Raw genomic sequence first — 576716 nt, 5'->3', positions numbered from 1 at the left:
CTTAAACATAAAAGGATATAAAGTCTTAAAAATACATTGGATGGGATGCAGCAAAAGCAGTACTTAGAGGGAAGTTTATAGCATTGAATGCACCTATTGGAACACATAAAAGTCCTAAAATCAATAATCAGAGTTTACTCGAGAAACTAGAAATAAAAGAGCAAATTAATTCTAAAATAAGCAAAAGGAAAAAAGAATAAGAATTAGAACAGTAATCAGTGTAACTGAAAATAGGAAATCAATAGAGAAAAACCAAAGCAACCAAGAGCTGGTTATTTGAAAAGAATAAAATCGATAAGCTTCCTTTAGTCAAAGTTAGGGAAAGAGACAGGATACAAATTACTAATACCAAAAATGAGAAAGAGACATCATTAGAGATCCCACAAACATTAAATGGATAATTTTTAAATACTATGAACAATTCTCTGCCCAAAAGTTGATAACCTACATGGAATTAACCAATTCCTTGAAAGCTATAACTGCCAAAATTCACACAAGAAGAAATAGATGTCTGAACAAGTCTACATCTATTAAAGGAATTGAAGCAATAATTAATCACCTTCCAAAACAGAAAGTACCAGGTCCAGACTGGCTCACTGGTACATTCTAACAAACATTTAAGGAAGAAACACCAACTTTATTCTGTCCATTTCAGAGGACAGAAGCAGATGGAATACTGCTTAACTCATTCTATAATGCCAGCTTATCTTAATACCAAAACCAAACGAAGACGTTATAAGGAAATTACAGATCAATATCTTTCATAAACATAGATGCAAAAACCCTTAACAAAATATCAGGAAATCTAATCCAACAATGTAGAAAAACAATTACATACAATGACCTAGTAGAATTTACCCTAGGTGTACAAGACTGGTTTGACATTTGAAAATCAATTAATATAACCCATAATAATATAACCAATTAATATAACCCATCACACCAATAGGCTAAAGAAGAAAATTCATATGATCACATCAATAGATACAGAAAAGCATTTAATAAAATCCAACACCAACTCATGATAAAAACTGTCAGTAAACTAAAAATAGAGGAAACTTCTACAACTTGATAAAGAATATCTACCAAAAAAAATCTACAGCTAACATCATATTAATAATGAGAAGCTCAAATCTTCCCTAATGAGATTAGGAATGGGGCAAAAACATCCCCTCTTGCTACTGCTTTGCAACATTGTACTGAAAATCCTAGCCAGTGCAATAAGACAAGAAAAGGAAATCAAAGTTAGATAGGTTGAGAAAGGAGAAATAAAATTGTCTTTGTTTCTGACACGATTACCTATGTATAAAATCCAAAAGAATCAGCACAAAAACTGGAACTAATAAGTGATTACAGCAAGGTTGCAGGATACAAAGTTAATATATAAAAGTCAATCACTTTCCTAAATACCAGCAGTAAATAAGTAGAATTTGAAATAAAAAACACGTAGCCATTTACATTAGCACCCCCAAAAATAAAATCCTTTGGCAGAAATCTAACAAAACATGTACAAAATCTATATGACGAAAGCTATAGAACTCTAATGAATAAAATCAAAGAACTAAGTAATGGAGAGATATTCTGTGTTGATAGATGACTCAATATTGTCAAGACATCAGATCTTCCCAACTTGATCTATAGATTCAATGAAATTCCTGTATCTTTTTTTAAAGATTTTATTTATTGATTTGAGAGAGACAGAGAGAGAGAGAGAGCATGAGCAGGGCGAGGGGCAGAGAGGTGGACTCCCCACTGAGCAGGAAGCCAGACATGAGGCTGGATCCAGGACCCTGGGATCTTAACCTGAGCCTAAGGCAGATGCTTAACTGCCTGAGCCACCCTGGCACCCAGATTCAATGCAATTCCTATCAAAATTCTAGCAAATTACTCTGTGGATATTGGCAAGCTGATTCTAAAGTTTATATGGAGGCAAAAAAAAAAAAAAAAAAAAAAAAACTAGGTTAGCCAATCCAACACTAAAAAAGAAAAACAAAGTCAAAGGACTGACACTGCTCAACTTCAAGACTTTCTCTGAAGCTATAGTAATCAAGACAGTATGAGATTGTTCAAAGAACAGACAGATTAAGGGAACAGAATAAAAATCCAAGAAATAGACCCACATAAATATAGTCAACTGGGGGCGCCTGGGTGGCTCAGCCAGTTGGGCTTCTGCCTTTGTCTCAGGTCATGGTCCAGAGTCCTGGGATCAAGTCCCACATCGGGCTTCCTGCTTGGTGGGAAGCCTGCTTCTCCCTCTCCCTCTACTCCTCCTCAACTCCACCTCTATGCACTCTTTTTCTCCCTCAAATAAATAATTAAAACCATATATATATATGTATATATATATATATATATATATACACACACACACACATATGTATTATATGTATTATATATATAGTATATATGTGTGTGTGTATATATATATATATAGTATATATATAGTCAACTGATCTTTGACAAAAGAACAAAGGCAATATTAATGGGGCAAAGATAATCTTTTTAACAAATGGTGCTGGAGCAACTGGACAGCCACATGAAAAAAAAAGTGAATCTATATAGTTTACACCATTCACAAGAATTAACTTCCAATTGATTACGAACCCCAACATAAAATGTGAAACCTTAAAGCTGCTACAAGATAACTTAGGAAAAATTCTAAGTGACCTTGGGTATGGTGATGACTTCTTAGATACAACACCAAAAGCATGATCCATGAAAGAAATAATTGATAAGCTAGAAATGAGCTATCAGGGTGTTAAAAGCCATGGGGGAAACCTTAATGCATATTACTAAGTAAAAGAAGCCAATCTGAAAAGCCTATATTCTGTATGATTTCAACTACGTGACATTCTGGAGCAAAATGTCTGTGGCAAATTATGTATGCAGTAAGCAGACCAGTGATGGCCAGGAGTTGGGATGATGGGCAGTGATGATTAGGCAAAGCACAGATAATTTGAGGGGCAGTGAAAATACTCTATATGATGCCACAACAATTTAATGATGATACTACATATACATTTGTCCAAACCCAAAGAATGTACAGTACTAAGAGTAAACCCCAGCATAAACTATGGACGTTGGGTAATTATAATGTGTCAATATTGGGTAATTATAATGTGTCAATGTCAGTTCATCAACTGTAACAAATGTCCCAGCTCGCAGGAGGATACTGATAATGGGGGAGACTATGCATTTGGAGGTAGGAGATCTCTACACCTTCCTCTCCGTTTTGCTGTGAACCTAAAACTGCTCTCCAACAAAAACAAAGTTTTTTTTAAAAAAATGTCTACTGAAAAAAGACAAATATCCCAAAGTAATAATCAACTAATCATACTAACATGACTCACAAAGGAAGAAATATAAATAGAAAAAAAGGTGCCCTCTGGGGTTTGCAAGCCTCTGCCTCGGTCCCTCTGGTGTCACACGCTCTTTGAACGCTGTGGGCTCTGCTTTGCATCGAGCCGCCCTGCACAGCTCTTGTAAATGTGAAACTCTGGGCCATCGATCGACAATGTTTCCAAACCATCATGATGAGGACGGGACTCATCAAGCATACCGAGTATATGGAATTTTTAAAAAGATTTTATTTGCGAGAATGAGAGAGAGCAAGCAAGCGTGAGTACACAGGCACACAGTGAGAGAGAGAGGCAGAGACACAGGCAGAGGGAGAAGCAGGCTCCATGCACTGGGAGCCCGACGTGGGATTCGATCCCGGGTCTCCAGGATCACGCCCTGGGCCAAAGGCAGGCGCTAAACCGCTGCGCCACCCAGGGATCCCAATTTCCTTGTTTTTCAACCAATTTTTACTCCCACCAACGATATGAAAACTCGTTCCAAATCCACACCAACATTTGGTACTTTGAAATCTTGTTAATTCTACTTGGCTAAAACATTTTAATGAAATTAAATATCACATAATAAAAAAAAAATAAATAAAAAATAAATAAATAAATAAATAGAAAAAAATATATAATTTCAATGGTACTTTTTAAAAATCAAAATACGTAAATAAATAAATAAATAAATAAATAAATAAAATAATAATAATACAAAAATAAAAATAAAAATTTATAATATTGGGTAGCCCCGGTGGCTCAGCGGTTTAGCCCCACCATCAGCCCAGGGCGGGATCCTGGAGACCCGAGATCAAGTCCCACATCAGGCTTCCTGCATGGAGCCTGCTTCTCCCTCTGCCTGTGTCTCTGCCTCTCTCTCTCTCTAGGTCTCTCATGAATAAATAAATAAAATCTTTTAAAAATAATAATAAATAAAAATCTATAAGACAATTAGATATAATTTTTCACCTCTTCTACAAAAAAAATAGAAAAATTCCCCCCCCCCCCCAAAAATAAATAAGATATAAAAATACCCAGTTTGGGCATAAGTGTTGGGGAAATGAGCCTCTCAAGCGCTCTTGGCAATAATGTCAATAACTGGCCCAACAATTCTGGTGGACAATCTGACAAAAGATGTGTCAAGTTTTTAAAGATGTATTCCATTTGACCTAGAAATTTAACCTGAGAAAACAATCAGAAAAGTACTTTTTAAATATTGAGAATAAGGATGCTAAGTTCAACATGGTTTATAACAGTCAAAATTCAAAAAATAACCTGAAGTTATAATAATAGATTGGTTAAATGAATAATCATGATAAATCCACTCAATGGAAAACTCTGTAAGCATAACTTTTTTTATGTTGATATATATTTAGTGACATAAAATGTCTGTGGTTTATTCAGTAACATTCATATTACAAAATAGCATTTCCCATATACCTATATCTGTCTCTAAATATTTATAGGTACATTAAAAAGTCCCCAAATCTCAAAAATATTTACCAAAAGGTTAACAGAAGGTATTTGGGGATAATGAGATTATAAGACTTTCTTACTTACCATACTATTTAAATCTTTAAGTAAGCATTATTACTTTAAAAATAAAGCTGAAAAGGGGCAAAGTATACACTCAGTTAACAGTTTTTAAAAGCGTGGAGATAGGTCACACTCGCATCTATATCAAAGCTTTATCTTGCTACCTCAGATATCTACTTTCCTCAAGGCAGAAAATTTCTGTGCTTTGGAGTCTACTTCTCTTTCTAAGAATAGTGTGATAACTCTATCGTGCCATCTAGTGTTAAGAACTTGTGATGTCTTGAGAAAGATTCACTACCCAAAAACTTTAAGTGTTCCGATTCACAATCCTATAAGCAATTTAGGCAAAACAAGTATATCTTTTAAAAGGACACTGAGATTTGTTGTATGTGTATAGTTAGGTCAAAGTCCAACTTGCATGTTTGCAGCCATGTCCTTTTAATTCAGTTGTAATTGAAGAAATGACCAAGGAATATCCGAAATCCGAGGTGTTTAATATTTACAGTGGAAAAGGAGAAGAGTGAACCTCCGCCCTCACTCTCACCCCCACCCCTGCTCCTCCGATACACCTGCCACTATATGTTACACCATCACCTAGAAAAGTTGGGAATCAATCCATTTCTTTAAAAGGTCACAAAAACAGGGGCACCTGGATGGCTCAGTGGTTGGGCATCTACCTTTGGCTCAGGTCGTGATCCTGGGACCCTGGGGTCCTGGGATCCAGTCCCTCATCGGGCTCCCCACAGGTAGCCTGCTTCTCCCTCTGCCTGTGTCTCTGCCTTTCTCTCTCTCTCTCTCTCTCTCTCTCTCGAATAAATAAATAAAATCTTTTTTAAAAAAACAAAGATTTGGTTTGGAGATTATATATATACTCATATATATATATAGTCGACATATATATATATATATATATATATTACTTACTTTTGCTCTACGACTTATGACTTACTTTTGCTCTACGGATAGAAAAACAAAAAAGGGGAATAACAGATTTATTTTCTTCTGTGCTAACCAATACAAATCAGTACTCATAGGAAGTTGACGTTCTGTTGATAGCTTGGCCCCAGGCTCATCTGGAAATAACCAATACAACTCTAAGTAGAACCATATGTCAGTCAGACAAAAATATTTATCGAGTACCTATATGCTGGGAGGTTTTAACTGTTAGAAGACAATAATACTAGGTGTTAGGAAACCATTGTCTAAAAAAATATAACTGAGTCTCTACTATCAAGGAACTTACAGACCAGTATGGTTTTCTTAATTCCACAAGACTTTTCTAATTTGAGATCATGAATCAAGCACCTTAAAAAATTTCCCATCCTATACCTGATCGTTGGACTCCTGAGAGTATATCCTAGAGAAAAGATATGAGAAGCTCATCTCAAAGTCTGTAATAGTGACAAGTTGGAGACCATCTAAATGACCAAAAATAAAGGGTTAGTTAAGAGCCCTTCGTGCAATAGAATATTATTCAGCCACTTAAAACTGTATCCCAAAGGGTTTTTAACAGCTTTCGCAAATATCCATAATATCAAACGGAAAAGGGAAGAAACAATAAAACTTGAAAGATCAGAAGCTCTTCTGCAAGTTGGGGGGGAGGGGTCAGTCCTGGGTGATTTGACCTGTCGGAGTTTCAGCGACCCTTAGGAGTAAGGGGCATGGCAAAGTCCTAGGGCAAGCTTAAATGGTGGAGGAGCCCCTAAGAAAACCTCAAATGCTGAGAGATACGCAGACAACCAGGTTCCTTCACAGTCACTGGGGTGATTGCACTGACTGGCTGTGGCTGTACCTCATCAAACCCGCATTCCTGACTGAGGCAGAACTATTCCAAAGAATCTGAGAGCGCCCCTGGTTAACAGCTTTCTGAAAACCAAGTATTGGGGTCACAGTAGACTTTCCTTCCCACTCCAGTTTTCTGAATTTTTAATGTATTGAGTTGAAGGAAAGCAGAATATACCACGCTGAATTAGGCCTCTTTGGGATAAGGATGACTTGGAGCTGGTTATTTTTAAGAAACAAGCAGACATAGCAGAAGCTCCGAAAACAGAGTAAAAACTACCACTTAGTAACAGACAATCAGATTTGTAAGGGAAACCTCCATTTGCAGGGGTGTCTCCCTCTCTGTGGAAGGAAAAAGTTGAGTAAATCTCTAGAAACTCCTACCAGGGCAGAAGACAGCAACTTCAATCTGCATAACAACTACCCCTGTGCCTTTCCCGAGAACCCCCCACAGCTGGCTTTCCCTTTTCCCCAAACATTTTTGTCTTAAGCTTAACATGGTATTTAAGGTGGGAACTTGGGGCATTTAGAGGAGTTAGTTTTCTTGGGCATCTCCCAAGTATACAGAAGACATACATGTTATTAAACTTCTGTTTGTTTTTCTCCCGTCAATCTGGCTTTTATTACAGGGAGGTCTCAGCCAAGAACCAAGAAGGGTAAAGGGAAAATTATTTTCATCCTCCACAGAGTACGCAAACCAGGTTGGCTGGTGCACCCGGGCTTTGTAATGCCTTTCCCAGCTTCAATAGTCTATTGTATTGGCCCTCCTATGCCTACACTGGTTAGTGGCAAGTGTCCTTGCCAAAGCACTGGAAAGGGATCCCATGGGTGATGGAACCAGCTATCACCAAGTCCAGCCTAGCAGTCGGCAGGGACCTTGAGTTAAAATAAGAAAGAGGCAAAGCTGGTCTCCTAAGCAAAAGTCAGTAGAGAGTTCTCTGTTCTTCCTACATCTTCTTCATAACTACAGCTTGATCCAGACTTCAACCACAGCAAACCTGCCTCAGTGAAAACTATACCTGTCCACACCAGTCAGTTATGCAACCACCCATATTGGGAATGGTCTGTGCACCAAGCACTATGTTAGGAGTAGAATGGAGATGAAAAATGTTCACAGGTCATGCCCTTCCTGAGCTACAGTCCTCACAGTGGAGGGGAAGGTGGTGGAGGAGGATGGGCATGAATTGAATAAACAAATAAGAATGAGTAGCCTGAGAGCCAGAGTGCAGGGAAGGGAGCCTCCGGTTATGAGAAGCAGGGACATGAGGCCATGAGGCCAGATTCAAGGTTATAGTCTTTATTCTGTTACAGAGAAAACAACCGAATCAGAATGGAGTCACTTGTGCTGAGTCATGTCACCAAACGGGGGATTAATATATGACCTAATTGTAGTTTCAACCTTCCCGAAAAAGGTAATCTTAAAGGGTCACTCTGGAATTTCCTGATCAGTCCCAGTGGGGTAATCTGCCTAAGACCCTTTGTATTCTAAAACTTTGCCCCAAATAATTCTTTTTGTTTGTTTGTTTAAGACTTCCTTGTTCTGCCTTTAAAAACCTGTCCCTTTTGGGGTGCTTGGATGGCCCAGTCAGTTAAGTGACCAACTCTTGGTTTTGACTCAGGCTATGATCTCAGGGTTGTGAGACTGAGCCCCTGTTGGGCTCCACTCTCCGTGCAGAATCTGCTTGGGATTCTCTCTCTCCCTCTGCCTCTCCTGCTTGTGTGCTCACTCTTTGTGTGCTTGCTCTCTCTCTCTAAAATAAGATAAAATACAATAAAATAAAATAATAAATAAAAATATAAAATAAAATAAAATAAAATAAAATAATAAATCTTTGAAATCCTGTCCCTTTCCATAGCCCTTTGGAGCTTCTTTCTATTGTGAGATGAAACGCTGCTTGATTCATCAATCACCAAACAAAGCCAAGTCAATCTTCAAATTTATTAGGCTACTTTTTGATATTTAACAATTCCAGGAGTCAGAGGCTATGGGGTCCACATAGAGATTGGCTTCTGCCTTCTGCCTCACTTTACAACAAACATATTGTCTCGGCAGTCATAGTCGCAATTATCTTTTTCTCCTCTACAAATGAAGATTTTATTAAATGGGCACTAGGTTTACTCCAGCCATAAACATGTTCCTTTTACAAGCTCTGCAGTTGACTTCTGTTTAAATCACTAGAATATTATGAACATTCCCAAGGACTTGTTGTGATCATGGAGCCATTAGCCTTTGTATATCCTTTCTTTTCAGGAGCTTGACATACTCCCCCCTTGTGGGAGTTTGTACTGAAAAGTAAGTATTCATGAGCATCCCACAAAGCCATCTCATCAAGGATAGTGAGAATAAATCATTGCATTACTGTTGGTTCCTTTGGTATGAAACACAATACAGTCAACTGCAAGAAAAGTTTCTGCAGCACAACCAATGCACTCTAATGCTTCATACGCTAAAGCAGATTTGGATTGACGCTGTCACTACTACACTCATCCATTCTCATCTAACCTTAATGCTCTACTTAGCAAAATGAGCTCAAATGAACGAAGAACATTCTTCAGAATTCTATGTCCCATGGTGTTATATTTCTGCAGTTTAGATGTTTAGTCTTGCTTTGGATCTAATGCTAGTATAATAGCACTCTTTTTGCATATTTTTGAAGAGGTCTCAGTTTTGTTTCCCCTTCACAGTGTATTTCTAAATTCACATTCTAGTGTTACTTAGCTATGAAAGTCAAGAGCAGGGAGCTCAAAAGGAAGTAATTAAGCATTTTTACAAAAGCCAAGTGAGCATCGATACCCATAATTATTACCTGCCTTGTTTTAAGACATTCTTGCCACCAAATTCAACTGAATCCTCTCAGGATGTTGCAAGTAATGGAAATGTATTATGTATGGACGGTGGATTGAATTCAGTAAGATATACTAAATTTCTTTCTTCCTACACAGTGAGCTTATTTAACTCAAACAACAAGTTGTGACTTGAGACTTGACTTTGAAGCAAAACAATTTCCCTGGATTTTTCAATTTTGTCTGAGTGGTTGGTACAACTCTTACTGCCTTTGTTGGATGGGAGAGAAGGGCAGTCTGGTCTGAGTAAAGAATCTGAAAGTTAAAGTTCAGAAAGCAGTGACTTTTTCAGATGTCAGGAAAAGTAGATATATACTAAATGGAATGAAAATATCATAAAAAGAAGCCGCAAAGTAATATTACAAATATGAGAAACAGATTTTAAACATGAAGAGGAGACAGTAGAGCATTTTGGCTACTTAAGTCTAACTTTTATAGATTACTCCCCCTTTGATTAGTTGCATTTTGGGGGGTTTGATTTTTAGTTTTTTAATTTATAAAGGTACATATTTGTGACCTTTCAGGGGAGGATTGGGGGATGGCAGCAGGTGGCATGGTGATAAACCAATGGGTGGTGAAAACAAGCAGGCTGGAAGGAGGTATGGTGTGGTGTAGGGTGTGAATTCCCAAGTGCATGAGCCAGCTCCACCCTCACCTTGTGTGTGATATTTAGTCCGTGGTAGCCCTCTGTAAGTCCCTCCGTACTTCAGATTCTTCACCTATGAAACAGGTCTAACAGTACCTACGCCATAGGATTTTGTGAGAGGGGAGAGTGAACCATGTAGCAATCGGGGAGCCTTCTTGAAAATATGACAGGATGACCAAACAAAGTGACTGTGGACAAAGAGGAGCCTTTTTGGTCAAATAGAAAGAATATTCAAATAATATTTTGCTAGGCAGATTTTTTTTTTCTGGATGGATACTCAAGAAGCTGTTTATAATTCTTAGCTCTGGAGATGGAAAAAGGAGGCCAGGAAAGGGGGTACAGAAATTTACTTACCATTCTGTACTTTTTATACTTGCTAAATTGTTTTTATCACGTGCATTTTTTAAAGAAATGGGGATTACCTAAGTATTGAGATAATTGGTCATTCTCATTTTCTTATTTACACTTGTCTGTGTTTAAAAAAGAAAAGCACTGGGCAGCCCGGGTGGCTCAGTGGTTTAGCGCCGCCTTCAGTCCAGGGCCTGATCCTGGAGTCCCGGAATCGAGTCCCATGTCAGGCTCCCTGCATGGAGCCTGCTTCTCCCTCTACCTGTGTCTCTGCCTCTCTCTCCTCTCTCTCTCTCTCTCTCTCTCTCTCTATCTCTGTGTCTCTCATGAATAAACAAATAAAATCTTTAAAAAAATAAAATAAAAAAATAAAAAATAAAAGCACAGTTGCTGAAGCTATTATTTTTAGAAAGTAATAAAGAAAAAATACCTAATGACAATTTATTTTTTTAATCTTCTGCAGAGTGAAGGAAATCATCAGCAAAACAGAAAGGCAACCTACCGAATGGGAAAAGATATTTGCAAATGCTATATCCAATAAGGGATTAATATCCAAAATATATAAAGAATTTCCACAACTCGACACCAGAAAAAACTAAATAAATACTCTGATTAAAAATGGGCAAAGAGCCTGAACAGACATTTCTTCAAAGAAGGCATACAGATGGCGAACAGACACATGAAAAGATGCTCCACATCACTCTTGCAATTGACTGTATTGGATTTCATACTAAAGAAATAAACAGTAACGCAGTGATTGAGTCTCGCTATCCTTGATCCCTCAGCTTTGAGAGATGCTCATGCACGTTGTGGTACAAACTTCCATATGGGGAATATGTCAAGCTCCTAAAAAGAAAGGATATTCAAAGGCTAATGGCTCCATGATCAGAAAGAGAAGGCCACAGTTCCGTGTTGTGCGGAGAGTGGAAGCCAACAAGCATCATTAGATTGACTTCCTAGGCCCTGCTAGGCACCCCGCCACCAGCTAAGAAGGAAGTCTAACGTAAACTTGTATAATTCTATGATTACTTGTCTTGTTATAATATGTTCCAGAAGCAAGAAGAGCAAACAATGCTGTCTTTAAGAGTCAAGGAAAGCTACTCAAGTTCAGTGATATTTGAGACGTGTATTGAAAAATGAGGTTTCTCAAGGAAAATGGACATGAAAGGCATTCCACACAGTGACGGAACATAACCAAAGGGATGGGATTAGGGCAAGCGCATGATGTTATTCTGGAAAGACTATGCTGCCAGACAATGCCAATGAAGCCTGGACTCGAGATTTTAAAACCTTATAAATGAGAAATCAAATTAACTGGGGTACTAGATGGGAAACTGGGTAACACTGTGCCCTAAAGTACATGCTCAACAAATGCTGGTTTATGTCACTTCATCTTGTAGACCAGGAGTGGGCAAGCTTTTCCTACAAAGGGACAGATAAAAATAATAGGTTTTGCAGGCCGTAAAGCTTCTGTTGCAACTAGTCGATGCTGCTACTATAGCATTAAAGCAAACATACGCAGTAAACAGATGACTATGTTCTAATAAAATTTTATTTACAGACAGTATGGGGGCTGGATTTGGCCTGCACACCGCTATTTGCTGAGCCTTGCTATTGACCAGTGTTTCCCAATCTTTGTATCAAAACACCAACCAAACAAGAAAACATAGTACATGACATCACGATGATGCCCAGAAAGGAGTCGCTTAATTTTTAGTACTTACCGATAGAGAAAATAATACGTGACTCATAACGTTCACTCTCACTGTTCAATAAACTCCATGCATAGGAAAAAATAGTAGTACTTTACATCTGTGTTTGAGCTGTAGCATTCACTCAGCCTAGAGGTCATTGGAGTATGAATTTTAGGGCTTTTGCAATGATGTGCAGCTTGCCATGGCTGTGATCAAATGGAAGACGACACGGATTGCTTGATTTGTGCATTTAGAAGGGTAGGATAGAGGAGAGATTGAAGGAAGGGCATGATTGATATAAGGTTTTGCTGTCAGACGATTTCCTGATGTAAAAGTGAATGCAGGAAATGAGCAAGAGAGTTAATACGTCAATAGTCCTCATGGCTGTGGGGTCATATAAAAGTAAATGATTTCTGGGTCTATGAGCTGGAAAAGCCCACAGAATTTGAATTTATAACACAAGGAATAAAAAGAGGAAGAGCCTGGGACGCCTGGGTGGCTCAGTGGTGGAGTGTGTGTGCCTTTGGTTCGCGTAGTGACCCCGGGATCCTGGGATCGAGGTCCGCATCGGGCTCCCCTGGAGGGAGCCTGTGTCTCTGCCTCTATCTCTATGTCTCTCATGAATAAAATCTTAAAAAGAAAAAAAAAGAAAAAGGAAGAGCCTGAGGTTGCCTAGGTGGTGGCTCAGTTGGTTAAGCACCTGACTCTTGATTTCAGTTCAGGTCATGACCTCAAGGTCATGAGATCGAGCCCTGCATGGGGCTCCATGCTCAGCCGAGTCTGTTTGAGATGCTCTCTCCCTCCTTCTGCCCTCCTCCTGCTTGCACTCTCTACATACATACATACCTAATCTTTTTTTAAAAAGAGGAGGAGCCTTAAGATAGTAAGCCCGGGTTTCTGTGGCTTTAGGAAATCATACATCTAGGGAAGCAGAAACCAAGAGCCACCTATTTCCATCTTTCACATCCAAAGAAAGTAATAATAATCTTCCCCATTTGATAATCAAGTACCTGAGGCTACTAGCAGTTAGGTTAACTGGTCTGAGGTCAAGAAGGTGGAAAAAGGATAAGGAATCTCTCAACACCACACAGGGTTTACTCTTTCTATTACATCTGAATAGAGAGAGAAACTGAAGCAAAATCAAGTAGTGTGATAGGGGTGGACATGCCATTGCTAACGTGAAAACAAAAAGCCGTAACTATTTAATTTCCTAAAATAAACGCTCTTCCCTTGTTGTTGTTTTTTGACACCATTAGCCTTGAGTTCGTTGAGGACACTGACACACGTGGAGGATAAGCAACTTATTAGATCACGTAGTCAATGTGTGGTGGCGCTAATCTGCCTCCGGAGCAGTCAGTACTCTTACCTAACAATCTCTGGAGGTGTCTGGGCTCCAAATGACTTTTGCAACTTTTTGTGTGTGCGTGTGTGTGTTAGTTTAGTACTCGCAGGTGGCAGATTCTCATCCATGCTGCTCATGTGCTTTAAACATGCATCTGCATCTGCAAATATATTACTGAACCAACATGAGAAGAGAGGCGTCTGAATGTCAGCGGGCACCATAAGCACCACTCTTGCAAATCCAAGGACTGAAGGACCATAGAGCTCTACACAGTTGGAAACAGTCTCAGCTCCCAACTGCCCCACTTCACCCAGGTTCCACTTCACGTCCAGACTCCACCTAAAAATGAAGTCTTTCTTGTTTTGTGGGTTGCGATGTCTGTGACAGTGGAGAGGACACAGTAATGGTGAAAATATACCCAAGATGTCGGTTGAGTCTACATGTTTCCAACACAACTGGCTAAATTATCTCTGAAAATCTAAGAGCTGGTTTAATTCAAACAAGAAAAGACTAAGAGACTAATTGTGATGTTTCTATTTAGACTCAATTTGGGTCTTTCCTGGTCCCAATGCCTTTGTACTTGAACCTGCACTCTCAACATCCCCTCTGTCCTGTGCCCATGTGCCATATGGTACTATGTGGGGTGACTAACCCTCCCAGTGACCCGGGACACAGCACTTTGAATATTAAAACCAGGATAATCCCAGGCAAATCAGGAGAGTTCATTACACTGTCTATTGTTTACAGAAGAAATGGCTGGTAGTAATATGGCCAGGAATGTGCCTTCCCAGGGAGCCCGATCCCCTCAATTTGGTCCCACTGCTGAGAAGTGGGCAGAGTTAGAGTGAAATGATGGAATGAGAAAAGGAAAAAAGTATCTGGATTCCTGATGTTTTCCTGATTTCTGACTGCATTACAGGACCAGCCCCATCTCTACCTTTTAGTTACATAAAACATGCTTGTTGGAGCAGATTGGCTGGATTTTATTTATTTATTTATTATTTTGGTTTAAATTAGTGGAGGTAGGTTTCTCTTTTTTTTTTAACATTTTATTTATTTATTTATTTATTTATTTATTTATGAGAGACACAGAGAGAGAGGCAGAGACACAGGTAGAGGGAGAAGCAGGCTCCCTCCAGGGAGCCTGATGCGGGACTCGATCCTGGAACCCCCGGATCACGCCCTGAGCCAAAGGCAGATGCTCATCCACTGAGCCACCCAGATACCCCTGGAGGTAGATTTCTGTTACTCAGAACTAGAACAACTTTGGTTGTTATAACATCCATCACCAACACTGTCCAAATGATTAAAAACATTTTTTTTTAAATCCCACTGATGGTGGGTCAGTAGTACCGTATTTGTGAACCAAAGGGAGAATTATTAATAGATTCTGGAGCAGGAGCAAGGTCTCTCCATTAATGCTTCAGAAAGAAAAGCACTAATGGAAAAGTGCCACCTCGTTTCCAATTTTCTTTGTTAATGAGCACATTTCATTCTCAGGCCAGCAGTGACTAGTTCAGAGTCCCTGGTGCCAGGAAAGCTCTAATCTAAGGGCTATCTCGCTCTGTCATGAAATCACAGTGCAGATAAACGCTTCGATGTCCAGGCTTGAAAACAGATCTGGAAATTACAACCATACAAAACGTGTTAAACAGTGTTATCTGCTAAAATCTCAAGTCAAGTGCAATGATATTTGATGTCACATCAGACGACAATCCTTTACGAAAACCTCAGGGTGTGTCTGAGCCCCGAGTCATCTCATGCTCACAAGGGCTAAGGCCAGTTCTCCTCCTGGTGCTCGTTGCCTGCCTCAGTCTCCCCCCATCCTTGACGATAGAGGAGCATGAGTCACAAAGAGATAAAGAGGAGGCCCGGCGTGGCTGAGCGAGCTCTCCCCTTCCTAGGATGAGGCGCTAGGGAAGGCTGCCCATTTTGAAATAAGAATCAATCATGAACCTCACCACTCTCCTGATACCAACCCAGTGCACACTGGGATCATCCCTCAGTTTTATAGCAATGACCTCCTGACTCATTCTCCTGCTCCCTGCATTTCCCCTGGCGCCAAATCCTCACACAACAGGCAGACTATGATCTTTTGAAACCCGACATCGACTATCCCTCTTGGCCTCAAACACTCTTGATTCCCCATCACCCTCAGGATAGAATTTGAACTCCTGACAATCGCGTCTATAGCCCTGCCTACTGTGGCGCCTTCTTCTTTCCCCAGCTGTGACCCCCACCACTTTGCCCCTCGCTAATACCACTTTATCACTCGGGCTTTGGATGTACTTGAACGTGCTGAGCTCGTTATTCTTTTAGGGTCTCTGCATGGACTGTGCCTTCTGCATGGAATGCCCTTACCTCAAATCTCTGCAGTGATCTTCAGTGAGGTCTCAACTCAGCGGGCCCTTCCTCAGAGAGAGCTTTGCTCCCACCCTACCTAAAATAACATCTCTGTCCCCAACCCACTCTCCTTCCCCTTATCCTGCTTATATTTTACAGACAACATGCATTGTCTGGCTTTTTATACATATATGTGTGTATATCATCCATGACACACACATACACACCTGACAAAACAAGCCACTGTTCTAGGTGGTGTGGAAAAAGCAGAGCGTGAGAAGGATTTCCATTTGAATCTAAGCTGCTGTTGATATTATCTGTCCCTCTGACTAGAACATAAAATCCTTGAGGGCCAAACCTTGCCTCCTCAAACGCTGCCATATCCCCAGTTGGCGGCACACGGTAGGTCTGTGATGGAGGGAGGGAATGAATGAACAGATGGGTGAACAAAGAAACAAAACACATCTAAGTCCAATTTCCAGCTCTTTGATTTCCAAGCTATATCACCTTTAGCAAGTTACCCAACTTACCTGGGCCCTAATTTTCTTTACCTCTAAAGTGAGCATAATTACCACCTCCGTCAAGAATTGTCATGAGGAGTAATTGAGATAATTCACATAAAACCGCTAGACAGTGGGATAGAACTTAGTAGGTGCTCAACAAATGTTCCAGCCCCCTCACTCACTCCTCCACCTTTCCAGAGGTATCAAATCAGGATAAGGCAATGCCTCACAAGTCGTCAAAGTAGCTACTGGGTGATGTGTCACGAATTACTGAATCCACACAAGTGCTGAAGTCCTACCTTCCATTCAATTAGATTTTCCTGCCCCTGCATATTCCTATAGAAATACAGATATTCCTAGAAGAAAATATTCAAAAAGTTATCCTCATCTTGATAAAAACCATTTTTTCGAATGGTTTTTCTTTTTGACTAAAAGTCCTGCAGAAGAAATAGAAATCAGAAACCAAGATGCCATAGAGCAGCTTCCCAGACGCCTACAGAGTGTACCATCTACCATCACGGCCTGAAGTCAGAGTCACAGCTAAGTCATCAGAGATGAAATAACTGGTTCTTGGACGGGAAGGGCGAAAGAGATTTGTCTTCAGCACAGACATCCCTCGACGTTGGCAGGTTTGTTGCTCCCTCGCCAGTGGGTACTCCCGGTGGAAATTCCTGAGTGGCCAAGCCAGAAACAAACTGAATTGTTTTATTGGCTAACGAAGTGATCATATTAAATTAAACTAGTGATGGTATCATCCCAAAAGACTTTAAGATTTCTTTATAATTTAGCCAAGATAGCCTCAGTCCTGCTGTGATTCAGCTTTACACTGATGTCTCCTGTTCTGCTTTTACTCCTAGAGGTAGAAGGGGGAGGAAGAGGCCACAGTCAGCTACTTTCTCTTTATTTCCACCATCCCTTCCACCAGGACACACTGAAACAAGCTCACCTAAGCCACTCACGACACCACCAGAGCTCTGAAGTAGTCCGAACCTCTGATGTTCTGAACCTCTCCCCTCACCTCCCTTCGGTGGCCCTGAAGTGCCTCACCACCCCTCTCTCTTCTGGCCTTCTAGAGTCAGTAGCCCAAAAATGGATCGCAGAGAATTCAGAATCCAGGAAAGTCCCCAGAAGCCCATCACCTTGTGGGCCGGGTCTATAACACTGTGGGATGTCAAAGAGGTTCCTTTGACTCTTTTAATCTCCTTCAATGATGTGCTTCCCCTCCCCAACGCTACCTGCCAACCCCCATCCAGATAAGCTTTTGAGGTTGAAAGCTCTTTAAAACTAAATGAAAATTTAAATTTATTTAAAATCTATTGTTTGGATTATCAAGATATATTTTCAAGTCTATCACATCCAAGTATGTGCAGTCACGGGTAGATTGTTACTCACCAACCTGGTTTGGTGGAGATGTCATAGCTTTCTTTTGTTTCCCTACATATCCCCTTGCATAGTTTTAAGCCCACCTTCCTAAGATAAATGGCTCTTGATTTAGGAAATAGACATAAATAAGACTGATCTTTGGATACACATGAACTTTATTTTTATGGAGAGTGGTGCTCACTTTTTACACACCCATACCTGAAATCCAGCCAGAACAGTCTCCTCTCTTACAGAAATCTGTGCCGCCGATATTTCTTAGAGAAAGCACTCTAAATCAGGAAGCTCAGAGGAATGACCTAAAATCTCATCAGTGTCCTAAATTCTGTGCTAGTAAATTTGGAACCATAATTTTAGAACATGAGATTGCACGGAGAGCTAATAATATTACAAAAACTTGTTGCTATCTTTTCTAAGCCTAGATCAAAGGTATTATAAGCAAAGAACATTAAAGCTCTAAGAAAATTAATCATTACTATGTCATTTGCAGGACGACCCACATTAATCTTTTGTTTTGAGGGGCCACCTTGTCCTCTCTGTGTACCAAAGGTAGAAGCATGGGTGAACAGCAAAGTCTTGTTTAATATCAGCTTACTTCAATGGTTAAAGATTTTTCAAGTAAAAATTTCCTGACCTGTGGCTTAAATATTTTAGAACCATCTGCCTTGCCACTTAAACTTTGCTGATAAAGAGGAGAAGAAAGCATGAGACAGCTCCTGGGGTCATCATTTATTTAAAGGTCTTCCCAGGAACAGTGACAACTATGCCCCATTGGCTGTTTTCTCTATTTTCAACTAATTTTGTAAGCTATTGAGGTTTGTTTGAGGCCAAGCACTTTGTTGGGATCTGAGGGGAAAGCTGACCCCATTCCTATTCCCCAGACAAGAGCCCAGTCTTAGAGCATGCTTGTTGTGACCAGTGCCCCTATTTAGGATGACTAATCCATCATTATCTGCTTCTAGAGTCCTTCCACCCTCCTCTCAGTGCTCTACTATCTCCAAAGGCTCGGTTCTAAAACATTGCTTGGAAAATAGCTCATATTTGGGGCACCTGGTTGGCTCAGTTAGTTAAGTGTCTGCCTTCGGCTCAGGTCTTGATCTCAGGATCCTGGGGTCAAGCCCTGTGGTGCTCTTGTTGCTCAGTAGGTAGCCTGCTTCTCCCTCTACCTCTCCCCTTAGCTCGTGTTCTCTATCTCTCAAGTAAGTAAATAAAATCTTGAAAGGGAAAACAGTTCATATTTATATGAGTAAATCCCTCACTAACTTCTCCCTTCTCTTTACCTGCAATTCATCTTCCCCAATAGATTAAGCATTTACCATTATGGAAGAAATATAGTAATATATGAGTATTGCATTTCAAGGATGACACTTTTTAAAGAAGATCCCCAGAGAGGATAAAGTTTAGCTCAAGATAGAAGCATCCAGCAAAGAACGTTCAGGCTGTGGGGCACTTAGCTACCTGGTGTCTTTCACCTATTCCAGTTACAAGAAGTAGAAATATACTAATGTCAACACAAAGTACAGTTCATAAGTACAGGTATTCCATGAACCAAGAGCAGAAACTATGGAATAAATGGCCATTTGGTGGCATTCTAACTGAAAACTGGAAGGATCAAAGGCAATTATCATTCTCCATCCCTCTTTTTCTCCCTCAGGGATGACAGGATTTCGAACTCCTATTCCCCTGAGTTTGGTCCATCTTCTGTCCTCAACCAGCCTCTTCTTCCAATGCACCTTGCACGTGGCTCCATGCGGCCGGCAGGCCCAGCTCCATACAGTTTCAGCTCCTCTACCCATCACCAACTATTGTCAGTCTTAATCTAAATATGAAGGAGGAAAACGGGGAGGAAATATATGAGTCAGAATCTGACTGGGCCAAGCAGATCTGACTGGGCCAAGCAGATCTGATGCATCTCGTCAAGCCAAGCTATAGAGTTGCTGACTAATCAACATGCCCGCAGACATCGGGTAAGGTATTCACTTCTAACCCAATTATCTGGACCCAGAAAGTATCAAGATCACGGAGTATGTAGGGCTGTCTACATGGGATCTGGATGGGGCACAATGTTCAAGAAGTCTGGATGGGAGCAGGGAATGAGACATCCTTCAGAGGACCCGGCCTCTGTGCTCCTACCATGAAATATCTGCAGGTTGTTACAAACTAGGCTCAGCCCCTCCTCTCTTTCCCCTTTCCAATTATTACAGACTTTCTGTTGTTATTCAACTCCATCTCATTTGCTTGCCTCCCACATCTCTTTTGTTCTCCTTTACTAGAGGCCCTCAACCTTCAGAACGTACTTAGTATTGAAACGGAACAAAATCCACATGGATCACCCAGCGACTGTGATTGCCCACTTCTATAGCAATCATGATAGAGGGTGCTCAGACCATCCCCATCTGCCCTGGCACACTGCGGCCCTAACACTGAGTACCATCAAGACAAGTGGGCAAAGAGAACTGGATGTCCCTTCACAATGGATCCAGAGAGGAGCCCAGAGGTCTCTGCATTGCCCTCTTTTCAGCTCACAAGATTAGACTGACCCTGCCTCTCAACAGGATAATTTGGTTTCTTTTTTATGCCTACATGACCTCTTTAAGTCCCTCTCTCCCTTTGTCTTTCTCTCCCTCCTCCCACTATGTTAGCCCTAATCTCAGCTATTGAGGGGGGGAGAAAGAATTTGCAGCTGATGGCAAATTCTCCACTTGCACACAATACAGTGGCCAGAAAAACTATACCATGGAAGACAGAAAATAAAATCTTCCCTGACATAAAACTCCATTCTAAAATGCTCCATTATTCTACAGATTCACTATCCTTTGGTGACATCACAAATATCAGGTAATAGTGATGTATTTGATGGCGTGGAAAACTTACAATGTAAACATCATTTTTCTTTCCTTCAGACATGACTTTTTGATAAATGGGAGTCCCTTGGATATTAGAAGAATACAAAACAGCAGATCATAGGGGAAGAAAGGAGAAAATAAAATAAGATGAAATCAGAGAAGAGACAAACCATAAGAGATCCTTAATCAACAAACTGAGGGTCGCTAGAGGGGAGGGGAGTTGGGGTACGGGGTAACTGGATGATGGACATTAAGGAGGGCACTTGATATAATGAACACTGGGTGTTACATAAGACTGATGAATCACTGACCTCTACCTCTGAAACCAATCATACATTATATGTTAATTAATTGAATTTAAATTTAAAAAACAAAGATAAAACCTTTTAATTTCTAGTAAGATTAATTTTGATGATGATTTCTAACAATGATGGTGATCTTTTTCTCCCCTATCGTAAAATACACAAAAATTAGTTTTGTTATTATGGGGTCATTTGATAGAAAATACGTATTTAAATATTAATAGTTGTTTGAATTATATCAAATGTAACTTGATGGGATGTGCACTGGGTGTTATACTATATGTTGGCAAATCGAACTTCAATAAAAACAAATTTAAAAAATTATATCAAAAAAATAAAAATAAATAAAAAATTATATCAATCATATACCATATGGAGAAACCTAACACAGAATTTTTGCATAAAAATAATCTAAAAAAAGAAAAAAGAAGAATGCTAAACAGAGTAGAAGGTACTCAACGAAGTTCCTTGGTTCTATTATTGGTCCTATTTTTGGCTAATCTTATTACTTTGGACAAATTATCCAACTCCTGCTGCAGGTCAGTTTCCTTGAAAATCATGTGCTGAGTTGGATGCTAAGTCAAACATTGCTGGTTGCCAGGAGTCATTCCCCCCCACACCCCATTCTTGCTGGTGGAGCTCATCTCCCACAATAGAGGCTAAAAATGACCATCTCACTTCTCCAGCCGACTCTGTAGCTAGGGCGTGAGCATCTAACCAGTCCTGGCCAAAGGAAACTGATCCTTCTGCCTGAGGGTCTCTGGGAAAGAAGCTCCTTACTACTGAAAATATATTTCCCTTCTATATGCCTGTGAAAGCTCTCCTGCCCAGAGCCATGGAAGCCATCGTGATGCGGTAACAAGGCACATAAAAGGATTAAATAGAAGCTGATCCAGAGCCCTGCCACTTATGAGCTACAGAATTACCAACCCTCGAAGTTATTAAATAATTTCTTCTCATTCTATTCTCAGCCATTTTCACTTGGGCATTCTATTACTTGCAGCTAAAAAAACATCCTTACTGAATGTCTCTAAGAACCCTTCCAACTTTAACAACGTATGATCAGATAAGGGACAAGGAAAGTTGTGCTCCTAATAGATAAACTCCAAGTCTTGATTTTAAGGATCCATAGTGAAGAGACTTCAGAAGGCAATACCAGACTTACAGACGTTGAGAGCAAAGAGTTTCTGATACGCTGTGCCTTGAAAAACACAGACACAAGCTCACCCCCAAACATCTCCCATCACCTTTATACCTTGGTTGGGGGAAGGAGCATCTGTAAGTGAGTATCTGTAATATTTTGACTGCCCATTATTTGAACACCCTTCCTATTTCAGGAATATGCCTCCCACGATGGAAGTCCAAGGGAAATTCACTCTCTTCCTATCCCTGGCTGCCAGAGTAAGAGGAGATGGCCAAGGCTTACCCAGCTGAATGCTCCTACACAAAATTCTGAATCTCAGGAAATGGGGATGACGGGTGCCAAAGGCAGTACTGAAGCTACTGACATCTGCGTCCTTGGCCTTGACAGGGCAGTGAACCTATCACCAGTGGTGACTCCCCAACCGGACTACATCTGTGGTGTGAACTTGCATATGAATTCCCAACGTCCTTGGTTCTGCCTGCATTTTGAGCCCGATCCTTCCAAAAGCTTCTAGGAGCTATCCCCAATATATCTCAAAAATATTGTTTTCTGGTTTTGGCAGCCATAGTCTGCTTTTGTTTATCATAACCAAGACACCCAACTGACACGGAATCAAAATCTTGAATGTGAAGAAATGGGATTTCTAAAGTCTAGACTTCATACAAACTTGTGAAAATAGAATTTGAAAGAACAGCTGAAGCACTTAAAGGACATCTGGAACTTTACAATTCCTCTGGCCCTACCAAGAGAGGAATATCAGCCTTTGAGGACACTGAGGAAAGGAAGTCAGTCCTCCCAGAAGTAACCTGAGACCAGCCCCCCCCCCCAAAGACTTTAGGATACCATTAGCAGTCATTTATGATTTCAGCAAACACTCATTTCTCATTGCCTTCCTCCAGGGAGAATTGTGATTGTCCTCCAACAGTGTTTTTGGACATATGCCTAGTGAGGTGTGTGTGTGTGTGTGTGTGTGTGTGTGTGTGTGTTTGGGAACCAACAGTGAGTAGAATATGACTTATTAAGAGTGACACCTGCAGAATTGGCTGCAAACAAAGAGGCCTACACGTTCTCTATCCATTGATGGTGGAGTGGTTTCCCCAGCCCCCAAAGACCAGACTTCCTGCTGCAGTTATAAAAACAGGTTCCAAAATTAAATAAAACTAAAGGGAAACACAAATGGGAGCTATAGCAAAACAGAGATAGTAAGTTCAGTGTAGGCTAACATTGTTGATCAAAAAAACACAGTGAACAAAATAAGAGGGGAAAATATTATCATTACAGAGAAAACAGGGATCGGTACAGTTATCATCTATGAAAGAAAAATAAAAGATTCAAACTGATAAAAGAAATCAAGACATTGGATTAAAATCAACAGCGGAAAGGAACGTAAGCTCCCAAATAGAGATCAAAGTGGTAACGTGAACCCAACAGGAAGCACCATCTTTAAAAACTCTAATTCGAAATAGGAAAGTATGGGAATGGGTGCGAAGCTCTACAAAGTATGCGTGTGTGTGTGTGTGTGTGTGTGTGCATGTGTGTGTGCGTGTGGGTGTGTTTTAAATAAAAGCAACTCCATTCTCAGTGGAGACAAGGAAACCGCAAAAACCAGAGCAGGGCCTACAGAGGAAGGTGTAGTGTCTTGAGTGGTCTTCATGAACGGAGGCCACGGGGACAAAGAGCAAAGCGAGGTCCATCTTGACCCCACCTTCCCGCCCCCGGGACAATGATCTGTTTCCTTCTTACCCAGTGAAGCTAATGTTCTGTCCCAAACAGCCGGGCAGTCAGGCAAGCCTAATCCTAACGTTTGCTTTTGCGGGCCCCCCGTCAGGTCAGCGAGCCCCTACTGTATACGCGTGAATATAAAGCCAGTCGCTTTCGCTTAAGTTCTCTTTAATTCCCTCAACCACCCCGATGGGGTTCAGAGCCACACACCCTGCGCTCGTTTCCTATCGCTGCTCTAATAAATTCCCACCAATTTAGTGGCATTAAGGAATATGAGTTTTTTCCTTACAGTTCTGGAGGCCAGAAATCCAGAATGAGTCATAATAGGGCCAAAATCCAGGTGTTGAGGTCAGCTGGTTCTCTCCTCTCGCCTTTTCCAGCCTCGAAAGCCTGTCCTGATTCCTCGGTTCACGATCCTGCATCAACACGCCAGTTTTCCCTCTGCTCCCACCAGTGCGATATCTTCCCCAACACTGAATTTTCTTTTGTCCCTTAGGATGCTAAGGGCTGTGTGATTGCATTGGGTCCACCCAGATAATCCAGGACACTCTCCATCCCACAGTCCCTAACTTAGTAGCTTTACTTGGTCCACTTTTCCATATAAGGTGGCGTCCACGGGGTCTGGGGCTCACGCGTGGGCATCTTTGGGGCTGTTACTCCTACACAGATTGGTTGTGCCAGACTTGTTCAAGGAGTGGGTAGTTTAGGTAACAGTAGTGTAGCCACATTGATTTCCCCGTTTGGGTGATTATTTTAAGATTAGGTGAACCATCAGCCTCAGGAGAGGCTGGCTGAGGGGCATACAGGAGGTCCAGTTTGGGTGACATTTCTGTAAGTCCAAAATTAGTGAAAAACCGAACAGCATCATGGAGGCTAGAGACAATAACAGCCACAACAGGGGTTTTCCTGGGAGTTTTATGAACAATAGATGCTCGGGGGCCTCCCGGGGTGATAGCATCCCATCTCTGAAGGCACAGCCTGAGGATCCGTGCTTGAGACGAGCACACGATCCTGCTTCACAAGGAAGCCTGAGAACTGCTCATGTGTGACTTTGCCAGGAGGCCTCCAAGGTGGTTCGCATCAGCAACGCCACGTCGCACCTGTCAGACATGTCCATTCTCAGGCCCGCCCGCCCGCCCGGTCAGAACCACGCCAGGGCATGCGGTCTGGGAATCTCATGTTTTAATACATTGTCCAGGTGATTCTCTCGCACAGCGAACCTCAATTAACACCTGATCACACACCTTTGTTTTATTTTATTTTTTTAAATATTTTATTTATTCATGAGAGACACAGGCAGAAGGAGAAGCAGGCTCCATGCAGGGACCCCGACGTGGGACTCAATCCCGGGACCCCAGGGTCACACCCTGGGCTGAAGGCAGCGCTATACCACTGATCAGGCTGCCCTGATCACACACCTTTAAACAGTGGGACGTAACTACCATTATTAGCAGCCTCCCCTAGCCTGGGATAGCTGAGCATTAGTGAATAAAATACTGAAAGTAAAGCGGCTACTAAATGCCAAAATTGGAACAAAATACCAGGTTCAGCTGAAATCCTCAACCAATTGTCATAAAATCCAATTTAACTCTGAGGGGCCCAGTGGTTGAGCATCTGCTTTCAGCTCAGGGTGTGACCCCGGGGTCCCGGGATCGAGTCCCGCACCAGGCTCCCTGCATGGAGCTTGCTTCTCCCTCTGCCTGTGTCTCTGCCTCTCTCTCTCTGGGTCTCTCAGGAATAAATAAATACAATCTATAAAAAAATAAAATAATAAAATAAAAAGGTGAGCAATTATGTTGACTGACTAAACATGAATGAGGCAACCTGTTACAAGGAGACTTGAATGAGACCCAGAACCCTAAGGCTGACAGCGAGAGGGAAATCAGGTATCACTGACCCAACCACATATTTCAAAACTGTCAGTCCAAAGAGTCCTTCCTGCGGTTACTTATCCTACTGTCTGTACCAGCATACCGAGCCTTCTCAGCTGGAACTTCCCAATAATGAGATCCAGAAGCTGGGGGAATCTTCCTTAGGGAGGGATGGACACGCAGGCCGTTGGTATCCGTGCTGAAGGAAGAGCCTATTCCCACTCCACACCCCCGCCCGCTTCTTGGGCCCAGCACACGGAAAGACCTAGAAACTAAAAGGGCATTTGGGGCACTCGGGTGGCTCAGTGGTTTAGCGTCGTCTTCAGTCCAGGCCGTGACCCCGGGGTCCTGGGATCAAGTCTCGCGTCGGGCTCCCTACATGGAGCCTGCGTCTCCCTCTGCCTGTGTCTCTGCCTCTCTCTCTCTCTCTCTGTCTCTCATGAATAAATAAATAAAAATCTTTAAAAAATAAAAAAATAAAAGGGTATTTGGTAATGCAGCTCAAAGCAAGGAAAGAACAGGCCACAAAAAGTTGCTCTGAGAGATGGAGCCACGTGGCAGTGTGCCAGGTCTGGGTGCCAGACCCACAGGTACCAAGCATCCCTGGAGCACCACCTGCCTCCTCGGTGCTCCCCGGGCAGGGCAGATGGGTCCGCAGACTGGCAGCCACGGCCAGAAGGGACGCAGGGCCCCAGGAGAGCAGACGCAGACACTCAAAGCACCGACGGGAGGAAGGAGTTGCTGCCGGGACGGGCGGAGCCGCCAGCTGGGGCCCGAGAGGCAGGCAGGGAGCCGCCACCCACATCGCCCACAGACCCCTCGCGGGTCGGCTCGTGCAGGGGGGCCTCGGGGTGGCGGGGCCTGGGCGTCCCGCTGCCTGCAGGCCCGAGGCCCGGGGAGCCCACCCTGTCCTGCCTACAGAGCGAGCCGGAACTCCGAGGGGCAGGAGGGGCAGGAGGGCAGGAGGGACAGTGGGGCAGGAGGGGCAGTGGGGCAGGAGGGACAGGAGGGCAGGAGGGGCAGGAGAGACAGGAGGGGCAGTGGGGGGGCAGGAGGGCAGGAGGGGCAGGAGGGCAGGAGGGACAGTGGGGCAGGAGGGACAGGAGGGCAGGAGGGGCAGGAGAGACAGGAGGGGCAGTGGGGGGGCAGGAGGGCAGGAGGGACAGGAGGGGCAGTGGAGGGGGGCAGGAGGGCAGGAGGGGCAGGAGGGGCATGGGGCTGGGCCCGAGCGAGCCTCGGTGGGAGGACAAAGTCCACTTCCCGGAGCCCACGCAGGCCTCGGCACCGGGCCACCCTCTTCCTGCAGGTGCCAGGTGCCCCGCAGGGAAGCCGGCCCCCCTCCGAGCACCTGCCACGGCCAGGGCGCCCTCAAAACCCCGCCGACCTCAGACCCTCGTCTCCCAGCCTGTGGCACCTCGGCCTGTAGAGAGAATCGATCACTTTTTTGTTTTTTTGTTATTTTTTGGTTTTGCAGGAACAAAGGAGAGGGACATGAATTCGAGGAATGAGTCGGGGCCTGTGTCCCCGGTTCGAGGAGCAGCGGCAGCCGGGTGTGGAGTCCCCCCGAGGTGCTTTGTCCCTGCTCCGGGTGCCAGCAGCTGGGGGGTGGGGAGGCTCCCAGGCTCCTGATTAAATCAAGACCCTATATTTGCCGCCGACCCGTCTTCCCATCCCGGGTGCAGGGGTCGCGGGAGCCCAGGGCGTTAGTTTTGCATGAAACTGGGGCTTCACGTCTTCTGTGTCCCGGCCCTGACCATGCAGGGAACCGTGCACACGGCAGCCTGTGCCCCGTTGTCATCAGGAGTGGGCAACGACCGGGTGGCGGGTGGGGGAGCCCAGGAGGCCAAGCACAGGACCCAGGACCCAGGACCCAGGACGCCCCTGGGGAGCAGCTGGCACACCTGCCCAGGTTCCTGCTGAGGACACAAGAGGCAGAGGGGGGCCAGAGCCCCACAAGTGGACCTGATTGCATTGGGCGGTTTTGAAAGCCGGGGCTCCGCGCCGGAGGACGCCTGTGCCCTCGGTGAGGTGGCCGGTGCCTCGAGTGCAGAGGGGCCCGGACGACGGCAAGTGGCACCCCCCGGCCCCTGAGCGTGTGGCCTGCAGAGGAGGCGCAGGGAGCGCTTGCCAGGCCTCGGGCGGGGAGATGGGGCCATGCGATGGGGGCCCGGCCCGGTCGGCTGGGGGACGGAAGGGTCCTCAGAGGAGCCGACAGCAGCACCCCGAGAGCCACCAGGGGCCTTTTGTCAAAATGCCGATTCCCAGGCCCGGGCCCCTCCTGACTCTGCAGCTGGCTGGTGCCGGGGGCTCCGGGGTGGGCCCCGCCTCGCCGTGCGGGTACAGAGCCGGCCCGGCCACCAGCACCTCGGGGGCGCCGCCCGGCCCGCCAGGCCACAGAAGTCATCATTTCCCACTGGGCCTGTTGCTTCCTGCTCTTTAACAGAATGTGAAAGGCGCCCAGGGAGGCGGGGAGGCCTGCAGGCGTGGGGACCCCGTTCCCGGGGCGCACAGAGGCTCGCCTGGCGCTCAGCCCACGGGCCCAGCCCAGGACCCCCGCCCTGCTCCCCCGGGGTGCCCAGTGAGCAAGGCCTCAGTCCCCCGCGCTCCGCAGCTTCATGCCCTCCTCCCCGTCTGCACGAGGTGCCGCGGCCTCCGGGAAGGCCCCCGGGATTCTCACCCCAGCCTCGAGGCCTGTACTTCCCCGAGGCATCGGGCAGAGAAGCTGCGAAGGGCTGATGGGGACAGGAGCCCCCCACCCGAGGGCTCCACCTTGCACGACAGCTGACACACACCCCAACCTTCTATGGAAAAGCCGCTCAGGACACACCGCTGGGCGCCTGGGTTCCTAACCAGCTTGGCTTTATTGCTTCTGTGTCCTGGGCCCTTTTCTGCATCACGTCCCTCCATACGGGGTGCAGGGGTGCACTCCCTGACTCTATGTGTCCACCTGCCCAGTGTCGCACACACCCATCCTCTTGCACTACACTGCTCGGCGCCTCCTTAAATGCCTCCCAGGGACCCCAGGAGCCACGGGCTCCCCGGAATATCCACACCCACGGCCCCCAACACCTCGGGGAGGGAGCTCCTCCCGCCTGGGCCCCACCTTCCCCCTGTGCAACAGCTGGTTCCTCCAAGGCCTTGTTTGGGTCGTTGTGGCAGCTTTTAAACTGTATTTTCAGAAATGTTATCAGTGCACGTGGTAAACATCCGAACAACGGCAAAGGGCAGGAGGCGGAAAGCATGTGTCCCCACGCCGAGGGCTCCCCTCTCCGCGCCCCTGCCGAGAGGCAACAGTGCCACCGGTTTCCAGGCTCGGAGCTATTCACCGCATCTCTATCTCTGTGTAGACACGTCCCCACTTTTCAAATAAGTAACAGCTCACTACGGACACTGCTCTGCACTTGGCTTTTGTCACCTGAGAGTGTCTTAGAGATTGTTCTATGTCGACACATATGATCAGATCGCCCTCATCCTTTGCAGCCGCTGTGTGATGCTGCGCTCCAACGCCGACCGTAGCTCACGCAACCAGTACTCGAGTAAAAAATGTGATGTGTTCAGCCTGTGGGCACTAAAAATTCTGCTAACTCGGACGTCTAGCTCTAATCAGAGGCAGGTTAACAATGAAGCTAATGAAGCCCGAGCTTCAGCGTCCTTCTCTTGCAGGGCCCTGTTAGTATATTTTTTTCCCATAAAGAGGGAACCTCAAAATTATATATATTTATATATATATAAAATTATATATTTTATAATTATATTATTTTATATATAATATATAATTATATTAAATACAAATAATATATAAATAATATAATATAATGTAATATGAATATTATAAAATATAATAAATTATATTATATATAATATTATGTATTTTATAATTTATATTATATTATATTTTATATATAATTTTATAATTATAATGAAATTATATATAATGAAATTATATATAATGCAGTATATATGATTTTATAATTATAATGAAATTATATATAATGAAATTATATATAATGCATTATATATGATTTTATAATTATAATGAAATATATATATATATTTCAAGATCCACAAAATCTGGAGCAGCAACTGGATGTGGTGCAGATTGTGACAGCAGAGCCCAAGTGCGTATTTTACATTCTGAGGCATGTTGCTGAGTTCCAAAATCACATCTGTATTCCCTGCTCTCGCCACCTCACACAATGCCCCTGGGCTGCTCTTGACACATGTGGTAGGATGCAAGCCTCCTACCTTGCTTCCCTTACCTGAGCCCTCGCCCTTTCTTCTTCCTGGGGCTGCCAATAGCTTGAAATCCACGCTCAGGCCCTTCTGTGCTCGCCCCACACCCAGCATAGGGCCTTCGCCCACCAGACACTCAAAAATCTGTTCCATCTGCTCAAAGTCCTTTTCAGATTTGATAGATATACAAACAGGCAGCGCAACACTTATTAGGTGAATATTAATATTCTGCATCACCTTAAACACAATTTAATTTTAGATTCCGCCCATGAGATACCAGCTCTGTCAACGCATTTTTAATGACTGTGCTCTCTTTCTCATCATTAAAGCCATGTAAAAAAAAAAAATTGTATATAGCAATGGCCTGAGGCCAAAGACCTGCAAAATATTACCTAGTATGTTCCTTTCCCCTCTTCATTATTAATATTAAGTCATTGAGAGTGCAGCCTACATAGAACCTTGCAAAGAAATTTAATTTACAAACATGACAAAGAAAAGCTTATTGAAGCCAACATATGCTGGCTACTTCATTCTCATTATCTCCTATTACTTTGCCACGGAGGCAAATTTCATTTATTAGACAGAATTGGTTCTTTATAAACGGCACCAGGTATTAGAAAGCTCTTCAACTTGTTTGCAGCGTTTGCCAATAAGTTTGGAGGCATTCGAGTTAAGGAAACTAGAATATGTAGGCATTCAATTGAGGGGGATATGTAAGTTCTCATTTTAAGCAATATAAAGCTTAGCGAGGTTGGAATCCGTGCTGAAGGCCTCGTTTTTCTCAATCTAATGAAAAACTTATATGAGAGGATTCCCCAAATCCCATTTAAGTAATTCTGTATGTTAATCTTAGTTTCTTTGACTGTCATTAGAGATTTACTTGATTCCAACCCAGCCAGTCCCTCCGTGCTTCCTAATGTCTCTTTCCTCCTTCACTAACCCCACCGTTCTCTAACTTTGATATGGCTCAGAACCACCTGGGAAGTTTATTTAAAACACAGTCACCTAATCCCATCCCTTACAGTGTCTGACTCAATAATTTCTCTAGTGAAAGTCTAGTCCCTACAACATTGGCTGGACATCACCTGGGAGTTGTCAGAAATTCAGACCCTCAGGCACCACCTCAACCCCACTGAGTCGGAACCTGTCCTGTTAACTAGATCCCTACGAGACTCATGGGTGCACCGAATTTGGAGAAGTACTGAGCTATGCCCCTCTTCCTTCCACCCTTTCCAGTTTGTCTCCTTGATTCCATTCCCTCTCGTCCAGTCAAGGACGTTATTCCTTAAGTCACATCTTTATTTTCATCCATCTTCACCATGTGAAGTACTGGAAGCACGGCAGTGAATGAGTCAAACAGAGGTTGAGCCCCAAACCATGGGGTTTATGTTATCTTCAGGGGGACAGGTAATAAGTAAAACCAACAGATGAGGGATGCCTGGGTGGCTCAGTGGTTGAGCATCTGTCTTTAGCTCAGGCCATGATCCCGGGGTCCTGGGATTGAGTCCTGCATCAGGCTCCCCATGGGGAGCCTGCTTCTCCCTCTGCCTGTGTCTCTGCCTCTCTCTGTGTGTCTCTCATGAATAAATAAATAAAACCTTAAAAAAAAGGTAAAACCAGCAAATGCAATAAAATAGGGAATGACTGGGATATGTTAAGAAAGAAACACGTCAAACGAGAATGAGAGAGGAACTATCGTTCCTACTTTACAGATGAGGAAACAAAGGTCAGAGGTGACACAATCAGGAGAGAGTCACACAGCTAGTAAATGGCAGGTGTCTCTAAAACCAGAGTCTACTGTCGTGACAGCTCTTACCTAATATGGCTTCATGGAAAGCCGAGTGGAATTCATCCGCTCCCCCTTTTTGGGCACCAGTGAGATCTTTGACCTTATTTCCCTAGGATTTCTGACCCCCTTCTCCCAATTTGACAGTGTGGAGAAAAAAAAAACCCTAACCTTTCACCCCAACACCAGAAGGTCCAACTGTCCTCCTGAATAAAGAAATTGACCATTTTGTCCATAATTTTAAAATCCCATCATCTTATCTCTAGGAAAAAAAGAAACAAACCTGCTTATCTGTATCTACAAATCACCATGAGCATCTCCTTGAACCTTTTCCCAGAAATAAAGCAGGTAATAAGTTAAGACACACACCTAGCTTACAGAAGAGACCCCAACTCTTCTCTCTCCCAAGTTAGAAAGATGCTCAGCCGATACCAGTTAACTTTCGGCAAATACCTTACAAAGAGGAGTGTTTAGTTTTCACAGGTACTACACTCAAATATCCTCACCCAGTTCCGATTCTCTGAAATGTTGACATCATTTGTGATGACAATAGAAATACCCGGGCTCTAGACTAGTTTAACAAACAAACCGCATACACCATACGTGTTTGTTCCAAGACAGTGTTTTACAACTTTGCCCGTATTTATACGTGATGACTACAAATAGATTTCATTTTGCACAAATAAGAAAATTTGCTCCTTGGGGAATCTGGGTCGCTCAGTTGGTTGAGCATCTGCCTGGAATCCTGGGATCAAGCCCCACATCCAGGCTCCCCGCTCAGCGAAGAGTCTGCTTCTCCCTCTCCCTCTGCTCCTCCCTGCCTCATCTGCAGCTTCAGAACCAGGCCATTCTCTCCCTCCGTCTCTGTCTCTTTCAAATAAATAAATAAAATCTTAAATAGAAAATTCAATGCTTGTCGAATCAGGTAATAGGAAGAGATTTTGGTTTCAATGATAGTATTGAACTTTAAAGGTATGCCTTGCAAAATTAAAAAAAGTGCCTTGGCACTGTTACTTTGACGCAAAGTAAAAGAAAAGCATTGTAGAGTTGCCTTTTGACTATTTTCCATTTTTTCCCCCTTGAGTGTGATCCCATGTGGTTTTCAAATTTGACCCTGATTACTCTTAATCATAGGTATTGCCAATAGTTGGCTTATAAAACCAGACGTAAGTAAGCCATGCAGTGGACGGCTTTTCCCTACAAACAAAGGCTAACTGAAAAGCAGACCCATTAAGATCTCACTCTTCCTCTGGATTTCACTGTGTGGGGATGTGAGGCCCTGAGCCAACCTAATGATAATGAGGCTGACACAGTAAACCAAGAGTGTTGGCTGAAAAATGGAGCCAGAAGCTCTAAAACAAACTAAGAGCCTACACGACCTGAGGACATCCAGCTACCATATTTTGTCAAAACTAATATGCCATCCATTGGCATATTTTGGATACACCATTATTTCATGCACCACTAAGAAAAACCTCTATCCCCATGACATAATGCTGTCTTACATTTAGATTTTTCTCAAAACTCTGTTAGAGCTTTCTCAAAAAGCTCTTTTAGACTTATTTGGGCATAGGTTTTTATTCTATCTCTTTCTCATACGTAATAACAGGACATATGGAAAACAAGTTTAAGGTCATCTCAAAACTTCACACTTAGTCTGGCTCTCCTTAGATCTAGGTTTCTCCATATATCATCTTTTTCTGTGCCATTACAGCCACTGGCAATGGCTTTTTGTAAAGGAATGGTCCACTACTCTCTCCAGGACGTTCCTCCAACCCAGAGACACCCATTCTTCAAACGTTGATATGCATGTAGAGCAATGACAACATCCCATGGACTACCTGGCCAACGGTGATCGTAGGACACATTAAAATATTAAAATACAGAAAACGTGTGTCTTAAAGTCACTGAAACAGAGTATATGTGCCAATTCATGACCTAATTGTTGCAATGGACCCTAGCCATTGGGTGAACATGACCACAAGAGGCCACCCCACTTCCTGCTGTCATGGACTGCCAACTGCAGATTCAGAACCAGGCCTAACAACTAGAGAGGTGGGGCCAAGAAGAGGGTGGGAGTTGTGGGGTTCTGTAAGGCAACAGTGATTTATTGCTTGAATGATGAATCGTTGGTGAAGCTTTACACTGTATCAGAAAGCAATTCTTTAAGGTCATGGAAACTGGCTGGCAGCAGAGATTATACCAACCTCATAACTCATTGTCCAACACACTCAACCTGCCTGAATAGTGTCTGCCATTATTTGCCGTAATACAAAGAGGAATTTGGCATCCCTGGCTTAGAAGACAATATTCTTAAGTCAGTGTAGTGAGTGATGGGCTGTGTTCATAGTCGCCAAAAAAAGATGTGTTTATCAGAGTATGAAGGGTGCCAGTTGAACAGAGCCTGGAAGCGATCTTTATAAATTAGACTGCAGGGACACCTGGGGGGGCTCAGTGGTTGAGCACCTGCCTCTGGCTCAGGTTGTGACCCCCGGGTCCTGGGATCGAGTCCCGCATCGGGCTCCCCACAGGGAGCCTGCTTCTCCCTCGGCCTGTGTCTCTGCCTCTCTCTGTGTGTCTCTCATGAATCAATAAAATTTTTAAAAACTTAGACTCCAATAAGAATAAATATATTATTTATATATTTGTAATATATTAAATATTTAAGAATAAATATATTCAAGTTAATAATATATTTGCAAGAAAAATAGAGACTCATCTTGAAATCGAACATCCTCTAAATTCAGTCACGTGCAGTGGATGAGTGCTCAGTTAGTCTCCCTACATTCCATATCAGGCCTCCATTAAAATAAAATAAAACACTCAAATACACTTTGATCTCCAGAGAAGAAAGGAAATAATAATAATGACAATAAGAACAGAAACTGTTGGGTCCTGAGTTCTGTGTGACAAGCATTGTATTATGCTCTCAATGCACAATGCCCCCACTTAACCCTCACTTATGAGGGGGGTGCTTTGAGAATCATCATTTTATAAAGAACTTTGAGGCTTGGAAGTGTTAGGGAACCTGCCTGAGGTCTCTAGCTGGGAGATGGCAGAGCCGTGATGAGTCAAACCCAGTCTTTCCATCCCCAAGCCTATTTGCTTACCTGTACACCCCACTGCCCATTGTCACCAACTTATAAGGTGATAAAATAAAACCAGGGGTCCCAACTGGGCCTTTAATGAAGATCAGAGGGTTGCTTTATTCAACTCTCCCCAGTATAGTAGAGTCCCCTGCATCGACTGAAATCTTACTCAAATTTTGGAATTCCTCACGCAAACTGGGATATGTGTGAAGTGATTGGAGGGTGCACAATTTACACCTTGAGGAAAGGATTGACAAAATTTAAATATTTTCTTGAGACTTCCACTGACCCTTTGTTTCCATTGACAACAGTAGACAGCACCTGGTTGTATGGAAGTATAAAAGAAAGAGAAAGAAACAAGGAGAGAGTGCATGATGGCAGTGATGACCGACACATGGGCATAACCTATAATTAGACTTTTTGGAGAGTCTTACCATCTTTCTCAGGAGCAGTGGTCGGGCAGCCTGTGTGCGTGAAGTGAGGAATGTTGGGTCCGAGCTCCTGCTTGCTGGCTGTGTGACCTTGGGCGTATCTATAAAAGACGGGATAAGGTCTTCCTTTTGGAAGTTTAGGACTAGCGCGTGTGGTGTGCCATCCTTTCACTCAGTCATTGACGCCTCTTCCCGCTGTATTCACTGAGCACACCCTGTGTTTCAGGAATGTCTCGGGGTACTAAGGACACAGCAGTAAACAACAAGACGAAATAAGACGCATACCCTGCCCTGATGGAGTTCACAGTTCTGTGAGGGAAACGATCTTAAATAAGGAACTAACTGTGACAACTACGCTCCAACAGAGCAACCAACCGAAGAGCTGGGATGATAGGAGCGAGAAAACAGTATCTGATCATGACCCAAAGTATAAAGTGCATATTCATGAGTCCATACAGATAGAAACGAATGAACGAGTGAATAAGGGAGAAGAGACAAATCTTCCATGCAGAAGATTTCCAAATCCGGGCACCTGGGTGGCTTAGCTGGTTAAGCGACCGACTCTTGATTTTGGCTCAGGTCGTGACCTCAGGGTTTTGGGATCGAGACCCACATTGGGCTCAGCACAGAGTCTGCTTGTTCCTCTCCCTCTGCTCTTCTCCCCACCTTCCCCCTTACCGCCCTGTAACTCTCTCTCTCTCTCTCTCTTTCTAAAATAAATAAATAAAATGGTTTTTTGTAAATCCTTTCTTATAAAAAAAGATATCCAAATAAATTAAGTAGATACCCCACCCTGCAAGAGTTAGCCCCAGATCCTGGAGTACGGACTGCGCATAAAGGCTTCCTTCCAAAGAGTGCAGCCTGCATGCAAAGGGGAAAATAAAAAGTGGCTTCACAGTAGACAAACCCGATCAACGCACTTCAGCCGGGGGATCAGATTAACATCCACAGTCCCTCAGCGTGCTGACGGTATGCATCCCTGACGCGACGTGCTTAAAACAGCACTTTACCTCTGTGACCTTCCTAAAAACCCATCACCCCAGTCTAATCATGAGAAACACTTCAGGTGAATTCTCACTGAGGGACATTCTACAAAATTCTGTATCAACTCCTCAAGATTGCCAGGGTCATCAAAAATGAGGAAAATTAGAGAAACCACCTCAGCCAAGAACCTGAGACATGATGAATAAATGCATTTGGTATCCGTGGGGGGAGACCCTGTGACAGAGAGACTATTAGGGAAAATTGAAGGAGGTAGGTCAGAATGAAGTATTGATTTTAATTAGAAATAATGTATCAATATTGGCTCATTAACTGTAACACACGTGCTATAGGAGATGTTAAGAATAATAAAACTGAAAAAAAATAAAAATAAAAAAAATAATAAAACTGGGGGCCAGATGTATGGGAAGGTACCGTCTTCACGTTTCTGTAAATGTAAAACTATTCTAAAAATGACATTCATTTTAAGGAAGTATCCATAAAAATTCTGGAATGCACTTGTTCCAAACTCCAATAATCATTCTTTTAAAAGCTTTTTAAAAAGCACTCCTAAAGAGAGGCACATGGAGCTAGCTAGCAGGGCAGGCAATCGCTAGATTGGACTTCTGACTTCTGTTTTTGCACACTTATAAACGGTTTTCCCGAGGCAATATTGGAAAAGCTGAAGGTGGGCTCATTAAAGAGTAGCTAATGTTTTATTATTATTATTATTATTATTATTATTATTATTATTATTATTTTAATGTTTTAATTCTAAGCTTTGCTTCTGGGTTGTTTTTTGGGTTTTGGGGTTTGGTTTGTTTTTGTTTTTGTTTTTGTTTTTGTTTTAAAGGCTCTCCTTCCTTAGAAATCTATGCCGCTCACTACTGAAGTGGACTCCGGTGAGTCAGGCTTGCCACGAGCCACTACTTGGGGGAGGGGATGGCCTCCCACCCATAGCATGACTGTTGCCCAAAATGCTTCCATCGGCCTATGAAGAAAACTAAAGTGTATCAGATGCCGGTGTGCTCAGAGTGGTGGTAAGGTCCCCAAACAAAAAAATCCTTTCTCTTTTATAGCGCATCTGAAGATAAGCAATGAAGACCCCTGGGATGACTGTTTATTTTACACGACACAGGATAGTCCTAATGAGATGAAATCATTTTTCAAGGCCTGTCCTATTACAGTCATATGAGAATGTACAATGTTCACAGGACGGTAAAAATGTCAATCTACTCTCCTACTAAAAATCAAAAGAAAGAAGAAGAAGAAGAAGAAAAGAAGAAGAAGAAGAAAAAGAAGAAGAAGAAAAGAAGAAGAAGAAGGAGAAGGAGAAGGAGAAGGAGAAGGAGAAGGAGAAGGAGAAGAAGAAGAAGAAAAGAAAACAACTTCTCTGGCATCGTCAGCCAGTCAGATGTTTGAACTCGAAGGAACTCAGCAAAGTAGGTCTTGCTGAATTAAATGGGCCTTTAATTGGTGTTTTGGTTGAATGTCCCTTTTGCAGCAAACGACTCCAAAGTAACTGCCGTGTACATGGAGCTCGTTTTCCAACTGAGTGAACAGAATTGGGGGAGGTTGGAAGGTTTGGTTGTTCTGTGCTCAGTGGTGCTCTGTTGTGTGAAATTAATGGGTTAGAAGTAATTTGTGTGGACAGGCCAAAATATTTCCAGCAACAAAATCCAAAAATATTCTAGTTGGCCAAAGCAAACACAACCTGTTCTGCATTTTACACCATGAGCTGCCTCCTCTCACCCCAGGCCTCGGGCACGATGACTGCCACCCTGAACACCAGGCTCACTCTGTGTGTTCCCACACAAGCTGCACAGGCTGTGAGCCCTGACACTGTCTCGTTCATATTTCTGTCAAATAACAGTATAAAGGAACTCTTCCCTTCCTGCTGCATTAGTAAATCTTTCTGGACAGTGAACTAAATCATTGGATCTCTTGTTTTGCTTCAATAATCTATAGCTAACATGCACTGAATGCTTAAGAGTCTGCCAGACAATGGTTAAGCACTTTATATTGTTATTTGCAAAATACCCTATTTTAGAGAGAAGGAAATTGAGCATCAAGAACATATGGGCGCCCGGGTGGCTCAGTGGTTGAGCATCTGCCTTTGGCTCAGGGTGTGATCTCAGGGTCCTGGGATCAAGTTCCGCATCGGGTTCCTTGCTCAGCAGGGAGTCGGCTTCTCCCTCTACCCCCTGAGTGTGTGCTCGCAATCTCAATTAAAAAAAGGGGGGGGCAGCCTGTGTGGCTCAGCAGTTTAGTGCCACCTCCAGCCCAGGGCGTGATCCTAGACACCCGGGATCGAGTCCCACATTGGGCTCCCTGCATGGAGCCTGCTCCTCCCTCTGCCTGTGTCTCTGCCTCCCTCTCTCTGTGTGTGTGTGTGTGTGTCTCTCTGTGTTTCTCATGAATAAATAAATAAAATTTTAAAAAATACAAAAAAAAAGAAATGAAGATCAAGAATGTTACAGAAATGAGGGAAGACTTGCATCCTCAGATTCAGGACACAGAAGGTTCTTGAGCAGTCCGTGTGCAAATCTGGCAGTGGAGGCCACGCAGCAAGCCAGGTCTGCCCAGGGTGGATGGACCACAGCGCGGAGACCTGGAGAAGAAAAGGACCTTACCAAGTGCCGGGCATGGCACAAACACACGGCTCAGTTAGTCCAGATAAAGTAGGGTAAGCTAGAGATCATCCGTCCCATCCCACAGAGAGAAAACTGATGTTTAAAGGCATGAAGGAAACTTCTTCCAAGGCTGCTCGAGTAAACATTAAAAACCCACTCCTTTTGCTCACCTCTGTGCTATTTCCCGGTGTGAGACCCCTTTGCACAAAACATTAAACCCCTTGTCACCTCATTGTCTCTCCCTCAGAACAAGAGGAAAGTGCCCTTCTCCCTAATTGCTTCCCAGAGTTGCTAGAAGGATTAAAAAAAAAAAAAAAACACAAATACATACAACGTCCTAATCTCTAGAGATCTGGTTCTCAAAGCGCATTCGCATCGCTGACCCTCCAGTGTCAACCCCACTGGTGCCTGGTGTCGTTAACCACCCGAGTCGATGGTCTTGGAGCTCCTCTCGGGAGGCACTAGTTTTCAGAGCATTGCATTTTGAGGTCTCCTAAGAGCTCGGTTTTCTGTTTGCTGGGATAATGGAAGAAGGATTAACCTTCAAGACTCCTTATAAAACTGAGCAATATCAAAATAATATAGATGAAAACTTGCTATGAATCTGGCTCTGGGCAAAGCGCTTTTTACACCTTTTCTCCTGGGAGCCTCACCTGGACCTGGGAGACAGGTGTTCCTATTGTCCCCATTTCCAGACCTGAACACAGAGGCTCAGGGACATTAGAAGACACACGCGAGGTTAGCTACTAGCGACCGGTTAGTTGGTATTTCAACCCAAGCGACTGGACGGCAAAGTCCGTGTCATTAAACATCACACTCCGCCCACTCCCGACACGGCCTGGTTCTTGTGAAGACCTGACAAAGTGCTTTGCAAATGGCAAAAGCACACTTGAAAGGTAAGGCTCCCTTTTGAATAAACCGCAATGAACACAAGTTAGGAATTAGGCCCATTATGGCCCCAACCTCATTTTTGTTTGAAAAGTTAATGCTCCCTTTGCAATGATCTTGCCATTGAGTTCAGCCTTCTCATTTGAAAAGGTATTAATGCATACAATTAGCATTTTATTATTCTACTTCTGTTATTGACCCCCAAGTCCTTCCAGCATTTATCAAGAAAATTTTTAAAGATCGTCCCTTTTTAGTTCGTTGATAAATGATTTCTCACTTGGATGCGAAAAGCCTGGGGTTTCTGAGTTGGCCAGATGTAGTTTTATTGCAAAAAAATTCAAGATGCCCTATAGATGGCCACACAGAACTTCCCAGGCTCTTTGTTAGTCTGAAGAATTCAAAATATCAGATGAGCATGAGGAGTAGTATATTTGCATGACGGGGGGAAGATTACGGTTAGGCCCTGTCTCGCCTAGGGTATGTGTGTGTGTGGTGCACGCATGCACAGATATATATTTTTTAACATAAAATTTAAAAATAAACTCAAGGAAATAGATAATGAGAGGATCATTAAAGAAGAGATGTTGTGGGCGCTTGGGTGGCTCAATCAAGTGTCCAACTCTTGATCTCAGCTCAGCTCAGGTCTTCATCTCAGGGTCATGAGTTTAAGCCCCACACTGGGCTCCATGGAAACTACTTAAAAAGAGAGAAGGCAAGAGAGAGAGAAAGGATGATGATGATGTGTTAACCCCTCTGAAAGCTAGCAGAGATTTTTCTGTGGGAAATTTTCTTTTACAGTAAAGAAAATAGGGCACAGTAAATTATGCAGATTAAAGACCCAAAAATTAGTGTTTTCTAATGTTAATAAAGGAAGACAACAGATCGGTACTGGTACAATCTTTTTCCTAAAATTGCTCTTTGACAAAAATCAGCATTTGCTTTTGTTTTGGGGTTGAACTAATAATATTCCTAAAAAAAAAATGCAACATTTGAAACTCTAATTTCAAGATCATTCATTAAACCCAAGAATGACTATGAGAAGGAACAGGGACCAAGAAGAGGGAGATAGTCCATTCATGTTTAAAGGACAGAGTGTGGAGTGTCCCACTTGCTGCCATGGTTTTTAGAGGGAAGCTGGACTGGATGAATCTTCAAGTCTTTTTATCCTACAATTAGGGCATATTGGAAACAGTATTCAAAGGTGTCAGGAGAACCAAATACTATTTCCTAGAGCACAAAGCAAAGGGGGGGTGTGCATGTATGTGTGTGTGTGCAGACATGCGTGTGTGTATGTGCACACACGCACGCACGCGTGCACATGTGCATGTTTTAATCAATTCAACACTAGATGGCTCTAGTTACAAAACCAATATGTCTCACAGGTCTAAAACCCTAAGATGTGACGACAGAGACCAGATGGATTCTAACCTTGTGAATCAGATTCTGCTCTCTTCCCCAGTCTCGTAGGCATTGAGAACAGCACCAAGCTTCCAAGTCCAAAATGCCGTGCACCCCTGAAAGAGCAGGCCTCGATCCTACAAGTCCGTATTTCACAGATTAAAATGTTGCACCGACATAGCCTTGAGGATGTAGGTCTAATTTGCTCTGCAATTATTCCACTCGGTGCTCTGACAGTACTCTATTATTTTCAAATCACTCTCACATATGCCAATTCATTTGACCCTCTCCGTAATCACCAGGGTGACGTTGTCCTCGTCAAAGGTGAGACACTGAGATGCACACAAGGGTCAGGAGCTTGCTCAAGGTTACATAGCTCGCAAGTGATCATGTTGGCACTGGATTCTCCAAGTACCAGCTCCTGGCTCAGAGCTCTTTCTAGATCGCAGGCGAGGAGAGAGAATTAGACGTTTGCCCTATTGTCGTGTGTCTGGCGTGGCCCTTTCATTTTCTAGAACGCTACATTTCGGTTCATTAAATACCCCCCATCAAATACCCAAAATGTATTTTTGAATTCATAAGACATTGAAAACGGTGAAGAAACCTTTTGTTGAGGTAGGAGAGGAAGGACTTTGGCTGGAAGGAAAACCTCTTGCTCTTGGCAGTCTTTGGCTTTGAATTGAAGTTTCTTAGAGTTTTAGGTTTACCTAAACCATCAATAATCAATTATTTTTTTTAAAAACTGTTTTTCTAAAGATTTATTTATTTATTTATTTATGAGAGAGAGAGAGAGAGAGAGAGAGAGGCAGAGACACAGGAGGAGGAAGAAGCAGGGAGAGAGAGAGAGAGAGAGAGAGAGAGAGAGAGGCAGAGACACAGGAGGAGGAAGAAGCAGGCTCCATGCCAGGAGCCCAACGTGGGACTCGATCTGGGGACTCCAGGATCGCACCCTGGGCCAAAGGCAGGCGCTAAACTGCTGAGCCACCCAGGGATCCCCAATAATCAATTATTTTTACCCAAATATGCCAGCTCTGCTGGGTGGCAAAGTCAGTTTGATATTTAAGGCCAGATTAGTTAAAATCCATAAGCTAAATAATTCACATGCAAATGATTGGTGATAACTGGCATTTGGTGAGCACTTACGATGGACCACTCTGCATGTTTCTTCCCCCATCCGTTCTTCCTTGCTCCAATGCCCCCATCCTAATCTTGACCACCATCACCTGCCACCTCTTCTCTAACTGGTCTGTCAAAGGCTTCGCCCGCCTCAAATCCAAATCACTAACTCTTATTTGAATGTCTATGTGAGTAAATAACTCTTAAGCATATATGATTTAAAAAAAAAAAACAGAGAGAGGCAGGTAATATCATTCCATGACAATTTATTCTTCAACTTGCACTCGAAATATACACACAGACCATGTGGCTCACTTTCTTAAAATCCTTCCAGTGACTTCCCATTGCTTGGCGATAGCACTGGAAATCTGTGGCGCCGTGGCACGGAGCCCTCACCAGCTGGGGCCAGCCTCTTTCCCCCACTCGCCCCCCACACCTGGCCTTCTCCCAGTTGATTGAATGTGCCAAACTCTTCAGATTCAGGACACCCACTGTGCTATTTCCACCTTGACGCCCACCCCCTTCGGGTGTCAGATGTTCCTGGAGACTCTCCTCAACTCCCTCCCAGCTCCACACTAGCTTAGGTCCCTACACTGAGTGCTTTGCTTAGCATCCTGTACTCCTCCTTCGTGATACTTATCCAACCATACTTGAGTATTGTGAGGAGTATTTGCTTCATGTGTCTACTCTGTGTCTCTGTTGTCAACCGCTGAATCCCTGAAGACTAGCATATTATTCTGACGCTTTTCAAATTGTGCTTCACAATAAACTTCAGATCATAACCAGTTTGCCCGCACACGCGCCCACACGCACACACAGAGCTGGAAAGTTTTGGAGAACATGCCCCTTTTCCAAGCAATTCACTTGATAATTTCTACTCTGTTCTAAAATTGTTGGCCACAACCTACTTTACTCATGTTACGCTAAGAGAGGCAACCTGCATTTGAAATAACTACCCGTCTGACACCGCGTCCAGCAGATAGTAGGTCGTTGGTAATTGTTTGTAGAATAGATGAATGAAAAAATATTTACTGGCCACTATTTAAAATGATTTGTTTTTGTTTAAATAACAGTTGGCTGTTTATGGCTTTGTCCTTCCCAGGAGAATGGGGCCCTGGAGGGCAACCCCTGCCATTCTGGGTACGGTTACTTCCCTTGACTGGACTCATGGGATCAGGGCCATGGGGTGATTTTCCCCTTGTCCCAGTGCCACAGTCTGTCCCCTTATGTATTCGCAAGAGAGAGTGTTCATTATTTCCCTGTTTACCGTGAACTGTTATAACCCTATTATTGCAAAAATAAAGGATTTAGAAAATAAAGAAAAAAACTTCCAGCAATATCATTACACCAAATTCATTATTGCCTTTGCTCTTATGATTTATATGTCAATTGTCCCACTTAATGAGTAGACTTTAGGGCTATTTTAACTTATTTTCAAACACTTTGGTTTAAGTTGAGTAGAGCCCTATCCTGTTGAATGCCAGGACCCCTCATATAATAAACCAATTTTTTTAAATAACTAGTCAATAAATGCCTTCTTTTACCTGTTGCATTTTTTCTGTTTCTACCAGACACCTAAAATCCCAGCTTTTCTTTCCTCATCTCTACTTCTCACCATCCAAGCACTTACCACACAAAACAACAAGGAAAACTCTCCCAGGACTGACAATCTTAAAATATCAACCATTCTCAGGGACGCCAGGAGGGCCCAGTGTTTGGGGGCCTGCCTTTGGCTCAGGGCATGACTCCGGGGTCCCGGGATCGAGTCCCACATTGGGCTCCCTGCAGGGAGCCTGCTTCTCCCTCTGCCTGTGTCTCTGTCTCTTCTCTGTCTCTCAGGAATAAATAAATAAAATCTTTTATATATATACATATAGTATTCTTTTATATATACATAATATATATGTTAAAGGAGATGATGAATCCATGCATTTCTATGTAATAATCTTCTTCATTTTTAACCTGTTTTCATTGTAATGATGCTACAGAATTTTGTGGCTCCCTAGTGCAATAATGTACAGAAGATAAAAAAGAATTTATAACTGAAAAATTTGTCTTTCTGTTCACCGGGTATGTTGCAGGTCACGCTCCCATGCTCCCCTTTCTAAACTGATATCAACAAGACTGGAATATTTGTGGTATCAGGGGCAAGAGGTATCATAAAACAACAAAATAGAGTGAACTCTTTTAGAGCATCTATATCTGCAATCTGTAAATGGTAAAATGTCTGTGTATTTTTTTAAATATATTTTTCAATAAAAATACAAAAAGTAAAAAATATATATATTTTTTTACAAAAATATTTTTTATAAAAAGTAATATATATATAAATATATTTTTATACTTTTTTATACTTTATTTTATATACTTTTTTACAAAAAAGTATACCATTCTCTGCAGGACCAGGCAAAGTCAAGGTCAGGATCACATGTGTGGAAACTATTCGAGCCCAGACTGAACTTTCTCCAGGGAAACCTCTCCGTGGGGTTGTCCAGGATGTGGCCTGTGTAGTGAGTGCTCCCCCAGGGCTGTGTAGTGAGTGCTCCCCCAGGGCTCACTCGCAGGGCACGTCTCAGGGCAAAATGAGTGCTCTGTCTCACCTGGCCGTGCATCACTTTGGGAGAAGCAGAGGCAAACAAGGCATCTGAGAACTAAAAACCATAAGCAGAACTAACATCCCAGCAACATGCTTTGTGTCCTGCGCTTTAGATACCCAAGCACTTGGGTGACCCCTCTTCCCCTACGACCATATCATGGAAGGATTGCTCACTCCATGCTCTTCCATGGCCAACGTGCTTCTGCCGAGAGCTGGTTCCTAGAGAATTAGACTCCTCTTACTTGTACTGAAGCCAAGCGAGGTAGCTTCTAATTCGAGTTTGGGGGGCTATGGCTTATAAATCCATAAGCCAAATTTACTCAAAATTGGGAGGGCTTTGGGTTGTTTTCAAGTGGGCTTTAGTACCTTGAAGAATTTCCTTTGTGGACTAGAGCTCGTACCAAGGAACTTAGAATCTGGAGGTTATAGCTTTGAAAATGTCACTTTATTCTTCAAGAAACACAGTTGCCACCGAGATTTCAAGCCTTGAACACTAGCTGCGGATCTCATATTAGCCAGTCCACAGCTGACGGTGATGCCCTCGCAGGAAGGACACACTCTTGAAATCCGAATGAGTAGCTTGCATGAAAAGAAGCCTGATTCCCCACCCTGATCTGACCCTATTTACTCGGTTATATAAATGCTTTGTGTATTTTATTTTTGTAAGCCAGCATCTATCTGAATACCTGACCTGAAACTCCACACTTCACTCCCTGCAATACAATAATATAAAAAGCATTAAAAAAGGGGAGGATAGAGAGACTCTCCCAAATATACCTTAGACTCAATATCCTTTTGACGGCACAGAAAACAAGGGAGCTAACATAAATAAAAGCGTAGTTACCCAGGCTGCAGTAAGTTCTACTTTTTAAATATGGAATTCGCAAAAAGAGCTTCTAAATAATATTCGCATCCACAGGTTTTAATGCAAAACATATTTTAATGTTGTAAACAGACACCCCTGGCAGTTATGTAGATTCTGCGGAGCTGTAGTGACCCAATTATCTGGTCAAAGGGCTGTATGGACGCAAGGGACAGGGTGAGTTAAAGTTTAACTCCCAGGAATTGTAAACCAAACCTAAAGCCACTGAACCTTTGGAGTTTGATATGTTGATTAGAGCATAACCGGAGTGACACGTTGAACTCGCCATAATCAAGGAACCCTTTTCCGGGTGGGGATCTCTGAAATCACTCAGGTACGGTCCATGTGTTTTGCTTTTTCTTGCTTCAACTCTGTGAAACTGTGCAGTGCGGCTCAGTGGGAATGCGGTGAGAACAGCTCTGTACACCATAGAGCCTGACACAGGGCGCTTTCTGGCTGTTTTTATACTAAGGGAGCAATCTGAAAACAAAAGAATATATTGGAATAATCATACACCCTCAGAATGCAACGGCAGCTGTCTTCTGCTACTTGGTTCAATCCGTGTCTGGGGCTGACAAGTAGATTTGCCGTCTTGGGTTCAAGAGCAGGGCCAATGCTGCTGAGAAGTTTATTTAGCCGTGGCCAGCCAGCTGGGGGAGTGGTGGTTGACTGTGTCCTAGTCCTAAGACCTCTGGGAACATAAAAAATTGTACTTACAAGAGGAATAGCGTGAACATCACTGGCATATTCTGATTTCTCCGTATAGGTCATAATTGCTAGCATTACTTGGGATTTCGTAGATCCAACTTTCTCCTTCCAGCTCCTTTGTCCTTCGCAACCACCCAAAACCAAAATCTGAAACACAAAACCCCACAGAAAAGGCCCCCATGCAAAATCACCCTGGCGAATTCTTGCTATTTCTTTTGCCAAGATCCTACTCACCAGAGAAATGCCTTAAGCTGTTCGCTTTACGAGAGAGAGAGAGAGAGAAAGAAAGAAAAAGAAAGAAAGAAAAAGAAAGGAAGGAAGGAAGGAAGGAAGGAAGGAAGGAAAGAAAGCAAGAAAGAAAGAAAGAAAGAAAGAAAGAAAGAAAGAAAGAAAGAAGAAAGAAAGAAAGAAAAGGGAGGTGGGCGGGGGGTGGGGGTGACTGGGTGACAGGCATTGAGGGGGGCACTTGATGGGATGAGCACTGGGTGTTATGCTATATGTTGGCAAATTGAACTCCAATAAAAAACAATTATAAAATAAAGAGAAAGAAAGAAAGAAAGAAGGAAGGAAGGAAGGAAGGAAGGAAGGAAGGAAGGAAGGAAGGAAGGAAGGAAGGAAGGAAGGACAAAAACAGACGTGGAAAATGACTGGCTTTGACTGTGTTAAATCTCAACCTTGGGGCTAGCTAATCATTAGATCTTTTTCTTGGGATGGTTTGGGCAACGGTGCCACAGTGGGTATATTGTCACATGGTCATTTTGTTCACTCCAGAAAGACGATTCATAACCAAAATATGATACGATTGTGTCTTAAGAAAGGTGTCAGAGCGCTTACCAGGAATATCCCTTCCTACCAGAAATCTCATAAACTCTGGTTGAAATACTTTCGTTCTATGAGTATTAAAATGAATTCCAAGGAGACTGGGCTCCGAGATAAGTGTCCTTAAGGTAGGACTTCTCGGAGGTGTATAGCATGACTTCAAGAAGGTGAGGAACACAGCATTATTTGTGCCCTGTGCAGGATGAGGGTTTTGTCATAGTTTAGAAGCTTCAAAGGTGTATTGGTCTGGTCCGAAGCATCCATCGTTATCTGTGCCGAGGGATTACAGTGGGAGCATCGGTCTGGAGCTACCAGGGCTTACTGGAATAAGAGCACTCGCTTGTTGACGTGCCAAGGCCTTCCTCTGCTAAATACAGAATAATAGACAAATGACTTACTGGTTCATATTTCCAGGCCATATTTTCCAGGATTATATTGATACTGTCCACTTGAGATGATTCTCATACTTTTCTGTTCCAATTTATTGTTTATCCAGCATAAGGGAAGGGGAAAGAGAATTGGCAAAAAGAAAGGAAAAAAAAAAAAAAAACTTGTGGGCAAATACGAAGCGACATGATGGAGAGGAAAACCCCGAATATCGAGGTATTATTTTTAACTGGGTTAAGACCAAGTTGTTTTGTGTCGTTTCAAATACAACATTCCCCACACTGTATTCAGTGGACGTTAATACGTGTGGGCCCCCAAAAGTGACCCTATTGGCAGGTTGAGGGAAGGAAGTCAGATGCTGTAGAGCAGGACCTATTACTACGTGGATGTTTGGAGTCATCCTTTAAAATGACAGACGTTTATTGTGCATTAAATGGCCAAGTGCCCTCCGGAGCACCGTCCATGCGTCCATCTGTATTCTTCTTAGACGCGCCGCATAGGGTAGATACTAGTGTAACGTTTTACTAATGAGAAAATGGAGCAGGGATTAGTTGCCTAAGAGGCTCCTCATCACCCAGTTGGGAAACGAAGAGCCAGGTTCCTCAGCCAAGTGGTCCCACCCCAGAGCCCAAGCGTGAAACCATTGTAGTCGTGCTCGCCGGGCCCGGGATGTCCTGTGTGCGTCCGTGTATGTACTTCTTGTGAGCATCTCTGAGTGTGAGACGTGTTGTTCCCTAAGCTTCCTTTACAACCGAACATCCCTCAGGGACATCTATTAACATGTCTCAGAAATGGCATCCCTCAGAGCACAGATTAGGAAAGAACAAATCACTGTTGGGGTTCTCATCCAGGCTCCATAAAACCAGAACCACCTGAAATCAGCCCAGTTGAAGATGTCGGAGGGACCCGATGGCCTAGCCCCCTTCCACCAAACAGGACCACGCCTGTGTTGGCGGCTTCCAAAGCACTTAGAGAAGGAACCCCAGACTCTCTGACCGAGCCCGGCTGCAAGGCCCCCTCCCGGACTCCGCGCTGTGTGGCCCGGGTGCGCTACTTAACTTCCCTGACTCTCAGTTCCTCAAGGGTGGCAGGGTGGCCTGCAGGGTTTCGTGACGATCCAGTGAGATGACCTAGCAAAACGGCTCAAGCACCATCCCTGGCACCTGCTAGGAGTCCAGCAGAGCTCGCTCCCCCTTCCCACTTCTCCACCTGTAACAATCTCCAGAAAAGTTTCCGGAGACCTTTTCCCAAACTTACCCACTAGCTGCTCTTTGCCAAAACCACGCTGAGACGCTTTAAATCAAAAACCACACACAAATTATAAAGTCCTGATTGGTCACCAAGAGTGACCATTTATCCAGAAAAGACAATAAAAAAAAAAAAAACCTCTCACTTTTCTTTTATTCTAACGAGACAGCAGCGGCCCCAACAAAACACAGTATACTTTGATTTTAGAGAACGGTGCTCTAGGAAACTCTTGGTGAAAAACCCAACGCCCCGTCCTTCAAACCCGCGGGGTGGCCTGCAGTGGGGTGCGTTCATTTCGTCACAGAGCCAGGCGACGTTACTAATCTGTTTCAGTAACTGTCTTTTAAAACACTGTCATCCCCGAGCAAGCGGGGTGGCACGCTGGGTACTGTTGCACAACTGTTGTCATTACCTTATGTGTCTCTAAATGACTCAATCAGTTCAAACAAGACGGTATTGATCGATGGAGGATAAACACCATTTGATCTTATTCATGGAAACAGTAACCAGGATCCTCTAAAGTGCAGTTCCAGCGGTCCCAACACCTTCCCCCACCCCCAGGGAAGCATCTGGAAGAGAGGAAACATCACTGCGGTGACATTACCTATGAGAAATTTAAATCCCATCTGCTCCTCGGCCTGATAGTGTAGGATCCAGGCAGCTGCTAGCAAGTGTTTCCTGCCGATTGGATCAGGAGAGCTAATCTATCATTTTAGTCCGTGGAACTTCATCCAGTGAAAATCTCAGTCTTAGGGACTACTTAGAGTTTTTAATTTAATAAATTCGGGTTTTGTGTTGAGTCTTTTTGATTCATCCAGACCAAAATTTTAAATATTTCCTTTTATAAGAATGGCTGCCCTTGCCTAAATGTGCTGGTGCCTTGAGCTCCTTATTTTGATTTTTTTAAAGATATGCAAACTCAGCTTTTTATTTATTTATTTTTTTTGCCTTCAATGGATACATATGTGGAATTTTGCATATGCAGGTATTGATGATCATGTGGAAGATAGTTCCAGGTTTGTTTATTCCACGAGGGCTCCATCCCTGGTAATAATAGTAAGAGGAAGGCTATGATGAGGACTAGGATAACCCACTCCCTCTGCAAGATTATGCACAGTGTCCTGCCCCCCCAGCAACAGTATGGCTACGAGAATTAGCACATGACAGCGTGGCCAGAAGGAAGAACTAAGTGAGAGAACTGGTTTGCAATTCTACAAGGTTCCACCTTCAGCGATGTAGTAATGTCTCCTCTTCTTCTAGCAGCTACAATGATCATCGTTGTGGGACGCCCAACTGATGCAAAGAGCACAACGCTTAACACAGCGGAACTGGCTACTGCTAATACCTTATTGCTACAGAATATTCTCGTTTACAAAGCATATTTACTTTTACAAAAATATTTTTACTTTTTTTCTAAAGATTTTATTTACTTGAGAAAGACAGAGATAGTGAGAGACAGCACGAGTGGGGAGGAGAGGGAAAAGCAGGTTCCACGCTGAGCAGGGAGCCAGCCCTATGTGGGGCTCCATCCCAGGAGCCTGGGATCATGACCTGAGCCGAAGACAGATGCTTCACCAACTGAGCCACCCAGGCGACCCACATTTATACTTTTTTTTAAAAGAGATTTATTTATTTACAAGAGAGAGTGAGAGAGAGAGCATGAGTGGAAGGGGGCAGAGGAAGACCCTGAAGCCGACTCCAAGCTGAGCATGGGGCCCGTGCAGGGCTCGGTCTCACCCCCTTGACATCATGACCTGAGCCAAAATCAAGAGTCAGAAGCTTAACAGACAGGGCCACCCAGGTGCCCCCAGACCTCTTCAATGCCAAAGTTCTTCATAGTCAACTCAGCATGTATATTCTCTTCAAGGTAGTTCAGTCACGACACCTCATTCCAGTTGTGCCAAGCTGGTTAGGGGCAAGATGCTCACCCAGAGTTTAGAAGCCTAGCTGGGCTCCCGTAGCAGAGGGTGGATTATGTAGGGAGGCTTCCCCTACTGTGTGGACATAATGAACCCGGTGATGAGTTATCTAAGAGGTTCGATGAAACTGGGAAGAGAGGCTGAGAATCCCCAGGGAAGGTGGGAGGAACACTAGTCCCCTCTGTGTCCCTGAAGGAAACAACCCTAGAGATTTCAAGCGTTGCATGCAAAGAAGTGAGGGGAAGGACGCTGCCCCGCGTCCAGGAACACCGGCCAGGCACCTGCAGGGTTCTGTGTATCAGGGCCGCTGCTTCTCCCTCTTCTCAGCTCACCTTCAGTGTTCTTCTCTCCAGGATTGCTGAGTGCTTTCCCGCTGGGGCCTCTTGCATGACGTAAATTGGCTTCTCAGATTTGTTTAAACCCTAATAAGGGAAGGGAGAAGAAATGTGTGGGAAATATCAGAAAGGGAGACAGAACGTAAAGACTGCTAACTCTGGGAAACGAACTAGGGGTGGTAGAAGGGGAGGAGGGCGGGGGGTGGGAGTGAATGGGTGACGGGCACTGGGTGTTATTCTGTATGTTAGTAAATTGAACACCAATAAAAAAAAAAATAAATGAAAAAAAAAAAAAAAGTAATGATGGGGTGGGTGGCTGGGTGGCTCAATCAGCTAAGTTTCCAAGTCTTGGTTTCAACTTGGGTCTTGATCTTGGGGTTGTGAAATCAAGCCCGAGTCCAGTTCTGTTCTCAGGGTGCTGAGTCTGTGTTCAGTCTGCTTGTCCCTTTTCCTCTTTTCCTCCTCCTGCTCTCTCTCTCAAATAAATAAATACAATCTTTGAAAAAAAAAAAAAAAAAACCCTAACACCTCTGGTTACTTTGCATGGAAGTCAGAGATCAGACACTGATGCGTGCAGCGGGAGTCTGTGTTGGCCCGTGGACAGGACCGTGTCAGGAATCCTGTCTCCTGAAGATCCCCAGCAGCGCCCCATGATGCAGGCACTTACTGCCAACCGAGCAGAACCGGCACCTAGGATGATGATGATGATGACAGTGGTACGTGTGATAGCTCCTCCGTCCTGACGGAGCTCCTGCCATGTGCTGGGCACGTAGATTCATTCAACCCTGTGGAATTCTCTGGAACAGGTGCTATTGCTATGCCATTTTTCCAATAAAGGGGTCAAGTCTTAGGAACGTGCAGACACCTGCCCAGGATCACACGGCTAAAGAGTGGTGGAGAGGGCCTGAGGTCCAACAGTCTGAGCTCTGAGCCTTAGACCTGGAAACTCAATCTTGAGGTCCTTTATGGAACACACAAAAGCTAAATGAGTTTCCCAAGGACCAAAGACATTTTGTTGTTGTTGTTGTTGTTGTTGTTGTTGTTGTTGTTAGGGTAAGAACCCCAGTGCAGACCCCAGCCCTCGGGTAGGCCCTGTCCCTGGTACCACCCCCAGGGCACAGCACATCTAATTCAGCCTGAGTCCCCGCACAGATCCTGGGTGCCAGGCCAGCAGGGCCCCTGTGGTTAGGGGCCACGGTCCCTTCTGTCCCAGAAGGAGGAGTCCCACCCGCCGCGCTTTGCCCGGATGCATGCCTCCTGGCACAGCCAGAAACACAGTTGAAGGAGACCCGTTTCATGACTTTGAGAGAGTGCCAGGTGCAGATCACAGAAGGAATGTCCAGGCCCGGGGACCACAGCCACAGGGGCGTCTCCAAAATCACAGAGCAATGGTCCTGAGTGACTTGGCTTCCTTGCACCCAAACCCGACTAGTGTCTGCAGACACAGCCCCTCCCACTCGGAGGACACACCCCTCTCCCCCGGGAAAGAGTAATTGGGCTGCCAGGTCTATGAATGCTAAGGGAGCCCCATATTTAAACTGCCCTCGTTTGGAGCTTTAAATTGAGACCCAGCTGCTCCCAAATAGCAGCTCCACCAGCCTCAGTGGGATTATTCATTTAGGATAATAAGAGGATGTTTCCAGAAGTTCCTCGTTAAAATATGAGCTAGTTGGGATACAGGGTGTGAGTGATAGGGACACTCGGAGGTGTTAACATTCAAGAACACACTAGCCTAGAATCCCTTAGCACGTTAACTAGCCTGGCAAAGCCTTCCAAGAATGGCGTGTAGGACAAGGGAATTGCGATGGTAGGGAAGAGAAGATGGAGAAGAGGCACAGCCAACAACGGGGGTGTCATAGGGAAGCAGGGGAAGGGTTAGGTATTTGAATGACAGCTATTTGTTTTTTTGGTTTTTTGTTTTTTTTTTTTAAATTTTATTTATTTATGATAGTCACAGAGAGAGAAAGAGAGAGAGGCAGAGACACAGGCAGAGGGAGAAGCAGGCTCCATGCACCAGAAGCCCGATGTGGGATTCGATCCCGGGTCTCCAGGATCACGCCCTGGGCCAAAGGCAGGCGCCAAACCGCTGTGCCACCCAGGGATCCCTATTTGTTTTTTTTTAATAATAAATTTATTTTTTATTGGTGTTCAATTTGCCAACATACAGAATAACACCCAGTGCTCATCCCGTCAAGTGCCCCCCTCAGTGCCCTTCACCCATTCACCCCCACCCCCCGCCTCCTCCCCTTCCACCACCCCTAGTTCGTTTCCCAGAGTTAGGAGTCTTCATGTTCAAATGACAGCTATTTGTTTGATCTTTGAGGGAGAATTCACTTATTGATTTTGAACAATTATTAAGGACATTAGGGCATCACGCTTCCCAGATCCCTCCAAGTCTCTCCCTCACTACAGAACAGACACCTAACCCAGGTGCCCGGACCAGAACTGGAACCGCCCAAGATGCTATCACATGGCCCCTTAGGGTATTTTAAGACAGGAGAAAAACCCATAATGTCTAGAGACCCTTGTTTTCACTTGCCTTTCAAAGCAAGCCATAAAGTCAAGTGCTTCCTATAATAAGAACTTAGTCTCTCACGAATCCCAAGGATCTCCTAAAGCACGGCGGCCTAAAGGATGGATTCACAGCATGGCGTGTGGCAGGGAGGCCCCAGACCCCGCATGGCTGGGCTTGAATCCCGGCCCCAGCACTTCCTAGCTGTGTGATCCTCAGCAGATTATTTAACTGCTCTGTGCCTGTTTCCTCTTCTGTAAAGTCAAAGTTATTTTGTGGATCAGAAATTACACGCAAAGTGCTTAGAACAGTAGCAAGAGTGCGCGAACCTTAGCTGATACCTTCTCGTCATCTCGTTCCTTTGTTGCTTTCCTGTTAGGATATGGCTGGAGACAGAGAGCCTATGAGGTCAAGGCGTAGAAAATGAGAGGTCAGGTGGCTGAGAACCGTCCCCAAGGCTGGCCTGTGGAGCAAATTAGGAACAGTTTCTCCCTGACACCGTTGCAGTTTTTCCGACACAGAGACAGGCAGGGGCTCCTAATTCAGGCAGTGTAAAATGATTTGAAGGAACGTGGGTCATCAGCAAGGAAGCAGAATGGAAATCCGGGTCTTCACACGGGAGTGCCAGCCTCTCGGGCCCCTGTTATTTTCCCGGGTACAAAGAAGACCCCTCAGGACTCACAGCCACTTGCAAAGGTGCAGATAGAAGATAGCAGGGCTATTGGCAGGACAAAAGTGCAGCCAGGCGGTAATACAACCGGTCCCCAAATCAATCCCCTGCACAGGGCGGGCAACAGACCCCTGAAGAGAAAATTACGGGGGAGGAGCTAAGCGGAGCATCAGGACTGAGGAGGAAGGGGTTCGGGATCACCGTTTCCTTTGGGGGAGGGTGTGCTGGACAGAAGGGCAGGAAGGGGATCTCCTGGGATTACTGTGTTGATCTGTCCAGTGGGACTGCTTGATGGATCCTGTGCTTGAGTTCAACGTTATTCTAGACGTTGTGTTGGATACAAAGATGTATTGCACTTTTGTCCCCAACTTTAAGGGACCCATTTCCCAGGGTTCCCATTGCAGTCTTAGGATATTCGATCTCTCTCCCTCCTCTAAAGTCTCTCACTTTGCTGGAAAATGAGTATTTTACACTGCTCCATTGGGGTTCCTGAAAGGCAAGACAGTTACCCCATTTCCTTTTCAATGCGCAGACCTAACACCTTGCTATGCACAGAACAGATTCCCACTATTGCTTGTTGAATAACAGAGCCTCCTAACTGGGGAGAGCAGGACAGGAGGTGGAAGAGGCCCAGAAGAACATCGTCGGGGGCCGTGTACTCCACCCCGTGCCATGCACTTGTCCTATCTTTTTGCATCACTCTGGCAATACTGTGAGGCAGGCATCACGCTCCCCAACTTCGAGATGAAGACGCTGGGATCTGGCTAAACAGCTTGGCACAAGTTTACAAGGTTCTTAAGGGCAGACCTCTAACACTGGAACCTGTATGCCTGTCCGGCCACCCTCCCAGCTTGGGAATCCAGAATGGACACCAAAGGGCAAAAGTCTGTGTATTTTGTTATTATGTGGTGGAACTACAAAATTAGGATGGAGACAACAGAACTCTGGAGTAGGCAGAGAGGCCGTATGAAATCTCCATTCAGCCCAGCAAATACGCGTGATGAAGTGTCTACTCAGAGGCAGTGGAGGGGCTAGAGCTGAAAACATGAGTGCCTGTCCTTGGGGAGGTGATGGCCCTGCCTCTCTACATGTCCCCACCTGTCCCTAAGCTAGTCCTTCTGCCTCTAATACATTCTTAGCCACACTCCTGGAGTTGCCTTCCTGAAGGGCACAGGGACCTGTTAGAGCTCTTCCGTGCTGACTTCACAATAAAGCAGGAACACCCTATCATGCCAGGATTGACGTCATTCACCTGCCTCACTAGCCTTACCTGTTGTCGCTCTCGCTCCCGACCCCCTCAGCTCCGCTTGCATTCGGCCGTCCAACCATACTCCACCTCCCCATCCACGCTGTTTGCACTTCTACCTCTGTACCCCCAGACTCCCCACCTCCCTTCTTCTCCTGACTCCTAGGCCTCTGGACAGGTCTGGGTAGAGAGAAGCTATCTGCTGGAAATTAATATAAAGCTGGGTGTGTTCGATAGGGGATGACATTGGTTGACCGAGTCGTACAATATGGGGCCACGGAAAGTCTTTTAATAGAAAAGTAGCATAAGGAAACGGTTGAGAAAATTAACGAGCCTCACACAGAGGACGTTAGAGTTTGAAAAAAGGCTAGAGGTCAACGTAAGACAAAAATCCAGGTGTGAAATAATGGTTGCATACGTGATAATTAATGGCCGTGGGAAGTCAGTGGCTGACTAGAAATGAGGAGGAATGACTTACGGAGGACAATTTATGCCAAGGCATGTAAATTAGCATAAAATTAGAACTTCCATCATCTGCTTTATTGAAAGGGAGCACAGTGCTGTCTTTCATTCCGTGTCGAATGCCTCAGGGCTACTACGATATAGAGCTTCAGATAGTTGGATTTTTGTTAAGCTCCACTCAAGGATCAAACATATTTTATTAATCAGTGGTTGGCAGTCTTGGTGAGAACTGAGTGTTCAACCTAATTTTCCCAAATTGGTCTGAGGAAACCAGATGCAGCAATTAGGTTCAAAAGGATAGTCTCCACTAGGAAAAAAAAGAGAGACATCACAACATGAATCCAAGAATGAATGAAATACAGCACTCACAGCTCATCAGGCCCCTGTAACCTGCCACACAGATAATTGGTCCCAGAGCTATTGAATAAACATCTGCTTTTAGGCTGAAAACCATCTACGTCGCATGCTGTGACTAACACGCTCCCAATTTATAGGTCAACTTAGAAATTAAACATACGTGCAAAGGCATTCCGTTCTTCTCAAGCTATGCCATTCTAGAATTTCCAACCTCGGCCAATTCTCTTTCCCGGAGATCTTTAAGAGAGTGGGGCCTGGTGGGAAGAGTTGGGTAGCATTACTAAGTGAAGAGAACACAACAGCCATCTGTAGCCTGACCTTCCAGTTACCGGGAACGTGACAGCACCGAAACCATGTACATATACGTACTCAACAGGGTTGTCCAGAAAAACGGTACTGGGATTCCCATCAGTACATATACAGAAATGCTTTTGCTGTTGTCCCTGTTCTAGTGTCTGTAAGGCGCCAGTGCTAGCCACCAGCACCTCTCAAATATATCTGTCTAAAGGGATGTATTGTAGGGGGTTGCCCCACGTGATTACGGAGGCCGAGAAGCCCCAAACCCTGAGGCTAGTGAGTGGGAGACCCAGACCAGGTGACATATGCTTCCAGTCTGAGGGGCAGCAGGCATGAGATTCAACAGTCAATGTTTCAGTTCAAGTCCAGAAAAGATTGACGTTCCCGGGAAGACAGAGTTCTCCCTCACTTGACCTTTTTGTTCTACTCCAGTCTTCAACTGATTGGATGAGACCCACCAACGTTTGGGGACAACGATCTGCCCTACTCAGTCTATATTTAGAGTTAACCTCATCCAGAAAGACCTTTACAGACACACCCAGATTAATATTAGGCCAAAATTCCAGGCGTCCTGTGGCCCCGTCCAGTTGACACATAAAATTAGCCATCATCACGGAACCTTAATGGAATGTAGAGTCCCTAAAGCTCTGCATTTCTCCCCCACCACCTATCCCCTCACCCAACACATGCAGTTTCCACCTGCTATTAAAGTTTCCCCATATCATTTTTGGATTAAAACTCTTGTTCATCTCTCAATCTTCTGCGTTACCAACAATAGGTCACGTAAAAGGGCTTTCAGGGTTTCTGATAGTCGTATCTGAGCTGACCTGAGGCTGAAGGATTCGTAAAGGAGTTGGTGGGGTCAGAGCCAGTTACAGAGGGAAAGGGGCGTGTGGAGCAGTCTCCCGGGTGATCTCATGCTACCAACACTGGCCACCTGGAGTTGATTCACACCCGTGTGTAGCTACATATTCGTGTCCACGTGCGCTTGCATGGGCGTTCAGAGACCCATAACTCTCCACACACCCGGAAGGAGCAGCTTGAGTTTATCTCACCCAGGGAGCCTGGAAGGAAGTATGGGAACTGGGCACATGACAAATAGGAAAGAAGATCAAAGAGTCTCCAAAGTAACTGGTGTGTCTGGGAGAAACCTGGAATAAATACTCTACACTTGCAGGGACCGTGCCCAGGCGAGTAGAGGCCAGGCCAGCTCACGGCAGGATGGAATATCAGCCTAGGGAAATGGACTGTTCCTTGTAGCGACTGATGAGGCCGATGAAGGTGTTGGGGCAGGAGGATAGTGGAAGGGACACATGAGGGAGACTGAGCCAGCAGCGTGTGCGGAGCCTCTTGCATTCTACGCTGTGAGCTCAGGTTAAGTTGAGTAATGGAACAAGGGGTGGGAGGTGAGGGTAGGATCTCAAGAGGAGCAACAAGTGAGAGTAGACGTGAACACAACACACGATAAAGGTCAAGATCAGACTTCATGAGGAGGCTGTTCCGATACAGAGGCTTTAGGGCTTCTGCAGTCATAATTCCCAGACCCGGGGAGGTGCTTCGCCGGCGACGTGAGCCGACTGCGCCCCACGCCTGGGTCCGTCTCTCCTCCAGGCTGGCCTTCCTCACTGCCCACCGCCCTTCCTTCCTCTCGCGCCTGCTCCCCCTCGGCGGGGCCAGCAAGTCACAGTAGGAATATAAACTGCTTATCGGTCGGTCCTCATGGAAACAGAGTTGAAAACAACTCACTTGAGCCAGACTCTAGTCAGAATGCGATTATTTTTTTATGGTATTTCTAGCCCCTAGCAATTAAGAAAAGATTTGCTCAATAGGAATGCTGAAAATGTAAATAATTATTAGAGAAAAAATGGAATCATCCTCCCTTTTGTCCTATCATCTCGTGTCTACCTTTTACAGGCCTTTTCTTCTCTTTAATACAACGTCCTTTACATGGTGTCTAGCCCGTCTATGTGACAGGTGGGGCAAATTCAGTCACTGTCCACTGTTTCGACACTCAACATGTAGAGACTAGAGCTTCACTTTGGAGGCTGACACCGTAACCATCTCCCGGGGCCCCAGCCCGGACCAGGTCACTCTGAATCCCTCTGGGGGGGGGCGGGTCGAGGATGCTGCCCAGGACAGGTGACTCTAATGTAAAGCCAGGCAGGGAGTCTGCTCTTTCCCCTAGCTCCTGCAGCTCTTAGCTGTCGTCAGCTCATGTCGACCAAAGCTATTCTTTTTTTTTTTTTTAAGATTTTATTTATTTATTCATGAGAGAGAGAGAGAGAGAGAGAGGCAGAGACACAAGCAGAGGGAGAAGCAGGCTCCACGCAGGGAGCCCGATGCGGGACTCAATCCTGGGTCTCCAGGATCAGGCCCTGGGCTGAAGGTGGTGCTAAACCGCTGAGCCACCTGGGCTGCCCTTAAATTATTTTTCCTTTTTTTTTTCTTCTTTTTTTTTTCTAGTTTGGAATATGCCATAGAGTGATACAATGTTTTAAGGATAGGGTCCCGCTTAGGAAGTCATGGTAAGTGACAATTAAGGAATTCGTTCAAACCGGACACATCCTCTGAGCAGAAGATTATAGTGAAGTTGACTTCCAGGGCATACAAGGGGCGCCCGGGGGCTCAGTGGGTGAAACATCTGCCTTTGACTCAGGTCATGACCTTGGGGTCCTGGGATCCAGCGGCTTCAAGTTCTGGCCTCAGGGAGGAGTCTGCTTCTCCCTTGGCCTCTCCCACCCAGCCCCACTTCCCGCTCATGCTCATTCTCTTTCAAATAAATAAATCCTTAAAAAAAAGAAATTGAGGAGGGGGAGATTTAACAGAGGGACTATGACTTGCTAAAATCCAAGAATGCGTGCAGTTAAATCTTAAAGTTCTCTTTTGACAAAGCACGTGTAGGTTAATGCTTTCTTGCCTGCATTTCCTTGTGTAATTTACAGTTTCAAGCTAAATCCCAGGGATTTGATGGCTTCTCGTTGATATTTAAAGGGCATTTTAAGCAAATAAATGTGAAATGTCTTTTGAAGCAGATCAAATGTTCCTACCCTATTCTACCCACTTAAGAATATGCTAAAAAGCAGGAGGCGTTCCCATTGGGCCACAAATTATGCGGTTTTGGATACACTTTTTAAATGAAAATATATGGTTCTACTTGAAATTAACTTTTCCCTCAAACAAAACAAAATGAATGTCTCCGTGTCAGGACCGTCTTGCAAGAATGATGACATGCTTAACTTGCCCAAGAGTTCGGGTTTTTCTTTTCAGATGAGATTGTATCTGATTCCTGACTGTGAATCAGTACTTAAAAGAAAATAAGAAGGACAAAAATATCAGAAGGACACACCTTCTCACTCCTTGCATGTTTACAATGCTGAGATTTAGTCCAGGGGTGTGTGTGCATATCGATACGTATACATATACATGTCTGCACAGATAAGGACGTACCCAAAAATCATAATACAGTCATTTGTCTATTATACATCTGCTTGTTCTTCTCTGATAACTTTAAGTCCATAGTTCCAATGGAATTTTTTTCTGGTATAGCTTTATTTTCTCCATAGATATTTTGATAACAGTGCAATTTCCGTCATGTCTTAGGTTTTGCTATCTTAAGTTATTCTATCTAGGACTCCAAACGGCTCTCAATAAGACGGTGTATAGATTTAAACATCACGCTGTCATCAAACTATCAGCTGGCCCAAAGCATCTTTGCAAAATAACCGTTTCTTGACAAAATTTCATCCGTCAGCATTGCTTCTCTACAGCTGTTAACATCTTGCCTTAAGAGGAGGATATACCTTCTAGGTGGAATAGGCAACTTCGCTAGTCAGGGCTGTCACTGAGGGAGGAGAGAGAGCAAAATAAAGGATTAGAGAGAGCGAGAAATAGAACACAGGAAAGAGGAACTCTGTGGACGTTGGAAGGTAGAGACAGAGGGACAGAGAGGAGATCCCACTCCCAAAATAGTTGCATTTGGTGCCTATGGGGAGGACTTGTGTCCACTAGCCAGCAACGCACCACATCAGGTGTTTGACCCATAGCTGGCTCCCTCCTCTCTGGCTATCTCTAATCCAGAAGAGCTAATGTTCAATGGGAAGAAGGAACCAACACTTTAGATGTAAGAATAGAAATTCACGTGGAATCCAAGCCCCATCCTGTCAAGTGATACATCCCCTGGTCATCTCTGAAGGCTCCACATTCTGCCATAAATGTATAGGGCATGAGGCTTCAGGGGTATAACCGGGTGCAGAGCAGAGAGCTGGCAATGACCGTGTATCCATTCTGGACCGTGTCCAAAGGGGGCCAGATCTTGAATGTGTCCAGGTGAACCCATCAGAGTAGGGCCTGCCCACAGGCCTACTCAGATGATAATAGCTCGTTTTCTTTCCAGCAAAGAGTCTAAGTCATTGTAGTGCTTCCGATGACCCAAGCCACCTGGCACTATGGAAGAGGACACAGGCTCACAGTGTCGGCTTCCTCAGTTTCATCGTGGCATCACGGGGTTCCTCACAAAAACGCTTTAGGGAAAGCTGGATAGATATTGTAACCTCTCTACTCCTTCGGCACCATTCACCTACGTTTTTAAGGTGAATATAGTAATGAGGAACACAGACTCTGGCGCCACGGTACCTGCATTCAAATTATGGGTCTGCCACTTGTTACCTGGGTGACTTTGGACACGTTAACCAACCTCCCTAACTTGATTTATGACCTGCATTATAGGAATGATAATGCCAACCCCACTGAGTTTTTATGGAATTAAATGAATTGGGTTTACAGTTTCCAGCACATAGCATATAATAAGCGCTTAGGAATCATTAGCCCTGTTTGTTTTTTTGAAATATTTTCAAATTTTGCTACATAATAGGCAAAGCCAAAGCATCTTGGGTTTTAATTTACCTTTTCTCATCTGATGACTATATTTAAATAAGTTTACAAACTCTTTTTTATATCCTTTTTCTGTTAATTGACTGCTCATGACCTTTGCTCATTTGTCCACATCAGCAGAAAAATCAATCTTATTATTCAATCAATCTTCATTATTGATCAAAAGTATTCTTTGTGTATTACAGATACTGATTCTTGGTGTAGCCTATAAAAGTAGCAATCATTTTCTTCCTGTTTGTGGCTTCTTTTTAACTTTATTGTACCATTACAGATATGTGTAATTTTTTTTTTTTTTACTTATTTGAGAGAGAGAGAGAGTGCACGCGCACACATGCCCATGTGATGGGCAGAGCAGCAGAGGGCCATGGAGAGAGGGAGAACCCCAAGCAAACTCCCTGCTGAGCACAGAGCTCCACATGGGGCTGGATCCCAGCACCCTGAAATCACAACCTGAGCTGAAACCAAGAGTCAGATGCTTAACTGACTGTGGCACCCTGGCACCCCAAATCTGTTAGCCTTTTTATTTTTGGTGGTTGATATGCCTGGTTAGGAAGCCCTTCTGCTTCGCAAGAGAACAAAAATGTTCCCCCATATTTTCTTCCAGTAGTTATAGTGTTTTTAAAGGTTTTTTTTTCATTAATCCACTTAGAATTTTGGTATATGCCATGAGAGGGTAAGCCAACTTTCTTCTCAAAGTGTCTATGATCTATCTTTTGAAATAACACCTATCAGCAAATTCCAGCATGAACAAAACTATAGTCTAGACTTCTTTTTTTCTTTCCATTAAAATCTGTTTGTCTATTCCTATGGCTGTTTTAATTTGAACTTTTAATCAGGCTGGTCCCCGGGGAATGCTATACGTTCAGTACATGTTGTGGCATTTCCCAACTTTTTCCTACCAGATGAACTTTAGACCTAATTTGTCAAATTTAAAAATAATTTTATTGGGGTTTAAATTGGCATTTCATTAGATTGATAATATGGGAAGAATGGATACTTTTCAATAAGAACATTTCCATGTATCCGGGCCTTCCTTAGATCCTTCAGCGTAATTTTACCATTTTCTTCATAAAGAGTTTGGATACTTCACATTACATTTATTCTTACAAGTTTTGTTAATTTTGTTTAGATCTCATTTCATTTGCCATTTCTTCTTCAAGGATGAACTTGTTTTTACTTTTCTTGTAGTATTCCTTTATTCAAATTGTTGCGCACAGTTGATTTACTTGTCTTGAATGAGAATGGATGATTGCAATGTTTCACTATTAAGTATGTTTGCTGTGTGTTTCTGATGATCTTCATCAATTTAAGGATGCTTTTTTCTATTACTAACAATCTATCTTTTTTCTAAACCAATAGTGGCTGCTCAATTAAGTGCTAATTTTAATTTATGGGGGTGATCATGTTTTTTCTTCTTCATCACTGAAATGAATTAAATGAATAGAATCCCTAAGGTGGCATGGTCTTTGTATTTTGGTGATAAATGCATTGTATGTTAGTATTTTGATAATTTGCTGTATGTAGTTCATATCTAGACTTATATGTGATATTGAGGTCTATAGTTTTCTATTTTGTGGTGTATTTGTCTGGCTTTGTATCAGAGATATGAAATTATTGGTAGATTTAGTATCAGTTTTCCATTATTCTGTATACTTCAAAAGGCTCTCTATAATGAAAGAATTATTTTTTAAATGATTTGTAAGACTTTCCCAGTAAAACCACCTGGACCTTATGGTATTTAGGAGGAAAACAGTGAGTTTTTTCATCACAGTGTGTGGTTATTAGCTTATTCAAATTTTTACTTTACCCTTGAATTTTCTAGATAACTGGTCACTGCATCTGTATTTGTCAACATATTGATAAAAAGATCAAGAGTCTCTCATCTGTGGCTACATCCATTTTTCCCACCTGTTTTTGGAATTGGTTTCTCCTTTTTCACTTTGTCAAAGTGGCCAGAGGTGCTAGTTTGCCAAATTTTCAATTGGCTTCTGCCTTTGTCAAGTCTACAGATTTTTCTGTCTTACTAATTTATGTTTGATTCCTTCTGATTTCATTACGTCTACTTTGTTCTGTTCCTGGCCTGTTTAGCTGGACCCTTGTAGTGATTTTCAGTATTTTTTTCTAATTAATGATCAACAGTTTCCCTGGAATAGGATCTTGACCCCCATCTTAGTCTTTGATGACTTGTTCTCATTGGCATTCATTTGTCAGCATCATTTAACTTTTTAAAGTTTTAGAGTAAGGGCTATGAATTATAGAAAACTAAAAATAACCGAAGGAGAATGACAAACTGATTTGTTTACCTAGTTAGCCTTTTATAACGCCTTACGAAGATGAAAGTTAACACGAAGGAAATCAGACTACCCCTGCTGTTTTTAGTCTGCTTTCTTTTGACTTGATTCTATTCACAAATAGCTGTCTGAATTATATATCCTACTAGAACAGCAGTTTTATTAGCTGCACTGTACTGCAACTTATTCAAATATTCATTAATCACTGATATTTAGGTCGTATCTAATTCTCATCACAACATTAACATGCTCTTTGACACACACACATGTACACACACACACACACACACATACACTGAAGACCTTCTGGATTTTTCCTACTGAGAAGTGACAACAAACACATGAACAATCAGGTCAATTATTAAAGCAACATGAAAGTCAACATAACGCATTCAAAACTGTGTTCCTCTTTCCCTCGAACAATTTCTAGAAAGAATAACCTAGCAGATGATCATAGATGATGTTAAGAAGAGTCAGCCAAGGCAGCAGATAAGGAACAAGAAAGAAATATTTATTGAGCATCTTCTGTATGCCCAGCACTTTATTAGGTGCTTTCCTATCCATTATCTGATTTATTTGGTCCTTTGCTAAAAGACAAAAACAGAAAAACAAACAAAACCTCCTTCAAGTTAGGTGTCAGTGCTCCTGTTTATTTTTTTTAATATTTTATTTTTTATTTACTCATGAGAGACAGAGAGAGAGAGGCAGAGACACAGGCAGAGGGAAAAGCAGGCTCCATGCAGGGAGCCCAATGTGGGACTCGATCCCAGGACCCCGGGGTCATGCCCTGGGCCCAAAGCAGATGCTCAACCACTGAGCCACCCAGGGATCCCATCAGTGCTCCTGTTCTTAGAACCAGGGTCTTAGAAAAATTAAAATCATGGTGGCAGGACGTAAATTTCAATGCAAGCTTGTCTTTCTCAGAGAAGTGCAACCTACTATAGAAGAAGGATTTTTTTTCAATAATTATAAGTTAATGTATCTACTATGAACAACTTTAATTTTTCTTTATTTTAAGCCTTGTCTAGGTTCAAATTGACCAGGCCCAAATTAACATAGGATTCATTTCTAATGCCTTATGAATATAGAAGGGATTCTGACTAACTTAATTATTTTGGCTAATAATATATCGGTTTTTAAAAATAAGACACTGCATATTGGGACTTGGTGGGATGTTTTTATGGCTACATTTTGGAATTTTATTTTTTTTAAGATTTTACTTATTTATTCATGAGAGACACAGAGAGAGGCAGAGGGAGAAGCAGGCTCCCTGCAGGGAGCCTGACATGGGACTCGATCCCGGGACCCCAGGATCACACCCTGGGCCAAAGGCAGACACTTAACCACTGAGCCACCCAGGTGCACCCGTGGAATTTTATGTGTGCATATCCTCTGTTAATTTTGCCATGGTTCATGACACACGGCCAACTATAGAGCTATCACATGGATTCACTTCCAAAATAAACTTAAGACCAATTGTAAACATTTCTAAGGAGACCGCTGGAGCTAGTTTATATTTCTTTATCAAGTAACCCATAGTAATATTGACTTAGCATCATTAGGCAAATGCATAAACTTTGGTCATCAATCCTTCACAGACCATGTCAATTCACCTGGAAGTCCTTCTGTGTAAAATCCCCAGGAGATACTAAATGCTTGGAACTGACAATAAAACCACTTGTACAACTTGCATGTTGTGTTAGAGTTACATCCAGCCTATGTCATGCAACATGGGCTCATGAATGCTGGAGAAGCCTGGGTTGGATCTGGAGGGATCCTGGTGGCACTGGATGCTACCACCAACCTTGCTCACATAGGCCCCAGTGTCCCCTGCTTGGTTACAAAGGAACACCTCCCCTCTGCTTAGCAAGTCAGAACCAATGTTTCCCTCCACTCAGTGTCCTTATTCCTCCTCTTTGGAAAAAGTCCATAAAATACATACAGAAACCCTAACATTAACAAAACTACTCTATCTCCTGGCTAAATCATCTAGCACATTGCTGAGCATGTAGCAGATATTCCTTTAATACCTGTGGATCTTCTGTTAAAGTTGAGAATAATTGTTTTGTGTTTAAACCAAGGAGGCTGGTCACTTGAATCTCTGTCTTAATCCTTCCTCTCCGTCTTGTTCTCCTCAGCCTCACACACACCACTGCGCCTGCTTTAACTTTTCCAAGCTACCTTTCCTGCACACATTTTGTGTGCCTTCCATTGTGCACCTCTTACTTTTGTCTGTCTTGCCTGGTTTACTATTTAAAAAAAAAAAAAAAAAAACTTGTTTTCCCTCTTTCTCTGTTGCCATAGCTGCCAACTTATGCTCCGCTAGGGTGCTAATCTGCCAACACTGCCTAACTTTAGGCAAATCCAAATAAATATCACTGAAAATCCTCTCTTTGTTTTCCTTCCACATCTGGTGAGCTCAATTTACATGTACAATTTTTCCATATGCTTTTCTTCTTTATGGACTTGGGCTATGAAGAAAGGGCAGCATACAGTACCCCCCTCATGGCTGTAGAGGAGGAAAGTCAGCAGGTGCTCCCCCACTTGCTTCTCTCTTGCCTCCTTCCTGTCTTTGTATCCCTGGCATCTTCCCCGAGCCAGGACCCACTAGTACCCGAGGCAATCAGGGTCAAGGGTCAGGAACAGCAGCTCTAACCTTACCCAACAGAGAACTCTGGAAATTTTTACTGAAAGGTCTCAACCAAATGAGGAGGTGAGATGTTCACTCCAATCCACTGTGACTTTCAGAAAGGCAGAAATCTTGAACCCTCAATAACTTCTGGGTCCTTCTTTTTCCAAAGAAATAGGGACGATGTTGCAAATATAAAACCAGAAAGGCATTGAAAAGAAGAGAAGTGAATTCAAATGTCAATCCTATTTTTTGATCGCTTTGCATTCAAAATTTGACTCCTCTTGTCTCTCCCCGAAATACAAGAACATATTTGTAAATTCAGGGAAACCACTGACATCCATTTCTCACAAAATGTAAATTCACTCCAGGATTGAACTTTCTAGAAGTGGTTGGAGCAAAAAGAATAGTAAATAGTAGGAGATTAGATGCAGATTCCGTTTACTTCAGATCGGGCGTAAGTTACCATCATTTATAAAATGCTAGTCCAAGGTCTTTCATTTTTTTCTCCAAGTTATTTATCGAACACTTAGCATAAGGTCAGGCTAAGCCTTCTGGGCAAAGAAAGAAGAGTCCAGCACAGTCCCCACACTCAAGGAGTTCCCGGTGTAGTGAGAAAGACAGCCGTGTAAGCAGATAATTCCAATATTATATGCAATAGTACATGGGCTCTCAGGCTCTCTTGAGAGTGCTAAGGACGTGGCACCTAATGTTACCCAGGGAGGGTATCAAAGGAAGGCTCACAGAGCAGACATTTTGATCCAATTTGGAAAGATAACAGGGCCAAGGTGGTGAAGGTTAGATGTGGGAAGGGAAGGGAACAGCAGTCCAAGTAGAGAGTGGGCAAGTGTAAGAAAACCTGGTGGCCCAAGGGGGCAGGGAAAGGAGTGAGAACACCAGAAGGGAATCCAGTCCTGGAGGGACAATGGATCATGCTAAGTGCTTGAGACTTCATCTTCCCAGAAAGTGATTTTGAAATGTTACCCCTCGGAATTAGAGATTACTTATAATAATAATTAATAATAATTAAAATAATAGGTAACCCTCAATGGGCAGTTATTAAATGCCAGGAACCACTTTAAATATTTTAAATCTCTTCATATTTAATCCTTGAAACAACTCTATGAAGTAGGGACTCTTACTGTCCTAACACTTTCTAGGTAAGGAAATGGAGACTCGGGGTCTCCCTAGAGCGAAGGGAGGCAGAGCAACAGGAGCGGGGAACATCTTCACCTAGCAGGTTTGCTGATGAGCGCCCATTTGAACAAAGCATCCCTTCCCTAAGAAAACGCACACTTTCTTCACTCAGCCATTCTCATCCAGGCAACAGTCCTTTTCCCCGAAACCATGGAATGTCTTCCTGCAGAACCTGAGAAGGTGGGGTGCTCGGTGATTATGCTGTGTCTCCCTTTCTCCTTTTGTTTTAGTCATAGATACCTGGGCCTACCTCCCACCTAGCACTCACTCTGTGCCAGGAATGCTCTCAAAGCTCTCTCAACGTATTTACTCATATAATACAACGGCTCTAGGAGAAATACTCCTGCTTCCAGAGTTGAGGATGTACGGATATCAAGAGGTTCAGGAACTTTCCAGGGACACAGTAAGAACCAGAAGGAGGATTGGAATCCAGGTGTCTAGCTCCAAGGTCTGCATCCCTATTCAGGCTTCATCTTACTTGACATGATAGGACATGCTCATCTCATCACTCATTTGTTCTCAAAATCCCTTCTTCACTTGGCTTTTCATTCACCTCCTTCACCCGGTTCTCCTCCTGCCTTTCTGACTATTCCAGCTCATTCTCCTCTGTCTCCCTGACTTCCGAGAGTTGGAGTGTGCGCCCTCACCCCCCCCCAAGCCCAATCCTTGGACCTACTTTTTACACTCAGCTCATAGATGATCTCACCCAATTTCATAGCTTAAATATCATCTCTCGGCAGATAGCTTCCCAACTAGTACCTCCGGCCTGGAACATTCCCAGGAAATCCCAGCTCGTGGACCTAACTGTATACTCAGGCTCTCCATGTGGCTATTAATAGGCATCTCAAAACCAGCATGCCGACCGTGGAGCTCCGACTCTTCCCCATCTGAGCTAACAGCAGTTCCATTCTTCTAGTTGCCTGGGCCAGAAAACTGATGTCATCCTTAACTCCTCACTTTTTATCCCATGATGCGTCCAATTCATCTGTAGAGTTTATCCACAATACCTGCTTTTCACCACCCCCAGTTCATCACTACTCCTTCTTGTCCAGAAGGTGCCATGGTTTCACTGGTCTCCCTACTTCACCTCATGAGCCGTCTGCTGACTAGAGTGAGGTCAGAGGTGAGTGAGGCCCTACCTCCAATGCAGCATCAAGAAACTCAGGAATCAAGACAAGTGGTGTTTTCATGCAACATTTTAAAAAATCAGAATCTATGCAAAAAAAAAAAAAAACCCATAAAAATGCACAAAACAGCAAAGTCGATAGTGAACACATGACTAGAGCGTTTGCATGACTCACCTCAGTCCCAGCCCTGCCTGACTCCCTTCAGTGTCAGAGTGACCTTGTTAAACATCTTGTTGATCCTCTGGCTTGACATCTCAGAGCAAAAGCCAAAAGCCAAAGTCCTCACCATGACCTGCAAGATTCTTTATGGCCGGGGCCACGACTATCTCTCTGATAACTCCTACTTCTGACCTCACTAACCCAGCTCTGGGCCCTCCCCACAGGCCTGCTCCCTGTTCCATCACCAAGCTCCCACCTCAGGGCCCTCACGGCTGCAGGCCCTCTGCCTAGAATGGTTTCCCCCAGACACATCCCTCGCGTCACCAGGTCTCTTCCCAAATTCACCCCATCAGGATCACACCTGTCTAACATTTCATTCCTCCCGCACACACACTTCACGTTCCTCTTTATTTTTTTTTTCTCCTCGGAAATTATCATTAGCACCTATGTATTTTACATGCTTATTGTCTCTCTCATCCTCTATAAAACTCCATGTTTTTTGCAGGGAGAGGGGTTTGTTTTGTTCTCTGCTATTCCCCCAATGTCTCAAAGAATTCTAGAATGGTAGTAGGTACTCAGTATATGTTCTTAAAGAATAACTGATACTCACTGAGAAGTATGTTCATATGCTTAACCACTCACGCGTGTTCTCCTGGGGCACCAATGTTCCTAATGGCTGCTTTGTATAGGTTTTTTTTTTTTTTTTTTTGTATAGGTTTTAAATCCTGTTGCCGGGATCCCTGGGTGGCGCAGCGGTTTGGCGCCTGCCTTTGGCCCAGGGCGCGATCCTGGAGACCCAGGATCGAATCCCACATCAGGCTCCCGGTGCATGGAGCCTGCTTCTCCCTCTGCCTATGTCTCTGCCTCTCTCTCTCTCTCTGTGACTATCATAAATAAATAAAAAAAAAATTAAAAAAATAAATAAATCCTGTTGCCTACATAAGTTACACTGGGAACCAGTCTTTCAAAACGCAGTGGTCTCAGATCTGAACAATTATGGGATGTTAAATTAGAAAATGTATTGCACAATCTCTCTCCCAAATTGACCAAATTTAACAGAAGTTTAACTTGCTTAAAAAAATATTTATCTGGGATCCAAGTTCATCCTTCAGGTTAGGTCAATGTTGGGAGAGGGGATTGTTCTTGAGAAACGAGCATCGAAGCTCAGGTATCTCTTGTAGCAAATTCTGAATCTTCCTGCTATACCTCCATTTCTAATGACCTGACATTACGTTGAGAGGTTCTAGAGATTTCCGCAACAATGGCAGGGTGAGTTTCTGCGATCAAAAGACCTGTCCTACGTAAAAAGTGTTTTCAATTATCTTTACTAATCATTAACTAAAACCAAGGGTAGGTCTTGCAAATAAAACTTGTCGTTTCACCATGAGCTGTTATTTTTTGCTGGAAAAGGTGAAGCTCAGCAAAGAATAAACCCACAACTCGGCCAAAAGACAATAGACTTTGCCTTCAAACATCTGTAAGACACATGATGACTGACAGAACTAACCACCAGACCCCAGGCCACCCTTGGCCTCCCTGCTTTGGCAGGTTAAATCCAGCCCCAGCCCTGGTGCGGGGAGGGGGTAATGGGCTAGGCCGGGGGGAGAGGGGGTGTTTGAGAGGGTCCTGATGAAAAGACAATTTTAGCAACATTTGGGGAAAGTGCAAGAGTTACAGTTTGTGCAAAAAGGCTACTTTTCTTTGGAAATCTTCCAAATGCCTTTCATAGTTTCACTTTTTAAGAGGACTTCTATTGTTTCATAGAGATTTCTATAACTCAGAAATTAGTTATAATTTCTATAAGCAGCCAGTTAGCATTACAAGCTGAATACAGGTCTCCTTTTACCCCCTACCCTGTAGCATCCTTAGAAAGATTGTTTGACATTATAAAGGTATCAGTAAAGCCACATGTTCCAACCTGGATGCTACAGGTCTATCAAAACAGCACCATCAGGAAAATTTGTCTTAGGCAAGATACAAAGTTAGAAAATAAAAAATCACTGCCTTTTGCAAAGGGCAGCAGCTGAACCTGGTACATTAACTTAATGGACTTAGCTGACTGTCTCCACCACACAATGCTTAGGGCGGGACAAGGAGAAGCTGGCGTGCAGACAGCACTGACTAATACTACTTGAGAGAATGAATGCGTAAAAATGGAATTGTCCAGGCTTAGCAGCAGGCAAGAATTATTAGAACAGTCAAGGGCAGGAGTGGCCATGCTTGTACGTGAAGCATGAAATTGTTCTGTCCCTATAATAGCTGATGAATAGTCTCCCCGAAATCTTCGCTTGTTTCCTGTATTCTGTTGAAAGTATTACTTTCTAGACAATGCTAGATGATGGTTGTTTGTCTATTATTTATTACCTTAATAGAACGCTTTGAATCTTCTATTGACATGATCACCTCAGCTTTACTTTTCACCCAATTTTTTACCTGTTTTCTATATTATTAATGGCCCATTCATTCAGAATCTTTAAATGGCCCCCAAAAGTTGTATAGGAAATCTCAGCGCATGGCACAGAAAGTTTTCAAAGGGCCTATGTTGAAAGGCACTCAATCTGCATGTGATTCAAATCACTGTAAAACACACTTCTGGCTTGGTTGACAGAGCACAGTAGGCAGAGTGAAAGCTCAGCCTCAGCGCGGAACCTTCCTGAGTCCTCACACTCAGGGAGCAGGTCAGCATACGCCCCTCTGCACTAGAAGCAATTATCCTATTTGCAGTAGGGTTCAAACTATGTTCCCAAATAAGAAGTACAGCCGATAAAATGCTGAAACTGCATCTTCTTATCTACACAAGCATGGAGATGTGCAAATCTAGAGTTCCTTAGATTTTTTTTTTTTTTTCTTTTTTGCAAAGGGCTTCCTGTCCTCTCCTGGGTGTTCTAAGTGATAGATGATCCTGGTATTAGTAGGCCCTTCTAGCACCACTTAAAAAAAATCTATTGTTCTTGTTTTATTAAAGCCTATGTGACCTCTTTATTATACAGACTAGTTTGCATGAGGGCCTCTGTATCTCTCATGCCAGCACAGTCGGTTCTAGAAATTTTATCTTTGGAGAGTAAGTAGATAAATGTTTTAGGTGACACATTAAGTAGATAAATAAAGCTCAGTCTCTCGGGATTTTAATACTTTATCCTAGTTGGTTTGATTTAGTAACCATGCTCTCTTCCCACATCTGCAAGGACCGTTCTGCATATTTTTAATTGACATGAGCTAATTTGTTTTTGAGCATTTGGTGACATTCTAAAATAATTGGATTGAGACTTACTGATCTGCATTCTAATTGGAGAAGGAGTATTGCTCATTTTTTACTTCTAAATTTCAACTAAAATTGAATATTTTTTTTAAAAAAACTCTTTTTTTAATGAGGACATTTCACCAGCCGTGTTTGTGTGTGGCTGTTTGTTGCTCTAACCTTAACAACTTATTCATAAAGAATGTTTCCTGAAGGTGTCCTTCATGAGAAGGACAAGTTTGGACGTGGCAACAGTAATTTACTTAATTTATCTTAAATTTGGTTTCAGTGAGCAACCCTAATTAACCTGATTTTTTGCTGATAATCACTCTCAATGGAATCAAATCACAAATCCGGGGATGGATTGAGCGGCACCCAGAAGGAAGCAGCCCTCCGCGCACTGGTCCAGCGCACAGGATATAGCTTGGTCCAGGTAGGAACTTCTTGTGACATCTGCTGAGATCCACCACTGAATTCGCTGAATGGTGGGAATATTCCTGGTCCCAAGATGCAAAATATGAATGGTCCGCTGTGTAACTCTCAATGGATGTTCTTTCCTGGGGGGGGGAGGGGGGGGCGGCGGGGAGGGAGGAAGAAGTCACATCATTTCTGTGTTGTAGGTAACCCTACAGGTGATGTTCTTTCTACTCTGGGTTATCAGCTTAACCTTAACTGGTCATTTGAAAACAGAATCCATGTTCACAGTCATAGAGACTATCGTAGCTTTAAAAGACTGCTTTGGTATATGAGAAGGCAATTGGAATTCACTACCCAAAGTGGTTCTATGGCGTAGAACCACGCTACTGTTTCAAGAATCAGCAGAGGACAAACTATCCTGGAACTAGCCTTAGTTTTCAGAGAGATTCCCTACTGCAGAAGCAGGAAGACTTCCAGATGTGGGATCCCAGGAATGACCATTTGGTCACCCTACCTATTCCCCAATGTTTTCTTGTAATGCCTACCCAGCTAAGTTTAGGATCCATAAGAATTTCTCTCCATGTTCAGTATTTTTAAAAAGGAAAAAGTCCTAAACCTGACTATTCATAGACATTGGTTGTTAAGAATTGTACATATATTTTTGCTGTTTCTATGGAAGTCTCCTTTGGAGAGGTTATAACACATTAAAAATAAAGCTAGTATTAGGCATATTAACGATCTTACTTGAAGAAATATTGTTCCCCTTTTTACAGTTAAGACAAAGTATTTTCATTCTCAGCTATAGTCTTTCACATATACTTTTTGAACTTAACCAAACCCATATGCTATGACAAATACAAATTTCATTTGGATAACTATAAAACATACAGCATCCTTTGTCAGATTGTTACAAAGTATAACATTATGTTAGAAATTTTACCAAAAATAATTGAATTTTTCTTTTTACTTTCTTTTTGTCTGAAATACTCAAGCAGAAACAGTGGTAGTAGAAAGCATTTAAACCCTTTGAAAAGCAATTTATTAATATTTATATACAAAGATGTTTGCCTTCTGGAAATAAATCTGGAATGGTCCGAAATATAATGATAGGGATACATATAAACCTATCTAGTGTGGCATTATTTATAGTAACTCAAGATCACCAACCTAAATGTATAAAAGAACATTATTAAGTAAGCTATGAATATATAATCATTACATTCAACAAGCAGAACTTGATGAGAAGTAACCACAAAGCAATGTAAATTGTCTATTTAATTTTATTCTAAGCACGCTCTTCCTTTTCCCCCAAATGAAATTCAGGGGAAGTCTCATGACTTTTCTAGTAACATTCAGGTAAAAAAATAAAATAAAATAAAAAAATCTTCCACTAAATAATAATATGTCTAGTGCAGGATAATAGAAACTTCAAAGTTATAGCTATTCACTTTTCCAAATATGTAAGAGTAGAGGGGGATTTCTATTTCGTCCTTTATGCTTTCAGAAGCACAATTTCCATGCCAGTCTGCTAACTATATTTTCTGACTCAGAGCTCAAGTAGAAGGAAGGGATCAAAGCGAAGGAGAGGAGGCAGGGTGTGCTTGACCAATAGTCAGTACTGGACTCTCTGGGCCCAGCAGGTAGGCTCATCAGAGACATCCTTAATTCCATTGTTGGGCATCTCCCACCTGGCTCCACGCTCCTCTGCCCGGCCACTTCCCTGGGCCTCCGACTCCTTCTACACAGCTCTTTTTGACACACCAAGCAGCCCTCTTGGGGAAGACAGAAGAAACCCCGTGGCTCCTACATGTGGCCAAACTCTAGTCCCCTAGAAGTACTCACACATTCTATGACCGGTAAAACCGGAAGTACAGTTGCCAAAAAGCAACCGCCTCTCCTTCTCACCAACATCAAAGCAGGAGAATCCATTGCTCTCACCATTGGGAATTTCAAGACTGAAACACCACACCAGCCTAATGTGTTCCCAAACACAGGGAATGCCTATCAAGCTCTCTGAGTGATTTCCTTATTTCTGCTGCCTCAGGTAAACTGAGATGCACCTCACAATTCCTCTCACTTGGTGGAAATTAGGATCCACAATTCACCACCATTCATCATTTAGATGAACTCCAAAAACTCCTCTCAAATTCCTCCATTGCTTTCCTAAACTCAAGGATAGGGAGCGGGGAGGAGGTGTTCAGTCAAGAATGTTAAGCAATTATAGCAGCTTCTTGCTACCTTCTCATCCTGCTTGGTGGTCCAGGGGTTTGGTTTCATATCCAAACCAGAGGCCAAAAAGAGTCCCATCCATCTTAAAGTCCCATTGCAAACAAAATAGTATTTGGCCATTAAGTGATCATTAAAAAAAAAAAAAAAAAAAAAAACAACAACTCTGCAGGACAGAGAACTGTAATATATTATTATAGCTATGTACAAAGTTTACAAATAATATATTTTTTAAAGACTCACATAGCAGTGGAGATAATTTTACAAACCAAACACTAGGAGTTAAGAACATTTGCACTATAGAGGAAGAGAAACCAATAGGACTATTTTACTTTCATAATTAAAAATGTTTCCCAATAAAATAGCCCCAAAAATATATGATCGATCTGCATATTACTTTGAACTTATATATTCAATTACATTCAGAAAATGTTAATAATGAAACCACAAGTTAATAGCAACTAAGTAATAGTAAACATTTAGTGGGCACCTCTATTCTAACTAGTTTGTATAAATTCATTCATTTAATCCTTACAACAACACCAATCATCTCCAGTTTCCAGATAAGAAAAACAAGGCACAAGGAGGTTAGGTACCTTGCCCAGGATTTACAGGCTATAATTACACTGCTACTGGCCAGAACTTCCAGCAAGATTTACAAAACTAAGAGCTATTAAAGTACGATCTTTATGATTGAAATTTTAGAGATTAGCATGACAGGACATGCAAAAAAATATTTTGTGAGCCTAAACTTTTAACAGGATTCACTTTGAGTAGCACTATCTCTTTGCTACCAGAATGACTAATTGGGAAATGACTAATTCAGAAATTCTTCCATAATGTAAAACCTAGAATTCTAAAACCTAGCTATCCAGATCTAATGCCTCTAATCAAGATCTAAATACATAAACGACTCAATCATTTTGAATGAATTGAAAAAATCCTCCTGATTCGGCTGCAGAGTACAGGAAGTCACCCAAGACTTCAAATTGGAGACCTGTGGGTTAGCCTGCTCTTTGCCACAGGCAAGTTGTATGATCTTCAACGTGTACCTTAATCCCTCTCACCCTTAATTTCCAGAATACTGGCAAGGTCCTACCCCCACTCTACTAGTCATGGTGTTGCAATCCTGGTATCTGCTCAATCTAGTCTCTGGTCAGCAGCCTGGATTAACTGGCTCGAAGAGAAGAGCACATGGGAGGTACAGCCCCAGTGTTTGGGGATTTAGGGGAGACTCTTCAGCCTTTTCCATACATACATCAGCCTTCAAAAAAGAGGGCAGCATCAGGTTTCCTTTTTAAAAAATCTCTGCATAGTGCTCGCTTCGGCAGCACATATACTAAAAAATCTCTGCACAAAAAGTTAAAGAAACATCTTAAGACAATTCAGGGAGCATACCCATAAAAAGACCATTTAAAATTTTATGGTATTTGCTAAATTAGGTTTTTTTTTTTTTAAATTAGGTTTTGAAGGATCTATTTTTGTTGGATCTTCACAGCCTCTGAGATTGAACATGAATACTTGCAAAACAAGAATTCGAAAACCAGAGAGTAACTCATTTGTGTTCTCTTATCACTAGCAGGACAAATACAGCCGTCAAAAATAGAATTTTGCAGGTTACTTAATAACGTGAGCCAGTTTTATATGCCAACTGATGCAACACTTGGTGCCTGTGAGGGTTTGAATTATTTAAAATATATATATATACCACCAAGTACATCTTTGGATATTGATAGCTGGAAATTTTCCGAAGTGCCTTGGAGAATAAAAGCAAGTTAATGCCATACCCTGTGTTTAGTCGACACTCAATAAATAATGATAAAAAGTGTGTAATGTTGACAAGTTAAACCTTCAGCTTCATACTTGCATCAGCGCCACATAGCCATATTTTGGAAGGAAGTATGCTGCGATATTACTTTGTCAACAGTCTTTGTCTCCAGACAATGGAATTGTGTGTGGTGCTTTTTTCCCCCAACTTTTTCATTCTTAACTGAACTTGCCAGGTTTCCTAAAACAAATATGGTTTTGAGAGTCAAAGAGAAAAAATCAGATTATGCTAATCCTTTCTCCAAGAATGCGTTAATGATGTGGGTCATAGGCTCTGACCTATGATGATCATTCCATCTGGAATTTTCCCCTTAATGCCAGAAAAACACATTTTCATAGATGAGCATTTTCAAAAAACTTCCCACCCAAAGTGTGATGAGTTTACATCAATTTTAATTCTAGTAAAACTAAAACTAGAAATATATTTAATAAAGATCACCCTCAAGTAGTCCAAATATTTTTAAAAGTAGGATACTTTGTCACGTTATTTTAAAATATTTATCATATGTATCATGTATTTACCATACTTACATATTATTTCTAAATAATTTAAAATATGGTGTGTATTAGCACTGTTGTCCCATTACCCTGATAATTTTCTAAAAATCACTATGACACAAAGTTTTATGAAGTATGACAGTCCCGTTGTCTTTAGTTTGCATAAAGGATTTTTTATTTTTCTGTTTTGTTTCTTTAGTCCCTCTTATTGAAGACAATGTGTTAGTGGAAAGCCTTGGGATTATAGAAGTATAAGATGTAGCATCTGCCTTAAAATGCATACAAAGTAGTTGGGATGAAAGTGAGTTTATCCAAAATTAAAAATGGTGACATAAGACCCATTAAGTGAGCAATACAGCTGTGAGTGCCCCCTTTCTGTATGGAACCATAAAACTGACCATGCCCTGACCTAATGAGTGGAGACAAATATTTAGACATAAGGATGTCTATCAGAATGGAATTTATAATGTCAAACATTAGATATATCCTAAAGGTCCAATAAAATATTATTCGTCACATTAAATATGGTCACCTTCCTATTTCTCAATTATATAGACACGTAGAACTAGAATTTCAAAGAAAGACATAGACATCCAAACAAGAATGTTCACCTAAAAATGGGAATGTAAAACTGTATATAGCTTCTAGATAATATTCTGAGAAATTCTTTACACACAGTAAAACTACTGGAAAATAATAAAACATAATTACTGATTAGAGTGTTTTTTCTTGCTTGATGCTCTTTTTTCCCAAACTTTCTATAATGAGTATGGACTATTTTTATTATAAGGGAAAAAACATCTCATGAAGTGGAAACTGTTCTTAAGTGGCATTCAGTCGGCAGTCAAAAAATTGGGAAACTTTCATGGAGAAAACCTCATTACTGAAGGTACAGGACAGGTCCCTGGTCTTTGAAAGGCTGGTCTTTCAAATCTTTGTAATGATTTGACATTTGCTTAATATTGATATCGTTCAACCTGTTCATTCCGCAGTCAGAAAACAAGCCCCAGGGTTATACAATTCAGTAGAGACACAAGCCGGAGGCCAACCAAGGGAGCCAGGACTCCAATTTGGCCACTGCAGGTTTTTGTTGACTGCAGGCTACAAGTAATTTTTCTCTTTTTCAAAGAGTTGTCTTTTAACAAGCCAAAAATATCAACTACCTGGCCCTTTACAGAAAAAAGTTTGCTGACCTCGACTCTAGGGCTTACGCTAGTACTTTGTTTGAGAAGCTAATCCACAGTTTCTAATGCAAAGTCCCCACAGCATGAATGAGGGTTTAAACTCCCTTCTAGAAGCAGGTACGCCCTCTTGGTTCCAACCGCTCCTGCAGCTCAAGCCTGAGCCCTCATTCACTCAGCCCTCCGCTGACTCCACAAAGAGGGACACGGTTCCTGCCTTCATGAAGATTGTCCTCAAGGGGAGGCAGAAAATAATCTAGTAAAGGAACCCCAAAAATCCCAGCTCATGGTCAGTGCCATGAGTATCATAAATCGGGTGGTGTGACAGAGAAAGCAGGTGACCCTTTTCAAGCAAGAGGACACTGATGCTGGCACTTGGAGGACGAGCACAAAAAATGAACCCTCTAAGGAGTCAGAGACAAAACAGTGTCCGTAGCAGAGGCGGCCACCTGGGCGGTACGCGTAACAGAATTATTTCTAAGGTGCACAACATTTTTGAGTAGTAAAGACATTAGTATATCTTAATTTTGAAGACCCAGTAAGATTCCACCAGATAAATAAGAGAAATGAGTGGGCTCCATCCTCCCCCTTCTTCTATTAATCAGCCTTGAGGCTGGGATCCAGGGAACGGTTCCCTCAGCGAGAAACAAAATACAGCTTAATTCCCACCCCTCAAACTCTGCTTGCTGTGCATGTTCTCTTATGTGGAATTTCAATACGACCACAGATTTTAATTAGAGTTTGCTTATCTCCTCAACAAATATGTGCAAGTCATAAGGCAGAAAGGATAGTGCTAGATCCATATGCATGGAATTAGGATACCACCCTTCTCCTAGGGGTGCCCCAGATTAACTCCCTTCATCTCTCTGGTTTTGTACAAAGGGCTTCAATCATTTTACTTGGGGAGTTCTCAAGCTGCAATTTGTTTCTTATGAATAATGCAATGAAAATATGCCACTTAGCGTCCCAGTGTTTACAACCGGCTTCATCTAGATGAGCACAGTGAGAAGCAGATGAAAGAACACTGTGGCATCGACATTCTTTTCCATCCACTGCACAAAAATCCTAGGAGCAGAAATAGGAGTTTGACTTCATGGTAAAATATAGCTTCCCAGTCCTACTTTTACTTCCATTGCCTGATAGCACCTGCTCACGTCACTGCTAGTGAAGGACTTCAGTCATTCACCAAGTGTGTTGACATTAATTCTTTAAATAGGTAGACTAAGCATGAGAACAGGATGGGGCCTATAGGTCATCACAGACACGTGTTTCCCTCAGCTTATCAGCCCAGCCACCCACAGACCAGCTTTAAAACTCCTAAGAAGCCTTTGCTTCTACTAGCCTGGAATGCCAAAGCATGGCGTGGAAGACTCCAAATGAAGGAACAGCTCTGTGACCCTTTTTGTGGAAAATGTAGGCCTGTGGGCCTGACAGGTGACTGGAAATTCAGGATCCCAAGAAATAGAAATGTATTCCCGAAGCTATTTCTCCTCAAACAGCCTAGTAGAGAATTGGTTATAGATGAGCTCTTCCGTGGAAGGTTCAAAATGTTTGCACACTCTGAGAGCATTTTCCCCTCAACGAGAAGCACGCAGGGTTTTCCATTTAAAAATAGGTGGGAGCTTCATGACTCAGGCATATAGAAGCAAGGACAGCTCTCGGGGGCTGTGGAGTTTGCTTGCAGGCAAAGTCAGCATTTCTGAAATTGCTATTTAATACTGATCAAAATAAGTATTAAGCATTATCCAAATAAGTCTTTTTAGTAATGAACCAAATATAAGTGACTCTTCCTCTTCAGAACCTAAAACCCTCCCATGGGATTCAAAGCTAGCTAGCTAACATAGGCGAGGACAAAAACAGTCGGATCACAATGCTACCCAATCGTGAGATTTGCACAGGATTTCAGCAGTTGTGCTTCTTTTTAACATCGTGTCAGAGGTGCAAGAGAGAGAGAGAGAGTAGAGAGGATGCTGAACGGGACAATGGCATCACATTAAATCACTTTGAATCTCAGAGTAAGAATTATTCTATGGCTGACCCTTGAACAGTGGGGGTTGGGGTGCCGACCCAGCCCCCACAGTTCAAAACTCTGCCTGTTAACTTTTGACCCCCCCAAAACCAGAATCACTATTAGCCCACTGCCGACCAGAAGCCTCACTGATAACAAGCACAGCTGATTAGCACACAGTTAGTATGTTGTATTATATATCCTGCCTTCCTACAATAAAGCCAGAGAGACGCTAAGAAAATCCTAAGAGAAAATATTTTTACAGCTCTGTTAAAAAAACAAAAAACAAAAAAATGCACGTAAATGGGCCTGTAGAGTTCAAATATGTGTTGTTCAAGGATCAACAGCATTTTGGATTCTCTTTCAAAACTTGTGATAAGAAAAGTTAGTTGTGGGAGGAAGGTCTTGAACACCTCCCCAGCCCCTGCCCAGCTTCTTAAACACAGAGAACGGGACACGGGCTTAGAGGTTTTAGGAGGCAACAAGCCTAGCTGGAAGGCGGTCACGATTTCTCGCTTTGCAATAGTTTTTATAGTCACCTTCCAGGCGTGGGAAAGGATCCTGATACTGTGCTTATAAGAATGATTTATATTTTATATAGATATAGATATCTTTAAGAAAGGAAATCAGTGCAAAGAAAGTCAATTAGTAATAGAACAGGTGTCAAGCAGACCTATGCAACCGGAGAACACATTGATTTTTAAAATCCCTACAACATTCCCTTTTTAAGGGTCCTTTTTGACTAACTCATGAAACGGTCTCTGAACATCTTCCCACCATCAACTGTGGGGGGAAGGGCAGCCTCCCTTTCACAAGCGTCTGACCCCCTTACATTGAGACCTTTGCTATTATAACCCGGTCAGCCCCGTCCCTCTATAAACCAAGACTTTAAAGTCAGGAAAGGCTAAGCACCTTGCCAAATCCCTCAGCTTGTCAGAACCTAAAACTCATGGGGGATTTGGTTAGGAGAATAATCACTGCATAAAATCCTCTCATGCTAAAAAAAACAAGTGCATTAGGTAGAATTCTTCTGGGCCTATGTTGAGAACATAGGACAGTAGGACAGGACAGGAGGGCAATCACCCAAACCAACGTTCTTCTTCTGCACGGGGGCAAATGTCTTCATTTGTATGTGGACAACTTTATATAATTTAACCAGATTTCCATCTACTATTACATTACTCAACTCAAAAAGGCAAATTTTATCTATAATAAAAAGTTGGATGGGCCTCTTGAATAAATTACATGTGCTGAAAGGTAAAAGTCCCAAATGGATAAAGGAGTCACCAAAGCTTTCACCCAGTTATTTCTGGGATGGAATGGAGAGGCCCTGAACACTGCAGGAGTGTGTCAACACACACACACACGCAGAGCCAAAAGGGAGCGTGAACACGGCAAATCTGGTCTCATGCAAATAAGTGCTGTGCGGTTCCTCGTAAGGTGGACTTCATTGCAAAATGGGAATGCAGGGTCTTAGAAGTGAGTTGGCATTTCACTCTTCCTCTTTTGTAAAAACAGGCACACTCCAAAAAGTGTTTCTGATTTTGAATTTTGTGTCAGGATACCCTTGAATCTAATATTCCCATTCATTGGTCAAAAACGAGTATTATGAAAAGCTTTACGAAAGATAAGCTACACTTAAGGCTGTTTGCTTTTGAATACTTCAAATAGTGAGATACTGAATTCCGAAAGAGTAGTTTGCAGCACATAATGCTTTAAGGGAAAGGGCACGTATTACAGATTATTAAATGCATCATCTGATATCATAAATTAGTTCTGCCTCTGTAAGACAGTGAACAACCTGAGATGCTATTAGGAATATTTTGCTAGGGAATAGGGTTTCAGTTGTCAGCTTTCCAAAGTGAAATGAGAACATGATTCTTAATTTGCTGAAAGTCATTTTCATGGAAGAACCACATTGAACATTTCTTTCCTTAAGATCAAATGTAAGGGCTCTGTGGAGAGTGAAACAAATAATTGTCAAGAGCCAAATCTACATGCATTTTTCTTTGTGATTTTTGCTATAAACACATGCCACCAATAATACGATTCAGAATCCATTAAATCAGCTATTTCTATTCAAGTTAATTCTAAAGGTAAACTTTTTCTCGCTTACAGAAGTGGAAAAGCCACAGGTTTTATATGGTAGTTACATGTTTTCTAATGTACAATAAAATGCGTACCTATTAAGATAAACCAATGGCCTATAAACCACCTAATATCTCACACACTGTACTTTCAGAAACACTAAACTATATCAGGATAAACCTAAATTTATATTTACCTATTATGTTCATGCTTTAGCTTTTCCTTCCTAGTTTCCAGATGTAGTCTCACATCTCTATAAATTTTAACATCCTATTTACTCAGCCTTTATACCACGATTATTATTGTTCCTCCTATTTTTAGAAAAATAATACCTAACATGCCTATTGGCTATGCTTTGTAAGTGCTGTAAAAAATAGAGCTAGTAAGGGTAAGGTCAAATTCCACAGCATATAAGTTAGAGAAACTCTGTTTTTTAAAATTTCCCAGCCTAAAATAGAGGTGGCCAACCTGAGGTCACTGATCTTATGATGTGAAGGTGAATGAATAATACGCAAGATAGATCATTATCTTCAGAATTAACAAAATGAGTGTTCCCCAGAGCACTGTCTGTTGGCCTCATGGGACAAAACGTTTCTTAGCAGACCAACGGTAAAATCACATCTAAGAGGACCCTTTTGGTTCATCTAAGTACTCTTAGATTTGCCCTGAAGTCTATGACACATGAGATCTATAGGTGGTATATAGGGGGAATAGAAATAATGTCTAATAAAGAACTTTATCCAATCTCACAAATCAATAACTGGGAAAACATGGTATTAAGTCACAAACTTCAAAAGACACAGTCCTGACACACATTCTCAATACACAGACATTGGCTGTTGAAAACAGTCTCCAAGAGTCTGGCCACAGAACCAATGTCCTGGGCATGGCCCTGGTGCTCGCCATGCTTGCAAAGGCGACAGATGCCACCGAGCACAAGTGGATTGTCCAGCACCCGAGCTAAGAGGAACAGAAATAAATAGAAACATAGCTGGTTGGAAAATGGCAACAGAGCATCTGAAAGCAGTTTAAGAAGGGAATGTACACAACTTCTTCCCCTTGGCAAGAAAAAACAAAGGACCAAAGAGAACCACAAAGTGGATTACAGATAATTTCCGAAGAGTCATTCAAGGAATGGAAATTACTGCTCAGGAAACTTAAGAGAACCAGACTGTATAGGGGTTTATTAATTAATCTCCTCCCAGGTTATAGATGGGCTCACTTAGAGGAGACAACAAACCATGTGGTCTCCATGTTTGGAGAAAGTAAAAAGTAGGCACAGCACAACACAAAGAATTATGAGACTCATAAGCCTGAGAAAAATGCCACCATGACTTTGGATGGCACGTGCGCCAGGAAATTCACCGCACTGGGAATCAGAGGACCTTCAGTCTAGTGTCATGCAACAAATTAAACCAGTGTGACTGCAGGCAAGTCACATGATATCTCTGGTCTCAGTTTCCTTATCTGCAAAATGAGCGTACTGGGTTAATATATGAACCAAAGAAAAGTATTAATACAAGCGTAGGCTTGGGATTCAGATTTTGTCTTTGTTACTTACAGTTTAAGTGACTTTGAACTCAGTCTATGCCTTGGATTCCTCATCTATAAAATGAATAGTATCATCCCCACAGCTTTGTTGAGGAGATTGAATGAGTTAATACATCAAAAGGCCCTGAGTCAATTAGAATTAACTGTTGTGGATTTTTGGTTTTTTTGTTTGTTTGTTTTTGCTGCTGTTACTATTACATGTAAGTAACAGAAGTCCACTCTGGCCGATTATGCAGAAAAGGAGTTCATTGAATGTTTGTGGAAACTTTAATTTGGAGAATTAGATTTAAGAGTAAGTGTTCAGGAGGGTTTTGAAGGTTTTTAGGAAACCACATTGCAAATCAGGAATGATAAGAAAATGTATCATGGGGTGCTCAACACTGAAGTTTGCACCGTTATGATTTCTGCACCAGCACTCAATTTTACTTTATTGCAACCATCACTATCCGAGCTGCAAAAGAAGCTGGAATAGCAAGTATTTGGCCTTTTTTAACTCTTGTAGAAAAATGCGATTTGGCTCAGATTCCCTGGATGTATAAAAAGGTCAGATGCCCGGTGGCCAAAATGAACTCAGTCCATTTGGTCTCATGCTAAGATTTATTGCTTACAATCATTTATGGAAGTTTGGGTGGTTTGATTCATCATCAAGAAGATGGTGTACATCATTTCTTAAAGACTCTATGATCCCATAGTGAATGGCTTAAAATATCTGTGCCAGAGGGACTTTCAAATACTCTTGATATATAAACTGAGTTACTAGGTAGGCGTAGGATCCAGTATGTGACTTACACCCACTGGATTTATAGTTAGAATTACGACCGCAATGTTTAATTTACATAGTTGAAAGTTTCTATCTATTTATGTGCTAGGAGAGGGAGTAAATGGTTTCCAAGTCTTTGATTAGAAAAATAAAAGTTCCCAAAGTTTAACGAACATTCTCTCACGAGAAACAAAAACCTATATTCTTCCTCTCTGAGCTATTAATACATGTGTGCTACTAGGGGAATGCATCCCACGAGAAGGACATCAGCCAGGAGGGGAAAGAGCCATTATAACTGGGCTTTATCTATTTTAAACTCCTCAACTATAAAAACAGGGCCAGAAATACTAGCACTCCAGCTCCCAACTGTCCTTTCTGAGTAATGGACAGCTATTCTAATTCCATGACTAACGCCCAGCACTGTCTTAAATTGGCCTGGGCTGCCACCACTGGTGCATTCCAAGCCCAGTGGGCGGTTCGTAGAGCAGATTTCCCCCGTGAGTGGACTTCAGGGCGTCTCTGAACCAGCCAGACTCTGTAATCCCAAAAAAATACCCTTGGGGAATTTTTGTCAAGTGTTTATAGAAACCACAGAAAGACAATTAATAAGCTTTCCTGCCCAATCTTCTTGGCTCATAAGCAGAAGATCCTCCTATTAACGGGATGCGCACAAAAGAGTTCGGTGATATTTTTAGCAATTTTACCAAGAAAGAAAGTTGAAGGGAAAATTCAAAAGGTCAGTCTGTTGGTTGCCTATTTACTTTGAAACTATCAGACAAAGCCTGTCAAATCAGAAATTCTGGAATAGCTGCTTTAGTATTATGGGATGAAAATTTGTTTTTTTCAAACTGAAGAATAAAAATACTACCAAATTTATACACATTTATTCCAGTGATCCATTGAGTAGATTTCTAGACCTCTAGACATTTAGCATACAGAAATGGCCTCAGAGGGGTCGTCATCAACAAAATGGTCAGGGTCAGACAAAGCAGGTGGATTTTTAGTTCGGCAATAGAAATATCCCCCCTGATAAGCAATGGACATCAACTATGTCCTTCCAAAACGTGTGTAATAGAATGATTGGAAATTGGAAAGGACTTTATTTTTTTTTAATTTTTTTTTAAATGTTTATTTATTTATGATAGTCACAGAGAGAGAAAGAGAGAGAGGCAGAGACACAGGCAGAGGGAGAAGCAGGCTCCATGCACCGGGAGCCCGACGTGGGATTCGATCCCGGGTCTCTAGGATCGCGCCCTGGGCCAAAGGCAGGCGCCAAACCCCTGCGCCACCCAGGGATCCCTGGAAAGGACTTTAAATGCAGCAGAGAGTTGCATGCAATTTAATGGCATGATCTTTTTTTTTTTTTTTTTCCTGAATGAGTATGTAAAGGTATGGATCTGTTATAAACAATTAGGCTTCCATATAACAAGGCAGATGTGGGGATTAAACTGATGGTCTCTGAAACCAGACTGCCTGGGTTCAAATCCTGGCTTTGCCTCTTCCCAACTACGTGACCTCAGCAAATTACTTAATCCCTTTGGGCTTCAGGGTTTTCTGTAAAATGAGAACAGCAGTAGTCTTTAATCCGTTGAACAGTGACAGCAGTGTCTGGCGAGTGGTAAATGTCATACAGGTTTTGGTGAGAAAATAAGTAACTAGAACTTTTAATATATCTTTGAAAATATCAACTTCATGTTTTTCAGAAAATTCTTGGTTGAGATAGATCTCATTGAATCCTTAAGACATTTTTCTTCCCCTGGAAGAATAAAACATTTTATTTCTCAGTGGTACAAAAGTTATCGTTGCTGCTAGATGATTCCGCAAGAATATAGGGGGAAGAAAAAATGCAAGAGCTCTTGAGGCAAATATTAAAATATTTAGTGAAATAAGTAAACACCCAGTTGTTTGGAGGCAAAAAAAATAATTGAGGTCGAATACCTTTCTGACACCTTTTTTTTAGTTTAAAGCAATATGATATAAATTAGGAATAAAAAAATGATCACAACTCTCTAGTTGTGACATAATTTACACTGTGAACCAAAAGCCTTTGTGCTAATACTTCTAAAATAATTGAAAAAGTCCCAAGTTGCTGTATATAAAGATTTAACAGTGAAACTGGAAGCTGCTCTATCTTTGATTTTAAACAAACTATCATATAAAACAATGTCTTTAAACAACTAACATATGACTTTTAAGAATACACATAGAAAAGCAAACAAATTTAATTTCAAGTCCCTCACTGGCTACCCCTAACAGGAGCCAGTCCACTTCTTCAGATGTTCATCTTCACAATGTTTCTATTTAGGGGCTCACATGGCCTTGCTTGGCACATGAGACAGCCCAAATCCAGGGGGCCAAGAAGAGAACTAGAAGCTATTGACTGCATATCACATGCCTAGAACAGTGCCATGCATATTTGATGTATCATCTCCTTTAATCAAAAAGCCAATACTATCTCCTCTTTGATTATGATAATACTGAGGGTCTAAGAAATTAAGTCATTTGCCCAAAGCCCCAAAGCTAGTGAGTCATGGAGCCAGGCAGCCCAGCTCCAGAGCCCTTACTGACGCCCCACAGAGACTCCATGTTACAGCAGGGCCCTGGATTCACAGCACAGTCAGAGCCTCTGATAATCAGGCTTTGGTGAGTTTGAATGACAGTAATTAATCTGTCCAGCACTTTATGTGTTTTCACAACACTTCTCACAAGCAAGTTGCTGAAGCACGGAGCATGGTATTAAAATCCCCATAAAAAATAAAATAAAATAAATAAAATAAAATAAAATAAAATCCCCATAAAGGAGAACTTGATTTTATCCTCTGACCAGTTCACTATTACCTGTCAATGATAAATAGGTTCCTTATCATGATCATGAAAATAATTGAGGAACTTGAACTAAAGGTTTTATTGTTTTCTTCTCTGCCTCATACAATCCACCTGGAATTTGCAGGAAAATGGACAAAGAAAATATGGCGGCCCTCCACCGGGCTGGGATGCTGCACCCCCAGAAAGAGGCTGTGAAATTTTTATTGGAAAACTTCCCCGAGACCTTTTTGAGGATGAACTTATACCACTATGTGAAAAAGTGAGTCCAGAATTTAATATCTTTTCTTATCTTTCAAGGGAAAAATATTGCACACTTTGTTTAGCACTCATTCTTCTTGGTCGGTGGTGGCTTCTCTTCCAATTGCCATTCCTCAACATGGATAGGGCCAAACCCTTCCTGTTAGTGGCTGTCCCCTTATTGTCACTATAACAGGAAGACATAGCTCTTCCTGTTATTTGACAGCTTGAACTACTGCTGCTGCTAACTTTCAAATTCTGATCCTTGATCTGTAGAGATGCACTGAGTTTGAGGCAAGATCCCATTCGATAATAATACAACAACCTCTCCAGAATAAGACATTGCTCCAACTTGACCTCTTAATTTGGCTTCCTAAAGCGTACCACGTTCCCATTCAAAGAGCGTGTGTGTGTGTTTGTCATGGCTCAAAGGTGTACCTAGACACTGACTCAGAATGAAATTTCCTTCCACAGGTTTGAATTTGTCTGCCCTAGTGCATCAATAAGATTAATAATGTGCTTTGTCAAAGTCATTATATAATTAAGGAACATGTCCTTAGTTGTAATTCCAAGTCGCATATGGTTACTAAACCCAAAGTTACAGGGAGAACAGAAAATTAAAATTTATTTTCAATATTTTACCAAGCTGTGTTTCAACAACCACATTCCTGGAAAATTTAGAAAAATTCTAGTCTGGCTATTTCTTTCCCTAAATGCCAAAATCAGTTGTGTGTATGTGTATAACTCAGCCTCAGATTCAGAACTGCTCCTAATTTTATATGAATGACATCACTTGGCACATGCACAAATTATAAGGATTTAATCCTTTAAGAATTTTATATACTGAACTTGAAAATGAGCACCAAGAAACACCTGAAACAGATGAAGCATGCTTGAACTCTTTCTGAATGAGCCCGGGATAGATAAACGTCCACCACTGAGTACCCTGGGGTGGGGGAGGCTGGGTCAGGAGGTAACCAATCACTGAGGTAATAGCACACATTTAATAACACCTCTTCTCCCTGCATATGCCTCTCCTATCTATTAGGGCCACTCATCCTACAGCGGCCAGCAAGAATAAATTATTGAGTCTGGATTGCTGGAGAGCATTTGGGGTAACAGGAAGGAACAGTACGTAGGCAAAACAAAAGAGCTGGAGTCAGAGGGATAGAATGAGTGCCCGCCTTCTGTGGAGGTCCGGACCTTGGGCTGGTTATGTAAAACTAGCATCTACCTTCAGCCTACAGATAAAAAAAAAATATAATAAAAAATAAAATAAAATAAAATAAAATAAATAAAATAAAACAAGAATCTCCAGATCATCCTCTGAAACACATCTTCCCTTTGCATCTTGAGGTCATGGTGGGATAAAGCTAAGAAATCAGTTAGCAAGGTTCCAAGTGAGCATCCTGGGTCTTTGTTTTAAACATCAGTGGTAGAGTATGACCAAATCTAGATTAAACTACAGAAACTTGAGAGGCCAAGGGAGAAGGCAAGGACTAATCTATCAAGAAATCGTGCTTCTGGGGCAGCCCGGGTGGCTCAGCGGTTTAGCACCGCCTTTGGCCCAGGGCGTGATCCTGGAGACCTGGGATCCAGTCCCACGTCAGGGTCCCAGCATGGAGCCTGTTTGTGTCTCTGCCTCTTTCTCTCTCTCTCGAATAAATTGTAAAGAAGAAACAGAAAAAAAAGAAAAAAAGAAATTGTGCTTCTGATGATAAACGCATTTTTAGGTCCCAAGGACAGCAGATAAATCCACAGATAATTGTGTGATGAAAGGCCATTTGCACTTGACGGGATGAGCACTGGGTGTTATTCTGTAGGTTGGCAAATTGAACACCAATAAAAAATAAATTTATTATTAAAAAAAAAGGAAAGGCCATTTGCTCTGTCGAAAACATATTCTGTGAAGTCAAGCTGAAATGCATTTGTATGCGCTTTCTTTATTTAACTTGACTTTGCCCATGAGTCAGATAACAGATCTGAACCCAGCATGAAAATATGCAAACCATTCCCCACAGGATGCAAATGCCAAATATGGCAGAGATAAGACTTCAGAAAACAGTGTGTATGTGTGTGTGTGTGTGTGTGTTTTCATTTGGAAGTACAAATGGACAAACATGGATTCTCTCTTTCTTTTACTTGTAGATTGGTAAAATTTATGAAATGAGAATGATGATGGATTTTAATGGCAACAATAGAGGGTATGCATTTGTAACTTTCTCAAATAGACAGGAAGCCAAGGATGCAATCAAGCAACTTAACAACTACGAAATTAGGTAAGATCTACCTCTTGTGGTTAAAAAAGTGAAGCAGACAATGCGCCTGTATCTGTTCTTCCATCAAACTTATCTAATACAGTCTATGCAAAAGACAGCCAGACTGGACATTTAAAAAAAAAAAAAAGGCGTCTTTTCCTTGGTGAAAATCAATTTGATAAAATGTTTATTTAATGTCAACATTACCTAAGGTACCAAGCTAAGTTTTGTGAAATGCTCAAAGAAGCAAAAATCATTAATTCATCTGTTGCACGAATGTGCGTGTGATGGGCACTGTTCAAAATATTGGAAATTTCAAGATGCCTTTTCCTATCTTCGTCGTAAGCAAATGGAGATAGAAGATTTTTTAGGACTATGAAAATCATGAGGACTCTAAAAGAAGCAAATGAGACCAACAAAAAGCAGAACCAGACCTGTAAATACAGGGAACAACCTGATGGTTGCCAGAGGGGGGAGGAGGGGGGCTGGACAAAATGGGTGAAGGGGAGAGGGAGACACAGCCTCCAGTTATGGGGTAAGTCACCGGGACGAATGGCACAGCACAGGGCATGGAATCAAGGGTATTGTAATAGTGCTGTACGGTGCTGAGCAGAGGAAAATAGAGAAGCGGAATCACTGTGAAATGAATGTCACGTTGTTTGTCAGCTACAATTAAAAAAAAAATTAAGAATAAAAAAAGAAAACCACCTGTGAGGAGGTGGCCACTCTAACTTGGTGCATTTAAGAAAAGAGTCTCCAGGGGCACCTGGGTGGCTCCACGGTGGAGAATCTGCCTTCGGCCCAGGCCGTGACCCCGGGGTCCTGGGATCGAGTCCTGCATCCAGCTCCCCGCAGGGAGCCTGCTTCTCCCTCGGCCTGTGTCTCTGCCTCTCTCATGAATAAATAAATAAAATCTTTTTTGAAAAGAAAAAAAAATACTCTCCAGGAAAGTACAATTTTACCTGAGACTTGAAAGCAAAGAGCCAGCCAGGACGGCCAGGTCTGGAGGAGGATTATTCCGGAGAATAAGAACAGCAAGTGCCAAGTCCCCCAAACGAGAACAAGCTCAATGTGTTGGAGAACAAAGCCGAGGAGGTAGAAACAGAGAGGAGACCTGAGGGCAGCGTCGTCTGAGAGCCTTATGCTCCATGATTCAAGATCTGCCTTCTGCTCTGATAAAAAGGGAAAACATTCCATTAGATTCGTGTGTTTTTTGTTTTTGTTTTTTTAGATTCATGCTTTTTAAAACAGAACTCTGGCTGTTGGATGCAGCATGGACTGTAGCAGGGAAGCCAGAGGGAAAGCGGGGAGTAGTCTAGGTCTAGACAAGGGATTGCAGCAGGTGCACAGGGGCTGGTGGTGCAGGTGCCGCAGGGGTCGGGCCTGGGGTCCGGCCCGGAGGTTGAACAGACAAGACCGGCTAAACATTGGATTTAGAGAGTGTGAGCGGTGTTAGAACTCAGGGAGGAAGGCGAGGATGTTGGTCCCAGCATCTGTGGATGAGGCGGTGCCCTTGAGGTGGGAAGACCGGAGGAATAGCCGGGACGTGGGGAGCTCAGTTTGGGGGAAGTCACAGTTGAGATTCGCATGAGACTTCCCCGGGGGAGCTGTTGAAGAGGGGACGGCGTGTACGATGTCGGAGCCAGGAGAGAGGTCGCAGGGCCAGCCAGACTTGGATGATATTGCAAATCATGGGACCAGTGGAAGCTTCCAGGGCATAATTGACCCTGTGCAGTCAATTAACTGGATTTTATCAACTGGAAACGGGGCCAACGTATGAAATTGCCTGAGTCCTACAAGCTTCACCTACGGACGGAATTGTCCTAAATCATCTCTCAAAGGAAGCCCTGAGCCCCCTGGAAGAGAGACCCGTACAGCGGTTGAAAAGCAACAGCTTTGGAGTCGGACAGGCTTCACCCAAGTGCCGGCGAGTGGCTTTACCTCCCCGAGCCTCAGTGTCCTCATCCCGAAAGTGGGGCTACCACTAGGACGCACGTCAGAGCGGTGATGGGGGGATACTATAGACTTTTAGACGTTTATCCCAGCGTCTGGAGCACAGTAATGGGTCGAAGAATGATGGACCTCTTACATATTAGCACATTCAGCAATTCTAAGAAATAATTTTCATATGTTTCTGCGTCTCAAAACTGATGTCATCCTCAGCGTGAATACAGAGGGCTTCCCTGCCATTTATTTCCTCTCACTCCCTCTAGGCCCTAAATAAGTCCTGCATTATTGTCCTTAGAATTCTGTAAACCAGTTACTGGGTCATGTTTCTTCAGTCCCTTAGTCACAAAAAGACAGACTGGACTGGCAACCAGCGTGGCCTGCCCACTCAGGCCGCGGGTCAGATCGTGGAGCAGAGTTTTGGAGGGAAGTCCTGGGAGTTCCCCTCCCACGCAGGCCTCCAGGGAGCCAGGGGAGCTGCGTCTGGTGTGCGGGGGGTTGTCTGGTGTGGGAACCAGGCGACCAGAGCAGATTAAATCCTGGGACCTCTTCCAGCAATGGTTTTAGCGTCAGCACCTAACTACTCACACGCTCTGGGCGTCTGGCGTGGAGACGACCTAGACGCAAGCGTTTGGGGAAAGGGCCACGGAAAGCCCTGGGTCAACGTAGCCTTTTGGTATGACAGGTGCAGGGCGGCGGGGATCGGAAGAGGCCCCGCTCCTTGGTCCCGCGTGGAGCCCCGGCAGCCTAAGCGTGAGGCTCATTCTCAAAACGGGTGCGGACCTGGCCACGCAGGTAGGCCGCGTGTGCTGACGCTCCGTTCCGCGTGGGCCTGCCCCTGCCTCTGCAGGACGGACAGGGTGTGAGACGGGGACACCAGGGACGTGTGGCAGTCAGAGATGTGCGACGGCACCCTGTGAATGAACTCCGGCGGCGGCGTCTATGAGACATGAAGATGGGCCGCCCTCCTGGCCATTCCCAAAATATAGGTGATGCAGGCAAAGCTCACATGCGCCGAGGACGTTCGCTGATGATTACGGTGGAGGGACCGGGGTTGGGGGGACACATCACAAAGCATCTGGAAGGAGCAAGCTGGGGGCCACATTCCAAAGTCCGGCTGGACACCAGAAGCGAGGGGAGGCTGAGAGGCGCCCTATGCATCGAGGTGCGGGGTCCACAGGACCCGCCGGGGGAGCGGAGACCCCACGCGCCAATCCCAGCCACGTCCACTCTGCCCCCACCAGTCCCGCCAGGGAGCACCTTCCTTGCAGAGAGGGGGGCGGACCTGGATCTGCTCTCAGCCGCTACGTCTCGGGGTAGATAAGGCCCGCACCCCGGAGAAGCCCCGGAGCCGTCCTATCATCGTCTTCATCATCATCAACTATGCACGGGCTCTGTCTAAACGCCGGGCTTCGGGAGCCGTCCACGCGTGCCCTCGGCCTGCGAGCGCTGGCTGTTGGTCGCCAAGCTGTGCTGGGAACGCGCCCGACCGACCACACAAACTTAAAACCAGGACACGGAGATTCCAGGTTCCACCTGCCGGTCACTGACACCTGGCAGGCCCTCCATCAAAAATAATAGGATTGCTAAAGAAATAATATTTTGGAATAGAGGGAGTTTTTTTTTTTTAAGTTAAAAAAAAAAAGACCTGAAATATTCCTTCAGCCCCCCCTTCCCTTCCTGCAAGGAAAAGCACATTCCTTGGGCCACGTTCAGCGGGCGGCAAGGGCCGCGTCGCAGCTCTGACACGTGGTCCCCAGGTCCTCGGCGAGGCAGGGAGGGCGAGCGGGGCGGAGGCCCAACCCCACTGAGGCCGCCAGCGCCGGGAAAGCGGAGTGCTTCGACGTGCAAGTCCTTTCTGTGAAAGGAGCTTTCCCCATTTTAATGACTGTACTAACTTCCTGTTATTACAAAAGCCACACAACAGCCCCAAAAAAGGCAATAAAAGTTCACACCTTCCGTCCATAATCCCACTGCCTCCAAGATAATCACTACGTCGGCTTTCTTTTTTTTCTTTTTTTTTTTTTTTTTTTTTTTCGGCTTTCTACTTTGCACGGTCTTCCTAGGTTTTCGGTACAGCGTTCATCAACATGGACTCATATTCGTATCTTGACATCCTTTTTTTTTTTTTTTTTTAAGCCAGTAGCATCTCATGAGCTGATTTTTTTTTTTTTTTTTTTTTGTGAGCTGCTGTTTTAACCAATAAATATTCTCCTACGCTACTGCGCTCTCGAACAGTCTACGGTGTCAACGCTCATCTTTAATTTAGCAGCGAGTCTCAGCCGGAGCAGTAGTGTCCAGCCCAGGGACACGTAGAAAGGTGAAGAGGCATTCTCAGATGACCCAGGGGGTGGCTGTTAGCTCGTGGTGCACGGGGACCCGAGGCTACAGCCAGACTACGGGCACGAGGGGGCAAGGCCCCGCCGCAGGGTCAACGTCATCTCAGCCACCAGGCATCAGACCGGTTCCGGAGGGGGCATATTTTGATTTCCAATCTGGGGACTATTTTAAATCATAGCAGCGAATGTCCTGATGCAAGATTGTTGGTGTTCATCTCTTGGCTAGACACACTTTCCCAGAAGGGGCACTATATGCCCCAAAATCATACACAAAAGGTTTCTGATGCATTTTCCCCGAGCACCCCCGCTTCCCAAGAGCTTCCTCTGCACCTGCCGGTGGAGGAACGCATGCAGGTGCCCTCGGCGGCCCCGCGTGGAAGGGATGGGAGGGACCCGAGAGTCCGCGGGAGAACCCCAGCCCTCCCCGTCTACAAAACCTTAAGCAGGTCGTTGAGTTTCTTGGGGGGGTGGGGGGTGTCTCCAGCCTTCCTCCAGCACCTGCCCTGCCCACCTTCCTCGGCTAGGTCAAATGCGATAATACGGGAAAACCTGCCCAGCATAAGGGATCATTTCTTTTTTTAAAAAAAGATTTTATTTATTTATCTGAAAGAGAGAGACAGCTTACAAGCCAGGAGGGAGGGGGAAAGGGAGGGGGGAGGCAGCCGCCCCGCTGAGCAGGGAGCCCGACGTGGGGCCCCATCCCAGGACCCCGGGGTCACGGCCTGAGTCGAAGGCAGACCTTGGCCCACGGAGCCCCCCAGGTGCCCCATGAGGGACAATTCCTAGGGGCAGTCGTGTCGGAAGCCCCACTCACGCGGGGGTCCCTGCCGAGCAGAAAGAGTGCCTGCCTCCGGTTTTGTTTTATTTTTGCAGAAATGGGCGCCTCCTCGGGGTGTGCGCCAGCGTGGACAACTGTCGGCTGTTTGTGGGGGGCATCCCGAAGACCAAGAAGAGAGAAGAGATCTTAGCAGAGATGAAGAAGGTCACCGAGGGCGTCGTCGACGTCATCGTCTACCCGAGCGCCGCAGATAAGACCCGAAACCGGGGCTTTGCCTTCGTGGAGTATGAGAGTCATCGCACGGCTGCCATGGCCCGAAGGAAGCTGCTGCCAGGTGGGCACCCCGTCCCCAGGGAACCCCACCTGCCGCCTGCGCTGGGTACCGGGTGGGGACACGGGCGCTGGCTGCCGCGTGGGCTCCCGAGGGGCTTCCGTGGGCTTCCGAGCCCTCCTGTCCCCTAGGTCACGGTACACTCGGGCCCCCGCAGCTTTCACCCATGAGGTTTACCCATGAGGTTTTGAAAACCATGCGTGGAGTGTAACACGTGTGCACTGGGGGGACCCCGAGCCACGAGCCTGACCCTGTGGAGAAGCGTCACAGTGGAGGATGGCCTCAAAAGTGAGCATGTGCCTGGATGGTCCGCGCGGCTGCTAACAGGCCTGCTAGAACTGGAGCCCGGTGTCCCTCACCGTGGAGGATGAGCCTGACGGTGACGCTGCCCGGCGACTCCGCCGTGGCTAACAGGCCTGTGGCCCTCCAACGGCAGGCACCTGCTGGGTGCTACCACCACGGGGTGGGCCCATCTGGGCAATGACCGTCAACCCTGTGTGTAAAGGCCCCCACCCCAGGGCCCTGCCTCGGTCAGGCCGGCCTCGGGAAATTGTTGAAAATCCTCTGCTCGTTCTCAAACAGTCACTAAAACTCACACAAAGGTATTCGACTTAAGGTATTAAGTCAAATCAATATTAAAACAAGGGGATTTCGAGAATGACACAATGGGAGACAGTGGAATCAACTCCTCTCCCGAGCACCATGGAAGAGCCGCCAGAATTAGAGACAAAACCAACACCACCTATAGGGTCCCTGTACATGTTCTTGTTTTTCTTTGAGGTTTTATGCATTTACTCATGAGAGAGGCAGAGGCACAGGCAGAGGGAGCAGCAGGCCCGATGCGGGACTCGATCCCGGGACCCGGGGGTCACGCCCTGAGCCAAGGCAGATGCTCAACCGCAACCATCCAGGTGCCCCCCACCTCCGCCCCGTACACATTCTTAAAAACGAGCCAGACTGAGCAAGTCACGGGGATGGAAGGCGCAGCGTAGGGAACACAGTGGGATCGCAGTAGTGCCGTACGGTCACAGGCGATAGCGACTCTCGTGGGGAGCACAGCCTAACGCATACAGTTGTCCAGTCGCCACGTCGTGCCCCTGACACGAAGGTAACGTGAGTGTTGACTCTATTTAAACCATAAAAAAAAAAAAAAAAAAATTTAACTCGATCAGAGGCTAGAAGTTTTCAAAATTGGAAGATGGGAATGACTTTTTTTTTTTTAAGAGATTTATCTATTGATGGGGGGAGGGGCAGAGGGGAAGGAAGAGGGAGAGAGTGTGGAGCAGACTCAGCCCTGAGCGGGGAGCCAGACCCGGGTCTTGGGCTCCCGCCCCTGAGATCACGACCTGAGCAGAAACCGACAGTCAGGGGTCACCTGACCGAGCCACGCAGGTGCCTCGGGAGAGATCTTATTAATATCTTCATGAAGGCAGCTAAAGTGAGAGGGCAGGAGACAGCCCCCCCCCCCCGCCCCGGATTGCCAGACCCATTACCGAGATGGGTATTTTTAAGTACGATGCTTCCGCGGGCAGACCCTGAGCGGCGCGGGTGCAGAGCACCCCTGATGCTCCTCAGCAGGCGTCCTGAGCCCCTCGGCGAGCCCCCCTTTGGTGCCCTCTTTTCTGCCGTGAAGAAGTCCCCTGTGTCCATCCTGATGTCAGACTATGGTTGGAGTCTAAAAACATGTATTGCTGAACGTAGACTCTTGCCAAAAATTCCAGGTTATTCTCCGAGCCCTGCTCTCTTTTGGAGGTACCCCGCTGTTCACCTGCTCCGCCCCGACCGTCACCACCAGATTACTCATGTTCCCCCAAATCTCACGTCGTCCTTTCCAGGATTAGGGCAAGCACTAGGAACCGGGGCTGAATGGTGCTGCTCGCCCGCTGCGCGCTGCGGGGGAGACCGGACTCTGCGGCCGTTCCTCAAGGCTCCAGCCCCTCCCAGCCCTACCTGCCACCGCCACTTCCCGGCAAGCCCCTTCTCTGCAGCGGGACAGACCCCCCTGTGGTTTAGGCCACGCTGATTCTCGTCTCGTTTGTTCCGAAAGCTGCGTCCCCGCTGGAGCGACCCGCGCCCTGCCCCCTGCGCCGCCCCGGCCTTCAGGGCCCAGCCCGGCCCGTGGCAGCCCACGCCCGCTGCCTCTCTCCGTCACCTGCGCCACCAGACACGTGCAAGCTTCTGGGGGGCCTCGCAGTGAGAGAGGCTCGGGAAGGGGACAAAAAGAGTTTCCGGGGCCAGACCCGAGTTCCCAGAGCACCTGTCCTCTGCCAAGGAAAGCGCACGTGGCCGGGCAGAGCCTGTGTCTCTGGGTGCGGCGGGCCTGGGCGGGCAGCGGCCCTCGCCTCCCGGGGAGCCCTCCACGGAGCGCGTGGCCGGGCCCCCAGCAGCCGCACCACGGACAGGCCCGAGCCAACTGCTCCTTCTTGGCGCCCGGGGCCAGGCCTCCACGCGCTTGGACGCGCCACCTGCTGCCTCACCGTAGGCCCCCCCAGGGCAGAGGCTTAGGGCCGCGTCCCCGGAGAGCCTCGCGTGAGAGAAGGCGGTCCTCAGCACGCGTGACAGGCGAGGGCCACAAGCTCTCCCTTCCTAACTGACCCAGACTGCAGTTAGGAGGCAGAGAGAAAATCGCGGCCTCGCGTGACCCTCCACCCAGCCACCTCCCTCCCCGTGGACGGCGGCCGCTCCCTCCCCAGGTGTGCGTGGACACGGGCCGGCGCCCAGCTCCGAGGACGCTCTGGGGAGGCTCTCACGTGGCCCCAGCATCGGCCCGCACGGGGTCACCTGGAGGGCGTGGGAAAGTGGCACCGCGAGGCCCCCCCCAGAGTCCCTGAGTCCGTACACCTGCCGTGGCACCTGCTCCTTTGCGTCTATAGCCGGTTCCCGGGCTGCTCCGCTACCCCAGACCCAAGTTTGAGAACCTGCGGCGTAAGTCAGCCGCCGCCCCTCGGGGGCCCCAGATCCGAATAACCCGAGGAGGTTTCTAAACGCCCCAGACCGAACCGACCCTGATCAGCTGAGTCTGCTGCTCTGGGGCGCAGAGCTGGGCCCCGGTGTTTTAAGCTTCCCAGGTGATTTTGCTGTGCGGCCAATTCTGTGATCCACGGCACCGCCACCGGCTGAGGCTGGAGGCCGGCCCTGCCCCGTGGGAGAGGTCAGCAGGAACACCTGCCCGCCACGCAGTGTGGAAACATTTCCTCAGTACCTACGATGGGCTTTGGTCTCTTCCCAAGGAAATTCTTTTAAAAAAAACAGAACAAAAACAACAAATCTCTCTATTGCACCCAAAGAGTGCTCCGAAGAAACCACACACGCAGGAAAAGAGACCCCCCAAAAAACCCCAAAACACTCAAGGGGAGACTGCGTCAGTGGAACGTGATCATGTCCCTCACGTGTATCATCTTTTGTTTCCACAGCAGCACCAGGTCGCGACTTTTATGATTCCAATTTTATAGATGAGGACATTGAGGTTTAGGGGGGGTCACTTCCCAGCCAGGCCCACGATCTGATGTGTGAACGGGTCCGGTTTCAAAGCCCATGTTCCCGAATCTACCTGCCACCCTGACCGCCACGAGGATGCTTGGGGAGACCACTGCCCACCCTACCTCCTCCAATGCTGTCCCCTTCAGCCTTCCGCAGGTCTTCAGGCCGCCGGCGGCTTCCTGTGGTCCCAGGCCAACGGACGGCACCTGTTCTCCATTTGGGCTGAATTAACTGAAGTGCTATTAAGAAGCCTCGGGAGGCCTGGACCACTCGTATCAAAATTGGGGAGGAGAGTCCTGGGGTCAGTGATGAGCTGGTCAATCTTTCCAAGACAACTCCCAGGGGTAATCCAAGCCCCGTGTAACACGGGCAGGTCCCCATGGTATTGATGCTACCACGGTGGTGGCCGATTTCAAGCTACCAAGATGACACCAACTGGCTCACATAATTCTGAAAATTTAACAGTCTGGTGTTGTGAGTGGAAAGGAATTGCGTGCAGCATACCAGTGAGGGGGGCTCAGGTTGGGTGCCTTTTTTTTTTTTTTGAGATTTTATTTATTTATTTATTTGTTTGTTTGTTTGTTTGTTTGTTTGTTTATTTATGAGAGATAAAGAGCAAGAGAGCATGAGCAGGGGAGGGGCAGAGGCAGAAGCAGACTCCCCACTGAGCAGGGAGCCCGACTTGGGGCTCAATCCCAGGATCCTGGGATCATGCCCTGAGCCAAAAGCAGATGCCCCCTCAGGTTGGGTATTTCTTTAGGCTCTTCCAAAACAACTAATTAAAAACACACAAGATTCCCAATCAAATGTAGGAATTGAGTTGATCCCCCCCACTATCCCTTCAGCTCAGCTCCGCACCGGGTAGGGGTACAGGGCTGCGTAAGCAGAGAAGAAAACGGAGCCACGGAGAAGTGAGGTGGGTCTGGTCAAGTCACTCGTGCCTCTAAAGCTCATTTCCTCTTCCATGAAATCGAGAAAGTCCGTTTCCTCCCCATGGAGTGACTATGAGCAGAAACTGAGGTAGCGAATGGAAAACACGTTATGCCCTCAATAAATTGCCACTATAGAAATACACAAATGTATGTTGTCATGGTCACGGGTGACAACTGCCCCCTCCCCAAAGAGCTCAGTTTCTCATCACAGACCCTTCCATTGCTCTTTGTCTTCTTAATCGGGATACAAATTTTTTTTCTGCAGATTCCCAAGTTGAGAAGAGAAGTAGGAGGGGACGTGGCTGATCGGAGGGGTCAGCTGATCAGGGGACACAGCTGACCAGGTGTAAGGGACGGAGAACAAACGGGGGGTGCCCGAGGCCTGCTCACTCTTGCTCGCATACCAGTTGTCAGCTCGGTGGTGGCACCGGGTGACGCAGATCCCAACAGCAGCTGACCTACCTCCCAATGACCTTTATGAGGCTTCATGAGGTCGCTCTCTGTCTGAGCCCTCAATCCATATGTTCCTTTCTCCTCTTCCGCTGTTTCCCTTGCAATGACTAACCCACCCCTGTGACAGCTGCTCGAAGACCCAAACCTGCCCGTTGCTGCCTCATTTCTGATCCATTTCCAACCACGTCCTCGTTCCCTTTGTGCTCAGTCATTACAACAAGCCGTCTGTCAGGAGAACGCCCTCCTAGCCAGCTCTTCCATTGATCTGGAAGGCTTCGTAAGATCAATAATCGCCTCCTGTAACAGCCGTCTTCTTGCTCGATCAAGACCTCAAAGCGTCGGTTGAATTTAAGAGGCCCTCTCAGCGAACTGAGATGATGTTGCCCTGATTTCTGCGTAACTAATCATACTTGTGTCCCTTTGGACAGGAAGGATTCAGTTATGGGGACATCCCATCGCCGTAGACTGGGCGGAACCGGAAGTAGAGGTTGATGAGGACACGATGTCGTCGGTGAAAATCTTGTACGTGAGAAATCTGATGCTGTCTACCTCGGAAGAGATGATTGAGAAAGAATTCAACAATATTAAACCAGGTAGGACATGCCGTAGTAGATTCCGTTTTCCAGCTGTGCTTTAAAAATCCTTACGCCTGAGATGACTTCCCATGGCTACAAACAGAATAGCTTTCATTCTGCGTTCTTAGAATCGCACGCGGACTACACAACTATATTCCGACCCTGGGATTAGTGAAGAAGGGACACATGGCCCTACAACATTTATCAGCAGTATGACTCCACCATTACCCATGTGGTTACTTCATTAATGCCCATTTTATTCACTAAACTATAAATTGCATGAGGGGGTTTTGGCTTCAGTCATCTCCTTGGCCCCTGTCTCTGTACCTGCTCATGGTAGGCGCTCAATAAATATTTACTGTGTTGATGAATGCACGGCCAGAGCTATAATCTCAGGTAGGGTTTCTCAGACTCAGGGATCTTAATATTTTCGGTCAGATAATTCTTGGTTGTGGCAGGGGGGTCTCTCCTGAGCAATATAGGAATTTTAACAGCATCCCATGCCCCTACCGACTGGATGCCGGTAGCAACTCCTAAGACATAATACCCCAAAATATCCCCAGACATTTGCCCTGGAGGGCAAAATTGCCCTCCGTTGAGAACCACTGATCAAATGGAATATGATTACAATATCAGGTACATGCGTAGGAAGGTGGGAATTAATCCTAGGAAACTCATTTGGGTAAAGTGGAAGGGAAAGGAACAGAGGGAGGTGGGGGGTGATAATTATTATTGCTCATCTTGTCATTACTTTGCAGTATCAGTTTTACACCATGAGATTCAGGCCTCACTGCTCTTTTCTCCTATAGGAACTACAACAGTGAGACAGGTAAAATACGTCAGGGAAGAATGTCCGAACAAACATTTCCCAAAGCCAGTTCTGCAGAACATTAATTCTGTGGATGGTTAGTAGATGCTACTGATAGAAGGGGTCCTTGATCAAGTAAATCTATAAACACCAGATTCAGGAAAATTAAACAGATTTTTTTTATTGCAGGACTTATCAGAGTCCTAACCTTCTAATATGCTTTGAAAGTCTCCAAAAGGAGATGTAGGATGGCTTCCCAAATTTCTGGACCAGGGATCTCATTTTTTGGCCAGCCATCTTGTGGAATTAACAGGTTTGGGAACACACTCTGGCCTAAATTTATCACTGTGGTAACATCTTTCCATAAACCAGGGCTTTTCTGTCTCCAGGGAATATCCCTCTACCTTGCTGATAAGCACGAGCCATGGTGCCATCATGTTAACTCGGCCTGAGAATAGTCCCCTCCATTGGTCACGTGGCCAGCTCCGGGTGCTGGGTCAGGTGTAACAGAATAAGCTGATGATTTGTTGCACAGGTGACTAGTAAGGATGCCACTTCCCCGTTTTTGGAGATGCACCAGCTTTGTCCTTCTCCAGGCTTTAGGAACCCCGCCTTCCTGACATTCTAGTGCAATGTGTGACCCCACAGCACCAGCTGTGAGCCCATCACTAACACAGAGGCTGCAAGTGACTGACTGCTCACCATGGGCCAGGCTTCCCCTCGGGCCCTTTCTCAGCAGGTGTCACCTCCTCAGCACCACAACCATGGGACGCAGGTCACTGTATCACTCTCGTGATTGTAAAGGTGAGAACACCAGGACCTGGAGCAGATAAGTTGCTTGCTCAGGGTCACACAACTAACCAGTGGCAAATCACAGATTCGAATCCAGGTCTGGGCAAAACCACATGCTTAACAGTAATAATTATCCCCTTCCACCTCCAGCTCCCATCCTTATTCCACTCACTCACTCACTCACTCATTCAGCTGTCATTACTTCAGTAGCTCCCATGTGCCAGGCACTGTGGGAGGAGCAAACAGGTGTGACGTGTGTGTGGAAGGAGTTTAAGATGCTCCAGAAGAGGGACACCTGGGTGGCTCAGCTGCTCAAGTGTCTGACTCTTGATTTCAACTCAGGACATGATCTCAGGGGCATGAGATGGAGCCCAGAATCCGGCTTCTTGCTCAGTGGGGAGCCTGCTTGAGATTCTCTCTCTCCCTCTCCCTCCACCCCTCCCCACCAAAAAAAGATGCTCCAGAAGAATCACAGCCATGACAGCCTACCCTTGGGGTGCAGACAAGACTCACGTTTAGGAGAAGTGACGTGTGAGCTGAGATCTGAATGTCGATGCACCTGTGGGCAGAGGAATGACATGTGTGCATGTAGATGTCGCTCCACCACATTCCGCTTTGTGTTGACTTCCTACCTTATTTTTGATACTTCCTTTTTTTCAATCTTTTCGATAAACTGTATTGAGAATGGCACGTCCACATGCAAATAATAAAGTGGGGCTGGATTTATAGAATTGGTAAAGTTAACTGAAAATGGATCAGGGACTAACAAAAAGAAAGCTAATATTATTTTTAAAGATCACTAGAGGAATATATAGGTAAAGCTTCATGACATTGGATTTGGCGATAAACTCTTGGATGGTATTAAAAGTACAGGCGATGAATTAAAAACAAAGTAATTGAACTACATCCAAATTAAAAACTGCTTCAGAGGGCATTTGCGACACTGAAACAGCAACCCACAGAATGACAGAAAATGTCTGCAAACAATACATCAACCAAAGATTAAGTAAAAACAGAAATGTGTATTTGTCCAACGATCGATATTGTCCACGTGCCACACACACATGGTCAACACGCACATTAAGAGATGTTCAGCGTCACTCGCTATTCACCAGGGAAATACAACCCCAAACCATTTCCACTTGCCAAGATACCAATAGTAGTAGTTAGTAGTAGTAGTAGTAGTAGTAGTAATCATCAAAGAAGACGACAGAGATGTTGGGGGAAGCTGTGGAGCAATTAGAACCATGTGCCATATAAACAGAAACACAAAATAATGCAGCCGCTGTGGGAAACTGTACACTGGGTCCCAAAAAACATATAATCACCATGTAATCCAACAATTCCACTTCAGGGCATACACACAAAATAAGGAAAAGCAGGGACCTGCACAGATACTTGCCTACCAGGCTCACAGCACACGGCATGGATGCACCTCGGAGACACGAGCGCGATGACACAAGACAGTCAGCAGGACGTAACAGGTGCCAGGTATCCGAGGTTCCTTAGGTAGGCTCAGTCATCGAGACAGAGCAGAGCGGTGGCTACCCAGGGTGGGGGAAAGGACCCAGAAATACTTACTAGTTACAGGCCTTCAGTTTGAGTTCATGAAGAGGTTCTAGAACCTGGTGGTGCCAGTTGCACGATATAGTTCTTCCTTTTATCTAAGTAAGACCTTACCTTCTTGTTTTGTTTTTGCTCTCTGGAAAGGGCTGGAATGGGAAACACCTAAAAGGCTGCTTCCTTTCCTGGTCACCGGTTATCAGCTTGTCGCATTAAAGAGAGACATGAGCTCGTGTCCTCCTGGTTATAATGAAAATAATAAATGCTGGCTCGCTCTCTCCCTCTCTCCTCTCTCCCTCTGGTGGCACAACTTGGAGCTCTACAGTGATGTGTGGCTGCCTCTTGGCACTCCACAAAAGAGGGTGGAGGACCAGCAGACATTTGCTGTATCAGGAAGAAAAAATCAGAGCTAACGAGTTTATTTTCCAGTGGAAAGGGTGTGTTTATACTTCTCTAGGAAAATTTACAGAGAGAAACAGGAAAATAACTCTTTAAAAATCCTACTGGAAGTTTAGATCCCTCAGAGGAGCCCGAATATTCCCAGCAAATCTTTCACCCTATAGTTTTAACCCTGATTAACCTGAAAATATCCTACTGCCACTCAGAGAAATAAATGACAATCAGAATAGAAATGGGCTGAAAAAAAAAAAAAAGAAATGGGCTGAAAAATGTAGGTTCTTCCCCAGTATAGCGTCAGGCTATCTGCTGAAATTCCAATTACAGTCATGCCACAAAATCTGATCTCCCTAAAACAGTTTCCTGTCCATCCGAATCCCTGGGAAGGCTTAAAACAGCCTGTGGGCCGCACCCCCGGAGATGGTGATTCAGTGCGTGAGCGTGGGTCCGAGCAGTGGCATTTCTCTGAAATTCCTGGGGAAGCTGCTGCCGCCTGAGGACCCCACTTGGAGAACCATGGCCCCCAGATGAGCTTCCCTGCGGCTTGCAGGTGTGTTTCTCTTCGGGTCATGGATGCACTGCTAACAAGTTGATCATGAATAGAGCAATATTTTCCCAATTCCCTGTATTATGACTTCGGAGTCCTTTGCATCAGCGCGATGATCACCATTGACATTGCCTCCGCCCTCTGCCAAACAATGATCAATCAGTGAACAAACTCCTGGAGATTAAAGCAGCGACATAGGACAATAAGCCACGTGGTGAATCCTATTGTACAGAAGACCAAACTCTCATTTTCTAACTTGTTTTATGAGGCTACATCTTCGTTCCTCAAGATTTCCATAACCAGGAGCAGCTGAACAGTGTTGCTTAAAAATGCAAGCTGGTGTACTTATCTGCGAGCGGCATTAGAGGACATTTAGACCCATCACCGTCTGAAATGCCGCCTAATGAATGTGAGTGAGAGAAGCTGGAGTGTGAGTTGACTGGTGGTGTTTGCTCGCCCCGTGTATATTTATAGAGCAGCCTAGATCTGTGCACAACCTACTAGGAGGCCCTGGGTGAAGACAATACCATGATGCCCCTAAAACAGGTCCTATTCATCTAGTCGAGCGGAGCCCAGAAGAAGGACGGGGCTGAAGAACAAATGGAGCCAAGACTGGAACAACGGAGACCCTCAATGGCACCCCTTTCACCTCTAAATCACCCGAACAAGCCGTGGGGCTATGTCACCATAGGTGATACACCTACACTGAAGGCACACGGAGACCATGCTGGAAGTTCAGCTAATTACTCGTTAACTCAATGAATTGGTTCCGTTAATGTCCATGCTTCACAGTCTCAAACACCTCAGCCTCACCAGACGATTTTGCTCTGGACAACCGTTGCCATGAGAAGCCAAGGGTGGGAAGCTGAGAGAAGAGAGAGAAGTATTCCAATGTCTTCAAACGATCCTCACATTACGGCCCTGCTGTTATTCCAAAAGAAGACAACGTACAGAACGTGGAACCACGTGGTAGAGTGAAAAGTCTAATTGCTTTTGTGACCTTGAATCTAAGAGGATCGATAACTGAACCTCGATAGGGAGAGGACAGAGAAGAACCCTCATCTCCCCTTCTGGTCCTCCCTGGGAAAGGGTCCCATCATAGGTTAGGTCGGGCAACTAGGATGGAAGAAACCCAGTCTCTCCAGGACACCCTAGTGAGTGTCACCGAAAGAGGACAGCTGGCAACGCTAACCTGTTAGCAAACTGCTAACAAGTTACACAGGTGTCCGTTTTACCTTCACTCCAGGAAAAGCTTCTCTTTCATGTTGAGTCATCAGCAATATTCTCTAGCAACATTTTAGTAATAAAACATAAAATACAAAGTTCAACTATTTTGCTAAACCTTTTTTTAATTATTTTTCTATATTACCATCAACATACGCAGTTCCTCGATATAAAATTAGGTTAGGTTGATTTTTTATTTTTTAATTACACAATTAATATCAATGAGCATTGCAAATATTTGCAAAACACCAAAGAATGAAAATTAAAATATGAAATCTCCCTTTATTCTCTCCGAATTTTCTCCCCACTCCTAAAGTAACCTCTATTAACAGTTTGGTTGGTATCTTTCCATTTCTCTTTCTCTGTCTATATTCATATTTATGCATGCACAGATGTGGGTGGGATTTTGAAAACCTAAATGTGTAGGGATGCCCGGGTGGCTCAGCGGTTAAGCATCTACCTTCAGCCCAGGGCGTGATCCTAGAGTCCCAGGATCAGGTCCCACATCGAGCTCCCCGCAGGGAGCCTACTTCTCTCTCTTCCTGTGTCTCTGCCTCTCTCTCTCTCTCTCTCTCTGTGTCTCTCATGAATAAATAAATAAATAAAAATCTTTAAAAAAAAAACTAAATGTGATAGTATTATCCTCATGATTTCACAACTTTTTCAATTTGATAATAGGGTCTTAAATCTTTCCATGTAAGTATATGTAGGTCTAATTGTTCTCTTTAAAGACATTTTATTGTGTATAAATGTACTAGGTCTTATCAATCTCATGGGAATGGACTTTTGCAGTGGCGGAGTTTTCAACAGTGGTAGAGTTAATGTCCTCACGCACGGTGTTTTTGCAAATAGGAGGGCTTCTGTAGGAGACATTCCACAAGGTAGACTTAGTGGATACCTACATTGTTTCCAACATTTAGATATTACGAACACCTTGATAAGGAACTATCTTGGCTTTCCCACGTTCTTTCAGAAACTACTTTCTTCTTTTAAATCAAAAGAATCTCAGATAAGCAGTTTAAAGGTTTGCATTCTAGTTCCTAGCTGTGTCAACTCATGAATCTTACTTCCCTTGTCAGAACCCAGATTCCTAATCTTTAAATTAAAAATAAATACATTAAGGTCAAATTAATTTTTTAAAAACTTAAATCATTGCTAAAGTGTCTCCTAATCCTAAAGTTTTATTATATAAATCAAGAGACACAATATTTTTATGGGGGGAAAAAGCCATTAAATTTTTTCGGAAAGCCATAAAAATTTAAAAGCCAATCACCTAAGTATAGATTTATAGGATGGCCAATAGTTAAGTTCAAATCAATTCAACAAATATTTTACTGAATTATAAGTTACTATCCTTTATATTTTATGCTAGACCAAATAAGATACTGCCTCTATCCTTGAAGATCCTATAATCTAGGAAGTGGAAAACACAAATCCATAATTAACAATAAGGCAGACTATAGGGGATATAAAAAATTACAAACAAAAGCTTCTGTTGAATGCGTAGAATTGTAAACCTGGACACACCAAATGTTCTCGATGAGATTTTGACCTAAATAATGAGTCTCCAAAAAGAAAAAAAAATCAAATACTCCTGGAAGCAAAATGCTAATGTGTATCATTCCCTGGGCTCTCTACGGTTTGCTAATGGGGCCAACTTTCTGTTTCCAGGTGCTGTGGAAAGGGTAAAGAAGATCCGAGACTATGCTTTTGTGCACTTCAGTAATCGAGAAGATGCTGTTGAGGCTATGAAAGCTTTAAATGGGAAGGTAATGTAGGACAACCCCCCCACACACACACACATACACACACACCCAAGTGTGGTGCAGAAATTTTATTCAAAAGAACGATCCTGTAAGTGTGTCACTCAGGCTTTCTCCACCTCTGACAAGGCTGCCCAGGTCCATTGAAGATGAACAGAAGTATCGAAAACACAGTGGAGATGTGGCACCTGTGTTTCGCTCTAGCTCTAATTTTGGGGTGATTTGAACAAGTCACAAGCCCTAAATTTCTTTACAAAGTAGGGGGCTGGAGGACATTATTTCAAGGATGTTCTTCTCAGGTCCAGCTTTCTCTCATACTTTATGAGATTATCACCTCGTTAATGCAGTATTTCAGAGGCTGATGACCAGAAAACAGGTCAATTCTGTTGTCATTCTGTCCTTAGAGTTTGCTCTCCCTACTTTGTAAGGCTCTGGATCTTTTCCTCTTGCCAAAGTGGGGTCTGGGAACTTCTAAAATCCTTTCTCCTGATGTGTACATAGAAACTAGTATCATATTTACTTATCAAAGCAACCAACATGAAATCCCTTCTATAGACCACTTGTCTTATGAAATAATGTCTGGGATACAAAAAAAAAAAAAAAAAAAACAAAGACACTTGTCAACAGGCTAGAAGTCTGCAGAGAAATAAGATGAGAACACAAACATCTTTCATAGTTGAGTCAACTAAGTTTCATAAAATATATCAAATACATATTCATATTCATATGTATCAAATATATATTCATGAAATATATCCATACATAAATATATCCATACATAAAAAGTGGTCAGAAAAATAAAATATATCCATACATAAAATATATCCATACATAAATATATCCATACATAAAAAGTGGTCAGAAAGTCCAAAGGAAGGAGGAGCAAGCCATAAGGAATCAGAAAATCTTCATGGAGATCTGAAGATAGTATCCACGAGAAGCCATAAACACTGGGCAAAATTCCCAAAGGAAAAATCACAGAAACGGAGGGAGTCTCAGAGGCATGGAATTTGGAAAGAGCAAGAAGTGACTGAGGAAGAGTGAAAGCACAACAATTAGATGTTAGACCATCATGCACGTAGGACCATGTCGCCTGTTGGGTTTTGCAGTTAGTCCTAACAGCATACAGGTGGAGAGGGGACCAAGTGCAGAAGGGTGAGTGTAGGGAAGGGAATCGAGACAGTGGAGAAGCCAAAGCTCATAGCACTACCGGAGTCAAGGCGACAGGGGACAGAAGCAACAGGAAACCTGGTGGGGAGAGGACTGTGTAGAGCAGGTCTCCTTGTGAGAAGTAGGGATCTTTGGCCGAAGGACGCCCTGGGCTAAGGGAGCATCTCCCAGAGTAAATCCTTCAGTCACGGTGTGGAGGCTGGGCTTAGGGGCCAGTCTGAGGGCCGTACACATGTTTGCGTCCTGGAGGGAAAAAAAATACTGACTCCAGAACACAAAAAGAAAACTGTAAAGCAAAAATGAATGCAAATTTAAGTACGTCTGTGAAACAAAACATCAGTTCATCTTTATTGATGATTATATTTAGTATCATAAAACTTTTATGACCTTGCAAACAATTTGTAGGTTAATTTCTGGATTTGAAAACAATCCTACAGGGTGCCTGGGTGGCTCAGTAGATTAAGCATCTGCCTTCAGCTCCGGTCATGATCTCAGAGCCTTGGGATCAATCCCTGTGTCGGACTCCCTGCTCAACGGGGAGTCTGCTTCTCCCTCTGCCTCTCCCCTGACTCGTGTGCACTCTCTCTCTCAATAAATAAATAAAATCTTAAAAAAGAAAACATTCTTGAGGATGCATGATGATTGCTGAGAAGTAAGAGTTAGTCATAAATTAAATGCTAAAATATAAATAAATAAATAAATAAATAAATAAATAAATAAATACTAAAATAATTACCATAAATTAAATTGCTAAATAGTCACCTTGAAATAATCACAATGGAGAAAATACAAATTGCCCCCAATTTTTATAGCTAGTTTTATAGTGATGTATATATATTACGAGGTTAAATATATATTTTAAAATATATACCATAATTATATTTAACTACAATGTGGTATGTCAAAAGTAAGTTTGCCTAGGAATGAAGCAAGCTTTAAGTCTATATACATATGCATATAAATAGTTAACTTATGAGACAAGGTGAGACTCTGAAGCTTTTTGTGCAATAGAGTAATGATCACACTTAGAATTTAAGGAAATGAATTTAGAATTTAAGGAAATGAATGTCCTAAGAGATGCAATTTTATGGAGTTGGAAAGCAGTGATATTGGAACTATTTGAAAAACTATTACAGTCACCCAAATGGGAGGAAATAGGGTTTGAACAAGGAAATAGGAGAGGGCTCTGGAGGAGCCTCAAAATGCCAGGAATTGATCGGATGTTGGAATGAGCAAGAGTCATCAGTTTTCAATATGGGAGACCAGGATGATAGGGGCAGGGAAGCCAGGATAGGAAACCTATTTAGAGAGAAAAGTGATGAACTAAGCTTTGCATTTGATTGTTCATCTATTCCAGAAATACTTGTGGATGTCTGTGATGTGCAAGGAATTTTGCTGGGCTTGGGAATATCCTGATTAATAAGATATTGTCCTAGCTCTTGAAACATCTAGACCGAATAACAAAAATCAAAACTGAGTTTATAACACTATTACAGGGACACCTGAGTGGTTCAGTGGTTGAGCATCTTCCCTCAGCTCAGGTCGTGATTCCGGGGTCTTGGGATCAAGTCCCGTGTCAGGCATCCCTCAGGGATCCTGCTTCTCCCTCTGCCTGTGTCTCTGCCTCTCTCTCTGTATCTCTCATGAATAAATAAGTAAAATATTTTTAAAAATAAAATAAAACACTATTACAGAGGCAGATGAAGGCAAGACTAAATCTATTATATGGAATCTGACTTTGCAGTAAAGAATCACTCCATTAAAAATGTCTCTTGATATGGGAGTGCCTAGAAGCAGAGACCTGTTTGGGTCTCTGACCTTCTTTAAGACAGGACTGAAGAAAAAAAATATTCTATCTAAGAGCACTCCATTCCTTTGGATACTTAGGTTTGTTTCTTCTGATTACATCAAGGCCAGTGTGACATGGTTGAATATCATCAGGATTCTCTCTCTCAGTGTACTCCACCCACCATCTCTGATATGGCTCCTGCTCCCCAAAAAAAAGGCAGATATGTAAAACTAGGAATATGATGCTCCAAGGCTAATCAAAATGGTCAGGACAACCAGAAAGCACAACTTTGTCCAGCAGACTTCAATGATCACAGAACCACCCAAGCACTCACAAAATGGCGAGCTGTCGTGAAAGGGAATTCTTGAGGGGATGCTTCATATTATTTTTTTTCTTTATATTATTTTTCCTTTATAAAAACAGAGGCTTATGATAGTCTTATTCATAAGATGCTACAAATGCTTCCTCACAATACTGTGTCCCATCGATAAGAATTACCCTAATCCATCAAGCACTTGTTGAGAGCCCTCTTGTCTCCGGTGTATGCAAGCAATACGGAAAAGTGGGTTACACGTGTAGCTCTACACACAGCCATTATCTTCAGTATCTGGATCTATTTTTTCAAAATGTCAAAAACTTTCATCAGAAAAAAACGTCTCTGATAATTCTTTAGGACAAGTTTTAAGACGTGCATGACTTGAGAAATTGCAGTACTGCCCCTACCATCCCTGCCAGTTCCCAGCTGTTCAGATCGAAATGTCGCTTCACGGGTACCTGTGGGGAACAACACGGTAGCCTCCTTGATTCCACTTCTTAAATAGGGCCCCACTTTTAAGCCTCTCTTCTCTTCCAATAAAAACTTACCTATAATATGGCTGCTTTAAGGAGTAAACCCTTTAGCGGGCTGGTGGCCAGAGAGACCTGATGCAGCTAGCCATGCCATGGTGTTCACAATCGGTAAGATTTTCGTAGTGTTCCCTTCTGCCTTCATTGTGCTATACTATGTAGTAGACATTATATTCCACCAATTATTAACCTAAAATTTCTTAGAATTTTATAATATGTAACTTAAAATATGTATCACATAAAAATATCACATAATGTCCTGTCACAGTGACTATCACATAATTTATAACCTTGTACATCAGTGGAAAGTGGCCAATTTGTTACTCTCAAACCTGTTGCATATTACATGCAATTTCCCAACAAAACCACTCAGGAAAACTCAACTGGCACACAAATGTGAACCTATGAAGAGACAGGATACATGTAAGTGACACAGTCAGTGAACAGAACAACAAATTGACTGACTCAAGAGACCAGCCACACTTGGTTGTCTTCATATCTTCTCATGTTGCTTCTTCTTTGTTCTCTATGACAGATGCTGGATGGTTCCCCCATTGAAGTGACCCTAGCCAAGCCAGTAGACAAAGACAGTTATGTTAGGTACACCCGAGGCACGGGCGGAAGAGGCAGCATGCTGCAAGGAGAGTACACCTACTCTTTGGGCCATGTTTATGATCCCACCACGACCTACCTTGGAGCTCCTGTCTTCTATGCTCCTCAGGCCTATACAGCAATTCCCAGCCTTCATTTCCCAGCCACCAAAGGACACCTTGGCAACAGGGCCATCATCCGAGCTCCTTCTGTGAGAGGTAACGCTCATCAGCTCTCACCCTAGAATAACTCTACAATTTCAAATGATTTGTACTGCAATAGCCTTAGACAAATTGGATAGGCCCACTGGGAGAAAGGGACTGGGAAATTGCTTATGAAAAATCAAGTGTTATTTTATCAATAGTTGCTCTTCCATAAAAAATCTTTTTCACATTACAACTGGTTATTGAAAAAACTTGGTCAGAACCTAGCAGAACTGAGTCTAATGCATACATTTGATCTTACACAGACCTGAAAAATTTGTGCAGACCAAGTAGTTAGCTTCTCCCTTGCATTGGAGCACCATACTGCAGTCATATGCGACTCATTAGAAAACTTCCAAGTGAGAGCAGGGTGGTCCAATGGAAACCAATTATCTCAAATCGCAAAAACATGTCAAGGCATGTGTGTATTTGATGTTAACTCAGTGGCATCATATTCATACATAAATCACAGATTATCGGAAACATATTCTAACAGATATTTGAGATACTGTCATCTGACCTCCCCTAGGAAATGCATGCTATGCCTTCTAAAAAGCCACACTATTGAGAAATCAACCTATTTCTCCAGGCTATGAGGAACTAGATAGTAACGTCCAAATGGAAAAAAGACCAACTACCTAGCAATACATCTTTCCTACGTAATCCTACAAAAATTCCTAATGTTCAAGAAGTTCCTCAGCTCAGTTCAATATAGACAATAAGGAGAGCATTTCTTTATTTCCAATAAACTAGTTTGTCTCTGACTAATGGGATTCTTCAGAATGGTTCTGCTAGGACAGAGTTAATGCCAAAAGAATCCCAGTTCTATCTTCAAGTTTGACACCATTCTGGGCAATTTGACAACAAACTGTGTATTTAACTCTATCCTTGGGTTTTACTTAGAAGCAAAGGTGCATGTCCAGGTTACTGGGAAAACAATTATCTTACTGTGTTTTACTATTTTTCAGGAAAACTGAATAGACCAACCTAGGATCTCTATAAGTTCCATAATCATAATAAAATCATTCCACTCAAAATTATAATGCAAAAGAAATCATCAGGTTTTCCTCTAGGATAACCTATCTTTGTCATGGCAAATTATATCATTAACATATTCTGCATTTATATTCTGAAATCATATTATTAAATAATTCATATGTTAAATATAAATTGTCAACCAGTTGTAATGTAGGAAAAAAACAAACTCCACTCCAAGGGAAAAAATACTTTATAACCAGAAAGGAATCAATGAATGATATTCATGGGTAATCAATTTAATTTTTTTTATCACTTTACACCACTAATAGGAAATCAAAGTAGCAACATGGTAAAACAAAAAATCAAAAGGAATCTATTAATGAAACTCAATGGAAATTTAAGCCTCACATTGTCTGAACGTGAAACAGAAAATAGCAAACCTATAAACACATTTTCTAAATGTTCAAATGTTTCCCAACTGATCACTGGGGATGGAATTATTGAGGAAGCTAGAATGCATTTCTGATTTACTGATCAATAATAAACATGCAAGACTTATTTTAATACATGTGGCCAAACCATCCTGGGATGTTTAAATACCTTCCCAACGTTCATGAGTCTGTAGAGAAATGTCAACAAAAGGTCAACCAAAGACAGAAATTGCTAAATTTTGTTCTGTGCCAAAGTTTTAAAGTTGCTCATGTACTTATTGATAGCTTTGAGGGGATGGCTTTCTTCCACAGACAGTTAAAAAAAAATGCAAGACACCTATGGTGAACCCTACATTATGTTGAGTTTCATTTCATTAAAACCCTAGAGTTTTCTATGCATCTTCAGGGCAATGATCAATGTGACTTGGGCTAACTTTTCCATTACAGTAAGATTCAGGGTGATTTTCTGGTGGTTTGATTCAGTTTAATGCCTTCTTACGTTCCTAGAAATTTACATGAATGTACCTGTAGGGGCCGCGGGAGTGAGAGGACTGGCCGGCCGTGGCTATTTGGCCTATACAGGCCTGGGTCGTGGATACCAGGTCAAGGGAGACAAGAGAGAAGACAAACTCTATGACCTTTTACCTGGGATGGAGCTCACCCCAATGAATCCTGTCACTTTAAAACCCCAAGGAATTAAACTTGCTCCCCAGGTAGGTAATACTATTCTAGAGATAGTTTCCTTAAGTTAAGCCAAAGACCAACATCATCCACCTTTCATCAAATGATTTGATTTGATCCAAACTTGGGCTATTGCCTTTGGTTTTGTTAAATAAAGTGGCCAATCAACATAACGTACACTGAGAGAATGCTGGCTGTTAAGTGCCACTGTTCCATCACCCTCTTTCTTAAAAATGAAGTTTGACACCCTAAATAATCTGAACAACTGGAATGTGAAGATCCTGAGAGCAATTAGGAATTATCAACCAATACCTTAAATGAAAAAAAAAAAAATGATGCAAAGACCCTAATTCAAAATAAATGCATACTGTGTATCATTTGGTTAATGAAGGATCTTCATGACAGGGAACATATAGACCCTGAGGATATCTTTTATTTGTGTTTAAAAAGAGAGGACACCTTACTATCCATGGTGTTATTATTGCTTGTATTAACTGTGAAATGCCATCACTCATATCAAATCAGGTCTCCTACAATGATTACAATATAGGCAGGGACATGATGGTGAAGTTCTAATGCTTTCATTCCCCAGCTCCAAGTTTCCATGTTTCTGCATGAAGCTGTGGTTTTTATTATTGGAAAATTAGGAGTTATAAAAGCTATTCCAGGGTGGAAAGTGAATAACAGGGTTAAAAATAAAATAAAACAGGATCTCTGTTAACGCTTAGCCTCTTCCCTATGGGTGTGCAGTACATGCCAGGCTCTCTGTAGAGATGCTGGCTGAAGAAATCTTACCCAGTCATTCTGAGGCACGGTTTAAGGACTCTCAAGGCAATGTCCCTATTCCAGGCCCAAAAACACAAGCCCCAAATGTATGGAGGTAGCCTTATGATCGCAATCAAGTAGGAAACATGGCTTTCTAAAAGCTCATTGTGAGTATTATTTTTGTAGGATCAATGGCTCTCTTATGCATACAAATGAGTTCATCTAAGGTTTCTGCTCACCCTACCCAGGCAATTAAAAGTAAGGAAGCCTAGCAGAGTGGTAAATGGCAATCACTTGTTTGTTCAAAAGCCATTTCTTGGGCATCCATCATGCACCAAGTATTGTGCTGGGTACTGGGCATGGAAAAGGGAATATAATGCAATCTTTGCCAGGAAAAATCATATGGCGATCCAGGGAGAGGACAGAGACACATAAAAAGATCATCATTATAAACTCTAGTAAGTGTCCTGGTGGCGCTTTGCTCAGAAAACACAAAAGCTTGTCATCTAGTCTATCTTGGGTTAAAATGCAAAATAAAGAACCTTGTTAAGGACCTAGAATACTTAGAAATCTTTTAAGAAATTAAAAAATAATTATTATTATATATTCCATAGAATAGTTCAAAGAGCTGCCATAGTGTGAGGAATCATCTCTGCTTCTTATATTAAACCCAGGTTAGAAATTGGTCATGGTTTATAGTGATAGGTAAGTAACCACCTCTCTCAACTGATGAAAAGGTTCTTCAATTAATTTGTCTCTGAATCTCTACAAGCACAGCTTAGAACTTGAAGGCTGTGCCAACAACCCCAACCAATGCATATGGAACCTTAACAATGCCATGGGGGAGTCATGAATGTCCAACTAGAGCAGCAAGACAAGGGTGCCCAGCAGAGTCAGGAGTTAAGAGTCTGTCCTCCTTGAGCCCTGCCCAACAGGCAGGTAGACTGTCTGCCAACTAAAGCAGTCTACTAGAGCCCAGGGACCTTCGGGAATGCTTTGTAGATGGCAAGAGATGCTACAAAACCAAGAGGATTAGCTGATAAAGGTCAGTAGAGGAGATAGGAGCAATCTACAAATTTAATAAGCTGGAAAATGCTCTGCCATTGCAGATTAGTGTCGGAACAGTTGAGATAAGAAGCTCCATCAACTCAGCCCAGGGGAGCACTGTCCTGTCCCAAAGTCTTCTTCCTTTCAGACTTATGCCCTGTTTTGCACAGTTTCCTGAATCTTCTGACTCATGGGAGTATCAGGGCTGGGTGGGCCACCAAAAATGGCTTCAGGATGAAAAAAAAAAATGGGTGCCTTTAGATAAGATTCAGTTTGGAGTAGTAATAAAGGCAGAAAAAAAAAAACACGCAGGAAGATTCTAAAATTCAGATCATTGTAAAATTAGCAAGAAGTGGTATTTTGCCAAAGACATTGCAGCTGTCAACATCCATCTATTAATGCTCGTCAGTAAGTAGTAACCATTAAACTTTTTAACTCGATCTTTTTTATGAAAATGTGAAGCTAAAATTCTATGGCAAATGACATGAAGTAAGAATATGTTCTTAGGTTATTTTCTCTAAACCATTATAAACAGAAGGGTAGAGGGTAGTAATGAGGAAATCCAGCCACACGGTGCTGAAAATGTCCATTTTTTTAATGGGACAAATATATCAAACAAATCATAAATTTAAACTATTGGTAAAAAAAGTTACAGCTAATGGACTAAACTAAAACATATTAGAATAAATGGTGTGAAAATGATTTTTATGAATTAATCTACATCACATTTTAAATGGAGTTCAAGTTGAGTTCATCTTAAATTTTATGAGTCATTAAAACATGTGGCATTTTATATTTTTCTTACATTAGCTTAAATACTGAAGATCAGAGTTTATGACCCTGAAAGCTAGAGAAATAATGCAAATGTGACATTTGAAAGGGAAATCACTTCTTTTTACTCTTGTAGATATTAGAAGAAATTTGTCAGAAAAACAACTGGGGACAGCCAGTGTATCAGCTGCACTCGGCCATTGGACAAGATCAGAGACAACTATTCTTATACAAGATAACCATTCCTGCCCTGGCCAACCAGAATCCTACAATGTGGGTAACATCTCCAAATTGCTAATCCTTCAAGCTTTTTAGAATAAGAGTTTCTTAGAAGTTAAGTGTATCTTATCACTATCCAATAAGAGAGACATTTCCATGTACTACTAGCTCGTTTTTCATTAAACACCAATGTTGAGATGTGTAGTTGGGGTGTCCATGCCAGCTGAGAAACTGGTATCTCGGGGACCCCGGATTTCACACAATGAAGAGTGTGTAGTATTATCAACAAATAAAAAAACTGCCAACATAAAATGGAACAGGGATGAAAACTATAGCCCACTCTTTTATCTGTGTCGGTGTTTAGGTTGAACCTTGTCGAGTTGCCGTTTTGTATAAACAACACCACGCCCGGCCACTTACATTTTTGGATCAAAGATCCTCTCTGTTGGTGGGGATCACCACCCCCAGCCTGCATTCCTACACATTGTAGGAACCATCCTATTTCCCCTGTGCGTTGAGTTGCAGGTGTGTTCCAGGAACGTGCCATCCACTGCTAGTGTCCTGGGGCTGGTCATGAATGCTCCTCTGTGCACAGACATGTGGAAGTCTTAAATGCAAGGAGAATGCAACCCAGCCACATAAAAGTCCAACATCTGCTCATCTTAACACACGAGTAACGCCTTAGGTTTCCTCCCATCTCAGCACCTCAAATGTAATGCCTGCATGTGCCTTCCAGCCACCCCTTCACGCCTCCGAAGCTAAGTGCGTACGTGGATGAAGCAAAGACCTACGCGGCGGAGTACACCCTGCAGACCCTGGGCATTCCCACTGACGGGGCCGACGCCCCCACCGCGGCCGCCGCCACCGCCTTCCCAGGTAGGGGAAGTGGGGCCCCAGATGGCACCCTGCCCACAGTGTTTGGGAAACCCTCCCTCGGTACCATGACCTCCAGGACCTGTTTCTGAGCTCTACCCATGATACAGATTTACACCATCTGTGACCAAAAGCACTTGCCACATGAGTGAAGCATGGAGATGGGAGATGAGAGGAGTGAGCAGGGAACAGAAGGGGGCCTAGTCTCAGCTCTGCTCCAGCAGCTGCGTGACCTTGAAAGGGCCAGTCTCTGCGTCTGGGTGGGTTGAGTTTTTAACTTTTAGTAAGGGAGTTTGGAACTACCTGTTAGCAGTTGTTTACCTAAATGCTTACTAAGGAATGTGGCCAAGGTCAATTGACTTTTAAGGAGTCCTTGGACTCCCTGCACAATTCTCATCTTTGACTCGACTTGACTTTTATTGCTTTGCTTTCTAAAAGAAATGTGTGTGCATCATATTTTTCTTATGTTGTTTTTTTTTTTAAAGATTTTATTTATTTGTTCATGAGAGACACACAGAGAGAGGCAGAGACACAGGCAGCGGGAGAAGCAGGCTCCATGTGGGGAGCCCTGGGGTCACCGGGTCACACCCTGAGCCAAAGGAGGACGCTCAACCACTGGGCCACCCAGGCACCCTCTTAAATTGTTTTAAGTCAAAAACTGTGTGAGAGAGAGCGACACAGAGAGAGACAGAGACAGAGACAGAGAGAGCCTTTCAGTATGTGGATGATCAGCTCTCATCTATCTGTCCCATGATTTTGGCCTAGAGCGCAGGCTATTCGCGCAAAGCCCATCTGTAGGTGGACATGCCTTCAGGGCCACTTTTTTTTTTTTAAGATTTTATTTATTTATTCATGATAGACAGAGAGAGAGAGAGAGAGAGAGAGACAGAGACCCAGGCAGAGGGAGAAGCAGGCTCCATGCCCGGAGCCCGACGTGGGACTCCATCCCCGGACTCCAGGATCCTGGGCCAAAGGCAGGCGCTGAACCGCTGAGTCACCCAGGGATCCCCCAGGGCTGCTTTTAAAAGACTTTTTTCCCCATTTGTTATGTACCTACAATAAATGCTAATAACTTAAAAAAAAAAATGAACCCTCTAGAGATTAAAAGTGACTGGACAAGAGATTTGTTTTGGAAACTTTTCCTTAGCCTTTAGTTTGAATAACCCCATTCTTTTTTAGCAAGAAAAGCTCATTTCTTTGGGAGAAATCAGCCACTCCGGCGTGTCGCTGTGTTGGCCTGCCTCCCTTTAGACCAATTCAGAGATCTGAGTGGACCCCGAAACGGGGCACTTCGATCGATCCACTGGTGCCCGTATTGGGCACACACGGGCATGACAGCCGCGGTGTCCACCCCCCCCCCCCCCCATCCGGAACACCTAGGCCCTTACTCTCGTTTTCTTGGGTTTCTCAAAAACTGCAAACACGTTTTCCATTCTGGCAAGTAACCACACGTCACACGCGGACACGACCTCAACTCCAGTTTCGATCCGTAGAACGTGGAGAAGTTGGGCCCTGCACCCCCGCGAGGTTACCAGGGTGACAGGTGTCACACCCAAGGGCAGGGCCCCTGGGCCTTCCACAGAGCGGGGTGTTGACATGTCCGTCTAGCAGGGACCCCATGGCCAGGCTTCTTGGTTCTTGGAGAAGCCGGAGCCCCTGTCTCACAGGAAGCTACAACCCAAAGACAGCTCACGAATGTGCTATAAAAACACATGAGCCGCTGTCACAATTTTACGGTTCGCTTGCACGTTGGAAAGGATTTGCTTTCACCTACGAATGTTTGGTCTTGTCCTCACTTTTGTTTGCTCCTCCAAGAAGTAAAAAAAAAAAATATCCGGGGCATGAGAGTTGTCTTGGGAAAGCCTAAGGAATTGAGAACCTCTCTCGTAACGTTGCTGTGGAGTCGAGCAAAGAATAATAGGCTCCTGGGGAAGAATCTGTTGAGAATCCAAATACTCTTGCACTTAAGAAAGTAGCCAAACTGAAAGAAGACAGTTCAGAACCCCCCACGATAAAATCACACGCACCCCTCTTACACATGTGTATTTCTTTCTCGCTTACTTAGAAACGCTATTTCCAAAATTATGAAAGTAATTGGTAGCACATTTCTCATATCCTTGGAAAACATACCAAACTTGAGTAGTGCATTAGTCAGCATTACTGGCCAAAGTGCACAAGCCAAGGAGTGGATTTAATTTAAAAAAAAAAAAAATAGTCCAGCCAGCTTCCTGCCACCACTTCCTGAGAAGCCACCAGAAAGAAATCAATGTGTCTGGGGTTGGGATGACGGCCGCAGCACATAAACCAAATGGACTAGGGTTTTTGTTTTTTTTTTTTTGTATTGTTTGTTGTTGTTGTTGTTGTTGTTTTAATCAGGTCCCCCATTTGTTGCTTAAGTAAATTTCCCTCTTTTTCTTGCCATCTTCATATTTTTTGGATCATGTCAGAAATGGCTTAATTTTGACCGTTAACAGGGAAACAACTGCATTTATATAATAGCACTTATTATGCCCTTTCCTGTAGAAGTGAATGGCAATCAGGCAGACGTGATCCTAGTGTGACCGCACCTGATGCCCTCCTTACCACTCAGACCCTTGGCTGTCTGGTGGTGAAGACGAGCATCATCTGAAAACACCTCACACCTCACCAACTTGGTGGTGAAGCAAAATGGTCTTGCCCTTCACAGTAGGGTCTACATGGAAACAGGCCAGGTATCTGCTTTCAGGGTGCTGTGTAGAAGCACGCTGAAACTTGCCATATTTTTCCTACTGGTCTACCCAGGCCCTCTAGGTCCTTCTTGGGAAAGGGCAATGGTTTTCAACATTTCATTTAGGTGGGGGTGCGGGTACAGAAGCTGACCCCCAGAGCCCCACCCCTCAGCCCTGCCAACCCATCGATCGCCTCCCCTCCTTTATAAACCCTGAGAGCCTCTGAAAAAGTTCTAAAATCTCAAGCTTTAATCAACTTGGCATCCTGTTAAGTTTCTGTTTCTTGGACTCCGTTCCTAGTGTTTCCAATTTTCTAAGCATGCGGTGGTGCTGGCACGTGTGGCTGACCTCACTTTGAGGAACGCTGTCTGTCCCCTAGTCAATGAGTCTAGGTTCTATGTCCCGAGTTCACTTTTTAAGATGTACATATTGACTTTTGGCCTGAAGTGGTGTTAAGTTTTCAAATTCCAAAAAAGTAGACAATAAGCCAACAGGGAGCAAATGTGAATGGCTTTCGATGAAGTTTTCTCTGCCTCCTCCTCCAGGATACGCTGTCCCCAACGCAACGGCGCCTGTGTCCGCAGCCCAGCTCAAGCAAGCAGTGACCCTTGGACAAGACTTAGCATATACGACGTATGAGGTCTACCCCACTTTTGCAGTGACTGCCCGAGGGGATGGATATGGAGCCTTCTGAAGATATCTTTCTTTTAATTTAAGACACACAAAACTCTATCTAGAAGAAATAAACCTCTCACTGAGTTTCCTTATGATCACAAGTCATACTTTTTCTAAAGGGATGCCCTTCCTGAGACTGCAGCTTATGCTAATTCTAGAGTCATGACATGAGGACATATTCCCGGTGAAATGAGATGTCAAGAAGCCTTTTGCCTGACAGAAATCTTAAGAGCCAGTGCCCCCCAAAAGTTATTTCTCCCAGGTTCCTGAGTGACGTGGGCATGCGTCGACATGAAGAGAGATCTTTTAACCAGCAAATGTTCAGGGGGCTGAGCAGACCTGGCCCGGCAGGAGCAACAGAGGGAGGCAAGTAAACTGCAGAGTCTTAACCCCAGCTCACAGCTGCTTTTGTGATCCACGAAGTCACAGACAGGAAGGGGGAGGGTGGAGGATGCTGTCAGAAATGCCTACCCCGTTGCCCACTGCATGGGCATCTCCATCTCAGGTCAGAACCTATGAAAGACAGCCCAAGATTTGATGGGGCCAGCATCACTTCAGGTGCAAAATCCTACCTCCTCTATCTGTCCTAGGCCCTGTCACCCACATCCCCTGGGGACCTCCTGGAAATCAATGTGATGCGGTACAGATAAGGATAAAATGAATCCAAGCCTGTTTATTAAGCTCATCAGCCCACACCTCTTCTTCCTTGGAGCACCTACCCTTCCCAAGGATCCTCCAACACAATAATCACCCCAACTTAAAATGGCTTCTCATTTCAAACATTTTGACTCGTCCACATGGATTTGTTTTCATACCAGTTTCATTTTGCTCGTATCTCGTGCCATAAAAAAAAAAAAAAATAGCTCATCAAATATACAGACTATCACCTAGGATGCTTTTTCCTATTCAGCAAATGGGTTGAAAAGTCATTTCAAACAGAGACGTGAAGATCTACTCTCATTTCTTTGGTCTTCTTGCAGCACCCAGACCAGCATCCAGCATTCAGAGACAGTTGGGGCTGGCCTTGGACTGTCTAACCCCTTATATTAAATCTGCCAAGAAATCCTCTGCCTTCCCTTCCTTCTGTTTTCAACAAGTGTCAGACAGCTTTACAATATCTGAGTCCTTTGGTCTTGAAAGCATCACAGAAAACCTTAAACTTGCCACTGCTGATTAGAAGCAGATTCTTAGACTCCCAGCAAGGATGTTAGTGACCAAAGTCCCATGGGCTTAGGGCCTCTCTGCAGAAACATCTCCTGGGGATGTAGGTGCTACAAAAACTGGGATTGGAGGGAGCAGAGGCACTACTTTCTTGCCATTCTTGTAAATGACTGCTTTTTGTTCAAAACAGAAACAATCGAGGTCTGAACTCCAAACACCTATCACTACTGCTTCTGTCTCATTCGTGATTTAAGACATATGGTACCAGAATTTCCGGGGCGGGGGGGGGATCCCTTGGCCCTGGTAAAATTCTACAGGACTCAAAGGGAAACATAAACCCAAAGACAGAAAAATTTGTCTTGAATGGACTCCTGGGATTCAACCTCAGCCCAGATTCTAGTCAAAATCGGCTCAATTCCAATAACCATTGCAAGTCCTTGTAACTGTTCAGTTCCATTAAGTCCATTCAGATATCAAAGACCTCAAGGCCGCAGCTCGCACTCTGAAAGGTTCGGTGCTTTTGGCTTTACATTTTGCTCCTCGTACTCCGGAGGCCAGTGGTTCCCGGGCTTGGCTGCGCATTCGAAACAGCTGGACTACCTTGCAGAGCGCCATGCCAAGATGACGCCTGGCACCCATTAGGTAGGGTACCATGGGGCAGGAGCCCGGCCTCGGTGTTTCAAGATCTTGGGTGATTTCAATGTGCAGCTCACTTTGGGAACGGCTCCGGTCTGTCCATTTCCAGCCAACCCTTAATGTTTTCTTTAATTTATTTCACTTTCATCAAACAGAAAAATGCAAGAAAAAAATCTGTCTAAGTCAAAACGGATAGCCAACTCATAGTTTTGCAAAGATTCATCTCATAAGACGTACAAACTCAAATATAATTCACATTGGCTTCAAAATAACTCTTGGACCAAACGAATATTTTTAAATGAGAAAGTGAAAAATTCTCCCATCAGCAGTTCTGAGGTCCAAATCTACATTCCCACACAAGACCTGCTTTTATACTCAGAAAGAGTAATGACCTTGGGGCAGGCAAGTTCCTACTTAGTCCAAAAAAGCATTCCAGATTCCAAGAGTGAAAGTTTTAATGTTCTTTAAAAATCTTCAAATATAAAAAAAAAAATCTTCAAATATAGAAAACAGTGCTCTGCATGTCCAGCCAGTGCCAAGTCGAAGGTCTGATCCAGAGGAGGTTTAAATTTAATCAGAATGAACAATTAGTTAATACGGGAATCTCTTAGGAGAAAAAAGAAGCATTATTCCAGATTAAATCATCATAATTTTTTTTAAGGCTAAGAACAGAAACCTAAATATACAAAAACAGCAACGTATCAAGAAAATTGCTATGGGAACACCCTCTCGCTCCTTGCTTAAGGAAACACAAGTGTTTGTACACTAACCTCCTAAGGACTGATTTTATTCGAGTGAGTAGAAGTGGTTTTAGCAAGATCTAGAAAATATTCTGAATTCCATTAGAACATATTCATAGGAAGTATCAATGTGTCTACTGTGCCATCCGTGTGTATTTACTTCGTCCAAATTAAGTAACGGAGAGCAACTACAGAGCTCCACAAACTCATTATACGGCTCTAGTGAGTTTGAAACTTCAAAAAATAGGACTGTTAAAAATCATGTGTGGAACCAAAGGCTTATTTTGCGTGATGTTTATGTTTTTGGACTTTGGAAATTCTTGTGCATCGACATCTATTTTTTTGTTGTTATTTCTTACTTTATTGCTTCCTGGGAGGGGGGGGACTCTTTATAGAGGAAATTCAAATGAGTCAGCCGACCAAAAATAAAAATAAAAATAAAATGAGTCAACCAACCAAGTGATAACAGAATACCCAAACCAATAATTTAGAAGCATCTAGTAAGTTAGAATTGAGCTTCTAAATTTTGGTGATGAAAAGCTTAGTGAAAATTAAAAATCAGCTGTGAGATGAGACATTTATTTTCTTACCTGTAAAAATGCTGCCTATTCTCAAATTGCTGTGCTTGCTTCCCACCCCATTCCTATCACTAAAAGACCATCTTTAAGTCCCACCCCTACCCAAACCTGGTATCACGCCAAACCACACCGTGTTTGGGTAAAAGCACCCAAAATGCTGCTAGAAAGCTACCTCGTGTTAAGAAAACATTGACTTCGAGAAATTCCTAAGCAACCACAGTTCTTTGACTTTTTAATGATGGATGGAAATCACACTATAGCTATGTCTTGACAATAGTTACTCAGGAAATTAGTTTTAGTTTTACTTAAAAGTTTAAAAGAAAAAATACAAAAAAAAAAAAAAGAAAAGAAAAAATACATACGTTCTTCCAATCACATAGACTTTTCTTAGTTTTCCATAAATATCACCTCCAATAACGTCCGATGTATATTCATTTTCACGCTATTTTTCAATGACTATTTTATAGTTCAGTCTTGGCTCACAGGGTCACAATGTGAATCCATGGGGGACGGGGCGGTTCTCCGGGGTGCCTTTTTCAGGAATAAGGGTCAGTAAAGAAAGTATTGCAAGTAAATTGTCCTTGTATGCAAAGCTACGAAGTCTGATAAAATGTATCACTGCTGCGCGACTCCAGGCCTACCCACGATGTTCCAAAAGCAACCTACAACTAAACGTGGACAATGACCCCCAAGATAATATGAATTATCCCCTCCTCGCATCCATACAGAAATTCCCAGGAGATGAAAGGTAACCTGCAACTCAACCTGGAGACCTGGTACTTTTTCACATATCTTCCGGATGCATTTATGTACCGGAGATACAATCTGTTCGAGATGAAACTAAGCTTCAACTGTGACACTTTCAGTGAACTTTGTGATCCTGTTGAAAGAAAATATTCATATTAATAGCATAATTTAGGAATTTGAATGTACCATGGAAAGACAGAGAAACAGGGCAACCCACATTCCTACCTGACGTGCGATAGTGATCTACTGTGTTTCGTTGAACCCACCGCCAAATCTGATGCCGAGATTTTACTTCATCCCAGTGATGTCCAGACATGCTTTGAGCTTTGCGAGAACATAGCCTTAGACAACGGGATGCATCCACCAGGATATATGTTTATATTCGCCAACATTAGAGCAAAGCAAAGCAAGTCCTGGTACAGTAAGTCAAAGGAGACTTTCCGACCCCCATGCCCTATCACTTTACTTATGGAGTAAAACACTTTTTTAGAAATTTCCTTCAATAAAAACATGGGTACAGGATATTCTGTTGCTCCCAAAATGTCCGTTTTAAAAGCCAGCTTTTTCTTACAGAGTAGAATGTGTGCGTTTAAGAGGGACAGCAGTGCATACCTCGGACACGCACACTCATTTAGGGGAGGATGCGGGCTTTATGCGTCCCCAGGCGCCCTGAGCTTTGCAGAGAAGATGAGAGAACACCTGAAGCTTCAGCTAATAGTGAAGAGAAACGAGTAAGCCGTCTAGAAGTGAAAAATAATTCACTTATTCTTCGGGAAACCAGCAGCCTCCGTTCATTCAACCGTGCCCAGAATGACACTGAGAACCCTCCCGCTTCTCCCTCTCTCACCGTTCTCTCATTTCGGGAGAGAAGTCGAGAAAAAGACTATGATGCCTCGTCCTCTCTTCACATGTGTTACCTTGTCTAAGGGGAGGGGAGATGCCAAGAAACGGGCCTTTAAAAAAAAGTCAGCTGCCAGCAGGAAGCTCTTGGATACACAGAGAACATCAGCCCCACTCTGGGTTTAGTGCTGTCTGGGTGACGGCACGTCCCCACTGGCTGGGCAGCCCGCTTTGCCCTTGTGAACCACGGGCCTTCGTGTCACAAGTGCACCTGAATGTAGACAATGTACCATGACCCCATCTTTATGACTCCCTTATTTTCTTTTCTTTTCTTTTTTCCTATTCTTTTCCTTCTTCTTTTCTTTTCTTTCTTTTCTTTTCTTTTCTTCTTTTCTTTTCTTTTCTTTTCTTAATCTTGTAAAACTGGCTGTCTCCTCTCCAGTAAGCAAAAGGTCCCGATGACTTCCTTCTGATGGGGGCGAGAGCCTAGTGAACAGACAGGAACGTGTCATCTTCTCCTTGGTGGTCACCCTCTGGCCACTGCCTGTCCAGGGACCCCACACACAACCCCTTCCTGGTCCTATAGTCCTTCCCAGTCCCCGGGCTCTCGGTCCCCAGTTGTGCTTTCAGTGGACAGAGTGAGCGCCCCCCAACCCTGGGGCCACGTGGGACAGAGGCCCAGAGAGCCAGGGCCTGAGGAGGGTCTTCAGAGGATTTGCTTCCTCCGCAAACCAAGCTCCTCATACCGCACACCAGAAAGGACTCGCAACCTAAACCTTCATCTTACAAGGCACATTGTCGTTTCCCCTCCGTGTTTTACAGATTTGCTCCGACACTTATTCTCCCCTCCCATTACGCTTGCCCATGAACTTGACCAAATCCTCAGATGATCTCATATGAAGTTCCAAATATTTCTTAATGGAAAATAATACTGCCAGGTATCTTCCTGTTTCTGTACTTCTTTTCTTACTCTTTCATTATTTTCTTCGCTAATATTAAGAACTAAGCACATCCTAATCTTCTATTGCTATAAACCCACAAGCTCTCCCCGTAGGGTGTATGATCATTCTGTATTCACTACGCACCTTCTCTAACGCCAGGAACTATGAACGTGTGTGCGGTGTGCGCGTATTTCCACAGCGGGGTACACGGTCTGGTGATCCATTCTGCGTTTTTATAAACTGAATATGATTGCACTTAGGTTCACCAGTTGGCAGCTCGTTTCACTTAGTCAGAATCCCCACCATGAAATCAAACTCTGTTCTAAATGTTAAGATTCAACTATTATTGCCAAATACTAGCTGGACACCGTAAGCCCTTTTAGAGATTCATTTTAACTCTTCACCTATTATTACTGCTGTTCAAGTAAAATGAGTCTTCAAGTATGTTCCCCAGGAGAAATACAAAAGACAGTGTAAAAAATTTAAAAAAGAAGGAACGATTTTTGTTAGAGGTCCAGAAGCTTTAAAACACGCGACTGACAAGTTCGCATGCTGATTCGTGATGTCAAAGACCAGGTACTCAAGCTTGGCTGTTCTCTTGAACACATTTTGGTTATTAACTATTTTGGGTTTTTTTTTCTTTTTTTTCTTTTCTTTTTGTTTTCTAAATATACTCGTGTTTATAAAATTCAAAATCTTCTTTAAAAAGCCTCATCTATATGTTTTGCAATAAATGACCTGCAATGAAGTATACATGTTCTATTCAGATGTACATTTTATTTTGAAATTTGGCACTTTCCACTGTAATTCCTAAGAGATCTGGGGGATGGTAGGATAAGAGCCGCAGATAAGTGTATTGAAATCAATCTATTGTTATCAGGGGTTTAAATGTTTGATGTGATTATTGATAATTTTGTTTCTATTCCTTCATGAGTTTTTTTTTTCCTACTTTTCTGCCGGCAGTAGAGCCAGGTATCATTATTCCCTGCCAACAAAAATAATACTGTCGGCAACATGCATTTCTCTTTTCCAGGTGTTTAACCATCTCTTGCTTCTTGTCCTTTTTTGTTATTAGTGACTTTATTTATGTGACGTTAGTTAGCTGAGGTACCAAAAGAGAGACAGAGATTAAAAACAGTATTAAAGAAGGTGCAAAAGGCACTTATTTTTGTACTCTGAGTACAGTATTTTATAGAACTCTGGTCGGTCTAAATATACTAAGTAAAATTACAACATCCGTTCATTGGGAAAATGATCATTGGTTTGGAAGATGTAAACATAATGGTACCACAGGATCATAAATCACATGAAATGAAAGGTAATGCAGTATTGTGATGACTCGTGTAATTTCAAGATGACAAAGTGGTTTCAGTTGAATTTTCAAGTAACATTATAAAGTTTTAAAAGTACAACGTGAGTTGCTGATTTCTTTGTCTTCTTTCCTGAGTGCTACAGTTTTACTCCTTTGGAGTAAATACTTAAATATTAATAACTTATCATTGCAGGTATTTTTTTGGCCATTTCTTTACATTTGCATCTTTTATGAAAGTACCCTCTGTGCCTCTCTTGAGGGTAGAGGTAACGTTTAATAATCAGGCGCATTATTTCCCAGTCAATAAAGAAAACAAGAGAAGTACTCAGAAAGTGCAGATAATGAGAAAGCATGACTCCAGTAAGGTCTGTGGGCTCTGAGGCCAACATTGGCCCATCCCTAATGGACAAGAACCCAGATCAGAAACCAGCCTTCCAGCCCCTGAACCCACTACTGTATGTTCTGTTGGTCCTTGAGCTAGGAATGGTTGTGATCTTTCAAAGGACTGACATCTTTTACATTTTAAAAGGCCATTTAAACATAAAGGAAGACAAACCAGGAGAGACTCTTAACTCTGGGAAACAAAGGGTCCTGGAAGGGGAGGTGGGTGAGCGTAAGGGGTGACTGGGTGACGGGCACTGAGGAGGGCACTTGATGGGATGAGCACTGGGTGTTACACTATATGTTGGCAAATCGAACTTCAATAAGAACAAATTTTTTAAAAAAAAGCTTTAAACATAAAGGAAAAATCTGTGACAAGACCCTAGGTGGCCCGTGAGGTCTAAAATATTTACCCCCTGGCCTTTTGCAACAAGTTCCCCCCAAACCCGCATATTTCTGTTTCTATCGCAGGTAGCCCCCCACTTCTAAGTACTAAATTCCAAGTTAGCTAGGACTGGGTCTGGCTGCCAGGGACAGCAGTGGCGGTGGCTTGCATAAGATAACTATTCACTGGCCCCAAAAAGTCCCAAAAGGTAGTAGGATGTGGGTATAATACTTCAGGGCGTTAGGAACAGAAGATCTTCCTTCCCTGTAGGATCTGACCTCAGGGCTAAGATGATGGCCTGTGCATTCCAAATACAAGGACAGAGGAAGGGTAAGAGGGGAGAGGGAAGGAGCCCTAGCTAGCTCTCCCTTAAGGAGACCGACCGCCAGGTGCCACACTTCCCAGGGGCTTCCATCCCCTCCCCGGGCAGAGCCCAGCACAGGGCCACGCCCAGGGACAAGATGTGGAAGGTGGTCCTCATCTGGGCGACCATAAGGAACTCTTCTGCTGGGGAGGAATGGAATAATGGGTACTGCGGGGCAACAGCAGGGCCTGTCACAACCCCTGCCCCAGGAAAGACGTGAGGGTGAGATGAACCAAAGTACCTGAGGTCAGCAGGCCCTGGGCGTGGCACCCCCTTCCTTCCCCAACTAGAAGGAAGCTGTCAGTTTGTCTCAGAATTTCTCAGAGTCTAGTCACCCGTTGAAGGCACATTTGTGGTAGGGACAGTGCCCCGGGTCCCACTGCCTGGTCTTGACCCCGCTGCACAACCTCCTCCCCCGAAGGCTGGCTGCGTCTGGGGGCTGGCCTCTGACGGATAGAATCGGATAGGACGTCTGATGAGGTTATAACAGAGTATGATCCCAGCTCTCTGGCCTTGCTCCCCCACTGTGATGAAGCCAGCTGCTGGGGCGTGACCTGTGCTGTGCAAAGGCACGTAGGACAAGGACCCCAAGGCAGCTGACAGCCGACGGCCTAGAGGAACCCAGGGCTGCCCCCAGCCAGGTGACCGAGCTCTGGAAGCAGGTGCAGTCTCACTGGAGCCTTGATGGACCACAGCCTGGGTCCACACGGTGGCTGAGAGGAGGAGGGGGCCTGGAGCGCAGGACAGAGCTCTGGGACACTCGGACGTCCACCCTATGAAGCTGTGGCATCATAAGTGTTTTCTTCAATTACTGGGTTTGGGGATAATTTGCTGTGAACAATGGATAACGAACAGATACAAGAGTAAAAAGTTATAAAGTTACAGTGAATGCAAGTGGGTTTAGCAGCAGAGTCACCGGAGCTATTCTGCAGAATCACAGAAACCAACTCAATTTTTTTGTAAGTTTTTTTAAAAGATTCTATTTATTTATTCATAAGAGACAGAGAGAGACAGAGACAGAGACACAGGCAGAGGGAGAAGCAGGCTCCATGCAGGGAGCCCGACGTGGGACTCGATCCTGGGTCTCCAGGATCATGCCCTGGGCCAAAGGTGGTGCTAAACCACTGCGCCACCGGGGCTGCCCTAATTTTTTTTAAGTTTTTATTTTCATTCCACTTAGTTAACATCCTGTGTTACATTAGTGTCAGGTGCACAACGGAGTCATCCAACACTTCTATACGTTACCCTGTGAAGCCAACCCAATTTCCGAATTTCTGAATGACCTGTTATTGTCAGGATCCAGGAGCATAGGCCCAGTACTAAGAAGAATAAAAGCTATAAATATAATATATATTATATTACTATTTTATATTTTATATTTTACAATATAAAAGTTGTATATACCTCGTAGGAGGTGCTCAAAATGCTGACTGAGGAGAAAGAAGAAAGGAAGGGAGGGATGAATGAGAAAGGAAGGGATGCAGGGGAGCAGAGAAGAGGGAGGGGAGGGAAGAGGCTAACTTAGTCCTCCACGCATTCGCCCGGTTCCCAGCGAGCCCATCTATCACTGCTGCAGTGAAGGCATCTGGCCAAACATCAGACAGACTGTGCAGCCTTCCTGGCTCTGGTTTTCCAAACACTTTAGCAATTCAAAGAATTTACGGGGTTTCTGGAGGAGGTCAAAGAGCGGGAGAGAGTGATTGATGGTAGAGACTGAGTATCATGGAAAAGCAAGAGGAAGAATGCCTGCACCTCGTCCCCCAGACAGAACGGCGAGGGGAGAGAGGAGAAAGAGACCCAAAGATCCAAGAACACAGGGGATCTGGATCCCCTCCCACTGCTGCGTAGGGTGCTGAAGACTGCAGCACCGCCTCAAGAATGGGGATTGCCACCAAGCTTGCCACCAAGCTTGGCAAGTTTTTGCCTATCCCTGCCCCACTGGACAGGAGCTCAGTCAAAAATAAATAACAGAAAAAAAATTTTTTTAAATCAATTATGGAAAAATGGCATCTAAGGTCCACCTCGACATGGTTCCAATGGTTCTCTGGAATCCCACGCGACCCCGCGGAGGGGCCAGAGCACAGGCCTGGGAGCCGGCCAGAGGGCACCCGGCGGCCAATTACTAACTGCTGGAAGCCCAGGAGAAACCTGAACTATGTGATTCTGTTTCCTCATCTATTAAAGGGAAATTGTAATATCTCTTCCAGAGGGCTGGGGTAAGAATGCGTGGAGATTGTGCACGTTAGAGCGCTCTGCCCAGCGTCGGATGAGGCGAAAACCAAATAAAGAGATGTCATTAGTGGTATCACAAAGTGCTATAGAGAGGATGTCAGGTTCTGATGGAAACTTCCAGGCTCACTTCTCTAAGGAACAAGGGGAAATCAGGCTCCAGGGCTCCCGGTGCTGTCCATACAAGTAACCCAAATGTCTCTTGCCCCCACGGATTACAGCAAGAAATTCTAGTAAGAGCTCCAGAGCAAAAGGCAAAACTTGAAGACTGATCCATAATGGTAGTGACTTTTCCGTTATTGTTGTTATTTCCTCCTTTATTTCCTTGGGATGTAACCTGAGGGTGACCTGAGTCACAAAATTTTACAAGTAGGAGCACTAAAACCTCCAAGAGAAGCCCCCCTTTGCAACCAGAGGCCCAGGAAAGGAAGAACCAAGCAGTGCAGGCGAGGGGGCAGTGTTGTCTTTGTTTTCTTCTCTTTTTTTTTTCCTCCTCTCCCAGTCCTGCCCACCCCTGAGCTCCTTGCCAGGATGAAGCAGCACAGAGATGCCCCCACCCCACCCCAACCCAGAGAAGCCTCCTCCTTCCTGCAGAGGAGCAAGAGTCCGGAGTCAACCCTCTTTTGAACCATGTTCTCTTGCCCCCGTGCCCGGAGGGCAGAACCTGTAGTGTAGAGCTTCAGGAGGACACACGGGAAGACAACACTCAGAAGCACGTCCTTTTAGCCAAAGGGAAGAGGCAAAGGAATCCCTGGAGACAGAACATAAGAGAAATCCCAGAAAGGGATCCTGGGGAGGGGAAATTCCTCAATCTGTGTATTAATGCACATAATTCCAGGTTCACCCCACCAGGCTACACATACTCAGAAAAAAATTAAAAAGACACATTAAAGATTATGGCCAGGAATAAAGACATCTATTCCAGAATGATAAAAGAGTTCGTTTGAAGAAGACAGAACAATCCTAAATGTTGACAACTTCACTAGTCGAGCTTCACAGCACGGGAAGCAAAGACCGAGGAGATTGAAAGGAGGACTAAAGAAATGCACGATTGTGTTGCAGATTGAAATATCACTCTCAGTGATCTATGGGACAAATAGGAAAATCTGTGAAAACATGAAAGATTTGACAAATACCGCCTGCTAATTTGATGTAACAGTCATAGACTGCTCCACTGGCCAACAGCAGAATATATATTCTTTTCAAATGCACAGAGAGTATTCACCTGGATAGACCGTATGTGAGGCTGTAAAAGAAATCTCAGTGAATTTCAAAGAATTCCAGTCGTACAGATTCTGATCAATAGAATCAAAACTAAAAATCGGTGAAAGAAAGCTATCTGGAAGGGACACCTGGCTCGTTCACTCAGTAGAGCATGTGATCCTTGATCTCAAGGTTGGGAGTTCAAGCCCCACGTTGGGTGTGGAGCCTGGTTTAAAAACAAACAGAACAACAAAAAAAGCACCAAACCACTCCCCCCCGTCAAAAAAAAGAAAGGTATCTAGAAAATACCCAAATATTTGGATACTAAGTAATATACTTTTCAAAAATAAAGGATCCAAAGAAAAAAATTAGAATATATGTTGAAACGAAAACTCAACATACCAACGTATCTGAGATACCACCAAAGTACTTAGGGAGGAAGGTAGAGCCCTACACACATATATCAGAAAGAAGGTCTCCAATTATTTCTTAATGTAGAAAAAGGGCAAACTAAAGCATGCGGAAGGAAAGAAATAATAATGAGAATGGGAATCAATGAAATAAGAAACCAGGAAAACAATAAAGGAAATCAATGAAACCAAAAGGCAGTTCTTTGATAAGATCGATAATATTTATAAGCCTGTAGCCAAACTGATTAGGAAAAAGAGAAGAAAAGACAGCAAATTAACTAAGACACCACAGATTCTGCAGATACGAAAAAGGTAATAGAGGAATGTTATGAACAAATGTGTTAAAAGAAATTCCACAGTTTATAAAATGTGCAAATTCCTTGAAAGACACAGATTACAAAAGCCTAATCAAGAAGAAATAGAGAACATGAGTAGTCCAATGGCTACTTTATTCTTTTAAGATTTTATTTATTTATTCATAAGAGACACAGAGAGAGGCAGAGACACAGGCAGAGGGAGAAGCAGGCTCCGTGCAGGGAGCCAGACGCAGGACTCGATCCCAGGACCCCGGGGTCACACCCTGAGCCAAAGGCAGATGCTCAACCACTGAGCCACCCAGGAACTCCAAGTCCAACGGCTATTAAAGAGATTAAGCTTGAAGATAAAAACATCCCCACAAAGAAAACTTCATGTCTACATGGCTTCGCTGGTGAAGTCTATCAGATATTTAAGTGAGAAATACCAATTCTATGCAAACTCTTCTGGAAAATTGAAAAGGAAGGAATATTTTCCTGCTTATTCTATGAAGCCAGCTTTACCCCAATATCAAACAAAGAAACTTCAGACCCTTATGATTATAATAATGTGTAACCCCATTGGAATTAAAGAAAACTTCCTCAAAATGGTGAAGGGCAGCTACCAAAAAATCTACAGCTAACCATATTTATATATAACCATATATATGTGTGTGTGGTTATATATTTAATAATTCTATCAATATAAAATATAGTAATATTAAAATATATTGATATTAATTAAAATATTAATCATAATTAATTGTATGTTAATGTAATTATAATTTATATTTAATTAAATTGTGTGATTCATAATATTTTTATAGATTTTATATGTAATTATATGCTTATATAATTAATAATTAATTATAATTAATTAAAATATTAATAAATTAATATGAACTATATATATTTAGGATATATTAAAGATTTTATTTATTTATTTGACAGAGAGAGAGCACAAGCATAGGGAGCAGCAGGCAGAGGGAGAGGGAGAAGCAGGGACCCCGACATGGGACTGGATCCCAGGACCGTGAGATCACGACCAAAGGCACAGGTTTAACCAACTGAGCCACCCAGGTAACTCCCAACAGCTAACTCTCATGCTAATGGTGAAACTCTCTCGGCTTTCCTCATGAGGACAGATCCAGTGTCCACGTCCCTTCAGCGCTGTGCTGGGGTTTCCCGCCAGTACAGTAAGACAGAAATACAAGACCCGAACGTAACTGTTCACTGCTGCTCTATTCGAGATAGCCAATAACTGGGAAAACCCCAAACACTTATCAACAGTTGAATAAACAAATAAATTGCAATACCTTTATCCAAGGAATGCTGCTCAGCAGTAGGTAAAATGAACTCTCGATGCGTGCTGGGACGCAGATGAATCTCAAATTAAGGACCCTACGTGAAGGAAGGCAGACAAGGAGAGCGCCCACTGAGTGATTCCCTTTATGTAAAATCCCAGAGTATGCAGAGCCTCCTCCAGGGAGGGAAAGCAGAGCAGGGGTGTGGGGCAGAGGGCAGAGGGAGGGATCCCCCAGCAGCAGCGGCACCCTCTGGGGCGGGGGGCTGCGCTCAGCATCTCGGCTGCAGTGGGGACTTGGTGAGTATAGACGTATCGAAACATCAACACTTGTACGGTTTCATGATGTGTGGTTTAGGGTGTCGGCAAGACTCAATATAAAAATAAACAGAAAAAAAAACAAACAAATGGGTATAAATAGTAAAAGAGTACAAGGGACAGAGTCACTAGAGAGGTCAAGGGATGACGACTCTGGTGATCTGGGTACAAGAAAGTAGATTAGCAGAAAAAGAACAAAAAAAAGGAAAAATATTGGTTCAGCGAATTGCAACCTATCACCTCTGGGCCCCGCATTTCTGGTTCTGCGACGTGAAGGGACGCGATGCTCTTTTTTTTTTTTATTTTATTTTTTTTTTTATTTTTATTTTTATTTATTTTTTTTTTTTTTTCGCGATGCTCTTTAATAACTGTTCGAGAGGCTCTGCTATCTTGACTCCCTGACCTCAGGATTCTCCAAAACGGGCTTTAAAGACGCGGCCTGTGTGCTTTCCCTCAGAACCTCCAAAATTCCCGTGGACTAACAAGCCAGGGGTGGCTCACCCCCTGCATTTCCGATCCCCAGGGGGGACTCTAGCTCCCCACGCTGCCCGTGTGGGCCCAGGGCCCCCCCCGCAGTAAAACCAGTAAAAACGTCCTCAAGGGAAGCCTGATTTGCTCTTATCTCGTAGCTCCTGCAGGCGATTCTGCTGACATAAACCCAGAAATAACCTTCTGCGGCCCTACACAGCCAGGGAAACCCAATTACCCTCCCCGACCTGCTCTCTCCAAAGGCAGCGGGCGGGTGGCGTGTGGGCACCCTTGGCTTATCCTCCATCTGGCAGTTGGGAAAATGTAACCGTGCGAGTGTGGTTACACTATAACTTATTAGTGCCCGCGCTGAGCTCCGTTGCTTGCTTTTTCTGATAAGAGCTGGGATAATTCATGACCCTTGCCTTGTCTTACTGGTTTCCTGTTAGAGGCTGTGGACTTTATTGTTAGCCTAAAGTATCTCTGCTAAGCGCCTTGGGAAACACACTGCAATGGCCAAAACCTGCTGCAATGTCCCATCGCCCCCGTCGCCCCAACCAAATTCCTGAGATGAAGCGTTCAATCCAAAGCCAATGTGACAGCCAAGATATTCCGAAGCTTGTCATGGGACAGAGCCTAGGACGGAGCTTCGGTCAGATAGTGATGCTTCGCGTCTGCTTCTGCACGACGGAAACGTCCTAAGCATGCCTAATCTCGATTTCTCTCTAAAGTGCCTGGCTCAATGCCAGGGGCCAACCTGGGAGTCCAGGGACAGGACTTCTAGTCCCACATTTACTCTGAACTTGGAGCCTGTATCCTTGGTTGACCTGCGACAGTATCAGGTAGTGAGTCTCCACCTCTGTCAAATGAGATCGGGTGCTCCTCACCTGATCGCCTCGGGGAACCCGGTGGGTAACCCACACGAGGGAAGGGCCCACGGAGGACCAGGGGGAATAGGACGGAGCCTCGAGGAATTCAAGGTTCACGGAAACTGAAAAGAATAAAATGCACGTGAGACGAAACGTTGGCTGTGGCCCTGCAGTCGAGCCTGGTTTCAAAGATCCCTACGGCTTACTCCACCTCTACAAGCCTGCGAGGGTCCAAGCCAAGGTGCGGGGGACAGTGGGTGTGTGCTAACTTAGATCAAGTGTGACATCCAGTGGTCTGCTTGGCTAATGACACTCAGAGACTTTGGACCAGCCTAGGGAATTCGGACCTTGCAGGCACTGAATTCAAAGGAAGTGTTCTCTACTCGCTGGCCAGACCCTGTGAGCGAAGCCTCCCCTGTGAGTCCTACCCACACTCCACCGCAACTGTGACACCTATGTCGCTAGCCACCGAAACGGATAAGGAGACAGAAAGATGCAAAGGAGTTAAGTAACTTGCCCAGCTACCTTGCCAGCTCGCGACACGGAGATCATAAACACGGCCTGCTGCCCAAATCCATCGCGCTGCATCCATCACTCTGGGACTTCTGGTTTCCAAATGTCCAGTTTTGAAATGTGGAAATTAGTCTGACAAAGGTGAGGTGATGCCAAGATACCATCTACCTGGGGAGAGGGCTGAGCCTAGAAACCAAATCTTGCAGAAGATCCACCTATTAATTTTCCCATAATCAACTGTTCCTATGGGAAACACCCTTTAGCTCCACCCAGGCTTCGGAAGCACAGACTGACCACAAAGACCCTTTGCTTTACTTCAAAGACGAGCCCCCGCCCTGCCAGGTGGCCTGAGCAGCAAGCTTACCAACCACTTCATATCAAGAGCTGGCGGCAGAGAGGACACGAACGAGAATCAATAACAACCGTTTTAAGAAACTGGAATGGGTAGGTAATCCCCTTAGCGCAGGGGCAAAAGGTCTGACACACGTTAAACTCCAGACGTTTCGCTCTATATAACCCGGCTTGATGATTAATGTCCATAAAGATGACCCCGAGCCATTAAGAACAATTAAATTATTCTTATAGTCCTAGGCTTAATCAAATCGGGAAATGTGTCATCTAGTTTAGAAAGATTTAACATCCAAAACGATGAGAGTGAACATTTTCTGTGTAAATACCTTGCGTTGAGGGCTGGCTTGGGTTCGCCCCATTCTCAACCCTGGAACTGAGTCCGGGAATAGAGCCAGGCACGTCCCCCCCCCCCTCCCCCGCGGCCAGAGATTCTCCTTATATTTCAGTTATTTGTCTTATAAGTGTATCTCCCAGTTAGAACCGGAGTTCCCTGAAACAAGGGGAATGAGCCGAAAGCGACCCCGCAGTAGCCACACATTTTGAGTTTATGAGGGTTTCGGAGGATTCACAGAACACCCCCGAGTGAACTTTGAGATGGCACCACAGGATCAGCAAAGTCCTGTGACCTGCACAGGGGACTCTGCAAAATTATCTGTCAAATACACCAAGGGGAGTAGAGCGGACACCCTACTGAATTTCCAGAGCGCGAGGTAGGTAGACGCAAAGCAAAAACACGGGTTCTCGAGCTACCGACCCTGTTTGTTTGACTGGTTCAGCCACGACCTACGACAGCTACTCTGACGCTACCCTGCGTGTGCCCAGCTGCTTCTGCACCCTTTACACCTGTGCATTCCTGTCAGCCTCACCGCGTGCCTGAGAGACAGGTGCTCTGACCCTCGCGGTCCAGCGGGTGAGGTAGGGCCTACAGAAACCGATCCCGTGGCTCCTAAGTGGCACCGTCGAGTTTCAAGCCCTGCAGCTTCACCCCAGAACGGAGGGTGTTAAGCACAGGGGGGCCACGGAGGGATGCCACTCCGACTCCTGGAAGGGAGCGGCGGCCAGGCCGGATCTACCACGGGGCGCACGGCGGGGCCACACTCTCCCTGGGCTGCTCCCAGATGGTGACGAGGGCCGCGGGCCGAGGAAAGTCATGGGAGTCACCCGTCAAGCAAGCTTCCCTCAGAGTCGCCAGCAGCCCGCGGATCTCGGGTGCAGTCGTTCCTTCCCGCCTCTCCTTCCGCAGGTGCGGTCTGAAGCTTCTCTAACCCCAGCAGACGATCTCTTGCGCGTCTGATCTCCTCGGGCATCTGCTTCTTGGGTGACGCAGGTGATCCCGAAGGGGTTCAAGAAGGATCACTGCTCTGTGGATGTGCTCGCCTGCCATTTGGGGTTTCAGCACTGGTGCGACCGTGACCCAACGGGCGGGGACGACTCCATCCTTGATGGAACGGAGGGCCTGGAGCGCCGCTGGCACAGGTGGCACAGATTTCCCTGGCGTCACCCCTCGGGGGAAATGCCGTGGTGGGAGGCAATGCCTTCAACAGTACAACGACTCGGCATTTGGAGGATATTGGGGAACATGTCTTATGAAGACAGGGGAGTGGGTTGGTCATCACCAGGTCGTATTAACACTGCACAGAAGGTCGGTGTGCATCTGAGGGTGGTGGACAGACAGCCAGGGGCTGAGGGAACCCCAGGGCCTCATCAGTATCGTGTCTCTTGCAGGGGAAAAGCAAACCACGGAGGAGAGTATTCTGAACCCCATCCTTAGAGTTGCACAACTCCGGAGACATCTCAATAATAGAGCAGGATTGGTGGCTCCAGAATAATCTGCCCTCATCTTTTCTCTGAGAGTATCTATTGCTCACGGAATGTTGTAGGGCGTCCCCTCGTCCCCTTCACCTCAGATGCTTAGTGAGTCCACTACGCCCACTACACCATTTTGCTGGCTTGTGCAGTGCCGTCCTTGGAATCCTACAGTTACCCACATTCAAATCCTCACCCCAAATAGGTCAGTTGGGTAAAAGCCATGTCTCTGGATGGGAAAACATGGGACCCCGGAATATGGGATGAAGACATCTGGGTGGATACCCCCAAGGTTGGCTCTACAGATCCCGTCACCGCTGCCCAGCACCAAAAGCTTGCGGAAGTGCCCCCCACCTCCACAGAAGAATGAGCATTTCCCCCTCTGTGGGGAGATACTGGGAAGCTTCTCTTGCACAAGGCAACGGACGTCCCCCTAAGGACACGCTCCCACCTCCTCTTCTGGCGGCCAGGCCAACAGAAAGCCTCAAATCCAGCAGAACTCAGCTTTGGCCACGCTGGGGCTGAAAGGGGAGGAAAGTTATACCCCCAGAAGGAAGGGCAAAAATTACCCTGCACAGGGGCGCCCGGGGGGAATCAGGGGTTGAGCGTCTGCCTTCAGCCCAGGGCGTGACCCGGGGGTCCTGGGATAGAGTCCTGTGTCGGGCTCCCCCAGGGATCCCCCCTGCCTGGGTCTCTGCCTCTGCCAGAGACCCCTCTGCCTGGGTCTCTGCCTCTCTCTGGGGCTCTCATGAATAAATAAAGAAAATATTAAAAAAAAAAAAAAAAAAAAAAACCTACCGGCAAACAGGAGCAGAAGCGGGAGGAGAACCCCTGGGGTCGGACTGTGTGAGCACTGCTTCCAGGGGCCAGTGTGAGGCTGGGGAGGGCGGAGGGCACCGCGGAGACCTTGGCACCCTGGTGCCCCGGCGCCCTGGCACAGGTCCCTAAGGAAGGGGCCAACTCACGGCGGGGGCTGCATGCTCTCCGCTGCTGTAGCACATCATGCAAAGGGTAGCGGCCCAAACACCCCAGCTCTCAGGGGGTACGGACGCGGAGAGCCGAAGCGCAGAGGGGAGCTTGCGGGCAGGAACCAAGGCCTCGGCACCGCCGCCTTCCCTCTGGGGACCAGGGGCACACCGTTGCCTTGGCTTGGCCAGCTTCCAGAGGGCTTGCACCCCCTGCGTGGGTCTCCGAGCCTCGGGAGCCTCGCGGTGCTTTCGTCTAGCAGGGACCCCCGGGCCCACCCTGAGGACCCCCTCTCCCCAGCCTTGGCCTTAAACTCGGGCCCTCAGCCTCGGCTGGGACTCCCCTTTGCCAAGGAAGGTAACTGTGGGCAGGTTCCAGGGACCAGGACACCGACGTCCTTGGGGGTGGGGAGGGCATCCTCCAGATGACCTTTTTTTTTTTTTTTGACCTATAACGTGACATGAGTGCAAGGCGTACAATCTAATGACTTGGCGCATGTGTATATTGTGAAATCATCACCGCAGTAGGTCTCGTTACCATCCATCACCTCGTGTCATTATAATCTTTTCTCGCGATGGGAACTTTTGCGATCCAATGTCTTAGCAACTTTCGAATACACAAAACAATAAATATTACTAACCAGAGTCGCTCTGCTGTACTTGGGACCCCCTAGACCTCGTCCGTCTTATACCTGGAGTGAGGTCTGTCTTTCAAGCACATTCCCTCACGCCCACCACGCCCACCCTCCACCTCTGGCCACCGCCCATCTGTTCTTCTGTTCTCGGTGTCTGTGAGTTCCTTTTTCTTTTTTTTTTTTTTTAGATTCCATATGTGAATGAGATCCGACGGGATTCGTCTTTCACTTAAGGGTAAAGCCTTCAAGGTCCATCTACATTGTTGCAAACAGCAGGGTTTCCTGCTTTTCTTTGTGTTTGGGTTGTGTAATATGCCATCACATGTAATAGGTGACTTTTTAAAATATTTGTTTATTTATTTATTTATTTATTTAAGATCGAGAGAGAGAGAGAGTCAGAGAGCGAGCCCAGTGGAAGGGGCAGAGGGAGGGGAAGAAAGAAATTCAGGACAGAACACAATACGCGCGCATCACTCATGCGATACAAATTCCTTTCCGTGATGTGCCATCATTGTATGTCTGACCCACGTGAAGTCTGGATTTCCTCCTGTCTCCTTGAACTTCTTAAATTCACCTCCTTTTTATTCCACCATTTAGAGAAGTGGCAGAGTCTTTAAAAAAAAGGGGAGGGGGGATCCCTGAGTGGCTCAGTGGTTTGGCGCCTGCCTTCGACCCAAGGCGTGATCCTTGGGTCCCGGGATCGAGTCCCATGTCGGGGTCCCTGCGTGGAGCCTGCTTCTCCCTCTGCCTCTTTCTCTATGTGTGTGTCTCTCATGAATGAATAAATAAAATCTTTTTTAAAAATTAAAAAAAAAATAAAGAAGTGGCAGGGGGATCTAGACTATTTCCTGCAATGTGGGGGAGACACGCAGGTTTACCTGCCTGTAAACCCTGCTTTCCAGGCTAAGAAACCCAAGCCTCCTGCAGGCCCGGTGTGTGTGCACAAATGCCGCATTCCCCGGAGGCACCCCCTCTCTCCAGACACCCTGCAAAAACGAGGCCAGCTCTGGAAGGAGACCGCTGAGTTCACGAAGAGGGCCACAGGGAATCTGTCGCAGGCGGGCCGCACCGTCTAACGTGCAGAAGCAGATCGCTTGCTTCTTCTCCAAGAGGAGCCTTTGAAGCGTCTCTATTCCAGGGACAGGCCAACTGAAAAATGGGAGTTCTTGGGACCACCCCTTGCCTGGCCAAGCAGCAGACCCGGCCCTCAGCCGTGTGGAAAGTGCAGTGGCCTGTCAAGAGGCTGTGGCGCAGTTGGGGGCAGTCGAAGCTGAGTCAGGCAGGCCCGGCCTCCCATTGCAGCACTGCCGCTCATGATGTGCACTGCAAAAGTCCCCTCAGCCCTCCGCAACTTCCTCTGCAAAACAATCACAGGCTGTAATGAGGCTAAACCAGCTCACCTATGCCAGGCCCCTACCCCTGTGTCTGGCGCGCGAGGGCCCCATAGCTGAAATACTTTAAAATAAATAAGTCATTTTTCACTAAGTTTAGGGGACGTTGAATTAGAAATAGATTTCTTGCTGTCAGGGAATCTAAAAACCTCTACTATGCTAGTGTGTTGTGAGTCGGTGAGAAAGGGACTAGTACATAGTAGTTCTCATCCCTGGGAATAGCGGTTTGGAGAAAAATATAGTAGACGCTTGGCAAACATCACTTGCCTTTTGCTTCTCCTTCCCAGGCTTATTTACTACCTCCTAAAACCAATGTCCTTAGGATTACAAGGACATCAGAAGTGTACAAAAGGAGTTTGGTGGTGGGGGCGGGGGTTAAAGATGTTATTTATTTGTTTGAGAGAGAGAGAGAGAGAGCACAAGCAGGGGGAGAGGGAGAAGGAGAAGCTGACTCCGTGCAGAGCGCAGAGCCCGACACGGGGCTTGACCCCAGGACCCTGAGATCATGACCTGAGCCAAAGGCAGATGCTTCACCGACTGAGACACCCAGCGCCGCCCCCCCCAAGGGATTGGAGTTTTTAATCTTCAATTAATCACTTAAAATCATTGTTTTTAAACAGGAATCAACGATCCCACCTGTATTGACAACCTACTGACAATCGACCGTACTGGATTCACAGCGCTCCAGGCTTCTCCGAAGGACTCCCCTAGTAAAATACTGCAACATCCGCGCAGCCCAGTCCTGAGACTAAACCATGTGGTCTCCAGTGAAAAAGCCAAGACTTCCTCTCAGGTGGCCCCTCGGCGCCCTGCAGGCCTGGCGTGGTTTCCCGGCCGCTGCGACAGGTGGCGCTGCAGATTCAGCCTAGGGAAAATCCCCGCATCCAGGTGGATTCATCCCAGCGGTGAAGGACCCGTCTGTTCCGTCCCCATCACCTCTGATGTCCCATCAACCCAGAGCAAATTGTCTATTTTGCTGGAGGGACGAGAGGCTGAAGCACCCAGAATGGTCTCTGTCCCCCCGCCCCCCTCCCAGCCAAACTCTACCTGTGGATCTAATCTCCCTGCAAAGGGGGGATATGGGGCACCTGGTGGCTCAGGGGTTGAGCATCTGCCTTCGGCCCAGGGCGTGACCCCGGGGTCCTGGGATCGAGTCCCATGTCGGGCTCCCTGCATGGAGCCTGCTTCTCCCTCTGCCTGGGTCTCTGCCTCCCTCTGTGTGTCTCATGAATAAATAAGATCAAAAAAGAAAGAAAGGAAGAAAGAGTCAGAAGAGGTGGGCCTGTAGAGCTCCAGAGGGCAGGAAGGGCAGAGGCAGGGCCGTCAGTCAGCCGCCAGCCCCCCGCGTCGGCCAGACCTAGTGAGCCAGAACACAGCTCTCCATCTTCCCACACGCTCCTCCGGCTGCTCCCGTGTGGCTCCTACTCGACGGCGATGCCCCCATGAAGTCTACACGGTTCTGAGCCTTGGAAGGTCAAGCCCTTGACAAGAATCGGAGGTGGTGACAAACGTATCCCAGACTCACCAGACACTTTATGATGGTACCAGGCCAGGGACCCAGCCTCTACTGCTGGGAGTCGGATTATCTAAGCAGAAGGCCTGAGGACAGGCCCAGACGAGGGAGCACTAGGGGTCCGGCTGCGGTCAAGTGCCCCCTTCCTTATTTGGAGAAGGGGCAGGGGCAGGGGCAGGGGAGGCACAAGTTCAGTCCAGAACTGCCCGTGAGGGGCTGTGCTGCTAGCGCACGTTGCCCAGCAGGCCGGCCTTACCTTGGAGAAGCAAGGCCTGCTCTGTGGGCCCAGAATGGCCCAGCCCTCTGGATGCTCCTGCCCCGAGCCCACCACCTCCACCTGCCCAGGCACCTTACCCCTTGGCGTTGAAGGCAGTCGGGTTCCAATCTTGAGCTCAATGGCCGGTCCCTTCATTAATATTGTTTTCTTAGGAATCTTGCATGGTTTTGTATGTTTTTTTTTTCCCTATGGTTTTTCAGCTTTGAATTTGTTGCTCTAAAGTGCTTGCAGAAGGGGTGACCAAGTGGCCCAGTTGGTGAAGCGTCTGCCATGGCCCAGGTCATGATCGCGGGGTCCTGGGATCAAGTCCTGCATCGGGCTCCCTGCTTCTCCCTCTGCCCCTCCACCCACTTGTGCTTACTTTCTCTCTCTCTCTCAAATAAATAAATAAAATATTCGACAATTAAAAAAATAAAGTGCTTTGGGAAGTTGAGTATGAAGCACGTGAACTACATCCTGCTACTTCTCAAAACCACTGACGATGCAGAATGAGCATCTCTAGTGGGCTCGGGGGCACTTGGAGATGAAATCCAGCCAGAGTTTTAAATTATCATGCACCCAAAGTGGTGCTATCAGCCTCCAGCTCATTCCTGACTACTACATGGCAAGTGCAGCTCTTCCAGGCACTGCGATTCTCCCGTCACCCTGAAATCTCAGCCCTTCTCAACCTCCTCCTTCTCTCAGCCCATGCTCACAGTCCTGCTCACCCCCGTCTGTTCTGCATCCACTCCTTTTACAAATGTCAGTGCAGGATGTCAGACATATGGGAGAGACCAAAAATATAATAACATAAGGGACCGCCATGTATCCACCATTGACCTCTAGCAAGTCGTTGTGTTTTCCCATTATTACTGCAGGTGTTTCTATTTTTTATTTTAAAATAAACTTTAATTTTTTAATTTTTATTTTAACTCCTCTGTAGTCAACATATGGTGTCATATTCACCTCAATAATGTTACATTAGTGTACAATCGTGATTCGGCAAGTCTGTGCATTACCCAGTGCTCAGTATGACAAGTGAACTCATAACCCCCTTCACTTACTTCCCCCATCTCTCCACCCACCTCCTCTCTGTACCCATCAGCTTGTTCTCTATAGATAAGAGCCTGGTTTTTGTCTCTTCTTCTCTTCATTTGTTTAAGTTCCACATTCAAGTGAAATAATATTTGTCTTTCTCTGACTGACTTATTTCACTTAACATTATACCCTCTAGATATATCCATGTTGTTGCAAACGACAATCATATTCTTATGATTGAATAATATTCCATCGTATATGTACACCACATCTTCTTCATCCATCCATCTATTAATGGACACTTGGGTTGCTTCCAGATCTTGGCTTTTGTAAATAATCCTGCTTATAAGCCTAAGGGTGTGTGTATCCCCTTGATTTAGTGTTCTTGTCTTCTTTGGATAAATAGTCAGTAGTGCGATTGTTGGATCCTAGTAGCTGATTGTAGCTCTATTTTTAACTTTTTGAGGACCCTCCATACTGTTCTCCAGAGTGGCTGCACCAGTTTGCAGTGCACCAACAGTGCACGAGGGCTCCTTTTCCTCTACATCCTTGCCAGTACCCGTTGTTTCTTGTGTCGTTGAATTTAGCCACTTTGACAGGTGTGAGGTGATTGTGATTTTGATTTGCGTTTCCCTGAAGGTAAGTGATGATGAACCTCTTTTCATGTGCCCACTGGCCATCTGTATGTCTTGTTTGGAGAAATGTCTATTCGTGTCTTCTGCCCATTTATAATTGGATTATTCATTTTTGGAATGTTGAGTTGTATGAGTTCTTTATATATTTTGGATACTAACCCTCTATCTCATATGTCATTTGCAGTATCTCTCTCATCCCATTGGTTGCCTTTCAGTTTTGTTGATTATTTTCTTCGCTGTGCAGAAGCTTTTTATTTTGATGAAGTCCCAATAGTTTATTTTTTTTATTACCCTTGCCCCAAGAGACATATATAGGAAAAATCACTAAGGCCAATGTCAGAGAAGTCACTACCTATGTCTCTTCTAGGATTTTTATGATTCTAGGTCCTTCATGCATTTCGAATTTATTTTTGTGTGATGTAAAAAAAGTGGTTCTGTTTCATTCTTTTGCATGTTGCTGTCTAGTTTTCCTAACACCATTTGTTGAAAAGACTATCCTCTCCCCATTGCATATTTTTTCCTGGTTTGTCAAAGATTAGATGACCATATAATTGTGGGTTAATTTATGGGCTTTCTATTCTGTTCCATCCATTTATGTGTCCATTTTTGTGCCAGTATCATACTGTTTTGATTACTATAGATTTGTACTATACCTTGAAGTTTGGAAGCCTTCAGCCTAGCTTTTCTTTTTCAAGATTGCTTTGATATTCAGGGTCTTCTGTTGTTCATACAAATTTTAGGATTGTTTGTTCTTGTTCTGTGAAAGATGCTGTGGATATTTTGATAGAGATTGCATTAAACGGGCAGGTTGCTTTGAGTAGTAGAGACATTTTAACAATATTTGTTCTTCCAATCCATGAGTATGGAATGTCTTTCCATTTGTTTGTGTTGTCTTCAATGCCTTTCATCAGTGTTTTGTAGTTTTCAGAGTACAGGTCTTTCATCACCACTTTGGTTAGGTTTATTCTTAGGGATCTGATTATATATGGTGCAATTGTAAATGGGACTGTTTTCTTAACTTCTCTTTCTGCTGCTTTCATGATTGATGTACAGTGTAACACATTGACAATAAGCTCTTTGACATTAGTCTTGACAATGATTATTTAGTTCTGACACCAAAACCATAAGGTACAAAAGTAAAAACAAATATATGGGACTAAATCAAACGGCTTCTAGACAGCAAAATAAGCCATCAAGAAAATGAAAAGGCAACCTCCAGAATGGGAGAAAATATTTACAAACCATGTATCCGATAAAGGGTTAATATCCAAAATATATAGACACTCATATAACTCATCATCAACAACAAAAACAATTTAATTTAAAAATGGGTAGAGGAACTGAGTGGACATTTTTCCAAAGAAGACATACAGATGGCCAAGAGATACATGAAAAGATACTCGCCATCACTAATTACCAAGGAAATGCAAATCAAAACCACAACAAAGGGGCACCTGGGCGGCTCAGTCATTTGGGCGTCTGCCTTTGGCTCAGGTCATGATCTAAGGATCCTGGGATTGAGTCCCATGTCAGGCTCCCAGCTCATCAGGAAGTCTGCTTCTTACTCTCCCTCTACCTCTCCTTCCCACATATACTCTCTCTCTCTCTCTCAAGTAAGTAAATAAAATCTACACACACACATACACACACAAGATATCATCTCACACCAGTCAGAACGGCTACCATCAAAAAAAACAATAGATAATGTGGTAACAAAGATGTACAGAAGAGGGAACCTGTGTGCACTGTTGGTAGGAATACAAACTGGTACAGCCACTGTGGATACTAGTATGAGGGGATCCTCAAAAAATTAAAAATAGAACTACCATATGGTCCTGCAATCATACTTCTGAGTATATGTCCAAAAGAAATGAAAACATGGTATCACAAAGATAAGTGCACTCTCATGTTCATCGTGACATTACTCACAATAACTAAGATATGGAAAAAAACCCAAGTGTCCATCAATGGATGAAGGGATAAATAAGATGTGGTATAAATATGCAACGGAATATTATTCAACCACGAAAAAGAAGGAAATCCTGCCATTGGCGACAAGGATGGACTTGGAGAGCATTGCTCCAAGTGAAATAAGTCAGACACAGAAAGACAAATACCACATGGTATCACTTATACATGGAATCTTAAAAAGAAAAAAACCACAGAAACAGACTATAGGATGGTAGTTACAAGTTATAAACAAAGTCTGAGGATCTAATGAATAACATGGTGATGATAGTTGATAGTACTGTGTTGCAGGGTTGAAATCTGTCCAGAGTATAATGTAAGTATCTTCACCAAAAAAGAGAAAAAAATATACAAGTGTGAGGTGATGGGTGTGTAAATGAACTCAATGGTGGGAATTCTTTCAAAATATACAGACATTATAAATGTATTTGTCAATTATACCCCAATAAAGCTGAAAAAATAAAATCACTATTTTTTAATCCCTAAAGAAATAATGAGTCTAATTAACAGTCATTTTGGCTGCGAAAACCAAAGATAAAGGTGGACAGGAACTTTTCTAATGAATGCATCAGGTTGATGACCCCTGAATGTCAGGTCAATCTTAACTGAAATGAGGCAACCAGTCATTATGTATTTCCTGTTTTATGAAATAGAAAACAAAGGACAAAGTATTCTTGCCAAAAGAAAAAAAATATTAACCTGAATCTAATCAAGTGTTTAGAGCTAATGTTTCCAAGAAACGGTAACGGTAGAAGAAAAATAAAAGCCCGTCCTGAAGAAGCAAAGGTCGTAGGTAGGAAAATCTATCAGATACCATGGTTTCTTAAACAGATATCCATCCTGGAAAGGGGTGTGATTTGAGGAGAACTGTTACATATTAAGTGTAACTAAGAGGTTAATAAACCAGGGGCACGAGGGCAGCTCAGTCAGTTAAACGTCTGCCTTCAGCTCAGGTCATGATCCCGGGGTCCTAGGATCCAGCACCACAGCTGCTCAGACCACAGCTGCTCAGCGGGGGGTCTGCTTCTCCGTCTCTCTCTTCCTTTGCCCCTCCCCTCCCACAGCTCTTTCTCTCTCATATGTAAATAAAATCTTTTTTTTTAAGAGGTTAATAAACCAAATGCTATGTACAGAATTTGTCTGGACCCTGATTCAAGATTCAACAAACTCATGGTGAAAAGGTATTTTTTAGACAATCAGGAACATTAATTGAGTATTAGATGAAATTAAGAGGTTACAGTCAATTTTGTTAGATATGAGAGTGAACTTCTGGTTACATAGAAGAAAAAATATTTCCATGTGTCAGAGAAATATGCTAAAAGTTTTATAAGACAAATAGTCCAGCTCGACCCCACCTCCACCCCATAGAATGTAAAGGAAGAGATGACACACAATTGGCAAGCTGTTTATACTTTCTGAAGCTGAATGACAAAATATACAGCAATTATTGTACAATCCTGCACATTTGTAAGTTTCACATTTTTCATAATAATTTTCTTTCTAAGGTCTCAAGAAGTTCAATGACAGTCTAAGCTTGGAATCACAATGGCATTTTCATGACGTCCCTACCATGGTGGAGACACAGGATGGATGATACCTATAGGAGAAGATTATCAGACTCCTCTGGGTGGGCTTCACGGCACCCAACCAGGAGGAAACAGCATATTTCCCACAAGACCCCCATAAATTTTATGCAAAAAATAGAGATATTTGAGATATACTTAGTTAATTCAAAGAAAATAACACCCCTCCCAAAATGAGATTTCTCTTCGATAACCTTTAAAGCCTTCTCCTGCTCGCAAAAGCATTTCTTGAAATAGAAAATATTCATTTACGTAAACATTAATAATTCATAGAGAGAAAAAACTCACTGCTACTACTTCTTGCAATACCTCTCTAATACACGGAAGCAAGCGTCTCTAGTCTTGATTTAAAACTGGCACTGCCAAATTCCTAAAGTATATTATGACTCCTTTCTATCTTTGCCTCCATGTAAGCAGCAAGATAGACTCCATACTGACATGTACTTCATTTGCTGCAGAGCTTATAATACTTGCATAATACACTGGAGAGGGGGAAAAAACCAATTTAGTTCAATAAGAACAGAGAATAAACATGCATAATTACATTTATTGTCCTGATTCTGTCATCTTACAGATATATATAATAGATATTCATAGTCTCACCCACAACCCATAAAAGATCAATTCCCAAAATTATGGAATGTTTATTCTCCATAAAATTTTAGTTAGAGCTACATCATTGCTGATTCATTTGGCTTTTTATGATATGTAAATTAGTTTTAGAATTTACAATAGTCCTTGACAGTGATAGATGACACTCACAGGCAACCAGAGACAGATGAGACCACTTGCCATAAAATGACCGTGTTGTCCAAAAGAGTAAAGAACAGACGCAATTACTGTGTCGTCTAAACTGGACGGCACCCAAGAATCTCTTTTGGTGGGTGTCTATGGGGATGGAAACTAATCCGTTGGCCAGTGTATTATTTCCCAGGACTGCCATAACAAATGCCACACATTGGGTGGTTTAAACAACAGTAATCTGTTGGCTCTCTGTTCTGAAGGCTAGAAGCCCAAGACCAAAGAATAAATAGGTTCGTTTGTTCTGAGGGCGCGAGGGAGAATCTGCTCCGTGCCTCTCAACTTGATTCTGGTGGTTCACTTGCAGTCTTTGGGATTCCTTGGCTCGTAGGTCTCTGCTTTCCTGCTCACGTCGCGTTATCCTTGTGTGCATCTCTTTACACAGCATTTTTTAAATAAAGATACAAGTCATATTGGGTTAGGGACCTACTCTATTCTACTATGACCTCACCTTAGCTAATTACATTTGCAGTGAATGATCTGGTCTCCAAATCAGGTCCCATTTGACATACTAGGGGTTAGGACTTCAACACACTGTTTTAGGGGACATGATTCAACCCATAATAGCCAGAGTCAAAAAATAGAAGGAGGTCACCATACTACTTTCCCCAGGTCAGTTAGTAAAGATCTGCTCTCTGATTTTACGTAAATATGTTGATATTTGTCCTAGACACAGTAGAAGAAAGTGTCTCAACCATAGCTTTTGTCTGTAGAGACTACAATCAGTATAGTAGTTAGAATAAAGGCTTCTGCTGTTCTAACAATGACCGAGAATAGCAAAAGGTGAGATGGGTGTTTTATTTCCCCCTCACTTAGTCATCTGAAATGAAGCAGTCAAGGAATGATTTGACTATCGGGGACTGGCAAGGACCCAGGCACCTTTTATAGGATGGCCATCCTTGACATGGAGCTTCCATCTCTGGGCTCGAGATGGCTGTTCCGGCTCTGGGGGCCATGTCTGTTACCCAGCTACTAGGAAGGGAGCTGGACAGGGGAGTGTATGGCTCCCGTTCTGACGGCACAGGTGGGAAAAATAGAATGTATCATGCCTCTCATCCCCCTGAAGAGAACTTAATTAGTCAGATGGTTATTCCAGCTGCCAGATCCAGTGCTGGGGTACACTCAGGCTGAGAAATGGAGTCCCAGGGGGAAACTCTCACTAGGGAGGGGAGAGTAGATAAGGAATGGCCACCAACTCCCTCTGCCACATCCCACCAACCCCGCAGGGAACCACACTCTCTCTTGCATATGCCTTCTACATTCTTCAGAAATTGCTCACTCTTAAGTATTAAAGGTTTACCTCAATCCTTTAACCATTTTAGTACCTCTACAACCTTTATAAACTGACCTTCTTGGAGTTATCTCTTCTTATTCTCTGAATTCTCCTAATTGTTCTTCTTAGTGATAGTATTTTCTGGTCCTCCTTCTCCTCTCCTTTACTGAAAAATATGTGTTGCCCACAAGACTGCCATCCAGGCTCTTTCCACCTCTTTGTTCTCCTTCTTGCAAGTCATCAACTTCCTTGATTCCTGTTATTGGGTTGAAACAGATGCTTCCCATATCTGTTTTGCCCTACTTTCTCTGCAAAAGTTGAGCTCCCCATATCTCACTGTGCACTGGACTTTGCTGCCTGGACACTTTGTCAAGTCTCATGTCCAAACCTAGCTTTGCCTTCACCCCTCTGCAATCCTCTTTCTTTTACTCCGGTTCTTGTTTTAACTTAACAACAACTTAACATCACCCAAGTGACGTTTTAGGGTTTTAATTTTTTTTAACTCTTTCTCCCCCTCCCCATCCTGTTAATGAGTAAGGCATGACCATTTTAACTGTAGAGTTCTATACATTGAAAGAGTTGTGATCCATTCCTGAAACTGTTTCTGGTTCTGGTTCGGACTTCCACTGTCTCTCAGTCTAGACAACCCTCAGAACCTCACTTGCCATGCATCCCAACTCTTCCTACACTAACATCAGAGATACCAAAAGATCAGGAAAAGTATAGTATCTTCAGGGCAAATGATGGATTCAGTTCACAATGGATAATTTTTTTATTTCCTACTCTTTTCCAGATATTTATATGCATCATCTTACATAATACTCAGTGACAGCTAAGTTAATTAACAGCTAAATAAATAAATTAAGCATATTCCATACATCAGATACTCTGCCAACAACTCTACCTTATTCTAATCTCAGAAACTAAAAATTTAATTATGCTTGCATTGTTCTCATTGATACATTAAGAAATTGAGATGCATTACATGAAGAAACTGGGACTTTAAGAAACTGAGTACATTACTGAGATTTGAACCAACTTGTCTCCAGAATTTGCTTCCAATCAGTTTCCAGTGAGCTTTCTCTCTTAACCATTAAATTCTACAACCCCATATCAACCATAGAAGGGCATTATTGTTACACCATTTTGTAAACCAGGGATGTTCAGTGACTCTCCCAAGGTCACAGATATAATCCAATCCAAGCTGACCAGACTTCAAAACCTAGGTTCTTTATTTCACATTATACAACTTCTCACGTATGTCCCATAGTTAGAAGCTACCCCTTTGTCCCCTGAGATATTTTGTATCTGTGGACTTGAGGCTAAGAGAAACTGTGAAAGAGTGGCAATGGGTCAGCACAACACCATCCATAGTTTCAGAAACACATTCAAAGTACTTACTCTCCTCATTGTGGTGGCACCAACTTTATAAAATCATACATTCTAGTTTATTGAAATTCCACTTAGGAATGTGTGGACCCATGTTGGACTTTTTTCCAAAGTTATAATGGCTGGGATGTTAAGTTCTTATGTTCATTTAGCTTACCCTGCTCTTGTATTGAATAAGGATGCTCCAATAGAACAGGGAATGTGTCCATGTCAATCTTTCCTGGGAGTGGAGATCCAGAGAGTGGGGCGGTGGGTTTGTTTTCTTCTGCTAGTGTTAAGCCAATATCCCAGGTTTCTGGGTTGCTCATTATCCTAAAACACAGCCAGAAAAAAATCAATACGGGCTTGGTCTCTGATAACTTGAAATTATGTACACCAAAGTATTTGAAGTTTATGTGGCTGGGTCAGTTTTTTAGTATTAATAAGCACTTATAAGATGTAAGCTGGAACACTGAACTCCATCTAAAGGGAGAGACTGGTCTTTATTGGCTATACTCACCCACTTAGTAGGCATAAAAAAGGTGAAAGAAAATCAAGATTTGGAAACATTAGATGGACAGAAGCAAAAGAAGTATCAGTAAATCCAATTCCAAGAAACGGTTACAGCCTATGAAGACAGACTGGTGATATCCAATGTCCCTGGAGACTGGGAACCAAAATCCATTTCCTTAGTTATAAAATATGTGTCTTATTAGTTTAGCAAAGGGAAAGTACATTCAAGCCCATTCATGCCATAAGTGAAGGTTCTTAAGGGGGAAAATGCTACCATGACTATAACACCAAATTGCTATTTATGAAGATGAAGCTCAGTGCTACATCTCTGACCATTCCTCCCTGTACTATAACTACAGCCTTGGGAAACTATTTGATATTCCCCTTACCTGAAAAAGGTAGTCATCCTGCACCAATGCATGTAAACACACACACACACACACACACACACACACACACCATTACCTTTCTTTTTTTTAAAAAAATTTTTTTTATTTATTTATTCATGAGAGTCATGAGAGAGAGGCAGAGACACAGGCACAGGGAGAAGCAGGCTCCATGCAGGGATCCCGACATGGGACTCGAACCCCGGTCTCCAGGGTCACGCCCTGGGCTGAAGGCGGCCCTAAACAACTGGGCCACCAGGGCTGCCCCACCATTACCTTTCTTCTAGTTAATATCCTTTGGGTCTCAGCTTAGATGTTATTTTCTCCAGGAAACCTCCTGTAATATCCCCAAGACCATATAAGATGCCATATCTAACTGCCTGGCAGCAGTATGGGTCACTCTGTCCAGAATTGCCTGTGTACCTGTCTGCTTCTCCTATTAAAACTCTAAGTTCGGGATCCCTGGGTGGCGCAGCGGTTTGGCGCCTGCCTTTGGCCCAGGGTGCGATCCTGGAGATCCGGGATCAAATCCCACGTCAGGCTCCCGGTGCATGGAGCCTGCTTCTCCCACTGCCTGTGTCTCTGCCTCTCTCTCTCTCTCACTGTGTGCCTATCATGAATAAATTAAAAAAGAATTAAAAAAAAAAAACTCTAAGTTCCTTGATGGCAAGAACTTGCTCTGTCTTGATCATGACTGTGCCCTTAGGGGGTAGCACAATGCCCAGAGATAATATAGGTGCTGCATATAAATTTGCTGAATGAATGCATAGGTTTTGCAGTGTAGAGAGCAAGCCCTGTCACCATCAAGGTTCCAAGATGTGTTCTTTCCTAAAACAGATTTGCTAAGATGGAAAAAGTGCTACTTATTTCAAAAAGCTATTAAGTAGGTGTTGCTTGCGTATCATGGTAACTGGGAGGGCTGCTCACAAAGAGTCTGTTGAAATGCTCACAGAGCAGCTACCTGCACCATCTCTTTTTCCTTGCTGATCAGAACTTTCCTCCCCCTCTAGGGACAGAAAATGCCAAATATTCTCTTTCTCAGATTCCCTTGAAGCTATGTGACCCAACTGTAGACACGATGCAAGGGAAATTCTACTTGGGATCGTACTACATATCTTTTACCTTCCAAAAAAGGGATTCTGGGAACTCTCCTCTTCCTTCTTGCTGCTGGAAGACATGAGGTGGCTCTCTCTAGACTGAGGCGACAAGCTTGAGAATTAAAGTTAGTATATTAAGAAAAAAAGCCAGTGACATCATGGAATGGTTGTAGGAAGCCAGACTTGGTCACCTTAAGACTAATGGCTATGTGCGACTGTCAATGTCTCTAGTGTTTGGACCCCTGCTTATCAGGAATATTTTGTTACTTGCAGCTGAACACATTCCAACTAGTCATGTAAGGAACGCGCAAACTTTCCTCTGTGGCATCATATAAGACATGATATTCCACAAGCCAGTGTAAACCAGCATGTGGGATAGGGATACCCAGGAGACAAAAACCATTATTTGAAGAATTAAAGACACGAGAGAGTCATCTAAGGATGAAATCTTTTGGCTAAAGATGAAATCCATGTGCTCACATTAGAAGAGGACAGTGTGTTTGCCTACACTGGAGGAGAAGCATGAGAGGGTAAATCAGAGAAGGATATTCACAAGCACATTCATTCTTGGCGTCTTTATTCAGACCTGGCTCATGAAATAATTTTATGAATTATTACCTGCCTCGGAAACTCTCAGTTTCCCTATTAATAAAAAATGTTCAAACATATGTATTTTTGCAGGAATAAATCTTCAGAGGGCAGGAAGGACCTGATGAAGTGGATCCCTTGTGTTCGGGTGGCCACGTACAGATGCCATTCATATCACTTTCCAGCCTGACCTACATGGAATCCAGTACCATTCATTCCATCTCTTCAAAAGCAAAACAAGCATTCATTCATCCATATCACTTCTCAATAGAACATACATTCCCGATTATACTCACTAGTTTATTAAATATTATATTTCGTATTAGCAATTTTACATAATACTCATTGAAAAAATACAGAGGGATCGTTCAGTACTTTCTGACAAAGTCACAGCATCCTTAAAACCAGAGTGGACAGAGGACAACAAACAGGACACCAGACACTTTGACATGAAACACAAGACCTTCTGCAGAAGTGTCCTCCCACCAACCAAACTCCTTGCCCCCATATCCTCCTGCAATTTCAGTAGCTTTCTCCACATGGTTCGGCTCCAATGAGCCACTCCCAGCAGCAGCCCCAAACACAGCTTGGATCTAGGTTTGTGTATTAACAGGTCAGATCTGCCTCCCTCTGTGTTCCTTAAAGCATGAGTGGCTAGCTATGGTTTCTATCATGCAGGATCTGGCCTTATTGTCATACAAACTGCAGAAATGGGACTGCATGGGTTGGAAGAGATAGCAGCGAGGGGGCACACATGCTTCTGTGGGTGATTTGGGGCCAGGAGTACCGGTGGGTAGAGGGCTGGTGCAGAAGGATAGCACCAAGGCAATGCTTTGTCTGGCTGGGCACAGTTGCAAGTAAACAACAGGGAATCACAGGCCCACTGAAGAACATCAGTGGGGGGCATGGAGGTAGTGAAAAATAATTCAAAAACTCTTTTGAATCATGCAAAACACTTTTTAAAGTCTTATCATCAGTTCTAATAGAATTTAAGGCCAACTACTTTCAGAATTCTCTCCTCTTCTGAAGCCTCTGAACTGTGAGACTAAACACTGTGTCCTTAGGAAAAATGACCACTACTCTTTGGAATCCTGCTTAGCTAATTCTCCAGCAGTTCACTCCCCAGAACCAGAACCCTGATCCATCAAAAAGTGTTCCAGGTCCGTTCCAATGTGATAAAGCAAGTTCAGTCACACTTAAATGAGTGCTGGTATTGTTGTGCTCAGTATCATTACCGTTTTCAAGACTTCAAGTTTGTTTTTGAAATAAAGGTTGATTTTTTTTCCCTAAAATGCTAATGCTTTTATATACATAGAAGAAAAGCATGACTTGGTTTTTGGAAATTTACTTGGTAGCCTAGGAGCTAGCTCCTCATTAACTTGGATCATTTTAAATGGAATCGGTACTTCTGGGCAATCAATGTTCGACTGCCGTATCTCATTCTTCCAGACATTGGGCAGGGTAGTTCATAAGGCCCCCAAATAACTATGAAAACAACTTTTTCCAAAGTATCTGGAGCCTCTTTCCCCCAAAATGGGAGCACCCGACACAGATTATATATGTGAGCTAGAACTTGAAGATTACTGCCTTTTAAATGCCTTCTAGAGTTTATATACTGAACTGAGTATACTGAATTTATATAATGAATTTTCTCCTTCAAAATAGTCCCCTTTTGATTTTTACACGTTCATCCCAAATACGATCACGGTAATTATCAAGGCCAGGCGCTAGCATGATGCTGGGTACACAGGTCTGGATAAATATTCTGTGATTGAACGAGTCCACGAGCAAGTGAGCGATAAAAGAACAGATAAGTGAATTCAGAGTTTGCTCTTTGAGGATCCCCTTCCAATCCAGTAACATTTTCATTTTAATATCTACACTAATGGCAAAGCTTGTGTTTTGGGAGTGAATGCAATCATTGAACATAGTCAAAATCACTCAGAACCAGTCTTGGGAATAGGAAACACAATTCAGAGGGTTAAGGGCACTTAGGGAAACACAAGACTTGATCAAAATATTAAAAGTCTGACTTTCTTGTAATTGGCCTCCTAAGGCAATGTCAGCAGTAATTTACCAGCGTGAACGGCTCTGGATCACGCATGTAGCCTCCACGGTGGTTGCTTTGAGAGGCTGTGCTCAATACAGAGAAGCGGGCATATTAATTTCCACAGTCATTTTCTCTAATTGGGCTGATACGTTAATGGTCAATGTGTATATATTTTTAAGTGACGCAGCAGGGGAAGGTCCCGTAGCCTTCATTAATCTTAAATCCATGAAACTTCATTGCTCCCATCGGCAAAATAAAGAAGCAAAGTACACAATCTCTAAACTTTCCCAGCACTAACATTCAATAACTCTATAAATAAATAGTTTTACCATTGTTCACACATCTTCAACCACTCTCACTCACTTTTCAGAGGCTTCATATTGAGGGGAACTGTTCCTTCAAACAACAGCAGGGCCTGGAGGGAACTCATGCATTAGGTTCTAGAAGCACCAGGTGTAAAGCTACTAGTGCCAGATGAATGGGACACACACACACACACACACACACACACCTTTCTGTCCCATTTGCAGTCAACTATCTGTCCCCAACAGGGACAATCATAGAGGTCACCGTCATCATTTACATTCATATGAAATCATTTTTATAAATTATAGAGTATAGCTGCTCTTTAAATGAATTATCAATTTGTCATTAAGTAGTTACTACTTCAAAGGCAGAGGAAGTGCTTTCAAATGGAAGTATGACCGCTGGCTTGAGAAAGTCTTGCTTCCGATTGTGTCCGAAGTATCTTATTCTGTAGATTCCAGGCTGGGCAGTATCTGGAATATGCCATTGTATCGTTGCATTGCTGTGACCCAGCAATCCCTTGTACCAATAGAAACTGTTGGGAGGAAACAGACAAACCAATCAGATTTTACTCTTAAATACGTGTGATTAGAAGAATGTATGATTATTCACTATATGAATATTCAGGGAGCCCCCACCATAAGCAAGGTGCTATCCTTGATAGCGAGAATACAGCAATGAACAAAACAGGGACAGGAACTTACTTTCTAGAAGAGACCCTTTAAGAAATAGCCATTTGAAAAAAAGAAAAAAAGAAGAAGAAGAAGAAATAACCATTTGTAGAAATAGTTTCACTCATTCTATCTTTCTAACTACCCAGACACTATCCATCCCGGGAAGCCTCCTTCACCTGATACTCAGAATACAGGATGTCCCCTGCTCTGCTAGAGCATTCCTTCCACCCTTATCATCCTCTGTGTCAACTGACAGCTCTATTCTCATCAAGATTCATTTGTTAAAAATATATACTTGATGAGTGCATGTGCCAGACTCTATTCTAGAGGTGTGAGGATACAGTGCTGAGCAAGACAGACATGGCCCAAAGCTTATGCTCTCCCCCACCCCAAGGACAAGGGGGGAAGAAAGGCAATAAACAGGTAAATCAGCAAGTGATCTTAAAAGTGCAAAGTGAGGGATCCCTGGGTGGCGCAGCAGTTTGGCGCCTGCCTTTGGCCCAGGGCGCGATCCTGGAGACCCGGGATCGAATCCCACGTCAGGCTCCCGGTGCATGGAGCCTGCTTCTCCCTCTGCCTGTGTCTCTGCCTCTCTCTCTCTCTCTCTCTGTGTGACTATCATAAATAAATAAAATTTAAAAAAAAAAAGTGCAAAGTGAAATGAACAAAGTAAGGCAGAGGTATCTATCTCTAAGGAGGTGCTGTTACCCCTGAACCCACACATGCGCAGAGGAAAGACATTCCAGGAAAGAGGAACAGAGATGCAAAGTGGCTCCAGCAGGAAACCCCATGGTGTAGCGGAGGAACAGAATGCAGGCTGGTAGGATCAGGGCCTAGTGCCCAGTGGCACAGTGGTTGAGCTTACAGAAACAGATGGAGTCAGGTCACGTGGGTCCTTGCAGACCTGACCAAGGAGGTCAGATACTCTGCTGGGGAAGTGAGATAGAACTGGCTAACTGACTGATGTCCCCACTTGTGTAGAGAGTGACTGCTCTGGGCTCTGGGTATTCTCAACTTGCTGTGTTTTTCAATGATGGGCCCAGTGATGTCATGAGAGAGGTAACAATGCTGCTGCTGGTGAACCAGACCGAGGTCTATCCATGTCCTCGGTGTTTACTGCTATTCTGATTTGGGGCTTTAAAAAAAAAAAATCATCCCTCTTTTTAAATTATCTGTAGAATCTTATTTTAATAATAAATATATATTTATTATTTGTTTAAAAATGACCTATGCCTATTTTAATAATAAATATATGTTTATTATTTGTTTAAAAATGGCCTATGCCCTGAAGATTAGAGGAAAATGTACACCCTTATTTATGTGTGACTATCAAAGGGGCCATAGCATGGTCAAACTTTGATTTTCAGTTAACCACGGGAAGCAAACCAACACACAACCCATCACGTAGTTGAAGGCAATCTGAATTAGACACAAATTGCCAAAAATTTTGCCCATTTGTCATGGAGTGTGAAATATATAAACTTGGGAGCAGAAAGTTTTTCTTATTTCGGACACATTTTCAAAACTTCAAAATCTGTATTCAGCTCAGGTACTTGGTAACAAAAGGCACAGAGATATGCCTCTCTGAGGGATCTCCGTCGGCAAATTTCTGCCTTCCTTCCTTGAGTCAGGAAGAGATAGCACTCCAGCCATCTTTCAGTGACTCCAGTGAAGAATCATTGACCCCCTACACACATTCAGTGCACTTTGCGTATAGACTCGTGTTTTTCCCAGAAAGAAAAGGCTCTATAGAGTCATAGCAACACCTCCACCCCAGTGTGCCTTTCAGCCAGTTTGCAGAAGACTGACTAGCCAGCCTTTAGGGGTAATGTCTGTGGCTGTGGAAAACAAACAAACAAACAACTAACAGATGTTTACAAAAATGGAAGCTGTAACCTCATTAGCACCTAATCTTCCAGAAGCACACACCACACTGTTCTGCAGAAAAACAGAATCAAAATGAAGTCTAATAAATCCACTAAATATGGCCAGAAGGTTCCTTGGGAATTTGATATCATTAATATCATGCATTGAGCCAGGCTTCCCATTTGTCTTCCCTGCATTACTAACCAACTGTTGTCAAGGCTTGAAAGACAAAACATCCAACAGACATGCTCACCGAGTCTCCCAGGAGGCGTCATTATGCACTATCTGCCATGTTGCTGATGTGGCCTCGTATTTCTCGACAGTGAGGAAGGTCCGATGGGTCTGAAATGCAATTAATATAACTGATGGGACCCCTTGCCCAGTTCTAGAAGGAACTTGTCTGTAAATACATCCCTTGTGGGCTTCAGGCTAACCTGCCAATGTCTTGTGTGAAAATGTATTAGAATTTCATCCAAATTCCTAGGCGCTTCTCTTTACATTCTGGCAATGTCTTCAGAATGTTAATTTATCTAGGCTATTACACACCATGACCTTTTTTTATTTTTATTTTTTTTTTAGAAAACTCAATGATCATAATTTTAGAGCTGATAGCAAATTTTGCAAATGAGGGCAGAGAAGAGATAGAATAAAATTTGAGATTTTTAAAAAGGCGTAAGTCAAACCTTTTCATGACATGTTTATTGATCTATATTCCAAGACTTTCTCTAGTCACCTCAAGACTTAGGAGAGAAAAACGGGAGAGTTTCTTCATCTTTCCTTCCCTGGGTAAATGAATTATTAGTAAATATACCTCCCAAGTGAAAGAATTGACAAGGATGCATAAATCTTCCCTGTCCTAGGGTGCTAAAAGCAATCCCTATATATTTTCATAATGGATTCTTAGAAAGCACATCAAAAACAGGTTTTATTTTTCCCATTGGAAAATTGCTATAATAATTCAGTTGAGACCAAGAATTACATGTCAAATAAACCACAGATTTGAATAATATAACAAATTAAAAGACACAGAGGTCATAAATCTCAATTTCCCTCAGAAATCTTTGGACTGTGGGCCCTTAAAGGCAAGATTTGTGTCTAATTCACTTTTATCCATTACAGCCCTTTATACCTGTCACTTAGAGGTGTTCAAATAAAACTTTGCTGCAGATCACTTACTTCCAGTGGGCCATGGGATTATTTAAAACTCTAACTACTCAACCGATAGGTTATATTCAATAAAGCTTTCATTATAATGGTGACTTGTAAAGAGAACAGTTTCTGGCCACTCAGGGCAGAATGACACTGGGGAGGTTATATATGGAGGAGGAGACTGAGTGAGCCCTTGCACACAGGTCTAAAGTGTAGACCAGATAACAAGTCTAGGCCAGTGCATATGTGAATTATGTGACTATCCTTTCCCGCCTCTCAATTCTAATCTCTACGTGATACACAATTAATTAATACAAGTTACTTAGTCTTTCTAAGCTTCAGTTTCCTCATCTGTAAAATGAAGACAATAATATATAAGCCAACGGATAGCAGTGAGGATTAAATGAGATTGATGTAATAATGTATGTAAAGCACTTCACCTGCTGCCTGCAAAGGGTAAACCTTCAATAAATAGTGCTGAAGATTACTAATAATAAGAGGTAGTGGAAATTTTTGTATGCCAAGTCCCAGGGCACTCTTAGAAATCAATTCTATTCTTGTTACAGTGCTTTAAGCATTTTGTTCTCCTGCTTTTCCAAGGCAGCAATGATGACGATATTTCTCCACCCAAAGGATATCAAAGGACATCTAATCCTGCAGTTTTGCTATAACACGTTGATACCTTCAGAAAACAATGCTACAAACATGCAAATATTATGGTATAGTTTGACTGCCTAGAAAAATTAAACAGGTGCATGTGGACTTTCCAAGGCAGTGGAACATTTTTCCCCAGTGTCATGTCTGACAATGTCATATCGCCACCATCGTTATCACAGCAAGAATGATATTTCAACGAACAGAAATAGAAGGTTCATTTGGGAGAAAGGTGTCTGGAGCTGTAAGTAACTATGGTCTCTGGGAAGAATGGCTGAGGGAGATAGAGTGAATACATCCTCGGCCATACTAAAAAATCTGACTTTGAAATCACTTTTGTATACTTACTCTCTTTTGCTTCTACTCATTTCTTTATTATTTTAATTTTTACAACTGGAATATGTCTACCTATTGCTTGTGTAGTTATAAGGACATTCTCTGTCTCTCTTTTTTTTTTATTTATTTATGATAGTCAAACAGAAAGAGAGAGAGAGAGGCAGAGACATAGGCAGAGGGAGAAGCAGGCTCCATGCACCAGGAGCCCGACGTGGGATTCGATCCCGGGTCTCCAGGATCGCGCCCTGGGCCAAAGGCAGGCACCAAACTGCTGCGCCACCCAGGGATCCCCTCTCTTTTTTTAGAGAGAGAGAGAGAGTGAGGGATTACAGAGGGGTGTGAGAGACAGAGAATCTTAAGCAGGCTCCACATCAAGTGCGGACCCCAATGTGGGGCTCAATCTCATGACCCTGAGATCATGACCTAAGAGAAATCAAGAGTCGAATGCTTAACTGACTGAGCCACCCAGATGCCCCAGTTATAAGAACATTCTAAAGGAGTTACAGAGGAGTAAAATTAATTCGTTTCATTAATAGCTCCATTACATATGTATACTTTATATATGATCAATACAATAACGTATGAAATGATATATAACTGTGAACAATTATTACCTCTAGGAAGGTTTATGGAAAGAGAGGTATTATCTGTTTACACATGAACACATATTTCTTGTGTTATTTCTCAAGATTAATAAATAAATACCCAATTAGTGGCAGCAATAAAGAGTTAGGAAATGGCAAGTGCAAGATAAAGCAAAGTACATAGGCCAGGGCTCTGAGCCAATGGAGCATCCCCTAGGGGTCCTTGATCAGTCTGCAACACTGGGGGCAGGACCAGATGCTATGGTGCTGGAGGAAGAGAGAAACCAAAATGGGAGTAGGAAGGAACCAAAGATATACTTCATTTGTGGCCCTTTAATTATTTTACCAAATTTAGTCAAATTTCTAAATTGGGATACATAAGTGGGATTATATTCAAATTTGTGTCTTCTCAAGAGACAGTGCAGCTCTCTATGCTTTGTGCAATATGTGATCCTAAGCAGACCCGGTTAAAGGTTTCCTATGCCTTATTTCCCCCCAGACTGAATTCCACATTACTCTTCCTACTGAAAGTTTCCCCACACCTAAAAAATAAGATGAAAAGCAAGTTGGGACATTTTATCATCATGTTGTTAACCTCTATGAGGATATTCAAATAAAGACTAAAAGGTGGATTTAAAATCTATAAAAAGAATCATTGATTCTTACCTGGCTTTCTGCTGAATTCTTCGGGTTAGCGCCTACGAACGTCACTTCAGCAACTTCTCCCTTAAAATAGAAACTCATTTGATGAGTTTTAAGTAAAAGTAATCTTTGCTATGCTCATATTTGGGCCATGATTTATGAAATGTTCTAGGATTCTGGGCACCTATATGGATTCTATCCCATCTAATCAAGTGAGTTATCTTTTGAGAATACTAGAGAACATAACCTTGCCAAAATGGACAAAGGAATTTTTGGCTGAGAAGTTACTCAAGGATTTTTTTGCCAATGAGTTTGCTTTCAGTACATTCAGATATTGATGAAGACAGTGCATTAAAATGGCTTTTTTAGTCTTTGATACTGTCTCATACTTCCCTCCAACGCACAATCAGGAAATGGATGGATTCAAATAAAAACAGTCAAAGTTTTCCACGAATGACTTATACTGGCACTGACATTTGCACAAAGTGGAATGACAGGGTGTGTATCTACCTTCCCACCTGAAACAAATAAAAGAGCTGAACAAATATGCATTAAACCATGGTTTTATAGACAGCAGAGCAGTGAGAACAATCAATCAATGAAAACAATGATCCTACACTGATAGAAAACAGCCAAAATGAGCCCTGCAATTGCCCCAGCCCAACGCCCGGAGAGGGTGTGGTTCACAGCACAAGGAGGCAGAGCTCAAGCAAAGCCAGGCAGTCAAGCTAAGTTAAGGAAGAGATGTGGAAGTCCATGACGGCCAAATAGTCTTATGTTCACAAGGTAGAGTAACAGAGAAGAACATACCAGAGAGAGGAGAGCTACACACACAGAAAGAGAACTCTGGAGATTGTAGAAGTTTCCTCTCAACTCTGCATGTGGGTAAGAGAACCACTTGAAGCCAGGAAAAGAACCTATTGGCAGAGAGTGAAACCCTTACTCCCTGAAGCATTTAAGCACATACTGGGATCAATATGGCTGAACATTCAGTTATGTAATCACAGGGCAACCCCTTGAGAGCCAGATTTAAAAGTAAAATCAAGAATAAAAACACTGAAAAAAAAAAAAAGAATAAAAACACTGAGCAGACCCAGTAGCCACACACTGCAAGGGAGACAGACTTTACAATTTTGTCTAGTCTAGTTTTCAACAAGCAAACAAACAAACAGAAAAACAACTCCAGGGTGGGGAGATGAGGCTAGAATCAAGAATTGGTACAATGTCAAAACACATCCAGTATTCAACAACAACAAAAAATTATGGAATGTGCATACCTGAAAATATCACTCATATTAAGGGAAAAAAGCCCAATCAAACCTGCCTTTCTGGGTCCCCAGATGTTGTATTTAACAGACACAGACTTCAAAGCAGCTGGTATAAAGATATTCTAAGAACTAGTACAAGTCATTTTTAGAGAATTAAAGAAAAGTCTGATGATAATGACTTAAAATCACTGAGAGAACCTCAGTGAAGAGAAGTAATTTTAAAAAACAGGTTGGGTATTCTAGAGCCAAACATCACAACTTATATGAGAAATTCACTAGAAGGGTTTAATAGCAAATATGAGAAGACAGAAGAAAGGGTAAGTGAACTAGAATTTTATCAATATGAATTATTATATCTGAAGAATGGACAGAAAATAAGTGAAGAAAATCGCTAGAACCTCAGAAACAAACAGGGCGTCAAATATACCAACATTCACAAACCAGAAGTCCCAGAAGTCCCAGAATTCAAGGAAAGAGAGAAATATACGAAAAGTCTATTTGAAGAAAGAATGGATGAAAATTTTCCAAACTTGATCAACGTTACCTTGCCAATGGAAGGAACTCAATAAATCCCAAGTAGGATAATCACAGAACACTTTGCATTTAGATACATTGTAGCAAACTGGGGGCAGGCAGAGACAAATAGAAAATCTTGGAAGCCATAAGAGAAAAATGGTTCATTGCTTACAGGGAAACTCTAATTAAAGATTAGCAACTGGCTTCTCTTTAGAGAGTCAGAGAAGAACAGTGGCAACAGGATAACACACTCAAAGTGATAAAAGAAAAACATTTCTCAACCAAGAATGCAGAAAAACTATTCTTTAGAGAGAAAGGGAAAATAAAGCCATCCCAGCTAAATAAAACCTGAGAGAATTTGTTAGCAGAGCTGTCCTACAAAAATACTAAAGGAAGTTCTTCATGCTGAAAGGGAATGATGCTAGATGGTAAAAATAGTTCTAATTCCTAAGAAACAATAAAGAGCACCAGAATGGTAAATATGTGGACTGTATTTAAAATATTCTATAAACATACTTTTCCGTATCTTCTCTTAATCTATTCTAAAGGTGTAAGCTAAAAAATAAATTTAAAGAAAATTTTTAAAAGGTGTAAGCTTGTATAAGACAATAGTTATAAGACTGTATTACTGCATTTATATATATTTATATCACAAAGTGTAGGAAAGAAAAAAATAGATATATTGGAGCAATCTTTTTATATTTTTTGGAATTGTTAGTATTATATTGAAGTAGGGTGCAATTAGTTGTGATGCATATTATAGCCCTATGACATAATAAGATATTTATATGTAGTCTCTGTCCCCATATCCTGGCACAGAGCTCAGAAAACCCCTAGAATCCCTTAAGTGGTGTGTCTTTTTGTATGTTAATGAGATGACCAGTGGCTGAGGGTTTCTGAGTAACAGCAGGGTGAGGGCTATTTGGGGAACTGACCTTGTGATTAGAGAGTTAGAATGATCAAGTCCCACTCCCTAATCTCCAGGGAGGAGAAAGGGACTGGGGGTTGAGTTAATCATCAACAGCCAATGATTTAATCAACCATGCCTATGTCATGAGGCCTCCATAAAAGTCCCTAAAATCTGGGGTTCAGAGAGCTTCTAGATTGGTGAATACATGGCGATGCTGGGGGGGGGTGGCCTTCCCAGAGAGGTCATGGAGCCTTGGCTCCTTCCCCCATACCCTGCCCTCTCCTTCTCCTCATTGGGCTGTTCCTGAGCTATATTCATGTATAATAAACTGATAACCTAGTAAGTGAACTGTTTTCCTGAGTTCTGTGAGCCTGTTCCAGCAAGTTATTTAATCTGGGGAGGGGCTCATGGGAATCTCCAATTTGTAGCCAATCAGTCAGAAGCAGAGGTGACAACTTAGATTCACCATTGGTATCTGAAGTGTGTGACGAAGTGGAGGTGGAGGGGTACAGTCTTGTGGGAGCGAGCCCTTAACCTGTGAAGTAGATGCCAACCCCAAGTAAATAGTGTCAGAATTGAATTGAATGATAGAACACCAAGTTCTGCAGATGAATTCACCAAGATGTCTACAGAGAATTGCTTGGTGTGGGGAACATATCCACACACCTGCGGTCAGAAGTCCTGAGGGTGGATAGTGTGGAAAGGAAAATCAGAATTCTTTTTCCTTTTCAAGTCCACAAAGCAGCTACTAGGAAAATAATCAAATATATATATATAGTAAAAAAAAAATCAACAGAGAAATAAAAACGGTACACTAAAACATAAAAAAAGAAAAACCTGAGCTTCCATCTTAAGAAATGAAAAGAGCAAAATAAAATCTAAACAGTCGGAAGAATATAACACACCAGGGCAAAAATCTATGAAATTGAAACAGAAAAACAATAGATAAAATCAGTGAAGCTAAAACCTAGCTCTCTGAAGACAAAGATGGTCAAGATCAGGAAGAAAGAAGGGCCATCATTATTGACTCTACAGAAATTAAAGGGATTGTAAGAACATATCATAAACTTTACCCAAATTAGACACCTTACATGGAAGAGGCAAATTCCCAGGAAGATGTAAATTTTTAGAAAGATGCAGATTCCTCAAGACAAACTAAGTGCTGAGAGACACATAATTGACTCAAAAAAAATTTTTTTAACAGGCTTATAATAAGTAAAGAAACTGGAGTAGTAAGTAAAGATTCTGTTATAAAGAGAAGCCAAGGTCCATGTGGCTTTTCTGATAAAACTGATTGAATATTTAAAGAAAAAAATAATATCAGTATTTTCCATGCACTTACAGAAAATACAGGAGGAAACACTTGCTAACCCATTCTCCCTGACATCAAAGGCAATGGAGACAACACGTGAAAAGAAGACTATAAATTTGCCTCATGGATATGAGTATAAAATTTCGGGAAAATATTAACAAACCAAATACAACGACAGATTAAAAAAAGATTCTATTCTATCACAAAAGGGTATTTATTTAACATCTGAAAATAAACTGATGCGATACACTATATTAACAGAATCAGAGACAAAATCCTACATAATCACCTCAGTAGACATGAAAGCATTTGAAGCAAATCCAACCCCATTCTTCATCAAAAAAAAAAAAAAAAAAAAAGTAGTGGCATACAAGAGAACTCTCTCAACTTGATAAAAGGCATCTACAAAAATCCTAGAGAAAATATCATATTTAAGATTGATATTTAAGAAAGATATCAAGAAAATGATATTTAAGAAAATATCATATTTAAGATTGATTATTACTCTTCCTCCTAAGATTAGAAATGAGATAAGGACGCCCGGTCTTACAATGGGTCTTCAACAGGGTATTGGAGATTCCAGCCAGCGCAATAAGGAAAAAAAATCAAAGGCCTCCAGAAAAGAAATTCAAAAAGGAATAAGTGAGCTTGCTTTTATTCACAGATGACATGATACTTATATGTAGAAATCTCTAAGGAATCCACATCCCCCACCTAAAATCTACTGGGACTAATAAATGATTTAGCAATGTTGCGGGACACGAGACCAATATAAAATAGCGATAGTATAAGTCCTACTTCATTTCTACATGCTTTTCCTGTCCTTGGTTTAAGAGACTTTTTTGAGCTCTAGCAAAGGGTTCCATGACCATCCATTTAAGAAGAAAAGAAGCATTTGGATTTTAGAGATTTGATTTTACATCACAACCACCTGAAAAATAAATATTTCCCCATTCTGATGTTTGCAGAGGCTCTGCAGAGCTATGAAGAGTTGTCAAAATTATCGTTGCTAACAGCTGGTCTACAGCATTATTAGAAGCAGGTGTTGACATTAGACAGTATCTTTCCCTCAACCCCAGACACAGGCTTCTGGAGGATTCCAAGATCTCTTTGTGCACCTTACCACTCTGTATGTAGGTTTCGCAGGCTGCAGAACATCCCCAAAAGTTTTGCCTATTGGCGCTCTATCCACAATATTTGGAATTAGTGAGGCTATCAGTTGTTTGAAAAATGGAGGCTCTGGACCTCTGCTCAGGTTGGCTACTGTGTCCTAGAACAGAGAGCATTGGCTTAGGAAGCACAGAATGTAGAGTCAAAGCCCCTTTCCCCAGGCTCCCGCCTTCCAGAAATGCCTTCATTAAAGGACACATCCACACACACACACACACACACACACACACACATCCTCTTTCCAAGAGCTAACAGCTTTAACAAAATGTGGGGGAATTTGCTAAAATGTGAGTCTAGATGTACAATTTAAATTTTTGTCACTAGAGGAAAATTTGGGTCATAGACAACACTTTCACTCCCCCAGACCACGTAGTCCAGCAATCAGAGTGTAAACACTATACAAGTTTAGATTCTGGGACAGCCGTTTTTCAACTGTCTGACTTTGGATAGAAGCCTAATACATGGTAAGCCTCTGTATCATGACGCTATGATTACTCTTTTAATTTTTAAAAAATGTTGGGCCTCTCTTCTCCCTAAGTCCTTCTCTACGTTAATTAAAAAATATAATAATATAATAAATACACTTTTAACTTAAGATCAGCATGCCTTGACTGGTTTAATCTATGTTTTCCACATTTGTCACTTCTAGTAGCATCATCACAATGGCTAATCTCAAATTTTAAATAGTCCTTCATAATGTACACTAACCCTCACTTTAATAATTTAATCTTTTTCAGCAGCCATAACATCTATTTGCTGGCATTCCTCCTTCACAAATGGGAACACACACTGGGAGATACTCAGTAGTTTTTTTCGAGATCACATCACTAATCTTAGATACAGACATAAAACTGACTGTGACACAAATTTCCACAAAATGAATCACACTTTCTCCCTAAGTATCACTATAAAATTTGAAGGCTCTATTTCCATAGGAGGAACGGTAGATGTAGAGGCATAATGCAAGTAAAAACTGTTGCTATCTCTCGGGATGGGTTATAGGTTTACACTTTTCCATATAATCTGAATATTCTATAGCTGGTTACAGTTTTTAGGATGAAAATTAAAGCAGCTCTATTTTGAGAAAAAAAGGACCAGACCTAAAATTGAGAAGAATGCTATAAAACAATAATCAGGCAATTAAAATTTGTCCTAAGTAGACATCTTGTAGTGAAACTTCATACGGTCAGCAATTAGGCAGAGACGTATGGAATTGCCAATATTCAACTGTGTTGACCCACCGAAGCAGCTGTATTATGTTTCAACCCGATATAATCAAGCTTTTTCTCTGAAAGGGCTCTGTTGTCCTTGCCATAATTGTGTCCCAGCCTTTACTGGGGCCTATAGAGGTGTTATATAAAGATTTGCTTATGATTTTAAGCCCTTTATCTTACCTATTGGCTCATCATCTGACGCCAGAGTCAGCTTCATTAATAACTGCATGCCAAAAGGAAGAGGTCCACAAGTGCTGTTCTTTTAAGACAACTTACCAAGCTGTATGTATCCTAAGTCGATGCAATGTGTACGCATTCCAAGGTTGCACTTCATCACCTCTAAGCCTCTAGTGATTCTAACAACTGCTATTATTTTTGAGCCACCAAGAAAGTAAAAACCTGCTACTAATCATAATCATAAAATTATTCTGATTGAAAGATGCAATCATTTCAGAGATGCTACAATATGGGCAATGGGCACCTCAGAAGGAATGACCGGCTCAACTCATGAAGTGATTGCAGAGACTCTGGCCAGGACTGAAGAACACTGGTTCAGCCCTCAGCTATAGTTATACTAAGTGTGATGACTTACATCTCCAAACCAATTTTCTCATCTGAAAAATGCGGGAAAATGATACTTTCACATTTCACACGGGGATCATGAGGATAATATGAAATCATGTATGTGAACAAAGCTGTCCCTACCAAATGATGTTAACTGTATCTGAATTTACTATCAGTTTCGTTTCTTAGAAATACTGCATGACTACAAACTTTTTAAATATAAAGATTTTGAAAGAAACTGGACATTTGAAGCTACGGTTTTCTTTTGCATCCCCCTGCATCTCCCCACCCCTGAGACACACATGCATATGAGTTTTGATTACCGTAGCAATGGCCTTAGCAAGGGCTCTGAAGAGCTGGATGTAAGCAGACAGAGTGTGTGGTCCATAAATTGTAGACGCTGCCTCGTACCGCTGAACCTGCAGGAGAAACAGGGCTGAGTGTTACACTGTTCTGCATATCTCCATCCATTTGGCGCATCTTAGGGGAGGGGTGATGTTGGACATCTCACATAATTCAAACTGGCATAATTCAAGATTAACTATGACAAGAGGTGGTGGGCGTTTCCATTTACCAGTGAACGTCAATGGCTACCATCAATTACTTGATAAAGGCAGTGGGTTTTCTCGGTTCATGCCATTTGGACTATCAGTCCATCTAATCTGAAAGAGGTAAATAGCTCTTAAGCATAAGTCTATTTTAAGCACTTGCAATTTAAATGTTTGCCTTCAAGGAGCATAGCAGGAAGGAAAAAATGAGGGAAAATGAGTCTCAGTAACTCCTGGAGAAATTGGGTGGTGATGATACTGCCTGGAGAAGGACATTTAACCACCATACACCTATAAAATAGAACCAGATACATCTCCTGTAGCTGAACTACAAGCCTCTGGTTGTTCTACAGGAACCTCAGACTCATCAAAACTAAAGTGGAACTCATCACTCCAAATACACCCGCTCGCCCTGCAACATTCTTCATTCCAGTGGATACCACCCTTCTGCCATCTTGGACTCCTCCCTCTCCCCCATCCTATATCCTGGAAGTCTCTTGAGCTACCATTACTTGGCATCTCTTGAATTCTTTCATTTTCCTCTGTCTCTCCTGATCTTACTGTGGCCAAACTCTTGGTTCTCACCCAGGTCATAACTACAACTTCCTAATCAGTGCTCTGTCCCCACACTTGTCCTTCCAATGTGTTTTTCTACAATGTCATCCTAGTGACCTTTCTAAATCAAAACTTGATCATAACACTCCTTCTTTAGAATTCTACTGCAGTTTTCCAAAACCTTCCTTGTTGAGTTAAAGCTCTGTAGTATAGCATAAAAAGATGCTCCATCAACTAAAACCTCCCCATCAACTAGTCCCCTGTCTCACTACCCTCAACTAATTATGGCCCTTCAAAGGTACTAACTCAGCACCCCCAGACCTTTGCATGTGTAGTTTCCTCAATATGGGACACGGCCTTCACTTTTTATTTCCCTAACTAGCTCTATTCGTTCTCAAGAACTCAGACAGATGTTGCATCTTCCAGAAAATCTGCCAGCCTCTAACCTCAAACACCCAATATAGACTAGTACACTTTCTATTTGTTTTCATATCACCTTGTGCATCCCTTTTACAGAAATGTGATTACATGCTCTTCTCTGCCTTTCACTAGACCATAAATCCCAATAGTCTTGAGGGTAGGGGCAGATTTTTACTTATTGTTATGTGCAGATCATGGCTAGTACAGTATCTGTCTCAACACATTTCTGTTGAATGAATTAGTGAATAAATTAATTAATATTAACCCTTGCAGGAGTATCTCCCTGAGAGAGGTTGTAGGGGTTCCTAAACTTATTTGTGCCCTGGACTCTTTTTTTAAAGATTTTATTTATTTACTTGTGAGAGAGAGCGAGCAAGAGAGAGAGAATGAGAGAGAGCATGGTGAGGGGTGGAGGGGGCAGCGGGAGAGGGAGAAGCAGACTCCCCGCTGAGCAGGGAGCCCCATGTGGGATTTGATCCCAGGACCCCGAGATCATGACCTGAGCCAAAGGCAGGCACTTAACCGACCAAACCACCCAGGTGCCCCTAGACTGAAATATATTTAATCAAACAATAATAAACCATTTTGTGATAGGATAATATTTGTTTTTCTTTATTAAACAAGAAATGTTTGTGCTTCTTTGTTGAGTAACAAGATCTGATAGCCGATCTAATAACTACTGTGATTTTAAAATAGCTGTGAGAGTAAAGTTACTTCCAAATCTGCAATCCCTCTCTGTAATATAAAAAGTATCTGGGGTTCCTATTGTGACAAAGTCAGAGGTACTGCTAATATTATTGTCATTTGTTATCTGTACTCCTAATTGAAGGAAATTCTAAATCAACAGTTAAAGAGAAATGAAAAAATAGATTAACGAAAATTAGTCCCATCCAAGTTTACCCCAATTAAGAACCTTTATTCAATAGGATTTCCTGGAAAGCAGAGACTTTCAGGAAAGTCAACAGAGGGCAGCAGGGCAGCCTCCACTCCTGGCATCACTGGCCATTTGTCAAGAGGCAGGCTGAATGCCTCCGTGTGGACCGCCAAGATACCCCAGCAGATAGGTTAGCAAATAGCAATCTAGGTGGGAACCTAGATTGTTTCCATGGTTTTAACTACTACCATTAAAAAGTACTTGAGCTACTTTCTGTGCTATTTGCAAACAAAGAAACATTACCTCCCCTCAATTCTCTGAGACTGTGTTTCTTAATCTCTGTCATGCATATAAAAAAAAAACCTCCTCCAGAGCTGTTGTGAAGATGACTTAAGATGACATTGTCAAGGTGCTGAGCCAGTGCATTCAATTAATAGTAGCTATCAATGAGACAATATTCCCAGGTTCTACAAAACCTTCAGGCTCCAGAAGCACTATGGGCAGAGGTAGCATGCCACCACTCAGGCTTATTACCAGTATCCCTGACAAAATAATTTAGTTCAAAAAAAGTAGAAGTCACGGAGACCAGAATTTCGACTCAAATTTGAAAGGGTAAACCTAGAACTCCCAAATGCGACCTCTGTCTTATTCTTTCCTCTGTCCCAAAACAAAGGCATCTCTCAAAAACACCGTTAAGGACATCTAGAAGGAAAACCTGCATTTAATGCAACAGTCTTGAAAATGGTATAGTTCATTTAAATGACGAGAATTTTTATTTTACCTGGTATTCTTCAAAGGTGGTAATGTAATGTGTATACACGTTGCACAGACCCGAAATAACGACGGTCATATTCTTCATCCCATACGTTGCAAATTCCTAGTAGGGGAAAGATAGAGCTCAATAAAATTACTCATCGTAATGGGTGTTATCGGCCCAGTTATACTTAACACACGATCATAGATGTGAATCAGTGGCATAGGATGTCTCTCTTAACATCATTCCCAGTGATCAATGCTCCTGGGAACGCAGAAGTACGGACAAGTCCTTGAGGAAAAGTTAGAGCCATAACTGCACTACAGTTGGGCAGGTCAATAGATCGATGAACATCTTAGTGCTTACATTTGCAGATGTAGAATCTTATTACTAAAATACAGATATTTTATCCACTTCCTAAAAAGCATAATGGGAGGATATTAACTAACCATAATGGTTATTTCCAGCTCCAAATAATAAGACCTCTGTTGATTATGTCATTCTAGAACCATTTGCAATGCTTCCTGAATATAAAGAAAATTGTAAATGTAGATAAAATCCAGAATTCCTAACATGTGTTAGGTCTTATTTAGACAGGACTCCATGATATTAAAGTACTTAGGGTTATTGGTTATTTAATCCATAAAAACATTATTAATTTTTAAATTATTAGTATATAAATAGCAATAAATCATTTAAACCTGTTTATAGTTTCCTTATAATTTTTAAGCTTCTTCTTATACCACTAATATTTCATATTCACCTCTAGATATTACTTTCAAGAAGTGTAAAACTCTAGTCATCTCCACAAAGATTAACTTAAAAGATATCAGATCATAGGAATAGGGTATTCTTTTCTCTTCATGAAACATAAATAGGCATTTTCTTTCATTTTTAACTTACTGCTTGAACTGCCTCTCGAAGTCTTCGTCCAGACATGGTCCTGAGTCAAGAAAACAGAATTATCAAAGTGTTTCCCTACTCAGCATGTATGCAAAGAATACAGAAAAACTCATAGTGAAAGACAAATGTGATCCCGGCTCATAACACAATATGGACAAGTATGTAGGAGCTCTATGGCAACGCAAAGCAAAAGTTGAGCTTTTTTGTCCCTAAGCATCCTATCTTGAAAATAAATCCTAAACTCAAAACAACTTGATGTAAGGAAAGAGAATCAATGAATATCACCGGCAAAGACTACAATCATTTTCCATTCGTTGATTCAACAAGAATATACTGTCTGTGTTCGATGTTAGTAAGAACTGAGCCAAGTAGAGAGTGCACTGCTCCTGCCTATGAAGAATTTATCATTTCGTTCCTTCATTAAATCCTTCAATAAAGCACAATATCGACTACAAATGAGGCCCACTTCTCAGTGCTAAGGGTTCAATAGTAGGAAGCTTACATTCCAGGGAGTGACAATGGTCAAGAAACAAATAAAAGAAGTAAGATGACAGTAGGCGTTGTGGGGAGTGTGGGGAGCAGCGTACAGATGAAAGGTGATGGTGGTTGTCCTTGTGATGATGCAGGAATATGGCGGTGGTGGCGGCAGTGACACAGAGTCATATAGCATCAGCAGGAGGGGCATCTCTGTTAGACATCTGAGCGGAGAATTGAAGGAATAAGAGTCGGTCGGGGGATAAAAGGAGGGTAACCGTTTCAGGCAGAAGGAACCATAAGTTGATAAGCCCTGAGACAGGCACGTGCTTGCTGATCTGGGAAATGCAAAGAAGCCAAGGTGTCTGAAGCAGGGGCGAATAAGGGGGAGAGAGGTAGGAAATCAGATCGGAGAAGTTGCCAAGGAAAATTCTCTCCCAGGGCCCTGTAAGATGTTGTAACGGTTTAAGAATTTACCTGGAGTGAGATGGAAAGCCATTGGAGGGTTCTGAGCCCTGACGTGATTTAACTTAGGTTTTAAAGGGATTCCTCTGGCTGTTTGTGTTGAGAAAAGACTACAGAAGAGTAGGGAAAAAGCAAACAGGTGAGACAGGAGGTTACTGAGGTAATCTAGGGGACAAATTATGGAGGCTTAGACAGGGGAGGGAGTGATAGAAAGTGTTGGGTGGAATGTGTAGAATTTGTGAGAAAACTGAAAGTGGGGGAAATTGAAAAAAAAGAAAGAATTCAGAGATGGCTCCAAGGTTTTCCAGCCTGAGCAACTGGAACAATACTACTTACTCAGATAGGGAAGACTGCATAAGGAGATTCCAGACCATCATTCCTGCTTCTAACACTTCAACTGCTTCAAGTACCTGTATTTTGATACCATTTCAAGACTCTCTACTGACATAACAATGCCCAACATCATTTACATTTGGAATAAGTTTTTCAAATGTTTATATTTGCTATAATTTCCTCACTGGCAATACACCTGGCAAGATGGACTCTTTGGAGGCCCACCCAAAGAAGGTTGGAATATTTGTCACTGTTGCCAGAATGGCGCAGTGAGATACCAAGGGTTATTATCAGTTCAGAATTGTTGCCCATGATAAGAAGTGACTCCAGCAGAAACACATACACAATGAATACATATTTAACTACGAAATAACAGAGAAGAGCTTACGTAAACTCCCCAGGGATGGCAGTGATGGCCAAGGACCCAATCGTGATCATCTGAACATCAACAATATCGGGGTGCCAGGGGTGAGGTTTTGTCAACTAAGAACCCAAAATATGAAAACTGTGTTAGGGGTATTGTTCTTTCTACAGTCAAGAGACAGATGATGCTCACAGAAGTTCCTTTATTAAAGAATTTATAATGTTTCCAGCTGGTTTGGGTGCTTGATCCTACTAGCCCAGATTTTCTTTCTAGAGAATGAGGTAGTAAATATTCTATCTGGTCATAACATAAGGATCTCAGGTGCCAGTGCCCCCTTAACCCAGACTTATTTTCTCATCAGTGAAGTTTTTGGTGGCTCTGGCATCATGGAATGATAACATGTAACAGGTAACCAAGGGTTCTCTTGGTGCACTGTGGTGACTATCCTTAGCAAGATGGACAAGTGAGTCTACATTTGGAACAGCTTAAGTGAATGATTTCTCTTTTCACTTTCATAGCACTTTAAATTTGCAGTTACCAAGTCGTGTCTTACTTTCCAAGTTTTCTCCAAGACAATCTATCCTTTGCATAGTCAGATTAGTAGAGAGGCTTTCCCTTTACTCCTTCCTCTCCTCTCTTTCTTCTTCCTAAAGAATTTTAATTGAATATTAGGGGGAAAAAAACTCTACTGAAAAATTTTTTCTTCATCAATAATTCTGGTATGACCTTTTGACTTTAAGAACGTGAAAATCCATGGTCCAAAGGAGTATTAAAGGAATATTGCTTTAGTTAATCATGCTGTCTGAGTTGTGAGAAAATTAAGACATGAACATGTCCCTTTTTATATGACCCGAGGATGTTTTTCTCTGCAGAGAATTGTATGTGAACTCCTGTCCTGGAGTCAGCATAAGTGAATCCTGAATAAGACAGATGTTGATTGAATCCTTCCTTTTCTATTGTTTATTTATTTTTTTTAAAGATTTATTTATTTATGATAGACATAGAGAGAGAGGCAGAAGCAGGCTCCATGCCAGGAGCCCGACGTGGGACTCGATCCCAGGTCTCCAGGATCAGGCCCTGGGCTGAAGGCAGGCACCAAACCACTGAGCCACCCAGGGATCCCCTTTTCTATTATTTACATTGTTCCAGTTATTTATCATAAATTCTAAGTCACAACATTTAATAATCATACCCTTTATTCCTTAGAGTTAGATCCTTAACATACATATTTTTATTTTTTTATAAATTTATTTTTTATTGGTGTTCAATTTGCCAACATATAGAATAACATCCAGTGCTCATCCCATCAAGTGCCCCGCTCAGTGCCCATCACCCAGTCACCCCATACATATTTTTAATATTAAAACTTTGATGTGAGAATATTTGAATAAGAACTCCCATGTCAACAAAGATCTATCATTTGTCTCTGACAATTCGTAAGTTTTAAAATAATATACTAATTTTACCATGATAGTCAAAATGCATTACCTCTCCAGTGTGAAGAAGGATTGGTTTTGGTTTCTGACACTGTTTGATTTCTTCAGATGGCTTGCCCAGGAGTTGATCCCGAAGAGTGTCCCAAAATGGATCCCCTACTGTTGTCCCTATTAGGAACATTAACACTAATTTGATTCCAACCCTCTGAAAAATGCCATCACTTTGACAAATGTACAATGATGCCTTTACTGCAAAGATTTTTTATTATGGCTGTTGCCAAATAATTCCAAACAGTTTGAATAATGGAAGAGGGAAAATTTCCTGTGCATTCTAAAATAAGAGTCATTATTTAACTAGATCCCCACAGTGGCTGATAGAATAAAATAATATATTTTGTTCAACATCCTTAAAGTTTTGTTTCCTTTGCAATTCCTCACCCATGTTGCAAATAAAAACAATATGACATAATTAATTATACAGATCTATGAACGGAATCACTTTTTTCCCATTTTAAAAACTAAAAATGACACCTCCAACTTGAAGAAATGATTGTTTGGCTTGTGGTCCACAGAAAGAGCCTCTCTTAATTCATCACTTAATCATCTACACACATGCATGCAGGCGTGCTCACAGCCACATGTGCGTGCATGCACACAGAATAGAATGCAAAAATCATGGGTCCATGCCACAATCTGGGGGAATGTTCCATTAATTCTGAAACCTATGAATTTAGGATCTATAATCCATTAGGTAGGAAAAGATAACAATTATAAACACATATGGACCTAATAATAGAGCACCAAAATACACAAACCAAAACTGGCAGAAATGGAAGGAGAGACACTCAAAGATAACAGTTGTAACATTAATAACCCACTTACAGTAATAGCCGGGATGACCAGTTGGAAGATCAACAATAGAAAATGTGAGCAACACTAGAAGCCAAGTGGACCTAACAGGTACCTGCAGATACCACCCTCCATGCAGGTACAGACACTCTTCTCAACTGCATACAGAACACTGTCTGGGGCACCCAGGTGGCTCAGTGGTTGAGCGTCTGCCTTCAGCTCAGGTCATGATCCCGGGGTCCTGGGATTGAGTCCCACATCGGGCTCCCCACAGGGAGCCTGCTTCTCCCTCTGCCTGTGTCTCTGCCTCTCTCTCTCTCTCTCTGCATCTCTTATGAATAAATAAATAAAATTTTTAAAAATTAAAAAAAACTGCAGGGGCACCTCGAGGTGCAAAAAAGAAAAAGAAATAGAACACTGTCTGGGATGGACTATATGCAGAAAATGAAATAAACACCAATAAACTTGAAAGGGTATAAATAATACAAAGTATGTTTTCCAACCACGATTTAATGAAATTAGGAATAAATAGTAGAAGAAAATTTGGGAAGCTCACAAATATGTGGAAATGAAGCAATATGATCATAAATAGATAATGGTCAAGGAAGAAATTAAAAGAAAATATGAAAATGCTTTCAGATAAATCCAAATGCAGACATCATATACCAAAACTTATGGGATGCAGTAAAGGAAGTGCTTAGAGGGAAATGTATTGTTTTAATGCCCATATTAGGAAAAAAAAACAAAACAAAAGGTTAGTGGCATGGTAAAGAAGGGAAAGTAGAAAATATCTGCCTTTGTCACCCCCCAGACAACAACAGTTAGCTGCTTGCAAATAAAAAGAGTCCTGGGAGGGCTCAATTAAGTCCAATTAAGAATCGATGGAGGGAAAAATGTAATACTCACACAGAAAGGATCACTGGCAGAAACAGCAAGGAACATAGAAGTACAGGTCTTGGTATCAGCCCATGGCAGATGCCATCACAGTGCCCAATGGCCTGCTCCATGGAGGACTCCAGCAGCCCCGGCCACTCAAGACCCCCCATGACAGACTTACTGTGGTTTTCACAGCAGAGGACCCTATGGTTCTTCACTGGCATAGACCCCAGCAGCCTGTTCCACGGAGGACACCAGCAACTTTCGTGACTAAGGTAACCAGTGGCCGTCACCACTGGTGATGATGGCCCACCCCCCAGGGGATGAGATGCTGCTAGTCCTCACTTATAAGGAGTTGCTAGTGATTCATCCTGGGACCAGGTTTTTCAGCCCCCACCCTGAGTGTGCCCCTAACCCCAGAGCTCCATCTGCTCCATCCACACCCATGTTTCAGAACCTAATGTTGTGGAAGCACTGTGTGTGCCACTGCTCCAGACCCTGGATCTTCAGCTGCTCTGCATGTATCTGAGTCTCAGGCACTAGAGCCACCACCACTGCAGGCTATCCTGGACCCCGGAGCCAATGTCCTCTGCCAGCACATGTGCTCCAATCCCCAGCTCCATGGCTGCTCCACATCTACCAAGAACTCAGGCACAGAATCACTACTGGGAAGCCGATGCCCTGAACCTTGGTGCTGCCCTTACTCTAAAAGCACCTCTGCTCCAGATCTCAGATCTGTCACTGTTCCACGGGTATTCATGCATCAGCCACCAGTGCCACCACTATGGTGAGGGCACTCAAAAGCCAAACCTAGCACCAAGAAAGCCTCTGGCATGACATCCCCCCCCCACACACACACACGGAGAAAGAGATGAGGATTTCAGCAGCAGCCTAGAGATCCCAAGAGCATTGACAGCAGCTACAGACACCCACAGCCTTGGTGTTTGTGGACCCAGCAGTCTTCATCAGTGCTGACCTAAACTGACAGAGCTACATGGAGACTGTGCCATTTGACCTGCTCTGGATCTGGAACTGCCACAGCTCACACATCCAATGTCCCTGCACACACCTTTGGGTAAAGGTCTCCCTCCACCTCACAACCAGTCTGCAAAGCCTGAAAGAGGTGACTGCTGTATCAAATACACAGACAAAATTCAAGGCTCTATGAAACAACAAAAATCAAGGCAACATGACACCACCAATGGAACACATAATTTCCAATAAATGATCCCAAAGAAATGGAGATCTATGAACAAATAATTCAAAATAATTTTTTAAAAGATTTTATTTATGTATTTGAGAGAGAGAGTGCATAAGTGGCAGGAAGGGGCAGAAAGAGAGGGAGAAGCAGACGCCCTGCTGAGCAGAGAGCCTGATGTGGGGCTTGATCCTGGGACCCCAAGATCATGACCTGAGCCAAAGGCAGACACTTAACCAACTGAGCCACCCAGGTGCCCCTTGAAATACTTTTTTTTTTTTTTAAAGAAAGCTCAACAACTACAAGAGAACACAGACAACAAAATCAGGAAAATAACATATGAACAAAATGAGAAGTTCAACAGAGAGATAAAAATCATTAAAAAAATAGAAATTCTGGAGCTGAAGAACACACTGAATGAAATGACAACACAGTAGAGCACACCAATAGTGGATTTGATCAAGCAGAAGAAATAATCTGTCAATTCAAAGATAAGTCATTTGAAATTATCCCATCAGAGGATGAAAAAATAAAAGAGTGAAGAAAACCTACATATATTATGGAACACAAAATGCTAAAGGGGGTTCTTCAGTAAAATACAAGGATACTAACATAAAAGATATGAAAGTATAAAACTCCCTGGGGAAGGTAAGTAGATAACCAAATTAAGAATATTCTAATACTAAATGATACTATATAAAGCACTTCATACTCTAGTATGAAGGTTAAAATACAAAAGTATTAAAAATAACTAAGGCTACAATAATCTGTTAACAGATACACAATATAAAAAGATGCAAATTGTGACATCAAAAACATAAGGTATGGGAAGAGGAGATAAAAGGGTAGCTTTTGTATGCAATCAAAGTTACACCTTCAGCTTAAAATAGACTTATAACTATGGGATGTTTTATGTAAACCTCATAGTAAGTAAAAAGCAAATACCTATAGTAGATATGCAAAACATAAAGGAATCAAAACATACTACCACTGAAAACTATCAAATCACAAAGGAAGGGAGGAAGAAAGGAATAAGGGAACTACAAAATGGCCAGATAACAATTAATAAGATGGCATTAATATGTAATAACCTTTAAATAATTACTTTAAATGGAAATGGATTAAATCCTCTATACGAAAGGTATAGAGTGATCAAATGGGGGAATAAAGGCCCAATGGATATATATTCCATGCAAATGGAAACCAAAAGCAAGCAGGAGCATACATATATCCAAAAGCGCAACAAGAGAAAAAGCAGGTCATTATATATTTGTAAAGGGGTAAATTCATCAAGATGACATGGCAGTTGTAAATATTTATGCACTCACTATGAGAGCACCTAAATACATACAAAGATGAACAGATATGAAGGGAGAAATGAACAATACAATAATAGTAGGAAACATTTTACCCCACTTTCAACAATAGATGGATCATCCTGACAGAAAAATCAATAATGAAGCATTGGACTTGAACCGCACCTTAGACCAAATGAACCCAACAGATATATGCAGAACATTTAATCCAACAGCATCAGAATATATATTCTACTCAAGTGCACACAACACTCCCCAGGAGAGATCACATGTTAGGTAACAAGTCTTAGCAAATGTAGAAGACTGAAATTACACAGGCTATCTTTTCTGATGAAACTAGAAGTCAATAACAGGAGGACCACTGGAAAATTCACCAATATGTGGAGACTAAACAACACACTACTGAGCAACTAGTGCATCAAAGAAGAAATCAAAAGGGAAATCACAAATATCTCAAAACAAATAAAATTGGAAATACAACATACCTAAACTTATTGGGTGCAGCAAAAGAAGTCCTGAGAGGAAACTTTGTAAGGATAAAGCCTTACATTAAGAAAAACAGAGGGGCACCTGGGTGGCTCATTGGGGTAAGAGTGTGATTCTCGGTTTTGGCTCAGGTTGTGATCTCAGGGTCATGAGATTGAGCCCTGTGTTGGGCTCCATGCTCAGCATGGAGTCTGTTTGAGATTCTTTCGCTCCCTCTTCCTCTCCTCTTCCCCCCATGCTTGTGTTCTCTCTCTCTCGCTCTCTCTCTCTCAAATAAATAAAGACATCTTTTTCAAAAAAGAAAAGAAAGGGGATCCCTGGGTGGCGCAGCGGTTTAGCTCCTGCCTTTTGCCCCGGGGTGCGATCCTGGAGACCCGGGATCGAATCCCACGTCAGGCTCCCTGCATGGAGCCTACTTCTCCCTCTGCCTGTGTCTCTGCCAATCTCTCTCTCTCTCTCTCTCTCTCTCTTTCTCTGTGACTATCATGAATAAATAAATAAACTCTTTTAAAAAAAAAAGAAAAGAAAGAAGAAAAATAGCAAATAAACAACCTAACTTTATACCCCAAGGAACTAGAAAAAGAAAAACAAACCCAAAGTTAACAGAAGGAAGGAAAGAACAAAAGTCAGGCAGAAATAAATAAAACAGAGACCAGAAAAACAATAGAAAAGATTAATAAAATGAAATGCTGTTTTTTTAAAAAAGGATAAATAAAATTGACAAACCTTTAGTTAGACTAAAGAAAGAAGAGAGAAGACTCAAAGAAAATGAGAAATGAAAGGCAAGACATTACAACTGCTAGCACAGAAATGCAAAGAATCGTAAGAGACTACCATGAGCAATTTTACAGCACAAAATTGGAAAACCTAGAAGAAACATACAAACTAAATCACAAAGGAAAGGAAAATTTGATGAGACTGATGAGTAAGGAGATTGAACCAATAATCAAAGTCTCCTCACAAAGAAAGGCCCACGATCTGATGGTTTTACTGGCGAATTCAACCAAACATTAAAGGAAGAGTTAATGTCAATCCTTCTCAAACTTCCCCCAAAAATTGAATAAGAGGGATGATTCCACAACTCATTTTGCAAGGCCAGGGTTACCCTGATACCAAAGCCAGATAAGGGCCCTACAAACAAAGAAATTTTTTCTTAAACAAAGAAAATTTTAGGATGATATAACCTGATGAATATGGAAGCAAAAATCTCAAGCAAAAATACCAGCAAACTGAATTGAACAGCAGATTAAAAGGATCATACACCACAATCAGGTGAGAGTTATTCCTGGGTGGTTCAAACTATGCAAATAAATAAATATGACTCACCCCATTAATAGAGTGAAAGATAAAAATCGTATGATCAACTCTGTAGATGCAGAAAAAGCATTGACAAAATTGAAAATCCTTTCATGATAACTCGGCATACTGGGTATAGGAGGAATGTACATCAGATAAGGTCATAGATAGTATATGACTAACCTTCCACTTAGAACCTATAAACCAACATTCTCCTTTCAGCTGTTAATGCTGAGATCCACATTTAGTTTTACCAGCTTGTGCTTGCTTTGGCAGCACATATACTAAAGTTTTATCAGCTTTTCCCTGTTTTTAGTTTTGCTTTGGATTTTTGGCTCATGAATATTATTTCTGTTCATCAATAAGAAATATAAGAGTAGGTGTTAATAAATTCCAGTTTTATAAGGTCAAGAATCTAAAATTTTAAAACGGACTGGTTAAAAATGCTTCGTATTTGAAAAAGTTACACTCAGACATCTCAAATTCTTCATTGGTGCTTCCTCCCCTTCTCCTTTTAGTATAAGGTTTTTGTAGGGTAAAGAGGGGCCTTGTTTCAGACCCTTTCCACCTTATTGGTAAGATTCTATTCCCTACTGAGGAACACAGCAGGCTGGGCCTGTGTGGGCATGTTCACAGAGATTGGGGGGCCTTCCCAGAGAGTAACATCTCCCCAGCCGTGTTCTAGGGAGAGGCCTCTGCCCATTTCTCTGGCAGAAAACATAACAGTTTCTATAAAAAGAGAAGAGATTCCCCATTCAGTAGGAACGCTGGTGGGTGGTGGAGTCTTCCTGTCTAACTAGTCGTTCTTCAACCCCCAATTTAAGAAAAGTCACAGCGAGAGCAATTAGGCAAGAAAAAAAAAAGCATTGAAATTGGAAAGGAGCAGTAAAATTATCAGATGGAGGAAGACAAACTGCAGGTTCTCACTTAATATGTGGAACCTATAAAAGCCAAAATCATAGAAATGAGAGTAAAATGATGGTTGTCGGGGTGACGGTTTAGGGAAGACGGGATTTGCACCCTGCTCAAAGGGTTTAGCCATAGAAAGTAATGAAGTACTGATAAATAGTACGACGCAGACGAACCCTGAGAACATGATGTGAAGTGAAAGAAGCCAACATAAAATACCACATATTTTATGATTCCATCTATAGAAAACATCCAGGATAGGAAAATAGAGACAGAAAGATCAGGGGTTGCTTAGGTCTGGAGGAGATGAGGCCTAGGGATTGTAATAAAATAGAGAGCAGGGCTTCTTTTCGAGGTGATGGAAATGCTCTAGAACGGACTGTGGCGATGGTTGCATTCATCTGTGAATGCACTAAAAACCACTGAATTATACATTTTAAATGGGTACATCATATGGTATGTGAATTATTTCTCAATAAAGCTGTTAAAAATTACTGTTCTGGGAAATCAGACCGCACTGAAAGAAGTATTACCAAGAAGGATGAGCCAAATGTCTCAAATTGCAACTGCGTTCATTAATTTGTCAATCAGTGTTTCCAAATACACATATATTTTTTTTAAAAAAAAGCAAGAGTGAAAGAAGCCAAAACGTTTCCTACAAGTGAGTCTTGTCCATTTTTCTACTTTCTCTATTTTGCAGCCGCGTTGTTATTACAGTGATGATAGGGATAAAAGGATGCACAACCTACAGTAAACAGTTATAAATTTGTGGAAACACACACAGAAACAGGACCTGGGAGCTCATGTTGGGGTTCCTGAAGCCTTCCGCCCTGAGGCCTCTGGGCTTCAGTAAAGGCACCAGAGAAAGAGGCATTCATTAGCAGAGAGCACAGCAAACTCACACTGTTAAAGGTACAATGACAATCCCGCTCTGTCCTCCTCTCACCTCTACCCTAACCCCAGGCCCGTTAAAGAGAATCCATCCATAGACCTAAATGCAAAGAGAAGCTGTGTCCAAAAAAAAAAAAAAAAGAGAAGTTGTGTTCTACTCTATTTGAATAAGTGGAAGCTAAGTTCCAGAAGACATGTACCCCTGGGAAATCTGGCTATCATGTTCACACCTCAAAAGCCTGTGCACCCCTGGTATCTAAAGATAATAGTAAAAAATAATAAACGTGCAGCTACAGTTAAACCTTCCAGAACCTGCAACCACAAATGTCATCAGACTGCACCTCACCCTGCGTAAAATTGAAGCTCCCAAATCCGTCAATCGTGCCGGCCGCAAAACTGTAGCCCAGGGCTGGTTTACACGTTTTTACCTAAAGGGAAAATTTTTAAAACAGCACAAAAATAAGAAGTAAACCAAAACAAGAAACAGAAGCTAAACCTCAAGTAAGTAATGAGATCAGCCCGGAGCTTTAGCCCTGGTGGCATGATCCACGCGGCTCGGTGACACTTACCGAGTGCGTGGAGTTGAGCCAGACGGTGACATCCGTCATATTCACCCACTGGTGAGCCGCAGCAAGCGGTCCGGTTAACTCCTGGGAGGCAGAGGCATACAGTTCCTGGAAAACCCACACGGGCTCACATTAGAAGCGCAGGGGCTGAAGTGACAGCACTGAGCGTGCCCAATACCTGCCCCTTTGGAAAAGCACCCATTGGCCGAGTTTTGTTTTGCGGACTGTGCACAAATGGTCACTACCCAAGTAGTGGGTACAACTGCCAACCCCAGTCGCATCCCAGACACCTGGAAGCCCTGAGCCACTGACCTGTGTCCATTGCCCCCCAAACAGCAAATTCTATGATACAGACTACGACACAACAGGCCCCACTTAAGAGACAGTCGAGGAAACTTAAGATTGGGACGAGGTAGGCCAAACAACTGTCATGCCAGAACAAGAGGGTGACCTCATGGACTCTCGTTTGGAAGCTGTGAGTCCTCCGGCAGGGCTGGCACCAAAGGGCGGCTGGAAGACGTGCCACTCTCCCACCCACCATCCACCCTTGGAGATTCTTTTTTGTTGTTGTTCCTGTAGGGTGAAGTGATGTTTTTCTCATCTCCTGGAAAATATGAGTCAGTGTGATGGGAAACGTGGGCTTATATTGATCTGTGCCACACGTGGTAGGCCCGCCCTGCCTGACACCGATTGTCACCTCCATCCCCGATTGCACAGCCACGTGGGGGCTCTTGCAATGAGCTGTCAGTAACACCAGCTACCTCCTGGGTAAAGAGCAAAGTTGGGCCTTCCTGAGAAGAGAATCCAGAGTAGGGGACAAATCCCTACAATTCCCGGGCCCAGGACAGTAACAAAACTTCTGACAGCAAATGGCGTCACGGGTGCACCTCCTCACTAGAATCTGTTAATCCAGAACCATCCACTGATAATACCACACTCATTAAAAGGAATTGCAGCAATTGGGCTGACTGGTGGCTAATGTTTTTAAAGGTCTTTTCATTCTTCCCTGGTTGCTCCTGATGCACTTCAGAACCCTTGGAGCAAAATACGGACAGTCACGCGTGCACACATGCGACAGGCAGGAGCAAGCCAGGCAGACGAAGAGACTGAACTAAGGGAGAGAGGGCAGCCTGACATCATCCTGTGTCTTTTCCATCAGAAATCTGTCCCCAGAGGAATGGACACAAAACACGGGGGCAAATGGAAGATAATATTTCAGCAGAGGGACGCATGTAGAGAACTCGGAGCAACCTCATGGAAGAGCAGATCTGCTCCACATCCAAACGTGACTTAAGAAGAAAGAAGAAAATATGAGATGGACGGTTGGGGCACATACTGAATTAGACTAGGAACTAGGTTGCATCCACACTGCAGGCCTGGGGGACTGTATCGCTCGGGTTCACCTCGTCACCGGGGCCAGGCCACTGGTCGGCCCAGGCCTAAAGAGCTTGGGTCCCTCTGGTGTGACGCAGTGGTAGATCCTTACACCCCGCCTATTGCCCCACGGTCTGAAGCAAGCACTCAGGCTGAAACAACGTTTTCTTGCTCCTCGGTTTACACAAATACCTCCTAGGAGGAGGCAGGTGGGCAGCGGGAGGGGTGCCTGTGTGCTCACGGAAGCAGCCCTCCTAGCGGAGCCGCCAGGCAACCATCTTCCAGGCACCTCATGCTGCGCGGCCTTTGGCTGCCTCCCACCACTGCTGGCTGTGCAACGAGCGCTGTCAGTGGATTTTAAAGAATAACGTTAAAGGAGGTTGAAAGAAGCTGGGCCCGCGGCTGACCTTCGCTCTCTCATAGATGATCCGTCCTATAATCTGCGTGCTGTTGAACATATCCAGTCCAGGTCCCGTAGCCATGCACATGCTGGACTGCAACACAGGGAGACATGACCCACTGTTGGTGAATTAAGCAATTGTTTCCAGGAAGGAAAAATTACAAGGGGGTCAAAGCCAACACATCTTTTTAAGCCACATTCTAGAGTGTTTTGTCAGATAATCCCTCTTTTCTAGATAAGGATACTGAGGCTCGGGTGGGTTGAACGATGTGTTGGACACTGTACAGGCAGCTAATAATCTGTGCTGAGAACTAAAGCCAAGTCTCCCCATCGGCTGTACATCTTCCCACCTGTCTGTTCTTGCCCATGGCTCATGATTGCCTTAAATTGAAACTCAGTTAAAATTACATTATAACAACTGGATGACCCTCTGGGAAAAATCAGTAAATAAATCTGGCTCTATACTGTCACTTATTATACCAGAAAAGTTTCAAATTGACCAGATACTTAAATATCATTGAAAATTTAAAAGTATTACAAGAAAATACGGATGGCTGCATTCTTAATACCCTTTTGTCCACCCATATTGAGCTGGGTTTTCTCTTATTTGCAGTAAAAAAGCATCCTGTGTATCAAAATGATCACCGTTGTACACTTTAAAGTTATACAATGTTATACATCAATTAATCTCAGTAGAGCTGGGAGGAATAAAGCAACAAAAGAAAACCAAAACCAAAAACCTAATGGATACACAATGGAATACAGATGAGATAGGTAGTTTGCAAAAAAGAAGTGTAAATGCCCATTCAACATTAAAATATATTCAATCTCATGAATAATTAAATATAAATTTAAACTACAAAGAGCAGACTCTTTGCATGTTATGTTGGCAAAGACTGAAAGGTTAATGAACCAGATGTCAGTGAGGGTTTGAGGAAATTGTCACTCATGCTCTATGGGTGGGGATGGGACTGGTGTGCCCCCCATGGTAGCTGTGCTTCCTCTTTGACAACAAATTCACTTTTAAGAATTTGTCCTAGGGGCACCTGGGTGGCTCAGTCGACTAAATGTCTGGCTCTTGGTTCCAGCTCAGGTCATGACCTCAGGGGTGTGAGATCGAGCCCCATGTCAGGCTCCATGTTTAGCAGAGGGTCTGCTTGAGATTCCCCCCACGCCCCTTCCCAAAAAAATCTAAAAAAAAAAAAAAAAAAAGAATTTGTCCTAAGGTAATACTCATACACACGTGAAAATACGTGACCAGAGCATGTTTATATGACAAAAGGAAGAGAGGAGGGATGGAAAGAAAGCACTCATTAGCAGGGGATTGGTGAACTAATTTATGGTACTTAAAATTGAAAATGAAGGCATTTGTTTAAATGAGGTTTTCAGGTATATTTACTGGAAACAAGAAAGCAGGTTCTGGAACAGCATTCTAGTATGACCTCATTTATGTACAACTGTACATGCATATAGGTGTCTGGACACAGAAAAAGTTGTCTGGGAGGATGTTCATTCAATTTTTAACAGGTTAATTGTGGAGTTAGGGGCTGCTTATTTACCTGTTTTGTTTTCTGAACTTTTCAATAGTGTTTGAGGTTTTAACAAGCACATATCTCTTTTTTTTTAATCCAAGCTAGTTTCTAAAGTTAAAAAAAAATATGTTTAAAGAAGCCACCTTAAAGCAAATGACATGGCACCATTTGCCTGTTTCCCTCTTTCGTCTTAAGTGTATCACGCTTTTGTTCAGGAAGCCTTCTCTTCTGTAACAGTCAATGATTCCATTCCATTCCCAGTTCCAGGTGAGTCTGAGGTGATTGTGGCCATTGCCTAGGCCTTGGTCAGAAATCCCAGTTTAAGTCAACCAACACCTACCATTTCCCCAGCAACTGTTTTGGCTCAGGAATGGGGATGTACCTCAATTGACCCAATTGAACCAAAAAAAATCTTTTATTCTGTGGTTAGAAGAGAGGTTTTCTCTCTCCTACCGTACAAGGGAGGGCAAAAGGATATAGCTTCTTCAGTACTGACTGCCATCTTGCAAACATGAGGGAAGCCAATCTAACAGATGGAGCAAAGTAGAGTGAAACAGAATTCTGTTGTGGGAGAGGGTGTGATTTTGTTATATTTTTTTATGATTACAAGTATGCTCATTGTGGAAAAAATACAAAAGTGTATAAGTAGAAAAAAAACAATAAATAAAATAAACAGAATATAACCCCCTATAGTAATGCCAAACAGAGAACAGGGTTAATAATTCAGTGTGTTTCTCTTTGTCTTTTTACTGTGACACATTTATTTTTAAAACTGTAGTCATAATGAATATGCAATATTAAATCCCAATTTTCTTAATCAACGTTGTGTACTACAAGCGTTTTCCCACATTAAGTATTCCAATACAGCACACTGAGTCGATGCATAATATTCTATTGCAAATAGGTATCATAACTTATTTAAGCATTTCATTGCTAAATTTTGGAATTTAACAAGTAATCTTTAAATCTAATGTACATTAATTAATAATGTATGAAAATTTTGCCAATGAAGGGTAATGAAGAAAGGCTTTCTATGTGAAAATGGTAATAAAAAAATAGAAAAGTATAAATGTTAAAGTCATACTACTCATTGGGTGGAGTTGACTGGCATAGAAGAAATACCCTAGAAATGATGTTTAAATGAAAGCAGTATGTTCTATAAACACAAAGAATAAGAGTCCAGAAACTAGCATCTGCTGCTCGTGTCAAAGCTGGGAAAGACCTAAATGCATATGGCAGGGAAGCAGTTAAATAAATGATGGCACAGCCATTCTTGTTGTCTTTAAAACCTACCACACAGACCTATATACATTCATACAAAGATTTTTAAGAACTAAAAATGGAAACTGGAAAACTTTAATCCCAGACCAAAAAAAAAAAAAAAAGAAAACGATAAATAAGTTAAAAAATTTTGTTCATGAATGATTAGACAGGTAGGTAAGAAGAGGTGTGACAGTAGTAATTCCTGGGAAGGGACTCACTTTTTCCATATCCTGTGAGTTCTTATAGCAAGATTTTTTGTTTGTTTGTGATTTTAAAGAAAAGAAGAAAAAAAATGTTGACCTTGTATTTTTAAAAAATCCCATAGGCAAAAAAAAAAAAAAAAAAAAAAATCCCATAGGCTTTACAATCACTGAAAAACATCTCAGGCAGGTAGTTTCTGGTACTAACTTGTGACATCAGAAATGCCAAGGCAAAATTTTTCAGACTGTCCAAGTTTGGGGAAGGGTATTTCATCTCTGACATTAACTAATTTTCTCACCCTTTGAAAAACTCTGTGGTCAATCCAATGGGAAACTAGAATTTTACCCAACTGAAATTTAGGGGATGCTTCTGAGAAGAGCAAAAGCTAGCAGTCAGTAGGCCTGTGTACACATGAGAAAAACATAATTATAAGTTAATGGTGAATATTTAAACATAAAATATACCTGAGATGCAAGAACAAAGATTTCATTTACCTACCCCACCAATGGGACAAGAGCTATTGGCATTATCACAAGACTCTCCTGTGTTGACGCAATGTGGGCCAAGAATATTGGGGGACACATCTCCCAGGTTTGATGAAGCAAAGGCTGCCACATATGGTCCCTGCCAAAAGAAACATCCAAGTGTCTTTTATTCTTTCCTATTTCCCATAATGACTTCCATTAAAAGTGCAAACATTCACTCCACTCTGGTGAACTATTCAAAATCATTTGCAGATAATAAAAGGAAGAGATCTAACATTCTGAGAAAATTTCTGGAAAAAAATTCACATTGCAGTCCACATACACATTATTACTGGTGATATTCCAATGATCAATAAAACCATTCTGAGTAGGAGAGTTTCAAGCCTGTGCCACAAATAGAAACATTTTGACAAGAAACACAGCCTACAGCAACAACAACAACAAACTATAAAATGCTGACTCATCGAGCTGTTCTGTGGGATTGTATCTGGAGCTCAGAGATTTTCTTTGAAAAATAAATATCCTACTGGCTTAAAAAGAATATAGTGAATCCAGATTTTCCTGTGGCAGAAGTGAACCTAAATATAACATCCACTATCCAGGTCTGCCTCCATGTAGCTTTTCTCTTATCCCTTCCACCTGACCTAACAACACGTAACCTTTCTGGGTCGTGCAAGACTTCAACCTCAACCCAGTTGATCTACTATTCTACCTTCAATGTCTTCAGTTTTCTTAGGGAGAAGGAGAGCAGGTATTGGAGATCATGTGTCTCTTTTCATACTAAAAGGATAACTTCTCTCCAAGTGCTTAGCACCCAGTGATCATTAAATGGGAACGTCCTATCTTTTCCCTAAAATGCTGGCTAAAATGAAAAAAAAAATAGTGTTTTTCAACAAGAGCTAAGAGATCAGACCAAATGTTCATGGGGCTATTGACTTTTGCATCATTATTTACCTTTAGACATTTTTCTAGTCCAGGGCCTGGGGCTCTTATCCTCTTACATTCTTCTGCATTAAGGCCTTGGACACTAGGATCAAACAGAGCAGGGTCCTCCCTCATCACTTAACTATCTGTAGTCGCTAATTTATACAAAACCGAGGAGCTTTCTCAAGTACGGGAACTGAGTTCCAACCCTCTGGCTCTAATTCCATCTCTCACCGTGTTTCAAAGTCAAAAAAAAAAAAAAAAAAAAAAAACAGATCTAGTGGATTAAGATTGTCTCTGACTTTGGCCTTAGTGAAGGGGAGTAAAACAAATGCCTTGAAAGAAAATTCGCCGTTAACAGGGAAATCTGGACCATTAAACAAGACTCATCATCTTGTCCTCATTCAGTTTCTTAACACAATTTGCAAGGTGCTTCATACTTTCATAGCTCTGACAACGAAAGTAAACATCAACAGAGTTTATCATATTTCCAAGCCGATCAAAAGCTATTACATTGCTGGGTCATAGGGATTTACCCCAAAGATTCAGATGCAATGAAACGCCAAGACACCTGTACCCCGATGTTTCTAGCAGCAATGTCCACATAGCCAAACTGTGGAAGGAGCCTCGGTGTCCATCGAAAGATGATGGATAAAGAAGATGTGGTCTATGTATACAATGGAATATTCCTCAGCCATTAGAAACGACAAATACCCAACATTTGCTTCGACGTGGATGGACCTGGAGGGTATTATGCTGAGTGAAATAAGTCAATCAGAGAAGGACAAACATTATATGGTCTCATTCATTTGGGGAATATAAATAATAGTGAAAGGGAATAGAGGGGAAGGGAGAAGAAATGTGTGGGAAATATCAGAAAGGGAGACAGAATATGAGAGACTCCTAACTCTGGGAAACGAACTAGGGGTGGTGGAAGGGGAGGAGGGCGGGGGTGGGGGTGACTGGGTGACGGGCACTGAGGGGGGCACTTGACGGGATGAGCACTGGGTGTTATTCTGTATGTTGGTAAATTGAACACCAATAAAAAATAAATTTATTATTAAAAAAAGCTATTACATATTGCAGAACTCTCGAACTTGTCCCTCCTTATCCAACTAACTGTAAATTTACGAAGCTATCAATAGAAGTAGTACTTGACACAGTTAGTCATTCTCAATTTTTCTTTCCTTATCAGGGAGGATGGAGAATTCTTTTTATCCAAGCCTATTAATATGTGACATACATGATGACAGTTTACGCTGAAGATTCAAATCAGCTATTCTGAACATTGCATGAATGATGATACTCAGTGAATTAAGAAGATACTCCTAAGGGTCCCGGGGTGGTTCAGTTGGTTAGGCATCTACCTTTGGCTCAGGTCATGATCCCAGCATCCTGGGAGCGAGCCCCACATCTGCTTCTCCCTCTGTACCTCTCCTCACTCATGCTCATGCACTCTCTCTCTCTCTCAAATAAATAAATAAATTCTAAAAGATGATGCTTTCGATGACACAAATTCTCACCTCTCCAGGTAGATATCCTTTGTTTTTCTCTTGCTCAAAAAGGTAAGCTGCATAGCCCATGTTGTCACTGTTGACGAGGTGATTGCTGTTGTTCATGCTGACCGGGTGAACGGCAAACCAGCTGCAAAAGGACAAGAAGCCCTCGGTTAATGAAGAGAACCAGATGATGGGGCCAAAAACAGTGACAGGGAGCTTACTTTTTCTCCAGCAGGAAAAAAATTTCTTTTTTAGTGATAGGCTTTCCACATTTAGTTTCTTTCATTGTTGATGAGCTTAAATGACTAATTAACATACTCAAAAAGTCTAATCACTGACTAAAATTAAAAATACAAAACTCTATTTTTATAAATGTTTCATCGTCATCATCAATCATCATAAGCTTTTAATAAGAGTCAACACTGGTCGGTGACCAGACGAGACAATCTAGCTAAAGCATCCACACAAGCACAGGCTTGGTTTTTCTAAAGACAGACACACATAATAACATTAAAATCGATTCTAATTCAGTAGATACTTCTCGAGAATCTGCTGTGTGCTGAGCACTGAATAAACTGCAGTTGATGCTCAGAACCTTGCAGAAGACAAAGACGCAAACAAACAGCTTTAATATAATGTGGCAAATGTTACAAGGAAATAGGCATAAAGTGTTTGGGGCCCACAGATGACTAGCAATTAATTCTTATGGGCGTCCCAGGGAAAAGACACAACAGAGTGAGTGCACAGAGGTGTGAACGAGGCTGTTATGCATAATTTGATGTAGCCTCGTGCATAGTAATACCCTGTTTAGTGTAGAGCTACACAGTTTACAAAGGAACGTCTCATCTGTTACCTTACTTTAACTACACAACACCCCTGAGAGCCAGACAGTTATTCCCTCCAATCTGCAGAGTGTCTCAGAGAAGCAAAACGGAAGCCCGTTTGTCATCAAGGATGAAGACTCAAGTTCGGGGTCTCGCGACACCTTGTCCTGTGACCTTTGTAGGATCAAACCTCCATACAGGCGAGAAAGATGCTCACACAACAGTGGGCTATCAAGCAAATTCACTAGAATAAATGCTCAAGGAAAGAGAGATGCTAATTCATAAAGTTTCAGGCCAATTCAGGATTTGTAAAAAATAAATAAATAGGGCAGCCCGGGCGGTTCAGCGGTTTAGTGCCGCCTTCAGCCCAGGGCCTGATCCTGGAGACCTGGGATCGAGTCCCACGTCGGGCTCCCTGCATGGAGCCTGCTTCTCCCTCCGCCTGTGTCTCTGCTTCTCTTTCTCTCTTTCTGTGTCTCTCATGAATAAATAAATAAAATAATAAATAAATAAAATAATAAATAAATAAATAAATAAATAAATAAATAAATAAATAAAAAAAATCTTTTGTGGATTGATTCCTGGCTGAAAACCTTTTAAACCTTTCTGCTTACATTCCTAAGTCACTGAGCACATGAAGCTGAACATTTACTTAATGACTAGGGATGCATCTAAATTTCAAGGTTATCATTTAGGATTTAGTTCTCATTGCCCAACAGGTGTATATGTAGGTCAGAGATCGCCAGCACAACGCCCGTCGGGGCTGGGTAGGCCGCATAGGTGAGTTAGGCTGGTTGGTGGAATGGGGACTGGCATGGATTCTGGACACTCGGAGGCACGCGCACAGCCTCTACTACACTGGTTATGAGAGTATAAGCCGGTGCGGCCAGATATTCCATAAATCTATGTTTTCTGTGAAATATTTATCAATTTAAAAACTCCCAAAGAAGTAAATGACATGGGGGGGGGTGAACAAAATGGGCAAAGGGGAGGGAAAGATACAGGATTCCAGATATGAAATGAATCTGTCATGGGAAGCGAGCCAATGATATTGTGATAGTGTTGTGTGGTGACAGCCAGCAGCCACGCTTCTGGTGAGCACAGCACAACACACAGAAATGTTGCATCACCTCATTGTACACCTGTGACACCGTGTGCCAACTATGTGTGCTGTTGTATGTCAACTCAAATAAAAAAAATCTAAATTAAAAAAAGGGGGGAGAAGTAAATAGCATGGAACAAAAGGACGGGAATTGTTTCCAATTAAAAGCCTTAAAAGCACATAGCCAACAAATGTGGTTTGTGGACTGTTCGGATTCTAATTCAAATAAATAACTGTAAAAAGACCTTATGGGTACAAACAGGGAAAACTGAATATCGCCTGGGTTTTTAGATCATAGTAAGAAATTATTTTTAATTTTGTTGCTTATGATCACGGATTGCAGTTATACTCTTCTTATGTTTTTACCTGCTAGAGATACACAGTGAAATATTTATGAGCAAAATGATTTGACATCTGGTATTTGCTTTTAAAAGTCTAGCAAAACAAACCAAAGAAGAGGAGGGATGAAACAGTAGCAGAGCACTCTAATCACTGAAGCTGGATCAGAGTTGCATGGAGATTCATTGGACTAATCACTCTAAAGTGGCATATATTTGAATATTTCCATAGGAGGTTTTTTTTTTTCATGTTGACATCCATTTTGAATTTTTTTTAGACTTTGTTAGGCCAAATCACCAGTCTATAAGCAAAATTCAGTCCCCAAGATATGTATTTGCCACCATGTAAAAGGATAGAAGTTCAGGCTAAAGGTAGTTCTAAGGTCCTCCCCTAGAAGTTACTTGCAGTTTCTATATTTAAAAAAAATCAAAATATCCTTACGCTAGTTTATTTTTTGCATGTATAGTTTGTCTGTTTCTCCTAAAGTTCAAGTGCCAGGGAAAATTCTAGTCAACTAGTGTTTTCCAGGTAGTTGAGAGTCTATGTTTTGCAGTTTTACTCCATCTAGTTTGGAAGTAAAAGGGGGTGGCGGCCAAGACAGTTGCATGGCTCCCCCGACCCAAATACTTCTGTCTGATGTGATTGCACTGAGGTCAGCCAGTCCCGCCAGACTGCGATGTCTCCAGGGCAATCGAAGGAAACCCATAGAACAATTTTATCAACACTGACAATCACTTAGCACTGATTAGGTGACGGATTTTATGCACAGGATCTCATTTCCTTCTAACAAGAACGCTTTGAGTCAGATGTTATCATTGTCCTTATTTTACAGCTAAGGAAATGACCTCTCAGAGTGATGCAGTAACCTGACCAAGGTCACACTGTTGAAAGTCAAGAAGCAGGTCTATGACCACAAAGCTCAAGTTCTTCTCTGCTGTAGGAGACTGGCTCTGTCCCTTCCTTTCTTTCACTGGCTCATTTGCTACACATTTGAGTAACTTTGATGCCGTGCCAACCACTGGAGACGTAGACATGAACATGGCATCATCTTGCCCTTGAGAAATGCGTCATGGCGGATGTGACATCCGAGCTGGGTCTTTAAAGATGGGGAGGAACTTGGCAAGAGGGTTCCTGGAGAAAACTCATTTGTAGCAAAAACACGAAGATGGGAAGGGGTGTGGCCGCAGGAGAATGGGTAAGGGCAAGGAGTCATGGCAGTTGTTCTATTCACTCAATCAACATGAATTTATTAGTAGCCAAGCCTGTGGTGGGTGTTGTGTTAGAGCCCAAGGAACATAGAGAGGAATCAGGTGTGTCCCCTACCATCAAGGAACAATATCTGTGTAGAAAGCAAATGCAAAGAGCTCTGGCCTGCTAATCAGACTACAGACTTGAATTCTTACTGATTTCATGTATTTATTGTCATTTATTTCAGGCCTTAGAAAATGAACAGTTTTTTTTCTCTACAGAACTGAAAAAATAATTATTCGAAAAAGTTACTTTGAATTTCAGAATAAGAAGATGCTGTTTATCTCCTCCTCTGGCCTTGGATATGTGTGCTATTAAAATATCAGGTTTGTCACAGCAACCAAAGTACGATGACAATAGATGAATATTTATAAAAAATATATATATATAGAAGAGTGGTCATTTTAGTTTAAGAAAGATGCACTCCCAATTTATCTGGTCAAAGGAGCATTCTTCAAAGCAGAGTTCAAAAGAGAGAAAGAGAGGTTGAGGTGGGTTTGAAAGATGTTAGAATACAGATGTAAAAAAATTAATATGCCCCTGTTAATAAACACTTCTAAATAATGATTACATCACAGCTAACGCAGGGCTCTCCTTGGGTCAGCACGATGCTATCGAGGTACCAAGGAAGGTCCAGAGATTTGAGATTTTTATCCTAGTCTGTAGCAAAGGTAGTGAAAATTTCTGGGTCTCTGTTTCCTAAGGCTACATTTCATCTAGGCTTTGCGAATCAATGCACAGCAAATTAATATAGAACATCCTAATTATTCTTTCCTCCTATAGGACAGGAGCATTTTCTAGGGCCTCTTTTAATTCAGACACTCTGCACTTCCTACTCTGCAGCAGACAAATGCGAAATCGACCTTCTTCCACCTCCTGAAACAGGAGCAAACCTGCCTGGAGTTCCATTCTCTCAAACCTGGGCCACCACGTCTAGTGTGCAGGTTGTGCCCTGTACAAAGAGGAGTTACCCACATTAATGACAGACAATGAGCTGTAGCAAGGGTAACCCCTCTGAAGTCACAGGGAAGCTTGGTGGCCAGCATCCTGGAAAACTCGTTCTAGCATCTCTCTTTCAGAGAAGAGATGTACGTTCCCAACTATTTTTATTATCTTCAAAAGTCTCGGATGATGAAGGCCCTCTCGTTAGATAATGTTGTTGGAGAGACATCTGGTTTAGATGGATTCCATTAAGTCACTGCAATCAAAATTCTATGGACTTTGGGTGGTAATGATATATCAATGTACATTCATTGATTTTAGCGTACATACCCCTCCAGGCCCAGATATTGTTTTGGGGGAGGGCAGGTACAGGGCCCATGGAAAATCTCTGCACTTTCTGCTTAATTTTGCTGGGGAACCTAAGCCTGCTCTAAAAAATAAAGTCCATTAAAAAACAAAAAACTATGCTAACCCTTCTACAGTGCTATTATTGATCACTGTGGTCGCAGGGCCAGCCAAGATTCAAGGGCTGGAGGAATCCTCTCCGTGTCTTAACAGGTCCCATAAAGTCACTCTGTACAGAGTACACATGATAAGAGTTCTTGTTGCTGCCATATTTGGATACTATAATTTTCCATTTAAAGTTTTTTAAAAAATATCTCTTAATTCTAAAAGGATAAGAGAAGGAGAAAAGGCCTTGAAAAAGAGAGACAAATAGCACAAAGTGAAAAGATACCCAAAAAGTGCAGATACATAATCATCGCAATTTCTGAAAATAGACGAAACTCACTTATGAGAAGATGAAGATTGTCAGAGCAAAATACATAAATAAATAAATACATAAATACAGCTATATGATAAGGGACACGTCAAAAACGTAAGAGCAAATAAAAGTTGAAAGAAAATGATAGAAAAATATACTTGCAAATTCTAACCTGCAGAAAGCTGAGTTAGTTATGCTAGCATGAGAATACAGAGATTTTAAGACAAAAAAATCATTATTAGATGTAAAGAGAATCACTACAAAACATGCACACACACACACATACACACACACACACACTAGCATGTGGAGAAACACTGTTAGTATTTCTCAGAGTATTTTTTTTTCTGAGTATTTTAAAGCTTCTAGTGCCCAGAGTGAGTGGAACCAAGAATCTACTTTTGCAGAATGACCTTTTGGACACACTTATTTTTTATTATCATATGTCCTACAGTGGGAATTGGGCAGCAGACAATGTACCTGAGTATTGACTTTGAGAAAAGTAAAGCTTGGAGTTAATTTTTCTATCTTTCTACTTGCTTATATTTTTTTTTCATTTTTCCATGGTGAGTTTGTATCATTTTTATACTAAAAAAAAAAAAAAAAAAAAGTATACTTGGAGAGAAAAAACTAATAGCCTCTCAAATCTCTTCAGGTTAAGAACATTCCAGAAACCCAAGTCCAATGCCTTCTGCCAGTTAGGACAACTGGTTTTACGTCTTTGGTTTTTAAACCTTGTAAACTTTGTTTTTTAAGAGATCGACTTATTTATGAGAGAGAGAGAGAGAGAGAGAGGAGAAGGCGGAGCAGAGAGCCGCACCGGTGCTGGGCCTGACGCAGGACTCGATCCCACGGCCCCACATCAGGCACTGGGCCCAGATCCGAGGAGCAGCGGGACTTAGTGCAGGAGGAGGCAGCTCCCCGGGAAGGAGCAACTCGGGAGGAGAATTAGGGAGCCTGGGAGGCGGAGGGGACGACGGAGGAGAAGGCCGGGAGGGGCACCTGGGGACACTGAGGTAAGCACCCGAGGCCCGAGACAATGGGGGGCACAGCTGGCAGGGAGGCCCACATGCCGCGCAGCCCAGGCCGAGCCCCAGGTCAGCGCCACCTGCACCCATCTATCTGGGAAGCACCCAGAGGACCCCTCGCACACCCCCCTCGGAGCAGGAGGCTTGGCGCTGAACAAAGCAGAAGGCAGGCCCTCCCTCGGCCTCAGGCCGGGGTCTCCGGGGCAGACGGGGTGGGGGGGGGGAAGAGCCTCGCCGTCCAGGGGGGCCGGTGGTGGAGCTGGGGACACGGGCCTGTGCAGCCCACAGGCTCGCCACCAACCAGAGGGCCCCCCAGGGCACCTGCGCCTGCCCTGAGGCCTGGCCCTCGGCCCGGACCTCTGGAGCCCCTGCTGGCTCCCCCTCAGCGCTTCCTCTGGTCACCCCAGGATGGCTCTCTCAAGCCCCGGTGTCATGGTCCCCGTTGGCGGACAGACTCCTGCTCTGAGGTGCTTTCCGGAGCCCCCCAGAGTGACTCGTGTGAATGCCACACAGCTTCCATGTGGGCTCAGAACCCGGGACCCCCCACACATGTTCTCCACCACCAGTCTCCACAGTCCTTTACTGTTTCTGCGTGAGACAGGGTCGGGCAACAAGGCCTAGAGTCCTTCCTGGCATAGACAGGTCAACGCCAGCAGCCATAGAGGACTTAGGGACCCGTGGACTAGTTTCACGCACATGAGTCTATTCCAGTCTTCAAGTCCTCACCCTTCTTGACCCGTCAAGAGCCTCTAACCCCCAACCCGGTTTAAAACATGTGAATGATTTTCCACTCCCCATGGTCTAAAGACCAAAATCTTTATCAGAGACCTAATCTCCACTGCTCACTGCCACCCACACAGCCTCCTCTGCACCCCAGCCACACAGACCTTCCATCAGCCCCTCAGATGGGCCACCGGACCTTTGAACATGCTTCTCCATCCAAGTTAAAGGTCCCTCAGCTGTATTAGATGTTCCAGCACCCACCCCTTTTCTGCCAGTTAATTCTCACCCTTCCTTTGGTTTTTAACTCCATTGTCACTCCCTTAGGGAAACTGTTCCCAATCTCCCCGAGCAGGTCAAGTCCCTTTAAGGTAGCTACACATACCTTCCTTTCATAGCACTTAACTCCACTATAATCATACGATTATACAATTATAACCCAATTATAATTATTTGTAGACTATTTGGATACCTTCTGTCTCTACCAGGAAATAATAAATCCTATAAAGGCAACAACTCCATCTATTTTTGCTCATCGGTGTATCTACAGTACTAGCTCAGCCCGGGACATATATACTCTACAATATTTAATAAATGAATAAATGAATAATAATCTGTGGAGAGATGATAGTAAATCTACATTTGAGAAATATGGAGATTGAGTCTCCGAGAGCTCAAGGGATTTGCATGGGTGTTTGGTTCCAAGGTATTGGATTCCTGATTTCACGACCAGGAACTGTACCATTCCAAGGACTGGGGAGCTCTGCATGGCACATAGTAGGTATCCAGTGCAGATTTGCTGAAGGAAGACATGAGGACAAAAATGAAAGTAGGCAAGGATCAATTGTGGACTTCAATATGATTTTTGGGGGAAAGAGAACAGTCTTGGCCGTGACATTGGACAGGTCATATCACCTTCCTAGGCTGTAGCTGAGCTTTGAACTAGGTGATATCCATGCTCCGCAAGTCTGAGATTTTGTGCTTTCAGACTCCTCCTACCTTGAGATTCTGTGTAACAGCAGACGCCTACATACGGGGGCTGAGTTACTTAGCAGCCCAGGTTTGACTTTATGCTTTGGATCATTTTTAATGCATTCAAGGAGCAATTACCGCTATGCAACCAGAGGCGAGTGCAGGTGCAATTACATCAAGGCTAACATATGGCGGCTACAAAAACAATGGAAAGTTATTTCAGGGTGTTAAGCACAGCAGATGGAGGAGAGCTGTTACAACCTTGACAGTTGACCCTGGGACTTCTAGACCCATTATATAGTCATATGCCAGGAAGCAAAGAACATCTGGCAAAAGGACGGCATTTTTTCATTTGCCATTGGCATTGCTAAATGGTTCGGAAACTAATAAAAGGGAATCGTGAATGGTCTCAGTCATCCTGCCAAGAGTTAAGTAGAAACTCTAAGGGGAAAGGCTCCTTCTTTGCCCAACCAAAGTGGAATTCTCTAACTAGTCGAAGATACATGCTTGTATCCCGACCGTCTCCAACCAAATTTCCCACCAAAGTAACCAGCAATCTGGAACTAGCTCACCTTTCAGATTCCTCCCTCACCTCCTCCCTGACAGTAGCCCATACTCTGGCCTCACTGCTTCACTGTATTTTCCTGGCTCCATGAGAAATCCCCCAGGCTCCTTCAGATCCAGTTAAACATCATTTTCTCTATGAATCCTTCCGCGACGCTCAGAAGCATCGGTGCCACCACCTCCAAATTCCCACAGCATTTATTCATGCCCCGGTGGTAGCCCTGTTGGCCATCAGATTTATGCTGTGATCACTTGTCTGTCTGTCTCCTTCCCCTGCCCCAGTCACCCCACGAGTCTGTAAGACCCTTCATGATGGGGATCATGCCTTATTCATCACAACATATCCCCAGCACACGGCTGCGTGTCTGACATTGAGAAAGTCGCTTGAGTGAAACACCAGGTGGCAACTAATCAGTAGATGAATTAATCACTGATGAAAGAATGACTCTTATTTTGTCAACCCATATAATAAAGTTTATTTTATCAGGGAGTTTTTAGTGACCTTGCTCGGAACCCAAAGACGTAACTCCAATGTTAAGGATGTCAAGCACTCTGGGAAGCCAATAATGGTGGTTTTTCATCTTGAACTAATCCTATGAGGTATCATTATCCCCATTTTCAAATGGAATAGTTGAGGTATAAATAGGTAAGTTACTTTCCCCAGGCCGCAGGGTTACTGCGTGGCAGGGCCAGGATTTGAACTCAAGTCCTAAAACCTACGCCTAAAACCAGAACACTTCACCACCACGCTGTCCTCCATCTAGTTATAGGGCCAGCCCTAGTCAGAGTCCTTAATGTTTTCATTCACCTTTTATTACTTTTGATTAAAGATAAATTTGACTTCCATAGAAACTTTCATGTGAGGACTTCATCATTCTATCTCATAGGCCTTCCGCCTTTACTAATACTTATTATCGACTCGCTGCATTTAAAGTAAGAAAATCGAGACATAGAGCAGTTAAGTAACTTGGCCAAAGTCGTGCAGCTCATCATGATGAGAACCTAGAGTGAACCCAAGCCACCCAGGCAGTGCCCACACGCCATCTTATGCTTGCTTCGGGCATCCTGCATCACCTGGAAGTCCACACATCAAGGCGTCTGGCCCTGTTCCCCATCCAGGCAACTCCTGAGTCAGTCTAATTGCAGGACAAATTTCACAGATGAATGCAAATGCCTTCTTTTCGAAGAAAACAAAATCCACACTTTCTTACATATAAAACTGAACTAAAATCCGTGCCAAGCTGTAATTTTACCTCATCTGCCTCCTTGAGGTGGCCTTGATTCTGCTTCCATCACTCATTAGCATTGTCCTACATTCGATTTAACTTATTTCTTTTAGGAAACACAGGCAAGTCGTCTCGAACCCATAATCACTTGCCTGGTTGGTCAGAGCATTTTCTAATTTTACCAAGAGATAGTGGTCCACCATCATGGAAGTTCCATATAGGACATCTTGATAGAATGATAAGCACTGGTATCAACTGAATCCTTACGTCATATGCCAGTTGCTATGTTACCCTTCTCCACCCAGATCCCTCATTTACATTATCCTTTAACTCGCCCTGTTTTCCAGGTGAGGGACTGAGGCCTGGGAAGCTGAAAACATTGTCCCAGGGTCCATGGCCAGATCCCAGAAAGGCCTGATTCCCTGGACTTCCAACCACTCAATGTATCCTCAGCCTCTGCTACTACTATTCCAGTCTCTTCCTTCCATCACCCCTCCTCTGTGATTAAGGAAAATGACCCAGACAGAATAAAAAATAATAATAATAAGGAAACAGAGTACCTTATAAGGCCCAGCTCAGCTCCATCCAAATCTTCCATTTTTAGGACGACCATTTCTTTGTCAGTATTTGAAGAATACCTGGTCAGCAAAACAAAGAAACTCAGTCACTTCTATGTCAGGGCTTAGCCCTGTTGTACGGCCAACAGCAGAAGTTGACACAAAAACCAAAACCAAAACACCTTTCAGTATGTGAGGAGCCCTGGTCTGCTACGTAGTGTCTGACAAACCACATCCGAGAATTCGTTCCTCAGCTAAAGAAGTGGTTTGCCAACGCTGTCAGAGTCAGGGGCATCCGGCCAGCCAACTGGGGACGGAATCTACATCTCTCCGTAATATACACGATCTAGTTTTTCTTACAAAAAGGATTTGTCTTTGAAATTTCTACTCATATCAAATTTTAATGGAATCTCTTAAAAATAACAGGGAATAGACAAAATCAGAAAACACTTATGACCTGCAGCTTTAAGTGGCTCTTTCATGTCCTTTCAGGGGAAATCGGACGATGTTATCTAAAAATCAACTCCTTTGAAATCTATTGGAAAATATGCAGATGAATGTAAAATGTCAAGTGGTCAAGTTGAAACAGAAATATTCTTTTACTTTGCCATAGCGGCCCCGTGCTTCTCTTCTGTTGCAAACCTGGTTCAGCACTTAAAAAAAAAAAAAAAAAAGGAAAGAAAAACACAAAAGAACTATCTCCCTTAGTTGTTCCATTCAATTATGCTAGTTTTGCTTTTTGCTCTCCATTCCCGTTTCTTTATCCTTTTACGTCCTCTCTCTCTTGCCACATCCTCCTGGACAGAGACGATGTCCTCTGAATAACACAGTAAAAAGAGCTACTCGTTAATTTAACAACTACACCTTGTGCACGCTTGTATCTCCGCTGTACAGAAGAGGCTGAGAACCAATGAGTCACTATAAGCCAGTCACCAAAGGTCACACGACTAGGAAGTGACAAAGCTGAGCTGAGACCAGAGTCGTCCCCGATTCCACAGCTGGGAGGCCTTCCACCACGCGCAGCCGGCAGCGGGCAGCCTTGTGTGCAGGGTGTGCGTGCCTGCGTGTGCACATCTCACTTCTTCTGCTCTTGGATAATGAGCGTGTTTGACAGTTAGGTTGGCTTTTCCGCTCCGTCAGGATCCCGCCGTTTGCCTCCACCCAACGTGTTCTTGGCTTTTGTGACCAATCGCGGACGGAAACACAGGCGCTTACTCTGACAGTCGCCCTCACCTGGCTCGCTCTGACTCCGGATTCTGAAGGTAAGAATAGGGGCTTCGGTTGATCTGAGCACCTTCCACAGTTCCTTTCTTGATGAAGATCTTGCCTGGTTTCATGTTTCTGTGCGCCATCTCAATGCTCTGTGGGTCAGAGAGAGAGCGAGAGCGAGTTGTGAACCTAGCAACCTGCTGGGGCGAGGCCTTGTTCCACGCGAACAGAAGAGCCTGTGGACGATGTCCTTTGTCGCCCAGCTGCCCCTGCTACGGGACCAGAGCCCGAGTCCCTGGATGAGCCAACGTCACCCTGGGGGTGTGCAGATGGCCTCGGGGCTGAGACACGGCATTGTCATGACCCGGGAAGCTCGCGCCCACGGGCTCCTGGATGTCTCCAGGCCACTGTGTCTGGCACCATCCGCCCCATCGGGTGACCTGGAAGCAACTCCCCAACACAGGACCAGAACTTGTTTACATGTAGGTGGTCCCCCCACCATACCCGCTCCATCCCCCCACCCTCTGAGGCAAAGGTTTTTGAACTTTTCTAACAAAACCACAGCAGGCAATACACCTTCCATCACCACTTAATACCCATTGACGTGGGTGTGCTGAAACAAGAGGGCACAAGACAAACTACATACACCCTCGCTACGTGTGTTGTATCACGATAGTCCCTGTTTGACTTTGGTTCTGTTTTTTTCAATGATCATTGCAACCCATGAAAATATTTCATGCAGCCAGTCATGAACTGCCAGCCAGATTCTGGAAAACATTGTTGGGAAGACATGTCTGCCTTGCAACTAGATCACTGGGCTTGGGGTCTGGCTTCATGAGAAAAAGTGGAGAGAGACTACATCTAGAAGCAAAGACATGAAGGAACATTAGAAAGGACCCCACGTAGGGATGCCTGGGGGGCTCAGCGGTTGAGCGTCTGCCTTTGGTAGGTCAGGGCGTGACCCCAGGGTCCTGGGATCGAGTCCTGCATCGGGCTCCTTGCAGGGAGCCTGCTTCTCCCTCTGCCTGTGTCTCTGCCTCTCTCTGTGTGTCTCTCATGAGTAAGTAAATAAAATCTTTGCTGAAAAAAAAAAAAAAAGACAGGATCCCATGTAAGGAAACAGTAAGCTGGGAGATGGGGAGAGAGGAGTTAAGAGGCACCAAAACCGGGAATGAGAGGGGGACGTGCCTGTCCCGGGAGGGGGTACCGTGCTGTCTACCACTACCATTGAGGACATGAGCAACGAGGGTGGATTTATCAACAGGATCCCCTATCACGCCGTTTGGAAAATAGGAGGCAATTATTTGTCATTTCTTTTGGTTCCCCGATGAGTTCCTTTTACTGGACTTTGCCCAGAGAATGACCAGATGGGGCCCTCTGAGTTATGAAGGTCGTAGGTGCCCCTTTAGACAACTGCATGAGGCTTCCTGCGGCGAGCTGTCCTCTCCTGCTGAGTCACTGCCTTGGGGCCCAAGGCAAGGATGCTCACCCCGCGATCCCATGAGGACTCCCTCCGTATCACAGCCAGCCACTGCTAAGCACTTGCAGGCGGGGAAGGAGCAGCTCCACCAGGGGCTCTGGGCCTACCTTCACGATGCCAGTGACCATGTATTCAAAAGTTCGATTGCTGAATCCTTCACTGGCGATGACAAACACGGTATACTGGAAATAGCCCGCTGGCCCCGAGTGAGTGTGGGTGCCACTCAGGATGACGTTGTCTTTTCCGTACAATGAGCCATACTTAGTCTGTAGTCTGTTCAGGACCTTCAGGAGAAAAGAAAAGAAAAAAAAATTAGAACGAAGAGGGATGACACAGCAAGTCACCCTGGAAAAGGCTCCCATGAGGCTAATCACCGATCCACATCAGCGACATCCCTGTCGAGTGGCCCTTCACTCTCTGCTTGAGTGTGTTGTCCTGGTCACTGCATCAACACCGACGGTCCCCGCCGCGGCTAACGTCTCACAGACTCTCGCTGGGGGCCAGCGCGGTGTTAGGGACTACACACGTCATGTTATTTTAAAATCTTTATAACAACCCCCAGAGGTAGGTGTTTTCAATCTCATCTTCCAGCTGAGGACATCGAAGCACACAGAAGGCAAATAACTTGCCCGCGGATCTAACAAACAGAGCCACAACCCCGATCCACGTCTCTCTAACGCTGTAGGACCAGTAGGCTTTCCTGTTCATCATCCCACACAGAGGGGCCGCGCCCAGGCGCTGGTCTAAGCACCAGAAGTGTGTGAAGTCCTCACCCTGATGAAGCTTTCACTCTAACGGGGGAGAAAAAGCAAACAGATACGTGTGAAGTACGATGTCGTATCACGCAGGGGCGGATGCTGTGAAGAAAGACGTTTCTGGGTAATGAAGGAAGAAGAGATTGGGGGGTCGGGAGGAGAAGAATCTTTGCAGAGATGTTACCTTTCATCGGAGGCTTAACATGAAGAGCCCAGGCTGGTGGTGCAACACCCGGGGGAAAGCATCCCAGGGGCAGTGGACAGAGCAGCGTCAAGGCCGCTGTGCTGCCTCCCTGCCCCGAACGGAGAAGTCAGCATTCCCTGACACGCATTGCGCTGGGGGACGTCAGCCACCGTGACCTCAAGACACCCCAGCAACTCTGCGGGGAGGCCCGTGTGGAAAGAAGCTATCTCGTTGGCACCAACCTGCCAGCCACGTGGGTGAGCCCCTCGGGAAGAAAAGACCCCTGCCTTCGGGCAAGCCACCCCCAACACCTGCAGCCCCCCACTACGTGAGTCCAACCTCTCGACACAGAAGGGGGGTGCGTGGCTGCCGTTCTAACCAGAGTCAGAATCAGCCAGCCCGGCCTCCCCGGGTGATTTTTCCTGACCCAGAGAAATCCTGAGCAGTAGGATGGGCTGATTGTTGCTTTAAGCCCGTGGGTTTTCCAGGTGACTTGTGGAGCAAGAGACGACGAACCCAGAGAGGCTCGGTGAGTGTTCATGGAACTCATCAACCAGTAAATATCTCGATGCATGGAAAGTGTGGTTGTGTGGCACAGACACGTCGAGAAAATGACAGAGAAACTCCTGATGTTGCCGACTACCTGCTTCTGATTATACTTTTATCATCAGCTTCGATCTAAAATTCAGTATTATTGTGGTTTCCTTGTGAAAGATGTTTTGACTTCTTTAATGTCAGAAATCATTAAAATGATCTAGTGGGGGCCCTCGGTGGCTCAGTCAAGCATCCAACTCTTGGTTTCAGCTCAGGTCATGATCTCAGGGTTATGAGATCGAGCCCCACGTTGGGCTCCACACTTGGCGGCACGTCTGCTTAGAGATTTTCTCCCTCTTCCCTGCTCTCTCTCTCTCTCAAATAAATAAATCTCTTTTAAAAAACTGCCAAACCCAAAGCAACCTTCCTTGATGTAGGATGCTATCACCTAATACCAGGCACTATAATGAAAGCTCCTTTGTGGACGGGATGGTGATTCCTGCTCAGCTCGCGTACCCAGTCCTATTTGTTGGTAGCTGCTCTCAGATGCAGTGTGTTGGGGATTCTGAATCCAAACCTGGGCTTAGCAAAAAAAAAAAAAAAAAGAGGGTGTTTTTGGATTAGCAACACCGTCTACCTCGAGCATGGCACAGGCAGCAGAGTGCTATAAACTGTCAGGAAATGGAAACAAAAGCCCTCGTTTGTTTGCCCGTGTCTGTGGTGTAAATATTCCCACCACAGTGGATTTCAAGCTACCAAAATTTACCAAAGCAGCTCACAAAGTTCCTGAACATTTAACAATCAGCCTTTATGAACACCCGGGTGTCTCTGTGGCTGAGCATCTGCCTTGGGCTCAGATTGTGACCCCGGGGTCCTGGGATCGAGTCCCACATCAGGCTCCCCACAGGGAGCCTGCTTCTCCCTCTGCCTGTGTCTCTGCCTCTCTCTCTGTGTCTCTCATGAATAAATAAATAAGATCTTTTTTAAAAACAGCAATAAACCCTTATGAGCTGGTCCCAGCCAGTCCCCACACCCCCCTGGTACATACGGGAGTAGCAGCAACTTAGATGCTATATACTCAACACACATTAATACATCCATCCGACCTCTTCTATTTCAGGTGAGGAGCGACACCACCCTCATCTACTCATGTGGTCATTGAATGAGGAAGATCTTCCCAACCATCTTGCCTCATTAACCAATCCATGTCCCAAACACCGATCACTAGGTTACCACATCCACATACGCAATCCTGCGATACCAGGCAAATGTGGAGAGGAAATATGACATGACCAGACTAACACCCTCTGACCAAGTAACCCACATTCTCCATCCCAAGGAGTTTCCACGTTGCTTCTGTGTGACCCAGCTCCAGCCCACAAGCTTCATCCCGGTTACATCTTCTTCCACACAGTGATGACTACACTCGGGAAGAAGAAGCATCTGTATGGAGCAGGTGTAACGATCCCGGAAGGGGTACCACCACAAGACTCGACTAAAAGCTGCTGTCCAAAGCTAATTTTCTCACCATTCTGTCACCAAGGCAAGAGGGAAGTGAAATAAAGAACATCTGGTCAACTGTAAAGCTCCCCTGGCCCTACCCCATTTTTATTCCCAGAGAACGATAATGTTAGAATTTTAGAATTCAGTGCACTTCTTCGGGTTTACTCAAGAACCCAGTTCTTAAATAGATAGAAATGACGGCTCTCAAATTTTAAAAGGGAAAGACTACAAGCAGCTCGTAGACATTGCATCCTAAACGACACTTTCCATATAAAGTCCGACACGTGGGACTTGAAGGAAAAGGAAAGAAAAACTCAACCATCTGTGAATAGCCATTATAATTAGCATGTTCCCTCCATCATGAGAGGAGGATGTTTGAACAGAGTGAAGAAGTTACTTGAATGTCGACAGCTCACCCTTCTGTGTTCACTTTCCTATCACTGACACACCTGGGAACCTGCCATAGAAAGAGCTGGAAAGCCACTCTGTTCTCCTGTCCTGCCCCACTGCTCAGTGATCTTCCCGGACCTTCATGCCCTGCTGGAAATTTCATCAATCCGTAAAGCTGAGACTGAGAAGCTCATGCGTTCTAAAGAAGCAGAAGAGCCCCCGTTTAGCTACATTTATTTTCCACACCTTCCCTTGGGTTAACCTGGGATACCTGGGATAAGGAAGTTGGGTTAACCCTTGGGTTAACCCTTGGGTTAACCTGGGATAAGGAAGTTGGTGCATTTAAAGGCCTTCCCACGGCCTCTGGATTGCACGGGGAAGTAACACTAGGAAGAGATGGAGAAATGGTGGCCTGTTGACTTCACAGCCTTCCCTCCAGAGTCCCCAAAGTCCTCCTTTGACCCTCCCATTTCTTCTTATGATCCTACCATTTCCCCACCAGAAGCACAGCTGATGCTCTGAGGACGGAGTAAGTATCATGCTAGTGAGTGTGGGTGCTGGCCGTGGGGTGCCTGTGTGTGCGCCCCAGCCCTGGCGCTTCCTAGCTGGCTAGCTGTGCACAAGCTACTTGATCCCCTGCAACTCCCTTTCCCAATCAGTCAAATGACATACTAATACCACCTCCCTCATTCAGTTGTTTGGAGGATTAGATTCATTAATATATATGAAGCAATTAGTGCATACCTCATCATGGGAACAATGCAAGCACTAGCTTTTATTTCTATTCATTCCCAAATCTTATAAGCAATTTTTGTGACCTCTTACTACCATATAGTATCGCTGCCACCCCATTGACGTAAGACCTTTGTGCCAGCCTCACATGGCATAAGAGAAATTTCCAGGTAAAGTTCAAATCCTTCCAGCAACTCTAGCTTCCCTTTCTAGTTCACTCAGCCTTCCAATGCATTGCAAAACCCCGCCGTGTTAAATCTCCCCCGTTTGAAATACCTAATATGGTTACTGTTTTCCCCACTGTCCCCTCACCAGTAGAGCCTTGACATGAGTTTAACAAAGCTGCCAATTTGTGTCCTCACCCCCAACCTCAGTCTTTCATCTAAACATCACTGGTTAATTATCCTAAACCAAAGCTGGGTTTGCAGTACTCCACCACTCAAATGTTTTCGAAGAATCCCCATCACCTACAGAAGTAAAAATAAACTAGCATCCCAGGCCCTCTTCAATTAGGACCAATGTACCTATTGGTCGTTGGCCTATTTCCAGTTACATGCTTACGTGTGGCCTAAGAGCACAAATCCCTGTCTCTTCAAAGGGATGTGCCTTGTGCCTCCCTGTGGTCAAGCTGTCCCCTCCATTTGATAGCCCACCCTCCCCACATTAACCATTTAAAATTCTTCCCATTCAGGACAGCCCCCGTGGCCAAGCGGTTTAGCGCCGCCTTCGGCCAGGATGTGATCCTGGAGACCCAGATTGAGTCCCACGTCAGGCTCCCTGCGTGGAGTCTGCTTCTCCCTCTGTCTGTGTCTCTGCCTCTCTCTTTCTCTCTCTGTGTCTCTATGAATAATTAAATAAAAAAATAAAATTAAAATAAAATAGAAAAAATAAAATAAAATAAAATAAATAAAATAAAATAAAATAAAATAAAATAAAATTCTTCCCATTCAGATAAAGCAGATGTGGTATATGTATATATATAATGGAATATTATTTGGCCATAAGAAAGAATGAAATCTTGCCGTCGGTAACAACATGGAAAGACCTTTGGAGTGTAATGCTCAGTGAAATAAGCCAGTCAGAGAAAGATGAATACCAGATGATTTTACTCATATGCTGAACTTGAGAAACAGAACAAATGAACAAAGAGAAGAAAAGCGACAAACCAAAAAAACCCAGATTTCTGACTATAGAGAACAAACACAGATAGTTACGGGTGAAGGGGATGAAGAGTCCATTTGCCATGATGAACACCGAGTATTGCATAGAGTTGTTGAATCAGTACATTTTACTCCTGGAGCTACTATAACTCTTCTGCTAACTATGCTGGAGTTAAAATAAAAATCTGCCCATTCACATGTCAGATCCACTATGAAATTATCCCCTACTTTCCAGGCCCCTTGTGGTGGTTCTAAAATACCGTGTGTCTACAAGTTCTTCGATACTCCTCCCTTTCAGAGGGCACGCTGTGCTTTCCCATCCCTGAGTGTGACCTGGACTTGGAGACTTGCTTCCAATGGACACAATAGGCTGGACGTGCAACTTCTGAGCTGGGTTAGGAGAGGTTAACCCGGGGTTTCTTCCCTGCTCGTTCTCTGGCATCACCCACTCCGAGGGAAGGGGCTGTTCTAGGCCACGAGGATATGGAAAGTAGGGAAAGGAGGCCTTCTGCCAGCAGCCACACAAGTGAATCATCTTGGAAGTGGATTAATTAAGCCTTCCAATGACTATGGCCTTTGCCAACACCTTGATTTCAAGATACCCTAAGCCAGAACCACCCAGCTAAGCCAGTCCTGATTTCCTGACCAATAGAATGAAAGATGTTTTCTGTTTTAAGCAGCTGATTTCTGGGGCTATTTGTTACTCAGTAACAGATAACTAACACATCACTGTACTGTACTCCAGTGAATTATAGTTACTATGTTTTTCGATTCCACTCCTTCCTCTTCTCCCCAACTGGCTAGTGAGCTCATAGGGAATGTGGGTTCTGACTCACTCGGCTGTGTGCCCCTTGAAGTGACCAGAGTACTGTGCCAAAAAAAAAAAAAAAAACCACACAAAAACAACAACAACAAAAAATGGGTAGTCAGTGCATTTGCCCCTCCAAGATAATAGAATAATGTCACTTGTAAGAATGTGGGCTCTGGTATCAGGCACATGTGCGTTCAGAACCCAGCTCTACCATTTGATAACTGTGTGAATTTGGGAAAGTTCCTTGCCTTCTCTAAGACTCTGTTGCCTTATCCATAAAGTGGGGATAACAACAAACCCACCTCATAGTTGTGTTGTAAGTGTAGGAGTGGACATCCAGAGATGGGGGTGGTTTCCGCTCCCCCCTTGGGGAGCTATGTTGGAGAAATGCCTCGAGGCGCCCTCATCATCGCTCTCGTGGGCCATTTCACACAGCGGGAGGAACAGGGTTTAATAGACGAGGCTGATAGAATGTGACATTGAAGAGTAGACATTTAACAGTCACTCTCCTGGTGCTCCAGCCTCTCTTCTTCCTCACCTTTGTCAATATGTGAGCAGACATAGGGAGAGCACACTCTCTTTCTGTGACCTGATCCCATGCAGAAACTACAACTGCCTCAGGGCCAAGACACTGGCTTAGAAAGACAGACCTGGAAGTCCATGCCCATCTCCCTACTTCTCCTTCTCCCTCTGCACATCTTACTGCTGCCTGCCCAGGACCCGTGGGCACCCTTCCACTAAGCTCAATCTTCCCCACAGAGGGGGCAACACGGGTCTCAGTTTGAGGAGAAATCACAGAAAAGTCTGCCATATTCTACAATAGAGCTTAAGGAGGGAGAGAGCCAAAACTACTCTTTCTAAATTTTATTATGGAAACATTCAAACACATGCAAAAATAACGAGAATAGCATAATGAGGCCTCCATGTACCTCTCACCCAACTTGAGCCATTTATGGCCGACCTCATTTCAGTGCCGTGTTTCACTTCTCATCTGGCTCCTTGCACCTCTTCTCAATTGTCTATACACTGGAGGGAAGGGTTAGTGAATAATTGGAGCCCTCAGGCTTCTATCAAGGAGGATTAAATAAGGGGACGTGTGTGAAGGTCGCCTAGAACGTAATAAGCTTTCAAAACACTAACATTAATAATGACAAAGAGCTGTCAGCAGAACTGAAAGCAAGTTTGACCAAGAGGACTTAGACTGCCATCGTCTGCTGGTTTGTCAAGAGCTTCTAAGGGTGGAGGGCAGTGGAACTCACTGGATGAGAAGCCAGGAGGGCTTAGTTACTGCCACACTCACTCACAGAGCTTTTCTTTTAAATCATGTCATTGCGTTGTCACCTCAGCCACTCACCTCCAGCCTGAGTCGCTGGGATACCATGCCTATGTCGATGCTGACAAACACCACTCGATTGGAGCCATCGGGCTCCGCCATGACGAAAGCACGACTGTACAGCCTGGTGAGGATGCCCCGGGCATTCTGGCCAGTTTTACTGTAGCCCATCTAGAAAGGAAGAGAGAGTCAGTGCCAGTCTGCCTCACTCCCCTGCCACCAGAACCAGGCACACCCACACAAGAAGAGACCACATAGGAAAGGCAAAGTAAAACACAATCCACGGGACATCATGGCTCTGCGTGAGATAATACGATGTGTTTTCAATAATAAAGCCATCATCGTTTTCTGTGCAGAAAAATGTAAACACACAGTAGCCATCAGTTTGGCAGAAGCCATTCACAGGCCCACGTGTTAAGGAAGGGGCTGGCGTGGCTTGGGCATTCCATTACCATATCAGAGACCTTCCAGAGTTTTCTGTTCTTTCCTCCTGCCTAAGGTACTATGGAATGAAGTAGTTCCCCTACCACCGTCCCACATTCCCAGGAACATCCTAAAGACTGAAGTCTCCCTCTCTTTGTTTTATTGGTGTGGGATCTTCTTCTTTCTCTGAAGAAAATGGTTTCTTTACGATTAAATAATATCTACTGAAGATGTCTCACTCTGGCTTTCTTTTCTTTTCTTTTTTTTTTGTTTTTTTTTTTGTTTTTTTTTTCACTCTGGCTTTCACCCTGTTGACCGTCCCTCAACTGAGTCAGATCAAATCTACCTATTGCAAACCCCCCTCCTCACCGTGTCATAAGGCCCACCCATAAAGTCTTCAGAATGCTCCCTCTATTGCTTGCTTTGCTCCTCATAGGCATGTTCACTTAGGGTTTGTAGAGCTATTTCTTAGAAAAGACAGTAGGGAATAATTCCTAGACTCTAAAGATGATTTATTAGGAGGAAGAAAATCTCATCAAAAAACCTCATATCCTAGCTTCCTAGAGAAGGGTTGAGGTGAATGAATATATCCACCATCTCAACCAAGATATTGCATGCCAGCAGGCAGTGGGCCACACTCGACCCACAGACGCGCTATCCTTGGCTTACAGTGTCGGCCTCCACTAGGCTTCCAGTTTTAACTAGACTTGCCTATATTTTCCAAGTGAGTGATTTAGATCCTCAGGTCTCTGATCCAGAGATTTTCCAGCTTCTCTTGAAAAGACTTTAAGATAGGGCAGCCCTACATGGCAATAATTGCCAAAGCCATGCACTTTCCAGTTGTACCCCACAACTTCCCTGCTGCCCTCCAAACTGAGGATTCTTTAGACACTTAAAGACTTACACGAGCCAGCTTCAGTCCTTTATGGTACCAGCTCATCCCCCATGGTATGTGAGTTTGCCAGCCCTGCCACTTCCATTAATGAAAAATGGCCAATTGGCTTTATGAAGGAGTTGCAGTTGAACACACGGTCCCTCTTTAGAGTACAATATTCATAGTGTTAGCAGTAAAGTCAATGGAAAAGTGAGAAGATGATGTGATCATCAGGAGTAAGTGTAGGATGCAAGCTATAACATTACTTGTCTCTTTCTCCTTGAGGAGCCCATGATTTACCTACCAAGTTGATATCTGCTACTTGTCCTGTGCAGTCAGCTCGCCCAACACCAATATGGTAGCCACTAAAGTTCTGAAAGAGAGGAGGCTCTGGGGTGGTGACCACTGGCGGTGTCGGGGTGGCTGTTGTGCCATGGGTGAGTGTTGAGCCTTGAGTGGCTGTGGAGCCCAGGGTGGTTGTAGAGCTCTGGGTTGTGGGAACACCTGAATCTAAAAGCAAAATAAAATACTCAAGGAACAACATTCCAGTCCACGTATTTGTTGGCATCGATTAGAACACGTAGGTTCAGGTTCCTAAGGAGAAATCGTTATATATTCTCTTATATTTAAAATATATGGTAAGAAACATCTCAGGAACTTGCTGTATATAATAATCCTAAAGAAGATCTTTCTCTTGAACTGGAGATACTTCACCCTAACAGTCAAGGCCTATGCCAAATGTCCTTCAACTCCCCATTCCTTGTCAAACTCATGGCCCTGCACCTACTCCCCTTGCACTTCTCTAGACAAACAAACCAGGTGCCAAATTCCTGGCACAGCCTACTAGATCTAAACTCCAGGGATCTGTCTCCACCCTTCTCTGCATTCAGAGACCTTACTTCCCTCTTGTCCACCAACCAAGCTCCATGACTCCCTTCCGAGTTGGTTCATTTCCATCACACTCAGAGGCAGCTCCACTAGGTTGAGCTGGGAATGCCACGCCCCTCCTCATCTCTATGCTGCCCCCTCTTCCCCAACTCTCTTAAGCCTTCAGAATGCAGACTAGATCATATATGCTCAACATAGCTCCACCTGGGCAGCCTGGTGGCTCAGCGGTTTAGCGCCACCATCAGCCCAGGGCCTGATCCTGGAGACCCAGGATCGAGTCCCACGTCAGGCTCCCTGCACGGAGCCTATTTCTCCCTCTGCTTATGTCTCTGCCTCTCTCTCTTTCTTTGTCTTTCATGAATAAATAAATAAAATCTTTAAAAATTTTTAAAAGCATAGCTCCACCTTATTTTACTCATATCACCATCTACATATATGCGTGTACATGTCCTATGTGACTATCACACACACACACACACACACACACACACACACACACACACAGCATCAAGGGAGGCAGAATGGCACAGCCTACAAGAGCAGATTCCAGAAACAAACACCCTGTGTTTGAAAATGGACTCTACCACTTACTAGCTGAACAAATCACTTACCCTGTTCTCCTCTGATTATTCTCATCTATAAAATAGGGGTAACAATACTCTACTTGCTAGGACTGTTTTGAACAATCAATACGTTAGTACATATTAAACGTTTAGAATAATTGCCAGCATATAGCTTTGGTCCTATTTACATATTGAGATATCTTATATATGCTTGTTATTTGTTTGTTTCCACCCCAGACAATAGCCAAGGTGGCCAAGGCAACAGATGTCACTGTCACAAGCATCAGTGCTCAGAAAGTACTTAGGAGATTGACTGCTGACTCCCTGGGATCCTGAGGACTCAAGAAAAGCTAGAGGTCACCTAGTCTGATCTCCTCAATTTTATGTATATATGTATGGAGCCCAGAGAAGGAATGTAACGACGATTTCACGGACAGCACGAGATGAATCAGGTCCTCTGACTCAGAATCTAATGCTATTTCATCTATATTCACTGTGCAGTTAGAATCCATATTTTCTCAACCACAAGCCTTCGAGAGATCAATTATTGCAAGGAAGGAGGCAGGCACCTTTGCCTTATTGATACCAAGTAGGAATGGAGTGCCAACCAAAGCAAACCAAGTCCAATGGCCAAGGGTGAGTTCTTTGTGACCTCAGAATCTCAGGTTCTACATCTGGAAAATGGTACTAAGACTAGCACCTACCTTTATAGAAGTTTTATGAGAATTAAGTGAGAAAAGTATGTAGACTCGTGACCATAGTGCTCAACACACAGCAACTACTCAACAAACAGCAACTCCTACTATAAGAATAGTTGATCACCTCCCTGAATCTCAGCCTCTGGATTCTCTAACTTTAAAAGCCCAAACTGAGGAAGTCTTATGGGTCCTTTCTTTCCTAGCAGTTCATGCCCCTGCTCTCCACACCACTGGCACAGAGAATCTCTGTCCCTCTGTGTTTGCAGGGAATTGAAAGCTCAGGGTCATGGTAGAGAATGTGCTGGAAAGAAGAGGCCACAAGAGGGAAAACTGAGATGAAAGCCTTTTCTGTTTGGCCTAAAGCCAGCCCTCCCTTTACTTGGGTCAAAGCGTTCAACCCCCACCTGTCTTCTCTACTTATTTATCAGTATAGGGCCCGCCATTAAAGTAGGGCTCCATCAAAGATCCAAGGGCCCAATATTGCCTGTAAATGTAGCCTACATCATCTTCAAAAACTAAATGAATTCCCAATATTAATATATATATATATATATATATATATATATATATATATATATATATATATCAAGAATTGCCTAATCATCCATTCTAGCTTCTCTTGAAAACTCTGGGGATCTGAGTCCATGTGACCCCATGACAACTAACAGTTGGCACTCAGGAGGGGCTGCAGATCGTTGCCCCACCCTGTTCCACCTCCTCACTCCACTTCATTTATAAAACTTGATCGGCCTTCCTAAGAATTTGAGTTCAATGCTTTCCACAGACTAGTTGATATTCAATGGGTCTTTCATTCTCCTTTTGTCCCCAAGAGAAGATGATGCCCAAGAAAAGTCAAAGAGAAAGACAGGAGCATGGGGCAAATGCTCACTTTACTGGGCCTTGAAGAATTCTGAATAGGGCTTCAGTCAGTGGAAAAGTGACAGATGAGTCAGTGCCATGTCAGAATGCCTGTCAACTGACTATTTGGGGGCAAAGGTAAACTTGATAAAAATTGCTATCAATGCAGAAAGGGCAATTAATGTAAAGGTGAGCTGGCCATCCTAGGCTGCTTAAGTACACACTGAACAGCCCTGTTATCGGCATTATCAGCAGACACTGTTCTTTGCCTTGGCGTCCCCAGTAATCAAGAAACTTCCCACAGGCTAGGAATAGCACCCAAGAGAGCCCATTACAACTTGCCTTTGTGATTTTCAATGGTCCCACTGGTGATAAACAGGAGGCTGAGAAGGGCTACCGTGACAGCGGTCATCATCACGAGCAGGAAAATCAGGAACGTCTCTAATGTGGAGAAGGTGCGTTTGGCCATCTCTCCTGAGGAAAAGCAGAAATGGATGAGGCAGGAAAAGACAGGATCACAAATTAAAATGAATGTGCTTTGAGCTGCCCCAGCCCGTGATGTCTTAGTGCCACCGCACAAATAGATGATAGTGGCCATGGCAGGTACAGAGCATACCTGCCACTAGTTGCATATGCCAAGCCATGGCAGACAAGACCAGTCAATTACAGCACTCGTTGGTGAGCTCAGATGTGGTTTCCAGACTCTTCTCAGCACAGTGCTCATTCTAGAAGCCACCACTCACCATTTGGCATTAGCAACTAAGCTAAAATGTATGTGTATCCCTTGGCTGCATCATACTGTTTTCGTTGGTGGTGATGATGCTATCTGCACACGGGTCGATGTGGGAACACTTCCGTCGACAGGGGTGATCACCCTTGGTTAGGGCTGTCCCCTATGGTCATGGCCTAAGGAAAAGGACCTTGTCTATAAGGAGGTGTCTACACACAATTTTGGCCTTTAGGGATCCCTGGGTGGCGCAGCGGTTTGGCACCTGCCTTTGGCCCAGGGCCTGATCCTGGAGACCCGGGATCGAATCCCACATCGGGCTCCCGGTGCATGGAGCCTGTTTCTCCCTCTGCCTGTGTCTCTGCCTCTCTCTCTCTCTCTCTCTCTCTCTCTGTGTGACTATCATAAATAAAAATTACAAAAAAATAGTTCATAAACCGTGGCAACACTGAGTCAGCATTCCTGGGTGCCAAGAGCTTGTAGAACATAGTAGCTGCTGTTCCTTCAGAGGGGACATGCGTCCTCCAACCCACCATAGACTCTTCCCAGTGGCCCTTTTCTATCTAAGTTACTACCTTATTTTGTACTTATTTTATTTTGCAATCCCTGGACTGGAGTTTATTTATTTCTTTAAAGATTTTATTTATTTATTTGAGATAGAGAGAGAGCACAAGAGGGGAGGAGGGCAGAGGGAGAGGGAGAAGCAGACTCTCCGCTGAGCAGGGAGCCCAACGTGGGGCTCGATCACAGGACCCTGAGATCATGACCTGAGCCAAAGGCAGACGCTTCACTGACTGAGCCCCCAGGTGCCCTTGGACTAGAGTTTAAAAATCAGTCTAACAGCAAACATTTCACAGGTAAGGCTGAACTGGAAGTGAACAAAGAGACTGGCACATCTTCCTAAATTTCTTGGTCATTAGTACCCTTTCCTTGTCCACTTGTCACCACCATGGTCACTTTCACTGCTACCATCAGGGACAACTTCAAATTTAAGGCAAAACAAATTAGTTCTGATCTCGGTCCCAACATTCACTGTCAGCCCTCAGGAGTCAGGAAACACTTCTAACCTGTGCCTCTGAAACTTGGACGATCCAAGTACATTTACTAGTCCGTAGCCGCTAGCTCAGTGGCAAACCTCAAACCCAGTGTACCTAGTTCTTTCTAAAAACTTTGGTTTCACTCATCTTCCTCCTGGCTGGGAGAGTTGCTGCTCCACCAGGACAATTCAACAAGGCCGAGCGGCAGCAGACCTCCCGACCCCAGAGCATCTACACGCACATGGCACATACGTGTGAATGTGGCCACATGGTAGGAGCCTATACAACACACAGACATGGCTCCAAATCACTTTTTTGTGTGTGTGTGTGTGTGTGCTAGTTTTATTCTTCTGAACTGATTACCACCAGCAGCATTTTACACAAGTCAACAGTGGCACTTGATCTAACATTAGAGTTTCCAGCTCTAACTCCGATTTCCATCATGTACTTCACGGGTTTCACTGCCCTGTTGCCAGAATTACCGCCAACATTATTACCTTTCTTTTTTAACCGGTTCCACTATTTATTTTTCATTGATGACTACAATCTGGATTCAAATCTAAAGCAAATGCCTTGTCTGCCTTCGGAATACACCATGGAGAGCTGAGCTAATGGTTGGAACTCAAAAGATTTGACATTTCCCACTGGTTCTCGCTTGATCTGGCACAGTTTGCAAGCCCAGTGATGAGGCTGGGACACAACAGCAAGCCACTTGCCACATCTCTACCATGCTGAGGTCTCTGTTTTTCAAGATCGTGAGAGTAAAAAGGTAATAATTTGGCAAAACGGGTTTCCAAAGCTAAGAAAACCGAGTGAAGCTTTTTGCATTTCAGCAAGATCTCTAAGACAAAGGGATGATTCAAGACCCCTCCCTCCCTCTCCAAGAAAATACAAATACTCTTACCTGATTCAACCAATCAAAAGAAATCCTGCATCCAGTAAGGCAAATGACCATCCAGAATGTCGTTCCTTTCCCCCCTGCACGGTGCTCAGCCAAGATTTCTCAGCACGTTCTGAAACCTAGTGAGGAAAGATGTTCACAGTCATGCCCAGGAGAGTAGAGTTCTCATTAGCATACTGGTGTGGGCTTGGTGCAGGACGAGATTAAAGTGTATTGATAACAAGAGCCGTCTGCAAACTCTCCCCTGGGACAGACTGATACTGAGGTAAAAGTTGCAGAAGATCTGCTGGGCTGAAGGTCATTGACTTCAGCATTTACACACCTCCCCAGCACTGCAAGCTCTGTGCGAGGTCTGTAACCTAGAGCACCAAAAAAAGAGCACCTGCTTTATTTGCCTCTGGTCACTCCACCAGTGCTCAAGAGGCATTGATGATGCATGCTGGACATTAGTGTGGGCTACAGCTCACGTTGAGCTATGTGTACACCAATTTCAGGTGAGGAAAGTGATTTTAACTCTTAGGTTCTTGTGCATAAAAAGAATGTGAAGGTTTAGGTGAACTGAGAATGTGAATAATGAATATACAACGGGGCAAGAATGCTGTGCAACCATTAAATAATTTAATGACCTGAAACTCCTTGAAGGTATTTTAAGTTTAGAAGACATTATAATCCTGTTTTTAAAAAGTGTACATTATTTATATATGTGTGGTCATGAAGACTATAAGAAATCACAGCAAGATTTTAAGCTGTAATCTGGTATTAGGATTTTGAGTGAATTTTGTTTTCATTTTTTCATGAAAAATATTTTCTGTAAGAGCCGTGCACTGTTTTGTAATGGAGAAGATAAAATGTGTTACCTCCTCCTGAAGGATGTATACTGTATAACAGCATGGAGTTAAACAGAGGCCCAGAAGAGGCAAAGAGAGGAAGAAATAGGCCAACCTCCCGCCTTTGGTTCCTACAAAATCTAAGCTGTGCAGGAAGCAGTTGGAAGAACACATAGGCCTCTTCATGTCTTGCAGAGTTAAAAGAGACCAGCCCCCAAAGTCCAGTGGAAAAACTAGAGATAGAAGTGTCTTCCAATAGTGCATTTAGTAATGTGGCTTAGCTACTTCTCTGCTACACAAGGGGGGCTGGAGGGGCAGTTTGGTTTTTTTTTTAATTTTTATTTATTTATGATAGTTACAGAGAGAGAGAGAGGGAGGCAGAGCCACAGGCAGAGGGAGAAGCAGGCTCCATGCACCGGGAGCCCGACGTGGGATTTGATCCCTGGTCTCCGGGATCACGCCCTGGGCCAAAGGCAGGCGCCAAACCCTGCGCCACCCAGGGATCCCAGTTTGGTTTTTTTTTTTACATGCATTTATGCTAGAATTCTTGGTGTCAAGGAGCAGAGGTCAAATCCAGGTAACTTAAGCAGGGCAGGGAAGAGAGAGAAGTAAATTCACTGGAAGGCAGCAAAAGAAGTTGAAGACACAGGCTCTGGAAGGCCAGACATCAGGGCAGATCCAAGTGGCAGGAGCTACCGCCATTGAGATGGATCCACTCCAGCTGCGGTAGGTCTCTATGTTGCACCACTTGGGATTCAGTTCCTAAGAGACAGCATCTGACTGGCCTAGCTCAGAGCATAGACACATCCTTTCATTTGAGGAGAGATGGAAATAATCCTCTCAATAAGACCATCATCCCCACAGAGAATGGGTAATTCTCTAGAATGAAATCAAGGCAGGTAAAAACAACAGACATCCACTAGTGACTTGCCATGAGATTGTCTCCCAAAGTTCACCCTAACAGTGGGCCTCCAAACTGTACTTTCCGTTCCCCCCACCCCAGACCTCGCCACTACTTTCCTCCCCAAGGAAAGGAGCCCTGCCATGCTCATTCACACCAAGACTTAGAAGGTGGTCACCCACAGTCTAGTCCGGTAGAATCATTGTAACCAGGGTTGTAGTAGATCACATATCATTTCTTCCAGACAATATGTGAAGAACCATCCCTAAATACCAAGGGTGAGAACTGGGTGAGGAAATGCCGAGGGTGAGGAAATGCCGAGCGCTGCAGCAGAGCCAGTGGAGAAGTGATGTTGGGTCAAGGGGATTTGCAGTGCCCATCAAAACAGCGGGCTCCTGAAGCCAGGAGTAAAACTACCTGGGGGTGGGGGGAAGATAACATCACTGCAAATATTTTAACTTGTACATATATTTTATTTCTGTCTGAATGGCCCTCAGATAAAGCTTGTTTGCTAGGATACAGATAATTGTCCTACTCTACTCATTACACCAAGACATGCACGCATACACTACCACCCCTTACAGATGAGGAAACACACACAGAAAGGTTACATGGCTTCTAGAACAGGAAAGGATGGTTAAAAGGGAGCACGGTTGAGCAATACTTATTGCAGGATGTGAGCCCAAGTCTCCAGATTCCTAGGCAAGATCTCTTGCTTCTCACCAAATTCTTACTGTGTCACTTTGATCGGGGCCCTGGCATCGCAGCCTCTGGAGATAAGCAATTCCAAGTGGCCACTCCTCGTTAGCAGGTGATGAAGCAAACCATGTCCTCTGTCTCCTCACACTATCACAGAGGGAGAACTACCCAGCAGAGGGCAGAGGCAGCTAGAGAGAAACACATGAACTGTATTCAACCCCCAAAATGCTTCTCCCAAAACCCCAACTCATAAACCATCAAACAACACCATCAGTTTTTTTACTTATACCTACAGAGTAGGGGCCTTCAAAGGCTTGATGTTGACTTTCTATGCTCCATGCTAATCGTCACATTCTTTTTCATTCTTTGCTCCTTGCAATAATTGAAGAATAAATTATTTTTAAAAAGTATCTATTATTTCATGAAGCATCCATATTGTGGTCTTTAAATACTTTTTCTTACTAAAGGGAACAAGAGATCCTTGAAGAAATGGCTGGTTCTGGGTCTGGGGCAAGAAATACACAAAAGAAACCTGCAACATGTTTTCATACAAGGAATTAATGAAGCCAAGATGATGATAAGATGATTAGAATTATGTAAAAATATAGAAATTCCCTCTCAAATGGGTCAATTTGGGCATCAGTTAAAAAAATAACTGCAATAGATTGACACAAACCAAATTTGCTTAAATCCATGATGTCATAGTGATACTTAAAAACAACCTCATTGATTACCTGTAAAAGATGCTACCTTTAAAATAATGAATTCCAATTTGTTTTTCTGAAAACTGGTAAGAAATAAAGGCGGCAGGGGTGGGGGTGCAGATCAAGAATGTCCTCTGCTTTTCCTATATAAAGGCATCTTGAGATGCTTTGGGAAAGCCAATCATTGATGAGGGATAATATCTCACACTTGAAATATTCCAGCCAATCAATGAAGAAAGAATGACACATCAAGAATCTAGATGTTTAGCAAACCCTTAGTGAAAAGGTGGACTCAGGCAGTGATCATCAACTGGATGCTTATGTCACTAAAAGAGAGACAAATGAATATTATAAGCCTCTGAGTGATGTGCTCTTCTCAAGTACTCTTACCAAAAAATAAAAAAAAAAGGAACCCTAAATTAGATCAGCCTCTATATCCAAGTGCTTATTTATGGAAAATACAAAAGACAACCAACTATAGTAGAAGACACTGTGAAGATGCATAGAGCAAGCACAATCCAGACTGAGAAAGGCTCTGTAGGACAAATGACCCAGTTTCTTTAACAAAGAGATTGTTAAAGTGGAGTGGGAAGGAGAGGTGAAGAAGTAAGAGGATAAGGAGCAGGAGGGGAAGGAAACAGGAGGAGGGGCAGAGTGGAGAGGGGAGAGAAAGGCAGGGGAGGAGAGGAGAATAAAGGAGAAGAAACTGCCGATTAAAAGAGGCTGAAGAGACGTGTCAATCAATTTATGCTGTATCACCCAAACCCTCATTATTTAGAACCTTATTCAAACTGGTTTTGAAATTTATGAGACAATTGGGAAAATTGGAACATTGCCTAGATATTTGATGATATTAAGGAATTATTATTAAGAATGTGTGTATGATAATGAAGTTGTAGTCAGATCTTTGAAATAGTCTTGTCTTTTAGACATATTCTGAAACAGATTTTTTTTAAATAAATAATATCCAAAGTGCAAAGATTGATGAATGGATGGATCGGCAGATAGATGGATGGATGGATGGATGAGTGGGGGGATGAATGAGTGGGGGGATGGATGGATAGGTGGATACAGAGATGGGTAAATGGAAGAGTGGTCGGGGGCTAGAATGATGGGAAATAAGCTTTGCTCTTTAGTATGCCTGTGGAGGGAAGAGATGTGGTTTAAAGCGCTGTTGGTTCTATAGAGGGCTTCCCTCAACACTCTTTCTAAACCTGGGTGGATGCCAACACCAGACGCTCATTTGCCTAGAGTCCCAGATGCAGTTTCAGTTCTGTCTTTGAGATGCACTAGTGTGAGATTTTGATTCAGAACTGAGCCACATAGGAAGAGACACTCAATTGTACATCTGTTTTGTTGGTTTGGATCGTGGCAGCATGACTGAGACAGTAGTGTGGTGACTTCTTCTAGATATTACAGCCCCTTCTCTATTTCAGGACCATGACCAAAGCAGCCCATCCCTCAGCAGCTCAGGTCTGTATTTAAGTCGACAGGTTTTTCCTGGAAGTTCAACCCCAATTCTCTGTTTTGAGTCTTCACGATGATTCGGCAAGTTATCTCCATCCCCTAATAAATCCTGTTTCTCTTGAGCTAGATGGAGTAGATTCTGTTATCTCCAACTAAGAACCTGCCCAAGCTAAATCTCATAAAAGTGAGCATTGGACCTCCCTTTGGAGAATATATGCATTCCAATCACTGGACACTGTGTAGGCCAAGCTGCCTCTGGGAACATTTTTAAAGTTAAAAGTAATGAGCAGTCTAACACAATGGATTCTTCATTAGGTCAGAAAAGAAATTAGAAATTAGTTTTAAGTACACAGGGCTGCCATACTGTGTACTTATGGTAGGATACCTACTACCTCATACATTTTTCAAAGGACTGAAAAATCCCTTTGAAACTCAAAGCAGTCCCATTATCAGCTATTTATAGATTCACCATCATACTTGTCTCCATTGAATCTTGACCTCAAACCTCAAGCAATAGAAAAGAGGTCCCTTCTGTTCCAAGCTGGAGAGATTGTTCCTTATTAAACCCCTTCTGCACCTGTCATATGTTGAGCTTGAGAATGAGGCTAATGGATGTACTTCACTGCAGTGGGGAGCCCAGTTTCCTTCTATAACGGATGTCCCAGCTCTGACCACAGTGGCAGAGCAGAGGAGGAAGATAGTGTGCAACAGAACAGTGCACTGTGGCTCTCCTTCCCTGGGAGGTTCACAATGCCCTTGTTCCCAGCAATTTTTACAATCCTGCTTTTCTTACAGAAGAAGGTAGATAAACTTCTCTAGGGAAGCAGAGTTTCTCTCCCCAAATTTGCCTCAGTCCTGATTTTGATTCAAAGAGCAAAAAATAAAGGCAAAGATTGAATATACAAGAAGGACTGGAATTTGGAATCTGAAGATTGAGGCTTTTTTTCTCAGTGACTCTAAGCTCTCTGTTTCATTCTCCTTATTAGAAAAATGGAGACTAACAAAAACCTACCTTGCTGAAAGGTTCACACAGACAACATATATTTTTAAAGTTCTTTGCTAACTCTACAGCTTGCTGTGAATGAGTTTTTAAATTAGGCTGACTGTAGATGCCCAAGAGTGGTAGTTCTGTGCATTTAGCCTTATAACACAGTTCTTTTCTGGGTGGTTCTAATGATCTTCCCAGTAGAGTCTTACAAACTCAGTGTCCGGAAGAAGGGGTGTCCTTTGCCATTTTGGAAACATCCAGAGAGTTTGAAATGTAGGTAAGACTGGAAATGAAATTTTTCCCTATTTTCTTACTTTTAGAAAACCAACGTGGGGCTATGTAACCTTTACAGAGTGTTTGGAAATTATTCTCTTGACGATTTATCTTTTTCCAAAACCACGGATAGGAATTTATTACATTTGGCAGTGACAAATTTGACCTGTTTGCCATACAAGACTAAGAAGGCAGATTGGGGGAAAACAGGCTGCAGTTGCATTTATCTTCATTTTAGGGACAAGGTTACAACATCTTTTGATGTAACTCATTTCCTCTATGTAAATCTCAGATGTTTAGCATCTTCCATCAGCACAGTGCGTTTGTGGAAAAAATACCACATTGTTCACATTATAGGGATTCCAGAAGAAGAAGATAGAGAAAGAGGGGCAGAAAATGAATTTGAAAAAAATAATTGCTGAAAACTATTCTAATCTGCGGAAGGAAATCAATATCTAGATCCAGGAAGCAGAGGGACCTTCCCCTCCAAAATCAACCCAAGGAGGGCCACATTGAGACATGGAGTAGTTAAAATGGCAAAAGTGATAAAGAAAAGATCTTAAAAGCAGCAAGACAAAAAAAGACAGTTATATATTAGGGAAATCCTATAAGGTTATCAGCAGATGTTTCAGTACTTTGGAGGCCAAAGGGGAGGGGCATGATATATTCAGAGCACTGAAAAGAAAAAAATCTGCAAACAAGAATACTCTACTCAGCAGCACTGTCACTTAAATAGAAGGAGGGATAGAGTCTCAAAAAAAAAGTTTTGCAGACAAATAAAAACTAAAAGGAATTCATGACCACCAAACCAGCCCTATAAGAAATATTACAGGAGACTCTATGAGAGGAAAGGGAAGAATGTGAGAGTGTGAAAAGACAAGGGATTTGTAAAATTAAAGATGTAAAATAAGACACCATAAGCCTAAAACATGGGGAGGACAGGAATAAAGAATGGGTTAAAACTTAAATGACCATCAACTTAATATAGACTGCTACATGCACATGTTTTATACAAATGTAGTGGTAACCACACGTCAAATTCAAAATAATAAGTATGCAATATGAATAAAGAGAAAGTAACCAAAATATATCACTAAAGAAAGTCAACAAACCATGAAAGAAAGCAGGAGGGGAAAAGATCAGCAAAAAACTCTATAAACAAACACAAAACAAGTAGCAAAATGGTAATAAATACATACCTATCAATAATTACTTTGAATATAAATGGGCTAAACTCTTCAATCGAAAGACATAGGGTGACAGAATGGATTAAAAAACAAAACAAAACAAAAACTACAAGACCCATCTATATGCTGCCTACAAGAGGTCATTTCAGACCTAAAGACACCAGCAGATTGAAAGTGAAGGGCTAGAGAAATATTTATCGTGCAAATGGAAATCAAAAGAAAGCCAGAGTAGCATCACTTATAGAGGACAAAATAGACTTTAAAACAAAGACTGTAACAAGAGGTGAAGAAGGGCACTATATAATCGTAAATGGGACGTTCCAATAAGAAGATATAAGAATTATAAATATTTGTGCACCCAACTGGGAGCATCCAAATACATAAAACGGTTAATAACAAATATAAAGGAAACAATTGATAGTAATACAATAGTACTAGGGGAACTTAACACCCTACTTACATTGATGAACAGATCATCCAAAAAGCAAATCAACCAGGAAACAATGGCTTTGAATGACACATTGGACCAGATAGATTTAACAGATATATTCAGAACATTCCTTCCTAAAACAGAAGAATATACATTCTTTTCAAGTGCACATCGAACATTCTCTAAAAGATCACATATTAGGCCACAAAACAAGTCTCAACAAATTGAAAAAGATCAGAGTCATACCATGCATCTTTTCTGACCACAATACTATGAAACTAGAAATCAATGACAAGGAAAAAATCAGGAAGAAACACAATTATGTGGAGGTTAAATAACATGCTACTAGACAATGAATGAGTCAACCAAAAAAATCACAGAAGAAATAAAAAACTATATGGAAACCAGTGCAAATGAAAACACAGCAATCCAAAACCTGTGGAATGCAGCAAAAGCTATTCTCAGAGGGAAGTATATGGCAATACAGGCCTATGTCAAGAAGCAAGAAAAATCTCAAATAAACAACCTAAAGTTACACTTAAAGGAGCTAGAAGAAGAACAAACAAAACCCCAAACTAGCAGAAGAAAGGCAATAATAAAGACCAGAGGAGCAATAAATGACATAGAAACTAAAAAAATCAATAGAACAGATCAATGAAACCAGGAACTAGTTCTTTGAAAAGATCAACAAAATTGGTAAACCTCTAGCCAGACACATAAGAAGAGAGAGGGAGAGAGAGGACCCAAATAAACAAAATCACAAATGAAAGAGGAGAATAAACAACTGACATCACAGAAGTACAAAGGATTATTAAGAGATTATGATAAATTATATGCTAACAAATTGGACAACCTAGAAGAAATGGATAAACTCCAAGAAACATATAACCAACCAAAACTAAAACAGGAAGAAATAGAAAATTTGAACAGACTAATTACCAGCAATGAAATTGAACCAGTAATCAGAAAACTCCCAACAAACAGAAGTGCAAGACCATATGGCTTCACATGCAAGTTTTGCCAAACATTTAAAGAAGGATTAATACCCATTCTTCTCAAACTACTCCAAAAAATAGAAAAGGAAGTAAAACTTCCAAATTCATTCTATGAGACCAGCATTACCCTGGTAACAAAACCAAATAAGGACATCACCAAAAAAAGAGAACTACAGGCCAATATCTCTGATAAACACAAATGCAAAAATCCTCAACAAAATACTAGCAATAACTGAATCCAACAATACATTTAAAAAAAAATCATACAGCACAATCAAGTGGGATTTATTTCCAAGACACAAGTGTGGTTCAATGCTCACAAAACAACCAATGTGATATGTCGTATCAATAAGAAAAAGGATAAAAACCATATTATTATTTCAGTAGATGTAGGAAAAAGCATCCATGCATGATGAAATTCTCAACAAAGTAGGTCTAGAGAAATATATTTCAATAAAATAAAGGCCATCTTTGAAAAATCCACAGGAAACATCACACTCAATGGGGAAAAACTGAATGCTTTCCCTCTAAGGTCAGGAACACAACAAGGATGCACACTCTCCCTATTATTCAACATAGCACTGAAGTCCTAGCCACAGCAATCAGACAGCAAAAAGAAATAAAGGCCTCCAAATTGGTAAGGAGGAAGTAAAAATTTCACTATTCGTAGATGACATGATACTATATATAGAAAACCCTAACAACTCCACTAAAAATCTACTAGAACTCTTGTTTATTGAGAGATTTTTGATACTGCTTTAATTTCCTTGCCGGTCATGGGTCTGCTGAGGTTCTCTATTTCTTCCTGTTTCAGTTTTGGTAGTTTATTAGTTTCTAGGAATGCATCCATTTCTTCCAGATTGCCTAATTTGCTGGCATATAGTTGGTCATAATATGTTCTTACAAGAGTCCAGAGCCAGATGGCTTTCCAGGGGAATTCTACGAAACATTTAAAGAAGAATTAATATCTATTTTTCTGAAGCTGTTTAAAAAATTGAAATGGAAGGAAAACTTCCAAACTCATTCTATGAGGCCAGTATTACCTTGATCCCCAAACCAAAGATTCCACCAAAAAGGAGAATTACAGATCAATATCTCCGATGAACGTGAATGCAAAAATTCTCACCAAGATATTAGCCAATAGGATCCAACAGTACATTAGAAGGATTATTCACTACGATCAAGTGGGATTTATTCTTGAGCTGCAAGTATGGTTCAATATCCACCAATGAACCAACGTGATAGTCCACATTAATACAAGAAAGGACAAGAACCATATGATCTTCTCAATAGATGCAGAGAAAGCATTTGACAAAGTACAGCTTATTTTCTTGATTAAAACTCTTCACAGGGTAGGGATAGAGGGAACGTACCTCAATATCATAAAGCCATCTATGAAAAGCCCACAGAGAATACCATTCTCAATGGGGAAAAACTGAGAGCTTTCCCCCCAGGGTCAGGAACACAGCAGGGATGTCCACGCTCACCACTGTTGGTCAACATAGTACTGGATGTCCTAGCTTCAGCAATCAGACAAAAAAGAAATAAAAGGCATCTGAGTTGGCAAAGAAGAAGTCAAACTCCCACTCCTCACAAATGACATGATGCTCCATGTGGAAAATCCAGAAGACTCCACCTCAAAATTGCTAGAACTCATATAGGAATTCGGCAAAGTGGCAGGATATAAAATCAATGCACAGGAATCAGTTGCATTTCTATACACTAACAATGAGACAGAAGAAAGAAATTAAGGAGTCAGTCCCATTTACAATTGCACCCAAAAGCCATAGGATCCCTGGGAATAAAGCTATCCAAAGAAGTTAAGGATCTGTACTCTAAAAAGTATAGAACACTCATGAGAGAAATTAAGGAAGACACAAAGAAATGGAAAAACCTTCCATACTCATGGATTAGAAAAACAAATACTGTTAAAATGTCTATGCTACCCAGAGTAATCTATACATTCAATACAATCCCTATCAAAATACCATTGACTTTTTTTCACTGAGCTGGAAAAAATAATCCTAAAATTTGTATGGAACCAGAAAAGACCCTGAGTAGTCAGAGGAATATTGAAAAAGAAAACCAAAGCTGGTGGCCTCACAATGCCTAACTTCAAGCTGTACTACAAAGCTATGGTCATCAAGACAGTGTGGCACTGGCACAAAAACAGACACATAGATCAATGGAACAGAATAGAGAACCCAGAAATGGACCCTGAACTCTACGGTCAACTAATCTTCTACAAAGCAGGAAAGACTACCCACTGGAAAAAAAGACAAGTGTCTTCAACAAATGGCGCTGGGAAAATTGGACAGCCACATGCTGAAGAATGAAATTGGACTATCTTCTTACACCATACACAAAATAGACTCAAAATGGATGAAAGATCTAAATGTGAGACAGGAATCCACAAAAATTCTAGAGAAGAACACAGGCAGCAACCTCTGTGACCTTGGCCATCGTAACTTCTTGCTAGACCTGTCTCCAAAGGCAAGGGAAACAAAGGCAAAGATGAACTATTGGGACTTCATCAAAATTGAAAGCTTTTGCACAGCAAAGGAAACAGTCAACAAAACTAAAAGACAACCAGCAGAATGGGAGAAGAGATTTGCAAATGACATATCAGATAAAGGGCTAGTATCCAGAATCTATAAAGAACTTATCGGGCAGCCCGGGTGGCTCAGCGGTTTAGCGCCGCCTTCAGCCCAGGGCGTGATCCTGGGGTCCCGGGAACGAGTCCCACGCCGGGCTCCCTGCATGGAGCCTGCTTCTCTCTCTGCCTGTGCCTCTGACTCTCTCATTCTGTGTCTCTCATGAACAAATAAATAAAATCTTAAAAAAAAAGAACTTATAAAATTCAACACCCCAAAAACAAATAATCCAATCAAGAAATGGGCAGAAGACATGAACAGACATTTCTCCAAAGACAAGCAAATGGCCAAACAGACAGATGAGAAAATGCTCCGCGTCACTTGCCATCAGGGAAATACAAATCAAAACCACAATGAGGTACCACCTCATACCTGTCAGAATGGCTAAAATGAACAATTCAGGAAACAACAGATGTTGGAGAGGATGTGGAGAAAGGGGAACCCTCTTGTACTGTTGGCGTGAATGCAAACTGGTGCAGCCATTCTGGAAAACAGTGTGGAGGTTCCTCAAAGAGTTAAAAATAGGTCTATCCTCTGACCCAGCAATTGCACTACAGGACATTTATTCCAAAGATAAAAAATGCACCTGCACACCAAAGTTTATAGCAGCAAGTCCACAATAGCCAAACTATGGCAAGAGCCCAGATGTCCATTGGATGAATGGATAAAGAAGATGTGGTGTGTATATATATATATTTTTAAAGGAATGCCTCAGATTTCTGAACATTGTTTTTGCATCCTGTGACTTTACTGAATTTATCAGTACTAGTAGCTTTTTAAAAAGATTTTATTTATTTATTCATGAGAGACCCAGAGAGAGAGGCAGAGACACAGGCAGAGGGAGAAGCAGGCTCCATGCAGGGAGCCTGATGTGGGACTCGATCCCAGGACCCCAGGATCACGCCCTGAGCCGAAGGCAGATGCTCCACCACTGAGCCACCCAGGGATCCCCTGCTGCATTCCTATACACTAATAATGAAGCAGCAGAAAGAGAAATTAAGAAAACAATCCCATTTATAATGGCACCAAAAACAATAAAATATTTAGGAATAAACTTATCCAAAGAGCTAAAGGACCTGAACTCTGAAGACTCTAAGACACTGATAAAAGAAATTGAAGATGATACAGAAGAATGGAAAGATGTTCCATCTCATGGATCAGAAGAACAAATATTGTTAAAATGTCTATACTACCCAAAGCAATCTACAGATTTAATGCATTCCCTATCAAAATATCAACAGCATTTCTCATAGAACTAGAAAAAAACATCCTAAAATTTGTACGGAACCACAAAAGACCTCCAATAGCCAAAGCAATTAAAAAAAAAAAAAACCTGGAATTACCACAATTCCAGATTTCAAGTTATATTACAAAGCTGTGGTGATCAAAACAGTGTGGTACTGGCACAAAAACAGGCACACAGATCAATAGAACAGAATAGAAAACCCAGAAATAAGCACACAATTATATGGTCAATTAATCTTCAACATAGGAGGAATAAATATCCAATGGGTAAAAGATGCTCCTTCAGTAAATGGTATTAGGAAAACTGGATAGAAACAGGTAAAACAATGAAACTGGAACACATTCTTTTTACCACACACACACAAAATAAACTCAAAATGGATCAAAGATCTCAATGTGAGACCCGAAACCACAAAAATCCTAGAAGAGAGCACAGGCAGCAATTTCTCTGACATTGGCTGTAGCAACGTTTTTCTAGGTATGTCTCCTGAGGCAAGGGAAATAAAAGTAAAAATAAATTATCAGGACTACATCACAACAGAAAGCTTCTGCACACTGAAGGAAACAACCAACAAAGCTAAAGGGCAACCTAAGCAGTGGGCGAAGATATTCACCAATGACATGTCTGATGAAGGATTAGTATCCAAAATATATAAAGAACGTATACAACTCAACACCAAAAAAAAAAAAAAACCCAAAATATTTCAATTAAATGTGGGTAGAAGACATGAACAGACAATTCTTCAAAGCAGACACCCAGATGGCCAACACACACGTACAAAGATGCTCAACATCACTCGGCATCAGGGAAATACAAATCAAAACCACAATGAGCTATCACCTCACACCTGTCAGAATGGCTGAAATCCAACACAAGAAACCACAAATGTTGGTGAGGATGAGGAGAAAGGGGAAACCTCTTGCACCACAGGTGGGAATGCAAACTCGTGCAGCAAGCAGTAGGGAGGGTCCTCAGAAAGTTAAAAATAGAACTACCCTTCAATTCAGGAATCACACTACCGGGTGTTTACTCCCAAAATGCAAAAAGACTAATTCAAAGGATACATGTGCCTCCATGTTTATTGCTGCGTTATTTACAACAGCCAGATTACGGAAGCAGCCTGAGTGTCCATTGATGAATGACCGGATAAAGATGTGGTGTGTACACAGTGGAATCCCGTTCGGCCATTCAACAGAATCTTGCCATTTGCAACCACAGGGTGGGCCTAGGGAGCACTATGCTAAGCAAAATCAGTCAGAGAAAGACAAATACCACACGATTCCACTCATATGTGAAATTTAAGAAACAAAACAAAGGGGCAAAGAGAGAGAGAAACCCAGGAATGAACTTGTAAGTATAGGGATCAAACTGATGGTTACCCGAGGAGGGGAAGAGGAGATAGATAGGGGGAAAAAGGGGGAAACCTACCACCGTGTCCTTTGATAGAACTTGTGGGGGAAAGGACCAAGAGAAGCAGAAAGTTTGCTCATATCAAAGTCTAGCCTGACTCAATGCTCCCTCCCGCCCATGGGGGTTAAGAACAACCTGAGTAGAGCTTGACATGAAAGCATATCGTCTATCTTGTTTGGGGCCGAACCAAGCCTGAGGAGGAATGCTGCCTGGCCGAAAATTGCTTTTTTCCCTTCCCAGAGCACACACACTGGCCACCGCCCTGTACCCCCACCCTCATTAGAGTAGCCAAAAAGCAAAGAGGAGGGGGAACTGGACCATCCCCATGCTGGAGAGTGAACACACCCCATTTCTCACATTCTCTCTTGGCCGTGATTTGTCTAACTCCTTCCCAAGGGCAATCTACTTAAGATCCAGGGGGAAATGGGGAACAATTCTTGCTCCTATGTATCCACCTGGAGGGATAATGCCTGCAGGAGGACTTAACATCCTGGGCTTGTCATTGATCTGGGATGGTGATGAGGGTTAGGTGGCTCCAGGAATACCCCTGCTTAGAGGGAGTGGCTCCTGAGATGAGAGGAGGTGTCTAATGTGCCCTGTGCTGTGTGGGGGGCCAGGGCCAAGCCTGTGCCTGAACCGGAAGCTGAGGGACAGCTTGGGCTCTGAGGAGCTGGGGTGGGCAGTAGGGTGGGCAGCTCCCCCCTGAGGGAAGTCAGGACTCCAGAAATGCAAGAGGCCAGCCCAGACTTTGCTCATAACTCTAGGAGAGAAGCCAGAGCTCAATGACGGGGTAAGGCCAGACAGGAATCTCAAGCTTGTGGGAGCCAAAGGTAGGATCCAGCTGAGATATGGAGCCAGCACAGGGTCCGGCGGCACTGAGATCTAAGCTAACCAGATGTGGCCCAACTGCAAGGGGGCGGTGGTCTTGGGGAAAGACCCAGATGGCCTACGGAGCTTGTGACTCCACATTATGGGTCAGGAGATTAAGGAGACTGGCACGGGTTGGGCTGACTAATCACACCAGGACGCGAAGGACAACACTGACACTTATCAAGCCAGGCAAGGGGGACAGATATTTTTTAAGAAGTAAAAATAAAAATAAAATAACACGAATGTACTGAACTCATAGTATGTTCCAGACACTGCTCTAAAACATTACATGAGTTACCTCATTGAGTACCCACAGCAATTTTTTGAGGATGGCATTATTCCTATCCTCATTCTACATTTGATTTAAAAAGAAAGAACAAGGGATCCCTGGGTGGCGCAGCGGTTTGGCGCCTGCCTTTGGCCCAGGGCGCGATCTTGGAGACCCAGGATCGAGTCCCACGTCGGGCTCCCGGTGCATGGAGCCTGCTTCTCCCTCTGCCTGTGTCTCTGCCTCTGTGTGTGTGTGTGTGTGACTATCATAAATAAGTAAAAATTTAAAAAATAATAAAATAAAATAAAAAGAAAGAAAAAAAAAGAGTCCTGGAGACATGAAACCAACAGCCAAAGCTCATACTCTCAGTAAAAGACCAACCATCCGTCCTTTACGCGTAGTTGTCTGATATTCTTAGAGTAACGGGGACACAGTACCTACAGAGCAGTCGAAATCACAAAGCAAAGAAGAAACCAGATATGGAGACTCCGGAGAGCGGGAGGAGACAAGGATTCCACGGCCGTCCCCACGGGGTGGAGAAGATACAGTACTTGCCTGAGGTCATGGTGATGGAGCCTTGAAGCACTCGTCCATGTCGGTCGTGTGCTCCTTTGTGGGCATCCGGGGAGGTTATGCTGTCTGGGCCCCTGGCAGTCACTGGTCAATGGGCTGTGAGTGGCAATGACATGTGTCACTTGCAGACTGAAGTATTTAGCGCAGAGGCATTAAGAGGGGGTGTGGGTTCTCCATGATCTCTCTTCCTCTGCTCTGGTGACCCTGATAACTGCCTATTCCAGATGACAGGTTACACGATCCCTGAGTCACCACTTGGAAGACATCTACTCCAGAGACTCACCAGACCAGGAGTGCGCTTTGCATAAGCAAGAAATAAATGCTTATGTGTTAAGCAATGATCTTTTCCCCACAGCGAGCCCCCCACCCATTTTGATGAACATAGTCCCCTGGTTAACACCAGTGAACGAAGAAGACTCCTCACTTGGCAAAATCTTGGATCTTCTTTAACATTCCTTTCAGTCCAGCAAGTGTCACAAGGGGAATGGTTTTATTCCGGGGTGACCGCGTAAAGAGAAACGAAATTTGACCCATATCTTGTACCACCCCCAGAAATTAACTCAGAATGGATCGAAGAGCTTAAACGTAAGTGTAAAACTCCTACGAGAGTGGACAGGGGAGATCCTTAACGTTAGCCCTGGCCGTGATTTCTTGGACATGACACAGAAAGCGTAAGTAAGCAACGTGAGCAGAAATCAACACGTGGGATTCCATCAGACTGAATCTTCTACACGGCCCAGGAAACCACCACTAAAATGAAAAGGTAATCTACGGAATGGGAGAAAATATCTGCAAACCATATATCAGATAAGAAATTAACCCAAAGTACTTAAGGAACTCCTATAACCCAATAACAAGAAACAATCCAATTAAAAAACCAGCAGAAGAACTAGATTTTTTTTCCCCAAAGAAGACCTCCAAATGATAAACAGAACATGAAAAGGACTCAACGTTCCCTTTCAAAAATATACTAAGATCCCGCCAGTTCAGAGGTCACATTTCAGGGAGTCTCAACTCTAAGCCGTAATTACACATATAACACGTCTCCAGGTCACAGAAACTTCAGAAATAAAGTCTGCATTTTGTCTGCGCAGAACTTACTGACTTTTAATTTACAAGCAGTCCTAACCAACCATTCTTTTTCTTCCAATCACAGAAAATCAGAACGGTCCAGGTCTCTAGAAGGCGGTAAGCGTGGCTGGTCCAGGAGCTTCACGGGACAACGACTCAGCCATGACACTGGTCAGTGGCCAGAGCGACAACCTGAGTCATTTTTGCTTGACAATCGCTAAGACAGCAGGAGAATGTGTGCCAGATTTGAAAACATCCCCTCTGAGATTTTTTTTAAAAATGTATTTAACTTTGGGGTCTTCAAGAAAGCAGCCCCACGCTGTAAAGCTGTCGGAAATATAAGGCGAGAGACAGAGACAAAGCGATAACTGGACTAATGCATTTTGAAACGCTATTGTGAGTTGGGAGGACTTTTTATTTTCTGCATTTTGCTGAACCACATTAAAATGTTTTGCCATGATCGTGTATTACATCTGTGATACAATGGTAGATTTTTTCCCCCCAATGGAAGAACACAGGATGGGGAAAAGGCACGTAGAATAACTTAATTTTCCAATGAGGCTGATAAAAGAAGGTGCCGTAGTCCACTCTTACGTGTTCTTAAATGAAGACTAACCACTACAGAACATAGGGTTCCTGGTCCTTCTCTTGGCTTTATAAGGCAGACCGTGTCCCCTGCAGAGTCCATCGTAGTGGAGCTCGTAAGTCGGGTGTCCCATCCCAAGGCACTTGCAGAAATAACGAAGCGCCAGCTAATTCGGTCAGGACTAAGGGAAGAGAGCAAGTTCTACTGCTTATTCATTTCACTAATCAGAAAACAGGCTGAGCTGCCTTTTCGTGCCCTGATAAGCTGAACTTTGGATGCACCATGAGAGATAAAGGTTCTTCTGAACTGGATCGTTAAGGGGGTGCTTACATAAGAGGACCGATACCACCAAGTGGCACGGCGCTGTGGCCAGCTTAGTGAGCCTGTTGCCTCACAGCCGAGTCCAAAGGTAAAGGCGTAATGGAAGGCTAGCATGTTTTCCATTCCAATGTGTTAAGTCCAGGGTTGATACGTTCAGAAGATCTGACTACTGGTTGGGCCTGGGCGCTGACCAACTAGCGCAGGTGCCCGGGTAAACAGCCGGCGGAGCTGGAACCGGTGCGCTCCTGCTGAACGTCAACGAGTCCAAGCCCCGTAAATACGGTCAGTCGTCATCAGAGGGAAGAAGAAAAGGCGCTGCAACCCGTTAGGAAGGAGGCCGGCCACGAGTCCGTGGGTAGTGGGTCTTACACGGCCCCTCGTGAGCTCCACTGTAGGAGAGAAGCATCAGGAAACTGGCGTGTTCCGGACACGCTTGCCCGCATTGCTGAGTGAGGAGGCTGCCTCCAGCCCAACCACAATTCCTGCCGCAGTGAAGCAGAATTATGAGATGGAAGACACCTTGCTCCAGTTTGGACAGGTGACAAGCCGAAGAGTCCTTGAAAACCCTTCGGAGGGAGAAAAAACAAACTCAACTTGTAGAGGAGGAAAATGAGATTCGGAGGAATGCTGAAAATCTTGCCCGGGGAAGAGAGAAGCTGACTCCATCCCACCCACACTGAGGCAGAGCGAGGCGAGCGGACACATTTATCAGCAGCTTCCCTAGGTGTTGAGTGCTTTCCAGCAGGTAGGCAGCTGAGTGAAACCTGCAGACGCAGCACGACTGCCCAGATACGACGACAAATGACACAGCAGGTAGGTAGGGATCAGTGAGGACGGCCACAGCCAGACGCGTGTGCTCACCTGAAGGGCACAGCCACCACTCGCCGGTGCCTCAAGGAAGTAAAGGCCTCATAGTGAAGGATCTTTCCTTTTTTTTTTTTTTAATAAGGTTGGAATCAATATCTTTCATGTCTACAATTTAATTTTTTTTAAGATTTTATTTATTTATTCGTGAGAGACATAGAGAGAGGCAGAGACACAGGCAGAGGGAGAAGCAGGCTCCATGCAGGGAGCCCGACGTGGAACTCGATCCCGGGTCTCCAGGATCACGCCCTGGGCCAAAGGCGGTGCTAAACCACTGAGCCACCCAGGGATCCCCCTCCTTTTTTTTTTTTTTTTTGTGAAAAGTTAGTAACATGGAGCTTATCTGAAATTTCTTGATTTTCAAATGTAGGCAAACGATTTTTTAAAAAATACATAATCATTCACACATTTTATCATGATCATAATATTTTAGTAAACATTGCTTCTTCCATTTAAATATATTCCAGTGGAAAAATAAATAAATAAATATATTCCAGTGCCCACCAAGTACCAGACACCGTGCAGGACCTAAAGAATAGAATTCACAAGACAAAATTCCTGCTTCTCAAAATCTTACAGTCTCAGGTAAGCTAGAGATGATTACCAAGTAATTATAATCCTGGGCTGTGTGTGCCTCGGGGGTACCTAACAGGGAACCCCAACTCAGACTCGGAGGGAGTCAGAAATGGCCTTGCCAGGGAAGTGATACCTAAGCGGAGTCTAGAAATGTGGCTGTTATCCTAATGCATCAGGTAGCTACGGCTGCGTAACAAACCACGCCGAGCCGGATAGCTTAAAATAACAGTCTGTGCAGCTCATGATTCTGTGGGCTAGCAACGCGGCCGGGCCCTCAGGGTGGTCCTGCTGATTCGGGGCTTGTGAAGGCATCAGCAGAGAGCTGCTGGGTTGGCTGGGGCTTGGCTGGGGCTGCTGGTTGGGGACGGCCTCCCCGGGACAGCCCATGTCTGGTCTACGTGGAGTCTCACCCTCCCACGGGCTAGCCCAGGGTTGTTCACATGACAGCGAGTGGAAACAGGTGAGCCTCCTCCAGGGCCAGGCTGGGAGCTGGCGTGTCGTAACTTCTGCAGCATCGTACTGACCAAAGCAAGTTCTGGGGCCAGCCCAGATTCATGGGGAGGGGACCCGGTCTCCACCTCTTGACGGGAAGTCACATCACGCAGAAGGTGTGGATTCAGGGAGGGGCGGAGAACTGTGGCCGTTCTGGCAATCTAGAAGGCATGGCAGGTGCAAAGTGGTCTGCTAACACGAGAGCAGAGAAGGCAAAGGGGGTACCGAGGAAGGACACGATGAGCGTGGTCAGAAGAGGCAAGTTCATGAAGGTCCTACCGTGGATGCGGCCCAGTGAAACAGCAAGATTTTTTTTTCAATCCAAAAAATAAAAATAAAAATTGGGTTAAATAAAAATCTTTCTCTCTGCTGATTAGATGGGGAATGCGGGACAGGTGCAGTATAAATAAAATGCAAGGTTTGAACATAAGCATCTTAAATGAAACGTTCTGGGGGCTGGCAAAAAGGGTGTATCTTATCTAGTTTGAAAAATCAAGGAAGGCTTCAGGAAGGAGACGGAATTGAAGCCAAACTTTGGGGATAAAAAACAAACAACAGATTTTGCCGCGTAGAGACGAGGATGCTAACCTATCAGGGTTGGCTCCAGTGCAGGGGAAGGAAAGCCCCAACTATATATGGGGCAGGCAGCGGGGTTTGACTACACGGAGCGCAGCGGTTCTCAATCTTTCTCTACCCTAAAATTTCGAAAGACGATGTTCCTACGTGACACTCCCACATTCGTGTCCCGAGTGCGCCAGGCTTCGGACGGGATCCGGTGTTGGGAAGACGGCCGGCCCTGAGAGCCCAGCCTCTCCTGCCCCTGGTCCACTCTGACACTGAGCCTCAGCTCCACGCACGTAGGCTTTGGCGGGGGAGCAAAGAAAGAGGCCGCTGAAGGGAGAGGCTATCGGATGTTCTAAGATGCCAGGTTGGGGGCCCCTGGCGGGCTCAGAGGGTGAAGCGTCTGCCTTTGGCTCAGATCATGATCTCAGGGTCCTGGGATCGAGTGTCTCATTGGGCTCCCTGCTCAGCGGAGAGAGTCTGCTTCTCTCTCTTCCCCCTGCTCATGCTCTCTGCCGCTCTCTCTTAAATAAAAAATAAAAAATAAAAATGAATGTATGAATGAATGAATGAATGAATGAATGAATAAATAAATAAATAAATTAATTAATTAATAAAATCTTTAAAAAAATAAAATAAATGTCAGGTTGGGGAATCTTCACTTTGTGAATGCAGGAAAGGATCCCCGAATGTTTCTGAGACAAAGAACACAGATAGAGCCGCATTTTGCCAACATTCGCTGACAGAATGGAGTGAAATGGGTAGCGTGAGGCTCGCAGAGGATGCTCGCTCCTCACCCCCCGGCCCCATCGTAGCCACCATGACCAGCAGACCAAAGGGCTTCTTCCTGAGACCCTCCAAATCTGTCTCCACTTAGTGCCCTAATGCTGTAGAGGAGGATGGAGCGACAAACGAATCGGAACCTGCCGGGCACGGTGGGGCTGGCGACGGGAGGCGCTGTAAGAGGTGAGGCCCCGCTGGGCAGGGGGAGCAGAGCCGCGGTGGTGTCTGGGGCTGGCAGTGGAGGTAGAGAAAGGAGTGTGGTCATCTCTCTGAGATCTGCCACTAGGATGGGTCAAGGTTGGAAAAGAAGAAGAGGGGAAACCAAATATCACTCCAAGTTTCTAAGGTTGGGAGGGACTCGTGGTGTCATGGACCAAAAGAAGAAAGTCGGGAAAGCCAACTGCACAGGGAGAAAATGGATTCGGTTTGAGTCATGGGTAGAAACACCAGGTGCAAAAGCATCAGGGCAAGGGCCGAAGCCAACGCGCGTAACTGCAACAGAAAGTCATGAACGTAGCATTTCTTCCAAGATTCCAGCAACATTGGAAGAGGACACATGGGAGTGAAACACACTTCTCGTTTTTTTCTAAGAATATTGCAACATCGTCCAAGATCCTAGTGGAACCCAGAGGAGGAGGAGCGGTGAAGAACTGGTTTGCAAAGGAAGCCTTCCCCTCGCAAAAGGAACGGTTGGAAAGAACTCCATTGCTGGCCCTGTTGGAACCTGAGCTTCCTGGCTCCATATTCCATCCTCCAGCCTCCAACTTCCATCCTCTATCCTCCAAACTCTAGCCTCCAGCCTCCAACCTCCATCTTCCAGCCTCCAACCTCCAATCTCCATCTTCCAACCTCCATCCTCCAACCTCCATCTTCCAGCCTCCAGCCTCCATCTTCCAACCTCCAGCCTCCAACCTCCAATCTCCATCTTCCAACCTCCAGCCTCCAACCTCCAATCTCCATCTTCCAGCCTCCAGCCTCCAACCTCCAGCCTCCATCTTCCAATCTCCAGCCTCCAACCTCCAGCCTCCAACCTCCAGCCTCCAGCCTCCAACCTCCAGCCTCCAACCTCCAATCTCCATCCTCCAACCTCCATTGTCCAGCCTCCAGCCTCCAACCTCCCTTTTCTGTCTGAACAAAGTCCTGACTTAATGAAACACGGAAAACTTGATTAAATTATGAGGTCCATCGTTCTGCTGCCTCTAAATTGAAATCTTTGTTCATGTGACAAAAGTCAGGGCCCCTGTTCAGAGGAGAGGAGATGGATGTCTAGTCACCTGCCTTGCAGGGAGATAGTAAGGAACGGTGGTTTAAGAAGATGGGTTCTGGATTAAGATTTTTTGGGTTCAAATCCCAGCAGTGCCCTCACAGGACGCATCAGTGCATTGATTTCTTTGTCTTTAAATTGGAGCTTATGCTTTTAACCATCTCTTCCTGGGCCTGTGAGGATTCCCTGAGAAACCCGTGTCGGGGGTCCATAATGATTAAGTCTGATGGCCTCACAATGCCCCCCCCCTTTTTAGTACAGACACTAAGTGCTAATGAATAATCCCTTTTATACATTAGTATCATCCATGGGAGGTTCTCATTGTCTAAAAGGAAACTTCCTTTTGTTTAGCATGACCGGGTGAGGAACTTCAAGGACCTAAGAACGGATGCACGCCCCTATTAAGGAAGTTCGTGGCAGCTTCCTCCTGTCTGAGAAGATGGGAGGCCATCCTGTCACAGGGTTGATCAAGTGGGGCGCCAGCCACCCCCAGGCTCCGTGGAGATGAAGTTAGGGAGACGCACCTCCACAAATGATCTTCCGCGTTAGGGTTTGGGCAGTTTTCTGGTCTCTACTTGTATCGACCCCAAGAGATAGATGAGCCGGACGTGGATTCGAGCACTCTTATGCTCCAGCTGCAGAGACTCACTTCTAAATTCTTCCTCTTTTTAACCTAGTGACATAACGATGGTGCTTGGAGATTCGGGTACCACAGTTCGGGGGGCTGAGCGTTTCGGGAAGAAGCAGTAGCATTCCCTGAACAGGCGGCCTGGCTAGAAAATCCCTCGTTCTCAACGTGTAGGGCCTTCCTGCGAAGCCAGCCTGACCGTGGCTCTATCACCCGCTCGACAACGTCACAAAATAATTTCTTCCAAAGGCAGTTTTTCTCTCCGAACGTCTTAAACCAGTAAATCGTTTCTTTATCAAAGAATTTTCTGCGACAAGTATCGGCGGCGACGTGTCTCGAAATGCTGAACAACTGGCTCTCCAGGAATAAAAAGCCCCGGTGGTTGTGCCACCTGCCACCTTCTGTGACGTAAATGCTCTTAGCTGTGGCCCCTTTCAAGCTGCCAGGAAGGCACCGGAAGCTGAGCCGGGGCAGTCGGAGCACAGCTGGCTCCGGTGAACAGGAACTTTCCTTGTCACGTCACCGTCACGCCACCCAACACCTCTCAGGCCACCGACGAGACATTTCTTAAGTATCGTCCGAGATAACAGTGTTGTCCTTGGAGCCAGGGAGGCAGTGGGAGCGGGGCCGAGCCTGGCTATTCCGGGGGCTGGGAAAACCGCAGCCAGGTTTGGTGTCCTAACTACGTTGGTCTCTAAGTCACCCTCTTCCCGCACCAGGCGCGTCCCAGGAGCCCCAGGAGCCGTCAGGGAATGTGGCAACAACAAGCAGGAGACTGTCTGAGGCCCTGAGGGTCCTCGTTTCTGGGCAGGGTCCTAAGAAGCTCATTAGGGTTAAGATTCCCCCGCATGGTCACCGGTGCCATTCTCCGCACCGCCCTCTCGGGGCTTCAGTGGCCATGGCCTGGGGGTGGCTGAGTCACCCTGGGCCACCTTTGTCCCTTCTTTCCAGTCGCGTCAATGGCACCGAAGCTATCCTCAGTAAGGTGGGAGGACAAGCCCCATGACCGTGGTTATGAGGGTTACTGGGTGGCTTTTCTGGAGAAGTCTAAGACCCAGGCCCGCACGCTGAATGGGAAAACAGGTGAGGGGGACACGGCGGAGTCCCAGCCAGCGACCCCTTGCTGCAGGAAGTCTGGGTGTCGGAGTTCTGTCCCTGGAGGGTGGTCCTTGACCTTCAAGTCTAGTGATTCTAGGTGGTTCTCCACCTGCTGTTTAAGAGTCTTGATCCTAAGGCTGGATAACTCAGCATCTCAAAGGTTTCATCACCATTTTTTCAAAAACACCCACGTACCCCGTACCCCGGTGCTAACAGGGCTTCTGGTGCCTGCCCTGAGGCAAGGTCCCGAATAACTCGGTCCCCCCCGCCCCCCCGACACTGCACTTGCACCCGAGGTGGGTGAGCTCTCCGTTTTTCTCACCTACTCTTGACCTTGCAGAGGCCTCGGCAGGGAAGTGGGAGGAGCTCCTTTCTCCGGGAGCGGGAGCGGAGGAAGAGCCTGGCAGAGTCTGCCTGCGGCAGAGCTTGGAGAGCTGCCAGCCCCAAGAACCCCGAGAGGCGGCTGCCCGCACCCCTGCTGCGACCGGCCAGGCGAGGCCTCCAGGGGTCACCTCACAGCACAGAGGATCCCCCCGCCCCGGGGCGAAGGCCGTGGGGCCCGTGCTCCTCGTCCTCCCAAGCGAGCATCCAGGGGACAGGACTGTGAGGTCAGCTTGTCACGCTGCTGGGCCAACTGGAGCACCAGAGGGACGCTGACTCTCAGGACAGGGTCCCCCAGAGTTTCACCCCACTTTGTCCTCTTGAACCGCGCAGTGTCCTGGGCGGGGGCTCCTACTCTGTGATGAGCGAGTATCTCTCCCCTGCATTCGGGGTCAGAGCCTCCTCTCGACCCTCTGCACTAGCAGCGCCCCTCCGGACGCTGACACAAGGACCCCGACTTTACAGGTGAAGTGGGTGGGGCCCGAGGAAGTGCCAAGAGCTCACACGCTGTACACAGGGGACTGGAACTCGTACCTGTGGGCTCCGAGGGCAGGGGACAGTCGCCGTGATCATCCCCACCTGATGTCAGTTATTGGTGGATGCCGCTGCCGGAAGGTGGGGAATGAGGATTTAGTGCATCCGCCTCTGTCATGCAGGCTCCGTAAAACCCAAGGGCTGGGGGGGATCCCGGTGGCTCAGCGGTTTGGTGCCTGCCTTTGGCCCAGGGTGAGACCCTGGAGTCCTGGGATCGAGTCCTGCGTCGGGCTCCCTGCAGGGAGCCTGCTTCTCCCTCTGCCTGTGTCCCTGCCTCTCTCTCTCTCTCTCTCTCTCTCTATGTCTATCTTGAATAAATAAATAATAGAACAATCTTTTTTTAAAAACCCCAAGGGCTGGGGTTTGCAGAGCTTCTGGGATGGGAAATACTCCGAGGTATGGGGGAGTGGAGCACCTGGATGGGCAGGAGGGCCCCCGCCTGGGTGTGGGTGTCACCGACTGCATCCTTTAATAATAAACTGGTGATGGAGTTAAAATAAACAAGAAGGGGGGCCGGGGGGGGGGGGCAGGTGGCTGAGCCGGTTAAGCATCTAGCTCTTGACTGCTCCCAGGTCCTGGGGCTGAGCCCCGCGGCCCTCGCGCCGCCCAGGCCCTCCCTCTGCGCCGCCCCCTCCTCTTAAAAAAGAGAAAGGAGAGGGAATGAGATGCAAAGTTTGCGGACGTCCCTACATCCTTGGGAATTCCACCCAAACCGAGCGCGGAGGCGGCGGCGGTGGCGTCTGCTCCGGGTCCGCAGCCCCGGGCGCGGGGGCGGGGGGGGGGGGGGGGGGTGACCCGGGGCGCGGGGTCCTCAACGCACTTGGGGCCGCGCCGTCTACACCGAGGGCGCTGGAGGCCGGGAGGGACCCCCCCCCAGGCTCAGCAGGGCCCCGCGCCCCCCGCCCCGGGTCTCCCCCACCGCGTAGCTCTGATCCCCTTCGCGGTGGAGACGCGTCCGCGGACGCCAAGGACCGCGGGGCTGACGCTGGGGAGCACCTGCCGCGGCCTCCGGGGCGCCCGGGGTCTGCGCCCCGCCCCCACCCCGACCCCCCACGCGGACCCCGGCGCCCGCTGCTCCTCCCCGCGCCCCCGCCCCTGGCCGCCGCCTACCTGCCGCCGCCCGCGCCCCGCGCCCCGCGCCGCCGCCACCGCCGCCCCGGACGGACGGGCTCCCCCCCACCCCCCCCGCAGCCCCGGCGGCCTGCTCCCCCCCTCCCCCGCCTGCTGCTGCTGCTGCTCCCCCTGCAGCCCCCCCCCGCCTGCTGCTCCCCCGCCCCCCGCCTGCTGCTGCACCCTCTGCACAGACCACCCCCCCCGCCTGCTGCTGCTGCTCCCCCTGCAGCCCCCCCCGCCTGCTGCTGCTGCTGCTCCCCCCACACCCCCCTCCGCCTGCTGCTCCCCCGCACCCCCGCCTGCTGCTCCCCCGCCCCCCGCCTGCTGCTGCACCCTCTGCACAGACCACCCCCAACGCCTGCTGCTGCTCCCCCTGCACACCCACCCCCGCCTGCTGCTGCTGCTCCCCCTGCAGCCCCCCCGCCTGCTGCTGCTGCTGCTCCCCCCACACCCCCCTCCGCCTGCTGCTCCCCCGCACCCCCCGCCTGCTGCTGCTGCTCCCTCTGCACAAACCACCCCCGCCCCCCCGCCTGCTGCTGCTCCCCCCGCAGCCCCGCCCGGCCTGCGGTGCCCCCCACACACCCCACCGCCTGCTGCCCCGCCCCCCGCCCTACTCCCCCCTGCTCTCCCCGCCTCGTTCCCCCTGCTGCTCCCGCCCCACTCCCCGCAGAGCTCCCGGTGCAGAGGCCTCCACCTTGGCTCCTCCGAGCAGAGGAGCTGCCGCCCGCGGGCCCCATCCTCGGGAGGTCACACCGGGATGAAGGGTCAAGCCCTCTGGCGGGGACGCCCCCCCACCCCCTCTTACCCCCCCCCTACCTAGAAAGGCCGCCCCTACGCAGAGAACCGGCCCGAAGGGGGTCGGTCCCCTCCCGGACGCCCTGCGCTGCACCTGCTGCCTGGAGCCCCGGGCAGGTTCCTCCCCACCCTGCGGGCCCAGGGGCAGGACGGGGCGTCCCGGGCGCCCTGGGGGGGGCAGACAGAGCGGGTGCTGCCCGCGGGGGTGCCCCCTGCCCCGGCTCACCCTGCGTCTCTGTGGGCGCCCCCTCCCCCGGGGCCACGGAGCAGGGGAGGCGGGCGGGGCGGGGCCCGGGGCGGGGTGCGAGGCCCAGAGTCCGGGCCCCGCCCCCTGCGGGGGGGGCGGCGCCTCGGAGCGCAGCTGGGGAGCCCCCCCCCGCGGAACCAGCCCGCACCCCAGGGCGCACCCCCTCCGCGGAGCCAGCCCGCACCCCGGGGCTCACCCCGCCACGGAGCCAGCCCGCACCCTGGGGCGCACCCCCCCCCCGCGGAACCAGCCCTCACCCCAGGGCGAACCTCCCCCACGGAACCAGCCCGCACCCGGGGGCGCACCCCACCCCCGGTGGAACCAACCCGCACCCTGGGGCGCACCCCCCTGCGGAACCAGCCCGCACCCTGGGGCGCACCCCCCACGGAGCCAGCCCGCACCCCGGGGCGCACCCCCCCCCCGCGGAACCAGCCCTCACCCCAGGGCGAACCTCCCCCACGGAGCCAGCCCGCACCCCGGGGCGCAGCCCCCCCGCGGAGCCAGTCCGCACCCTGGGGCGCACATCCCCCCCACGGAGCCAGCCAACACCTTGGGGCGCACCCCCCCCCCCGCAGAGCCAGCCCGCACCCCCCCCTGGCGGAGCCAGCTCGCTACCTGGAGCACTACCTGGAGCTACCTGGAGCTCGCTCCCTGGAGCGCCGGGCCCCCCACGATGCGGCTGTGCATGCGCTGTGCTGCGGGTCCCTGGGTCCTGCGGGGACCTGCACCTGCACCTGCACCTGCACCTGCACCTGCGCACCGGCTCCCGCACGACCGCGGAGGGCCCGGAGGGCTCGGCCGGGAAAGGCGGCAGCTCCGCAGCCTCAGGGCCTCAGAGAGCTGCTGCGCTTTGCGACTCCTTTTTTGTGTTTTTTTCTTTTTTTTTCTTTAATATTTTTTAAAATTTAAATTCAGTCTGCGGACATGGAGTGTGACACCCCATGTGCATCCCAAGTGCCCCTCAGTGCCCGTCACCCAGTCACCCCGACCCCCCACCTCCCTTCCTCAGCCCCGTGTTCGTTTCCCAGAGTTGGAGTCTCCTGTTTGTCTCCCTGTGATATTTCCCGTCGGTTCCCTTCCTTGGCCCTATAACCCGTCACCGTTACAGTCCCCGTGTGAATCAAACCATGTGGTGACTGTCCCTCTCCGACTGACCGATGTCGCTCAGCATCATCCCCTCCAGTTCCGCCCACATCCATGTAAATGCTGGGTGCCGATCCTCCTGACGGCTGAGGAATGCTCCAGGTGCACACGGACCAGGTCTTCTCTATCCATCATCTGTCCACGGACACCGAGGCTCCTCCACAGTGTGGCTGCTGTGGACACTGCTGCTGTGAACATCGGGGTGCAGGGGTCCCGGCGTCTCACTGCATCTATGTCTTTGGGGTCAGTCCCCAGCAGTGCAGTTGCTGGGTCGCAGGGCAGATCGACTTTTAACTCTCTGAGGACCCTCCACCCAGTTTTCCGGAGCGGCTGCCCCAGTTCCCGTTCCCACCAGCCATGCAGAGGGTCCCCCTTTCTCCGCATCGTCCCCAACATTTATGGTTTCCTGTCTCGTTCACCTTAGCCATATTCTCACTGGTTGCAATCACTTCTAAATTATGGGGGGGAAATGGATGTGAACCTAAAAATGTGTCTTTCAAACTCCCCTTAGGGACACGCAAGCGTAGGGCCCGCTTGTCTACAGGTTAAAGACCAGCCCCCGTAACCAGGTGTTCAAATTCGCCTCGCCTAAGCCTTTGGCGCTGACATTTCACCATGTCGGTCTCCCACGGGGACCACGGGTCTCAGGTTCCTAGACGCACCTGCCCCATCCCAGCGCTGCCGCAGCTTTTATCTCAAGACGCTCGCTCGCCCAACCACTCCCCTCTGAGTCACCCCCACCTGAGCTCAAAAACCTAGCTGCCAATTCTGTGACACTCCGTTGGTGGATAAGTGGGGAGCTATGTCATCGCCCCTCAAGGCTGGGTGGGCCTGCGACTGCCCGGAATGACAGGAGGACACGGAAACCAGGCCGGGTGACTCCTGAGTCCTGGTCACAAGGGCCATGTGTCGCTTCTGTGTTTCCTGGAGTTCTTACTCTTAGAACTGCGGGAAAAAAAATTCAACTGAGTATGTTTAAAAAAATTTTTTTTAAGATTTTATTTATTTACTCCTGAGATCCAGAGAGAGGCAGAGACCCGGGCAGGGGGGCAGCAGGCCCCCTGCGGGCTCGATCCTGGGACCCCCGCACCGTGACTTACAGGTCCTCGGGCTCTGTTCCGTGCCGGGCAGCAGCCCCCGCGCAGACATGGACGAGCTGCAGGCGCTGCCGGAGTGACCTTCACAGGCACGAGTGGGGGGGGGGGACCATCACCCGGACAGCGCGGCAGGCCGGCCCGCGAGGTCGCGTCCCTTTAGGGGACGACAGGGGCTCCCAGGCGAGGAGACTGCAACCTGGTGACCCCTGCTCGGGGTGGGGGCCCTTCTGCAAGCACCGCCAGGGCCCGTGGGCCGTGGGCTGCTGGCATGGGGCTTGGGCCCGGAGCACCAGATGCTGGGGCTGCGACACCAGAGAGGCCACATGTGGAGGCTGCAAACAGGGGCGGGGGCCTGCGTGGACCCGGCGCCGCGTGGGGTCGGGGGCCACCCAGCCACGTCTTGCCCAAATTCCGGACCCAGCAGACCATCGGCCGTAATAAGACAGTTCGGTGGGAGGCACGTCTCCCTGGGACATGGTCCTCGGGGCCAGCGTGGGCTCTAGGTCTTCGAGGGCCTTTCCCTGCCCGCCCACGCAGTTGCATCTCTGAGCCCTTTGAGCCTTGATAATTCTGGCCTCGAGGGGGATTTTTGTTTTTTTCACTTGTTTGGTTTTGCCCCTGAGAGCCCCGAGTCCCGGGGTACGAGCACCCGCTACTTGCCCAGGTGTCCTGTGACCTCTTGCCTCCTGCACGACAGTAAATCCGGTAAGGAGGGCGCGGAGCTGCGGGAGGCGGTGCTCCCCGTCGTGCTCTTTCTGGGCCCCGGGGCCCCACGGTCGGTATTCAGGCCAGCCCGGTATTTAGTCGTGCACGATTCAGTGCCTACTGTTTGCCAGGCTCGCTCGTAGGCCAAGACACAGTCCAGCTCCTTAGGACGCTTCCATCCTAAATGGAAGGAGACGAACGAAAACGAACAATCACGGGTCGCCCGCTGGGCGCCACATGCTGCGAAGGACAGGAGGGCAAAGCGACAGGTGAGAGGACGCCGTTCACCACGACACCATCGGAGAAGTCCCCTCTGGCAGACCCGAGGAAGGGGGCGCGTCCAAGCCGCTGACGCCCGAGGGAAGCAGTCTGGAGAAAGGAGGGGCGCCCGTGGAGGTCCCCCGACAGGAAAGCACGTGGAGGAGAGGGCGGCCAGGCTGTGGCCCAGGCAGGGGCCGAGGGAGGAGCAGCTGGCCGGGCGCCCGGCGAGTGGGGAGGCCGAGCAGGGCTGGTGCTCCGGGGGCCGCGGGGCGTGGTGCTCCCGGGGGCTGCAAGGCTCCCGATGTTGCTCTGATTTTGATGGGGACTCGCTGTCCCATGGGTGCTGGCACCAGCCGGCGTCTGGGGCTTCCTGGTGCACGCGTGAGCCGGGCTCCACGGGGAGCACCAGCGGCAGGGACGAGGCGTGAGGAGCCCCGGCCTGACGTCGAGGCTTCCAGGCAGCCAGGCGAGAGCGAGGGGCTGCGGGGGTGCCGGTGGGGAGGGTGTCGGGGGTCTCAGCGGGAGGCGACAGACCCAGGAGGCTCCCGGCTGAAGCCCTGGACGGGCGCCCTCGGCGCCAGCGGGGATGGAGCCGACGGAGGGGCGTGGGCGCTGGGCGTCCGTGCCAACCCTCTCGGGACACGCTCTGGGCTCGCGACCCTCTGGCCACGGCTGGGCCCACAGGGGCCGAGGCGACCCTCCGCCCGCAGAGTCAGCAACGGCAGCGACGGGTTCCGAGGCGATGGGCTTTAGGGGCGCGAGCGGCCACTTCTCCTTTGGCGCTTACGCGGGGCTGCGAGGGAGTCCGGGGTGGAGGCCGAGGGTCAGGCCGATCGCTCGGTTTTGTAAGGAGGCCGCGGGAGGGAAAATGCTAATTAAAAATAGGGTAAGTGGGGATCCCTGGGTGGCGCAGCGGTTTGGCGCCTGCCTTTGGCCCAGGGCGTGATCCTGGAGACCCGGGATCAAATCCCACGTCTGGCTCCCTGCATGGAGCCTGCTTTTCCCTCTGCCTGTGTCTCTGCCTCTCTCTCTGTGTGTGTGTGTGACTATCATAAAAAAAAAAAATTAAAAAAAAAATAGGGTAAGTGATGGATGGCTCTGGGGAGAGGCTGGGTGCGCTGTGCACGAGTGGGTGCGCCCCGGGGGACCCACTGCTTGGGTGCGGCCAACGGCCCCTCCACCCCAGGGTCTCTAAGGTCAGTCTCTGCGAAGAGAAGCCTGGGCGGCCCAGTCCTCCGATTTGCCCGGAGTCTCCCCCGCAGGCGGCTGTCCTCCGGCTTCACTGCCACCTGTGGTCCCCGCGGCAGGGCGCGTCCTGCACCGAGACCCAGACGTGCGTCGGAGCCTCCCCGGCTCGGGGTCCACGCGGGGGTTCAGCGCGTTCTGACTGCAGCCCTTACAGCGGGAGGGATGTGGGGAGGGATGTGGGGACGGGACACCCCGACCTCCTACCCCCGAGGCCCTTCGCCGCTTCGTGGCCCGGGGCAGGGACTGGAAGGAGGCCGGGGCGCAGAGCCCAGGATGGCCCCGGGGGGGGCACTGCTCGGCCCCCGGTTCACAACCTCTGAGGCCCGTGGAGCTGCAGGTCCGAGGTCACACGGCGGGTCCCCTGGGCTCTGACATTCCAGCCTGTCGGGCGGGGCCCTGGGGGCCACGGGGGGCCGCAGTGTCCTGCACCTGCTCACCGCCCCAGGCCGGCTAACCTCGGCGGCATGTGGCGAGGGCGCGGGAAGCGCGGCCCGTGGGGACAGCGCGGCGGCAGGGGGAGCTGTGGGTCGGGCCTCGCTGCTCCCGCCCCTGGGGGCCACGTCCCTGCGTGTTGGTTTGTGCGGTTACTCCAGAGGCGCTTTGCTGCGTGGATGAGATACTCCAGGAGCGTCTCTAAAAATATTTTTACTGGATGCATTTTTAACTTGAATTTCGTGCGCTGACGTGGACTGCAATAGTGGTTTCTGGAGTAGAATCCGGTGATCCTCACTTCCACACACACCCGGTGCTCATCCCCAAAATAGCGAACGCCCTGGGAGTTTGCGTGTCCTCCCCGCTCAGGGGCCGGGCTCATCTTCTCAGCGTCGTGTCAATTTTTAGGATTTGTGCTGCCGAGCGGAGCACAACTCTATCGATTTATTTTAAAAGAATCTCTGACTCCAACTGTCTTAAGGAATAAGGGGTGTCACTGGCTCGCATGCGTCCAAGGAAGGCAGCCCCAGAGCTGGTCCCTCCAGGGCTCCTGTGTCACTGAGAACCCCGTTCCTTTCCAGGTGTCAGCTCTGAGCTCAGGGCTGCGACGTCCTGGGCGTCACATATACGCACAGCCTTGCCCCAGGGGAGGGTTTGGCTTGGTTTGTTCTGATCTGGGGGGTCCCTCTCTTTGAGAGCAAGAAAAATTTCCTACAAGGACATCTGCTCATTTCTTGTAAAATCAAACATCCGTCAACCCTATAAGCCAACAACCCCACACCTGGGTAGTATTTACCCGGGAGAGACAACAACCTATAGACCTAAATACATGCACAAGCGTGTACACACACGCACATGTGCACACACATGTACACGCATGCAGACACAATTCACACAGATGCACACATATGTATGTGCACACATCCATGCACACACAATTCACACACATGCACATGTGTATACACATCCATGCATATCCATGCACATGCATCCATGTACACACATGTACATGCACACACAACCCAGGCACCCATAAGTACATGCACACATCCATGCACATGTATCTACATGTACACACCCCATATGTACATGCATGCATCCATGCACACACCCAGGCACCCATATGTACGTGCACACATATGTACACACATACACACCATGTGCCCACGTGTACATGCATGCATCCATGCACACACGTACATGCACACACCCAGGCACCCATATGCACGTGCACACGCATGTACACACGCCCCACACACATCCATATGTACATGCACGCATCCATGCACGTGCATGTACACACCAGGCACATATATGTACACGCACACATATGTACACGCACACCATGTGCCCATATGTACACACATGCATCCATGCACACACCCAGGCACCCATATGTACGTGCACACATATGTACACACATACACACCATGTGCCCACGTGTACATGCATGCATCCATGCACACACGTACATGCACACACCCAGGCACCCATATGTACGTGCACACGCATGTACACACATACACACCATGCACCCATATGTACATGCACGCATCCATGCACATGCATGTACACAACCCAGGCACACACATGTGCATGCACACACCCAGGCACACATATGTACATGCACACACATATGTGCACACGAATAGAAAACTCACAGCATATTGTAAGCTGCTGCTTTATTGATACTATCCCCAACGTGGAAGCTGCCCAGGTTTCCATCTGTGGAAGAGTGGGTAAACACACCGTGGCACACGTAGTCGATGGAATACCGGTCACTAGCAGAAAGCAATGCTTCGACACACACAGCAGCACGCAGGACTCTACACCTATTACGCAGGATGAAAGCAGCCGTCCCAATGAGAACATACGCAGTCCACGGTGGGGGAGCCGATCAATAGTAGCCAACAAGGTTTGCCTCTGGGACGGGGGGTAGGGGCCGGGGTGGCGGAGATCGATGGGCGAGGGGCGGGGAGCAGGCGGTAAACTGCTCTGTGTCAGGACAGGGGCCTTAATTACATGCATTTGTCAAAACAGCAAATACACACTTCACGTTTCTGTGTTTCTTTGCCTATAGATTTTACTCAAAAAGCAAAAAACCACCTGGGAACAAATTTTGGGTTTTAGTGATACGAATGCTGATGTATTTTAAAAGAAGGGTCTGCAATTTACTTTGAAATGCATCACGACGATACGAATAATTGATTGATAGACGCATAAAAACACAGACAAGTGGATGGATCCGTGATAAAGCAAGTGAATAAAGTAACAGTAGAAACTAGGCGGTGCCTACGGGGTTCTCATGTGCAGTCCTTGCCGAGTGAGCGTGGACTCAAAAGTTGTCTTGCAGGGGCGCCCGGGCCCAGTGGGTGAGGCGTCTGCCTTCAGCTCAGCTCGTGATCTCGGGGTCCTGGGGTGGAGCCCCGCGTCGGGCTCCCTGCTCGGGGGCGTCTGCTTCTCCCTCTGCCTCTGCCCCTGCTTGTGCTCACTCGCTTGCTCGCTCTGCCAAGTAAATAAATAAAACCTTAAAAAATTATTTTTCATGATGAAATATCAGAGGGGAAGAAAGGTTTGCGTGGACAGGGCCTCAAGGCCACAGGCCAGTTTAAGGAAATGTATGTTTCTCTAAGGGCAGATTGGTTTACGGCTCTAAAGACGCTGATACAAACGCTCAAGGTATGTGTGTGCGCGTGTGCGTGCGTGTGGATAAGCCCAAGGCGGCCCCGCCGCCCCGCAGCACGGCGCACACCGCGGGGCAACGCGGGCGGCAGAAGCTTGTGCTCTGCACACCTGCAGGCTCCCCTGCCCGGGCCGCGTGTGCTTCCCGCGGTCCCGCCCAGGAGGCGACGCTGCCCTAAACTGGAGCAGAAACCGCAGGGTCTTTCCCGCTCTGGCCCCTTTTGGGGGGATCGGGGGGTGGGAGCACCACCGGCAGCACCTCCTCACTTGGGTGGGGGCCCTGCTCGCTCCCAGGAGGAAGATGCATTTCCCAGCGCCCGTGCACATTCGCTGTCTTGGCCGATTTTAATTGGTGATTAACCCCGAACACCTTGAGGGACGAGGTGGCTTTGCACACCCGGATCTGCGGGCGGCCCACGTGTCAGCGCTCAAGCTCCGCTGTGCTAAGGTGACATCTCGGATGCCTCGCCGTCCAGCCCCGGGGACTCTGATGCCGCACTTGGTGGGTGTTGACAGTATGGGGGTGCGAGTGCTGCACACGTCGACATTTCGGCTCCTGAAGGAAGTGCCCCCCTGCCCCCCGCGTCTGCTGAGTGTTGGGTGCAGCTGGGACCACGTGTGACAAAACAGAACGGGCCCTTCTGCCGTTGGCCCCGCCTCAACCCGGCTGCCCTCCTGCACCTGCCCCCCAGGAGGGGGAGCCTGGGAACACTCACCAGGCAGCGGCCCGCGAGCCACCCAGGGTGGGGCTCCCCCGCACCCCCCCGCAACGCGCTCTGGGTGATGGGCCCAGTGGTGCCACCTGCACACGCCCCCCCCCCCACGCCGCACGAGCTGGGCCCCGGACACAGGCAGCGTCGGGCACGGCGTCGGCCTCCCTGCTCACCCAGGCCACGGTGGGGACCACGGCGGCGGCCACCACGGGCTTCCCGCAGGCCTGGCCACCACGCGTTGAGGCGTCCCGGAGCTGAGAGCCCAGGGTTCAGAGGCGCCTCCCAGGCACGCTCGTGCCAGCAGATCACACCTTCCCGCCCGCCCCCCGGGACACCCTGAGCTGTGTGCACCTGCCCAGGCCCACCTGGCCCACCTGCTCGGCCGAGGCCCTCGGGGCTCCTGTGGCACCGGCGCCGACCGTGGTCAGGAGGTGGTCACGGTAGCGCCGCGGAGCCCACGGCCCAGAGCTGCGCGGCTTGTGGCTCGGCGGCCGCTGGCTGTTTCCCCGTGAATACGGGAGGCGGCTGTCGCTTGGGCCCAGGGACGCTGCGTCCGGGGCAGATGCGGGCGACACTGGCGTGGAGCTCGCGGCCCAGCTCCCCGCTCCGCAGCGGGCGCCCTGCATGCGCTGGGACCTCTCCCGGGGCGCCCGGGGCCTCGTCTTCATGCCTCCCCCCATGTCCCTCACGATCGCGGGGTTTACTGAGCCCAGAGCTTGTTTGTGTGACACCCCCCCGCCCGGTCCCATCGCCGTCGCCCTACGTCACACCTGTACTGATGGCCTCGCGGTTCCCGCTCCGCCGCGACCCGCCCCGGGCACTTGGGCGTGACCAGTTACGCCTCCCCGAGCACCACTGCGTCGTAGAGCAACTCCCGAGGGAGGAGTCGGACAAAAAACCGCTGGTGTCGAAAATGAGTGGGAAAAATCACAGAAGGACACAAACCATGAGCGGCCGTAACTCTGGGAAACGACCAAGGGCGGTGGAAGGGGAGGTGGCGGGGGACGGGGGGACCGGACGGATGAGCCCTGGGTGTTGTGCTCTGTGTCGGCAAATCGAACTCCAATAAAAAAAAATATACAAAAAAACGGGTTACGATGGGCTGGAATATAGATAAATGTAATTTAAGGAAAAAAAAATAAAACAAGCCTGGATATTAAAAAAAAAAAAATGTCCTTGGTGTGAAATGAAGTAGGTACGACATCGGGCGGGGGTTCCTGGCAGGACCCGGCCCGGGACAGCGTCACACACTTGCCGCATTTCCTGCTCACACTGAATGACTCTTGGAGTCCCTACGTGCGCCTCTTGGCAATGACCTCGAGCGAGGGGGCCCCGGGAGAGGGAGATCGCCGCACCCCACAGAACACACTGGAAGCCCTCGGTGGAGAGAGACCCGGCCTCCGCGGCCGAAGTCACCGCCCAGGCCCTGCTGGCGGCCACTCCCCTCCCACAGGCCTGGGCTATGCAGCCGCCGCCGAGAGCTCGGGTGGCCCAGGTCCCCGGGCGCGGGGCTGCACCCCAGGGGCTCGCGGGAGAGCGCACGGCAGGCGCCGGCCAGTGGCCCGCGGCTCGGCACCCGGATGTCCCCCCGCTCCCGGCCCAGCCTGTCCTCGCGTCCTCCGGGACGCCCTGTGAGCGGAGGCCCGAGGTGGCCGCGGCAGACGCCGACAGCCGCTCCCAGTCTCGGTTCTGCGCTGTCGTGAGGACACAGCCTGGTCCGTCCAGCCGCCGGGGTTCCCTCGGAGCGCAGCCCGTCCTGTTGGTCGCCGCAGACGCTCGGCCGCCCCGGGCTTCCGGCTGCATCTCCAGCCTCAGAGAGCTTTGGGGTCGTCGCCGCTGCCACCCTTACAGCTACAGAAGGCGGGGCGAACTTGTCGAGAAAGGACTGTTTTGGGGGGGTCCCTGGGGCTCAGCGGTTTGGCGCCTGCCTTAGGCCCTGGGTGTGACCCCGGGTCCCGGGATCGAGTCCCGCGTCGGGCTCCCTGCATGGGGCCTGCTCCTCCCTCTGCCTATGTCTCTGCCTCTCTCCGTGTCTCTCATAAATAAATAAAATCTTAAGCAAACAAAAAAAGCGGAGCCCCCGCAAATGTATCTACTAATAGCCTACTGTTGGCCCGAAGCCTTCCCGATACCCGCAGTCTGTGTGCGTGTTCCATGCTGTGTTCCTAGAATAAAGCTAGAGGAAAAAACTAGGAAAATCGTAAAAGTGCCTCTCTAGTACTTGGTGCTGTATTTACTGAAAAAAATCCACACATAGGTGGACCCTCTGGGCCCGAACGCGTATTGTTCAAGGTCAGCTGTGCCATCGATTACACTTCACGCGTGAAAAGTCTCAGCACAGCGGTGAAAAGACGGAGACGGTCAGGAGGGCGCACACACGAGGTGCCGTCTGTGCGTGCGTGTGGTCTGTCCGGGGGGACACGCCTCAAGGACGGAGACCAGAGAGGGTCAAGGACAGGGGAGGACAGGGATGGCACCAGGCCCTGGCACCAGGAGGAAGCCGGCTCATCCCCTAACCTCCCCAGAGCGGCCCCCCCACTCCCGGGGAAGTGCCAGCACGGGGGGCTCAGGGCCGTGGGCGGGGCGCTGGGCTGGCCCCTGTCGGCCGCAGGCCTCCCTACCCCACCGTCTGCCCCCCGAAGCCACCCCGGACACGTCACACGGCACCCGGGCGCCAGGGCCCCAGGACCGCCAACCCGGCTTCTGCGGCTCCTTGCTGTTGGGCTCCACACCCTGGAACCCCCGGCCCGGGAATTCCCGGGGGACTCACCCGTGGGACGACGCCAGCTGCCCTCAGGCCTGTTCCGGCGGTCGGATGTCCACGCTCGTGGCGACGGGGGACCCTGGACATGCAGGGCACTCCAGGCCGGCGGCGCGCCTTTCCCAGCGGCCACACGCCGAGTCACAGCAGGGCCGCGCCCTGGCACATGTGACACCCCCTCCTGCGTCCACCCAGGCAGCCCGGGCCGGCTTTGGGTCACCCTCCCCACCCTCCCCCCGTCCTGCGGGGCCCCCAGGGACTGGCCCCCGCTGACCCTGGAGCACCTCTGACTTTGGAGCACCCCTGGCCCCGGAGCACCTCTGCCCCCAGAGCACCCCTGGCCCCGGAGCACCTAGCGGGGGGCGGGCGCCGCACCGGCAGACAGGTAAGGACGTCAGGGGCCCACAGCAGCGTATGCGGCCTGGATTTCCTGACGGAAGGGAGCGGAGGGCACAGAGGCCCAGCATCTGCCCCGGGCGCAGCCAGGCCCCGGCTCTGGTTTGGCTCAGGCTGTGATCTCAGGGCCGGAGGGCAAGCCCCGCGTGGGCTCCCGGCCAGTGGGAACCCGCCCAGATTCGCTCTCCCTCTGCGCCCCCCGCCCCCAACTCTCTCTAAAATAAATACATCTGGGGGAAACCTGAGTAGGGACGTCAAGGGATCCGGGAGCACATCCTGTATCTAGTCTCCTCGGGACCTGGCTCCGCCGGGTGGCCGCGCCGGCCTCAGCTCCGTGGCAGGCTCCGTGGCGGGCTCCGTGCTCAGCTCCGCGCCCGGTGCGAACGGCTGGCGATCAGGCACCGGGCCGCAGTGAGGCCTCGGACCTGGCGAGGCGCGCTCCCCCGCTCGCTTCACGGGGAGGGGCCTCGTCCTGGGCCTCCCGGGAGCATGCAGGGCCCGGGGCAGCGGGAGGCCGGAACGGACCTCAAGGCGGCGCTCCTGTGCCCGCCCGCAGCCCGGGAGCAGCCGGGGCCCGGGTACACATCGGTGCCGTCGGGCACGAGTTTCTTAGGAAACCAAGAGGCAGCCTGCAGAGCCACAGTAACCCCCCCCCCCTTTTTTTTAAGAAAACTAATTCGACTTGGAAAAAAAAGGTTCAGTGTTCAGCGGATGCATTTGCATTACTCACGTTACTTTCCCTCAGGCCACGCAGCACCTGCTCCAGGGTCAAGGTCAGGGCGGGCCGCGGCGAAGGGCGAAGGGGGAGCCATCCTAGAACCGGGTCCGGCCTCCAGGGTCCGCCACCTCCAGGGGCCACCGCCCGCGCCCGCAGCGACGCCCTCCGAAGCCCCACGCGGGTCTCACCGCTTTGACCTCTCCTCCTCTCCGGCAAAGGCCGACCGCAGTTTGGATGGAACCCGGCCGTGATTCTTTTTATGTATTTAAAAAAAACAAAAAAACACTTGTACCTTTCCAGAAACCTCAAAGGGAAAACAATCAGGATCGCCACAGGCCGTGTCTCAAACCAACCCATGTTGGGGAAGCTCCAACACGCACGGAGATTTTTTTTTTTTTTTTATTACCTTGCTTTCATGACTTCGTCTCTGACTTCCGTGAAGGATGCGAACACATTCGAAATAACAGTCATTTATTTTAAGTATCAGGTTTTATTAAAAAGTGCATTTGATTAATTTATGATCTAGGTAAGCTGTTAAGATATCAGTATACTCTCTGGAATAATAACTTTACAAATATTTAAAACAAACAAAATTTTAAAAGCCTTTTTATTTCCTTCACCATTATTGTTTTACAATACAAATATCACCTTGTGAATACACAAAAAAACCCTACGGAAGATAATTCTGCTGCGTAAAATACAGAATGGATATATATACTTCTTCATTCTTAAAAAACTATTTTGTTCTCCACATTGGCAAGTACAGAATAGAATACTTCCCCAAACATACTCATGTTAGGAGTAAAACTCAGAGTTCCATGCAGTTTCTGCACAAATATATTTGAAAGAAATAGATCTCTGTTTTGTTGTTCACCAACAAAATTGTCATGAGAGTATGGATGACTAATTTAGAGCTTTCAAGTTTTAGTTAAGTGATCATTTTCAAAACTCTCTTTTTTTAAAAACAAAGTATTCATGGCTGTTTTCATTGTATAGTTAAAATCGAACTACCAAACAGATGATAAAATAATTTAAGTGGTACACGTCATTGCCACCTGCTCACAATATGGGAACAGGCCCGGGCTTTCTAATTAGCTTCCCCCCTTCTTTAACGCGTAGCGATTTAAAAACCGTAAGCAGTCTTCTGATTTAATTTAGCTATAAATGCAAAATTTAGTAGTGTATACATACATTTATATCTTCATGGAATATTTTATTTTAAATAAAAACATTTAAGATTGCCTACTGACCATACAATCAAGACAAGAAAGGCACTAGAAACATAGACAAATTTCTCTCCCAAGAAGCATTTTTATATTTTAACTCTCTTCTCTCCAACATGTAAAAATCTTTAAATTTGGTTTTCATAACATTATTTTGAAAAATAAAGTTAGGAAATACTTAGAAAATCACTTTGTAACAGAATCTTTTTTTTTTTTTTTGCACTTTTTGACACACTCTCTCTGCTGATTTTTTACAAAACCCAAAGTTACCGAACCTTTCTGTGTCTGTCATTTTTATTTGAATATCGGTGCAACAGGTAGAAAGATTTCAGAATTGAACCCCATTCAGGTACTTAGAAACCTTCATAGAGACATTTGCTAGAAAATGGCTTACAGCCCAATCTTTGGGGCAAGAGATATGAAAAGTATGTTTTCCCAAGAAAATAATACGCTTTATTTCCAGATGTGACTGGAAAGACCAGAACTGATGATATAAAAGCTCACATTTATGCTGTTGCATCATATACAAAGGAACATGGTGGTCGCAGGTCATGTAAATCCCAAACTTATGAACAGGAAATGTGTACAGTGCATGATAGGTTAAATTTTCTTTATTGTTGTCCAACGCAGGTCCTTTGGAGAGAAAAAAAGATCACAGTGCTGACCAGGTAACTCAATAGGTTAAGTCAAGGTAACTGTTGAAAGAGAACAGGATTAGGGAGGTGTTTGTTTATGGCATCTTCTCTCATGGAGTTCTTAGCACTTGGGACAGTTCCTCGCTCCCCCGCTGGGTCCCGCCGTTACGTATCATTCACCAAGCGGCTGTACTTGACTTGGCGACCGAGGTGGACGACTGGCCAGGGGAAGGGCCAGTGGTAAGACCGAGGTACGATTCCTTGCACATTCTTTTCAAAGTACTGAAATGGCCGGTACCACCACACCCTGGCCAGGAGGTTCATCTGGGAGGCTTCTTTTAGCACCTAGGACGACAAGGACAGGAAACCGCGTCAGGGAGCACAAGCTACGTCCCAGCCGCAGAAGGACGCTCTGCTGGTCATCCTCCACTTGCAGTTCAGGTATTTCCCTTATTGCAGTTTGCAGAGGACCCCAGACCCGCCCCGCGTGTCCCCATTTCACACACACACACACACACACACACACACACACACACGTCTCCACTCTGCGCTCATCTGCTAACTGTGCCACACCCAACCCAGCAGGAAAAAATACTCTGATTCTGGGAGTGCATGGACAGCACAAGGCTTACTCAGTGTCTTGCCCATATACACAGGCCTCAGTCAGTGTGGCCGTCACGTCTCTGTGACGCCAGTTAAGCACTCAGCTGGTAAGGGCCCAGGGTGGGAGAAGGGCGGGGGGAGCCAATCAGGGTGCAGGTGGGCACAGCCTGGACGACGTTTGTCAGGGGCGGGGGGGAGGGACACTTGTTCTGCAAGGATGCAGCGTTGGTGTCACTGTGTTCACGCGTTTCTTGTTCATGTTCTACTCAGAGGTGGGTCAGCATCACCAGAGACAACACAGTCCTACCCACCGACCCCTCTGAGAGAAACCTGAGCCATCGGTGGGTTCTCTGCACGTCCCCTTCCCCCTGCTGTGCTGTGCCGCCCCCGCCCCCGCCCCCGGCCAGGGCAAAGGGAGCTGCAATCAGATGGGGGGGAAGGACTCACTTGCTGATTGGCCATAGTGTGGTACCACCAGAAGAGTCTCGTGGTGATGTAGTACGCCACCACCACATCCACAGTGTAGTGGTCATGCGCTAAGAGAATGCAGAAGATCCCAACCACGCTGAGAAGCCAGCAAATCCAGTGGTACCACCAGAGTCGTCGAGGGGAATCTGAAATGAGGAGAGAGGCACAACAGCCCGTCACTCAGGTAGCACCGAGGGCACCAACCACGCTCGCCTCTGCGGCCACTTGAGTCCAGTGACTCCGAGATTTCCTTCCCGAAACAGGTCACGCGGGCAGCAAGTCTGAGGGCTTTAGCTCACGTGGAAACAAGGTTAGAACGGCGGCAGCTTGGTTTTTGATTTACAACTGTATTTTGTATTTAGTTATTGCTAGATTCAGATAATCATAAATACAATTTAAAAGGTCAACTGATGGGGGTAATGCATCACGCTCGGCTAAAAAAAAAGTCCACTGACATTTTAAGTCCATTTACTTGTAAAAAAATTGGGCTTAATGCTCTAAGAAAAACCAATACCTTTTGGTCTGGAGAGAGCTTATATGGGGAGTGGGCGGTTGGGACCGCTACCACCGTCTTAGTTGCTTTCCAAGCTCTGTGACCATACACTGATCTGAAAGTCTCTGGGATTTCTGTTTCTCAAATGGAAATAAAGGATCCAGATGCCTGGGAATTCTGGTCCAAGCCCGTTCAGAGGCCGGGCAGAGTCAGATAAACACTTGTCCACACCTCCACCTGGAAGCTCCCCGAGGGAAGCATCAGGCCTTCCCGCCTTGTGTTCTCAAATAATTGGCTGAAGAGGGTCTGAAACTTTACGGAGGAATGTGGTCTGAATGTGATCCATCCTCCCCACCCTCTCCATGGGGAGGAAGTTCAGACTTTTACTGGATTCTCAAAGGGCCCAAGGACTAATCAGCCATTTGACTGAGATTTATCCAGCATCTACGATGTGTCCGGCACAGGAAATGTGCTAGCTATTGAGATCAATGAACAAACAGGCAAAGAACCTGCCTTTGTGGTTCTTCCTAAATACCTTCCTAGTACGGGGGAGAGACAATACAAAATAATTATAATAAGTAAATTTATAATAATAATACATTTATAATAATATAATAAATAAGTAAATTATACACTAAGTTAGAAGGTGTCAAATGCCAGGAAAAACTGCAACGCTGAACAAGATAAGCAGGACGAGAAAGAGAGAAGGTGAAGGGGGCTGGGTCTTCATAGGCAGTGGTCGGGCGGGGGGCTCTCTTGCTCTCGGATCCAGCAAGATCCGATTGGACACCCAGCCAGACAACAGTAGTGGCTGCCGCTGCTGAACAGTAGGCCCGGCCCGTGTGCCGCCCGTTTCCATCGCTATCACCTCTCCCCCGGCCAGGGGCAGCTTTCTGCGTCTCATCCAGGGCCGAGGGAGTGAAGCGTAGCGAGGTCAGAGGCTCGGGGCAGCACGGGGACCCTCCATCTGACTTGGCCCCCCGCCCCCCGTCTCCCCACAGGGCACGCTGGGTTTCCTTCAAGGGGGAGGCTCACCTGCTGAAGTACAGTCAGCAGGGCCGCGAGCGCCCCGGTTACCCCAGGCCTGCGTGGCCCGGCGCGGGGTGGGAGGGCGCCTGGAGGTGGTACAGTTCCCTGGGCTCAGCCACAGGCCGGGGGCGCCCATGCTCCCTTCTCCCGGCGCCTGGGCACATTGGCCCTTTCCTGTCTTCCCTGAGACCACAAGCGGCCTCGGGCCAGGGGGCAGGGGGGCTCAGGGGGTGAAGCCTCTGCCGTGGGTTCCGGTCCTGATCTCAGGGTCCTGAATGGAGTCCCACGTTGGCCCCTGCTCAGCGGGGAGCCTGCTTCTCCCCGTCCCCCTGTGCTCACACATTCTCTCCGTCAAACAAAATAAATTTTAAAAAGACCCAAGCTGGGCTTTCAAGCCTTCAGTCCCCAGCCGGCCGTGCTCCTGCCGTGCCTCGCCAGCGCCAGCCCATCAGGGTGGGTCAGGCCCCCGTCTTCCCAGGGTCCAGCGGCAGCCAGCCCCCTACCCCCGCACCCACCTGCACCTGCTGCAGGACGGGGTTCTCCTGTTGATGGGGGACAGGACAGCACAGCCCCATCTCAGAGGACGGACTCAGACCCCTTCCTGTTGGTCACTTCTCGTTACCGTCACTGCTCTGCCTGCCAACTCGACGGCGCCGCACTCACTCCCGACACACGTCGACACGGCAATGTGTGCGTCCCTCCTTGGAGGTACCGGCAACCCGCCGCCACTCACTGTTCTGCACAGAACCTGCCTGGACCGGGCTCACGGAGACTGTTTTTAACAGCAGGATACTGAGGACTGAGGACAACTGAGTTTTCCACAAGGAGAAAAAGAAGTAACCTGTGGCTCATTACAGCGAGCCAGAGCCTCACGTCTCACAAACATCATTTGAGAGAAATCAAGTGGCCGAAGACCAGAGACAGCATAATACCACGTACGCAGATTTGACAAACCATCCCACCATGATGTGCACATATAAAAACACGCATGGAAAGGAGAGAGGACAGTGGTGGGGGAAGGAATGAAAGGCCTGTCACCTCCTAACACCTCATCTGGTTTTTAAAGGGTTATCAGAAACAGACACGGCGAAAGCTAATACCTATTAAGTCTGAGTGGCGGACAGGGTATATTTAGTATTATTTTTTGTGTGTCTCAGAATAAAATATTTTAAGCACTTTCTTTTAAAAGGAAATTTCCCATTTAGTGCCCTCCTCATTCAGTGTCCCCGAGCCCACGGCTTCTGTGAGGGACATCACTGAGCACCTCTGTCCCCATGGCTCAGAGCAGAGGGCCAGGAACTTAGAAACACAGTCTACCATCACACCCACAGGCCTGACACTGCATTCCTGGTGTCTTGGGAGGTTTCCTTCTGGCCTCCTCCAGCAGCTGTCGTGCACCCCAAATGCTGTGCTGACCCTTGAGGGTGAACAAGTGACCCCATGAGGAAGAGCAGTCACCCCCCCCCACCCGCATGTGTCTCTCTGGGCGCGGTGGGGAGATGAGGTGCCGCCCTCCCGAGGCTTCCAGCCACACTTCACAGGGACCATGGGAAATGGCAGGCGTCGCGGAAGGCTGCTGGAGACTTACACTCTTTGATAAATAGGTAGGTGAGTGTGAGCATGACCGTGTGGCCACTGTACAGGTAATCCCCACACATGTTGTGAGAACCAGTGATGGACAGGCCACCGCCAGCGATGAGCTTCATTATTCTCCGCAGCTGGGCTTCCCAGTCTCCAAAAAGCTGGTGGGAAAAGAGAAAACAAGACTCATTAAAGGCCACATGAAAGTGTGCCATGATTACTAATATTCAGAATTGAGCTTTTTGACACTTTTTTAAAGGTTTTATTTATTTACTCATGAGACACGGAGAGAGAGGCAGAGGGAGAAGCAGGCTCCCTGTGGGGAGCCCGATGTGGGACTTGATCCCAGGACCCCGGGATCACGACGGGGACACTGACCACCCAGGCGTCCCTTGACACTGATTGCTAATAAGAGATATAAACCTGGCCTCTGACTGTTCTCCTGGCACAACCTTGGGGATTTCCTGAGATAAAGGTTCTCTGGTTATTCCTAAGAAGCCTCTTCCGGTGACACCTGAGTGCATGTTCATGAGGTGACTCTTGGAAAGCCCCGAAGGATGGGGCTGGATGCCAGGAGAGCCAACCAGCGAGCACAGGGCTGAATCTCCAAGGAGGAGAGAGGCTGGAGGCTGAGCTAATCAGCCGCGGCCAAAGACCTAATCAATCCCACTTACATAATGAAGCCCCACAAAAAGCCAAAAGGATGAGGGTTCAGAGAGCTTCCAGGGTGGTGAAAGAGTAGAGACAGGAAGGTCCTGGGGGGCAGTGGTGCACCCGGACAGGGCACGGAAACTGTACCTCTCCCCACATACCTCGGCTGATGCTTCTCATCCATCTGGCTGCCCTGTTATATCCTCTTATAATAAACCGGAAATCTATTTCCTGCGTTCCGTGTTCCATGGGCAACAGCTAGCAAAGTAGCCAAGCCTGAGCAGCACTTATGGGCCCCTCCAACTTACAGCTGGGGGCCAGAAGCGCAGGTGCCGACAGTCGGCGGGACTGTGAGCCCTCAGCCTCCGGGATCTGATACGCTCTCCAGGAGGCGGCGTCAGAATGCGTCTCCCCATTCTCTGACTTATCTGGTCAGAGAAGTGCTTGGTGCGGGTACTCACAGTAGAGATGCACGGGAGTGCTTTGCCTTCATGAGCTTATATTAAGATACATAAACTCCCACCATGAAGTCTGCCACTCAACGTTCACTGTTCTTTGGACAACCCTGGGAAGGGGTACGGTCCTAGAGTGGAGCTCATGGCTTCAGAACATTCCTGAGATAGTAGCACTTTCTATAGCACATTTCAGCAGACGCTTACCCAACTTCTAAAATTATACTGATAGGCAAAGAGTAATTGACTGATTTGCTACCAAAACCATTTTGGAAAAAATATGTAGGAAAAATTCATTCCTGCTTGGCTTAGAGGACAAAGGTTTTACTAACTTAGGTGAAACGTTGGACACTGGTGCAGTCAAATACAAGTATACATCGGTATGTGAGATGCAGTGACCAAACTGAAACAAGGGACTGAGGTGGGTATACTTTCAATCTTCTGAAATTATGTTGGTAGAATTGCATGTTTTTCCTTTCAATAAGAGTGAAAAAGGTTCGTAAATAAATCTACCCCTCTCTGATACAAGTCTGGGCTGCATATAGGAGTCGTAAGTGGCTTAAACAACTTGCTCATTTCAAGTTTTACTTGCTCTGTTGAACGAAATGTGTGCTTGTCTGTATTTTACGCTTGTCAGCACACTTTTAAATTCTGGTTAGGTAACCAATTTAATCACCGTGATCCATTTCAATATTTCACTGATAATAATCTGGGCTTTGGGAAATACGTGTTCTTATTACAATTTCCCTTAAAACATATGTATCTGGATTTCTAGTTAAGGATGGCAGGTTGAACAAACCACACAGAGGACATGGATTTCCAAGTTCAAAAGGTCAGTGGACATGCAGTTCAACAGAAGAAAATAGACCTACATAGCAAGACTCAGCACTGTAAAATTTCAAGAATGAGGGTCAAGCAAGAGATCCTAACACCTCCAGAAATTAAAAACAAGCTTCATACAAAGCATTAAGAGTCAGGCTTTTTAAAAAATGCTGGAAAACATAAGACTTTGGAAAAATGCCTCCAAAGTCTGTGGGAAAATGATTTCCAACCTAGAGTCCTATACCCAGCCATATGATAAATCGGCCCTACTGTACGAAAGCCATTTTCACAAGATTTCACGGCATTTACCATCTATGTCCTCTTCTGTTCAGGGAATTATAAGGGTATGCTCTGTAAAGCAAAGGAGTAAATGCAGAAAAAAGAAAAGAGGGGACCCACTAGGACATCTATGAAGGGAGAGCCAAGGGGCTGTGAGCCTGGACAGTGAACAGTGCAGGGGGACAGTTAGGCCACAGGAGGGTAGTCCTTGGGGAGGTGATCCCAACAGCAGATCCCACTGCCTCTGACAGCACTGAATGAAGAGTCACCACATGGGGATGAATGTGCACACAGGAAACTAAGAAAGCAAAAAGCAAGGCAACCACTAACTCTACAGAAAAAAAAAATATTGTGAAGAAAAGTAATTACAGGAAATGATGTGAGTTGGCTACAAAGAGCATTTACAAACTAATAACGTAAGTACGGAGTATGGAGTTCAATCAGAACAGAAAACTAGGACTGGGAAGACGGGACAGACAGGAAGCATGACAGTCCATGGTGGGACAGGGTGGGGCAGAAAGGGCACAGGACTGGGGCCTGGGGCACGGAGGACCCTCAGTCCTGGCCTTCCCTGTAGGAGGTCAATAAGATTTTCATCAGAACAGTAAGAAACAGAACTGCCACATCATTTAAAGACCAGAGGATAAACACATGCGTGTGCATACACTCCCGTAAAAAGTGAAAAGATACAAAGGTAAATACCACCAGATTCAGTTAAAGAGTTGAAAGTGAGTTAGGAACGTGGGCTGGAGTTGGGTCAGGGTTGGGGAGCTAATGTTTCTTGTAACAAGCTGTGTAGAACCATTTTATATTTTAAATTGCATGCATATATAAACATGATAACATTTTTAAGTCTCAGTTTTTAAAATATTTTTTTTTTTACTTTTTAAAATATTTTTAAAAAGATTTTATTTATTCATGAGAGACAGAGAGGGGCAGAGACACAGGCAGAGGGAGAAGCAGCAAGCTCCCTGCAAGGAGCCCAATGCGGGACTCGATCCCAGGACCTCGGGGACACGCCCTGGGCTGAAGGGAGACACTCAACCACTGAGCCACCCAAGCGTCCCCTTTTTAAAAGTTTTAAATTGGAAGTTTGTTCTAATTCTGCCATAACAATGGATAAAAAAGAAAATTGTGGCAAAAAAAGCTTAGGTAAGCTTTTCATGTTATATTATTTCAGATTGTCCTTCGAAATTTTTTTTTTTTTTTTTTTTTTTTACAGAAAACCCTATTCTCAGGCACCAGCACCCAATAATTTGCCCTCCCATTTTAGCACAAAAATACTTGTGGGGAACCTGCATGTGTAGGGAGGAGAGAGAAATTCCAAGGTAAACAGCGGGAGAGAAAACACCTATGCTTTCTGTTAAAAATATCTTTCCAAGTCCGTCAGATCTCTGCGAGGGGGCAGCCTCTTTAAGCTTAGGGGCAAACAGGAAAGGAGGAAAGGAGGATAGCCCGTTACAGCCAGGGAAAAATTGTAATTATGTTTAAAAAAGCAAACAAAGGAAAAGACAAATTATAGAACAACTGAAGTAGAAACAAGGTAATGTCTTTTTCCTACACACACACACACACACACACACACACACCCCGAGATAAATCCAGTAAGAAAGACCAATGTAGGAAACAGAATCGACCAGAGACCAGAGGACAAAGGATACGGCCAGCTGCAGGCAGAGACTCTCAAACAAACAGAAACACAAACTGACAATGCCACCAGCTCATTGTCCCCGCATCACGTCAGCCAAGCAGCAGGAGCGGGTGCTGGGGGGGGCCGGCATGGGGTCTCCCATTTTCTCAACTGGCTCCGGCAGGAGGATGGGGTGTCCTGAATGCAGCTGCCAGGGGTGCCAGGGGTGGGGGGGAGCAGGCAGGCTGGGCTCCTCCATGCAGCTGTGCGACCCCGACGGCCGGCCGGGCTAACCTCACCCTCCTCACCTGCACCCCGGAAGGCGCAGCTTTATTACCATCAGCAGAATCCGCTGCAGAACTCATCATCAGCGCGGACCAGCAACCTAAATAGCACAGCCCGGGACCCCTCCATGGGACCCTGCCACGTGGCTTCCTGGGGTTGACCTGAAGAAAGACCCCCGTATGAAAGAAAGCTTTATGTACAAACACCGCAATGTCCTGTGTAAAACCAACAAACTGGAAACAACCCTCCAGAAGCAGTTATTAACTAACTGTGCTCCCTTGCTGTTCAAAGGGCAGGCCCGGCCGTTCAGGGCAGGCCCTCCTCGTTCAGGGCAGGCCGCGTCCGTTCAGGCAACACCAGGAGTCCCTGTAAATAACTCCGGGCACACTGAACTGGAATCTGAGGTCAACTCATTTGACTCACTACAGTGATTCAAACACACTGAACTACACTGTAACTGCCTTTTATTTTCTTCTTTTTCCTTCCTTCCTTCCTCCCTCCCTTCCTTCCTTTCTCTCTCTTTTTTGATTTATTCATTTGAGACCGAGCAACCACAAGCCAGGGGAGAAGCAAACTTCCCACTGAGCAGGGAGCCTGACAGGTGGCTCCATCCCAGGACCCCGGGATCATGACCTGAGCCCAAGGCAGACACTACACCGACAGAGCCACCCTAGTGCCCCTATCACTGCTTAAGAAATTATGAAAAAATAAGTTTACAACGCCTGTGTGCTAAGTTTTTGTCGTAAATATTTTCTCCTATTGTGTGAAAAACAAAACATTTAGTGTACTTAACCATGTTTTAAAAATATGCACAGAAAAAGTCCAGAATGTACATTCTACGCGTTACTAGGGTTTGCATGAAGCTGGCAGGGTGTCTCCCCGTCTCTGTCCCAGGGGGACTTCGTTCCTGCTCCTGGCTGGAAATGGAGGGATTCTCTTGAAGTCTGTAGCTCTGGGATGCAGGCTGCCTCTGTGTGCAGCAGGACATATGTAAAGGAAAAAAGGAGACTCTTGGCTTATCCCTCGTACTTCTCACTCGGGCTTCCCTCCCCAATCTGCCTGCTGCCATCTTTGGGCGCCCCCACAACGCTGCTCCGCAGATTCCGCCTGGCGTATTTTACTTGCATTCAGGGGCACAGCACGGAGTGTGCCTACTACTCCACTAGAACTGGTATAAACCAACCCCGGGTGGGCTCTTGAATGTTAATTTTTGAAAGCAGAGGTATTTTGGGAGGACAGTCACATGGCCACTTTCTCGGGGACAGTACGAAGCTGTGACGAGAGCGCTCCGATCTGCACCACTGTGTGAATTACGGAAGTCAGCTGTCAGTAAAAATAAAGCAACTTTCTTCAATACCTAATGAATGGCTCACAAAGTAAGTGATGTCGCCAAGTCTTAAGCAAGAACAAGGCATAGAGAGCAAGCCCAGGCAGGAGAGGCGTACGGAGCGGACCGCCTGCTGTCACGCCCCACTCCCACAGCCATGAACCACGAACGTGCCTCTCAAAGTACTCATTCATTCACTCATTCATTCAATCAATCTACCTACTACCAACCAGAGCAAGTCACTTTTTGTCTTATTCCTGAGGGATCATCTCACTGCCAAACAGAAAATCCGCTGTCATCTCTCTGGGCCACGCCCACTAGGCCTCTCTGCAACATCAGACCTCAGTCCACAGCTGCGAGGGCGCCCAGCACGGAGGAGCAGAAGATCCGTGGGATTGCTGCCAACCACGTCCCAGGCGGCCTGAAGCAAGCCGAGAAACACGCTCTGTGCACGTGGTTCCCCTCAGCTCAGCTCCCTCAGGACGGGGGCCCACCGCACAACGCTGCGCTCCCTGACCACACACGGCCCACCTGACCACCAACAAGCACGGAGGAACCGTGTCCTTCTGGGAGATGGAGTGTGTTTACAGGCTCAGCAGGTGCTCCGGGCATCGCCCGTCACCTCACTCCTCTCTCAGATTTCTTACTCCCCCTGATGGGAAGGGCAGGGTGGTTTTTAACCTAAGAAGACGTTAGCTTTGGTTTGGACAGAGGCTCCCAACTTTTCAGCAGAGCTTTCCCAGGAGTCATCTCGTCGTGTCCTCCCAAGGCAGTCAGGTGGTTAGTGCAGAAGTCACGCCGCCCGTGTTACAGATAAGCACAGAAACAGAGAGGCTTTGTCCTGTCCCGCGGGGAGTCAGTGGGGCCAGGCCAAGTCCTTCCTCTCCCCCAAGCAGGCCTGCCTCTGCATCCCCAGGATGAAACAAAGAGCTCGCTGTTGTTGCCAACGCCTCCCCAGGTGACGCCGGACACCGCCTCCAGGCCGTGGTCGTTCCAACGAAATCCCACCCACCGTACACACGTCACTTAGTCGCAGGTGCACACCGCTCTTCACTAAAGGTCCTGCTCTTCCTAAGCATTCTTCTTCTTGGAGACTAAGCTGCCCTACTCCCAAAGAAATTTTCGTGCAAGTCTTTTGCACGCCGACTGCATGCTTTCCGGCTTCTCAAACCAGCTGTGCTCGACTGGACTCTAAGTTTCCTTGCTTTGTACTGTGCTGTGCTGCAGCGATGCTCCAAATGCCCCAAACGTCCCCGAGTCTGCCTTCTCAGGGGCGCACATCCAACCCAAGCCCCAGGTCAGGGTCAAGGGTCTGGGGGGGTGGGGCTTTGGACAAACGCCATGCCCGTTCCAGCTCCAGATTCCACTCACCTGCAGGGCAGCAAGGGCGACCAGCCCTCAGCCCTCCGCCCAAAATGAGATGATCTCTGGCAGGAGTGACCCCTGAAACTATGAAGTGTCGTCCCGACGTGAGGCCACACCACGATCCCAAAGCCCTCAGGGAGCACCTAGCACCCAGCATCCAGCACCCAGCACGTGGAATCCAGTCTGCTCCTCAAACACGACGTCTTTATGGATTCTCGGCTGTGGGCTCAAAAGACCTTTCTGACCTCTTCCTCCTGCGGTCGCTGCCTCAGTCCTGGGAAGACTCTGCTCCATCTCCAACATCGGATCCATCTCAACTGATCGGAGTAGAGAGATTTCAGTACGCGCACCGATGGTCTAGCACTCACGGACAACTTCTAAAGACTTTTCCCTCCACTGAACTCGGAAGGGTCTGGCTCTCGGCACCTCCCCGTTATCACTTGTATCCATCCACTCCTCTACTGGGCTGGCTTTTTCATTTTAAGGGGAGGGATGGTCTCTATAATTATCAGCAGCACAACACGCATCCCTAACCAGCCTCCTTCCCCCCAGTAAAAACTGTAACATTCTTTTCACAGCCTCTCGTAAGGAGGCTTCTCAAAGCTTCGTGAAATCTCAAAGTTGGCCACGGATTTCCACTCACCCATATTCTCACTTGTCACATGAAAGAAATCCAGCATTTCGGAAAGCCACGACTGCCTTCCAACAAAATTATCTTTAAGTGTTGAGAGATTCTTCAGCCTTATCTGTTTATGAGGTAAACATTTAAAAAATTCCCTCCAATTTTTGTTAGGAAAATTTCTCGATCTACGGAGTACAGATCCTCCTGGACTTACAACGGTGTCACAGCCCAATAAACCTTCAGCGAGCTGAAAATATCCTGAGTCAAAGATGCGTTTGCTATAACCAACCCAAGCCTCATGGCTTAGCCTCGCTGACGTGACACATGCTCCAAACACTCCCGTGAGCCCGCGGGTGGGACGAGGCCCACCGTATGACCAAGCGTGGGCTGTCTCGTGTATTGTCCCAATGTGAGGAGCAGAGGGCTGCCTGGGGCTGCGGCTCCGGCCCCACCAGAGACCATCACGAGCCCAGGAAAAGATCCAAATCCACCAACTCTGAAGCACAGCTTCTACTGCATGCGTATCGCTCTCCCATCGCTGTGGAGCCACCGTGGGTGGGGAGTGTCCGTGTGACCAACACCCAGACCTCGCTGGGACCCGTCGAGGAGCAGTGTTTCACCACACTTGCCACTTCCTCTCCTCTCTTCTCCTGGACTGTGTGATGACACGTGGAAGCATCCCAGTGATGCTTCGCCCCAGGTGTGACAACAAGGACGTTACCTTCCATCGTCACGGTCCTACACGTGTAACGACGAGGCAGTGTGGTCACGGACCTCAGCACGCCCTCACAGCTCCCGAGCCCTGGTCCAGGGTCCAGCCAGGGCACACATCTCGCAGCTACCTGACACAGTCTTAATTTTTCTATTTCTTGGTCTCTGTTTTTAGGGCACTGATGTTTTTTGAAGAGTCCAGTTTCTTTACAGAATGTCCCTCAATTTGGTTTTATCGGATCATGTGTGTTCAAAGTCATGCTGAAGGTTCCTGGCAGGAGGCTGTCACAGAAACGGTGTGTCCTCAGCATATCACGTCGGAAAGCCCCTGATACCGTTTGTCCCGTGACCGGTTTGGTCACCCGGCAGTGGGAGCGTCTACCTGATTTCTCCACGGAGCACACACCCCTGCCTCTGGATAATTCATGAGCAATTTGTGTTTTTCTTAACTTATGTAAATACCGTGCCCCCCACGTTTCACCCAACGGCCTTGCCACCCATTCCTGGTTCCTGCTGGAAGGACCACTGCAGTCGTCGCAAATGGGGATTTTCTCTAATATTTTTCCATCTATGAGCTGACCTTTTTTTCCCTCAACGCTCAGTTTCTTTACTAACGTATTCTCATCAGTCACGGCCGCTGTTTCATTGGGGTACTCTCAACAGGGCGCCACCCAGCAGGAAATATGCCTGCGGAGTCGGGCAGCTCTGGCCCCTCCCTCAGCGTGCAAGTCCCATCAGCCACCTGCGTGCGCTGTGACACAGTGGATGACGCCTCACGGGGACGCCCACACTGCCACCTCTGACGCTCCTCCGAGGGCCGGCGGGAGGCTCTTTGACTCCAGTGACCTCCGCACGTGATGGCTGCTGCCTTGTTGAAAACCTCTGGCCCGTCCCCATGTCCCCCAACACGGCTCGTGCTGCCCGGCCCACACCAGCACACCCACGGGGCCTCACCGGCCTCCCGCATGAACAGGACAGACACAGCCTGTGTTCTCGCGTCATCCTAAGTGGTGGGACCTGCAAGACAACAGGCAGGCCAAGCGTCCCTGAACCAATGGCACTCTCCCCCACTCCCCCGGGAGGACCGAGTGACAACAGTGTGCTGGGCACCACACCTGGCGTCACTGGAGGTGCTCCCCTCCGTCCCTTCCTTCCAGGGGCCATGTGGCCACTTCATACCCCTCCTCTTCCTCCAACCATTCCTGGCTTCTGTGGCTGAACTCCTTCAAAGGTGCAAGGACCCGCCTGGTGTGTCCACATGGTCTCTCTGGCCACTTGCCACAGGGTCCCACACCAGGGTCCCCCCTCCCCTCCCAGGATGCCCCCTCCACACCCCGTGCCTTCCCCACCCTTCTGCTCCCCCACTCCACCTGGCAAACTCCTACTCGTCCCTTTGAGACCCGGCTCAGACGGTATGTCCTCCGCGCAGCCGACACTCAGCAGTGTTTGCCACTTTCTGTGGGCGCCACACGGGGTCACAGGGAGGCCTCAGCCATCAGAGCCAGGGGTCGCGGCATCTGGGTGCCTGGCAGGCAGACACCTGTGGTATGGATTCGTGGATCCTCAAGCTCATCCCACACAGGGCAGGCTCTGTAGAAATGCTTTGCTCAGTTGACATCATCGACCTGCTTGCGTATGAAAAGGAGGCTCATCTGCGCTCTCCCTGCCTCATGCTGCAGGAGAACGAGGCCCCCGGTGATGCCTCTTAACTAAAATCACTTAGGGGGCAGGTGCCTGAGTGGCTCCGGCAGTGGAGCGTCTGACTCTTGATTTCAGCCCAGGCCACGAGTGTAAACTGTTAAGGAAGCACAATTAACCGCACAGAAAGCATGATCAGAAACACGTAAGACAATCTGCGAAAAGGACTAATAAATACACGGAAATGGCAGTAAGCAAGGCCATGAGCGACTAAACATTATCCTCTTTCTGTATTTCTCACTGTGTGTATAACAGATGCGTAGTTTCTCTGAAACAGAAAAAAGTAATCTTTTTAAGAGAGGAAAAAAACTAATGATTTAGTGCATTTCTGTTTTTTTTGTTGTTGTTGATGTGTGCAAGCCCACGGTCGCCGTGGAGACCACAGAGCACTGCACTCCAAGAGGAGCCAGGCTGTCCTTGCAGGACTCCTAAGATGAGAGCTGCAAAGGGCCCAACTTGCCGCATCCGCAGGCCTCGGGCTGTGTCTCAGGGCGCAGGGCGGGTGTTCACACCAGGCCACAAACTCCCGGTCTAGGAGCTGAGCAGCCCAGGCGGCCAGGGCCCCTTCCCCGTCTCCCCACACCTTCCCCATCTCCCCGCGGCCCCTCCTCCAAGCCCCTGCACCCTGCCCAGGAAGGGCCGGCTGCCACCAAGCCAGTGAACGGTGGGAACAGCCCGCGTGATGTCGTGGAAGCCACGCGCTGGGAGGACCGGCGCTCAGGGAGGAATGCAGCAGCTCCTGGGCGTGTTCGCAGGATGGCAGAGCCAAGTTCACGGGCCATGGGAGGCAGAGAGCGTGTGCTCTGGCCCGCCCCTTCCCACAGGTTTGTGAAGTGAACGTCACCAGGCACGAGGGGCGCAGGGGTGAAGCCTGGTGACAACATCCACCTCTCTCCTCACCCCTGCGTGGCACTGCCCACCCACGGAGCCCCGATGTGTCACCGCCACCCATCTAGAGCCCCTCAGGACAGACCCAGAGCATGTCCTTGGTGCCGTGCTGCCAGTCAAGGCTCCATGGCCCTGGGAAGTAACCCCGGGTCCACAGGGCGGGGCTGCAGGGTGCAAGGCCATGTGCTGTGACCCCGGTCCTTCCCACGACTCAGTCCGTATTCTTAGGGCCCGAGAGGCCACCTCCCCGCGTGATGGTTCAGGAGGGTTGCTCTGGGGAGACCCCGATGGAACCGCTGGCCCGTATGACTTCGGGCCTGACCCAGGAACCCGGGCTGGGCTGTGACGTGGCCACGTGGGCCTCCGGGCTGCCCTCCCTCCAACTCGGCTCCCAGGACAGCGATTGAGCCCAAGTGGCTGCTGGATCCCAGGGGGTCTGACCCACCAGGCCGGGGGCAGCACCGGCCTCCACGGGCCCCTGACTCTTCTGTCCGGCTTCAGAAATCATGCCGTCTCACCTGCGGAGTGTTCCCACCCACAGAGCTGAAACCAAACCAAACTGGGTGTCCAGAGCCCGTTTTCTATTTACAAAAGAAATGGAGCAGAGAAAAAGGCACGACCAAGAATCAAACAGGAAAATCCAGAAGGTGGGCTCCTCCACAGAACCACGCATCTCCTAAGAGTCACGAACGGGGTGACAAGCGGGGAACGAAAGGGCTGCCCTACAATCAGAGGCTCGGGAGACACAGCAACTAAATGTAGACACATTGGCTCCTGATTACACAAACCAGTTTTTTTAAAACGCATTTTAAAGAAAATCAAGATATTCCATGAAAAATCGCCAATACCAAAAACCATTGATCATGTTCACTGTACCAAGAGCAGTACAGTTATCAATAAAATGCCCCCAAATCTTCAGACGCATACTCAAGCACACAGCCACCAGACGACACTGCCTGACGTTTGTTTTAAAATACTTCAAAAAGGAGGATAATTACTGAATCTGGGTGTTGGGTGTATGGAGATTCCATATACAAGCTCCTCTCCCCTGGGAGATACGACAAAAGTTTCAAAACAAAAATTGTTGTCTGAATCCCTTCTTCCAAGAGCCTATGCTACCAAAGAAGTAGTTAATGAATTCTTAATTATTTTTGCTAAGCTGTGCTTACATTTTGTCCTCTTCTGTGTTCTTTTTACTTAAAAAAAATCCCAATTTTTAAATGACCATCATGGAAGGATGGCCGCAGTCAGGATTTCTGGCAACACCGTAAGTGAGTAGCACGTTTGGGCCGGGGACTTTTTTGCACAGTTCCTGCTGTGACCTCTGTCTTTACCAAGAAAAACCACAACTATTTATAGCCACAGGACCTTGGCTGGATTTGCCGATGACTCAGGCTGGGCTGTCTCTGAGCGCCAAGGCTAACCCAGCTTGGGCTTGCTGGCCACGGGACCCAGTAGCAGGGAGAGAGGTCCTGGGGTGGAGCCGGAGCACGGGGAATAACCAGAGGGCACATCGGACCTATGACCGCGGGCTTGGCCAGGGATGCTACGCTCCTTGGCAGAGAAATTTCCCGATGCACACTCCTTCCAGAAGCTCAACTAGACGTAGGCACAAATCTAGAAGGTCAGCCTCCTACTGAGCACACCCGGCTTATCAGGCCAGCCTCCCATCAGGACTCCACTGGACCCTCACTGATAAGGAGGCATCTATCTCCTACAATCCAGGGCCCACGGGCAAGTGCTCGGGAGCTTTCACGGAGGCCAGAGAACATGTGAGGCCGGCTGCTTCAGAGGAAGAGGGAACAAGATGAAGAGTGTGGGGAGGGGCCCTGCTGACGGAGACGAGACCACTCATTCTGTATGGCGGCTTCTCCAGAGTTAAGGAGTCTGAAAGCAAAGACAGAATGAAGCAGGGAGCCAGCTACCTTCCAGAGCACACGCCGCAGTCTAAAAAGGAAGGGGACGCAGGAAGCACGTAACCTGGAAGGACCCAAAACGTCAAGTGATAAAGATGTCTGGTGACTCTTTCTTTCCCAGTTCTGGCAGAGACACGGTCTCTTCTGGAAAGAACTCCAGGGAAAGGAGATGGAACTGAAAGGACATGGGTGTTTTACCAACGCAGGTGCGACGCAAAGACAGGATTCTAAACGCACCCTGGCACTCCCTATACCCTCCAACCCAAGCGAGGCGGCCGGCCTCTTCTACTTCTCACTGCATTGGAGCTTTGTTGCAGGCAAATGTCTTTAAAACTAAATCTGCTAATTATCGCAAAAGTTCCAGGGATCGGCCCTGTTGGAAGCATTGCAAGGCAAAGGTCAGGGGTAAGGGGTATTTTGTGAACCTGATGGAAAAACTGAGCCAGTGAGAGAGGAAGAGAGTTTATTTTAAAGAAAGGTCACCAGAGAAGATCAACAGGGCAGGGTGTACCTCCAGGAAAGGGTGACCCCGTTTGGGTGGGCGGAGGGGGCAACGGCACAGGCACAGTGTTTCTCGCTCTGCCGTTACACGTTACCACCGCAGGAATTCGTGGAAAGAAGGGAAAAATACCACCGGAGGCCAAACTTTCCATCCAAGAGAGGGGGAAAAAGCATATAGAAGCTCTTGGATCTGTGTCAAGGGAGCGAACGATATTTTAGAAGTCTGGCAGGAAACCAAGGAGCTACACCCACACACGGAGCCCAGCTGCCCGTGGCACACTAACTGGACCACATACTCTCCCAGCTGGGGAGTGCCGGCGGGGGCCTCACCTTACTGCTTAGTGACACTGCCTGTAAGGGTGCGGGGCTTTGACCACAGTCCCAGGAGACGGTCACCTCTGGCCTGACTCAGAGGAGCCCTGGGCAGGACGACAGACAGACAGACAGAAGGGGCAATCACAGCGAGCAAAGGTTTACCTTCGGAGAGCAGTTGAAATGCATGCCGGGCACTGGGAGTGTGGTCACATACATTGTGATACAGCGATACAGGTACAGCGTGCCAACTATGCAGAAGAATCTTCTGCTAATAATAGACCTGGAAAAAGGGAAAAACAGGGCACTCAGTCATGAAATTCTGCAGGTTCATCCAAGTTTTCAGTGACCCGACAAAACACACCAACCCCAAAATTACTCGAGAACCTGGAATAAAAACGTTATAACCAAAGCAGACGTAGATTAAGGGGAGGCTCCGGAGAATGCTGTGGTTTTGATTCCTTTCATGTGAACTGCCCAGAAGAGTCTAAATCGCCCTGTAGCTGCTCACGAGGCTTCCTGAGGCCTTATGCCCAGGGGACGTCCACCTGAGGCGCAAGTGGGACCCACGTCCGTTCCTCCCAGCCCACTCAGTACTTGTGCTCAAATGGTCAGAGAGCAGTGTGCTTTCTGTCATGAAGAGGGGAGATGCTCAGAAAACTAAAATGGCATGAAATGAGAATTCCAGATTTTTCTGGCATTGTGTGATCAAGGCCATGCAGTGACCCGGCCTGCATGGGCGCTCTTAGTGGACTCCATCTGGCCAAGTACAATGTCAAGAAAAGAGCCTGCCCGCACAGCAGCACCGGACGCCACCTCCCTGCGTGCCAACCACACGTCCGTGACTGGCCGCTGACACGCAACTGCCCGCTTCTGACTCCGGAAACCGGGGACGACAATGTCACAAACACTGGACAGCAGCCCCAGCCTCACAGGCACGACAGGGGCCGCTGGATGTCTTGGTTACGTGGGTAACAAAATACGCAAGGATGAGAAATCGTCTCTGTTTCAAGGTGACGCGTCATTCTCATGAAAGTATCTGACGTCCACGCGTGAACAAGTACATTGACGTCGATACCTTCACCGGGCACCAAGTTCCACCCCAGCGGACTTGAGTGAGGTTGAGCCGTGCTCCCCTGCGTGCGTCCGCGGACACCAATGTTCCCTCCGCTCTACTCCTGCTCCTACCCCATTCCTCCTCAGGCAGCGCCCCGGTCCTGTGGGCTCCTCCTCCTTCTCCCGTTCCTTGGTCTGGGCAACTGGCGTTCAACATACTGAAGAATCTCAGAAACAGTGGGCAGGCTTTCCCCTCAGATCCCGAACATTTAATCACTGCGTACAGCGGGGCCCTGGTCCTGCTGCAGGAGGGACAGTCCTACGCAGTGCGTCTTCGGAAGACAACTGGCATCACCTGCATTTTTGTTTGTTTGTTTTAACAAGAGGAACAAAGTAACGTTCCAGTTATGTAAACAAACAGTTTTCAACAATGACCCATGTGACCCTGCTCGTCATGCCTAAGTGCACCAGTGCACGTAGGCTACTTAGATGTATGGATGGACGCCGGGTGTTGCCCCCTTACCCAGATTTCAGGAACTCTCCGCAGAGGCAGTAGCACCTTGTCTCACTGCAGCTGTGCACCCCACCTCCACGGACAAGAATTCACTCAGCATAAAGCTGTCTCGTAGAGGGATGTGCCTTCATGTATTATAAAAAGCACCATGTAGTTCAACACTATAACGGGGACAATGCTGGAGAATAACCCCAACCCTGTAAGTGTCTGACCAAGAATCCTTGAAATACCAGTGCATTTTCCATCACGAGACAGAAGGGTCATCTTTTTTCAGAAGGAAATGCCCTCTCTAGCCATCCTGCCCAAAAGGACAAATTATTTGCAATTTCACTTGAACTACCCAGGAAAGATCTAAGGCAGAAAGCTGTTCTGTTTATCTAGATCTGTTCATCTCTTTAAGGAAAAAAATAACAAAGTGACCGCTATCGCTCCACTTGGGCAAAGTTTATGGCTGAGATGACGGAGACTTGCAAAGTTACAAACACTGGAGATTCAGCCACAATTACTGTCTGACTTAAAGAAAAAGTCAAATGACTTTATCATGTGATTTCATCAGTATTAACCAGGTGGTAAGTTGAACGGGCTTGTTTGTAAGAATCTTATCTGCAGCATTTACTTAATCTTCTAAAAACTCATCTTAGACGATCTTCAATCGATAATATTAACTGGGGTCTCCTCCCACAAACTTAAACCAGCAGGTTATAAAAGTGTTTCAAAGAATTCTATGTGCTTGAGGCATTTATTTCCTTCATCAAAGAATTTCACACACTACAATTTTTACTTACTTAGAGGTTGAAACGTTCAAGATGGGTGTGCTCACCCGGGGAGCACAGACACTAAAACTGGGACGATACACGTTCAGGACGTGTTTGAAAAGAAAAGGTTTAAGGTGGTTAAAAACCTAACAAGGCGACAAAAAAGCCCCGGAAGAGGTATTAATGAGATATTAGGAGAGATCAAGCGACTACAAAAAAAAAAAAAAAAAAAAAAAAAAAAAGAAGGAAAAAAAAAAGATCAAGCGACTGCCAAGAACCAAAGGCCGTGACTGTCCAAGCCACAGTGCTGCTCTTCTCACACGGGGCAATCTCCCCCGTCCCGCTGCACAGAAGCCTGCAGCCCCTCACTCGGGGGCTGCTTATGACCTCATCTGACCCTCGCAGCCCAGCCATCTACTCATCTCTCAACTATCTGGGGAACAGGCTTTCACTACTTTTCCTGAGAGGAGGGGAAAAATCCTTATTCATTAAGCGGGATTATAAGGAAACACGACTAAAAATCTATTTTACAGATTAAATATCTTGTATTTAGAGGCTTGCTACAAGAGTGTGTTTTATTAAACTTTTCAACATCCCTATTTAAAAAGGGGAGGGTGCTGAGAGGCTGACTAAACACTACCAAAATTAGGCCTGCAGGAGCAGGGCTGTGTTGTTTTTGGCATTTGGCACAACAGTTCAAATTTCTGAAGAAAAAAATGGTGAAAGATGTGAACGTACTACAATGGAAAATTAAAATACTGGAAAGTTCTCTCGTTTCCCACAGCTTGCCTCCTTCCACTAAAGCACAGCCAGAAAACATACAGCAACTCTGAGGGCTCAGCTCTAGTCTGCAGGCTCTTGATGGAAGCTCCCAGCTTCCGGCAACAACAGGCCGTGACTCTGAGCAACGGAGCTATCCCAACCCAGCGGCAAGACGGGAACAGGGCCAGGGAGACCCCGGGTCTAGTGGGGTCACGGGAGCCGGGGCAGAGTCAGGTCTTGCACCAGCTCGGGGAGTTCTGCACGCAGGTACCAGCTCTACCGTCACCAGCCTCACCTGGTGACCGGGGCCACCTCGAATGACTTCCTTGGAAATGAGTCTCCTCACCAGCAAAAGGATGCCTCGCCTCTGTCGTGAGTCTAAGGAATCCTACTGCCGCGTTTCTCCTCCATGCCAAGCGCTGTTTAGTTCTTAAAGCAACTGCAATGCCTTGCGGTCCTCACATCACAGACCGGAAAAATGAGGCTCGGAGTGCGAGCTCAGGTATAAATACAGCCCACGACAGACTCAGGAAGTGACGTCGAACTGGGTAAGAAACCCGAATTTTACCTGAGACGAGCTGACATCCCAACACATTTAAGTTATGTTTAAAAATCCATTTAATTTAGGGGCACCTGGGTGGCTCTGTCAGGTAAGTGTCTAGCTCTTGGTCACAGCTCAGCTCGTGAGATCCAGCCCGTCGGGCTCCACGCTCAGCTCGGAGTCTGCTTCAGATTCTATCTCCCTCTGTCCCCCCCATCACACACGTGTGCTCTGTCTCATGTACATAAATTAAAAAAAAATCTACTTAACTCAGATTTTTTCAGAGTGTTTTATGTCATATTTCATATGGGCCAGAATTCCCCCCAGTAAGAATCTGATAATGCCTTAGTGACCGTGTTAATTCTGAGAGTGCTGAAACGAATCCTTCTGGGTCTCTGACACAAAACGTGCCCACTTTCCATCACTGTTTACAGACCGCGCCCAGTGCTGCCTGCTTGCAGCCCCGATGTTCTCAGTTTGTCTGGAACGGCAGCCCCGTGTCTGCTTCTATCTCCCCTGGACTTCTACACTGACCTTCTCCGATCTCTTGTCCCTAATTCCACTCGTGCTTCCCAAGACCCTTTGCACACGGACCCACCAGAATCAGTCTGTGGAAACAGATAAAGAGAAGGTGTCCTTTGAAACCTTTCAATAGCTGCCAAATACATTTTATTTTTTATTTTCTTTTTAAAGATTTTTTATTTATTTATTTATGAGAGACACAGAGAGAGAGAGAGAGGCAGAGGGAGAAGCAGGCTCCTTGCAGGGAGCCCGACGTGGGACTCGATCCCAGGTCTCCAGGATCAGGCCCTGGGCTGAAGGCAGTGCTAAACCGCTGAGCCCCCCGGGCTGCTCATCAACAGCTGCCAAATACATTTTAAATGACATCCAAATCCTTGAGGAAGCCCAGGAAGCCCCGACGCGCTGGCCCACTGCGCTCCAGCCTCCTCTCCCAGCACGCTGCCCAAACGTCCTCCAGATGCAGCTCAGTCCAGCAGTTGGTGCTCCTGGAGTCCACGCTGCGCAGTCCCTCCCGCCTCGGGTAGGATGTGGATTCCCAGGACGCTGCCTGTCACTCAGGTCTCGGGGGTCAGACTCCGAAGAGGTTCCCCGGTGCGCTCAATCTCATCCAGCCCTGCCCCATTCCCACATTCCGCTGAAGCCCACTCCAGAGAGCTTTTAAATCTGCTCTCCTCCCTTTCCGCTCCCAGCCCTCGGATTCCCCGGATTATGACAACCACTCACCATTACTCGCTGAGTTCAAACTGCCCTCAACCTGGCCCCACACCTACCTTGCCCGTCTTCTCTGGCAGACATAAAGCCCCCTGCGCTGGGCAAGAGAGAACCCTAGTGTCCTGCTGTGGCCCTAAATCTCTCCGTGGCCCCTCCCTTTGTCCTGTCTGCTACAATCCTACCATCCACCCCGATGACCACTTCTGCAGGAAACCCTCCCGACGTCCCCAGGCGGACGGGACCACTTCACCCTCCAAATCACTTCACAACTTTGTACTTTATGGTATTTTTAACAGTGCCACTGGCACCAGAGGGTCTCATCCCTTCTACCAGAGGAAGCTCTTACACACAGCCGGGCCTCACTCGGCCTCACGATGGCACCTGTGATGCTGACCGTACCATGCGGTTCTGGGCTTCAGAGCGTCGCCTGTACTCCGACAGGCCCTTCCTGCTGCTTTCCATGGACGTTTCTCCTCTAAGCTCTTTCATCTACTGGCCAGAGTTGATCTGCACTCACGCTCACTCTGCAGCCTTTCCACACGCAGAGCAAAATTTACAAGGCTTGCTAAGATCGCTGCATTCATCCCAGCGGGGCTGCAACCCCCGGGAGCCTGGGAACCAAGTCCTGCCCTCCCCCCTCCTTCCCCATCTCCTCACCGCCCTCACACGGGTCTCAAGGGCTCTGGGGGGAGGACCATGGACACCCAGTGCTTAGTCCAGTCCTTCAAGAAAGGAAATACCAAGGAAAGGTTTGTGAAATAAAAGGGAAGGAATAAGTGCCATAGAACAAAGAGTAAACATACGTGCTCCCCTGGGAGATCGAGAACACATGTGATAGTTCCCAGGTGCCTACACGGGGTGTTGGCACAGTCTGTGCATCAGGAACACGAGACAGGCGCCTGGACCCAGCCCAGACGTGTGTCTGTACATGCCGACTGCCCTGCTGCCTTTTAAAAAGCCAACTCAAAGAGATTTTACATCTTTGGTACTAATTATTTTAATCACATACCTGCTTAGCATCTGTTACTGCCCCATTTTACAGATGGAAAAATGAGGGTGTAAAGAGTTGAAGGACTAGCCTGGGGCCAGAGTAAGTCAATGAGAATCACCACAGGCCCTTGGTGTCTAGACTTTGAATCTGCTGCTCTTTTCACTAATGCAACTGTCATTGTAAAAGGGTTTTTTTCCCTTTTAAGGTAATGGCTTAGATTTTTTTGCCCTAAGCTCCATGTAAAAGTTCTGCAATATAATATAATCATCCCTTAAGTGCAGGAAATGACCCACAGTGGTTTAGGGAATCTGCAAAGAACAGATCACATTATAAAACTGGCCCCACTTGACCCACTTTAAAAAAAATCATTTCCTGTATTAAATAGAGATGGTAACATAAACAAAAACTTTTACTCTAAGATATAACATCGACATGATCTACATGAAGCAGTTATGAAGAACTAAATCCAGTGGCTTCCAAAAACTACTACAAATGTTCGAAACAGATGGAGTCACATGTCTTGTTGCTATTTTGGGCTGTTAACAAAAAACGTGAGTGTGTACGTGTGCACGTAAACACGCGTGTGCTACGACCACACACACACACACACACACACACACCCCTGCGTCTACTTGATGCTGGTACAGCCACGGTATCCCCCAGTCCATGTATGCAGGTAGCTGCGTGTACGTCTGTGACGCAGGTGTGCCCGGGGACTCCGGGTCCTTCCCTCGTCAGGACTCACCACCCTGAAGCCCCTCAGGGCCTGCTGGGTCACGGTTGGGGATTAACCTTAACGTAACCCAGGCTCGCTTCCGCAGAGATCAGCGTGGCCAGCACTTACTGAGTTTCAGGCACGGAAATCACATAGTGTGACACTCAGTAAACGACAGCTGCTGTGACTGCTTGTTTATTCATTAAACAAGGGAAGGCGTGCCAGGCCCTACCTACCCTGGGCACGGGGCACACCGTAGCAGACCCCAGGGATGTGGCGCCTGCATTCTAGGGGACGAGGCAGGCAAGAAGCAAGATAAATACATGAAATACAGAGCATGTCACATAAGCACTAAGTGGTAAAACCGAGTGGGGGTCCCCGGGGGAGGGGAGATTACAATCTGAGGGGCTTGGCCCTGACGTCTGTGGGAGCAGAGTCCAGAGCAAGGCCGGTGCGGGTCTGCTGACCGGCCCCAGCAGCACCGTGGCCTCCAGCCTGTGGGTGCTGGGAGACAAGGCCACCCGCTGCCACGCTGGCTCCCAGGGACACTCGCCGGCCGCCGGGCTGCCAGGTGGCAGGGAGCCGTGGGACGGGCCCACCACAGCCTGGCTGGGAGGGCTGAAGCGTGACCTTGGGCGGTGACAAAGGTGGCGAGTGGGGCTGGAACGGGGCTGGCAGTGAAAGCAGGAGGTCCGGCTGAGCACGAGGGGTAGGGGGTGGGGGGTGTGTACAGGGGTGCCCCGCAGTAGGGGGCCACGGGGCCTCCACGCTACCCCCACCCGCGCCACGGCGTGCAGACACCACTTCCTGTGCTGCTCGGGCCTGCCGGGAGGAGCCCACCGGGCCAGCAGCTCGGCAGCTGACTCGGGAGGGAGGCGCGGTGGGGGTGGCCGAGCGGACGCTACAGGGAGGCGCCGCCCCACGGAGCCTGGCCGCGACCTCACGACCTCACGAGGCTGACTGAGGCTGACGGGCCAGCGGGGGGCAGACGAGGGGCTTCGCTGGCGGGGCTCCCCTTTAAGGAAGGGGGGAAGAGACCACCCTGGCATGCTATAAAATACAAGGCAAACACAACACCATTTAAAAACGCACACGTGGGGGGCCCCTGGGGGCTCAGTGCTTTAGCACCGCCTTCAGCCCGGGGCCTGATCCTGGAGACCTGGGATCGAGTCCCACGTTGGGATCCTGCATGGAGCCTGCTTCTCCCTCTGCCTGTGTCTCTGCCTCTATTTGTCATGAATAAATAAATAAAAATCTTAAAAAAAAAAAAAGTGCACATGTGGGGGTCCCCAGGGGCTCAGTGGTTTTTGCTCCTCCTGCAGGCAGCCTAGGGGCAAGCTGCAGTGCCTCCTTTTCTCTGGCGTGCTCAGTAAACACGCACACGTATGGCAGTGTCCGTATGTAACTCGGTCCCTTCATCTGAAGTCTTGGTTAAATAGCCTCTTACCATGTTTACCGTAACTTGGATTGCTGGGATTCCTGAACTGAGGCAGCTCTTCAGGGTGAACCCAGCTGTCCCACAATTCCTAGGACCTAGACGAGCGTTAAGGTCTTGAGATCTAACCTGGACATGAGAGGAGCCCACCTGTCGGCTACCGTGGGAATGAGGAGTGAGGTCAAGCCGGGGCCGAGTCCATCGCCAGCTCCTAGCGTGACAGGCGGGTCCTCCCTCTCCAGGTGATGCCCCCGTAAGAGGAGGCAGAGCGGGGCCCGCAGGAGCCTCGGGAGGTTGGGGTCACAGGGGAAGGTAACGGGACAGGGAAGGGCCCCAGCGAAGGAAAGGAAGCAGTATCTCTGCTCAGATAGCTGGCAGGTCAGAATCAGAGGGGGACAGATCTTGCTAGAAACAGAGGGAAATAAGGTCGGGCGCCTTGGTCAGTAGCCTTCAGTGGAAAAGCAAGGCTGGGGTTGGCAGCCGAAGGGATTTCCTCAAGCAGTGGCGAGAGGGCCCATGCTGTCCCCCGGGGGTCACGGGACCGCACACAGCCAGGGCAGAGCCAAGGCCAGTCTCCAAGCCATGGTGGACCAGCGTGTCTCCTACGTGCAGGGAGAGGACACCAGTCCTCATCAGGATCACGGAGCGGATCCGTTCTCACAGTGTCTGTCCTATGAAAGCCAACTCTCACCACCACAGGGCCAAGGCGGTACGTCCCCAGAGGGCAGGGGCCGGGTATGCCGGGTGTGATACCGAGGAGCCTCCCATCCCCGGATGGGGCCTGTGGGGCCTGAGGCACACGGACGGCATCTCCACGTCTGCGTCACCTGCACTGGGACAGGGGAGCTACCACTTATTTTAGGAACTGACCAGGTTAAAAACCCAGTTCTCATTACTCAGCTGGTCTGGCATCGGCCACTCCAACAGGGTGATGGTGACCGCTGACAACATGGATGGAGAAGGACAGCGTGGGCACAGGTGGGCACAGGTGGATGCAGCACGTGTGCAGAGAAGAGGAGGAAGGGAGCGGGGTTCTGCTGCGAGCGACACGACAGTGGACCGGCCCCTTAACCAGGGAGAACCAGGGAGCCAGGTGCCCCAGAGGCTGCACAACATGGGGAGTCTGTGTCCTCAGGAGCGTGAGTGTGGACAACACACTTTCAAAAACAGACACCCACCAAAGGTAACCTCCCCACGGCTTTGCCGGACTGGCAGCCACGTCGCTCGTGTCCCCAACGGTGCATGATAAACTCTAAAAGTCAAGGTGCCCTGATATCCCACGACAGACGCATCTCGCGGTCCACAGCAGCACGGAGTCGGTTTATAAGAGAGGCTCTTCCTGAAGTGGGTAAAAGACTGGATGGTGCAGGGTCGCGGGGAGAGCAGCGTCCCAGGGGTGGGAGTGTCCAGAGCTCTGGAGGACCTGACGGCAAGCGTGGAGACCTGAAATCACGGCAGGACGCGGACAGGAACTGTGCCCTAAACCGCCTCGGGCATCAGAAGACAGAGAGCCGAGGACTCCGCCCCACGCAGCTGGGCGCAGAGCGGCAGTGATGGAATTAGAGAGGGCAAAGGGAGAGAGCGGCTAGAGCGCGGCGTGGCCTGCCGAGCAGACACAGGCTAACGCACATCACGTGAGCAGCCGACAGCGCCGCTGCCCGCAGCACAAGGACTGTTCTGGGAAATCGGAGCCGGCTTCCAGAAGACAGGCGAACGCTGCAGCTGCCGTCTGCTCTGGGCACGAGGCGCTCGAAGCCAGAGCGTCTAGCAACGATACAACACAGCAGTCGTTTCCAAAGTGGTCTCGGAACGTGAATCACCGCGGCCCCAACCATCTAGACCCAGGCGGTGCCCTCAGACCATCGTCCTAGGAGAGCCACACGGGGAAGCCGCACCTGCTTCCCTGGGACACGCGCACGGGCCCAGGCTCCTCTCCACGGGGACGTCCTGGCAGGTCTTACGTGGACTCTGCTAGCCCCGGTTCCCTTCTCCTGCTTCCCTACTGGCATGTCATTGACTTTCACAGAACCTACCCAGTAGCCGCGGTCTCTCTCTAACTCCTTGCCACCATTTATTCCGGAATGTTCTAGCCCATGCCCCAAGGGCTTCAACCCCTCACACTTTCAACTCCATTCTGCATCCCAGCTATCCAGGGGCTCCTTTCATTCTCCCCATCTTTTCTCCACCAAAGGGCCAATATATGCTGCGACAGATAATTCACTTACACAGTCCCCACCCCTAACCCCAACCGACCCGCACTCCTCCTCTTCAGCAAATGTGTGATCCCCAAGAAGCCGTGAGAGAAAACACCTACTGGGATATACGCATGACTGGACTTTGCTCCAAAATAAAACATATCCAAGCAAGGTTGTGAGAGCTCCCAACTTAGTGAATTCCTTCTCCTCATTAAATTCTAAATAAAATCAGGGATTCACAGAAAAGACCCCAAAACCTTGTATGAGAAATCCTGCAATGGAAGTCGCCCTGTGGCTACAAAACACAAGGAAACCCCAAATGCAGTAGAAGCCAGGGCTTCTACAAAGAGCTCTTCCCTCCCCACCAGCCACCACAAGATTTACTCTGCCATCCATCCAGGCCACCGCCACGGCCACCACTCCTGCTCTCCTGTGCTCTGTCTGGCAGCCAGAGCGGTTCTTTTGTAACACAAACCTATTCCTATCACTGTCCTCTGACGACCTACCACCAGCTTGGAACACTATCCCAGGTCCTTATCTGCTGCCCTCGCCTGCATCTGCCAGCCACACCTTGCTGACCTCCCATGTCACCGCTTCCTTTCAGCTCTGGGGCCACACATGCCCGTGGCTGTTCCTCGGGGGGCCTCGGAGCCCCTGTGCTTGCCATGTCTCCTGTCTAGACTGTGCTCACCCCACACACCTGCGTGGAGGCCTCTCCTTGGACTCAGGTGTCTGCTCAATGTCCCCTCCCAGAGGACTTTTGTCATCACCCACGTTGTCCCCACGATCCCCCACACCGGCTGATCACTGCTTTAATTGTCTCCATTCCCCTGACCACTATGGGGTATTATGCACGCATCCATGCATCCACCCACCCACCCATCCATCCATCCATCCATCCATCCATCCATTCATCCATCCACTGCCTGCTTTGCCTGCCCAGAACAGAAGCTCCGTGAGAACATTGGGGGTCTCTGCTCCCTGCAGCACCCCTGGGGGTCAGTCACAGTGCCAGGCACCCGGAAGGTGGTTCAGTAGAGACAAGTTCAAGGAACAGATGACTTTTACACGAGCACCTTGTACGTGGCCGTGTCTGTGCCAGGCGGTGGGGCATATGGATGAATGACAAGCGGGATGGATCCTCTCCCCCTAGGGACTTAGAACCTAGCAGTGAGGGAGACCATCCAGAACGAGTAGAAAGCTCCGTGACGTGAGTGGAGGAGTTAGAGACGAGGTGGGGCAGTCCAGGGGCCAGATCACGAAGGAGCCTGAACGGTACACAGAGGGACAGGGCCTCCATCAGGGCACCCACACTCAGCACAAAGTGTGAGTGGAAAGAACTAAAGAATGAGTCAGGACAGACAGAACACAGTGGCTGCCTGTGCGAAAGGAAAAGGAGCCAGTGCAGGTTTCCAGGAAATGCCACTGCCCACCCAGAGGGGAGAAGCTGGAAGACCAACACAGTAACTTGGTACAGGACAAGTTGGGCTCGTGGCACCTGTGACTGCGGAGTGTCGCAGCACCTTCTCCGGCAGCTCCCGGGGGAGCCCACAGTCCTGTGCCTCTGTCGCCTTCTCTGTCAGGGGCTCGCCACGCCCTGCCCGAGGTCAGGCTCCTGAGTCACGCACCAGTGCCGCCGTGTCGGCTAGATTCACCGTGCATGGAGGGCCCCTGCTGAACCCGTGAGGTCAATGTATTCTCTATCACAATTTCTGTAAACAAGGGATACCTGTTTCGCGGTGAAGTCTGACCCAAATGCAGAGACTCCCCGGGGATTTTTCCTAGGCAGCGGCTTGAAAGTCCAACTGTAATGGGGAGACATTATTTACAGTTTTAACAATCAGAAAGTTCCCGAGGACAGGTGTTCTTGTTCTTTCCGCTCTGCAGTGTCGTGGAAACCCCACAGTGAATGTACGTATATGTATAAACACACATATGTACTAACATGAGGGGGTGCGTTAAGAAGGAAAGGAGGCAACAAATAAATTTCTAAGTAAATGACCAAAACTTAACATTTAACAGTCAAGGACAACGGAGCACGTGCACGGCAGGAGAATACAATGTATCTCAGTGGATACAATGCATCTCAAATTCAGGGTCAAGCTTTCCTACCACCTCCTCCATCTGGATGAAGGGCCTGCTGTTGGGGCATGTTGCCCACACTTTGGTGATCTCATTTCTCAATTAATAAATCATCCTCTACAGTTTGATTCTGGGGGGCTCCATCAGTGAAGCATCTGTCTTGGGCTCAGGCGTGACCCCGGGGGCCCGGGATCGAGTCCCGCATGGGGCTCCCTGCTCCATGGGGCATCTGCTTCTCCCTCGCCCTCTGCCCTCTGCTCTGCCTACTTGTATGCTTTCTCTCCCTCTCCATCTGTCTCTGTCCAATAAATAGATAAAATCTTAAAAAAAAAAAAGTGGAAGACACAGAAGCAAGAACGGATGGGCTGATTCCTTTAAGAGCTCTGAGACTCTTAAGGTCCGAGTAGAATGGCCCTTGGGAATTAGGGGCCAGCAGGCTTCACTCTGAGGAGCTGTGTGAATGGGGCTCCTGAGCAGTAAAGCTCCCGGTGGAGGCTGGGGACCGGGGCCCAGGATTGGGAGGGATGGGCACGGGCAGAGCCAGCCGTCAGCGCTGTTCACCCAGAACAGCTCGAACCCAGAACGTTTCGTAGCTAGAAGGATCCACTTCCCTAACAGAACTGCCATATCTCGAGAGCAAACACCTGGGAGCCAGGGGGGAGGGGGTCCTCTCTGACTATGCAGGGGCCTCCAGAGGCCGGGGCAGGAGGCCAGGGACACACCCAGGAGAAGGCCAGGGGTCAGATTCTCATGCAACAGCTGGCCGCCCCTTCCCACGCCCCCACCCTGCCAGCAGGGGACCTCAGAGAAGACTTCCAAGAATCCTCAGGAGGGCATATCCTGCACAGAATGCTCTGCGGCATTGTATACAGTAGAGAAATCCTCCAGACTAGGAGGTCCTTATTTTACGTGTTGAGAAAAATGAGCTCCGGAGACTCGGAGGCTCGGCCTTAGCACCCAGCACAGTGGAGCACGGTGGGGGCGGGGGCGGGGACCCAGGCGGCCCTGCACCCCGGCACTGGCTTAGGTCTGCCCCAGGTGTGATCAGCAGATTCGCCGCTCACTGCAGGAGCTTAATTCCAAAACACAAATGACCACAGTACCAGTAAAACCTGACATCACAAAGCCTGAAGAGAAACGGTTTGAGAAGGCCCAGCTAAGAGAAACATAAATAGTAATATCCCTAAAGAAGAAATAAAGTGAGGACACTTCTTAGAACAATTTAAAATTATTTAAATGTCACAGTTCTAAAAAAAAATAAAATGAATAAAAGTCACAGTTCTGTGAAACATCTGAACGTGTACATCGTGTGATTGATACATGAGGTCGTCCTCTGGGGCAGTAAACTGCTTATGTGCGAATTTTTATGAAAAATCAGAAGACAAATTCGTAGCACACAAAACAACAGAAATCAGGAAAAACTCAGGAAACATCACTTGAATTGACCTGGCCTTTGTAAAGCAAACTGTGCTGGCATTTTTCTCTAATGGGATTTTGGGGGGGAAATGGCTTGAAAGTCAAAGGCAGATATGAAATCTGGCAGCTGAAAGTAATTAGTAAATTCTGAGCATCTCCCATTTCAAGAGTCTACCCAGTAAGTCTGTTAAAACTCAGCAAGCAAACCACCACGAAGTCTCCCGCCAGATCACACGCAGCCCAGGCCGCGGTTTCTGCTTCAGACTCAGCCTGCTGTGGGACAGACCAACCCCACGGTGAACACGCCCACCTAAACGGCTCCTTCATAAAAGGGTGGGACAGCGCGTGCCGGCACCCGGGCGCTGCACTCCGTCCCACGGGGGAGACCTCACTGCAAGGTGAAAACACAGCAGGAAGAAGACCCATCGGTCCGCGGATACAGTTCAGCAGACTCTCCGTCTGTGTTTTGTTTTCCTGATTCAAGATGATTTCCTTGACATTCAACCGTACTGTGGGTCGTGAACCACGGTCCACTGGACACAGTGCGCTTCCCTGAGACCACTGCCAGCTCGCACACGTGGAAGCCCTAACCATGTCCACGAACAGGAAATGCAGACCCCGACGAGGAGGGCCCACCCGAGGGGTCTGTATTGGGTGCAGAGCCGGGGCGGGAAAGCCACCTTGGCTCCCTGTTACCCTAACAGGAGGCGTCCACGTAGAATCCCGAGAAACCCATGTGGAACGGTCCCATGGTACTTCAAGCACCACACGTTCCAGAGGGTGGACAGCCCAGCAGGCTCACCCACGTCCCGAGCACCCACAGCACTCTGGGACCGCTGCTCTGCGCTGTGTGTGCGTGGAACGTCTTCACATACCGACTGCTGAGGGGCCCGCTGTCTGACCGCCTGTGGGACGGCGCGCAGGCCCACCCTCAGCAGTTTATCTGGTGGGCCAAAGACCCCGAGTTTGGGGAGTTTATCTGAGACTCCACAGCCCGTGCTCTCTGGCGGTTTCCTTCCTCGTGAAAACAGAACAACACCGTCTCAATAAGCCCATTCATCACTCTATGAACCTTGTGCAAACAGCTAATGAACACCAGTATTTCCTTACAGCTGCCAGGGCTTTGGTGGGCATCCCGGGGCAAGCAGTTTAAGAAAATAACAATGAAAATTTAAAAAGGAGCTAGTGGGCTTCGATCCCTGATGCTTGATCACGCTCACCTCCAAACAGTGTGTCTCAGGTGTCCGCATCCGCCAGGAAGACCTCCCTCCCACCGCCCCCAGTCCCAGTCCCAGCGCTCCCACTTTACTTACTTGTATTTTAAGAGCAGCCACTGAATTAACCAGAGTCCTACGAGGATCATGCCATTAATTTCACAGATAGAAAAGGCCCACTGCACCCGGTTAAAATGGTCAAAAAACGTGTCCGGCAGCGGGGGCTGCACCTCCTTGGGAGGCACTCGCTCGTGGACCACCGAGATCATCACCGTGGTGAGGACGAAGCAGGACAGCGCATACAGGAAGGCCAGGCACGTCTTGCCCCACTCCATGGGGTACTGGGAGCGCTCGGGCTCGGGCATGGGGATCTTGATCATCTCCTTCCTGTAGCCGTTGGGCACCCCATTGGGCTTGGTCTGCAGGCCGAAGCCGCCTGTGGGGCCGGGGCCGGCCGCCCCTGCGCCCAGGTGCCCGTTGGCATGGCCGTTCTTGTGCGCCTCCATGTGCTGCTCCACCTTCAGCGTCTCGATCAGGTCCAGGAGCCGCTGCCCGCTGTCGGCCGACACGCGGCACAGGGGCGGCCGCGCGAAGTCCTCCCGGGTCAGGCCGATCAGGTCCCGGCCTGTGAAGTGCTCCAGGGGCTCACAGTACTCGGGCATGGCGTGCTCCAGCAGCCAGTCTGCCACCTTCTTGGGGGACCAGTACTCCACCTCCTTCATGGTCCCGGCGGGCAGGGGTCAGCGGTCCCGCGGCGGCGCACCCATGCTGGCCGGCCTCATGCCGGCGGGGGGGGGGGGGGGACGTGCGTGGCAGGGGCACGGGGTGGCTCTGGGCGCTCACCTCATGGCGCCCCCGCCGTCTTCCTTCTGCAGAGGCAAGACACACAGTCAGGAGTGGGCTCTGTGGCAGTCCCTGCAGGGCGTGGCGCCCTGGCCCGTCCCCCACCCCCCAGCCGGCTCATGACCTGAGCGGGCAGGAGGCGACACACCTGGAACAGGTCAGCGGGTCATCGCAAAGGGGCCTGCCGCACAGCCGGACCAAGGCGCTTCCCGGTGAAGGGCACCAGGGTGCTGCGGGGCCGCAATTCCCTCTGTGCTTACCTGCGGCCCGAGACAGCCTGAGACCGTGGCAAGTGTGCCCTGCCTGCCCTGGTCCTGGTGGAGAAAGGCTTTCAGGTGGACGGACCACATGGCATTCAGATACACGGGATAGTCACAGAAAGGCTGAGTTTGAGACCGTCTGGTCCGACGACTTACAGTCACACGTGCAAAAATACCGACTCCCTTTTTCTCTACTTCTCTGCCACCTGTTTTTCTCTACTAAGCACGTATTACTTTTCTAACAATCCCTTATAATTTAAAACAACAAGAAGAGTCAGGAACAAAGACCTGGGTCTGTATCATTGTGCTGAGTCGAGTAGGCCGTCAGCAGAAGACCCTAATATGACTCAGCATCTCCCGTGGGTAACCCGCTGGGCGAGCCTCCGCCTTCTCATCTGGAAAGGCAGCAACAGTCAGTATCCCCCTCGTGGGGCTGCTGTCGGTACTTTAAAAACCGTATATAAATCTAGCACCAAAAGGAGTCTGCTGATCCATATCCTTTGTTTTTTCTCAAACTTTCTACACTATCCAATAGTTACTGTCTATTTTATCTCACGATGAAAACACCCTAAGAGTGGGCTTTTTTTTTTTTTTCCTTGAAAGATGAATGCTGTGCTAACTATAAAAAAACCTGCACAGATTTGTAGGCTTAGTGGCTAGAAACCAGTGATGGCCATGTTTCCAAGTGTGCCTTGTAGAAAAATAATCTGATAAAATGCTCAGTGCTTAATAAAAGAAAAATCCAAATTGTCTAGGAACCGTAAACTATAACCTCTCCTAGAGACAGCAGCACGCATTAGCATGTTAGAAGCCCCAGAAAATCCTCCAGTGACAAAACTGGTTAGCAGAATTTCTCAAATGGACTTCACAGGAGTCTGTCCTCCTGGCCACCACTTCTCCTCCCCAGTGACTCCTGTCAACTCCCGATGGAGCTCAACTGGGAGCTAACGACACAAACAAGACCCAGGTCTTCAATTTCAAAGCCCAAACTCAGCTCCACAGAACCCCGAATCAGACACCAGAATGAGGGTGGATGGAGGTCCACTCCCCATTTCCCCATCCAAATAACAATCAATGAAATGGCCGCGAAGCTCAAGATATTTTAAGCCTTGCCCAAAGGTTGGGTGTTCTCTTCTGTTCCACTGCCTTGTGTTACGTGTCCGTCTGCACCCGCCCAGGAGACCCTGAGCAACTGCGGATGAGCTACTGTCTTGAGCATCCACAACGCAAGGGCTCAGAGGTGCTCCCTCTACATGTGCTCACATCTCAGGAAATGTCCCTGACATCTGTCAACATGAGACACTTCAAAAGAAAAATCCTACCGGAAATGCTACTGACATTGAAAACTGCTTCAAAATAATTTGGAGTTGAGGAGGATAATAAGGTAGATGGTCTTCAGAGAGAATATGAAACCCAAGTGGACCGCTGGCCAACTGAAAAGCCCTACAGAGGAGCCTGGGTCGTCACTAGTACCGCCCAGGGACAAGAAGACACAAGCTGAGTGGAAGTCCCGCCCAATGGTCCTGCAAGAAAGGTGATCTCCTGGTGTCACAGCCCAGGCCTCGCCCCAAATAGTCCTCAGCAGAGTGACAGGACCGGCAAGGGAACCTGCCCATCTTGCAGTGGCTAGGAGAACTCCAGAGAAAACTCCTGGTGGAATGTCCGGGCCCAAGGGCATGAAAGGGCTCCTCCCGTGGGCTCTCACTTCCCCCTGCCCGATGTGGAAGTCTGCCAGGAGGGGCTACCCCTCAAAACCACAGAGACCAGACCGATGCCAACGGGTCATTTCACTCCTCTCTGATGAGCAAACTGACAGATACTCCCCTCTGAAGACTTAATCACTTTTACAACAGAAAAACAGCTAATGGTCGGAGATGAGATGGGGCCAGACTCCCACGTGGAGGAAGGAACACAGCCCTACAGAACGAGCCCATCGGGCAGCCTCTGACAGCTGGAGGGACTCCAAAGAGACAGGGAGGTCAGTCACTGGCCTCCTCTGATAACCAGGCCAATGAAATGATTCGCTCCTTAAACCATCCCAGTGCTTCTCCCCAGGTTGGCCTTCTCCATCCAGCGCTCTCCAACAAGTTCCCAATTTGCCCTCAGTCCTTGGGTCCTTCCCAGTCCTGTCCCCTCCCTGAATCCTGACACCACCGGGGTCGGCGACCGTGTACTATAACTGATGTGAGTGCCCGGGGCCGCAGAGCACGCCAGCCGTGGGGTCGAGGAGCCTGCAACGGACACCCAACCCGGCCACCCCCCTTCCTGGCAGAGGGCTTTAATCCCGTGCCCCCTTCCCATGGGCTGCTCCTGCCACGAGGATCTGATCAGGGAAAAGGAATGAAAGCTATTAACGACTCCAAGAAGTAAGTCTTGTTCTTGTTATTCCTGTTTCCTCTTGACCCCCACCCGGGCCCAAGGTGACATCTCCTGAATATGGACTGAGGCTGCCCCTTCCAAATGGCACTTTTAAAAGCCCAATCATTCCGACACACGAGTTCAAACAGCCTTCCAAATTTCATGAGAAAATAAACCTTTGTTTTTCAAGCAAGCTTTGAAGCTTGACTATAAAGGCCTGGATGCTATTTTCGTGCAGACGATTCCAAAATCATGTAAAAGGGGAAAAGGCCATTTCTCTGGAAGTAATTGCCTGGCAGCTGCTCAGCACCTCAAAGGCCACTGCTCAAAGGCAGGAGGACCCCAGGGCCCAGCTGTGGGAGGGGAGGTGGGAGGGTGACTTCCTCCTGGCCTCACACTCTCCCTCTACAATAGAAAGGAATGGAATATACTGTAGCATTTCTACTACCACCCCCACCCTCGTCCAGAAAAGCCACCCTCAATCCCTTACTGGGAGAATGTTAATAAATACTGCATAGCTCAAGTACTCAGACTTGGTCCTCAGAATTCAGAATCCGTAAGAGAATAAAATCTTTACACTCCCCAATACCCAATTATGAGCGATGGAAGAGGGGCTGGAGGGCTCGCTTGTTCATCCCCAAGTTTCGGATGTAAGTAGAGTGAAGTCCAGTGAGGTTGTGAAGCACCTACACTCTCCTATGTAGCAGAGCTGTCCTGGAGGGAGACAAACACAGCATGCTTTCCAGGGCCGCCCGCTGCAAACACCCAACAACCTCACAGATGTGAACATAGGTGAGGGGGAGTCTAAGAGTCTTAAAAAAAAAAAAATTTAGAGTCCTGTAGGATTAAGGGCAGAAATGACATCACATACTCATTATAGATTCCAAACCCAGCAGGGTTTTCTATCAGACCCCAACTAAGTGAAAAATAAATCTGCTAAAACAATTTGGGTCCAATTATTAGTATAGATATTTTAAGCTTTAAGATTATAAAAGCCATCAGATAATATGCCACAACACACTATAAACTATTTATGGTTGATTATCAAAGCCAGCTCTCTAGAACCAGAAATGTAAGTTAAAGCAATTATCCTGGTAATGAAAACAAAACATTAACCAAACAAAATAACTAAATCATTTATGAATATGCATTTATCCCTACTTGAAAAGCACATACTATATTATCTTATCGTATGGCATTGTCTAGAAATAAGCATTGTTGTGTTAACAAAAAAATACCATACAATTTAACAATGAACACAAGTTTTCAAGAAGTAAAACACCACAGAATGCATAGCACAACTATGGAGCAATTGCTCAGAAAATCTGAGTTCTACTAATTGCTTTGGACCTTATTCTAATCCTACTGCCTCAGTCTCCCATAATGGAACAATTTATTCCATTTGCTTACTGCATTAATTTAGGGAATTTATGCACAACCGACAGTGCTTTGGATAACACAGAGTGATACATAAAAATATAAGAAATCAGTATACTGAATGTAATTTATTCTTTGAAGATTTGTGGAACTTTTATTTTATTCTTGCCATGTGAACCTACTTTTGTTTATTTATTTTTATTACTTTTTAATTTATTTTTTATTGGAGTTCAATTTGCCAATATATAGCATATCACCCAGTGCTCATCCCGCCAAGTGCCCCCCTCAGTGCCCGTCACCCAGTCATCCCCACTCCCCTGTCCACCTTCCTTCCACTACCCCTTGTTCATTTCTCAGAGTTAGGTGTCTCTCATGTTCTGTCACCCTCACTGATATTTTCACTCATTTTCTCTCCTTTCCCCTTTTTTTCCTTTCACTATTTTTTATATCCCCCAAATGAATGAGACCATATAATGTTTGTCCTTCTCCGATTGACTTATTTCACTCAGCATAATACCCTCCAGTTCCATCCTTCGTCAACCTTTTAAAATATATGCCATGAAATTAAGAATCGAGTCTTGACTATTTTTTTAAGGCACATGATGAACCCAAGACTGAATGCACTTACCTGCCGTGTCAGTGAAGAAACTACAGCAAAGTTCCAGATGTTTCTACATGCTGACAGTGGCAAATGAGAGGAGAAAATAGTGTGGGCAAAATTAGTCTTAGAAGCATTCTGTGAGCTGAACTTTCTGCTTCTTGCACCAAATTAGAAACAAAAGCAGAAGTAACACGGAGATTCTGGTCTTCTAGCTCAAATCATCAACTTAGCGCAAGATCAGAATTTAATGAATGTGTAGGAGTTCAGACCTTTAACCCGAAACTACCTGTGGTGCCTTGTTAAAGAGTGACACGAATAAGAAATCGACATTGTTGTTTTGAAACACACGAACTGCCTCTTTGTAAACACTGCAAGTCTAAATGAAGGTCTTTACATCCCAGAACTTTCCATAAAAAGCCGCAGTAACCTAATGGACCTTCTAGGGAAGGCAGCCCGCTGCAACACTCAGGAGACAGGTACTCGATTCTTCTCCAGCCCAATGTGGAGAATACGCTTGAATGCTTCCCTCCAATCTAATTAGTTATAGTTTGTTGTTGTTGTTGTCTTGTTTTTTTTGCAACTTAACACACAAAGAGTTAACCTAAATAGGCAGAGTTCACAAAACTGTATTTATCTGAAGAGAAAAGAACGGCTGGAACAACAACTGCACAGTTTCAGCTGAAGGACCTGCATATTAACGTCGATCTACAGTGGAAGAAACTACGTAGCTTTGATGCCTGAACCTTTCCATGGTCCTTTTATTTCACATTGCTCTGACACGCAGTGTTCACAATTCCAGAGTCAGACTGACTGGCAAACAAAATCGTCCCTTAGAACGAGGTCTATGCTGGCTGATTTTGCTGAGACGGGAGGAGGGCAGGGCTAGGGATCCATGCAGGCCTCTAGGAGAGCCTCAGGCGGTGGCACCTTCTCGCCCCCCACCCGTCTGTGTCTCGATGGCCGAGACCTAGGTTGCACAGTGTCTGGAGTGTATTGTCTCTCAGCAGTTGCCCTAGAACTTAACAAACCGACAGCCTCCCTTTATGCGGCCCCTCCAAAATGTCCCATTCCAATTTGGTAGACCCCAATGTTCCAAAAGGAAAGAGAGGAGTCTTGGCTGACAAAAGTAGCACACAGGACGTAACGACAAGAAACCAGCCATGCCGACTGAAACAGGTATCATGGTTCTGGTCCTGCTCGGGTGGTATCGAACACAAAACTGTGCCAATCCATTTCAAGCAGAGTCCTACACCACCAGCGAGACCTGCTAATTCCATTTCCCATACCCTGAGCTTCCAATAGGAGTCATCCTGGGACGGAATATAAACATTTAGGAACTAGAAAATTCAAAGAATCATTTATTACAGCAAAAATTAAAAAGACCACCTGAAAGACAAACAATAGGGAAAATTAAATACGGCATCATACCACAGAACACAAGCCTCCCCCTCTAGGACCGGACTAGATTTGTAGAGCTGTAGTGAGACATAGCTACACTTTTGCCAAACAGGTTACAAAAGACAACAATACCATTTCTGTAAACACACTTGTGTCACAACTATTCACTAGAAAGAAGGCTGGAAGGCACGTATCAACTTCTGTCCTTTGGGCAATGAAATTGTAAACTAACTTTCTGCTCACTTTTTTTCAGCGTTCTAATTTCTCTAGTAAACACATATTGCTTGTGTTTAGAGAAGGGTTGTTTTCCCTTCGAGCATATTCTATGCTTTTAGACACAGAAGCCGCACCGTAGAGCACAGAAACGTCCTATGTTAGCTTTCTTTCCAAGTAACAAGTGGGCTTGCGGATTCCCCACGTATTTGGAACCTTTGCCTCCTGTGTGTAACTAGCCCCCGAGTCCTTCCTATTTCCCACACGTCTCGAAGAACGGGCCAGGAGAGGAGCCAAATCATCCACAAGGATAAAGCTGAAATCTCAACCCCAGCGCACCAAGAGATTCCAGTCCAGATACTTCCCGTCTTGCCAGAGAAAAGACAACAACAAACCACCACAACTACACTATTCTACCCTCTCCTGGGTTTCCGATGCCCGCCCACCCAGGTATCTACGGCCAAATGTAAAAGACCGTTTGGAAACTCTGCCCTGCTGCCGTTACAGTAAGGAAGACCGCGCAGACTGCCTGTGACAGCTGTCACCAGGGCTTTCCCCGGGGGTTTCATTCTTAGAACCCAATTACCGAAACTCTGAAGATGATCTATTTCCACTCAACTGATTAATAGCTGCCAACGTCTGAAACCAGCAGGACTATTTTAATATTCATCTGGTTACTCCGTGGTCTTTGAACACAGACTCACTGCAGCAGCACTTGGCAATGTTGGGATATGATCAGTGTGTGCAAGTTCCACGGGCTCTCGCGTCCAGCCTGGGTGTACAGCGGTGATCTCACCTGCCCCCAGGAGCTGGGAAAGGTACCCCATCGGCTTCTGGTTTAGTTTCTGCCTCCAGTATTCCCTTACTTTATGGCATTTCCCTGCAAACAGTGGACCTGAGCTATACTCATACCCAAGTGGGTAGGACTTCCCTTCACATTCACTGTGTACCTCCCATGTTGTGTCTTCTGCCCAGAGGGCCCTTCACATCCCTCCCCCCCCCCATTTTCGTCCTTGTAGGATTACCACCTTCAGGAAGCCTAGTTTCATCTGCCTTTGAATCTTTTGAGCCTAACACACAGTACATACGTAATAGATGTTTCCCTCTGCCTGTGTCTCTGCCTCTCTCTCTCCTCTGTGTCTTTCATGAATAAATAAATAAAATCTTTAAAAAAAAAAATGAAGCCAATTTCAAAAAAGATGTCTAACTGACTATCTGCATTTTCCTCTCCTGAAATACCCGTGCAGGGACTTTTTTAAAAAGAGAAAACAGAAAAGGCAAGGCGAGGAGGAGGCCGGGAAGCAGGCGGCGTGTGGGTCACTGACAGAAGCAGATCCAAGGAAGGAGCACTGGGCCCGTGAAGAGGAAAGGTGAGCAGCAGTGTGGTTTACGGAACAGAAGCTTTACAAAGACGAGGAGCTGGTGGCACAGGCACCTTCCACCATGGGGGTAAACGGAGGGCTAGCTAGAAGGCCAGTTAAGAAGTTCCCTCCAGGGCAGCCTGGGTGGCTCAGTGGTTTAGCACTGCCTTCAGCCCAGGGCGTCATCCTGGAGTCGCAGGATCAAGTCCCACATCAGGCTCCCTGCATGGAGCCTGCTTCTCCCTCTGCCTGTGTCTCTGCCTCTCTTTCTATTTGTTTCTCGAATAAATAAAATCTTACAAAAAAAAAAAAAAAAAAAAGAAGTTCCCTCCAGCTTCTCCCCACACAGCATAGCCGCCACCTCTCTGCCTGCTGAGAACCTGCACCTGTCTTCCTTGGATGGGGGAGATGAACAGCCGCCGGGGCAGGGGACACCGACACAGGTAGAAGCAGGGGTGTCAGGGGCCCTGGACCCGGGGCGTGCTGTCAGGTGAGCGGCCAGCCGGCTCTTGATTTCAGCGCAGGTCACGGTCTCGGGGTCCTGGAATCGAGCCCCGCATCCGGCTCCACGATGAGAGTGGAGTCTGCTTGGAGGTTCTCTTTCTCTGTCCCCCCGACTGTTCTCTAAAATAAGCAAATCTTAAAAAAAAAATAATAAGGGGGAAGGAGAGAGAGAGAGATAGCAAGTAGGAGCATTGCACTAAAACAGAGACTAAATAAAACAGATGCCAACAGATGCTAAGTCAGACCTGCCCCAACCCTTTACCTCCCTGGACCCCACAATACTGGCTGCCAGGATGAAAACTTCCAGGCAGGTGAACAGGTACATGTTTCCTCAACACCAGACATTTTATGAGAGAAGAAACATGGATTGTCTTGTATCGAAATCCACAGAAACAAGATTCATGAAAAGTACTTCCGGACAGCATTTTTAGTGCTTCCTCTAAAATACGAATGCTCACAACGAGCACTGGGTGTTATACTATATGCTGGCAAGTCGAATTTAACTTAAAATATATAAAAAAATAAAAATAAAATATGAATGCATAAATAAAAATGAACAGACATTTGAAGAAATGCTCTAATAAAACTGAAAGCTGGAGATCAAAACAGAATAGAACGTGGAAGACACAGACCAAGTACGGAAGCACAATGGTAAGAAAAACTAATATTCACATCCCCAAACAGATGCTATGAACAAAATGGCACATGCACAAAAAGGCATTCAGAGAATTTTAAAGAGAAAGCTCTTTGTGAATTCATGGTAAATATGAAAACCTCACTATATATGAAATTGGAAAAAAAAATCATTAAAAAAAAAAGATGGAAAACGGAAAGAAAAGGTGGAAACATTAAACACGCAATCAAGGGAGTTCCACGTGTGAGTAGTAGGAGCTCGTGAGGGCGCAGGAAAAAGCAGATCTCTCAGAGCTTGGGCTACGAATGCCAGATGGAAGCGTTAGTCAAGTGTCCAAGAAACATGGCTGAAAATACAAGTTCCTGCTATTATTATTTGTATATTAATTATCTCAGCGGCGGTGCCTGGGGGGCTCAGTCAGTTGAGCATCTGACTCGATCTGATCCGAGCTCAGGTCTCGATCTCAGGGTCATGAGTTCAAGCCCCACGCTGGGCTCTGCACTGGATGCAGAGCCTACTTAAATAAAAAAAAAAAAAAATTAAAAAAAAATTTTAAAGGAAAAAAAGAAGCAAGATCTGGAAGGATGTTGTGCCCTCGGCTTGTCGCCCCCTGGCCGTGTTTCCCTCCATCTCTCCCCACACGCAGCTGCTTCCAGTCCACATCCCCAGCCTCCCCCTCCCTTACTGGCATTTCGGTCCCCAGCCATAGGAGCCACTGCAGACTTCAAGCTCGAGGACCAAAGACCACGTCCTTGGAATGAAGGACCACAGGACACGCAACCCCAAGACAGGCTGCCTTGGCAGAAGGTTTATTTTCAGGTGAAGACGATCGACGGAGAGGAAGCAGAGACAGAGAACTGCTCTCTGCCCCCCCCCCCAGCTGCCCTAAAGCTGGACCCAAATCTGTAAGGGTTGCCCCCACCCCTCCACCAGGAACCGCAGAAGGGAGTCCAGGGAGAGGAGTGGGACTCAGCCCACACTCCCTTTCCCGTGTAGTGATTCGCTGGCTCGCGTTGCTGCCCTAGATAAGCAAAACGTCTCTCAGCCTTTGTCTTGCCTCCACTGCGAAAATGTACTGTTTCTGTTAAGACGCAGTATTCACCCAAGCTCTTCCCCTTCCTTCTTCCTTGGGGTTCCTCCTCCCTAAGAGCTCCCTGCCTACACGCCAGGCTCCTTAATGAAGTCCTTTGCATTTCTCTCCTGAATCTGCCTTTTGCCAGTCTAATTCACAGGGCCACAGCCAGAGAACCTGAGATGGCTGCAAGGAAAGGGATGCTCTCCCTCCCGGACAGTGGGGTCACACCGCTGCACTGGGCAGTACTATAGAAACACCCAGAATAAAAGTACCATGAGATTTACATGCATTTTGGAGTCCCCAGCCCCCAGTCTCTATCTTCCCAAGATTTCCTAAGTTCAGATTTCCAGTCTATTTCCCCCTTGTCTCACACACCATCAAAACGTGCTGGAGGTTTAAGATTTCAGTTTCTAAAATGCTTCTCTCCCAGAATGCTTCTGTCACCTAGAAGTAGTTAGAAACTCTCATTTAGATGTGTGCTGATGTATGGCCATTTTTAACCATCTATCGGCTTGGGAAGATGGGGGGGGGGCGGGGATCACCACGCACAACAATAGGACACAGTAGCAGTAGGACAACACAGGCAGCTACTTTATAGTACGGTGTTGAAGTGGTAGCAGAGTTGGTAGCAGACTGACAGCAGGCTGAAAGGACAGAACACAGTTTTCTGATTAATCTAAAATAAAAAAATCTTATCTACGAGGAAGTGGGGTTTTTTTTTTACAGTCCCCTGAGGATCAGAAATACCACAATACCACGTAACTCAAAACTCTTCCATTTCAGTGAGAAAAAGTCTACGCCATCTCTTCTAAACTTATACTTACAGAAATAAATGTAACTCACTGAGGTAAAAGGAAAGCTAATTTAGGGAACATGACCCTGGGGAGTAACACCATGTTCCAAAATTAGCAACAACTCACAGGCTCAGATAGGAGAAATCAAGTTCAAGTCTCTCTCCCAAAATAAATTTCTAATACTTATGTGGACAGCCAGATGAGTGCAAACTATTTTCAGACCAGAGAACATCCAAAGAGGTAAATTCGAAATTGATGGCGCTTACATGTGCATCCCCTGGACAGCCCTTGCTGCGAGGGCGCTGCCTGCGCTCCCCTGCCTGCCTCCTGCCCTGGACCCCTTCTCCTGGTCTCCTGGAGGGAAACAGAATCATGGATCCTGAGAAAGCAAGTGTGGGTCTCCTGTATCTCCACACTCAAAAATGCTGCTTGAAGTAACCCCCCCCCAACCCCCCAAACAGCAGTTACACCAACTCTTAGGAAATGAGTATCCGTCTATCCATCAATTCATCAACGTCTCTCTATATACCACTGGCCATGACTTCTTGGTTCTAACTATCTGATAATTTCTCAAACTTCCAGAGCCCACCTTCACTGAGCTTTTTATATTTTTTAAATTAAAAATGTTTTCATTTGAGTAGAGTTGACATACAATGTTACTGTAGTTTGAGGCTTACAACACAGTGATTTAACTTCTCTATACATTTCGCTACCCACCGAGCTGTGCTGCTTCCTTCACTGACCGGAGGTCCACGGGATCAAGTGCGGCTGCACAGAAAGGGTGATCCTTACCCATTAATAGCAGGCACCGGAACAGACTCTGCTGGCAAGGGGCTGCAGCTCTGGCTTCGGGCCAAGGGAGAGTGCCACCAGGGGCAGCACGGAGCCCACCAATGCACTGCCCTGCGCCTGGAGCGAGCCAGAAAGGCTGTGGGAGACATCCTCCAACAGAGATCCTGCGCCCAAGCAATACAAGGAGGCCTCGTAATTGCAAGAACCAGGACCTCTCTGCGTTCTCAACCCCGGGATGATACTCCTTCCACCTTATCTGTTGGATTCTCAGGTGCATCTAGTGACCCCACAATCAGTGACCTGGCCAGGGCTGGTTCTGATGAATCACACTCCACAAATCAGAGCTACCCTGCAATCTCACCTAAACAAGGCAACCACTTCAACATGGGTTCTTGCTTCATACAACAATTTAATAAGCTTTATTCTCTGGCTACTTTAACTCAATGCAACAAAATCAGAGCCTTGCAAATGATGAACCCAAATCAGTGATGACAGTTGAACTGTAAAAACATTGTGTAACATCAACCTATGTTGTAAAATTAGTAAGCAAAAGGCATGATGAAAAAAAAAATAGAAGCTCTGAACAAGCACCGTTAAGGCTGTTGTTCATATGTGGTAAAATACATTCTTTACAAAAAAACACTTCTGGGTACAGCTGACACACAAGGTGACACCAGTTTCAGGGGTGGGACACAGCAGTTCGACATCTCTATGCGTCACGCTGCGCTCACAAGTGTGGCTCCCACGTGTCACCACGTGGCGCAATTACAGTACTAGAGACCCCACACCCTACGCTGAGCCTTCCCTGCCCATGGCGGGTTCGCTCCGTCCCCTCACCCATTTCATCCATCCCTCCCCCACCCACAACCACCAGTTTGCTCTCTGATGAAAGACATTCTTGACTCGCAAAAAGCTTCAAACATACATCACTGTGCTGTGTTACAGAGAAGTAAATTCACATGGGTCATATGTAAAGTGTTCCCTCAAGTTCACGTGCATTTATGAAGTCTCTAACACGAACCCAAACAGGACGTGGGTGTATGAACCACAGCAGTAGGCAAACAACCATAAAAACGCCAGCTCAAATACTTCATAAGTCAGGACACTGGGCAAAACGTTTTTCATCTGTCACAGAGGGCAAGTACAAACAACTCTTAAATCAGTTAAAGAAAAGACTTTAAACACAGACCACAAGTACGCCCATCACACACACACACACACACACACACACACAGCCAACCAACAAATTCGGAGGAAGAAAGAAGTCAACCTCACCAATTAAAAACAACTGAGCTACTCAGTCACCAAAAATAAAGAACCATAATTTTTAAAACCCCGGCAACTCCACATTCTGTCAATCGCACGTCTGAAGTGTATCCCTTCACTTCCAGTGAGTTTCTGCCTTGACCTCCTGCGCTTACCACCCACTCAAACTCCAGCTGCATTCTCCACAAAGCAGACGAGAACTTCTTAAGGTATGCAACGCCTGTCTCTAAGGTCCTGCAGTGCTTCCCACCACTCTAAGAATAAAACCCACGCTTCGTCGTCATGTGGCTTACGAGACCCTTCTTGCCTGTGTGCGGCCACGTGTCACCCCTGCACACTTCCGTGAGGTGAGTCTGCTTCTCGCTCCTGACTGCCTCAGGGCCTTTGAACATGCCTCACTGCTACCCGGGACACTTCTTCACTCAACTTCCAGGCCTCCACTCCTATGTCATCTCTTCAGGCAAGCCTCCTGTGACCATCCGCACACCTACACCGTCCCACTTAGTGAGTGCCTTTCTGTCCTAGCCAGAATGGAGGCTCCAGGAAGAAAGGCCCTTTGTTGTGTCTTTCCACTCCTGTGTCCCCAGGAGCCAGCACAGTGCTCAGTACGCAGTAGACACTCAGTATAAATCTCTGTTCCACGAATGAAAAAACAAATCCTGGATGAGGAAGGCAGTTGGAAGTATCCAAACTCTAAGAGTGTAGGTCTCAAATGCAAATTCCTCACAGTGTGACAATAAACAGATTATGCTCTTTAAAACTCATTTTTCCCACCTATAAAAAGAGAATGAATCCATAAAATACATCATAGAAACTCATTAAAAATACGTAATTTCTTAAAAAGAAATATAGCTGGGATTTTCAAATGGGAAAACACCCTTTAACCACACCACTCCTTCCTTACAGACTCAGTTCCAGTAGGAGAAGAAAACGACGTTGAGCCCTGCTGGCTTCAGAACTGCCATTCTTTTTTTTTTTTTTTAGATTTTATCAATCCACAAGAGATACACACACAGAAAGAGAGGGGGGAGGGCAGAGGGAGAAGCAGGCTCCCTGCAGGGAGCCCGACGTGGGACTTGATCCCGGGACTCCAGGATCACACCCTGGGCTGAAGGTAGATGCTTAACCACTGACCCACCTGGGCTGCCCCAAAACTGCCGTTCTTAAACATGCAAAAGGAACTGCCCATCCCCAGTGATGTGTGAAAAGGAGGTTTGGAGAGGTTTCTTCTTTGCCATAGAGAAAGTAGAGGGAAAATCCAGAGTCAAGGCCACAATACAGAAACCAAAAGTATTCAAAGAAAATTTACAATTTCTTATTCATACAGTGAATTTAAAAAAAACGAACTTTTTTCCTCCAAGTTATAAACACAGTCATTTTCCACCTAAAATTAAGCTGTTATATTTTTCAAAGTTACCAGAATCCTCCTCGGCAGCACATGATCAGGTCTGTAAGAGTATCGCAGTAGGAGATACGATATCGTTGTGAGAAAACAGGAGACCTTACAGATGTTTCCCAACAACTTCAGAAAGTACGAGAACTTCTAGATCCTTTACAGATGGATCTGCAGCCCGGCGGAGACCCTGGCTGGAGTATCACCAGAGAACACAGGCACCCCTGAGCAACACGGGGTCAGGCCGGCATGTCCCTAAGTATTCCGCGCCTGAGAGAGCTTGGCCACTAGAACAGACGTGCGGGTGTTGGCCCTGGAGTTGGGATTTTTTTTTAATGCCCAGATTACGGAATGCTCTTTTTTCTCTTCCCAAGACTCTGTATGCTTAACACATAATCCGTTTGAGGAAATGTCAGCTTCACATACAATGAGAACATCATGTTATCATAACCTGAAAAGGTGGCCGGGCTCATTAAAAGCATTTCACCATCTCGTCAAATGGTCTAAAGATGTAAACTGTGAGACCAAACAATTTAACTTCCAAATGTCACAGGTTATTTCAGTACAGAAGAGAAACAAGGAGCAAGGCAAAATACGGATTTAATTTGTAAAAGAACAAAACACCAGTCATGAAGATCAAACCTGGAAACTGACCAAGAACGGCAATTATATACTTCATTTGGGGGAAAAGACTCTCTCAATTAGGAGGGTATTCAGCAACTGAGAATGCCAAAAATGGCTTTCCAAATGATTTCTGAGAACCAGAAGCATACCGTAAAATGACAGCGGCAGTCCCATATCTGGATCGTGCTCTACGCCTACGTTAGAGGAGTCAAGCTACACACATAACGAAAAGATCCTCGTTCTAAAATAAGTGCGGCTTGCATAGATCTCGGGTACATTCTAGAGACACCCTGTTCATTACAGGAACTTGTTGATCAGCATTCAGAGAGCAGATTACCAACGCGCTCTGGCAAGGCGACAGGCACATCACAGTCTTCGCTGAAGACACAAGCTCAAATTCATCTTCTATTTATAATCCTAATGAGCTTTTCTTTTTGGTATAAACAGAGCCAGCGCTAAAGAGCTAAGGACTGGAAATCATACATCTCTATAAAAGCCAAATCGCTTCATCAAAATAAAACCAAATCTTTATTAAAGCACATACCAAGCATTAAACATCATCCTGGGCATTTGTTAAGCCACAAGGACATTCACCATGGCTCCTGCCTAACTGGGTTATTTAGTATGTCCAAAATCCAAATTCCCATTCTTCTCCAAACCTGCTTCTCTTGCGTGCCTTCTTCCATTTTGTGCATTGCAATTCCACCTTGCCATTTGCCCAGGCAGTTTCTCCCCTCCCATGCAAACCATTAGAGCCAATCAATCCCATCAGGCATAAGACCCATAATACTCAAAGACATACCTGTGTACTAATCAGAAACTTTTATTTGGAAGCCCCCCATACATACTTGCATGAAAATATGCAGTTTGACTGAAAATGTTCGGTGGACTAGCAGAACATCTAGCATAACAGTGTCCTAGTAAATGCTTGTTGAAGGAGTATGTGGAGCTAGCCATCACCAGCATCTAGCACGTCAGCACTTACTCATAGTCCTGAGGTTCCCGCCTGATGGCTACTATTCACCACTAAGGAACATCAATCAAACCAGGACCCACAAGAATAGCGGGATCATGCAGTGAACTTGGAGTTACCTTATTATTCCCAAAGTGGTAAAGATTTTTGTTTCTAAAGCTCATCACTGTACTGAGCAGCCATTCTCGGGGCACGGTGTATCCCCGACAGTGAAAACTGATGATGTGGGTAGGGTAGCCCGGGGAACGTGACAGGGTAAAAGGAACCAAACGTACCAAAGGCATGGAACAGGAGATAAATAAGAGGAATGTATGTAAGATTCAACACAAGCAAAAATAATTGGATAGAAACTTGTTAAGACCATCATAATCTTTATGTAAGGCAATGGGACATGATTTACCAAAATCTACAACTTACTTTATGGACCAGAAATTCCATTTCTAAGAATCTGGCTTACAGGCATATTAATGAGTCGAGATGTTGATTCAAGAACATTCACTGCAGCCCTGTTTACAGAGCAGAACTGCCTAAATATCCTTCATTGGGTCTGGATAAATAAATGTGGTATTTCCTCACAACCCAATACCACGCAGTCGTCTGAAGGAATGGGGCGGATCTGTAGATACCAACATGTCTGTGATGCAGAAATATGTATTATTTTCATTGTAAGATGCCTGTATTTGGGGGGCCCTGGGGGACTCAGTTGGATGAACGTCCAACTCTTTTTTTTTTTTTTTAACGTCCAACTCTTGATCTCAGCTCAGGTCTTGATCTCAGGGCCGTGAGTTCAAGGCCCACTCTGGGCTCCACGCTGGGCATGGAGCCTACTTGAAATTAAATAAAGTAAGTAAGTAAGTAAGTAAGTAAATAAATAAATAAATAAATTGAAATGCATGCATTTTGCTGCATGTATGTACTTCTGTGTGTATAGGCATAAAAAGTCTACTGGTAGGGCAGTCCGGGTGGCTCAGCGGTTTAGTGCTGCCTTCAGCCCAGGATGTGATCCTGGAGTCCTGGGATTGAGTCCCACGTCGGGCTCCCTGTGTGGAGCCTGCTTCTCCCTCTGCCTGTCTGTGTCTCTCTCTCTCTCTCTCTGTCTGTCTCTATCTCTCTGTGTCTCTCATGAATGAATGAATGACTAAAAAAAAAAAATTCTATAGGTATGCACCATACAGAGGCTAGGGGACAAAAGGAATGGAAATTGGAGTGGGGAAGGGAACATCACTTGCTCATACATGATTTATGCAATAATCAGGTATCACTCTGTGCTTTAAAAAAAAAAAAAAGATGATTATGGAGAGTACAAGAGATAAAGGAAAAAGAGAAGAGGGAAGGGAAGAAAGGTTACTGACGAATTCTCAAGGCCAGCATTAACACTGTTTTTTAAAGTATCAATGCCCAGGGCACCTGGGTGGCTCAGGGGTTGAGTGGCTGCCTCTGGCTCAGGGCGTGACCCTGGGGTCCTGGGATCCAGTCCTGTATCTGGCCCCCCACAGGGAGCCTGCTTCTCCCTCTGCCTGTGTCTCTGCCTCTCTAAGAATAAATAAATAAATAATCTTAAAAAAAATATATTATCAATGCCATCTGGAAACACTGGCCCAAGTCAGGTAGGCCTGGGCTTCGCCTTCCCTGACAGCCACCTCTCCCTGGGGCTTTGGGCCGCCTACATCTTTGGAAATCCATCCAGCCGGGCTGGCAGCGGCAGCTCTGGTCAGAATGAAAGATAAACAGAGCAGCCCTCAGCCCCAGCCACCTGCAGGCTCTGCTAACCCATCCCAGAGCTGAGCCGCACAACAGCAGAAGACAGACTTTCTTCTCTTTTTAAATTCTCACATACCCCCGAGGTTAAAACTACTAGATTATTAGATTATATTAGACGTAGATGTATATAGCTTTTATATTACGTAACATCTACATGGTAGTAAGCTTGGGGATTAAAAGCTGAGATTATATGTAATTGATGTTTGACCTGTGGGCCTCAGGTGACACCTGTCCATCTCTGGGAAGAGTCACCATGTACAACAAGAAACCGACCAGCTGAACCAGCACCGTTAACGAGCGATGCTACACCGCGATAAATCATCTTGGAAAGCGTTCAAGCATATGGAAAAATACAAGTGATATTCTATATCGCCAATTTTAAGCAAGCTTCTATGCAGTCTATACGTGGCTTAATCGCGGTTTTGTGATATTTGTATCACAGATAGATATACATGGCCAGAAAATGAGAGTTTAGGTCTACACACCAAATGGATGTCGCTTACCCCTGGTGACTTAACGCTTCTACTTTCCTTCTTACAGCTCAACATTTACTATCATGGGTACTTAATACTTTTCTAATAAACAAAAGGCTATAAACAGAAGTAGCTGTTTTAAAGGTGGGTGCCCTCCTCCAGTACACACACACACACACACACACTCCATCTCCCACCTGACCCTCACCAAAAGTCCCCCAACACACCCCCCTTGTCTCCTGTTATCAAGAGCACCTGAGAGAAGACCCAGCGAGCATACAGATCTAACTTACAGCTCCTCTCAAAACCAGCCCCCGAATTCGTTCTGGTCTCACCAAACTCCCTAGAGTTGTCACTCTGGGCTTCATCCTTAGGAGCTGCCGTTTTATCACATGGCCATGGGCATCACATGCCAGTGAGAAGCGCACCACTGTATACTAGCTGATGCGGTATCAGCACGTAGCAACCAATTTCTGTACTTCTGTGGAACCCCTAACACATGTAAGTCCAAATAACAAAGGTCAAGGTCTTTAGAAGCAGGTTATGGACTTCAGCAGGAGTTACACACAACGTACAATGGATTCCTACCAAGGAAGGAAGGACCTGCTTTTATTTAAACAAACAAACAAACAAAACACTTAAATCTTTTATTTGCAGGTACTTTGTAGGCCATAAAATTAGCTGATCCTTTCGGCAAAAATTCTGGGTAAGTCTGTTGTACCCCTATTTTACTTATAAGGACATGGAGGCTCAGAAAATGATTTTCAGGTTAGATCTTTGTACTACAGTTTTAATTCTATTATATCAAGGGAATTATTCAGAATTTCTCATTGAATTATCTGAGATAAAAAGGTAAATGATCCACTTCTTCCTTTTGTTAAAAAGACTTCTGTTGCAATTCTATTTTATCAAGATTTTAAAAATTTATACAGGATTTTCTTTCAAACTTGTATTCTCCACTTTGGCCTCAAGTTTTAAAACAATCCTGTTATTTCAAAACATGTTTTTTACAAACCATCAATCTTTTCATAAAATAAGACTAAAGAATGGTTTTCTTCTTGTATCATTTGAATTAAATGGTACAAGCACCATGTGCGGAACTGTGCCAACTATATGGAGAAAAGTCTGAGAGCACTGAGAGAGAGAGAGAGAAACACAGTATTTGTCACTTGGAGACAAAGGATATAGAAATTACTTGGAAAAAAAAAAAACACGATGTCTTTATAATGAAGTTTCCACTTTCCTTTTTTTTTTTTTTTTAAAGATTTCATTTATTTATTCATGAGAGAGAGAGAGAGAGAGGCAGAGACACAGGCAGAGGGAGAAGCAGGCTTCACGCAGGGAGCCTGATGTGGGACTCGATCCAGGGTCTCCAGGATTAGGCCCTGGGTTGAAGGCAGGTGCTAAACCGCTGAGCCACCGGGCCTGCCCTGTTTTCCACTTTCCTACATAAAAATGTACATAAGTTTGACTTGGACATGAAGGATAATGTTATTTTAAAATTGCCTTAAATATAAAATTCTCCTATTACTGCTTCATATGCACACACAAAACAAAAATATATATAATTTTATATTATTAACATGCATTGCTTTTTTTCTCAACAGGCACAGACACTCTTCTGTTACTACAGAGACTGTGCAACATTTGGTCAGGGCTGCTCTCCCGCACACACACTTGAACACGAGGCAGCCCCTGGCCTGGTGCTTCCAGTGGGCTCTGGAACATCCAGGAATGGGTTCAAATTCTCCCTCCTTCCGTTACTAATGATGCCTTCCATCTGTGTGAACATTCAAGCTTGTTTTTTCATCTCTAAAATGTGAATAAAATCTCAGGTGGCTACAAAGAAACTGTTTTTGCCTTTTTGCTTTGAAACAATTTCAAATTTAGGGAAAAGCTGCAGTAAGGCTGAGGCATACCCTTTGCCTAGCTTCCTCTCCGTTAATAATTTAGATGGCCACAGGTCGGTCCTAACACCCGGGGACTAACACTGCTGTTATCATTAACCAAGAAACAGACTCATTTGCATTTCCCCCGTGTCCCGCCAGTGTCCGCTCTCTGTCCCCACCACCACCTGGCTGGCCCATCTCCTCGATCTCCCCTCGTGCTTCCAGGCCTTGACACCACGGTCAGCAGGAGTTACTCTACAGAGCATCTCTCAGTCTGGGTTTCTCAGGTGTTCTCTCAAGATCAGCTGGAGGCTCTGCATTTTTGCAAGAGCCCCTCAGAAGTGATGTTGGATCCTACTCGGGGCATCGTATGACAGGGCATGTGATGCCCCCGTCTTTTTACTGGTGATGCTAAGGGCTGGTGACCTCGGAGAAGTCCTCCACAGATGGCACCTACTACTATGGCAAAGTTTGGGCCAAGAACACGAGTTCTGGAACCAGGCAGATGTGCGTTCTCATGCCCATTCCACCCACTCCTGCCATGTGACCGTGGGCAGGTGTGTTCACTCCCCTACCTTCCTTGCGTGTGCAACAAAGACAAAACCTCCTGGGACATTGTCAGGAGGCCACCACAACATTGTGAAGATGACAAAAGGACAAGATTTAGGGAAAGCACTCAGTGCCTGGAGGTCTTGAATGTTCCATCAATCAAACACTATTATTACTTTGTAAGGAAGTTACTATTTTTCTGCAAAAGCAGCGCTGTGACCTAAGGAAGTCTGAGATCCGAGGGAAAAGATGCATTTGGGGCACCGTGGAGGAAGGCTGGAGGGCTGTGAGGAGGCGGGTGCAGAGCCAGCCATTCCCCTGCCCTCGGAGAACCCGCGTCGCTGGTGGTCCCTGCTGTGGAGGGCACGGGGGGTGGGGGGGGGCTGGCCCACATTGTGCCCCTGGTAAGATCACCACGCCCCTGCTGGGATCCCCTGCAGGAGTTGCTGGCTGAGGCCCAGGACGGCTAGGTTGTTTTCTTGTCCAGCTACCTCTGCTGACTCACACCTGTCCCTCAGTGAAGGGGGACACTCAGGACGTCTACAGGTGGGAGTTAAAACATATGAGAAAACGATCGCTCCTCTCAAAAGACAAATCTAACCCCAAAGGAATCAGAAAATCAAGGAAACTTAGAACTAACCCTGAGTGGTCTGGATACACGAGCCAGAGCTTTATAAACACTTTTGCATCAGAGTGTACGAAGGATCGTAAAACCAGTCACTGCACCACGGCCTCTGGATTTGACCTCAGCTCTGGAAAGCCTCATACAACCTACAGACACGACAGGACCAAGAGATACACTCGTGCTGCGGGGCAGACTCGACTCTGTCCTGCGGCTTGGCTGCTAATTCCCAAAGTACCAGAGCAGTACCTGTGTTCTCTGAGCAAGCCCGTCTCACCGACACTAGTGCTCTGGCGCCCAGGCCAGGACACGGACCAGAGGCCCTGGTGACCCTTACGTGACTTTGAAGAGCACCGCATGTTCAGAGGGCAGCTTAAGTCACAAAGGCGCAGGAGCAGGAATCCAAGGCCACAGGCGCCTGGGTGGCTCAGCCGGTTGAGCGCCTGACTCTTGCTGTCAGCTCAGGCCACGATCTCCAGCCCCCGTCGGGCTCCACACCAGGCAAGGAGCCTGCTCTGCCCACCACCCCCACTGCCTGCACACGCTCTCAAAAACAAATGAAAATTTAAAAAATTCCAAGGCCCCTTCTTAGCACGTTTCTGCTCCGCGTGTGAGAGGGAAGGTCTGTGACTTGCCTTCTCATGTCCTGTTCCCGCCTCCCGGCAAGGAGGGAGGTGAGGACGGCCAACACTACTCAGCGTGTACTAGGACCTCGGCTTTTCAGACAGGATCACTGAAAGCAAAGCAATCCCATGAAAAGGAGTAAGAATCCCTACGGAGAGGTGAGGACCAAGGCCCCAGGAGTGGGCTGGGCACACGAGGCCACACGCCGGGGTGGGCTTCCAACAGCTCCAAGCCTGTGCGCCCCACACTACACGCAGTGGTGTGCACCTCCCAGCGAGGATGCCTCCCCTTCACATCATGGAGTGAGGCCGACAGAAGATTCCAAGATGCGTTTTCCACTCCTTGAAGTGTGGGGCACTGTTGCCATGAGCCTTGTTATCACCGACAGATTCTTCTCCCCTCTTTCCCCATCACCTCGGGGGCATACTCACGGGTCAGCAGCACTGGGGTCAGCAGCCCCAACCTGGGGTGCCCTTGCCTCGTCTGCTCCTCGCCCAGGCTGGTGCGGCCACCACCCTCCCACCCTCGCTGTGTGGCTGGGAGTCAAGAGAAGACTTCCCGTCCGGAGCCCAAGCCGTGCACAGTCTTACCTCTGGCCCCAAGCACTCGAGCTCCACCTGCCACGCAGACCACTCCTAGGCCCACGTCCCATGTGTCACAGTGGGCAGCGTCACATCAGGGCACAAACCACGCAGGGTGTCCCACACACCCGCGTTCCTCAGCCCCAGGGGCAAAGGCACACGAAGGTGACGGCTTCTTCCAGAGAGCCCCCCCATCCCCCCGCTCCCCCAGGCCCGGGTTCCCAGCTCCAAGGAGCTGCTGCAGGAAGCAGAGACACGAGGTATGTGTGTCTGTGTGAACGTCTCCACCTCACATCACGTCCTCCTTCACCAGGGCTTTCCCTGCTCGTCCCAGAAGAATGTGTCCTCCTTGGGAGCGACTCAGACACAGAACGCATCACGGCGGGCGGGCGGGTGGACAAGCCTCTCCAGCCCCGTCCTTCATGTAGGCTGTGCCAACCGTTTGAGGAGCATCTTTCAGGACTTAGGGGAAAAAAAAAGCAAATCTAACTGTCACAGGGAAAAAGCGAGGGGGGAGACCCATATGTATCGCATCACGCCATGTGTATAAAGGACACAGAAGGAGACACACATAAAATATCGCTGGACGCTTCAAGACAGGCAAGGCACTAAGCCCGGGGAGCAGATCAGGGGTGACAGGGACCCACACCTGTCCCTCGGCATCCCCTCTTCCACTTCAAGGTGGACCCACGTCAGTGTGTCATCTACTCGACACATTGGGTATTTAAGTTAAATAGTAAAACAGAGACAATGTGCTTCTCACAAGCCCAGACCCCAGCACAGCACAGGGACTCACGCCGCGACAGAACCAATGAAACTCTAACTAGTGTAACGCAACAGGAGTTGGTGCCTCAGTGGCACCGGCTGCGTGAAATCACCCACGGACACGACAGCAGCAGCACCGAGAAAGGGGACCGCGATCCCCTCTTACGGAGGATGCTATCAACCCAGAGGGAAGAGTTTAGACTCATCTGGCAACTGGCAGAGACGGCCACTACCATCCCCAACAGCCGCTCCCAAGACGCCCGTGGGTGGAAGGTAGACACAGCCCCCCACGGGCTGGCGCGCGGGCCCGACGGACTCCACGCCAAGGCGGGCAATGCTCTAGTTCACGATTTCCTTACAACTTCATGTCAACTGCGTTTTGCCCCAGACTACAGTCATGGCAACCTTCACGCAAGACCATCCCCTTGCCCGAATCTTCAAGAAATGATGCGTTGACGGCGTCACTTCACGCCCCTTGACCCGCCCACTGCTGTCTGGGGGGATTCAAGCACCTTAACTTGAGAATCTGAGTCTCTAAAAGTCTACAAACGGGTCACGGGGCAATGGAGGCCAGGCTGTGGGCGCCGAGACCTCACTGACGGGCCCTGTGGGTGCCTCCCGCTCCCTTACCTACCCTCCACCCATGGCCACTACCAGGCCCCCCAAATAAAAGCCCTCCGGAGCCCCCACTGGCTCATTTACAGAGCGGCTTGGGTGCAGCCCTTCCCCGCGCACGCCTGCTGAACTCAGTCCAGGGGAGCCCAAAACACAAAATCTCCAACAAGCCCTGTATCTCATCAGACTTTGAATGAACCTTTTTGTTTCACGAACAAAACTGCTTCTAAGCACTTTCTCAATTATTAGGCCGTGCCAAGTGCATACTGGCCAATGTACTAATTGCAGATCTGTTTTATTTATGTGTTAAAACCAGAACCTCGGTTTGCTGACATTTGGCTAACCAACCATTTTGACTAATTTAACGTTTGAACTAGCGCGGCCTATCAAGTAACATGTGCCATAGTCCACGTTTCCCCGGATTTTAGCTGGCTCTCTCTCAATTTTTTTCAAAGCAACTTCATATTGAAAAATTAGGTTAACCTATTTTCTGTAACAAATTCCTTGACTCATAAACCACTGTTAAAATTCCTGCACTGAAATTATGTTCGATTCTTCCTGAAATAGTTAGTACTTAGTATGTGTAATGCCCCTAAAGCAAATGCATACACCATGTTTTATGAAACACGTGTCGCAGGAAAGACACTCCATCCGGAAACCAGTTTTAACTGATGAGATAAAAGAAAAAGTGTCTTTGCGAGAAACAAAATACACAAATTATGAGATTACTACGATAAAAGTTTCTTGAATAAAGCACAGACTCTGAGGAATCATTTTACCCCCTTAGGGAATTTCGGCCAATAGAACATTCATGTCTAGACATTTTAAAAGGAACTGGGAAATCTGAGGTTTGCACCAAGTTCCTATGGGGGTAGTAGGATGCCCAATTTCCTTACCAGATCGAAGATCTCCAGCTCCCAGGAAACATTTCAGACATTTTAGGCTCAAAAGAATTCCACTGTCACGAACCAAAGTGTGTGAAGGTAAGAGTAGCAGTGGTCACAGTCAGGGTTTGGTCTAGCGGTGGAGACAGCTCCTGGAGGTGGCGCCTAGGTCACTCAGTCCGTGAAGTGTCCTCCGCCTTTGGCTCAGGTCGGGATCTCAGGGTCCTGGGATGCTGGGATTGAGCCCTATGTCAGGCTCCCTGCTCAGCTCCCGTTCCCTCTGCCCCTCCCCACTGCTCATACTCTCTCAAATAAATAAAATCTTTAACACCCCCCCCCAAAAAAAAAAAACAAAAAGGGAGAGGTCAGAAGGGAAACCAATGTCATGGGGGCGAGATATTGATGTCAGGAATCAGCTCCAGAAAGGGTGTGCGGGCTGCCCTGCCCCTGCTGTGGAACAGAAGGACGTCAGTGAGGACACAGTCTTCCCCAAACATCTCCAGGGTCTTGCCCACAGTGCTGTGAATTTCCCAAACATCTGTCACAGCAGCATTCAAGTATAAAGAAGGTACGCTCCAGCTTCACAACAGATTCCAAAGCAACTCAAAACCCGTCGAAACAGGAAGGCTTCCAGGCTAGGAGACGCAAGAACTGAAGTCAAGTCACTGAGGACCCCTCCCCATCCTTCGGTTTCTCTTTGAACTGACCCAGGCAGAGTTCAACACTTCTCCTCACTCTGTGCTGCCCTGGGGCCTGATAAGACAAACCATACGGGAACGTTTCAAAACCAGGAAATGCTGCACAAAAGAGATTGTCAGAGTGCTCAAGCATGGCAAATCTAGAAACGACTCCGTCATGTCAACAGCTTTCCGTCCGGGGAACTACAGAAATAAAACAAGATCTAGCCACAGGCCCCGGGAGCGGCTTGTTACTCTAGGCCATGGCTTCTCTAGGAGTTTGATAAATTACGCAAATCACTGTGACTTCGATTTGGATCTACTTCTCATAAACACAACATCATAAGGAAAGGCCTAGCCTTCCACCTAACCCCACAAGCCAGGGAGGCCGCAGGCATACCTCCAGTTTCTCCTAGTAACGGGACTGTGACCTTCACACCACCAAGACCATCCGCCTCAGGGTCCCAGACGACCAGCCCATCAAGCACTGCGCAAAGGGCAAGGCTGCCAGAAGGTGCACCTTTAAAACACCAGCAGGGCACAGTCCAAGAGTTATTTTGGGAACAAGAGAAAGAAAAGTCAACAGACAAAAAGTAAATAATTGAGTAACAAACAGGAGAACAAAGTGTTGGAGCAACATGATACGCTGCCTGGAATTCCTTTAAAATACCGCCCACCCCGCCCCGGAACCACAATCACAGAGAGTTGACAGTCATTAAGGCTGGATGATAAGGATAGGGAGTTCATTTTACTTGTCAGTCCATGTTCTTAAAAACGGTTTTAACAACTGCTTCAATAAAATGTTTTTAAGCTCTGACTTAGTAGGAACCCGATCTGTTCTGAAAATAATACACAGACATATACAAAAACAGAAAGCAGCCAGAAAAAAGAAGAAAAACAAATGCACCCACAAATTTATGTGGGCTGGTGGGATGAAACCAAAGGGTAAGTAAGCGGATGCCACGCGCCACCAGCACAGCGCCACCGCGCATAGCTCATAGATCTGTCCGGCAAGCCTCACACATTCCTCACGGTTACTAGAGCCGCCATTCCTTGATTTCACTTACCCTTCTAGGGTGGGGAATATGATGATTTAACACACTGAGACATAGCGAAACCAGCAGCTCTTTAATAACCTGTCCCTACGCACATTCCCTGAACAAAGTGCAACCTGCCCCTGGCTGTGCACCCAAGTGTCACCCACCTGTCACTCCACCACTGGGTGGGGGCCTCTGTCCACTAGCTCTTTGCTCAGAAAATGAGGACATAAACTCGGTTTCTTTGCCCAAAGAGGTCAGGTCTAGTCCACAATGGAAGAGCAAGGCAAAGGGTCAGACACTAACAGGCAAGACTGCCTCACACCAGGGTGATTACAGGAACCAGAGGAAGCCCAAACTACCGCTTGCCATTGACCGGGAAGACACACACACACACGCTAAAGCTTCACTCCATGTGCTCTACTTCTTCCCTTGCCCCATCTTTCCTTTCCAGCACCGCAGGAAGAGGACAGTGAGGAACATCCGAGAAACTCCACAGCGGTGCGAAGGGAGGCAGGTTAAGCAAGGAGACTCTGTTCTTGAAACTCCATTTGACAGAGGTACTGAGTTCTGAGGCCAACTACTTGTGTGGGCCAACTACATACCGGCAACCTTTCCCGACAGCCGTCCCTCAACAATAAAACAACATGCTCTTGGCAAAATGTTGTGTCAGTATGCACAGCCAAGACACAGCTAACAGGAATGTTGGCCGGGAAGTACAGCTTCAGAAGATCTTACAGGTGAGGGCAGCCCGGTGGCTAAGTGGTTTAGTGCTGCCTTTGGCTCAGGGCGTGATCCTGGAGACCTGGGATCGAGTCCCACGTCAGGCTCCCTGCATGGAGCCTGCTTCTCCCTCTGCCTCTACTTCTCTGTCTCTCATGAATAAATAAATTCTTTAAAAAAAAAAAAAAGGGTCTCACAGATGAGTTGATAAAGGTCCAACCCCCAAACTAGGGGGATTCTTTTGATCTAACGTCCTCAGAACACTGTTTACTTCATCCGCCAGGAGCAAGAAACCGAGGATCTGAGAGTTCAGACTCGACCTTTGTCACCTGAGTCATACATCCTCTCTCTCTATATGGACACTGCGAAAGCAGGGAAAAACGGCCACATCAGCCAATCCTCAGGCTGAAGAGGAAAATCAGCTACATTCCCTTCTCATTATCTTTCCTCTCTGAGCTTTTAAGAGCTTTTCCTTTAAAAAAAATTACATTCAATTAGCCAACATATAGAATATCATTAGTTTCAGATGTGGAGTGCAGTAATTCATCAGCCTCATATAACCCCCAGTGCTCACAACAGGTGCCCTCCTTCATGGCCATCACCTCGTTATCCCAGACCCCCACCCACCTCCCCTCCAGCGACCCTGTTTGTTTCCTAGGATGAAGAGTGTCTCATGGTTTCTCTCCAACTCTGATGTCTTCCTATTCAGTTTTCCCTCCTTCCCCGATAAGCCTCTGTGCTGTTTCTTATGTTCTACATATAAGTGATAATTGTCTTTCTGACTTATTTCACTTGACATGATACCCTCTACTTCCATCCATGTCGATGGAAACAGAAAAATTCCATCCTTTTTGATGGCTGAGTAATATTTCATTGTATATACATAGCACAGAAGAGAAATTTTTCTTAAAAACTGGCCAGTCCCTACCTTATGGATGATGCGAATCTTACGATGTTTCCCGTTTGGCTTTGGCCACCTGTAGCGCCTGAGCTAAACGTGCAAGCCACATCTGCAACCGGACTGAGCCTAGACATCCAGTGCTGGTACCTAAAGAGTCTGAGTGCTCGTCTCGTGAATCTTACGATAAAACGTCCGTCACAGGCCACCTGAATTCCTACTTCCAGGAAGATGAGTCAGGAGCAGCAAACAGGTGACAGCACAGTGCCAGTTCTCCCGACACTTCAGATGATGGACTGTGCCACAGTTTATGACTCATGACAGGGCAGAAATTGTCCAGACCTGATCAAGAATCACATCTGCCAGCAAACTCCTGTTGCCGTTGGGTTATCCATTAACTTTCAAATTGTGGGTTTTCTCAGAAGGTGTGGTCTTTAAAAAGGTCTGAGCAAATTCTGGTGCCAGGAATTATGAAACAGACATCAAAGTAAATCCGAGGTTATATGAAATAAATACACAATAGGAAAAAACCTCAATTCTCTAGCGCTGCCTGTGTATCTTGCCTTACGTCGAGTCTAACATATCTCAAGGGCAGGAAAGCCAATCAAGCTTGACCCCAACGTTGAGGCTCTCAGAGCCAGCGCTGTCTTGTTCTAGGCTTTTGCTTCTCCTTCAACACCGAAGAGGTTAAAGTAATAACCGGTATGAAGCTTTCCTAACTAAAAAGAACAGTTAACTGAACTTAACAACCAGCTCCTAAAGTCACGTGAGGAGCCAAATGAACAAATCCCTGTACTAGCTAATGACCCTTTATGAACTAATGATCATATGCACAGCAGTGTTGTCATCTGTGTGGGCTCCCTTCAGGTTTTACAAACAGGGAGTGCTCTGCCGAAGCACCTGCGCCTGCCACAAGGGCTGGTTCATGCCTGGCCATGGAGCTTCTTCCTCTGGTAGAGAGACACGGGAGGCATCAGGCCCCGCGGGGGCTGCTGCATCCGCACCCTGCTCCCCCCAGCCACCTTTTTGTGATCACATCCTAAATAACACCTTTGTGAGGGACAGCTAGGTCCAGTACGCGGAGTGTTGGCAATTTCAGGATGGGATTCACAGTAAAAACTATGTTGAACAAGTTGCTGGGGTTGGCCCCCAGAGACTCGCCATTGCTGGTTCCCTTCCGGGGAGCAGGTGTAGTGTGCCGCCTCCCCACCCCCCACCCCCGGGCTCCAGGCAGTGTGTGGTGGCTGAGCGCCACTCCCTGCCAGCGGCAGCGGCTACCACAGGGCCAGATGACGCTGCTCCTGCTGGTCAACCCGTAATGCTTACCAAGACTCAGTGATACCTGCCTCCAAACCTGTTCACGAAGGTCGTGCTGGTTTCTGTTATCACCTAATCCAACTCAATACTGATAACGGAATTTGAGTCTGGAAACAAAGTGTGCTGTTGTTTCTATAAAAAATAAACATAGCTAGAACAGACTGCTGCCCAATGAGGTGTGATCCAGACCACACTTAATATTCTGAGGGAAATGGGTGGCTTAAAATGTCGATGGGTTCAGTACTGGGCAGCCTGGGACAGTCTGCTGTGCTGGCACTATGAGTGTGCTTCTCCGGGGGGACCCAACACAGAGCACCAGTCAGAGGACCTGCGTCCAGAGAAATGGTCCCGATGCCACGTGAAAGACTGGCCACTTCTGAACACTGATGTTTCCAAGTCTAACAAAATGTTTATGGTGGGCATCTGTCATTTTTTACCACTTCTGCTCTCCACTGATTAATCATGCAACTCCAGGTGCCACCTGTACTCGACAAGACTCTCTAAGAAACCACACCGGGGTCCAGACCCTTGTATTTTCCTCTTTCCTTGATGAAGATCTGGAACAAAAATGAGAGGCAGACAGTTTGCCCTGATGAAATCTCAGCCCCCTTTCAGTGGCCGGCGACCTCTGGAGTCTGTCTCCCTTCTGAAGCTGTGCAGAGCAGGGACCCAGTGCCCCCCGTCTGGTGGCCAAGGTTAAACACCGCCTCTTCTCTTTTCTCTGCATTTACAACCCAAACTGACTCATACAAGTATGCCAAGCTCGGAGTGGAGCAAAGCGAGGCAGAGGTCAATTCGCACTACAAGGTGTGTTTCCCTTCCCCAGGACACTGTGCGTCAGAAGATCCATCTCCACTCACCCACCTGTAAGCAGTGGCAGCTCCAGAGTAGACAGGGAGTAAAAAAACTTCAGTACCATGGAAGGGGTAATATGGGAACCAGACACTAAAGGGAAAGGTTAGTCTTATGGCAAGCCGGTTACAAAGAACTGGATTCATTTTTGAAAGATTTTATTTATTTATTCACAAGAAACACACAGAGAGAGGCAGAGACACAGGCAGAGGGAGAAGCAGGCTCCATGCAGGAAGCCCAATGTGGGACTCGATCCTGGGACCCCAGGATCAGGACCTGAGCCAAAGGCAGACATTCAACCACTGAGCCACCCAGGTGTCCTGAAAGAGCTGGATTTAAACTCTATGATTTTGGGAAAGTTGACCTTTCTAAGCCAGTCTCTTTATATATAAAACCTAAGGATACCACTTCTTAGGATTGAACGAGATAAAGGGTTGCAAAGCACTTACTACGGCGCAGGCACATAGCAGGTGCTCAATAAATCATGGCTGCCCCCACACCCAAGATGACAGGGAACCCAAAATGGCATCTTTTTTTACACTTTCCCTCTCGATTTGAGAACTCCTCAAATCACGGAGCCTCAAAACATGAACATCAGCTGCCTGATTCATGTTATCACATTTACTCAAGATTACTGTGCAGGAAGATCAAGAGCAACGAACAGCCCATGGATTTATTCCGCGTGTGGCCATGCTCCAGCGTATCCTGCAGTGCATGTCGCCACCTGAGATCTCGGGGTGGCTGCAGGGCTGAGAGCTGAGTGGTCCCGTGCAAACAGCAGGCACTGGCCCTGCTGCGCGGGTGGCGCACGAGCCTCAGCCCCCGGGAGCCCCGCGCGGCGTCTGCTTCCATGGCCCTGCCCGCTGTGCGAGAAGGCTCTTGAACCCTGGATCGTGCATGTGCCCAGGAAAGCAAGGTGGACGTGCCGGAGGGAGCTGGAGGCGGGTCAGGCTGGCCAGTCTGGCTGCACACCGCGGACCCCGGCTCCGTCCCCTCCCAAGAGACAGAAAACCCTGGTTTGCAAGCGGGGAGAGGCACCGTGAGGCTGGCCGTGCGGGTGGGCCTCTCTGCCCGGGCGCCGGAGTTACGTTTTCTGGATAAACACCAATGCCGGCTCGCGGCCCTGAGGACACCGCCATCCCCGCTTGCCACGCGTGAGACGCCACGCAGCCGTCCCTGTAGCATCCTTCAGGTTCCAGAGGCATTCTCTCTCACAAGGAGACGCTTTCTCCTCCTCGGGTGTTAAGTCCTGATTCACAGAGACGCCGTCCCCAACAGAGGGGGTGTAGGGCCTGCGGAGGGACAGAGGGGCAGTGGTGGCAGGCGGTGACCTGGCTCCCTCTGCTCGCTGCCAGCCCTGACTAGGGAGTGCTGTCTGGGACACACATTTCCAGGCCCTACGCACCAAAGCGTCCCGCCCGGGACTGGGGCTCTGATGTGCTGGCACGCACCTGACCAGGAAACAGCACACGGCGTGCGGCTTTCTCGTTAATAAAAGCCACAGTTACTCTCCCTCAGCTTCTTAACAGGTCTTTTGGAAACAGTAAGTTATTTACCTGCAATGACAATCACACATAAACACACATGTACTTCAAATGGAAACCCCAAACACAGATCCTGTACAATCGGGTCCCTAACAGCTCCACAGGCGCCAGGAGCACGCATCTCAAATACTAGAAGGAACTGGCAGGCATGAGATATTGAATTAGATAGAGACATGGAATTATCCTAGATTTTTAAGTTATCAGCTTTTAGGTCAAAAGAGTTTATAAAAGCTAAAAAAAATTGTAATTTTAAGTTTTAGAATTTTTAAATCACTTCAACACTACAGAGTTGCTCAGCCCAGGTGCACGCCTTCCCTTCGTGATATGAAGCTGCCGCTCACCGCCCAGAACAGGTTTGGGGTGTCCTGACTCAGAAGAGTCTGGTATCACTTCTTAAAGCTGAGGTTCTGGTAAGCTCTTGCTACACTTTGGCAGTGTCTCCTGTGCAACCGGCACGTATTCAGTTCTCGACTGAACTGAGCCAAGAATCTCCATTACCATCAACTCACCACATGAAGAAATTAATGAAGCTGAAGATCATCCAACAGATCTCTTTTGATATGTTGAGTATTACTGAGGAGCTCGGCCTCATGACCGAATACACATGCATGTGTGTGTGCGCATGTGCACGCACGTGTGTTCCTGTGTATGTATAAGTAAACATGTGCACATATATCCACACTAAACACGTGCACACATGTAGACGTGTACGGGCACACACGGCTGCACATATGTACTGTGCATATATATACATGCAGGTGTGTACACGCACCCATTTTCCCTCCTCTGCCGCAGAGACTAACCACTTCTGGGGTAATACACGTTATCATCATTCAAGACAGTAATGAGCCTTAACGAACAATTCCAGCCAGGAGTTTTACATGGGCCAAACAGTTCAAAAGAGTAAAAAGAGATATATAACCCGAGGACATGAAATTCGTCAACGTGACGGGCCAGACAAAATGTCCAGACAAGGCAAACCTGTAGAGAGAAAGTATCCGTGGCAGCCCAGGGCTGCACACAGGAATGGGAAGTAGCTGTGAAGGGCACGGGAGAGCTTGGACTGACGCCAATGTTCTAAAACTGGGTGATGGTGCTGGCCGCACAACCCCATAAATTTTTTAACAATCTCTGAAGGGCACGCTTAGAAGAGGTGAATTTGTGGTATGTAGGGCACATCCAAGTAAAATATTTAAGTAACGGGCTGACCACTTGGACTTAGCATTTTGACTGGGACTGGAAAGCAACTAATAAGGAGGTCTTCCAATCCTGAGTTTGGAGAAGGTTCATCCCGGGATCTTCTAATGGCCCAAATTTCAAAAGAGGTCACTAAATCACAGCACTTTCCTCTAGTACAACATACACGGTGATGCTAAGTGATGGAGGGAGAACGGGGCCACAACAGAAACGTCTGTCACCGCAGGCCATACAATGACAGAATCATGGCACTGTCATCCCCTGACGGTCCTGTAGTTCACGCTCAACAGTCCATTGAAAATATGTCAGATTATGTATGACACATGCAGAAATTTGCATAGGACGCACGGAGCGTAAAGTGCCAAGTGGAAGAGCGCACGTAGTGGGCCATGTAAGAACACGTGTGAATTACCCGTGTATGTGGGACGGGCCTGCGTGCGTACTTGGAAAGATAAATACCAGACTGCTCACCGTGTTTTCCCTCTGGAAGGGGACCTGGCAGGGGAGAGGGGGGTTTTCCCAACAACGTTAAATTAGGGATTTGGAAGAATGGGCACCAAAGTGCTCAGAACGGTTGCCATGCTAGATGGAATTTTTACGGTCATGTTTTTCCTGTTTTTTTCTTATTGGAGAGGAAGGTCAGAATGGGCCTAGATTCAAATCCAGGCTCTGCTGCTTACCTGCCGTGAGGACTTGGGCAAATTTCTCAGCGTCTGAGAACAGGAGACCAACAGCACCTACACAAACCACAGCTGGTGAAGATGAGAGAAGTGTCACAGCAGGCAGCGGGGATGGAGTCCCGCACCCAGCAAGTGCTCCCTGCCGGTGCTCAGCGGCAGGCACACCAATGCCTCATCCCCAGGAAGCAGCTTTATTTTTGTGCGCAAAAAAGAAAGTTATGAAACCAGAGTCAGGGACGTTCTGTTCCATTACCTCCAGTAGGTTCAGTATCAGGAAGCGAGGTATCGGCACCCACTGGAGTCTGGACAGCGGTCAGAGCCCGTCTCACGACCGATGCTGACGTAACCAAGCTCCCCGTGGGACCTGAGGGTACCTGGCCGGGAGGCTCCCCAGTGCCTTGGCTCAAGATGTTGTGACCGCCACCTACAGCAGCCGCCACCACGGCAACTGTGTGCGATGGCAGTAATTAGCTTGTGTGACCAGGCCGCAGCAAGGGAGGCCTGAATCGCAGCTGCTTCGTATAAACACTTAGGCCGAATAATTGACCTCAGTGGGACTCGGGGCCTCGTTGTGAGGCAGACAACAGAAACCAGGGTCAATTACACGCCTCTGGAGCCGGCAGCGGGGAAGACCGTGAACGGTCATGCTCTAGAAACATAGCAAACCTCCACCTGCCTGCAAATCACAGGGCCCTACGTGAGCCCCGTTTCCCGTACCTCTTGCGTAGGAGGTGCTTTCGAGGTCGGCACCTTCACGCCCTTTCCGAGGCACCCTGTCGACCTGCACCGGGCCGGCAGCACTGCTGTTAAGGGAAGGTCCCCTCCACTTGCTGAGTGAGCACAATGGACCCCAATTCTTGCCTTTCTCTCACCCCTGAGGTAGGTATTTCAATCTCCGCCTTTACAAAGGAAGAACAGGGGGCCTGGAGAGACCACCTTCCTTTCTCGGGGACACCTGGGAGTGGCAGCACGGAAAATCAAAGACAGAGACGTCTGTCTGTCTGCAAAGCCGCGGCCTCCCCACCCAGCTGCTGTGGCAAGGGCTTCACACTGACTCCAGCTGCAGAGCATCCCTCAAAAAAGCCTGTACACCCCTCCAATTTTATACCACCCAACCAAACGCACCACACAAGCTCCCGAGACCTCCCTGAAGTATATGCTTTCTGCAACGGCCGCGGCTGATTTTAGCAGCAGCTTTTTCACTGGCTTTGTTTCTCCAAGGCTGACCAGTTCCCAACTGGGCACCACGGTCTCACCTACAGACGCATCCGCGTCCCCACTGGACAAAGTGCAGACACACCTGCTTTCAGAAACTCAGTTTTCCACATAGATTCCATTTGTCTCAGTCATCTGTCCTCCAGTATGAAATGTCAGAGGTGGATGCACAAATGATTTGTCAACCTTTATTTGGTCAACCTGATTTGAAAGCTACAGTCAAGGATGGAAGGTGGATGGGGACACAACAGAACTAACACACCCAAGAAATCGTTCATGAGCTCCCACTGACAAAGCTAGACAGACCTTTTCATTTTTTCTTAAATTTTATTTATTTCTTTGAGAGTGAGAAAGCACAGCGGCAGGGGAGAGGAAGGGCAGAGGGAGAGGGAGAGGGAGAGAAGCAGGCTGCCCCCACTGGGCAGGGAGCCCAACGCAGGACTCGATCCCAGGACCCCAGGATCAAGCCCCAGCAGAAGGCAAACGTATCACCCACTGAGCCCCCGGGGCACCCCATACAGACCTTTTTAAACATCTGTTTAATCGTTCATGTTCATTTCCATACATTGTTTAGAGAAGAAAACTGACATCAGGAGATGAACCACCAGGGATCTGTCTGAGCAAAGCTAATGACCTCATTCATCAATACCTTCATGATCCTGTACTGAAATGGGTGCTTCATAAGCACTGGGATCGTTCAAACCAATAGTTGGTTTGCTCACGTTCTGACGGCCAACTATTTTTGTGTTGAATGGCACTGAACAGGGCTCCCAGACGTCAGAGTTTAGCATTAGCTTTCTCAAAAATTAACCTGTTTTACCAGTGCAGGCTTTTGTTTCAGCAAATTCAAATGAATAGAATCAACTGCATTCATAAAACTATGGAGAATAAACGCAGCCATAAGACATCTCAGCTCAAGTTAAATGGCTTGAGTAAGAGGCCATGAGCCTACTAGAAATGAAGATGCCACTGGTATTTTCAAGGAGCCATACCATGTGTCAACCAAGAAAGTATCGTACCATCATACTGACCCTCACTGGACTCCGTGAGAAAGCTTTTCATGTGTCTGAATAAGGTAAATATATAAATACAGATTACCTGAATTGTCAGGAAATCCTTAAACTCTTCCCTGGAGATATTTAATTAAATGAAGAACTAGCAAAATAGCTAGCTTGGACTTAGGCTGAGTCACAGTTTACAGAGTATGTGACAAGCTTTCATACAGTCCATTTCTCTTAACCGGAATCTTACATTTTAAATGTAAGCTATTTTTAAATGTTCAAAGGAGAAGCTTGTTACCTCTAGAAATCTGGAGAGAAATCCGTCTTTCACACATTATTCTGAAATTAGATTTTTTACAATACTGTCTTCCCAACAGTCTCATCACAAGGGAACAGATCCGGTGGTAACACAAAGAGAGTCACCCAAACACCACAGGCCCCAGTGCATGGTCTTCTCCCTCAGTATCCTACACAGTGTTATCACGAGATGAACAGGGTGGTTAAGGACAGGACACGGAAGTCTCCGGACTCCAGGGCTGTAGCATGAGGCAGGTGCACGTCATGCTGACGAAAGCACTCTAACGTGAACCTTTCTGTGAGTTCTCTATTCCTGCTCATCCTCCCTGCACTGCATCCTGCCCTTGTCTCCATCTGTTCACTCCACATCGTATCTCACTTAGGTATCGCTATAGGTGCTGTGGACTCAGACGTGAAGAGGGCCTGCCACTTCCGGCTACCAGGAATGATGTCCGCAAGTGACAACATTTGGATGTTTGTAGACATGGCTGTTCACAAGCTCGCCTATGCTTCAGAGGCCCCCCATAAGTTGCTGAGGGTCAAGGCAAGTACAGAGTGGGAGGGACACCAGCTCCATCACTCCTTCAGGGTCGTCTTGTTGTTAAGTAAGATGCTACAGGGTCTCAGGGCTGTGGGACATACTGATGGGACATACATTCCCATCTATGGGAATAATCATTTGTCCCAAACTACAACTACTCAGCCTTAAAAACAGTAGAAAGCTTAGCAAAGTTTTCTCAACCCACATGCTTTTTTAAATTTCTTTTTAAAAAGAACATGTTTAAAAATCTTTACACCAAAACAAAAATAACGTTGGGCACCTGGGTGACTCAGTGTTTGAGTGCCTTTGGATCAGGTCATGATCCTGAGGTCCTGGGATCCAGTCCTGCATCAGGCTCCTCGCTTAACGGGGAATCTGCTTCTTCCTCTGCCTCTCCACCCTGCTCGTGTTTTCTCCCTCAGATAAATAAATAAAATTTTTACAAAATAAAATAAAACACTAAAAACAATATTTTTAATGAATGCTTTCAGAAGAGAGTGGGAAAATACATTTGCAACACGTGAAATACAACTAAGTTTTCTAATTTAAAATGAGCTCATATAAGTAGATATGAGAAAGACAAGAATCCTACAGGAAAGAAAAGGAGGTAAACGAAGCCAAAGGGGGAAGAGAACACAAAGCCACATGCAGGAGCATGCAACTGATCGAAAGAAACTCAACAGGCTAAGGAACCTATGAGAAGATCCTAAACCTGTAGTCAAAGATAAACAAGTAAAAACAAAGAGATAACATTTCTAACTTACCAGATTGGCAAAAATGCCAAAGCCTGGTGATGGGACGGTGCTGGCAGGGGCGTGGGAAAGAGACAACCGTGGTAAAAGAAAATCAATGCGTGTGACCTCTGTGGAGTGCAATTTGGTAATGTCTGTTAAAGTTTATAATGCATTTATCAGCTGAACCAGCAATCTCACCGTTAGGGATTTAACCTACAGATACACTGGCGAGATGATTATTTGCGAAAAGGCCGACTGTAGCAACTCCCAACAGTAACCACAACTCCTCCCTGCAAACACCTGGCAATTACTAAAACAGCCCGAGATAAGGCACAGGTGAAATTAATTACCATCCGTTACCGCACATCCGTATCACGGAACTGTGTATGTATCATATTAAAGAATAAGGAAGATCTGTGTGTAGGGACAAGGTCTCTAAAAACAGGAAAAGTACAAAAAAAAAGCCAGAAAAATATGTATATTTAATTCCTTTATTAAAGAATGTAAAAAGCAGAGAGCCACAAATGTAGGTATGTGCCAAAATCATTTTTTGTTTCCTGGAAGAAATCACAAGAAATGTTAATAATAGTTATATTTGAAGGGAGGCTTTTTTCCTGTCCCTTTCCATACTATGTGTATATTACCACATACATGTACTACTTTTATTTATTTTCAACATTATCAGGTGTCACCTAAATGTAAGAGCATGGGCAGTTATCCTCTCAGTACTGTTTTTCAACAAAATCTAACTGAAAACAAAACAAAACAAAACAAAATTTAAGTTTATAGGCCTTAACACCTGAACCTCCCAAAAAGTATTTAGGGAGTGAAAGCCTTTTAGGAGAGTTCTGAGGGAGAAAAATAGAACAAAATACAAAACAAAACGGACAAGGCATCATGGCTCAACAGCAACAAGGACAAGGCTGAGTATTTCTCCCTTTCTAATGTTTTCAACAAAATGAGAAATTACACATTGCATGGAGTTAGGGGGCAAGGAGTCACAAACCAATCCAGCAGTTCAAAGCCATTACGAAGGAAACAGTCGTGATGGGAAAGGTTTAAAGAGCTCTTCTGGAAGAATGATTCTTCTAGATTCGCAAGGAGGCAGGAATGAAATGCAGTAGCAACTAAATGAAAACCCATCATGGACAAATAAAACTCTAGCCCTATGGTGTATCAGAAAAACCTCCGGCAAATATTTATAAAGCCTAAGAGATAAAAATCTCAAATTGTATTACTTCACATGCCATTACCATCCTGGGTTGTACCAAACACCTTCATGGGCTCCCTCGACAAGCCCGGGATGTCATCTGCTGGATGGCACTTCACACATGTGGCACTGATTCCCGATTACCCATGTACTTACCCAAGGTTTAAGAGGCAAACAATAGAAAAGAAAATTAAAGCAGCTTAATCCTCAATAGGCCCCTTGTGGGAAGTCACGGAGATAACAAGGTAATGAAACCACACATGGTGCAGGGGAAGACGGGAAACCACCCACACGTGTGTACGTGTGTCCCACTGCCTGGCTGAATGAAAGAAACATAAAGACTCTGAGAAAAAAGGTGGGATCCCCCCACCCTGTGCCGTTCTCAGCCACAAACTCACACTTTATAGCCTGATCGGCAAAAACTGGATCTGGGTCTCTCAAGCACGTGTTCTATCTGCTGGCTAGTTTTGCCAGTAGAAGGAAGTTTCTGGAAAGACTGCCATGCAGAAGGAAGGAGCAGAGATTCCTGGGTCTAGGGTGCCCCCTCAGCAGCCTCCTCCTGCAGCGCCTGCCTCTGATAGCTTTGTGGTCGGTGGGCTGTCTCCAGTTGGACGTTGCTCCGAGGACAACTCTCCCAGGCACCCAGCAACTTCTGTGCCAGATGGCCGGTCACAGGCCATCCCCTCCCACACGGTCTGGGTCTGGGTCTGGTCCAGCTCTCGAAGGTGCGTGAGGTGTGGCCTCTTCCTTGCTCCCTAGGGTCCATTATTCCTATACCCTATAGAGTTCCATTTACTTTCTATTAGCTAATCCATTATCATTCCAACCCCTTGCCATAACTAAATATTCTTTAATTTTTTAAAATAATGTGTGTGAGTGTTTATGTCATTGGCCTGCTTTTTCCATTTGGTGGTTACTTCGAGGTTTTTAATTTTTCAGTTTAATTGCTATGGCAATTATTATGGTTAACCTCCCATAGTTCTTATTGTGTCAATATTTTTATTTTCTCCTATGTTTCCTTTTCTCAATTTTACTTTTTTACTGAAGTATAATTAACCTACGATGTTTTATTAGTTGTAGGTGTATAATACAGTGAGTCAAAGATTCTATACATTACTCAGTGCTCATCACAGTAAGTGTACTCTTAATCCCCTTCATCTAATCCATCTATTTTATTATTATAGCTATTAATTCTTAAAGCATTCCCTGCTCAAACCTCGTTCCTGTTCGAATGACTATCTGGCTTTTGCTCCCAGATGGCCCTGACTTTGGGGGCACTGACCCACCCCCTCAACCTACCAGCACTCCTGCTGGAGGTCCTGTGGCAAACTACACACGTGAAAGAAAGAGCAAGAATTGTTCCCGTTCTCTGCCTACCTCCATGGCCTTGTATCACCTCACCTCTCTTACCCTGAGTCCGCTTGCATCTCAGAAATGATGATGATGATGGGTCTCAGTACTACCGACAGTGTAAAGTTGTGAGGATTTAGTGAGGCTAGCACAGACACGGCATGAACCCAGTACCCAGCACATCTTATCTGACTTTAAACATGCCGCGGCTTCCCCTACCTAGAGCCCTGATGCATGGAGCGCCAGCGCCCAGACCTGCTGACTCCTCCATGCTCCAGGGATCAAGAAAGATTAAGAGATCAGAAAACACAGCGAAAAAGAAAGAGAGAAACAAAACCCCATGAACCTCTCCCTTACTTTTCATGAAAAGTAATTTTCACAATAAAATTCTAAAGAACAGTCCTATCCAAAAAAAGGTAAGAAGGGCCATGATTTTTCAGCTGTAGTCAAATTGTTCTCATACCAAAGTCATGTCGGCATTCTGGGGAACCCAGAATGTCAGCTGTCTAGCCACTAAATGGAATCAACAGCAAATTTATTCATGACTGAGAATAGTAGTACCTCCCTCCAAAGAGCAGAGATGAGGCCTGCCCACACTGAGCACAGCTCTCAAATGGATTACAGGACAGGAGAGAGAGAACAAAACACAAGGTTTAAATTAGAGATCTCTGCAAGGATTTCATGCTATGAAAAACAGCTAAACGCCTTAAATTGTGACTGCTCACCGTTTGCTCATTTACTTGGTGAACATGTTTGTTCACTGAATGCATACTCCCTGCTAGGCACAAGTTTACTATTACCATAGCCATCATATGAGTCAGGACAGTGGTGGGCTTAGGGTAGAAAACATAAAAATGAAACTGAACTTTAAAATCTCTAGGAGATTTCAGTAAACTTAAATACTAAGAGCAAAACGTCCATGATCCAAAGCTGATGGCATACCAGAACTCGATTTATTTTCAATTTCTGTACAGTCAAGACAGTATTTTCAGTTGGATGTTCTTTTCAGAGCCTTCTCCTTCTCCCTCATTTTGGCCAAAACGACAAACTGCAGGGTTCCCGAGAAGACAGAGCTCATGATAACTGGACTAGTGCAGACAGTTATGTACTGAATCCTAGCAAACTCCCCCAGAAGATCCCTTCGCTGATCCCCCAGCTGCCTCCCACTCATCCTTCTTGCTCTGGTACAGGGACTTCCAAGATTCTTCACCCTCCCTGCCCACTTGGAGAGGACTGGCTTCTATCTTTGTAATTTGGTGGCCACAAACATTCTTTTAAAAAACACCAAAAGTCTGACACTGAGGTCCGGGAAGATGGTGGCAGAGTGGGAGGTCCCTAGGCTCCACTTGTCCTATGAACACAACTAGGTTAACTATCAAATCATCCTACAAACCCCAGAAATTGACCTAAAGATGGGCAGAAGAAAACTCCATGACTAAACCTGGAGAAGAGACCGTATCAAAGAAGGTTTAAGAGAGACACGGATTCCAGGTGCTGTGGAGGGGAGGGAGCCATGGTCGGGGAGGACAGTGAGACAGCACACAGGGGAATGTTTCCCCATAGCCACTGGCTTGGAAAGTGAGAGGGCCTGTATTTCATGATTTTTAGCAACAAGCAGGGCTTAAAACCTGGTGTTGTAAAGATCAGCAGGCTTGGCTGGGATAGAACCTGGAGGGCACTGCACTGCTCTTGGAGACAAAGCAGCCAAACAACCTGGGGGCAGATGACATGGAAACGCCTGGGGCAGACAGGGGCAGATGCTTCGATCTTCTCAGAGCATCTGCCCAGAGCATCTGCCCCAGAGGCAGCCTTCAGGGAGACGCTTCTCCGGGAACATGGCAGTTCACTTGTGCCATGTCCTCCCCATCCCACAGCATAAACACAGAGAACCTGCAGGAAGCAGTGCAGCACCTACACTGGCTGCCTCATCTGCTTACACCGAGTCCCCCTGTGCCTTTGTGGGATTGTACTTCTCAGTCAAGCCCGCCTCACTTCCAGCGCAGTGGGCCCGTCCCCCAAGAAGACCAGCACAAACTGCTGCCCACACCAAGCCTCCCCACCAGAGAGTTCTGCAGGGCCTCAGATCTGCTGGAGGTGGTGTCAGGGCTCATTTCACAAGCACCTACAGCACATCTAGTTAAAGCTCGCCACATACAAGCCAGTGACCAAACACTGCTCACAAACGCAAGGAGAGCCTCTGCAGATGACTGGCCTGAAGGATAGAGCAGCCACAACACAACACCAGAGCTCATCCAGTACACACCTGGGACACTCCCTGAAGCACCAGGCCCTGGGCACTACATGACCTCTTCTTTTTAAGACCATTACTTTGAGGAGCAGGAGATACAACAGGCTTTTCTAACATACAGAAGGCAGGGACTTTGACAACCATGACAGAGGAATTTATCCCAAATGAAAGGACATGAGACCATAGCCAGATATCTAAGTGAAACAGATGTAGTAATATGCCTGATGGAGAATTTAAAGCAATGATCATAAGCATACTCACTGGGCTTGAGAAAAGAAGGCATCACTGAGACTACTACCACAGAGATAAAAAGAGTTGAAAAAGAATCAATTAGAGATGAAGGATAAATACAATAAACGAGATGGGAAATAGGCTTGAGGGAATGAACAGCAGGCTGAAAAAAGGAAAGGAACAAACTAATGACTTAGAAAACAAAATAATGGAAAAAACCAAAACTGAATAAAAGAGAGAATTATAGAACAATGAGAATAGACTTGAGGAACTCAGTGACTCCATCAAACATACTAACATTTGTATTATAGGAGTCCTGGAAGAAAAGCGAGAAAGGGGGTTGAAAATTTATTTGAGAAAATCATAACTGAAAACCTCCCTAATCTGGAGAAACAGACATCCAGATCCAGGAGGAACAGAAACGCTCGTCAAATTCAACAATAGCAAGCCAACACCAAGACATACTGTAATTACATTTGCAAAACAGAGTGATAAAAAAATCGTAAAAGCATCAAGACAAACCTCCTTAACTAACAAGAGAACACACATAAGGTTAGCAGGAGATCTCTCTACAGAAACTTGGCAGGCCAGGAGAGAGTGGCAGGATATATTCAAAGTGCTGAATGGGAAAAATCTGCAGCCAAAAATACAATATCCAGCAAGGCTACTGTTCAGGAGAGAGAGAGAGAGAGAGAGAGATGGAGTTTCCCAAACACACAAAAATTAAAGGAGTTCATGACCACAAACCAGCCCTTCAAGAAATACTACAGGAGACTCTGGGTGGAAAGGAAAGAACGTAAGTTAGATTATGAAGGTAGGAAACAGAAAATCAGTAAAAATTAATATTTCTATTAAGAAATCAGCCAAGGAACTCACAAAATAAAAGAGGATGTAAAATATGAGAATACCTAAAACGCGGGGGAGGAGAGGAGTAAAGAATAGGTTCAAAAGTAAATGACCAACAATTTTACATAGACTGGTCCATGCAGAAGCTACCATATACAAAGTTAATGATAACCACAAATCAAAAACTAATAAATATGGAAAGAATAAAGAGAAAGAAATAAAAATATATCACTAAACAAAACCAGCAACTATGAGACAGAAAAAAATAAGAAAGGATCAGAGGAAATCTCCAGAAACAACCACAAAACAAGTAATAAAATGGCAATAAATACATAGCTATCAATAATCACTCTGAATGGATTAAACACTCTAATCAAATGATATAGGGTTGTCAGAATAGATAAGAAACCCAAGATTCATCTATATGCTATTGGCAAGAGACTTATTTTACCTAAAGACACCTGCAGATTAAAAGTGAGGGGAAGGAGAAACATTTATCATAAAAATCGATGTCGTAACAAAGCCAGAATAACACTTATACTGAGCAGACTAGACTTTAATGCAAAGACTATAACAGAAAACAAAGAAGGGCATTATATAATAATAAAGGGGACAATCCAACAAGAAGGTCTAATAGTTGTAAATATTTATGCACTAAACTTGGGAGCACCCAAATATATAAAACAATTAATAACAAACATAAAGGGAATAATCAATAGTATAATAATAGTAGGGGAACTTAACCCCCTACTCACAGCAATGGAAAGATCATCTAAACAGAAAATCAATACGGAAACAATGGCTTTGAATGACACTGGACCAGATGGACTTCACAGATATATTCAGAACATTCCATCCTAAAACACCACAATGCACATTCTTTCTAAGTGTACATGGAACGTTCTCCAGAACAGATCACATATTAGGCCACAAAACAGGTCTCAACAAATTCAAGACTATCAAAGTCATATCCTGATTCTTTTCTGACCACAGTGTTATGAAACTTGAAGTCAACCATAAGAAAAAATTTGGAAGCAGCACCAATACATGGAGGATGAATATCATGCTACTAAACAATGAATGGGTCAAGCAGAAAATTAAAGAAGAAATTTTTAAAAATACATGGAAACAAATTAAAATACATGGTCCAAAACTTTTGGGATGTAGCAAAAGCGGTCCTAAGAGAGAAGTATACAGCAACATAGGCCCATCCCAAGAAGAAAGAAAAATCTCAAATAAACAAGCTGACCTTATAATGAAAAGAGATAGAAAAATAACAAAGCCTAAAGCTAGCAGAAGGAAGGAAATAATAATGATTAGAGCATAAATAAATGATATAGAAACTAAAAAAGCAAGAGAACAGATGAAACCAAAACTAGTTCTTTGAAAAAATTAATAAAGCTGATAAGCCTCCAGCAAGACTTATCAAAAAGAAAAAGACCCAGATAAATGAAATCACAAATGAGAAAGGAGAAAGACCAACACCACAGAAATCAAACATTTATAAGAGATTATTATGAAACACTATATGCCAGCAAATTGAACAACCTGGAAGACATGGATAAATTCCTGGAAACATATAAATCCCCAAAACTAGAAAAGGAGAAAATAGAAAATGTCAAAAGACTAATTACCAGCAATGAAATTCAATCACTAATCAAAAGACTCCCAACAATGAAAGTCCAGGCCCAGGTGGCTTCACACGCAAATTTAAAGAGTTAATATTTATTCTTCTCAAACTACTCCAAAAATAGAAAAGAAGGAAAACTTCCAAATTCATTCTACAAGGCCAGCATTACCCTGATTTCAAAACCAGATAAAGACATCACCAAAAACCAGAACTACAGGCCAACATCCTTGCTGAACACAGATGCAAAAATCCTCAAAATACTAGCAAACAAAAGCCAACAATGCATTAAAAAATCATTTACCACAATCACATGGGATTTATTCCTGGGATGCAAGGGTGGTTCAATATTCACAAATCAATGTAATTAATGTACCATATTAAAAAGAGAAAGGGTAAGAACCACTGTGATCTTTTCAATAGACACAGAAAAAGCATCTGATGAAGTACAACATCCATTCATGATAAAAACTCTCAACAAAGTAGGTTTAGAAGGAACATACCTCAACATAATAAAGGCCATATATGAAAAACCCACAGCTGATATCAACCAAAATGGGATAAAATCTGAAAGCCTTTCCTTTATAGTCAAGAAGACAGGCATGTCCACTCACCACTTTTATTCAACATTGCACTGGAAGTCCTAGCCACAGCAAGCAGACAACAAAAAGAGATAAAAGGCGTCCAAATCATCAAAGAAAAAGTATAACTTTCACTACTTGCAGAGGAAATGATACCATATTTAGAAAACCCAAAAGAACTCCACCAATAAACGAATTCAGTTGAGTCACAGGATACACAATCAACATTCAGAAATCGGTTGCATTCCTACACACCAATAATGAGGTAGCAGAAAGAGAAATTAAGAAAACAATCTCATCTACAATTACACCAGAAATTATAACATACCTAGGAATCAACCTAACCAAAGAGGTGAAAGACCTGTACTCTGAAACTATAAGACACTGATGGAAGAAATTGAAGATGACACAACAAAATGAAAAAACATTCCATGTTCATGAATTGGGAATACACTGTTAAAATGTCTCTACTTAAAAAAAAAATAAATAATAAATAAAAAAATAATAAAATAAAATGTCTCTACTACCCAAAGCAATCTGCACATTTAATGCAATCTCTATCAAAATACCTACCGCACCTTTCACAGAACGAGAACAAACAATCCTAAAATCTGTATGGAACCACAAAAAACTGAGTAGTCAAAACAATCTTGGAAAAAAAAAAAAAAAAAAAGTCAAGCGGGAGACATCACAATTCCAGACTTCAAGGTGTATTACAGAGCTGTCGTCATCAAAAACAGTATGGTACTGGCACAAAGACAGACACATAGTTGAATGGAACAGAAAACCCAGAAATGAACCCACAATTATATGGTCAACTCATCTTTGACAAAGCAGCAAAGAATATCCGATGGGAAAAGGACAGTCTCTGCAACAAATGGTGTTGGAAAAACTGGACGGACACGTGCAGAAGAATGAAAGTGGACCATTCTCTTTCACCACACACAAAAATGGTTTCACCATAAACTCAAAATGGATTAAAGACCTAAATGTGAGACAGGAAACTATAAAAGTCCTTGGAAGAGAGCACAGGCAGTAATTTCTCTGACATCGGCCACAGCAACTGTTTTCTAAATATGTCTCTTAAGGCAAGGGATACAAAGGCAAGAATAAACTATTGGGACTTCATCAAAATAAAGTTTCTACACTGTGAAGTAAGCAATCAATACAACTAAAAAGGCTACATACCGAGTGGGAGAAGATGTTTACAAATGACATCCAGTAAAGGATCAGTATCCAAAATACATAAAGAACTTATAAAACTCAACACTCAAAAAATGAATAATCCAATTTAAAATGGGCACAAGACATGAACAGACATTCTCCAAAGATGACACCCAGATGGCCAACAGACATGTGCAAAGATGCTCAACATCACTCACCATCAGGGAAATACAAATCAAAACCACAATGAGGTATCACCTCACACTTGTCAGAATGGCTGAAATCAAAAATGCAATAAACAACAGGTGTCGGTGAGAATGAGGCGCAAGGGGAAACCTCTTACACTGTTGGTGGGAATGCAAACAGGTGCAACCACTGTGGAAAACAGTATGGAGGGTCCTCAAAAAGTTCAAAATAGAACTAGCCTGTGATCCATCAATTGCACTAGTAGGTATCTACCCAAAGAATTAAAAAGAAAAAAAGAAAGAAAAAACTAATTCAAAGGGATACATGTGCCCCGATGTTATGTTTACAGCAGCACTAGCTACAATAGCCAAATTATGAAAATAGCCAGGTGTCCACAGACTGATGAATGGATAAAGAAGATGTGTTGTATACACATGGTGAAATATTACTCAGCCATAAAAAAGAATGAAACCTTGCCATTTGCAATGACATAGATGGATCTAAAGAGTATAATGCCAAATCAGTCAGAGAAAGACAAATACCATATGATTTCACTCACACGTGGTTTTTAACAAAATAAATGGGCAAAGGTTAAAAAAAGAATAGAGGCAAACCAGGAAACAGACTCTTACTGTAGACAACACACTGATGGTCGGGGCGGGGGTGTAAACAGGTGATGGGGATGAAGGAGGGCACCTGTTGTGATGAGCACGGGGTGATGTATGGAAGTGCTGCCTCACTATATTGTATACCTGAAACTAACATCACACCATATGTTAACTAAGTGAAATTTAAATAAGAACTTAAAAAAATGAATATCTGTTAAGAAACCTTCCAAACAACACACTTCAGTGAGTTTTCAACCAATTTGTTAGATTCCTAAAAATGCACTCACTATGTGCCCGGGGCTTGGAATACCAAGTCGCATGCGACACAGTCCCTGCCCCCAAAGAGTTCATAATTCATCTCTGGAGAAACACAGTTAATGCCATTTGCTCACGGACATATGAAGAAGTGCTTCACTCACTGTGCATGCCTGAAGGAGGGCGGCACAGGAGCTGACCCTACACGTAAGAGGAGCTCAGCTCACAGACGGGGTGGTGTCCATCCTGAGCCTGTTGGCCCCAAGACTCAGCCCTTCCTGTCCCCGACAGCTGGCTTTACGCCCCGGGAAGGGCCAGTGGGAGGCACAGAGGAAGACCTACAAAGAAAGCAGAAGCTGCCAGAAGCACATCTCACTTCCCTCTGCTGACCTCTCAGAATGTCCTCTGTGGCTTCATCCCCTGCCTGCCCATCACAGGCTCCCCCGTCGGTTCGTCCAGCCCAAGGCCACAAGGACCTGTGGTTTCGGGCTTTCTCCATGCCCTTGCTCACCTCACCCGTGGAAGCCACATCACTCCATGAGGGTAGGGTACCGAACACCTGAATGCAGTGAGTGCAACTAAGAGACAGAACTCTTCATTTTCATGTATTTAATGTAAATGTCTGGACGTGGCCAGCGGCTTAGGGTTCTAGACAGCAAAGCATGGCCCACGGTCATCCCCACTGCAGGGAAGGGGTGCTGCTGGCATTTTATGTGCTTGGTGGGCAACGGGCAGGTGTAGACAGTCGCAGAGTAGAAGCATCAGCCTCTCTGACTCTATTCACAGTGTAAGAATACAGCGACTCCCAGCCCCCTCCCGACCCTCCACCCACACAGACACACAATTTGTTCAGATAATTTAGCTACCATATTTTCAAATACTAAAGCTCCCTGGAACACAGTGGCGGCTGATGAAGGAAGTTGGAGGGCATGGTGGCAGCTGAGGAGAGGCCTGAGTGTGGAATCCAGGGCCGGGAAGGGGAGGAGCTCTCGGTGGAGGGTGGAGCTCGAGGACAGGATTCCATAGTCTTCCACCCGGTGGGCATAATGCCCACCTTTCCCTGCCTGCCCGCCCCCCCCCCCCCCCCCCCCCCGGGAGGATTTCCTTGTAGTCTTCCTGGGACTCCCTGGTTTCCCTAAGACATACTTCTGGCCACCCTGGCACTGCGGACACTGTGAGAGGCAGTCCCTCTGTCTGGGCTGGACACTTTGAACTTCTGTATCTCTACCCTTGACCAGGACATGATCAGTAAATGATATCGGGCTCCTGACTCTCCGGAGAATTCTGCTCCTGGAAGCAAAGGCTAAGGATTTAAACGGACGCACCCGGGCCACTAGACTGGTATTTCCCCAGCAACTGCTCAGCACTACAAACATCAGGGTCACAACTGCAGAAGTCTCAGTACACCAGAGTGAATAGAGGAATGTTAAAAGGACAGTCTTATGTGAGTACATTTTTCAAGTACCATGGCTTCCGGAACCCCAATGCCCAAAAGACTGGGGCATATTATCTCAACAGCCAAATAAAAGTAGCCTTCTTTTATTTAAAACTCTACTTTTGTCTATTTAAAATCTGTAAGAATCTTAGTGACACAAAACCATGAAAAACTTCAGTGAAATTCTGGCCAGGAGCTGCTCTGACTGGGGACTTCTACAGAGGGTTGGTAATCCTTGCAATTTAAATGAGAATCACAGGATATGCTAACCAGCAGGGTAGGAGTTGGTGAGTTTACACCGTAACTATAACAATGGACTCGGGTTTGCTTTACTCATGCTCACATGAGTCACTCACACAGCAGAACACATTTCCAGCATGAATAAGCACTCAGTTACACTCATTTTTCTTCTCAACATTGTCTAGAAGGCCAAGGAAAGTACCAGCTGTCTGACGGTCATCACTCTTGCGTTAGCCATCAGAGAAAAGGGCACTCGGGCTGGTGTTTCCGGCGCTCTGGCCCCTTAACCTTGTGATCCATCGACAGGGTGATCAGGAGATGGTATGTGCTCACGGGGATGTTCAGAGAAGCACAATTCACATGGAGCCCAGAGAGCAATCAGGGAACGCATAGGGGGCAGGGGACAGAATCACGCTGTCCCCGCGCGGCCCAACGCCCCACTGCAAGGTCGGGGCGGGCTCTGCCGTGCTGATTTGATAAGTTGAAAAGTGCAGGGACAGCCCCAGCCCAGGGCCAGGCTCCCCCTGCAGACCTCGGGCTGCAAGAGAGGCAGGGCAGCTCCCCCCGCCCCCACCCGGCCACAGGCTCCATGTCTACACACTCCCCTCCAAAGGCCATTTCAGAAGACCACCTGGAACCAAGTGCTAACTCTGCTGGAGGAGCCGAGCGGCTCTGCACTTCACTCTACCTTCGCTGAGCTCCAGGCCCTGCAGGTGTTTTACTTGTCCAGTCGTCTTTTCCAAGTCAGAAAGGGCAAGGGGTCTACGCTCTCATGGGGTACCCACAGCCCAGCCACACTCAATGTGAAAACCAGCGATTCCCAGGAAGTGAGGGCTTTCCACACGCACTTGTCTGGGAGGGGAGCAACCTCTCTTCAGAGGGCAAACTACACCCACTGAATAGACTTAGCAGATCAAAGAATTCCTGAAGCGCCAAGTTTAGAGGAGGTAAGCACACAGGCTGGGCAAAGGGCAACACCCTCGCACTCTACTGTGACATCTTCAATCTCCTCTTCCTTCTATGTCTAAAACGCACCTGGGCCTTTTGGAGGGACTCTAGTTTCAAAACGCAAAGAAATCTATCTTAACGTGTGCTGACCCAGCACCAGTCTACAACCAGGGATCTTGGCAGCAAACAGTGCAGAGCTCCACCGGGTGGATGACGCCTTCAAGGATGTTCGACACTCGGACAGCAGCTCGTGGACTTGCTAGTCTCACCCACATCCGTGAAGGCAAAGCCACAGGGATGAACCCGCAGCAGAGAAATCATCTCATCTGCTTTCAAGAACCATGCTCACTGGGACCACCTAAAATTGTCATTGGTCTGTCCTCTCTTTCGTCTACTAGTAACAGGACATTTGGCCTGGCTTGACGGTCAAACTCTTGCCTTCTGACCCCACCGAGGCGTACAACTCTGTGTCCCTGGTTCAGGACTCGGGCACAACCACTGAGGTATTTCGTCAAGTTGCTTTAAACCCAGCAGCACTGGGACAGCCGGAGATCATGAGTCTAGAGCCTCGCCTTGCGTCTGTGCGGCCTGGAGCTTAGCTCAGCAAAGGCCTCCAAGGGCTGCAGGCTTAGTCTGGGTTACACATTTCTCAGAAGTGGCTTCTGATCCCCCCATTCCTATTCCACGAGCCACTCAGGCTGTGACCGCCGCACTGCCCCCTGGGGCTGCCACTGCTGGAGTGGCGTGTCGTCGGTCCTTGGCTCCAAGGGCAAAGCCTTCCGGACACCCAGCCAGAGGCAGGCTGCTGGTGGAGGCACGCAGACATGTGCCCCACATGAGGCTCACCTCCCGCGTTCGTAAGATGGCAACGACTCCATCCACTGCAGCAGGGACTCTGAGTAAGAAAATAACATTTCTTCAAACTTCACTAACTTCAATCCTCCGACCTGCATAAGAGCCTCTCTCTCTAAGCCAGGGAACTTTTTTTTCACTGCTGCGGGTCTCACTGCTCGCCTCCTGGACACCAACAGAGCTGCAACATTTCCTCCCTCTACAGAGGAGACAGCAGGTGGGCGTACACACAGTGGACCAGTGGACAGCGTGGACAGCTTTCCACCCCAGGCTCATCTCAAAGAAAAAACAAAACAAAACAAAATCACCCTGAAGTCAAACGCGTCAACTTTCAGCTGACCTCAGGGATGTGCTACACGCTGCCACAGGCAGCCAGGACAGCTGGAGAGCAGAGGGGCTCGTGGATGGCTCCAGACTCTACCTCCCTGGCTGGGGCACCAGTGGGGGTGACAGGAAGAGTCATCACAGGAAAGCTTTGCTTCGTCTTTTGTGGGGAGGCTGAGTGGGTCCAGGAAGCCGCTAAGTCTGCAAAGTTGACACTTGTGAACAGACGGCTGGGTGTGTGTCTTATGTCTCAAGGCACTAGAAAATACATGAAGAAACCCTAACATTGAGGAGGAGCATGAAGAAACAGAGTTAATCAGCCTGCTTGAGAACAACAAAGGTGGCAAGTTTTTCCAGTGAAGCAATGCACAAACACAAAGATGCTACTCTTGGCTGCTTCCAGCCCCGTGAGGAGCGGGACTGTGTTGTGCTTCTGCCCTCAGGGCATGTCCCATCCTTCCCTGCAGGGCCACTGTTTAACATGTCCAAAGACAGAACCTCTCCTGAGTTCTGACGACCAGAACTTTTCAGGTTTTCTTAAAGATTTTAGTTATGAGATAGAGAGAGAGAGAGAGAGAGAGAGAGAGGGGTGCAGAGACACAGGCAGAGGGAGAAGCAGGGAGCCCGACGTGGGACTCAAGCCCGGGTCTCCAGGATCACGCCCTGGGCCGAAGGCAGACACTCAACCGCTGAGCCCCCCAGGCATCCCTCCTTTTCAGCTTTATCTTGAAACTATCACAAGTGCACTTTCTTTATGCATCCGCTCTCCAAGGCTTACATTTTCACAACCATCAGTTAATCTCATGACCAAAAAGGAAAAGTTAATTTGAAAAACAATGGCTAACGATGGTGCCTGAGTGGCACTGCAAGATTTACACAGGAGTCCCGTCACTCTTATGAAACAGAGACTGGCTTTTCACAGATGAAGAAACCTGTCTCGATCACAGAGCAGGTTAAATCAGTACAGCTGGGATGCAAGCACGGGCTTATCTGACTCTCCCAGCACGGTAATGTCTTCCTCTAGGGAACAGAGCAAACGCTGCAGTTGATAACGATATATGCTGCCTGCATCTGCAGATTCCAGCACGCATTAGCTCACAAAGGCCCTTCATAAACATCCCCTTAAAGCTACTCTGTGATGCTGCTAAAGCAAAGACTCGCAGTCAAATTTCACAGAGACACATACACTGGAGTGAAGCGGAGGTTTCTTCCCATCGGCACTACTGACGTTGGGACGGGACAGTTCCTCGCTGGGGAGCCTGTCCTGTGCACTGTGGCCTCCGCCCACCCGATGCCCGATGCCAGCAGCACGCCTCCCCGTCACCCCAGAACACCTTGGAGCTTAGCTGAGCGCCTGAGCCCACATCACGGGTTCGCCATCGTACTGGTACCAAGAAAGAGCTCTTCCAGAGCCTAGTTCGATGGAGACTGAAGGGTACCAAGCTACGGCTCCTTAAGAGAAAGCACCTGTGAGACAGGCTGCAAGGTGCAGGACTGAGAACAAGACCAGCTGTGCCTCACTGGCAGGATGCAAGCGCCATCCCTCAGCTTCTACACGGGAGTACGCGCAGCCCCCGTGTCTTCAACCTCTGTTCAAGCTTCCTAGACCCTCGCCCAAACGTGATTGCCCCATTCTGGGCCCACATTTGCACACAGACCAAGAAACGGACACGACGCTGCCCAAAGCAGCAAAAGGAGGAACCACCACAGAAGACTAGCACCAACACTTCAGGTTTGTAAAGCCCTTGACCTGGATTACCTATGTCATCCTTCAACATCTCCGACAACCATAAGGAGGCAGTGTTATCTGCCACTTTATGAACGGGCTGAGGAAGGGAGCACTCAAATAACCTACCGGAGGTCAAGCCAGAGTCCTTGTTTTTTTTTAGTTTTGTTTTGTTTTTAAGATTTTATTTATTGATTGGAGAGGAACAGGAGGAGAGGGAGGGACCGGGTGAGGGGCTGAGCGTCCAGACCATGACCTGAGCCACACAGAAGCCCCCCAGTCCCTGTTCTTAACCACTGCCTACAGTGCCTCAGAGAACCCTGGGCTGTCCCCCACCTGGTTCTAAATTCTCTACGTCTACTCCTGGAGGAGTTTCCACCTCCAGTCACGTCAACTGCCCCACGGTGCTGGTACCTAGCAAGCCTGACCATCCCTCTGTGGAACGGCAAACCCAAACCTACTTATCTATACTGCTGTCCAACCTACACTCGTCCACCTTGAGTAAAGAACATGCAGCACTCTGTTAAACGTCTGGCTGAAGCAGACCTGTCATCATGTGTGGCAACGCTGATGTACCTGTCCAGTAACCACCAAAAAAGAAATAAGGTCAGATGGAGACGAGTGATGCTGCACACCAGTCATCACCCCTCTTTCTAAATCGATCCCCATCCGCCTTTCCAAAAATGTCATTTACAATTCTGCTAGTTACTAACATAAGTCCTGAATATCGAGTTTCCAGGATTTACCATGTCCCCAGTTTTGAAAATCAAGCTGCCTGGCACACTTCCTCCTCTCCATGGTTTTCATAAGATTACCCCCAAGTGGTTTGATCATCACACTGGCATGTGCTTTCAACATCCTCAAGAACTCAAGTCACGTAACGCAGCTAGGACGTAGAGAGGTTTAGGGAGGAGGCCACAGCATTCTTATTTTGCTTTAGGAAGTAGGTGGGTGTTCTGTGTCAAATAGATGGTGCCAGTCATGAGGTGGGGTGTGGGCAACACCCGGTTTTTGGCAGAGATGTTGGAGCTCATGGCAGTCCCTACGACGGTGACACTGTTCTCTTTCATTATAACCTCCCAAAAGCTGGCCCAGCAGATGGACCCTTGCGGTATCGGCTGCCCCTGGCGAGACACATGGAGACTTTCTCACCTTCATCCAGCAAGAAAAGTTCCAGCACTCACAGAGTGTGCCGTCTATGACCTCACAGTTCTTAACAAAGAGGTTCAACACTAACTTAAGTGCCAATAAACAATTTAAAAGCATTTCGATATACGTAGCACAGAAGATCCCGCCGGTGTGCACTCACAGCGCAACGCTGGACATCCGTGGCCCCAGCTGCTTGGTTCAATGATCAGGGAATGCCTGGGTTGTACTTTGTGAGTGAGGAGCAGGAATGAGATGCAAGTCCAGAACTAAAAGGGCTTCAGGGGAAAAAAAAGAAGGAGGTCACCCCCAAGTTGACAACCGTTAGGCCGCCAAGTGTGTTAATAGGCTCATCAAGAACAGGGCTCGCTTAGTTAATATTTAAAAACCATGAGCTCCCAGAGTAAATGCACTATTCCTTGAACTTTGATATCCTGGCATGAGGGCAACAAGGAGCTTTTAAAATTACCAAAATAATAATAATAAAATAATAATAATAATAAATAATAATAAAGAATCTGCTTTAAATGAAGAAACTTCTCTGGATCACTTCATGCAGAAAAATTAACGCTATGTTAGGAGTAATTGAAGCCACATGGGAAAAATAAAATCTCAAACGCTGTCTTCCAGTTTAATTATAAAACCTTGCCAAAGCTGCTGCTTCTACTATAAAATGAAGATAATAATACCCCCCTCTCTCAGTATTATTGTAGGAATTAAATGAGGTAGTGGGTGCAAAGCATCTGACTGCCTGATAAAAGTGCATCCTTAAATGTTCGGCTCTGTCACAGGATTAGGTAAAACTTGAATCAAAATCTAATCATCAGTTTAGATCTTAGACATCCTAGAGATTTAACAGAGTATTTTCCCATTCTCACAGCCCGATGGGATTTTCCCACTACCCCAGTGGATTTCAACACCATAGGCTGTTTCTCAAAAGAACGAGTGTCCCCAGTCCCTCCCATGCACGCGAGGCACTTGATGAGTTAAACTCAAAGCAGCAGAGCTGAACAAGCCTTCCAGCCTGGAAACAGCGCTCCTAGGAGTTCAAAGAGTAACTCATTAAAAATTCTATCCGGTTATTTACTTAGTGCCTTTAGAAGGGATTTCTTTCTAGGCACGTTTCCTTCATAGACCTGAAAAGTCAGCTGCAAAGAAGTTCACGGTCTCTGTTTGAATCTTGCCTACTGCATTAGGCTCTCTCTCCGTAAAGGAGGGGTAAGACCGTTCACAGCGTGGTTCGCTTCGTGACTCCATAAGGCGGCTGCAATATTCCTCTTCCAACCCGATGCTGCTGGCGGCACAGCGTGGCTGGCAGTGGTGACGCCCGTTGCCCTGTGCGGGTCCTTTTACCCAAACAGAACAATCCCAAGATTCCGCTTCTCCTGCCCCTACATCTCCCCCCTCCTCCTGCAGAACCTTCCAAAACAGACCCCACCATACAAATCCCTACGCCTCTACAGACTAGTTTCCTACATGGAAAGGTTCTCGAGGAAGAGGCACGACTTCACATCTACGGAAATGGGTAGGAAATATCAGAAAGGGAGACAGAACATGGAAGACTCCTAACTCTGGGAAATGAACTAGGGGTGGTGGAAGGGGAGGGCGGGGGGTGGGGGTGACGGGGTGGCGGGCACTGAGGGGGGCACTTGACGGGATGAGCACTGGGTGTAATTCTGTATGTTGGCAAATTGAACACCATTAAAAAATAAATTTATTATTTTTTAAAAAAGACTCATACCTGATCTACTTAAAAAAAAAAAAAGAAAGAAAGAAAAGGAAAGGAAAGGTTACGGTGGTAAGAATGGACGCACCTGGGGCTCAGGTGTCCCGGATTCTTACTCCGCTCCCTCCGGTGTAACTTCCGAGCCCGCGCATTCCCGTCGGGCGGTCACTTCCACGAAGCCCAGGAGAGCCGCCAGAGGCCGGCACACGCAGGAGGCAGGGCCGTGGAGCGAGCACGCGGAGCACGTGCGCCCTTGTGGCCCAGCACCGGCTCCCGGCGGCAGCTCCCGGCGGGGGGCGGCCTGCGAGGAGCGGGCCTGCGGGGGCCCCGGCTGGACAGGCCTGCGGGGAGCGGGCGCCGCCCCCGCTGGACACCCCGCGGTACGTGCGATGCCACCCCTCCCTCCCTCCCTCCCTCCCTGCCCGGGTCTCGGGCGCCCTCCGCGTGGAGAGCCTGTGCGGGCGCGGCCCCCGCCCCGACAAGACCCGCCGTCCCAGGAGGGCCCCGGGCGGCGGGCGCACCCCCGGCCCGAGCGCGCACCCCGAGCGGCCGACGCACCCCGGCCCCGAGCGCGCACCCCGGGCGGCGGGCGCACACTTACGTCTCCGCTCCCCGCGGGCAGGTCGGCGCGGCTCCCGCGGCTCGGGCGGGCGGGGAGGAGGAGGGCGGAGGGCGGCGGGGACACCCGCTCCCGCTCCCGCTCCCGGCCCCGCGCTCCCGGCCCCGCGCTCTCCGCTCCGGGCTCCGGGCTCCGCGCTCCCGCACCCGCTCCCGCGCTCGGGGCCGCGGGCGGCAGGCGGCAGGCGGCAGGCGCGCCGGCTCGTACCCGGAGGCTCCGCGGGTGTGGCCGGGCAGCCGAGGTTTTTGGAATGCGGGGTGTGGCCCTCTAACACAGCAAAAAAGAAATGAGTCAGCCCGTGCGATCCTAACCAATAAGCGTGTTCACTGTCGGCTAAGGCGGAACTTGCCTGTCTTGATTTATATCAGGCTTAGGAGCCCGGTACAGCCTTTAAAAGAGGTTTTTTCCCCCCCAAACTTCAGCCTTGAACAACTTCCAAGAACGCAGCAGAGGCTCTTTAAAAACTCTTTCAAAGCCAGAGTCAGTGTCAGGACATGCTTGACCGGCGGGTGCAGGTGAGTGCTACTGCTGTAAGAAAGTCCGTGAGCGAGGCTGCGATTCTGGGTGCAGGAGCGGGGGCCTGGCACCGCCACACACGCGGGTCAGAGCTCGGACACCGCGGCCGACACCGGGCAAGGCAACTCCGCAGCGAGGGCGTCGGATGAGACGCCCACCTGACACTTCCACTTCGTGGAACAGCTTCTACGGAGTAAGACACGCAAGGCATTTGGCACAGTGCTTGACATTCAGTGGGGCGCTCACACCATGCTGGGTTTGGCCCCTGTAAGTTCTGAACCCATCTCCAAAACTATGGACAAACCAGCTATCACTTTTTAAAAATTATTTTCAACGTTAAAATATGCAAATAATTTTACAGCTGAAATAGTACTTTAGTGTTCTGTAGACTTTAAGCAGTTAAAGGAACTTTTGGTTTAGGATTCTTAGATTTAATGTTATTATACAACAGGAACTTTACTATGAAAAAAAAAGGTTTAAAATTGAAGCAATTTCATTTATGCCACAGTAAACCAACTATTATTTTTTAATTTTTAAAAAGATTTTTATTTATTTATTTATTCATGAAAGAAAGGCAGAGACACAGGCAGAGGGAAACTAGGCTCCCTGATACAGGACTTGATTCTAGGACCTCCGGATCACGACCTGAGCCAAAGGCAGATGCTCAACCACTGAGCCACCCTGGCATCCCTAAACCAACTTTTAAAAAAGTAAGATTCTGCAAATCACTCTATCTGGGTTACTATAGAATAAAAACTATTTAAATTGTAGTATGTAAAGGAAACCATATGAGCGGGTGCAGGAGCGCGGAGCCCGGAGCAGAGAGCGCAGGGCTAGGGAGCCGGGAAACTTTATATGATAGAATAAATATTTTTATTGTAGAAAAAATATTTAAGGGAGTTTTAGGTAGCTGGGAATTGGCAAATCACAGAAGACTCCAGAACTACTATGTCCTATGGACCAGTTAAGAAACGAATTGATGGGGCAGGGCAGCCTCGAAGTCTCAGCAGTTTAGCACCACCTTCAGCCCAGGGCACGATCCTGGAGTCCCGGGATCGAGTCCCATGTCGGGCTCCCTGCATGGAGCCTGCTTCTCCCTCTGCCTCTGCCTCTGTCTCTGCCTCTCTCTCTCTGTGTGTGTGTCTCTCATGAATAAATAAATAAAAAATCTTAAAAAAAAAAAAAGAAACAAGTTGATGGCTAATAGGAGTAGAGTGTTTTAACAGAGGAAGAATTTTTTTTTTTTTAAGTAACAAATTAAACCTTCTAACTTTGGAGAAAATCTCCTGAGTTTAACTTCCTCTTATTTTTTTTAGAACCGATCATTCATTCCATAAGCCAAATTTTCTCCAAAATACTCACTGGCCAAAGATAAAATCTAAAGTGAGAGCAAAGGCCCTTCCTAAAATGGGGTTTTCTTCAAAGCAGCATGGAAAGAACAGAGCACCAGGACTCAGGAGCTCCAGCCCTCATCCCAGCTGTGCCCATAAGAGACCAGGAGCATGGTGCGAGGTAAACCGGTTCATCTCTCTCAAGAGTTCCAAAAGTTCTTCCACCTGAAGGACCAACTTGTGGTCCAAACAGGCAGGCACAAGATAAGCCTATTACCTCAAAATTTTCCTAGCAACAGGCATCAGTGGGCCCATAGTCTAGATGATAAGGTTGAAAATCTCTCCTCTCACATAAAGGTAATCTCATTGTCCTAGATGCTTTGAGTTAAATTCTGGAGTCATCTGAGAACACACGTTCTCTCTTTCATTCACTATCAACAGGTATGATGACAGCCTCCTAGTCATCTCCCATTATCTGTACCATTCTTGCCATTCCGGGTTCAGGTATTCATCCCCCTGTGCCAGGTCACCGAGGCTGAGTGTCCCCAACTGCTGTTCCAGCTGCCAAGTCTCCCTCTCTACTCCCAAAGCAGCATCACCCTCACATGATACATGCGAAAGTCCAGCATGCCACCATGTCAGAAACCTTCCCTCTATCAGTTGAACAGCTACGGTTTTATAGTAGAGATCCAAAGGAAAACATCCGCTTTTTGGGCAACTTTCCTCAAACATTCATGCAAATTAATATGTATTTTTAAGAACGGCGATTTTCTGTTTACAAAAATACTATAAGCAGTTAACACTGGCCAAACTGATGATATGTTGGCTGTTACACCAAGAATAGCAGCTCTTTTATATGGGAAGGTTGTATATATATAAAACTGTTGTGTATTTGAGCAACTGAGTAAACTTCTTATCACCTGCAATCTGAAAAATGCAATTGTATGTGTGTAGATATATACAGATACACTGAGATACACGAAAGAGGAAGGGAAAGGCAGCTGTCCAGAAAAGAGAGAGAGAATTTAGTTTGTTTCTAATGCCTAGGATCCAGGCAGGCTTAAAATTCACAGAGTGGGTGCTCTGTCCAGGAAGAAGAGCTTCATAAATATGTCTACCTGCAATCCTAACACTCAAAGCACTTGAAAGATGTTTACAATAATCCTTATGCTCCCAAAGCAAGGACCGAGTTGCCAGTGTTGCCAAAACGTCCTTACAGATGTCTTTTTTGCCTAAAGTACAAAACTATCAGTAGTACAGGCTATCGTTGTACGGTTCAAAAAAGTGACGATCAGCCCACCGGCCCAATGCCATGTTGCTCAGTCATTCAAAAGCTGGCCTTCACCTTTCCAACCCCCATCTTCCATCTTAGGAACCCTCCATCAAATAACCCAACTGATCTACCTGCTGTCCCCCTAAGGCAGTGGACAGCACTACCTTCCTGTGGAGGCCCACACCACACCCCCTGGCAGTAGGTAGACCTCTTCTCACTCTTCATACTAGCCATGACCTTCCAGACCCTTCCTTTTCCTAGAACCCTCCCCACTGGCTCAAGCCTTGGAGAACTTTCCTTTCCTCAAATGCCTACAGACCTTATTTTTTATACCTCCGTCTCAAAACTGATTTACAGAACCTCAGCGTTGCTCTTTGATTCAAGATCTCTCCCTGACCTTTCTCTCTGGCCAGATGATATAAGTCTATCTGAGGATGAGGTTGTGTCTCAAAGGCTTTGTATCCCCAGCACATGGCAGATTCTGAATACACAGTCATGTTGATGTGACTGATGCTCCAGTTCTACAACAGCCATGAAGGAGAAGGGAAAACGTTCCTCCTAACTGCTGACACATCAGGAATAAGCAGATATTATAGCTGTCCAAGCCAGTTGGCAGGCAGAACTCAAGCGGCAGATGCATTTCTTTGCTCTCTCTGACATGTTCCAACAATACCGAATGCTACAACTGAGAGCACAAATTGGTACTTCCTAAAAGGAAGTAGGGTTTACGAAAGAGTGTCATCACATAAAATCTCAGTTTCTCCAACACGAACCCACTGAAGAAAACAAAAGCATTCAGTCATATTATCTTCCCTTTCTAGTAAGGAACACACACACACACACACATTGGGTCATCTTGCCAAAGTGCCAATCTGTCCGTAAAGATAAACGTCTCTCTCAACATACATGGTATAGTCACGAGCAGCTACCTGCTTACCTACTAATGCTCCTAATTATAAACAGTAGCAAAAGGCAGTCTTCAACGCAACTTATAACTACTAGAACCATCATATGTATATGTTTGTTTATATGGTTTAAAATCAAACATTATAGATGCCTGTATTAGCACAAAGTCCTATCAGAATCATTATCTCTCTTACTTTTTTAAAAAAGGTTTCATTTTAATCACCCGGTGCTCATCACAACAGGTGCCCATCACCTGTTTCATGTCCCTCCTCCCCCTCCAGTGACCATTAGTGTGTTTTAAGTCATTATTTCTCTCTCTCTCTCTCTCTCTCTTACACACACACACACACACACACACATACATAGTCACTGGTATCCTTTGATTAGTGCTAATTAATATATTTCTGCTTTTATGAGATAGGCATAAACACTACCATTGTTCTCAAAAAGCTATGTTATAAATCAGCTGTCCTACTATGTAATTATATTTATGATAATTGTCATGACAAAGACACAACTTCTTAAACATTCCAAGTCTAAACAAATGAATTAGTCACCTTTTTCTAACTTGCCGGTAACAGAAATGGCACTTGAAGCATCGCCAGTAAAAGCAAGGAGGGCACATGATGTAATGAGCACTGGGTGTTATATAAGGCTGATGAATCACTGACCTCTACCTCTGAAGCTAATAATACACTATATGTTAATTGAATTTAAATTAGAAAATAAATAAATTATAAATAAATAATTAAAAATTAAAAAAATAAAAGGTGGAATGTGTTGACTTAAGTAACCCAGCAACAGGAGAGTCATAAGGGTAGCTGGGCTTTAGGATCAACTCAAAATAAACTCCACCAGGACTAGATGGTTTCATTCTTCCTTTCTGAAATCTGTCTTCTTCCGCTTAAATCCCGGCTCTGCCAGTAAAAGGGACTATACTATAGTTATAATTTTAAAGATTTTCGGAAAAAACTCACACAGGTCCCACTTGGGGCCATGCGCCCACCCGGTGGGTCAAGGTCCTCTGTTTGGCAGGTCTACAATGAAACTACCTGGTTAGATTTGCAAGAAGAGCAGTAATTTCTCCAGAAGGTGAGCGGACTTCCTAGAAGTAGAAAAAAGGACTCATGTGCCCCCAGGAAACCTACCGCCTATCAAGCAATTCCATTTTATGTCCAAGCAAAAGGTTATCTAAATAGTCAGCCCTCAACCTGGTAATAAATTACATTCTAAAAGTTCACTCCTAAGTATGAAGTCAATGAACTTATGTGGCATTTGAAATGCATTTCACTACAGACAAAACGTAGACAGTGGCTTCTCTGGCCAGTCTTTAGAAGCCTATTTAACTTATGATTGATCTCAAGTATAATGTTAATAATATTTCTAATATTGTACTCAAACCTCATTCTTAACACTGTCCCTATAGGAAAATATATTTGAAATTGCACCAAAACAAGAAAAAAAATTGCTCAATGTAATTCATTTACTGAGGATCTAGTCACGATAGTGCCTTCTGCTGTACACACATTATTTCCCGTTTAATATGTATACAACACAGCCAGGCAGGTGTTCGCAGCAGTACTGAGCCCACTGTTAACTAGGAGTCATGAAGGTTCTGAGCCCAAGGTCAACTGTCAAGGCGAGTCAGAGCCAGCTTCAAAACTATGGATGTTTAACCCCAAACCTGGGGTTTTAATGTCTGATCCCCACAGCTGCCAAACAGGCCTGGGCTTACAGCTCAGAGTACGGATGGCTAATGTTTCAGACTCTGTGTAAACACTGAGGTTTTCCTGCAAAAAAGAGAAGGGACAAGTGGCCAGTCACTGTCAATAACCAGACATTAACTTTCTATATTCTCCCCAACAGAGGATACTTCTCTGTGGTAGAACAAAAGAAAATATTTCTCTGGGTGAGCCCTAAACTATATTGATGCCTATGTTGATAGGAAGACCCTCTGAAAATCAAAGGTCAATAAATAGTGTCTTCAAAATAAAATTATTTTGCTCCGTTGAAGAAAGAGGGCACTATTTATTAAAACACCCATCTAAGGTGTTTTACAAGAAAATTAAAGTCGTAAAACTAACTGACATGACTCAGTTTTTTTTTTTTTTTTTTTAGGATCTTGTTTATTTGTTTATTCATGAGAGACACACAGAGAGGCAGAGGGGGAAGCAGACTCCCTGCAGGGACCCCGATGTAGGACTCAATCCCAGGACCCTGGGATCTTGACCTGAGCCCAAGGGCCTATGCTCAACCACTGAGCCACCCAGGTGCCCCTGACAGGACTCAATGCTGCCAATATAAACACAATGGATGCATTTAACAGCATGTACTGTTTTACACTTAAAAAAAAAAATAAAAAAAACTTTTTGGTTATATAGTATTTCATACGTAAAGAGAATTTATTTAACGTATCTGTCAGGAAAAATAATATTAAAATCAACAATCATGAACCCACCACCCAACCTTAAGACCAGACCACTATGGACACACAGTGGCAGTTCTCTGAGTATTCCTTCCTCTGTCTGGGGCTGTAACCCTTTTTTTCTGTGCATATTGGACAAAAAAGTTTGAAGGCTCTTGGTTCAAGATGGGACTTGAATAATAAATTAGTCATGTGCCTTTTGAAATGCAAGTGGAGAAGGGATCAGAAGCCGCGAGAAAGGAAATAGCTGAATGACTGGGAAACTACATCGTGCATTGTCTTAGCCCAGAAACTACTAGTCAGACTACTTCTTGGAGCTTTTGGTGTCGCGCCATGGTCCAAAGCCAGGGTGAGTCACTGGGAGCATGAAATCAAGTTAGATCCCCTGAACACCTGTCTGATTATTAGACACAGGATCTGAAATATGACAGGACAACTCCAAGTTATTCCAAATTGAGGTAAGGTATTACTAAGCCCATGCAGAGCCTTCTCTCATCAGACACCACAAAGAGAAAATGCAAAGGAGTGCTCTAACAACAGCAACCTCCACTTCATACAGCACAGAGAAAAGAACCAATAACTTCGGCGGCGCAGTGGGGAGAGAATCAACAAAAATGGTCAATAATTTACTGAATGTTTAATTTTGTTGTAATAACATGTTAAGCAACTTATACTCCAAGGAAAAAATTTAAGATATGTCATCTGTGAAGTTAAATGGTTTATGATACATATCAAGAGAAAAGACATACACCAATGTAGTGGATGAGTTGCTACAAAACGTTTCACTAAAAATGCAAGTTGGGAATAAGGAAGTCTAGTGTTGAGCACAAACTAGTTTGTGCTCCGGCTGCGGGGGAGGGAAGGGGGGGAGATGAGCTTGAATGATGGGAGAGGAATGCCACTGCAAGGGCATCATAAGGATGGCACCCATCAGGGGGCTCACCTCCCTGAGCACAGCCCACCAGTGACCGTGTGACACTGGGCTCTGGACCCAACCACGTGCCCTGTTCACAGCCACTGAATACATGGCACCCAGTCACGCCACGCTCCCAGGGTCCTGAGGCTGGGCGGGGGCTTGGATTATTTAAAACCTCTAGACATCCAGACCTTGACCTGGAACATGTTTTGCAAGTGTTTGAGGAAACAAAATAAAGGGGGGTGTCTGAGTGGCTCAGCCAGTGAAGCATCTGCCTTCAGCTCAGGTCATGATGTCAGGGTCCTGGGATCGAGTCCCGTATTGGGCTCCCTGCTCAGCAGGGTGTCTGCATCTCCCTCTGCCCCTGCCCTTCCCCACTGTTTGTGTGCTCTCTCACTCTGTCTCGTTCTTTCAAATAAATAAATAAATAAATAAACAAACAAACGAAGGGGCAACTCAGTCAACCCTACACACCTAGTTAAATGCCTTATTTGAAGTGATAACGTGTGAAGAAGGTTCACCTCTCCAATGCAGGAGAAGGACAGCAGGACAGCGGGCCTCTATGGGTTTAGGCTAAGTCACACTGCAGTATCAAAGAGTGCCAACATTCTGGAGGCCAACATGAGAGAAAGGTCTTACTATTCCTGGCTCCTGTTTGGTTCTGTGGAGGTGAGCTGTGTCCTCTTCACAGGGACCAAAGGAGAAGGAACACCCCAAGTGGGACACACTGGTCCCATGGCAGGGACAAGGGAGACATGGTGGACCCAGGCCATGCCTCGTTAAAGCTTCTACCGGGAAATGGCAGGTGTCATTGCTATTCACATTGTTTTGGCCAAAATAGGTCCTATGGCCAAGAAAGCCATGGGGGCCAACCCTCAGTGGGGTGGGAAAGTATAATCTATGGGACACCTGGGTGGCTGGCTTAGTGGTTAAGCACATCTGCCTTCAGCTCAGGGCATGATCCTGGAGTCCCGGGATCGAGTCCCACATCGGGCTCCCTGCATGGAGCCTGCTTCTCCCTTTGCCTTGGTCTCTGCCTCTCTCATGATAAATAAATAAAATCTAAAAAAAAAAAAAAAAAAAAAAAAAAAGGAAAGTGTAATCCTCCCACAGGGTGGGCAGGGACAAGTGATTTGACAACAATGTCACCTACCACAAAGGGAACAGAAAATGGCTGAGGAAGTGTTTTCTTCTCTTCAGTGATGATGAAAGAGACCATTGTGGGCTAGAAAGCAGTCCCTCCCTGTCACCTTCCAAGTCTAACTGTGGCCTCACAACCCTCCCAGGGAAGTCCCCAGATCTACCCAAGGCCCTACCAGCCCCTCCCTCCAACTGCAAGCCCGGTGTCACTTCCTCAAAGCCAGCCTTGGAGGCCTCTGTTTCACCTACAGAGTGGAGACAATCCTGCACTCTCCTGAGAAAGTTTAGGGGAAATTAGGGAAGGCGATGCATTTCAAACACACAAGCACATGAAAGCAAGTAAGCATAAGGTAGTATTATTTTAAATTATGATACTTGTCTCCTAATCCATATTTTTCCGAAATTGTCTTTAAATTTTATTCAGTTTGTTAAGAAGTGTATAAAATACATGAATTAATGTCGTTTCCTTTACTTTTCAAAACCACAGGCCCCTCTAATCTTACAATTTTTTCTATACATACATACTCTTCCCGACTTCCATTAATTGTTCACTCCCTAATTTGTTGGTTTCTTAAGCCTCTCAGGAAGTTTTAGAAGGTAGAACCATTAATTATCTATTACCCATAATGAATAATTACTACCTATAACAATTAATTAATCACTTCTCCTCAGATAAGGTAAGTTAAGGAAAACCGAAGATTCTCACAATCTTTGTATGAGGCAGGCTATGGACTCCCACATGGCTCCCAACTGAGAATGAATAAGGGCTGGGCCCGGCAGGCCCCATCTCCCACGACAGCCCCAGCTAGCGGGCCTTCCCTCTTGGCCTGCTGCTCAACCGCACCTCCCGCCTTTCCCCAGAGTGAGAGCTTCCCTTCCTGCCTCTACCTCTTTGCTCACTCACAGTCTGTCTTCCTGCTGGAATGTTCCCGAAGGCACTGCCCCGACTCTGTTCAGAGATCTGCCCACGGAGCTGGGCAGGTGCGCCACAATGCATGCCCAGAGATGTTCACCACAGTGAGCTTTACGAAGAGGAGGAGGAGCGGAGAACCACCAAAATGCCCGCTCCCGGGGATCCGGTTAAACAATACGGGCCGCGTAACACAGGAACCGCTGCCAAACAGGATGTATTTATCAACATGGTATGGTTTCAGTACACGGTCAACCAAATTAGGTGTCAAATGATATTTACCACAAAAGATCCATTTTAGAAGAAAAAAGAAATGCATGTCAAACCCAGGCTTAGGAAGAGGATGGTAGAAAACCAGAAAGAAACCAGAAAAAATGAAAAACTAAAAAAAATAGTCAATAATGGTATCTGTAGGTAGATGATATTGATGAATTTTCAATTCTTAATAACTTTCACATTTTTAAAGTTCTTTCCAATTGTTAACCTTTATGATTTTTAAAATAGGTATTTGAATTAAAAAGCACAGTCACTAAATACCCACGGCACCTGTCATGTGCTGCTGCAAGTCTCCTTGACCGCGTCACTCCCGCCACACAAGGCACTTCTCTCTCCAACTGATTTCCAAAACACTCACTGTATCTCCTATGACATCGACCACATCACGACCTGCGACTCCCAAGTACAGAGCACACTTCGGAGCGCGCTGATCGACCACCGTGCCAGGCTGCAACCTCCCCACCCCCAAGGCCTACACACCTGCCAGCTCTCCAGTCAAACTCGCATCCATACTGGGGATGCCCAGAAATAGCATCAGGTCCCTCCTGGGAGAGAAATCATAAATCAGAATATTTTATGTGTGGTGAGGCTCCTCGGCTGGTTATTTCTCCCAAGTCTGCTTTCACAGCGACCCAAGACACTCTTATTCATCTTGATTGAAACACAAGTCAATATTTCTTAATCCAGGGGCAAGCGTCTCAGGTTTCCATCCATCAGTTTCAGCATGAAAGGGGCAAGAATTGCTTTTGCAATAATCCAAGTCCGTTCTTGACTCAGAAGGAGCTATAAATATCTATTGTTTCAGGAGGAAATAAGGGAAATAAATGTTTTAAGATTATGTAAGTCCGTTTCAGGGAACTGACACAAACGAATGTTTTGAAATACCCAAGACATTTTTTTTAAGGTTCAGTAAAGAATGTGTTCTGAGAGCAAGGTGGGTGAGATTTAGAATAAAAACCACCACCACAATCTTAGCTGTTACTGAGCGATTTCAGGCTCCCATTGTCCCCTGGAAAGGGCAAGCTAGCGGGCTGGGGGAGCACGGGCTACCTGCTCCAGGGTCCCTGGTGCCCTCCATCCCCCTCCCGAAGACCTGCATCAAGCCAGTGTGAACCTGACACTGCCCACATACCATCCTGTTTTGTTTCTCTCTCTCTGGAGACAATGTACTTTCATGAAAACTTCATTTCTGAACAAAAGCAAAGCAACGAGCCATCGCTGGTGAGGAGGAAGCCTGGCTGCTGGTCCCTGCAGTGTCACTACCTGACAAGGTGTAGGTTCCAGGGAGCACAGCAAAGGCACAGAACAAACTGGAAAGGGAGTGGACAGCCTGCCTGTGTGCAACCACTGTCACTGCACAGCCCGGAGAGGCGAGGGTGCCAGGGCAGTGACATCACGAGGTCAACAAGCCTCGGGCAACGGGTTTCCATTCTAAATTGGTCTCAGGACTTATCTTCAGCTCCAGAAGCCATGTGAGCTTGGCAACTTGAGGGTTCGAGCACAGATTCAAGAGCAAACCTTGCTTTCACCAGTCAAGCCAAACTCTTACCACCAGGGCTAGGACAGGTAATTGAAGAATTGTGGCCTCCAGCTGTCTTCCCATCGGGAAACCTACGGCTTGGCCGTCCTACCAGTCCACTGGGGCAGACTGTGAGCAGTGGTTCAGCACAGCCATCGTTCAAAGTTAAACTATATAAACACACAATTAAAATAAATTAGACTAACACAAAGATAAGAAATACTCAAAACTCACCACTTCCAATTTTATTACACTTTATGCCCTTGGTGTAGCTTTCACTGCGGTGTGTGGCTGGTATTAAACTATGCAGAGGTGAGCGCCTGCCCATCCCTCCCCAACTCTGCTTACAGTGACTGTGTCGTGGTGGGAAACCAGCCACGCTGGAGTATTGACATCACAGAACTCAGCAAACACTGTAACCCTGTCCTCCCTTACCCCCCTCCTCATCCTCCCTCCATCTTCCCTCTGTCCTTCTCCTCCTCCCATCCTCCCTCCATCCTCCTTCCCATCCTTCCATTCTCCCTCTGGTCCTCCTTCTCATCTTCCCTCCATCCTCCCTCCCATCCTCCTTCTCTTCCTCCCATCCTCCCTCCAGTCCTTCTTCTCATCCTCCCATCTTCCTCTCATCCTCCCTCCAGTCCTCCCCTCCCATCCTCCTTCTCTTCCTCCCTCCAGTCCTTCTTCTCATCCTCCCCTCCTCCCTCCCATCCTCCTCTCATCCTCCCTCCAGTCCTCCCTTCCATCTTCCTACTCTTCCTCCCTCCTGTCTTTCCTCTCATCCTCCCATCCTCCTCCCATCCTCCCTCCAGTCCCCCCTCCTGTCCTTCCTCTCATCCTCCTTCTCCTCCCTCCCATCCTCCTTCTCCTCTTCCCTCCCCTCTGTCCTCTCTCCACGCCTCCCTCCTTACCCCCTCCTGGCTGGTCAGGTCTCAGCATTCCTCTGTACATCAATGCTTGCGATGCTGACCCACCACGGCCTGACAGTAGTTAAGGAAGTCCAGCTGGCCAGGCTGTGTCAAATATGGGCTTGTACATTGTCCATCACGATACAAACATGAGGAAGGGGAGTAGCCACAGGTGACCCATGAACAACACTGGGTTGGGGGCACCAACTTCCCACATAGTCAAAAATCTGTGTGTAACTTTTGACTGTCCAGAAACTGAACTTCTGACTGCCTACTGTTGACTGAAGCCTTACTGACATCGACGGTTGACACCACGCACCTCGTATGCTGTACGTGTTGCATATTATATTTTTACAACAAGGTGAGCTGGAGAAAATATCACAGAGAAAATCCCAAGGAAGGGAAAATACACTTAAAGAACCGTACTATAAAACCTCTGTGCACAAGTGGACCTGCATGGTTCAGACCCGTGCTGCTCGAGGGTCAGCTGTACTTTTACAGCAGCCCTATAACGTACCAGTCAGAGCACAAAGCACTACCCACCGTCTTTCCTCCCATGAGAGGACTATCAAGCCCAGGATTCAGAGGCTGAGAGGCTGAGTAACTGCCCAAAAGCACAAAGATAAGAGTCAGGCCTGTGACCGTCTGACCCAGACGTATGTACCTTTTGACTAGGCAAGCCCTCATACTGACACCATCATCGTCATAACGAAACCAGAAGTAACCGCATCTAACTGTCAGATCACTGGCAACCAGTAATAGCCTCTGATGCGTAGAAAATGAGATACTCAAAGGGGGACGTGGGGAGGGGAGCAGGCAAAGAGCTCAACTCTATTCACATTCCCCAGGTTTATTCACACTGATTTCCAAAATGTCCATACCAACCGTTGCTGAGAAATGGAGCTCACTGAACCAGTTAAAGCTGTATTTGAGCAGGGCTTCTCCAAAGTTAATATGAAAGAAATCCTCCTTTAATCCTTTAAATATTTAGTCTCTATCTGCCCAACTGCTACACCCAACATGAAAGAACACACAGATCAGGATAGAATAATTATACAAAAGGTGGCAACAACTTTTTGAAGGGTTTGAATGTTTATTTTTTAAGCATTTTCTCTTTCATACTTTTATGCTATTTGATTGTGCTATGCTTTTCTGTGGTTTCTCAGGGAATGTTCACCCAGTAATTGAAAGACTTCCAAAGGGCCAACAAAATTTTACTTACTGATTATGTAAAAGAATTCTTGTCATCTTGGCTTCCTATAAGTTACCAGCTTCTCCCATCGTTCCAGCACATTTCCATCACCTGTCATGAGGAGAAAGGGTCTGATTGGTAACACGTCTCAGGAAGACCAGTTCTGGATTTCTACATTCATCTTTTCCTCCCCTTATAACCAAAACAGACAAATAGTCATCTGTTCCTTTCTTTTCAAAATCAAAAAAGGACACAGCTATCTATGCTCTGTTCAAAAGAATAACAACACAGAGCACCCCAAGAAAAACAAAGATATAAAGAGCAGTATTTCTACTGCTGGGGCTTGGGGTGGAGAGCCCCTACAATGCCCTACCTTATGTTTTTGGGAAGAGATGTGTGCCTGTTTCCTGGGAGGAGGCCAGCTACCTCTCCCTCGCCCCTGCCCCTCCTTGCACTCTTCTGGAAGGTGAGTGACAAATGTGCCTGGGAGTTTGCGAGGAAGCTCTGGCTTAGTGCTCAGCCCCTGAGCTGAGTGGGGCAGTGAGGGGCTCCCTCCAGCTCCCCGCAAGCCCGGGTCAAATGCACATTGTAGTTTCAGAGATGCTTGTGAAGTCTCCAATCTTGCTTTACCAGTAATTAAACGACCAGCTCTGCTGATTCCCATAAGATCCTTGCTCTATTTCCCACACTGTTTACGACTCACAAGCTAGGAAAGATCATTAGGAAACCCAAACCACCAACATCAGGGCACCACACAAACAAAACCGTGGTTCAAAGTCCTACCACTTACTAGCCACGCGACCTTCGCAAAGTCCATTATCTCTTCCCAGCCTCAACTTCTACTTTTCTGAAAGAGGATCAAATGCTCCCCACTCTACTGTGTGGTTCAGAGGATTAAATAAGATGAGTGAGAAAATCTGCAAGTCAGGCATGCTTAGATCCAAAAGGGCATTATCCCGGAACCAGGGGCACCCATGCTCCATGCTCAGACTCGCTAACCTATCTGTGTCCAGCTCAAATACTGGAGAGTCAGTCATATAATTCAGGGAGTCATGTTAGATGCCCAGCAAAGTGCCTGCCTTCTTCCAAGAGCCAAGCATTCAGAATACGCTTTACTTTTGTTCTTTAATTTCATAATATTTTAGGGTCCATGGCCTAGGGACAAGACGTTCTGCTTGCTTTCCCCTCACAGAAGAGTCCCAAGTGAAAACACCCCGCCTGCACTGGTAAAATGCAACTACTACTCATTTTCTATGAAGAACATATGGCTCCAAGTAGACAAGACTCTTACAAGATAGGAAACTGTTGCTCTTCCTCATCTGAAGCGTCAGTGTTGTCATTCAGAGAGAAGAGACTCATGTTAATTATAAAAAAAGACACTGTCATCTCAGAAAATAGGGAGAAGCTTTAAGTTTTCCAAACTGGTAGGGATTGTGTGCGAGTGAGGGAAGCAATACAACAAATGCCACGTAAGTCCAGAGAGCCTCCTAGTAACGAGGAAAGAACTTGCCGACATCCAAGACAGTAGCAGGGACTCAAAAGTTAGGGACTTAAGAGATCATACCCAACACTGAGAGGAAAGAGCCCTGTGCTCCCTGGCTGGCGAGAGCTTTCTGTGCTGGTCACTCAGCGCCGAAGACTTTCAAAACCGTAGACAGTGGAGAAGGGCTTGACTCTGGGCAGACAGGCTTGGCGGACACCTCTGCCGTGTACCCGCAGTGTGGTGGTTGCTTGTCGGGTTTCTGAATCCTTCCAAAACTCAGTTTCCAGGCCTGTAAGAGAAGGACAAGGACACGTACTGTGGAGAGAAGTTATGTGTGTTAGAGAGGATGCACCGACTGTGCCCATCGTGGAACATGTTCCCAAGACATATTGGCAATGACCGTGTTTGCTAATGCGAGCATCAAAGACTAGTAAATTCATGGCCACAGTTGCAATTACAGTTTATAGCCCAGTAAATTCAGACTCTTGCCCTATGTGAACATTTTGGAGACAGGTCAATTAGACTTCTGAGAAGAATATCAAACTTTCCTAAGCTGTTCTGAACAGAATGTCCGATAAAAATGCCCATCTTAGCAGACAGCCTTGACTAACATGCACGCAGAAAGCTCTAGCTGTGCATGTGTGAGCATTCTTCAGAGCAGCACTGCGTTTCCTTTTTGACGATAAATTCTTGAAAGAGGGAATGAATCATTTCCATCAGTGCTAATTCTTCTGGTGTGCAATGCCAAGTACTCAGCAGGCACCTGTGGGAATGAACAGCCACACTGAGAATAGCAGGCGGCCTATCGCCATGGCCAGCTTCACATTACAGCCTCATCATCAACAGCATGGGTTTGTCAGCTATGCTTTCAAGGGGGGGGCGGGGGGGAGAAGACCCACAAGAAAGGCAAAAGCAGCTTTTAAACAGAACTTTTTAAAAAAGATTTTATTTATTTGAGAGAGAGCTAGAGAGCACAAGCAGAGGAAGGGAGAGAGGCAGAGGGAAAAGCAGGCTCCCTGCTGAGCAGGAAGCCCATGCAGGGACCTTGAGACCCTGACCTGAGCTGAAGGCAAATGCTTTCCCGACTGAGCCACCCAGGTAGGTGCCTCCAAACAGAACTTTCTCTCCGAAAAAAAGTGCTCCTTGATCCCTTCTACATCATTGTCTTTGGAACTCACTCCAATGATGCTGACTGTTCAGAACAGGTTGGCCACTCTTCTCTTACCTTCAAAACCAGCCTATAATGCCCAGAAGAAAATCTGTCTCATTACAATGTAGTCCTGATTTTTTAAACAAGTCCTACTTTCTTTGCTTTCACAGAAAATATTTTAATAGGTTCACGGAATCCAATTCCTCCTCCAAGTTGGTAATTTGCCACCACTATGACTATTCAAAAGAATAAGCGACTTCAACAAGTGATGTTAATGAACCATCCTTTTGGCAGCAGACGCTGTGCTAAGTACTGGGGGTGGGGAAGGGGTTAGAAGGTGGTGGAGGCAAAGTGCATGTAAAAGAATGCAGTGCAAGGGTAGTATCACCAGAACATAAGCAATTAACTTATCTGATGCACCTAAAGAGAATAATCTGGATATGTAACTCCTGGCTGAGACTGTTAACAACCCAGTGACTTCTCAATCATGCTGCTTATGCACTGTTAAGATTCCCCATCAGTCATGTCAAAAATCTGGCTGAAAGGAACACACTCCTGTTTTGTTTTGTTTTGAAAATTCATTTATTTTAGAGAGAGAGGGAGAGTAGGGGGAGGGGTGGAGGGGAGGGGAGGGAGTCCCAAGCGGACCCTGCACTGAGCACAGAATCTGGCCTGGGGCTCAATTGCATGACCCAAGCCCAAACCAAGAGTCAGTCACTTAATTGACTGAGCCACCAGGCCCCCCCACACTCCCGCTTTGAATGTACACCCTGTCCTCTACAGCAAGGCCGCACCGGCTCCCCGAGGAGGGAGGCACACGTAGGTGTCAAGATGTTCACGGACAGCAAGTGGAGTGAAGGCAGCAGAAGAAGCTAAAAGTTCTCATGCTCATAAGATGTGCTGTTTCCAACTCTTGGCCTCTCGTTTCCCTCCCAAGGAGCTGGTTCACTAAGGCGGGTCGGGGCTTCCTCTACAGGAGACGGTGTCCCACAGTCGTTAAGAGCAGGTGCTCTACAGTCACACAGAACAAGGCTCCCCAATGGACCCTGAAGACCTGGAGCATGGTGTTTAATTCTTCATCCGGAGAAGGGCAGCAACAGCACTACCACAGCTCAGTGTGGTGACACGGGCCAAAAGACACCCTGCCTGCAAACAGTCCCATCAAGCTCACGGCAAAAAAAAAAAAAAAAAAAGATGCTATCCTCATCCCAAGGAGGCAAAGCAGGTAGCAGGGCAATGTCACCAAAACAGAGGTGTTCTCGCAAGCTCACGCATGTTGTGGCCACTTGACCAGGCCAGAAAAAGGCTTGAAGGGACATTTGATTAGTAATAAGGCACAAACCGCTCCTATTAGCAGCATGTATATAACTTGGGAGCAAAGTGAGAGTGGCCGCCGCAGTCAGAGGTCAGCTGGCCAGTGGAAAAATCAGAAGTGGTAAAACCTGCCACAAAGAAACAAAATGGAACCACACGCTTGAGAATGCTCAGCTAAGAGAGAGCAGAGCCAGGACTCGAACCCAGGCAGCCTGACTTTGCCCTCAGTTCTTAACCACACCACACTGGCTCCTTGGCGAGGAAGACAGACCAAGACAGACCACCCCAAAGAGGACTAAAGAGATAATGATACCAAGGATCAGGTAATAAGGCCAGAAAGTGAAAGGACCCAAACCACTAATGATTCTAAATTAAAATCTAAGGCACAGTCACAGCGAGAGCCCCTAAGTGGTCGACACTAGGAATCTGAACTCATTTTGGAAATCAGCACTTGCTTTAAGACAGCAGTGACCACAAAACACAAAAGCTGAAAAGACTCCACTTGGGTCGTTTCTATAGAGCACGTTATGACCTAGAAATGCCGGCTAGTGATGTGTCACACACCCAAAATACCAGCCATTCAGGCAGGGCCCTGACAGCCTGGGCGCCACTCAGCTTCCTGCCACCTTTCCCTTGAATTTCTATAGCAGGAGAGAGGAGGAAAAGCCACTCTCAGGTGTTGAGCTCTCTGCAGGTCAGAGGAAGAAAAGAAGGCAGGAGGGACCAGAAGCATGCTCCGGGTGAAGAGGGAAAATGCAGACGGAGGAGTAGGGACACACAGAATCCACACTCCCGGTCAGCCTCATTATGGCCGACTCTACATTGGCCCCAAGGTCCCTGTCCCTGTGTCACTTCCCCCGACCCTCAGCAGGCTGGGGCCTGAGATTCTCTTATACACAGAATAAGCAAAAATGATGGGCTACATTTGGTTACCACACAAGACTATAACATCCATTCTGCTACAAGATTCCCTCCTGCTGGCTCTGAAGAAGCAGCAGTGAGGGCAGCCTCCAGCTCCCAGTGAACACGAAGCCAAAACCGAGGCACTCAGTCTGAGACCCCACAAGAAACTGCCAACGATCACATGAGCTTAGGAGGAAACCCTTCCCCGGTCAAGCTTCAGGTAACACAGAAGCCCAGGCTGATGTCTTGACCACAGCCTTAAACTTGTGCCCAGCTGAATCACAACCAGACCCCTGGCCCACAGAAACCTGGAGACGGTGTTTACACTGCTGAAGCCACTCTGTTTGGGGCACCAGTGTTCTGTGACTACAGCTAACTCGTGCAGAAGGGAAGTGCAGACGGAGTCCCTGACACAACCAGGCTGGGGGCCAGGACTCGGGACAGGGAGCTGCCTGTCCACTGGCATGCATCCTGCCATTCAGCTGTCTCTGGCTCAGACCCTGCATCTCCTCTCTTACCACACATGTCCGCACACCCCATTCTTGCCATTTACAGGACATACTGGAACACGTTTACCCAGGAAATAATAAACAAATGGTCATCGGCTACCCTACAAAGGGGATTCAGCATGCCAAACAGTGACATATTAAAACAGCAAGAGGATCTCGATCATCATAGGAACTATGTCAGGATCCTACCCCTCATAAAACAATTTTAACAGTATTTTTTTAAAGATTTTATTTATTTATTCATGAGAGACACAGAGAGAGAGAGAGAGAGAGAGAGAGACAGAGAGAGAGAGAGAGGCAGAGACACAGGCAGAGGGAGAAGCTGGCTCTATGCAGGGAACCTGACGTGGGACTCGATTCCAGGACCCAGGGATCACGCCCTAGACTGAAGGCAGGGGCTAAACCGCTGACCCACCCAGGTGTTCCAACAAAACAGTATTTTTAAGGTGATGTAACAGACTTAAAACACTTCATAAAACTCATGTTTAGAGAAACAAGCTAGAGACTTTTTGTATTAGTGGTTTTGAGAACAGAACAGAAATGAAAACATCCGAAGTTCCATCTAAACTATGCTAATACGAGCTCTTTAAAATCCAAATACAAATATTCTTTGTGTTGTTGGGTGGAGTTTTTTAATTTGCTTTTGTTTTTTTAAAAGATTTATTTATCTGAGACAGGATGAGACAGCAGCGGGACAGGCAGAGGGAGAAGCAGACCCCTCACTGAGCAGGGAGCCCAATGGAGGCTCAATCCCTGGACCCCAAGATCATGACCTGAGCCAAAGGCAGATAGATGCTTAACCTATTGCTACCCAGGCACCCGCCCCCCCAATATAAATATACTTATGTCTTCTGAACAAGAACCAATAGCTTTTACAAATAAACTCAAGTAACAGTTCTCAAGCAGAGCACGCAGCTAAGACTATCGCGGTGAGCCAGAGACCTCTAGTCTCAATAGGCCATCTTCCCTCCAGCAGACATGGGTGGGGAGATCTATAATCGCATCGTTTGAAAATTGGGAAATCCTCATTAATCTTCTAGTCCCAGGCTCTCAGCGACGGATGCTGACACGACCCACAGATGTTAAGTGACCTACCCGTTCAGGATCACTCAGAAGCACAACCTAGACCTTCTGTTTCTCAGGCTTCTTTCCTACCCACGTCGACCAAACTTTAGCTTCAAGCCAGAAATAAGTGGTATCAGATCTTCTGTAAGGAACAAAATTGGAATGAACTTTCCACGACACTATAAAGCTCTTACTTATAAAGAACAGGCTCTGTGACAAGCGAAATTAAAAGTTCAATTCATTTTCAAAAACGATGTATATTATTTTCTGAGTAAATGGAGATGCCCCTAAAATAGGCTGCCTTTTCTTAAGAATGATCCACTTTTTTTTTTTTTAAATAGGCGTTAACCAGGGAAGCAAATCAAGAGGCTCAGAACAAACACTTGTGCAAGCATGTCCACGCCACTGCTTCACACAGCTGTGTTCCTAAGCCCACTGAGCCATTCCAGACACTGTGGGGCTACCTCCTCTGCCAAGGCACTGCAGTAGGACCTGTACACGTGCGGCCTGGCTGGACACACACAGTCATGCTTCCCAGTACCTCTGGCAGAAGTAACCCCATGTGAAGAAACAAAGAACCACAGACAGCAGATCCCGAATGCAGGATGTGTGTGCGCAGGCTGTTAACGCAGATGGCAGTTCTCTTTCTCCTGGAAACTTCTGTGTTTAAGATAAATAGCACCTTGCTTTTGTGAGTGATGATCCCACCCCTACAACAGCAGCGGGAGTTGCCAAAACAAAGGGGTTAGCCCTCCATCCCCAGGTTATGCTCCTTCAGAACTCATCATGGGACCCTTTCCACAGCCTGAGACCAATTAAAAAAAAGAAGCAGTCATCGACTCAATATTCTCCTTCCTAATCTTTTCCTCAGTATCAAGAATAAACATATATTTAAGACGAAGCAAGAAGGGGACGCCCAGGGGGCTCAGTGGTGGAGCGTCTGCCTTCGGCCAAGGTCGTGACCCCCGGGCCCTGGGATGGAGTCCTGCATTGGGCTCCCCGCAGGGAGCCTGCTTCTCCCTCTGCCTGTATCTCTGTGTCATTCATGAATAAATAAATTAATTAATAAAAAAAGACAAGGTAAGAAGAAGTAAAGGCTTATGTTCTCCCTCGTAGCAGCAGGCTTCTCTCCTCCACGTGAACTTGCGCCTCGACAGGAACGACCAGGACAGGACCTCACTTAACCAGTTCGTGTTCTGCATGGGTGTGAGCGCTCCGACACAGTCCTACTAACCTGCAGAAGGTACATGAGGCACAGTCCCCCCACACGCAGGGCTCTCCTAAATTTGACACGCACAAACTCACCGAAGCGGACAACAGCACAATGAGGGCTGGGGATCCTGTTCCCTAGTGTGACACAAGAGCAACGTGAGGTGGAGTTACTGAGAACGCACAGCATTCGCACGCCCACCTGTCCTACAGAGCACTGGCGGGAGGCCCCCAGTCCCCGTGGCCTCAGGTGGCCGTCTGGAATCTTCCTTGGGTGAGGGGAGTTAGGAGAACGGTGGGTTTGGGAGCAGGGCCTGGGCAACACGGCCCAGACTCTCCTGACTCCCCCTCTTCTCAGGGCCATGGGGACTCCTCACAGGACGGGGGGCAGTGCAGGCTGCTCCCTGCCCCACGATGGGGGGAGACCTGTCTCACTCACACACGGAAATCCAGAAAAGCTGTGGGGCCCCACTCCCCTCATCAACCTCTGCAGGGCTAACTGCCACTGGTCCATCCACTGGCCCAAGGTCCGTGAGAAACAAAGGCGTCAGTCCACTATGCATCCTCTCAAGACCTGACACAAGTTTTAGAGCCCAAACAGGTGGCAAGACCTTTGTGGAAAAGGTAAATATTTTGAAAGGAAGGAAGGAAGGAAGGAAGGAAGGGAGGGAGGGAGGGAGGGAGGGAGGGGAAAAGAAAGGAAAAGACGAAAGAAATGAAACCCAAACCCAAAGGGACACAAGAACAGAAATGACAGTCTACCAGAGTCTGCAGGGTGAGTCCAGGAGAGAACGCTCTTCTCACTCACTGTCCAGCGGCATCTAAAAGACAAGGCCAACCCTCTACTTTCTTCTCTGTGTTGGCTCTAAGAACACCATCTCCTCTCCAAATATGTAAAATGGGCACAGGAAGCCTCTGCCACTGCAGCAACCTAATGTAGGGAGTGGGATCTCCCTTGGCATCAGTAGCTGCGTCACTTTTGCACAAGGCGCGTCAGAGGTGTGTGAGCCTGGCTGGCAGGGCCTGTACGGTGACCCACTGCGTGACATTCCTACCACAGAGGGTACAGGGACAAAAATCACAGCCCCAACTTGGGCATCCAAAAATAAAAAGGCCTCTAACTTCCTGACTTCTCACTTGAACTTCCATGGACTCTCAAAACGCAGTGTTTCTGGTTTTAAAAATGCACTGAAAAGGTTTTCATTCAGTAATATTGATTTTTGGTTTTGCTATGGGGATATTTTTATGCAGATCATTTGAGCTTCATCCTATTCAAACTGTATTTAATGAGGATAGTTTCCTTGGTGTTATCTGAGCAACATTTTTTAAAAAAGATTTTTAAAATTTATTTATGAGAGACACAAAGAGAAAAGAGGGAGAGGGAGAAGCAGGCTCCATGCAGGAAGCCCAATGTGGGACTTGATCCAGGGACCCCGGGGTCACGCGCTGGGTCGAAGGCAGATGCTCCTCCACTGAGCCACCCAGGCATCCTCTAAGCAAAAATTTCAAATAAAAACACACCACCTTCGTTCCACAATACATTTAAAAACACAATTAACTTCACAAATACAGTTATGGGAGTGAAGGAAGTCAGTCATCTAGCATTGCCACCTTCACAAAAAAAGAACACATCTCAGATTTGACAGCACTCACATGCCCCCATCATGCCACACCCCTGATGTGGTAGGTAAGGCAGCTAGGGTATGACCCCCATCTTCAGAAGAAGAGCCTGAGGTTCAGAGGAGTACAGGACACGCCTACGGCAATTACTTTGTAGTGGCAGGGCTCAACTTTAAGGAGTTTTCTTGGGGAAGAGGCGCCTGGCTGGTTCTGTTGGTAGAGCATCTGACTCTTGATCTCGGGGTTGTAAGTTCAAGCCCCACACTGGGGGTAGAGCCTACTTAAAGTAAACAAATAAATAAACCATTTTCTTAGAGCCAAAATTTGTGCTTTTTCCCCTGTAGGCCTCTATGAAGCAATGGAAAGGATGAGAAAAGCTTCTGAGAATGAGCAGTGAGCAAAACTGAAGTGGAGAGGACTCCTGGGTGGCTCAGTTGGTTGAGCATCCAATTCTTCATTCTGGCTCAGGTCACGGTCTCAGGGTCATGGGATCAAGCCCCCTGTTGGGCTCCAAGCTCAGCAGAGTGTGCCCTTCCCTCTCCATCTGCTCCTATCTCCACTCACTCTCTCTTGCTCTCAAACAAATAAATATTTAAAAATTTAAGTGGAGAAGAGCCAAAAACAAAGGCTGACAGTGGTGGTGATGTAGTGCACTATGAGGCCATGTGACGTCAGCCCCATTTGTTCACCAGCTCACCAGGGAGTAACTGGTCAGAAGAGAGAGAAGAAAGAAAAAAATCGCATGAAAAGGACCCAACAGATGGGCTGTGGAGAATAGGGGAAGAAATACATACCAACCAAAAAAAGAAATTATGTGGGGCATTTGGTTGTGGATCATGCCTAGACAGTCAGTAGATGTTTTCTGGAAAGGCCCAAAGAGTCGGTATTCGGGTTTTGCAGGGCACATGGCATCTCCTGCAACCACTCAGCTGTGCAGTCACAGTGCAAAAGCACCGTGGGTGATACACAAACAACAGGGCATGGCTATGAGCCCACAGAACTGTATTGTAAAAACAGGCCTGGCGCCAGCCTTGGCCCTCCTGCTGTCGTCGGCTACCCCTGGCCTGGATGGTCACCAGACCTTCATAAGAAACCCATGAGGTACTAATAAAAGCAAGGAGAAAGATGCTACAGCCCACCTAAAATACCTGGGGCAACAGCCCCATCCAGCAGGCAGCAAGAACTCTGGGGGCCACTCCCACAGCACCTAGACCGTGGGGCCCAGCCTCACCCCTGGAGGAAGAGATGGAAGGGATACGTCTGTCCACTGCCAGTTCATCCCAAGTAACTACCATTCAAAGAACTGGTCTGTAAGACACCACGCACGCCTATGACCCTAAACTCCTTCATTACCGTTGGCACACTGGTAACTCCTTCTGAGCTCAAGGTCTGCTGCCCTTCTTGACTACAAGCTCCAGAAAGATGCCTTGCTCAACGCCTACGTACAAGACTGGCAATGAGACCCCGACTACATAGAAGGCTCTGGCATTTCAAGGTGACCCTGCACTGAGATATAGCTGGTCACCACCAAATCACCAAGCGTGATTTTGCAGAGCAGCTCTGGAGCTTTTCCAGCCTGTACCGCGTGCAGTGTGAATAAAGGCAGAGAGAAGATTGTACTGTGTCCACGTGCCAGGAAGCAGTGGGCACCTGCATTTCAACAGAGTAAGGGCGGGAAACCCATTCTCACTTGGCCAAAGTAGAAGCTATGAAGACATTTTCTCTCATGCTTCTCAGTTACAAGAACAAATGTGGTTTCAGTTCATGATAAAATGCTCCCTAACCTAGGCCCTAGCAAATTCAAAGCTATTTAGCTGGATGGATTTTAAACAACTATCTGAACAATTTCTTGTTTAAATATACACAGACAGCTTATATAAAAGCACAAACACTGACATACATACAAAACTGCTGGAACTAAGAAGGAAAAAAGGCAGATCATAAAATATGTATACTATGATCCATTTTTGTAAATTAAAATTGTAAATTTAAATTAAATTGTAAATTTTGTAAATTAAAACAAAACTAGCTAATGATGCATGCCCCCTCCTCCCCAGTGTAGTTATAGCTGGCAGAGGGATCTGGAAAATTTTATTTTCTCCTTTTTTATCTATTGGTACAGTTGGCCCTTGAACAACAGCTGACCCTGTGAACTGTGCAGGTCTACTTATACATCGTTTTTTCAGTAAATACAACAATCCAGTACAGTAAGTGCATTTTCTCTTATGATTTTTCTCAAGAACATTTTCCATTCTGGACCACTTTATCGTAATATGGTATGTAATATATACAACATACAAAATACGTGTTAATTGACTGTTTCTGTTATAGGGTGGCTTCCAGTCAACAGTAGTTATGTTTTGGAAAGACAAAAGTTATACACGGATTTCTTTTAACCATGGTTAAAAGGGGGTGGTGGGATCAGTGTCCCTAAACCCCACATTGTTCAAGGGTCAACAGGGCTTTCTTTTCTTTTTTTATACAATGACCACATATTTTTGTAAAGAATCTTTTATAAAGTTATTTCAAACAAAAAAATCTGCTGATTGGACAGTTCTTCAGAGCCTTTTCAAAGAACCAGAGAGAGAAAACGTGAAACAGGGCAATGCTGTTGTTATTTAACATAGTGTTGCTGACATAGTTAAAAAAAAAAAAGTTTCTGACCTGCTTAAATGTTCACCCACTCCCACCAGTATCGCAGTGAGGATGCATCTCACCTGGGTGAGCACTGGCACACAAGCAAAACAGCACCAATGCTGATGGTATTAATTTCAGCTTCCAACTGCACTGTTATTTTTCCTGGAGCATGATATATTTCAAGTTGGCCTAATTTCTCTCTGGTCTTGGACTCTGCTAACTGCATAAAACACACCTAGCCAATTTCAGTGACCAAAAGGAATTCCTGGTGGTAAGAAACTTCAAAAGCTAAGTCTCCTCTCTTAAAGCTTATTGGTATAGGTCAGAAATTGCCAGGCAGACATAAGGGATATCCCCGTACTTACCTGAAGCTTAATTCCATGTTTACACTGGAATCTCCAAGAACATGCACCAAGTTAGTTTCATTGCAACTAACGTGGTTCTCTAACATCACCCTCTGTGTAAATCAGAGAGATTACCAAATTCCCCTTCTTAGAGTATGTTTTAATATCTTCTATTTCTATCCATAACTATCCATAAATACTACTATCTCATAAACACCATCTTGTGTTGCAACAACGTTGTTCTACTGACCAGTAACAAGTTTCATCCATTATACATGACTTGAGGACATTTTCAAGCTCCAAAGGAAAGAGGTTGTGGTTTATTTAAATGACTGAAATAAACCACACAGAACAAATTCCTTCAGAGATTGGTTATCCAGTGGCAGAGTTGACCTCCATCCAGTAACAATTATAAATGGTGGATGAAAATAAAAATCAGCTTTGAAGGCAGGGGGAAACAACCAGGCAGAAATGAAACTCTAGAACCCCTGAGAGGAAGGGAATCACACTCGATGATAATTTATGTTATGGCAGGAGAGTGAAAGAAACCTGTGCCACAGCACATGGAACTCAGCGCAAACCACACAGCCTTTAGTCAGAATACAGGCCTGCCACGGTGGCTGAAAATTGAGGAAGAAAGTCTCCAAAATGAGGAAGCCATCCAGGGTGAAGTCCTAAATTTGCAAATAAATACATTTGCTGGCTAAACTGAGAACTACAAGTCTAAGGATCCTGAGGAAAACAACCGGAACCTGACCAGTTCCAACAGCTAAAGAGAGTCAGAAGAGTCAGAATGAGTCTGGTGCTCCAGGGGCCTGATAAAGGCCTCAGACGTTCCTTTGAAACCACAGAAGCACTGTGACTAAAGGCACAAGCCCACTTCCCCAGACAAGTGGACATTTCCTGGGAAATACAGGCAAAACTGAAACAGCAAAGCCTAGGAATGAGTCTCTGTACTATTCAAGCTGATTTGCCACTAATTCACCTGCCTGTTTGAGCAAAACTCAACCTTTCTCAGGGGAACAGAACAGAATGTTTGCATTGCAGTATCTGCAATGCCTGGCATAAGATCAAAAATTAATATGTAAGTGAGACAAATGGGAGCAGTAACTCTACAGTCAAAGCAGTCCACAGAAATGGACCTACATAGAACCCAAGAACATGGAACTAGAAGACAAGATTTTTCAAGTGACAATGCTAAATATAGTGAAGGATTTAAAGAATGACAGAAGGGGTAAAGAAAGAGGTAAGAAGAAACTGAAGGGAAAAAAAACAAATGGAAATTCGACAACTAAAAACTACAATATCTGAAATGATCAAGATTCAATCGGATGAAGACAGTATCAAGCAGACACAATAATGAAAAAGAACTAGTGAACTTCAAGTCGTGTCAATATAAAGAATATAGGCAGAAGCACAGAGAAAAAGAAACAATGGTTTAAAACAAGCCTCCAAGACCAGAGAGCAGTATCAAGTAGTCTGATTTATGTCTTAGAGGATAGTAGAGAGAATGGGGCAGAAACTTTCAAAACTGAGCAAAAAACAGCAATATGCCAGAGCAGGGTATCCAGTTAGCCACATGAAAACCAAAGATACAGCAACAAAAATGTACAGACGTAACCAGAAAAGAAACGACAGAGAATAATAATAAGAATACAGCAAGCAGCTCATGAGAAATAGGGGGCCAAAAGAGAGCAAACATCTTTAAAGAACTGAAAGGGGGATGAGAGTGATAAAGGAAAAAACTGTCAACCTAGAATTCTATGCACAACAAAAACCCTTCAAAAATAAAGGAAAAATAAAGAATCTTCATATAAATGAAAACTGAGATAATCTGTTGCCAGCAGCCCTACACTGCAAGAAGTGCCAAAGGAAGCTCTCCAGGAAGAACAGAAGTGATACCAGATGTAAAACTCAATCTACAAAAAGGAATGAAGAGCCTTGGAAGAGGTAAACACATATGTAAACATGAAAGACCATTTCTCTTCATTCCCTTAGGACATATTTGTTACAGATACTGTATTAACTGTGTGGATATACACATACTATTTATATACACTTAATAGGAACTGTATTAACCTATGGAAGTGTATTAGTTTGTAACATATACAGATTAAAATATATGAGGACAGTAAAATAAACCAGAAGGGACAAATGAAACCATATTGTAGATTTATTACATTTTTTATGCAAAGTAGTAAAATATTAATTCAAAAAAAGACTTATTATAGATGAATATTGTAATCTGTACAGAAACTATATGAAGAAGGCCAAGAGGTATAGCTGAACACCTAAGAGAGAAATTTAACATATCTAATTAAACAAAGAAACATTAGAAAAGGGGATATAGGATTTTTAAGAATGTCTACAGGATGAGACAAAGAATAACAAAATGGTAGATTTAAAACTAACCACATCAATAATAACAGTAAATAGACCAAACATTCCAATTAAAAGGCAGAGATTGTCAGAAAACACACAAAAAGACCAATCCCCAAATATATACTACCTATGGCTGATGCATTTTAAATGCAAAGACACAGATAAACAAGTGGAAAAGTATATTCCAACACGATCTCAATACAAAAACAAGATGAAGACAATAAAAGAAAATGACAGAATGGTATCACTCAAAAAACATGTGCAAAAATCCTCAACAAAATATAGTATAGGTGTAAGGACAGATGAATAAATCGTGAAGCAGAACATGGGCCAAAAACAGATGTACACACTTATGGTCAACTGATTTTTTTTGACCAAGGTACCCAAAAAATTCATGGGTATAAGGAAAGTCTCTTCAACAAATTGAGCAGGAACAAACTGATGTCTACATGGGAAGAAGAATGAATCCTTACCTCTACACTTCACATAGAACTAAGCATAAAAGCTAAAATTATAAACCAGGAAAACATGGGAGACCATAAACTAGGCAAAGCACTATGGATAAAAGAAAAAAAGCTTGATAAATTGGACTTCACCAAAATTAAAACTTCTGCTTTTTGAAAGACACAGTTAAGAAAATAAAAGGACAACCACCAACTGGAAAATATTCACAATACACATACCTGACAATGGACATATCCAAAATACATAAAGAACAGCTATAATTCAAGAACTAAAAAGCATAGAAAGTTAAAAATTAAAGTCACACAACCCAGTTTTTTAAAAAAGCAAAAGACCTGACTAGATCACTTCATAAAAGAAGACACAGGGGGGATCCCTGGGTGGCGCAGCGGTTTGGCGCCTGCCTTTGGCCCAGGGCGCGATCCTGGAGACCCGGGATCGAATCCCACGATGGGCTCCCTGCATGGTGCCTGCTTCTCCCTCTGCCTATGTCTCTGCCTCTCTCTCTCTCTCTCTCTGACTATCATAAATAAATAAAAATTAAAAAAAAAAAAAGAAGACACAGGTATGGTCAATAAGTACGTGACAAAATTTCAACATCATTATGCTCCAAGAAATCATAGGAAACCACACAGTACTACGTTATACCCACTAGAATGCTGATATTGAAAAGACTAACAGCAGTAAGTGTTGGCAAAGGCTCAGAACATATTGGAGCATCAAATACATTGCTGAAATATCATTCTCAATGGGGAAGCACTGGGAGCCTTTCCCCTAAGATCAGGAACAAGACAGGGATGTCCACTCTCACCACTGCTGTTCAACATAGTACTGGAAGTCCTAGCCTCAGCAATCAGACAACAAAAAGACATTAAAGGCACTCAAATTGGCAAAGAAGAAGTCAAACTCTCCCTCTTCGCCGATGACATGATACTCTACATAGAAAACCCAAAAGTCTCCACCCCAAGATTGCTAGAACTCATACAGCAATTCGGTAGCGTGGCAGGATACAAAATCAATGCCCAGAAGTCAGTGGCATTTCTATACACTAACAATGAGACTGAAGAAAGAGAAATTAAGGAGTCAATCCCATTTACAATTGAACCCAAAAGCATAAGATACCTAGGAATAAACCTAACCAAAGATGTAAAGGATCTATACCCTCAAAACTATAGAACACTTCTGAAAGAAATTGAGGAAGACACAAAGAGATGGAAAAATATTCCATGCTCATGGATTGGCAGAATTAATATTGTGAAAATGTCAATGTTACCCAGGGCAATATACACGTTTAATGCAATCCCTATCAAAATACCATGGACTTTCTTCAGAGAGTTAGAACAAATTATTTTAAGATTTGTGTGGAATCAGAAAAGACCCCGAATAGCCAGGGGAATTTTAAAAAAGAAAACCATATCTGGGGGCATCACAATGCCAGATTTCAGGTTGTACTACAAAGCTGTGGTCATCAAGACAGTGTGGTACTGGCACAAAAACAGACACATAGATCAGTGGAACAGAATAGAGAATCCAGAAGTGGACCCTGAACTTTATGGGCAACTAATATTCGATAAAGGAGGAAAGACTATCCATTCGAAGAAAGACAGTCTCTTCAATAAATGGTGCTGGGAAAATTGGACATCCACATGCAGAAGAATGAAACTAGACCACTCTCTTGCACCATACACAAAGATAAACTCAAAATGGATGAAAGATCTAAATGTGAGACAAGATTCCATCAAAATCCTAGAGAAGAACACAGGCAACACCCTTTTTGAACTCGGCCATAGTAACTTCTTGCAAGATACATCCACGAAGGCAAAAGAAACAAAAGCAAAAATGAACTATTGGGACTTCATCAAGATAAGAAGCTTTTGCACAGCAAAGGATACAGTCAACAAAACTAAAAGACAACCTACAGAATGGGAGAAGATATTTGCAAATGACATATCAGATAAAGGGCTAGTTTCCAAGATCTATAAAGAACTTCTTAAACTCAACACCAACGAAACAAACAATCCAATCATGAAATGGGCAAAAGACATGAACAGAAATCTCACAGAGGAAGACACAGACACGGCCAACATGCACATGAGAAAATGCTCTGCATCACTTGCCATCAGGGAAATACAAATCAAAACCACAATGAGATACCACCTCACACCAGTGAGAATGGGGAAAATTAACAAGGCAGGAAACAACAAATGTTGGAGAGGATGCGGAGAAAAGGGAACCCTCTTACACTGTTGGTGGGAATGTGAACTGGTGCAGCCACTCTGGAAAACTGTGTGGAGGTTCCTCAAACAGTTAAAAATATACCTGCCCTACGACCCAGCAATTGCACTGTTGGGGATTTACCCCAAAGATACAAATGCAATGAAACGCCGAGACACCTGCACCACGATGTTTCTAGCAGCAATGGCCACTACAGCCAAACTGTGGAAGGAGCCTCGGTGTCCAACGAAAGATGAATGGATAAAGAAGATGTGGTTTATGTATACAATGGAATATTACTCAGCTATTAGAAATGACAAATACCCACCATTTGCTTCAACGTGGATGGAACTGGAGGGTATTATGCTGAGTGAAGTAAGTCAGTCGGAGAAGGACAAACATTATATGTTCTCATTCATTTGGGGAATATAAATAATAGTGAAAGGGAATATAAGGGAAGGGAGAAGAAATGTGTGGGGAATATCAGAAAGGGAGACAGAACGTAAAGACTGCTAACTCTGGGAAACGAACTAGGGGTGGTAGAAGGGGAGGAGGACGGGGGGTGGGAGTGAATGGGTGACGGGCACTGGGGGTTATTCTGTATGTTAGTAAATTGAACACCAATAAAAAATAAATTAAAAAAAATACATTGCTGAGGGCATGTTTAACTATAGAAGCCTTTTAGGAAAATGTTTGACAATTTTTTTTTAAAAAAATTAAATATATACTTATCCAGTGATGTACTTTTAAGTATATGCAAAAGAAATGAAAACATAAGTCCACCAAGAGACTTGTACATTAATGTTCACAGCAGTTATATGCATAAAAGTAAAAAATTGTAACCCACCCAAAAAGAATAGGTAAATTTGCACAACAGAATACAACTTATCAACATTAAGAAACAATCTACTGATATGTAAACAACAAATATGAATCTCGAAAAACACCTGTAATTGAAGAGCAAAAGCTACATACATGCGTATTGTATGTGTAACTCCATGTGTATGAAGTTCTGGAAGAGACAAAACTAAGCTCTGTTGATAGACATCACATTACCATTGACTTCTGTGGTGGGACAAATGACCGGAAGTGGCACAAGAGAATTTTCCAGGTGATGGAAATGTCCTACATCTTGAGAGAGATGTTGGTACACTGAACCGTTCATTTGAAACTTAATACATTGTATGGCATATAAATTATATCCAAATTTTAAAATAGTCTACAAGAAATTTTCTTTGAATTAGTTCTAAAGAAGATACAGTCTCTCACAGGTCAAACTTACTTCTCTTCTTACTTTGAGGACGTGTAAGGCCTCAAAAACAGTGTGTGGAGTCTGTCCAGTTATTCCATTTTTGAAATATACACCCAACCAAAGCAAAGGAAAAAGTATTGTTATCTGCTTCCTGTCAAAACAGCCTCTGAACGTTTGTTTCAACCTAGAATTAAAAGCAATCTGTCCTTTAGGTTTTACCTGATTTTACTAACCCCACTTAAAGGTCACTTTTAACATCATGGAGAAATTACTCAAAAAATAAACTATAAAACATAATACCTGAATGTTCTAGTATCTTACTCCCTCTAAAATATTTATTAAATTCCTATTGTAGTCCATGTAGAATGATAGTCTATAAGGAAATAAAATGGGAAAACTCCTACTCTACTGATGAAAAGTTCTCAGTCTGATGGACGTGATAAATATAAATAATTACCTTAAAGTGCAAATAAATATTCTTGAGCATAAATTGGTTAAGACCTCACTTGAGGAAACTGTATCTCCTCTTTTCCCTCTAAAACTGTAACATTTAATATTGACCAATAATATACAAGGAGTAAATATAAAAAATTTTCCTTTTGAACTAACTTTAAAAAAGAAAAACTTATTTATTAACTAATCCCATATAATCATGTTTCTTAGCTCCAGGAAAAAGAACCCATGTACCTTTTTAAAAAAGTTTTTATGTAAACTCCACGAATACGGAGAAAGAGGACCCTCTTACGCTGCTGGTGGGAATGCAAACTGGCGCGGCCCATATATACCTTCTTAAAGAGAATTATCCCACGCACAGCAAAAGGGATGAGGCACCGCTGTCTGGTACTACGTGCTCACATCCTGTGTTCCAGCCTCAGAGCTGGTCGGCCTGGGGTGGCTCCCCATGCAAATCTGAAGGCCAGTGTCAAAGTGAAGTGATGAGCTAGGTCAGTTCCCACTCTCAGGAATCTAATTGTGATACACATCACTTCCCTTCTCCTGGGCCTACTCTCGTCCCCTCCACTGAAATTATCATTTGAAAATCAATGAGCTCCAACACTGCTAAGGCCAATGGGCAGTTCTCAGTTCTCATTTAATCTGACCTATTAGCAGCCCACGACACAAGTGACCTCTTGCTTCTGTTCGAAACGCTGGCTCTACTTAGTCCCCAGAACTCCACATGCTCTCTCATGGGCCTTCCCTCTGGCAGATCCTTCTCACTGTCCTTTGTGGGCTCTTCCTCAGCTCTGCAAGGGCCCAAAGGGTCAAGCAATTCTCCAATGTCTTCTCTGTTGTCATTCCCTCTCTAGGTCAGCAGTCCTCAAGTGTTTTGCTCTCACGACCCCTTGACACTTTTAAAAAATGGCTAAGGAGCTCAAAAGTCTCTTGTTTATGAGGGTTACATCCATACACAGTTATTATGACTGAAAACAGGAAATTCTTAAGTATTTATCTGTTCATCTATAAGCACCGATAAGCCCATTACACGTCAACAAAAGTACCAAGGTACGCACTTGAACTCATAAAGACCTGACTCCCCACAGCCCCAACATTTTCTTCCTGCATGTTTCCATGCCTCAGGAAATAACAACTCATCAGTAGCTCAGGACAAAATCTTTGGAGAAACCCTGCATGCCTCTCCCTCCCAAATCCACACCTGACCACACTCAAGTTCGCTTAGCCCTCTTTGGGAATATATCCAGAACCCGACCACTTCCTCCTCAGCCCTCACTACTCCCCCCGACCTATCCAAGCTTACCCGGCTGGCCTAGACTGCCAAGAACCTCCTAACCGGTCTCCGTGCATCCTCCTATTTCCCCTACAGCCCACCCTTCACACAGCAACAGGAAGATTTAAGGCATACGTCAGATGGCTCCACTTCTCTGCTTACGGCCCCAGGTACCTTCCCACCTTCCTGACTGCAAGAGCTAGAGTCCTCATCACACCCCACAGAGGCACTGATGACCTCCCTGAAGCCGCATCCTGCACCACCCCCTCAACCACTCCTCTCCAGCCATGCCGGCCCCGTGGCTGGTGCTCGTACAGTGTGTTCTGTATGAGGGTCTCTGCAACTGTGGATTCTTTGGCCTGAGACAGCCTTCCCTCAGAGAGCCTGGGTCTGAGGCTTACCCCCCGTCAGCACTCACACACCAGCAGATCAAAGATGGTATTTTCACCATCACTCCACACCCTTGCTCTGCTTTATTTTTCTTCCCAAACTCCCCATTACCTGGCATATATATCTCTCCTCCCTCTCCCAATACAATGAGAGCTGGGACCTTCTCTGGCTTCATGCTATACCCCAGTAGCTAGAATAGTGCCTATGGAGTTGGCACTCAAGGCTGGTAGTTGAGTGGATGAACAGAGACATGGGTCCAGGTGGCATCAGAGACTGAGGGCCAGGGATTAGCTGGCTTAGCTGGTGAAGTGCCTGCCTTCGGCTCACTCAGGTCATGATCCTGGGGTCAAGTCCCATGTCAGGCTCCCTGCTCAGTGGGAAGCCTGCTTCTCCCTCTCCCTCTGCCTACTACTCCTCAGGCTTGTGCTCTCTCTCTCAGTCAAATAAATAAATAAAATCTTAAAGAAAACAAAAGAAAAGAAAAGAGAAAAGAAATGAAACAAAACTGAGGCCCAAAGTGACAACGAAGTAGAGAGAGGCCAGGAGAGCCACACACAAACCAGCCTTGTGTAGGAGCAGAAGCTATAAATGTGGGAGAAGCAGCCTCTCCAAGACAAAGAAGACAAGAGCTGGGGTGGCTTGTACCTCTGTGAAGGCCAGGGAAGTAAATGATCATTTAAGCTTCACTCAAAATACGCAAACATCTTAAACAAAAAAGAATGACTGGCCAGTGCAAAGGAAAATGACCAGTCTGCTAGTCTACTTTGCAAACCCTCAGCCTACACACATGGACTTTTCAGCCATTCTCATGAAGGTTCCCAGAGTGGGGGCAACACTATAATGTTAATGGTTACACGACATGAAATCCTTGTTGCCACTGAAATTCAGTGGGTCTGCCTAGAAAAGCCCACAGCAAATTACTTTGGTCAGGCGTCTAAGAGCAAGCGTCAGAGTTACTTAAGAGTATTTAAAATCAGAGTCACAAAACCATTAACAGCACATTGGTCGACAAAGATTTTATTCGAAAAGAATAAAGACGTTTCTTTATCCTGAGCAAGAAGGAAAAATAGCACATACAGATTCAGATGATGACGAGGACCCCCAGATCCCGCTGGGCAATGCGGGGCACCAGCAGTGGGGTCACCCACCGTCCTTCCTGGTGGGCCGTGGGGAAGAGGAGCTCAGGACCAGGCATCTCCTCCTCAGGCCCATGGCGGGGCCTTGTTTTAATCCGCCCCCAATTCAGTGTTTCATTATTCAGACTTCAACAAGACACCGCACCCAATGATCCAAGCCAACTGCCTTTTCCCAGCTCCAAAATACACAACAGTAAAGGAGACATCCTGGAGGGGATGGAGGAGACGCGGCCTGACTCTGGTCTCTGGCTATGCTGGACTCTCTCCCTGGAAGCTACAACTTCTATGGGCTTCTACACAATTACAAGCGTGCTCTTTTGAAACATCCCGAATAATATGAGAACAGAAATATTTTTAAAGTAAAGTCACTTTTAAACATCTTTAAATAGAGGAAAGGAAAAGCAGAAAGGGCGGTTCCCTTAAAAGTTCTTTCTTAACCTTCTTAAGAGACCCGAGGAAGGAAGACATAAATCTGGGGCTCTGCAAGCTGAGCAGATAAAACTAATCCACCTCCCTCCCTGTCTAGGATGTTCGCTTGTTTGCGAACAGACATGGCCTGATCCTCGGGCTCATGATGTAGAACACCTTTTGCTGGGAGCTGGGAAGTTTCAGACAATGAACAGGAAGTCCCCTTTGAAGGCACCCAGGAGGTGGAGAGAGTGGGTGTGGCTGTGACAACCTGGCTATGAACCAGCGATCTGTGCCTGTGCAAGGTGGGGCCTGGCTCCCGGATCTGAAATAAAGAGAACATCTGGGCCTCGGTCTCCCTGCCCCAGAGAGAGCAGGCTCATCCCCTCCTCCTTCATGTCCTACTGGGAGGTCACCCTCACACGAAGGCCTCCCCTGCCTTCCCGACATCGTGCTGCATCTCACACACATGCACACAAGTGCCCACTCACACTGACACTCCCATCCAATTCTCAGCTAGTTTGGCATTTTACTTGTTCATCTCGTTTATTCAAAGTCCTTCCCCCAGTAGGCTGCAAGCTCCAAGGTGTAGGCTTGGGCTTTTTGGTTTTCTGTTTGAAGTGGTTCACTACCTAAGTACATAAAGAGGGCCTAGAATGTAAAGTGATACCAAAAATTTGGTGAATGAAGGAAGCTTTGAAAGTCCCTGCAAGGTCCCAGGGTTTTCGTTAGTGGCAGAGTCCTGAGGATCTAGAAGGCACTCACAGGTATTACTACCTTCAGAGAAGAGGCGATCTGAAACTGTTAATATTTTTTAAATAAAGCAAACAGCAATGTTAGAGATGACACAGAACTGCTCACGGAGTAGCAAAGGAGTGCAGAAGAAGCAACTATTATAAACCCACAGGGTGGGGTGGCAGGTGTGAGACGGCTCCGGGCTATCCTACCTGATGAAACCAGGAACTTTACAGAGTCTTCATGGTAAACAAGGATTCCAAGAGGACTGGGTTTCAAAGAGACTCTGGATTGCAAGTGGACGGGTGCCCACTGCGTGTTCTTCACCACGGAGCTACTCACCCCCCAACAGCTGGGCCCCTTCACTGAGAAAGACCACTCGGTGGGTTTTATTTTATTTTGATTCACTCATTTTGACAGAAGGGAAAACCAATAGGATGTGAGAATGTCAGGACAATAATCATGCCTCCAAATATTTTTCTTAGTAGTGGCTTTTCTGACCATGTGGTGGTTTGTAAGTGATTCTGTTAATAATTAACATTTTTCCACCCACTATGCTGGAAGAAAAAGATTCTGTAAGTGAGCTATTACTTATATAATCTTTGCTTCTATTTCGGTTTCTTTCTCAAATTAATATAGGTGGAAATAAATACATACAGTCAAAACAAAAATACCCAACACATCTTTGAGTGTGCTATAAATAAATCATCAAAGGAATGACCCAAGATTAAAACTCCCTGCACAAAAAGCAAAAGTCTGATCTACATCAAAAAGGCTTTTCTTCATTATACTGAAGGATTTCTTAAGAAGTCCTCTTTAAATCAGTGAACTTTCCTTGGCACCTAAATTAATTCAATTTATTAAAAATATCATTAATATAATTTTCAGAAATGCATTCACTACATGAAAAAATACAACTGAGGACAGGAAAACCCTGGGAAAAGTCCATGCTATCAAATTTTTAGCAAAAAACAATAAATAGTGAATGCTTTGGATTAAATTATTTAAAAGCCTAAAGATACTCATAATGTGGGCTGCAAACCATTTTCATTAGAAACCATTTGCACCAATGCCAACTCAAAGTAAACATTACAATATCTTAAAAACAGCCACTTCTTCAAGACTAAATGTGAAGATCCATTATGCTAACATTTTATAAAATTAAAATTCTAAATCAGAAAAAAAACTCAGGATATTAATTCCTCTAAGCCCTTGGAATACTAATTTTGATACTACTCATCATAATGTGGTCTTATGTAAAAGTCTATGGCTGACAAATCATGCTCGTAATCCAGCTGGCATGTTTACCATGGAATGCTCCCACTTCTTTTCCCGGCAAATATGTAAAGTACACTACTTATTTTCATGATTGATTGGTTTGTTTGTTTATTTATTTATTTATTTATTTCAGAGAGAGAGAGAAAGCAGGACAGAGGGAGAAGCAGACTCCCTGCAGAGCAGGGAGCTCCACATGGGACTCCATCCTGGGACCCTGAGATCACGACCTGAGCTGAAGGCAGACGCTTCACCAACTGAGCCACCCAGGTGACCTCATTTTCAAGAGTTCAGAATATTTATCTGTACCAGGCAATTTTTATCCCTACTCTGGTCAGTATAACTTGTGCTTTCTACCAATTTAAATCAACTTTAAACCAAATGAGACCCTATTTCATTTAACATTTGCTTGATACCATAATATATGTTTGAACAATTAACTGTTAGCTCAAGTCATGCTGTTTCCAGGACACTGTGGTCTAATGTGGCGGTGCTGACGCGTGACTCAGATGGCAGGTCCTTTTCTGCAAAATTAATCCAGGATGGGATTCTCAAAGAGCAAAGGCTGAGGCTCACAACAGAGTGTGTGATTCATTCAGGCTCATGAGTGGCACACAGACACGTTACACAATCCTATCAGATGGCAGAGCTTCTCACTATCTAGAGCTCTGCTTGGGTTTTACTCAAAGAGTACAGAGCCAACTGAAGTTTCAAATCATAAAACTGATTCCGCAGGTCTGCGTACTGTGCAGGTAAACCACGACATCAAGGATTTCTTCTTAAGAGTGATTCCTTGTTTACATCACTGCACAGTCTACCACTTGCAGCTATTTTCACTTACAGAAAATATTCTACTCATTCAGAATCAAACAAAGTAACACAGAATAAAAGGACTGACCTCCATCAGAGCCTCTCAGGACATCACCATGAGGACCCATGGCAGATATCATATTGAGGGAATCAAAAATTTACTTAGAAGGGTAAAATTATATGATAGAATAAAACATGAGACAGCTAATTAAATGGAACAAAACTAAATCTCATTTCAATAAGTATTGTCTTCTTACTTCATCTATTAGAAGTGCCTACTAAAAACAAAGCAACAAAACAGGTCTTTCCTTCTGACAGAATGACACAGCTACCCTCGCTCAAAAAAAAAAAAAAAAAAAAAAAAAAAACAACTAAGGAAAATACATCTTTTTTAAATACACCAGTTTGGGTGACAATCAAGAGACATTAGAAGAAGGACCCCAGTACCCCTGACCTTCCATTACAATTAGAAACCAGAACCCCAGTACCCCTGACCTTCCATTACAATTCTTACATGGACACAAGAGGAGATAAACCAGGCCTGCTCAGCTCTGAGTTGAACAGATCCTGGCATGACACGGGACCCCACAGAACTATGCCCTCGGGATACGGGCAATTTCTTCTTAAAGTGAGCACATTCGGAGTGCGAGGGTAGTTGTGTCACTGCAGGAAGGGAAGACCTGTTTTTGTTGCTTAAATTTTATTTTAAAAATATTACCATGCTGACTTTAGAAGGGACCAAAAATAATGGTTTAAAATTTTAAAAGTAAAAAAACATATTTATTGAGTACCTATGTACTCAGTATTGTACCTTTGTGTAGGCTCTGCAGATAAAGCAGTATAATAAAAATTAATTAATTAATTAATTAAATCTGAGAGTATAAAATCCCTATTTCATCAAGGACAGTCTAAACAGCAGATTAAAAACAAACTGAACAAACTGAAAAGAAATTGGTGAATCAAAGGACAAATGCAAAGAAACAGTCCAGAATTGTACACCTAAGGACAAAGACAACAAAAATAAAAAAGGGACACCCAGTGGAAGGTGAGAAAATATAACATATGTCTTGTGGAGTTTCCTTTTGAAGAAAATAATAAAGAAATGAGGAACAGGCATTATTCTAATAAATAACGGAAAAATTTTCCTAACATCAATCTTCAGATTCAGAAAACCCCAAAATCATAATCAGGAGAAAGGAAAGGAAGGACACATACGCAAATCATGACTACCAAAGACAAAGTAGAATCTTTAAAGCAGCCAGAAAGAGAGCCGAGCTATGTGAGCTGGATTTGGAGCATCACACAAGAGCTAAGCAGGCACAGGACAGGGGTGGAAGGTCAGGGCGGAACCGGAGGTCTGCGTTGGAGGCCAGCAGGAACGAGGTGGGAGACAGAGAGGGCCTCAAATGCCAAGCTAGAGAGTCCAGCTTATATCACAAAATGAGGGGCCAGTCATCCCTCAAGGCTCTGATGAAGAAACAGAACCCGGAGTAACATGGGAAAAACTAACCGCTCAGCTGGACCAGAGCCAGCCAGGGGGAAGGCCACTAGAGACCAGCCTACGGTAACACGGACCTTCCCAGGGCAGTGATCAACTAGTGGAAAGAGACAAAATAAGGCAGGCAAAGGGGACATGGTAAAGGAAACCCAGCAGTGAGAGTCCGTGACAGTTTGTGACACTTAAATAGAATCAGTCCAATTTCTCCATCTTCTACCCTTACAAACAGATCACACTTTTTTCTGGGATGGATCTGAAATTTCCCTTTATGTGTTATGGGTCAGCAACGAATTATTTTAAATTCTACTTCCACAAACTACTTTAACAAGCAAGTTACCTCAGTTTCCCCCAATGAATGCTAGTACCTTGAGAAACATTTCATTCCTTAGTTCCTACAGAACACACAAAGGAGTCTCATCTCTTCTCAGGATTACTGAAGACAGTAAATGTAAAAGTACAGGTAGTACTAGAGGTAAACAGCCAACCATACACAGCTGTACATTTTGGATTCAATCCAAAGTAGTCTTTCCTACGCCAAAACTCTGTCACCCTCTTTTAGTTTCCTCACAACACTTATCCACAGTCTTGTTTATCTACCTTTGTATCACTTGTCTCCCTAAACCACCCTGACCCACTCCCACCGGACTAAACAATCAATGAGGAAAGAGATCTTGTTTGCATTGCTCGCCACTTGACTCATAACTAGATCGTGTGCAGCATAAAGCAGAGATAATCAATAGCTACTGGATGGGTGGATGGATGGATGGGCAGGTGGGTGGGTTGATGGATGCATAGGTGGGCACATGGATGGGTGAGTGGATGTATGGAAGGATACACTCAGGACTGCAGTATGGCACAATTCCAGGAGTACCATTAATTCACATGGAGTGGCTTGTACAGTACACAGAAAGTAGAGCCCTATACTATGGCAGGAAGTAGGCCAAGAGCTGGTGTTAGCCAAAAGGTAGACAGCTCAGACCTTATTTGACCTCAATATGTCCTGTTACATTTGCAAATTGGGCAAATTTACTCCTTTCCTGTTAGAGATAAACAAGAATTTTCTCTCATTTTCACAAGACTAATCTCGTTCTTTGAATAATCGAATATACATTCATGCTAAGCTCTTCCCATGTGGACACTCCTGCATCAACTAACCTGTCAATAAGCAGTTAATATTTTTAACTATTGACTGAGGATTCTGAGCTCCAGCTGTGAATTAGACATTGTAAATTCTGTAGTCAGTTCCTTATTCTCCCCTGGTCACAAATGTCTTTAGGGAAATTGTTTACATAGTCGACTGAGCTGTGGTACAAATACACCTAATGTTCCTGATTCAGAAGTGGTCAGTTCTGCAACTCATCAATATCAACCTTCAATTTAAGACTGCCTACCAAAAATGTTTTAAAAGAATGTAGAAATAGGTAATGAAGATTTCACAAACTGTCAGGCTCAATTTCCTGCACCACATCACTCTGACATCAAGAACATCTTCCCAGTATCCACATCAACCCCAACACAGAAACCAGTCTCCTGGGGCCCCTCCCTGACAAGTTATAACTACCACCCTTTGCTGACCCCATTCACTAAAGTTATGTTCCACCGCCCATGCTTGTAAGGTTATCCCACCATCTCTCTTAACCTTACAACTTTTGAGGCACATCTATGGAAACTACGATCTTAAAAGCATGTTAGTCTATGGGAATCCCAACTGGAGGGATTATGTTAAGTACCAAGCCCAAGAAGCACAGTGTCATGTCCCTGCAGGAGAAATATGGGCATGAGGGAAACGTAAAGCAACCCTGTGTGACCATGTGTCTTCCTTCTCTTGTCAACCTCCCGTAAGGTCTCCATGCCACAGAGACTCTGTCTTTACCTCCCTAAACAGCAGAGTCCTTTCTCAAAACAAAACTTTGTGGACATTCAATACATAAAACATAGAAAAGCAGAGCTGCTGGCTGATGGGACAATAAGCAGGTCACAGACATTGTCCTCCTCCCTTGGCCCTGACCTAGCCCCAGGCACACTGGAATCCCAAAGGCAACAAGGAACCAGGTCTAGAGAGCAGTGACCTGGTGGGGATGGCGATGGCAATGATGGTGGTGACAGTGATAATTTAACTTAGTAACAATGCCTCTAAGAGAAGAAGGAACAATACAGTCCCCACCCCATGCCAGCCTGTTGGAGCACTTCTACTAAATGTTTACCCACGGCACTTGTAAGCCCCTCAGTCGGGGAACTCCAATGGCTAGGTGCACAGAGCTCTTGGATTCATAGCCATGCTGGGGCTGCACCAAGAATGTTCCCCACCCCCCACCAGCAACCTGCAAAAGCAGCATCCTTTAGGGGACCTACGGCCTCCTGTCTGACCTAGGGCTTAACCCACATGAAAGAGCCAAAGAAAGCAGGAGGAGGGGAAATGCTCAATGAGATAGCACATGAATTATCATATACCTTAAGCAACTACCAGGGTGAAAACCTGCAGATCAGAGTTTGAGAAGTTTCACTATAGTTTGGAGAAATTGGTTGTCAAAGGTTATGTCACCTCCACAGCGCTGGGGTGGTTCAGTCGGTTAAGCACCTGACTCTCGATCTCAGCTCAGGTCATGATCTCAGGATCGTGAGATGGAGCCCCACACCGGGCTCCGCACCGAGTATGGAGCCTGCTTGAGATTCTCTCCCCATACCCCTCCCCCTACTCATGCACTTGTGCTTGTTCACTCTCCCTTTCTCTCAGAAAAACCAAAAAAGCCCAAAGGTGAGTCACCTCAATAAAAGGAAAAGCAGGTTTCAAAGTGTCCTGGTCAAGAGAGAATTTCCCGTGCTCCCTTCATGCATGGCGTTGGTCCCAGGGAATTTACAAGTCACTGTCACTGCATAATGTGACAGAAATTACCTGGGTTTTCTCATTACTGAGTCTTGACCATCATTAGTCATTTTACAGGACGTATGAACACCATTGGCAATTATGTTTATTTTAATACTTCTGTCCTAGCGCCATGGCCTACTTTGGAGTACTAGCTGAACGGGTAAGGATCAGGTCTTTCAGATAACCAGATGGAACCATTTACGCAGTTGCCCACAGAGAACATCTTATAGTCACTTTTCAGCATGTCATAAAAGAAAAATTTAAAAGATGGGGGAAACATGGAAGTTATAGCAAGTAAAAGTGGATCCAGAACACTATCATTCCAACTCTGTACTTTTTCAGAGATATACTCACTCATAAGAATAAAAACTGGAAGCATCCACACCAAAATGTTATCAGGGGCTACCTGAGTGGTAGTGGGCATTTTGTTGTTTGAAATCATCAGTGCTTACCACGTCTTTGGTGTAATGTCAGGGAAAAGATACATTTAAAAACAAAAAGAAATTTTACAGTGACACTGATTCAATATATCTGAAATTTTGAGGTTTGTATATCTTGTAAATTTTGGGATTCCTGTAGAAAGGCCAGGGCTGCCCCAACCTGTGTGCATGTGTGGCCAAACTCTAGACAGCATTCCTTCGAAAGGAGCAGAAAGCAGCTCATGCCACAGCTCAGGTGAGCCAAACCTTGCTGCCCCAGCAGCACAGCAGGCACACAGGGAAGGACATGTGGTCGGAGCAGACGCTCCTCCTAGCCCCTCAAAGGTGGCTCAGTCCACCATCAGCCACGCAGCACAGCCTCACCAGTGACAGCACCAGGCCCGTCTAGAAGCCTTCACTTCTGTGAAGACAAGGCTCATTTAACTGTTGGTGGTAAGGCTGCCTTTGTATTAATGCAAAGCACAAAAAAAACTCTTGGACGTGTCTGCCGTCGAAGTGTCATGGCTGTGAGCAATCAGTGAGGCAGCGTTAATTGTCCAAAGCACAGTGAATGAAATCAAGCCAAGCTGGGTTCAAGCACTGGCTCTACCAGTCTCTGACTGCTTGAGGCGGGCAGGCTTCATAATGTCACTGCCTCAGCTGACTCATGCTTCAGAGAAGGTAGACACACCTACCTCCCAGGCTTTAGTGAAGATTTAAAATATTTACAGGTACATACAGCATCTACCAACTAAATAAAAATATTTTAGAAGCCTAAATACACAGACTCTCAAATCATGTAGCCCACTACTGAAAAAAAAAAGTGGATTTCACTTATTCTCAAACTGCCTCAAACTTAAAACTCACATCCTGCAGGGCAACTTCCCAGCTGCACACACTGACGTGACCACCCAGCCAACACTATGAACTTGAACAGATGGTCTACGTTTCAAAGGCTATGGGCTCTGAAACAACTCTGTGAACTCCATGAGAAGATCGCTTGGCAAAACAGCAGGTCTGTGCTACATCATCCTTATGGACCCTGTTCGGGAAGGATCTGGGTAATGCTGCTGCGTCAGAAACATGCAAGCCCACTCCTACTGCCTCTTCTGGCCTCATCAGCTCAGAACGTATCAATGGAGATATGAGAGCCTACACCAGACAAGGCGCACTCTTCATCATGTCTCAGATGCCAGTAAAATTATGAAACAATAACTGCTAGAAATATTAAACTTTAAGATGCTTATTAAAGGGAATCCCTGGGTGGCTCAGCGGTTTAGCACCTGCATTTGGCCCAGGGCGCAATCCTGGAGTCCCGGGATCGAGTCCCACGTTGGGCTCCTGGCATGGAGCCTGCTTCTCCCTCCTCCTGTGTCTCTGCCTCTCTCTCTCTGTGTGTGTCTATCATGAATAAATAAATAGATAAATCTTTAAAAAAAAAGATGCTTATTAAATGTTGTAAGTGTAGTCATAAACCAAACAAGAATCCATGAAATTGGAACAAGTAGGAAAAATGGTGGAGAAAGCAGAGTGGAAGATTTAAATTCCACAAGCATTAGGGTATTTTTCAAATTTCGCTTCAAAAAGGGGAGACAGCACGGGACACGATCTCCATGGCAGAGACTGAGAGACAGACCTGCTGTACACCCACTGTGTCAGCCAGGTGCACTGTGGGAAACAGCAGGCCAGCCATGTAACCACTTGGAACCTTAGTACCTCGTCTAGGAAAGGGGGCTTGACGTTCCCATGATAATGTGATGACCACAGACATAAAATACTTGGCCCCAGACCCATCCACAGTGTTCTAAGTCTGTAGATTAAAAGGAAAACAAAAAAACCTAAAGGATCAAGGTGACACATACATGATGTGGCCTGTTCCATAGGGAGCCAGCATATCAAAAGACATCCACTGGAGGTCACAGGATATGAAATGACCAAAGACCCTGACCTTGACAACAAACATTATTGAGGAGATAAGAACTGCAGGCTATCGGGGAGGAAATAAAGTAACCACTACCCACTGTACCTGTAGGGGGAGGAGCCGTCGGGGCAGGTCACAGTTCAGGGCCAACAGGGCATCCGTCAGGGTAAGAGTGAAACCAAGAAGGGACAGCTGATTCAGAGGCCACGTGCTCACTGAGCTTTGCTACTGGCTTCCCTGTTCCAGAATCAGAGGCAGGGAGGTATCTGGCTGCAAATGTGTTATCCCTTTCACCTGCCCAGAGCTTCAAGGTGCCCGTTATGGTCTTTCTTGTCCTTGGGGCATCAGGAAGGGGTCCGCGGGGCTGCATCAGGGCTGCTCTAGGAGGAGTTAAGAGCAGCATCCCTCTGCTTGGTCAAGTTGCTTCTGGGGCCAGAAGCTGAGTGACTGTGCTGCCCTAAGAACCACCTCCATCCCAGAGATGGGCCCGAGGACAGCAGAAGGAGCCATGCCAGGTCCAGCCGCAGCTCTGGCTGCTACCTACCTCCTCAGCTGCTCTTCTGTATTTATCCACAGGCTCCTTTTCTGTTATTCTCGTATGTGCCTCCTCAGGCAGGGTCTTGTCTCTTCCTTCATAACGACGTTCCCGACCAGATGCTTTTGTGCAATCCTCCAAAATCTCAATGATGATCCTGCAATGGATGAACAACTGAAGCTTGGCCACTGTGAAAATGGAACCATAAAGCCCTAAAGCTGAGACACTCCTTCTAAATCCAGTCCATGTCACTGTGAGCAAAAACATTAAAGTATTGGATGGGAAACAAAAAATTCACAACTGACCTTCCCCAACCTCCCATTCTCCTCCTTCCTTTCTCCATTTTGAAAGCTTTCTCTTTCTCTCTCTCTCTCACTCTTTTGTGCCATAAATATACATAATGCTAAACCCCATCTTTTAACAGAAAACTAAAGTCTGTAAATTTTCTGTCACAGAGGCATTTCTCCTTTTATAAATTATCTCCATTCTTTCTCAACAAATAACTGATTCTGACAAATGAACTGCATCAACTTCAGCATGAAAACAAAGGTAAGTACTGTTACCCTCTTTACAAGTTAATGAAAAGGTGCTCATTCCTCGGAGGCCAAACCATTACCCTCATGAACGATATCTCATCTGGTGACATATGTGGAAATGGGCTTCTGTATAACCAGGAAGCTAGAGATGTTTTGCATCTGACAAAGAACAAAGAGGGTTCTTCATGCAGTCCCTCATTTGTACAGCCGTTTGTATTTCCACACCAAAGAATGTGCAATCTAATGGCAGCTGGCGACAGGGCATCTTATTGTAATCATGTTTAATCAATAGCATTCTATTTTCCTCTCTCTAGAACCATCTATGAGAACTAGGTTCTCAACTCTTTGCGCTCACATAAGCCCTACATCACTGACTGGCTGATGAAAGCAAAGGCTATTCTAATACCACTCAAATTTCAGAAAGACCATCAAGTCTTTGAAGCCCATCCTTGGACCCCAGGATAAAAATCCTCAGGCCATGTACCAAACAGGGTGGCTGACATCTTGAGCCTACCAACAGAATTAACTATGTGAGGAAACAAATCTCGGAACAAAAGACATCACTCCTTTAACAGCTCTCAGGACCTAGTCATACAGCCTGAGGCAGTCTCCCAATTACTGTCGCTCTATCCTGTCTCTGAGAAAGAGCCACACCTGTAAATAATCAAACGCAGGTGTTCTCTGGGTTACAACGGTTTAAGTTACGATTCCTTGACTTTTGGTGTTGCAAAAGCAATACACATTCAGTGGAGACCCTATGTGAATTCTGATCTATGCCCGGGTTACCAATATGCGGTAGAAAACTCTCCCAGGATGCTCTCAGCTCCCAGGCAGCCAGCCACGAGACATGAGGCTGACTTAGAGCCACTCTGTACCCACACAACCATTCTGTTTCTCATTTTCAGTACAGTACTGAGTAAATCACATGACTGATTCAACACTTCATTATAAAATAGACGTGTTAGTTGATTTTGCCCAACTATGAGCTGATGTAAGTGTTCTGAGCAGGATGAAAGGAGGCTGGGTTGATCTATGATGTTCAGTATGTTAGGCATATTAAATGCATTTTCAACTTACAATACTTTCAACTTAGATGGGTTTATCATGATAGAAACCCACAGTAAGTTGAAGAAGATGTGTACAGTCGCAAAGAAAGCTACTGTCACTGACAAAAAATACTAACAAAAATTAGCTATTACATTGGCTTAAGAGTGAGTGCTCGATTAAAACTTCAGAGTAAAATGTATTTACACAAATGAACATCATCTCTTGATGATACGAACACAGTGTATACACCTAAAGATAAATCAGGACTTTTCCCCCTACGAGAAAATATACCTCAGGAAACAGCTATCATCTCATATTCAAGATCTCATATTATGAACAAAATCTGTTTATTTTGAATTATAAAATAATGTTTGGGAAAGGAACTTCAATCAGTGCTAGCCTTGGATGTTTTAACAAAACAAAAAAAAAAAAAAAAGGAAGCAAAAGAATAGAGGTACAACCTAACAATGGCGTTTATGAGCTAATGTTTTTTAAAAGCCCAAAATCCGGATTGCTTTTTTCAATCATATTTAATATCATGATAAAAACTAAATGATATTTCACATCATTTTAAAAAGCAATCCGGATTTTGGGGTAACGAGGTGGTTTATCTCTGTTTCCCTCGAAATCCTCATTAAGACTATACTAGAAGGGAGGAAAAGACAAAAATCCCTGAGGACAAAGAGAACAGAAAAGTAGATGAGAGCAGACAACAGACATCGGTGGCATTTTGGAAGCCAAGAGCAGAGAGGATTGCCGAGCCCAGCAGAGCCAGCTGGAACCTTACTACCCGGGAAGCAAACAAGAGCCAGCTGACTGCTCCTGAAAGGCTCAACAAACAGGGCTGTGGTTTCTCCAAAGGACAGGGAAAGGGGCTGGGAGGAGGTAGACTGGTTAAAAGTCTACATAAAAGCAGTTAGACCCTTCCCTGACACCATGCACAAAAATTAACTCAAAACAGATTCAAGACCTACACGTCAGACCTGACAATGTATAACTGCTGGAAGAAAACACGGAAGGAAAGCTTCATGACACTGGATTTGGCAACGATTTCTCATATAGGACACCAAAAGTTCAGGCAACAAAAGCAAAAATAGATAAATGGGACTATGTGAAACAGAAAAACTTCTGCACAGCAAATGAAACGTAACAAGGCACCCTATGAAGTGGGAGAAAATATTTGCAAACTACATACACAATAATGGGATTAATAAACAATATATAAGGAATTCTTACAACTCAACCCAAAAGACAAAGAACCCAATTTAAAAAACTGGCAAAGGACTTGAAGAGATATTTCTCCAAAGAAGATATAGAGCTGGTCAATGAGGATACAAAACGGTCCTCAGCATCACTGATCATCAGGGAAATGAAAATCAATACCACATGACATATCATCTCACACGTGTCAGAGTGGGAAGGAAGGAGGTAAGGAGGGAAGGATGGGGAGGAAACAGGTGTGGGCAAGGATGCGGAGAAAGGGGAACCCTCTTACACTACTGGTGGGAATACAAACTGGTGCAGCCACTTTGGAAAAAGGATGGAATATCTTCAAAAAGTGAAAAGTAGAACTACCCTACAATCCAGTAATTGCATCACTGGGTATTTACCCAAGGAATATGAAAACACTAACTCAAAAAGATTCATGCACCCCTGTGTTTATAGCAGCATTTTTCATGATAGCCAAATCATGGAAGCAGCCCAAGTGTCCATGGACTGATGAATGGATAAAGACGATGTGGTGTACATATACACAACAGAGTATCACTCAACCATCAAAAAGCATGCAATCTTGCCATTTGCAATGACAGGGATGGAGCTAGAGAAGATTATGCTGATGAGATAAGTCAGCCAGAGAAAGAAAAATACTGTATGATTTCACTCATATGCAGAATTTAAGAAATAAGTGAACAAACAAACGAAATGTTAACTACAGAGAACACACTACATGGTCACCAGAGGAGAGGTGAGTTGGGGATGGGGGACATAGGTGATGCGGATGAAGGAGTGCACCTGTCATGATGAGCACCAAGTGATGTATAGAATGCTGAGTCAGTAGACGGTACACAGTAAACTAATATTAACGCTGTATGTTAATTATAGTTGAACAAAATATGGAAAAACTTTAAAATAAAAAATAAACTTTTAAAAGAGGTATTTGCACATTGATGTTCACTGCAGCACTATTCACAATAGCCAAGAGGTGGAAAGAACCTAAATGTCCAACAGCGAGCGAATGGATAAAGAAAAACTGGTTCAGACATAAAATGGATTATTTAGTCTTTAAGAAATGAGGAAATCCTGTTATATGCTACTACAAGGATGAACTTTGAGGACATTATGCTGAGTAAGAGAAGCCTGGCACCCAAAGACAAATACTGTAAGAATCCTCATACATAAGGTACCGGAAGCAGTCAGACTCTTAGAAATCGGGAGTAGAAGAGTGGTTCCAAAGGCTAGGGCAGGGAGGAAGGGAGAGCTGGATCAATGGGTACAGAGATTCAATTCTCCAAGATGCAAAAGTTCTAGAGGTCTTTGCATAACAATGTTGATATAGTCAACACTACTGTAATACACACTTAAAAATGGTTCATATGGTAAATTGCATATTTTAAGATTTTATTTATTCATGAGAGACACAGAGAGGCAGAGACACACAAAGGCAGAGGGAGAAGCAGGCTCCCTGTGGGGGGCCCGATGTAGGACTCGATCCCAGGACCCCGGGGTCATGACCTGAACCAAAGGAAGATGCTCAACTGCTGGGCCACTCAGGTGCCCCTAAATCTTATATTTTTTATGTTTTTTTTTTTTTTACCACAATAAAAAAAAAGTGGGAGATTATCCTGGATTATCTAGGTAGGTCCAATGTAGTCACAAGGGTCCAAAAAAAGTGAAAGAAGAAGAGAGAAGAGGACAGAGGAATGTAACAGGAGATGTACTTGACCTGCTCACTTAAAGAGGCCCCTACCTGGAAGGAGGCCAACAGCCAACAAATGCAGCCTCAAGAAGCTAGAAAAAGATAGGGAACAGATTTTCCTCTAGAGCCACCAGAAAGGCACGCAACTGTGTAGACACCACACCTTGACTATGGCCCAGTGAGAACCATCAGACTTTTTTTTTTTTTTTAAAGATTTTATTCGCTTACTCCTGAGAGACACAGAGAGAGGCAGAGACACAGGCAGAGGGAGAAGCAGGATCCCTGCAGGGAGCCTGATGTGGGACTCAATCCCAGGACCTCGGGGTCGCACCCTGAGTGGAAAACAGACGGTCACATGCTGAGTCACCCAGGCATCTCGAGAACCATCAGACTTCTAACCTACAGAACTGTAAGGTCAAAAAATGCTATTTGTTTTAAGCCAAAAAAAGAGGGGGCAATTAGAACCCCAGATCTTTCCCCCAGCTAATGGGGCCAGACAAACCATCCTTATTTCCATGAAACAAGAACAGGATCTTATTTAAAAAAATAAAATATTCAAATATTCAGTGACCAGTAAAAACTAAAACATGCTAGCAGAAAATAAAATGTCAACAATACTAAGAAAATCCCCCAGAAAGTAGAACAAAAACACAGAGACAAAAAAATTGTTCAGAAAAAAAAAAGAAAATGAGATAATCAAACCAGTGAGTTCAAATATCCAACTAACATTCTTGCAGGAAAGAGAGAAAAGAGTGGAAAGGAAATTATCTGAGAGTAGTACAAGAAAATTTCCCAAATTGAAAGGACCACTGACATCAAGAGATCCTAAGACCTATGTCCCAACTGGAAATTTCAGCATTCTGGGGATAAAGAGTCAAACATTTTCCAGAGAAAGAAAGCAGTTCACATACAACCAACCAACTGGAAAGCAGAATGGCCGGAGACATTTCAAAGTAAGTATCACAAAGCTCAGCCACAATCAAAACACAGTCTTTATAATAAAGCAAACATTAAATATTAATGTATCCACACACTGTAACAGGACTACAGATACAAAATAGAGACAGGGTGAGGAGGCGCTTACCTAGGGTAAAGGTTATGTGTGAGGGCCCAATCTTCAGCAGGAAATCAATATAGAAGTCTAAAATTTTAAAAGAGATCAATAAATGGCATTTACAGCATATGGTGTGCTGTTTAGAAATAGGCAAATATAAGTGAATGTAAGGAAAAGAGTTGAAAGGGCTACCTCTGGGCAAAGGAGTAAGGGCAGCATAAGAACAGGGGATGGCCGTTATACTATGATTTTTTTTTTCTTAAAGATTTATATATTTATTTTAGAGAGAGAAAGAGAAAGCATGAGCGGGAGAGAAGCAGAGGGAGAGGAAGAATATCAAGCAGACCCTTGCTGAGCATGGAGTCCGATGCAGGGCTTGATCCCAGGACCCTGAGGTCATAACCTGAGCTGAAATCAAGATTGGACACCTAACTGGCTGAGCCACCCAAGCACCCCTGATATAGTATTATTTTAATTATAAACAATGTGCTTGTAATCACCTCAAAATAAACAGAATACACGGATGAATAGATGGAATGAAGGAGGAAAGAACATTTAACAAAGCAAACCTACAAACCATCCCCTGGTGGAGATCTCTGAAATAACAGCTTTCCTAAGCTGGGGCACATAGTTATTTAAGAGCTCAGAGTAAAACTTCTGATCATAGCATCACATGCGGATTCTGAATGCACTGCACTGGAAACAACTAACACAGTGACATGCTCTGGAAAACACTACTGGATGCTTCAGAAATGTGATCAATAATAGAGATGCTGACATCAGATATGTATGTAAAAACAGGAGAAAGGACATCTGGGTGGCTCAGTGGTAGAGCCTCTGCCTTCAGCTCAGGGCATGATCTCAGGGTCCTGGAATCGAGTCCCTCATCGGGCTCCCTGCAGGGGGCCTGCTTCTCCCTCTGACTGGGTCTCTGCCTCTCTCTCTGTGTCTCTCATGAATGAATAAATAAAATCATTTTTTTTATTATTTTTTTTTTATTCATTTATGATAGTCACAGAGAGAGAGCGAGAGAGAGAGAGAGAGAGAGGCAGAGAGAGAAGCAGGCTCCATGCACTGGGAGCCTGATGTGGGATTCGATCCCGGATCTCCAGGATCGCGCCCTGGGCCAAAGGCAGGCGCCAAACCGCTGTGCCACCCAGGGATCCCTGAATAAATAAAATCTTAAGAAAAAAAAGACTGGGAAGAAAATACTCTTGAGGTAGGAAACGGCATTAGCTACAATACCCAGTTTGATAAAAATACATGATTATTAAATACACTATATTTGACTAAATTAATTAAATGTTACAAATAGGCATTCGACTCTTACCTCGAAGTGCCCAAAATATTCTTCATATTCAAAAATTCTTTACAAAATCAAAAATTGTGGAGGTTTTTTTTTTTAGTTCTTCTCAGGGGAAAACATGGGAAATATAAACCGAGCATAAGAGGTACAGGAAGAAATTAAAAACCCATTTACCTGAATTGTGTTGTTATTTCTCTACATCAGCCTTCCTTCCAACCTAGGAGGAAACAATAAGTAAAATAAAATATAATGAGCTACATGTAAAAAAAAAAAAACTAAACTAAAATCCAGGGTAACCACTGTTTACTTCTTATTCTCGTCCCATAGCAATACCTGTGCTTTCCCACTTCCCGGCTGGTTTCTCGCTACCACGGTATACAGAGAAGATGTTATTAGGCAAAGCCATGTGAAAGCAAGCTTTTAAATCTCCTGTGAATAAAAAACTGTACGCAAGCACATTTAATGGTATAGCATGAGTTTCAGAATCATCTGCTTTTATAAATTATCTCTCCTCTACTAAGGCAGATAATTTGCTAATTGATGATACAGAGAAAGATTTAAAAAAAAAAAAAGCAAGAGGAAATCATTTCTCAAACTCTAAGAATTACAACGACAAGGGCAGCACCATGTTTAAATCTTCACTTTTGTACCAAACGCGATCCCTAGCAAGGCAAGTGGAACATCTACAGACTACATATATATAAATGTAGATGATCGAAAAGCTTGGAAATCATCTTTGATCCGCATCCCCTTAAAGGCTTGGACTTGCTTCCTCATTTAATTTCATTAAAGACTTTCCCAACTAAGAATGACATAGCACCCTTCCAATACAGGTGTGAATTATGGTACCTCCAGGAAGAGGACAAAGTTCACTTTCTAAAAAAATCCATCGGCATCCATGTTAATATATGGCATGCATACAGCAAAGCACAGCAGTCTTGAGTGGCTCACTTAGTTGAGCTAAAGCAAATACACATGTGGAGCCACCACTCTCCCCAAAGGTCACCACTGCCCTGACTTCAAATACAACGCATTCGTGTTTCCTGTTGGGCAAGGTGCCGTTACCCTGGCACATGCCTGGGAGTCCACGAATCCCCGTATCTGGACCAAAATAAAATGCTCTGGGAAGAGAAATGCAGGTAGTCACTGACTACAAGGACTTATCTCAGAAAGATGTTGACACGTCTGGGGAAGGTGTTTTGGCTGATTGGATGGTTGTTTGAGGTCAACCTGCAGGATCTCTAGAGACTGTGGGACAGATGTTTTATGATATAAATAGATGAATGTTCCACTGGCAGTTAGATTCTCCTTTCTGTAGGTACAGAAACACCTATGAAAATACAGGTAATAATCAAATGACTTTGTGCTAAAAACTAGGCTAAGGTACTGATAGTCATTTGATCTTCTAATTGCTGTAAAGCCTGCAGACAGATAAGGACGCTGTGTCTCAGAACAGGTAAGGGTGGGGATCCCTGGGTGGCGCAGCGGTTTGACGCCTGCCTTTGGCCCAGGGCGCGATCCTGGAGACCCGGGATTGAATCCCACATCAGGCTCCCGGTGCATGGAGCCTGCTTCTCCCTCTGCCTGTGTCTCTGCGCCCCTCTCTCTCTCTCTCTGTGACTATCATAAATAAATAAAAAATTAAAAAAAAAAAAAAAAGAACAGGTAAGGGTGCTACTCCAAGCTAAACAGTAGGTGAGGCAAAACTGTTCCTCTTTTTTTCTTAAAGAGTTTATTTATTTGAGAGTAAGCATGAGAAAGAGAGAGAGCGCGCCCAAGAGTTGGGGGAGGAGCAGAGGGAGAGAGAGAGAGAGAGAACCAGACCCCCACTGGGCAGGGTCCCTGATGTGGGGCTCCAATCCCAGGACCTGAGATCATCACCTGAGCAAAGGCAGATGCTTAACCCACTGAGCCACCCAAGCGCCCCCAATTTCGCTCGTCTTTACAGCTTCTATGCAGGTGTAGACACACCAAAAAAACAAAAGGAAAATGTTCACAGAAAAGAGGCCAGGCTAATTAGATACAGAATATGCTATATGGTTCCAACTAATGAATCATTTAAAGAAAAAGAACCAAGTAATTCAGTGTCCACAGAAGTCTTCTGAGTTACGGGAAAGCTGACTAGTTCTGTCACTTGTAAGGTAGGCCCACTTATCTGCCTGGGCCTCAAAGGAGCAGTTTCAAAAGAAATCCGTACCCTTCACAAGACGTAATTTTCTACCGTGTTAATTTGTTTTTTGCTCTAGATGCTTCTCCCACTGCAGCAGGGAAATCTAGAGAACTTGATGTCCATCAGAAAAAAGTCACAGACGCAGAGACAACGTGCCACCAAAAAGTTACCGAGGAACCTACTGACAATTCCACCTTCAAACGACATGCCATACCTGCATGAATATTTAATTGTAAGTACTTTCAAGAAGCGGGAAACAATTCAAAACAGAGAACTTTCTATTCTCCTTGAGGAAGGAGAGGAAAGAAAATACCCAAAAAGAGTGGATATAAGACTGTGATGCACTCGCCGAAGGGCAAGTAGCTCATAGGGCCTTCCTGCACCCTCACTGCCAGGTACAAGACGATGGTGAGGACATGAGCTAGGACCACCGGACACCATCGGTAAATTAAGTAAATGCTGTCGCATTTAATCCTAGGAGAACCCTAGCAGGGAGGGGTTGGGATCCCCAGCTAATGGGAGCAGACACGAGGCCACAGTGCCAAGTAGGAAGGAGATCCCATCAAGTCTGCAGGGGACCAAAGACACAGGACAGTTCCGGCTCCCAGGTGAAAGCCACCAAACCTGCTGTTCAATTCCAATTCACTTAAGGATTCTTTCACTATTTCCTGGTTTCAAATTGGTTTTGATTTGTCCTGAGTAAAGGCTACCGGGCATGCCTTCCTCCTACAAGAGGGTTAAGGTCTTGACAGTGAGTGGCTTGAGGACAGAAACAAAAATAGGCCTGGATGGACTCTTTTTATCGAGGAGCTAACGGTTAAAGCGGCTGAGAGCCCCCGGGGACTGTGTGCACACGGAACCTGGCACAGGGACAGCACAGCAAAGCTGCAGGTTTTTCTACCCCCGACACGCCGCAGAGAAATAACGGGGGTTCTTTCTGGGGCTTGGGAGTAAGCCAGGTGAACTGTGCTCACCTTGGCACAGCTAAAGCACCTGGGGGCCAGGCGGGGTACTTATCTACGTTAACCCACGCACAGGCGCAATGCTGGGGGGCAGAGCACCCGGCAAGGTAGCCTGCCCTTGTTCACTAATTGTGGACAGTGGCACTCACCCTGCTGTGCTACTGCTGCTGACTCCCCTCAAGAAAACCACACCCGGAGCACAGAGCTCAGAGAGAGAGAGGAGTGAGCTCAAGCAGCAAGGCTGAGGAGAGAAAAGATTCAAGGTCACGACACTCTGCAAGGCGGGCAAGCCCTCACTTCTCTTCCTCCTGGATCAGGGAGGGCAGTGGCCTCCTCTGGGGGGGCCGGGTCAGTCTGACAGTTTGGGAGGGAGAGGCTGTCCACAGGACGACAGGGCGACAGTGCTGAAACCAACTGCCATTGTCCACCCCGGACACGTGACACGGAAAGGGCAGCGGGCACGCTTCGCTGTTGGCAGCCCTGGCCCAAACTGTGCAATTCAGTTGTTTCTTCTCGGGGGGCGGGTAACGGTGTGAAATTAGACAGGAACGGTACGGAGCCCAGTCACAGCACAAGATCAATTTAATTACACTTTTGTATTTTTATTACTTTTTTCACTAAAACTTCGCTTTATTAGAATAGTAAAAAACCAGTACAAGTTTCCTCATTCTCACTCATAAACAGCAAATGCAAATTAACCCTTAATTTGAAACTTCAAAATCCAAAGTACAAAGTTAGTGCTTTCCTCCTAATCGATAAGATTCAACAAACACAGTTTAACGGATCCAGTTTTTTTCCTTTGCTCTGCTTGGAGAAGCAGCTCCGTGGTCTCTTGGCAGCGGGGGGCTTCAGGGCCAGCTGGCGGGCCCCAGGCACACGGCTGACCGGAAGGGGCACGTGCACTTGCACACCTGCAGACACCTGCCTTCTGCTGGCGGCAGCCTCGGCCTCTGGGCCAGGGAAGCCTTGAGCTGCCCCTCACTGCACGGCCTTCCTCCTTTCCACCAGAAGCCTAGCACGGAGAGGGAACAGGGTCTCCTGCCCCCCTCCCCAGCCCCTGCTTCTTCCAGGAAGCCCCAGCTCCTTCTCCAAGCTGCTCACCAGGGCACAAAAGAAAACGCAAACTACAAGGAAATCATCCGTGAACTCCCCTGGCGACTTCTCAACTTGCCTCTCAAAAGGCTTTCTTTTTTCTTCTCTTCTGTAAAGTGCATCTGAATAGAGGAGTTTGGAGGAACGGGTTCATCTGAAAGAAAAGGACACGTTTGCAAACTGCAGCCCACTAACATGTGGGAGCTGAGGGAGAGCATCTGGGGGAGAGGGTGACATTTTCAGAGAGATACAAAGCACTTAGTCATTCCCAAAGATGATAAAGAGAAAGCAACTGTACTCCAGGAAGCGACAGAGAAATCGATGGGAACAGAGTGAACTGGTAACTGCCCAGAGGCAAATCCTTGGAGGCCTGAGGGTGACCTCTGGCGAAAATCACCCCTTGCGCCCCTTCCCCAGAGAGAAGGCAAGGGCCTTCCCGAGGGAAAAAGGAAAGAACCCTCATCCTTCCGCTGGGCAGACCTTGGCTGGGTGGGGGCGCGGGGATGCGGGAGCAGCTCCTCTGAATGAGCCCGCAGTTCAGCAGAGGAACAGGCAAAGCAGTATTCCCACTTCTGGGTGCCACGTGGTACAGGGAGGGAAGAGCAGGCATCCGGGCGCTTCCCTGCCAGGAGCCCTGCACCGTTCCTGGACATCGTTCCTGGACATCGCAAGGATCTCATTTTGACCCCTGAAAGCAGCCTGAGAGACCCACCAATGTCATCTCCTTCTTCCTGGTGGAACTGAGGACGTCTGGGACACAGAAAGGGCTTTCAGACAAACGCAGTAGTTTTACTCTAGTTAAATCTTCAGATATCTCTGCCTCCACCCCAAATATAAGACGTATCCCTGTTGTCCCTGCCAAAGGCTGCCCAGAGGAGTGTCAGGTGCCCAGAAGCTCACGGACTTTCTGACATCTCAAGGCCCCCCCTGCCTCCTTGGAGGAGGGTCCGGCTGTCACAAAACCACTACCGTGGATGTGCCCATACAACCTTCCTCAACGTCAATCACAGCTCCTCAGGGGCCAGGGCCGTGCTCTGTCCCTGCTCATCACGCTCCCGGCACCTGCGGCAGCTAGAGATCATCAGCCACAAAATCCTGTATTTTTCTCTACCAATTCTATGAATACAAACTTCTCAGGTCAGTTCACCCACCTTACTTTGCACATTTAGTCATCATTTTCTTTTCTTTCTTTTTTAAAAGATTTTAATTATTTATTCCTGGGGATCCCTGGGTGGCGCAGTGGTTTAGCGCCTGCCTTTGGCCCAGGGCGCGATCCTGGAGACCCGGGATCGAATCCCACATCGGGCTCCCTGTGCATGGAGCCTGCTTCTCCCTCTGCCTGTGTCTCTGCCTCTCTCTCTCACTGTGTGCCTATCATAAATAAATAAAAATTAAAAAAAAAAATTTGTAATTATTTATTCCCGAGAGACACAGAAAGTCAGACAGAGACCCAGGCAGAGGGAGAAGCAGGCTCCATGCAGGGAGCCTGATGTGGGACTCGATCCTGGGACTCCGGGGTCACGCCCTGGGGCAAAGGCAGACGCTCACCCCCGGAGCCCCCAGCTGCCCCACTTTGTCATCATTTTCAAAGCTAAGGGCCTCTCCACCTTCAAACGATCTGTTCATTGTTACATGTGTGACTCTGCACTTCTCCCTACCGGCCTTCCCCTGTCAATCATGCCTGGCCTCAGGCTTACAAAAAACGGAAGTCAACATATTTATAATAATACAAGAATTTTCTACGTGATCTTTTACTTAAAAAGAACATTGTTCTCAAAATGTCACAAGTGCACCAGTAAGGCCTGGATGGGTAAGGACTCCCACCCACCCTCAGCGTAATTTACTTTCCATTAGACCATCCTTGGGCCATTGGGCACCATTCAGAAAAGTCTTAATTACAGATGATCAAAAGCTATAATCCTTACAAAAAAACCACCTCAACGAGGTCTCCCCCAGCGAGGTCCCAGCAGCCTCCCTCTTACACACCGTCTCCCCAACTGGTCAGGAAGTCTCACAGGCAGAGATCCCGTCACGCTGCACAGGAGCTGAAGCACCGGCTCCCTGCCCTGCTCCCTTCCTGCTGGGCCTGCACCCTCACCCCCCCCCCCCCAGGGCTCCCTGCTCCGAGCCTGGGTCCTGCTGCAGAGGAACCTGAGGAACCTGAGGTCCGAAACCTCTGCGGAGGGACCCAGGGGTGAAGGGATCCTGGGCGCCCCAGACCCCCACAGCTGGGCGTCTCCAGGCCAAGAACCCCTGGGCCAGGACCAACTCGCGCCCTCGGCTTTGCTCTGACTCCTCCTGGAGGCCTCGGGGTCGCGCCCCCCGCCCCTCCCCCACGGGCTCCGGGGCCTCAGGGTCGCGCCCCCGCCGCAGCGAGTCCCTCCCGCTCTCCGCGCCGCCTCGTCCCGAGCCCTGACCCCCGGGCTCCTCCGCGGCCTCCGCGGCCCGGCTGGAGCAGGTGCAGGCCCGCGGCCCAGGGAGCGACCCCAGAGGCGCATCCGCGGCGTCGCCGTCAGTGCTGCCGCCCTTTACATACTGAGGAGATGTTCAACGCCGCGGGCGCCGACGGGAGCCTCCCAGTCTCCTCCTCCGACACCTGGAAGCGGCCGCAGACCCTGCGAGGAAACGGGCCTCGCCCGCCGCGTCCCACTCAGGGGCCGTCGTCGCCTCAGCTCCGAGGACCACGCGGACCACGTGACTCCAACGGCGGGAGCGCTCCGGCCCCAGGGCGCCTGCGCGGCCCCGCCCACTTCGGGGACCCTGCGCGCGGCAGCCGCAGCCGCACAGCCACCGCGGATTGGACCTGCGGGAGCACCTGACCCCGGCGCAGCCGCTCATAGGCTGGCCGGGAACGCAGGGCGCCGGCGCCGGCCAATCACACGTCGGCCTGAAACCCTGGCCTCCGGGCCCCTGGGGGAGGGGGTCCGCCGACGCCACACCCCCCGGTGCGTGGCCCCCGGCGCAGCGGGTCCGGCCGCGGGGTCGCCTGCACAGTCCCCCTGCCAGGGCACCAAGGACCCCGTTCCACGGAGACGCCCCTGCCCCCTGCGCCCCCCGGGCTGCCCGAGCCGGCTACGGGCACGAGGAAGCCTGCGGTCTCCTGCTCCTCTCAGCGGCTGTGGGTCATTTAAAATACCCGAGGGGCGCCCGGGGCCCAGCGGAGGAGCGGCTGCCCGCGGCCCAGGCCGTGACCCCGGGCCCCGGGATCGAGTCCCCGCCGGGCTCCCCGCACGGAGCCGGCTTCGCCCCCTGCCCGGGGCCCTGCCCCTCTCTGTGTGTCTCTCATGAATCAACAAGGTAAGGTCTTTTTTCATTCATTCATTCATTCATTTATTTATTTTATGATAGTCACACAGAGAGAGAGAGAGAGAGAGGCAGAGACACAGGCAGAGGGAGAAGCAGGCTCCATGCAGGGAGCCCAACGTGGGATTCGATCCCCGGTCTCCAGGATCGCGCCCCGGGCCAAAGGCAGGCACCAAACCGCTGCACCACCCAGGGATCCCAAGGTAAGGTCTTTAAAAAAAATTAAATATCCGATGATGCATGGCCCCCGCCTGCCTCTTAAACGCCGCAGAGCGCTGGCCGCTCGGTGGTCACGGGACAGCTGCATCAGGGACCGCGCCAGGGCTGCGCTGGGTGGGGGATGGGGGCGAGGGAGCTGGGGGGGGCAGCGGGGCGGGGGGATGGGGCGAGGGAGCCGGGGGGGGGTGCAGCGGGGCGTGGGGGATGGGGTGAGGGAGCTGGGGGGGCAGCGGGGCGGGGGCCGGGGCCGGGGCGGGGCCCCAAAGCCAGACTGCGGACACCCGGGCGCGTGCCTGGTGCGCAGGGCCCGACTGCCGGAGGAGCGCCCCGCGAGGGCTGAAGCTCCGCGCTCAGCCAACCAGGCTGGAGAAGAATTTCTAGAAGGAGTCCGGGAAGGACGCCCAGGACCTCGCGGTGCGGCGGGCAGGGCAGCGGCGGGCGGGGCGCCCGGGTCAGGGGCCTGCAGGGCTCCCGCCGCAGAAGGCAGGCAGGACTCGTTCTCCGCCTGAAACACAAGCTACCCCACCACAGCACTTTGTCCTGCTCTGTTCTATATTAATCAAGTCATCCGCTTTTTTCCCAATTCCTCCAATCTTCGAGTCTCTCATGGAGTCAAATAAAACCTATGATAACACGTTCATTTTACATCTACAGGAAACTAACTTTTTGAAGATCGTGCCTTAGCAGTGCTGATCCGTTTTAAACACTGCTCCATCACAAACATGTAGAAAAGCATCCACAGTCCTAGGAACGGGATGACCGCCAGGTTATCAGCAATGAAGTAACTGGCCCGTGCTATCTGGGAGCAGATCCCTAGGATTTGGACCAAGCGACCCAGGGGTAACACACACATGTCCATGCCGCCGCAGTCCCTTATTTCCCCAGTAAAGCCAGTTACGTTGCTGGTCCTTCCTGTACACCAGTATGTGACAACTGATAGAAAGCCTTGAATTCCAGCTGCATAGACGTACGTGAGGGATCCACTTCCTAATGGATATCATATAAACAAAATCCAAGTTGATGCATGGAGCAGATGGTGTGTGTGCACACACGCCTGTGTATAAAAGCAGCTAAAAATACAGCCAGATCCATGCAGTGAAGACAGGTGGAACACACAACCTAGAAAGTGAAGCAACTCCATTTATTCAGAAAAAAAAATAATAATCTTGGTTCTAATCTGTTGCCCTTATGCTTAAGTTTTCCAAGCTAAAGAGCTAGCCACCAAAATTCACAAAGCGAGGCACACGCACATAGGCACAATTATTTAATTCTCAGAGCCTTTAAACTCCCCCCAAAACAGGGGCCTTGGGTTCTCTACCCATCACTTGACAGGACTTCTTTAAACAAAGAACTACAGACATCAAGCAGATAACAGGGTCAAATGATTCCACTTTATAGAAACAGTGAGTAGGAGGTTAATTGTGTCATTCATTTTTCTAAACGTTACAAGAAAACCCGTGAACTAAAAGCCAATGATTTCTCGATATAAATAACCGCGATGCATGAAAATATATTGCACTAAGGATTTACACAGTAGAAATCACAAAGATTCCTGCAAGTAACAAGTCTTCTACTAAGACTTAAAATAGGAATTTATGTAATTTACAAAATGTATTTAAGCACAGTTTTCAAGGCTATCACAACGCATTCAGGAAAGCATTTAAAGCTTCGTGCACATGTAAGACTACCGTTGAAACCACATCCTTAGGTTTGGAGAACTCAAAAGTTTCAGGTCACTCCCAGATCTGTACAGGCACCCCCTTGACCAGAAAGATCTCCTCCTCCTCCTCGTCTCCGGTGCCTACTCCTCCCTTCAGGGCCCATCCCCCTGGCTCTCCACTCCCTGGACGGCTGTGGAATTCCACTAAGACCTCTTCTCTGGCCGCTATCAGCTGTTGCTTTGCTCCAGTTTTGCTCAGAGCCTTGAAAATGCTGATGCACACGGAGACTCTCCAAAATATACTGCGGTGAATCACCACCATCTCTTGCTTCTCAGAATGCCAAAGGCTACATCTTAGAAATCCGTATCCTGGTGAAAATGATTCACTTAGCTTGGCTCTTGAGTTTCTTCCACCAAGTGATTCCTCAGCCAGGAGCTAAGTGTCCATGGGTGGGGTGGGGGTGGGGGTTGACTCTCACCCCCCAAGGTGACCTGAGCACTTGAACAACCACTCACTGCCCTGGTATCTCAGGTTTACATCACTAGGTAGTAAGGACCACAGGCTACAAAGCATCACCTCCCTTAGGAGGCCCAAGTTAAAACAACATCCTCAAATGGCTCAGTTATCAAACAATCTAAATGAGACTCAGCTGCCCAGATAAAAGAAAAGGGACTTTTTGGGGTGAATTTCTCCTCTCTTGGTAAGTGAAAATCTCTGTGTAATGTATTAGTTTTCCCACTTTTCCCCTGGTTGAAAAAATACTAGATAATTTTTTTTTAATAAAAACATTATTTATTATTTGAGAGGGAGGGAGGGAGGGAGGAAGAGCATGAGAACAAGCTTGGGGGAAGGGCAGAGGGAGAGGGAAACCCAAGAGGAGCCCCACTCGGGGCTCAATCTCATGGTGCTGAGATCAGACCTGAGCTGGAAACGAGTCAGATGCCTAACCTCCTGCGCCCCCCAGGTGCCTCAGGTGTTCTTTGAATGGTATTAGAAAATAAAAATACACACAGAAAAAAAAAAAAAATTACACACAGACAAGAGAAACAACCAATAAACGTTTACCAGGCCCTGATCAGCAGCACTCACCACTGTGAAATACTTCTTTCCAGTCCTTTTTTAGGAGGACAGGAATCTTTGATCCACCAATGTATATACACGTTAAAAATTATTTTTTACCTTTCTGTATAATTTTTCTGTATTTCTTGTATATTTTTATACACTGTATACTTCTTATATATATAGTTTTTATGTCCTTATTTTATGAATTCATTTGTTGTTTACGTTCAGGATTATATATGCAGTTTCATAATCATTTTTTCTTATCACATACTGACGTTTTCAGGCTACTAAACTATTAAGATATTCTTCAACATCTTTGCCCTGTCCCCTCTTACGAGAGATGGTTAATTCACTGCTTATGGAGAATTAGGTTTTCCTTCAATTTCTTTTTTTTCCCCCTCAATTTCTAATAACATTTATTTCCTTATAAGAGTTACTGAGATTTGCCATAAAGTTTGGAAACTCGATTGGTTTTACCACATGAAGGACATACATGTGTACTATTTTATAACTTGTTTTCATCCACGCTGTATCCTAAACACCTTCTTTAAATATACTTCTTGGTTATTTCCTAATTTTTTTAAACAACAACCCTGGGAACCAAATTTCACGTGATCTTCATGAGTCAAGGTCATCATTGAGAACATCGGTAACCTTACTACGCCATTGCTATGGGTGCAAATAATAGGTACGCAAATCAGGATAAACAACTCCAGGAGTTGCCCTAAGTCTGTCGTTTTGTCGGTTTTTTAAAGAATTCTCCACTGTCGAGCTTTCTAATCAGTGGCCTTTCCCTTGTGAAAGTAAAAAAGGCATAAAATAGCTCTCAATCCAAGTGTCTGCAAAGGGAGTTACTGATTCGAACGGGCTTTTCCCAAGTAACACTCCCAGTCGCCATATAAGGAGGAGCGGGAGAATTATTTTCCTGTTACGACTTGGATGATTTCAAAACAACCTCTCTGCTTTATGAATTAGTAATGAAAGATCTCTATCAACAGTTTCAATGAACTTCTTTCCCACAGTCCGTAACAAATGCATATCCCTCAGCACCTCCAAATTTGTGTAAGGGCATCTGGAGAAGGTTTACTCCAACACCTGCAAATTCTTTCCCATCATTCATCAGAAGACATTTCTGCATTTATCAGTTTCCCCAAGTTCTATGGCTTAACTGATTAACCGCAATCCAACTTTTGCTGTTTTTTTTTTTTTAATTGTCGTATAAGTGACATGCGATATCCTATTATTAGTTTCAGGTGTACATCATAGTGATTTGATATTTTTATACATTATGAAATAATCTCCATGGTAAATCTAGTTTCCATCTGTCACCGAAGTTATTACAATATTATTAACTATATTCTCTATGCTGTACACTATATCCCATGACTTATTTGTAACTGGCAGTTGACCTCTCAATCCCCTTCACCGATTTCTCCCATCCCCCAGCCCCTGCCCTGCTGGTCATCATTTGTTTCTTTTATTTAAGAATCTGTTTCTGTTTTGTTTGTTCAGTTGTTTTATATTTTAGATTCCACATCTGAGTGAAATCCTATAGTGTATGTCTTTGTCTGATTTACTCCACTTAGCATAATACTCCCTACGTCTATCCACATTGTAAGCAATGGCAAGATTCCATTTTTTATATCATGGCTGAGTAATAGATTCCTGTGTGCTTGTGCGTGCGCACATACACATAAACACCCCAACTTCTTTAACCATTCGTTTACTGTTGGGCACTTAGGCTGCTTCCATATCTCAGCTACTGCAGATAAAGATGCAGTGATTAGGGCAGCCCGGGTGGCTCAGCGGTTTAGCGCCGCCTTCAGCCCAGGGCGTGACCCCAGGGTCCCGAGATCGAGTCCCATGTCGGGCTCCCTGCATGGAGCCTGCTTCTCCCCCTGCCTGGGTCTCTGCCTCTCTCTCTCTCAGTCTCTAATAAATAAATAAAATCTTAAAAAAAAAAAAAGATCCAGTAATCATAAGGGTAAAGGTATCTCTCTTCAAATTGGTGTTTTAATTTTCTTCAGATAAATACTCAGAAGTGGAATCGGGGATCCTATGATAGTTCTATTATTAATTTTTTAAAGAACTTCCAGTGGCTGCACCAAATTACATCCCCACCAACAGCACAACCAGGGTTCCCTTCTCTCCACATCCTCAGTAACACTTGTTATTCTGGTCTTTTTGATGCTATTCTGACAGGTGATATATCTCATTGTGGTTTTGATTTGCATTTCCCTGATGATGAGTGACTTTAAGCATCTTTTCATGTGCCTGTTGGCCATCTGTATGTCTTCCGAGAAAAAAATATCTATTCAAGGTCCTCTGCTCATTTTTAAAATCAAGTTGTTTGTTTTTGATATCAAGTCATTGTAAATTCTTTACATATTTTGGATACTAACCCCTTGTCAGATATATGATTTGCAAATACCTTCTCCCATTCAGTAGGTTTTTAGTTTTGTTGATGGTTTCAACACCATCTAAATTTGAGGCCAAATCAACTCCATGAGATTAAATATTTTTTTAAAAAAAGATATAATTATCTGATGACCGTCCTTGCATAATTAATCAACTTCTTCATTAAATGTGTTCTCAAAAAACACGTTTCATATTCAATAGGCATACTATGGAATGAATGAGAGCAATACCGTCAGATGAAGAGAGGGTATGTTTACCAGAACTGATTTCTAGCCCTGTTCCTATACAATGAGCACAGCAGTTGTCGAGTGACTTCAGGGGAGGTAAGCAAGTGATCCTTTAAAATTATATTTTACTGAGGGTACAGAAAGGGCATGAAAATTACCAGTACCATAAACAACGGCCAAAATCTATACCCAATTCATCCACAGAGCTTAAAACTCCTATCTGCCACACAAGGATACAATAAATTTTCTAAACAAGTGCAGGTCTTCAAACAATACATTTTTCATTCCCCCAAAACCCTGAAGGGAATCATCAGGATTAGTATATATGAGACTATTTACTCTGCCTTTAATTCTACTTCAATTCTGGGGCAGCCTACACAACACCTTCTGTGGTGAAAGTGATGAGTCTCCTCACAAGTCCCCAGTGCTGTCAGTATTATTAATTTGTTTAAAGGAAAGACCACGTTCAAAGTAACTTTTCCAAAATAGCCACAAACCTGTCCCGCAGTTCCATAATGTGCTGTTTCAACTAAATCACATCAACTCTCCAAATGTCTCCCTTGGAAAGGTCAAAAATCACTCATTAGAAAATAAACACAGCTCACTCAAATACATCTGCCCAAAGCAAACTGCTAATGAGAAGAAAAGGTCCTCACCTCCACAGGGTGAGTCCAGTCAGTGGCCAATTTATTCTTTGCCATCTCCATGCTTCTGGGTGTGTGTGTGTGTGTGTGTGTGTGTGTGTGAGATGTGTGAAACAGGAAGCCAGGTGAGATGCAATGTCTCATCTCCGATTCTGTGTTGAAATGATTTGCATTTACAATTATTCCAATTATTCTAACTATTCCAAATTATGAGCAAGAGTCGAGTTTGATTACTGTTGATTAAAAAATTGCCGTGGGAGGCAATGTAGTATCATGGTACAAATTTAAAATTAAGAAATGTAAATATGACACCTAGTAGAAGGCATTAGAAACCCGTGGGGACATTCTTGGGTGGCATGATCATCGGGATGCCCACTGGCAGCCAGTGAGTGGGGTCCAGAGAAGCCCAATGGCCTAGCACATGGGACAGGCCCACACAGGCAGTCCCGCCTTAAATAACAACTGTGAGCAACCCTGAGGAATCCTGGTTTCAGACCGCACGGTTTCTCAGGAGCTGCCCTTTAATGACCTATGGTTACATCATTTCATTCTGAGCCTCAAGCTGGTGGCAGGTGAACTGGGAAAATTACCATCCACCTCCCACAAAGGGTTCTTTGTGGGATACCGTGATGGGGGCTTGGAGTAACTGCCCACGCTCAGGTTCTGGACCTACACATACAAACTATGAGACGCTATGTGTTCAGCTTAACCTCTTTGGTCTCCTCAGCCATAAAAACTCAGGCCAAAGACTGGCAGGGTTCCGCAGAGTAGTGGCTCAGTGCACGTCAGCTGTGCTACTGCCAGTGCAGGGCTAGTGACTAACGGGTGCTGGTGGCACTCCCACTCCGGGGCCGCTCAGGACCATGCTGGAACCCAAATACACACATTCAAAAGCTCAGCAACTGCACCAATCTCCCATCACTGGGGACAAGAACAATTAGAAAAAATATATAAAAATAAAAAACAAAAGTAGAGCCTATTCATTAGTGCATTAGTAACATTTTAGGAAATGGCCTTTCAAAACAAACCTGCAAACTAGTGTTTTGTCTTGTCTTTAAAAAAAAAAGACATACTGATGGCATTGACTAGTGAGGTTTCCAGGGGCATCCCACAATATAATTAATAGTCTAGAGGATCAAATGCAAAGCCCAGCTTCCAAACTCCAGGCTAAATGCTGGGACATGTAACCAAGCAACTAAACCCAATACCAGTTTCTTTGAACATCCTCACACCCTCATAAGACCACACTTTGGAAAGATGGTGAAAAGGAGCCAACGACATTGCAGAAATGCCTAGGTATCAATAAGTTTAAGCTCTCCACACCCACAATGGGTTAACATGCAGGAAGCTGGCAGAAAAATGTCCCCACTGACTGGTAACACCTACCTGCAGATGAAAAGAGCAACAAGATAGTTCCGTGGCTACAGTGAGTTGCAAACCCCTCAGGAGCTGCACACTCTCCACTGAGACACACTCAGCGCATCCCCATGTCCCCATACCCGAAGTCCTGCATCCAAGGAACGAGCGAATGCCATCCCGTGCCCATCACAGCAGCCTGAGGTTCTGGGATTTTAATGGGGTGCTGGGTGCTGAGAGTCAGGACGGGCCTGTATCTGGTCAAGGGAGACACTTGATGATGAGGCTGTACCTGCATGAATTGATAGTTGGCTGAAATACCTTCAAGGAGACAAGGTTTAAAGAGACCTGTTGTACTTAATCAGCACCTTTTCACAGCTGCTGGCAGGATGGACACCATGTTATTCAGGCTTTATTCTAAAGGACAGGTGGTCGTTCACCTAACAGATGTTCAAAATTCTAGCTCCCCCAAACCTAAGCATAAGCCCTCCCAAGATTTTAAATGGACGTGTACTTAGACGGAGAAGTTTATTTTACAGATGTACTCAGCCGTGTGTGAAAAAATGAAGGATATACCTCTTGATATTGTTGATAAGAGCATTACAGTCTGGGGGTGGGGGGTGTAAATAAACACCAGTCACTGCAAACACTGGACCTGTGTGGCCGTCACAGCACATGGCATAGACTTGTATGTGCCGATACGTGACCATCTCAGGAAGTACTACAGGATGCAAAGCACGAAGCGCAGACTAGCGTGCACACTGCAGGCGGTGCGTGTTTGCACTTGCACAGAACACCACACAAGACAACCAAAACTACCTCGGAGGAAGCAACGGGAGGCTCTCCACTTTCTATATCCTTCTGTGCTGCTTAGGAAGTGTTTGTAAACCACATGCATGTGTTTCCATTTTCCAATAGAAAAAAAAAAAAGAAACCATTTTACTTCTTTTTTTTTTTTAAGATTTTTATTTATTTATTCATAGAGACACAGAGAGAGAGGCAGAGACACAGGCAGAGGGAGAAGCAGGCTCCATGCAGGGAGCCTGACGTGGGACTCGACCCAGGGTCTCCAGGATCACGCCCTGGGCTGCAGGCGGCGCTAAACCGCTGCGCCACGGGGGCTGCCCCTTTTTTTAAAGTAAGAGTAGAGAAATGCTATCAGTCTGCCTTCAACCCTGAATCCAACATATTAAATGACAAGTGTGACCAAGGCAGCAGATTTTTTAAAAACGTGGAAATTATAGTTCCATGCTTCTGTACAAATCCACTACCTACCTTTCCTCAACTTTACTACGTGAGGCACACATTTCCCATGGATGCCTGCAGAAAACGGACCCATAAAACATTTGAGAAGTTTGCTTTTGTATTCCAGTATAAATAATTCTTTAGTGGCCCTAAGTTTCTTGCGCCCTTACTGTAGTGCCAAGCACACAGTCTTGCATAAAGTAAACATCACAAAGAGCACCCTGTTTGTTGGCTGTTCCTCATCCCCCAGCCCAATGCCCGGGGGCTGGCACGACCCGCTCACGTCAGGGCCTATCAACAGAGGGCTTTCGTCCCCCCAGGATCACGCTGGGCGTTCCAGAACCACCCCACCCAGAAGAGCAGCCGGGCACCTGGGAGCGCACAGCCCTAACAAACGCCCCCATAGGCCCATTGCTCAACTACCTCGGGCCAGCCCAGCGGATACGGGACAACAGGTGTCACCTGTCCCAAGAAGGAAGAGATGTGGCCAGAGAGACCGCGGGGCTCCTGGACCCTAGATGAAAGGCCATCGACCGCCCCTGGACCTTCTCACGCCACATTCCTGCCAACACAGGGCTTTGGGACAATAAAAACAGCTCCCTCCTACCAGCACCTGGGCCTGCCTGCCCTTCTGGACCCGGGCGGTGTACGTGTGTGATCACAAGCGAACGGCTTAGCCCCTCTGCTCCGGGATTTCGGCATCTGCAAAGCCGTAGAGGCGATGCCATCTACCCACGGCTCACGGAGCTGCAGTGGCGATGAGGCATGTAAGGCTGACACACAGGCACTCCCCCACGCGTGTCAGCTGGGATCATTAATTACCATCCTCGTCACAGACGACCCTGCAGCAGCCCCCCGCTGCGCTCTCTAACTCCACACTAGCTTCCTCTCAGCAGCCCAAGTGACCTTAACAGTGGGGAGGGGAGGTCATCCCGGTTACCGTCCCCCATGGCGCCCCAGCAGCCTCCATGCCAACCTCTCCAGGCTGGCCGACCATCATTGACGGGGGGGGACTCTGGCTCCATCCCCGCCTCCCTGCCCAACCCCAAAATAAGGTGGAAGCCCCTGCCACATGCTCCCGAAACTCCTGAAACTCCTGCGTTGACCTTTTCACACTTACAGATAGGAAGGGGCCTACTTGGGACCACTCTGCCCCCGAGACTGTGCTCACGCGGCACGCACAGCACGCTGCTAGTAGCTGCAGGGTGACAACTACACGGCTGGCAACCAACTGGAGACTCTGGGCCCTCCTCTCCCAGCATCACAGCCCATGCAGCCTCTACTTGGGGGCACGATGCTGTGAGACAGGACTTCCAGGGCCCCATACGCAGTTCCCTGGCATCAAGACCACTCACGCTGCTGTACCACCACCACCGCCATCCGTCATCCCAGACTGACGCTCTGTACTGACTGGACAAGTGCCACCCACGCCCCTCCCCACGGCCCCCGGGAGCCACCGTCTCGCCCTGTCTGTGACTCGCCTGCTCCGGGGACTTCACGTATGTGGAGGTGTAGCATATCTGTCCTTCGGTGGCTGCCGTATGTCACCGAGCATTATGTCTTCAAGTGCATCCACGCTGTGGCAAGTGTCAGCACTTCCTTCCTCTTTAGGGCTGTGTCTGTCTAGGTCACATTTTATTGACCCGCTCATCCACCAGGGGACAGCTGGGTTGCGTCTTCTGCTTGGCGGTATGAAAAATGCTACTGAAACTTAGGGATGCAAACACCCTATTCAATTCAATTCTGGGGGGTGGGGGGGCACATGCCTAGAACTGAGATTTCTAGATAATATGGCAATTCTGTTTTTAATTTTTGGAGGAACCACTGTATCTTTCTATAGTGACTGTGGCCACCTCACATTTCCAGCAGGGCTTCAGCATTGACACGTTCTGCGTTTGTCTGTGTGTTTCTAGTGGCCATCCTGACGGCAACCCTTCATTTTTTAAGCTTTAAAACTGGTTGACTGAACTAAGTTTTTGTCTCACCTGTGCAGCTAAGAATGTTATTAGCAAATCTGTTTCTCATGAGTATGCTGAGAAATAATTCTGAGAGGTTAATTTTCACAGAGCAGCTAAGATTTAAAAAACAAAAAAAGCCCAAACCAGAAAACTTTGGACACAAAATCACCCTGTATTCAAATCTGAAAGTGCCACTTCTGAGACTAATAAAGTGCCTTTTCTGAACTTCAGTTTACTCATTAATGGAACCAAGCTCCTAAGTTACTCATCTACGAAACACTCATTTCTACAAGGTGTTGGGAGAATTACATTAACAGAACTGGATCATGCACTTGGCCTGTGCCTGGAGCCTGGAACCTCACGGACAGGACAGGTGTCCTGTCACGGACGGGACAGGTGTCCTGTCATGGACGGGACAGGTGATGAGGACAAGGGAATGGGTCGTGACTACCAGAATGCCACCAACACGTGGATCAAAAAAGATCTCATATTTAGCATTTTATACATGTAGATCCTTTCCCCGTTGACGCAGGTAAGCTTGTTCTATACAATTTACACATTTTTCTCCTCAAACCTCAAAGCTGTCGCTGAAGTGGCAACGGGCACTTGTCACATATTTTAAATTATCTCAAATCTAGTTAGAGCAGAAAGGTGGAGCACATTGTGAGAGGAGATTGTTTTTCTCTGCTCTCGGAGGTAATGAAGAGTCCATGTCAGACGCCCTTTCAAACATGTGGCTTTGGCTAAATCAAGTCCTGTATGAAAGAGACAGGCCTACCTGGGATCTCTTGCACCTTCACCCGGCATCTCCTGTGAACTCCCAGGGCTTGAGAGGAAGACAGAAATCATTTAACCCAAACTCCCACCAAATACCTGCTGTTAGTTCTGTTTCTTTGGAGTTACTAATAACTCACTGTGAAACAGAAAATATTTGGGAACCCTTAAGCCAACCAATAAATAGAAATGAATTTTAAAATAAAAGTTCAACTGAAAGGGTGCTAATTCACCATGGAAAACACCTCCAGGCCCCTTATATGTACATGTGCTCCGGGCGTTTTTCTAAACACTTGACAGTTACTAACAATTTTAATCTCATGGGGACTCTGATTCAGATCCTATTAATATTACAATGCATTTTAGTTATTCTTAAAATTTTGATAGAGAAACGTTCGTGTAAAATAACACTCCAATACTTTAGTTATGTTACTGGCTTCGGGTTTCTAGACTGTCTGCATTTTCCATCTTGGTAAGCTCACGCAAACCTCTTTCTTTCTCCCAAAGAAGTGGCTGGAAACATAGACATGCCCTAGCAATGGAATCTGTTTAGGCTGATTACTCTGGGTTTAACCAGAAACTGGGGACGCCTGGGTTGCTCAGCGGTTGGGCACCTGTCTTTGGCCCAGGTCACGATCCCAGAAACCGGGATCGAGTAACCGCATCAGGCTCCCTGCAAGGAGCCTGCTTCTCCCTCTGCCTGTGTCTCTGCCTCTCTCAGACTGTGTCTCTCATAAATAAATAAATCTTAACCAGAAACTGTTTCAACCGTTGTTGCATTAAGATGCTTTAAACTGTTTTCTGATTTCAATAAATATGATATATGGGTGTGTGACTTTTAATCTTCCACTGGTAGTTCAAGATTTAGCAAGGGAAGTCAGTCTGTTTTTGGAAGAACTCCTTAACCAAGCCTAAGACAGCTCGTGGTGAAACTGACCCACTGTGACACAGGCCCACAGTGACGCTGACCAGTCCAGGACAGTCTTTGGTGACACTGACCCACAGTGATGCTGACCCATGGTGACCCTGACCCATAGTGATGCGGACCCACAGTGACACTGACTGGTCCAGGACAGCCCACGGTGATGCTGACCCACGGTGACGCTGACACATGGTGACACAGGCCCATGGTGACGCTGACCAGTCTAAGACAGCCCACGGTGACACTGACCCATGGTAACGCAGACCTGTGGTGATGCTGACCAGTCCAGGACAGCCCACGGTGACGCTGATCCACACTGACACTGACCCACGGTGACGCTGACCCACCGTGACGCTGACCCACCGTGATGCTGACCCATGGTGACAATGACCCACGGTGACAATGACCCACAGTGACGCTGACCCATGGTGACGCTGACTGGTCCAGGACAGACCGCAGTGACGCTGACCAGCCATTTCAGGGAATGTCTTGATCTGGGGTGTGTGTGGGGTTTCCTCAGGGTCACATTACGATGCCACATTCTAGGCTGGGGGACGACACAGTGCATCGTCCCAGGCCAGTGGCACCCGCCGTCCCTTGCTGGTGATGCTAACCTGGACCAACTGCGAGGTCCTGTCCCGTGTCCACACTGAACTGACGCTTCCCCCCAACCAATTATTCAGCTAGCGGGGAGAACGAGGGCCTGCCTGATTCCAGAAACTGACTCCTGCGTCTGCCTGCGGAGCGACTGTTTGCTGAGCACCTGCTAGACCTCCCTGCCCCCGAGGCTGGCCCAGGAGGGCCGAGGGAGGAGCGGGGCTGCAGCCCCTGTGGGGCCCCCACCCCGCACCCCGACACCCCGCAGCCTGTCTCCCTGTCTTGTGACCTCTGCCCTGGCTTCCGCAGCCGTGCCTGCCACGGCCCCCACGCGGGGGTCCTCCCCCCGCCCACCACGGCACCTCTGAGGTGGCCCTTCCCTGCTGAGGACGGGACGGAGGCAAGGAACCGGCCTACAGATTCTACCATCCTGTTGTTTGGTTGGCTTCTCACAGATCTTTTATTTATTTATTTGGGGGGAGGGTCAGAGGGGGAAGCAGACCCCCCGCTGAGCAGGGAGCCCGACCCGGGGCTCCATCCCGGGGCCCTGAGATCGTGACCTGAGCGAGGCAGGGGCTTCACCGGCTGAGCCCCCAGGCGCCGCTACAAATTCCACCATCGGAACACAAATGCAAACAGGGTCCTACTTACCTGGAAATTAAGTGGCACCATTTACCAGTCATGGTTTATACAACATTTTTATACAAAACTGTGCGTGTTACATACAAATGTACTTTGTTACACTTTTAATTATCCTAAGCAGAGCACTTAATGAAACATGTCTGAGTTTTCCTTCTTCTGTGTGTTAATTAAGGAAATTAATTTGCAGAGATAATTCTATGATTCACACACAGACTGAGAAAAATTAGCCGGCATTTCTAGAGCTAAAACAGCTTGTAAATACACATCATGAATACGCGGACGCCCGCCGCAAGTGGTGCCTAATTCCACCCACACGGACAAACTGACTCACGCTTCAGGCAGTTCAACAAATCCTTTCTAACACCTACAGGGCGCCCCAGCCTATGTTTGGGGCTGCAGGAGTTTCCAAAAGAGGCTGACGTAGGAACCCCACTTTCAAAGAGGTCAGACAACGTGGTGGGATGTTGAAATGCACGGCATCATTTAAACCTTAACCAAAAAAAAAAAAAAAAGTCCTAGGACTAAGACCTTAGGTCGTCAGACATAACTGCATGCAGGACCACAGTTTTAAGTATGGGCATTTAATGAAACTAAAATTGCACATCTTGCTTCATTGTCACTTTTGTTGTATGCGTGTTTGCTCGGGGAAGGGAGGAACTAGGTTTGGGGTTTTTCTCCAATTCGTTTCTTCGGGCAGAGGGCTTGCCTGCGGACAGAGACCGAGACCGGGTGTTTATTTTGAAGACCTGGAGGCGGGACTGAGAAATGCCTGGTGTGGGCCTTGCCTCCTCCCTGTCCTTGCACACCCACCTCCTTGTGCAGCTGGGGCTGAGCAGAACCACTCACCTGTCATCACACCCACTGCCTGTAACACGTGACAGTTTCCACCTCCGGCTTCTCCCCACAGCAAGGCGATGTACAGATCAGGAAAGCAGGAGAGAGCCAGACCAGCAAGGGAGGCCGGGAAGGCAGGCTGCAGCCCAGGCTCACCCGTGATCCCCGGGGGGGGGGGGGGGGGGTCCAGCAGCGAGGCCCCCCTGAGGACCTGCTTCCTGCTCTTTGCCCACGACAGACACGCACGCAAACACCACGCACAGACCACCTCCGGGCCTTTCCACCGGGAAGCCTTGGTCTTTCACACTTGTCCACAGAGCAACAAATGTCTGCCCACGTTTCACGTTTTCTTGATTTGTTGTTTTTAAATTCACTAGTTTTAGGGTTCTGCTACTTACCACCGTGCAGATACAAGATGTTGTCACCTGAGAACACAGGGCAGGAGGAAGACGACGACACCCTCGTCTTTCAATCTCCAGATCCTTAACTCTCAATGTGTTTAGGCAGATGCCCTCAAGAACTCACAAGCTCTAAGGAAGTAAAACTGCAAATCTATAAATATGCATCAACTTTTCGATCTTAACAACAGCTCCAAAAAAGTGGGTTGATTTGTCACAGGTGTGAAAGCGAACTTATCATCCAAATAAGATACTCAGGGCAAATCCATTTCTCCCACGATGATGCAAATAAATGGATACAGCGGAGGCCAGCCTGAGCGCTAAGGGACTGAAAGACGGGCCGGAAGCCGTGGCCCACGCCAGCTGCGCTGCCGGGGAGATTCTCCAGGTCTCCTGGAGCCTGTGAGAGCCCCCAGCCGCCCCGCCCCTTGCCGGAGGCTGGGAGGCCTGCAGTCGTCTCAGAGGCCTAACCTCCCTCCGGAGGGCTGCAGAGAGCCAGGCCTCCGTGGACGTCCCACGCTCGGGCCTGCGTCGGTGAGGGGAAGCCACCGGCTACGCCCGGGCACAGACGGGGACAAACTTGCGGGCTTGTGTGGCTTGTGTGAAGACAACAAACGCTGTTTTCCCAGAACAGCTGAGTAAGAACACGCTGTCCTGAGTGCAGTCGAGTGAAACGTTCCTTCCTGGTTCGCAGCCCTCACAGGAGGAAAGAACAAAGCTGCTGGCCTGGCCGCCAACGATCACAGCCCGGGGGTCACCTCCGTGTGCATTTACTGCTCCCGTCGCCGTCACTCTGACAGCCCGGAGACCCGCGGGGACCGAGAGCTGTCAGGATAACTGTCAGGATAACCGAGTTTGCTCTACGTGTTTAACACGGCAGGTTATTAAGATCGTACGGGTTTTACCAAGAGAAAGAACGCAGGCAGGCAGGAGAGCCGAGCTCGTCACACCAGCGCCACGCTGTGGGCAACTGTGCACCGCCTCGCGGTCCTGGGGACCCGGGACCCAGAAGCTTGCTCCGTCCGCCAGGGTCACGGACACCCTGAATGAGGCGGCCTCCATCAACAGCGACCGGGCTTCCTGCCTCGAAGCTGGGACACAGTCCGACAGGCACACGCACTTATCTGGAATCCACCAGGCAGGATTTTGCAACTCAGGACGGGCTCACAAAATCCCGGTGTGTCACCACCCTGCCCCCTAACCAGATTCCCAGGCCCCTCCCGTGGAGATCTGACCCCGCCGCCTGGGTGTGCCTGGGAAGCCCTCCTTGTTAACAAGCACCTGAGGAGATTCTTCAGCTCGGGCAAGTCTGGGGAGCACGGGACGGGCCCAGCGACACACCGTAACGCTCAGCTCTCTCGAAGGCCATTCCACCTTTAAATCCCACTCAGCAAGAGCGCCGATTGTGTCAGCGTATAAACGGTAACAATGATGCGTATCTGTCTTCCCCAAGCCCCTCAAATCATAATACAACTTTGGTGATGCCCGTTTCAGAGAAAGGGTTTACGTGGCCTGTGCAGGGCGATGCACCCAGTGGGCAATGGGGACGGGCGCATGTTCAGGCTCCAACAGCAACACCGACCCATTCCTACCCTGCCTCCTCTTCCACGGCACGGATCCTGCTCCTGTTTCACAAGGGACAGCACTGGACTGAGTCCCAAAAAGTCGTAACGGTCTAGGAAAACATTTCCAGACTATCGGTCCTTTCAGACTTCTGGCTCTGTGAAGACGCAGAGATCCACCGAGATCTCTAACAGGAGGTCTTCATCCCATGCTGCTCTCAGGGTCTTCCAGGGAGTTTGGATCTTGGCCTCCACACCTCTCCCCAGAAAGAATAAAACAGGCATCAGAGGCCAACGGACCGTCTAAGAAAAACTAGCAATTAGCTCAGAGGGAGTGCAAGGGGCTGTGGATTAGCCCCCAAATCTGAACCACACATCAGATGGAGAGCTAGGGGTCTACACTCGGTAGTGAAGAACCACCACCAAAAACAATGTGGTATTGAGACATTTCCACGGTTGCTTTCCTCTATCACGTCTAACCTAACACTGAATTTAAAAAGAAAAATCTAATGTTTCTACTTATCCTGCCTAAAAATAAGTCTAGCCAAGTCAGACGAACAGTGCAGCACCGAAACCTCCCCGGCGCCCACTTCTCTCCAGCCTCAGGTTAATTACGAGTCCGTCAAGTTTGAAAAGGATACGAACGAAGACCAGAACCCGAATCAAAGTCACGACTCCGTCAACGGGCACCTGTGGACGTCCTTCCAGATGCCAGGCACGGTTCTCGGTACTGCGGATACAACCGGACTCACGCGGGTTAAAACCCCTGCCCGAAGGAGCACCCGTCCTCCCGGAGGATCGGCACCTGAGCAAGGAGCACAAGCAGATGGTCGGCCCGCACGGCCTGCGCTGGCGCGGGGCAGGGCAGGGGCAGGGCGGCTGCGGGGGTCCCGGGTCTCCTGGTAAGGGGCACCCCCTGCGCGGCACAGCCCCCCTATATCCAGGGGAGCGTGTACCCAGCGGGGAGGACGGTGTCCAGCAGACACCCCGCCAACCAAACCGCAGATGCCCGTTTCCTCTCTGCCCAGACTGGGCCACCCCTCTCCCGGCCGCTCCACGCCTCCCTCTGCGTCCTGTAGACGGGACCTTCCGTAGTCACCTCTGTCCCCACCTGAGCAACAAAAGGCCTTGTCATCACAAGCTCGGATGGCCACAGAAGCTCCACACCCGTCTCCCCACGTCCTTTATGTTCCCAGCCCCACTGGGGAGCTGAGGTCTTCTTTGAAAAACACACGTGGATCTTATGGTGGCCTCCCACTGCTCTCTGGAATGAAATCCGGGCGGTCCATGTCCAGGTCCCGTGGGCCCAGCCCAGGCCACCTCTGAGCGTTCCCCGCCCCGTCCCAGAGCTCACCAGCCCCGTCAGCTTCTCTAACCAGCCCAGGTGCTTTCTGCCTCAGGGCCTCTGCCAGCGGCCCCCCAGCCTGCGGACACCTTCCCCTCCTGCGTCACACCTGCGGCTCAGTCACCACCCGGGGCCTTGCCTGACCGGCCCTGCAGCCCGTGCAGGCGCACCTGCTCTCCCCCGCCCTCCCCTGGGTTAAAGCCCCACTCCCGCCATCCAGGGAGCTCCGACCATGTCCGCGGTGTCCCCGACCACAGGGCCTCAAGGCGCTTGGGCACTTCACTGCCTTCGGAACAGCGGGGTTCGCAGCCGACTTGGGACCAGCCAGCCCTGCCCTCGGCTCCCCTGCGCTCCCCGCCCAAGACAGTCCCAAAGGGCCCTGGCACCGCAGGTTCTCAGTGTCGCCGTAGGGACACGGTCACCTGTAACCCGCGGCCCCCAGACTCTCATCGGGAGCGGGGCAGTGAGCCGGAGGCACAGCAAGCCCTGGGGCAGGACGGCCCGGGAGCGGGATCCCTTAGGAGAATCCAGGATCCTGGAGCCACTGGTCTGGCGGGAAATACACGCCCCCCACGGCCCCCCCCCCCGGGAGCTGCTCCCCACTGCGGCTCTTACCTGCCCGCCCCCGACCCAGCTGCACCCCAACCCCCCAGACTCCCGCCAGCGGCCTGAAAGGGCCTGGAAGGGCCTGGAAGGGCCTGCTCAGCCCGCGGAGCCCGCCGCCGCTGCAACGCAAGAACCACGGTGCCGCTGGGTCCCCAGGGCCCGGGGCCCAAGGCGGATCGCGGAGCCGGGCGCCCACAGGCCCAGAGCAACGAGCCCAGCACGAGGCGACGCGGCCGCCGGCCTTCCCAAGGGCGCTGGGCCACGACGAAAACCCTAAGCAGCTTCCGGAGAGGAGCCAAAGCCCAACCAAAGGGCCTGCGGCGTCCCCTCCCGCAGCCGCCCCGAGCCCGAGCCCCGAGCCCGCAGGGACCAGCCAGCTACGCCACCGGGCCACGCGGCGGCCGCCTGCTCCGTTCCCCACCGGGACTGGGCCCAGGCCACAGACCCCGGGACCCGAGCGGCTCTGCTGTGGACCCGACCCTCGGGCTCCCCAGCGGCCGGGCGGGCGCAGCGCTCGTTGAGAAACAGCCCTAAGGGGCCCCACGCCGCCCGCGGGGCTTCAACCCCGGAACGTGGGTCGCCCAGAGCCACCTGGGGGGGAGGGGGAGGGGGAGCTAGGGGGCCGCGGTTCCTGCCAGGCGTTCAGACCCCGGCTCGGCCGCAGGCTGGATGGGGCAGCGCGGGGCCAGCAGGGCCCACGGCGGGTGACCCGCCACCCCGCGCGAGCCCCCAGCCCGGCCACTCAGCCAAGTGCCCCTGGCCACCTCGGGCGGCAGCCACGCACATCCCCGAGGGTGTCGTGAGGCCACGCTGCTCCACTAAAGCCATCATCGGGTGCACCCGGGGGGGCTCAGCAGTTGAGCAGCTGCCTTCAGCTCAGGGCGTGACCCCGGGGTCCCGGGATCGAGTCCCACGTCGGGCTCCCCGCATGGAGCCTGCTTCTCCCTCTGCCTGGGTCTCTGCCTCTCTCCCTGTGTCTCTCGTGAATAAGTAAATAAAATCTTAAAAAAAAAAAAAAAAAAAAAACACATAATCTGGGGACGCCTGGGTGGCTCAGTCAGTGGGGCATGCAGCTCTCTTGATCTCGGGGTTCTGAGTCCCAGCTCCATGCTGGGTGTAAAGAGTCCTTAAATAAATAAACTTAAAAAAAAAAGTCATTCATTCTGAGAAATTTTTTAAGTAAAAAAATCACATAAGAATGTACATAAGAGCAGCTCAAATGTTTAAGGAGCTCAACAATCTAAGAGAATCAGCCATTCTGCTGCCCACACTTGAGGACAGAGATGTAGGGGACCCAAGGGGTCCCCAGCACCCCTGACAGGGATGGTGTCCCAGTGTCGGCACGGGGGACGCAGCCCGGGGGCTGGATCCCAGGGCTATGACCGAGCCTGCACGCCACACCGACCTCCCCGACGGGCTGGGGTCAGCAACCCCTCGCCCGAATTGCAGCAAAACAGCAAATGAGACACAGGAAGTCACCCCTCTAGCACGGGAATGGCAGCAAGTAGACCCTAAGTTAACGCTTGCTCCCTTCCGTCGCGCTCTTGAAGAACCTCCTCTCTCTACCAACATCCCTCTTCCCTGTGATCAACCCTTCAAATTCTCCCTCCCCCGTTAACCACCCACCCTCTACTCTTAGTCCAGCAATTTGGTAGATCTCGCCTGTGGACACCTGCGGAAAAATACGTCCGAGGATGGCCACTGTGGCACCGCCTGTCACCTTCACAAGAAAGTACGGCCAACCAACTAGGACGCTCGGGCCGAGCTTTAAAAGCAGGTGCTAAAAAAGGAAAGAAGGTATAAAACTTTACATACGACCACCAAATGGATAAAATTCTCTAGGAATCACGTCTACTAGCTTCAGTGTCCAAATAGTTTACCAGCCGGGAAGGGCGGGGGAGGAAGGGGGGTGGGCGGGGTAATGGCCCAGGTCCACACCCTCCCCCCCCCTCCCCCCCCCCCCCCCCCCCGGGGTGGGCAGTGTATTAGCTCACGGGGCAAAAGAAGCTTCACAAAAAAAAAAAAAAAAAAAAAAAGAAGCTTCACAGACGGGATCCAGGGTCAGCCGGGGGCCTACCTCATCTGAGGGGCTCTGGTGTCGGGGACCCCTCCCTGGGCTTGCTGGCCGAGGAATGACGGCTCCCAGGCACGACGGAGGAGGAGGCCACGAACCCAGGAAAGCGGCAGAAGGTGGGCAGAGCCCAGAGCCTCGTGTGTCGATCTTAACGCTACGAGGACCAGCCGGCTTCGGGTCCACGGGAGGGTAGGTGCTGAGCGTGCAGCCGCAGCAGGAACACACAGGAGGGAAAAACGGGGTAAATGACTTAGCATTTTGTATCTTTTCAGATACCCTGAACATTTACTGTAAATGCGAGGCTTTCATTTTAACTCTTGTGTCGGCACGGAGGGAGAAAAGACAGTCTCTGCCCGGAGTCTGGGGCATGATTCCCTGTCCACAGAAGCTGTCGTGTTTCTCAATAAAATTGGAGAAAAGGGCAGCCCGGGTGGCTCAGCGGTTTAGCCCCTGCCTTCAGCTCAGGGCGTGATCCCAGGGTCCTGGGATGGAGTCCCGCATCGGGGTCCCCACGGGGAGCCTGTTTCTCCCTCTGCCTGTGTCTCTGCCTCTGTGTCTCTCATGAATAAATAAAATCTTAAAAAAAAAATTGGAGAAAAAAGTTAATTAAAGATAAAAAATAGCTTCCCACAGCACTCCGCTCCTCCTGCCTCAAAGCCTCAGCTTTCTCGTTTCTGTACCAGACTCCATTCTACCCGTAAATCAAGGCTCCCGTCCAGTGTCATCCGGTGTCGCCCGGGGGCCCGGGCCTGGTCCCGAGGGCTCTCCAGGGTGGGGCTGGCGGGGCCGCACAGGGCCCGGTGCAGCCTGGGGGATGGGGCGCCGCCTGCTAACGGGCAGGACACCTGGGTGATGACCAGGAAGGGCGTGATGTCTGGAGGGCACTAATCCCAAAGCAAGCTGGGAAGCTCCGGGGCGGGAAAGCCCGCCGTCATCTGACAGGCATCGCCGCTCCGTCTGCGTGGCCAGCAGGCCTTGTAGCTGCCGACCCCCCAAATCACAGCCAAGAGTTCAGTGCCTAGGTCTCCCTCCAAAATCAGCTTTTGACCTTGATCTACAAAGGCTGCTGATCAAGAGACGTTGCTTCGGAGCCGCAGTTTCCCATTTCCCACTGCAATCTTCCAGCTCTGGCTGCCGACGTTCGCAAGCCGTGTTGAGGTTGGACGACAGGCCGCTGCGCAGACATGAGCCCCCTCCTCTCACACTGAACGTGATGGGGCCTCCCTCCTGCAGCCCACAGGAGGCGGGCGGGGTTCACGGGGCAGCTGTCTCAGTGAGACCGAGCACGATGCAAAACCTCGTCTGCTCTGCTCAGGACATTTGTCATGGCGAAGGAGCCAAGGGAGGACACAGGGTGACACCTGATTCAGGGAGTGAGGAGAGCCTCCGACTGCCCCCAACTGCCCAGCAGAAGCTCTTGTTTTAACCTCCATGGTCAACAAATTTTTAGGCATTTTTAACAGGGATGGGTGGTATTAACTGTTTTTAACTTTTGATTCTGAAATAATCTTAGACTCAAGTAGAGGCTGCCGAGAGAGTGGGGCTCCCGAGGCTCCCGGGGCTCCTCAAGGCACCCCGACCTTCCGTAACCTCAGCAGGGTCATCGACAGCAGCAACCTGATGCCAGTACAGGCCCGCTACCCGAGTTGCAGCCCTCCTCCAGATTTCATTAACTTTTACGTGTTCCTGGTCATTGTCATCTGTTTCTTTTTGCAGCAGCTCTAGGACATCTTATCACGTGTACAGATTCAGAGCCACTACCACTGTCTGTTCCCTCCAAGCACATATTTTGAAAAGACTTTTCCGAGTTTTTACAACCATTATCTGCTGGGAGGCCTCGGAAAATGAGGACGCCTCTCTGTGCCCTTTCTCTTGACCAAATTAGAAGTCAATTCTCTATTCTCAGGCTGCCACGTGCAAACCATTGTTGGCAGAGAAGTGCAGGTTTCAGGATGGGGGTGTCCCGTCACTTCGGGGTCACATACCGAGTCCGGGGACAGCAGTACTCCCTGCCTTTCAAACAACACGTGCACACGACGACAAACTGACCGGCACCATCTGTGAAGGACAAGTAAACTGTACGCGGAAAGTTCAGACACAAGCTGGTCTGGGCTGGCAGGTCCCTGGACCTCGGCCCATCCAGACTCAGTATCTGAGGCCTCGCTGCAGGAGCAAGGAATCTAAGTATCTGAGCTTCTGAGCACTTGGTCTGCGACCAACAAATTCTTTTTAAATGTTTACTTATTCTAGAGAAAGTGAGACCGCAAGTGGGGGAGGGCAGAGGAGAGGAGGAGAGAGAGAGAACCCCAAGCCGACTCCGTGCTGAGTGCGGAGCCCGACGCGGGGCTGGATCCAGGACCCTGAGATCACGACCTGCGCCAAATCAAGAGTCGGCCGCTACACCAACTGTGCACCCAGGCGGCCCCTAACCAACAAATTCTCACGGCGGAACACAAACACGCCTCCGGGCTCGGGGCCGGCCGGCCTTCCTGCGTGGAGGTCGGGGCCTGGCCCAGAACTGACATCTGGCCGCGGGCTTGGCCTGAGGCGCACGCACAGCCTCGGGAACTCCCTCCCCACCACCTCCAGCGGGTCTAACTCCACCACCCGAGGCCCTGCAGCGCGGAGGGTGCGGCTGTCGCCGAGGCTCTGTGCCACCCAGGGGGAGCGGGGCCGTGGGCACCCACCTCGGCTGCCGGTGGCTGGCAGGACGCTCTCCTCGAGCGCGAGGGCTCACAGCCACCCAGCCCGCCGTGTCCTCACCGAGCAGCCACGTCCCCAGTGCGTGTTCCCGTGTCTCCCCAGCCCCACGGTCACCCGAGCAGCCCCGGATCCGCAGCCAGCTCCCGGCCCCGAGCAGGCGGTCAGGAGCCATCAGGCGGACGCGAGGGCACGGCCGTCGGGCCACAGCGCGCACGGGGAGGGGGGGCTTGGGCAGGGCCCGCAGGAAGGGTGCTCGGACCCCGCGCCGGCCAGCTCCCCGCAGCAGGGCGCCCCGCCGGCACACACACGAGGGGGGGCCGGGCAGCTCCAGGCCCGAGGACCTTCGACAACGACAAGGACACCGGGAAGAAGGGGCGCGAAGGGCCCGCTCGCTGCCCGCACCTCTGCTCCCTCCGGGGCCCTCCCGTCTCCCAGCCCCAGAGCCCTGTGTGCAGGCGGCCTCGGGGGCCAGCGACAGGGGCAGCCCCGGGGCCGCGAACAGCTGGGGACACCCGTGAGCCCCTGCTCTTGGCCTGGACAGCCGGGCCTCTTCCACAGGAATGGGTGGGTTTTTAGTGATTAATGGACGAACCCCCCAATCAAAACGCTAATTCTCTGCGATCTTCATTGTACTGCAATGACCTGAAAGTATCAGAAAATTACCCCAGCCCCTACTTTCAAAACCACCGGCTGTTGCAGTGAATCAGTACACGGCTCGTGACCCCAGCCAGCACCTGCACGCCTGCTGCCCGCTGGCAGGCCGGGGGCACAGCGGTCACGGCCATGAAGCCCCTGAAGAGGGGAGGGCCCGGCAGCCAGACCCACATCTCCCCTTCTGGAAGGCCCGGTGAACCCCCGGAGCAGCTGGCGTGGGGTGGACAAGCACCAGGTAATAATGGTCCGAAAAATATTCAAAACCTAACAGGAACACCCTTCCACCAGCCACCCTCTGGCCCCCAAAGCACCCGCCCAGGTGTGGCTCCCAGACAAGTGCACCAGGCTCCAGAATTATCGCCCTTGCTTTTCCTCTATCCCCCCACCCCCCATCCCAAACCCACACTCCCCGTCCCGGGCAGTTCACTTGGCCAACGGACAATCTGGGGCGTCAGAGCCACAACACTGCACCCGCCCCGGAGGCCTGGGGAACAGTTCAAGATCACACAGTCAGATGTAAACGTATCTCCCAAGTTCTCACTCACCCAAAAGGTTATTACGACAATTGACTTAAAGACGAGGACCGTGTGACGGATGCATTAGATGCGGTCGTCAGTTAGTGAGATCGATACTGAGCCTTGCATGAAGCTCAACATTAAGCCACATAAACCCCAACTGTTTTACTCTATTTATTCACATCTTTTACAAATATCAGCTCTTAAGCACAAATGTTCCTAATTGCCCTTTTTCATCAGAAACTGGAACCGGGTTATTCTCGGGCCACGGAACTCCGCCAGTTGGCAGGATGACCCAGAGGAAACGTCACGCCCCCTGTATTGTCAAACCCATAAAGAAGAACTATGAATCAAAGCTGGTCTGGATCTCATTTCAATTCCAAATTTCCTCCTACCCAAGGAAAGGAAGCATATTGTTAAGTTCAAAAGACCCAAACAAGATATCAAAAAGCTGCCTATGAGCAGCAAACAAAAGATAGCTTATATAATTTATCTACAAATGCCAAAAATGCAAGTCGCTGCAGCTATGCCTCTGCCTACACACCGCTGTGCGCTGTCGTAGGTATTTCTAACGGATTCCGTCTAAGCGAAATGCCCACCTCCCTGGCAAGGAGCAGGGAACCAACGCTTTGGTGATGACCTACTATGTGCATCGAACTTTGCTAAAATAAGAACCTGAGCACGCTAAACACCCCTTGGTATCCATTCTCCCTTTCTTTCTTAGTAACGGGACCCCTAGCATAAGACCCATAGTTCCCAGTGTCTTCTGGGGCTAGGAGTGGCCGTGGGGCGACGGTGCCAGCCCTGAAGGTCCCCAAGTGGGGAGACACCCGCAGCCCTCTTAGGTCATCCATGAGGCCAAAACTATTTTAATTATAGCTCCAAGATATGATTTGCCTCTTCCCCGCTCCCTGCGCCCTGAGCACACGGGCGCGTCTTCAGAGGCTACGTGACATCTGATGCCACAACAGCCTGTAGACAGAGGCTCACATGAGGATCCAGCTGTCTCCTATTAAGGCAGAATTTGAGAGATTCACAGAATGTAAAGCAGTGCCAGTCTTCTCACTGCTAGTTAAAAATTTTATTCCCCCCCGCAAAAGTAATTCATGCTAACCTATAATGGTTCATTATTTGTAACTGAATTGTTTTTTTTTTTTAATTTAAATATAAATCTAACTTAAGTGGGGCTTAAAATAACACAAATCATTTTATAGTTCTGGAGGTCAGAAGCCTAAAAACGAGTCTTATGGGGCCGGAATGAAGGCGTCGGCAGGGCTGAGTTCCTCCTGAAGCTCCAGGAGAAAAGCAGGCCCCCTTTTCGAGAGACGGCCCCGCTCCTTGGCTCAAGCTCCCTCCCTTCCAGCGGTGGCATGACTTCCGTCTCTGCTTCCGTCCTCCTAACTCCGTCTCTGGCTCTGACCCTCCTGCCTCTCCGGAGAAGGGCCCCTGTGATGACCTGGTGACCCCAGATGGTTCAGGATCCTCTCCCCATCTCAAGAGCTTCAGCTCACGCACAGGAGTTGTCTCTTTCGCCTCATAACGTGATCTGTCCACGGGTTCTGGGTTCTGGGCATTAGCGTGGGGACATCTCTGGGGGCCGTTTTCCCGTCTACCATAAAATGCAAGATACAAGCCACAGAAGCAAAGCACTTTGGGGTACTCAACAATTTTTAACAGTAGAAAGGGTTTCTTAAGAGTAAAACATCTGAGAACGACTGCTCCAGCACATGAACCAATGAAGGCAGTTATTAGGTGGGCAAATAAAACCCAGAAGAGCCAAGTAATTACCCAAGGTCACACAGACCACGAACAGAACTTCAGCGTGACCACAGGCTATCTGGCGACCAATGAACCCAGTGTGACTCCCTCTACACCACGCTGCCAACCCTGACTGGGCATCTCCACAGGCAGCAAGTAAAAGGTATGACGACGAGCGTTCCGTGTGAACCTGCCGAGCAGGATGGAGGTCAAGTTGGACAAGAAGGTGCTAAAAATAAGCCTGCTTCTCAAAACCTTCTTTAGAAATAGACAAGTTCCTTACCTCGTGCAGGAAAGGAGGAACGTGAATGGCCAAGCATCCCCATGCTGAGTCAGCGGAGAAGCCCATCGTTCCTGGTCTACACAAGCCCGATTACAACCCAGGTTGCGAGACGCGGAGCACGTGCCGCCATGCACTGCTCTGGGTCACACGACGGGGCCTGGTGAGCACTCAGATTTACGGTCACTCACCTTGACAGCGACTGTGAAGCCCCAGCTCACACGCTCACTGGGGAGGACATGTGAGAGACCCGTACTTGGGCTGTCTCTCTGCATCACTCTGATGGGTCCAGAGTCAGGACATCCCTGCAAGAAACTGCATTCTGGTGAACTGGGTTAAAATCATGCTAGTGATCCGAATCTCAGGCTTCAACGGGACACACATTCACAGTGAATGAAGAGAATGGGGATGTCCAAAGGGCCTGTGGCCACTCTCCCCAATCACTGTCCTGACCCAAGAGCAACGGAATGGGGGATTGGACTCCTCTGCCCACGCTCAGGCAGTGGGCGTTCGTGCACAGTGGCCCTTGGCCCCAGAGGCTGAGCAGGGCTTCCTTGGGATGCACTGGCCACCTCCGGCAAGCTTCTCCAGCTCTTCATCTCCCGCCCAGCTCCCCCAGAGAAGCTTCCGGAGAGCCCAGCGAACCAAACCACTTGGAAAGCGAAAGCCTTCCATAGTGCCTGAACTGACAGCCAACGATAATCCAAAACATGAGGACAAAGACTAAGCAACTGCTGTCCAAGGGATGAAAAGCCGCAGAACCATGACGCCGCTAGTTTCCAAGGCAAGGTACTGAGCCAGTAGTAACAGGCGATCCTCCAGACAAGGGCTCGGCGTTTCCCGGGGATGTTTTCAGGGCCTGCCGTTTTTATGATTACCCTGCAATTACAAAAATCCTCCCTGTAACCCACAAAGCACAAAGACCGTGCAGTGTGGACATACTTCCCACTGCGCTTCCGCCGCCGAGCCGTAACCCACACACACTGGTCAGTGCGCTTGCCCACAGGTGGCTACTCTGCTGCAGAATGAATAAAAAACTATTAAATCAGCAACCTTGGCTGGCATCCACTTCGAAACAAAATGTGTTTTCATGTGCCAATGCCCAAGGCAACTTGACATTTTACAGATCAAAGACTTCACGCTGTTTTCTATGCCTGTGAAGGGGACACGCAGGGTGGACAGCGGGTTTGTGCAGGCTACACCCCTAGTTCACAAAGTAAACACCCATCCTCTGCACCCCACGTGAGGAGGGCACCCGCAGGCGAGATCCACCACTGAATCTTTATACCTGGGATTCTGGATAAAAAGAAAAATGACACTCGAACAGCAAATAGATTGGGAAGCAGAAGAAAGGAGGAGTGAATAAGAGCTGTGTGCCTACGGGTTATTCCAAAAGTAGAGATTTGAATTTCCAAGGAAAGAAGTACTAGTTGATTAACTAGAACTAGTACATTAGATTAACTAGGAAAAAAAGAAAAAACCTGGCAAAAGCATAAGACCACAGTACGTGACACAAGTACTCGGTATGGCTTAGCGAGCTCTCAGGGAGATCACTGCGGTTATTCCCCAACCGTGAGTAAAACACAGTCGTGTTCCAGGTAAAGTTTTAAGAGCCAAAGAGGGGATCCCTGGGTGGCGCAGCGGTTTAGTGCCTGCCTTTGGCCCAGGACGCGATCCTGGAGACCCGGGATCGAATCCCACGTCGGGCTCCCGGTGCCTGGAGCCTGCTTCTCCCTCTGCCTGTGTCTCTGCCTCTCTCTCTCACTGTGTGCCTATCATAAATAAATTTTAAAAAAAAATTTACAAAAAAAAAGAGCCAAAGAAAACTGATAAAGGGCACGTGCAGAAAACTGGCTTTGAAGTATTGCTTGGGTATTACTAATTTAGAAATTACGGTGGACTAGGTATTTGTAGGGCCCGTCTGCTGTGCTGCAGTTAGTTAGATTCTGGATAAATTACTTTTAGGAATACATTTTCATACATTGGCTTGCCTCAGGTAGAGAAACAAACACCAGGAAGGTACAGCAGGACAGCACACCGGAACCTGAGCAAAGACAAGAGCGGGAGACGCCCTGGAGGCCACGTCAATACCAGGATGGGATGAGGCACCCAGGCTCTCCGCTTCCTACAAGGAGGGAAAACCCAACCTGAAACCAGGACCCCCGAAGGAAACAAACACGGTCCTGGCTCTGAGGACAAACACACACAAATCTCAACAAGAGCTCAGCATTCTGACATATAATTATCACACACATATGAGCACATAATCAAAACTCACCATGGACACTAGGAAACAAGCCACACACACAGATTTACACCACAAAAGATTCCGGATACCAGCATCATCCAGTGCAGAGCGTGAAAGAACTCCATTTGACGTTCCTTACAAGTATGAAAGATGGAGTAAAAAACAAAACCAAAATGAGCCAGCAAAAAAGAGACCATTAAATACTCAGGCAGACTTGAAGCAGAAACTGAGCTTTTAAAAATGAAGAAATAGAGCAGCCCGGGTGGCCCAGTGGTTTAGCGCCACCTTCAGCCCAGGGCAGGACCCTGGAGTCCCGGGGTCGATTCCCGCCTTGGGCTCCCTGTGTGGAGCCTGCTTCTCCCTCTGTCTGTCTGTCTGTCTCTCTCTCTGTGTCTCTTATGAATAAATAGATAAAATCTTTAAAAAAAATAAAAATAAAAATGTAAAAATAGGGATGCCTGGGTGGCACAGTCGGTTAAGCCTCTGCCTTCTGCTCAGATCACAACTCAGGGTCCCGGGATCAAGTCCCATGCTGGGGCTCCCTGCCCACGGGAGAGTCTGCTTCTCCCTCTCCTTCTGCCGCTGTGCACTCTCTCTCTCAAATAAATAAATCAAATATTTTTTTAAAAAAGTAAGAAATATAATCATTGAAATTAAAAACTCTAAGGATGGGTTAAATAAAAAATTCAACACAGCTGAAAAGAAAATTATTGAACCGAAAGCTAAATCTTAAGAAATTACCAAAATCAAACGGAAAAAAGGACAGGAAGGAAAGTATCAATTACAAATTAAAAGACGCAGAGAAGACAAAGAGGAGCTCGAAGACCTGCTTATCAAAACCAACAGGAGCAAAGAGAATGAGCAGGACAGAGACAGTGGTCAGAGCATTAATAGCGGGGGAATTTTCAGAGCCAACGAATGACATGAATCCACAGACACAGAGCACACAACAAACAGAAAAAGGATAAAAACCAGAAAGCCACACACAGATGCAGGGCAGGAAAAGTGCAGGGCCCCAGTGACAAATAAGTGATTCAAAACAGGCCAAGTCATTTACCGAAGAATGAAGGACGGGAGACCTAACAGCGGGTTCCCAAAGAGCAGCAGTGAAGCCGCGGGGTGACGAGCCGTATGATCGCAGTGCTGCTGCCAGACAGCCACTGTCAGCGAAGACCCAGGAGAGCAAAATGAACACGCTCTCACGTAAACCAAGGTCGGGAGACGCTACCACCCAGTGCTTCCAAGGGAGGACAATTCCGAAGGAGCCACATCCCAGCACTGCAAAGGTACATACGAAGGTAAACGTACCATCTGGACGCTACCCCTGGTCCGACGGGTACAGCGAAACAGAACCGACGTACAGAGCGGAACGCACAACAGAGGGGACGCTCCTCCGCGGTGCCCGTGAGCTCTGCGCTGCTCTGGGAGGGGATGAACATCCTGACTGCCGACTGCCGTCCAAACTGTGAAGCACGCGCAGTGTACTTTCAGAGTAACCACAGCAGAACAGAAAGAGAGTGTGTTCCAACGCGTGGAGGGAAAAGTACTGAACGGGAACACAACTCGACAAAAACTTCAATGTAAAAAAAAAAAAAAAAACAGCAATGAAAATGAATCAAACACACACAGTTAAGAGAATATTAGACTATACTTCAAAAAAAAAAACCCAAAAATCTCAAAATGAAGAAAAGTACATTAGCTATACAATAAAAGACTGAAAATTCCATCCACATTAAAATCACAAACTGTTCTCCAAAGGATATTAAAAAGAAAGATGCTCAACCTCACCATCAATCAGGAAAAGGCAAATTACATCCAGAGTGATATACTATCTTACACCCACTAGACTCGCAACAGAATGCCCAACTTGGGAAGGAAGTAGAGCAACAGATAAAATGTGATAGATTTTTACAATAAGAATTTTATTTAATCATAAAAAATAATTCACTACAATCACATGCAAACACTGAATCTGAACAACACAACTGAGTCCATGCATCCTGCAGAACGCTACATACAACATAATGTTTCTTTAAATATATATATGTATATATTTATATTTATATTTTATTTATTTATCCATGAAAGACACAGAGAGAGGGGCAGAGACACAGGGAGAGGGAGAAGCAGCTCCCTGCGGGGACCCCGCTGCGGGACTCGATCCCAGGACCCTGGGGTCACGCTCTGAGCCGAAGGTAGGCGCTCCACCCCTGCGCCCCCCAGGCGCCCCACAACACACCATTCTTAACCAGCCTTCAAACAAGCAACACTGAGCAATACACAGAGCCTCTCTACACAGAGGCAGTAATTATGCGCCAGAATGGAAACAAGCAGCACCACGCAGTCTCACGCGGGGGTTTTCACTCTCAGTAAAGACTCCCTCAACACAAGACATGGTTTGCGGGTCCAGGTCTGCACACGCCCTCCCTGTCCCGCCAGGCTGGCACCCCGAGTGGCGCGGCCCGAGGCCGTCCAACTGCACAGCAACCACGATCTTCCCAGATAAGAGCCTCGATCAGAACCAATTCCAGGATAACAGGAAAGGCCTGGGCCCAAAGGACGCCCTAGGAACCCCACGCCTGGAGCCTCCCCTGATAACTTCTTCTACGATCACATACATCACTATTTATAGTTTTGGTTCAAGGTGAAAAGTGACTTGGGCTCAAGCAGAGATTTTCCTTAATGCAGGTGGCCCTTTATCCTTTCAACGTCCTTGTTTATCATGTGACGTGAGATCTCGTAGATGCCCTCGCTGTCGTCACCTCCGGCGACTCTGGCAGATGCTCTCTCATGCGCCCTCAGCTTCCCACGTTTCGACCACACTGGCCCGAGCAGCCTTCCCAGACCTGGCCTTCCCCGGGCTGGCTCTGAGCTGGGCTCACCCGAAGGCCTGGACGGTGGCTCCATGCATCAGAGCCTCGCACACGACCTCAGAACAGCAGGGGCAACCCCGGGGAACGTGAGATCCACGACCCGCCCGCAAACGGCTAGAAGGCCGAGCGTGACTTACGTGTCGTGGTGCGCACACACCCTCTGCTCCACTCGTGCTCCGCTGCTCTCGGAAGTCAGAAGATCCACGGCTCCTGGGTCGCTGGAGCTTGGCCTGGAATAGTAAGTGCAGGAAATGAGAAAGGAGGCAACCGGGAGGAGCCCAAGGGGCTGCCGGGGAAAGAAACTCGCCTGAACCATCAACCTCCGCACTTAAAAGGAGCTGGGGCCCCGGAGGTAAGGAGACTCGCCACCAGCCTCCTGCCTAAGCCACTTGTCACCTCTTGCCAAAACTATTAATAGTGATTTGAGGTTTTTAGAAGAAATTGTTCTCTATGAAGACCTCTTGCAGGCATTTTCTCATTTGAGCCATAAGATCTTGAAAGTGGGCAAGTGTTATTTTAAAGGCAGCAGCTGGCGTTCCCAAAGCTTAAGGGCCTTCCCCTGACTGTCACCAGCGCCTGGGAGACGAAGGAACCACCTCTGTGGCCCCTCATCCCAACCCTCCGCCGTCACAGCATCCCGTAACGGGATGCTTTCAGCCCAAGAGTCTCCGTGCGCCACATCCGCTTCCCCGGCCCACAGACACAGCAATGGCTCTGTCTGGCGAGGGACCCAGCGACGGCCGTGGGACTACATGTCTATACCGCACACACCTCCAAAGGTAGACGATCCACCCCGGGGGGTTAAGAAACGCGCGGATCCTGCTCACACGCCTTCCTTTACACTTGAAATCACAGTGACCGCTGCTGGGCCGCCTCCCATGTTCACGCAACGTTTCCGAGCCCCGTGGAGATATATTCCAGACGTCACGTTCCAGACGTCACGACGCCTCGCCTCTAAGTACTTCAGAACTGACTTCTTGAGAATGCGGGTGTCCGTATGTGAGGGTAACGCTGTCATCACTCAGGAAACGCCGCACGGACACAGTACTTTACCACCATATCCAGTCGACCCCACAGTGCGCTTCACGGCGCTTCTTTCCTCCAAGCTCAGGGTCCTCCAGGGGCAGGTGCACCGCTTCCGGCTGCCAGGACGCTGAAACACACAGCGCCCACAGTTCAGAAGAACAGTCCTCCACCCCTGCGGAATTAACAGAGCATTTCCACTTCGGCCGCTCTGACTTCTCCTCATGATTCAACTCAGGCCGTGCGTTAGGGGCCAGGAACCTCGGAGGTGACGCCTTCTTCTCCGAGGGTCCATCTGAAGGCACAGACGTCCATCGGCCCCTCTTGGCAATATCTACTCTAATCACCCAGGCAAAGTCCTGTCCAATTTCTCCGGTAAAAAATTATTTTTCTGGGCAGCCCCAGTGGCGCAGCGGTTTAGCGCCGCCTTCAGCCCAGGGCCTGATCCTGGAGATCCGGGATCGAGTCCCGCGTCGGGTTCCCTGCGTGGAGCCTGCTTCTCCCTCTGCCTGTGTCTCTGCCTCTCTCTAGCTGTGTCTCAATGAATAAATAAATAAAATCTTTAAAAAAAATTATTTTTCTCTTAAAACTAGTAAGTCATTGGTGAGGAGACATTCTGAGGCTACGAAAATGTCCTGTCCCTCGGCAAAAGGATCCACGGGTTTCGCTTCCATCGCTGACCTGTACCTGGCACGGACTTCACTGCAACGGCAGCAACGTGCCCAACGTTCCAACTCCGGCCCCGTCCACGTCCCCCTTCGTGACGCGGCACCACGTCGGTCGCTCATCTATTTATCCACTTGTCGTCACACCTGAAGGTCTAGTTGATAATCTTTACCACGTGGTGAATAATTTATCGCTGGACTAAACTGTCCTGGTGCTCGGCTCGACTCACACCTCCTTTATCTCTGCAACACGCCCCCCATCGTTGTTTCATTTTCTTGACTTTTATTTCCTTACTTTTTGACATTAAAAACAGAAAGTGCTGGGCTCCTCTTGCGCCTGGTTCCTCCAGTGTCCTGGCTCCTCTGGCGGCAGAGGGTGCAGGGCCTCTCTGCTTCCACCAACTGCTCTGTGTGTTGGCATGAGCCACATTTCCCGCTTCTCTGCATTCTCCTCTCTCCTAAGGCGGACAGTGGGGGGGCTCCGTGTGCTCCAGAGGGCAGCTGGGTCACCGGCAGGCCCCCTCGCCCCGGGAGGCCTGGCTGGGGCGAGTCTCTGAGCCGTGTCCCCAGTCCTTGCACGGGGCCCCTGCTCCCGGTGGTCCTCCTGCTGTCCCCCAGCTGGCGAGGCCAGAGCCCTCTGCGTCCCCAGAAGCGCAGGACTCGGCCGGGCCCAGGTACTCAGTACTCCGTGTGGCCCCCGGTCCCCGCCTGGCATCCGGGGCTCCTGCTAGGTGCGTCCCTGCGCACACACACCGCAGTCTGAGTCCCCTCCCACGGCAGCCCTCCAGGGCCGGGCCCTACCAACTGAGCAGCTCCGACGCCGCGCGCCCAGCACGCCGCCCCACCGCTCGGGCAGGGACCAGGCCCAACGGGCGTCTTCCCTGGCCCCGGGGACCACAGGGCTGGCTGCCGCTCCCAGTCACCACGGGAGGGCAGGCCCAGCACCGTCGCTGTCTTTCCCTCGTCGGTGATGCTTCAGGAGCAGGGGCTGCGTCCTGGGGGGCCGCGCATCCGGACGCGGGGCGGAAGTGCACGCCCTTCACTGACACAGAAACTCTCCTTCCAACAAGGCCTCTCGGAGGCGCACGCGTCTGCTGTCACCGCAACCCCGGGGCCGACCGGCACCTTCCACAGGAAGCGCGAGGGGCCGCCTGCGGTCCTCCTGGAAGGCTGACGGTCCCTCCGGACGCCAGCTGCCTGCCCTCCGACACGCACTTCCACAATTCTTCCTGCAGCGGACGACAAAACTCCACAGACTCCAAAGAAAGAAGACGCAGTTGCTGCTCTTATTTTTTCTTGTCTGCGGGCCCGTACGTGGGCTGGGGAGGAGTCCGCGCGATAGAAACCGTCTTCCGGTGTGTCTACGTCCCTACTTCTAACCACTGATGAGAAAATGAGGAAAAATGGTCCAAAAAACAAAAGGGGGCACCCGGGGGGCTCCGTCGGTGGAGCATCTGCCTCAGGCTCAGGTCATGATCCCGGGTCCTGGGATCGAGCCCCGCGTCGGGCCCTCGCCCAGCGGGGCTGCTTCTCCCTCTGCCCCTCCCCTGCTCGTGCGCTCTCTCCTTCTGTCTCTCTCTGTCCCTCTCTGTCAAATAAATAATACTTTTAAAAAATAGGCAAAAAAGAAACAAAACTCTGAAACCCCAGACACAAAGTTAATCGGAAGAAAATTGTCAAATAAGAGTAGTATTTTCATCACCACATTCTGGAGAAGCAGGACTGTGCCATCACAGGAAGACGGCGCACAGGCCTTCCCCACCCAAGCCAGGGGCTCTGTGCCCGCGGCACATGCGCACACGCACACACAAGCACCTGCACGCACACCCGCACGCCCACACACGCTGTGCCAGGCAGGCACGAGGGCCGCCCGCGTTCCCGCTGCCGAGCACACCTCTCCGCTGGCACAGACGCACAGGCCGGTGCACGGGGACCCGGGGCCCCAGGCCGCACCCCGCCTGCCCTCGCTCGCAGGCCCCACCACAGGTCCACCTGCAGCGCTGCCCCTGCACGGACACCTGCCCCCCTTCTCTGGATCCCACGTGTCGCCCATCAGGGCCCACCCAGTGCCCACCTGCCCGCTCACACACACGCTCACTTGTAAATAAGCGAGCAACGCGTCCAGAGCTCCCGACGAGCCAGGCTGCGCGCAGGTGACCTGCGCAAGCACCCCGGGGATCCACACTAGGTCCGCAAGCGAGGTGGGGAAGGGGGGCTCCCAACGGACAAAAGTGTGCTGCCGCTTCTCAGAGTAAAGGGGCGTCCGGAGGGAAGAATCTGGAACTGTGTGTAAGCAAAGCAAGTCCCTTCTCGGGAAGCTCCTGCAGCGTGTGACGCGTCAGCCCCACACCACGGGCAGAAACCCCGTGGTCTGCATGGCGGGGGGGCCGGTGCCGACCCCGGGTCCGTGTGGCCGCGGGCTGCGGGGCTCCAGGCCGACTGGGGCTCCACCGCCGGGGGAGATTCCAGCGTAAAGGCAGAGGGCCCAAAGGGAGAGGCGTGAGGCTCCCCGAAACCTGAGTGTGAAACCCGCGGGGGAAGGAGGGTCCCGGGAGAGGAGGCAAGGCAGGCAGACTGCTTTAACCTGAAGTACGACCCTTTTGGCGTCAACATGAAGATTTTCCCCAAAATGAGAATTTTTGCAAAGATTTTGCTTATTTGAGAGAGCACAAGCTGGGGTGGTGAGCAGAGCAGGGGGCCCGATGCGGGACTCGATCCCAGGTCCCCGGGCTTTAGCCCCCTGGTGCCCCCCTCAAAGCAAGGCCCTCACTGAGGAACGTGGAGTCCGCGTGCTCACCACGTGCCCACCCACCACCTCCGCGCTGAGCCCGCCTGCTGCTGCCCGAGCGGCCCCAGCCTCAGCCCCAGCCTCGTGGAAGCTGCACTAGTGCACACAAGTGCTCGCGGTGCCCCGTGAGCCCTGCCCGGGGGCCCGGCTCTGCTTGGGCTCGCGGCAGCACCTCGCCGCTGCCCGGAGTCTGGCATCTGCACCGCCAGCCTTCAAGGCCCGAGAACCTCCTGTGTGTAAGCGGGGGGGCCTGCCTCGCCAGCCTCCGGGGAGGCCTCGGCCCCCGCGTGTCCAGCCCCGCTATCAGCGGGCGCCCTCCGACACGGTCACAGCCCAGACGGCGAGTCAACGGGGCAGATTCAACTGCAGGGTGAAGAGGTCACGTGTCCAGGCGCCCGGCCCAGGACCCGGTGCCCACCCACACCCGTCCAGTCCCTCCAGACCGTGACACAGTGCCCGCCACGTGTGCAGCGCCGGGCAGGCCCGTGCACCACAGCCCACAGCTGTGCTCGGAGAACACCCTGTCGTCGCCGCCAGACACTCACCGAATACTCATGACGTGCCGGGCATCGTCTAGGCACCAGGGGCGCGTGTCTGTGTGCTCCCAAGCCGCACAATGAGCCTCTGAAGTACTACGTACTGTCCCCAACTTGCAGGTGAGAGACTGAGGCACCCAGAGGACAAGTCACTTGCTCTAGGTCACGCAGCTCACAACGGGCAGAGCTGGGGGTCATCTCCCGGCAGTGTGACGTCAGAGTCCCGTGCTCTTACCATTCGGCACTGCCTCCCCCGAGACCCGACCACTAGGAGCCAGGCAGGGACAGGCCAGGAGAGGGTCCAGCAGGAACACCGAGCACAGCGTCCTTACACCCGACAGACAGCACGTGCCCTTGAACCAGAGATACCGTGTTTAAGTACTCGGTACCAGCCCAGACTGAACGTGTCCGCAAATCCCTTGTGCGAGCACGATGGGGGAAAGGAGGCCCAGGCGCCTGGGCGTCCATCACAGGTCCTCAGCGTGGCCGTCAACAAGCAGCCTGAGCGCTCAGTGCTGCGGTGTCCTCCTTGTAGGGATTCGTTCAACAAGATGACTTATGGAAAGAGCTTAGTTCCTGGACCTGCCACTGAATACTGTACAAGCCAATCAAGCAATCAATCAATCAATCAAACTGCACCTGCTGTTTTGCATCAAGACCCAGGACTCAGACAGAGGGGAAAGGCCCAGCCAGCAGACCCATCAGTCCACAGACCGAGAAGCATGGGATGCGTAGGATCTGAGATACTCTGCGGATTCATGAAAACACCAGTAAGCATGAACTGGTACAAGGAATTACAGAAATCTGTGTTTCAAACCCCTGGGGCAGGCAAGTCTCCCGTCCTAAAAGGCAGGGGTAGCTTCCGTGCGCTGCCGGCCCATCTGCTCCAGGGGCCGTGACAGGCACCTCACAGAGGTTATTCGATCTTAAAACCACTCCGAGGTTCCTCAAGTGACCCCAACGGTACAGATGAGGATTCTGAGCCACGAAGAAGTCAAGTAATGGGCTCCATGTCACACCACACACAGAAAGCAGAAACTGTTGCTCAAAACTGAAAGACTCTCCAGTGAGGCGAGCGGGGAATCGTCTCGGGCAGACACCAGCACTCCGCAAGGTGCTGCCTGACACCGACCGGAATTCTGCACAGCAACGCTCAGCGCAATCCAGGTCTCATCCCCATGGTGTGTTCTGTGCCTCCAAGAAACCCAGATCACTGAAAGGTCATGACATGTCACCCACTGAAGCAACATATTCTGGCCTCCTATGACCACCCAGTAGGAACGCAGCTGGAGAGGGTTATTTGCAACGGGCTGTGGCGACCCCAAAGTGACGGGCATCCGCACCGTGGGTCCCAGGGCTGGGACACAGGTGACGTCAGTGGCACACCACAAAGGACATGTCTGGGGTGAGACTGGGTACAGGAGGAGAAGGTACATCAGAAGACCTTTGTCTGGTTTTGTTTACAGGAGAGCACCCTTATCACAAACAGCGCAACCCATGCCTGTCACGCTATCCGCTTACAGGGTCCTCTGTGTCACCCGCCCTCAAGGAAAACAGAAGGCAACCACAAAGTTCACTGTATAAATTCTAAGACCTGAGTCTGCCTCTAAAGCTCCCAAAGTAGGAACCCTGTCGCTTGGAGAGAATCTGCACTGGTCACCACTGCGTCCTCAGCACAACACATGGCGGGTGTACTACAGGCCCTCAAAACCCATGGTGGCTGTCCAGCCTGATGCCACACAGACCTGCACAGGGGACAAGGCCAGCAGGGCTGCCTGACAAAGACTTACCCACCCCATTCCAGCCGGGGCCAGCACCAAACTGCTCTTAGAAACTGCATAGTTCGAGAAATGTGGGGCTGCAGGAGTTTGGGGCTGGGGGCGGGGGAACACACACCTATGATACTTTGGGTACAAAAAAATGCCTCCCCACCCTTTTAGACTATCCAAAATATTTGTCCATATACTGCAAGACGTACTGGCCTAAAATGTGCCTTGTGATCTGCTATTTCAGGAACACGAATCACGTATGTCAAGAACACGCTGCTGGCCTTGTGCTGGGTGCAGCCAACAAAAGGCGACGCAGGCCGGACCACCCGCAGCTCTAATCGAGACACGGGCCGCAAACAAACAACCAGGGTACCGCACAATGAGCGCTTTCAGCAGAGCAGAACCAAGGCCGGGGACGACCAACGCGGCCGCACACTTCAGCCCCGCGTGCTGAGCAATTTCCTCCTCCAGTCTTTATTTGCTTCAGCGTGAACAGCAGCCCCGGCCGTCCATGCACGGCATACTTTAAGCCCTCAGCATGCTCCTCAGTCCTCACCCCACCCCCGTGACAAACCACACAGCGTCTGAGCTGTCACAGGGCTTTCGGCCCTGCTGTTTCCATCGAGATCCCTGGCCTGTGCACAGCCAATTAAAACTGCATGTCATTTTCTGTCCAAAAGTCTTAAAGATAATAAGCCAAATGAATGGATGACCCTGTCGTTACAAGTTCATTTTATTAAATTATTTCAATATTACCCACATCCAAGAAAGTCTCACGTGCACTTGGAAGGAACAGGCACAAATATGAAGTCACTGGTGTCCTTGAATATTAAAATAACTTTTAGATTTCTGATAGCCGGAGTGAAGGGGGAAATGGGGCAGACCACATAATTCTGATCAATGGAAGAATATAAAGAAGCTTTTATCTCTAAAGACCAAAAACTCGAATCATTGTTTCTTTAAAGATTTTATTTAAGATTTTATTTATTTGAGAGAGAGATTGTGCACACACGAATAGGGGGAGGGGCAGAGGGAGAAGCAGACCCCCGCTGAGCAGGGAGCCCAACGTGGGACTCGACCCCAGGACCCTGAGATCATGACCTGAGCCGAAGGCAGACGTTTTGCCGACTGAGCCACCCCGGTGCTCCGCTGAATCATCTTTTACCAACAGCTTGCACAATACACGTAAAAGTACTGTCACAGGGTTTCTTACATTTCTACTAAATAAAAGCAGTGAACTGAACAGTAATCAGAGCAGGTACTCACAGAGTTACTGATAATACAGGGGAAAAAACACCTTTTCCCTGTGTCAGGTTTAAAAAACTCTAAATAAGATGACTGACGACACACTGCTATCACAGAGAGGTTAGTCCTCAAATCAAGGCCTTCCAGGAAAAAAACCATTTGAATGTGATCCCTTATACAAAATCCCAGAAATAACTGAAATAAAAAAGGTTTTCAGAAATTTCAACAACTATTTCACAACCCAGAAAGTGATGGCCTCATTTGGCGGGAGGAGGCATCCTGTATACATCACCCCCACCCCCTGTGGATTCATCTGTCACTTACCAATGGCGACCCCCGTATCGGCCACCTAACCAGAAGGGGGGCAGCATTCCTGACGTGTGTGCTGACGTGTGTGCGTGACTTTATTTTCTACCTTAAAAGGAATATACACAGGCTACCTGTTTGTATCTTTTCTTAGTTTTTTTTTTCCCTCAGTTTTCACTTTTCTTAATAGTAACAAACTATTGTAACTGTTTGGGGACAGTGCCACCCTTTGACTAGCTGTTTGCCTTATAAACTCCCTGTATCCTTGTATTCCAAGCGAATCCCAGTTGCTGCAAACTCAGAAGCCTGCTGCAAGAAACACCACCTGGCTGTCCTGAGGCGCCCGGCGTGGGACGCTCAGTAAAGATGGCACAAGCGTTTGGTGGACAAGCGCCCCCACGCCGCTCCTTCCGTGGGTCTATCAGCATGATTACTACTGAAGCAGGGACAAGAGCCACTACCCCACACGTGGAAAAAAGTCTTCCCAAATCCCCCCGGCAGCATTCAAACTACGGTCTGCAAACTGCAAAGCTCCCGGTCTGCCCGTTCCACCAAGCGCCCCACCAAGGGGGCCGGTGGAACCCACTCATCCTACCCGGTGATCTGCCTTCTTCCTCTTGTCTGCTGCCGTCAGGCCCCTCCCTACTGCAGGAGACCAGAATATGTCACCCAAATGTGCCTCTTTGGCACAAGGGTCATTGTGAGCTAATTATTAGACACAGAAGCGGCTCAGAAAACAGAGTACGGAAATGTACTCGCACAAAGGAAGTCTCCTGCACGAGGGTGCTCCTCCGTGTGTCCCAGGAAGAGAAGGAAGAACAGGGGACTCACAAAAGGACCCACGGAGAAGCAACCTTCCCTGTGTGCCGTACTCTCCTGACCACCTCGCCGCCACCTGCTCTCCACACCTGGCTTTCTTCGTTTTAGCCGAAGAGGGTAGGCAAGCCCAAATGCTGGCCACCCCGAGCTCCTCGTGTATACAGGAGACACACACGCTAACAAATACACTGCTTCTCTCCTGCTGCTCTGTCTTTTGCTACAGGAGCCGCAGCTGAGAACCTAGAATGGGAACCTAGAATGGACAAGGAAAGCACTTTTGGCTCCCCTGACTGGTCACCCACAGCTTGAGTGAGACTTCTGGGGGTGTCCCCGCGTAACAATCCCACCATCTCCACCGAGCGAGCGCTTGGGATGCGCCCGCCCTCAGCCTCGTCCGAGCAACGGCGAGAGAAGGCAGGCACCGCTCCCCCTCTTACAGGTACGACAACGAAGGTCGGAGAGAAAGGGTAAGAAATCGGCTTGCAGGTGGCAGAGCCAGGATTCCAACCCAGATTCTGTGGCCAAATGCAGGCGTGGATTACTCACGTTCACAGGTGTAGTCAAACTTTGCATCAACTCAGATTATTTCATGAAGCCCTAAATATGCTCGAGCTTTGGCTTACACATACCTCTGCAATCCTCCCCAAAACTGCTCACCTGGAAGATGGCCTGTGTGTAACCTTAGATGGGCCCAGCCACCTTTTCCTAGTGCTACGTGGTTCAGGTTGGGATTTCCTCGCTTGCTAGGACCATGGGAAACACCGATAGCTGATCTCTTTCGGTGGGCGGGCCACCGAGTGTGCCAGTGCAGGCGGGACCTACTGAGTGCAACCACCAGGCCCGGGGCTGGGTTAGTCGCCAGGGATGGTCCGCTCCAGGTCACTGGGGACACACAATGTGTCCACCGATACATGAGACAGGTGCCACAGACACCCAGAGGAGGGGGTACGCATCCTCACGAGGAGACATACGGAGGCTGAGTGCAGCGACAATAGGGTATTTTTACAGAAACTAACATCTCCGTGTCACGTTCTAAGAACAGAAACCGTAGGCAAGTATTAAGATCTCCCCGGAATCTGTGACAAAGATGGTGAAAAATAAGTGGAGAGAATTCCCTCCAAGGAATTCTTTTATTTTACTTTAGGCTTAACGTTCTTTTAAAAATTTGACAGAACCGGCACAAGTCAGGATCTTAGGGAGAATTTTTTATTTTCATTCAGGATTTTGTAAAGGTGAATTCCTTTTTTTTTTTTTTTTTAGACTTTATATACTAGTGCTTCCTTCCTTTGCTGTGGTTTCCAGTGTAATTCGTGAATACCAGCAAGTGTAGACGGCACGAGGCCCTTGGCTCCTAAATCCATCGGCTTTAACTTTTGAATGAAAAATGAGTGACGGGAAGATTCACTGTCAGCTCATCTGAATCATCATTTGTCAACAGACAGTATTTACCTCCTCAGAACCTTTGAAAAGTTCATTATTTGTAAATGTGTTTACCCACATACAGAAGCACATTCACGCAATTTCTGACTTATTTTCATTGTACAGAATAATAAATAGCGGTTCGTTATATTATGAATATATTTTGTTCAATATTATTAATAATATTAATAATAATTCATTTGTTATTATCTTATTATGTTAAGAGAACACACATAAACCCGTAAGAAAAACACTTAGTCTTAAATAAAAAACTTAATATGCACATTTACATGAATTTAATAGGAAAAAGGGGAAAACAGAAAAGCTTTAATAAATACATGGCTACGTGAACCACAGTACATTTAACATAGAATCCTATATACCTGTTAAAAAACGTTCTCTGTATCTTAGGACTTCCCTGAAGAATTAAAAACTTTTACAACCACAACCGCACCCCTACATATTAAAAATATTAGTTTTTAAGGCTCTCCCATAGTATGTGCCCAGCTACCTGCACACGCTCACACACAGGCACACACATACAGTAAAAGGTCTCCAAAGACACCACAGTAAGTGGTTACCGCCAGAGCCAGAAAGGAGCTGGGGGAGAAGATGGTCAATGGAGACTTTGTGGGTAATATTTAAATCTCTGATGTGATGTACTCGGGTCACCTGCACAATTAAAAATAACGTTAAAGCATCTGGCACCCTAACGATGGCCTGTCACATGGCCCTGGGCTCACCGTCACCTGCTCAGCAGGTCTCTCCCCTCTCGCGGCCCCTCGGTCGGGTTCGTGCCAGCAGTGGGATTCCGGGAGGCTGTGTTCTCAGTGTTCCCGTCATCACAGCACCTCCTACCCTACCTCATGCACCCCCTCTATGACAGGCCCAGGTCAGTGCAGGATTGCAGAAGGAATGAAGACGTGTCTCCATGCGTCCCTCACTTGGAACTGTCTGGTGGGTGACGTGGGTCCCTCTGGTTTACTGGGAAGGGGGACGTTTTAATTAAGACTTTATTTTTTTTTTTTTAAGAAGACTTTATTTTTCAAGAAGAGTCTTCTTTTCGTAGCTTTCCCAGATGGGTCTCACTGGGAAAACAGGATGAAAACAGGACAATGTCTTTGTTCCTGCTGAATCCAGAAAAGTGTGACTTTTATTCCCTGGATAATCACACGTATGCTGGTGTCCGTCCTCCCACCAGGGCCAAAGGAGGGCTTGGCTGAGTCCAGGCCTCAGGGGCAGGAGGAAGGGGGCCTGCGCTGTGTGATGCCCCCAGAGGAGGCTGGCCCGCCAGCTGGCGCCCCGGAGCCCGGCTGTGGCTGAGGTGCATCGCCAAGGCCCCTGCTCACGGCAACGAAACTCACACCATCCGAGTCATCCTGACGTCGTACCTCTGTGGTTTTCCACATTCGTCACGGGCACGTCTGACTAGGTGAGCGTTCTCCTGCTGCAGGCTCGAGTCTCCTTCACCAGCAGCCTCAACTGCTTTTACTGGAAACGTCTCCTCTGTATTATCTTCCTACATTCCTGGTCTCCTGAGAGTGGGGTCTGAGAGTAGCCGAGGAAGACGCGAGTCTTGAACTCCCCAGACTTGGACAGAGTGATGCGGGTCTCAGCCCCGACAGGATGACAGCAGCCACAGGGTGGGCCCGGCCCCGCCGGCGTCAGCTCCAGGCCTGAGCGCAGGCCCTCTGACTTTGCAACAGACCCGGACACACGGATGCACTGGCACCTCAGGCCCCAGGGGCCTCGGGAACCACCGTCGGCCCCCAAACCCCCTGCCCTCCAAACTGGCTGAAAAACAAGACCTAAATCCTGGACAGGCCGATTCACTGCGACGGCTCTGCGGCCGCACCTCTGCAAACCAGAAATGCCCCCCCCGGGCCGAGGCGGGTGGCCGGAACGCTGGCTCATCTAGAGCACTGTCCCCTGAGCCTCGCTCGCCTCTGACCCGGCTGCTCTGGGCCAGGTGGGTGTCCCCCAGCCACGGAGAGACAGGAGGGTGCAGTGTTGCCGTGGGGAATTCCCTGAGGGTTTCGAGCGAGGCAGGCCAAGGGCACCTCGTGGTACTAACCTGTTAGACCCGACTGCACTGATGCCAACCGAGCCTCCCCACCCACATTCGCTCCTGCCATCAGAGCCCTCAGTTCCTTGGGCCCAAATCAACAAATTCCAAGTAGAACAGCTCCTTAGAATCCCAATACCGGGAATATCTGGATTGAGAAATGATTAGGTATTGAAACGTTCAGATGCAAGTTTGTACCCAAGATCAGGTTTTTATTCAGCGTATGAAACGGTTTGTTTAAATCACAAAAATAATCAGACGTGTTCAAGTTAACCACTCCCCGCAGCACAGCCCTGAGACAATTCCAGGTACGCGAGTCGATGCAGGTGAACGTTCCCACTGACACCTTTCCTGCACCTCCCCAGGTCTGCACGGTTCCTTTACTAAAACGCGGCTGTGTTCCTACATGCTCCAGGACAGGCTCACGCGCTTCATTCCACGTCAACATCGCTGTTGTGGCAACACCTCGTCCCCGTGGGCGGTAGACGGCCTTGCCCTCGGGCCGTCTGGCTCCAACCCAGGTGCTCACTCGCTAAGCCTTCTGAGCGGAATCTCTGGACACAACCGGCTTCCCCAGGAGCCACTCTGTGGGGCAGGCTGTGAGCCACAGGCAGGCCGCGCCGCTGACCGGGCCGTGGGGACGCAGCCGGGCCCTGTCGCCGCCGCTCAGTGCCGTGGCTCCCCCCCAGGTCTCTGCCGCCCTTCCCGCCGATCCACTGCTCACCCAGTTTTCAAGGTGCCCCAATCCCCGAGTCCACTGGACATCCTCGGCGCAACACCCCGTCTGGCTCAGCAGAACCTGAGTCCTTCCCCAAATCAAGACCTGATGTCACCCCGTGGGCTCATCCCTTTACATCCCTAAACCTTATCCACCTGTCCTTGCCCTGACCTCTCGCTCCAAGACCGACGGGATCACCAAGTATTCCAGAACGTCTCGACCCCGTTCGGTCCTCGGTGCAAGCCTCACTTCCTCCCTGTGGGAGCTTTGTGGCCCCCGAAGAACTCCACGAGGCTCGGGAGCCCTGAAGCCGAAGCCAATCACAGCCGTGCCGCTGCTGCTAAATCCCGGGGTCTCTGTCCCCAGCCCCAAGTACTCAGCATCGCCGCTTATCTGCTGGGACCACGTGTCGGCGGGACAACGTGCAGCAGTACTTGTCAGCGTCCCTGTGGGGGGATGGAGCAGCCCCCCGGGGTCCCCGAGGTCAGAACCCCGTCTACACCACGGGAGAACAGGAGCTGCCCCACCCGAGCACAACCATCACCCAGGAAGGTGGCCTCAGCCATCTCCCTTCTCCCGGCAGGTGCTTAGCCTCGTGCTGCGCGGGAATCCCACGGCTCGCTGCGGGGTCACGTTCACAAGCGCCCCAGGGCTTGCCCACGGGGATGCCCTTCGGGGAGGGGGGGGCGTCCCCAGGATGGAGGGCATTTAGCCTCCCGTGGGCTCCAGCATCACCCCACCCTGTGGTCGCCGTGACCAGCACCAATGTCCTCGCTGGTCTCTAGACACCGTCCCCCACTGGAACCCCTTTACCTGCTGGGCGACGTGGAACTGAGTCCCAGGAGGCAACAGGAAACGGAGGACAGAGATGCAGGGGGATGGGAGGGACCCGGAGGGGTGGGGTGCAGGGCACCCGGGGAGGGGAGGGGAGGTGCAGGGGTGGGAGATGTGGGGTTCGGGGCGGGGGACCCGGGGAGGGGAGGTTCTCCGGGCGGGACCCAGGACACCGGCACCCTGGCCCCTCCCCCCGGAGCTGTGATCTAAGGGCCGCTGTTCTGGCCCCGGAACAATGCCCGCCACTGACCTCCAGCCCAGCAAGGCCACTGGCTGCTTTCGTCTCGGCCACAGTGTCCCCGCCTCTCACTGCACCGCGGTGGCAGGGGCATGCTTCCTGACGTCACCTGTACGTGCAGGTGAGACCGCAGAGCTCAGCAGATGAGCCACCTTTTTTAGAGCCTGTCAAAAACTCACGACACCTCCAATGGGCTGCGGTTCTCAAACTTCTAGAACTTATTTAAGATGCAAAGAGCTCAGTGGAATGCAGATTTCCAGGCCCTGGTGCTGCTAGATGTGGGGGAGGAGCCGCAAACGTGAACCGCGGGAGGCTCCCTGAGGCCCACCCGCCACCCAGCCACAGCTCAGGAAGTAAAACTCGGCAACTTCCCCACGTCTTCCGTTCTCTCCCCCTGAGGTGTTTTACTCTCCACCTGCAAAAGGAAAACTAAACATCTAGTAAACAGAAGAGAAATAAGAGATCAACTTAATTCAGAAAGAAAATCAGTCAAGTCCCTACTGGAAGGCTCTCCTGTAGACACAGCAGCCAGTTCGCACTGGTTTCCATCGAAGGGCAGCTGACCAGAAGGCGATTTTTTTTTTAAGATTTTATTTATTTCTGAGACACAGAGAGAGGCAGGGACACAGGCAGAGGGAGAAGCAGGCTCCTGCGGGGAGCCCGACACGGGGCTCGATCCCGGGACCTGAGATCACGCCCTGAGCTGAAGGCAGACACTCGACCGCGAGCCCCCCAGGCGCCTCTATCAGACGGTGGTCACGTGTGACAGCAGAGCCCGCTGACCCGCGCCGTACAGCCTGACACTTGCACAGACACCACTAACTCCACAGTACTTGTTACTTCATCCTCGTGAAAGATTAGCCTACCTCACCGTCGGATTTATCTGCATCGGTGTGGGATCGGAAGGGGCCCCCAGGTGCCGCGTCACACGCCCACACACCAGCAGACGGGCCGCAGCCGCCCGGGGCGCAAGGCCGGCAGAGCCAGCCCAGGGAGGGGAGTGGTGGCAGATGAGCCAAGCCGGGTGGAGCTCCGGTGAGAAAAGTGGTGGCACCTGCGCCCACGGACAGCGGACAGGCCACCTGCCAGAGCCTTGGAAGCCCTGAACACACGTAAATACCACCGCGCTCACTCCTGCCCTCACCGGACCCGGTTAGGCGCCTGCCATATGCCAGATGGTAGGACGATGGGGTACAGCAACGGCACGGCGGGACGCAGCGGGGGCCTCTACCTGACAGAAGGGTATTTCGAGGGAGAACTGGAGAAAGAATACAAGTCCACAAAATCTTGAAAAGGACGGAGGAAAGGGGAAGCGAATGGCACTCTGAGGAACCGAAACCAAGTCTGCACGGTGGGCCCACGGAGAGGGAGAGGACAGGTCGCGCTGGGGGTGGCGGGCTCCAGCCAGGCCAGGGCTCGGGGGTGCGCAGACTGATTCCAGCTTACGACGGGAGATTGGGGGATGAAGCGTGTTCTCTCCTTGGGGAGGGGGGTGAACTGCCAGGGTGCACCTCACAGAGGATGGACGAGAGCCACAGGAGCATGGAGGGGACCACAGTGACCCCCGTGACCACACCAGGAGGACAGCAACGGGAAGGCACAGCGGGTGGGCCCGGGATACCTTCTGGAGGCACCAGCAGCGGTGGCTTGGCCTGGGAAAGCACACGGCGCACGGGACGTGGTGGACGACCGAGCACCGCTGTGGCTGCGGGCCTGGGGACACACTCGCACGGCACAGACCTCAGAGAGGGTGTGAGCTCTGGAAACGTGGGGGTGCGGCCCGGGGCGGCCAAGAGCATTACGCCTCCCGCTCCGCAGCCTGGGTGACTTTTGTGCGAGTCATGCTGTTACACCTGTGAAGACCTCACCCAACAGAGACACGATCACGTAAACCTAATTTTCTAAATCGCAGCACTTACTGCAGCTTTTACTCTCGTAACAATTTGATTCAAGCCTCCAGGAAGCTCCTGCTACTGAAAACGTAAGGATTTCACCTTTTCCTGCCTTGCTAAGAATGGCTCGCCGACAGGCCTCCGTCCTTCCCTGCCCAGCCCTGACCGTGTGGCACGGCACCCCATCACACCGCCACCCTCCACGGAGACGAGACCAGGACAGCGGCCAAGATCCTGGAGGTGCAAGATGAAGGCCCTGCCCCTGGCTGAGCCGCCCACCCTGGGCTGTCTGGGGAGCAGAGGCCCGTGTCAGTGCATCAAGAGACCAGGCCGGGCTCCGAAAGCCGTGAGTGAACCCAACTATAGACTCACCTGCGGAGGAAACAGACTTTGGGGGCCTGGGGCCCATCAGTGGAGCATCTGCCATGGGCTCAGGTTGTGATCCTGGGGTCCTGGGGTCAAGCCCCTAGTCCGGCTCCCTGCTCAGTGGGGAGTCTGCTCCTCCCTCTGCCTCTATTCCTCCCCCTGCTCATGCTCTCTCTCACTCTCTCTCTCTCTCTGTCCCCCCCCGCTCACTTTGTGACAAATAAATACAAGCTTTATTTTTTTAATTTATTCATGAGAGACAGAGAGAGAGAGGCAGAGACACAGGCAGAGGGAGAAGCAGGCTCCTCACAGGGAACCCGATGCGGGACTCGATCCCAGGACTCCAGGATGATGCCCTGGGCCAAAGGCAGGCACTCAATCGCTGAGCCACCCAGGGATCCCCTAAATAAAATTTTTAAATAAACAAAAAAAAAAAAGAAAAAAAAGCACTTTTACTCCTAGAGCTGACATTCCTTTGCAAGTGGACATGTCCCAGGAGAAGGCACTCCCGGGGCAGCTGCTCCCCGCAGGCGGTGGGGGTCTTCCTGCTGACAGGGTGCAAGGGGACCACCTCGAGCGCTGCATCCACAGGTGGATGAGGGCCCACGGGCCACTGCAGGAATGCTGCAGGCAGCCGGACCCCGCTTCCACGCATCCCTCCCCAGCCACACGGTGGGAGGGGGGAGGGGAGGCACATGACACAGGTGTGTGTAAACAAGCTTTGCCAGGGTTGGCCAGAAACATGTTCATTATGCTTTAAAATTACTTACGATTACTTAAAAAATTTCAGAAAGACCCGATGCACATACGTGTGTACCCAGCCCTGTTTTGAGGTGCTGCCCCTGGCTTATTCTTAGATACCTGTTGGTGGGATGGAGTACGGGAGGCCTACAGGATTGAGATAAAGAAGAAAAACTAAAATTTCTGACACCACCGATCTGGGTGGAGAGCAGGAAATGTACCCATTTGCCCACAAAAAAATTAAATGTCAAGAATGAGAATTTATGAATAACACGAGTCAAAGTGCCATGAAGAAAAGTCTGAGAGAAGAGCCGTACAGAGAATATGTATGTCGCATAAGACTGCATACAGCTGACCGTGAGCCTGGGTCCACTTACATGGGGACTATTTTCCATCAACGCGGGACAGTAACGCAAATTACCTTCTATCCCTTAGGATTTTCCTGACAGTTTCTCCAGCTCACTTTATTGCACGAATACAGTACACGTATGTAACAAAAAACATGTGTCAATCACCCGTGTTGGCTTCTGGTCAACAGTAAGCTGTTAGCAGGTAAGCTTTACGAAGTCAAAGTCATATGCAGATTCTAACCGTGTTGGGGATCGGTGCCCATAATCCTCGTGCCGTTCAAAGGTGCACGTATTTTATAGTTAAATAAAATAAGAATGATATGGGCAGCCCGGGTGGCTCAGCGGTTTAGCGCCCCCTTCCGCCCAGGGTGTGACCCTGCAGTCCCGGGATCGAGTCCCACGTCGGGCTCCGGCATGGAGCCTGCTCCTCCCTCTGCCTGTGTCTCTGCCTCTCTCTCTCTCTGTGTGTGTATCTCATGAATAAATAAATACAATCTTAAAAAAATAAGAATGATATACACAGAGGTGATGTGTTACATGTCTGTCATACACGTGTAACATGGTGACATATACAATATGTAACACATAATTATATATATTACTTATTACATAAAGCATAGAAAGCTGTGTATTACCTACAACTCACGAGCTAAATACATCGCAATGACGTATATTATTCAGAAAGTCCCAATTTCTGTTTGCTCGTTGGTTGTGATTTTTCAGCAGCCATTCACGCAGACGTTTTGGAGATTATAACGTAATGCCGAGTGCAAACCAAGGGAAGGGCAGTGTTCTCTGATCTCCCAGCCTGCATTGCTTTTAGCCTGCAACTTGCCTGCTGGTCAGAGCAAAGGCAGGTCGTCACGCTTCAGACTTCGGCCCTCCTCCCTCCTCCAGCCGTGGCTACTCACTCCACTCTCAAGCCGATTTTAACAAGTGGTGTGAGGCACCCACGTGACGCGCAGCCGCCCAGGGCCACACCGTGAGCGCCCACTCCACCCTGACACCAACTGCCGGCTGCGCAGAGCCGTGAACATTTTAAGACAGACTTAGCTCCTCCCATCCCAGGGCGCTCGTCGGGAAAGGCTAGCAACACGGTTCACGAATGACCCTCAAGTCCGGGGCTGGTTCTCACGTCCCTGGGGAGTCGGGGGAGGGGAAGAGGACAGAGGGACGGGACGCGGTGAGCCTCTGCACGTCCGCACAGCAGGCCCAAAGCTGGCCTGCGATCAAGTTATTGTAAGAAGCCAAGGCGAGTCGACATACATGTTTTCTGTTTGGTTGTAGAAGATTATTCACTGTTAGAAAAAAGGGTTTGGGGTAAAAAACCTGCAAGTAAAGCAGAACAGAGTCCCAGGGATTGTCAGGAAGAGTCTCCTTAGGGACTGTGACCTGCATGGGAGCAAACCTCTCTGTGTATCTCTCATGAATGAATAAATAAAATCTTTAAAAAACAACAACAACAACTCAGCTTCTTGGACCCAATGACCGTACCATGCTTGTGAGTAAACTCTTCAAGTAAATCGTTAAACCAGAACATTTTTTTATTTTATTTATTTTGAGAGAGAGATGCAGAGACCAGGCAGAGGGAGAGAAGCAGGCTCCCTGCGGGGAGCCCGATGCGAGACTTGATCCCAGGACCCTGGGGTCACCCCCTGGGCTGAAGGCAGACGCTAACCACTGGGCCACCCGGGCTGCCCAAAACCATAACATTTTTTTTCACTTGATTGGATTCCAAATGCCTTTTAAGCTCAAAAAAGGAAAAAATTAAACTCAACATTCACTCAAGTGACAGAAAAGTGGCCACTGCGGGCAACAGGCAAGCACACCGGTCCACAGCTTCCAGAGCGGCCCGGGCAGGCCCCCCCACGCCCTGCACACGCCACCCGCCGCGTCGAGCCCATCCTGCACAGAGACGGCGCCGGGGAAGGAAACGCCGCCTCGGGCGCGCGCAGGACACTCGGACGTGACCACACACAACAGCAGGTGAACCCGAAGCCTGTGAAGGGACCTGCCGGTTCTCGCAGGAACTCGGGAGAACCTTCCTCGCCCGCATTTCACGGGAGGCGGCTGCAGCCCAGAGCAGGTGCAGGGGGAGCAGCCTCCCGGGCACCTGCTCCCGCAGACGGCGTCACAGAACCAGCCACCGCCCGCTCCGGCTCCAGGGGGGCCGGCCTGTGAGCCTGCGTGCGCTGACACGGCCTCCCACCTCTAAGTCACGGTGCCCGCGGCCACCAGGAGCCCCCTTCTGCTCACGTGCAGTTTTTGTCCTGCATAGCGAATTTAGATCAAAAGCGTCGCTGCACAGCTCAGACAGTAGATGGGGGTGAGTCACTGCGAAGGCCAGGGAGCAAGGGTGGACCGGCTCCTTGGAGCAACGACAAACCACGATGCCACCTGGCGGTGCTGGAGCAGGGGGTGCTTAGGAACGTGAAGGAAGCCGGGGCGAATGGGGGGCGGGGGTGCACAGCAGCACTCCGGGAGGCCGGGCCAGGCACGCGAGCCCCACGGCCCGGGCCAGGGCACCTGCCCTCTTGCCCCAGACGAACAGCGACGTGCACGCCACTCACTTCCCTGAGCCCCCTCCACTCAAACCCCTTCACCTCCCGCTGGTGCCCGCTAAATACTTCGGCTGAAGGATTCAGCTTCTGTCGGGAAGAAGGAAAAGAGAAGCGAAACGCTCCCAGCCCGGGGGCCTCTGTCCCTCGAGGGCGAGAACGGTGCACGTGTGCGGTACCAACAAGACCAAAAACGGGGACGTGACCAGCTCTGCGAGGGCGCAGCAGCATCACCAAGCTCCCGCCAGGCAGCCCGGCACAGCCCGGGGGTCAGGGCCCGGCCGCGGGACAGCCCCGGCGCTACAGCCGCACAGAGAAAGCGCCCGTCCCCACGTGCTGCAACGGCGTCCTCTCGGGGCGCCCGGGGGCTCGGCGGTGGAGCGGCTGCCCTCGGTGCAGGCTGTGACCCGGGGTCCCGCGTCGGGCTCCCCGCAGGGAGCCTGCTTCTCCCTCTGCCTGGGTCTCTGCCTCTCTCTGTGTCTCATGAATAAATAAAATCTTGAAAAAAGAATAAGACAAACTAAGACAAACTCCCACCTCGAGGCACCAGTGCGCACCCCACGGAGGCCGCCGTGGCTGTGACTCAGGGAACTCACGCCCGCTGCCGGGGACGCATGTGGACATGAGGCTCCGCAGAGTCCCTCGCTGTTTCCAGGGAAGCACACGCACCACCCGACACCGGGGGCCGAAGTAAACGCCTCCGGGCTCCACCTCCGAGGCCCAACAGGTGCAGGGTGAACGGCGTGACGTGAAGAGGTCGGGTGCGAGCACCAGCTGGGTGACCCCGCCGCCCGCCCTCCCGCCTCGTTCCCAGGACAGGGACGCCGATCGGGAGGGCGGCGGCCGGTGGGAAAGCAGCCGGGGCGCCACCGCAGCTCACAGCAAGCCACCCGCCGGGCCCTGCAGCCAGCGCGGCGTCCTCGGACGCGGACGGACGCTGCCTGTGGCGAGCAAAGAATCACAAGCACACGTGTCCGTGATCACACAGGCCCGCTGCCCCGTCTGTCAGCCAGGGAAGAGCGCCCTGGGTCACAGCAAACCTCACTAGAGACCGCCGATCCAGGAGAGCGGCCTTCAACTAGCGAAGAATTTAACGGTGGGGGCTTTTAGGAAGCACGTTCCTTATTCTTAAATTTTAAAATAGCCGCGGCACACCCGACGCCAGGGACGCCAGGCACGGAGGGGAGACGGCTGCAGCTGGTGGGCACGCACGGCGGAGGCTGCACCCCGACCCAGCCCCTGGGCCGACCCCGGCTGACCGCAGGGCCGCCCGGCACAGCCCAGTTACAGTCACAAACCGCTCCGCGCCCGCCTGCCCTTCTTTGGGATGAGAAGTCACAGGACTCCATAAAATGCACTTCTGAGGAGCATAACGGAAGTGAAGCGCTTCCCTTCTACTCCCCTATTCGTACCAGATCAGATCACCGTGCATCCTTTTTTCTAGAAACACAAAATGTTCTAGGAGCTGCTTTTCTCACTCAGCAACATGTCAGAAGCATCGCGTCAGTACATTCAGATCTGCTGCTGCTTTGGGGTTTGGGTTGTTTGGTAGTTGTTTCCTGTTTTTTTGGTGTGGTTTTTGTTTTGTTTTCATTTTTGCCAGAGGCAGAGTCAGACTACAGAATTTTTTTTTAAATTTTTTTTTTATTCATTTATGATAGTCACAGAGAGAGAGCGAGAGAGAGAGAGAGAGAGAGGCAGAGAGAGAAGCAGGCTCCATGCACTGGGAGCCCGATGTGGGACTCGATCCCGGATCTCCAGGATCGCGCCCTGGGCCAAAGGCAGGCGCCGAACCGCTGCGCCACCCAGGGATCCCCAGACTACAGAATTAATGCTGGGAGATGATGGGAGAGCCTCCTAGCCAATCCGTTCACTTGACAGATGGGGTCCCCAGGGGTCCTGGACACCTGGAGCCCCCCAGGAGCCACGCCAGCAGGTGTCACCAGCAACCTGCCATCATCTTCGCTTTCCAAGAGAGCCGAGCAAAAGGCCCAGCATCCCCCGTGGCCGGTGACAAGGGAGACAGCATCAGCTCAGGGCGAACTGATGGGCTGTCCTCAGTGAAGAACTTCACATCCAGCAACTTTGTGTTTTTTCTTAATCAGCAAATATCTAGGATCGCTCTGGATCCCTCCAGGTTACTGAATCAGAATTCATTGCCAGTCATACTCTACGTATTTCCAAAACACGTCTGAAGGGGCGTTAACTCAAGTGTTTGTGAGGTTCACCGTCATCCTGACTCAAGGCCTAAAAGAAACGGGGCCAGCCTGGCTCACAAAGGAGCCTCACCCCAGCCGGCCAGACGCCGCCAGCCTCGGGGCCGCTCGGGCCAGTCCAGGGCCGTGCCAGGGAACGAGCCGTGTGGCCGGAGCCTCCGCCGCAGAGCCCACCCCAGGAAAGGGCACGTTTATTAAAAGGAAGAACTGCAAACTTCGTATTTAAAATATGAACTCTGTTAGTGAGTCAAGGCACTGGAAAGCTAATTAAGCTCTCAGACCTTCAGAAACTCCAGTTAGCTCCCAGAGAAAGATCTCTCTGTCTAAAGATACAAGCTCCCCGGAGGCCAAAGCCTCCCTGCGGCTGGCTTTCGAGACATTTTAGGAAACTTGACCTCAAATTAAAAACGGCATTTCAGCAAAGGTTACTTAGAGGCTTTGAGAAGCTGTATTTCAGATAAACACACATTGCAGAGGGAAGTTATTCTTTTATCCTATTAATATAATTGCCTTATAAAAGAGACGTTTTGGTGTCAGGTTTTTTCCGGTATTCTTTATCTCAGCTACACAGGAAGACCATCTAGGTCTTGCCAAGCCAGAAACGGAATGTTCCAGATCGCATCCCTTTCCCCTTTCCTTCCATCGTGAAAGAGGTTCCATTGGGAGTCTGCCCCCGCCTCCCTGCCTCTTGACCCCCTTGTGCTCCCCAGCCCTTGGGGTGGTTCTCAGCAAACCTCAGGAGACCAAGGCGCTCACCTCTTACTCATTCCCCGTCACCAATCTTCCCTCCCCCACCTGCTCCCGGCAAAACCGCCCAAGTAATCTCACCTACTCCTTCAACAAATATTTGCAGAGCCCTTGCTGGGCAGACAACAGGCACTGAGTCCCCGCCCCTAGGGCCACCCCAGCGTGGTGGCAGGTAAGTGGTGGGCGCCACAGGGGAACGGGGAGCACTTGGGGCTTAAGTGGTCAGCTGAGGTCTCATTCCCAAGGGGACATGGGAGTGTGTTCCCAGGGAGGCGAGGAGTATTGCAGGTGGGGCGGACAACAGGTGCCTCCCAGGGGAACGTGCCTGTGTGCCTGACAGCGAGGGGCCACGGCGGCCCCGCACGGTGGGCAGAGGACAGGTGAGCAGTACAACCAGACGGCAGACACACAGGGCTGTGCGGGCGGCACCCAGGGGCCTCGGGAGAGCGGCGGGACAGAAATGGGGACGGGCTGTCCGGGCATTAACTCCTTCCCAGAATTTCTTGGGAAACTCACAGATGTTCAGGACCCCAAGAAAAATCAGTCAAGAAACAGGGGGAAAGGATTCCAATTCTGCTACTTGCTCAGCCATCCAGAGAATCCACTCAACATCAAGAGCAAAGTAGGAGCAGGAAATGCTGGCGAGCAGAGCTCGGGAAAGGTCAGGCCGCCCATCTGGTGAGCTGGACGGGAGCGCGAGAGGAGAGGCCGCCCGACCCGACCCCTCAGCCTTGCCCGCGCCGATGCCGTGTGCCGAGTGTGTGTCCAGAGTCCCGTCTGCTGCCAACGCGGAGTCCCTCTTGCAGACACAGGTCCTATTAACAAACTATGCACAGCACGCTTAACACGCCCCGGCTCTGCATACTGCGTGCATCTTGCCAGAAGATCCAAGTGCTGACATCGCTCAAACACGACCAGGTGATGTTCACAAGCATTTTCCAGTGTTTGAATAGTCCACATAAACAGTTCTCTGTAAATAGTACTAAGGTTACTATTTCTCATCAAACATGTCTTTAGATACCCGCGATAATGAGGTCAGGATAATTTTAATACCTTATGTTAAGTATAAAGACAGAGTAAATCAATTAGCTTTTATACTAAGTAGGTTTTAAGTGTTGTAAAAATGTCTAATAAGAGGGAAAATTGAAGCAGGAAACATGCCTTAACAGGAGAAATGTGAAGAAAAGATATAAATGTCGTAGAAATCACACCCTGAACCAAATGATGGCAACCAGAAAAATGATTTTGCTGTTAAAAAAGGAAATGAGAGCTTTATCCTCCGAGGCCGTGCTCTGTTCACACAACAGAAACCAGTGCCTCCTCCGCTCACCCCAAACAGGCCTCGGGGAACTGCCTCCCGCCGCGGCCGGCCGACACGGGCCTGCGGGAGGGACGGCGGGGGACGTGGTGGCTCTCAAGCTTCCGGGGCCTCAACGCAGCCTTACTCAGCCAGTCGGCTCACACCGCCTTATACGATCCTCACAGCCATGCTGAGACACGTCCTATCACTACTCCTCCCATCCTACAAACGAAGAAACTGAGGCACAGAGAAACCAAGCTACTCATCACACGACTACTAAGTGGCGGAGGCAGATCCAAACCCGGACTCTGGCTCTAGATCCATGCGAGTCGCCACCAGACTCTCCTGCCTCGGTGCTTCTTCAACTGGACCCTATGGCTTCAGAGTACAACTGGCGATTTCCATGTGGTAATGGCCCAGCCAACTCCCAACATCATCGTCATCATCATCATTACTGTTCATCGGCTTATTTTTTTTTTAATTACAAGGAAGGACGTTGTATTCAAGGCACCACATAAGCTTTCACCCGTGTGCTAAATCTAATTCCCGGGCTGGAACCTTCCGCATCAATTCCACAAACATAACCACGTTATCCCAGGCTGCTTACATTTCGTACCTGAAATATCCCAGAGAAGCAACGTGGGATGAGCCAAACACTGTGATGAAAAATAGCAGCTGGCACCTTTCCATGGTAACTGGAGGACTGGACTCCGTCAGTGTTCTGGGGCATGAAATTTTAAGGCCTTGGACCTAAGGATATTGACCATCAAAGACCATCCCAACACCGACCCGTTCAGACAACACCTGGAAATGGGAATTCTGACCAGAAAGAGACCAGGATGTAAGGGGATGTGAAATACGTGCCACAGGGCAAACATCACTCATCAGAGACCTGTTCCTGAAGCTCTACAGGTTGGACAAGAAAGACCCTAGACCTTATTTTACTTGCCAGACATAATCTTTTTTAAGATTTTCTTTATCTACTTGGCAGAGAGAGCAAGTAAGTGCGTCCGCACAAGCACAGAGAGCAGGAAAGGGAGAGGGCTCAGACGCCCCACTGAGCAGGGAGCCCGATGCGGGACTCGATCCCAGGAGCTGAAAACAGATGCTGAACCGACTGAGGCCCCAGGCGCCCCTTGCCTTTGCTTCCTGAAGCAACACCAGACCCAAGCCACCAACCGTACACCCACGGGGCGCACGCCCACCGCGCTGCCAGAGGCACCCCAGCCCTGCCAGTCCCACTCACTCGCAGTCCCTCACTGTCTGTGCGCACAGCCTCATCTGCAATCCTATCCACCAGGGCAGGGGACCCCACACTGCACACCCAGGCTGCTCTGGGGGCGAGGGAGAAAGAGAGCCCGACTCTGATACGGGAGACCCATGAGACCTGAACTAGAAACAATCCCACCTTACTGGTGAGGACGCTGAACCCAAAGCTAAGTAACCCATCCACGGCAATACAGGGACCGCTGAGGGTAAGCGGCCGCCCTGCGCTCACGGTCTACGGGCGCCAGGTTTTAGCAGGACTTCTCTGAGCCTGCCCAGGGTGCGGAGGTTCTCGCCAGCGGGCAGCATCGGGCTTCCGGCCTAGTGAGCTCCGGGTGGAGACCGTAGCCCGGAGCAGGTGCTCACGGGCGCGCAGGAACTACAATGCACGCTGTGACGGTCCCATCACTCAGATGTGATGAAAACCAAAATCCACCCTCTCCTACGTAAAGCTGTAGGAAATCCCAAGTCACCCATGTAAACAGGGAGAAGCACCTGACACCCCTCCTTAATAAGGAAAGTCGTGGAAGCAGAAAAGAGGAGCTGAAGCCGGGGAAGAGCCCAGCAAGAATGCGGCTTCCTGGTGGACCTTCAGGCCGTCCCGCAAGCTGATGTGGGCACGTACACACACGTGTGCATTGTTTTCTCTTACGGGCTCTGGCAACACAAGCAGCAGGTCCTCGTGCCAGACACTGAGGTCCTCGCGCCAGACACTGAGGAAAGCAGGTCCGTCAGGGCAGCGGGGAGAGGGCAGCCCTGTGCAGGCTCCTGGCAGCCCGGCCCTTCCAGCAGGGGCGCCGACAGCAACGACCCTCAGAGCATCGCACCCGGTGACCGAGCCGTCCCTCTCCCCTAACACGGCGCCATCGTCCCGGGGCATTTCCCTCCTTCAAGAACACTCTCGGCACTGAGGCTAAGCAGAGGCTGGGAACCCTAGTGCTTACGCCGGGTGGACGTAAAGTTTCAGCTCCACAGTCTAAGAGCAAGTTAACTGGTACGGTCGACAGGGATAAAATAAAATGAGGAGTTAAGGACGCTTTCTGAACCTTGAACTAGTTACATGACCTCAGGCAAATCAAAATTTCCCTGGGTCTGCTCCCCCGTGCTACGGCCCGCGAGCGTTTACTGTGCAGTGGGACCAGCCGAGCATTCTGCAGATGCCAGCCCGCGATGCCCCCCAGCACGAGCCGGTGGGATCACCACCCCCGCCTCGCAGCTGCGAGGCCGGTGCGAAGTTCTACATCTGGCCCCGACGGCCGAGCGAGGACACACTGCAGGATCGGAGGGCTTCTGGGACTCCTCCCAGCCTGACCCTCGGCCATCCCCGGATTCTAGGAATGAGCGCGGCTCCGCGGGCAGTGTTCGTGCCAGGTGTCCTCTGTACCCTTCATAAGTAACAAAGCCTGAATCTTCAAGCATGGCAAGATTTAAAGCAGCCCCCCAAAACACTGACTGATAAAAGGTCAACGTAAAGTGAGCTAAAAATACATTCAGGTCCCGAACGCTCCTTGACCATTCCGCTCTCAGCTGATGGAAGACGAACTTGGCTATTAGCTAAATTGAAGGTGGACGGATGCAAGACAGAGGCAGGTTTGCTTGTGGAATAACGGGACCCCTGCCCACCCAGGGCCCCGGGAAGCTGACCTTCCACTCCACTCCCACACGGAACAGGGAGGAGCACCTGCACAGAGCACAGGAGGCACGTCTCCCTCGGGGCTCAGAACGCCCCACAGAAAGGCCGAGCTAAAGTCTGAGGCTCTTGCACGGACTATGAACCCCCGACTCCCCGTTCACATGCATTTCCTCTCCAGATCGTGTCTGAAGCCCACTCTCTCTCCTTCCCAAGTTTCTCCTCGCTCCGACTCAACTCTCACCCAAATGCATGGCTCAAACAACCACTTTCTAGATCAGAGATTCTAGGACGCTGCTCTGCACAAAGTGGAGCCGTCTTGTTAAAATGCAGATTCCTGGCCCTGACACCCATAGGACACGGTTCAGGGCCCGGTGTGCGGCTCAGGAAGCTCCAGGTCTGATGAGCCCTCCCGCCCGTTCACACAGGGGCTGGCCGACCGAGCTGGACCCTGCCGCAGAGGCCGCCTCCACCCTGTGTCTTCTCTGCCCCTTCCTCGTGCATCTGCCCACGACCCCCAGCGCTGCACCCTCAAAGCACACCCCCGTGCTCTGATCCGGTCTCTGCCCTGGCCCTCATCAGGGGACCTCCAGCTCCTCCCGAGCCCAGGAAACCTCAGCAGCTGCGTCCCAGCGGCTCCAGCAAGCCCTCCCGGCATCAGGGTGACAACTCACAGGGGAGGCGGGGACCCTGACAAGCGCGGGCCTGAACCCCTCGCTCCCCATCACTCTCCGGCCACGCCCCCACACAGCACCTGCAGGACGGCCTTCCATCCCAGGCCAGGCAGTCCCAGGCCACCGAAGGGACTAATTCAGTGAGCACAAAGGACTACAAAACAGACTCCTATAAACCCAACTCAAATCATCTTGCATAAGAGGCTTTTCTCATGGAGCTGGTCTCCTATGCAATTGTCCCATAGTGACTGGGGTTTCAGTTACCAGGATCCACAGGTGCAGGGTTTCTGATTACGCTCACGTAGCTTCGGAGCCACGGTAGTGACAGCCCACCTCCACGTGACGGCTGACAGCTCCAGGGCTTGTCAGGGCCCTGACACCCGACCTGCCGGGGAGAGGGCCGAGGGGCCGAGGGGCCGGCCTGAAAGACAAGCAGGTACCACCCAGGGCCTGGCCAGACTCCAGGCCTCAGGCCAAGTGCACTAACCTGTGGTCCAACCAGACATCGAGATGCAGAACACGGGACCCTCACGTCCACACACATTCCTGCTCTTGTCACTTGAGCGTGAACTTGAACGTTCACAACAGCCTGGGACAGTGAGGTCAGAGCACAGGCTTTCCCGGATCAGGGGACAGGACGCAGGCAGGGAGCCAGGCAGGGAGCCGTGCAGGCAGCACCGGGTGGAACGGGACATGCCTGCTTCCCAGGGAGTGAGAGGTCAGGGCTGGGAAAGCTCTGCCTCTTAACCTGGGTGGTGGGAACATGTGCTTACGGGGTGAAGCTGAATTTCTGTCCTGTGCTTTTTTTTTTTTTTTTTTAGGCTTTTTAAAAAAAGATTTTATTTACTTACTTGACAGAGAGAACACGAGCAGGGGAGGGGCAGGGGGAGAGGGAGAAGCAGACGCCCCACCGTGCACGGAGCCCAATGCAGGGCTCGATCCCAGGACCTGAGCTCATGACCTGAGCCGAAGGCAGACGCTTCACCACGGAGCCCCCCAGGCGCCCTGTTCTATGTATTTTAATGGAAGTGTACTATTTTCTCAAAGCCTGGAGCCCGGCGCTCTGCTTGCGCTGTCGGGGCCACACATCCCTGACAGTGCTGGGCCGAGCAAACTCAGCCACAGTCAGAACTGAGCAACGCGCCCACTGGCGGCCACGCACCAGGAGCGCCGGTGGTCCGCAGAGCTCTCCGAGGTCCAGCCCTCAGACGCAGCACGAGCCAGCGTGACACTAAGTGATCAAGAGAGAACATCTGAGAACGAGAACCACACAGAGTTAATGGATTCCAGTAAAAGTAGTTTCACCCAGGATAAAAATGCCATAAGGCCGCAGTGAGCGAGGGCAGGTGACAGCGGATCAGAACAGGCCCCCCCTCCCCCCGCGCGCACCCCGCCCCTAGTGCCCACCCCACTGGCTGCCCCCTGCCCGTTCCCTGGCACCCCGCTCTGTCCCCACATGGTGTCTACCCTTAATTCACAGTTTTCTCTTTTGCCAGCTTTCCAGTAAACAAGCAAAGTGCTTGCACCCTGTTGCCCTTGCCTTCCCTGCTCTCTGAAACAAGGCCAAGGGCAGAAGCTGTCCCAGCAGTAACCCCGGGCTTCGTACCGTGTTGGCACCCAGCAGACCCACAGAGGTGCCTGTAGAATTCACAAAAACAAAGATCACTTTCTCAAATCTTTGCCATTAGAAGATGCTTGTGTCCAAATGCATGTCCCACGCCATCTACGGGGATCTGGGGAATCCTGCCACGATGGATGGCAGTGCCCTCGCCGCAGGGCGACATGGCCTTCCACCAGGTAGCTTGCGCTGCACACCCAGGCCCGCGTCAGGCCCGATGTTGAGAAAGGCCTCCTGACGCTGCCAGGTGTGTTACATCAAAGATGCACCTGGACGAGAAGCAGTTTGGGAGTCGGACACAAGAGGATTAATACCTCGACTCCACCGTCAGCCAAGCACACAACCTCATGTCTGCCCCAAGGCGCCACACGCTGGCAATGGCGTGGCACCTGACTCCCGAGCCCCGGGCTGGAGGCTTCACCTGCCGCGGTGTCCAGGACCTCGTCTCCAGGAGGCGAGCGCTGGTGGCCGGCAGCCCCGATCGCAGCTGCTGAGAGAGAAGGCGTCCCGGTCCCAGCACCTGGTGTGGCACACGCCGGGGGGGCGGGGGGGGGGGCACAATCAGATGCTCCCACCCAGGACTCTGCACCTGAAGCAGGTGGTACAAAGGGACGGGGACGGAGAAGAATGCCGCTGAGTGAACGGCGGTGCCTGCCCACGTGAGGCCTGGCTGGCGCCAGCAGGTGCACCCCCCGGGCACCCGCAGCACGGCGGTGCCTCCCTCTCCTGTGGGGCGGTTCTTGCAACAGCTCTGACCCCCCAGCTCTGACTCCTTGGGTGACTGCTGGACATTCTTCCAATAACTGCTTTCTCCGCTCAAGCTCTTCTTTGCAACCACACGGGCCGAGGTAGAACGAATCTGACAACCCCTGGCTTTCAGAAGCGTTAAGAGGACAGAAATAAAACATCAAAGCAGCTAAACCACAGAGGTGATCGCTCAGAAAAGGAGACTTACAGAGACTCCCACTGCAAAGTGCTCGTGCACGCGTCTGCCCCTCCTCTCACCCTGACCTTCAGGGCGGAGCCGCGGTCCTGGGCACACAGCTTTGTCTACTTGCTGGACACACAGGAGGACACTACCCCAGAACACTATCGATTTTCCCTGTGTTGTTCTGTTGACAGCTTCATCTGCTCTTGAATTTCTCTCAGCTTCTTGGAAACCCGAAGAGCGTGGATTCTCACGAGTCCTCAGCCTCCAGTACAGGCTAACAAACCTTTATCACGGGTCCACCATGCGCAAGGCGCCCTGCTCTGCATTTGTAGCGTGAAGACACAGCAGACAGAGTAGGATTCAAATCCAACGGACACGTTTCTAATTTGAGCTTGAAAATTGTATTTTTTTAATGTAAAACACCCCAGTGATTATTTTGTGAGTGTTCTGGGCTCTATACGACCTATTCTAGTAGCACAAAACCAGCAGGCTCAGGGAGGCAGGCCGCAGCCAGAAGCAGACCCCAGACAGGCTCTGTGTGGCCCTCAGGGCACGGCGTGAAGGCTTTCAACTGGTTCCTCAAAACTGGATTTCTATCAGGATTGGAGGATCTGCCCCCCACCCCGTCCCCCCGCGTGGCCACCACACAGTGACGAGACACGGGTTCCCGCAGCACCTGCTCCTGCGGTCAGGCCCCGGCTCGGCGAGGATGTAGCTTCTGACCTACTTCGCTCATCTGCCACCTGCCCGGCCCCCGGGGCACTCGACTTCAGGATTCCTGTTTCAGATGCAACACAGAGGGGGCTTCGAGGAAACGGACGCACGCACTTCAGATGCTTCCCAGCTTCCTTCCTCCATGGGGGAAGACATCCTCTCCCACTTCAAACATTCCCTGAATTGTAGACTTTGCAGAAACACCACATTTCTAAACTGCAGTATCGCTCAGGTCATCCTCACATCAAGTATTTAAATCTTTGCCTGGTGGAGATGGCGCGATGCCTCCCCATCCCCCTCCACCCGTCAGGCACGGGGAGGGTGTGGAGACATGTGTCTAGGTCACTCGGGAACAAGCAGCAAGGTCCTTCAAATGCTCCTGCCTGGTCCCCTGGGGGCTCCGAGGGTGAGCGTCTGCCTTCAGCTCAGCGTGAAGGCGTGGCCCCGGGGTCCCAGGATCAAGTCTGCATGGGGTTCCCCGCCAGGAGCCTGCTTCTCCCTCTGCCTGTGTCTCTGCCTCTCTCTGTGTGGGTCTCTCAGGAATAAATAAATAAAATCTTAAAAAAAAAAAAAAAAACAGAAACCAAGAAAACACTGTTGCTTAGTAGAGCTCCTAGTGAAGGCTCGAAAGAAGGCATGAGCGAGGCACCAGCACAGTGGAGGACGACGGAGGGGCGGCGAGGCCCACACCCGTCTACACCACGTCCAGCCCCGGGGCAGGCTCTTCTCCTGCACAGCTTGGCCAGCCCAGCCCAGCCCAGCACACCCCCGTCCTCTCCACGTCCTCCCTGCGCCCGACAGGAGGCTGGACGGACTGTGTCCCGGGCACTGCAGGGCCGCAAGGGGGAAGCTTACATGTCCGGGGGCCAGGCCATGGGAGGGCCGCGGGAGGGATGGAGGAGGGATGTGGGATGGCCACAGGAGGGATGCGAGGGCCGCAGGAGGGATGCAGGACAGCCGCAGGAGGGCCGCGGGAGGGATGGGGGAGGGCTGCGGGAGGGATAAGGGAGGGATGCGGGGATGCAGGAGGGCTGTGGGAGGGATGAGGGAGGGCCGCAGGAGGGATAAGGGAGGGATAAGGGAGGGTCGCGGGAGGGATGCGGGAGGGATGCGGCCGCAGAGGCAGCAGGGGCTCGAGTGGACCCTGCGCGGGCCGGAGGCAGCAATATGTGGGTAACGGGCAGGCCCGGCTGCCTCTGCCACCGCCACGCGGCCTGGACAGCTGGGCCTCCCGGGTCTCCTGGCCCCTCGGAGCGCGCAGCAGAGACGAAAGCGGCTGCACGGCGCCGGGCCAGAGGGACAGCGGCCAGGAAGGCTGCGGGGACCTCGGCAGCCAGCCCGGCTCTCCTCCAGCAGGAGGCCCGAGCACAGGGCAGTGGCTTCGAGACCCCACCGTCTCACCCCGTCCCCGCTGGACGCGGAGCAGCAGCATAGGGTCCCCACCGTCCCACCCCGTCCCCCCGGCAGGAACAGCCCCTTGGGAGGCCGCTCATGGTCTCCGTCCCTCCAAAGCAAGGCGGGTAAGAGCCACAGGTCAGTGACGGGAAGCCGGGCAGCCGGTGCGGAGCGGAGCGCAGGGGAAGGGCCATCGTGGGCCCAGCTCCCCTGAACTTCCTCTGTGAATAAACCCAGAAACAGTCCAACGTGAACCCTCGTGAGCACAGCTCAGGGATGCCTGAGCATCCTCAGGCATGCCACCCCCTCACATGTCAACTTCCCTTTAAAAGTGAAAACGGGGCACCGGGTGGCCTCGTGGGCGGAGCACCCGACTCTCGATTTGGGCTCGGGCTGTGATCCGGGTCCTGGGAGCGAGTCCCACCTCGGCCCGCCCCGCCCCCACTGCGTTCGCGCTCGCTCTTGCTCTCCGTCTCTCGCTCTCCCCCAAATAAATAAATAAATAAATCTTTCTTTAAAAAGTGCCATTAGGGACCCAGTGGGAGTGCTACGGCCCTCCGCCCGCGCCCACGGAGGGGCGTACTGAGCGCGCCGGGCCTGCGGGGGTCTCTGCCACTGCTCCAGGCCCAGCAGGCGCTGCCGCCCACGATCCCTCTGGACAAGCGCACGCCCTAAGCAGCCTGCCCCTGGCAGGAAGGCCTCGGGTCCGACTGCACACATCAGTCATCTCTTGCCGACCCAGCCTTGGATCAAATTACTGACAAAAAGTAGGAAAACAAATGGCTGCCGCATGGATGCGGTTTGGTTCATGACAAATCCTTTCTCCCTCAGTGTCCACGGACATACGGGAAACCCCAAAATGTAAAAAGATAAACACGTGTTGATGAGGCCGTCTTCCCAGAGCCCAGGTTCTCTGCCCCCGAGAAACATCACGTCTGCCTCACCTGTCGAGACGTTAAGGGAATGCACCAAACATGAAGAAAAGACAGAGGCTACGAGTCAGAAGAACACAAACCAACAGAAGCAAACAAAAACCTGGACGTAATTCAAAACAAAGCCCAGCAGCGTCTCCGTTTCTCTACAGCCAGTGCTGTTGTGTGTGGGAAGGTTGCACACAGCGAGCACTGAACAAGCCCAGCGCCCCCGAGTGCTGGCGAGTAACTGTAGCAAACGACAGGTAACAGGGTCACATCCCTGTGCACTGGGCCCCTACTGTGTGCCAGGTGCCGGGCTGAGCACCAGACGTACCCGGTACACAGGGACGCGCACACACACAGCAGAGACGTGAGAACCCACCTGTTAGCACAGACGTGAACTCATGTATACACGTAGGTATTAATTGTGTGTAAAACCTCATTTAACCCCTAAAATAACTCTGAGCCAAACCACAGCCGCAATTTACAGATGAGAAAACCAAGGCCTAGAAGGCGTAGAAGGTGAAGTAAACTCCCCAAGGTCCCCACCAGGGCTCTCACACGCCACTCGCCAAAGGAGGAGCAATGACAACCCAACAGCCACACAGGAAAACCAGAGGGGGACGACCCCTGCCGTGCGTTCCACAGAAGTTCTGACCACGGGTCGTCTCTTTCCCTAGAGACAGGAGCGTGTGCGAGGCCCGCCACCCCCACCCCCCCCAGCGGGAAGGCCACCGCCTCCAAGGCTCACGTCCCTCCTTCTAGTCAGAAGGAAGCAACTCCTGAAACTGCTGCCCCAGGGTTGGACTCATACCCAGGGACGCGGGTACTGCGTAGACGGGGCGGCCCAAGCACCCAGCAGCCCCCTCTGCTGAGGCCCGTCGGCCGCCTGGACCCCAACATCCTCACTTCCCACAACACGAAGGTCAAAATGCACAACTCCCTGCACATAAATGACAGACTTCACCGGACTCCAGCGTCGTGGGCAGTACGCTAAAGGTGTCAGCGGGCGGGGGGCGCAGCAGGTGACCGGCGGGCCTCAACCAGACCACCACAGGCATTTGCTCCGCACATACGTGTGCACGTGTGCACGTACACATACGTTACTTTTTCTTTCCAAAACCCACACACGTGCACACACACGCACAGAGCAGGTTCCACTGCTGAAACCACGACGGCGAGCTCACCAAAACACGGTGAGGAAACAGTAGGAAACACGGTACCGCAGGGAACGGCACCTGTTAATCTTTTAAGTGAAGCTGTGGTTGTGGAGGTCTGCGGGTTGGAAAGAGATCCTTTTGTTCTGCTCTCCTCCGTGTTCTGTAGGGGCTACTGTCCTCTGCCCTCTTCATCCCCCTTGTCCGCAGCATGCAGTAGGGAGTAAGCCGCAGGACTGCCTCCACCACGAAGAGCTTGGAAGGCTAACAGAGAAGCTTCCAGAAAGCTTTCTGAGGGCCCCTCCCCCACAAGCACGGGCTCCAGGGCCCACACCGACCTGCAGAGCCGCAGCCCAAGCATGGGCAGAAAAGCATCGCCGGTGCCCTCCGAGGCTTTTCTTAGTTCTGCGGGAAATCTAGAGGAAACTGAAGCAACGCGGTGTGACCGCTCACGCAGACCTCTTCCCGCACTGTGCGGCTCCCAGCACCCCAGCTCCGCTCCCCCCAAGCCTGAGCACCACCCAGGGGCATCCCACCCCCCGTCAGACTCAGGGTCCCCCAGAGCCACGGAGCAGCTGGTGAGCCCACCCTCAGGCCGGCACCCACCAGCCCCCGGCTGCTGATCCAAGGGCGCCCACAGTAAGGGGGTGCACATGCCAACGCGGCCCCCGCGGCAGGGGAGACCCCACCTCCCTCGACAGGAGCGAGGCCGGGCCAGCCCTTACGGACTCCAGAGAGACCGGCTCAGCATCACGGCCGTGGCCTCCACCGGGGGCGCAGACCCCGGGGCCCTGCATGAGGAGCCAGCAGCTGTGAATCCCTGGGGCACACGGCTCCCGGAGCCTGCACTCAGCCTGCCCCCCGCACTGCCAGCGGCGCCCACAGCTGCAGCGGGAGGGACGCACGCCTCCCTGCGGGCAGGCCCAACGCACAAATGCTGCCCTCTCCTCTCCCCGTCGGGCAAGGGCCGGCCCACAGTGGGCAAGGCAGTTCGGTCGCGTCCACCCGAAGGGCAGTTCCTTCCCGGAGGAGAAATGCGGTAGTTCCCAATCTCTACCCGATGAGGGCGCCTGTTCATGACACTCTGGGGTCACAAAGGGCAAGGCTGTGGTCTGTCTCCTGCAGGTTGTGAATCACAGAATCATCCAGCCTGTAAGCATAAGGCTTGACGTCACTGCTGGGGGCATCCCCGCGACGCCGCCCCCCCCACCGCAGAGGACAGGCTGCAGCTGTCCCCGCCCAGTGCAACCTCGGGGCGGCCCTGGGGCCACTGAGCTCAATCCCTTGGAACCGAGGAACGGCTGGGCTCCCCCCCCAGCCCCGAGTCCAGCAAGCTAGGGCTCCAGCTAGGGCTCCGCGCCCCGGGAGCACGCGCGCTCCGGCCAAGACCCGACCCTGTAGTCTCTGCAAGGAACAGCTGCAGTTCTGCTCTTAATGACAAGAAGAAAGGATAAATACGTATACACACGCACATCTCTTCCTCTACTGACCCTCAGAATTTAGAAAGCCTTCGGGAAGCCTTGGGGTGGTTCAGTGGCGCGGAGGGTAACTAAGGAAACCTCTCGCTCCGACTGGGGCCAGAGCCTCGAAAGCAGACGTGTCACCGCAGCACCAGCTTGATAATCGCCGGGGAGGACAGAACCCAGGAGACCTCGCCCGGACGCCGGTCGGCGCACTTGTCATCGTCTGGTCCCTGCTTGCGAGTCACAGACACAGCTCGGAGAGCCCGCTCACTGCCAGACACGTCAAGAGACCAGGAGATGCCTGGGAAGGCACACGGAAGAGAAAGAAGAACACAGAGGAAGGCAGGGGCTGCTGATTAAATGGCGAGGGTCCCTCCCTAACCTGCAAGAATCTCCAGTGTAGGGACGCGTGGGGACTCAGTGGTGGAGTGTCTGCTGTCGGCCCTGGGATCGAGTCCCACATCGGGCTCCCTGTATGGAGCCTGCTTCTCCCTCTGCCTGTGTCTCTGCCTCTCTGTGTGTCTCATGAATAAATACATAAAGTCTCTTAAAAAAAAAAAAAAAGAATCCCCAACATATCTGTATTTGCTGTTTTGCTGTTTTTAAAAACGCAACAAACAAACAGGCATCTCCGCGGGGCTGGGCTTCCTATTCTCCATCTCAAGACAAAATGAGAAGTAGCCCTCGGTGGTCTGGGGCTCGAGCAGGAAGAGTGAGTTAAGTGACTTTCTAGGCTTTGGAGACCCAGGGCTCTCACTTCCTCAACAGCTCACAGAGCAACAGAAAGCCCAGGCTCTCAAGCAGAAAGCGAGCTCTGGGTTTTGCCCGGCCGTTCCTGCAGGGGAGAGGCGCGGGGCCGGCCTGCAGGGCAGCAGGCCGCACGGAGGCAGAGGCTTCCTGCCCCTGCGGTGCCGCCCAGAGCCGCAGGTCCTCGAACGCTGCTACCTCGTCGTCACCAGGCCAGGAGCCACCCCGCGGGCCCTCTGGGGGCCGCACCCCCTCTCGGGGGCTACGCTCCACGGAGCGGGAGGGCAGCACGTGGGCTGGACAGAGGACGTGTCACCACAAGGGCCACAGCAGGAAATCGTCACCCAAGGTCGTCAGCCTCTATCAAAAGAACCACACTCACCCCGAAAAACTGCCCGATTTCGGCACAGACCTGCTCTCACAATTAAGGTTACTTTTTTTTACCAGAGTTTCTGACCCACTCTGGAGCATTTACCAGGGATCAAATCACAAATAGGCCCGGTGTCCAGGCCCGGCCCTCGGGAATGCCCTCTGTGGGTGGCCAAGGACAGCGGCATTAAAGCCTATTATTACGCTTTCCATGTAAGAAGGCTTAATGTGTCAGCTGCATTTTAATCTAAGGATTATGCGCTCACTCTCGGAAAAATTCCTTTTAGAAAGATCAATAAAGACTGTTTTTAAGGCTCCTTATTTTTTTGTCTCAAAGCCCAATTATTTATAAATTTTTTGGCATTTTATATCCAAAATGAGATGAGAGCCTTTAACTAAATAAGAAGAGGCAGCTGCTACGCAGTTAACAAGAAAGCCGAGGTCTCTGCTGAGACCACCTACGTATACGTCACGTCTTAAGAAGGAGGGGATGCCAGGGCCGGCCCGGGGGCAGCAGCAATGCCAGCAGCCCTGCCCTGCAGGGTACGACTTCCACGTCCACTTCCTGTTAAAGACGGGGAAATGACACACAGGCCGTCTCTCTCCTAAAGCCCCAAACAAGAACAAGGAATGCTTTTCAAAGCATAAAGCCACAGGGACAGACAACAGGAGAGGTTAAGAGTTGAGCCTGTTTGGAGCTGCAGGTCGGAGAGAGTCTTGCAACCCACCTGGCAGGCCCAAGAGCCCAGGTGTGCGCATCCGTGACGCCTCACGGCCAAGCATGCACAGTCAGAGCAAGCGTCCGACGCCAAAGGAGGAAACAGGAGGGAGAGAAAGCAACGTAGCAGAAATTACATAATGCAGGGAGGGGAGGGGCTTCAAAGAGAAGGAAGAAACGGGGATCCCTGGGTGGTGCAGTGGTTTGGCGCCTGCCTTTGGCCCAGGGTGCGATCCTGGAGACCCGGGATCGAATCCCACGTCGGGCTCCCGGTGCATGGAGCTTGCTTCTCCCTCTGCCTGTGTCTCTGCCTCTCTCTCTCTCTCTGTGTGTGTGGCTATCATAAATAAATAAAAATTAAAAAAAAAAAAAAAAAAGAGAAGGAAGAAACGTGATTAACCCCCGCGGAGAACTCCGAGAAAATACCCCGTCCTGAAATCACAAGATTCTGCAACCCGGAGATCCGGAGATCGCCACCCGGAAACACAGAGCTGTCAGAAAATGCAACCAGAAAATGTGACGACGGCAACAGAAGACGAGAAAGTGAGGCGGGAAGACGGTCGGCGCGGCGTCCAGGACAGGACGGCCACAGGGCAGGTAAGCCGCGTTAACGGGAACATCAGAGAAGATGGAGAGGAGGTCCGTAACGACTTCGAGAAAATTTCTGAAAACGAAGGACATGAGTTTCCAGCCTCGGGGTGCCCAGTGGATCGCAGCTCAGTAAATGAAAGGAGCCCCCACCCCGACCGCCAAGGAATATTACCACGACATTTCAGAACACTAAGAACTGAGAGTCGGGGAGAGGAGGGAAAGCGAGGCCCACGCGGGCCGGGCAGCCGAAGGCCGGGCTCCACCGCGCTGGAAGCCAGGGGACAAGGCCCAGGCCTTCCCCGCCCTGAGGCTCGGAGGCCTCCACGCGCGACGTCACGGCCAGCCAGGCTGGAAACCAGTGTGACCCTCTCAGACGCTTAAGGACTCCTACGTCAACCTCCCCGACTTGTTGGGAAGGTTCCAGAAGATGTGGTCCACCAGACAAGGGAGAGAGGAGAGAAGAGGTCATGAGGGAAGCAGGGAGCCGGTCCTGGAGCGGGACAAGGCAGCCCAGAGCGGCGTGGAGACGCGGGCCAGGCAGGAGCCCGCAGCAGAGGCTCCGTCCACACGTGAAACTCATGAAATACCTCATGTCTTCAGATACCGGGAGAAGAGTCTCAGGGAAGGTAAATTAGCGATTTGCACACACTTTTAAAACCAGACAATGACTGGGGCAGCGGGTGGCTCAGCCCGTTAAGCCTCCGCCTCTTGGTTCTAGCTCAGGTCGTGACCTCAGGGTTCTGGATCGAGCCCCACATCGGGCCCCACGCTCAGCGAGGAGTCTGCTTGAGACCCTCTCCCTCTGCACACCTCACCGCTGCTCTCTCTCCCTGTCTCTAAAATAAGTTAAAAAAAAAGACTTAATTATTAAATCCAAGAAAAGCAAAATCCGTGTGCCTGAAATCTGTGGTCACACTCGCTGTCTCTCAAAATACCTGGCTGTGCTGCACCCACCCTTCTCGTGATAAGACGCTCGCGGGAAGAGATCAAGCAGGGGATGGCGCAGGTGCTGGCATGAGTACGGTCGTGGAATGAGCAGAGCAGGCCTGTGGCCCCTCGGCCGCATCGCCTCTGCCTCCGCACCGTCACCCACAGGACGAGCTCACAGCGCCGTGGAGAACGCGGAGTAGGATCAAGAGAAGAACTCTCCGTTGCTGACACGCAGGAAACAGGGTCGCCCGGGGTCTCCCACCTTTAAAATGCAGTCAAGTGAAGACGATGGAGGAACCACTAATATTTAATCCCAGACGGCTCAGCAAGGCAGGGAGCTCCCGCGGAACTGAGAACACAGCAAGCAGGCTTCAACCTCCAGACCTCCCATGATCCCCACGAGGACGGGGCAAGCCGGGGGTCGTTTCTAGAGAATCCGCAGCTGAGCCCTCCATTCTCGGGACAAGGCTGTTCTGTGGAGAGGTGGTGCTGGAATCGGTACTCAGAACAGCACCGCCTCCATCCAGGGACCACCGAACACGGCGTGTTCACACACAGGAGGTGACGGAGGACTCCAAGCTTTGATTCCCGAAGACATCCACACGGCACACAGTTTCTCAGCAGAAGGAACCCGAACTGAAGACAGAGGCGCCGCTGACACAGACGTGTTCATTCAAGAAACCTCAGCGCCTCCCACACGCCAGGCAGCAGCGGCGGGGGACCAGGGCCAAGGCCGCCGCAGGGCAAACGCGTGGGTCTGGCCACAAAGCCAGCTTTGGGAGTTTCGAGAACACCAGGCCTCTCCCAAAGCCCTGCAGGCAGGCCCAGCCCCGCGGAACCCCCCACGCTGCCCCCTGCGTGCGCAGCCACAGATCCGACATGTGCCATCGCCCACGGGGAGACCTGAGGTTTCCAGGGTGTGGAGCCCACAGCGAGGACAAAGACATCACTGTCCCTGTCCTCGGGGAGCAGGGGGCCTCCTCCGACGTCTGGGTCGCTCTGAGGTCTGTGCGCCGGGGCAAGCCTCCCTCGGGAAGCCAGTGTGAGCAGTTTCTCCATAAAACACTCTCACACCGTGGGGGGATACTCTTAAGGACGAAGCTGGTGTCTGGTCCCAACAGGGCAGCCGAGGCCTTGGCGGCACCAACCCACACCAACCCACGCCAACCCAAGCCTGTCTCCGACAGAAGGTGCGTCCTCACCCAGCACACCTGCAGCCTCAGCCCCTCCGGCCCACGCAAGGCTCTGCTTCCTCTGAGGTCCAAACCCTGGATCTGATGGAAAATCAGCCAACGTTCCCGGGCGAGTGCCAACCCCACACCAGGCTGACCTTCCCGAGCGGGCGCTCACCACCGCAGCACAGTTTTCCTCGCAGAAATGTGCCTCTGGAGCCCAAGACACGCCTGCAGACACTGGGTTTAGGGGAAGCCAAGACCCTCCCGCAAGCAGACACAGAAGCGATGCGCCCCCCCCCCGCCCCGTGCCCTCCCAGGGGCCCCCAGCAGACTACTCTGCTCCCTGGACCTCCTGTGACTCCACACGCCCCATCATTACAAAGACCAGCGGGGGAACAAGGAGCAAGTCGGGAGACCCGGCCGCGGCACGTGTCACCCGAGGAGGACACCCTGCGGGCAGGGCTGCTGTGAGAGTTACCGACCTAATGAGGGACATGGACCAGCCGCCAGGCCCCGCTCTCAGCGTCCTGCAACCACCAAGCAACGCAGCCCCTCCCAGAGCCCGGCAGGGTGGACGCTTTTCTCTCCAAGGCTAAGCTGAGGGGAGCCGGGGGGGGGGGGGGGGGGGGCCAGAGGGGAGGGGAGTCATCAAAACCGCACGTTGCCAGCGACGCGCAAGCTGGCCGCTCCCTGACCCCTCCCCCTGATGCCGCCCTCAGGCCACGCAGGAGAGCACAGCTAAGAAGGCTCTGCAAACCGTAATAAGGTGCAAGTATTATTATTATTATCGTGCCAGCACCCCGTGACCCGCGGGACCCCAGCCCCATTTCTGGAGGGAAGCACTGCCATGAACCAGCGCTTCATCCCCAGCTGAACACGCGTGGACCGTGGGTTCCCGGCACGAAGGACGCGACCCAGGCAGGACAGGCCCCTGGCCCGGTCCCAGGGGCAGACCCGCACTAGACACAGGGTCAGGAACGCGGCCTGCGTCCCGGGGGACCCCTCATCAGTGTGGACTCGAAGCTTCCCGGAGCCCCTGTTCGGAGCCCCTCCTGAGGTCAGGTCCACGCCTGGACGGCCAGCTGAGTCAACACGCCCCCCCCGCAGACACCTGGGCTGCGGTTCCACGCGGAGGGGGTCCCGGTTGTAAGGACGGAAGGTCCAGTTCTCCCGACGCCACAGACCAGGCGACGTGGCCCACCCTCGCGGCGTCTCCGGCAGCTTCCCCGTAACCACAGCAGTGAGGCCTGCGGTTCCCGCCACAGACAACGTGCGGACTACGTGGGTCTTCTCGGTTCTCCTTTCACTGACCCCTAAACCCGCAGCACCATAAAAAATTACTCGTGAAGCCTGGGATCGAATCTGCGCACACATTTTAAACACAGAAGCAGAAAGCGCGAGTGGCCACGTACCCTTCCCTCCTCAGAGAGACGAGCGACACCTTCACTTTAACTACGGCAAGTGGACAAGCCGGTGCGGAGCGACGGGCCCGGGAGCCGCCGGGCAGGGACAGCACCGCCACCCACGTGGCTGCCCGAGAGGCGGGGGGCGTCCCAGCGCGCCGGGGGCTCCTGGGGCAAGGAGTGAACACGGTACACCAGGACGTCACGCACTCCCTCATCTTTAAATCGTCACTGATTATCATCGATCGTTACACGCAGCTAGGCAACCGTAACCACGACGTCCGAGCGCGCGTTCAGGCGCAGGCTGGGGCAGGCCACGCAGCCAGGACGGCTTACGAGGGTCCGTGCAGACGGGTCACGGGCACCGCCGGTCTGTGGATGGCAGCGGGGGTGACGACGGGGCACAGACTCACCCCTAACACACCTACGCACACGCGTGGAAATGCTAACGGGGGCAAAGCAACAGAGAAACCGTTCCACCCGCGTGCCCGTGCCCGTGTCCTCTATGGCCTCCGTTAACTTTTACAGCCTCACGAAGGCAAACAGGTCAGCCTGTGACAGACGGACGCACCTGTCACACACTCCAAGCTCTATCACCTCGTAGGCTGTTCTGCTGAGTTTAGTGTTTTCTACTCAGGTAGCCTGCGACGGGAGGTCCGCCTGGCTTGCCGGGACAGGCATGTTGAAGCCCGTGGCCCTCGCCGGACACGCTGCCTTCGAGAGTCTGTGGTCACCGCAGGGAGACAGACACACGGCCATTTCCCCGTCGCCCGTACGACACTCACCTTACAGCGGAGGCAGCCCTTACGTTACGGGCAGCGCTCACCAAATTTATAAAATAAGTGTAACCAACACACTCACTTAAAATCGAGGACTTGGGCGATTCCATCTCCATTTTATGGTTTTGTTCTGATGCATAAAAAGCACAACCCTCGAGCGGAGCGTCCAGTTCACAGGAGCCTCCTGTAAGTCCCACAAGGGCAAGAGCCACATCTGACTGCCGCCGTGCAGTGGCTTCCCCGTAAATAAAGGGATTAGAATTAAACAGGCTCAGACGATTGAAGACTACAGAGGTGACCACCACCACGGCCCTGCTCTATGACGTAGAGGAGGAGCTGTCAAACGCCTGGGAAAGGGCCCAATGGTGAACCTGTGAGGCCTTGTGGGCCCTGCGACCACCGCTGGAGCTCCTCGACCCTGCAGCCTCACACCCCTCCACTCTGCAGCTGCGGCACAAAAGCAGTCCTGGGCGAGCCATAAACAAGTGAGCACGACCGCGCTTGAATAAAACTTTATTTACAAAAACCAGATATGGCCATAAACACATCCAAATCCCATGGGAACCACTTCCTTACAAGGAACATTCTAGTCCCTAAAGGTTCAAAGCCGGGGCCTTGCAGAATTCAGGCGGACGTGGGCCAGGCCTCTGTGCTGGGACTCTCAGGTGCCCGGCCCCCTTCCTGTCCTGGGGCAGGCCCCACCCACACAGCCTCTGAGCCTACCTGCCGACCCCCCAGCACAGCCGGCTTCCAGGGAGGTGCCCCCTGGCCCACCCAGCACAGGTGCTCAAGAGCACTCTCCTCCGCCAACACCTAACAGCAGCGCCTACCGACTAAACATCCCCTGACTGCCCACGGGCTGACACGGCACACGCCCGCCTGCGGGGCTGCAGAAAACCCGAGCCAGCAGGGAGCAAAGTGCAAAGGGACATGCGGAGTCCCGGGAGGAGCGCAGCACTCACTACGGGACTTGAAAAACCACAGGCTTCTCCTGCCCGAGCCTGCGCCTTGCGTCTGTCACCTGGATTCCCCACTCATGACCTCAGAAGCTGAGCACGGGCTGCACGACCAGCACTGCCCTGCTGTCGGCACAAGGACGAAACCCTGCGTGGCCCTCATTCTGCTGGGGAGGCTCCGGGGAGGGGAACCCCCCACAAAATTACCCGTATGTAATGGACTCAAGAAACCGTTTCATGCTCACACAACAGGATGCTCCATGGCAATGAGCAGCAACAGTCTGTAACTATACGAGACGATACGGGCAACGTAATACACGGTGGGCGGGAAAAGCCAGACACAAAACACCACCAACTGCACTGAAGGCCACACACGCACACATGCGCACTTGGGAGTCAGGAGCGTGGTTCCCGCGGGGCGAGGTGGTGTCCAGGGTCCGGAGGGGGGCACATCCTGCCCCCTGACCAGGGCTGGCCACACGGAGCGCTCGGGCTGTGAGAGTACCCTCAGCCGGAGGCTTAGCAAGGTGTGTCCTTTCTGTTCACATCCCCTGTTTCAACGGAGAAAAACCACTAGCCCAGGAGCAGAGGGCTAACTGAACCCCACACGGGGCCCCGGCACCTTCCTCTTCTCCGTCCACCCCACACGGAGCCCATGTCCTCATCATCATCTTCTCAAGGTCCAACCAGAGGCCAAAAAGCAAAAACCACACCGGATCATGCTGACAACGACAACTCCTGTCACGGCTCCTTCACGATGTCAGAGTCTTGCAAAGAAACCTCACCCGTCACTAACTCTGTGTTCCACATAAGACACGAGGATGTAAGAGGCCTCCACGGCCCTATCCGGCTCACTTCAATACACTTCTTTTAAAATAATGCTCCAGGGATGCCCGGGCGGCTCAGCGGTTGAGCGTCTGCCTTAGGCTCAGGCCATGACCCCGGGGGGTCCTGGGATCGAGTCCCGCATCGGGCTCCCCGCAGGGAGCCTGCTTCTCCCTCAGCCTGGGTCTCTGCCTCTCTCTTCGTGTCTCTCATGGATAAATACAATCTTAAATTAAATAAATAAATAAAATGAAATACCGCTCTAAATGGGCAAGTGTAGTTCGTACACACCCAACAAAGTGCCCAGGTTCCCAGGGCCCACGTGAGGGAGACACCACAAACACACAGCTGAGAACATGGAACAGCAGGCAGCCGCCCGCCGTGCAGAACCACCGAGCGGTGGCAAGTGATGGCGTGGCTGGCCATGATGTGTAACAACCTACAGCTCTAATCATAGTGAACACATCGTTAGGGTTTTATGGAAAGTTTCAGTTCAAGTAGTCCAGTCACAGCGTTGGAAGCCCCTGCGAATGTCTCAAACGCTGGTTTCAACACAGTAACCTCGACGAGACGTTACCAGCTGGCCGTCTCACGCTCTCCTGGGAGTTCAGGTGAAAAACCCTGGGAAGACCTTCGATCACATGCAAGCCCAGAGACCGGTCTACTCGTGAATGCTGACAGGGAAGAGCAGTGGTCAGACCCATGGACCTAACGCCGGATGCCACCGCGCGGGTGCAGGCGGGCAGAGACCACGGGAGGGTAACGTGGCCGTCCTCTTAGGCGGGGCACATGTGCAAGTGCACATCCCAGTCCTAATATGCAAACGTCCCTCATATCAAGCAAATTCATACTTCCTATCCGCCTTTAAATAAATCCCTGTTTGGGATTTCAAACATTTTTGAAACACGACTTTATTTACATCAGCTGTGAAAGGATCATAAATTCAAAATCACACCTTTTAATAGGAAATTATAACCATTTAATTAAATGACTCCACACCACATAGTTTATGAATGTTCTAAAATGCCTCTCAGGGGCAAATGTCCCCCCTTTTAGGAGCTACAGCCCTAAGAACGTAGGATGAAACGTCATGATGCCTGCAGCTTAGTTTCACCTTCCACGCTTCAGCAGAAAAACGTACGAGCCCGCACACACGCACACGCGCGTCTGTGGCAAGATGCTGCCTGCTAGCTGTAGGTGGTGGATGCCCCCAATCTCCTGCACAGCCTTTTAGCGCTTACGTAGGTCTCATGTCTCTATGATAAAAAGGTGCACAAAAACGTGTACTCACCCTTCAAGCGGATGGCCGACGTCTTCTCCTCATCAAGAGCGAAAGGCTAACTACTCCCAAAGGCACATTCGAGGCCGCTCATGCTGCCCTCATCCTGCAAGCGTAAGTGAAACAACACGTTACCACCAAGGATTTTTATTAAATTAGAGCTAGGGATCCCTGGGTGGCGCAGCGGTTTGGCGTCTGCCTTTGGCCCAGGGCGCGATCCTGGAGACCCGGGATCGAATCCCACATCAGGCTCCCGGTGCATGGAGCCTGCTTCTCCCTCTGCCTGTGTCTCTGCCTCTCTCTCTCTCCGTGTGACTATCAGGAATAAATAAATAAAATCTTTAAAAAAAAATAAAATAAAATAAAATAAATTAGAGCTATTTCGGTTGACATATGTGACGAGCCTCTGGATTAAAACGGGTCTGTAAATATTTGTCTTTAAGCAAAGAGAAAAGTGAAGAGAAAAAAACTGATCCATCACATCCTGAACGTGGGAAACAACCGTCAGCCTCACCCCCTCTCGGCACTTTTAACGAAGAAACTCCTGATTAAGTTTAACTCACACCCATTTGAAGCCAGACGCATGTGACGCAGCCCAAACCTGCCCTGGGAAGAGAAGCGGAGCCTCCGGGGCCAGAGCCGGACCGTGGATCCCGCAGACGCCACGGGGGCCCTGCCCCGTGCACACTCAGGACCGACCCCCACGAGCTCCAGCCACACCGCGGCCTGTGCGTGCCTCCGTACGCACCCACCACGGCGCACGTCCTCCCGCGGCCTGTGACGCAGGCAGAGCTTATGGGTTCCGCTTTCTGAGGACGCAGCCAAGTGTCGCAGACGACGCAGGACAAGGATGCTGGACGAGAAAACACCGGAGGGGGAACCTCTGCTTAGATCTTCTGACCCCAGGCTCAAGGCTGCCTCAGCCTACAGGCGCCCCCACCCCACCCGACGCTCTCTGAAAGCCAACCTCAAGGCCAAGAGGGCAAACACATCCACACGCCCCTTTGGGGGGGGGGGTGCACTGCATTTTGTTCTCTGAGGAATAATCCTTGTTGGGGCGCCTGGGTGGTTCAGGTGGTGGTGCAGTGTCTGCCTTCAGCTCAGGTCATGACCTCAGGGTCCCGAGATCGAGTCCCACATCAGGCTCCCTGCAGGGAGCCTGCTTCTCCCTCGGCCTGTGTGTCTCTGCCTTTCTCATGAATAAATAAAATCTTAAAAAAAAAAAAAAAATCCACAAACGGTTTTCCCTCTGAGTGGACGCACGTCTAGGGTCCCATCTTCCTGCGCTCACATCTAACGGGATTAACTCCCCTGCACTCCAGCCAAATTCAAGGCTAAAGCAGGAGAGTCCAATCACCTCAACACAATAGTGCTGGGTTGTGTCAGCAGAGCGCTGATCACGTGTCTAATGTTTTCACCTATGAGACCGTCACTTGCAGTAACCAACTTTAGGTGCAGTAACCCTACAAAAAATACTCAGGTTTCCTTTATACGAGAAGATGTCCCTTTTATAGTTTAGCTAATTCAATTTCTTAGGTGGCAACAGCCATTTTCACAATAATGATTTATGAGTCTAGTAAAAACATGCAATCAAACTTTTCCATTGGCAGGAAATACAAAAACTGAGAAATTCTTTCCATGTGGGCAGGAAGGAGAGGAAATGTCACTGGATCTCAAGGAGGCTCACGTCAGGTCACCGAAAACAGTGGGGCCGGTGACCAGAATCGGGTCGTTCCAGCTCAGATTCTTGACAGTTCTGGTTTCCTTACACCCGTTGACCCCCGTGGGGTGGGAACCATCATCACACCCATGTTACAGGTGAAGGAGAGTGAGGTGCAGAAGCGGTTACGCTGTGCACAGTGGCGCTGCTGGTGAGTGGAGGCCGTCTCCCCCAGAGTGCAGCCTCCTACGCCCCTCAGGCAGCGCCTTCAGTCCAAGGCCACCAGAAGGCCCGCCACGGTCACGACCGCAGCGGCGGCTACACCGAGCCGAGCACTAGCCGTGGGCCACACCTTCTTTGGCTCCAGAGTCTCAGCAATTCTGCCAAAACCGCACAGGCCACCAAGTAAGATGGGGGAGATGCCACGTGAACCCCGTGTTGGACCTCCGAGTTCCGCTCTGTCGGTGGGCCTCCTGGACCTACTCAAGGTGCCTGGCCCGGGCCTGTGGTGGCACGTGCTGGGAGGAGGCGTGCCGGCCTCCTTGGTGACTGGTGGGCAGACGCCGCCAGGCCCCCGGCTGGGGATACTGAGGCAGGCCACAGTCAGAGCCCCGGGGCTCAGACCGCCTCCACACGGGTCACGCAGGGCGCAGCAGCCGGCCTCCCACACAACGTCCCCACCTGTGAAGTGGGGCCCCTGCTGTGTGGCTGTGGGTTCCAGACGCCTGCAGGAGGAACGGGCCCACGCAGGGTGGGCATCACACCCACGCCTGAGTAGGGGAGCATGACGCCAGTGACGGGCCAGGCAAGGCCGGGAGCCCACGGCAGCCCGGCCTCGCTCTCACATCCACAGCCTCGCGAGGCGCACGGCGGGTGGGCTGACGACCCGCACAAGGTCACTGCTGCATCACACAGCTCTGGCTCAGTTTCCTCTCCCGTCCTGCCCTCAACAGAAGAACCCTGCCAGCTGATCACCCGGCGATACTCCTAACGGTCAGACACTCGTCACGTAGCACTGGAGCCGCAACGGACTCTAAGGAATAAACATTTGGCTCATTCGGCTCTTCTATTACCGGCTTTAGAAAATCTTGGGCACTCATCTCAAAAAGCAACATCTCTTCAAAGTACTTCCGGTTTCCTGGAAATCATCCCAAATGAGCTCGCCAACAAAGAGAACATCTGACTAAATGGCTAGCAAATGACAGATTAAAAAATTTCCAGCAACAGTGGCTCAGGGGCTGAGCATCTGCCTGTGGCTCAGGGCGTGATCCCGGGGCTCTGGGATCGAGTCCCGCGTCAGGCTCCCTGCTCAGCGGGGAGCCTGCTTCTCCCTCTGCCTCTGCCCCCCTCCTCTCTCCAGCTCATGCTTGCTCACATGCTCTCAAATATTTTTTTTAAAAAGTTAAAGAATTAATTGGCTGATTTAGTTATGCTACCGGATAAATATAAAGATTGCAAAACTGGGGGGGCGGGGGGGTAACGACGTGTGGCTTCTGGAACAGAGCGTCCAGTCAGCCAGCAGCAAGCTCCACGCCCCGGCCCTGCTGCATCTACCGGGAAGGGAGCGGCCCTGACCAGCCCTGGTGTGCGGGCTCGGGGGGGGGGGGGGGGGGGGGGCGGTCTCCAGGTCTGCAGCCTCCCTCCCCAAGAGCAGAGCCCGCAGATGCGAGGACGCGCGGAGGCCCCGGCCCGCTCCCACACGCACATCCCCCCACCCCAGCCCGGCCTCGCCGATCACGCTGCGGCGGCTCCACGCAGAGCAGGTTTCGGGAAGGTCAGACTGCTCCCCGCCCCCGTACGGCCTCCTCGCTGTGCTGAGCGCCTCCCACGTGGCACACAGCACGCCAGGCCGCAAGAAGAAGGCGGTTTTTGCCGTGATCAGAGCGTGTCCCTCGGGAAGCGCGGAGGAGCCGGGGAGCCGCGGGGGACGAGCGCGGCAGGTGCAGCACCTGCGGGGTGGCGCTGGCCGGGCTGCGGGAGGGGGGCAGCAGGGGGCTCTCCCATGGCCGGGAGCTGGGAAGGACGGACCGCCGGGGAAGGGACAGACCGCAGAGACTCACAGCTGCTGCGCTCGGGCTCTCTCCCAGGGGCACGTCCCGGCAGGACCTGCACATGAGCACCGCTGCAGCCTGGAAGGGACGTGACGGCAGCCGAGAGGATGGAAGGAAGGAGGTCAGCGCAGAGAGCGGGCAGGAGGGTGCAGGCTGCGGGCCGGATAAATGCGAGAGAGAATCCAGACAGCAAACGACCTTCCCTGGTGCCTGGAAGGGCGCGGCGGCACCCGAGAAGCCACCGCAGACGGCCCCCGGGCTGCCCCGACGACCCGCAGGGACGGGCGCTTTCACGAGGTCCCGGAGGGGGGCCAGAGCCGCTGGCAAGGCGACCTCGCGGGCGGAGCTCAGTCCGCACACCCGTGACCGGCCGGTGCCTCGGGTGCCCCAGCACGCGGCTGCTCCCTTCAAGCCCACGGCAGCGGGACTGCAGAGAGCGGAAGGTGGAGGCCAAAGCTCAGTGCCGCGCTCCTACCTCCTGGGCAGTGAGAATGGAGCTCACCTCAGAGGGCGAGGCTGCCCCCAGGCCCGCAGCCCCCCCCCCCGCCAGAGGGGAACCTCGGGGCCCTGCTCCCCGGCCTGCGCCTTCCCCCAGTGCTCCCTTCTGGCCACAGGCTGCAGGCGCCCTGCACCCCCAGGAACACGGCTCCCAGCGCGGAGCTCTGCTCCCAGCCGGCGGCCTCCAGTCCGTTCCACCTCCCACCTCCGAGGCTGCAGGGACAGGGAGACCGTCCCGGTTTCCACAGGAGCATTTCCGAATCACGGCCCCACAGCCCGCACCTCCCAGGGGCCCTCGAGGTTCCCGGAGGACGGGCCTCACTGGCCTCACAACTGTATCCCCGGCGGAGAGACCAGCAAGATATTCTCCCCTCCTGGAAGATGCTCTCCTGTGATGACGTCACGTCGGGGAGGACGGAGGGACAGAGAAGGACACACGGTGTCCGCGTGGGGCCCGCCCCGCCCCGAGCGCTACCGGGAACCAGAGAGCAGACAGGCGGACCACACGGATCTTCAACCTACGGCCCACGGACACGAGATATTAAAAAAAAAAAAACTGTATACACACACTCCCCAAAACACATCAAATATGCAAAATATCTGATAAGACTATGGGCGTGGGTATATATATATGTTCATTGTACTATTCTCTGTATTTTTCTAAATGTTTAAAATAGTTCATAATAAAAAATATTTAAAACTATGAAAAACAAAACATAAAGCCACTACTCCCTGCACAAAGAGCTGGCCAGTCGGACTGATTCATTTGCAAACCTTCTAGAAACAGAGAAAATCTTATCGTGATCTATTTTGTTTTTAACACCATGCTCCACAGCTGAAAAAGCCACCAGAACAAGATGGAAATGAACAAATTTAAAAGATAGGAATCCAAGCGAAAAAAATCGAGGTTTTCATTCAGTCGAGGCTTCCCTCATGCTCCACCAAACCCTCTGCAATGGAAAATAATAAAAGAATAACAGGAAGACATAACCACTTCCTTTTTTTTTTAAAGAAGGAAAGAGGTTTTGTTGGGGTTTTTTGTTTGTTTGCTTGTTTTTAAGAAAACTCTAACCCCGACGTGGGGCTCAAACTCACAACCACAAGCTCCACCGACCGAGCCAGCCAGGTGCCTCGTAACCACCATCTACTAGGCTCTGGCCTCAAGAGGGAAGCCCTGCGCCCTGCGCCCCCGCGGCTGGGCCCCTATGGACCCAATCCCCTAACACCTCACGACGGGCACGCTGTCCCCCCGTCGCTGCTGCAGGCCGGCAGGCACCCAAACCTGCGTCAGGCAAGAATCCATCCATCACACTGTATGCCGCCCTACGTCTGGCGTTCTCGCACTCGTTCTCCACAAACTTCTGCGCCACACGAACGAGCCCATCTGACATCATCTCCACCAGGCAGTTCAGTAAATTAAAAAAATAAAGAAATCCAAGAAATCAGTCTTTTAAGATACGCAGTGTCAGAATCAGTACCTCCGAATGTTACAGTGATAAAGAAAATTCAGGGTAAGGAAAATTGTGCAATCCTCTCTAGTCATAAAATAAGTACTGCATATTTTAAATTGCGCAGCCATAGAATTTGAAGGGACCTTAACAATGCGCTGGCAACAAACCCCTGAGACACAAAGACTGAGTTCTTGAACTCAATTCCTAATACTCTTTATCTCTAAACATTTGTTACTGCGAAGTGTGCAAAATTTGTGCTGTACGCCGCGTCGGAGGAAGGGGGCAGGCTAGAGCACGTGGGAGCAGGTTGAGATTTTAGAATTTACTGAATTTTTAAACATTAAGTAGAGAATGAAGCTTGAAATCCGTGCCATCTGTCCCAGCCGGGGGCTCAGCCATCCTGGAAGTGGTGTACAGGTCAGAGGCCAACGACTGGCCCTAACCTACACCCATCAACGCCCTGCACTTCCCGTCCCTGCCCACGCAGCCGGCATTCTGGGCTCACGCCCTGACCGTGCCTCCCAGGCAGCGAGGAGCCCTCAGTCAAGCCCAGCAATGGGAGCCCTCTCCCGGCCAGGCCCCCAGCCCCACAAGACCCGAGCTCGAAGGGAGGGCACGGGTCCCCAGGCGCGGGCCTGCACACCGCAAGGCTGAGGGGTGGGCCTCGGGGAACCATCACAGGTCCAAGTCGGGTGGACGTGCCGGGGAAGGACTCACAGGACGGGCCCTCAGGACCCGTGAGGACGAAGGAAATGACAGCAGTGAGGTCCAGGACCGGCGACGAGGGGAAGGATGGGGATCAGCAATCTCGGCGGCGTGGTCAGGAGTCTCAGACGGAGGGGGCTCCGCGGAGGGTGGAAGACACAGACACGGGGGCACACGCTGGGGGCACGTGCCACTTCCCTCTTCATATCTCAACCTCCTCGGAAGGGGGGGCCCACTCTCCCCAGCAGGGGTGAAGGCACCAATCACTTGTCCCCACCCCCGTCCACCAGGGGACACGCAGGCAGGAGCCCCGTGTCTCTGCCACGTTCTCGCCACCAAACGGCACCACGACCATGACTTACGGGGCAGGGGCAATGCAGCAGGTGCCCCGCTGCCTCCAGCTGTCAGGTGCACAACATAAGCCGAGTGCACCTGCCACCCGGCGACTGCGCGTCCGGAATCAGAGGCTGTGCGCTCACCTGCGGCCTCGAAGGGCTCAGGGCACTGAGGCCCGTCATCGCTCCGCCCAGACCTGGCGCTGCGGATACCCAGCAAGCTGAGCCGAGACGTTAAGTCAGCCGAGCCCGCGCTTCCCCTCCGAAGGGCACTAGCTGCCTGCCTGCCAAAGCGTCTATGTGAACCCCAAGACGGAGGCTCGCTCGTGCTGTGGCTCGGTGCACGCCCCGCACTGGAGGCAAGGCCTGGAGCACAGAGCCAGCCCCGACCCTGCAGCCGCCACACGCACCGGAGCGAGGAGGCCGGGCCCCAGGCCACCGCGATGACACGCAAGGGCCCACGGCTGTAAACACGCGTCCAGTGCGGCTGCCCTCCTGGACGGCCCGAGCCCCGGGCAAACGCGGGCAGCGGCAACACAGTGGCCCGACGCTGCCCCAACCACGGCGAATGTCGCTAGGCTCTCATCGGCCCCTAAGAGCACAAAACGTTTCAGGTCTCCTCCACAAACAGGAAGCCAGCCTCCCACATCTGCAACACGCCGCCCCAGCCGGCAGGACGACCTGCACCCCCGCACCCCTGCCCGCCTCCGGCCCCACAGGTGCAGGAAACGCGTGCATGCAAACCCAGAGGGTCCCCGCGGGAGGGGGGGGAGCAGCCCCTCCCAGCCACACCGCTGTCCCTATCGAGAGTGCCCGAGACCAGCGACGAGCGCCCTGCGCAGCACTGCGGCAGCCCCTCACCCCGGGGCCCCAGCAGGTGCCTGTGACGTGCTCAGCGGCCCAGGCTGAGCCAAGGGGCCGACAGCTGGGCCCCAAAGAGCAAATGCCTGGCGGTTTTCCCAGAACACAGACAGGCCTCGGTGAAGGCCGCCGCCGAGCTCACGGGCCAGCCCGCGCTCACGCACACTCTTCCTCAGCGTCCCGTAAGCCTACCTCGCCGGGGAGACCCAAGGGTGAGGATGCCCGAGTGCGCCCCGGCCAGCGAGCCTCACCGCTCAGCCCCGCCAGCCCCGCTGTGAGCCCGCAGGGGGGCGAGCGTGTCTAACAGTCACGCGGTCACGGTGTCGCCTCTCACTCCACAATCGACGGGAGCGAGAGGGACGTAGAGCCGGTGCGTAACGGGCGCAGGATGTCCGCTCGGCGACGAAGTCCTGGAGGGGGACGGGTTAGGGCTGCACAACACAGGAGTCCACTTAATGCCACGAACTGTACACTTAAAACTGGTTAAATGGTCAATTTTATGTCACGTCTACTTTACTATAATTAAAATAAGATAAAAGATGTTTGTAGTCTTTGGCAGCAAATCACAGATTTGGAACATTCCCAGTCACATCCTAGAAATAGTGTGTTTCAAGCCCATAGAAATAAAACGTACATTGCTACATATCTAAGGACCCACCAGAGCTGTCCGGCTCCCGTGCTTCCACACCCAGACCTGGTCCTGGGCTTCGATCTGGAAGGCTAAAGACCTGAACGCCTCTTCGAACGTTTCTGGCGCCCCTGACCTGGCATCTGACGGAGGCGTCGCTGCTCGGCACGGCGACAGCAGCATGCCAACGAGGCCCATCATCTGAATATTTCCTATTAGCGTCAGAAGAGTCGATCCCAAATGTCTGTGAGCGTTCCAGGTGAACCTTACAAGAGCTCTTCACCAAAAGGACCCCTGGGTGGCTCAGCAGTTCAGCAGCTCAGGTCATGACCCCGGGGTCCTGGGATCGAGTCCCACATGGGGCTCCCTGCGTGGAGCCTGCTTCTCCCTCCCTCTGCCTGGGTCTCTGACCCCCCCCCCCCCCGGGTCTCATAAATAAAAGATTTTTTTTTTTTTAAAGATCTCTTCTGCCAAACATGAGCCACATGACGCCCCAGGGAGTGCCGCGTACTTGTGACTTACACAAGCACGTATGTACCTACGACACGACAGACGTGCTGGGTGTTCAAACAGGATGGACCGGCCGGTTATCACCCATTTTAAAACGCTGCTTGAATAAAATTCGAACAGTACCTTGCAGGGCGCCGAGGGCACACAGCCTGCTTACGAACAGCATCGCAGAGCACGCTGACCTGACAGCACCCGCTGCTAGAGGTGGGGCGCCTGGGGGGCGAGCTACCTCTCCAGACCCGTCGGTCACCTCCTCCAGGGAGGACACTGAAGCCGGTGCGTGGCCAAGTCCAGATGCAGAGGGAGCCTGGGAAAACAGCGGTTACCTCGAAAGGCAGTGACACGGCCCCGCGGTCCCAGGGCCAGGGCTCGGGGGTGTGCTCTCCTCTCAGGGGCTGCGCGAGGCAGGAGCCGCCCACAAACACGCTGGGAAGAAAGCCCTACAAAGGCAACAACCTCGCCTGTGCCTCTGAGGTCCCCCACATACCCTCTTTCGCAAGCACCGCGCCAAGGAGGTGAGGGGCCACCTCCACAAACCGCACCCTCCTCGCCCAGGACGAGGGGAGGACCCGCGGACAGGCGAGTCTGCGACTTGACAGGGTCAGCAAGTGGGAGGCGGGCGCCCCTCTGGTGCGTTACGCTGACCGCTGGCCCACACGTCTCCACATGCGCTTCCTCTTGCCACCCTGTCCCCCCCGCGGAGCCAGCCCCGACCCGGCCCCCGCTGGGACTCGGGCATCCTGTGCCACGGCCCCGTTATCATCTCCTAATGATTCCCATGAAATCTCAGACTCCCACTTGCATCCCAGAAGCTCATTCTAGAGCCGTGAGATTTCCTTCTGGCAAAACAGGTCCTTTGAACATTCCCTCTTTTGGCATTTGGCCTGTTCACCGAGCGCACACCCAGTGATCGGATAAAACCGACGGGCGGGACGCAGGCCAAGACGCCAACCGCGGTTATCAAGCGGAGCTGGGACTCTGAATGACGTTCTGTTTGCTTACGTGTTTTCTAAATGGGGGAGAAAGACAAAAAGGAGGGGAGGGTGGGGAGAAGGCGGGAGGGGGTCTTCTAAAGGGAAACCAAACCCAGGCTAGAAGGCAAAGGTGGAGCAGCCTTCGACAGCCTCCCTGCCCGGGCGCGCACCCACCCCAGCACCCACCCGCCCTCGCACAGCCCGCGCCCCTGAGCGCTCGGCAGGCCACCACCCGCGGCGTCCTGAGGTCCGTCCTGAGGTCCCCCGCGGGCTGCCTTCCCCAGGGGGCCACCCCCAGGAGCAGGCCCCGCGCCTTCCCAGCCTCCGTGGTCTACACGGCCAGCGATGGGAAGTGCACGCTGGTTTTTAGCCCCCCTCTGCGTGGAAGAGCCATCCTACAGCGACCGGAGGGTCGCGCTGTCACCCCTTGAAAAAGGTGCCACCTGGACCGGGATCCAGACCCCGCCAGGCTTCGAGAAGGGATCCAGACCAATGACTTCCAAGGGGGTATCGTGCTCCCTGTGGCTGCAAACACCACAGACGAGAGGACGTCAGGGGCAGGGGCTCGACGGACGCGGGCCCGAGAGAGGTGCCGGGGACAGGAGGCAGGGCGGGGGCGCCCCACCCCAGAACCACGCACCGCCAGCCCTCCCCCCTGCGGAGCCTCGCACCGTGCGGGGAGATGAGAAGGCTGCGGGGAAGACACCTCCGGGACGCCCTCCCGACCTCTAGGAAACCGGCGTCAGGTCAGGGACTCACGGGTAAAGGGAGACGGGGACAGGGCTTCCCAGGGCCAAGCTGCCTGCCGGGAGCCCCTCTCTGCACAGTCCCCCCCCCGAGAACGTGGACACTCTGAGAAGGTGAGTGGGACTTAGCTTCGTCCCCAGCACACCACGGGCCTGCTGAGGGACACACGGTGCCGGGGGCACCGGCCAGAGGAGCCGCCAGCCTGGACTCTCCACAGAAGCACCACGTACCTTCCTGCACGTGACAACTTTATAGAACAACTTTCTATAGGATCATCCTTCCAGGTAGCATTTTCACGGGCTGCCTGGCATTCCCGGCGTGGACGTTCGTCGGCTGTGGCACCGCTCTGGGGCAAACCCGAACCGCTCCACCTACTCACGGGCGCGTACCCGTGCCAGCCCTCCCAAAGGTCACCCTCCCCGGGGCCTTCAGTCCAGGGCCGGACGCCGGGCTCCCAGGCTCGAGTCCTGCATAGGGCTCCCTGCTCAGCGGGGCGTCTGCGTCTCCCCCTGCCCCTCCCCGCTTGCGCCCACACGGTCTCTCCCCCAGATAAATCTTTGAAAAAAAAAAAAAAAGCTGCCCTCCACACACTCACCTTGAAGGACAGCCGTCGTGAACCCTATCACTGGCGTAAACTACGGGCCCTCCTAGCTAGCGCAGGGGAATCTCAAGCGGAGCTCTGACACCAACAGCCCGAGGCCTAAGCGTGCCCTGCACACCTACCTTCTGCACCGTCCGGCCCAGGGTTCACCGTCCCCGTGGCCCCGTGCGACGAGCCACACTGGGCATCCCACCCGCCCCTTCTCCCTGGCGGCAGCGGGCCCGAGTCCTCGGGGGAGCAACGGGCCCTGTCGAGTCCCCTGTACCCCCCAGACCCCGGCGTGCACCGCCTCCCCCGAGGGGCCCTCCATCAGTCCCTCCAACAGAGGGACAGGCAGGAACAAACACCCTCCAGCAGACACTTTAACTTTCTTTAAAAAGGACCTTTCAGAGATCTTTGCGGTGAATTTAGCAGCCGCGTCAGACACCCCACGAGAACGCACACACCCCAAGGTGCGGCTGCTCCCAGCGGCTTCGTGAAACCCGCGCCGAGGCAACGGGGCTCGAGCCGTGGGCTCCCCTGGCCTGCCGGGGGCTCTAACTCAGAGGCAAAGCGGCTGTCGCCGAGGGCGCCGTGGAAGCCCCTAACCCCGCGGCCTCTCCAGTCACTCGGCTGTCGCGACACAGGCAGCAGCCACAGGCCAACGTCACACGCCCCCTGCGAAGGGCAGCGCAGCCACGAGGCGGCCCGGGCGCGGCGGCGTTACCGGGTGCCACCCCCTCCCTGGAGGGCCCGAGTGGGCGGACGCCGGGCCACCACCTGCCCTCAGCCTCGCCCAACGTCAGGCGGCCGCAAGGATTCTCAAGGCTCCAGCCCGAGACGGAGCCACCCGACAACGACACGGACCTTAGGGCGGAGAAAGCGAACGAGCGGGGCCAGGACAGGCTCTGGGACAGGCTCTGGGACGAGCGCCGTAGACACGAGCAGGACAACAGGCCCCGTGGTCAGAGCAGTGGCCACCAGGCTGGGCGCAGATGCCAGTCCCGGCGCAGCGGCTCCGAGCGCCGCTCGGCCCCCACCGTCCAGGGAACGGTCCACACCACCCGCTCCTCACAGGGGCTCCCTCCGTCACAGGGGACTCTCTGGGTCGCCCCCTGCCACCGCGTCCCAGGACAGCCGCCTGCATTGCTGCAGCCACACACGGGGGACCCACCTGACCACCCCGCAATGCAGGTGCCTCGATTCCCATCGCATGCGGGACAGCCAGTGCCCCCCAGATCCGCTGCCCCGTCGGGCACCCCCACCCACGGGCAAACTCCAGGCTGGCTCGGGGTCCTCGCCCTCCCGCTTCTGGTTACGAGAGGACCCCCGTCTGGCACCAGCTCACGGTGGCTCAGGGGGTTTGCACACTCACGGTGCATGCGCAGCCAGGGACACCTGCCCCCACAGGTGCCATCCCCGGTGACCTCACCAAGGAAGGGCCTCGAGCTCAGCCCAACGAAGGCTGCGGGTTCTCACACAGGCCAGGTTCTCTCCACGGCCTTCGGTCCCAGGGCCTGGGCTCCAGCACAGCAGGCCGCCGGCTCCTCCCCACCTCCACCCCCCAGCTCCCCCTCCCCCTCCCTCCCCAGGGTACCGGCTCCCCCGCTCCACCACCACCCCCCCCCCATCCCCCACCACCTCCACCCCCCAGGCCACCGACTGCCCTCACCACTTCACCACCCCCCTGCTCCCCCCCACCCGTCCACCCCCAGGCCATTGACTCCCCCACCACCTCCACCAGCCCGAGCTCCACAGAAGGAACCCACTCGGCTTCCTCTGCTGCCGCGCACACCCGCCCCCGTGCCCCACACACACACACACACAACAGAACACACCTTCCCCCCACCCCCCGCACCCTCTCCCCCGCCGAGGGTCATGAGAGTGGAAAGCTCTCTGCCCAGCGCCCCTTCCCGTTGCACCCCTGCACTCCCCTCAGCCACTTCCCTGGCCTCCGCTGCCGCCCCCACTGCTGGGAGGGTGGACCCCGGCCAGCTCTCCCCCCTCCTCCAAGAGCAGTCTAGGGGAACCCCATCCGCCACCTTGCCCGCAGGGTACTTGTGCTCCTGCCTCACCATCCCCAACCTCGTGACCCCAGAGAGCTCGGTCCCCAGCACCCCTGGGGGAGTGGGGCCTGGGGGGAGTCCCCACCCCACCCACCGTCTGAGACAGGTCACGGACTCTGAACGACCAGACAGCCCCCACCCTGTACCTTTAACAACCTAGAAACTACAAGCACAAGCACTCGTGGCCGTGGCCGCTCAGGAGCGTGGTCCAGACACACAGCTCTTATTTCGGGGGGAAAACACCCTGAAACAAGATTCTTTTCTACAAATAAGATAATAACAATGGGTGACCCGGGGCTCGTGCAATCCAGGACCAGCTGACTGGCTCCGAAACCGCGCACAGAGGAGCGAGCTGCCCAAGCTCAAGGCCCAGGCTCTGGCACAGGTGCCGGGCGTGCAGGGGTCTGTAGGGCCATGCAGCAGGGCCTGGGCTGCTCCCTGCCCTGGGGGACGGGGAGGGGGAGAGGCGAGGGGAGGACAGCCTAAGTGAGAAATGCAAACCACTGCAAACAAACTGAATTTGGAATTTAGAACTTTGCCAAAGATTGTGGGCAAATAAAATAAAATAAAATCTTGTTTCTGATAAAGAATCTTTCTTTAAAACACTGATTTACCTTAAAGATAGAAAGCCATTCATCTCCTCTGGGTTTTACGTTCCAGGAGGTACTAAACCTTAGCCACCTTTTTTAAAGACAAACCGTGGAGTGCCCGCTCGGACTTCCCACGCGGTTTCCGGGCGCAGTGCGACTCCGGTTCCCCTTCGCTGGCTGACCACGCACGGCAGGCGCCCCCGACAGTCCCCTCTGCTGTCCACCTGGAAGCCCCGGGAGCAAGGGAGGAAAGACCAGACCAAACGGCACCATTCCGGTACCATCTCAGTGACCTTCCCCCATGTGCTGGCACCCCCGGCGCAGCCTCCCACCCCTGGCCCCAGGGGGCTGCACATGCAGGCACCAGGCTGCAGGCACCACCTGGCCGGGCACTCACCTGTGCCCGTCTGTCCCCCTGCCAGCCTCCCTTCCGAGAGCCCAGATCCCATCTGTCTCACCTCCGTGCCTCTCGAGGCTGAACGAGGTTCCTGCCCACTGCGGCCCCTCGACACCCATTTACTGCCACCGTGAACCCCAGGCTGCGAGAAGACCAGACCCGGGCATCCGGCCACCTCTCGTAGGGGCTCCCGGCGCTCCCCTGGCCATCCCCTCCCTGCCAGTCATGTCCCCTCCCCAAGCAACACCCCAGCTGCGGGGTCAGGGGTGGGTGGCCCCACAACTAGCACAGGGAAGAGTCCCCTTCCTAAATACCATTAACTGGTGTGTTTTCCTCTGAGTTAGAATCTAAGTTCTAATGTCCTAAAAAGTCTTTCAAATCTAAAAATTTCTCACTTCATAGTCTTATGCATAACGCTGTTCCCAAAGAGGAAAATGCAGACTCGGTTGCAAACCGGAAAACTTTTGCCATAAAAACGCCGTTGCTCCTCCCCGAGGGCTTTCCCGCGTGTGGACCCTACACCAGGACGGGATGGGACACAGACCCTTCTTTCTCCTCCTTTTCTTGACGGGCCTTCGTACCACGGCTTCCTACTACAGTGAGGCCAGAGGAGAGGCTGCTCGGGCTCGCCACCGCCACGATGTGTCCTCAGCCACGACATGTCCTCACGCACGGCTCTCTTCCCTGCGCCCCAACCTTTCCTCGGGGAGAAAGGACGGGACAAAGCCTCCCCGTGCCGACGGCAGAGCGAGGCGGACCCTACCCAACATGCGGGGCACCTCCCCGGATGGGACGGGCACTTCATGCTGCTACAGGGTCTTGAACTGCCCTCCCCAGTTCTCCCTCCGCCCTGGAAATCCCCGAGTTCGGAACCTGGGCCCGGACACAACCGCAGGCTCCGCGCTGGTCTGCCCCCCTCTCGCCGGCCTAGAGAGCAGGACGGCGCGCTCAGCGCGCAGTGTGGCCAGTACCTGCGGTGTCTGAACCTGGTCCCACCTGGTCCCACCTGGTTGGCAGGGGCCCCAAACAGGACGATCCCTCAGGGCTTCTTCCTACGCTGTTGGGCAAATGACCTGTGCCCCACTGTCCCCAGGTCCGAAAAGGGAATACTAATACTCTCCACCTCGCATGACTGTCCCAAGGGTCAGGGGCTCAGGCGGTCTCGGCCACGTGAATCCCTACGATGAATACGCCTTGGCCAGAAGGTCTGCTGAGCTTCCTGCCTGAGCCCTGACGTCCACGCGCTCGTTCCACAGCCCTGATGGAGGACGCGTGGGCCCCAGCAGGGTGGCACCGGGCCCCACGACCCCTCGAGGGCTATTCATGCAGTCTACAACCCGCGCGCCCTGCGCAAGCCTGGCAACGAGCACAGGAAGTCCACCCTACAGAACTGTGGCTCCCACAGGTCTTTCTGGACAAAAGCCACCCAGCTCTGGGCATAAGGCCTGGTGCGCGTCAAGGAGAGACAGGAGGAACACGATAAATAGTAACAGAAGGAGTCACAAGAGTGACATTTATATTGTGATTAACTTGTGCCGGGCACTGAGCACCTGACGGACGTTACCTATGTGGTCCTCACGAGGACACCGTGAGGTTAGCTGCGGTTACCACACCTGACGGTGAGGGTCAGGGAAACTGAGGCACAGCAGGTTTCCATAACATGCCTAAGGTCCCATGGGTCCTGAACAGTAAGGCCAAGCCCTGAACCCACACACTCGGGCTCTGCCCAGGGCTCTGAGCCACGGCGCCACACAACACACGGCTGCTGGCCAGCCGAGCATCTGTCCGCCACTTGTTACCACGTTTCCCAAAGCAATGACTGCGACACTTACATTTAGGCACAAAACTCACTGCCGTGGGGTTGAACCCACTAGGCCCTCCCAGCCCGGGCAGAAATGCTAACGCACGTGGGGTCTCGTGCTCTCGTGCTCCTGTCTCTGCTCTGGTTCTACCCAAGCCAGGCCGCGACTCACAGAGCAGCACACCTCCCTTCTCCCAACTCCCGGGACACACCACTTGACCCGCTATATACCGTCTATACCACAGAGTTCTCTAACGGCTCTCCCCCACGGGACTGCCGGAGTCTTGGAAGGTACCACACTCTCCGTGAAACCCCACAAAACTGGGTGGAAGCCCGGCCTTGCCCGCATAGACGTAGATGAACCGGGGGTCCCACGGTTCACCAGTCGGCTGATTCACTTCGCTCTCCTGACACTCCTTTGTTACCAATCGCTAGGAAGCAGGACTGAAGTGTGCAGCTATTTAAAGCCAGCATCAGGGGAGCTCTAACCCAACAGCCGCTGAACTGCAGCTGTTTCACAATCTGCAGGTCCTTCGCCTCAACCTGATCCCCCAGGGCCCCGGGAGGCTGCTGGGCTCCAGACAGTAACCACGGGGCAGTCACTCAAGGCTGGTGAATGGAGGAGGATCCGCCCCCAAAGCCTGGACTCTGCCCACCTGAAAGGTTAAGACGAAGGAACTACCCTCAGAGCAACACCTTCTACCTTTGCAAACAACAAAAACCACCATCACCATGACAGAAAACCCTGAATTCTGTTAAAAAGTCATTTGTAAGAGATGAGATAACCATGTTCATGGATAGAATGACCCAGATGCCCCTACTTTCTCACAATTTAAACAAAGATTCAGGGGCGCCAGGAATCCCTGGGTGGCTCAGGGGTTGAGCGTCTGCCTTCAGCCCAGAGTGTGATCCTGGGGTCCCGGGATCAAGTCCCGCTTCGGGCTCCCCGCACAGAGCCTGCTTCTCCCTCTGCCTGTGTCTCTGCCTCTCTCTGTGTCTCTCTCATGAATAAATACATAAAATCTTAAAAAAAAAAAAAAAAAAAAAAGCCAAGATTTAAAAAGTCAGTATCCTGAGTGAAAGGAGCCAGAGACAAAACAGTACCATACCCTGTGGTTTCACTTACATAAAGCTCTAAAAATGCAACCACGACTGCACAGTGGCAGAGAGCACACTGGGGGCGCTGCCCAGGTCTGGGGACACAGCGGGGACGGAAGGTCGGGGCGCTGGAAAGGCTCAGTATCTTCATGGTGCTGGCTCCCAAGTGCGTACATCTGTCGGAGTCCATCAACTTGTACACTCAGAACGGATGTAGTTATCAAACACAAATTACGATTCTATCGAGTTTTAAAAAGAGGCTCGTGTGTGCACGTGGGAACCCCGAGTATGAGAGACGTGGCTCATAGTCGCCTCCAAAACATTACGGAAAAAGTACACAACTTAGTGATGTAGGAAAAACTGGCTCACAAAACGGAAAGGAAGAAACGGCACCAGATCCCCACTTGACACCACGTGTGAAGATAAACCCCACATGGGTAAAGCCCTCGCTGTGAAAAACAGGAGTATGGAGCTGATGGAGGAAAACGGGTGCATCCCCGTGAGCCCCGGGTAATAAGGAAGATCATCGCCAGATCCCTGAAGCGCAACATAAGGCAAAACGTAATGGGCTCTGTCGAAACACACACTTCGGAAAGTGACCACGGACAAAAGGTGACTGACAGACGGCAGGACGGATTAACACGTAGAACATGCAAGAAGCATGTGCAAGTCAGCCCCGCAAGAAACGTCCCACAGCAGGGTCAGAGGCTCTGGGGGCTAGGAGATGCTCACACGCACCGAGAAGTCACACACCCTCGCGGGATGCGGGGCATCAGCCCTCCACGCACCCCCGCGGAGGCCGGGCTGGCGGCCTCTAGTGAAAACAGGCGTGCTGCTTCCTTCCGCCCAGGTGTTCCACTTCCGGGCACACGCCCTCACGGGAGGGTGTCCAAGTGTCCCCACTGTCACAATCCCCAGACGATCGGGGTCTGCCCCCAGGGTTTCTGAGCCAGATCGAGGTCGGGGCCCGAGAATCCGCCTTTCCTAGCAGGTGCCAGGCGATGCGGCTGCCGCTGGGCTGCACACCGCTGCGCCAGAGACGGTCCCGCATCCACCTGGAGAAGAAGGCACACAGGACGCTCATCCCAGCTCTGCGCGGCCGAGGCGAGCCAAGTGTCCCTCGCCAGGGAAAGGGGTGATCGAGCTCGTGCACGCACAGCAGCCCAGCACAGGAACCAGAGCAACGCACGAGATCGCACCTACGCGGACACAGAGCTCCCCAAGTCCTGAACAAAGTTCTCCCCGCTTTTATGCATGGCTGCAGACTCCCGGGATGAACACTGGGATGCTGGATGAAATGGAAACCCGGTGCGACCTGCAGCACAGCACCACTTGCGTAAGCTGAAGACGCACACGCACGAACACCATCTTTAACGGGGACGCAGACACACCCAAGGACACCTCCAACCCGGCGGGGAGAGGAAACGGAGTAGAAACGAAGCGGAAAAAATCAAACCAGAAAGGGGCTTTGCACAGGGGGCATCCTGCGCCAACAACGGAGGCCGACTCTCAGCACCTCACGTCTAAGAGGTAAAAGGCGCCCAAGCGGCTCGAGGGTCCACTGGCCTGCATTTGCACGCAGGGGCTGCTTCAGGGGAAGCCCCCAGGACTTTCCAAGTCTCTTCAGCACTCGGAGACGGAGGGGGACCCTTCTGACACACAAGCCCCAGAACCCAACCTGCTACTGAGCACTGCATTTTCCCACCTTGACGTATTAGCATTTAAACAGAGCTGAGCCTCCGGCTCCTTCTCCGTGCACCTGTCTGTGCCTGTGTCTACAGGTGCGTGTGGGTCTCTCTGTATCTGTGCCTGTCGGGGGGTGGGGGGGAGCAGGGGGGAAAGCCTCGGGAAGGGAAGGGAGCAGAGCTCTCCCGCAGGGACTCAGCCAGACTCGCTGGCCAGCATTCTATTCTGCTTCACTGAAACCAGAGGTCCCTTACGAAACCAAGCCCTTCCTGGCCCTTAACCTTCCCTTCCCCTTTCCTCACCCTCCCCGCCCCTGCATCCCACTCTGCTGCCCACCTCCCACATGCAGATGGCCGCATCACCTGGGGTCAGACTAGCTTACCAAGTGACAAACTTTACAGCCACAATGCCCAGAATGTGGGCAGAGACAACAAAGGACCATTTGTACTCCTGACCAAGGCCCTCTAACACAAAGGCCAAAGCCTTTAGCACCAGGCATGCCCTAACAGTTCTTCCAAAAGACTGGTTATTGCCACCATAAAAAAAAAAAAAAAAAAAAAAAAAAAAAAAGGCAAAGAAAAAGCCATCCATGACCTGTCACACCCCCTCAGGGGCACACAGCTTTTTCCAAGGACCATGGAACAGTTCACCACACAGAGTGGTTTCCACAGCGTAGGGGACGGTCAAAAATAAAAAATCACCGCTGATTGAATTTATGTGAGAAAATGCAAAAGATCCTTCTGGCAGCAGCTCTAAGCAAGCAAGCCCATGCCAGGAAAGTATGTCTTTAGGGAAAGAAGAAACAGATGAACAACTGGAGGAAGGAGCAGAAGAACAAAGTTAAAACGATGCATAGGCATGAGCTGGCCCGACACTCACGCCTCCCCCAGACAGGGGAGCCTATCCCCCCGTGCAAACAATCCAGGGTTTTTGTTCCCCAAACATGGTTTTGTCTTTTCCACTGCAGCACTTTTCACGGGATGGCAAAGGTCTAGGAGTGCTAGAGTCTTCCTGAAATGCTCTGTATAGAGACCGAGCACATTTGATGTGCAACAGGAGTATGTTTCAGCTTTTTAAAGAAACGTAGGATCGCTGTATGTAGGAGTCCTTTTAGATTTTCATGACATGCGTGAGCAAAGCATGTGGTTTTCTTTTCCAGCTGAATACAGGACCTGCCACCACATGAAAATTAAGGGACTTAACCAGGAAAACAAAAAGGTAAAAAGATTCAGTTTTCGAGCTAAAACTGAATGCCTTTGGTCAACACAGGCAATTCCAAGTTAGGAAAACAAAGTTCCTAATGTGCCAAAACTTAACGACGAGATTCTGTTAGGATTTTTTTTTTTTTTTTAAAGGACAGCTGAATAAGCACTCACGGAGCATCACGAGGCGGGCGCTGTGCAAGATGCTTGGGATTCTCCAAGGAACAAGATACTGTCTTAATAACTGTGTCCCTTCATTTTAGTTTAATCCATCCCTTGAATTAATTTCTTTAAAAAAAAAAATGCCGTCAGATGTCTTAAATAGCTTACCACCAGCCCTGCAGAGTTACAGAAATACATCCTACTATTGTATTAAAAATGTTAATTTCTAGTCTCTGAAGCAGAACAGAAGAAAAAGCCTCTTTCTCCACTTTGCACACTGCCATCGCTTCCTACAGAGTAACCCGCCCTGCTTTCCACCGTGCAGGGTAGCAGCTGGCCACCTCCTGCCATCCAGCAGGTCACAGGGCTGGAGAGACTCAAGCACACGCCACCTAGTTGAGGAGACACAGCCAGGAAGACCAAAAGCGCTGAGCCTCCAGACTCAGAGCAGCAGCAAGATAAGGCCACGGGCCGCTCTAGGCGGGAGGCAGCGCCCGGAGGTTCCCCTGAAGCTGGAGCCTCCAACAGGCGGGCAGGCTCGGCCGGGCTTCAGAGCTGGAAGGCTGCCACCTGCTGAATCACCAAGCTGCCCCGGCTTCCCTGGGAGCCCTGACCCAACGACAGGGACCTGAGGGCCCCGCTCCTCTGTGCATCCTACAGCCCCACCGCGGGACGCCTGGTGTGGCCCCTTCTGCACGGGCCCAGGCACCTGCCAACCCCTGGCCCAGGCACCTGCCGAGACCCAGCCCGGGGCAGCCCCTTCTGCATGGGCCCTGGAAGCTGCTGAGCCGGCTTGGGGCGGCCCCTTCTGCAGGGCCCAGGCACCTGCCCACCCCCGGCCCGTCCAGCCCCTCCTGCATGGGCCCAGGCACCTGCCGACCCCTGGCCTGGGCAGCCCCTTCTGCATGGGCCCAGGCACCTGCCCACCCCCGGCCCGTCCAGCCCCTCCTGCATGGGCCCAGGCACCTGCCGACCCCTGGCCTGGGCGGCCCCTTCTGCATGGGCCCAGGCACCTGCCCACCCCCGGCCCATCCAGCCCCTCCTGCATGGGCCCAGGCACCTGCTGACCCCTGGCCTGGGCAGCCCCTTCTGCATGGGCCCAGGCGCCTGCCCACCCCTGGCCTGTCCAGCCCCTCCTGCATGGGCCCAGGCACCTGCTGACCCCTGGCCTGGGTGGCCCCTTCTGCATGAGCCCAGGCACCTGCCCACCCCCAGTCCACCTGGCCCCTTCTGCACGGGCCCAGGCACCTGCCAACCCCTGGCCTGGGCGGCCCCTTCTGCATGAGCCCAGGTACCTGCTGACCCCCAGTCCGTCCGGCCCCTTCTGCATGGGCCCAGGCACCTGCCCACCCCCAGTCCGTCTGGCCCCTCCTGCACGGACCCAGGCACCTGTTGACCCCCCACCTGTCCAGCTCCTGCTGCACGGGCCCAGGCACCTGCCGACCCTGGCTCAGGGCGGCCCTGGCACCTCGCCGAGCCCTCGGGCAGCAGCCCTCCCCGACACCCCGCCGGCGCCTTCCCCGAGCCCGAGCGCCGCAGACGGGGCAGGACGGCGGGCCTCCCTCCCGTCCCTGTCCCCGTCCCCGTCCCCGGGGACAAACTTCCCTTCCGGAGCCGCCTCCCGCCGCTGCCCGCCCCCCCCCCGCGCACCTGCCCACCCCGCGCCGACCCCCTGCCCCGCGGGCGGGCGCCGCGGCCCCGACGCTGCCCCGGACGCCCCGCTCGGCCCGGCCCGGGGCCCGCACCCCAACCCCCACCCCGAGGCCGCGGGACGCCGAGCCCCCGCGCAGGCCGCCCCCGCCCCCGCCCCCGCCGCCCGGGCGCCCGCAGGCCTCGCCCACCCCGCCGCCCCCTGGGCCGCCCCGACCCACAGGCGCTCCGCGGGGCCGCCCCTGTCAAGCGGGCGCCGGGCGCTCGGCGCTGGGGGCGCGGGGAGCCGGGAGCCCGGGAGCCGGGGCGGCCGGCAGCGACCCCGCCGCGACCCCGCCGCGACCCCGCCCCGGGCCAACTGTCACGCCGCCGCCGGGCCGTGGGGTGGGGGTGGGGGTGGGGGTGGGGGCGGGGGCGGGGGTGGGGGCGGGACCCCGCCGGCCGCCCTCCGCCCTCCGCCCTCCGCCCCGCCCCGCCCCCGCCGCCCCCTGCGGCCTCGCAGCCCCCGCCCCCGCCCCCGCCCCCGAGTGCCCGCCAGGTGAGCGCGCGGCCCGGCTCCGGCTGCGCCCCCGCCCGCCCCCGCCCCCGCCCCCGCCCCCGGCTCACTTGCCCGGGAGCCGCCGCCGCCGCCGGGATTGCGCTGGCCGAGCCGCCGCCGCGCACCGAGGCCCGGGGCCGGGCGGCGTCGGGGCCCCGCCGCGGGATGCGCTCCCCGGGGACGCTGCCTGTCCCGGCCCGGCCCGCTCCGTCCCGCCGCCGCCGCCGCGCTGCTGCGAACGCTTCCGACTCGCCAGCGCGAGCCTCCGGCCGCCGAGCATGCCCAGTCCGCGGCCCGCGTCGGCCCGGCTCCGGGCGTCCGCTCGTCCGGGTGTTGGCGGCGCCCGGGGAGGGGCGGGGCCGCAGGGGCGGGGCCGGGGGGGTGGGGCCGCAAGCTCGGCCTCCAGGGGGCGGCCGCCGGGGCCCCAGCCCGGGGCGGGAAGGGAAGGACGGGGGGGAGGGGGAGGGGGAGGGGGAGGGGCGGGGACAGGGCCGTCCGGGCCCCGCCTCCCGCCGCCGCTCCGAGTGCCGAGGAAAACCCGGAGCCCGGCGGCGCCCGGACGGGAGCCCTGCGCATGCCCAGTAGCGCGGCCCGCCGCGGGTCGCCCCCACGGAGGTGCCCCGGCTCCGGGAGCCCGACCCCGCGGCCGGCTTGGGGTCCGGGCGGGCGGCGGGCAGACCGGCCTCGGGCCCGGGAGCCTCCGCGCGGGGCCGGGCGGCCGGGGGGCGCGGGGCCGGGGGCTGGGCGAGCGCGGGAGGGGGCGCGGCGGGGCGGGCACGTGACTGTCCGCGGCCTGGGGGCAGCCATCTTCCGCGGCCGCGACCCGGGCGCGACCCCGGCCCCGCCGCGCACCTGCCGCCGCCCGGGACGGCCTCGCCGAAGGCCCGCAGGCGCGGTCCGTGCGGAGCGTCCTCGGAGCGCCGGCCTCCAGCGACGTGATCGGTCACGGAAGCACGCGGTGTAGACGCTGCCGAGGCGCCCACACCGCCGCCCGACCCCCCCCCCCCCGAAAAAAGCATAAACTTGAATTTTGCAAAGCACTCAGTGCTCCACTGCAAGCCGTCTTTCCAGAGTTGCTCATTTGTGACTTTTTCCCTTAATATTCTGCAGCTTTAAGTTGTTCCGAGACGGGCGGCCCAGGGTCCAGGGTGGGCGGATCCGGATCGGGCAGGGGTCACCGCAGGGCGCCCGCTCCCCCTCTGCCTGCGCCTCTGCGTCTCCCATGAATAAAGAACGAACACCTTTTTTTAAAAAAAGAAGAAATGCTCCATGATAAAGACCTTCCTAAGCCGTTTTCCATGAGGGATGTTAAGACTGTACGTAAGACGTGGGGGAAAAGCAAAGCAAAATATAAAGCTGTTTCCACTTGATTCCACTTTCATACGATAATTCAGAGAGAGAGTTATAATTTAGAAATCCAAAAAGAAGTTGCAAAGGCAATACAAGCAAATCCTGGGTAAAACACGTAAAAAAAAAAAAAAGACGAGTCTGGCTCAGCCTGAAATTAAATTTAGCCGATGGTCCTGAAGTCACTACCGTTAGTGACCAAAAAAGAAAAAGCTTTACGGAAAGCAATTCTTTCCTTTAGTCCGCCAACCCTAAAGAATTTTTGCCAGTGCGTTTTTTTTTTTATGAGAATTTTAATAAGCAACACATTGATTGTAAGATTCTAGGATTCTCAAGCCCCTGAAATGTCATAAATTACATTGTTGTCAAGACAACTATGAAATGGAAATGAATCACTTCCAAATCACAATCTGTCATTAAAATAAGTTTTAAAAAAAATCCTCAAAGCAAATACTGGGGGGGAAACGGTTCACTTGCCAGAACAACACTTCCACCCGCCGAGCTGGTGCTTTAGCTGCACACGGAGGCCTCTTCCACCAGCTGCTGAAGAAGGCGGCGGTTCTGTCCGGTGGAGCCGCCACGAGCAGCCACGACCCACCCGCCTGCAGCCAAAGCCAGCGCTCAAGAAGCAAGGCGGCTTCTGCGTCTGGGGCAATTTGTCTCCATGGGGAGAGTCTGGAGCCACAGGGCCTGAGGAGCAGCCCCGAGACCTCGGGAGCCACCCAGCCTTTGAAGCTCATCTGGCCAACCCACAACTTGGCGTCGGAACCAAGGCTGCCCAGAAGAGCCAGCTGCAGACAGCAGAACTGGTTCCAGGGTTCCGCCCTGGGCTTCGGTCCGGGCCGCCTCAACCCTCCGTGCTCCTTCCTTTGTGCACAGCGTGGACTCCCGGACTCCGAAAGCCTTAGGTTCTGCTACAGGTCCACAAAACACTGGAATTCACTGGAAGACACGGGGGTTCGTCGGAGCTGCATCTGCGGCTGGGGCAGAACTGGAACCGGGAGTTGGGGTCTTCACGGGAGCTCGGGAACGCTTCCTCTGTCTTCTGAGCCCTTGTTTCCTCTGTCCCCTCATCCTGTGGCTTTTTTTTTGTTGTTGTTGTTTTTTGTTTTTTGTTTTTTGTTTTTTTTTGCCTTCCACTCATTCACGGATCAGGAAATGACCCCTTGGGAGCCCCGAAGTATGTGTCTCTTCCAGAGAGTAGCAAGAACAACCCCACCTCTATTCACTAACCCCTTTGTCTCATGGAATCCTATTTCTGCAGATGCCCGCTGACCACTTGAACCAGTCCTAATACCTCAAGTCTCCTCTTCGATTCCTCCCTTTACATAAAAGCTTCTCGGCCTCCCAGGACACCACGGCCTCCCATACACACATCTCGGCGCACGTGTGTTATAGGACTTTACAGCTCTCTGTAGGCTTCTCTCTGCGAAGTCTTGAGTCTCTGGCTTACAAATGAGATGACGTGTCAAGGACGTCTATTTATATCTCATCTTCCGTGGTATCTAGCACAGGATTTGGCACCACGGAGCCCACAGCAAATATTTATTGAACTCCAATTCCTACTCCTTCCCCTTTATACTTTTGCTGCATTTTTGTTTAAAAAGGGCAAAAGTACTAGAAATGGAGATGTCCTTGCTGTGTTGTCCTCTGATTAACAACCACCCTTCACAATCTGCTGTGTACATTTCAAAAGGATTTTGAGGGCCTCCTGGGTGGCTCAGTCCATTAAGCATCTGACTCTTGATTTCGGCTCAAGGTCATGAGATCGAGCCCCGTGTCAGGCTCTGCGCCTGGGGAGGAGTCTGCGGGAGACTCTCTCCCTCTGCATATCCCCGCTCCCCACCCCACCCCTGTCTCTCTCCCTCTCTCAAATTTTTTTTTTTTAAGGATTTTGAAATTAGACATTTATGACTGGACGCTCAGCAGGGTCTGATGAGTCAACGCCATCAGCAGAATGATGCTCTACTGGCTGACAGCCTCAGCCCCAGTGTCAAGAGTCGCAATGTACTCCTAGCTCTTCACATAGTGTGTGACTCCAGGCTTAATTATCACCTCTTAAAGTGGGAAGAATATGACCCACCTCCTCTTGCTTCCCACGAGCACCATTAGGTCTTTAATAAGAATGTCTATGAAATGCTTTACAGTTCATCAGAGGTAAGCATGATGCAAACACGAGGTATTGTTAAGGTATCATGAATGTTCATTGTTGCTGGATTTAGCAATCAGCTTCCTTCTGAATGCGAGCGTTATAGCAACAGCTGTCGTACACAACATGACGAATACGTGTGTGGTCAGCGCCTCCCCCAAATACTTACACCAAAGGAGTCCTGATCGGCCAGAGCTATGTGGAAGGTCGAGACCAAATGGTGTCCCCTACTCTGAGAAAGGGGACAGCTATGGGGTTCTATCACCTAGATTTCACAGGTCCTGCCTGAACTCTTCAAAGGTACCAAATCTAGGCCATGCCAGGGAAGACGGCCACAAGTGAGGACTGGCACTTTTTATGGAACCTCTACAGCACTTCCCTTGTTTTGTAAGATCTGAAAGGAGCCTATCAAAATCCTTCTACCTGTTCCTTTACCATACAGGTAGGAGGCATCTCTCTGCCAAACTGACACCCAGGAACAGTATACACTGTGACACTCAGGACAGGGCTGGAGTGGTCTGACACAGTCACTACCCTGCACGGTCGGATCTAGCCCGGGGTTTCTCAGCCTCAGCTCTGTGAGGGCCAATTCTTGATTGCAGGAGGCTGTCCGCTGCAGCAGGATGTGTAGCTGCATCCTTGGCTCCAAACAACTAGCCGCCAGTGGCACCAGCCTCCCCAGGCGTGACAGCCAAACGTGTCTCTGGACACTGCCAAATGCCCACGGCACACAGCGGACAATCATCCTCTGTCCAAACCACCGATGTAGACAACTGGAGTAACTGAACTGAAAGAGACGGGGATCGGAGTTATCAGCAGCCCCCCGGGAAGGCACTCAGCAATCCCATAGACTGCCTTTCTACCCTAGGTGTCCGTGATGCATCAGTTCAGCCGATGTCGTGAAGCTCTCCGTGGACAAGGCTCAAGATCAAGTATTTCTGTGTATCCATGAGCAGAAATGGATGGGCACGTTCTGTTCCTCCCCAGCAGGCGCATAGGTCATTCCCATCCTCATACTTGTCCCATCATCAGGATTGTCAAGTATCACAGGGGACATTTTTCTGCTTAAAATGTTTTCATTATAGGGACGCCTGGGTGGCTCAGGGGTTGATCATCTGCCTTTGGCTCAGGTCATGATCCTGGGGTCCTGGGATCGAGTTCCGCATCCGGGTCCCTGCAGGGAGCCTGCTTCTACCTCTGCCTGTGTCTCTGTCTCTCTCTGTGTCTCTCATGAGTAAATAAATATAAAATAAAATAAAACTTTTTCATTACCTCAAATTCAAATTTAACTGAGTGTCCTGGGGTTTTGTTTGTTTTTGTTTTTTTGCTAAATCTGGCAACGCTACCCTGATACATCTGGAAATGTATCCCTGTCTCTTGAGTTCTGGCTCCATAAACTTTATAACTTGACTTCAGTAAAACTTAACAAAGGGGGGTGCCTGAGGGGCTCAGTCGGTTAAGTGCCTGCCTCTGGCTCAGGTCATGATTCAGGGTCCTGGGATCGAGTCTGCTCAGCGAGAAGCCTGCTTCTCTCTCCCTCTGCTGCCACTCCCCCTGCTTGTGCCCTCTCTCTCTCTATCAAACGAGTAAAATCTTAAAAAATAAAACTAATAAAGAGGAGTTATTGCAAAGATTTCGAAAAGACAAGAAAAAGAATGTTAATAGGAGTGGCACAACTAAATTTCAATATGGTAAATTTCCTTTGAAAGATGCTTATTTTCCTACTGAAAATTGTGATAAGCTCCTTAACATCCATTCAAAGCCTGATGGAATTCATTGCCTGATTTATTTCAAAATATTTCTGATGCTCATAGGCTATTTAGCATTCACACAGCAAACGGTGTTCTAGTACTTGAGCAAGTCAGCATGCAGGAAGTCGCGGAACAGGAGACACAAACCCCTTGTGACCTGACAGGCGTAAAGAAGAGACCAGGAGCTCACACCAGCTTCACTTCTGCTCAATCACCAATCCCCTGGGAACTTAGAAATGCATAATCTTGGCCCTCACCCAGACCTGCTGAATCAGAAATTCTACAAGTGGGTCCCAGCAGTCAGGGTTTTAACAAGCCTTCCAGGTGATTCTGATGCTTGCACAGGTTTGGGAACAGCTGCTTAGAGCCCTGGTTCTCGACTGTGACCGCAGAGGAGAAACTCCTAGAGGATTTTTTAAATACTGGTATCTGGGTCCTACCCCCTGCCCCCCTGAGATTCTGATTTAAGTGGCCTGGGACGCAGTCAGACATGAAGATTCTTTTAAGCTCTCCAGTGAGCATCACTGCTCTACAGAATTTATTCTCAAATGCCAAAGGGAAGATAACTCCTGATGGCACATCCAGTGCTGCCACCCTGGCCCCGGGTCACCCTCACACAGAGGCAGAATGGCCAGGCCTTCCATGCTTTAATCTGAAGAACATCAAAAGGCCAAGCAATCCAGATATGTGGTCTCATCCTCAAACTCTGGATCCACTCTCTAAAGGCCTGCCAGAGTCGATATGATACAATAGAAAGAGAGAAAAGTGATTCCCTGACCCGTGGGCCCTGTCCTTAAATATTCACTAACCTCCTGGGGTCATGGTTTCTCATGTCTACCCCAGGAATAATATGAACTGTCCATAGGGTTTGGAGAATGATATAAGGAAACCATATAGGTAAAGAAGGCAGGAAATAAATAATCGATAATCATGTCTGGACCCGAGGAGGCTTTGTGGGAGGGGGGGATTCAAAGACAAATCTCAATAAATGCACAAATTTCAATGTGTCTTTGTATAATTACTATTTAAATTATTTTATCTTTTCATATTCCCTCACCTCTTGATGTATCTTGAGTTGTGGCCCATCATTTCTCCTGTTTCCAAGGCAGGTAGTCTGGTGGCCCACTTCTGTCAGCCACCTCAATGACATTTTCACCCCCAACTAGAAAGACATTTTGTTTGGATGGAGCGAGGAGACAAGAGAAGGAAAAGGGTGCTGGGTCATCTTTCAAGCACACAGCTGCCAGGGAACCAGCAACACCAGGAAGGGGAGGGCCACTGAGACATCTGGGCAGATATGAAGATAAGCAGCCTAGTGAAGATCCCCAAGCCAAAGCAGGAGTCTGAACAGTGTCACCGTCACACATAAAGGGCCTTGCTTCCTTCTGCCTGCATGGGAAGAGGATTCAAGGGCCAATAAACTCCCAATCCTCACAAACCTTTACCACCCTAAAGCTTGGCACTTTCAGGGAGCACTTGAAAAACACTCCACCCACCAAAAATAAGGATAAAAAGGTAAGTTTCCCACCAACTAGGTAGAACAGGTAGTAGTGGTTGTGGTGGTCATGATGGTGGTCATGGTAATTGGTAGTGGTGGTGGTGGGCATGGTGGACATGGTGGTCATGGTGCACATGGTGGTGGTGGTGGTGGTCATGGTGGTCATGGTTGTGGTGGTGGTGGTGCTCATGGTGGTAGTGGTGGTGGTGGACATGGTGGTCATGGTGGTGGTCGTGGTGGTGGTGGTGGTCATGGTGGTGATGGTGGTGATGGTGGTCGTGGTTGTGGTCATGATGGTCATGGTCGTGATAGTGGTGGTGGTGGTGGTAGTAATGGTGGTATAGACATGGAAATTGAATGGAGTTACTGAAAATAAAGTCACATTTCCCCCACACTGATGTTTGTGAATTTGTGGACTGAAATTTGTATAAAATTCCGGAACTTGCAATTGTCTCAAGGTAATTGTTTAAAACATTGATTATCATGCTCACATTGTAAATGTTCATATACATACCGAGGGACAATAGGACAAAATCAGTATAAGTCCTTGCCAGACTCTTTCACTTTCATTACATTTGCTGGTTGCATGGAGAGGAGGCACTGTCATCATTTCCAGATCTTATACTTCGGAGACGGATCTGTCTTGGAGCAAATCTTTGATCCCTACTGCGATTCTGAAATGATGCTGGGGAGAGATGGAGAGGACACCAGGGAAGGCACCTTGTCTCCTCCTCTTCTTTCATGGTTCGGGGAGGCAGCAAAACAGGGGGAGGAGGATCCTTCTGTCTCCCCTGTATCCATTCATTCATTCCTTCACTTCGCACACATTCACAGAGCACCTCCCAGGGGACAGGCACTGATTTAGGAGCTGGGAAGCAAAAACAGGCTTCATGGAGCCTATGGTCTGGCCGTGACCAGTAATCAAAGAAAACGCTAATTACTATCTAGTTACCCCCAGAGATTAGATCCTGATCTAACTGAGCTGGAGTGATGCTTGGGCATCAGTGTTTTTTATAAGCTCCATACGTAATTCTCAGAGGCTGCAGGGCTGGGAAACACGGGGGCCAGACTAGACGAGTTCTCATCAAGCACAAGGAAGCATTTTGAGTTTATCTCACAACAATGGTGAGGAGGGTGAGTTGGTAAGATTTGGGTTTTTTATTTTTTTTTTTTATTTTTTTTGGGGGGGTTTTTAAATTATTAATATTAAACTCTTTAATTTGGAAATAAGTGTAGATTCACATGAATGTGTAAGAAATCGTACAGAGAGATCCCACATACCTTGGCCCAGTTTCCCCAGGACAACAACTGGCAAGACTAGAATGGAGCATCACAAGCAGGATATTGACTTCAATACAGTCAGAACAGGGGATATGGCTTAACATCATCAGGATCCCCCCGGCTGCCCTCTTATCCCCATGACCATGTCCTCCATATCCCCCTGCTGACCCCTGTTCTCAATGGTCCATTTCTAGAATCTTGCCACTTCAATACTGTTATTTAAATGGAAGGATATAGTATCTAACCCTTTGGGATTACATATTTTTCCCTCTCAGCATAATCGTCTGGAGATTTATACAGGTGGTTGTATGTATCAATAATCTCCCTTTTGTGCGGAGTGGTGGTATTCCATGGTGTGAACGAGCCACGGTTTGTGTCACCATCCATACACTGAACGATGTCTGGGTTGTTTCCAGGGTTTGAACATTATGCACAGAGCCGCTGTAAACATTTGTGTGCGGGCTCCGGTGGGATAAATGCCTGGTGGTGTAATTGCTGGGGCGTGTGGTAGTAACCTGTAGAAATTATCATATGTAAAGGAGCTAAAGAAGGTGTGCAGTAAATATCTTGTTGTGGTTTTCACTTGTATTTCCCTAATGGCCAAATATCTTTTTGTCTGCCTATTTCCCATTTGTATATCCCCTTTGGTGAAGTGCTCATTCATGTCTTTTGCCTACTTTCTAATTAGATCATTAGATTTTAATGAGTTTTGAGGGTTCTTTTGTATATCCTGGATATCAGTCCTCTTTGTTGGGTATGTGGTTTGCAAACATGTTTTCCCTACTTGCTAACTTGTTTTCTCATCCTTTTAGCAGGGTGTTTTGCAGAGCAAAATTCTTTAATAATGATGAAGTCCACATTATCAATTTTTCCTTTTATAAAACATGCTTTTGGGGTCAAGTCTAAGAACTGTTTGCCCAGTCGTAGATCATTGAGATTTCCTCCTATGTGTTTTACTAAAGGTTTTATAGTTGTGTGTTTTACATTGAAATCCATGAATCATTCTGAGTTAATTTTTGTAGAGAGTATGAGTTTCAGGTCAGGTTTCACTTTTTTAGCTATGGATTGCTCAACACCATATGTTGAAAAGCTATCTTTTCTCCATTGAATTTCTTTTGCACCTGTGTTAAAACACCAGTTGTGTGTTTCTGTGTGAGCCGAACTCTGGATTTTCTGTCCTGTTCCATTTTTCTACATTCCTATTCCTCTGCCAATATTATACAGTCTACTACAGTAGCTATATAATAAGACTTAAAACTGGGTAGACTGGTTCCTTTTACTTTATTCTTCCTTTTCAAATTGTTTTAGCTATTCTATTTTCTTTGCTCTTCCATCTAAATGTTAGAATAATGTTGTTCATACATATCTATAAAAAATCTTACTGGGATTTTGATAGGAATTGCATTAAAACTGTATATTAGGGCAGCCTGGGTGGCTCAGCAGTTTAGCGCCGCCCTCAGCCCATGATCCTGGAGACCCAGGATCGAGTCCCACATCGGTCTCCCTGCATGGAGCCTGCTTCTCCCTCTGCTTGTGTCTCTGCCTCTCTCTCTCTCTCTCTCTCTCTCTCATGAATAAGTAAATAAGATCTTAAAAAAAACTATATATTAATTTGGGAGAATTGACATCTTTACTATATTGGATTTTCCAATCTGTGAACTCACTCCATTTATTTAGATCTTCTTTCATTAGCATATTTTCAGCTTACAAGTCCAGTAAATGTTTTATATAGAGATTTTTACATCTAAGTATTCTCCTTTTTTTGAATGATTACAAAGAATATTACATGTTTAATTTCAGTGGCCATATGCTCATCGCTAATACATAGAAATACAACTGATATTTGTATGTCCATCTGGTATGCTGCTTTTTTTTTTGAAGTCTCTTATTAGCAATAGGAGTTTTTTAGTAGATTTGTTGGGATTTTCTATGTAGACAATCATGTAATCTATAAATAGGGATCATTTTATTTCTTCCTTTCTCATCTATATGCTTTTCTTTTTCTTGTCTTATTGCATTGGCTAGAACTTCAAGTAAATATGGTGAGAGTGGACACCCTTACCCAGATCCTGATCTCACCATCAAGCATAATGTGAACTGTAGGATTTTGGTAGTTGCACTTTATCAAATTGTGGAAATTCCCTTCTATTCCTATCTTTCTGGTAGTTTTTTTCTTAAATCATAACATGGTTATTGAATTTTGTCAAAATTTTCCTGTATCCATTGATTAATGTGATTGCTTTGTTTTTCTCTTTATCCTATTAATATGGTAAATTACATAGTCTAATTTTCAAATTTTTAAACCAGCCTTGTATCACTGGAATAAACCCCACTTGGTCATGGTATGTAATTATCATATATGTTGCTGAATTCTATTTGTCCCTTTTCTGTTTGTTTGTTTGTTTGGCTAAAGATAGTAAGGGCTTTATTTCATGGGGTCTTTGTCTTGGCTCACTGGCATTTCTAGGATGTTAGCTCCTTCATCTTCCAGGTCTGGAATATATGGGGCAAACAGATAAGCCAGGTAACCCAGTACCTTGTCATGTCTTGGGTCCTGATGTCCCTAGGGTCTACCTTCTTCTTCCATCCTTCAGAAGCTAATGTTTATTTTATATGTGATTTCCAGGATTTTTATGACAGGAATAGGAAAAAGTAAGTCTATTCCATCTTTCCCCAAACAGAAGTTCAGTTTTTAAGAGGTCTCTCTGAGCCTTGATATCCCCCAACCTGGAGGTGGTCATTTTTCACCATTTCATGTCCTTGCTTTGCTGTTTATCATCTCTCATTCATAAACATCCATTGATCCTCTACATGCTGGACATAATCCAAGACATGATCCTCGTTGCCAAGTTAGACCGCATCTTGGGGCGCCTGGGTGGTTCAGTCAGTTAGGCATTTGCCTTCGGCTCAGGTCATGATCCTGGAGTTCTGGGATTGAGCCACACATTGGGCCCCTTGCTCAGCAGGGAGAGTGCTTCTCCCTTGGCCCCTCACCCCTCTCTCGCCCTCTCTCTCAAATAAATAAGTAAAATCTTAAAAAAGTTAGACTACATTTTACCCACCTCTGACCCCCAAGATCTAGATCTGTTACACATTGTCCAAGCTCTTACAAAATGTCTAATGAAAGAAAGAAAGACTACTGAACAACTAGGTAATATAATGTAGAATCATGTGTGTAGAAGTTTTATCATCTTGGAAAAAAAAAATTATTGGCCTTAAATATTTGCTTTCCTGCATTAAAACAGTACATTTAATGCACAATGTTCATTGCTCCAAACTTGCCAAAACCAAAAACGATCCTTATCCTTAGCCATGAGTGACCCTATGAGCAATCAGTGTTTTTGCAAAGCATGGTCTGCCAATCATCTGTATGAGAAGCATCTGGAAACTGATTTAGGAATAAGGATATTTGGTCTGAAATCGTTAGATAATGAATAACTGTTTTAACCAAGGGCAGGCTGTGAGTGAAATTGAGCCACAGGTCAAAAGGGTGCTGAGAGAGAGGCCCTGATGCGGATGGGGGCAGCGAAGACTACTGGGGGCCCCTGCCTCACCTCAGAAAGAATGCTCAGGACCGGCGGCACAGAAGGGTGGGCAAGGTACAGCCTCACTGGAGAAAACAGCTGAAATTTCCAGTCGGGGAGACCCTAGGGAGGAACACCTCCAACAAGGGTGGGTTGTTCTTTTTCAATATTTTATTTATTTATTCATGATAGAGAGAGAGAGAGAGGGAGAGAGAGGCAGAGGGAGGAGCAGGCTCCATGCAGGGAGCCCGACGTGGGACTCGATCCCGGGCCTCCAGGATCGCACCCTGGGCCGAAGGTGGTGCTAAGCCCCTGAGCCACCCGGGGATCCCAGGGCGGGTGTTAACAACGGAGAGAACAGCTTCCTCCACGCGAGCGGCCTGAAGGAACCTGCGATGATGTGCCCACGGCCCCCACGCGGCAAGAATCCCGTGTTGGCGTCTGCGTGACAGACCTTGGACGTTCAGGCCAAGAAAACTGTTCACCGCAAACCCATCCCCGACGGCCCGTGTCCTGTGGGGAGGCGCAGCCGGCCGCTCCCGGGCTGCCCCCCCCCCCCCCCGCCCCGGCCGCGGACCCCCGACGCGCAGCAAGAGGACGAGCCCGTGGTGTTGAGCGAGGCTCCTCCCGGCGTAACCCCGGCGGCCTCCGCAGCGCCCGCGGGACACTGGCACCGGCCTGGTCGGAGGCGGAGAGCACCGCGGCGGGCTGCGGCTGCACGGGGGCCCCGAGGGCGCGGACCGAGGAGGCCCCGGCACCAGGGCTCCAGGGGCGTCGCCAGCCCCGCCGCCGTCGCCGGAAATGAAGCTTCGCGCCTTTACGTTCACCAGCTCAGCGGCGCCCGTCACCCTGAGGGGGCAAAGCATCCGAGGCCCGGCCTAGTCCCGGGGCGGGCGGGCGGGGGGGCCCGGGCATCGGCTTCAGGCCCCCGCGGCCCAGGCCCGGGCAGCCTTGACCCGGGGGCCGCTGGGGTCCCCACGGCCCGGAGCAGCGCGGGGCCTTGTCCGTGGACTCTCGACCGTCGGGACCCTGAGGGAGCCTCGGGGGAGCCTCTCGGCTGCCGGCGTCCTGGTCGGGGTCACCGGGGTTGTGAGGAGACACTGCGGCCCGGCCTCCGAGGCGCCGTCCCGGGTGAGGAGCCTGTCCCCTGAGGCGCCATCCCCATCCCCGGGTGACGAGCCTGTCCTCCGAGGGGCCGTACCTGTGTGAGGAGGCTGCTCCCTGAGGCGCCGTCCCCATCCCGTGTGAGGAGCCTGTCCCCTGAGGCGCCCTCCTGAGGTGAGGAGCCCGGCCTCCGAGTCGTCGTCGTCCCTGTGTGAGGAGCCCGGCCTCTGAGGCGCCGTCCCTGTGTGCCGAGCCTGTCCTCCGAGGCGCCGTCCTGAGGTGAGGAGCCAGTCCCCTGAGGCGCCGTCCGCGGTGAGGGCCTGTCCCGGGGAGGAGGTGAAGCGCGGTGGTCGTTGCCGAGGAGCCCTGGGGGGGGGGGGCCCTTCAGGACTCTGCCCCCCGGCGCGGGTGCAGCTGCAGACGCCGTTTATCTTCTGGCGACGCGGGAGGCTCGGAGGAAGCGCCTTGGCCCGCGCGGAGCCGGCCGAAGCCTGCAGCTGCGGCGTGTGGGGAGCCGCGAGGCGCGCCCGGCTCCGGGGTCGAGGCCCCACCGCGGAGTCCAACAGCCCTTGTGAAGGAGCCGGGGCTGGCGCGGGCGGTTTCGCTCTCCACGGCCCGGGCTGCTGGAACACGCTTTGTCCCGCGGGGCTTTTGTTCTTTGCCGAGCCGCGAACACTCTTTCTACAACCCCTGAAAATCATTTTATTTTATTTATTTTATTTTTATTTTCTTTTTTCTTTTTTAATTCATGAGAGACCCAGAGAGAGAGAGAGAGGCGGAGACCCAGGCAGAGGGAGGAGCAGGCTCCACGCAGGGAGCCCGACGCGGGGCTCGATCCCGGGACTCCAGGGTCATGACCCGAGCCGAAGGCAGCGCTAAACCGCCGAGCCCCCCCCCCCCCCCCCCCCCCCCCGGCTGCCCTGAAAACCATCTTAAACCCCGTTCCCTCCAGTTCCCTCCCCCAGGGGAGCGCTCCCGGACCGGACCGCGGAGGCCGAAGCCCAGAGCCCCCAGGCGGCCGGCGCCGCTTCCCCGTGGAGCCCTCACACGCGAGCAGGAGCGGAGCGAAGCTGCGCCGTGACCCCTCCCCCCAGCCCGTCTCACCCCCCTGCGCTCCGCCCCCACATCTCCCGCCCCTGTCCCCCCGCCCCTCCGCCCGCGCGCTGGTGGCCCCTCCGCAGCCGCACCTTGGGCGGGGACGCGTCGGCCTGGTCGTCGCTCTCCAAGGCCGCGCTCCTCCGGGGAGGAGCCCCCGCCCAGGACACCTCCCAAGGCTTAGCTTGATTACTCCTGAAGCCTGGGAGGCGGCGGTGCTGGTGGTCAAGCAGGAGGAGCCAGACCCCAAGGGAAGTGAGGCTGCACCCACGGCCGGGCGGGGGCCCCCGTTGTTCCTGGGGGACAGAAAGCACCCGCCACAAGTACGCAGGTCTTGAAGAGAAATAAGGAAGTTACGAGAAATTATAATACACCTTATTATACAAATGCCCTGTTGTGCCAAAGGGAAGAGCAACGAACTTGGAAAATTAAAAGAACCCGGAAACAAGAACGGACCGGTGTAGACGTTAAAGGAAAAGGGAAGACACTACTCTGGCTCCCGCCCGCTTGCAGGCCCAGGAGCCCGGCTCTGGGAGCTCAGAGGGCGGCGGCCCTACGGGGTTGACCCGGACAGGATTCCACGGGGCTGAGGCCCAGAGGACAGCTCACGGGAGGCAGGTCCACCTGACGTTCGGCTCCTGCACACCTTTGATGTCACGCAGACCCAGGACGAAGTGGGCTGCAGGGTTGTATTGTTTTCACTTGCAGAGAATGCCATCTTGGGGGCGCCTGGGGGCCCAGCGGGTGAGCGTCTGCCTTGGGGGCAGGCCGTGACCCCGGGGTCCCAGGATGGAGTCCTGCACCAGGCTCTCAGCAGGCAGCCTGCTTCTCCCTCGGACTGGGTCTCTGCTTCTCTCTGTGTGTCTCTCAGGAATAAATGAAATCTTAAAAAAAAAAAGAAAGAAAGAAAGAAAGAGAAAGAAAGAAAGAAAGAAAGAAAGAAAGAAAAGAAAAAGAAAAAGAAAGAAAGCCAGCCATCCAGAAGGAACTGGAGCTGTGCCCCCGAGGCAGGGGTGTCGGCCCACCGCTCAGGGCCTGGATTCTGAGCGGCCTGGGGCTGTCTGGGGAAGCCTGCAACCCGAGGGTCTAACACCTCCCGACGCCTGGACGCCTGCCGCCCGTCCCTAATTCCATGCCGTCCTCCTAGCGGCCCCGGGATGGGATGCAGCCCGGGCTCTCCCCTCCCTTCCCCCCAGCAAGAGCCACGAGCTGCTTCCGAGGCCCCAGCTGGCTGCCCTCCCTCCTTCGGACCGCCGGCGCCCCTCCCGGGTCTGCTTGCTGCCCACGGGGTGGGGGTGGGAGTGGCAGGAGCCGTCCCGAAGCCCAGGAAGGGCGGGCCCCCTCCTGGTCTCGCACCCCGATGCCCGCGCAGACCTGTGCACACTCGGGCCACCCCCAGTTGGGTCCCCAGCCTGCGGCCTCCGCGGCCCTGGCACCTGGGGCGGTACCGGGGCCCAGCCTCTGGCCGCCCGCCTGCCCGGGCCCCCGGGGTGCTCTCAACGCCCCCCCTCCCTCTCCCCTAGATCTCCCGCCTTTCCTGTGGCTGCTGCTTTAGGTAAAGTGATCCCGCGGGGCATCAGCGGCTGCTCACAACCAGGCTCATTACCAGCTCCCCGGAGAGCCGGGAGGCAGGTGCAGTCCCGGGGGCGACTCCCGCGGGCATCCCACGGGCGCAGTTTGGGTACTCGCCAGCCCCACTGCAGGCTGCAAACGGCACCCGACAGCTCCCTCACCCGGGACCCTCGGCAGTTGGCAACGCGGTGGGTGCCGCTGGCCCGAGGTCCGGCTGTACGGGGCCTGGCGGCGGCCTCAGCCTCAGGAGGGACCAGAGGCGGGGAGGCCCCAGGGAGGCGGGGGTGGGGGGGCGGGCTGGGTGGTTAGGGCAGGATCGCAGCCCTCATGCTACCGGTTCGAAGCTCGAAGGCTTTGGGCAAAGTACTTCTCCAAGCCTCAGTTTTCTCATCAGTGAAGTGGGGGTAACGAGCGGGCTTTGGGGAGAATGAAATGAAGTCGGCACAGTACTAGGTGCTTGGCGCTGAAATGCCTGGAGGCATCCTCATTCCCACGGAGACCCCGTCCACCTGCAACACCCCGGTCTGGCAGTGGCCGCGCCGGGAGCTCGGCCGGAAGATGGGAGAGGACGGGCAGCCGCTCGCAGGGGGCTCTGGGCCTCCACGGCTGCCAGACGTGTCCCACGAGCGCCACAGCGACGGTGTTTTGAAACTATCCTTCTCTCTTCTAGTGACAAATGGAGTTCCCTGCAGCGCCTGAGCAGGAGAGCCCAGGAAACCCTTCCCCGGGGCCGACGGGATCCGACGCACACCTTCCCGCTTGGCAGCACAGGGAACAGTGATGAGTCTAACTGGAAGCCACTTCTGGCCCAGCGGGCTGCACGCTAACTCACGGAGGGCCAAGGTCAAGCCCGGGGCCTGTGCTCTCCCGGCCACACGCTGGCAGAGGGGAGAAGGACAGAGACAAAGGGGACATGTGCCCAGGCCTTCCCAGGACTCTGACAGCGGCTGCTGTGCAGGAGGCCGACAGCACCCCGGGACCCCCGCCCCGGCAGGATGGGGGGCAGGGCGACGCAGAGGGAGGCCACGGCAGGGCTCAGGAGGCTCCCGTGGGAGACCAGGCAGGTTACGGGACCCCCGGCCCCGGGCCTGGCCCAGCAGGGCCTCTGTGGGTGGGATGAGGACCCCAACGTCGAGGCGGAAGGGCAGGTCCCTATTCCAAGGGCCACAGGGAGGGCCTGGCTCCTCGGTGGGCCTGCAGCCCCAGCAGGTGTAAGTGGAGGGATTCGTGGGGGAGCGAAGGAGCCACAGGGTGCTTGGGGAAGTGCATTGCAGGGCATAGGGCACTTGGCTGCAGCAGCTGCCCTGAGGCAGGGGGCAGGACCTCCAGAGGTCAAGGCCCCACTCTCTGGTCACTGTGGGGTCCACCTGCCCAGATGCCACGCTGGCAGAGGAGGGCAGACATGGGCCTGGAGGGAGCGGGAAGGATGGTTCATGGACCCTGATGGGAGATCATTGGTTGCCCCGAAGAGAAGTCTGGGCCTTTGCCTGAGAAGTACCATGTGGAAAGTCCTGGAAGGTCCTCCTGGTAAGCGTGTCTCTGTGCATCTGGGAGCCCTAGCATTGTCTCCTCTCACAATGGGCCTCGGCCTCTGGAGTCGCTGGAAGCCAAGCGCAGGCCCGGGTCAGGCCCATCTCCGGGGCAGAGGGAGCTAAACCCACCTGCGGGCTGTCCTGCGGGGTTGCTGGCAGGAGGGAGCACGGTCAGATCCTCAACCCAGAGAAGGTGCTGGAATCCCGGGGCTCGGGTCGCGGGGGCACTCTGCCCCGGTGTTGCTTGCTGCCCCTGGGCCACCTTGATCTGCAGCCTTTTGCTGTAACAAATAGTCATTGTGAGTAAAGGAGCGTTCAGCGAGTTCCGTGCCTCTTGCGGTGAACGATGGAAACTGGCGCAGGTCTTGGGGACCCCCAACCTCTGCAAACCCCACGAGACAGAGTACCTGGCAGGGCCAACGTGGGAGACTTTATCCGTCAGAGAAGACGAAGAAGCCTCACGGCCTTCTCACCTTTGAGGCACAGTCTGTGAAGACGTGTACCTACTGCCCAGCCGGTAAGGGCTCCTCAGGACTCCAAGTGAGGCGTGGGTGCCGAGCCTTCCCTTGGGGTCGGGAGGAGGGCAGGGCACTGCCTTCAAACACTGTGCAGCTGTCATGGGAGGAAGGAGCTAGAATCGGGTTGTGTGGCTGGAGCGCCCTTCAGGGTCCGCTCCCTCCCGCCGGGAGGACGGCGAGTGGTGAGCCCCTATACGGGAGCGTGACTCTCTCACCTCGTCTGCACATGTGAACTTTTTTGAAATTTAGAAAACAAAAACAGAGGAAAAAAAACCTGGAAACTACTTGGTGACAAAAATCTTCCATCATTGTAGAAAGAAACACAAGGGTTTTGGGTTTTGTTTTCTTAACACGTTGAGATTAGACTAAAGGGCCACGGACACTCCACCCGGTGAATACCTGTGGCCGGGCTCGCATTTCGCCATTCCCGAAGCATCCGGGTACTTAGCCCTTTTGTCTTTAGTAATTGCTGTGGATTGGACTGTGTCTCCCCCAAACTGGCATGTGGAAGCCCTAATGCCCAAGGGGACTATATTTGAAGATAGGGCATTTAGGGGGTAGTAAGGTTAAATGAGGTTGTAATTGGAGAGGATTGGTAGCTCGTAAGGGGAGGATGAGAGAGAAATTTCTTTTCTTTTTTTTTAAGAGAGCAAGAACTGAGAGGGAGGGGCAGAGGAGGAGAGAGAGAGAGAACCCCAAGCGGCCTCCACACGGAGGCCCACATAGGGCTCCATCTCACGACCCTGTGATTGTGACCGGAGCGGAATCAAGAATTGGATGCTTAACCCAACTGCGCCACCCAGGCCCTGAGAGGGGAGGATTCTGCGTGCCTCCCCCGGTGAGGACGCGGTGAGAGAGCAGCGGGTCAGAAGCCAGGAAGGGGCTCCTGCCTGCAGCCAAACCCCGGCTCCGCTCAGCCGGAATCCTACCTAAAGCCCCCCAGGCTATGGTAGTTGGCTGCGGGCTCGTGGCCTAAGACACCGACCTTTTAGTGATTATTTCCTGACTTATTCCTGCCTGTGTAGTGTTATCCCTTTTATTATATATGGCACACATAGGTATACATATAAAATAAGGCATAGAAAATATCGACACTTTATCAGATAATGCATAACACACGTATGTAATAGAGGTAGACAAACAGATACTGTTTGGTGCGCCACCTTGTCAGCACACAGGCCAGAGCAGGTGACAGTGACAGCGAGTACTACGGGGCTGACTCCAAAGCCTCTTCTAGGAGGAAACAGCGAGAGAAAATCAAGTTCCTTGTAGATAACAAGGCACCTGCGAAGTAAGAATGACCCAGGCGGGCTTCCCCCATTGATGAAACCAAGACAGGGGTCTGCTGCGCACACCAGGTTCTTTCTGTGTATTAACATCTGAGGACGCAGCGTTGGGATTTTACTATGACAGAAACTCCATCAGCTCAGAACTGTAAACAGCAGAGACTGCATCCCAGGAATGAATGACTTCTCCGCTCTCTACCGGAGCAGCACCATCTGCTGGACTGGCTCAAAATACAAATTTTCCAGCCTTGAAGGTACTGAGGAAAGCCAAGGACTCCTCCCCTCTAGCTGCCCCTTCTTTGGACCCTAACCTCCCTTTTCTTGTTTCCTGACGTTGGCTGACACTTCCTTCCTGTGCTCATAAATATAGGCGTCCTATTTATATTTTGTGATTGCGTGGGGTTTCCTGGAGATCCGTTGCCCCCTATGCAATGGACGTCATGGAGAATGAATGTGGGGAAGGTTTCCTGCTAGCGGGGAAGGTTTAATGAGAGAGTTCGTCTGCAATTTTGCAAAGTGATGCCTAGGAAAGGGGAATGAATTCATATGTATGGTGCTCCCTAAGCTCAGTCGTTTCCCCAAAAGTATCGGGTGGTGTGTGTGTGTGTGTGTGTGTGTGTGTCAATGCCATCTAACTTGACTGAATTCCTGTCTCTACATCTAACCACTGACCAGACCTGGAGACTCCAGGTCTTTCTCCTCCTCCTAGCTCAGCCTATCCCCTCTGTCTCTCCAGACTGGGAGATGGACCCGACCCCAGCTGGAGGACTTGAGCGAGCCCCACACTCCATACTAAATCCACTCTACTTCCACCGCACCTTGGCTGGGGTCTAGCCCATGGCCTTCTGCCTGTGGCTGGGAGCACCCCCCAGAACCCTCTCCAGTCCCCATACTGATTTGAGCCTGGTCCCCCTCGGCCTGCACGTCTCTCTGGATTATCCACCCAGATCCTCTGTTTCTCTGTCCTCGTGGGGACAAGGATCTGAAGGAAGCCACGTGGGGCTCGTGGACAGATGGCTGAGAATCGGTCAGGGAGGACGGAGACCAGCACACGCAGTGCTGAGGTCCCCGGGGAGCCAGCTCTGAGACCCAGGTCAGGGGGTGGGAGGGCAGAGAGATCCGAGGGCGCCTGGAGGCTCCGTGGGTGAAGCGTCTGCCTTCAGCTCGGGTCATGATCTCAGGGTCCTGGGATCGAGCCCCATGTGGGACTCCCTGCTCAGGGGGGAGCCTGCTTCTCCATCTGCCCCCTCCCCCTGCACGGGCGCGCTCTCTCTCAAATAAATAAATCTTGAGAGAGTCTGAGTGCCATTCAGTCCCAAATAAAGCCTCAGCTGGTCTTGCGGGGTGCGGTGGGGGTTGAGGATGGGATGAGCCCTCAGTAGTGACCTGACAGTGGGACGGGGCGGGGACCGGGCAGGAGGGCCGCCCCTTCACGCCCCTGGTCCCTTCGGCCACCGAATGCGGGCCCAGCGGGCGTGGCCTCGGGCGGGGGCGGGGCCCGGGGGTAGGCGGGGGCGGGGCCCAGGACGGGGGCGGGGCCCGGGGTAGTCGGGGGCGGGGCCCAGGACGGGGCGGGGCCCGGGGTAGGCGGGGCCCGGGGTAGTCGGGGCGGGGCCTCGGGCGGGGGCGGGGCCCGGGGTAGTCGGGGCGGGGCCTCGGGCGGGGGCGGGGCCCGGGGTAGTCGGGGCGGGGCCTCGGGCGGGGGCGGGGCCTCGGCCTCCGGCTCCGGTGGGCTCCCACAGCGCTCCCTGCTGCGGGGACTGGAGTCCTGCACACGCCGTGTGTTCTGCAGGGGAGGTGTGCGCAGGGCACGCCCGCGTCCCCCACTCCTGCCTCCTCCTCCCCCATTGTCTGTCCAGCAGACGACACTTCGTCTCACCGCCCGCGGAAGTCGCTCTGAGCCCCTGGTCCAAACCCCTAATGTGCGGAGAAGCTGGAGAGTGCAGGGCCGCAGAGGGGGTCGTGGCGGGGAGGAAGTGCAGGCCCGGCAGGGGTGAGGGGGACTCAGAGCACCCTCCCCGCAGGAGAAGCCGGGTGCCCAGCGGGAGCTGGAGCTGGGACCCCACGGGGACGGAGCAGGGACGGGGCGGGGACGGGCCGGGACAGTCCAGGGACAGAGCTGGACTGGGGCAGAGACGGGGCAGACGGAGAGCCCCCCCCCCCCAGGAGCCACTGTCCCAGGAGCCCAGGGCCGCAGAGGACAGCAGCGGCATTGTGGGCCAACAGCAGACCATGAAATAATGAACAGAGCCCCGTGGTCCTGGCCGCCGGGCTGCGGGTTTCCCCAGTTGACTCACAGAGAGGGGGGAATTCATCAGTGTCCTCGCTCCACAAGTGGTTTCCTGTGGCCGGGGCACCTGCGGGGCTCAGCTGGTGCGGATCTGCCTTCAGCGCCAGTCGTGATCCTGGGGCCGGGGTGCCCGAGCCCCATGTGGGGCCCCTGCCCCGCTGGGAGCCTGCTTTTCCCCCTCTCACTGCCCCCCCTTCTGCTCACACACTCTAATAAATAAATAAAATCTCAAAAAAAAAAAAAAACCCCAAGGCTTCCTGTGTCAGATCCTAGTGAGCAGAAAGAGAAAGCTTACACCAGAATCTCCTGCTTGCTTTAGGTCGTTCCCACCAGCTGCACCCTCGCCCTGTAGCATGGACAAAGGGGAGCACGGGTAAATCCTTTAGTCCCATGGGGACCAAGCGTATCCTCCCCCTTGAGGTTGGGGGGGGCCTTTGGGAGACGGCCAGGTCCTGACGGAGGGGCTCCCAGGAAGGGGATCCCAACTTTATAAACAAAAGGGACTCGAGAGAGCTCTCTTACCAGCTTCGCCATGGAGGGCGCAGAGGAGAGACAGGCGCCTGGGACACGGTCCCCACCAGGACCAGGAGTGTCTGCTGTTGAGCCCACCTGGTGGCCCGTGGTCCCGTTAGCGCAGCCCCGGGAGCCTGGGACCGCCGTCTTGTAAGGCCTGCAGTCGGAGCCCGGCCCGGAGAGCCTGCCCTACCCAGCCAGCCGCTGGCTGCAGACAACCTCAGATGCACTCATTCCTCCCGGAGGGTGCCACACCGTTCGCTAACGGAGACAGAGGCTCCAGGCGCAAAGGTGCCGGAAAGGATCATTTAAAAATTTATAAGGGATCCCAAGGCCCGGTGCTGGCCATCATGCGACCAGAAGCAAGCTCCGGCCACATACACCAGGGAGACAACCACCCAAATGTTTGGCCTCTGGGGGCCTGGCCTGCAGGAGAGCAGAAGCCACGAGCTGAGAAGTAATTCAGTTCTTGAAGAAATCTGTGTTCTGTGTCAGAGAGGATGTGCGAGGCACTGGGAGGGCCGGGACGAGGCCTCCCCTCCTGGAATCACACACTGTGTGTGTCGCCTCCGTGTCTGGCTTGTTGCGCTCCACCAAGGAAATAGAGTCTGAAAGAGACCTTCCCTCGACTTACAGGGGAGGCCACAAAGGTCCAGGGAGAGAAAGCACTTAACAGAAGAGCGGCCCCAAGTGCGAGGCCAGCCTGGGCCCCCGACAACAGCCACCAACACGTCCTAGCAGGGTGGCTTCAAAGCCCTGGCACCGCAGCTCTAGAGAACGCGCCCGGGATGTGTTGCCGCCTGCAAGGAGGCTGAAGTTCCACAAAACAACCGAGGTTACTCGGTGTGACACAATCTGACCTTTTTAAGATTCTATGTATTTATTTGAGAGAGAGAGAGAGAGAGAGAGAACGCAGGGGGAGATGCAGAGGGAGCAGCAGACGCCCCGCTGAGCAGGGAGCCCGACGTGGGACTTGATCCCCGGACCCCAGGTCACGCCCTGAGCCGAAGGCAGGCGCTCAACCTCCGAGCCCCCCAGGCGCCCGTACCTTAACCTCACATCAACCCTATGAGGCAGCTGCAGTCAGTATTCCCATTTCACAGTGAAGAAGTGAGTACACAGTATCGCGTACAGGCGACGGAAAATGTCACGGATGTTCCCAGTTCGTTCCAGTAGCACCAAGGGAAAGCGCCTGGCATTCCTGCAGACCTCTCATTAAGCTGGGGCAGAGGCACCTGGCAAGTGTCCCTGGCACCCCTGGTCCCCGAGCCCTCCCCACCCCCAACTCTGGAAAAAGCTGCCTCCAGAGCAAACACAGCATGGCTGCCCCCAGGAGGGGGGGGATTGCTGTTTCCTTCACGGGACTGGCCCCCGGGAGATGACAATCGGGGCAGTTGGACACCCCATCTTTGCCCTACATCCCGTCAGCTCCCCATTCCTCTGGCCCCACACCCTCCACTGCAGGTTTTAACCCTTTGTTTCCCTACTAATCTCTTTTTCCACACGTGACTGTGTGTCCCTCCAGGGACATACGCATTGCTCGGTGGACCTTCTGTGCCCAGGACAGAGTCCGAGGCTGATCCGCTCTGAAGGGCCTGGGCGTCCGTGTGTAGCCCGCCCGCTATCCGTAGGCCCTGGGGGATCGTCCTTCCCATTGGCAGCAGGTGACTCTGCTATTTATTTATAAGATCTCTTCTCCAAGTCCGGCGTCGGGGGAGAATGGGGCGGGGCGTGCAATTTTCCCGTAAGGAATCTGTCCCCATCGTAAGGTTGCATCAGGACCAAATGATAAGACAAAATCCAAGTATGTGCCCTCAGTCTCCAGGGAGAGAGGGGATGCGGGAGAAAAGATCTTTTATGTCCCCTCCTGCTGCACGGCTGAACCTAATAGGCCAGCGCACAGTGCTCTTGGTTGGTTGTTTTTACATCAGTTCTCGCCTGCCAGAAGGCAAAATAAATAACTTTCTGAAAGTTCAGTGTTCAGTCCCGGGAGTTTTTACGAATAAAATGAAACAAATTACATGCTTAAAAATCTGTCACTAACATCAGTTTTTCATAAAAAAGTACTCGGCGACTGTTCCAGTGGCATTTCTTTGTTGGGGCTGGAAATACTGTGTGAATATAGCTATGCTAATTTAGGGGCAATTTTCAAGTTTCATGAGTCCTTGAAAAGCTAAGAGTTGTTCAATAGGAAATGTTTTGGGGCGGAGATATTGGTAGACTGCTTTGTAGATTTATTATATCTTGACAGACTGATATGATGGAAATGAATGAAACATTAGACGCGCTTAATATTTTACATACGATATGTCATCATAATGGCAAAGTACCTAGGTCGCATTATTAACTGCCTTTGGATTTTAAAAATCTAGATTGTTATCCAGATGAATAGCTTTTCACCATTGCCTGCCTTGCTCTGTCAGTTTAAAGAAAAGATGATAATGGGCCTTCTTCCCGTTTTACAGCACGGCCGTCATCAAAACGTGGAAGCTGTTTCTGAAGGCAGTTCTAGAGTGCAGCAAGGACAAAGGCAAAGTCAAGGCTTTCACGGACATCTCCGAGCCCCAGTGACACTCTTGGCACCAAGTCCTGAACACGTCCCAACTCCCCATTTGTTGCCAGATGCTCCACAGCCCAAACTCCCGCAGGTTTCAAGAATTTGAGAAGGGAGGGGCTACTACACGTATCTCTTTGGGGGCTCCTGGTGGCTCAGTCAGTTAAGCACCTTCCTTTGGCTCAGGTCATAACCTCAGGGTTCTGGGATCGAGTCCCACGTTGGGCTCCCTGCTCAGCAGAGAGTCTGCTCCTCGCTCTCCCTCTGCCCTGATCCCCACCGGCCCCCTCCCCGCCAATCATGCTCGCTCTCTCACTCTCTCAAATAAATAAATAAAATCTTTTTTTTTTTAAATATCTCTTTGTCTTCAACAGGGTATTTCACCTTGGAAGCAGCCAACATCTACTTAAACAAGAAAAAAAATCATCACAAAGATATAGGATGGCTCGAAAGAAATGAGCCACCAAGCCCTGAGAAGACAAGGAGGGACCTTAACTGCTACCACTGAGTGAAAGGAACCAATCTGAAGAGGACACGGAGCACAGGATTCCAACCGTGTGACCTCTGGAGAAGGCAAAACCGGAGACAGTGAGAAGACCGGTGGTTGGCGGGAGAGATGAATGAGTGGAGCAAGATCTGGGGGGACGTGAGGCTCTTCTGCACGATATCCTAATGGTCGCACCTGTCAGTGTACACTTGCCCGAGTCTATTGGGTGTTCGTTGCCAAGGGTGAGCTCTGGGCGGTGAGGATGCGTCCGAGTCAGTTCTGCGTTTCTAACAAAAGGCTTCCAGCTCGCCAGCGGAGTCCCCTGGTGACCACCTGGTGGGGGATGCTCCTAACGGGGGAGGCCGGACCTGTGGGGGGGGGGGAACTACGGGAAATCTCTGTATCTAGGCCGCGGCCTCGCTCCTCTGATTCAAGACAGCTTTGAACTTCCCTTCCTTTTCCTCTTCTTTCCTTCCTCTTCCCCTCTCTCCCCCAGCCCGGGCACCCATCCTAGCAAACCCCTCAATGCCAGTCTCCAGCTTAGATTCTGAAGAAAGCACCGATATCTCCCGGTCACAGCTGTTGCCGATATCCTGAAATAGTGCACCTGCTCGCCCCTATCTCGATGTTACAGTCGTTATTAGCCTGCCGGGTCTTGTTACCCTGCACATGACTATAAATACATATTACTATGTTAAAACCCGTTTTTAATATTCTCCTACCTGTATTTCAGTATCACTGGGGCTTTTTGGCATCTCATAGATTTTATTTCATGGGTGCAGAGGATGGCAAAATGGGTCACCCCAGAATATGCCGCTTCGATATAAGGATGATTTTGAGCTAAAGGCTCTTGAGAAACGGCAGGTGCAAGAAGGCTCTGGCTTCCCCTCCTTCCCTTCCCACAACGCAAGGGATAAAACTCCCAAATGGAAGATGTCCTCCCTGTACCAGGAGAAAAGGAAGGCTTTTGTCACCAGGGATGGCAAGTCGGGGTCTAGAGAAATCCACACCAACAAGCCCTGCGAGCGAACCCCGACCTCCTGCCACTTCCCCACTACGAACTCCCCCAGCCCAGCTCCGTCCTGGTCCCAGTGTCACAACTTCCTCCCTTCGCCAGCTTCAGCATGGAAGGGTTCGGCTGGAACTGCTGCCCGGGGGCTTCACTTCCTTAGGAGGGCCCCACAACGTCCCCATTGCCTAAATGGGTGCGCTTCGGTCCCGTGGGGCTGCCTGTGTCAGTGTCATTGTCAGGCCCCGTGGAAAAGCCCACAAGAGCAGGCTGCCTCCCTTCCCCGGGGACCTGGAGCCAGGACACAGGCCAGGTGGGGGCGGGGGGTCCCGAGACGCCCTCCCGCCAGGCGCTGGTCTGCCCAGGCTCCAAGCGGCCGAGCTGCGACCCTGGCCCTGGCCCCGCCCAGCTCTTGGCTGCCCTCCCAGGCGACCGTCCCAGTCTCCCGCCAGACGTCCACACACGCGGGGCGAGTGTTTGGAAGGCAACAGAATGTGGCCGAGTGAGACCTACGGAAACGAAGCTTTTGGCAGGTGCCGCCTGGGAACCAGGCCCGGCCACCACTGCACTCAGCCTGCGTGTCACCAGTGTGGGGACAGCAAGGCTCCCGGGGAAGGAGCACCCGGGGTCCCACAGCCCCCAGGGCGGGGCGGATGCGGAGCTGGGCGTCAGAGCCAACGCGCCTGCTTTTTCTCTTTTGGAAAGGACGCTTTGAATCAGAAAAATTCTCAAACCCGCCCCCAGTACAGAGAAGTGTGTGATACACTCCCCCGCCCCGGGCCCACCACCCAGACGCAACAATTTGCACTTTCGTAACAATTTTATTTTGTCTTTCTCCCCCATACCCTCATCTTTTTTTCTTTCTTTTTTATATCTGGAGTATTTTTTAAATATGTATGTATGTATGTGATTGAGAGACAGAGAGCAAGCAGGGTGGGGGCGGAGGGGGAGGGAGGGAGAGACTCCAAGCTGACTCCACACTGAGTGCAGAGCCCGAGTCGGCTCAATCTCCTGTCCCTGAGATCATGACCTGAGCCAAAATCAAGAGTTAGAAACTCGGGGCACCCGGGGGGCTCAGCGGTGGAGCGCCTGCCTCTGGCTCGGGCCATGACCCCTGGGTCCCGGGATCGAGTTCCGCATCAGTCTCCCCGCAGGGAGCCTGCTTCTCCCTCTGCCTGTGTCTCTAACTCTCTCTGTGTCTCTCATGGATAAATAAGTAACATCTTTTAAAAAAAAAAAGTTGGAAGCTAAACCGACTGCCCCCCAGGCGCCCCTGTATCTGGAGTATCTTTAAAGCAAACCCCAGAATTTTACGCAGTAGAGCCGTGGAACCCGATAGAATCCAGTAGAACACTTTGCTGGAATGACGTTTTAACTATGCCAGTGAAGTCATACCATTCGGTCGGCTTCCAGCTCGCCAGCCGAGTCCCCTTCTACTTTGGATACGACCTTAGCATGGCCGGTACCCTCCTGGGTCGCGGCCAGCCTCACCTGCCGACACCGCTGAGGACGGTCGGCCTTGCTAGAGAACAGTCTAGGCCGCCTCGCCCCCTCAGCACCTCTAGCCCCTCGCCACTGGGGCAGGGCCCCCCTGCATCTCCCTCCCCACGGCAAGGCCCCTTCCTCAGAGAGGCCCCCAGCTGGCGCAGGGTCCCCGCTCCCCGGCCTGCGTCTTCCTCACAGCGCCCCGTCCTTCGCTTTTGTCTCGCTTCTCACAAGGGAGGATTTCGCCTGTACTTGCAGGTGCGTCGTCTCTGGCAGCAGAGCTGTGGGACGCCCGCCGGCCGTTCGCTGGGCCATACCTCGTCCTCGTCCTCGTCCTCGTCCTCGTCCGGGCACGCTCCGGAGGGTGCGCATGGGATGTATGCGCACAGCTAACACGCTATAAAAGGAGAAGTTGTGATGTATTTTGAAAGGATGGCCTCTTGTACCTAAACCTTTTATCTCCCAGTGTTCGGTTACATGAACGGATGTGCGTGGTTAGCGGCGCCAACCGATGAGGACGGGTAAGTGACCAGCTAGTCTCCTCCAAACAACACCCTCTCCACCGTATACAACTTGTCCTTGTTGTCCTCAAGAGCTGGAACTTTATGACACACCTTCCTTTTGGTTCTAAATACAGACTTGAAAAAAAAAAAAAAGACTTTATTCATTTATCTGAGAGAGAGAGCACGAGCTGGGGCAGACAGAGACGCAGACGCCCCGCTGAGCAGGGAGCCTGGCGCGGGACTCGATCCCAGGACCCTGAGATCATGACCTGCGCTGAAGGCAGACGCTTCATGGACTGAGCCCCCCAGTGCCCCTATATATATATATATTTTTTTTTTTTTTTTTTTTAATGCTTGGTTGGGAGGTCTCTAGGTCATAAGCAAGAAATTCAAGTGTCTTTCTTGGAGATGCCAGGAGTCAGGGCCTAGGAGCCTGCCTCCCAGGCAGCGAGCATAAAACAGTCGTTTCCCATGAGGCTCAGAGAGTCGGCATGTGTTTTACCCGCATCAGATCCCTGCTTCCTCCTGCAACTCTGAATTATGGTGTTGGGCCCAGTCTCTATCCCAGTCCACACCCCGTGAATAAGACAGAATTAATAAGACACAAGGGGTTCCAGGTGGGGAACCAGAGTGCAACTGGCATTACGAGTCAGCCAATTGGCCAAAAGGGAAACATTTGTTCTCTTTTCTTTCTACAACCATGTTTTTATTGGAAAAGTCATCTGTGTATACTGTGAAAATGGAAAAGTGCTGAGAATCCTAAGGAACGGCATGAACATTGCTGACGATCCCACCACCAGGAAATCGTCACTGGTAATATTTTGGCTTATTTGCTGCCAGATGTTTTTTCCTTTGTGAAACTGCTATTTCATCCTTTCCACCTACAAACGTGTTCATTTCCTATGGTCTATGCTAATTTACCTAGATCACATCCCATACATATTCTTTCACACAGGTAAGAGCGTACTAAACAGGCTGTTTTCCAGTTTGCTTTGCTCATTTAACATTATATTTGTTCATAAAATAGAGACGTTTTGAGACCTGTCATGAAGGACTATTATATCCAGCGTGTGGTTGTGCCACAATCTACCCAACGATTTCCCGACTATGGGCTACACCAGCTGTTTCCATTTGTCCCCATTATGAACCACGCTCTGATAAACAGCTCTCCGTATAAGTATTTGTACCTATTTTAGATTATTTTCACATTTAGAAATGAGATTCTTGGTTACAGTTCACACATACAGGTTTGCTTTATGCCACTTCACTTAAAAAAAAAAAAATCACTGACAGGAGCGCCCAGGTGGCTCAGTCAGTGAAGTGTCCGACTCCTGATTGCAGCTCAGAGTCGTGGGATCGAGCCCCGCGTTGGGCTCTGCGCTGGGTGTGGAGTCTGCTTAGGATTCTCTCTCTCCCTCTCCCAGTGTTCCTCCCACGCCTCTTCCTCTCCCTCTCCAAAAAATAAAATTAATTAAAAATAAAATAAAACAAAATAAGAAAACATCAACACTAGGTACATGTTTTTTTGCTACCATGAAGAGGATTTACCACAAAAGCTTTAATAGGAATGCTCTTCTTTTGGATAGAAGAGGAAACGTATTAAGGTCTCTCTCTCTCTCTCTCTCTCTCTTTTTTTTTTTTTTTTTAGATTTTATTTATCTATTCAGGAGAGACCCAGAGAGAGGCAGGGACCCAGGCAGAGGAAGAAGCAGGCTCCCTTCAGGGAGCCCTGTGGGGGACTTGATCCCGGACCCTGGGGTCACGCCCTAGGCTGAAGGCAGATGCTCCACCCCAGAGCCACCCGGGTGCCCCTTAAGGTCTCTTGGTACATGTTGCCAGGAACTTGATTTTAAGAAACACATGTCTTGTGAATGCAGGGGTTATGTGTGCTCACCCCTGTTTCCCCGGTGACTAGACCATTACCCACACTGAAGGTACTTAGTAAAATATTTGTTTAATGGGTTAACATAGGGCACCAGCCACTGAAAATAAAGGTTTCCAAAGGCAGCACCTACCTGTCAGCCCCTCTCCTGCATCCGAGACATCTTATCGTTGCTGATAACTAGACAGTGACGCTTACTGTGTCACCGTGGTAATGATGGAACTTCTCTGTGCCTGGTCCATCCCTCTGCAAAACCAGAGCAAGAGTATCTGCCTCACTGAGTGTTGTGAGCATTCCCTCCAGGGGTCACTGTGATGCCCTGGGGGGCACCGGGCTGCCACTGGCCCTCCCTGTGCCCATGCTCAGCCTCTCTCTCAGAGACATAAGCAACATCTTAAAAAACAAAACAAAACAAAAAAACCTACATACACCAAAAGTCAATTTTACTGCATGCTACTTATTAAAAATAGGCCGAAATGCCTATAACTCAAAATAATTTTTAATAAACATCCCAGCCAGGGGCTGGGTTATTATCCACCTCTTTCCTTGCTGCAGGCCTCTCGGATTGTTCCTGTTTCCGCACAAATAAAACTACCGAGCACTTCAGGGGCACACATCTTCATCCAGATTTAGGATTTTTTTCAATAGAACAGAGTTTCAGAAGTGGAATTACTGCTACGATGGGCATGAGTATCTTTAGGACTCTTGCAATCTGCTGCCAGGTTGCTTTCGTTCAGGGTTGTGCCAGTTGACCCTCCCACTGGTTGTGTCTGAGATTCACTGGGTTGGACACTGTTAAGCATGTGAACCTAGACTCCCTGTACGGGGTTGTTTGGAGAACCCTCGTAGGGAAGAAGGAGTAAGAGCAGAGGCAGGTGAACGCCTAGCCCAGAAGACCAACCAGACCTTCAGACCTGAAGATCTTTGTGCTCTTCTGATAAGGCCAACCTTTCTCCTCGTCCCAGTAGCTTTCCGGATTGGCTTCTGTGTCCTTATTCCTTCTCCCCCCTCTCTTTTAGCCCTAATGCCAGAGCAAAGTTAGGTTCCCGAAGGGGAAAGGCTATTTTATATAATTGACTAAGCAACCCTTTTATAAAAATTTTATTTTATTTACGATGTGGGGCTCGATCCCAGGACTCTGAGATCGTGACCTGAGCCCAAGGCAGAGCCTTGACCGACGGAGCCAACCAGGTGCCCCAAAGCAGTCCTTCCGAAACACGAGTCGTGTGCAAGGCACCGTCCTAGGCGCTGTGAGACGTCGCAGGGCGAGAACGGCGTGTGCCGGCCGGAGCGCACGCTACGAGGGGAGACACGAAGGCAGCCACTGCCCCGGCCAGAAGCGCCTTTCTCTCTCCCGCGCTGCTAACCGTGGCATCAAAAAGCGGTAACACCGACAGATCCCCTCAGCCCTTTGGAGACAGAGGGCCCCATCGCTCCCAGTGGCGGTATCAGCCTCATAGGCTTCGGGAATTAAGCTGTGCCTGGCAAGACGGGTGCGTCCACGTCTACGCACTCCAGGTAGGGAAAGCGGAGGCAGGAGTGTGGAAGTGTGACTCCTTCCCTCTGATGGGCTTGTATGAAAACAGCAATCGAAAACCTCCTCTCCCGGGGTAAAGAGAAGCCGACTCAACAGCCCACTTGCGCGCATCGGCCTGCCGGGCCGAGGGAAGGCCCACCCCCCAAAGCAGCGCTCCGCTCCCACAGGCAGAGATAGCATGTATAATAAATGGGGAAAACGTGTGAAATGAGACATCTGCTCTGCATGCTTAAGCACCAAGGCTCCCGCAAGTTATAAACTTCCACTCTGTACTCTGGGGGCTTGCGATGATGAGCTGGGAAGGAGTCTGGAAGGTTCATCTCTCTCCAATAAAAAAGGTTCATCAACTCTCTCCAACTTTTATAATAATTATTTTGGAACACTGTAGATAGGAAATTGAAAGAGATCCAAGGAAAGAAATGATGACAGAACTGAGGAGGAACCGATGAAAGAGTCAATAAAGCTAAAGGATGTTGGGAAATGAATTTTAACGATGAGCTGAACAAGGCCTTCGGCTAATTTAACCAACTTGACAAAGCCATTATATTATAAGCATGGTGCTTATTTTGCCACAAATCTATGTAGACTGAAGGGTACGTTATGAAATGCGAAAACCTCATGTATTCAGGATCTGAACAAATGCCTAGATGTTTGAGAAAATAAAATGTAGATATTCTGTTACCGGTATGTTTTTAGGACAGGATGCCTTTTCCCCTGTATTGAACATTTTATTCTCTCTGGATGCCATTCATTTCTCCTATAAGGCAGCAGCTGTGTACTGTTTTCTAACGTGGTGTTTGTTTTCAGGTTCTCTCCTGACCTTGTAATACACGATAATTACTCCTAAATCCTACCAGATGGCCAAGTGTGACACTTGCTGAGGCCAATTTTGGGCACAGATCACCTTTTCTCTTGCCATGATGCTGGATATTATTTATATAGTGCTACATCTTACATGTTTCAAAGCTCTTTCCAAATACTAACTCATTGAACTTAATCAGAACTTGGAGATTCAAATCTACAAATATTTTTACCCTCATTTTATGAAAGGTGAAATTGAAAAAGTCTGAGAGTAACTTTCCCAAGATCATACAGGGAACTAGGACAAGACACTAGGTTTTCTGACTTCTATTACTCTGCTTTTCTATTCTACTATACACTCTAAGCTTGCATGTAACCAGGATGGGCCATTTCCTGTGAAACTCTCAGGGGAGGGATCTCTGCTCCCACACCCTTCTGCCTTTGTCCAATGTCTGCTTAAGTCCTCTCCCTAGCTGCCCTTCTAGGCAGACATGTGGTGTCTGTAATGTGGATACGACAGGTGATGCCAGCCTGGAGGACAGAAATGTCCAAAGGTTCTTCTAGTAGTGGCCAGAGCTTTGCACTGGACTACCTAAGGACACCAGCAATTAGGTGGGCGGAGGCACTTGACTTAAGAACCACAATGTAGGGGGCACCTGGTTGGCTCAGAAATGCTTGATTTCTGCTCAGGTCATGATCTCAGGGTCATGGGATCGAGCCCCCTGTCTGGCTCTGTGCTCAGTGGGGAGTCAGCTTACCCTTATCCCTCTGCTCCCCACCTCAACTCACACTCCCTCAAATAAATAATTAAAAATCTTTTAAAAAATAGAAAAAAAAAAAAAAAGAACCACGATATGGATAGTGACCTAGGAGAGCCCCACAGAGCAATCTACAATAGTGAGAGTCATAGCCAAGATCCAGGGTAGACTGGTCTAACCATAAGGGTAGTGGTCAGTGGACCACGGGGTGAGCCACATCAGCAAGGTTGGACGTGTAGCAAGATGGTCACTGGGATAGTGATGTCCACATCCCATGGTGAGGAGGTAAGAGAGCATGCGTGTGGCTTTCTGGGGTGGTATCCATCATTACACACGAGGGCGCAATCATTTCTCCTAACTTTGGAATGCTGGGTCTCCTCCTTCCCTCTTCTCAGGATTCTTAGGTAAGAGAGGAGGCATGTGAATGATAGGAAGATGCACAAAGGAAAACAAACAGGCAGAAATTACACTAAAAGCCTATTCAACGAGAAATTGCGAAGGTAAGAAGATACATTCCTCCCCACTTTCTTTGACATAATTTTAAAATAATCATTATCAAAGACCATTTTGGGCGGATGCTGAGTTAGAAGTAAAGCTACCACCCCAGTGCCTGAGTCTACACTTGTGGATACCCCTGTGGAGACACCGGGTTTGTGTTCAGAGGAGGGCTATGGTCTTGTGTTAGGTGGGTGGATGCCAATGACCTAGTGAACTTTGTACCTATTTTAGATGGCCTGATGTTGTTCCCCAAGTTAATAAGACCTGGACCATGATTCTAAGACTCTGAAATGCCTAAGAATCACTTGAAGATTCTGACTCGATGGCTTTGAAGTGGAATCCACAAGTCTGATTTTCTAATTAGCTCTGGGTCATGTCTATGATACTAGTTCACAGCTCAAAATAACAAGGAGTGAGGGGACATTCAGACTGCACTGTATATATGATTTTTTTCTACTTTATAAACTTTTTTACTTAACATTTTAAGTGAGCATATTGCTTATGATATTACTTTTTAGATTCATGGTTTTAATACCTGTGTAATATTTAGTTGCTTGAATATATAGTGATTTATTTGCTTGTTCACCTTTTGTTTGAAATCTAAAATGCTTCCTATTTTTAGCTCTCATAAATTATGTTGCATCCCTACTCATAAATCTTTGCTACTCTGCACCACAACTTGCAACTGTGTTGGAGAATTCCATTAGGGTCCAAGAGCTTCAAAAGAGATGTATTTCAAAACTTGAAAATACAAAAACAAATACTGACTGAGCTTATATTGTCCATATCCAAGGCACTTGCTGATAGGAATTTTGAATTATTCAGAAAAGTATAGAGAGCTTTCCTTTCACCTTGCTACAAAGAATACTTGTCAATGATGCCATAAAGTATAAAACTTGGAAGTAGCTAGAATTTTCCCCATAGAATAGTACTGTAATTAGGGATTATGCTCCAAGATGAAGGGAAAAAGACCAGATGTAATAAAATTAAACAGTAAAGTCATAGGCAACGACCTACGCAATGGGAATATGCCATGTACATTAAATTTTAAAAACCTACTGCAGCATAACTTAGCACAAAAACTAACAAAAATTATATTCAAAAAAATATATTCAATGACAAGTATTTATTTAATAAGTTGGCATCTCTGATTTGCTGCTGTGTCCTCAGGTCCTTGCTCTCACTTAAAGGACATCTAGCCCACAGGGCACACTTGAATAGAAAATGGTACCCCTTCCTCAAGGTACTTTACTTCCATCTGGCTGAACTTTGTTATACATATTGCTTTTGTTAGAACAAGACACTGTACTGCCATCTGCTAGAAAATTGTAGCAATAAAAATATAAATGTACAACGTGAATGGCATTTCTTAGATGTGACAGTCTTTGCGGTACATGGTATGCACAACCATAGACAATATTCCCACAGCTGAAAAGATATTTGTAGAATGAATGTGTGACTATATTCCATTGATTCTGGTTGAAGTTGTAATCTGCCTATACCCTTAGCTGCCACTAGCTAGAAAGCTTAGGAATGTGCAAAGTGGTCAGACAGAGGTAATGGGAAGCCCTATATTAGTACTTCTCAAACTTTAATGGGAAGTGACATGGGCAAGATGGCAGATTAGGAGGTCCCAACCCTGGCCACCCCACAAAAACAGGGATTTAAGAACTATCCACCAATGACTAAAGCTCCAGGAGAGTTCTGGAGTACAATTAAGAAGCAGCAGCAACTCAATGGAGCACAAAAACTAAGGATGGCCACATAGAAACATGTAGAAGGCATTTTACCTCTGTCACCCCATTGCCCCAGCCCAGCACCTCTCAGAATCAAGAATATCCTTGGTCACAACCTCCTGTAGGGGAAAAGTGGAGCTGGAGGATCCCTAAAGCCAATGCATACCATTGCTGTGGACACTTACAGCCTTCGCCACTGAGGTCCCCACACTCTGTGCTGATGTCGACTTCCGCTGACACAGCATCTCAGAGTCTCTGCCACTGTGCCCCCTGAAGCAAGCTGCCACACCCTACCTAGCTGGCATCCCCACACCCATGCAAAGGTAAAGAAGTTTTTCCCCACTGAAATTAGTCCAGAAAATCTAGAAGATGTGACTGCTCCCTCAAATGTCAGACATCGATGCAAGGCTACAAAGAACATGAAAAATCAAGGAAATAAAAACCAAAAGGAACACAATACAGTTCTAGTAACCAACCCCAAAGAAATGGATATCCACAAATACTCCAGAGCAATTGTTGTAAAGAAGTTAAGCAAGCCACAGGAAAATACAGACTACTCAAAAAGATCAGAAAAACCATACATGAACAAAATGAGTAGTTCGAAAAAGAGATAGAAAATGTAAAATAGAACCAAATGGGAATTCTGGATATGAAGAATATAGTGAATAAAATGAAAAATGCAATACAAAACTTCAATAACAGACTTGGTCAAGGAGAAGAAAGAATCTACAAATTCAGAGACAGATCATTTGAGTTTTTTTTTAAGATTTTATTTATTTATTCATGAGAGACAGAGAGAGAGAGAGAGAGAGAGAGAGAGAGGCAGAGACTCAGGCAGAGGGAGAAGCAGGCTCCCTGTAAAGAGCCCAACATGGAACTCGATCCCAGGACCCTGGGGTGCCCTGAGCCATGCTCAACCACTGAGCCACCCAGATGCTCCAAAGACAGATCATTTGAAGTTATCCAATAAGAGGAGGATAAAGAAAAAATAATGAGAGGAGAAAAGCTTATCAGATTTATGAGACATCATCAAATGAATAGACATATTTTTTTATGGCAGTCCCAGCAGTTGAAGAGAGATGGAGAAAGGAGAAAAAAGTTATTTAAAGAAATAATGGATGAATTTTTTTCAAAGTTTGGGAGGGAAATGAATCCACGATCAAGAGTCACATGCTCTACTGACTGAAGGGAATTCTTACTATATTACTGTCAACTTCCTTTCAGATCTGTCAATGTTTGCTTTATACATTTAGATGCTTTGATGTTGGGTGTGTATATATTTATAATTGGATCAATTATAAATTGGATAAAATCAGAGAGAATCAAAAGTAATTTAAAAGATGTCTTGAGATGAAAATGAAAACACAACATATCAAAATTTACGAGTTGCAGCACAGGCAGTAAAAAGAGGGACATATATAGGGATAAGCACCTACATTTAAAAATAGAAAGTTGGGACGCCTGGGTGACTCAGTGGTTGAGCATCTGCCTTTGGCTCAGGACATGATCCTGGAGTCCCAAGATTGAGTCCCACATCGGGCTTCCCGCATGGAGCCTGCTTCTCCCTCTGCCTATATTTCTTCCTTTCTCTATCTCTGTGTCTCTCATGAATAAATACAATAAAATCCTTTAAAAAAAGAAAGTTTACAAATGAATAACCTAACTTTATAACTCAACGAATCAGAAAGAGAAAAACAAAGTCCAAACTTAGCAGAAAGAAGGAAATAATATATATTAGATAGAAACAAATTAGAGAATTGAAAAACAATAGAAAAAAATCCACATAAACTAAGAGTTGGTTTTTTGAAAAGATAAACAAAATTGACAAACCCTTAACTAGACTAAGTAAAGAAAGGAGACTCAAAATCACAAATGAAAGGTGAGACATTACAACGGATGTCTCAGAAATAAAAAGGATCATAAAGAATTATTATGAACAATTACATGCCCACAGATTGGATGACATGAAAGAAATGGATAAATTCCTAGAAACATGCAACCTACTGAAACTGCATCAAGAAGAAATAGAAAGCCTGAGTAGACCAATAACAAATAAGGACATTAAAAATAAAAAACCTCCCAATAAAGACTAGGCCTAAATCAGATGGGGCTTCACATGTGAATTCTATCAAACATTCAAAGAAGAATTAATATCAATCCTTCCAAAAATTTTCCAAAAACTGGAAAAAGAGGGAACATTTCCAAACACATTTTATGAGCCCAGCATCATCCAAATACCCAAACAAAACAAAGCCAACCCAAGCAAAGAAAATGATAGGTAAATATCCCTGATGAGCATAAATGTGAAATCTTCCACAAAATTCTAGCAAATCAAACTCAACAGCATACTAAAAGGGTCATATGCCATGACCACATGGGATTTATCCCTGGGATGCAAGGGATGGTTCAACAAATGGAAATTAATCAACACGATACAGCACATTAACAAAATGAAAGTAAAAACTCATATGATCATCACAACAGATGCAGAAAAAGCATTTGACAAAGTTCAACATCAATTCATGAGTAAGAGTTTTACCAAAATGGGTGCAAAATAGGTACCTCAACACTATAAAGAACATCTGTGGAAAGCCCACAGCTGGGTCACCTGGGTGCTCAGTAGGTTAAGTGTCAGACTCCTGATTTCTGCTCAGGTCATGATGTCAGGGTTGTGAGATCGAGCTCTGCATCAACTCTGCTGGGCATGGAGCTTTCTCATACACTTATTGGTCATTTGTATATCTTCTTTGAAAAAAAAAGTCTATTTAGCCACTTATTTTATCAATTAAAAAACAATCCTTTGTTATTATTATCATGACATTTTTTTTCAAAGAAGATATACAAACGACCTATAAGTATATGAGAAGGTGCTCGATAACACTCATCATCAGGGAAATGCAAATCTAAACCACAATGAGATACCACCTTACACCTGTTAGAATGTCTGTCATCAAAAAAGTAAAGGTAAATGTTAGCAAGGGTGTGGAGAAAAGGGAGCCCTCATGCAGTTTTTAAATTGATACAGATATTATGGAAATCAGTATGGAGTTTCCTCAAAAAAATAAAAAATAGGGCAGCCCCGGTGGCGCAGCGGTTTAGCGCCGCCTGCAGCCCAGGGCGTGATCCTGGGGACCCTGGATCGAGTCCCACGTCGGGCTCTCTGCATGGAGCCTGCTTCTCCCTCTGCCTGGGTCTCTGCTACTCTCTCTCTGCATCTCTATGAATGAATAAATAAATAAAATCTTTAAGAAAAAAAATTAAAAATAGAACTGCCATTTGACTGAGCAATCTCACTTTTGGGTATATATATGTAAAGGAAATTAAATTTGTATCTGAAAGGCATGTCTGCACTCCTGTGTTTACTGCAGCATTATTCCCGATAGTCAAAAAATGGAACAACAGTAATGTCCATCAGCAGATGAATGGATGAAGAGACTGGTATGTATCGACACTGGAACATTACTCAGCCTTCAAAAAGGAGATCTTGCCATTCAGGACAACATGGGTGAAACTGGAGGACATCATGCGAAGTGAAATAAGCCAGACACAGAAAGACAAATGCTGCGTGATTCACTTATATGTGGAATCAAAAATACTCAAACTCTCAGAAGCAGAAAGTGGAATGCTGGTTGCCAGGGAGTGGGTGGAGGGGGAAATGGGAAGATTTGGTCAAGGAGCACAAAGTTTTAGTTCTGCAAGATGAATAAATTCTGGAGTTTTAAAAAAGATTTTATTTATTTATTCATGAGAGACACAGAGAGAGGCAGAGACACAGGCAGAGGGAGAAGCAGGCTCCCTGAGGGGAGCCCGATGTGAGACTTGATCCTAGGACCCTGGGGGTCATACCCTGAGCCAAAGGCAGATGCTCAACCACTGAGCCCCCCAGGTGCCGCAAATTCTGGAGTTCTAATGCACAGCAATATGAATACAGTTAACAACAGTGTTGTACACTTGAATTTTCTTACCACACACACACACACACACACAAACACACAGAAATAAAATATATGATGCAATGTATATGTTCATTAGCTTGATGGTGGTGATTATTTCACAATGGGTATGTATATCATACATCAAGTTCTGTACCTTAAGGAAAATAAGTCTTAAAAAATATTAGACATTCTTTTTAAATATATATTTTAAGTAAACTCTTTGCCTAATGTGGGGCTTGAACTCACAACCCCGAGACCAAGAGTTACATGCTCCACTGACTGAACCAGGCAGGCGCCCTTATTAGACATTCTTTTAAACTGCATAGAAATGAAGACACAACATATTAAAACTTGTAGAATACAGAAAATCACTGCTTAGATGAAAATATTTTTAGCTTTAAAATACTTATATGCTAAAAAATGGACAAGAAATTTGATTATTTGGCAGAAAAGCAAAACTAAAGGACCACTAAACCAACAAATGGTTATCAATCTTACTTATAGTCAGGGAATTGTGAATGAATATGTCACTTATTTTAGATCAGAAAAAAAAATGTGTGGTGGGGGATGACACCTGGTGGCTCAGGGGTTGAGCGTCTGCCTTCGGCTCAGGGTATGATCCCCGGGTCCTGGGATCGAGTCCCACATCGGGCTCCCCACATGGAGCCTGCTTCTCCCTCTGCCTCTGTCTCTGCCTCTCTCTCTGTGTGTCTCTCATGAATAAATAAATAAATAAATAAATAAATAAATAAATAAATAAATAAATAAATAAAAAAATGCGGGCAATCTTAAGTATTGGTCAGGATGTTGGGATTTGGTGGCTTTATTTGCACAACAGTTTTGGGGTAGAGTTTACCAAAATTGCTCCAGCTGAAATCTACTTGTGGGTAAACGCCCTGTATAGACACTTTCACAAGTCCACCGGGAAGCCAGGATAAAATGTTTGTTTCAGAAAAACATGTTTATTTCAATACAGTAATGGTGAAAATGGAAAACTATTGAATTTGGGGATTATTAATTTTAAACACCTGACAAATTATATAACGTGTGGTATATTCACAAACGGAATATGACACTACAGCTGAATAAATGAGTTTGAACTACATCTGTCAGAATAGATAGTCCCAACACAGAATGTTCAAAAACACACAAATTAGTAATTATAGAGAACGCAGATGTAACGTTCAGAAGCACAGAGCCACTGGAAAAGAGACAATGAAGATATAAAAACCTGGATGGGGGGTTTCAGAACAGTCCCCCCCACTTACGGGAAGGAAAGCAGATGAAGAGACACTAGAAAGACCACACAGGAGCGGGGGTCTCGATTGTTTCATCTCTTTTCATTGTAGTCTTCACCTAAAGACACGGGGCAAAATGTCAGGCACCTGGACGTTTATTCACACGTATAAGCTTTTCTATACGTGTGAATATTTCATAATAAAACAAATGGACACAAAACAAAACCAAACCTTTAGCGGGCATGTGAATCACTGGTTGGAACCTTGTTAAAATGCAGATTCTGATGCAGGGGCCTGAAATTCTGCATTTCCAACAAGCTCACAGGTTATAAGGATGCCCTTGGTATACAGCACATGCTTGGAGTTAAAAGATTCTCAAGTGATGGTTCTCCATCTAGGCTTCCTGCCAAGGAAATTTTATTTAGCAAAAGTTAGTAACTCTTAGTCGTTCAGTATTCTCTTTTAATTCCTGTGTCGAATCCTGGAATGGGAAGACATTTCTAGGTGATGCTAATGGGTAGCCAAGGTTGGGAAGCACTGGTCTAGCGTAAAGTGAAGGATTCAAAGCATCTAAACCCAGGGAACTGCCTGTAAATGGCATTCCCACACGAAAAACTAATCGTTGTGATCTTTAAAACTGTTGAAACATAGAATTATTAATCGGAACATATTTGATTAAGCGCCCAATGCGTGATGCACATTAAATACTGCTTAAGGAATGCAGAGAAGAGCTCTATCAGTTTGGGATAAAGAATGGAGGACCCGGATGAAGATGGGACAAGACTCTGCCCACCCAGAGTCCGAGGGGTGCTGTGAGCATAGGTGACCAAGGGAGTGGGCAGCTGAGCTGAGGTTAGCTCTTCCAATCCTCTGGAACTGTGCTTTTTCTGGAATTGAAAAGCCCCCGAACCTTCTTGTTTATACCGCTGGCCCGATGAGTTTGGTTTGCAACTCAAGCAATCCACATGTTTGTGTGTTTTCCCACCTACTATAATCTCATGGCTGAGGTTGAATTCTGACCCGCTGAACTGTATTCCCAGGACCTGCCTGATTCCCATTTGAAAAAGTTAGGGTTTGTGGCCACTTTCGTATTTGAAACTATTAGAGATAGCTCTAGGCAGGTAGTGGCACAGGAGCCTGATGGGGTGCTTCTCCTTTGCCTGGAATACCTTCCCCCCTACTCTTCCTGCCTTCCCTCACGTACCCTCCTTCCCATCCTAGGATTGTCAGGCTAGCCTTTGGCACAGGATCACGGTACTTTCGAAAGAACTCAGATTCCCTGGGGAAGTCAGACATGCCAACAGCCATGGGAACAAGCTTCGGAAGGAAATCCTTCCCTGGAGTGAAGCCTGCAGATGACGACAGTCGTGGTTGACACCGTGACTGCAGCCTCGTGAGTCTGAGGCAGAACCACCCGGCTAGGGGGCTCCTGGACTCCTGACCATGGAAACTAGGAGATGATGTTTGTTTTCTCAAACTGTTAGGTTTGGGGCAATGCCTGTATTGACCACCAGAACGGAAAGGAATGTTCAGTGTTGGGGTGAACCCGTGGATCAGTGGGCCCAATGGAAATGATATGTGTGTGTGTGTGTGTGTGTGTGTGTGTGTGCATGTGTGTTTAAAATATATCCCACATCCTTGGAAGTGAAAAACGAGTTTTTGGAAAAAACAAAAACAAAAACAAAAACATGACCCACCAGGTTCTTTGTTGTTATGGAAGCCATTTGATAACCCTTAAGCACCTCCCCCCACACACATACACACACACAGAGTCACACGCCCAAGAGAGTAGAGGACAGTAGCTCAGAAGATAAGAGGAAGACTGGTTGAACAACTCAGGTCCATGGGAGCTGCCCTGCAAACAAGAAGTACCATAAGTTAGGGCTGTTTGGTTTTAAAGGACAGAAACCCAACTCAAGCTAATTAGCAACATATGTAACTTACTGGCTCACATATATGGGAAGGGTAGGGGTAGGATGGCTTCAGGACTCTTGTTTACATGCGCTCATCTGATGCCACCTCTTCTCTGTCCCCTGTATCACCTCCAGCTCTCTTTTATGCTTTATCTTCTCCTGGGGCAAATGGCTTTCTTTGGCCACCAGCAGCTAACTTCTCATCCCAAGTTAACCTCCTTTACGGGGAAGAGCACATCTCCCCTGACATCTATTAATCCAACCTTAGGAATACTGTGATGGATCAGCCTGGGTCACAACCCCTTGTGGGAAGTAGGGCTGGGGTTGGGGGGTCAGGGAACATGCTGTGACTGACAGGCCTGCCTGGACCACAGAGAGAGAGGGTGGTTGCCCAAGGGATCCAAGAGGAGGAGGAAGAGAGGGCTGGGCAAACAAAAATATAACCACCACACCGCCCTACCACCTGGAGGCTTGACAAACAAGCCATTCTAGACGTGCAGTTGCTATTCTTAAGGTGCTCTGGAGAGATGCAACTGGAGGCTTAGCCAGGAATGGGATTTTCTTCTAGAAATTTCCAGAAATGTAAGTCCCTGGAGGCCATGGCAGGCTCTCAGGTCATTTCTACTTAAGAGCTTTTCGACTTGTGAGTGTGAGAAGTTAACTCTCCTCCATTCAGCAGGAGAGAAGAATTAGGTCAATTTGCCCTTATATTTTGAAGAAAGCTCATTTGAATTTTCAAAACACAGGGAGACTGAGGATGTAGGAATGTGTGGAGGTGGTAGACATCTGCTGATTTTTTTTTTCTTAAGCAAGTTTGAGTTGGGATTCCAGCTTATGCAACCAAAAGATCCTAATAAAGTTGGTTTTTTAAAGATCCAGATTTTTTTTATCAGCGATATGATAAATGAGATATAAGTGACTTTGTATTAGAGATTAAAATGTTTTGTGCTGGAAGGTGAATTCAAGGGCAAATATATGCAAAAAATGTGCCAACTGAATCTTCTATATTCAGAATCATAGTGTGTTAGAACTGATGAGGCTTTAGGGATCCTATTTAACTGGTTTTTCTTTTAAATGAAAACAAGCATCTTTTCATATGTTTAATTGCTGTATTTCTCCTGTGGATTGCCTTTCAAAATTCTGCTGTCTCAAACCGAGAGGCTCTTAACTCTAGGAACCAAACTGAGGGGTGCTGGAGGGGAGGTTGGTGGTGGGGTGGGGTAACTGAGTGATGGGCATGAAGGAGGGCACCTGTTGTGAGGAGCACTGGGTGTTATATACAAGTGATGAATCACTAAATTCTATTTCTGAAACTAATATTACAGTAAATGTTAAATTTAAACAAAATCTTGAAATAAAATAAAATTCTGCTGTCTTTTCTATTGAAGAATGAATATGTTAGCAATTTGTTTTTATATGAAAAATATAAACATCTGTTATATACAGTACACCTTTTTTCCTCATGTTGTTATTCTTTTTACGTATGTATATATATATACAAATAAGTTTTAGATTTTATGTATTTAAACTGACTCATATCTCTTTTTATAGATTATATCTTTTGCAATTGTAATTAGTATAACTTCCCAATCCCAAAATACAGTCAATATCCACTTATATTTTCTCAAATAAACTGAATACTAAAAAAAAAATGTGAAGAAAAAGGGAGTTTCTGAAATCAAATCCTCCAAACCAAATTAGTTCTGATTTTCTCATTTTATTCAAGTGCATCTGAGCAATGAAAAATGAAAAGTAATAAAAAATAAATGCTAAGGGATATTTTGATAAAACCAATCTCAGAATGCCTGAAATATGATGAAGTAAATTTCTCTCTTTGGCTCATTTTAAGTATAATTGTAAGTTTTTTTTTTAATTTTATTTATTTATTCATGAGACACACAGAGGGAGAGAGAGGGAAGCAGAGACACAGGCAGAGGGAGAAGCAGGCTCCATGCAGGGAGCCCGACGTGGGACTTGCTCCCAGGTCTCCAGGATCATGCCCTGGGCTGAAGGCGGCGCTAACCCACTGAGCCACCCAGGCTGCCCTATAAGTTATAAACATAATCTTAAAATTTACAAAGATATCCACAAATACATTTATGTTGAAAATTGGACTTGTGATGTATGAACACGCACATTTCCTGGTTTGATTAGACCAGCTCTGTGGTGCCTGGATGGCTCAGTCAGTTGGGTGTCTGCCTTCAGTTCAGGTCATGATCTCAGAGCCCCATGGTGGATTCCCTGCTCAGTGGGGCGTCTGCTTCTCCCACTCCCTCTGCCTCTCCCCCTGCTTGTGCTCTCTCTCTTTCTCAAATAAATAAAAAATAAATAAATAAATAAATAAAATCTTTTAAAATATATGAATAGACCAGCTCTAAAGGACTTGTTTGGGACAACTGAGGAAAGTTGAATATTATTTGAAAATGAAACATTATTAAGGAATAACTGTTAGTTTTGTAAAGTGTGATCATTAAGTTGTGAATTTTAGGAAATATTTTGATTTTTCAGGGATGGCTACTGAAGTATTTAGGGGTAAAATGTCATGATGTCCATAATGTGTTTTAAAATACTCTAAATTTACAAACTAAATATGCCAAAATGGTTACTGTTATTTTTTAAAGGTGATCGTGAAGTGTTTATGATGCTAGCCTCTCTACTTGTCTATATATTTTTTGTAACAAATGTGAAAAAAATAAAAATATTCACTTACATTTTCTCATTTTATGATTGATTTTATCTAAGTTTAAAAATTGATCTGTAATTCAATTATATGTAAGTTTAATTTATGAAGTAGGCCTCTAACTTTATTTTGTCTCAAATGGTTAGCCAAATATCCCTGTTCATTTATTAAGTAACCCATCTTTTCTGTGTTCATTTGAAATGCCACTTAAGTTAATATTGCCTTTGCATTTATATGAGGTCACAAAACTGCTCACAAAACAGAGATTAATTTATTTATTAACAGAGTATAATGTTTTATGTAATTAGTATTTGATTTTATAGCTCAACTTCCAGAATGAAAAAAAAAAAAAAGGGGGAAACAGATTCCAACACTTTGAACAGTGTTTGTTGACATTTTGAAATTACAGAGCTTGAAAAAAATTCTGACGTTGCTTTATTTTGGAGTAGAAGCTAGCTGCACTTGAGAACTGTGTTCTCTCTGCATTCTTCCTCTGCCATTTGCAGATTCTCTAGAGGACTTAACATCTGGTACTGAGAAAGCCTGAGGAAAGAACTTTGCTATCAGGAAATTTTTCTTGGAATGTTAGGATTGAAAAAAGTGGGGACTGTGCATTAAAGATTTCAAGAGGGATACTTAAGATTTTATACTCTATCTGCACAGCCCCTATTTGGGTTGAATTATGTACCTTCCACCAAAGGAAAAAAAAAAAAAAAGAGAGAGAGAGAGATGTTCAAGTCCTAACCCCTGATATTTCAGGATGTGATCTTATTTGGAAACAGGGTCATTAAAGATTAATTAGTAATTAGTTAAAGTTAACTTGATGGGATGAGCACTGGGTGTTATTCTATATGTTGACAAATTGAACACCAATTTAAAAAAGGTAATTAAATTTAAAAGTTATACTACACAAATAAACGGGAAGACAGTCCATGCTCATGGATTGGAAGAATCAGTTTTGTTACAATGTCTATACTACCCAAAGCCATCTGTACATTGCATGCAATCCCTATCAAAATTTCCATGGCATGTTTCACAGAGAGAGAACAAACAGTCCCAACATTTGTCTGGAACCACAAAAGGCCCCCAGTAGCCATGGCAATCTTGGGAAAGAAGGAAAGCTGGAGAAATCACACTTCTTGATTTCAAACTGTATCTCCAAGCTCTAGTCACCAGAACAGCGTGGTGTTGGCATAAAACCAGACACAGAGACCGATGGAACAGAATAGAGAGCCTGGAAACAAAGCCACGCTCATATGGTCAATTAATTCACAACCAAGTAGCCAAGGACAAACGATGGGGAGCCGACAGTCTCTTCAACAAACGGTGTTGGGAAAAGTGGGCAGCCACACGCAGAAGGGTGAAACTGAGCCTGTGTCTTACACCACCCACGAGGTACACTCAGACTGGATTAAAGATTTGAGCCTGAGGCCTGAAACCGGGAAACTCCGAGAGGAAAACATGGGTGGTGACACCAACTGTGCGACCCAGGAAATCTAACAAAAATCCCCTACCCCTGGACAAGCAGAGCAGGACTAACTCCATTTTGTGCTACACCCATCTCATGTAAACCCCCCCCAACACACGACCTGCCTATTGTTCAAGGCACTCCCTCACCCTAGTTTAGCTATTAAGCACACCCTTATCAGAAACCAGCACACATAGGAATGCGGGACCTCTGACCTTTAACCGCCAAGGAATGAAAACCCCTCTTTTGCCGCCAAACCTGCGCGCCAATTCTAACCAGAATAATAGGCTGGTTCAAATGGTCACTATAGGGTGAATGGTAATTCAATCGGCCACCTGCGTGTGGACCAACATGACTGTGCAACTCTCTGCGTATGTCACGATCTCCTTGGCCACTGGCCCCTATAACAGAGGGTCCAAGTCCCTGCCCTGCTGCGTCGGGTATACTTGGACCCAAGCTCGAGCTTGTAAATAAACCCTCATGTACTTGCATCGGTGTCGGCTCCTCGGTGCTTTCTCGGATTCCCAATCTTGGGCACAACACAACCTCAATCTTGGAAACGACTTTTTGAATCTGACACCAAAAGCCAAGGCAACAGAAGCAAGAGATGGGGGGATCCCTGGGTGGCGCAGCGGTTTGGCACCTGCCTTTGACCCAGGGCGCGATCCTGGAGACCCGGGATCGAATCCCGCGTCGGGCTCCCGGTGCATGGAGCCTGCTTCTCCCTCTGCCTGTGTCTCTGCCTCTCTCTCTCTCTCTGTGACTATCATAAATAAATAAATTAAATTAAAAAAAAAAGAAGAAGATGAGAAGGCAACCTACCAAATGGGAGAAAAATATTTGCAGGCCGTGCGTCCGATAAAGGGGGGAGGATCATTTATAAAATATATAAAGACCCCATACAACTCGATGGCAAAAAAAAAAAAGAGAGAGAGAAATAAATAAATAAAAGAAACAGAAAAAAAGCAAACAAGCGATCAAATTTAAAAATAGGCAGAGGAGGGCAGCCCCGGTGGCTCGGTGGTTAGCGCTGCCTTCCGCCCAGGGCGAGACCCCGGGGCCCGGAATCGAGTCCCGCGTCGGGCTCCCTGCTCTGCCTGTGTCTCTCATGAATAAAAATAATAATAATAAAAAGAACAGAAAAAAAAAAAAAAAAAGAACAGGCGGATCTGCGCAAATGTTTCTTCCTAAGCAGCCGCACAGCCGGCGAGCCGCACCGCAAGGCGCTCAGGGGGCTCCCGGAGCAGCGGCTGCGCGGGGGCGGGGCCCCTCGGCGAGGAGGCGCACGGGGCCTCCCGCCCCGACGGCCAGGGCGACCACGTGATCCGCTCGGCCGTCCTCGGGCGCGGCGCGGGCTCCGCGGGCGGCCGGTGAGGGGGGGCGGCGCGGAGGAGGCCCCGGGGTCGCCGCGCGGGCCGCACGCACGTGGAGCGCTGGGGAGCGGACGCCGCGGCGAGAGCGGAAGCAGGTGAGCGGCGACCCGAGCTGGGCCGGGGCAGGGGCAGGGCGGCCGTGGGCGCGTCACTGCTCCGTGAGGGGGCCCGTGAGGCGGCCCGTGAGGCGCTGAGGCGGCGGCCCCGGAGGTCAGCCGCCCCTCCCCCAGCGAACGCCTCCCGCGACGCCGCCACCGCCACCGCCACCGCCAGGCCGACGTCGCGTCCACCCTCAGGACCCACACACGCGTCTGTGGCTCTCCCGCCCACCTCGGCCTGCGGAGGGCAGCGCCGGCTGCCCAGGAGACGTCCCGCGGGGAGCCCTCGGCGGCTACGCTCGCGTCCGGGACGGCCACTTCCGGTGTGCGCACGTCGGGCCGCGCCGTGACCCCACCCCGCCCAGGGCCTTAGGCTCCCGTGAGCACCCGGGGCGGCCCCCGGGTCGGGTCTCCTCGCCGCCCTCTGCGGAGGCCGCCCTGGCCTGCTGCCTTCCTGAGGCCTCCGCGCCCATCCGCTGGGGGCCTCGAAGCCCGGCACACACCCTCCATCACGCTGCTCGTCTCGCTGACCCGGCCCGGTCCATGCTGACCCCGCACACACCCCCTAGAAGCCCTCCTGGATTTCCACTTCCAGACTCCCTCTGCCCACGCCCAATCCAGCAGCAAGGCTTGTCTTCCCTCCCAACTGCACTTTTTTTTTTAAAGATTTTATTTATTTATTCGTGATAGACATAGAGAGAGAGAGAGAGAGGGGGAGAGGCAGAGACCCAGGCAGAAGGAGAAGCAGGCTCCACGCAGGGAGCCCAACGTGGGACTCGATCCCGGGACTCCAGGATCGCGCCCTGGGCCAAAGGCAGGCGCCAAACCAACGAGCCACCGGGGCTGCCCAGAACTTTTCTTCTTAAAAAGTCGGTTCCCCTGTCCTCCCACCCCCCAGGCAACCACTGATCTGCTTTCTATCCTTGTAGTTTTGCTTTTTCTAGAATTTGCCTTTCAAGAATTTACAAACATGGGATCACGTGTCATCTTTTGTGTCTGGCTTCTTTCTCCTAGCATTGTATGTTTTAAAAAAATTTTAGGGACACCTGAGTGGCCCAGCGGTTGAGCGTCTGCCTTGGCCAAGGGCGTGAGCCTGGAGACCTGGGATCGAGTCCCACGTCCGCTCCCTGCACGGAGTCTGCTTCTCTCTCTGCCTCTCTGTGTGTCTCTCATGAATAAATAAATAAAATCTTTGAAAAAACAATTTTATTCCAATTTCAGTGAGTTAACATACAACGGAATATGAGCGTCAGGTGTAGGGCCTAGTAAAACTCTGCACATCCGTACACCCGCAGTGCTCATCACAGCAGACCAACCCCCACCCCCTCCCTCTGGTGACCATCAGTTTGCTCTCCTAGGCGAGTCTGCGTCTTGCTTTGCCTCTCTCTTTTGCCCCCTAGGTTCATTTGCTTTGTTTCTTAAACTCCACGTATGAGTGAAATCATGTGGTATCTGTCTCTCTCTGGCTGGCTTATCTCCCTTGGCATACTCCTTTCCAGCTGCGTCCACGTCACTACCAATGGCAAGGTTTCACAGCTATTTACTACTATTTGATAAATACCCCACAGAGATGGTTAATCCTGAATGTCCCAAGCTGCTCTCCTTACTTCCCCTACGCATCAGCTACTGCTCTTGCTCAGGGCACTCCCCCCTGGTTTCCGATGTGCAGAGCACCGAAGGCCTTACGCGGCACTCTCATTTCCATTCAAGGAAGCTGACTGTTGTTTTTTTTTTTTTTTAAGATTTTTTATTTATTCATAGAGACACACAGAGAGAGAGAGAGAGGCAGAGACACAGGCAGAGGGAGAAGCAGGCTCCACGCAGGGAGCCCGACGCAGGACTCCATCCCTGGTCTCCAGGATCACACCCTGGACTGAAGGCGGTGCCCAACCGCTGAGCCACCGGGGCTGCCCAAGGAAGCAGACTGTTGACCAGGTTTGCTGCCTGCTGTTTTGGACTCTGTCCTGAGTCCCTCTCCTCCCTCTTCTCACTGTCACCATCATCACGATGGCTAATATTTCCTATGCGTCTCCCTCCCAGACAAGACACTGGGTGGACCATTTCACTTGATCTCTGCACCCACCGTATAAGCAAGCTGGTGCTGCCCTGTCTCACAAGCGGCCCAGTTCTAACTGCTGTTGCACAAGCCCCTTCTCTTCCTCAAACATCGTCTGTCCCCCTTCCTCTGAAGTACTCAGGGAGCCCCGTGCGGCTGCTTCTTGGACCCTCCTCCAGCTGCCCATCTCACACTGGCCTCTGTTTTCACAGAATGTCTGTCATCCTGCGTACCGGTACCCCCAAAGTCAGGACAAAATTGTTCTTTGGCTGTCAAATATATCAAAATCATTAAAAGTTAATGGCAGGAAGGAATTATCACAATCTAGACTGTCTCCTGTGTACTCTTTACGCATGCCTTTTTTCTGCCTGTTTATGTTTTACTATTAGAAAATCTGTATCCTTATGTCCCTCAACAACAGCATTTGAAATTACTGAATAATATACCATCAAGTGAACGGACACATTTTCTGTGTGATTGCATTAAAGGAGATAGAGTCCATAAAAGAAATTGAGTTATCTGACACATAACAGGCAATAAAAAGATTATCACATAGGATATCACTTGATTGACATCATATTGAAGGCTTCAGATGGAAGGAAGTCTGTTCTTTTTATTTTCACAAATTACTTAGTGCAGTACTGTGCTCATACGAAATGCTCAGTCATTTTGGGGGAAAGTTCTTTTCTTCCCCTAATTATGAAGTAAGGTATGCTGACTGCAAAAAAAAATCCAGAAAATGATGAGGAACATATTGAAGATCATCTGAGTCCGCAGAAATAAGCACTGTAGACAGCATCAGTACCTTTTCCTTGAACCCAGATTTTCCATGTTCTGCATGCACCCAGGCACACACACGAAGCTGAACACAAGACAAATGTCAGACGCTCAACACTGTCCCCCCAACATTTTATGAAATCTTGTGCAACAGCTCCCTCCATGGTGGAGAATGTCTTTAGCTCTGTCTGAAAGCAGGTCAGTGTTCAATAGAGTCAGGCTCTCCAACCTGATTAACTCGGTAAATATTCTCAGTGTGAGAGCCCGAGGGAGAACCAGGTACACTCAGTCTCTCACCTGACTACCCACCATGAGTGACACCCCCAGACGGTTGCTATTAATAACTGAGCTTTTTATTTCATTTATTTCTCTTCATAGAGACCAGGAAAAAAGTCACAGATAAGAACCACATTCATTTCCTAATACTTGACAATAACTAGTTAGAGATGCCTAACATGTTCTCATATTTTTGTCTTACTCCTGTCTTACGATTTCCCAAAATAGATATATTATTGGAAGAAAGAGTTCACGGGCAAATGTCACACTTTCCTTGATTCAGCTAATTATATTTCTGCTTTTGGTTAGGATAAGATTAATTTTCCTATTCTGCTAATAAACCATGTGAGAGTAAAACGCTTTTAGTATTTTTATGCTATGAAGTGCCTGTGACATTTTAAAGAATTGGGAAGCTATTTCAGATAGGCCATCATGTGCATAAAGATGAATTTATTCATGTGAAATGTTCAATAACTAGAAAAGGCTGATTTAAATAAAACCATCTCACAGTCATTTTTTTCGTTACAGACATAGATTTCTTGTAAGAAATGAAGCACCCGGGTACATGCAGAGAGGCTAACAACAGTAAACAAATATTGATTGCGCCTAGCCAAGTAAGCAGCATCTTTGGTTTTGCAGATGGTGTTGACTTGTCATTAACTGTATTTAAATGCTTACGACGAAACCTTGAAATTGGAAAAACAGTTTTGTTCCTGAATGTAATGCATGTTTTTTAACTCCTTTGACCTAAATTCCCTGCTTGATAATCACCATTTTCAGGGAAGAAGGAGCCATAATACGTGATCGATCTATATTGAAATATTTTTTTAATCTGAAAAGTTCATACCCATCTGACTTCTAGCAAACCTGGAAAAAAATGGGGAGAGAAAACTGGAGACATTAAAATCTCTAATATGGAGGGGTGCCTGGGGGCTCAGTTGTTTACGTGGCTGACTCTTGATTTCAGCTCAGGTCATTATCTCGGGTCCGGAGGTCAGGCTCTCAGCTGGGCCTGGGGCCTACCTAAGGTTCTCTTTGCCCCCCCCAGCTGCTCTGCTCACACCTGCTCTCTGTCTCTAATTTTTAAAATGTTTTTAAACATTTTTTTTTTTTTTTGAGAGGGAGAGTGTGCCAGGGGAGGAGAAGAGGCAGAGCGAGAGAAAGAATCTCAAACAGGCCCCTGTGGAGTGTGGGGCCCCGTGCGGGGCTCAATCACAGGACCCTGAGGTCATCAACTGAGTCGATTACCAAGAGTCAGATGCTTAACCCACTGAGCCATCCAGGCACCTTCTGAATCGATGTTAATGCATCTAGAATATTGTTACTTTTTTTTTTTAAGTTTTTATTTATTTATTCATGAGAAACAGAGAGAGAGAGAGAGGCAGAGACACAGGCAGAGGGAGAAGCAGGCTCCATGCAGGGAGCCCGACATGGGACTGGATCCCAGGGTTCCAGGATCACATCCTGGCCTGAGGGCGGCGCTAAACTGCTGAGCCACCCGGGCTCTCCCCTGCTGTTACATTTTTAAAGGACTTTTTTTCATATTACCATGTTCTTTTAATTTTGTTTTCTAATTTCCCACAACAGAGCTAATTACTCTGGGGATTATTTCACCTTTATCTTCCCATTTAGACAATAAGCCTCATGAGAGGAGGGACTGACTTTATTCCCAGCATTTATTACATAGTCTGCACTAAATAAATATAGACTTGTATCTACTTTCCTCCTATACTGCTGTTTGGAGTCAGGAGTTTCCCAAATTTACTGCTCTCTCATTTTATTTACTCAAAAATTTATTTCAAATGCATAGGCACGCCCCTTCATCTCATTTTTTTTTTTCTCTTCATCTCATTATTCTAGGGTTTGCTGAGCAGAATGTGCGTCTTCTTGCACTCGCTCTTTCAGAGCTGTCTAGACTGACAACACACCCTGAGATCTTGACTTTCCTCATCGGGGAGTCCAGTGTCCAGGCCGCCCACAAAGCCATTTCCTAGCGCCCTGGGCAAAGGCTGGTGCCCATGATGTCCTTCCCAGGATCCCTGGGGATATGATGAAATAAAGACACTGATGATAATCCCTTGGCGATGATAATCCCCTGGCATAGTAGCTCAAGCCGCTCTCACCCCTTAGGTAACACTCTACCGCTGGAATGGAGGATGGCGGTATTGCACCTTCATAAAGCTTGGTGGGATGTTGGCTGGAGTTCTTCCAAACATCCAGCATATAATCTGTTCTCTTTCACCTCTCCCTCAGAGTGTTCTTCCATAAAAGACCCCTGTTAAGTGCAGAAGGAAAGCTATTCTGAGCACGAAAATTATTGTCCTTCAGTTGTGTCAGGGTGGAAACCCTCCGTGAGCTCCTGCTGTGGGCACCTACCTGGTGCTCAGTGCTAGTAACTCCCTGAAGCTCGTGCTCTAAGCACCGGTGCTCATTACTTCATGCAAACCCCAGCAAATAACCAAAGATCCCCAAATTTTAGGACTTCCCATGTCCCTTTCTCTCCAACCTTCCCTTCTTCCCAATGTTGTCAGCCTGGTAGCCTTCATGGTCTAGCCCAGAATCCACAATATACCATACTCCATGGCAATGTATAAAGCACAGATAGTTACAAACATTATCTAATTTTTCACTTTAGCTTGGTGAAAATTCACAGGTACTCGGAATTTTATAGGTATGACTCTCAGTTTCAGTTTGCCGAATTCATCCTGACTTCGACATTTAATTTAGCCCTATTTCTTCCAGCTCCTTTGAGATAAAAGGCATCGGACCCCAAGTCCTCCAGTCGGTTCCATGATTAAATGATTCTAGAGCTGGCTTCCTTACTGCAGGCTGAGCAGCTCCCTTGTTCTGGATGGAGGTATTTTCTGTCTTGGACATTCGACATCTTGAAAGCAAGGTACGTCTTCCATGTCTGTCCTCATCTTCTGGCTGACACATTTCCCATATTTTCAAGTCATGGTGTCTCTAAAACAATTCATGTTTCTTTTATTATTAAACTCCCTTTCCCAGAGTTCTCCTCTGTAGCCTATAATCTTCCTTCCTGATATCTTTAAATCCTCAAGGTTCCTGGGTGGCTCAGTCAGTGAGGCATCTGCCTTCGGCTCAGGTCATGACCTCAGGATCCTGGGAGTCTGCTTTTCTCTCTGCTTCTGCTCCTCTGTCTGCTCATGCTCTCTTTCTCTCTCTCTCTCTCTCTCCCTCTCTCAAATAAATAAAACCTTTAAAAAAATTCAGTAGCATTAAGTACATTCTGATGTTGTACAATCATCATTACTCTCTTTCAGAGCCTTTCCATCATCTCCCATTGAAACCATATATCCTTCTTATATATAAACAATATATGTATTATATATAATTATATATAAACAATAGCTCCCCATCCAGCCTTCCCTATAGCCCCTGGTAAACTTTATTCTTCTCCTTTCCATCTCTAGGAATTTGCCTATTCTAGGTGCATTATATGTGGAGTCATACAATACTTGGCCTTTGTGTCTGGTATATCTCATAGTGTTTTCAAGGTTCATCCATGTTGTAGCGTATTTCTGATTTTCATTCCCATCTAAGGCTAAATAATATTCCACTTTTTGTACACATTTATCCATTCATCTGTTGATGAATATTTGGTTTGTTTCTACCTTTTGGCTATTATGAGTATTGCTGCTATACATCGGTGTACAAGTTTCCACTTGAGTCCTTGCTTTTCAGTTCTAGGGCTTATCCCTAGAAATGTAATCGATGGATCATATGGTATCTCTATGTTTAACTTTTTGAGAACCCCAAACTTCCACAGTGACTAACATTTTACATTCCCATCAGCAGTGCACAAGGGTTCCACTTTCTCCATGTCCTCGTCAACACTATTTATTTCCTAGGTTTTTTTGTTTTGTTTTGTTTTAATGATAGCCATCCTAATGGGTGTGGAATATTAGAATTTGTTTGTATCAAACTTTTAAAAAGCATACACTTTAAAATGTCAAATACTGAGGCACCTGGGTGGCTCAGTGGTTGCGCGTCTGCCTTCAGCTCAGGGCGTGACCCCAGGGTCCTGGGATCGAGTCCCACGTCGGGCTCCCTTCAGGGAGCCTGCTTCTCCCTCTGCCTGTGTCTCTGCCTCTCTCTCTCTGTGTCTCTCATGAATAAATAAATAAAACCTTTAGAAAAAAAAGTCAAATATTTTCTTATGGTTTACTAAGGAAACATCAGTCTTTTTAAAAATTAAATTAAAATAAATTAATTGTATTTATTTGAAAGGGAGAGGAAGCTAGTGAGAGAGGGCACAAGCAGGGGTAGAAGGAGAAGCAGACTCCCCACAGAGCAGGGAGCCCGGTGTGGGACTTGATCCCAGGACCCTGGGATCATGACCTGAGCCAAGGCAGACGCTTCACCGACTGAACCACCCAGGCATCCTGAAAAACATGTCTTAAATACCTCTCTTTTCCCTCACAACAATCATTTTTATTTCATTTACTGGGCATGTGGGCATCTATTTCCACACCTTTAAAGAACGTGCATTGACTGATATTTCTGGATCTGTAGTTTTGGGGATCACCCTCTGACCTCCCACTATGAGACGACTGCTCCTACCACACCTTCACTTTTTTACCTCCTCATGATATGGTCACAGCAAATTTCCTTTCGATTATATCAATCAATATGTTGACATGAACATGACTATGGAAAACCACTCACACCTGAGCCATGTAGAAAACTGTGGTTGATTTTTCTTTCTGGAACAGCTTTTTACTTGCTCTGCAGCAAACTGTCTTGCTTTATCATTGGTTTAATTTTCCAGGTACTCATCACAATTTAAACCCCAATTTTTCTTTTTACCAGTTCTCTAAATCTTAAGATGTATTGATTTCATCTTGCAGATGAAATATCTTTTGGATTCTTCTGACAGCTCCTGTGTTGGTCATCATGCCCGGTCCATAGCTGCTGTCCTGGGACGTTGCCTTCAGCCTCCTCCTGGACTGACTTTCTTTGCTCCCCTGGCCTTCCATTTCCTGGGTCTCATCTCTTGTTTTGGTGAGGTGCTCATAGTTGCTGTACAGAGATCAGGCTGGGCAGTTCAGTTACAGAACCTCTGATGTCACTGCTGTTTTTCCCTCCTGGGCTTGTCAGATAAGACTGCAAGAGTCCAGTACTCTGAAGAGTAGAGTGGCAGCTTCTAGCTCCCGGAGCTGGGGAGAACAGGGTGGGTGAGCAGAGACGGCTCCTCGTGCACACGGGCTCACTGTTTCCATAAGGTTGCACCAAGTTCGACTCTGTCAGGGGTCCCACAGCCAGAAACCCATATTACTCCCTCCTGAGAATGTATCTCCAATGAAAGGGGAGCAGTGATGCAGCTTCTCAGAGGTCAAAAGGGATCTGGCCGTCTGATTCTTCAACAAATTTTCAACGGATCATCATTTCCAGTCTCTCTTCTTTACCTCATTTCCAGGAGAATCTGAGGCTGCCAATTCCTGGGACTTTGATGATTTTCAGCATCAAACAAGTCACCCCTTGGCTTTGCTGCTACCAGCAAAGGGATTTGGTTGAGGGAGACCTGCTAAGTCTTTTACAACCCATCCACCATCTCTCAAGTTTCCAGTCTGGTTCCTGTTGCTTCTCCTCCCCACTTCCCCTCTTTGAGGCCTTTTAAAAGTTCAGTCATTGTTTTTGGTTCAGGTCATGATCGCAGGGTTGTGAAATGGAGCCCTGTGTCCAGCCTGGGTATGGAGCCTGCTTAAGATTCACTCTCTCTCCTTCTCCCCACGCCCACCTAAAAAAAATAAAAATTTAAAAAATTCAGTCATTTTAATTGGGTTTGGGGGGCACCAAAATTTGATTTCTGTTTTTAACTTACCTTCTGTACTAGGGAACTTTGTCAATTTTTTTTAAGGTTTTATTTATTTATTGAGAGAGAGAGAAAACGAGTATGGGGAGGGGCAGAGGGAGAGGGAGAAACAGACTTCCCGCTGAGCAGGGAGCCTGATGTGGGGCTCGAACCTAACCCCAGGACCCTGAGATCATGACCTGAGCCGAAGGCAGACACTTTACCAACTGAGCCCCCAGGCACCCCCTCCATCAAATTTCCTACAAGCATAACTAGGACAGTTGATAGCAGTAGTCCTGTGAATCTGAGGGCAAGGATGAGAGCCTGCAGCTGCTCACTCGGCAGCTGGCTCCTCCCCGGGCTTGTCCTGAACCAAGGCAGGACACAGGTCAAAGGGAATGCATGAACCCCTGCACGGTGACCGGCACCTGTGAGTATCGGAGAAAGAGCCACTTCAAAGACTGTGAAACTGAAGGCACCACTGATGTACTGAGCGGTGCAGAAGACAGGAACGCAGCTATTATGCTCCAACTGAAACCCAAACATGAGAGTCAGGGCCTCATGGGCAGCTTTTAAAGAGACCCTCGTCACTGGTGACCACAGGGATGACGGAACTAAAGGGCAGACATGAGCCTTAGTTAAGAGTGGCAGGACTTGGAGGAGGTGAATTCTCAGCCTGGCAGTATCAGGGCCCTCGTAGCCATGAGAGACTGGGTGACTTGGAGCACAGACACCTGCTAGACACTTGACGGCCTGACTCACCTGGGTTCCCCTAAACGCTCTGGACCTCCGGAAGAGAGAACTTCTCTTGCTTGTAAACTATACAGAAGCTTCAAATGAGCCGGGTTATCTTACAAAACAATGCTGACCCCACTCAGAATTTGCCTCCACTTCTCTCCTGACCACCAGCCAGTTCTAGGATCAAATTTTAGTATGATTCAAGTGGGGAAGTGCAGGGTTGGCCAAGGGAAGAGAGGAATACATGGCAAAGGAGCTGCAGGAGCCCAGAGAATGAGTCTGGAGTGGATCCCACCGGGCCTGGATCAAGTGGGTGGAGTGTGAGTGAACATGCTGGCAAGGGCCCTGGAGCGACTCTTAGGAGGCTGGCTTTCCTCCTCCGTCTGTGACATTCAGAACCCTGTTTACTAATTGAGGGTTTCCATGAGTGTTTATTGGCCATCAGATAGGTACGAGGCAGCAGGTGCTCCAGGAGACAGACGGTGCTCCAGGAGACAGATGCGATCCTCGGCCCCGCAGCACCTCACAGGGGCGGTCGGCAGACCAGTAAGCACAAAAGTAGAGCCGTTCGGGGTGCAAACACGCCTTGGAAGGAAACAGCCAGGCGCTGCAACAGGGCCTAGGGAAGGGAGCACCTCGTTCAGCCACCGTGCCATGGAGGGCCCCTCTCCAGAGGTGATACTAAGCTGATAACCGACGGATAAGGAGCCCGCCATGGGAGCAGCTTGAGTAAGAGCTTTCCAGGCTGGAGGGAAAGGAAACAAAGATCCTGAGGTGAGAAGGAGATCGGGTGTCTTCCAGAAGCTGATAAAAAGTCACAGCAACATCCATGCTCCCTTGCTGTTGTTTTGCTGCTTGGGCTTTAAAACTCTACTTAATATTTGGAGCTTTGCACTTCTAGGCAAAAGTGCCTCTGATGTACAGGATAGGCACCTACGTGGTGATTTTGGCTATGGACTCACACATTGTTATTTGGGGATGTAAACAATAACAGTTTCCATTTTTTTAATCCCACTACATGCCAAGTTACTTTACAAATAATCCTTATCTCATTGAACTGTCCCAGCAATCCTGCAAGACAGTGAACATTACCCCATTTTACAGATGACAAAACCAGGGTTTAGAGAAGCAAAGAAGCGGCCACAGCATTTCTTCCATTCCCTGCCCCCAAAACCTACCCCAGAGACTCGGGCGTGAGTTTCCAAATGTAAAACTCTAAGGGCTTTTTGTTATCTTTAATGTCAAGCTTTGGCCCGAAATGTAGTATATTATTACGTTAGGATAGAAAACAAAGGGAAAAGAGCCTCTCCTCGACAGGTACAGTGAACACCAGTGTTCTGTTTTTCTAGCCTACATCCCGCAATTCTCTTCGGAAGCCAACAGGACACGGTATGTCAACACAGCAGCCCAGGTTTGATTTGGAGGGCAGAGCTAAAACAAGACCCAGCACGCTTTAAGTTCAGTTCAGCCAATGAAAGGACCAGGAACTAATCTGCAATAACAACAAAAACACAGTAAGATTATAGCTGAAGAAACTCCTCAGTTGTTTATATTCTGAAGGGAGCTCCCGGACACTTCCTGGGGACGTCTGGAGAGCACCAGAATTTACAATTTAAACTCCTTATTTCCAGGGCCAGTCCAAAGGCTACAAATATAGTAATTAAAATTCAGGCATGTATAAACATACAAACAAGCAAACTTTGTATTGTTGCCAGCCCTTCAATTTCTTAATTACAGAGTGGGAAGTCAACGTTACCAGCTCGGAATCCCTGGGATAATCACAAGGGACGAAACGAAGGCAGATTTTCTTGGCCCGGAAATATACTTGTCAAGTTAGTGCAGGATCAGACTCAAGGGCTGTTGCCTACACACACTGAGCACGAGTGATGACAGGGTGCGTGTGGTCACATACTCGAGGTGGCGGAGGAGACAGGAGTTGGGGGGGCTGTTTCAGCACAGAAGTGAGAAGAAGAAATGGCAAGAGGCATAGTGTCTAGTCAAAATGAGAAAGCCATTCTGAGCTTCTGGTGACTGTCACTCCACCCAGAGATGAAGCTGAGGAATGGAGTGACTGGCAGGGCCAACTGGACAAAGAGGTGGGACCCTGGCTGAGCGGAGCCCAGGAGGCAGCTGTTGTCAGCTGGACCGGGCACTGCCCTTGGGTAATTTTAGGAGAAAAAGAAAAAGAAGAGAAAGCATGCCCCAGGCCTTATCCCAGACCAGATGGACCAGACCCTCTGGGAGGTATTAGCATATTTGAGAAGCCCTGTGTGGCTCACACTGAGCATCACTAGCTTAAAGGGACTCAGGGCTGTGAAGCAGAGTGGGGGGATGCCGGGAAGGTAGGAAGGCACCACGTGGCCTACGGGACAGGGTGAACGGGGCGAGGCAGCAGGCTCCACCCGGGTTCCCTGGGGACGTGTATGGTTTGGAAGATAGGACTCAACCATTACTTAAAGGACTGTGGCTCCTTCTACATGGTCCACGTGTGACCAGCTGAGATAACCGAGTTTCACACCCAGCTGCCCCCCCCCATCTGCGTGGTATTGCCGCCCTAGTTCCCAGGGTTGTTTTGACAAGGAAAACAGAAAAGTTCCAAACGGACTCACTTTCTCTGCTGTTTGTCACCCGTAAATTGTTTCTGTTTGAGCTCAGGTCTGAGGACTCATAAAGTCGCTAGGTGTTGATGGTGACCTGGTCCCTCACGGCCTGATACGGGAGTGTTTACACTGCAGAGTCCACCTATGTGCGGTTGATGAAAAAACATTACGGGGACTCCGTCACTGCTACCAGCGCCTCTGAAAAGACATTCTAAGTGTATGGAAGTTTCTTCTTCAGGTCTTGAGTTGATGCAAGTTTCAAACAAGTCCAGACAAAGGGGAGACTAAGAAGCTGAGATTTTAAGGATCCCAGGACAGCTTTTTTTTTTTTCTTTTTCCAATATAAATGTCTCTATTGGTCCCTATAGGCCCCACGTTAATCATTTAATGGACCTCAGTACAAGTACAAATGGTACCCGAGATAAATAGCAGCACTTACTCAATTTATCATGTTAACTAGTCAGCTTGCAGAACCCCAGGAAAATTGGAAAGAATCAGTAAGTTCTGATAAATAAAAAGAGAGAGCTTAGGGGGCACCAGGATGGCTCAGCTGGTTGGACATCTGACTCCTGATTTTGGCTCAGGTCATGATCTCAATTGGGCTTGCCCTGGGTGTGGAACCTCTTTAGGATTCTCAAGCACATTCTATTTACTAACTAATCAAATAGCTTTGAGAATGTATCTCATGATAAGACTCTCAGAAAGAGAAGACAATATTCCCATAGATCTGCAGAAGAGCACATATCATCCCAGACTGTAAAGCCAGTTCTGTTAAAGTAGAGAATTCAGGCCATTCACTAAATTTTTGCCCTTATTCCCTAATCAAATATGAAAATGTGTAAAAACTATGGAATTGTATTCTAATCTTCTTTGGTTTAACAGAAAAATCTTCTAATCTTTTTTTTTTTTTTTTTTTTTTTGAGAGAGAGAGAACATGAGTCGAGGGGCAAGAGGGATAGAAGGAGAAGGAGAAAATCTTAAGCAGGCTCCATGCCCGAAGCAGAGTCTGATGTGGGGCTTGATCTCACCACCCTGCGATCATGGCCTGAGCTGAAAGCAGGGGTTGGATGCCCAACCCATTAACCCACCCAGGTGGCCAACAGAAAGGTCTTTTAAAGACACCTGGACTTCTGAGGACATATGTATATCCTGTGAAAAGAGAGACTCATCATTGCTAGAATTCTGTAATTCTGATTAGTTAACTTATGTAATAATTTCTTGCTTGAGGAATAATGTTTAGATTGATCTCTCTTTTCTGAGAAGTATAAACACTTGCCAGATTTCTTCGCTAACCATGAAGAGATTCATATCCTTCTCCCTTCATATATAAAAATGTAATAAACCGGAGCATCTGGGTGGCTCAGTTGGTTAAGTGCCTGCCTTCGCCTCAGGTCATGGTCCCACGGTCCTGAGATCGAGCCCCGCATCAGGCTCCCTGCTCAGCTTTCCCTCTGCCACTCCTCCTGATTGTGCTCTCTTGCTCTCTTTCTCTCTCTCTATGTCAAGTAAATAAATCAAATTTTAAAAAATAGGCAATTAACCTATTTTTCGTTGCATTCCCCATTCAAACCAAGAGTTTGAGAGTCTTTGTCTCATTTAAATTCACACTGCTAAGTTGTCTGATAGAAGTTAAATTAAGAGACATCACTGTCAAGAAGTAACAGTCCCTTTTAAGCTTCACACAGGAGATGACATTTAAGATGCTGTAATAGAACGGTCAGATTTCTGCAAGCAAAGAAGAGAGGAAGGGGTTGGGAAGGGAGCATTTCTGGTAGAAGCAGTGGTAATGCCTTGAAAACATAAGTGCCATGTGTTGAAGGAATACCATCTGTTTCAGCATGGTGAGGAGTGGGAGCTGGTTACTGGGTGAAGCTGGAAGAGTGGAATGGGTCAGATCAAAAGCTGAATGAAGCATTCTAGGACTTTAAAAAAATATAAATCAGTGGTGTGCAGTGAAATACTTGTGAGTAAGGGGTCGTGTGATTTGCTGTTCATTGAGAAATGTAAATAGCAGGAAGATGGAAGACATATTGAAGAGAGGAAGACCCGGGTACAGGGGTCCCATTCAGGACGGCACCTGAATAGTCTCCGCAAAGGGTGACGAGGTCTGTGGCAATGGAAAGATAAGGAGAGCAGGAATTCAAAAGACATTCCAGAAGTGTAATCCTCTGGGAATGAGAATGAAGATGAGAGAAAGGTTGGATAAACCTACAGGTTACTAAGGGAGGGGTTGTAGCATCCTTCTCTTTTGAAATTTATACTCATGATATATGCACCTGTGTCTACAGGATGTCTCAGAGGTGAGAGAAACACATAACCACTGGGGTGAATTGCATAACGATTGGAGGTTTTCCCTAATTATATTATCTGTGATTAAAAACCTAAGATCTGCAATGCAGTCTACTCCCAGGAAGTCATCGACAACAACTGAAATCTACTCTAACTCTTGTCTATGAAGCCACCGCAGCATTTCTACTCTGGAGGACTCTAATCCTCTCACCTGGAATGCCCATCTTCCTCCAGAGTGACTTCCAACTTTGCTCGTATCTCAGACTATTTCTATGTGAATAATTCAACCACTTCTTTACACCTGCAGAATGAGTTTTTACCAAGACTCAATGAATGAACATTATAAGATACTTCTATAAATCCCTCATTTCTTCCTTTTGAATCAGTGGCTCCCAACCTCTGAGTATTTTCTCTTCAATTTTAATTTTATTGTTTTTCTTTGTCTTTAAGTTTCACTCACTCAGTTTTGGTAATATTTTTCACAAAGGATGAACTATGAAAATAAATGATACAAAGTAAGCCACTGATGTGTCATGTCATTGGAGCAGATGATGTTAAGGACTTTCTCAGTTCCAGCTTGATAAAAAGGGGCTCACCCAAGTGAAAAGGCTTGGCATTAAGGTGCTCCAAGTTGTTACATATTGAGATTTAATTTTAGAAAAGTTATGATTGTGAAATATGAATCGACCAAATGAATTGATCAATTACTTTTATCTCCAGTCAACCATATTGTATCATTTTCCAAGAGATAAGTTTTGATGTAATGTAGGAAAGCTTTATGTTTTGAGTTATCTATAATACTTATTACTAGAGCCAAAGACCTTATTGGTATTTTCATTTTCATTATGAATTTCAAACTAACAAAATTTAAAAGTCAACACCAATTTATAAAAAAAAAGGAGGCAGAGAAGAAATCTGTGTATTCTTACAGATTTTGGAATAATCCAAAAGAGAAAATAATTTTCTCTGGGAAGGTAAGACTGAATTGGGTATTTTGAAATTATATTGTTGAAATAAGCAAAATGTTTGGTTCTAGAGGCTGAGAGGATGTATTACTGAATGATTATTTAGCCTAAGAGGTTTATGCTCAAAGAAGTCTTGAAACAATATGTTTATTGTTAATAAACAATATTATATTTTATATATTGTTTATATTTATTATAAACAATAATTATATGATTTTTTATTTCAATTTTAGCTACATGGATTTTACCAAATGTCATTCATGCAGACATTCACTAACTTAACAAAAATCTATGCAACATCTTTTATGAAGCAGGTACAGTGTTAGAGACCAGTGACCCAAGTAAAAGATCCCTCATTTTGTGGAGTTCATGATCTAGGGAAGGAGAGAGGCATTGGACATGGAATCTTGAATTCATTCATTTAGTTATTGAGAAATATTTATTGAGGCCCTATCATGTGTCAGGCATTGTTCTAAAGCACTGAGTCACAGCAATGCACAAAACATAAAAACCGCTGTCCTCATGAAGCCTACCTTCTCCTTGTGGTAAGAGCTACAGAGGTAAATGCAGGTTGTGGAATACAGTCAGTCCAAGCCCCTACAGTTGGTCTGAATATTTGCTTAAATGCCTCCTGGAAGGGGCTGGGAAACTCACCCTTGCAGTGTTTCCTCAGGGATAGGTTCAGGCTCTACTAGACCAGAGAGCATGAGAGTGACAGAGGGGGGTTTTGTTTATGCCAAAGACCCTGTATCTTGCAACCGCATTTTATGCAGCATGGTAACTGCCAGGTTGATGAGGTGCTCTTGGGTCAGCTATTCTCTTCTGAATACCTACACGGGGCTACAGGCAGGAAAGTTCCAGCACTGTACATACGTATATATGTATGACTATACTTGAGATTTCTCTACTTCTAGAGCATCTGACAGGACCCTTGCTACACAGGCATTATCATCTGAGTACATCCTCCTGGGAGGCATCCGGGACCAGGAAGCTGCACATCTTGGTTTGTTCCAGCAAGTTGTCTACATATTTTAATTGTGTTGACTTCCTTCTGTGTCCTTTACACTTAAAATTAACTCTTACAATGCTATCTGTGCCTGACCTTTCCAACCATCTAAACCTGGAACATTTAGCAGATGTACAGCTTAACGTACATTTAACAAACATATCATCTGGCTTTAGGTGCAATTTGAAAGGTGATGATATAAATTATAAGAGAACTTTTAGAAGCTCCCTAGATTCGGCATTACATCCTATGACCGTACACTGCTGGGGCCAGGGAACAGGGTCATCTCCAGCCCAGCTCATTTCACTATAAAGGTTCATCAGAGGGTAACAGCACACCCACCTCTGCGTGGAATATGCAGCTGCCTTGACGGGATGATTTGAGGGAAGCTGGAGAAGATTGTTTTTAATCAAAAATTGTTCCCACCGCTTCTTGCCCAGAATCCAACTGAATGCATGATAGGTGTCTTCGTTTGGGTTTGCCCTAAAGCAGACCATTCAACAAGGGCTTGCAACCACACATTTTATTTGAAGGTGATCTTAGGAATTAGGAGTAAGGGAGTGGAAGGAGTGAGACATGGAAGAGAGAAAAGCTCTGGAGAAACTTGAGAACAGAACATCCATCCTTATCCTGCCTCACAAGAGAGCTCTTAGCTTATAAACCAATCTGCCACTAGTCTAAGAAGAACACCCCTACATTACTTTTCATTGAGTTTTCTGATGTTAAAGGAATTTATGCCTGTTTTTTTTTTTTATGATAGTCACACAGAGAGAGAGAGAGAGAGAGAGAGAGGCAGAGACACAGGCAGAGGGAGAAGCAGGCTCCATGCACCGGGAGCCTGACGTGGGATTCGATCCCAGGTCTCCAGGATCGCGCCCTGGGCCAAAGGCAGGCACCAAACCACTGCACCACCCAGAGATCCCCAACTTATGCCTGTTTTAAGAGAACTTAACAGAACATAAGAAAGGTTACTGAGTAAACGACTAGAACA

The 576716-nt window shown here is 47.8% G+C and overlaps 4 protein-coding genes, 5 long non-coding RNA genes and 1 other non-coding gene across 28 annotated transcripts; 5 read left to right on the top strand and 5 right to left on the bottom strand.

Annotated features, from left to right (window-relative positions):
- The first annotated feature begins 45856 nt into the window (after positions 1-45856).
- A1CF (APOBEC1 complementation factor) lies at positions 45857-128752 on the top strand. 2 transcript variants are annotated; one of them, XM_077874875.1, is made up of 12 exons: positions 45857-45988; positions 72435-72578; positions 87652-87786; positions 89913-90043; positions 95182-95420; positions 100711-100875; positions 107859-107956; positions 112291-112564; positions 114490-114671; positions 117359-117495; positions 118178-118317; positions 121568-128752. In XM_077874875.1, exons 2-12 carry the CDS (start codon positions 72480-72482, stop codon positions 121714-121716), a joined length of 1749 nt encoding a protein of 582 aa, XP_077731001.1. In that variant the 5' UTR covers positions 45857-45988; positions 72435-72479; the 3' UTR covers positions 121717-128752. The 2 variants fall into 2 exon arrangements, with proteins under 2 accessions (XP_077731001.1, XP_077731000.1); XM_077874874.1 differs by having other exon boundaries at positions 114466-114671.
- A 20585-nt stretch (positions 128753-149337) lies between these two features.
- Positions 149338-236942, bottom strand: LOC144299332 (neutral ceramidase). 4 transcript variants are annotated; one of them, XR_013366035.1, is made up of 23 exons: positions 236784-236942; positions 221310-221425; positions 218984-219115; positions 215939-216144; positions 214359-214508; positions 207043-207219; positions 205480-205607; positions 204250-204327; positions 193986-194106; positions 191552-191677; positions 188065-188151; positions 186287-186391; positions 186064-186145; positions 177949-178064; positions 176485-176579; positions 174825-174864; positions 173949-174044; positions 171094-171189; positions 168946-169092; positions 163841-163900; positions 160705-160793; positions 151679-158446; positions 149338-150705 (listed from the first exon to the last, which is right to left on the bottom strand). XR_013366035.1 is itself a non-coding variant. In XM_077874873.1 (22 exons), exons 3-22 carry the CDS (start codon positions 219108-219110, stop codon positions 158257-158259), a joined length of 2316 nt encoding a protein of 771 aa, XP_077730999.1. In that variant the 5' UTR covers positions 219111-219115; positions 221310-221425; positions 236784-236942; the 3' UTR covers positions 149338-158256. The 4 variants fall into 4 exon arrangements, 1 of the variants encoding a protein (XP_077730999.1); XR_013366037.1 differs by having other exon boundaries at positions 149338-151859; positions 153150-158446; XR_013366036.1 differs by having other exon boundaries at positions 149338-153304; positions 154993-158446.
- A 16383-nt stretch (positions 236943-253325) lies between these two features.
- On the bottom strand, positions 253326-253433 carry LOC144300092 (U6 spliceosomal RNA). Its single transcript, XR_013366733.1, has one exon. It is a non-coding gene; the product is annotated as a U6 spliceosomal RNA (small nuclear RNA).
- A 7428-nt stretch (positions 253434-260861) lies between these two features.
- On the bottom strand, positions 260862-511882 carry SGMS1 (sphingomyelin synthase 1). 11 transcript variants are annotated; one of them, XM_077874860.1, is made up of 13 exons: positions 511857-511882; positions 489611-489704; positions 443607-443699; positions 404542-404584; positions 403092-403148; positions 397517-397664; positions 366809-367016; positions 365275-365355; positions 294771-295540; positions 279928-280045; positions 266311-266464; positions 263180-263346; positions 260862-262474 (listed from the first exon to the last, which is right to left on the bottom strand). In XM_077874860.1, the coding sequence occupies exons 9-13, from the start codon at positions 295391-295393 to the stop codon at positions 262295-262297; spliced, it is 1242 nt and encodes a 413-aa protein (XP_077730986.1). In that variant the 5' UTR covers positions 295394-295540; positions 365275-365355; positions 366809-367016; positions 397517-397664; positions 403092-403148; positions 404542-404584; positions 443607-443699; positions 489611-489704; positions 511857-511882; the 3' UTR covers positions 260862-262294. The 11 variants fall into 11 exon arrangements, with proteins under 11 accessions (XP_077730986.1, XP_077730987.1, XP_077730988.1 ...); XM_077874861.1 differs by lacking the exon at positions 403092-403148; XM_077874862.1 differs by lacking the exon at positions 443607-443699 and having other exon boundaries at positions 511857-511872.
- LOC144299329 (uncharacterized) lies at positions 350953-362211 on the top strand. 2 transcript variants are annotated; one of them, XR_013366030.1, is made up of 3 exons: positions 350953-351115; positions 353768-353963; positions 361857-362211. It is a non-coding gene; the product is annotated as an uncharacterized LOC144299329 (long non-coding RNA). The 2 variants fall into 2 exon arrangements; XR_013366031.1 differs by lacking the exon at positions 350953-351115 and adding an exon at positions 352164-352450.
- On the top strand, positions 411519-424217 carry LOC144299330 (uncharacterized). Of its 2 annotated transcripts, XR_013366032.1 has the most exons (5): positions 411519-412097; positions 412768-412953; positions 417456-417577; positions 421047-423057; positions 423104-424217. It is a non-coding gene; the product is annotated as an uncharacterized LOC144299330 (long non-coding RNA). The 2 variants fall into 2 exon arrangements; XR_013366033.1 differs by lacking the exons at positions 411519-412097; positions 412768-412953 and adding an exon at positions 414799-415524.
- LOC144299331 (uncharacterized) lies at positions 452487-454187 on the top strand. The gene is made up of 3 exons (XR_013366034.1): positions 452487-452737; positions 452844-453059; positions 453881-454187. It is a non-coding gene; the product is annotated as an uncharacterized LOC144299331 (long non-coding RNA).
- Positions 511883-524101: 12219 nt separating the features above from the next.
- On the bottom strand, positions 524102-527200 carry LOC144299450 (uncharacterized). The gene is made up of 3 exons (XM_077874967.1): positions 527144-527200; positions 525630-526024; positions 524102-525132 (listed from the first exon to the last, which is right to left on the bottom strand). Exons 1-3 carry the CDS (start codon positions 527198-527200, stop codon positions 524259-524261), a joined length of 1326 nt encoding a protein of 441 aa, XP_077731093.1. The 3' UTR covers positions 524102-524258.
- Positions 527201-551375: 24175 nt separating this feature from the next.
- LOC144299326 (uncharacterized) lies at positions 551376-559536 on the bottom strand. The gene is made up of 3 exons (XR_013366029.1): positions 559436-559536; positions 551903-552074; positions 551376-551789 (listed from the first exon to the last, which is right to left on the bottom strand). It is a non-coding gene; the product is annotated as an uncharacterized LOC144299326 (long non-coding RNA).
- LOC144299325 (uncharacterized) lies at positions 559074-572996 on the top strand. Of its 3 annotated transcripts, none has more exons than XR_013366028.1 (4): positions 559074-559200; positions 562841-562926; positions 565055-565208; positions 567184-572996. It is a non-coding gene; the product is annotated as an uncharacterized LOC144299325 (long non-coding RNA). The 3 variants fall into 3 exon arrangements; XR_013366026.1 differs by lacking the exon at positions 559074-559200 and adding an exon at positions 560946-561138; XR_013366027.1 differs by lacking the exon at positions 559074-559200 and adding an exon at positions 560950-561138 and having other exon boundaries at positions 567213-572996.
- Positions 572997-576716: the final 3720 nt, after the last annotated feature.

This window comes from Canis aureus, chromosome 27 (assembly GCF_053574225.1).
Source record: "Canis aureus isolate CA01 chromosome 27, VMU_Caureus_v.1.0, whole genome shotgun sequence".
Classification (NCBI taxonomy): Eukaryota; Metazoa; Chordata; class Mammalia; order Carnivora; family Canidae; genus Canis; species Canis aureus.
The sequence above is the reverse complement of the archived record's forward strand: the minus strand, read 5'-3'. Positions and strand labels throughout refer to the sequence as shown.

Coding starts and splice junctions, on each gene's coding strand:
- A1CF (XM_077874874.1), top strand. CDS start 72,480: ATGGAATCAAATCACAAATCCGGGGATGGATTGAGCGGCACCCAGAAG. Junction 107,957..112,290: donor TGAAAGCTTTAAATGGGAAG/GTAATGTAGGAC, acceptor TCTCTATGACAG/ATGCTGGATGGTTCCCCCAT. Junction 117,496..118,177: donor GCCAACCAGAATCCTACAAT/GTGGGTAACATC, acceptor TGTGCCTTCCAG/CCACCCCTTCACGCCTCCGA.
- LOC144299332 (XM_077874873.1), bottom strand. CDS start 219,110: ATGGCCAAACGCACCTTCTCCACATTAGAGACGTTCCTGATTTTCCTG. Junction 205,608..207,042: donor TGGTCACTGGCATCGTGAAG/GTAGGCCCAGAG, acceptor TCTGACCCACAG/AGCATTGAGATGGCGCACAG. Junction 158,447..160,704: donor GACGCCTCCTGGGAGACTCG/GTGAGCATGTCT, acceptor TCCTCCCAACAG/TTTCTATTGGTACAAGGGAT.
- SGMS1 (XM_077874860.1), bottom strand. CDS start 295,393: ATGAAGGAGGTGGAGTACTGGTCCCCCAAGAAGGTGGCAGACTGGCTG. Junction 280,046..294,770: donor TGGCTGCTCTTAAAATACAA/GTAAGTAAAGTG, acceptor CCCTTTTTCCAG/GTCTATTATTAGCAGAAGAT. Junction 263,347..266,310: donor CTACCTATTTATCAAAGAGT/GTAAGTCTCCAG, acceptor TCCTCATTTCAG/ATTCCCCTCGACGACTCTGG.
- LOC144299450 (XM_077874967.1), bottom strand. CDS start 527,200: ATGCCCGCGGGAGTCGCCCCCGGGACTGCACCTGCCTCCCGGCTCTCC. Junction 526,025..527,143: donor CCCGGCTCTCCGGGGAGCTG/GTAATGAGCCTG, acceptor GAGCCAGAGTAG/TGTCTTCCCTTTTCCTTTAA. Junction 525,133..525,629: donor CCGACGCGTCCCCGCCCAAG/GTGCGGCTGCGG, acceptor AATGATTTTCAG/GGGTTGTAGAAAGAGTGTTC.